Genomic DNA, 524,849 nt, shown 5'->3' with positions numbered 1-524,849 from the left:
CACATAATTTTTCTTGCCCTTTTTCATTTTGGCTACAAACTTTCCCACTGAGTTAACAGTGCTAAATTCAGAGCACATGAAGGATACTTCATGTAGTAATATTTTTAAAAGGAAGCAGGAAGGGAGGCTTCATCAGTAGGGTTGGAGCATAACATGTGTTAAATGAACGTCCTTCTAGTTGCCTATTATCTAGAAGAAAAATACTTGGATTTAGAAGATAGCTGACTTCCTGCACCAAGTTGATCTATTTGGCTGTGCTGGAAGGTCTTAAAGAGTTTATTACTCACAAATTTTTGCTTTTGTTTTAAATTTTATATCTGGGCTATGTCAACATTTTTCGTTTCTAGATTAAAGTTTAGCCTGAGAAAAAAAGGCAGTACAATCAGAGACGCTTTACAGGGATGACCAGTAGCTCAGGAAGTGAGCGGGAGGTGCCGATCTGCTCAACAGTCATTGCATTGTTAAATCCAACATCATCAGGCAACCCCCATCAGGAGTCACACCACCATCCATTCATTTAACAAACATCTTCTGCTATGCAAATAAACCGCAAACTGTGTGTTTTAAAGGGTGGAAATGGATCAAATTTCTTGTAAATTATTACAGTGATTGGACATACAGCACAGAAGCCACTTTTTTGCTCACTCCTTCCCCTGAATTCCCACCACAAACATTCTGAAGCCCAGACTGAAAAACAAACTAGCAGGTACTCTAACGCAGGCCTACTGGTCACACAGTAGACTGCATTTTCATCTCCAGGATCCAGCAGCTTCCTGCATTTGGCCGTATTTTCATCCGCTCCACTAAGCAAGTCCTGTGGAGGACCACAGACATCATTTTGCACACGCAGGCTGCTGGTAACTCACTTATCATTTCGCAGCAAGCCCTGTTATGCTGCTTCCCAGCTTATAAGAAACAGAAACATTTCATCAGATATATATTCAGAATAAGTGGTCAAAAATAAATGTTCCTCACTTTACGCATTTGACCAAATAACATGAAAATAGTTCTAATAGTATAGCATATGGATGCAAAGAATAAAATTAAAAGAACATTGCTTTTGTGGGAAAAGAGGCAATCTCTCACTTAGAGAAAAATATAAGAAACGCATTTCTTCTTCTACAATAATACATTAGGATGGGGTGCAGTAGCCAGAAACTTTTCCCCAGTAAATGCTGCGTGAGCTCATTGTGTGTTGAAATATTTCTAATAAATAAATCCTTACTCAATAGAAGACTTGCTTTCATAATTAAAATAAAACTTGTCTGCTAATGCAACTGTTTTGTTAACTGCTGAGGATGGCAGTAGGACAATGTATACTTCTCAAAAAATAAAAGCCGACAATCTCATTTTTTTTCTTTTTTTTAGAGACAGGGTTTCACCATGTTGGTCAGGTCGGTCTTGAACTCCTGACTTCAGGTGATCTGCCCGCCTCGGCCTCCCTAAGTGCTGGGATTACAGGTGTGAGCCACCGTGCCCGGCCGACAATCTCATTTTTACAGCACGTTATTGTTTGATATTTGCAGTGGTTGATAAGTCAGTAGCACACGCTCCTACTGTCTGTCACTATTAACATTCCAATTTTTCAGCCGAGAAAGCAAAAAATAAAAATTATACAACACTGCTGACTAAATCTAGTGAAATGCAGGATTACTTTTGAATTGAAATAAGTCACTATTAATTCAAAAGTTTTATCAAAATAGATAAGAAATGGCAAATCAGAGTTTAGCTTTTTTTTGGCCCCTAATCTGATGTTTTTATAAGTTTATGAGTAACACAAATTTTGCCTTAAAAATTTCAATACATAGTAACTTATTTTTAAAATCTGGGCATTTATAGAAAATCTTTACTATGCTTTATATCTTTGCATAATTAAAAATAAATATATTTTCATTTAATTGTTCCTGACTTTTTGTTTTGAAGAAATTAAATAAATACACCAGCACTTCATGGATCTAGCATATGATGATGATGATGACACAATGATGATCATTATATTCTGTCCCCTACTTGAAGCCACATCTACGAGATTGGATATTTGTGCCTAGCACAGAGTTGCCCAATTCAGCAAATAAAAGCATAGGACACCCCATTAAATTCATATTTCAGATAAACAAGTAGTTTTTTGTATAAGCTTGCAATATTTGAGACATACTTTAGATGAGTTTCAGATAAACAACTAATCAGTAAGTTGTAGTACAATTATATCCCAAATACTACATGGGACATACTATTCCAAAGAATTATGCATTACTTATATGAAATCCAGATTTAACCAGTGTTTTATATTTTATCTGGTAATCTTAGTCTAACACAGATCAATCATTTTCATAAACATTTATAACTGTAAAACATAATTTTATTTTTTAAATGGATTGTGACATTGAATTAGTATTTTAAGACAAATCAGTGCAACTAATTGTACATCATATAGTCAATAATTTGACAGTCTAGCATACTGGTGATTCTACACTATGCAGTAGGAATCACATATACCCTGGAGTGTATCTTGCATCTATGACTTAGGAGCTGTGTGACTTTAGACAGCTTAAACATAATCTATATGAGGACAGATTTCCTTCTTTTTTTTTAAGTTAAATAAAATCTACAATCTCCCTTATGTAGAATCATTAAGAAGAGGTGAGTATATAAAGCACTCAGTGCAGTGGCTGTACTCTGGCAGATATTACATTGTTCCTTTTTCTCCTTCTTCTCTCAGATTTAAGACAGTCTTTGAGAACAGCACCTGCACTGCTCTTTAAATTTTAATTGTAATTTGCAGTGGCGAATCTTGCAAAGGTAAAACTAATAGACCAGTAGACTGATTAAAGGAATTAGATGCTAAAAGGAGAACAAAAAAGGGAGGTCAAAAATAGCTCTAAGTTGTGGGTAAAAACAGAGAGGAAAAAATGAAGTTACTGTCGGAAGAGCGTGAATATATAAGAAAGCATGTTTGAGAGAGAAGCCAGTGAGTTTCAGAAATAATGAGGTCGAAATAACGGTGAATTTTTGTGAGCCTTCTAATTGGGCTCTAAAACATGACTTTTATTATCTTAATTTCCTCTTTCATTATCATTACATATCAATCAGTAAGATACTTATTGTAAGGTACCTGAAATATTACCTGGAACATGGTATAGCTCAATGTCAGCTATAATTTCATTGTTTTTGTTATTATTTTTATCGTCATTTCAACTGACCATTTTGAAACTGTAATATCATTCTTAACCATTTCTAAATATCTTCTAATTTTTTTCTTTTGTTATCTACTAAAATTCTCATACTAAATTTACAATTATAAAGAAGAAAGAAAAGTCATTTTCTCAAGTTTACTCTGATCAAGGTAAGAAAACCCAAAACTCCCTCCAAAACCTTTCGTATTCCTATAAAAATTATATCTACTTTCTTGATCTTTTATTCAGAATTACAAAGATATGTATTTAAATAATATATTTTCCTAAATATATTATTTCCTAAATAATAATAGAAACATGTTATTTATATTTAGGAAAATACATATTGTTTAAACTTCAGAAAAAAAATAGAAAAGTTGGAAGAAGAAGAAAGTGACTTGAATTGCTAAACCACAATATTATCCATTAACATTTTTAGTATTTTTGATGTAAGAGTGTGATGAAGACCACTTCCACAGTTTTATAGCCACATTGTATATCCTAGATTTTAGACTTTATCATGTGATTTAAGCTTTTCCAAGCCACGGAGGAATATTTGTTTTTTATTGTTAATGTGAATTTCTAAGTTGCTAACGTGAGTTTATACAATCGTGAGATACTAAATCTGAAAATAATTGAATTGAACCACTTCCAAAACCTTTAAAGAACAGTGGCTCCTGTAAGTTAGTTTCAGCACACACAAGTCTATCCCTGGCAGCCTAAGCTCTTTCCCTTGAACCCCATATAATGAACACAGATGATGGCTGGCTCTTTGCAGAGGAACAAGAGTCTGCACACCCAGCAGTGTTCAGGACTGCCTGAAGATTGCCCATTTGGCTCCAACTTAATCCTGATGCCATTTGTGCTCTTCACCCTCCATACCAACTACTGGAATATTATCCTAAATTTTAAATTTATTTTTTAATGCTCCCTTTGGTACTGATTTCAACTCATTAACATCAAAATATTCTTGTCTCTTATTTTCCAAAGGAAAAAATATCATTTCTGTTCATTCTGCCTCTAACCAATGACGTGTTCCTATAGGCAAGCTTCATCCTGTCCCTTCCTTGAATAATGTTCTAATTGGCTCATTTGGCTTTCAGGAAATTACTAGACCGTTAGTTTGATGTAAAGAGCCCTTCATGACTTGATCCCTCACTAGGGCTTTTTTTCTTACTTTAGAAATTAAACATACGCAAATTAATAAATGTGATTTGGCATATAAGCAGAATTAAAACCAAAAACCATATGATCATATCAATTGACATGAAAATAGCTTTGGACAAAATCCAATATCCCTTCATCATAAAAATCCTCAAGAAACCAGGCGTTGAAGTAATATACATCAAAATAAGAAGAACCATCTATGACAAACCCACAGCCAACATCATACTAAATGGGCAAAAACCGGAAGCATTCCCCTTGAGAAACGGTACAAGGCAAGGATGCTCACTCTCACCACTCCTGTTTAACATAGTACTTGAAGTGTTAGCCAGAACAATCAGGGAAGATAAAAAAATAAAGGAATCCAGATAGGAAAAGTGGAAGTCGAACTGTCTCTCTTCATGGACATGATTCCACACATAGAAAGCCCTAAAGACTTTACCAAAAGGCTCCTGGACCTGGTAAATGATTTCAGTATAGTTTCAGAATACGAGATCAATGTACAGAAATCAGTGTCATTTCTATACACCAGTACATTTAAGCCGAGAGACAAATAAAGACTGTTATCCCATTTGCAATAGCAACAAAAAATTTAAAAACCTAGGAACACATCTAAACAAGGAGATGAAAGAGTGCTACAAAGAGAACCACAAAACACTTCTAAAAGAAATTATGGATGACAAAAATAAAAAATAAAAAACATTTCATGCTCATGGATTGGAAGACTCAGTATCATTAAAATGGCCATACTGCCCAAAGCAATTTACAGATTTGATGCTATTTCTATCAAACTACCAATATACTTTTTCACAGGACTAAAAAAAAAGATTCTAAAATTCATATGGAATTAAAACAGAGTGCAAATAGCGAAAGCAATTTTAGGCCAAAAGAACAAAGCTGGAGGCATAACATCATTTGACTTCAAACCATACTGAAGCCTGCACTAATCAAAACAACGTGGTACTGGGACAAGAACAGATACATAGACCAAAGGAACTGAGTTGAGAACCCATAAATAAAGCCACACACTCACAGCCATCTGATTGTCTATAGCCAACAAAAATAGGCAAGGAGGAGAAGACTTCATATTCAATATGTTGCTGGGATAGTTGGCTAATGATACACAGAAGAATGAAACTGGACCGCTACTTGTCACCAGATACAAAAATTAACTGAAGATGAATTAAAGATTTAAATGTAAGACCCCAAACTATAAAAATACTAGGAGAAAACCCAGAAAGCTCCATTCTGGACATCAGCCTTGGGTAATAGTGTATGACTCAGTCCTAAAAATAAAATTGCAACAATATTAGCAAAAAAAATTGACAAGTGGGACATATTTGTGCATACTTTAGCACAGAAAAAGAAACAACAGAGTAAGCAGACAACCTACAGAATTGGAGAACACATTCACAAACTATGCATGTCTAATTATGAAAAGGTCTAATATCCAGAATCTACAAGGAAGTAACAATAAAACAATCAAAAACAATAATAACCTCATTAAAAATGACCAAAAGACATGACCAGATACTTCTCAAAAGAAGACATATACAAGTGGCCAACAATCCTAAGAAAAAATGTTCCACATTACTAATCATCCAAAAAATATAAATAAAAACCACAATGGCATACCATCTAAACACCCATCAGAATGGCTGCAGTCAAAAAATAACAGATGCTGGTGAAGCTATAGAGAAAAGGGAGTGCTTATACACTATTGGTGGAAGTATGTTAGTTCAAGCACTATCAAAAGCAGTTTGGAGATTTCTCAAAGAACTTGTAACTACCATTTGACCCAGCAATCCCATTACTGGGTATATATTCAAAAGAAAACAAGTCATTCTATGAAAAAGACACATATACTTACATGTTCATCACAGCATTATTCACAGTATCAAAGGCATGGAATCAACCTAGGTGCTCATCAATAACATACCGGACAAAAAGAATGTGGTATATACACCATGGAATGTTTCATAGCTATTAACAAAATGTTACATCCTTTGCAGCAGCATGGATGCAGCTGAAGGCTATTATCCTAAATGAATTAACGCAGGAGCAGAAAAGTGAAATAATTCATGTTCTCATTTATAAGTGAGAGCTGAGCATTAGATACTCATGGACATAAAGATGGTAGCAGTAAATACTGGGGATTACTAAGGAGTGAGGGAGGAAGAGGGTGATGGTCAAAAAACTAACTTTGGGGTACTATGCTCAGTACCTGGGTGATGGTGACGGGACTCATATTCCAAATCTCAACATCACACAATTTACCCAGGTAAAAAACTTACACATGGACCCGTGAATCTAAAATACAAGTTGAAAATAAAGGAAAATCTTGTATATCTATGCTGAGTGGCACTTAGCTTTTTAAAAATATATATATTAGTTTACACATTATAATTGTACATATTTTGGGGATTGTCTTTAATTTATCTTGCTTATAACTGAATATCTAAACAGTGATTTAGTTATTAGAAACCAAATTTATTTCTTATAATTATAGAGCTTGGGAAGTTCAAGGTCAAAGGATTGCATCTAGTGAGGACCTTCTTGCTGATGGGGACAATCTGGAGAGTACCCAGGAAGCAAAGAGCATCACATAGTGAAGGGGCTGAGTGTACTAGCTGAAGTCTCTTTCCCTTGTCTTATAAAGCCACCAGCTTTCTCCCCAGGAACAACCAGTTAATCTATTAATTCATTCATGGATTAATAATTAATAGATCAAAGGATTATCCATATGGAAGGGCAGAAACTTAATGATGTAATAACCTCTTAAAGGTCCCACTTCTCAATACTGCCACATTAAATTAGGGATTAAATTTCAGCCTGATTTTTGGAGGGGAAAATATTCAAACCATGGTAGAGTTACAACTTGTTTCCATACACAAATAGAATAATCACATCATGGTAGTTAGTAGATCCATACTTTAATTCATGTATTCATTTCTTTGTGGTGAGAACATACAAAAACCTCTCTTTAGCTGTTATGTAATATATATTATCTTATTGTTAACACAGTAATCCTACTTTGCAATAGAACATCAACTTACTCTTCCTATCTAATTCTAGCGCTGTTTCCCTTAACCAAATTCTCCCCATCCTCAGTTACTAATAATTACTGTTACACTCTCTACTTCTATAAAATAATTTTTCTTAAAGTCTGTATATTAGTGAGATCTTGTGGTATTCATCATTTTGCGCCTGACTTATTTTACTTAACGCAATGTCTACAAGTTCATCCATTTTATCTCAGATGAAAGGCCGTTATTCTTTTTTACAGCAGAATAGTATTACGTTGCGTAGATAAATTACATTTTCCCCATCTCTTTTGAGGCATTCAGGTTAATTCCAAGTGTTGGCTATTAAATTATGCTGCAGTGAACATGAAAGTGCAGATATGTCTTGATGTACTGATTTAATTTCCTTACACACACAGCCAGCAGTGAGACTGCAAAATCCAATGGTAGTTCTATTTTGAATTTTTCTGAGAAAATTCCATACTGTTTTTCGTAATAGCTGTACTAACTAACATTTCAAACAGTAGTGTATAAGGGTTCCCTTTTCTCCACATCCTCATCAAAACTCATTTCTTCTGTCTTTCTGATAATAGCCATTCTAATTAGTGAGGTGGTGTCTCATTAGGGTTTTGATTTGCATTTATATGCTGATTCATAATGTTGCACATTTGCATTTTTCATATATCTGTTGGACATTTGTATGCCTTGTTTTGAAAAATGTCTCTTAAGATCTTTGCCTATTTTTAAATTTTGTTTTTGGTATGTTTTGGTGCTGAGTTGTTTCTTATATATTCTGAATATTAACAACTTGTTGGATGCATAGTTTTCAAATACTTTTTTTCCATTCTGTAGGTTGTCTCTGCACTCTGTTAATTACTTTTGCTGTGCAAATCTTATTAATTTGTTGAAATCTCATTTGTCTGTTTTTGCTTTTGTTGCCTGTGTTTTTGAGATATTATCTAAAAGCTCCTTGCCCATCCCAGTGTTGACAGGCATTTCCCCTGTGTTTTCTTCCTGTAGTTCTATAGTTTCAGATTTTACATTTAAGTCTTTAATCCATTTTGAATTGATTATTGGTTAGGTTTATTTCTAGATATCTTATTTTTTGTGGCAATTATAAACAAAATTGTTTTCCTGATTTGTTTTTCAAATAGTAAAAGAGAAAAATACCTTCAGCTTTTTCCCATTTGGTATGTTGTTAGCTGTGAGCCTCTCATATTATATGTCCTTTATTGTGTTGAATTACATTCTATCTATACATAACTTTTTCAGAGTTTTTTTTTAATTATGAAGAAATGTTGAATTTTGCCCAAGACTTTTCTGCATCTATTGAAATGATCATATGGTTTTTGTCTTTCTTTCTATTAATGTGATGTGTAACAGTCATTGATTTGTGCATGTTGAACTAGTCTTGTTTCCTTGCGTGAATCCTTGATCGTAATGAGTGCTCTATTAAATGTGTTGTTGAACATGATTTGATAGTATCAGGTTGAGAATTTTTGCCTAGATGTTCATAAGGGATATTGGCCTGCACTTTTCCTTGCTGCTGTTGTATTATCTTTGTCTGGTTTTGGTATCGGGATCCTTGAAAACTGTGTTTGGAAGTACTCTCTCACGTTTTCTGGATTGTTTTTGAAGAAGTAGTGTTAATTTTTAAAATATTTCATAAAATTCATCAGTGAAGCCATCAGATCCTGGGCTTCTGTTGGGACGTTTTTTATAACGAATTTTTTTTTTCGTTTGTTATCGTACTGTCCAGATTTGCTATTTCTTCATAATTTTATCTTGATATGTAGTATGCGTACAAGAATTTATCTTCTTTCTCTAGGTTTTTCAGTTTGTTAATGTAGAGTTGCTCATAATAGTCTCTGAAGATCTTTTGTATTTTTGTCATACTAGGGGTAATGTCTCCTTTTCTATCTCTAATTTCATTTATTTGAATCCCCTCCACACTCATGCCCATGAACAAGGTCCTCTCATCAAACAGCCAATTTGATGGAACAAGCAGTCACAGTTCCTGCGTATCCCTGAGTAGTGTGTTCTTCTCCTTGCCCATGACATCCTCCCATGGGAACCTGAGGATACCGCACCCTCGGATACTCCAAAGCCTCCTCCCATGGCCTCAGGTAGTTCATTCTGGCCCTCAGCACAGCCCTTGGGTGCCACCACAGTGCATGGCGTTCCCCAGGGCTGTGAATATAGGTGGTTAATAACCTGCTGTCAATCTCATCTGTTCAGTGACAGGTGATTTGTGTTCAGCAATCCTGTGGCCCTAGGACAAGAATCCCTCCCTACGAATGGGGTGAACAGCAGGCACTTAAACAAAAGCTGACCATTGGGTTTGGCAGCCTAGATTCCCCTGCAATCACAAAGAAAAAACGTGAGAAAAAGGAGTAGAGACAGGAACTGGAAAGATCTCTTTCCAGAAGTTCCACTGCGTTTCGGGGTGAGGCGAAGATGGTTTTCTAAGACGGGAGATGCTATACCATGTAAAAGGAGTTAAAATTTAGAAGGGCAGGTGGATGGGGCAAGAGTTAGGGCCACCAGTAGCAGGGGTAAAGTCCTTGGGAAAGGGAGGTGAATGGCTCAGGAGCACGTGGTTGTTCTCAGACAGAAGCCCGGAGGTTTCATGAGAAGTAGCTGGAAGATGCAAGGAAGCAGAGATGGATGTGAGTGCCCTGCCCTGACAGATGAGACGAGGAAGGATGGGAAAGGATGGAGTGCTGGCCCGTGGGTGGAGCTCACTGATGGCTCAGCTGCTCTAGGGGAGACGCACAGGAGATGAAGCTGGATTTAATGAAAATTGAGAGTTTGCTCAGGAAAAAGTCAAGAATATTTACAAAAGACTGTCAGATACTGATTAGCATATTAAAAAAACAAAATTGTATTTCTAATTAGAGGTAAAGCAGAGCTATTAAAAAATGAAAAGACGTAAAATTTTGTTAATTTTTAATGTGAAGTATCAAAATAATCATGCTATTTTTCTTCAGTTGTATAGCATGATGGTTTTCTTCACTTGTTTTAAAAATTAAGAAACTAGTTTGAAACTTGATTGTGATATGCCGAGTTTTAACCAAGTCACTAAGCTTAATGTTGTACATAAAACATGGATGTTTAGTCTTTCTTTAGAATGTTTGGATTTTATATTATTAAGTAAGAGACATAAGGTCACATCTATGTGATAATAATATGAAAATGTTTAGTACAAAATAAGTTAAATAAACTGTAACCATGGAAAACTGAGTGAAGGAATAAAAAGGTACCTGTGGCTCATGTTCTAGTGGCTTGAATGCTATGCAATAGGCAGAAACAACATTTGTGGGAAGTAACATTTTGGGGGAACCTACATTTTGGTAAATACTGGAAAACCAGACTAACTATATTTTATTATTATAATCTAGTTAATTTAGAACATGACCTGGATGTTTCACTTCATACCAAATTAGCATTCAAAGTATGAGACAGTGTATTTAAGGCACTTAGAATGTACCTGACATACAGCAAAGGGACAACTCATTGTTTTCATGCTGCCAGCAATGCTCGTCGAAGATAAGAGTATTGGAAGTGATGCTGCATGGAGTCTGTCGTCTGAAAAGTATGTTTGATTGTTTTATTGACGAGAAAGCAATAGCATTTCTCACTTAGATTTGTTTCCTGTTTGCTTCTGAGCCTGTCATTAGAGCATTCCTGCAACCTATGACCACAAACCTCGTCAAGATGAATATGCCAAATGTTGGGAAATTCACTTAACCCCCCTCCCCGATAGGCCTGTTATGCTGAGATATGTGATTTATGTGAGCACTTGGACGTCTTAAACTCAGTCTAAGCACTGCTTGTAGACTGTGGTCAAACATTTAAATTAAATAACTCTTTCTTCTACAAGGCAATTTGGCAGAACCTTAAGCCTTTGCAAACTCTTAGAACTAGCATTCCTCCTTCTTAGAACCAGGAATTTTCAAACATTTATCTGTAAAGAAATTATTGTAACAACAGCAAATATTTGAAAGAATCTAAATGTCCTCTGATAGAGCAATAGGTAAATAAATTATGGCCAAACATGGACGGATGAATTACAAGCAGAGCTGCCAGCACTGTGCCGTGACGCACACACAGACCCTAGTCTGTTAAGCACAACTGCTATGATCAAACACAAAAAGATCAGTGACCCTGTTTTTTTGTAAAAATAAGAGAAAGCCATTGATAGAAAAATACTTGAAGGAGACACACTAAAATGTTGGTAGTATTTGTATCTGAATGGTGGTGTTAGAAGTAATTCTCTTTTTTCTTTATATTTTTCATTTGTTAATAAATATATCTTGTTTTACTTGAAAATATAAGGTGATTTTTTTCAACTGAAATATAACAAAGTGATATAGAAGCAGATCTACTTCTGACAATATTAAAACATAGATTAGTATTATCACGCATACTAATGAAAATTCAAAACTGAGAGAAACAAAGTACATATTAAAATTAATGTAAATATACAACTTACATTTGCTAAGATTCAGTCAAATATTTGAGACAAATTTTAGTCAGGTCAGGAATGAAAAGAACAGATGGATTTATAGCTCTTGTACAATCATCATCATCATCATCATCATCAATTAACATTCATCGAGTCACTTCTCCAGGGATCTAAACCTATTTCTTAGAAATAGAACACATCTGGAGTAAAATTGTTTTTTCTCAGGGTTCAAGAGGACTACTTAGGAAATTCCGATTCTGAACATTACGCAGTATCTAGCCTTCTGAAAAAGTTAATGTAGTTTCCAGAACAGTTCAGCATGTTTAAGCAGTGTCAACAGAAAGCGGCTGGATTATAAAACATAATCGCTGAACAGCCGCGCTGGGAATAGCATCACTTAAATGATCTATTACATCAGAAAACCGCTATAAGAGCACCCTCCGACCGATGAGCCTCATATCCCCAGACAGCACTGCCCTCAAAACAGAAAACCAGACCAGGTACAAAGCAGCATTTAAGACATGGCAGTTGGGATCCAAGGCATGTATGTGCCAGAAAAACAAGAAAAAAAATTTGACCAAATTGAAGAGAAGCATTAAATTTAGAAAAAGCTTCAATATTATTCATTCAAAAAAATGTTACTCTGAAAATATTCAGAGGCGTAGAAGTTACCTTTGTGACATTTGAAAGGTCATTTCTTTCTAAATGGTCTAAATAAACAATATTCGTTTTTTGGTTTAAATTATTTGAAAACTTAATTAAATCGCCCTAGTTGAATAAGCAGTTACTCATTTCCAAAAAAATAATTTTTTGTCTGTATTTAAAGAAAATAAACTTCTGAATATTCTACAGCAACTATGCAATGGGCCACATTTGTTAAAATACAAGATCTAGATTAAAACTGCTTGGGTTCAAACCTCAATTCTGCTAGTCACTAATCTTGTGGTCCTGGTTAAGTTGCTTCATCTCCCTAGGTTCTTTATCTGTAAAAGTGTGTCATGATTAATTATATCACCTGCTCTTAGATGTGCTTTGAGGACTAAGGGGATCTGTGCATATAAAAGCACTTATAAAGATGCCTTGTACGTAACTGCCCGATAAATGTTTGTCATATTCAGGCTCTGATAAGTGGTCATGGCAACAAAATAAAACCTGTTTTTAGTCACCGTTTTGAGTGGCTTTCTCTGGGAGGTCTTAAAGCGTCAGTATCGGTCAACATGAAGCCTCTGGTGAAGCATCACTGCACTCTCTCCTAGCCTTCTTTCACTTTGTCCTTTCCCCTTAATTTTATTAAAACCAAAGTCATGGTTTCCAAAGGTACATGTAACTAAGCACGGAGAAAAAGGACTCCGTTGGTTATTGGACTCAAGATTTAAAATGACCTGCGTTACTGTAGTTCTGGACTGTGCGTGATGACAAAATACAGCAGGAATAGAAGGATGTTCCCAATTTGGGATCACAAAAGCCGAATGTAAAAACACATGATAGTGGGGACCCGGGTGTCACGTGGAGACACACTTGGACGTTCCAGCCACGCTCTTCTAAAGGAAAGTCTCTTTTCACGGATGTGGAAGCAGACTTCTAACAGAAGCAGAAAACCAAAAAGTACAGGGCGGGGGGTGGAAGGAGCTCAAGTTCACTCCCAAACTTACAGTAATAAGGAGGAAATCCCACGCTACCTCTCAAGACACCTCTGTCTATAAATTCTGAATTGATTCCGTCTTCGTGGAGTGGAAAGTGTGCAGAAAGCCCAGGACTAAGGCCTAACAATCACCGGTATTTGGGAACACAATAAGGAACCAGTAACTGACAAGGAAAATAAGTGAAACAGTCAAGTTAGCGGCAGGTCAGAGAATGGGGTGTCACAGAAACTGAGAGGAGAACGTGTTTCCAACACAAAATAGTTTACTGATTATTGAATGCCAACAAAAAATAGTCTACTGAAAGAGAGTGTGCTTTGGGTTGAGCCCTCGAGCAGGCCCTGGTGACAGCTTGCTGGAGGGGTGATGAGGTCATGGCAGAGTGAGAGAAGAAGGGACTAGGAAGGAAGAAGGGCGGGTATCATATATGGGCCATTCAACAGCTAATTAAGAGACGCTGGGGTGTAAGGAGATCAGGACCATCCTTAGCACAGCATATAGGATAGGGAAGGGTTTTCTCTGAAGAGAAACTCTTGTACACTTCTGAAAACTGGTAGATCTGTAAGGGAAGGAAGATTAGAGAATAATCGGGTCCCCACAGCCCCTAATAGAGAAGGCAGGATACACAGCATACTGGAGAGAAATGGTCAAGGACAGCCCTGACCTGGGTTCCCTGAGTTGGGACTTGCTGGATGAGAAAGAGGTTTCCAGCTTTCATGACATGCACACCGAGGTCCCATCACGTAGGTTATGCTATTAGAGCTTCCCAAGAACAAAAGTCCAGCAGTATAACCAGAGGTGTGGGTGGGAAGCGTGTGTAGATTCAGCCGGCTGCGTCCAATGCAGTGCAGTGCTCCCTAATCCACAGTACTTCACATGAGAACGTTTTTCATATTTTATTGATGTTTTTAACCTCTCCATTTATTTAAACCCTATCATGTCCCAGGTACTATAATCGATAGTTGAAAAATACTAATTTGAATCCTCATCACAATTTTATGTTATAAAAAAGAGTGTAAGATCCTAGTCAGAGGTAATTTGCTACCTATACTATTCGTTTTTTAGTACAAAACATCAAAAAGGAAAGATCTCAGAATTTAAAATAATCTAAATCAAGTCATAAAGTGCACAGATAATAAAATAGTTGCAGGCAAATGCTGGCAATTGGTTCATTCGTTGTGATATGTATTGAATGTCTACTCTGCCACAGTGTGTGGGAGGCAGTGAGGACAGATTCACTAGGAAACGAAGGAAGTCCCTGCTCCATGGCTGACAGTTTAAGAACATTGCATCCACTTGAGGAAATGGTGCAAAACGTTTTTTATTGATTGATAAATAGATACTGATATCAGATTTGACAAAGTTCTTTCCAACACTGATTTAAATTAATAAGGTATTTACTAAGAATATATATACATGTATAAAACATTGTCCAAATTAAAATTAGGTAATGCAATGTACTCATACCTTATAATTTCAATACAGTGAAAACAATATCAAGACTCTAGAACATGAGACAATAAATGTTAGTCATTTACTCTTACCAAAGAAAGAATATATTAAAGAGAAAGAAATTAAGATGAAACTCTCAGGTGGGGGAAAAGAATTAACCAGGTAGATTGTCAAATTATCAAAAAGTAGATCACCAATAAATTCACTACAAAAATAAAAACCTTAAAAATCCACCACCACTGCCACGTCAATTTAAAGTACATAAAATCCTGAGTACTCCTGGGCTTCTGGTAACAATATTGGCTGCTGGTTGGGAGAGTAAAGGGGGTGAGGCTACCCGAGAGCATCGGCCTGGAGACAGCTGAGGGCTGCAATGGCGAGGTCAGATAGCGCTGGTTGACACCTCAGCTTTATGACCTCCCTGACATTTGACTGTGTGCAAGTTTCCACCACCATCTGATAGGGGAGTAATGAAAATGTCTATCCTGTAGTGTAAGGAAGGAATGCATTAAATTAGAAAAAAATAGTTTGGAAAAGTGCCGGGCATATAATAAGCACTCAATTAAGCTATTGTTAATATAATTTCCACTGTTTTGTTTAACTTTATGTCAAATTGCTGAGTATTTTTTAATGCGATTTAAACATTTTTATCATTCTGAAAGACTGACATTTTCCAGATTGCATAAATTGTACTCTCCTTTATCATTCTGAAAGATTGACATTTTCCAGATTGCATAAATTGTGTTTTCATATGCACACTGGCACACCACACATACACATACACACAGCCACGCTCACATTTGGGGTCACCACATTAATTCCATATGATATCTAAGAAGCAAGGGAACTCCAGTGAGTTACCATAACTCTTCCTCCCTGTGAGCATTTTTCTAAATAATTTATCACCATTTAGGAAAGACTCCCCACATGATATATCATTACAACTTCTGATTGGAAAATGACTGTTACATTTAAGTGTGAATATGTAACTCGTGGCAATGACTGTGAGGGGTGACCTAGTTCTATGAATAATACCCCATTATTTAGTTTCTGTTTACAAAAAGTATCAGGAAAGTCAGGGGCCATTAAGTAAAATGTAAAAAATAAGACATAAGCTGCATGCAGTAAAACTATAATGTGCTATTCACCGTTGGTTGAACAATATTTGTTAAAACGATTCCATCAGTTCAAGACCTCCTGTGCATTTCCTGTTTTACTTTCTGCCTTCTTTCTGTTCCAGAGAAATCAGCCACAAGTTACTGGAAATGCTATTTTTAAAGTTTATTAAAGAGATTTGATGGAAAACAAAGTAGTTTCTTTAATTTCTTTTTAAAGTTTATTAAAGAGATTTGATGGAAAACAAAGTAGTTTCTTTAATTTCTTACACTCAGGTTTGCACTTTGGAATGATTCCTGATTAGGGACAGATATTCTGCTGGCAATGCTCCTGGGTGCCACATGTCAGGAGGGAAAGAATGAGGACCTGGGACTAGGGTAAGAATTTGCTTTCCATTTGCAGCCAGTGGCGAGTGGAGTGAGCATGCTTCACCCAGCTTATTTCTTTAACTTCATTTCCTTGTGTATTAAATTAGGGTGTTTGGCCAACTGATTTCCAAGTTATCTTTAGCATAATCAATAATATTAAGAAATTTAAAAACTATGTGTTTTCAGAAACTCTAAAATATAAAAGGTTATTATGTTTATAATAATAATACATTGGGAGTTTAACAAAACATTTCTTATTCAAATCGTGTAATAACAAATTTTCAACTAATATTCACTCTCTGGACTTTTGTGGCCTTCCAGAATAGCACCAGATGTAATTAATAATGATTAATTAATAATTTTTTAAAAGATTCTCCCAGTAAACTAGTCAAAATATCCAAATATGGAAAGGGTTTGAGAGTTAGAGGCACAAAGGATACTCCAAAATCTTAGAAATGGCCATGGAAGTGCCAGTGAAAAGTCAAAATAATTATAGAAATCGATTTTTAAAACCTGAGAACAACTCAAGTCTCCGTATTTATAAGGGCTACTAGGTGCAAAGAATGATAAAAATAGCCAGAGAATCCTGAGGTAGTCCATGTCATGGTTACTGCCGAGTTTAAAATGAGGAAACTGAGGCCAGTATAAGTACAATCAGATGCCAATTTATTTCCCGGGCGAGGTTCTGTGGTCTTAAGGAAAAGGGGGCCAGAGAAGTCACACTTGACTTCTCAGGGCAGGGGGTTTTATGGGGGTTAGAGGGGGGCTGGCCTAGAATGCATGGGGTGGGCTGCCATTGGGTAAGGCTTGGTGGGATTTCTTCAATTTTCGAGGGTTCAGCTGTATAGTTTAGCGCCGAGACTGCACAGTTTAGTGCTGAGGTTCAAATGCATAGCTTGGCGCTGAGAGTGCATAGTCTAGTGCTGAATAGAGACCTGGGGGCAGAATGCAGAAGTGGGCGAGGGGAGCCCGCATGGAGGAGCCAGATGCGGAGTAATGTGCTCTGCCTGATAAGCTGTTAGCAGCATAGAGAGGGGTGGGTGTTGTTCATCCGGCTCTTAGCAAGGCTGTCAGCCTTACAGTCCATGTTTTACACTAAAAATAAAAGGTGAGGGTTCTTAGAAATCAGTATATTAGTGTGTGTGTGTGTGTGTGTGTGATATATTTAGCACCAATTCAGGAGAAGGCTCAAAAGGAACACAAGAAACTATTAATCCTGGCACTTCTGGGAAAATTAGTAGATTAACAAAAGATGAAAAGAGTGAAGAAGGTCTTCATATAACTTTATATATTGCTTGAATCTTTTATAATTAAGATGCCTCTGTCTATTATTTAAGTTAATTGGAAACTAATTTAAGAAAATTAATACTATTTTTAATTGACTAATTTTCTTTTAAATAGAAATTTAAAATTAACAATATTTAAATAATAGTATTTTACTTAATATTAAAAGTAAGATAATTTAAATTTTAATAACTACAAATATAACAATATAAAATATTCAATTCATATCAAATATATAAAATGTGACCACTAAAACAACTTTCATAATTAGAGAAAATTTGGAATAATAGGTCTTGTTAAAGAGTAAATACTTATAATGCTATACCAAATATTGAGCTTTCAGAAAGTCACACTAATAAAAAAAAGAAATTCAATAGCCAAAGTCTTTCAATAATATGTTGGACATGGAACCTGCACATATTAAAGAAGATGACATGAATTAAAGGTCTCCACAAGTTAAAAATAAATAAAAAGACTGGAATTAATTTCTCCAACAAAAATAGCCTCATAACAAGTAGATCTGGTTCACTTAGGAAGAAGTAGTGCAGAGGGTTTAAATATCGTTCGGAGAAAGACATAAAGACCATCCAGGCTTTGCTTTGAAATGAAAGTATTTATTAGCTAGCACCAGATTAACTTTCAATAAGATACAGGAGCACAACATAGCTTCTTAAAGTTAATTTTTGAAAAAGGACCCTTGGCTGGGCAGTATGGCTCATTACTGTAATCCCAACACTTTGGAAAACCAAGATGGAAGGATCCCTTGAGCCCAGAAGCTGCAGACAATCCTGGGCAACATGGCAAGATCCGCTCTTTACACAAAAATACAGAAACTAGACAAGCATGGTGGAGCACGCGCCTGTGGTCGCAGCTCTTTAGGAGCCTGAAGTGGGAGGGTAAAGAAAAGCACCCAGATCATTAGCACCTGGACACAGGCACTCAGCAACACGTCCTGAGTGAATGAGGAATGGGCTTTAATAAGCCCCTCGCGTGCCCACATTAGATTGGTCATGCTGACAGGCACTGCATGGGCAAAATGCCCTCTAAATTGAGTAGCACGTTGCTTTCAAGGCCATGTCCACCACAGAACGGCTATGAAGATCCTAAGCAAATAATTTCCTGATAACATTAATATTTGTCTTGCTTCCCTTTCCAGTTCAAATGAGATGGTCAAATGAAGTACATGCTCATGCTTTAGGTAGAAGGATTATTGCATGATGATATAAATCATTCCGATACGATGTCATCATCGCTACACAATACCCTCCTTTTCAATATTTCAACAGCAAAACAGATTTGTACACGAGTTTGCTCTGCAGACGGTGAGTAAGGCAGAAAGCGCTGGACTCTCCAAATGTTATATCTGCGCCTTGAAAAGTCACATGAGTGGGCCGGGTGTGGTGGCTCAAGACTGTAATCCCAGCACTTTGGGAGGCCAAGGCGGGTGGATCACAAGGTCAAGAGATCGAGACCATCCTGGTCAACGTGATGAAACCCCGTCTCTACTAAAAATACAAAAAATTAGCTGGGCATGGTGGCACGTGCCTATAATCCCAGCTACTCAGGAGGCTGAGGCAGGAGAATTGCCTGAACCCAGGAGGCGGAGGTTGCAGTGAGCCGAGATCGCGCCATTGCACTCCAGTCTGGGTAACAAGAGCGAAACTCTGTCTCAAAAAAAGAAAGAAAGAAAGAAAAAAAAAAAAGTTACATGAGTGATGAGACCTCCTGACCAATAATTTGGCTCAGGTGACATGGTGTGTGTGCACATACAACATGCAGGCTCAATCTTTAATCACTCAGGTTAGCCTGTAACACTGGGGAACAAAGAGAAAGAAAACGAGGACAGGGAAATTAGCCAAGAGCAAGGGACACACTATGACGGCCACAGAGAAAGTGAAGGAGGCTGGAGACAGGTGCGCGGCTGCCATTGACACCCAACGGAAGATTTAAACCTGAGCTTCTGACTACTGATTCCTCTGTTCACTCCCTGTATACATCCAGCGAGGAAACTGATCAGTTCTTTCTTTACCACAAGATTAGAAACCACTATTCAAAGGAAAAGGGAGTGCTGATCACTCACTAAGGAGTCTGATAACTTTTTAAATTCCAACATAAACAGACAAACCGTAAGTCATTCTTTCACAGTGGTGAAGAGGCTTCACATTTCTTATGGACAATATGTCTTTGGTTACAAAAAAATAGTTTGAAAAATAAGGTAGATAAACTTTTTACTCAAGTGAAATTGAAACACTACACAAAACGCTTACATTGTATGAAATTAAAGGTATTTTGCATGGAAATATATTGAAGGTCAAATTAGCAAATCTAAAAAATGTGAAAACATACGTTCACTAAGTTTCAGTGAGTCTTACAACATGCAGAGATACTGACTTACATAGGTATCTGTAAAGTGATGGCAACTCTACAAGCCCCGTGTAAAAGTTAGTGAGAATATGACCCTGTGTGTTAATCACACTGATATACACTCCACATGCATTAACGTATTCATTCCTCACAACAACCCAATGAAGTAGCTGCTATGATTATGCCCATTTCAAAATTAAAAAAAAAAATGAGACACATTAAAGTTAAAAACTGGAAGTGTCCAAACACCAGCTCCGAAGATGTAGAATCCGGATCCTAATTAGAAAAGCAGAGTTATTGACCTCTGCATGGTATGTTGCTCCGTGCCTCATACAAATATGCAGCCCTAGTCACATATGTAGTTTACAATATCAGCCAATCAGGAAGAATGTTTACTGGAGTGGAAAGGGTTAAGACTGGGAACATTAGATGATCAGAGTGATTCTGAAGACTCAGGGTGGCTGTGTCTGACACACACAAGATCATTATCCTTTGTAGAATTCAACATAGGCTGAGTGCACTGAGATCAGGATCCACGCATTGACCTGGAAACATTGAAGATGAGTTGATATTTAAAAAATTATCCTAAATTCAGACAGTGGTAAAGGATTTAATTTCCAGCCCATTTTAATCCTGAAAAATTTAAATGATTTATTAAATTATTAGCTTAAGTATATCCAGTGATATTTACATACCATATTAAATTAAGCCTTTAAAAATAACTTTTTTAATAGCCAGAAATTTTACATTGCTTTTTTCTCTTTGAATCCATTTTCATCCTCACAGAATATTATTTTTATGTAATATACTTGTGCTTAAAAGTCTTTTACTGATAATCCAATCATATTTTTCAAGGAACATTCTAAATACAAATTGCAATTTGTTATTCTTATTTCATGTAACCCTAAGTTACATAAGTATTTCATGTGGTCATGTATTTAAAAATTTCAGAATTATATTATTGTGGTTATTATTAGAACCCAATTTTAAAAACACATAAAATGTTTTTTTTAAGTTTAAGTAATTAATAAACCTAAAGTTAGTTATTATTGGAAGTGAATTTCTTAATGAGATGAATGGGGCTGGCTTATTTATCTTTTCCAGTGGGTCATATTTTGATGGACATTACTGCTACAATGAGATCAGATTCAACATCCATTTTATTCCCACTTTTCACCGTTATAGACGTAGTTTCTGAAAACCTTCTTCCCATAAACAAGTAGATGGAAGGAGTTTGGTTATAGCAACATCACTCAATTATTTTAAATCTTTTTGCATCATGTGTGGAAAATTCCATAATCATTTACATTAACAACAGTCAGAGGTAATCATCCAGCAGCTTCTCCTCCGGAGCCCACAAAAGCACTGTTATGCAGTCATCAGAGCCATGAACTCTCTCAACAGCAATATTCCAAGTCCTTCCTTTATGGCTAATCCGGGTTTTTATAACCTTGGGTCAGGCTCACAGAAAGATTCATACCTGGAAGACGTGCTTTCCAACTGGGAATGGGGAGGCAGAAAAGGAAAGGACAGCTCTTTCACGTCAGGCATGTTCTCAGGGAGATATTAGAAAAAAACTACAATGAACTTAGGATCTGAAAATGATCTCTCCTATACGAAGTCTCCTCCGGTTGAAAAGCCTTTGCTTGCCCCCAGGATGTGCACTCCTGCGTGGGTTCAGGTCTGTGTGGGGAGGACACATCTCCAGTTTGCCTCAGCATCCCCTCTGTGAAGGTGCAGGTAGCCATCCCGCAGCTTTGCGATGAGAATGACAGTGTCTGCTGCACGGCACTTGATGCCAATCTGACATTTGGTGGCTGAGCATCTTCCCTCGTGCTTGGCGCTGCAGCTCTGGCTCCCTGAGTCCTCTTCCCGGTGTCACCTGGAGGCCTCTCTCCTGTCACTCTGCTTTAAGGTTAAGAGGTCCTCTTGCCCCTTTCTGCACTCCCAGTCCTAAGTTGCCCCATCACTGGTTAGCACAGTGTCCTAAGTTCGTTCCATCATAGTGCATAACCCTACATGATTGTCTCGTCCTGTTCTCTCCTGTTTGCTTGCTTCCTTTTATGATGTGTGGCCAACCCCTGGAAGGCTGGCTCTGTAGAGCAGGATGCCATCTGTCCGGAGCCTTGAACGATGCCCATCAGAGGAGCGCTGCTATAAACGATTGTTTGATGAACGGTGAAGAAGTGAGTGAGTGCATTCGTTTGCTATGACTGCCATAGCAAAGCACCACAGACTGGGTGGTGCAAACCACAGACGTGTGTTTCTTCACAGCCCTGGCAGCTGGAAGTCCAAGATCAAGGTGTCAGCAGGGCCAACTTCTTCCAAGGGCTGTCTCCTCGATGTGCAGGTCACGGCCTTCCCTCTGTCCTCTGTCGGTCTGTGTTCATGTGCCTTCATCTCCTCTTCTTCTAGAAGCCCTGTGCACAACTGTATGTATAATGGCTAGAGACTGGATGCAGTCCACTGCCCCTCTACTGGGGACTGGACGAACGTATCGTGGGACACCTGCATAAGAAATACACTCAGCAGTGAGAAGAACGGCTGACACACAAAATGACACAGATGAACCTGGAAGCAAAATGGTAAGTGATAGAAGCCAGAAACAAAAGACTCTACAGAAGTGGGTCCATATATGTGACATTGCAGGAAACGCAAGATTTTAGGGACAGAAAGTAGATCGGTGGTTGCCAGGGGCTGAGGCTAGAGAAGGGGTTGGCTTCAGAGGAGCACTAGAGGGTTTGATGGGGGTGGGAACTGCTATGACTTCATTGTGCTTATGGTCACTGGACTGTATATATTTGTCAAAACCCATCAGCAACACATTTAAAAATGGGTAAATTATAGATAAATCTAACTCAATAAAATTGATTTCACAAAAATCAGAGCATATCAAAGATTCCTTAGAATCCATGTTTTCATATGATAACCTACCATAGAATTTTTGCAAATATGTTTTTCACATATATTTTGAAGAAAAATGCATGCATGTGCACGTGCGCGCACACACACACACACACACACACACACGCATTTATAGGTAAAAGAAAGCAAATAGAAATGTAGGTTTGTTTGCAAAGCTCTTGAGAATGCTAGGGCAGTGCAGAGCATGGCAGGCCGAACCTCGAAGGATCCCCCAAGCCATCATTATTTACCTCCATTGACTGAAGCACACTTAAAAATTTATATACACTTTCCTCTCCATACCACTTAATAATGTCATATTGAACTGTTTCCCCAAGCAATAAAAAATAAATCCTTTAATGTTATAGACAAAGTATAATAGCACTCAATAGAAAGAAAAGAAATTTGAAGGGCTTAGATTTCTTACCCTCCAATTGGAAAAGTAAGAATTTTGGGGGGGGAAAGTTTTGCCTCTTATTCCATAGAGGACAGATGGAAAGGATATTTGTGTTTAATGTAAATGTTCTGCAAAAGTTCACACTTGCAGCACTATGGCAAACCCCCCAGGTTTCTGGCAAGTGGCAAGAACACTTTACCTGAATCCTCAGCAGGAGCTGAGACGCAGGGATTTTGAATCCATCTGGAGCTCGAGGAATCTCTTTGAAATGAGGCAAACCAGGCAAGGCTCTGAGGAGACTTCCATGCACTCCCCCGGTCACACATGCAGCCTTAATTCCCAAGTTTCGTGTTCCGATTAATTAGCGATCCCGGGTTTGTCTAACCCCTGACTGCTCTTTCTTTGGGGCTGATTTGGTTTAAGGATTCCTGACATTTCATCCAGCACACTGAGCTTTTTTACAGCAATAAAAAATGACAGCCTCTCTCCCCGACACCAAAGCCGGTTTATCCTACGCTGTCAGCTGGAGGAACAGTCATGGCTCTCCTCCGTGCTAACTCACTGCACATCAGGTGGAACACCGAGAATAATTACATCAAATGGCCATGGAGACAGAGGCAACAGCTGAATGCCCATTTCAAGCCTGACACGCTCTTGTGTCTTGTGCCACTTCCAGCAGCAAAGGGGTTCGTGCTCACAACTTTCTGCTCCTCATTTGACTGTGGGAAGTGGCCAGGAAGGCTGCCTTTGAAGAGCTGTGATCTGAGGGTCCTACCAAACCTGGGGCTTTGAGGACTCCCCAGGAAGCACCCCCCTCAGTGCCTGTGTGGAGGCAGTAATCAGGATAATAGCACGGCGGAGCCAAAGGATACCTGGTGACAATCGGGGTTTGGGGCCAGCCAGGACCTGTGAGATCAGCAGTAAGAACTGTGGATAATGGCACAAGCAGCTGCCCAAGGGAGCCTGAGGGAGGGCAAGGATTAATGACCTCAGAGACTTATTCTCTTTCTAGTCTTTTCTCGAAATGCCAAACCGTGGAGCCAGTTATCAATCAAGAGGGTGAAATATATCAGTGGATGGGTTTGGTCTGCTGCAGTGACAGCCAGCTTCGCTTTTGAATACTCTTTGAAAACAGTTTTTACTGTGCAATGCTGGAAAAAGCCAACAAATAATAAACCTGTCATAGTCCTCACCAAGAGCTCATAAATACAGAAGTCAGCCTTGCAGCTGCAAGAAAGGCCATTCCTAAGCTTGAAAAACTGTCAGTGCTCAATCATTGCATCTGACATCCATTTTCATTTTGGGCTGTGATTTCGGGCGACACTTACCTTCAGCACTCCAGAGGTGGGAGCCTCCTGTTTCCCTGGGCGGTCTTAGAGTTTAGGGTGGAGGTGCTGCCATCAGAGGGAAGTAACAGTTCTTTGAGTTCTTTTTAATTTTCCAAACTGTGCTACAGTTACACACTAGTAAGTTCATCTTTGCATTTAGTTCAAAAAACTATGCTGAATTGTGCCGATTCTGCATTTTTGGTGATACAGTTTCAAAGGTAAGAGAAACACATTTAGTGACAGTCACAGGTCTTGGGATCTGTCCAGAGTCCTGCACTCCTCCTCCTGAAGCAGTTCTCATTTGCCATGTCCCCCCGAAAACCTTGTTTCTGTCTGTCTGGTTGCTGTTTGCCTTCTCTGCCCTTGGGGAAAAATCATCACACAAACCCCAATGAGAGTACTGAGATTGCTGCCGAGGAGCACTGTGCTGAGTGGACACTTTTCAACAATTTCCTGTAACTTTCGTGGGATTCAGCTGGAGCAACTTCTCCAGATTCTTCGAAGGAGGACCAGGGAGCTGCCTGCTGGGTTCATAGGCAGGTTCACTGTGAACAGTGAAGGACAATGTTGCTTCTAATCAAGGGAAAGTTTCCAGGTCCTCAGAAGGTTCCCATTTCCTGAGAGGTGGCAGGTCACACATTTTGGTGCTGGAACTAAAAGTTACTGGATTTGGAAGTGACAGCTATCGGCATATATTCCTCAGAAAGCTGTTTCTCAGTAGGGAGAGGTGGCTCATTAAATGAGTTGTCTTTTCCCACATTCGATTTACTCACACCTGGACTGTGTGGGTGGTGGAGAGGCACACACAGCCCCCCGTGGGTCTGTTCTTCCGTGATTCTAATACAGGTCATCTCGTGTTTCCCACGGAGCACCTCCCTTTGTTGAGACTCCACATGCAGTTATTTTTAGAGGAGCTCCCTCTACTGAACCCCTCTGAATACAGTAGTCAATTTGCGTACAAACGTGATGATCTGTTTTTCAATTTTTAGTTATTTTTTGACTTTAGGTCAAGGGGTATATGTGTATGTTCGTCAACCTCTATCACTTGTTCTTAGTCATCTTGCGACTCCAGCCTTTTTAATACTCTCCCTGTTTCTGTCTTTTCCATGTCAGTTCATTCTCTACACAGCAGCCAGGAAGCTCTCTGTGACACATAAGCCTTATCAGGCCACTCCTCCACCCGGGCGCTACAAGGGGTCCCAACGGCCTGTAACAAGGTCTGGCAAAAACTTTTTCTGAATGCGGCCATGTCATAAATCACGTCGGCCGTACGGGCCATGAGATTTCTGTTGTAACTACACAGATTTGCCACTGGAGCATGGCAGCAGCCATAGACAATGCGTATATAAATGGGTGTGGCTTCGTGCTAATAAAATTTTTATTTACAGACCCAGTGCAGGCTGCTTGGGGTCAAATTGTTTGGTGACCCTTGAATAGAATATCATACATGGTCTTGCTTCTGGCTCCCTGTGCTAAAATTCTCCCACTTAAGAACTTTGCTTTAATCATAACGCTCTCCTTGCTGTTCTGGAATGATGCCCGATACTATCTTGCCTTGATTCCTCTGCAATTGCTATATGTTGTCTTAAAACGGGTGATTTAGATACATGTGGCTGTGTAATCAATTAGACTGAAACTTGGTAGCTTAAAACAACAAAGACAAGTATTGTCTCTCACTATCCTCTGGATGGACTGGGCTCAGCCGGACGGTTCTTCTTTCACATGTGGTGTCAGTTATGGATGCAGTCACTTACAGGTTCAGCTGAGCAGAAACACAACAAAATGGCTCATTCACCTGCAGGCAGCTGGTACCAGCTGGGATCTGGAGGCTCAGCTGGATGTAAGTCCTCCTCCACGTAGCCTGTTCATGTGGCTTGAGCTTCTTATAACATGGTGGCTGCATCGCAAGAGGGAGTGTTCCAGAGCATAAAAGTGGAAGCTACAGATCTCCTAAGTTCCTACCTTGGAGCTTACAGAGCATTATTTCTTCCGTAGAGACTATGCATCACAGCATGGTTCAGGGAGGGTTCTGAAAACATCTTTCAAGGGGAGGCTTAGGAAACAATTTGCAGCCTCTTCAATCCACTACAGGCTCTGCTACGGCTTTTTTTAAAGGTTCAAATGTGACCTCTTCAAAGAGGCCAGTTATGGCCACCCTTGTCCTGTACCCCAAACACTTTTTATCTGCTTAACCTAATTTTTCTTATTGCAATTGTGCATTGTTTATATTTAATTGTTCATTTTCTTTTTCTTTTTTCCCACTGCTAGAAGAATGTGTGTTCCCTCCTTGTCTGTCTGTTCACTGTTCTCTCACCAGTTCCTAGGATGATTCCTGATACAAAGAGGGCATTCGCTATTTCCTGAATGAAGAAGTGTCATCTGTATAATACAGACTGTGCCAGCCATGGAGGATGAAAAGATTAATTCAATAGTATTTCTGCTCTAAAAAATCTCATGACCTAAAACTGAGAGCCTGATAATCTGGAATTGATGCTGTGACTTCTCAACTCTGATAGTTTGGAAGAGTATCACAAAATTGTGTAATTTACAAGCAAAGTTCACAGTGCTAAAAAAAAATAGACAACTAAATATTTAAATGCATGAGAACACATAGGTCTCCCCTCGTCTGCCAATGGTAGGGACTACCAGGAAGAGAACTCCTAAAGACATTTTAAAGTTCCACTGTGAGGAGCGTCAGACTGATTACCATTTTCACACAAGGCTGTTGAAGGTGGCATTTACCAGGTATTTTTCATTAATATTTAAATTCTTAGATTAAGGAATAAGAAACATATTAATGAAAGTCTCAGTGATATTTTCAAAGAATAAGCATGACTTGGCCGGGCGCGGTGGCTCAAGCCTGTAATCCCAGCACTTTGGGAGGCTGAGGCGGGTGGATCATGAGGTCAACAGATCGAGACCATCCTGGTCAACATGGTGAAACTCCGTCTCTATTAAAAATACAAAAAATTAGCTGGGCATGGTGGTGCGTGCCTGTAATCCCAGCTACTCGGGAGGCTGAGGCAGGAGAATTGCCTGAACCCAGGAGGCGGAGGTTGTGTTGAGCTGAGATCACGCCACTGCACTCCAGCCTGGGTAACAAGAGCGAAACTCCGTCTCAAAAAAAAAAAAAAAAAAGAAGAAAAAGCATGACTTACTTTATTAATCTACTTTCATATCTTGTCATTTTCTGTGATATTTACATCCTGAAAAAATGTCCAGGAGAGAGATGGTACCAGGACTGAGAAAACATGTTAAACCATACTTGATATTTTCATTGATGTTTGAGATGATTTTATTTACCGAATAGTTAAGCTCAAAGAGCAATACAAAATAATAGCAATAAATAGTAAATTTACTAAAATCTAGATATCCTCTTATTCATTGCTAGTCTTAGCAATTCCTTGACTTGAAAGAGTAAGAGGCCAGGTGCTAAGATTACGCCTGTAGTCTTAGCAATTTGGGAGGCCAAGGCGGGTGGATTACCTGTGGTCAGAAGTTCAAGACTAGCCAGTCCAACACGGTGAAACACTGCCTCTAGTAAAAACACAAAAAATTAGCCAAGCATGGTGGTACATGCCTGTAATCCCAGCTACATGGGAGGCTGAGGCAGGAGAATTGCTCAAACCTGGGGGGTGAAGGCTGCAGTAAGGTGAGATCATGCCATTGCAACCCAGACTTGCTGACAGAGTGAGACTCTGTCTCAAAAAGATAAAAGAGAATAAGAGACACATGTTCACACTGTATATGTATTTTGGGAAAGCTAGAATAAAATGATATACAGTATATACAAATACATAGTGTATATAATATATACAAATATATGGTGTGTATATGTATACAAAAATACATACACCATATATATGGTGTACAATTTTTAAAAAGTTGATATTTGCGGGGGACACAGCTCAACAATACCCACATGAATTTTAGGTGACACATTCAGATTATAATAAAAGGTAAATTAGCGTTTCCTAATTTAAATAGCTAGTAAATAGCTGAGCCAGAATTCAAACCCAGATCAGTCTGAAGCAAAATGCAGACCCATAACTGCTATTATGTATGCCACTAATTTACAAAAATAAGTTGCAAAATAAATTTAGTTACTAATTACCAGTGTTTTTAGAAAAAGGAAATCGAGCAAGATCCAATTGAAATATATTACAAAAAAGAAAATGCCATTTTATTAAACTTTTATTTCTGAAGATGGATATAAATAGACAGATGAGTGGGTGGATGGGTGGGTGGGGGTGGGTGGATGGATGGATGGGCAGATGGGAGAATAGATGGATGGATGGACAGATAGATAGATAGAAGCAGCCACACAGGTAGAGGCCACGTAAATGCATTTCAGCTGTAGAAATCGTATGTCCCCAAAATTAGTAGACATAATAGCGGGGGATGGATCATCAATGGATGGGCAGTAACCTACTGGATTGTTGTGAGAATCAGATGAAGTTGTAGGTACTACCTGGGATGTAGTGAGTGCTCAGTAAATCACAATTATCATCACTAAAGACATAAACATGTTTTTAGCATCTTTACCCTACCACCCAAAAATGCTAAGGCTGCCTGCATGTCAGGGTTTTACAAGCTTTGGGACTCTCAATATCATCTAATCTGGCAGTTCCGAAGAGTTTACTCCACGGTGGGAAGGCAGATGGAAGCAGCCTGGATGGCGTGAGGCAAGACTCCTGTCTCTGAGCTCAGCCTGCAGTTTGCATTCAGTCATTCAACCATCAGTCCCGAGCGCCCTCAGGAGGTTGTGCTGACCACCCCAGCCACCAACTTACTTGCCACCCTGTTTGAATCTCCACTTGATAGTCTCTGCTTCTCTCTCTATTTAATCTTCACTCTTTCTCCCCTTCTACCAAGAACAAACATTAGGTCTATGAAAGCAGGGTTTAATCTCTCTTATTCATCAGCTTGAAATGTGCCCGAAACAACACAGGGGACAATCAATAATTTGTTAATTACTTACAAAGTCAAGTCAGTGGAATTTTTTTTGATGCTCATCCAACATCTTCTAGCCCTTGCTGGGGATCATTAGAATCTGCACTAAGAGGTAACCAATAGGATTTCAGGAAGTTACCTCTGATTGGCAATGCAGCCCGTAGCTCACGAAGGGCCAGGACAGCCAGGCAGGACCGCCTTCACCAGCAGAGGCTGACAGCAGATAGCTATGGAATCTGTCATGTCCCTCTCCCTTCCTAGGGTTTCCCAGCTGTGATGACAGCACATCCAGGTCTTGTGTCAGACCCAAGAAAAGTGGAAGCAAAAGAAAAAATATATTAAAATTTGACTCTTGAATAAATGAGAAAGAACAAATTTTTGCATAAGTAAATATTGCTTTTTTGTACACTAGATCCCTTAAGGATAAAGTGTGTTTTCCTGTATAAATGAGGGATTGCTGTTAACCAGGAGGTTCCAGAATCCCAATGCAGCTTGCAAAATTTATTGAGTGGTTCCCTAAATTCTCTGATAAAAAGAGCATGAGGTTTAAAAGGTATCACTTTAGGATTTTTCAAAAACAAATTTGTGGAACTGAGGGAAAATGTAATCCTATATCTTTGGGAAGTAAATTTGGGACAGGGAATATTCAATTTCTTCATGTAGAAACAGCCTCGCTCCACTCCTCTTTTTTTTTTTTTAATTTTTTATTGAATTTTAGGTTTTGGGGTACATGAGCAGAGCATGCAAGACAGTTGTGTAGGTACACACATGGCAGTGTGCTTTGCTTTCCTTCTCCCCTTCACCCACATTTGGCATTTCTCCCCAGGCTATCCCTCCCCATCTCCCCCTCCCACTGGCCCTCCCCCTTTCCCCCAATAGACCCCAGTGTTTAGTACTCCCCTTTCTGTGTCCATGTGTTCTCATTTTTCATCACCCGCCTATGAGTGAGAATATGCGGTGTTTCATTTTCTGTTCTTGTGTCAGTTTGCTGAGGATGATGTTCTCCAGATTCATCCATGTCCCTACAAACGACACAAACTCATCATTTCTGATTGCTGCATAATATTCCATGGTGTATATGTGCCACATTTTTCCAATCCAGTCTATTATCAATGGGCATTTGGGTTGATTCCAGGTCTTTGTTATTGTAAACAGTGCTGCAATGAACATTCGTGTACATGTGTCCTTATAGTAGAACGATTTATAGTCTTTTGGATATATACCCAGTAATGGGATTGCTGGGTCAAATGGAATTTCTATTTCTAGGTCCTTGAGGAATCACCACACTGTCTTCCACAATGGTTGAACTAATTTACACTCCCACCAACAGTGTAAAAGTGTTCCTTTTTCTCCACATCCTCTCCAGCATCTGTTGTCTCCAGATATTTTAATGATTGCCATTTTAACTGGCATGAGATGGTATCTCAATGTGGTTTTGATTTGCATCTCTCTGATGACCAGTGATGATGAGCATTTTTTCATATGATTGTTGGCCTCATATATGTCTTCTTTCGTAAAGTGTCTGTTCATATCCTTTGCCCACTTTTGAATGGGCTTGTTTGTTTTTTTCCTGTAAATCTGTTTGAGTTCTTTGTAAATTCTGGATATCAGCCCTTTGTAATCTGGTTCTTAAAAGCCCCTAACCTTTGAGTGGGATATGCATTTGAATGGAATGTGGGAGGCTGGCTGGGGGCAGGAGAAAGAGGAGGAAAGATCAATCAGATAAATCACCTTTAACCCTTAGGCGTCTGGCTTCAGTTGACCGGAGCCCAAGCGACTGCCCAGCTCAGAGCAATAAAACCTCTCTCTGAAGGGAAAGGTCACAAGCGTTTTACACAGACAAGGGACGTTTAACTCTTCAGTTTCTCCCTCTTGTTAAAAGATTATCTCAGTGTCCTTCGCCCTCGTTCTCACATCCTTCCCTGGGTAGCATGCTTGTCTCTCACTTCCATTTAGCCCCGCAGTGAGGGTCACTCCTTCCGGGGCTGTGTGCCACGCAGCTCAGGCTGAAACGTGCCATCCTTTAGATGGGACCCTACCACTAGGTTCTACGGGTCCCTGGAAAATTGTGATTACAATAATGGGTACAATTCCAAGGTAAGCAAATAACTTCTCAGAGAGCAAACTTCGTGCCCCCAAGGAGCATAAATCTTCCCAAGCAAACGGGGACTCATTAGCTAACCTAACATCCTGAGACCTGAAATGGCCCTTTCAGGTGGCAAAATGCAAACCCTGAGTTCCAGAAGAATCTGTGAAACAATATATCAGGCTCCCCGTCAAATTCAAACCACATACAACATAAAATACATTCAGTACACAGTAACGGTGGCCCTTTAGGTAGATACCATAGGTATATTGCACGACACAAATCTTTGAATTCTGTTTAGATTTTCAAAAGCTGGGGTAGATTTCACTCTAGGAGTCAGCTTTGAAGAAGTTTCTTGATTCTCATCTTTATTTAATTTCCCCTCCAATTTTCAACAGGTAACCGTCTAAACTTGAGATACTAGGTTTTAAAGCCAATAGTCAACCGAAGAAATAAAAGTATCATTTACTGCTTCATAGAATTTTAGCTGGAAAGGACTTGGTGGAGAAGCTGGTCTCCGGGCTCAGCATCTGGGAGAGGAAACGCAGAAGATGGATATGCACGAGGTGACACAGATCGTCAGAGGCCATGCTCAGAATCAAACATGTCTTTCATTCAAACCAGAGTTGTGCTACTTTTTTCTGCAGTTCGGTACTTGACACATCCAAATAAAATTACAACCCCTGCCCGGGATTCGGAGCTCTACCAGCCTCAGATCTGCCTCTTATTGATGGAAGAAGAAAGTAAAATTATGCCCAGAGATTTTGTTCTTAGAACCTCTCGAATTCGTTCTCCCCACAAATCAAAGCTTATACCCTGAAAAGAGCAGATCGCCATCTCTGAGGCTGGTTAGAAATCTATCGATAATATTTCATCACCCGTGCGGCACCGAGGACGTTTTCAGGTTCTGGCTCACAGATGTGAAGCGGTTGAATTGTTGTGGGTAACGATTCATTCGCCTCAACTCTGCCTTCGCCCTTTTTCATTTGGAGGGATTGATTTCCTTTCTCCATAAAATTTCACTTATCACGATTCGTGACTTGAGAATTGACCCTCTCCTCTCTGCACCTTCCATCACAAGCCAACTTCTACTCTCACAAACTGAAATGGAACATTAATAAAAAACTGTTGAAGATGGCATTTATGCAGAAAGACGAAATAAAAATAAAGGGATCTCTGCCTCTAAGTTTCTAAAGTGATGCCCACGTTTTAAAAGAGAGAGAAAAACATGTAAATCAAACCTTCCACAGAGGTGGCAGGGAAACAGACATTCTGAAGTGCTGGTGTGCTGGAAAGACTCAGCCTTCTGCCCTCGGAAGTGCGTTTGTTCGAGGTAACTGGTAGAGCTCAAGACTTACAAAAATTTCCTCAGTACCAGTACTGCGAGTGGCAATTGTTCCGAGCCGATGACATGAGGCCTGTCACCGTAGGGGCACACCCAGAGCAAGCGCAGAGGTCTCGGGGTCCTAAGCCCCTTCTGTGTGCACGTCGTGCCACTGGCTGTGCGTCCCTGTCGTGGCCCTTGGGGACAAAGAAATCTACAGTCCGAGTCACTGCTCTAGCTGTGGTAACTGGCTTCTCGTTCAGACTCTCCTTCCTGTATCGGGTCACGTTTTCTGGCATGTGAGTTCTGAGGTGTTTCTGAAGTAGAAATTGCAGTGACTGTGAGACATTGCCTTCGTGTGCTGAGATACCTGAACAAACTCATTTCTCTGATTTTGTATGAACATGTGGTACAACAGAGCAGTGGTTAGCAGGGCAGTGCTATGCAGTCTCAATATCTGCACGCATTTTAAAATTTATTTTTCAAACTTTAAGTGACTTGAAGGTAAGTTACCTTTAGGAAGCCTAACCTACCAGCTCACGACTCACCTCTCCTCGGAAGGCTCCTGACAACCCAGGCTGGATAAAATGCTCCTCCTCTGTACTCCCCACATTTTTTATTTTTGTAATCGTGTAGCAGGAGCGGCTGCGGGAAAGGATCTCTTGGAAAGCGAATACAGGAGGAAGGAATTTATTTCAGCTGGGAGCAGGGTGGCATAGGTGCCTAACAGCCAAGCTTGTCTAACAGAGGGAGGGTCAGCCTTTATATTGGCTTATACTTTAGATGTTACACGTGGAGGAATCTTAGGTTTACAGTTTTAGGACTCACATGTGAAAAGGTTTCTGGTTTGATCTTGTTTTAAGTAAAAATAGTGCCTTCTGGAGAGTTTCTCCAAGGCCTAGCCTGTTGTTTCAGGAAGGAGATTCAGGAGGCGCCAGGTGGCCTGCTCTCTCTTTCGTTGAGATGCACAGTGGGTGACAGAGGGGGAGGGAGTCCCAAATGCCCGGGTCTCCCTCCTCAATTAAGCTCATCACACTGCATTAAATCTGTTTGGGTGACTCTATTCTGTATCAAACCAGCTAACCCCAAGGTCCCAGCGCACTCAAAAGTTGTTTTAATTGAGCCGAACTGTTTATCTGAACAGGGATTACAGAAGAGACCGTGTGGCGGAGGAACTGAGTTTGTGGTGGTGGAACATCCAGGAAGTCTCTTCCGGAAGGACTGTTTGGAAAATTGGCAAGGGGAAATTCACACTTCGGGATTGCGAGAGCGGCCAGGACAACAACATCTAAACGAGAGTATCAAAGAAAAGAATGCAGAAAATGGAAAAAGAAGGCAGAATAAAGAAGCTTCAGACACAGAGAGGGCAATGCCAGTAATAAATACGAAATTGCAGGACTTGTCAAAGAGAAGCGATGCGCGTTACAGCTTCTGTGACTGTTTTCTCCGTCCAAGCACCTGCTGTCAACCTAAAACAGCATCATCCCAATAAAACATTCAGCAAGGTCTGAAGATGTTTTTCCTTTGTCATGGTTTGGGGAGTGAGGGTGGTGCTTGGAAGGAAATGCCACTGGCATTGAATGGGGGAAGCCAGGGACACTGCCCATGTTGTCCTGTGGGCCACTGTCATGGGATTGAATGGGGGAACCCAGGGACACTGCCTGTACTGTCCTGTGGGCCATCGTCATGGGATTGAATGGGAGGAGGCCAGGGACACTGCCTGTACTGTCCTGTGGGCCACTGTCATGGGATTGAATGGGGGAACCCAGGGACACTGCCTGTACTGTCCTGTGGGCCATCGTCATGGGATTGAATGGGGTAAGCCAGGGACACTGCCTGTACTGTCCTGTGGGCCAACATGGGATTGAATGAAGGAACCCAGGGACACTGCCTGTACTGTCCTGTGGGCCATCGTCATGGGATTGAATGGGGTAAGCCAGGGACACTGCCTGTACTGTCCTGCGGGCCATCGTCATGGGATTGAATGAGGGAACCCAGGGACCTGCCTGTACTGTCCTGCGGGCCATCGTCATGGGATTGAATGGGAGGAGGCCAGGGACACTGCCTGTACTGTCCTGTGGGCCATCGTCATGGGATTGAATGGGGGAACCCAGGGACACTGCCTGTACTGTCCTGTGGGCCATCGTCATGGGATTGAATGGGAGGAGGCCAGGGACACTGCCTGTACTGTCCTGTGGGCCATCGTCATGGGATTGAATGGGGGAACCCAGGGACACTGCCTGTACTGTCCTGTGGGCCATCATGGGATTGAATGAAGGAACCCAGGGACACTGCCTGTACTGTCCTGTGGGCCATCGTCATGGGATTGAATGGGGTAAGCCAGGGACACTGCCTGTACTGTCCTGCGGGCCATCGTCATAGGATTGAATGAGGGAACCCAGGGACCTGCCTGTACTGTCCTGCGGGCCATCGTCATCGGATTGAATGAGGGAACCCAGGGACCTGCCTGTACTGTCCTGTGGGCCGCCGTCACACCACACCACAGTCAGGGGGCTTACGCAACAGAAATTTATCTTCTCACAGTTCTGGAGGCGGCGAGTCCAAGGGCCACGTGAAGATGGGCTGTGGTTTCTCCTGAGGCCTCTCTTGGTGGCTTACAGAGGCTGCTTTCTCTATGTGTCCTCACGTGGCCTTTTCTCTGTGCATGGTGCCCCGGTGACTTTCTGTATATCCCATTCTCCTCTTTTTACCTGGAGAGCACCTAGAATGGATTAGGGCCCATCCTGATGGCCTCATTTTATCTTAATTACCTCTTTAGAGGCTCCCTCCTAAAAGGCTTTGTCTGCAAAAGCTCTATCTGGGGATCAGGTTTTAAAATACGAATGTGAAGGGAAACAGCTCAGGATTTACTCTCTGGACTCCAAAATCAATCCGCGCTCCTCTCACAAGCACAATACATTCAGTGCCCCATCTCAACAGCCTCAAAAGCTGAACCCATTCCAGCCTCAACTCTAAGTCCTGAATCTCATTTAAATCTCCTCTAAATCCAATGTGGATGAGACTCAAGGGATGATTAATCCTAGGGGAAAAATTTCTGTCTGGCTGTGAACCTGTGAAACCAGACAAGTTAGTTTCATGCTCCTATTGAGACAGGCATAAGTAAGGTGGGCATTCTCACTCCAAAAGGGAGAAGTCAGAAGCAAGAGGTCAGGAATCCCTGTAAAGTTCAAAAGCTAGGGGGCAACATCCATTGGCTTGAAAGCCTAAGAATTATCCTCTTCAGCTTGATGATCTGTTCTCCACACCCATGAGGGCAGAAGACTCATCCCAGGACCCTGAGGGCAGTGTCACTCCCACAGACGTGGGCAGTAGCTTGGCCCCTGAAGCCCTAAGCAGCTGCTCTGCTCAATCCAGAAAGGAGGCAGTCTTGTCTTGGCACCCATATCTCAGTTCCAAACCCTGTATTTTTCAGGGTTATCCAGTGAAAAGAAATTAATCCATCTTAGTGACCTAATCAGCCTCCCTGCAGACATCACGTCTCAAAAGTGTCACCCTGGGGACCAAGCCTCAACGTGAATTTTGATGGGGACAAATCATATTATTGTCTTTTGTCAAGAATGGGCGTGACACCAGGTTGACAGCAGGTTGCTGTGAAGTGAGGTCACCTCTGCTGTTTGCCTTTTGCATTTTTCTCTTCCCCTCTCTGTCCTCTGTCATGAGTTAATGCAGAAAAGGCCACCACATGCACCTCCCAAATATTGAACTTCCCAGCCCACAGAACCCTGAGATAAATAAACCTCTTTCCTGTTTAAATTGCCCAGTCCTAGATGTTCTGTTATAGCAACACAAAGTGGACCATGACTCTCGGCAAGTGGGCATGGAGGCCGGGAACTCAGGGAAGAGTTGCCATCCAAGTCCCAGGGAAGTAGGCTGGGAAAATGTATCCCGCTTGGGAAAGGCCAGTCTTTGTTTTACGAAGACCTTCAACTGACTGGATGATATTCACCCACATTATCGGGGGTACCCCGTTTACTCAGCATCAACCGATTTAGATGACAATCTCATACACACAGACACACACACACACACACACACACACTGAAAGAAACATTCAAAATAATGCTTGCCAAGCAGTTTGGCACCGTGGCTCACCCAGGTTGACACATAACATTAACCATTACACTGACTCATCCTATAATGTCAAGACAGTCCCCCAAAATAAAGAATTATCTGGATCAAAAAGTCAATACTGCTAAGGTTGAAAAAGCCTAGCCTAGAAGGAGAGAGAGCATTATCAGAATGAGCATTATATAAACAAGGGAGCCTAGAGTGGGAAAAAATAGTCTAGACTTTGCGAAGGCAACATTATTGGCATACTTATTTTTCAGGTCACTGGCACTTAATCTCAACAGAAATGCTCATAAAACAGGGGGTTGCTGATTGACAATAATGAACTTGAGGAGTGAAGGAATGAGAGGAGAAACATCGCCAGTGCAACTTTTATTTGCTTTTATAATAGTCTGTGAGAGAACCTTCCCCTCTGGGCCGTGGGTTTAGTTAGCATATACATTTCAAAAGTGTCCGTTAAAATGACAGACATGGCTTATTTTTTCCTTGTTAGCCCAAGACCCATTATAGTGGTCTTTTTTTTTTTCTTAAATTTATCAACCTGAGAGTCTATTTCTGCTTTAAAGACAAATTAGGAGCTTTTAACTTGATAATAGAGGAAGGTACTGTACAAATATACCTATACAAAAAAGCAGGTGTTCTACAGATTTAAGAACTATTACAAATAACAAATCAAGTAACTATGACATGATTAGCATTTCCTCTACTACAAAAACGTCTCTGAAATCAGTGCCAGTGTAAGACTTGGTGTTTATTTGTTTTCTGTCTTTCATAATAGCATTGCTTTATCATTACATAAAAATTTTTAAAGTGTGTCTGTTATTCCGCAAGCTTGTAGTTCTGAACATCTTAATTTTTTCTAGAAAATTTGCAGTAGCTATTTCTGGCCATTATTAGTAGGTTCAAACTGATTGTGTAACTAATGTGCTTCCACTACGAAAAAAGTGGCATGTTATATTTTCTATGCAGTCTTTCATAATTCATCCTGATTCAAGCAGTGAGCTGAACTGAGACCATGAGGAGCTCACAGAGGTTTCACAATTGAATCAATGAAGTACCAAGGACATCTCAAAAAACCCTGCAAGGTTATCTGTAGTGCTTTATAGTTACAAACACGCTGTCAAAATTAGATTTTCTTTCCTTTTCCTGAGGTGAGTAAGCACTTGTGTTTCTAGGCATTTAACCAACTCCTTTAGTTCTGGCGTTCTATAAATTCACTCGTGGAGGAATTGAACCACTGACTGGACGCTGACTGCTGGCTATACCTTCTTACATATTACCTGCTTACTAATCACTCCCTTACTACATACTGTAACGATCCTCAGATGCATTTGCTTAAGGACAAATCTCAGTTTTGTAGGACATTCCTCAAGCTGGTTGGTAATGCCCAAGGGGTCCTCCTTTAGGAAGAGCAGTGTTCGATGTTCATGATTACCATTTCCACTCTTTTGTTGCTGTAATTAAAATACAAATACAAATAAACACATGTTAGGTGTTTTGCTTTCTTTGCAAACTTTGAGCCGAATAATTTTAGTTCAAATGAAGACATAAGAAAAGCTAACTGATCCATGTCAGTGATTAAACCCTCAGATGAACTTGTGATTAAGTAAGGTTAGAATTGAGGTAAACTTAGAATTAGGAAAGCAAGATAGTGTAAACTTATATTTGACTAAAGGCCAAGTGATATTTTATATAAATGTGACTGATAGAACTGGTTAAGACCACTCACCTCAATCACCTGTAAATCAGAGAAAGCATACCCTAGCTATGAAATATAATGCAATCAAATGTATAGATTAATTGTTTCAAACTTGTATTTGCCATGCAGATGTTTCCTGTTAGAACGGTTTCTGAGACGGTTTGGCTATGTGTCCCCACCCAAATCTCATCTCAAGCTGTAGTCCCTGTAATACCCACATGTTGAGGGGTGGGCCGGGTGGGAGGGGGTTAGATCATGAGGGTGGCTTCCCCCATGCTGTTCTCATGATAGTGAGTGAGTACTCATAAAATTTGCTGCTTTTATAAGTGTTTGACAGTTTCTCCTTCACAAGTGCTCTCTTGCTTCCTGTCTCCTGTTGCCTTGTGATGAAGGTGCCTGCTTCCCCTTCTGTCATAATTGTTTCCTGAGGTCTCCAAGCCATGTGGAAGTGTGAGTCAATTAAACCTCCTTTGCTTGTAAATTACCCAGTCTTCGGTAGTATCTGCATAGCAGTGTGAAAATGAACTAATACAATAAATTGGTACCAAGGTACTGGGGCACTGCTCTAAAGATACTTGAAAATGTTGATGCAACTTTGGAACTGGATAACATGCAGAGGTTGGAATAGTGCAGAAGGCTCAGAAGAAAACACAGAGATGTGGAAAAGTCTGGAACTTCCTAGAGACTTGCTGAATGGTTTTGACTGAAATGCTAATATTGATGTGGACAATGAAGTCCAGGCTGAGGTGGTCTCAGATGGAGATGAGGAACTTCTTGGAAACTGGAGAAAAGGTCACTCTTGCTATGCTTTAGCAAAGACACTGGTGGCATTTTGCCCCTGTGCTAGTCTTCTGTGGAACTTTGAACTTAGAGAGAGAATCTGAAATTGGAACTTGTGTTTAAAAGGGAAGCAGAACATCAAAATTTGGAAACTTTGCAGCCTGATGATGCAATAGAAAATTAAAAAAAAAACAAAAAACATTTTCTTAGGAGAAATTCAAGCCGGCTACAGAAATTTGCATAAGCAGCAAGGAGCCAAATATCAATTGCCGAAGCAATAGGGAAATGCCTCCAGGACATGTCAGAGATCCTGGTGGCAGCCCCTCCCATTACAGGCCTGGAAGACTAGGAGGAAAAAATGGTTTTGTGGGCCAGGCCCAGGGCTCTGCTGCTGGGTGCAGCCTCAGGACTTGGTGCCCTGTGTCTCAGCCTCTCCAGCTCCAGCTGTGGCTGAAAGGGGCTAAGGTGTAGTTCAGGTCATTGCTTCAGAGGGTGCAAACACCAATCCTTGATGGCTTCCATGAGGTGTTCAGTTGCACAGAAGATAAGAATCAAGATTTGGGAATCTCTGACTAGATTTCAGAGGATATATGGAAATGCCTGGATGTCCAGGCAGCAGTCAGCTGCAGAGTGGAGCCCTCATGGAGAACCACTGCCAGGGCACTGCAGAAGAGAAATGTGGGGTTAGAGCCCCTATGCAGAGTCCCCACTGGGGCACTGCATATGGGAGCTGTGAGAAAAGGGCTACCATACTCCAGACCCCTGAATGGTAGAGCTACTACAGCTTGCATCATGCACCTGGAAAAACTATAGCCTTTCAAAGCCAGCCCATGAAGGAGCTGCCCAAGGCTGTGGGACTCTACCCATCAGCATGCCCTGGATGTAAGATGTAGAGTCAAAACACATTATTTTGGAGCTTTAAGATTTAGTGACTTCCCTGCTGGGTTTTGGACTTTCATGAGGCCTATAACCCCTTTGTTTTGGCCAATTTCTTCATTTGGAATGGGAACATTTATCCAATGCCTGTACCCACGTCGTATCTTTGAAGTAACTAACTTGATTTTGATTTTGCAGGCTCTGAAGCAGAAGAGATGTGCCTTGTCTCAGATGAGACTTTGAACTTGGACTTCAGGGTTAGTGCTAGATTAAGTTAAGACTTTGAGGGACTCTTGGGAAGTCATGATTGGTTTTGAAAAGAGAGATGGACATGAGATTTGGAAAGAGCCAGGGGTGGAACTGTATCGTTTGGCTCTGTGTCCCCACTCAGATCTCATCTCAGATTGTAATCCCCATAAACCCTACAAGTTGCTGGATAGACCTGGTGGGAGGGACTGGATCATGAGGGCAGTTTCTGCATGTGGTTCTCGTGACACTGAGTGAGTTCTCATGAGATCTGATGGTTTTGTAAGTATGTGGCCATTCCTCCCTCACACACACTCTCTATCACCTTGTGAAGAAGGTGCTTGCTTCTCCTTCCATGAGTGTAAGGATCTATGAGTTATTTAAACCTTCTTTGTTCATAAGCCACCCAAGCTCAGGTAGTATGTTTATAACAGTGTGACAGTAGACTGATATAGCTTTTTTTTCCTAGAAAAACTTCTCATTTGTGAAATATTTAATGAAATAGTAGTCAACTTATCCAAAGAAATATTGTTTCACTCATAACAAACTAGTGGTAAAATATGTACTAAACTGTGTTCTTTAAAAATTTTATTATTTTGAAATAATTTTACATTTACAGAAAAGTTGTGAAGATAGAATAGAGAATCCCTGTCTACCCCTGTTAAAATAATTAAAGGGAAGGCATTAGGTTGGAGTGGCTCTAGTGCCCTGTGTTCCCGCATAAGCAAAGTGGAACTTGAGCTCGCAATCATAGGCCGCCACCTGCGCATTCTCAAACCTAACCAGTAAGCGGTTCCTCTGCTCTGTTCCACTTTCACCCTGTAAATCCCCTCCGCCCCTTTGGTGAAACCCGTCAGAGCTCGCAGTGTGGTGCTGCCTGGCTAATGAATCCCTGTTTCTTCAGTAAATTCTATCTTTTAACAGCCTTTACCTAGTTTCCCTTATTACTAACGTTTCATATCACTATGGCACACCGATCTTGATCAAGACAGAAAATTAATATTGGTATCTCTTTTACTTTCCCAGGCTGCCATAACAAATTGCCGTCAACTCGAGAGTTTCTAACGACAGAGATGTATTCTCTCACGGTTCTGGAGTCCAGGCGTGGCAGGGCTGCCCTCCCTCCCTCCCTATGGGGACTTAGGGGACGTTTTGTTCCTGTCTCTTCCGGCTTCTGGTGGCTGCTGGAGTTTCCTGGTTTGGGGCTGCAATCTCCAGTCTCTGCCTTCATGATCACGTTGCCTCCTCCTTTCTTCTTTTGGGAAGCCACCATTCAATCCACACCCCGACATTACTATTAACTAAACTTCAGACCGTTTTTCCATGAATCTCCTTTCTGTTTCAGCATCTAATCAGGGCACCTCTTGTCTGCGATGGTTCCCCCACATTTTACCTGTTTTTGATGACTTGAGGGTCTTGAGGTGCACAGGTGAGTTCTCTCACGGGAAGACCCCCATCTGGGTTTGTTTGATGTCTTTCTCACGAGATTTGGGGAAGGAATTTCACAGAGATAAAGTGCTTTTCTTACCACATCAAATGAGGGGCACATGATATCCACATGACGCCACTGAGGTGGTCCACCTTTATCACTTGTTTAATGCACTTTTGCCAAGCTTTTCCTCTCTAACTCTCCTATTTTGCTTTTTCTTTCTCTGCTTTGTTGTATGGAAAAAGTCACTAAGTTCAGTGTATGATTGAGGAGGAGGGTTAAGCTCCAACTTCTGTAGAGTAAATTATCTGCATATAGCGTCCAGCCCTACAGGGTCCAGTGAGTCCCTCCCTGCTGCTGTGGACACAAGAAACTGTGGAAATAAAAGACACAAGACACAGGGACAGAGAAAAGAGAGTTTGGGCCCAAGGGTCCACTGCTACCAAATCGCAGAGACCAGCAGTGGCCCCGAGTGCCCGGACGCTCTGACTTTTACTGAGTACAAAGCAGGGGGAAGGGCAGGTAGGATGAGGTAATGGTGGTCAGCGATAGGGTCAGCTAAATCGTGTGTCCTGGAGACGGGGCTCAAGACTTTGAAGAAGTCGAGGCGAGGAGAAAACCTAAGGCATCTGCACTTTTTTCATACTTGTCAAGAAATAGCAAGGTCACTAAGATTTATGTTTCTATTACTATTTCTTATCTTCTAAGGAAAAGAGGAACCAGGTGCAGAAGCAGACTTGAAAGTAGCCATGGAGCGTGACCGCTGAAGCACAGCCTCACACAGAGACAATTAAGTCCCCAGATGTCTGTGGGCCTCCCTGACAGCCGCCAGGCCTTCCACAAGAGCGTGGAGAAGCAGAGTGTTCTCCTAACTCCTCCAGGGTAGGAGATGTCTCGGCCATCTTGGACGTCTCCTTTCCTAGCTGGCTACACAGCGGGCGCTTCCACGGTGCTGACACTGTCACACAGCTGAGGCACCCTCCAGCAGCGTTTATGCTGGCGTCACAGAGGGCTAGAGCATCTTGCCTGAGGGTCCCTTCTTTCCCAATGCCACCTCAGTTCCATACTTCTTGACCTGAGACTTATTAGTAAGATGAAAGGTAATATGATTATATATGTATGTATTTATAATTGCATATGAATAGCCATGTGATTATTTTATGATTCTATATAGGAATAACTATGACACTACATCTCTAATTTGTCTCCATGCTTTTATGAGAACATGCGGAGGCTTCAGACCCTTGCCTCGGCTCTTGCAGGGCTCCCCCCTCCCCACAGCTGCACAAATAATTTTGAATTTTTCTGTTAAAAAAAGTAACTTCTTCCCCATTTATTTTTTAATCTTTTACTCCTTACATCAACATGGACTTGTGTACATTTATTCTAAACTTTCCGTTATATCCCAGTACTCCGCCATTAATTTTATTGCTCAAATTATTCCAGCGTTAAGTAGGGAGCCCTTCAGCTTCTCCCTGTCACACTCCCGTTCTTTAGGGGGTTTCTTTGTGCACCTTTTAACTTCCTGATTCTACAAGATGTCCCAGGCTTATCTCGTATGCGTGGTTTACTTTGTAAAGCCAAATGAAACGTCAAGAGCTCAACTCTTTGATTTTGCTTGTTTGAAATGAGGAATAGCACTTACTAGTATTTTCAGTGACTTTGTAAGTAAGAAGAGTGGCAGAGTTTCACAAAGTAATGATTAAGCAAACAGCCAGGTTAAGGAGTTATGTGAGGGCCGTAACTGCTTCTCCTACAACTAAAATGTCTATGCCTTGGGCAGAAGGCAGGGCAGTAACTCTGAATTCTAATAACAGAGTTAACAGCCTGTAGCTCTAGCACAGACTCAACTGAGATGATCAATTCCCTGTTGGTACAAGCCTCAGCCTGGCTGTCGACGCAGAGCTCCCTATTCACCTACATTTAACCTCTGTCAGCCATTGTAAATGTGCAGACAATGCTCTCATAAAATCACCACTTGAATAATACGCTGTTTTCATATAACAATTTTGGCTCTTGAAATACACAAAAAATTTACAGTGTAGATGTGGGTTTCTTGCCCCAGAAATGAACTGGAACAAAACTGCCATGGAGGTTGTTCGTACACATTGGGAATAGTCGGCTCTACTTGGGATTCCAACTTCCAACTTGTGTATTTGTCTATATTTTCTCCAAAAGAAAGAAGCTAAGAGAAATTTCCTTGATTGTGGTTGGACTTCTCAGGAGGAAGTCTGTGTCTTCCTAATACTGCCGGTCACCAGCACACAAAAACAAATCAGCATTAAGGTAATATATAACAATAAGGAAAAGGTCTGTAACATATGACATTTTCCTATCATCAACACGCACACACACACACGCACACACACACACACACGCACACACACACACACAGACGCACACACACACACACAGACGCACACACACACACACAGACGCACATGCTTATTACATCAGGAAATAATCCTACTATACGGGCAAGGAAAGTATTTTCAGTATGTTTTCACTCTATGGATGAGGAAGCCTGAAGCAGGAGAGATGAAATTTCCTGGCACAGTAATCGCAGTTACCTAATTACAGAGAACATAAATTCAGGAGGATGCAGAAATATTTTCTAAATCCCTTCGTATTGACAATCTATGTGCAGAAAATCAACATGGGTAGTATATCTAAAATGTTCTTTAATGTTTTTATAAAACGTAATGAGTTTAGTCCCAATTAGAAAAAAAAAAAAAACTATTGGATAGTCAATATGTCTGAAAACTCAAACTGAATGTATATGACCTATCATGTTTACAGCCTGATTAATGAGGCAGCTTTCCAAAATTTAGTCTAGCAACAACTATTCTACATCCTTGAAATGTAATTTAAAGAAATTATGTGCATATTGAAGTCAAGGTGGAAAATATGTGGGTTACTTAGTCTCAAGCAAGGAGTTATTTCAATGAGATGTTTCAGCAGGATATGCACTGTAAAATATAAATGAAGAGAAATGACATGATGTGCTTTTTCGTCTTTCAGCATAAAAAATTTAAAAAAAATGTATTTTGCGTTGTTATTTTCACAACAGCACTTAGCAACCCTTCAGATTTTCAGCATTACATTTTGACAAGACAAGGAGAAAAGCAATCTGTGGGTGGCACTCTGAAAGAATAAGCAGAGGAGTGTCGTCGGAATGAACGTCATGTCAGCCGCTAGAATCTTCACCAGCTACACTTCTGAGAATCAGAATGAATGTATTCATGACTACTGATGATACAGAACGATTTTACCCTTGAAATCCAAATGAAATAATTAGTTTTAAAAGGCATCGCCTCTAGGTTCTGCAGATACCTTATTAACCCCACTGAAAGTAAACGAAGAAGAAAATTAAGCAGCCAACGTACTGAAGATTTTTTCTCTGCTTATCTCACTAGTCTTCTTTTATTCTTTTGAGACAAATATGATCTAAAATATCATAAAATATAAATTGTGAGTAACTCTCTGAGGAATCAATCTAATGTACTTGATGTTTGGTTTTTAAACGCACTTAACAAATTACATCCCCCAAGCTGTTAATTGATGCTAAAGGTGGCCATTATTGTGTTTATTTTCAGCATCAGTCTTGGGGAATGCTCAGTTTTCTTCAGGTTTTCAGATTGTAAAGGCAATGGCATATAAATGGACTTTATCTCTTTCCCTTCTGCCACTGACGTGGGATGAGGGTTAGCACGGTACATCCTTCTACCACCTGCTCTTTCCCTCCTCCCTGGGACTTGATATGAAAGTGGAGTGCCAGCAGAGGACATAGAGTCGGTCTTGTTTTGTACTCACTCTGATATCCTGTCTTTTGATTAGTGTATTTAGACCATTCACGTTTAATGAGATTCTTCGTAAAATTGGATTAATATTTAGCATGTTTGAAACTGCTTTTTCATTTTTTCCTTTCTTTCTTCTCTTGTTTAAATTATTTATATGATTCTATTTTATCTGCTCTTTGACCATATTATATTTTTAAGACAAACTTTAGTGACTTCTTGAAACTATGAAACACACAGTTTTAAATAGTCTATCCCAACAGCACTATACTATTCCACATGTGCTGTGAATTTGTGCAGCAGGTTCACTGTGCACTGGTCAGCAACTTGTCTCAGTCCAGTGTGACACTCATGGGCAATGAGTCAGAACAGAGAATTATCACAGACAACAGAAACCTGGGGTTCATCATGAGCTAGTCCCTCAAAACTCAAGAAAGCTGCACAGGGCAGATGGAGTCTTGTCTGTGTGTGACCCACTTACCCTGCAGCTGAGGAACATGGGAAATAAACACACCCTGGGATTCATATCCCAAGAGTCACATGAAGTTCTGAACAATTTCTCTCATTACAGAATGTTAAGTTGGTGTTTCTTCTTCGTTCTCCTCTCCCCTCCACACTCCTCTTGCTCACATGATTTCTGATGAGATGTCATCTATTATTCTTATCCTTGCCTTTCCATAAACAAAATAGCCTCTGCCAGGCTCTTTTCAGATTACTTTTTGAAAGTGGTATTCTACTGTTTAAATATGATATCCCTGGATGTAGAGCTTCGTTTTCCAGCATTTATCTTTTTGATGTTCTCTTAGCTAACCTGATACGTGGTTTCACGTCTTCTGAACGCTTTGGAAAGTGCTCTGCCATCATTACTTCAAATATTTCTTCTGCTCTATTCTCCCTTTGTTGTCCTTTTGGTAATCAAGTTAAATTTACGTTATGTCTTTTGCAATTGTCTCACAGTTATTGGATGTTCTGGGGTTTTTTTTCTCACTTGTTTTCTATTTGCATTTCAATTTGGAATCTTTCTATTGATATGTCCTCAAGCTCATTTATTTTTTCCACAGCTATTTCAGTCTACTGTAGCATTGTTAATTTCTGTTACTGTGGTTTTGATTTCTAAGATATTCTTCTTATTTTTTAAAGTATCTGTCACTCAGCTAACATATATCTTCTCTTTTGGCATGTTGTTCAATTTTTTATTAGATTTCTTAAGATATTAATCACAGTTGTTTCACATTTCCTGTCTGCTAATTCTAAAATTGGTCCTGTGATGCTGTTTCTAATGCTTGCTGTGTATCTTCCATCTGTAATTTTTATTGGAATGATCTGTAATATTTGTTGAAAGCCAGTAAATATGTAGATAGAGAGATACATAGATAAGAATAGAGCTATATACAGACATATAGCTGTACATCAATGGGTATACAACTATGTAAGTGTACAAACACCAACATACACATTACAGGTAAGTACACACACACAGACACACACATAAAAATGGGACCTTAGGTAAGCTGGTCTTTAGTGTGAGGGTTTATGTCAGTTTGGCAGGCCTTGGACTCTGCTTGGTGTCTGCTGTAGCGATGGGTGCCAGAGGTGACAAACATCTCCGGTGGCCTCATTTTTGTCTCGGTTGTTTTGCGTTTCTGTAACATAAAGTCTGTCTTTCAGCTCCTTCGCCTGGAATAAGCTGTTACTGGAGCTCTTGGCGTTGCAGTAGAAAGTTGGGGAGAGAGGCACACTAGTCTCCTGTGTAAGTACTAATGTTTCAGTGCCACTTTGTCCCACGCCTGTGACCTTTATAAGTGATTCTTAGTTTTTCTTTCCTCCCTCAATGGTGATACAAGAAGGCAAGAGGTAGCTGGTATCATAGATCCACTCTCACCCCAGGAGGAACGGGGCCCTGGCAGTCTTTTTGTCCTGGAGAGCAGGCTTTTGTTACAGAGAAGGCCCTGGGCACAGTTTATAAAGTTTCCCTTTCCCTTCATTGTGCCATAGCACCAGGGGGTCCCTCGGCTTTCCACTGTGAGACTGCAGTGGCATCCCAAGTTCCAATTGGGCTGGGGCAGCGAACGGGGAGCCCTAACACTATGGTCTCCAGGAATTTTTCACTCTCAATTCGTCTGTGTTCAGCCTCCAGCAATTCATCAGAATCACTGCTTACATGTTCACGCAGGTTTACGGCTCCAACTGCTCCTGCTCTAGGGAGACCAATCCTGATTATGACGCTCTGCATTGGGCAAGCGAGTCAGCCCTGTGACCTCAGGTCTTCGAGGAGCCTAAGAAAAGCAGCTGGCAGATAAATACTTTGTTCAGTTTTATTTCTTGTAAGAACAAAATGTTTGCTTCCAAGCTCTTTATATGTCAGAGGGAGATTATAACAGGAAGTCTGTAAACTTGGCATCAGAACATTTTTGCTTAATGTCGCTCAGGAAAGGTATCACTGTCTTACTCAGGACAAAAGGCAGACAGAGCCCATAGTGTATTCCAACAGCCAGGTGTTCTAGCTTCAGGCAGCTCTAGCCTGAGATGATTGAAAACAGATATTTGACCATTCTCTTAAATCTAAAATGAATTAGATTAATTAAGCAATCCTAATAACTAATTTCAGTGAGTAGGAAACTGAACTACTGGCATATTACACATGAAATTGCATCATACTTCATATTGTATTACAATATACTACACATTTTAGGAAACGTGAGGGCATAGATATCACCTCTACTATATATTTACCTCTATCTATCTATTATCTATCTATCTATCTATCTATCTATCTATCTATCAATCAATCAATCATCTATCTATGTATCTATCTATGTATCTTTCTAGGTATGTATCTATGTATCTATGTATCTGTCATTCTTCTGACAGAATGTATGCACGTTTGTGTGTGTGTGCATGTGTATGCGTGTGTGTATATGTGCACGTGTGTGCATGTGTATATGTGTGTGTATGTGTGCGTGTGTGCGTGTGTATATAAGTGTGTATGTGCGGCATGTGTGTATATGTGCATGCGTGTGTATGTGCACGTGTGTGTATGTGCGCATGTGTGTGTGCATGTGTGCGCACGCATGTGTGTATATGTGCGTGTGTGTATATGTGTGTGTATGTGTGTGCGCACGTGTGTATATGTGCGTGTGCGCGTCTGTGTATATGTGCACGCATGTGCGTGTGTATGTGCGGCGTGTGTGTGTATATGTGCGTGTGTGTGTGCGCACGCGTGTGCGTGTGTATATGTGCGAGTGTGTATATGTGTGTATATGTGCGTGTATATGTGAGTGTGTGTATATGTGCACGCGCGCGTGTGTATATATGTGCACGTGTGTGTATATGTGCGTGTGTGTATGTGCACGCATGTGTGTATATGTGCGTGTGTGTATGTGCGTGCGTGTGTGTATATGTGCGCGTGTGTGTGTATGTGTGCGTGTGGGTATTTTCCCTGCTTTAGCAATTCCAGATCCATTCTCCACCCTCCTCCATTCCTCAGAAGACTGATCAATAGAGACTAAATTGAAATGCTGTCTTGCCTTCTAGCTTTCGATTGGATTCACCAAGGAACAGGCACACAAATGGAGAGAAAAGACTGAGGCTGCACCCTTATTCCCTGAGCTTATTTCCTGTGTGTTCCCCCGGGATTAGGTACAGCCTCCAGCAAAGTACACAGCTCCTGCTGTTCTTTCCACAGGAGTCTACCCTTTCGGGATTCCAGCTGCCCCTGCTTCCTGCTGAGTCAGCCACACCTGAGTTATAACAGCCCAGCCGTTCGTGTGCTTGGCCTCTGCACCGATTCCCAGTGTCTAAGGCAGAACACACATAGCCCAGGAGATAGGGTGATAGCATCATTCCCAAAGCTCTTCTTTACCCACACCTGTTTCTGAAGACTGGACTGCATTATGTGTCTAAAAGAGGAAGGAAGAAGGCTGTCTTCTGACTGTGCTGCAGGTGGACACACGCAAAGCGGCCCTTGCCAGATGTTCTAGGTAAAGTCCTTGTGTTTCTGAGCCCAAATCAGCAGCTCTTGTTTTCAGGAAACAGTAAGTTCTACTGGCTTTGTACATGCTGGAGATTTCTAACAAATTCTGGTAGTGCTGATCGTCACATTTGCTTTAGGGTGTTGTGAATTTCGCTTTTTAAAAAATATCTTAACATATGTATGACTGAAAATTAGAAAAGAATATGAGATGCCATTTTAAACCCAAGACAAAGCACTGAATTAACAGTGACTGTTAAATAAACCACATACGTTTTCCCTCCTGTGCGATGTTAGACATAGTAGGGCACTGACCTCTTTCTGGGCTTTATACTTGAGCTAGGCTGTGTATATGTCCCTGAACGTTCCCAAATGCACCATTTGTTTCCTCACTTTCTGTTAGGGATGTCTCGGCTTCTGTTGTACCTTTTGAAATTCTACGCTTTATTCAAAGATTATCATGGATAGCAACTTCTCTATGAGACATATTCTGATGTTTTCACTCAGCTCTTCATTCTTTCCCTCTTTTGCACAATCATTGTATGTTATTTATTGTCTTTACATTATATATGTATATAATACACACACATGTATAGTCAATTTTCATGACTGGCTGCAGGTTCCTTCTCTGAAGTTGCTGCTAACGCTGAATTTGTGAATACTGAACCATGTTCCTATGGAAATACAGGGTTAAATCCCTGCAAGCCTTTGGCCACAGTCTTTTTTTGCCCAGTCCCATCCCGGTCACATTTTCATCAATGTATCAATACATAATCTTGTTTTGTGTGTCTCTGTTTAAAGTCACCTTATTTAATACATGTTGTGACTCATCAACCTTCAGCGTATGGTCAACAGCATTCATGCCTGAATGAAGCTCATCTATCACATCTGGTTTCTCCATGAGGCACATCACAGCCTTCCTGCTTCTGCCACTCCAGACAGCACTTCCACGCGATACTTAGGAGCCACCTCAAACAACAAAGTACAAAAATGCAAAAAGCACACAAATGCAAAAGCACGGCACTCCGAAGACTGCGGAAAGGACATTCATGTGCAGTGTGAGGGCCGGCACAGGAAGGCAGCGCCGCCCCTTCTGCTTCCTCAGTTGGGAACACGCAGGCTGGATGGCAAATCCTTCATATTCTGCACCTGCCTTTTCACAGGGGTGACTGTGCCAGCATCACCATTGTTTATCTGGACCTCATAAACAAACTCTAGTGAGTAGGCAAATTTGCAGAATGAGGATAACTCTGTGTGTGTGTGTGTGTGTGTGTGTGTGTGCACGTGTGCGCATGTGTGTGCCCACTGTGTTCCCGCTCCGTGCCAGATACTGAGCTAAGCATCGTGATTTATAAAGGAGGTTATCGCAATTTGGAAACGAAGATAATCAAACAAACGGACGCATGTAATATGGTGTAAAATACACAAGAGAAAACCACGTGGCACTGAGGCCCCATCATCAGGTTACCTGGTGAGGCTTCAACCTTCAGGAAACGTTTCCTGGGAAGATTTGCCAATGAGTGGAATCCTCAAGGACAATTACAACAGAAACCTTCCGTGTCTTGTTTCATAGCAGCATTTAGTATGGTGTCTGGTCACATTATAAGTAAACAGAGATAAAGCTTTCATTAGCAAGGTCTACCTAGGTCACAAACATGAAATAGGAAATAAAATGTATCTAACTGAAGCTTGGACATGGGATTGCTTCTAAAATCCTGGAGGTCAGTTTCAGCTGCGGTCGCTGCTGAAGCAGAGTCGGGCACGTTCCTGGTGCAGTGACATCACATGAGATGACGTCATGCATGACTGAAGGGGGACAGGCAGAGCACTGAACAGACTGACGGCAGCCAAAATCCCGACAGACTTGTATGCAATGCAGAAGAGCAAGAGATTGAGGAGTCATGCGGGAAGTGGAAAGATTACCTGTTGTGGCGTTCTAAAATCAAGGTAGACGTTTGTAATGGACAGAGTGGCAAGCCTTGGAAGGAGTCCAAGTAGCCTGAAGAATGAGGAGCATCCGTTCACTGAGCTTCACAGGCAGAAGGTCATGCCTGACCTCGGCAGGTGTGGTCTCAGTGGAGAATTGGAGGCTGAAGCTAGACTGCAGTGCACTGAATACCACAGTGAATGCCCCGTGTGTGCCTGGACATCTACTCCAAACACACTGGTCATTTCCACCTCCTCCAACACGCTCTGCATCCTCTGAGTGAGGGTCTAAACATCCTCTTCCTTCTTGTTCCATTAACTCCTTCTTACAGGAGCTGGCTCAGATGTTTCTTCTCCACAGCATCTTCCCTAAACACCACCTGCCACATCAGGACTCACTGTTACACATTCTGACAGCACAGACCCCAGTGCCAGGTCTACCTGGTTATTTGAATGGTGTACGCTTCCCCTTCCAACCTCTAGACAAAGATTGGGATCATGCCTTGTTTTCCTGGCAGTGGTATCTGCAGCACCAGAGAAGCTCCTGGCACATGTGTTTTATTACACAGAGAACTATTTCTCATAAAAACTGGAACCTTCTTGCATTTATTCATTCATTTTGCTTCTCCACAGTGCCTTGAATATGCAAAAGTGCTTGATAAATATATTTAAACAACCAAATGGTACTTAATTAAATTATAATAAAAAACCAATAGGAACTATTGAGTTGGTCAGAGAACATCTAGAATCTTCCTCCAATACGATATGATGTGTCTTCTTTGGTCATCACTCTGTCACCTTTGCCAGGAATAATGCCTGGCACAGAGTTAATGCATAACAATTTTTTATTACACTTTAAGTTCTGGGGTACACGTGCAGAACGTGCAGGTTTGTTGCATAGGTATGCACGTGCCATGGCGGTTTGCTGCACCCATCCCCCTCATCAACATTAGGTATTTCTCCTAATGTTAGCCCTCCCCAGTCCCTCTATCTCCTGCTCTCCCTCCCCTTTCCCCTCCACCCCCGACAAGCCTCAGTGTGTGATGTTCCCCTCCCTGTGTCCATGTGTTCTCGTTATTCAACACCCACTTACGAGCGAGAACATGTGGTGTTTGGTTTCCTGTTCTTGTGGCAGTTTGCTGAGAATGATGGTTTCCAGCTTCATCCATGTCCCTGCAAAGGACATGAACTCATCCTTTTTTATGGCAGCAATGCATAACAATTTTTGTCGAATTAATAAATGAGTGATTAAATTAATATAAAATTATAATTACTTATTGTCTAATTTATGCCTTAAGTTTATAAACTTATAAGGAAAATTTCAAAAAAAATTCAGAGAAAACTTCTACAATGACTCTACAAGACAAGGAGAGTATTTCAAAGAGAATTCTGGGTCTTCCTGCAATTTTTTCTACAAGGAAGAAAATACAAAGTTACTTAAAAAATCATAAGAAGGATCTTTCTAAAGAGCTCAAAATTGAAAGGATATGAATAAGAAATGCAAAACCTGCATATTACCAAGAATACATATGAAGGAAAACTATGACTATCTTTTAAAATATGTTAAAGCCAGAACAATGGGAAAAATTAAAAGTAAAAAAAGTTACAAAGTTTAGTTTATCCATGAAGCTATAGGAAACATAAGAAATGGAGCCTGAGGTCATAAACATCTTTAATGCTCAACAGTGCAAAACTGAAAACACAGTTACAAGTGTTACATACGCCCACTGGCATGGCTGACAAACTGCTGAGAATAGCAAACTCCAGGGAAAATATGGAGCAACTGGACCTCTCACATACCATTTATGGGAGTATAAACTAGTACGATTATTCTGAAAATATTTAACATGTTCTTATAAAATCAGACCCAACTTTATTCCTAAGAAATAAAACTTATGTCCATAAAAAAGACTTGTACTTCAATGTTCAAGGCAACGTTATTCCCAATAGCCCCAAACTGGAAACGACTCAAATATCCGTCAATGGAAAGGAAATGCTGGCATACGGGGAATGTGTCTCAAAAACAAAACGAAATGCATGTCCATCTTCAAAAATATTTAAGTGAAATAATCCAGACTAAAACAATATGCACTATATGATTCTATTTGTAGGAAGTTCTAGACCAGATAAAAGTGATTTATGGTGATAGAAATTAGATCAGGGTTTGTGTGGAATGAGTGGTTGGAAAGGTCATTTGGAAGGGACAAAAAAGGAGGTTTCGGAATGAGGAAAATATTCTCATATCTAAAATGTGATGGTGGTTACGTGGGTGTTACATTGGCCTGCATGTATACGTTGGTGAGTATACAGTGTGTGTTCATCATATGTGGGTAAATACACTGGTCAAATTTATTATATTCTGTGCTTAAAATAGGTGCATTATTTTTATTACATGCAAATCATGTCCCAATAAATTTTGTAAACATTTTAAATTATATGCTAATTAAATAGAAATCTTCAACTCTTGTTTTATTTCGTCTCTTACTGCTGAGAGAAAGTTAGTAGAATTCACATTGATAAAAGATAATCAAAATCAAATTACGGCACAGAATATTGTGTGGGAGCATCCAGCTCTTCTAAATAAGTTCAAATTGTAAAACACAGAAACTGTACCTGCGTATGTTGGTCAGGGTTCTTCATTGCCACATATAGGATCCACTGTGGTGGATTTAAGCTGCTATGAACTGAATCATTTCTCTCTCAAAATTCCTTTGTTGAAGCCTTCACCTGTTCCATATAAAGGGATAGGGCCTTTATGGAAATGACTAAGGCTTGGTGAGGTTGCAAGGATGGGTCACTGAGTTGATAAAATTGTTGTCTTTACAGAAACGGAAGCAGAGAGAGCTCGCTCTCTTTCCCCACGTAAGGACACAGCGAGGAGGCAGCCATTTGCAAGATAGGAAGAAAGTCTTTACCAGAAACCAGTCTACCAGCCAGAGGCCAGTCATCTACCAGACCTCGGTCCAGGACCTACAGCCCCGAGAGCTGTGAGAAAATGGATTTCTATTACTTAGCCACACAGTCCATAGTAATTTCTTGTGACAGCCTAAGACTAATTCAAGCTGAAACTGCTTTATTATCGGGCACTGGAGAGCTTGCAGAATCTCTGGGAGTACAGGGAAGTCAGTTTTGATTGGGTCTCAAAGATCTGCTGCTTAAACCTCTGTGGGAGCCCCCAGGAAAACCAAGTGCCTCCAGCTCACAAGAGGAGCCATCATTTCTCCCTGTCACTGCCTCCACCACCTCCCGTCCTTTGCCCAAGTCCCCCACCGGGTGTGTGCCTGGCAGAACCTAGGGGGCCGGCCTCAGCATTCACACCAGTGGAGCTTTGAGATCCCTTGGTGGGAAGATTACTGAGTCGCATTCAGGGGCTGTGAGGAGCACTTGCGGGAAGAGGAGAAAAGACTGCAAATATTCTATGCAGCCAAAAGAGAACTGAAGAACCACAGAGCAGACCTGTGGGCCCCACATTCCTTTGCCAAATTCAAAGCAGACTATTAAAGAGATAGATTTTGAGTTTTGTGCGAAAAAAGTAATAATAATGAAAGGCAACACATGTTTTATCCTGAACTAGGTTTCTCAGATTGGTATAGCTGATTGATCTCAGAATATCTGAGAGTCTCCCATACTATCATTTGCACAGAATCCAAAAATGTGAGACAGCTTTTTTTTTCTTAAAGAAAACACATAATTGACTGATATCATCCTGAAGGAAGTTCCTGGATAATCAACATAAGAAATAGCTTTTAATATGAGCAGACATACATTGGCTTATGCAATCTGCACATGACACAGGATCCAGGCACAGGTTGAAAGAGGCTGCCTCTGACAGCCGTTCTAATTTTTCTTTCTGCTGCCTCAACTAGTGTCTTCCCTACTGTCCCACCATGACTGTGACTCTAAGAGCACTGGGTTGGGACAAGACCACATCCACTGTTTATTTGTCTGACCAGGCCTCCAGTTTATCTTCTGAACCCAGAGATAACCCCCAGGGCCACTTCCGCTTTTAGTCCCTGTGACTCTTACGAAGCCTCTTGGGCTTGGCTGTACTTTCATTTTCCCTCTGAAAACAGTTTTTAATTTTCCCATACCTGTGGGTGGGTTCCCTGAAGCTACCAATTGATACATCACTAAGCATTTGCAAACTGTTGGTTACGAAGGACAGATGAAGAATGAAGTATTTTTTCTGCAACACCCTTGTTCGTAACTGTGCCCTGTGGTATAAGCAGGCGGGATTTAAACACAAACAGGAAGCCGGAGGGCCGGGTTTCCTCCACTTGCTGGTGAACTTTCTGTATATACTCTATGCTTTCCGGTAAAACAGTCTATAAAATAAATTCACAAGTCGTGATCCTTGAGCAAAAACTGGCAATGCACTTTCTTGGGGATGTTTGACTTCTCAGATTTGCAGAGAGAAGAAATGATTAATGACACGATGAATGTCTATTAATAGAGAATTTCCAGAATTTTGTCACAATGTTTGTGAAGAACCCTGATTCTGTAGGCTCCATCCATCCCTTTTTCCACCAGCACGTGAGTCAGCGGGAACTGAGAATTCACCTTGAGCACCTGGTTCTCTGGCCACGCATCAAAAGCAAATCCTTTCCCCAGAATGCTGCATGTTTTAATGTAAGATCTCTTCTTGCTGAACATGCTCAAACTGTCCATTCCCTTGTTCTGTTACCTGCTCTTCATATTCTGCTGAGGCCAAATGTGTCAAATGGACAGATTGCTCTGCCAGAGACAGTCAGATTGTCAGACTAGGAAAATTAAACCCAGACCTTGTCATAAAAAACACGGCTTCGGAGTCTGCTGGATGCACCCGCGAAGCTGGTCCTGCTCACGGCTGCAGTCCCTCCTGGCATTCCAACATTGGCAGGTGTGGATTCAAAGCATAACCAAGTCAGAAATCCCTCAAGCAACTCTGCCTCAGCCGATGCAGCCAGAAGGTTACACGTAGGTGGTGTTTGTCGACCGCCAGTCGGAACTGCTGACCGTAAAATGTAAGACAATGAGCAAGAACTCGCTCTGGCAGAGACGTTTCGGTTGTCTGCGCTTTTTTCCGGGCTGCAAGACCCCTGGGAAACCCAGGAACTCTTTACTTCGTCCTTCATCATGTTTCGTTATTTTAGGAGTGTTTGTGATGTTCTCTAAATTGGTTTAGCTTTCATTGAGGACTAGGAAAATAGTTGAATTATCATTAATACCGTGAGTCTGCTAATTTGCTTATGAGGGCTGGGAATTCCCTATTGAAGGAACTACCCAAAGATCCTTTATGGGAGCTGTATGAGCTGGAGCTTTTCCCTCTGGGGTGTTTCTGGTCTGTCTTTGACCCAGGGTACCTGAGGCCTGTCTGATGTGCCCTGAAGGCTTTTTGGTGAGCTCTAGATGGATATTAAGGTTTTTTATGCAAATCTCAGGGTTCTTCATTTTCTCTGCCTAAATAGTCCAAAGAACAGATGGCTGGGAAGTTATTGCAACACGAGGTGAGATAGAAATAGGGATGACCTGGCCGGGCACGGTGGCTCAGGCCTGTAATCCCAACACTTTGGGAAGCCAAGGTGGGTGGATCACGAGGTCAACAGATCGAGACCATCCTGGTCAACATGGTGAAACCCCGTCTCTACTAAAAATACAAAAAATTAGCTGGACATGGTGGCGCATGCCTGTAATCCCAGCTACTCAGGAGGCTGAGGCAGGAGAATTGCCTGAACCCAGGAGGTGGAGGTTGCGGTGAGCCGAGATCGTGCCATTGCACTCCAACCTGGGTAACGAGCGAAACTCTGTCTCAAAAAAAAAAAAAAAATTAGGGATGACCTTTCTTGCTCAATGACTGTCATTCGATTGGCTAATTTGAAAGTAGCAAATGATGTGTCTGTATCTAGTTATAACTCAATTTCCAGACAAGTTATATATTGTTATAAAGGTAAAACCTAGCTCATACTCTTGTATGTGAGACAAACTTTTTTAAAGAAGAAATGACTAATTCTTACAAGTAATATCATAATCAATTCTATCTATGTTTACCATTTGCTTCCAACCAAAAGTTTAATTTGGACTTGATCTTCTAGAAGATTGAAACACTGTGTTCATAAGTACTGTTTTGTTCCTTCTGATTTTAATGGGCTGACCCTAACCCCTACCCCATTGAGGCTCTGTGGTATATTTATTTAGCAATCAATTATTGGGATGGAAAAATAATGGCCCCTAGCACCCAAAACCATGAATGCATTGCTTATTACACTTTGCTGGGACTTAATACAAGCAGACACATACAAGCATCATGTTAAATAGCTATGAAATTATTGAACAATTGACGAAATAAAAAAACATACTTCTTCAAGTATATCTCAGAGTTTATTCTTCCAATAATAATTTTCTTTAATTAATTGGTCAGGCATTTGTTTAAGCCACCTATTTAAATTCTAGGGCAGAGGCAGCAATCCGTGCCCAATTTGTTTTCCCAATTACAAGTGGATTTGAGCTGAAGATTGAAAGGTGAACTGAAGCTATCAAAATTATTTTAGGATAACTTGCAGTTAACATAAATTAACCAAACACCACGTAACCTTTAGATTCAGCTGGTAGTGAGAATAGTATGTATTCAAATGTGTTTGCAAATTTTTGTCTTGTTTCTAATCTTTAAATAATTTACTCTCTATCCTTTATATCTTCTTTCTAAGCCTGTTGCAGTAACTCAAAAAAACCTGTTCTGAAATCATATTCACTCTGAAACTAAATCTATCCAGCTACTAAACAATGCCTCTCCCCTCTACACTTTGCCTTATGATTCTCTCAAGGCATCTGTGTAATTATCTGTCCTTGACATTTTGACAACTTTTACTTGTTATGAGCCCGTGAATTCAGTATCTGGAAAGATGGTCATTACTCCCACATCACATTTGACCGTATTACAAAATCAGACGTAGTAAACATAATACACAAAAGTTATGGGTTCTCTACTGAAGGGGCCTCTATGATGCCCGACAAGCACGGGAGGTGGAAGAACCTTGAAGTGGTCACAGGTGCAAAAAAATATGTGAATATAAGTTCTGATCTATGGAAGCTGAAGGAACCAGCAAGGACATATCCGGATTTTATAGTTTGAGCATTACAGGATGGAAGGTAAAGCAGAAATGTGATTTGTAGCCACCACAAAACACGTCTTCCTTGTTAATACCTGGCCTTTTAACGGCCTGCACTTGAAACACTTTTTATATGACAGATGTGTTGTATTTCTATGCTTTCGACAATGAGCAGATAGTTTATTAACCTCCTAGGAAAAGGATCCACCCTAATTTGGTTGTTAGTGAGGTAACTGTTAATCACACAGAGCTTTTGGGTCTCTGGTTTACTTAGCAGAGTGAATGACTAACATACTCACCTTAAGTTTGTAAAACAATGAAATTCCAGTTACTCCAGGCAATTTGTGTTGTTCTGTCTAGTTTTTAAACAATTCTTTTAGCAGCTGAGCCTTTTTAAAAACTGTATTAGTCACAAGAGACTAGTGTACGGAATTGATTAAAATAAGGACAGCACATGGGGCACCTCATTCTTCTCCAGGGCAGGACACGGACCCCTGCACGGCTTTGTACACACACACATTGCCTGGATCCCCTGTAGGTGCAGATACACATACACACACTGCACGGAACCCCTGTATGGCACAGAACCCCTGTATGTTCATGCACACTGCATAGACCCAGTACCTGTGTGTACACACCACACACACACACACTGCACAGACCCCTTATATACACCTGTTCACACACGCACTGAACACACACACACACACACCCCACATGGAAACCTTCTCAAGGTCACTCAGTAAATGACACAGCTAAGCGTTGAAATCAGGCAGACTGGCTCTGGCGTGAAGGCCATAGAATAGTGTCTTCAAGAAACAAATTGAAACTGGTGATAACAAAATGACTAGCAGCACTTTAGCAAAAAATAAAATATTGAGTCAGTGGCTGGAGGAGATCATTTCGTAGGTCCATTTTCAAACGGCATCCCTGAGATATCCAGTTTCTTAACTGCTTTGACCCATGTGTTCTAATCTGTAAAGTGGTATAACAACCGTAACTACCTCAGAGGATTGTTATGCCAATTAAATGATTTAATCCACACGGAGCCTTTAAAATACCACCTGTCATATAGTAAGCGCTTACTAAGCTTAAGCTATGATCATTCAGTTCAGTAAACTGAGCACTCACAATGAGCAATGCACTGAGGTTTAGGGGATGGAGAGAGGCCATCATACATAATCCTAGCCCACAAGTAGTTCACAACATCCTCAGATAAGGAACTAGATAAGTGCTTAAAAAGAGTTTCTAGATGTTATGAGGATGCTGATTCCTAAAACTTTCTCCACTGGGACCTTACTGAAAGGGAAGGGAACAGATACAAACTGCAAGGTTTGTCTGCCAGGGTCCGTCAGCAATGGAAGGCCAACGCCCAGGCGCTGGGGCAGCAGATTCCCTGACACACTGCAGTGCAGCAGGGCGAACCCCACTCGCCCTCCACAGCCTCACAACGGGATTGGCATGAAGCCAGGCAAAGGGGCTGCCCAACCAGCTGCTTGAACCAGATCTCAGAATGTGGAATGCCTGGAGGTGTCTCAAATGCACCACACACCACAGTGCAGCAGAAAAAATGGACAAACAGGTCCTGCCTGACAAGTGAGTTTTGGCACCTCACCCTGCTCTCTAGAGCACCATAGCTGATGAATGCCAGGTTCTCTCCAAACTCACCAGATTAATCAGGCCATCTCCTGAAAGGAGGAGCAAGTAAGGGGACTCAGTTGTCCTCAAGAGAGTCAGATGGCACCACTGTGGGAAAGAAGAGGTTAAAATTGAAAGAGGTTTTGTGTCACACAGTGACAGGGATACCAAAGTGTCCTGAAATGAGAAGCACAGTCTTGTAAAATGAAGAAATGAAGTGCTCAGTGTGTCGCTGATGCCCTGGATAAGACATGGCAGAAAGAGCCACAGAAACGCCCTCTCAAAGTGTTTCCCTGCAGAACAAGGGTAACGGCGGGAAGTCCCTTCTCTATGACCCTAGGTGGAAAAGCAAGGAGAAAAGAAAAGCGTTCTCCACCCCAATCCACACACACACACACACACACACACACACACACAAACACAAACACGCACACACAGAAACACACACACGTGCACACACGTGCGCACACACACGAACACACACATACACACGCACAATACACACACATGCACGCACACATACACACACAAACACATACACACATACACACACGTGTACACACACATACACACGCAAACACACACATACACACGCACACACGTGCACACACACAAACACACATACACACACAAACACATACACACAAACACGCACACACACACACATACAAACACACACACACACAGATCACCTTTAACGGCAGTCATGAAGGTCTCCCGAGGAGAAAAAACAAGTTCCTAGCAGCAAGAATGTTTTTTATAGATGTAGAGATATGCAAGAGGCAGACAGGGAATAGCAGGGAAAAGGAATAGGGCAGAAAAATAGAGGGTCTAGTCCAGAAAGCGTGAGTGGGAGTAACGTACAAGCAGGTGGCAGAGCTGGAGAAGCACAGGAGCTGCCTTCAAGGTGCCTGGGTCAGAAGCCATGGGTGGCGACCCTTCTGCAACGCCGGATCTCAGCCTGTACAGTGGGGAAGCGCTGCCTGTCTGGATTGGAGAAAGTAAATAGAGAAGCAACAGATGAAATGGATTCAGTTAATAATGCACACAATTCAGAAGCTTACTTGGGTTGTTCTAGCAAGAATTTCATAGCTTCTCTTCCTTCTGCAAACTTAGATCAACACAATTTGTATACGTATAAATCGAATGTTTATATGCAACACATCTTCGCATATAAGTACATGATGTTCTTTATAATTATTTGTCCAAATTGCACTGAAATCACTCTCAACTCTGAATCTTAGAAGCAAAGCCTTGGCCGTCATTCGGTCCAACCCTCGCAGTTTCTCTCCGGAGGAATCTAAAGATGAGCTGAAGGTATTCTTATGAGGTCACATAGACGGCTGACGACTTGATAAGTTTTTGGAAACAAGTACTATGTCTTACATTTCTAATATAATGTTATTTAATTTTTAGAACATCTTCTAATCCAGCACTTTGAAAGTGATCCGTTTTTAATGGAATAACTTTTGCCCACGAAAACTGAACTTTTGCAAATAACGTCTGGTAAAACAAAACAAAACAGAAAATCCTCTAACAACAGATGTAGTGTGGCCAGATTACAACCCAATCTCACACTGTCCCTCAAAGAAGATGCTAATTTTTGTGTTTAGATGCTTCCAGAATGGGGTAACTACGTCATCATTTTTAAGCATCCTACTTACATAATAACAAAAATGTCATCCTGACTTCATCCAATTACAAGACTTTTAATATAAAAATATTTCTCATGGGTATAAAAATTATTGAATATAAATAATAAAGCCATTGAGCTAAGATATTAAATCTTAAGTTCAGTAGCCATGAAGCCAGGATAGTGAATAAGCGTCACATTTCATCAGTGAGGAAGGCTCTACTCTTAGTGTGAGTTCAGCCTTTCTGTCTTTCTGGGAATTTTATATTACTAGTACTTGATTGAAAGATGTGAATTATTAGAATAAAAACATGGAAAAGAACTCATTGGCCAACTTGTCAGATGCTTTGGGGGCTTTCTGCATCTAAAATATAGCGAAGAAGGAACCTCCTCTGATCACTGGATTTCAACATCTGTGGCCTCACCACACCTCTTCAAGAATAATCTCTGAAAACCATCTCACACACTTTTCAACAAAGCGCAAATAGAAATGTTCAGTAATTAAATATACCGTATGTTCTAAATATGCCTTGGTTTTATTCCATCTCCAAAGTGATCTTGAAGCTGGTTTAAGTAAATGCTCTTGAAAATATCATTACTGGAGGCCCCAATGCTTTTAGCTAGCTGCCAAGGTGAGTTGGCAAAGGGAGATTATTTCAGATGCTTCAGAGCAAGGATTTGCTTTCCCCTAGCCTACAGACAATAGGGTAATAACCCTCTGATTCCTCCACTGGGTCTAAAGTCTACATTTAGACTTGAAGATGTTTTAGAACAACAATATCATGACTGTTTGTCTTTTCTTAAAAATCCCAATTTAGCTACTTCACAGACAATAGTTGGCATAATCTACCATTTTCCTCAATTCCAATGATAGGAAAAGACAATGATTTCCCATCCCTTAAAGTTTCCAAAGAAACGTGAAAACTTCCACTCCTCTCCCAGTTGGGAAAACTATGAAAGCAATGTAGTTGTCTCTCTTTAAACCCTTCTGCTGTCCCCAAGGAGGCAGGAAGGACTGTTAATTAGAGGTTTAGAAAAGAAACCCTCTGGGTTTACTTTTTTTATTGAAAGTTCATCTTGTTCAAAAGAGAGCTGAGAAGGTCTATGCCACCGCTAATCAATCAGCATGTGGAGACATTTTTATCTTCATCTGTATGATTTTTCCTTGTTTCTTCTCCTTTTCTCTCAGATTTCAAATGGTTTAGAATTTGGAGATATACAGATTAGAAGACAGCAAGTTCAATCACAAGTTTACAAGGAAAACGGAAGTACCACATTGTAAGATACATTCCAATTTTAAAACGGCCAATGTAGGGAAAGGAGAGCACAGAAAACACAGTATTTTGTAAAATATTTAAGAGACATACTATGTCTATTTGTTCCACCATAGTTAAGTATCTAATTGGCAATCAACCTTTATCTAAGGGAAGATGATACTTGACCCCCAGTACGGCGGATTGCTGAGTAGAACCTCCCTTCCTGAATGAAGTCACAGCGTTCCCACAGTTGTCCTCCCGGTGGCATCACTAAAACTCCCAGCCTTCCTCCTGGGTGTCAGTCTGGGCCCCAGCCCCACTGCGGCCGCACCCACTCCTCAGCTAACGTAAGTAACGCTGTCCTGCAAGGATGTGTAATGATTTCCCACCTTCCTCACAGTCTTCACCAGCTCCATCTCAGGCCATAAGCCCAATCAGGTCCAGGGACCCAGCCAAGGGGACACGGGGTCTCACTGCAGAGCTGGAGTCTCAGAGCACCAGGGAAGGAATGAGGCACAGCACACATGGGCCTCAGAGCAGAGAGAAAATGTGGAGCCAGGTCCCAGCCAGACCCTGAAATCAGAAAAATCCAGGTGATGTGGCCAGGGGAAAAGTCATACACAGCTCAGGATTCTTCAAATTTGAGCCCCATGTGATGGTGACTGCAAAGCCCTCCTGTGAGTACCACATTTAAAAAAAGTCTCTACAGAGGTAAGCTTACAAATCCATCTTGCAAAGACAGTTTACAGTCTAGGAGGCTCTCCCTTCCACCTAAGATTACATAGATTTTCTTAAAGGAGCTATTCATTTAAAATATAAATCATGTTCCTCAGAACAAAAGTTGTAAGATAGCTAACAACTATAACTAATTTCAGGAAAAAACAAGTAAACAGCATAATATATAAATGTTACCAGTTAATGACCCCATAATAAATAATCTACAGTTGGATAAATAATCCTCTAGGCTGAGCCCTGAAATATCAATATTGGCAAAATTAACAAATGTTTTATAGGACCTAGTTAACGGCAGACTTTAGACTGGCCAGGCACATGCTCCAGCAAACAGAACTCTGAGTACTGTAAGATATCTACGTAAGTACTCACAGATACTATGTCAACCACTGGTCCATTGCTCTAACAAAGATAACAGCATTTCTTTTGATTAATGACTTGGAGTTTTTCAAACTTATTTGTATTAATAAGTAACCCAAAATTGTTATTTTAGGCCGAAAATAAAGCAAAAAGCCACAAGGACTTCACAACTGTATGATCTGTTCATTGAGGGTTTGGTTCCAAAATCCGGCAGATTAGATCGGAGTCCGTGCTCTGGCACATACTCAGCTCTGAGTCTTTGGGCAAATTACTTAATCACTCTGCCTCGGTTTTCTCATCTTTCACATGGTTGGGATAATAGTTTTCATTTCCCAGGTTACGAGGAAGGTCAGTGGATGTGGATACTAATCTGAAAATAGTACCTGGTCTTTGGGCAAATTACTTAATCACTCTGCCTCGGTTTTCTCATCTTTCACATGGTTGGGATAATAGTTTTCATTTCCCAGGCTATGAGGAAGGTCAGTGGATGTGGACACTGATCTGAAAATACTACCTGGTGCATATTATATCCTCAGTAAATGAAACATTCGTAATATTGTTGGTTTGAAACCTCCTCTGCAAAAACTGTAACAGAGAGAAAATTATGGGGGTGAAAGAGATCTGATGAAACCAAGTCCATCTTGCCTTCAACTTCCAAACTGTCCTTGTTCATTTCTGGGCCAACCTAACTACAAGGGGAATGTAGTTTACTGTTTAACTTAGAAACAAAGATGGTAACAGTTCTTTCCTGAAAAAAAACACCCTTTTTGACTGAGGATGAGAACACCTTTGCAAAACTAACAAATTAGCCACAAGATTAGCAATTATGGTTCAGGAATCATGCAGCCAGAGGATACAAGATCACTTCCCCAGTAGCTGGAATGGGTCACGCTACCATTGTAAAACCTAAGATCGGTGTCCCAGGTATTTTTCAAACCCTGCGTTCTTGTGGATCAGCTGGTGCTACCCAGACTGGTAAAGTGGCTCCTCCTGTCTTGTGGCCCCCACCCAGAAACTGAGTCAGCACAACAGGAGAGATTTGACTCCCTGCAACTTTGTCCCTGACCTGAACAGTGTCTCCATTCCCCAGCTCCCTGCCCAACAAAGTATATCTGAAAAACCCAAACCACTGAATTTGAGTAATAATAAAGCCTTGGCTTGATCTCTCACCAGATCTACACATACTAAACCCTTTCTCTATTGCAATCGCACTGTCTTGATAAATTGGCAGCGGGCAAGAAGAATCCACAAGTGGATACAGTGTTAACAGCAAATTCACTGTAACGCTTGCTTAGCTACAGAAGCAACTAAAGAGTAAAGTACAGTTTTGTCTGCATTCAACTTTGGTTGAGAGGCAATGGAACCCGGCATTTGGAATTGCAGCCCCTTATGACTATTAAATAAACTAATTTATTAATTCTTAAGCATTTAAGAACCTGCAGACAAACAGGTCAAGCAGAATCACTTGAAAATATTTAAATGCTCTGGTTTTTAGCCATTATTTTCTCTAACAATGCAGTCAAGGGGACATCATTTTTAAACGACAAGAAGTTTGAATCAAAAGAGCCTGTTTTTATTGTTTGTTTCATTATGTTTTGAGTCAGGGCCTTGCTCTGTGGCTCAGGTTGGAGTGCAGTGAAATGAACTCAGCTCATTGCAAACTCCGCCTCCGAGGTTAAAGGGATTTTCCCACCTTAGCCTCCTGAGTAGCTGGGACTACAGGCCTGCACCACCCTGCCAGGGTCATTTTTGTATTTTAGTAGAGATAAGGTTTCCCCATGTTGGCCAGGCTAGTCTTGAACTCCTGACCACAAGTGATCTGCCCACCTCAGCCTCCCAAAGTGCTTGGACTACAGGTGTAAGCCATTGCCTAAACAGCCTGTTTATTGAAGTACATTTATTCTTTTTGGTCCTTTCCCAGAGCACAGGTTTCACTGCTTTGCCATAATGTAATTTTTCCTTTGAGCATTTTCGTGTTCACTTTGACTGCAGCCTCCATCCCCTGTCAGGTTTGCTGTTGCAGTTTTCAGGAACCCCTGTGAGCACTTTCCCGGACAAGGAATAGGGAGCCAAGGCTGTTGACCTAGTCAAGGGCACTGGACCGCATTTCAGACTCACAAGTTTTGATTCCAAGCAATAGTTCTCAGTTGACAGTTCACTGAGAATTTAATACATATTTAACAAAGATCGTAGAGAGATGTTTACCTTGCTTGTTCCCCAAAAAGATTCCCTACATCAGAAATTCCAGTTGATTTCAGAAAAGCCTGTAACCTTCAGTAATCCTAAAAAATGTATTTTCAATGAAGACAGTGGTTCAAGTGTATTTATTTTCCTTTAGTAGGCTATATATGCAAGAAAAAATAAACAGAATATACAACCTCTTTACTTTAAACTTGAAGAAAAACTCATCTCCAGGAAAACAGCCTGAGCTTAAGCCATGGACCTGGTTGGATGAGGGGCTTGGAAGTCCATCCCAGCATCCAGTTGTCTGACATTAATAAGGAATCAGAGGTTGGTAGATCCACTCATCCATTTATACTCATCTGTTTACCCATTCATTCAAAAAATTGAATATTGGGTTCTAATATTTACGTTTTCAAAATAATTCTAACACGGTTAAGACTTATTAAAAGAAGAAAAACAGGCTGGGCACAGTGGCTCAAGCCTGTAATCCCAGCACTTTGGGAGGCCAAGGCGGGTGGATCACAAGGTCAAGAGATCCAGACCATCCTGGTCAACATGGTGAAATCCCGTCTCTACTAAAAATACAAAAAATTAGCTGGGCATGGTGGTGCGTGCCTGTAATCCCAGCTACTCAGGAGACTGAGGCAGGAGAATTGCCTGAACCCAGGAGGCGGAGGTTGCAGTGAGCTGAGATCATGCCATTGCACTCCAGCCTGGGTAACAAGAGTGAAAACTCCGTCTCAAAAAAAAAAAAAAAAAGAAAAAGAAAAAGAAAGAAAGAAAGAAAAACACATTAGCTTGGAAACAAGAAGGTATAATTCTTTCTCTCATGAATTTTCCTTTAAAAAACACTAAAAAAGACATTGCAAAAAATATAAATAAATAGTGGATTTTCAAGAGCAAAAGCACATTCAGAATAACAGTAACAACAAAGAGTAGCCTCAATCAAAACACTACCCATAAAGAGAATTTATTTCAGGATCAGACTGAACACAGGAAATTAGTGTTTGAAACAAGTCTGGTATTTAGAATAATTGTAATGAGTTGAGAGCTATTTTCAATCCAAGTTTTTAACATAATAAGCAATAATCTATTAACATAGGCAGAAGTCAGCATGAAATGGAGTGTTATTTACACATAACATGCATTAAATTTGCTGAAATACAGGAGTGTTTTAATTGTTATTCTTGAGGACGAAAATGTCAAAGAGAAAACCCTAAGGTTACGTAGAGTCTGTGTGGGGCTGGAATGCTGCAATGTGGAGCAGGACCTTGTCCATGAACATAGTCCTAGCAGGCAGTACCATGGACAGCTACCGCATGCTTGCTGCTCAGAGGCACCGCTCTCAACCTCGGGTTAGGCAAACTTAAAAACTGCAAGCTCAGAAAATAGACATGGACAATAAGACCCTTGAGTCAGAGGAAACAACAGTTATATTGCCCTCTTGTGAGTGAACAGATGGTGACAGTTAACAGATCTCCCCATAATCGTTAAAATGAGGGCATGGAGCCAGATTTCATTAATTAAAGTAAAACAGTCTCACTAAAGGACAGTAACTTTTAATTGTTGCACCATCTACCCCTTCTCAGAGGCAAAATGCAAAGGGCCGAGAGACTTTAGAAAGCCAAACGCAACTCAGCGCATGCTGATACAGACGCCCTCATACAGAAACTCCTTCTGACTTTGCCTCTGCTTGGATGGCACAGAGACACTTTAAATTTACAAGCACGAATATGAACTCTTGTTTACACTACCTCTCCAAAAGTTCTTTCCTCAGGGACCTCGTGCTCAGCAAACCGCACCACAAACAGCTCCTAAGCTGTTTGAGCCAGAACTCTGGTGACCAGCCTTCATCCTTCTCATTATCTTGCATCTAGATTTCCCACCTGTCATCCAACCCTGTTGATTTTTTTCTCCAAAACTCATCTTGGGTCAATGTATTTTTCTTCACTTGTGCTGCTGTCTCCTTACTGGGCTTTACCTAGCAGAGGAAAGAGCAGTCATCTCCGGAGGAATGTAGAACCCTAGCGAGCCATTCCAGCTCCGCCAAGTGCAATGAGCTGCCTTCAGTTAAAAAACGCTGGGAAGACAAGGTACATGGCGTCCTCCCCAGTGTCGCTGCTGGTTTTTCAGAACCCGAGGGCTCTTTAGTCAGCAGGTGATGAATCCTGCCAGAACTGGTCTTTCCCTTCAAGGTAGTGTGTTCCCCTTTAGCTCAGGGTGTGCCTAGAAATTTCATCCAGGAGGTAGGGCCTGAAATGAGGGCCTCATGACTCTGTGCACTGCACTGTCTTACTGTGGTGGAGCTGGTATCCAAGATGCAAGATGAAGTCCTCTTTATTCTTTGCCATCCTTTTCTTAAGCAGATAGGAGGACTCACCTTTGTTGCTGTGAACTGCACTGCCTGGGTTTTGGGGAGGGATGGCACAAACACTCCCTTAGCCACATCAGTGGCTGTCTTTCTAAGACACATGCTCCCCCTGGTCCGCTGTCTGTAAGCCCAGTCCAGTATGACTAGTTGCCTGGAAATTGCAGTCCTTGTGTTCTAGGCTGCCTTTCAAGTTAACTGAGGACCTCAGAGAACTTCAGCCCACAGTGGTGAGGCTTGTTGAGAAACTCAAGTTCCTCCTCCTGGAATAGATAATTCCCATCTGGCTCGTGCTGATTCAAATGCTCTCTCCATCCGTGGGTGCTGGCTGAACCCAGCATGGCTTTATCCGCCACTATGACAGGGCAGCACTGAGTTCGATATAAAGTCCCTCCCACCCCAGTTACTGAGTTCTCCCTCCCCAAAGGGCATGGGTTCTCCCTGCCACACAGCTGTTGCCAGAAGATCCGGGAGAAGGGGCATCAGCAGTTGGAGACTGTCTCTCCTAGGTGCCTCAATACCTCTTTCAGCAACGCCAAGTCAAAAACAGGTGCTGTGATGGCTCACCTGACTTTTGGCTTTGTGACAGTGCTTTTCTGTGTGCAGAGAGTGGTTAAATTTGGCATTCCAGTTGGGGGCAAACCGTGGAGGCTTCAACTCCACCATCTTGCTTGCTCACATACTTACATTTTTTGATGCTTTTATTTCAATCCTTCCTTTTCTTTTTCTTTACTTTGTTGTTGGGATATATGTCAGTCCATGTTTGCAGCTATGAAGGAATACCTGAGGCTGAATATTTTTGTACACATTTCTGCAGGGTGTACGAGAAGCATGGTGCTAGCATCTGCAGCTGGTGAGGGCTTCAGAGCGCTTCCAATCATGGTGAAAGAGGAAGGGGAATTGGCATGTTATGTGGTGAGAGAGGGAGCAGGAGACAGCTGCCAGGCTCCTTCAAACAACCAGCTTCCACACGAACGAATAGAGCAAGCAAAAACTCACTCATTGCTATGGAGAGGGCCTGAAGCCATTTATGAGGGATTCACCCTCATGACAAAAACAGCTTCCATGGACTCCACTTTAAACATTGGGGATCAAATTTCAACTTGAGATCAGGAGGTGATATATATCCAGACTGTATTAGGGAAAACATCACTTTGTCTGAAGAACTCCCTTTAGCATTGTTTTTAAACGTAGATCTAATAGTGACAAAGTTTCTTTATTCTTTTCTTCTCTGGAAATGTATAGGTTTTACTCTCATTTTGAAGACTGCTTTACCAGGTGTAGAATTCTAGGTGGACAGTTGCTTTTTTTCTGTTTTTAAAATACCATCTATTTTCATTTCTATTGAGAAATCAGCTGTCCGTGTTATTGCTGTTCTTTTGATTGTATTACTTTTATTCTCTGGCTGCTAAAACTTTCCTGCTTTTGCGTTTCAGTAGCTCATTAATGTTCTAAGTAGTAGTTTTCTTAGTAATCATCTTTGTGAGTCATATAATTGCTTGAATCTGTGACTAATTTTTTCTTACATAAATTCTAAAAATTCGCAGGCTTTCTACCACACGCTTTCTCACCTTGTCCTTTGAGATTCCAGTGACACGTATCTTAAACTTCACGATGTCCCATATATTCTTTATAATCACTTTGCTTTCCATTATTTTTTCTCTCTATTCTTCAATCTGGACATATTTTTACTAATCTGTTTCCTGCTGTTTCTCTTCTGTTGTGTCCAATCTGCTATTAAATAAATTTCTGGTATTCTCAGTTTTAGTAATTGTACTTTTCGGTTGCTGAATTTCTATTTGATCATTTTTTATAGATTGAGGTTCTCATGCAAAATTCTCAATCTTATTTCTTATTTTGTTGAACACATTAGTTGCAGTTATTTTTAAATTCCTATTTGATAATGCCAGTATCTGAGTCACCTTTAGATCTGTTTCTAATATCTGCTTTTTATCTTGTCCTATCATTGAAATGTGCTAATTTTTTTTTATTGAATGTAGGAATTTTGCATGAGAAAGGAATAGAGTCTTTGGATGTTTTCCACCAGAGGAAAATCACCCCATTGTCCTCAGTGAGCTAACATGGGATACATAAAACATAAAACACACCACATCAGTCTCATCATAGATAACCATGCTGTCCTGGGATAGCATTTCAGGCTTTATAAATGGCCAGTAGAAGTCTCCACTAAGAATCTATATGTACCATAAGCATGTAAATAAATGTTTGCATGCCTGGATCTAAATAAATGTGAGCCTACCTCTAAATAATTAGACAGAGAGATAAATACATAAATCCAAGCCTGACTCCAATTATATAAAGGAAGAAATAAATGAGAGCCTGCTTCTCTATGAGTAAGTACATACATAAATAAAAAGAAAGAATCTGGATGTTTCCTATGGCTTTCTTTCCTTGTCCATACCTGAATTGCAATTTCAGTTTCCTAAATACTTGAGATTGCAAAAAATCTGCTTCTTTCTTATTGGCTTTTCATTTCCTGACCCTACACACGTGAATAATTCGGGAAAGACTCAATGGACAAACAATGAACGTCAAGCTTCCCTCTCTATGTTCTCCTCTCTCTGGGCTCATGGCACCTCTGTTTGGCTGCGTTGGCAGTCTCAAACATTGGTTTTTATTTACTGATTTCAAATCACTTCTGTAAGATAGCCCAAAGCTGTCCTGCCTCCTCTTCATGACTGCTGTCTCCTATCCTGTTCCCCTGTCTCTGGCCCCTACTCCTGCATCAGCAAATGACCCAAGAAAGAAGCAGCACACAGAACATGGAGCCTGTGCTCACAGATCTCTCTCTTTCTGGATCTTTGTCCCTCAAAATCCGGCTGTTTCAGAGCCATTCTGGTGCTGCCAAAGAGACAATTTTTTATAATTTATTGAGCTTTGCAAGTTGTTCTCAGAAGGACCATTGGCAAAAATAAAAGGAAAGTCTCGTTATATTTAAATTTTGCTTTCTTCATTAAAATAGTCTTTCCTTAGTAGATAACATGAGCAAATGAACAATTTTCTTCCACCTTCCACTAAATTTGAAAAGGGCAATAAAAAGATGCCACATTATCATTGTATAAGGAACAACTGCATGCATACTAACTTGTCTGAGAAAATGTCCACATAAGGTTGCGTTTGTGAAGTGTGGATCTCAATGCAATCAGAAAGAGGAGCAAACTTTCTGCATCCCTGTACATTCCAGAAAAGCCTCACTTTGTGCCATCACCCTCTATGATACACACTCAATTTTGCCGAAGCAAATTGTGATTTACCTTTTTAATCTTTCTTGATTGCAAAACTTCATCTGATTAAAATTAAATATTGGAATTTAGAATGATATTTTTTGTTATCACAGTGCCTTGCTGTATTCTCTGTTACTAGCAAAACTAAGTATATTTGGTAGTGAATGGTCCTCACATGAAGGAAAATGTGCAGAACTCATCCACGATTGACAGAGGCATACTGCCTGGTTCATTCTCAGACCAAACAGAAGGCTTGAATTACTAAGAAATTTCTTCCAGAACAGAGTAAAATAATAACTTGGCATAAGATTTTCTAATATTGAACACAGAAATAAAAAGAGCACATCTGTATTTGTTGTCTCTTGAGAATATCAGATTATATTTTCTATACAATCAGTCTATTCTTACCTATCTTTACATACATACATTATGTTTGCCAAACAGATGTTACTCAAGTTTTGTAAATATCCAAACACATTTCAGATTCCACAAATGAGCATTGTATTTAAATAAATCACATGTTAAATAATTTTCTAAATGAAAGAACCTCTCTAATTACTTCTCAGACATGTAGATGGCCAATAGTCACATTAGATATTAGTTATAGCAATGAGTTCTGACTCCTCTTCAGTCTTCCTTTCTCCATCTAATAGGGTTTAATCAAAGAGCTTGTAAAGATTAATTCCTAATATGTTAAATGAAGGCTGATTGATAACCCTCTATGGTTTTTTTTGTAAGTCTTTCTCACTAAATTACACCTGCTAGAGGATCCTAGCAGATAAGTCATGAAGTCAACCTTAAGATGAATAACCACACTTAACCTCCCTGTATATTTATTAAGCAGTCTGTCTTCACCCTGAGTAGTGTGCAGAGCAGCAGATTAAAGATGGCAAGTCGTCTTCCCCACCAGTTAAGCAATGCGTGACTTCCCTACAGTCACGCATTGCTTAACGACAGGGATACATTCTGAGCAATGCGTCGTTAGGCAATTTTATCATTGTGTGGACATAGATGGTACTTACACAAACCAAGATGGCACAGACTGCTACACACCTGGGTGATACAGTCGGGCTCACTGCTGTTAGGCTACACACTTGTGGAGTATGTGACTGTCCTGAATACTGCAGGCAAAGGTAACACAATGGTATTTGTTTATCTAAACATAGAAAAGACACAATAAAATACAGTACAAAAGATTATAAATGCTATACTTACCATGAATGGAGCTTGCAGGACTGGGAGATTCTCTGGGTGTGAGCCCGGTGTGAGTGGTGAGTGTGAAGGCCTGGGACACGGCTGTGTGCTACTGTGGATGTGAGCCCGGCGTGAGTGGTGAGTGTGAAGGCCTGGGACACGGCTGTGTGCTACTGTGGGTATGAGCCCGGCGTGAGTAGTGAGAGAGTGTGAAGGCCTGGGACACGGCTGTGTGCTACTGTGGGAGTGAGCCCGGCATGAGTGGTGAGTGTGAAGGCCTGGGACATGGCTGTGTGCTACTGTGGGAGTGAGCCCGGTGTGAGTGGTGAGTGTGAAGGCCTGGGACATGGCTGTGTGCTACTGTGGGTGTGAGCCTGGTGTGAGTAGTGAGAGAGTGTGAAGGCCTGGGACATGGCTGTGTGCTACTGTGGGAGTGAGCCCGGTGTGAGTGGTGAGTGTGAAGGCCTGGGACATGGCTGTGTGCTACTGTGGGAGTGAGCCCGGTGTGAGTGGTGAGTGTGAAGGCCTGGGACATGGCTGTGTGCTACTGTGGGTGTGAGCCCGGCGTGAGTGGTGAGTGTGAAGGCCTGGGACACGGCTGTGTGCTACTGTGGGAGTGAGCCCGGTGTGAGTGGTGAGTGTGAAGGCCTGGGACATGGCTGTGTGCTACTGTGGGTGTGAGCCCGGTGTGAGTGGTGAGTGTGAAGGCCTGGGACACGGCTGTGTGCTACTGTGGATGTGAGCCCGGCGTGAGTGGTGAGTGTGAAGGCCTGGGACATGGCTGTGTGCAACTGTGGGCATGAGCCTGGTGTGAGTGGTGAGTGTGAAGGCCTGGGACACGGCTGTGTGCTACTGTGGATGTGAGCCCGGCGTGAGTGGTGAGTGTGAAGGCCTGGGACACGGCTGTGTGCTACTGTGGGAGTGAGCCCGGTGTGAGTGGTGAGTGTGAAGGCCTGGGACACGGCTGTGTGCTACTGTGGATGTGAGCCCGGCGTGAGTGGTGAGTGTGAAGGCCTGGGACACGGCTGTGTGCTACTGTGGGTGTGAGCCCGGCGTGAGTGGTGAATGTGAAGGCCTGGGACACGGCTGTGTGCTACTGTGGATGTGAGCCCGGCGTGAGTGGTGAGTGTGAAGGCCTGGGACACGGCTGTGTGCTACTGTGGGTGTGAGCCCGGCGTGAGTGGTGAGTGTGAAGGCCTGGGACACGGCTGTGTGCTACTGTGGGTGTGAGCCCGGCGTGAGTAGTGAGAGAGTGTGAAGGCCTGGGACACAGCTGTGTGCTCCCGTGGGTGTTACAAAAACTGCACACTTCACCTCGGTTTACTGTAACATTTTTACTCTATTAACTTTTGACTTACTTCAAGTTCTTGGCTGTTTTGCAGGAACATCTAGCTGAAAATGCAAACACACTGTACAGACGTCCGAGAATAGAAAAAATCTCTTCTTCTTTCTGCTCTTATTTTTTAAGGCTTTTTTTTTTACTTTTTCTTTTTTACTTTTTTTTTTTTTTTTTGAGATGGAGTTTCACTCTTGTTACCCAGGCTGGAGTGCAATGGCGCGATCTCGGCTCACTGCAACCTCCGCCTCCTGGGTTCAGGCAATTCTCCTGCCTCAGCCTCCTGAGTAGCTGGGATTACAGGCACGCACCACCATGCCCAGCTAATTTTTGTATTTTTAGTAGAGTCAGGGTTTCACCATGTTGAGCAGGATGGTCTCGATCTCTTGACCTCGTGATCCACCCGCCTCGGCCTCCCAAAGTGCTGGGATTATAGGCATGAGCCACTGCACCTGGCCTCTTTTTTACTTTTTAAACTTTTTTGTTGAAAGTTAAGACACAAATACGCATGCTAGCCTGGGCCTACAGTGTTGGGGCCGTCAGAGTCACTGTCTTCCACCTCCACGTCTTGTCCCGCTGAACGGCCTTCAGGGGCCATTTCCTGGGATAGCAACCCTTCCTTCGCCTCCGAAGGACCTGACATTTTGCAGTTAACGGTTTCCCCTTAACTTTTCTTTAAAAGTAAAGGGAGGATACTCTAAAATAATTAGAAAAAGTACAGCATAGCAAATACATACAACAGTAACACAGCTGTTTGTTATCATTGGCAACTTTTACGTATTGTATGTTATTCAATGTGCTCCACTTGCGGTAGGTTTGTTCACAGCAGCATCACCACCAACACGGGGGTAATCTGTTGTGCTAAGACCTTAAGATGGTTCAGTGTCGTAGGCCACAAGCGTTGCTCAGCTCCATTATAATCGCATGGAACCACAGTCATATATGCAGGCTGTTCTTGACTGAAGTGTCCTTACACGGTGCACGACTGAACTAAGCTTAGTAACTACCCATAGTCATTCAGAGAGAGAGCTGCCTTTCTTTTGGCCGCCCTGCCAACATGGTCAGCATTACCTTAATAATGCATGGAGGCTCGGCGAGGTGGCTCAGGCCTGTAATCCCAATCATTTGGGAGGCTGAGGTGGGAGGATCATTTAGGGTCAGGAGTTCGAGACCAGCCTGGCCAACATGGTGAACCCCTGTCTCTATTAAAAGTACAAAAATGATCTGGGCATGTTGGTGGGCACTTGTAGTCCTAGCTACTTGGGAGGCTGAGGCTGGGGAATCCTTGAACTCAGGAGGTGGAGGTTGCAGTGAGCTGAGACCGCGCCACTGCATTCCAGCCTGGGTAACAGAGTGAGACTCCGCCTCAAAAAAAAAAAAGCACTGAAGAACAGGACCAGCGCAGGCTGGAAGGGCTGAGCAGCCACGTCTGTCACAGCTTTGTGACCCTCTGGATCTTTCTCCTAGATCACTTTCCTCAGTCCCAAAATAAGGATTTATGGCATATTTGGCATAATGTTTTTGAATACTATATAAAATATTAAATAATTATTTTAAATATTAATAATAATTACTTCAAATTAACTTAAAATTCTACATGAATCTACTTGTAAGTCCTAAAATAAGGTAAAAAGGTAAAGAGGTCTTTACATTATTATCAGTATTGTCTCCAAGCTGATACAAAAGTAATGCCAGTCATCTTCAGTCATGAAACACACCCTAACAAATGTAAAAGAACTGAAATCATAGTGTGTTCTCCAGTCACAATGCAGCAGTATAAGGGGTAGACACTTTGTCCTTTTCTCGTTCATAATGTTTAATCAATAAATATACTATTTGCTGTATTTTTTCATGTTGTAATCAAGTGGCTCCATTTTATACATGCTTTTCTGAGTGTTTTTATCATAATAGATGTTGCTAAATGCTATTACTCCATCAATTGAATCATCTACTAATTTTTCTTTCTTTTGTTAATATGACAAAATTAGATTCATTCATCTTTTCCACCATTAAATCAAACATATCCTTTTTAACATTTTGCGGAATTTACTATGTAACAAACCTGCCCAATCTGCGCATGTACCCCAGAACTTAAAATACAATGAATAAATTTGAAAAAGATTGTTATGGCATATATTCATTAGCTCCATAATTTTATTTTTTTAATGTCTTTTTTATATTTGGTATCATAGTTATGTTGGTCTCAAATAAAAAGGCAGTTTTCTTCATCTGTTTTCCAAAAGACAGGCATATTTTTGGGATTGGTATAATTTCTTTATAAGACATCTGAATTTATTAGTAAAACTGTTTCTGGAATTTTATTTGCAGAATGATTTATGATAAAAATTAATCAGTTTCAATTAAAAAGAGTAGTGCTAGTGATCTAGAAGACGTATATAGGCTAAATATATAGGTGCTACCACTAGTTATGTATTTACTTTAAGTAATATGCTATATGGTGTATTGCAAGAAACAGTTTACTTCCTGTAAGATTTATGAATATATATTTCTATTTTTGAAACTAATTTAAATCCTGTTGTATTTTAATTGTGGTTAGCTGCATTTCAGGAACACAACCACTTGGAAAAAATTTGTTTATTAAGAAAATAAAATTGGCTTAATCGCATTATGACTTTTACACTGATTTCTTGTCGGTGTTCAAGCTGTATTGAAAGGGGATCAACATGATGAAAATGTGCTGGAGAGTAAAGGCTGAATAAATTGAGTTATGTGACCCAATCCCTGCCTGGAAATGTGGGTTAACATGTTCTATATATTGCAGTATAAACTCAGGAATAAAAAAATGCTAAATCACCTGCATTATTACAGTCCAACACTTCATGGCCCAATGTCTTCTCCTTTCAAACCAAAAACGCCATCATCTATCTTCTTCTCTTTTTCCTTCCCCCTTCCCTTCTTTCCTCTGTCCTTCCTGCCCTCCTTTTCTTCTTCCCTTCTCCTTCCTTGCCTTCCTTCCTGCCTGCCTTCTTTCCTGCATTTCTCTTTCCTTTACTAACATTTCTATTTCTTGGTGCTATTTCACTTAACTCATCATTAACTGGCCATTAAGTATAAAGTCATGTTTCGCTCTTGCTGTTTCACTCAACTGTTCATTAACGGGTCATTAAGTATAAGTCACACCTGACTCCCATTAGTCCAAATGCTGTTCATGACAGGAATCTGAGTTTGCGCAAGGATGTCCTCTGTGGCAGTGACACGTAACAGATTCCAAGACACTGACCATTGGTTACAACCTCTGCAAATAGTGACTTTACTCACATTACACATCAAACCCTTCCAGTGTGTGAGAAAATGAGAAAACAGAAAAGTGTCTGAGAATAAATACAGGACTTGCTACAAGTTGCAAATACCGAACATGAATAGTATCGGCTCACGCCTGTAATCCCAGCACTTCGGGAGCTGAGGCGGGTGGATCACGAGGTCAAGAGATCGAAACCATCCTGGTCAACATGGTGAAACCCCATCTCTACTAAAAATACAAATAATTAGCTGGGCATGGTGGCACATGCCTGTAATCCCAGCTACTCAGGAGGCTGAGGCAGGAGAATTGCTTGAACCCAGGAGGTGGAGGTTGCGGTGAGCCAAGATCGCGCCATTGCACTCCAGCCTGGGTAACAAGAGCGAAACTCCATCTCAAAAAAAAAAAAAAAAAAAAAGAATGGCACCTCATTATTTTTGTACACACCTCATTATTTTTCATATTAAAGGGATGCATTCAAGTGGTGGCAAGTGTTCTTCAACATGGAACCTTCTGAATCATAAGACATTATGAAATACGTTGTGCACTGCACAAGCTTCAGGTAGTTAAATATACTGCAAAACATCTTATCAGTAAAGAAAGCAGTAATTGGGTAAAAACTTTCCTAAACAAATCTGGTGTTTAGTTACTTGTTCAACTGGCTTTAGATAGAGGCCCACAGAAGCAAAAGTGACTGGAGCCCCCTCCTGGAGGCGATGGTTGGCAACAAGATCAATTTCCAAAATGAAATCTGAAGATAAACCAGTAACTTGATTGACACTCCCCCTAAAATAAAACCAATATAATTTGAGAAAAAATAATTACCATTCAGGCTGTTTATATAAAGTCTCATTAATAATCACAACAATCAAGGACCCAAAGTCCTAAGTGGCTCCTATGCCAGGCCATACCACTCAAGGTTGGAAGAAACAGGCTGCAAACTGAGGTCTGTGTGATGACAAGACTCATAGTCACTCAGTCAAATCAGCCAAGTCTCCAGTCCTCGATCCAGTGGTTGAGAGATGTGAGTTGGTTTTGCCTCATATTGTTTTAGTTTTAGGATTTGTATAAAAAACTAAAAATATGTTAAACCTATTCTGTTGCTATTTTCCACTTTTTGAATAATGCATGTTTTTTGGTTATAAAAATATGGGAGAAATGCAAAAGAATAGAGCGATTCATGAAGCAGAAAAAATACTGGTTATGCCCCTGGGCAGACACAATTATTGTTAACATTTTGATACATATTCTTCTTCTCTGTTTACTTATGTATATGTATGTTTATGTTCAGGTGTGTGTGTATATATATATATATATTTATACATATATACATATCTGTACTTATTTAAATTGTCATGACTTCCACTGTTATTACACTTTTTTGAAAACAAGATTTTTTTATGGCTGCCTTTTCTCATTTTCTGATTATCCACCACTTCCTTAGACACCATTTCTGTTGAACCTTTATTTCCAGTTTTGTTTATATGAATTCTGTTGCTACTTTTTTCTAAATTTATGTCTTTGGAAGCCAACAACAGAGCTATTTAATCCATGAAAATATTTTTGAAAACAATTATTTTGCAAAAAGACTTGTGGAGAAGCCAGTCCTGTATAGAAATTGATTGTCATTTTATCACAACTCAGTGGTTGTGAGTTTGATGAACTGCTTATGTATTTTTAAGCTCAGATACAATCAGACAGTATTTCCTTCTCAAAACGTGTGATCACCATTTCTTCTCTAATTCCTTCAATTGTTTATTATTGAATGTTGCTGATTTTGTTTTATATACTTTCCAGTGAGTCATCAAAACACAATAATCACACACTGAGATGATAGGCTAAAAAAAGGCCACTCTCAAAAAATGCTTGCAAAAACCAATACCTTTGGTGTGTCTGATACTCAAAGCATGCCAGAAACACACTCCTAAGTTTAAAACATAAGGAAGCAAAGTAAATGCAAATCATTTCGCCAGTCACCCATCAGTGCTTTAAACCAAAGTAGACTCTTGAGAAGCAAAAAAAAAAAAAATTAGACAGGATTTTATTTTTTTGTTACACGAGAGGGAATCAACAGGAGTCACATTCGAAGCAGTGAATCCATTTGGAAAGATAAATAAATACAAAATTGGCAGATGACAGCGCTGTGGTAGCAAAGCAAAGGAGAGAAATAAAAAATAACCAACAGAGGCTTCATAGCGATTCAGCCAGTTTCCTTGGTCCGCGCGTCTCCCGGTCTCCACTTCCGACCCTGGCGACACTCCAGGCGTGGACAGAGGCCAGAACTAACTGAAGAAAACAGAGTTGCAGGAGAGTTTCCTCAGCTTCCGAAACACGAAGGACAATCACCCGAGACTTCTGCACCTGCAGAAGCTCCAGCACCAATGCCATTTTACTGAATGCTGGAAATTCAAGAAGAAAAGTCATGAAAACTTCAAATACTCTTAAAAGCATATGTTCCTTTCAAAAGAAAGTATCTTAAGAATTAGAGGTCTTATACTTGAATAAACAAAACCGGAGCGTTATAAACTTAATGATCACACAACATGGTAGTTGGTATCTTGCAAGAAACAGCCTGAAAGTCTGCCCTGCCCCAGAAACACACGTGGGCAAAAAGAAAAGATCCAAGGCTGAATTTGGGGAATTTAGTGTTTCAGAAACAACTGCTGCATGTGTCGTTTTGTCTACACTTTCTTCGGTTTCTTTGGATCCTTAAAATATGATCTATCAAAAGACTGGCTGGTTTTATTCCCCTTTCAACTCAGACATTACTTTCTTCTTTCCTTCTCCCTTCTTTTCATTTCTTTCCTATTTCTCTTTCTTGTCATCTGCCTCTTCCTTTCTCCTTCTTTCTCCTTCATCCTGTTTGCCTTGCCTTCTTCCTCCTCCTCCCCCTCTTCCTCCTCCTCCCCCCTCTTTCTCCTCCTCCTCCCCCCTTCCTCCTCCTCCTCCCCCTTTTCCTCCTCCTCCCCCTCCTTCTCCTCCTCCTCCCCCTCTTCCTCCTCCTCCCCCTCTTCCTCCTCCTCCCCCTCTTCCTCCTCCTCCTCCTCTTCCTCCTCCTCCCCCTCTTCCTCCTCCTCCTCCCCCTCTTCCTCCTCCTCCTCCTCCTCTTCCTCCTCCTCCCCCTCTTCCTCCTCCTCCCCCCTCTTTCTCCTCCTCCTCCCCCCTTCCTCCTCCTCCTCCCCCTTTTCCTCCTCCTCCCCCTCTTCCTCCTCCTCCTCCTCTTCCTCCTCCTCCCCCTCTTCCTCCTCCTCCTCCCCCTCTTCCTCCTCCTCCTCCTCCTCTTCCTCCTCCTCCCCCTCTTCCTCCTCCTCCCCCCTCTTTCTCCTCCTCCTCCCCCCTTCCTCCTCCTCCTCCCCCTTTTCCTCCTCCTCCCCCTCCTTCTCCTCCTCCTCCCCCTCTTCCTCCTCCTCCCCCTCTTCCTCCTCCTCCCCCTCTTCCTCCTCCTCCTCCTCTTCCTCCTCCTCCCCCTCTTCCTCCTCCTCCTCCCCCTCTTCCTCCTCCTCCTCCTCCTCTTCCTCCTCCTCCCCCTCTTCCTCCTCCTCCCCCCTCTTTCTCCTCCTCCTCCCCCTCTTCCTCCTCCTCCCCCCTCTTTCTCCTCCTCCTCCCCCCTTCCTCCTCCTCCTCCCCCTTTTCCTCCTCCTCCCCCTCCTTCTCCTCCTCCTCCCCCTCTTCCTCCTCCTCCCCCTCTTCCTCCTCCTCCCCCTCTTCCTTCTCCTCCTCCCCCTCTTCCTCCTCCTCCTGTTCTCTCTTTCTTTCTCCCTCTCTCTTTTCCTCTGCCGTTACCTAGATCAAAGATTATACCAGAAGTGTTTATATTGGTGTAAAAAGGCCATGTTAATGGTAAGATTTTGACTGACAGTTGTCAATTCTGGTGAGATCATGTAGAGTGGACTTGAAATTGGATTTGTGGTTATAGCACTTTAACTCAAAAAGAAAGAAATAAGTTTTTCTTTCTGGGCAAGCCCATAGGTGAAAGCAATTGATCACAAGGTCAGATCATGCCATTTGGATTCTTCTAAAAAGGAACAAAATTAATAAACAGGAAGATTTACAAATTCCAGTATTGAATATTTTCCAATTCCAAAAATAGCTTATTCTTTCTTTGCTAGTCACATTCTTTTCAACATAAAATTACCATGAACATTAGGAAACATTGTATGCAAACAGCACTCAAAAAGAAACACTTGTCATCCAACTTCTGAATTTATTATTCAGAGGAAATAAAAATGTAAATTGATTGCAAATAAAGCTGCCAATTAAACTTATAAATTTTCCTAATATTCCTGTGATGACAGAGGCGAAAGCTTTTTTCTTTTTTAGTTCACTTATATTCTGAACAAAACAGAAGCCCTGTTACAGAGGAGCATCAGGCAATATTATGCAGGAAAAACGAGAGTTAGAGTGATGAGTGTTAAAATCAATTTCTTTCTTTCATCGCCGGGCGCGGTGGCTCACACCTGTAATCCCAGCACTTTGGGAGGCTGAGGCGGGTGGATCACCTGAGGTCAGGAGGTCAGGAACAGCCTGGCCAACATGGTGAAATCCCATCTTTACTAAAAGTCCATAAATTAGCCAGGCATAGCTGGGCGTGGTGGCTCACGCCTGTAATCCCAGCACTTTGGGAGGCCGAGACGGGTAGATCACGAGGTCGAGAGATCGGGACCATCCTGGTCAACATGGTGAAACCCCGTCTCTACTAAAAATACAAAAAATTAGCTGGGCATGGTGGTGCGTGCCTGTGATCCCAGCTACTCAGGAGGCTGAGGCAGGAGAATTGCCTGAACCCAGGAGGCGGAGGTTGCGGTGAGCCGAGATCGCGCCATTGCACTCCAGTCTGGGTAACAAGAGCGAAACTTCGTCTCAAAAAAAAGAAAAAAAAAATTAGCCAGGCATAGCAGCGTGTACCTGTAATCTTAGCTACTTGGGAGACTGAGGCAGGAAGAATCACTGGAACCCAATGAGATGGAAGTTGCAGTCAGCCGAGATCACACCACTGTACTCCAGCTGGGCCAAAGAGAAAGACTCCATCTCAGAAAAAAAAAAAAAAAAAAAAAAAAATCTATTTCTTTTAGAGATTAGTGACTTCCTTAGTGTCCATCATGAAAAGAACAGTATACTTACAATGAGCTACACGCGTTACCTTATTTTGTGGAGAATTACAATATTGCGTGTTTTCAATTCAAAACAGAGCAGTGATGTCCACAATGAAAATCACATAGGGAAAGTTTAGCAGGATGTTTGTTACTAGCATTTAGTTAAATAGCTCTTCTCTTGAAGCAGGTGTCATTCATTTTCAGGTATGTTTCTAGGTTGAAACCCTTTTTAGGCTTTTTAATCTTAGGTCAACAGCGGAAATGTTAGCAGAAGGAAAGTTAATACCGATTTTCTCACCTTAGACTAACAAGGTTTCTGGATTGCATTGGCAAACGATTCCCGAGAGATTTAGAAAGGATACTCTAACAGCAGGAAACCCCTCGTCAGGCAGACAATTCTCATGTCCAATGACTTCTACATTAAAAACAAATGTTTCATACAGTTGAAATCATTTCATTACCCAGCTCATTCCTCTTATCTGGAGGTAATTTTTAACAGATTCCAGCCTCCTTTCCAGACACAAATTTCCAGCCACTCTCCTTCTTGCCCCAAGAGGCCATTTCATAAGCAAGCTAACATCAATTCAAACAAGATTCATTTTTTCCATCACTTTACACCCTAGAAAACTGATACAGACTTCCCTAGATGAAGTTTAATACAGAACATAGGTTTATGAAGTGTGGAACCTCATTTCAAATGTACACATAATATATTGATGTATACTTTGGGAACATTTTCAAAGAATACAAATGTACTAGGCCCAAGGCTTAAATGGTCCTTTTCACTGAAATACAGCTCATAAAAGATTTCAGAAGGTCAGAAAACTTCAAAATTTAGTGCCCTTGTTTGAGCTTTCCCAGAATGTTTTAATGTAGAAGCTAAATTGTATATTCAGCATGCAAATGTGTAGTGTAAGCAATTCATTAGATTAAACATATTTGACCACTGGGGACCTGATTATGAATTTCAAAGCCTGAATGCTTACAGAAAAGGTGCATGAGTAAAACCCATGATGACAATCAATTATATATGATAATACATGAATAATAAAATGTCCCCCAGACTCAAGTATGTGGTTACTCTTAGTAGATACGCCTCAAAGACTGTGGTTATTCAAATTCCATGTCCTGCCTGAGAAATGTCAACACGGGATCTGATGTAACGCACACCATTGTCTGCTACATGATATCTTTCTTAAAAGCTTGGAAACGTACACCCATCACACCCACCCTTCCTTATGGCTACGATAGCTATTATCATATCCTTCCTATGTAAATTTATATTTTATCCTGATAAATATGCTTTACAATTAAATCAGACTATGCAAAAATAGCTTTTTTGTTTGTTTGTTTTACTTCAAACTGTCATTTCTGTTTAATGGTTTTCTCTCTTCAAGGTAAACCTCTCACTTCATTCATTCAAAAATGTTTATTGGTGCCTATTTCATGTTAGGTGTTGAGCTATATAGCTGGAAAAATATTTTGCCCTTCAGAAGCTAAAAATTAAGACATCTGGAATTAGGTATAGTGTTGTTTTCTTTTTTCCTTTTGCTTTTTAAAAAGATTTGTCCAACTTCCATTCATATACCTTTCATAATATTTTTATTTGATTTACATCAATCGTTTTTATTTTGTGCTGATTTATAAACATGATTTCTTCTCAAAAAGGTGAATTTACAAAGATGTGATGATTAATTTTATGTTTCAAGTTGACGGGGTTAAGGGGTGCTCACATAGCTGGTAAAATGTTATTTCTGGGAACTTCTGCGAACGTGTTTCCAGAAGGGGTAGCATTTGAATCATCAGACCAAGTAAAGAAGATGTGCCCTCACAATGTGGGTGGGCATCATCCAATCCGCCGAGAGCCCTGACAGAATAAAAGCAAATAAACAAGGAGCAGAGGGTGGATGTGCACTCTGCCTGGCTGGGACACCGTCCTGTCCCTGCCCTTGGGCGTAGGTACTGCTGGTTGAATTGAATTATACCAACAGCTTTCCTTGTTCTTCAGCTTGCGGATGGCAGACTGGGGGACTCTTCGGCCTCCATCATTGCATCGGCCAATTCTTGTTTTACATATACACACAAACTGTGGGTTTCACATCTCTGGAGAAGCCTGACAAAGAAAGACCAATCTGTGATTCTACTGCTCAGAAAGAATCTCTGCAGTTGATTTTTTGTGTTTCGTTTCAATGTTCCCTTCCACATAGCCATCATGCTCAGGGAGGAGCCCACTAGTCAGAAGCAGATGGACCATCCCTGCACTCACCTCCAGGTGTCTGTTAGCAGAAGCCAGGTGCGACCCTGCGAGCTCTGAACCCTCCTGGGCAGGTCTCACTCCACCATGGCTAATTCCATTGCACTGTTCATCCTTATTCATGCCAGGCACACAAGAAGCCAAGTTTTCCGCTTTTCTTCAGTGTCCTGGCCTCTCATCTGCTTTAGATTCCCCTCCTCAGAACTGACACTTTAATATTATTCTTAACTTATACTTTTGCATCACCTCAAACCCTTACTCTGTGTCTCCAGCAGCTCTCATTCAATCAAACTTGCACCCTGTGCCTGGAAAAGCCATAGGTGCTCAATGCCAAGAGCAGCCACAGGTGCTGACCCCTGAAAAGTCACATGGGCAGAGCTGCGTCAGTGAACCCTGGTTGTAAGATGTGGACTCAAAGGAGATTATTCTGGAACATTATGGTTTCATGACTGCGCTCCTGGGTTTTGGACTTGCATGGGGCCTGTAGCCTCTTTCTTTTTGCTGATTTCTCCCTTTTGGAACGAAGTATTTACCCAATGCCTATATTCCCATTGCATCTTGAAAATAACTAGCCTATTTTGATTTTCCAGGCTCATAGATGCAAGGGAGTAGCCTTGGCTCAGATGAGAGTCTGCACTTTTGAGTTCATGCTGAAATGAGGTAAGACTTTCGGGGACTGCTGGGAAGGCATGATTATATTTTGCAATGTGAGAAGAACATGAGATTTGGGAAGGGCTAGGGAAGAAATGATATGCTTTGGATCTGTACTCCCTTAGAAATCTCACATCAAATTGTGATCTCCAAGGTTGAAGGTGGCCTGGTGAGAGGTGATTAGATCATGGGGGTGGTTTCTCATGAACTGTCTAACACCATCTCCAGTGGCGCTGTTCTCATGACAGTGGGGAGTTCCTGTGAGAGCTGTTTGCTTAAAAGTGTGTTGGCCCCTTCTCGCTACTCCAGCCACGTGAAGTGATTCGCTCTTCATTTGCCTTCTGCCACAACTGGAAGTGTCCTGAGGTCTCCCCAGAAGCAGAAGCAGTTTCCTGTGCACCCTACTGAACCGCAAGCCAAAAACACTCCTTAGAAATCACCTGATGGAGATTCCAATAATGTGGGGCGTGACCAACTCAATACACCTCTGGAGGCTACATGAGTACACAGCAAAAACTGTCCTCATGAAAGCAGGATGTCGGCAAACTGACAAACTGAGTCTGCCGCCAGGAGGAACGCTGAGGGCAGTCACGCCCCGGGTCCCGTGCTCCTTGAGGCGATCTGTCCACCTGAGTTTCTGGAACCCCTTAAACAAGGGAAACAGTACCTGCGATAGATCAAGTAGCAGACTGACAGTCACCCCCTCCTCCCTATTCACTTTCCTTCATAAATATGAAGGGCTGTCAAAGCTCAGTGGCTCATGCCTGTAATCCCAGCACTTTGGGAGGCAGGTGGATCACCTGAGGTCATGAGTTCCAGACCAGCCCAACCAACATGGAGAAACCCTGTCTCTACTACTAAAACTACATAATTAGCTGGGCATGGTGGCGTGTGCCTATAATCCCAGCTACTAGGGAGGCTGAGGCCGGAGAATCGCTTGCACCCAGGAGGCTGAGGTTGCGGTGAGCCGAGATTGCCCCATTGCAGTCCAGCCTGGGCTACAAGAGCAAAACTCCATCTCAAAAAAAAACAAAACAAAAAACCAGCTCTGGGCCTTTGCTCACTAGAAGCAAAGAACCCCGTGACCCCTTCTTTCAAATGGAATCTTCTGTCTTTGTCTCCAGTTCCGAGTTTTTCCTCCTTGGTTCACGCGGTGACTGAGGTACTAACCCAGTCTTCAGCACTTTTTAACGCAGTGGGAGAATGGACTGATTCGGAGGAATTTCCGGAATCCCGCCCAGGTTTTCTCCATGAATTTTTCCTATTTTGAATTGCCCCCGAGTCTTTGCTGTCTTTGTAAATGTGCCAGATACTTAGCAGATGTTCTCAAGTTGCTACCATTTGTATGACAGGATTTTCGGGGGTTCAGTAACGTGGACGTTTTCGTTGCTTTTCTTCTTCCCTGACTCACATGTCGCTCTTTACAGTAAGAGTAAAACGCCGAAGAAGGAGAAGAGAGGGTTGGAGAGCTCAGCGCAGAACGAGGCTCTCTTTGGTGAAGAGGGCAGGCTGTGGAACTGGGTGGAAAAGCCACATGCCAGCTCTGTTGCTTACCAGATTAGACAGCTATGTAGCCATGGGGGCCTTTCCCTCTGCCTCTGTAAAACGAAAATTATAGCAGCGCCAGCTCCACGTAATAGCCAATAGGATCAAACAATGTTTCACATGTTAACACAACTTAGAAGTATGTTAAACCAAGCGATGAGTGTCTAATATTATTACTACTATGTAGTCACACCTAAATCGAATTTCGAAGATTTCTTTTTAAAGATTGTATTTACACAGTATACTCTGTCTCTTTTGCTCCTTTTATTGGCCTTCCCTAGATGGTTGTTGAAACATGGTAACTAAAATATATATGATATTGCAGCTGTTTACAGGAGAATACAATACCTGTGTTGTTTCTAATTATTTATCACACTGACACAACAGGTATGGCTAGTCTAAAATTATTTATAGTAATTAGGGATAGCAAATGTATCAATAAACTGAATATCTGAAAAACAGAATTTAAAAAATCTGTTTACTTGTGATATTAAAACACATTTCCAAATTCTCTGACTTGCCTTCCATCAAGAGGTGGATCTAAGTCCCCTCCCTTAAATCTGAGCAATTTGGTTGCTTGGTTCACAGAACCCAGTAGAACAGATGATGACCCAGGTCTAATACACCGGGAGTGTCCACTTTCTCCCTCTGAAAATCCTCGCTCTTAAAACATAGCCACTGTGCAGTCAGAGAAATCCCGGCGGCCTCTGGAGAAGCCCTAGTCCGCAGGCCATCTGCGCTTCCAGGCACCAGCCAGCACCCGCTTCCCAGCTTATGAGTGAGCCATCTTGGAGTAGGTCCTCCAGTGCCCAGTCAATCTGTCTCAACCTATGCCACTTGGAACCAAATACGAACTGCCCCTGGCAAGCCCTGCCCATCTAGCAAACTCATGAGTCACATATACGATCACTGTGGGTTTTCCCCGCTAAGTTTTGGGGTGGTCTTCGGTAAGTAATTGAGACACACTGCAATGTCTTACTCCTACCTAATTAAAATTTTATATGTAATCTTGAAATAGTGTGAATTATGGCAGCAATAACTTATTTTAGTTTCAGGTGTTTCTATTCCCCAATACTTTCCAATAAAGGATCTGCAGATCGCAAGGGCCAAAATGTAGGAGACCAGGGCTGATGCGCTGCCTGAATAATCCACAAACCAGATGATCAATGTTGCGTCGTGGAGATATAATTATCCTGAAGGTCAGTACGTGAAGAATTAAATGAGACATGACAGCATTGCATGTATTTCAGAAGAGCACAAATCTTCTGGTAAGACTTAGAACCAAAGCTGTGTGCACAGTGTTGTGAAATTACTTCTTAGAAGCAGGACAGTGAATATTGAAACTCAAGCTCTCGGGCTGACATCTTAAGCTTTACTAGGTCTCAGATCTAAAGTTTTGATTTATATGAAATATATTAAAAAATGTTCGGTGCCAGATATTGGATCATATACGTTCACATGATCTTTGTTATATAGTTTTCTTAGGATATTATATCACTTCACACAATATTTTCTTTCAGGAAGAAATGCTCTCCTTCCTGCCTTGAAACTTCCCTGCATAAAATGAAAAATCTGGGACCGGTATCAATATTTTCCTACACAGGATCACTGTATCTTTCCATTTTCAATTAGAGTTTCATTTTCACCATTACATGACAATGACATTCATTCTGCCATTTTGGTACATTTGAGCATCATTTAAAAAAAACTAATTATTACAAGTGACTAAATAACGTAAAAAAGAGAGACATTCTTTTAGAAAATGTCATCCTAACCAAGTTTCTAATTGCAAAAAAAGATATGACGATCTGTTACATACTTCAGGACACTGGACTTCATTTAAAGGGAAGAAGGTGTAATGGCAACAAGCTAAAAATAAAATACAGACGTAAAGAGAAATATTTTATAAGTTAACATACTGATCTTAAAGTAATTCAACACCAGCTATTGAGTATCTTCAAATAACGGGAATAATGACATAAATTAAGGCAGGGCCGTCCGTTTGGAGACTGGGTGGCAGCTCACGCCTGTAATGCCATGAAGGAATAATGACATAAATTAAGGCAGGGCCATCCATTTGGAGATTGGGTGGTGGCTCACGCCTGTAATGCTATGCTTTGGAGGCCAAGGTGGGTAGATACCTTGAGGTCAGGAATTTGAGACCAGTCTGGCTAACATGGCAAAACCCTGCCTCTACCAAAAACATGAAAATTAGCTGGGCATGGTGTTAGGTGCCTGTAATCCCAGCTACTTGGGAGGCTGAGGCAGGAGAATCACTTGAACCCAGGAGATGGAGGTTGCAGGGAGCCAAGATCACACCACTGCACTCTAGAATGGGAGACAGAGCGAGTCTCCATCTCAGAAAAAAAAAGAAGAGATTGGACATGTGAATTTACATATGTCAGTTACATTTATTCCTAAGAACAGGTACTAAATCTCCAAGTCTGAGAATTTACCCACTTCTGACTGGAAGAGTATAATGACCAGCAAGTGCTGATAAGAAAGCAAAATTTTAGATACAGACTTTCCAGGAGTTCATAAAAAATGTAGTGAAAGTTACCATGGTCTCATTTTTATTTAATTTGTATATGCATGGTTTTCAGCATGAGGTCCTATTTATATCTCATTTTTCTCAAGTGCTCAAGAATCATGTCTTCTATATTACAACCTTCCTTAGTTGTTTTTAAACGACTGAATGTTTGATTCAGCAGCTTTCTTGATGAGGCAGCTGGAAAAATAAGAGATGATTGATGAATCAGTGGCACGCACTTAGACCGTTGGTAAATACCATGTTCTCCCTGAGCTCAGTGGCACGATCACCCTACTTCTGTGCACTCACAGACATATGTGCACATGGGAGCCACCAAGAGCATATGTAAAAAAAAGTGTCCTGGCGGTGTTACTGCTTAAAAAGGTCATTGCACAACAAAGAAGAAAGTAGTTGTTTATAAATAAGCTTTCAAACTGGAAAAACATGATTTTGGTTAATATCATTTAGAGTGAAAATCGGTTAGAGAAGTCATTTATCAAAGATGAATTTTGAATGAATACCAATAATGTATGTTTACTTATACATTATTTATGAAACACACAATAATATATATGTGCTGATTTTGAAAATTGCTTAATAAACATAGTGGTGCCAATTATGTTTAATTATTTAGTTTCTTATTGATTCATTGACAAATTAATTTTCCAGTTGACTTTATTTTTATTGATAACTTTCACTGCAGTAAAATTTCACTGCTTTAGACATTTCCTTCTTAGTTTAGTTTTGCTGGTTTTTAGATTAACAAACTACCAACATTTTGTGAGTTTTTAATATTCGCAGTGAATTATTCTTTATAAAAAAAATCTACGCTGGCTATTTCTGAAAAAGATTGGGTGTGAGGAGAAGCTCAAAAGACCATGTTACGTGGAGAAAATAGTATGAGTCTTAGAAACAGACAGCTCAGAACTGAATTCCGTTTTTCATCTATTAGCCTTGTGACATTGGGAAGTTTCTTTGTGGGAGATTATATATATAAAGGGCTCCAAATATCCACTTTGGGGAGTTTTTAAAATAACTAAGGAAGATGAAGTTTGCTCAAAACCTGACTCAGAGCCTGAACCATTGTAGTTGATCAATACACCTGATTGTTACCATTTGAGTAAATGAGACACGAATACTACCTCAGTTTGAGTATTTATAACAAGACAACACAACGTCAGTTAAATGGATGGATTCTGAAGCCAGACTGCCAGTGTTCAAAACTAGTATCCTCTCCTCACCCACTGTGGGACCTTGGGAAATGTGCTCTTTCTGTGCCACAGTTCCCTCATCAATAAAATGAGAATAACAATAATGATAACACCTATCTTCTAAGTTTGCTTTAATAGTTAAATTAATTCATATAAGAAAAGCATTTTGGGTAGTGTCAGTTACATACTAATTTCTATACAAGTGTTTTCTGTTATTACTAAGTAATTAAGGCTGTTTTCTTTATGATTCTGTAGATTCTCAATGGGCCAGCTGGGTTTAAGTCCCGGCTCCTTTGCTCACTGAGTGGGTGACCTTGGGGAATTTTTTCTACCATCTCTGTGGTTCAGTTTCCCTATGTGTAAAATGCACATAATAAACTCTCAGATGGTTTGGGATTTTATACATATATATATATATATACACACACACATATGTATGTATGCTTCATATATGCTGTTAAGATATGTGTATTTACATATACCTGTATGTACATGTGTGTGTAGAGAAATAAATATAGATAAAAACACAGGTATTCTAAAACAAATCCCAGACATAGAAAGTATTCAATAAATGCTAGTTATTTTTATGGAAATAAAAAGAAGCAAAAAATTTATCAATATAAATATGACAAAAATGACTATGTAAGTAAATTAAACCTCCCAAAAAATTAAGAGAAAATAAATTGCTTTATTCATGATAATTACAATGATAAAGCCGCTAATTTGGTTTTTCAGTTGCTTGAGGCAGGGCTCAGCTTCCGTATTTTCCTCCATGGGACAATGTACTAGAAGTTAAAATACACATTTATGTCTCATTAATTCCTTACGTTCAGGAGCAGATCTTGACCCAGTCTCTTGACAGGTATCAGTTCAGCACATAGTATGTGCAGGACAATGATTTCTGTAGGCACAGCTCAAGTCGAGTTTCCGTTGATCAGCGCACGGCCAGCTTAACCCCCCTCTGCAGGGTGTATGGAATCCAGCGGTGTTCGGATCAGAAAGACCTGATAGCCTGGACTCACCACAGATCCTTTCCTCAAAGGCTTCTCCCCGAGGGGTGAGAAATGCCATACCGGTCAGATGTCATGAATCCTATGAGATTCCCCAGGACCTTCATTAACATCAGTGGAAACCCGGCTCCAGTGTGTAGGACGCAGCTCTGGCAGTAAAGGCCAGCAGAGAAGGAGGAGGTGACAATCAGAAGTGGAGAAGTCAGGTCAGCGTGCTCCTTCCAGGGAGTCAGCATGCCGGAGGCCACCGCCGCGCCCAGATGCCAGCTTGATTTCAACCTGGGGGTTTTGGACATTCACATCTAAGCGTGGTTGGGTTTCTCCACTTGCTTTCTGTGAATAAAATTTCCATGTGTTTTTTTTCCTTGTTTGGCTTTTTAACTTCTTGTCTGAACTGTGATTTGGGGAAATCTCAGCAGTTTCCGAATGTCTGGTAATGAGAACCTAAGCAGAGGGCCACTCAGCAACCTGGTGCATTATTACTACCTGGTGTGTAAATGACACCTGAGTCAATTTTAAAATGCACGTTCTTAGCTCTACATACGAGTCAGGGCCAGTCATGTAATTTCTTTCCTTGAGTGACTGTAAAATATGTGGTATTAAATGTCCACACCTACTGAGCCTTTTTATGTTTCACCCTGACAAAATAAATTATTATAATGACATAAATATTAAAGCCGGCGAGAACACACCTCAGCAGCTACTCATCTCAGTGCATTTTAGTCCTTACAAACCTAATTGACCAGCCTGAGTTTTTAATCACTTGATACCTCTCGTGACCCTATTAGGATCTGAAAAGCGCTCTTTAAGCGTATTAAACAAAGTAGGCATTTTGGAGCTTTGATTTTTAAGTGCAGTTCTGTAACAATTTAAAGGAAACCATGACCAAAGATGAAAAACCCATAATCAGAAGAAGCTAAGAAACCGTAGTGATGTCCTGGAGGCTGCTTAGGACGTGATGTGCTTTCTTCTCCACTGCTGGCCCTCACCGCTGTACATGGGCTGGAGGGACTGGAGCCAATAAGAGGTTCTGGAAGACTGACTTTCACCTCCAACTGCAGTGCCAGATTAACCCGTGGTGCAAGCATGCCTTCGGGAAGTCTCACGTACTTTCCTGCACGTTTTCTCTCCCTCGTGTTTCCACTGCAGCCATGCAGGAAGCAGCGTCTGTCCCGGCACACCGTGACATTCTTGTCCATTGCTTGGTCCTCCCTGCCTGTGTTCTGGGAAGGTCTTGTTCACTGTAAACTCTTCCCTGGGTGCTTTGCCTGCCCCTCATGTTGTTTGTGTCCTTATAGTCCTTAGAAAAGATGCTTTTGTAATACTCGCATGTTCCTTACTGAGTGTACAGTTAAGTACTATGAGTAATTCACATTGTTGTAACACCAGGCTCCAGAACTTTTCAACGCAAAAAAGCTGGCTAAGCAGCTACCCTCGTTAAGCGGCTCTTCAACTCTTCCATCTTTCCTCCCGCAGGCCCCGGGAGCCGCTGTTCCCTACGAAGACTTGGTCTCCAGGAAGTTGACTACTCTAAGTACCTCACATAGGTGGAATCATAACTTATTTATCTTTCTGTGACTGGCTTATTTCACTTAGCATAATGTCCTCAAAGTTCATCCATGCGTGGTATGCATTAGAATTGTCTTCCTTTTAAAAGTTGAACAATATCCCAGCGCACATGTCACCACATTGTCTTTATCCGGTCCTTCACTGATGGATGCATGGGCTCTTTCCACCTTGCGGCTCCTGTGAATATTTCTGCTCTCAACAGGAATATGCAAATATCTCCTCCACACCCTGCTCTCGTTTCTTTGAGGTGTACATCCAGAAGTGAAATTTCTGCATCACGTGGTCATTGTAGTTTTAATTTTTTTAAGGAATCATCATCATGTTTCCATAGCTGTTGTACCATTTTAAATTCCCATCAGCAGCGTATAAGGATTTCGGTCTTTCCGTTTCTCTCCCACACTTGTTCTTTTCTGTTTTTTTTTTTTGTTTTTTTTTTGTTTTTTTTTTTTTGCAGTAGTCATTCTAACGGATATGAGAACAATGTCATGTATGTCGTGTGTCATTGTAATTGTCTGTTTGTTGCCTGACACTAACTTTCTTCTGGAGGGAACCGCGGCTCTGCAATGGAACTCACTCACCTCCGTGTCACTGCTAATTACACGCCTGGAACAGTATGTCCTCAAAACCAGCTTTTCAAAGGATAAATGTTGCTACTGGTAAAAACTGCAAAAGAGCTTTAAGCTTTTTCAGCAAAGGAAAGACAGGTGACCCACTAAATCATCTCCTCCAGTGGGCCAAGGAGTAGAGGAGTCATGGCTGGGAGCTTCAGATGCCCATGTGAAAAGAGGTGCCCACAGGCCAGTCACCATGGCCCGTTAGAGGAAAAATGGAGGGTGGGAATAAAACCAGGGGCTGACCCAAGACCCACATAGAGCCTTGAGGGTTTTTGTCGGAGAAAAATACTATCTGCCGTCACCCTCTGTCCCCAGTTTCCAGCCTCTCCACCTCCACTCACCTGGGTACACTTCAGGATCTCCTGCCCTCAGCCATGGGTGCCGTTGGATATGCAGCATGGGGGTGTTTCTGTGTTCCGGACACCCAAAGTCAGAACACAACTGTACAATTCCCTTTAATTAGGCTTCTGCTAACCAAACAATCTTGGAATGCAGCCCACTGGCAAACTGGAGAATGCCATCATCCTTATCACAGTTTTATTTATCAAAACCAGTATTTATAAAAAAGATAAATAATGTTGCAAGATCAAAGAGTATATCCCAAGCTCCTGGTTTCACTCTATGATGGAGGTTGGCCTTGTAAACTTTGTCAGCAATTTAAGGAGGTGTTTTGCATATTTTATTGTCAAGCCGTCAATATATTCCTTTTCGGCAGCTCCGTTTCTCTAAGGAAGCCTAGTTTCTCACTTGCTATTTCCCCTCTCATTATCTCCTGCGGTTAGGGCAGGAACTCAGTGTTGCATACTTTTAAACCTCGGGTCTTCCCATTCAGTATTTTCTTTTAATAATTACAGGTCTCTTCTATAATAAGCTCTTCCTGACTTGTTACCGGTCTACATTTCTATCTTCGTTGGGTTCTGCTTTTAAACTGTTTCAGCACTGCTAATCACAAAGAAAAAGATAAGGTCAGCTTGCGTTTCTCCCTCACTCACAGCAGCTCAGAAAATGAACTGCAGCACTGTACCTTAATATCCGTGCAGGTAATGATGTATTCACTGTGGCAAAGTCTTCACAGATAATAACAATTACTTGCTTTTTGCAGATGTGCTAATTATCTCATCTTGATCAAGAAAAAAACTCTGAATTGGCTTCCACCGAAGTAGTTTAATTTACACCTGTATTTGATGCTGGCATGAAGCCTGAGCTATTTTATGTTACTTTATTTTTTGGACAGAAAAGTAAGGTTTCTGGAAAATTGCTATTAAGAAACTCTTAAAACAGCCTATGTATAAGATTGATTGTAGAAAGTCACCCGAGTGAGGTTACAACGCAGGTGTAAATGCAGAGAGATGGCAAGGAGACCGAAAGGCAGGCAGGATGGTGGTTTGCTGTATCCAGCTTGAATATGGGAACTAACTTCATCTATTTTGGATGTACAGAGATAACTCTGTTATTAAATGACTTAAATGAAGAAAGGAGCAAACTATATATTTTTAAGAGATAAAAACAACATCATTTCTTGGCAACTGAAAGAGGCCAGCGTTTTCCTGGTGTTCCATTCCTTTGTTTCCTTGTGGTTTTGCAGCATTGAGACCGGTATTGTTTGCAATTGCAGACGGGTTTTACTGCAATAAATTGTATAGTCACCATTCATCATGGAGAAACTAAACTGTAAACCAATATCAACAGCAATGACAATGACAACAAAAACGGTATTTAGAGTCACAAGGAAGAAACCGATTTAAACCGGGCCATACAGAATAGTATGAAGGTCAGGAGGGAGAAGAAAAGGGCAGGTCAGTTTATCTGCTTTGGGTGAGGAGTTGGAGCAGCAAACGATCTGGTAGTAAATGAGGTCCAGTCATGTGCTGGGGTCCTTGAAAGCCATGAAGGGTCTGGATGGCTACAGTAGAACACTGTTGAAAGTCTCTGAGCAAGTACGTGACAGATTAAAAACTGCTGTGAGGAAGTGGGCATGCTGAAGGTTCGTGGAGAATTCTGGAGTGGTAAGTGGCGCCTCCCCTAGACAAGCACCCCTGGCGATGGAGCGCGCAGGTGCTCTAAAGGCAGCGTGGAGCCGTGAGCAAGCAGCCGGCAGACTTTCCCAGCGGCCGTCACTCCAGGAGGCTGGGAAGAGGGAGATAGAGGTCACAGAAACAGTTTGCAAACTGAGTAGAGATGAGATCTGAGTGTGAAGCTTGGAGAATCTGGGAGTTCTCTGTACCTACTGTCATACAGCTTCAGTGGCATTTTCCTCACGGCTTTTGTGGCTAAAAACAATCCTTTAGGATTCTGCATGGGACCTAAGAGACCCCTTCTTTATCCCTAGGCCATTTTCAAGGCATACAGGTGTTTAAGCTAAGACAGTTATGAATACTTTAAGGTTGAAATCAAGTTAGATTTTACTTTATAGATATGTATTTTACTATATAGCTCTTTTTAAAAGTTTAAATAAAATCACGGAGGAGAGACCCATATGGAGCTATTAAAGGTTTGTTTAATAGGCTCAGGAAACAATTTAATCTTTCAAGCTCAGCACCACGGAAAACCACAATGACACTCCCTCCTAAATCATATTGTACTGTAACACAACCAGTATATGCAGATCAATGTTACTTTATTTTCACCCAGGATTGATTTCTTTTATCTTTATATTCAGAAATTATCTGCCACTGTGTAAAATGTTAAAAAACAGAGATGGTAAGGTAACTGCACAACTTAAATGGCTGGTTTCCAGATAATCTTCTACATATTTTAAAAGGTTAAGTGATCAATTTTCATAATCCACCAATATCCTTGTTACTTATTTTCCTTCTTCTTAAAGTATCTGATCCTTTGTCTTTACCAGCTTAGAACTAAGTAGTTGTAAAAGCTTTTGGAAAGTGGAAATCAGGCAATGTATAATAGGAAAAAAAGGAAGTGCACACTTCCATGTGGCTTATCTAGACATCTTAAGAACCCCAGCGAACATGCCAGGAACTTGCTATGCATGCAGGCAGCAAAGGTGGGGGAACCCATCAGAATTACTGAGGGAGAACGTCTCCCGTGTGGACAGCAAAACCTACTGGAAGTATGCATTCCCCAGTTGTGCAATCATGAGTGAGTTGTATGTCTTTTATTTAGAATGTGACTAGTCTGGGTTAAGCACATTGCCAATATTTATTAATAATCCATAAACTCAGGTTTCTCTCAATTAATTAAAAAACCACTAGTTATGTGTGATATTTTTTATCAATGAAAAATTATTTCAAAAAATATATCTCATTGTTCTTATAATAGCTTAGCACTGTACAAACTTCATTTTTCATTCCTCAGAAGAATCTGATTATTTGGAAGTAAGTTCAATGAGTAAAATTATTATGCCACCAAGAAATCTATAGAAATAACTATTAATTTATAGGAGACCATACCTAAAATTAAAAATAAAAATATATTATCTTTTAAAATGGTGAACTGAGAACTTCTAGAGTAAAACTTCCAGAATGTCCAAAATAGTGGACAAAGGACCTCTGCATACTTGCCCTAATGAAAACCGTCAGGATCAACATTTTCAGAAATCTGCACAGCGACACCAAGGCTTGCAACACTCTAAACGTATGCGCTCAACATAAACAGAAATGTGCTAAGAACGGCAGGTTTTGAAGCACTGTCACCAGCCATCATCACGTGAAAACAAGCAGCCTTGTGGCAACTGTTGGGGCCACACTGGTCTTGAAGCTCCTCAAAAATCTCATTCCCAGAGCACTCCACTTTTTAATCTGTCTTTCAACTTCCTTTGGAGCTCTCCCATGTGTAGGAGGGAGAGCTGTGGTCATTATTTGATCTGACTCAGAATTTTCTGTGAGAATACACTTACCCCCCCAACCCCCGAGTTCGTTGAAAACAATCAGCAAAGCTGCTTGAGGCTGTGATACTTCTTGGCATACCAAGATCTTGGTCAAAAATCTTAAAAGGAATATCTGGGAAATTAGATGTCCATAGGGACCTCTGAAAATCTCTGGGAAGGGTGCAGTGGCTCATGCCTGTAATCCCAGCATTTTGAGAGGCCACAGTGGTTGGGTCTCTTGAGTCCAAGAGTTTGAGATCAGCCTGTGCAACATGCTGAAAACCCGTTTCTCCAAAAAAAAAATAAATAAATAAATAAGAATTATCCGGGCATGGTGGCACATGCCTGTAGCCCTAGCTTCTCAGGAGGCTGAGGTGGGATAATCATCTGAGCCCTGGAGATGGAGGCTGCAGTAAGCTGTGATTAAAAAAAAGAGAAAAAGACAAGCTTTGTCATGTTTCTGAGAATCTAGAAAGTCATGTACATGTACAGAGCTGTGTGCATGCCCAGGGGACCCGAGAGGGTCCAATTCTTTGGCCTCTGTGCAAGGTTGGCCTTGAGGCTCTGTGTAAGCAATATGTGTGAATCGCCTGAGGGTGGGATACATGCTCAGTGACTTTGCAGACACTGGTTCGATGAGGTTTCCTGCAAACTCTTATCTCATCCTTATGCCAACGCAGAAACGATCTTAGTTGTCACACATCACAGGAAATTTAGACCATACAGGGTTAGTCCTGGAAAGTCACTGAACAAACAGCAGCAGCAACAACAGACGTGAATAGCAGCCACATCAAACTCTGCGGAGGGTATCTACTTTGCAAAGTTGCCAAGTTACATTTTCTGAAATAACCGGTTTCCAGTAAAAAAACAGTATGAGCCAGAAAAAGGAAAATACGGTCCATACACAGTGAAAAAAAGTAATCGATACAAAGTGTCTCTAAGGAAGCCCTAATGGGTTAAAGAAAGAAGGCTTTATTTAGTTATTATAAGTATATTTAAAGAATCCAAGAAAACAATGTCTAAAGTCTTAAAGGAAAGCATAATGAAAATTTGTGAACCAAGATAGTTATCATGAGGAGACAGAAATTATTTAAAAATATAGAAACTCTCAAATTGAAAATTTAGCCCAGCATTCAGCTTCTCCTTAGCCCCTCTCTCCCTGAGGGGAGGGCAGCCTAGTTTTCCTTTGGCACCACCAGAGTGCCCGTCCCATGTCCTCATCCCTGGGTCTGAGCACCTTTACCTGGCAGCACCTGAGTGCCTTCTCTGTGAGCACCCTTGTGCATTCACATGGGGTTGTGGGAGCTGCCGATGACCTTGTCTAGGCCCTCCCAGTGCCATGGGGAGCTGTGATGGGGAATGACCCCATCCCTTTTCTTCCTGTAGGCTGTAACACATCCCATCAGATCCTGCTGCCTTGCTCTTTAGTTGAGAAATTAACAGTTCACCTTTAGGTTCACGTGTGTCCCCACTCTCAGGGTGTAGAGGCCACGCTCTCCTGGGGCTCTCCCATCCAGCTCTGCCCCGGGCAGCCGTAGCTGCACCTCCATCTGTGCCAGCGTCAAGCCAAGTGCTGATATTCCAGCTTCCTGTTCCTGCGTGTTCCATCAGATGCAAGTCCTTCCTCCCTTGCTGAGAATTAATACCTTGCTCTCTCCATTGCTCTGAAGAGGATCGCATCCTCGTTAGTTGCCTTTGTAGATGGGGAGGTTCCGGTGGGGTGGTGGTTAATGGTAGGATTGGCAGTTCTGCTGCCTTTAGGAAGTCCTGCCAGGAAGTACCAGGGGTTCGAGGCACTCATCTTTAGATGAAGGGCCAATCAGTGCTTTAGTTCTATTTTGGGGTCAAAGCCACATCTCTACGAACCAGGAAAATTCCCTCTCTGGGCTTGTTATGTAAGATAACTTCTCCGCTTACAATAGTTTATGGGGTATGTGCATTCTGCCGTCATCTAAAGGAAACAGCCCTTAAAACATCAGGGACTGGTTGAATAATTTCTCAGATTATTTTTGTAAGAACTAGAAAGAAGCACTGAAAATACCAAGTCACATGTCTTATACTATTAGAAGTTCTGGGGCCGGGCGCGGTGGCTCAAGCCTGTAATCCCAGCACTTTGGGAGGCCGAGGCGGGCGGATCACGAGGTCAACAGATCGAGACCATCTTGGTCAACATGGTGAAACCCCGTCTCTACTAAAATTACAAAAAATTAGCTGGGCACGGTGGTGCGTGCCTGTAATCCCAGCTGCTCGGGAGGCTGAGGAGGGAGAATTGCCTGAACCCAGGAGGTGGAGATTGCGGTGAGCCGAGATCGCGCCATTGCACTCCAGCCTGGGTAACAAGAGCGAAACTCCGTCTCAAAAAAAAAAAAAAAAAAAAAAAAAAAAAAAAAAAAAAGAAGTTCTGATGAAAGTTTTGGTAAGAGAAAAGACTGAAGTAAATTGTCAGATTAAAAGAGTTATGAAGATTCTCTCTGATTGCATTTATCTGTTTTAGTTCCAGATGAACAACCAGGTCTCCTATTCTTTTTTATTTATTTATTTTTTGAGACGTTGCCTTGCTCTGTCACCAGGCTGAAGTGCAGTGGTGCAATCTTGGCTCACTGCAACCTCCACCTCCCGGGTTCAGGTGATTCTTCCACTTCAGCCTCCTGAGTAGCTGGGACTACAGGTGTGTGCGCCACCACATCCAGCTAATTTTTTGTATTTTTAGTAAAGATGGGGTTTCAACATGTTGACCGGGATGGTCTCGATCTCTTGACCTCCACCCCCCTCTCGTAATCCGCCCACCTCAGCCTCCCAAAGTGCTGGGATTACAGGCATGAGCCACCGCTCCCAGCTCCTGTGCTTATATTTTATTGTAAATATTTTTTACGTGTTGCCTTGTAAACTGTTTCTGAGCTATTCGGAAGCCCATGTATTAATGTTTACTTATAGTCTAGCAATGCTGTGAATATAATGAGTGTTTAATAAATATTTTTTCTTAGTTTCATTTTTTTCTTACTTACAAATTAAAAGTATGGTATCAACTCCTTACTGTATGATCTCAAAACGTTGTGTATTATTATAAATGAAAGAATAATTATTCAGACTATTCAAATACTGATATGAGATTACAGCAAAAGGAATTCTTCTTCTTTTATAGCTGTAAGATCTAAAATAAAACCTTACGGTATCTGCCAACAGTTCCACGTTGACCTCAGTCTGTGATATGTTTCCCTGCTCATTAGACACTTGAACGTGGTTTACGTGGGTGAGATTAAACAGATTGGCCACTTGTATGGGAATGTAGACACGGAGAAACGTGCTCAGGCTCAGGATGCCAGTTACAATTCAGTCTCTGTGCTGTGTGAGTGCAGAGGTGGACAGGGGGTGATGAAAAATCCCTGAGTCACTGCAAGTAATTTAATTATAAATAGAGGTTTTATGAGTGGTGTTAATGTGTGCCACCTCAGCGAACTTGACAGTAAAGGTTTCACAAGCTACAGTGACACCTGGAGCCAAGTCACATGTAGGAATTATGCAGCCTCAATAAAAGCCACTTAATTAGCATTGTAAATAGTGTTCCAGCATTTATGAGATGTCGGCACATTTGCATACAGAAACGTAATTACATCATTTGCAGCTGTTGTGTTTGTTTCATAAGACCTTGTCACTTTATTAGCAGAATATGGAAATCAGAAATGAACCCTCTCTGCCTTTCTAATTCTTAGTCCTCGGAAGATTGTAGCAAACCATGGTGATGTGGTGCAAGCTCTGTATCTTGACGTTATCACCTTGTGTTAGACTGGTTTTAGAAAAACGTAGCCCAGGCTGGACACGGTGGCTCATGCCTGTAATCCCAGCACTTTGAGAGGCCAAGGCGGGTGGATCACGGGGTCAGGAGATCAAGACCATCCTGGTCAACATGGTGAAACCCCGTCTCTACTAAAAATACAAAAAATTAGCTGGGCATGGTGGCGCATCCCTGTAGTCCCAGCTACTCGGGAGGCCGAGGCAGGAGAATTGCTTGAACCCAGGAGGCGGAGGTTGCGGTGAGCCGAGATTGCGCCATTGCACTCCAGCCTGGGTAACAAGAGCAAAACTCTGTCTCAAAAAAAAAAAGAAAAAGGAAAAGAAAAACGTAGCCCATCACTTATTTAGTAAAGGGGATTTGAGTAATTTGGAAATACCATTTCCTGATTAATGAACATCATTAATTGGCTCTTTTTGGCTTTCTCTACTCATCACTGAAATCCTTTACTTGCTCTGTCACCCTGGAAAGATGGCCAACTTATGCCATGCTGGTTTAAAGAGGCTCATTCTATACTTGCCCTTATTTGTATCCTTCAGATAGTGACAGCTATCTTGGATTCTGAATTTAATAAAGTCCACTGGAATGGAAGAATCTAACCACAATGGAGCGCTATTTAGTGAGAGTTTTAGACATAGAAAGCTGAGATCCGCTGCTGAACGCGGAATGGAAAAGATGTGCACCCAATTTAATTTATTGTCAATTCTTTTGAAAGAAATGCTAGTTGAACCAATTTAATAAATTGTATTAGTGCAGTTTCACGTACTAACAGATAAGGTTTTTGTATTTCAGTTGCGAATAAAAAGTTCACCAGGGGTTTGTGATTTACTATCAGCAAATCGGCTTTAAAATATGCAGTTACGTATGCCGTGCTGGCTTCACCCTGTGTGAACTTAGGCACCAGGAGTACCAGGCAAGTCTGAGGTACTTCTTGAGAAATAGGACATACCTGTCTTACATCCTGGGTAACTGAAGCTAAAATTATTCCAGGACATCAGATTAGTCATAGAAATAAATGACAGAGTCTTCAAGGAAAAGCATTTGAATAGCATGGGATTCAGTGATGCAGCCTCCACCACTCACTCATCCTTTCATCCGTTCAGTCAGCATTTATGCATTTAGGTGCCAAGAAAGGGAGCACCGAGCTAGGTTCTCAAGCTGGAGGCTGAGGATAGGAAAGACGAATGTGTGAAGTCTGACCATAAAAATTCTACAAGTTAAAATCCGAAGTCAGTGTCAAATATGCTTTCTGAATCCTCATCTTTATGGAGTTCTGGGCTGGCTACAGTTCAATTTTAATAAAACAGATGTTGTCCTAAATTTATAGAAATTTTAATTAAGTATAAAATTCACATGCAAGAATAGTTAGACAGGTGTGAATGTATGGTGGAGTATGTGTTTGTATCTTACTGGAGAAATATTTCATATTGAAACGGCTAAAGGGAGAGCAGTCTGCAAAGCTTTGATACCAAGTGTCTTGATGTCCCTTCGATCTTGATGACAGCAGCCGCTGAATTAATGCCTTTTATTGTTTAGGAGCGCAAATCCCTCACGGGGTTGAGTTCACTGAGAACCTCTGTAAGTCTCTCTAGCCCATCTTTTCTCTATTCTACTCTACTTTTCACAAAAGTAATGACATGGTAAACCCCAGGAACTTCCTGTGTTCTAGAAAGACACTCTGCAGACCAGATTTCCACCCGCCAGCTTCCCAACACATGGAGAACGGTGCCATGGTGCCTGGCCTTGTTAACTGTGGAAAAGAATTAGATTATTTAAAAACCCGAAACCCTGTCTGCATATGGATTTTGTATAAAAAGGGATCCCATAAAGAGAAAGCTGGTTGTTTTTGTGGCCCTTTTATTATTTTTTATGGGATATCTTTATTTTTTAACAGATTATTTAGCCACGATTGCAAGTACTTGGTTAATATTATTGTTATTTAAACTACCTTTGTGAGGCATATGTAATTTGGTTAATAATGGAGTAAATGCCACAGAAAGGATCTTGCCTTAAGAATTCATTAAGTTTTTTATTGCTAAATCTTCTCTTTTTTTTTTTACTTTTTTGGTGGAGATAAAGATGGAGTCTCTCAGCGTCACCCAGGCTGGTCAGGAACTCCCGAGGTCAAGCAATCTTCCCACCTTAGCTTCCCAAAGTGCTGGGATTATGGGAACTACTGTGCCGGGCCATGTGAAAAATTCTGACCCCTAAAGTCAATGACATCTATTACAAAAGTGACGGCCGCTTGACCCGGGAGTATAGTGTGTACTCTGAACATGGGTTTGTCGGCTCTGTTTTATAGTGACCGCTCTTAGAGGTAGGAAAGGTGACCACACAGATTCCTGATGAAACTTTTTGCTAGTGTATCCACGAGCTCTTCTCCTTTCTTTCTGTATTTAGCTCAAGGTAATTTTTAGGGTTATGTAAATGTAGCACAAAACACACAAAGAGCCACAAAAACATTTGCTCCCTGTTGACCCTGACACTTTTCGTAGAGCTGGCAATGATGGCATCAGCAGCCAGGGCACTGGCAGCTCTTCTCATCCCCTCCCTCTGGACTCCTGTGCGTGCATTTCCAGAAGTGAAATACTTTCCCCAGCATATCCCCGGTTCCCATTTTGCCAACTACATTGCTTTTCTTGCTATGTGCTCAGAGAAGCTGAATGATGACGGTGACATGAGGTCGTCTGATGCGTATGCAGGCAGGAGGCTGAATTCTAGAGGCAACTCAGACCTCTTGTAAGCCGGGGACCCGCGCCAGGCCCTGGGCTGGGAGCAGTGGTGCAGAGGCTGAACACTGGCCCCGGAGCGCCCCTGGGGTGCGTGGCTGTGGCCTTCTCTGTGTAGAATGACCCCGACTTCTTTGAACTGGGTAAAGTTCTCTGGCTTGTAGCTTTAAAGTTGCTTATGAACCTGTAAACCCCCACTCTTTCTTCTTAAATATCAGAAATGGTAATAAAGATAATTAACATTTTTCTAATAGAAAGGTGAGAAAAATAAAGAAATGCTTAAAGGATAATTTGGCGCTTTTCAGCTTAAGTAATGGAAATGAATTAAAATTATGACTAAACTTACAAGAATAATTACCATATTAATTAACAGTTTCTACGATGTTCTTGATGAAATGACTCAGGGCTTGTTTCCTGAATCCAGCAGCATCCCCAGACACAGGCAGAACATGTTTCCTTCAGGCCTGAGCCTTCTTTCCTCTCACCTGTCACAAAAGCACGAGTTCCTGCATTTTACGGTTTTTATTAAGTTACACGGTGAAGAAATTAGGTCCGAAACTTATAAAGTTGGATTTACCTCAAGGAAACAGTATATTATAGTTCATTTGATTTGGTAATAGCAGAAACAATATATCAACAAGTTCTGATAATACAATTTTTATATTTCAGAGACATCTTTTCATATCTAATCTCTGGCACTTCCGTTGGAAATAGTAAGATAAAGATATACAGCAAATTTAAAAAGTGTTTCAAAAACTCATTATTGAACTAAAAAATAACCAATTTTCAAGTTAAAATGGCCAGTAGAAAGGAAAAATAAAATGTATATCAACAAGAGTTACGTCCCAAAACAGCATTCACTGACTCTTGGTTTTTTAAGCAGGATGGTATTTAATACAGGGAATTAAACGCCTTTGAACATCCTTGTGAAGTGCTGGGAAGGAGAAGGCCAGGGTGAGTCATCTGAGCTCTCAGCTTCACGCCAAACTTTTAGAGATCAAAGGGTCACGGGTCCAGAAAACTGATGCCAATGATCAGTACTTAAGAAGGTGGTTTTCAGAGCACTCGGAAGCCACCACAGAAAGCCCACATTTGCCACTTGTCTGCCTGTTTGCTGGCCACACCCCGAAGTGCATGAACGTGGCTTTGCCTCTCTTCTCCATTCCAAATCCTTCACAAGGGCCTCTCATGGGCGGCTCTGCTTAGCCAGGGGTGCTAGTGGGTGCACTTCCCAGGCTTCCCAGTTCTCTGAGGTGGGAGACTGAGAAGGGGCAGGGCAGGGTTCTGTGGCCAGAACATCAGGAGCCCAGGACGGCTGTTCAGGAGGGCTTCTGTTGATTAGTATGACAAGGCATCTCTCCAGGTGAGGGATTTGGCATTGTTTACAGAAGCAAATGGCTCACTTAAACAAAGCAGTAACACTGGCCCTGCAGGGGCCTGCCTGGTCTTAAGGCGGAGGGTAGGAAAGGCCACCCTGGCATCCCCAGCAGTAGCCACACCTTCACCTGCACCACACAGTGCCCTGCGCTGCTGCTCTGAGGGCCCCCGGGCTCAGATTCGCACCCACCGCAGTTTACTAGATTCCGTTACTCTTCCCAGCCTCCTCGAGTGACGGCCGCTGGGAAAGCCTGCCGGCTGCTTGCTCACGGCTCCAGGCTGCCTTTAGAGCACCTGTGCGCTCCATCGCCAGGGGTGCTTGTCTAGGGGAGGCGCCACTTACCACTCCAGAATTCTCCACGAACCTTCAGCATGCCCACTTCCTCACAGCAGTTTTTAATCTGTCACGTACTTGCTCAGAGACTTTCAACAGTGTTCTACTGTAGCCATCCAGACCCTTCATGGCTTTCAAGGACCCCAGCACATGACTGGACCTCATTTACTACCAGATCGTTTGCTGCTCCAACTCCTCACCCAAAGCAGATAAACTGACCTGCCCTTTTCTTCTCCCTCCTGACCTTCATACTATTCTGTATGGCCCGGTTTAAATCGGTTTCTTCCTTGTGACTCTAAATACCGTTTTAGTTGTCATTGTCATTGCTGTTGATATTGGTTTACAGTTTAGTTTCTCCATGATGAGTGGTGACTATACAATTTATGGTCCAAACTAGGATACTTTTGAGAGTGAGGGGTTTCTGTTAATGAGATACCTGGGCAAGAGGCACAGGCCAGACCTTTTAGGCCATCTGAGAATGTTCTGAGCAAGCCAGGCGACAGGCCATGTGCCTTATTTTTTATACATTTAAAAATAACATTTAAAAATTATCTATTGAAGTGTTACAAGTTAGACAGTTTTGACCAAATTAAAATTCTACTTTGGACTCATATTTAATTACCAAGGAAAGAAGAAGCAATTACAATCTTAACAACTTAGAGAAATGGCAACTTGATTTTAAAATAGCTACTTCCCTGCCAGAGATTTCTCTGTTTTGCTTATCATGGTAAGCTACCTTTTAAAGAGAAAAATAAATTTAATACATCAGCAATTTCTGTGTTAATCTGAACATGGTTGGTGTTTATTATTATTATTATTCATACACTACTTTAAGAAACTCTCGGTAGAAGAGTCATGTTATTATTCTCTTCATCTCATAAAATCTGGCTGTCCACAGAGGTTCTTCAAAGTTCACTCTATAACCAGACATGAATTAAGCAAACATTTATATAAACTCACCAGGTGTTAAAGGTTAATTCAATGAATCCAAGGTAATCCAATCATTTGACCCAAGTTTATAAAACACTGATAGAAATCTCTCCATAATTAGTCTAAAGACATGAGGCATTGTTACTCAAGGCGGCAAAAAAGTAAAGCAATTTGTTAAAAATCACCTCTATAGCTCAGTCCTCCCTCACCCAGAGAATGCAGGAAGGAGAAGGAAAGATAGGTGCTCAGGAGTGCAGAGGACACACCGAGGGACAGCACGGGGCCCAGCCAAGGAGGGAGACTGTCCTGCTTCCATGAGAACAGACAGGAGAAACTCAGCTCTGAGAGAAGAGACTATCTGGTTGTGGTGCCAGGAGCCCTTCTAATAAAAGCAGCACCATCCACAATAATGGTGTTTAACGTTTAGTGAGCACTTAATATGTATGAGCAACACTAACCTTCGGCTTCTCCCACCACCCCTGTTCATCATCTGAAATGCTGCTGTGTTGCTGCGGTACCGGGACCCCTCCTAGACGCACAGCTGCACTAACAGTCAGGTGGAAATGAGTGACTGGGAGCAGAGCGGGACACCTGTTTACACAGCTCGCATGTCTCCAGGCTTGTTAGTCCCCACTCCGCGGGGCTGTGTTTTATAGAAATTACGGCTCTGATAAAAGGCTAGTTTGAGATGTTTCATAAATAGCCCGGGAGTTTCTTTCACTGTTATTCAAGGCCTGCGTGGTGTCTTCACTTCTGCGACGTGCGCAGTGCTCACTGGCTTTCATGTTCCAACAGAAAAACAGTTTTCCCCGTTGTGGGGGAAATGGCCAGGAGGGAAACATTATCTATTCTTCTTGAAAGAACAGGAGTCCCTTTGTAAATGCTAAGCTTTGTGATCCTCTGGCACATCACACACACTTCGGGTGTCCCCAGAGAAGCGTTTTCTCAGTCTCCTTATGCAGATTTGTTTTTTCTGAATGCAGCAGAGCAGAAACAGCGTTCCTTCTTTTCCCCAAAACACGCTGGCCTCTATACAGAAGAGCTGCGCTGAGCCAAGGGCTTGGAAGAGCATCTGCCCTCTCTTCTCACAAAGCAGCCTCTCTGTCTTTGTCCGAGGTGGGTGTACTGTGATGACTCTACAGTCTCTGAAATTCATCAGTACGTGGCCTTGAGGTTTATAAATCCCAGCTCTGGCCCTGTCTCTAGAAACGGAAAAGAAGACTGCCAATACAGGGACCTATTCTCAAGTCTGTTCCCGAATTTTCACTCATCTACAAACGAGTCAAAGCCAAGGCGATCTTTATTAGCGTTTACTTTACATAACTACTTTGGAAACACCTGGTTCCCGAGGCTGGTCTTAGGGACTGATTTGCATATCTATTCCTGAGCTTGCTGGGGCAGCTGCAGGAGGAATGCAGGAGAAAGTACTGCCGGGTTCTAGATCCTTGAGGAATCTAGAAATTTCTATTTGACCCAGAAATTCCATTACTGGGTATATATCCAAAGGATTGTATATCATTCTATTATAAGGACACATGCACACGAATGTTCATTGCAGCACTGTTTACAATAGCAAAGACCTGGAACCAACCCAAATGCTCATCAATGATAGACTGGACAAAGAAAATGTGGCACATATACACCATGGAATATTATGCAGCCATCAAAAATGATGAGTTCGTGTCCTTTGTAGGGACATGGATGAATCTGAAAATCATCATTCTCAGCAAACTGACAAAAGAACAGAAAACCAAACACCACATGTTCTAACTCACAGGCGGGTGTTGAACAATGAGAACACATGGACACAGGGAGGGGAGCACTATACACTGGGGTCTGTTGGGGGGCGGAGTCTAGGGGAGGGACAGTGGGGGGTGGGGAGGTTGGGGAGGGATAAATGCTTGATGTAGGTGATGGCGGGATGGAGGCAGCAAACCACCTTCTGTGAGATATGCACACGTACCCCAGAACTTAAAGTAAAATTTAAAAAATTAAATAACAATGAAAACACTACCAGTCAAAACTTATGAAAAAAGTCTAAGGAAGTATTTAGGGAAAAAAATTGTCTCTAAATATCTTCTAACAGAATAAACATCAAAACAAGTTTTAAAAAAAGTACGGCCAGGTTCTTCAGAGCCCCAAGCTTGCTTACTGTGAGCTGAAAGTCATAGGCTCTACCATGCAGCACGCAGGATGCACAGCCAAAGGGGCAGGAGAGGAGCCCGTGCTGAGGGGCGCCTGGGTCCCTCAGGCAGTGTGGAGGGAGCTGAGGGGGCAGCAGCCTGGGATTCTGCACACCTACTTCCTTAAGCCTCCACGGGGACTGTGAAACAAGCTTCTTCCAAGATTCACTGGCTGGAGACAGGACACTGTGGCTGCTGAAACCGTGCTCTGGAGGGAGGTTGATGGTGACTGAGGCACTGGCCTAGACTCAGTGAGCGCCAGGGATGGAGACCAGCACATTCATGCTTGGGCATATTCCCATGTCTACCAACAGCCATGCTCTCCCGATTCTTCCCAGTGCAAAGGAGCTAATGTGTAGGAACCATGGCCCACCGGCCACACATGACGGCAGGACCTACACTGACAGACCCCGTTGTCACAGATACGCATAACCCACCACTAGTAATCTCTTTGGGGAAATAGCACTTAAGGGCCCTGATGTATGAGTGCCTTCCCACCATCCCCGGCCCTCCCTCCTGCAGGGGGGTGCTCTCCTCCCGAGGCCCTGTGCCCCTGAGGAGCAAAGGCCACACCTGGATTTTCAGACCGAGATTTTTTATTTTCGTGATTAGTCTTGTCAGCCTGAAAGGAAGAACCTGAGGCAAAATTAATGTAAGTGGAGAGTTTTTTGGGGCCAAGTTTGAGGGGCATAGATTCAAGTTGCCCTGACTATGCCCTCCAACTAGCAGCAGTTGCAATGGGGTTTTCAAGGCTGATACAAAGGCTCTGTGAGGAATTCTACAAAAGTTACGTTGACTAGTGATGAGCCACACACTGTTACATAGAGTGCGGCTCACGCCCAGTGAGGCCTTACTAGGCTAATCTATAGGCACTTGTCCTAGCAGCAGTTTCCAGAGATGAATTCACAGCTCAAGAGGGAATCAGTACGTGATCACAGTCTTGTTTTAACGTCTCTCCGGGCTGATCATTAAAAGGACTTGCATTCCTCGGAGTTCTTTCCTCAGCCTCTGTCACCCACCCTCCTAGCCACAGCCCCTTTCTGTCTTCTGGCCATTCATTTCTCAGCACTCGTGTGGTGCTGGACAGTGCAGCACGTGTTGCAGATGCGAGGGACACAGGGTTGACGTGGTAACTCTTGCGCTGTGTGTGGTCCAGAGATAAACATACACAAACAAAGCAATTGCACATGTGATGAAAGGTATTGAGGAGTAATCCGAGTGCTGAGACAGACAGCAGCAAGGAGGGATATCCGCTTTAGACAGAGGGTGTGGGGAGGTCCCTCAGAGCCGCTGAGGTTTCAGACGGGACCAGAAAGATGGAAAACAGCCAGCCGTGGAAAATGTCCGCTGCCGGTGTGTGTGGCAGGTGTGGTGGGATGGAGCATTCTCAACGGAGTTTGGCTGAGAAAAACGTGTCCACTGAGTAGAATAAACAGATGGAGGATGACGTTGGGAACCGGGCAGGGACCATATCATGGGAGCCATGAGAGTTCGAGAGGAATCTTTATTCTATACTCTAGGTATAAATATAAAATAAAATAAAACAAAATAAGAGTTCTAATCAGGAGAGAAATATGATTAGGATAAATATTTGCTGAATGAATAAAGAAGTGAGGAGTGAATGGTTTGCTTCCTTCCAATCTGACAGCTTTTGACCCATCTCCCTTCCAGTCCTTCTGTTCATACACTGCTCTCTTCTCATCACCACTCGGGCAAGGTGGACCCGAACCTCTCTCCTTTACAACTCTCTTTTTCTCACATCCTGACCTCACTGGGAGAGGAGAGCCATGTGTCAACACAGAGTTACCCCTTGAATTACTTGAAGACACACAGAGTTCCTTGCAGACATTTGCGTTTGGTAAAAATGTTAGTTTGCAATTTGTTCACCCAAAGCTGCTAGTTGTCGTCCTCACCGTGGGAATGCTACCCACTGGAATGGAAGCGCCATGGGCGCAGGACGTGTGTTCTTCATTTTGCTTTTGTACGTGAATATAGTACCTAATCCTGCAACCTCAGCAGCAGTGCCAAGGCTGCCGTTTCTGTGCCTGCTGGCAAAGGTGTCTCCGACCTGGGCGATCTCCTCACACCTCTCTGAGGGAAAGAGGAACAGGCTTCATCCTAGCAGCTGCTTTCATCGGTAAATAAAATGAAGGACTGCAAGTGGACTTGATAAGTACACATTTCCCTAGAAAAACACTGAGGAGGCCTAGAGCAAGGGACTTTAGTCCATAAATTTGGAAAAATAGCTTCCCTCTCCAGGAGGGTAAAGGTTTTGATTTATCCAGAGTGTTTATTATGGTTTTAGAGGATTTTTTAAACCCATGTTTGTTTCACAAGGTCAGTATGGAAATCTCATTTGCTCTTAGCTTTTCTGAATTTTTAAAGCATCAGAGGTCTAACCTTCATCTTTCCACAGGCTGAGAGAAAAACCTGTGGCCTCTATTTTAAGCAGTTCTTCACACGGGGCATATTTTGCGTAAGTTAAATTGTCAACGGCTACTCAAGGGCGGTATAATGTTTTGCTTTTGTTTTCCTTCTCTTTATTCTTTTTTAAAATCTCCTCTAGGTGATTCATCAAGCATACTTCTTGAGCCAGCTGTGAGAGATTAAGAAATGTTATTTGCATTCATGGGAAGAATTTTCAGGCAAGAAACAATCAGCCTGTTGAATACATTCATGTAAGTGGAACAACTGTTTTAAAGCTGAACAGAAAGAAAGCAAGGGGCACATGAGGGAGAACCAACTCTCAGTATGAGCCAGGCAGACCTTTGATCACAACTTCAAATAAGACTGGATCTGAGCAGGGTGGAAAGCTCTGGCTCGGAACATCTGCAGCTCTAACAAGGCTCGTTCTCCTCCAGCTCAGCTGCCCTAGTGAGGGAAGGCCCTGCTCGCAAATCTGTATCTTAAGAAGCGAGGCCGCAGAACATGAAGGAAGTATGGGAAAGTGGGAAATGCACCATGCCTGAGTTAGAAGGCTTGGGTTTTACCTTTGGCTGGGCCTGTAGATAAATATAATTGCTCTTAATAATGAAACTCAAGGCACGATTTCAGCAATGACAATACGCATTTACTGAGTGCTTTATACATGTCACGTACTATACTAGTGTTGAAAGAAAAGCTTTAAAAAATTAAAAGTTTATTTGAGTAAAGAGTAATGCATGGACCAGGTAGCGCTCTAAACCAAAAGAGGCTCGGAGCGCTCTGCTCTGCAGGTGATGGGACGTGAGCTCTTATAGGAAGAACACAGAAGTACAGAAATGGCAGCAGCTAGGCTTCAGAGGGGCCTTATCTGCACATTGTGTGATCAGCTGGCTGCCTGTGATCAGCTGAGACCTGGCTGACTATTAAAAAAATATATACTCCCAAAGTGGGTTTCAGTGTTCACATACTAAGTTAGATTGCATTTCCTTACTTAGGAACTCAGATATGGAGACAGCCTCAGGCCACACTTAATTGAACACAAGGTATTTTATAAGCATGAACTAACATATTCTCAATAGCCCTATGTATTTTTTTTTTTTAACAAATGGGCTACCTGAGGCTTAAAGAGGATGATTTTCCCACAGTCATTTTGCTAAGTATGATACTTTGACCAACCAATTAGACTATTCTGGAATTTAGTTATTTGTTGTTTGTTTTAATTTGAAAAATGAAGGGGTGGAATAGGTGCACACTACCATTCTAACGCCACAATTACTCGATTGGACAAATTCTCTTAGCTATGCAAGATGTGTTGTGTCTCTCAGTCAGCTTGCTCGAAACTGATTTTCCACCTAGTTCTTAATCTATTCATTTTCTAAGGACACAGGTCTAGGTGATCTTTCCAGTAGCTATTCGATCTAATATTTGATATCTGAGACAACTAAAATGCTAAGTAATGAAGTACCAAAATGTTACAAATCAGGCTCAAACCAGGAAAAATAGCAATAATTTACTCTGCATTTCCTTCCTAGTGCCTCAACCACATTTGGCTATTTTTGTTCTCAAAGCCTAACCCTAAGGAAATTAGAAAGGAATATACAGTTTGACGAACTTTACTGATGAAGAACAACTTTTTAATGATCTTTGAAATCCACTTGAAAGCCCATATAGATGAGAAATTACAAATGTTGGAATGAAGGGAGAATGTTGTATGTAGAAATGCTAATTCAACATCATGCTCTAATATTCCCATTTCAGTTAATGTTCCTTTAAAGAGTAAAAGTGAGGGACATTTTTTAACAGAAATCTTAACGCGGCCTATGAGATTATCACAATCTCTTTTAATCCACTTTTCGCTCACATTCAAAATTTTGAAAACAATGTTCATAAATGAGAAAGAAAAGAAAATTTAATTTTTAATCTGCAAGCTTCATTTAGTGTACATAAATATTAAATTTTATCCACAATTATATTCTGCTCCTGTTTCAGAAAAACTGTCAAACTGTGTTTTTACTCTGCTCTCACACCACCACCACCACATTTATAAACATACAAGATTTCTGTGCTTAAATATGGGGGTTCACTCTACCACCGGCCAAGTAATTAATTCTGCAGCTCCCCCGCTGGGTGTCCTCCAATTCAATTCTAACGTTATGTATCTGGGGATAATGTCAGACTCTGCAGACTGAGGGTTCAGTCCCCAAGACTGTTCCTGTTACCACATACTCTTTGCAAGTCCAGGCATCCAGAACTTCCGGTCGACTGCCTTCTATTTGGGGTTCCATGACACCCTCTTTGGGTTCAATTAACTTGCTGGAGCAATTTGCAGAACTCAGAAAAACACTTGTGTTTTTCAATTCATCACAAGGGATATTGCAAAGGATACGGATGAAGAGATGTGTAGGGTAACGTATGGGGAAAGGGGCACAGAGCTTCCGTGCTCTCCCCGGTGCAACAGCCTCCAGGAACCTCCGAATGGCCTGCTACCCAGAAGCTCCCTGAATCCAGTCCTCTTGAATTTTTCTGGAAGCCTCATGATGCCAGAATTCCTTCCCCCAGGGTATAGGGCAGGATCACCTTTGGGGAGGGTCTTATGACTCACGATCAGAAAGACAAGGTGGGAGATTACAGTCCTTCCTTGGGGCAGGAAAAAAAGGGAAGGAGGAGGTCAGAGAGATTCTGTTTCCTGAGGCCTGTTCTTCAGGCATTACACACCCAACATGATGAGAAATGACTGTAATGAGGGTTTTGGGAGTTACAAGCCTGGGACCATAAAAGAAAATGTGTGTGTGTGTTTGTGTGCCTGTGTTTAACAGCACCACACATGCCAAAATTTAAAAAGAGGACAAAACTAGCTTAAAGCTGGCGCTCTCTCTCTCTCTCTCTCTCTCTGTCTCTCTGTCACTTCCATCCCTATCGATCTTCTTTCTTCTCAGATTCCAGGATGATTGCTCTTTCAAGGGATTATATTCCTTATTCCCTTAATTTATTCATTTATTCTGAGCACAAGCTGAAAAACTCACTTTATGTGGAGGTTCTACATTTAAGTTACAGGAGAGTAACAGCACTATTTTTCCAGGATCAGTCTCAAATCACATTAGCTCTGAATCTCATTTCCAATCCTATAATCCAAGTAAAAATTAACCCTAAGCAGTTCTTTTGCCTTCATTAGATATGAAAAAGTACATCTTATGAAAATTATTTATGATTATTTAAGAATATAAAAAAAGTCATGAGACTAAGTGGGAAGAAAAAATAATTCCACAGATAACACATCTGAATTTAAAAATCTGTGCTCTTGTATGGAATAAGGAATTTGCCTTTAGATTTGGAAGTAAAATTAAAATTTGATTAAATGGGATTGAATTTGGACTCCTGACTAATATTTTCAGTAGTCATTGACATTAATTCTCTCTGTTTAGTCATTAAAAGTAATAATCTTTCCCTGCACCTAATTTGAAACCTATTTTAATTAGTCTTTGCAGAAAAAAAAAAAATCTTCCATGCAGGTGGGTAAGGGTCTCCCACATGTGAAATTCTCAAGCAGTTTATAACTAAAAGGGTGAGGTGAGGGCACCTATTCAAGAGGTTTCTCACACAAGTGCTCTGTTACTACAGCTGCTAAACGTCCTCACTGAAACAATCTACAATACGGACATGCAAACATTATACGCAATTTAAAATATACAGAGGGTTATCTAGGAAATTTAAAAACATGTAAGGAGTGGGAGCCAATACAGCTGACAATGTGCAGCCAGGGATGACATTTCACACCTGGAGATGGAGCAGCAGGATCTTTGGGGGGAAGGCACTGAGAGCACATGGAAAAGAATGAAGGCCTTGGCATGAAGGAGGAGAGAGTGGGGAGCCCTGGGTAGCACTGCTCAGCACCAGGACATGTTCCTGGTCCCCAACAGCTCCTGGAGAAGGGGTGAGTGGAACAGGAAAAGCGAAGCCTGTCTCACCACAGACCTCCAGAATCCCAGCCTCAGGGGACCCCACAGCCCCACAGTCACTTAACCTGGCAGGAGGAGCTGTTTGCAGGGGCCACTCTGTGGAGCCCAGGGTGTGAGGCATGGGAACAGCTGTGCTGGAGCACCCTCCAGGACTTTTCAGGCTCCTCAAGGTGGCTTTGCCTTTGGTGACTTTGAAACTCAGACAAAGCAGGGCAGTCTTTCCCATGAGACAGCACCAATCTGATCTGAGCATACCCCTGTTTGCCATCTTCTCTTAGGGACCCAGGCTGGCTGCACCCACCTGTAGTGCTGCTTTGAATGTCAAACCGGGATGCTTCCTGGGGGGCCTCATTATAGCTCTTTCACCAGCAGACCACAGCTGATCATTGGAGAACTTCAGCAGCCCGCCCCACAGCACTGCCGTGCCAGCCTGCCGACAGCCTTCCTCCGCAGCAGCCCGCCCCACAGCACTGCCAGTGCACACGTGGCCATGGCTTCCTTGGCCTCACCTGCTTTGCCGGCGCATGCACTCAGATGCATTTCACCTTCTCGCTCTTGCCAGCATGCAAGTGCATACACCCTGTCATCCCCCCACGACTGCGTGAGTGTGTGTGCAGGGTTGTTGGGATGTTGGTGCCCCATCCCCACTGATGAACAGGGGCTGTGTTGTGCCACCGCTGCTGCATGCACACGCGTGTGAGAACAGACCCCTCTGCCACTTTGGCTGGCACTCACAATTGTTGTTGCCAACAGACTGGGAACAGTTCAGCTCCTCTAGTGCAGCAGGCTCCTCACCTCAAGGGACCAGGGAACAAAGCCAGGGGCAGTACCAGCTTCCCAGGGTTACAGCATGCAGGTCTGGAGCTATGAGCTTAGCTTTGGTGACTTTAAAGTTTATAGAAACATCAGACCACACCGAAGAGAATTAGCACAAGACTTTGGCAACTCAAAAAGCTAGAATGTCATCTTACCTCCTTCCCCAGCAAGCATTTTTAACCTGGCTGAAATGGCTGGAATAACAGGTACAGATTTCAGAATCTGGATAAAAATGAAGATCATCAAGATTCAGGAGAAAGCACAAACCCAATCCAAGGGGTCTAAAGTCCCCAATAAAACAATGGAAGCATTGAAAGACAAATTGGCATTTTAAGAAAGAACCAAACTGATCTGATTACGAGTTAGAAAATTCATTACAAAATGTAATAGTGCAGTCACATGTAGAAAAGCAGAATAGAGCAAGCTGAGGAAAGAATCTCCAAGCTTGAAGACCAGTACTTCAAATCAATTCAGTCAGACCAAAGTAAAGAAAAAGAATGAACAAAATCTCCAAAAAATACGGGACTGTGTAAAGAGACCATATCTATGACACGTTGGAATACCTGCAAGAGAGGAAGAAATATCAAGCAACTTGGAAATGTATTTGAGGATACTGTCCATGAAAAACTTTCCAGCCTCACCAGAGGCCAACATTTAAATTTAGAAAATGTAGACAAAACCTGTGAGATACTATACAAGATGTACACCCCCAAGATACACAGTGATCAGATTCACCAAAGTCAACATGAAAATAAATATCAAAAACAGCTAGAGAGAAGGGACAGACAGGTAACCTACAAAAGAAATCCCACCAGGCTACCAGTGAACTTTTCATCAGAAACCCTTCAAGGCAGAAGATACTGGGGGCCTATATTTAGCGTTCTGAAAGAAAAGAAATTCAGGCTGGGCACAGCGGCTCACACCTGTAATCCCAACACTTTGGGAGGCTGGGGCGGGCGGATCATGAGGTCAGGACATGGTGAATCCCTGCTCTACTAAAAATACAAAATGAACCAGGTATGGTGGTGCATGTCTGTAATCCCAGCTCCTTGGGAGGCCGAGACAGGAGAATTGCTTGAACCTGGGAGACAGAGGTTGTGGTGAGCTGAGATCATGCCACTGTGCTTCAGCCTGGGCAACAAAAGCGAAACTCCATCTCAAAGAAAAAAAAAAAGAAAGAAAAGAAATTCAAACTCGTTCTCCAAGGGCCAGCATCATTCTGATAGCAAAACTTGCAGGGATACAACAAAAAAGACATATCCAGGTCAAGGTCCTTGATGAAGAGAAATACAAAAATCCTGAACAAAACAGTAGCAAATTGGATCCAGCAGCACATCCAGAACTAATCCACCACGATCAAGTAGGCTTTATTTCTAGGGTGCAAGGTAGGTTCAGCATATACAAATCAATAAATCTGATTCGTCACATAAACAGAACTAAAAGCAACACCACAAGATCATCTCAATAGATGCAGAATAATCTTTCAATGAAATTCAACATCCTTTTATGTCAAAACATTCAACAAACTAAGTATTGAAGGTATATAACTGAAAATAATGAGTCATGTATGGCAAACCCAGAGCCAACATTATACTGAGCTGGCATTCCCCTTGAGAACAGGAGGCAAGACCAAACGCCCACTCTTACCACTCGTATTCAACACAGTAATAGAAGCTCTAGCAAGAGCAACCAGACAAAAGAAAACAAATGAAAAGCATCCAAATCCGAAGAGAGGAAGTCAGCCTATCTCTGCAGCTGATACGGTTTTATACATATCATACCCCAGAGTCTCTGCCTAAAAGCTTATAGCTCTGATAAACAACATCAACAGAGTTTCAGCATATAACGTTATTGTACAAAAATCGGTAGCATTTTCATATACCAACAACCTGCAAACTGAGAACCCAATCAAGATCACAATTTCATTCACGACAGACACACACGCATATAAATTATCTAGAATGTCGCTAGTCATGGAGGTGAATGACCTCTACAATGAGAAATACAGAACACTGCTGAAAGAAATCAGGAACAGCACGAATAGAAAAACACTCCACGTTCAAGGAGAGGAAGAATCGACATTGTTAAAATGGCCACACTGTTCAAAGCGATTTATAGATTTAATACTATTCCTATTAAACTATCATTTGTGTTTTTTATAGAATGAGAAAAAACTATTTTGAAATTCATAGGGAACCAAAAACAAGTGCAAAGAGCCAAAGAAATCCTAAGCAGAAAGTGCCCAGCTGGAGGCATTATATAACCTGACTTCAAAATGGTGTAAGTTTGCAGTTACCAAAACAGCAAGATCTGGTACAAAAACAGACACACAGGTCAATGAAACAGAACAGAGAGCCCAGAAATGAGCAGCACACTTTCAGTCATTGAATCTTTGATACATTCAACAAAAACCAATGGGAAAATGAATATTTATTAAACGATGCTGAGATAACTGGCTAGCCATATGTAGAAGATTGAAGCTGGACCCCTTCTTTTCACTATATATAAAACTAACTCAAGATGGATTACAGACTTAACTCTATAACATAGAACTATAAAAACCCTACAAGAACACCTAGCAAATATCATCCTGGGCATATTTCATGATGAAGATACCAAAAGCAAAAAAAGAAAAAAATAAATTGACAAATGGGACCTAATTAAACCAAAGAGCTTCTGCACAGCAAAGAAACTAGCAACAGAGTAAACAATCTACAGAACGGGAGAAACAATTTTCAAACCATACACCTTAGGGAACCTATAAGGAACTATACTTACAAGCAAAACATATTTAAAAGCAAAAATCAAACAACCCCATTAAAAAGAAGAAATACATGTGACCAAGAAGCATATAAGAAAATACTCAACATTGCTAATCCTTAGGGAAATGTAATTCACAACTGCAACGAGATACCATCTCACACTAGTCAGAATGGCTATCGTTAAAATGTCGAAAATAACAGCTACTGGCAAACTTGTAGAGAAAAGGGAATGCTTACATACTATACTGCTTGTGGGAATATAATTTAGTTCAGCCAGTGTGAAAAGTAGTCAAAAAACTTCAAATAGAACTAACATTCAATCCCGGCAATCCCATTATTGGGTATATGCCCAGGGGGATATAAATCGTTCTCCCATAATGACAAATGCATGTATATGTTTATCTCAGCACTATTCACAATATCAAAGACATAATATGAGACTAAATGCCCATCAGTGGTAGACTGCATAACTAAAACGTGGTGCATACCTGCCATGGACTGCCACGTAGCCACAAAATAGAATGATGTCAAGTCCTTTATAGCAGCACGAATGGAGCTGGACATCATTATCCTAAGCAAACTCACACACGAACAGAAAACCAAGTATTGCATGTTCTCACTTATAAGTGGGCATTAAACATTGAGAACACATAGACGCACAGAAGGAAACAACAGACACTGGGGCCTATTTGAGGGTGGAGGGTGGGAAGAGAGTGAGGATAAAATGACCTGTCAGGTACTTTGCTTATTACCTGGGTGACAAAATACTCTGTACACCAACCCGCAAGACCCACGAATTACCCAGATAACAAACTTGTACCTGTGTAGCCCTGATTCTGAAAAGTAAAAATAAAACGGTACTTATCAGATTTCTGCTGCAAATCTCCTCTGTTATAGTTACTGAAATTCTAAAAACAGAAACTTAAAAAAAATGCTATTCAGAAATTTCAAAAAGAATCTCATGCTCATGTACGTTTGCATTATCTTCAGGTCACCAAACTAAGAAACAGCAAAAGTTAAAAAAAAGCGCATTGACTTGATTTATCCATTTCAATGATGTGGACCATCTGCTCCACATGTTAAAATAAAGCTGGGGATTTACCGCTGTGTCTTTTTCATATGAATAAAACACAACTCAGATTTGCATCAAAGAACCAGACCAAATTAATCGCACAGTGAGATAAATATAAACACAAAGTTTTCAACATTCTAAGAGAGAAAAGGCAGTTCTTAACTGACTACAGTTCAAATCAGATACAGCTCAGATTGATTAGGGTTTTAAAACTTATATGAAAATAAAACAATAAAAGCGAAAATCTTAATGAGGCTTCCTGAAAGAATACAACAGTTGTCCATCGGTGCTGCAACCATTAAGCTAAAACTGAACAGCAGCCATGAAATAAACGTTTTATTTTAAAGTTTCAAATAATGTGGAAAGATGAACTGGAAGATCTAATGAAAATGTTAGGTGCTGCTCTCAAAAGAAAAAAGATAAAGAACTTCATTTGAAGACAGAGATTGCTCTGTTCTTTCCTGGAGATCTAAGGGAACTAGGAGGTTGTTTAGTGAGAAACATGCATTTACAAAATTCCATTCAACTGGAAGTCAACAGCTAAATAAAGTACCCTGGGTCTTTGTTCTGTCTTTTGCTCCCCATTTATCTTAATGCTACCTCTTTGTTTCTCTAGTTCAAAGAGACAAGTAAGTAACTCTGGGGACATAAAAGTGAATTATTGGCCTGGTGCTGACGTCATAATGGTAGTCTCTAGAGCTCCCAATAAAAAACAATCATTGATGGTGCAAGTTCAATCATTTCAGACTTTCGCATTTAAAATGCCTTCTTTTGTGTAAGGAGATGACAGTGGCCACCTTCATAGCTCACCTGTTTCTGCGCTGCTTTTCCGGATGGGTGCACCTCTAACTTCTTCCTTGTGTTGTTCTCATGAAAAATTGCTGACTTGGGGAGATGGCTGTGGTTAAATAGCAAATTTACTGGCTCTCTGGAAGATCAACGTTCTCAGCGTTTTTTTTGTTGTTGTTTGTTTTGTTTTAGCTAAAACTCAAATAATGATGCCTAACTTGCAGATTTTATTTGTGCTAAATCAGATTTGTTAATGTATACACTAGACGTTAAGACAGCGCACACCACACAGGAAATGCAGACACACATCTGCTGAATGTGAGTGTCTTTGTCACATTAGTAATTACACTCACCACATACCAAAACTGGGGGGAAAAGACTCATTTCTTATTAAAAACAGATTAGCTGCTCTTAGAGGAAAGTACAGGAAAGGCCTTTAGTTATTTTACGTGTTAAAACAAGACTGGCCTTAAAAAGAGCAGGGAATTAATTGTCGTTATTGCCTCTGTTGTTGCTTGAAGGCAGGAAGTTACACGTACGGTCTGAAACCGGTGAAAGCCACGGACCACCCCACCTCCAAGTCTGCATTCTGCTAACGATTGCCCACATTCAGGGGCAGATTCAGCCAGAAACACTAACAAGTTTCTGAGAAGTGCCAGATTAGATTATTCCCCCAAACAGTGCCACGTATCATCAGTAAAGATGAGGAGCTAACCTTGCAGCCAGAGGGCCTGTTAGCACAAAGTTATTGTAGAGAGTCTCTTCACTCTCCTGTATCACAGAGAGAATCCAAGAGTAGAGATGTGAAGACGGTGATGTCTGCAGGCAGAGGAGACGGGCGTTTTTTCTCTGGCTGCATGTCTGCTTAGTCAGTATCCCCTCCAGTTACCTCCTGTGTTACCAGGCGAGGCCCAGGAGGGTCTGAGAGAGGAGGTGGTGATGGTGAGAAAGTGTGAGGGCTCTGTGGGGACGGTAGAGCCATGTGACATAGCTGGGTTTGAAGCTTCTTGCCCAAATTCTACTCAAGATGAGCATTTAGATAAAGGATCTCAGCAGCAAGAAGGTCATGCCCGGGGCATACAGAGGAGTTGGAGGCAGGTCATGTAGAGGTGGGGAGGAGTGTAGGTAAGGCCAGGCCTGAGCTGAGCAGTGGGAGGTCCCTCCCTTCTGCGGAGTCCACATGCAAGCCCCAGTGAGAGCGCTGGCATCTAAATGAGAAATGAGAAAGAACAGCAGCCAACCTGAGAGGACTTTGCGTATTTCCTGTTTAACTGAGATTTTTTAAATTTTCTTTTTCTTACATTCCCCTCAAACCCCCTGTAGCAGCTAATCCCCTAGGAAAAGAGAAAAGAGCATATTAAAGAGTTGATAAACTCCCTCCTTCTCCCCACCACATTGCACACACACACTCTAAGCCACGGCAGCAACGGGTAGTCAGTCTCACTGCGGTGGAAAGGACAGGAGACTTCTTTGGTAAAGCATCACACACAAATCATAACTGCTATGTGCAAATGCAAAGGATAAAAGATAGTCACGAAAATCTTAAACAAGGATGAAAACTGTACACTATTAGGTTTCAAGGCTTTTCATAAAACCATAGTCATTAAGGCAGGGTGGTGCTGGTGTAACAGACTGTAAGCACCACACGGTCTCATCACTGTGGCTAGTGAAAAGGGAGTTCTGGGACAGACCCACATCTATAAGGTCCCTTGAGTGACCACAAATAATGGTATTGGAGCAATGGAACATCCATATGATGAAAAATTAACCTTCACACTCATCTCACATTATGCACCGAATTTATTTGAGGTGGACTCTAAACACAATGTGAGATGTTCAACAGTAAATCTTCTGGAGTTCAACTGTGTGCCAAGAGGCTTTGGGGAACTGCAGCAAACTCCAAGGGTGCCACGGGGATTTTACATTTGGGAGGGATTGTCAAATCCCTCCCAACACGCCGGCTAACGTGACTCACACGTCCAGCGTCGCAGTGTGTCACCTTTCATTCTGTGCTGACTCTAGCAAAATGAGGTGTTCCATGGTGACTATGAAAAAAGCAAGTACTGTGCAAAAATTAGTATGAAAGCTTGATTCAGACAGTGGTTACCTATTTTGTATTTAAGCAGAAATTTAGAATTCTCATTTTATGTACTTTTCTGTATTTACTTATTTATTTTTATTATTATTACTTTCTGGAGATGGAGTCTTGCTCTGCTGCCCAAGCTGGAGTGGAGTGGAGCACTGTTGGCTCACCACAGCCTCTGCCTCCAGGTTTCAGCGATTCTCCTGCCTCAGCCTCCCGAGTGGCTGGGATTACAGGCATGTGCCACCACACCCAGCTAATTTTTGCATTTTAGTAGAGAGGGGGTTTCACCATGTTGGCCTGGCCAGTCTCAAACTCTGACCTCAGGTGATCCACCTGCTTCAGCCTCCCAAAGTGCTGGGATTAAAGGTATGAGCCACCATTCCCGATCTGTATTTATATTATACCTAGATAAGTAAATGGTCAGAACTGAGCTTTAATTAATGCAATAAGACAATTCTAAATTTAAATGACTACACTACTATTTAATCTCACCAAAATAAGTGCAAAGGCATTCAACACAGGGCAGTCAGTGGCAGTTATTTACAGAAAAACTTCCATATTAATATGTCCCACAGTTCTGCCGTCACCACGGTGGGACTGAAGTGATTCAGCCCCATCAGGGGAGAGAGAAACAGTAATTCAGCTGGACCAGCGTTACCTCAAGAGTTCAGGTTACTCTATCTCTGACACCCGGATGGTACCACACAAGTAGAGAGGAAAGGAGTCGTCATTGCAGAGCTATGAAATCACTATGGCAACAAATAATTTAATATCTAAGAAAATAAAGTTTTATAGAGTGTATGTAAAGTATGTATCAAAGCAAAATTAATTCCAGTCATAGTTTCTAAACTGTGGAAGAAGATCCTGAAAATTTTCTAGTTATTACTGGGTAATAAATGAAAATCGACTCTACTGTGTTCACTAGTTTAAGACACGTGTAATGTTTCTGTGGTCTGACCACTATGCTATTTTATTGGTTTTCATAACCAAAAAACATTCACAGCTTCACTGAAGACCTTCGGCTCTCAGCCTTCTTTTGCGCTCACAATGTATTAATTCCTCTCCTGTGAATTCTCCTACGATATGATTGTTTTAAAATGTTGATCCTCAAAAAGTGGGACACGATAATTTAGCAAAACATCATTTTGAGCCAATATTTACAACTTTAATATTTCTAAGTGCACTTAAGGGTCTACAGACGGTTTTTAACAGCTTACTATTTATATTGAAATAAAGAACCTGTTGCTCCTTCTTTGACTACTAATCGGTAACAATAGTTTTTCTAGGATGAACTGGTTTTCAATGGTCAGAATCCCTAACCAATATATTTGTTAGCCTCAGAGACATACGCATTTTAAGAGACGCTTTCTTCATTGTTTAAGGTAGAGTTTTATGAGTAGTAACGGCAAATATAATCTGCTTTTGCCTATGAACAGGTAAAACCTAAATGATTATGCTGCCGTTTCAAATTTTCACTCCATGTGCTCATAATTCTGACCCTTTCATGTTTTATTTTTAAATACTAGGATCAGATCCAGTTGGAACTGACCTCTAAGGTAAATACGAACAAATTAAAGAGTATAAGATCTGGGAGACATTTGACACATCCCCCATGGGCCCTGAAATAATAATAAAAAAAAGAAACCTAAGAGACCAGCTTCTTGGGCAAGAATGTGAGGAGTGTTTGCAATGGCCTGGGACGGCATGGCTGAAATGAACACACTTGCTCTCTGGAAGAGGCAACCTGGGCTTGAAGTCCCAGCTGTGATAATAAGACCACAGTGACAGTGACTACATTTTGATTGAATTGGAGGTTTTGAATATAATCATTATGTTCAAAAGAGATACTGAGCCTACGAAAGAAAGACCTGCCTGGAAAAAGAGACACAGCAATATGTTACAGCCAAACTATAACCTAAAACCCATAGACGCGTGCCATCTCACCACATATGAGAGCCATCTCACTGCAGACGCGTGCCATCTCACCACATACAAGAGCCATCTCAGCGCAGACGCGTGCCATCTCACTGCAGACACCCGCCATCTCACCACATACGAGTGCCATCTCACCACAGACACCACCATCTCACCGCAGACGCGTGCCATCTCACCGCAGACGCGTGCCATCTCACCGCAGACGAGTGCCATCTCACCGCAGACGCATGCCATCTCACCGCAGACGCGTGCCATCTCAGCGCAGACACCTGCCATCTCAGCGCAGACGAGTGTCATCTCACCGCAGACGCGCCATCTCAGCGCAAATGAGTGTTTTCTCACCACAGACGAGTGCCGTCTCAGCACAGATGCGTGCCATCTCACAGCACAGACAAGTGCCATCTCATCACAGACTTGCACCGTCTAAGTGCAGACACACGCCATCTCACTGCAGATGCATGCCATCTCATCACAGACGAGTGTTATCTCACCACAGACAAGTGCCATCCAGCACAGATGCGTGCCATCTCACAGCACAGATGCATGCCATCTCACAGCACAGACGAGTGCTGTCTCATCACAGATGAGTGCCATCTCAGCACAGACACGTGTCATCTCACCACAAACACGTGCCATCTCACCTGCTATTCTTTTCAGCCAGAGCTGTCATCCAATGAGCCGAGGCGAGAAAAAGGAGCAGCAGCTTTTAAACGAACTGATACATGATGGGGAGTAAAGGCAGGTCTGTTGCTGAGAGTTTGTGCTCCTTGTCGTGCTATTCCCCTGCTTAGGTGGTGCTCCGTGAACTTCACCCCACTTCTCAGCATGCTAACAGCATACAGATTTCTACTCTTTCCTGTTTTAAACGAAAAATCATTAAGTGGTATCCCTTAAATCTTCAGCAATATTACACACCGAAAGCTGTATCCTACTTAAAATAAAAAGATATTCTCCTGGGAAGCAGGCCCTATGTCTGTTACACATACTTGGTAAAATCTCTTGCTGCGTCGGTATCTCCGGAAGGTTCTTAGCACTCACCAGGAACCCTGTTGCCCCTGGGAAGTGAAACAGGAAGACTGAAGACCTGGGGAGCAGCGGGCAGGAGGAGACTCTCATGAGGCACCTTTTGGTCCTACGCAGTTATTTTCCATGTGTGTGGAGTACCTTGTATCGAACCAGAACTAGTAATTACCGTACCTTGCATTTCTGTGGTGTTTTGCGGCTGTAACAATCTCTTCAGGTCAGTTCTCTCATGTGAGTCTCTACGAGTTGCATGAGGTTGCATTACTAGCTCCATTTTACCGCTGGGGAAATTGAAATCAAAGGGCTTTGGAGATTCACTATGAGGAAATATCGGAGGCCAGACTGAAATGTAAGCCTCCAAACACATAGCCAATCTTTCTTCCACTGCACCACATTCCTGTCAAGGCGGAGGGGGAGGAGAAATGAGAAAAGAAAGCCAGATATTTCCTTCAAAGGTAAGTAGTTAGAATGATCAGTTTTGGAATGATAATCAATAAATAAACCAAGCTGATCTTCCTGAGGCCAATTTAAAAATCAAATTCAAATTATTTGAATTATTAAACAGTAAGATGTCTTCCCTTTACATCTAACTCAACAAGCATAAATAACAGCATACATTTTAATTATCTGAGAAGAATTAGGAAGACATTTGTTTCCTGTCACTCTTAGGGCCAAATCAGGTTTCTAAAGTGAAACCCAATCTAAGAACTTTCCAATACAATATCATATAGTCAGGTAATTTGAAAATATATTTTGAAAACAAAATCTCCAAGCTTCATTGAGTACTAGACTCTGAAATTCCCTTCAGTCACTGTCATGGAGTGCCAAGAAAGCAGCTCCAACCCATACACTGCAAATAGGAAGGAGAACTAAAGCCAGGTAGGCTCTGGTTTGCTTCGTGAAGGCAAACGACCATGTTCCAAAGCATGGCAGACCACGTGAGGGTCCCTGAGGACACCTACTGCAGGACCTGGTAAGCCTCGTGTTACTTTATTCTGATTGTCTTCCATTTACTTCCCTAGTCCTTAAATGTAATTTATGTGACTTATTAACACTGAGGGTTTGCTCACCAGTAGCAAGTTCTAGTTTCAGTCCTGGTGTTGGTGCCCATACTACTGACTTGAGACAAAATCAAGGGTTATTCACCCTTACAAATTTACACTTTCCTAAAAGGTACTTGGGAGAGAGGGAGTGCAGAGCAGAAACAACCTATCTGTGCAGCTGAGAAGGTCACTCGGGCTACGGGGACAGCGAGGGGACATTCTCAGGAGTATCCCATGCACCTGAACTTGCTTTCATGCAATCACCTTCTGCCTCTGAACTGACTTCTCCTGGACAGTCGGCCGAGTGTATCCACGGTACCAGCCACACCTAATGCCAGGAGGCTCACTACACTTGGAAACTCTTCAGGGTGGGACTTTCTGTCTTGTTCCGTGTTTCCTTCTCAGTATAACATCCTGGCAAGCGCTTCTGGAATAAATGATCTTGGCTGACATGAACATTTGTAGTGACAATATCGCTAGAAAGAACAGAAAATAGACACTGGACATATTTTAGGTGGCTGAGATTATTGAATGGGAAAATAGTGAGATTTTACAATTGAACGGGTGTCATAACTGCTTCCTATATAACATTTAGTTTTGCCCTATCACAGAGAATTCATATAACCAAAACTATCTCCCTCAAAAGGTCTTTCTAGACATGAAAACAAATTATTTGACTTCATAATGCCACTTTTTACCCCAAACTTGTGGCTCTTCCACTCAACATTACTTGGTATTAAATAGTATAGAATAATTTCTCTGAAATTCACTGAATGTGATTTACAAATGCTGTAATTTTTAAAATAATATCTAGGTTGCCTTTAATTTCTCATGTCAGTAATGATTTAATGTCCCTACGAAGCTTAGGGTTAATCAGAAACATTTGCTTATAACATACTGAAGAATTTTAAACAACCACCGATTATGAATATCATATGATAAAATATTAAATATTTCAAGGCATGCTTATCTTTGTGAACTCAATATTGGAGGAGCAGCATTGAGCAGAAGAGCTGTGTTTGACATTCTAGCACCTACAAGGGACAGTCTCCTTCTCCCGTGCAGACCACCTGTCTAACCCGTGTGAGTTTCCACACAGAAACCTGTCATGGTCATGCCTCCGACCTCCCTTTAAATCACCCGAGAGGATGGTGCAAACTCAGCAAGCTCAACGGATGCTCATTCTTCCTGCGACAGCAGGGGAATGACCTTACAAGAAACTAATGGGCCTCGCTTCCTGAGAATCTCTGTCAGAGCATGTAACATAAGATAAATCATAGCCCAGGATTTTTCAAAGGCTTCCTGAAGACAGAACCATGACCTTTTCAAGCGTAGTGATGGATTGATCAGGGCAAGCCATATGTAGATTTTTTAAAACAAGGCTGGCAAAAAACAATGATATATATCTACCAAAGTTAGCTAGAATACTCGGCTGGCATCCTAGTCGGGAAACACAGGAAAAGGAGCATCTGCAGAAAAAAAAAGAGTTTGTTAAACAAAACAATGCAGCTAAAGACCAAGCTCACTGTAAGAAATGCTGTGTGGGTCATTGTAGACTGCCACGAAAGTGCTCAGTGTCCCTGAGCTGGGTGGCCGGGTGCTTGTGACTCAAGAAGGCAGAGTGCTCAGTGTCCCTGAGCTGGGTAGTCGGGTGCTTGTGACTCACGAAGGCAGAGTGCTCAGTGTCCCTGAGCTGGGTGGCTGGGTGCTTGTGACTCATGAAGGCAGAGTGCTCAGTGTCCCTGAGCTGGGTGGCTGGGTGCTTGTGACTCACTAAGGCATAGTGCTCAGTGTCCCTGAGCTGGGTGGCCGGGTGCTTGTGACTCACTAAGGCAGAGTGCCCAGTGTCCCTGAGCTGGGTGACTGGGTGCTTGTAACCCACAGAGGCCTTCCCTGCTCAGTTGTGGGGTAAGCCTCTGAGTGGAGACCCAGCAAGGAGCTTCGAAGTCTACCTTGTGGGTGGAAGGAGGAATCCCTGTAGTGAGCTCTCCGTGGTGTGGACTTGTGATGCCCCATGCGGACTGTGAATTTCATAATCATTATCTAGCTGGTTTCAGCACACATTGTAGATTTTGTTTTGTGCTGGCCCTTAATGAGCATTGTAATCTGGAAGAAAGAATCCAAATTCTTTAGTAGTCATCTAACTCCAGATTCGTTACCTTGTTGTCAAGAGTAGAGTCCAAAAGCAGCAATTATATTTATTTCTCCATAGAAAGTACACATTCACCAAGGCACATCTGTTCTGTTATGTTTTTATTCTTCACTAGACCGGTAATAAAATGGTTGGCTGCCTTATTTCAGCTTTCCCAGATGCAATTGGCTTTCTGTGGCATTTCAATCACACTGACCAACAGAGACGTCAGGCATTTCAAATAGACTCTCCACCAAATCAGAGCACAGGGGAGAGGGTGTGCGGGCCCAGCACAGCCCTGCTGAGGCACTGACTCCTTGTTGGACGTGTGGAGTTGCAGTGTTTTTACTCAAAACACCTGTGTTTCTGCTGAGGCGAAGGCTAGATGACATACATGAGGCCAAAAAACAGGTGAAAAATGCTCATCATCACTGCTCATTAGAGAAATGCAAATCACAACTACATCGATACCATCTTACGCCAGTTAGAATGGCGATCATTTAAAAATCTGGAGACAACAGATGCTGGAGAGGATGTGGAGAAATAGGAGCACTTTTACACTGCTGGTGGGAGTGTAAATTAGTTCAACCATTGTGGAAGACAGTGTGGCGATTCCTCAAGGACCTAGAAATAGAAATTCCATTTGACCCAGCAATCCCATTCCTAGGTATATATCCAAAGGATTATAAATCGTTCTACTATAAGGACACATGCACACGAATGTTCATTGCAGCATTGTTTACAATAGCAAAGACCTGGAACCAACCCAAATGCCCATCGATGATAGACTGGACAGGGAAAATGTGGCACATATACACCATGGAATATTATGCAGCCATCAAAAACGATGAGTTCGTGTCCTTTGTAGGGACATGGATGAACCTGGAAACCATCATTCTCAGCAAACTGACACAAGAACAGAAAATCAAACCCCGTATGTTCTCACTCATAGGCAGGTGTTGAACAATGAGAACACATGGACACAGGGACGGAGCATCACAACCTGGGGTCTGTTGGGGGGAAATAGGGGAGGGACAGCGGGGGTTGGGGAGTTGGGGAGAGATAGCATGGGGAGAAATGCCAGATATAGGTGATGGAGAAGAAGGCAGCAAATCACACTGCCACGTGTGTACCTATGCAACTATTTTGCATGTTCTTCACATGTATCCCAAAACCTAAAATGCAATTAAAGAAAAAAAAAAAAGCTCATGTTTTTCTGATAAGCTTAGGGTCACTCCATAGGAAGTATCCTGTAGGCCCCCAGCTCTGACTCCCAGAGCAGAGCCCAGACTCTCCTACTGGGAATGGACGTGAAGCTTCATGCCCCTCGGGGTTTCTCCGCCTGCCCCTACAGTCACCCTGGATAACTCGCTGGCCCTAGCTTGTCTCCTAGGTCAAGGCCTCTCCAAGCCCTTGGCCTTCTGTTCTCAGGCTGGATCTCTTCCTCTGGCTTCCCTTGCCCCGAGCTGTGTCTCTGGATACAGCCCCTGCAAGCTACGCTTCTGGAGCTCAGCTGGCTTCTGGCTGGGTTCACCAAGCAGAAATCCCAGACAGGGGACTGGAGAACAAGGAGGGAGAACAGGAGATTTCTCCTCCTGCAGCAGCCCCAGCAGCAACAGGTCTTCCACAGTGAACTGGAAGAGAACATTTGAGTTCTGGTCTCCTGGATTGTCAAGGGGTCTTCTCCTTAGACATGCAAATACACAATATATTTGCATTTTTAAGTAAACCTTTAAAGATTCAACTGCCAGGATTCAACATCAGTTAAAAAAAATACAGAAATATGAAATTCCAACTCACGGAGAGCCTTACGATTCAGAAAGTGAAGAAACATGGAGTCAGCCTCAGCCGCAGGTGACCAGACCCTAAGACAGGGTCCTTCAACATGCACCACAAGCATCCTCAGCTGGGCGTTTTCAGAGAGAACAAGTTTCTGAGAGGCAGGTCAAGGGATAAGCTTTCAACAAGCCACAGGCAATTCTCTGAACACAAAGAAGCAAGAATGACTTCACATCTCTGTAGAGCCAAAAGCGGCAGACAGATAAGTAAGGATGGAATTTCTTCTCTTCCCTCCTTCTGGATGCTCACCCCTGCCTCCCATCATACCTCCTGGGAAACAGGAAGAAGGCACAGGTCCATTTTAACGGGAAAAGGACAGGGGGTGAGAGAACTATGATACCATGTCCCCAAAAGAGCATCACGGATATTCCAAAATTGCATCCGTATTTAGCTGTGACTTAGAAATCATTAAGGAAACAGATGCTTCTTTTTTTTCTGGGACTTCTGGAAAGAGAGGTTGTGGAAAGCTTTCAGTTATCTTCCTGTCATTCCACAATTTAAAATTGGATGAAATAGTGTTCTGCTTATGGTAGATTTCGTGTTTACGGCTTTCCCCTTTCAACTCTTTTAACAGACATAGCTGCCTTCACTTAGGAGGCTTAAAGCCTGGAGGGAAGCATCTCTATATTATGGCCCAAACAAAAAACTGGCTTCGGGAACAAATGCGGATGTTCTAAACTCGATCCACTTGAGCTGGAGGTAACTGACACAGAGAGGATCAGCTGCTACAAGGCTCCCTTAGAGAATACCCTGCCCATGTGATCTACATTTCAAAGTGGAAACGAAATATTCTCTGCCACTGGAGTCTTACTATTTCTGGGATTATCAAAAGGCCTTTCCTCGGACAAAGGAGATGCCACAACTTGACTTGGGGTTAAATTCTGATTCTTCTACAAAATAGCTGTGCACGACACCTAGTCTTTTTTCATCTTTAAGATGAAGTTCTGAAATTTCAGGAGACTTCCAGCTTCAAAACATGTCATTCCACGCAACAGTGAGGCGACATATGGATCGGACATCTGTCCCCAATCATATTCTATCCTGTAGCTTTCTATCAGTCTGTAAAACGGTAGATGTTGACTTAGACAACAACCTTTATATCACTGACTACAAAACAACACCAGGCAGATCCTTGTACTAAGGGGTGGGTTGGGAAACCCCTGCCAGTGCCGTGAAGTGTGACTGGTGTGGGAGGGAAAGGAGGAGGGGATGCCAGTCACATCAGGAAGCTGCTCCAGGCTGAGTGAGCTCAGTGATTCACAAACTGCCATCACCAAACCTGGCACCTACTGCCAGTCCCCAGTGACTCCTGAGTAATAAAGAAATTCCGGGGCTCTTAAGAGTCGTCATCTGCTGGAGGGGTAGCTCTAACGCAGCTAGATCTAAACAGGACAGCTTAGAATGCTCACAGAATGGAGAGGAACCTGTCATGTGACCCTGACTTCCCAGTTCTCTAGGGCCTGTTCTGAAGATTCTAGTCCTGGTCCCACCTACGGCTAAGAATAGATGTCAGGCGGGCACAGGGTCCAAACCGTGGCCTCAAGTTGCCATTGGAAGTTTGCGCTGATATTGCTTTACAATCCTATACTCTTTCTAGCCACCGATTTTGACACCAATGGAATATGAAGCGTTGTTGTTAAAGTCAGTATCATCCTTTCAGGTTGTTGTATCGGACTGAGCACAGAAAGTCAACACCAGGACAGAAGTAAGCAAAATTGCAGGGTTTATTGCCGGCGACCACTGCGGACTCACATCTCTCCAACCTGTGGCAGAGAAAGAAGGGTGACAAGACCTTTTTATACCTGTAAAACTACCTTGGGAGTGGGGGTGAAGAGTGGAGATGGGGATGAAAGCTGTCAATTACCTCCTAGGCTGAGACGAGGGTGAGGGGGGCTCCGGACATTCCAAGGACCAGGGGACTTTTGTCATTCCGATTGCCACTTAAGAGGTTTACAGAAGTTAAGACAAACATTAGTTTATACATTATTTGGGCAGGTGTGGGTCCACAGATTCTTTAGTTGCTTGGCACCAGGATGGAATTATCTGGGGGTGCTTACTCTAATCATCACCGGTAAACAAAGCCAGCAATTCTGGCAGTTACAGGTAAGAGAAGGTATGCATTCTGCGAAGTAAACTAGCAGTTTACAGAGGCCAAGGTTAGCAGTCATTATGAGGAGAATGGAAACAGTTTTGTCTCTTTATAAAATGGCATTGTTCAGGTTCTAACTCTAGGCCAGCTATATCACAAGGTGAATTCAGAAACTCCAAGTTGGTGATCTGTTTTTATGTGAAGTTAGCATCAATTGAACTAACATCTCTTTGCCTGGACTTCTTTTCCAGAAAGTGTCCTATGTGGTGGGGGGTGGAGGAGTGGAAGGGGGCTGGGAAGAGAATATATAATTTAGTCTTGAGATATTACAGTGGCATCAATACTGTTGTGAACAGGAAACTTCATTGTTTTAAATACTATTTTATGGGTATGTGGGCTTAATCACGTTTGAAAATAATTAGCCAAAAAAGACAACCAATGCTTAAGCTTATCACTTAATGCACATTTAAAAACTGTATTTTAATAAGCATCAAGACAAGAATAAGGATGAGGTCATACCCTTGGTTGGATCAAATTTTGGAATAGTTTTCCATTGAATATTTTATTCGGGGAATTAAAAAGTTGAGAAGATTCTGTTCTGCCATGTAAACTAGAAGTCACACAGCAGATGAGAAATTGAAATCCACGAAGCTTAGGGAAAAAAATGAATGCTTTGGAGCATAAATTTTCCATTAAATTATGCCAATAAACTTAGGACCTTGAAAGTTACTACGCTCAAATACATTTCAAAAGGAAGAAAATGCTCTCTGCTGCCTTCAAACCAGGATGGGAAATGGAATGTATAGAGTAGCAAGAGTTTTTAATTCTACTAGTTTAAATAACCAACGTATTACTTCCTAGGAATTCAGTATCAATCTGTTTGAATCGGATGTACATTTATTAATATAGAAGCTACCTTTACAAATTATTCAGTTAAAATAAAAACAAGCCCAGGTATATGTCTATCTCTAACTTTTCTAAGCTTTCCAGATACGTACTTGTTTTCCCTCTGGTTGTGTAAGAATACCAAACATTGACTGAGGGTTGTTACATCAGAAAGAATAAGGACAACTCCCAAGATCTGAAGGCCATAGGAAGTTGCTAAGCTCAAGTATTCATCTCATACTAGTCAAGGTTAGGGGTAGCAGAAGAGCTGGGCGGGGTTAAAGTGCAGGACGCCATGTTACTGCCATCGCTGGAAGCTACTAATTAACAGACGGCGTGGAGGGGAACGAAAGTGACCTTATCACGGGGACCCTGGTGTTCCCTGTCGTGCTTTCCTGTCCTGTCTAGTAGACACTCTTTTTCTTCTTTGTCTGTTTCCGTTGAATAAACGCAAGCTGTTTATATAATTCAAAATAGACTGTGGATTGAGAATCGGAATTTGGGCATTGTTAGCAATTAACAAAGTAATCGTCCAAGCATTTCATTTCACTGTAAATGACAGCTGTTGAAATGATGATTTCTTGTTATTCCTTGATTCTAAATTTTAAACACATTATTGTCCAATTTAATTTCAAAGAGAAATAAAATAGGAGAGAGAAAATATAAAGCAAAGGGGAATAAAGAAAGAAACTTAAAATGAAATGTGAGACATAATCCCAGGATTATCTTCAAAAAATTCTTAAATCTTAGTTTGGTTGCACACAGATCAATCTGTGTAGGCCCTCCTTCTGGGATTTTCTTCTCTGTCACAGAAATCTCGATTCCACTATGACCTCTGTGTCTCCTGGCTTTTAGAAATCTAGGTGCTAATAATGCAGAAAAAGGCACAAAGTGAACATTTTAGTCAAGATCCGTGTACGCTGCAAGCTCTTACTATATGACGAAGGGAATACCCTCCTCTGTGGCTAAAAAGCGACTTAATTTCTATGTTGTTATTTCAACCCAGATATCACATTCTTCCAACCTTCTATCATCACCCACTCTACCCCGTAGGTAAATGTCAGCACCCTACACCACCCGTCTTCCTGCCCTGCTCATCGTCCCTCTTTACACGTGTGTGGTCTCATTCATCCTGTGCTCAAGTCCCTATTCCTCTCTCACACATAGTCTAACTCACAAACTTCTTCTCTTTCACATGCCCCAATTCTTCTACCATCCCTGCTCCAATCACCTGCCTCAGCCAATACACGGAAGTTGACCAGGTGTGGTGGCTCACGCCTGTAATCCCAGCACTTTGGGAGGTCAAGGCAGGTCCAGAGTTCAAGACCAGCCTGACCAATGTGGTGAAACCCCATCTTGACTAAAAATACAAAAAAGTAATCCCGGCTACTCGGCAGGCTGAGACGAGAATCCTTTGAACCCAGGAGGCGGAGTTTGCAGTGAGCCGAGATTGTGCTGCACTGGGAGACAGGGCAAAACTCCATCTAAAAAATAAATTAATTAATAAAATAAATACACAGAAGTTATGCAGACAGCTGAACAACCATGAGCAAATACATTAACTAACGTTTTAGTAAGGACACATCAGGAGTGAGTGTTCAATGCCTCCAGAAAAGGAAGCCATGGAAATAAGGCAGTAGAAATGTTCTACTTTTGGAAACATGGCATCACGCATGAGATGGGATTTCCGGGACTGCAAATTAAGGTTTAGTTTTCTTAGGCACGCTGGGACTAAGTATCCTTTCACAGCACCAGTGTCTGCGGTATTTGAAATGCCAGTGCCCTCACTTCGCAATCCTGCAATGCCATCATGTGCAAAGCAACTTTGAAGATGCCTCTGCTCTGAACTGCATGATCTTCACAGAAGTGTGGCAGAGATCCCACTTCTGAGGCTGAAGGGCAGACAGAATGACTTTCGTCTGGCATTCCCCGTATGGTGCCATGGGTTGCTTTAACACATTTTTATTACAATGGAAACTTTAAACGTAGCCTTGCCATTAGCTTCAAAAAGACACCAGATAATCCACAAGCATATTTGGCCACCACGTTCTCAAATAACAATGAGAGTAAAATAAATAGGGTAATATGCTTTATCATCGCCTCAAGCAATGTGCAGAATTGTTAATAGAAGTGACTCCTCTCCCAAAAGGGAAAGGAAAATCTAAAATACCTGAAGCAGCCTTAGCAAGCAAGCACTTCGACAAGTACAGAGTGTCTTTGCAAACATGACACGGGCATTTAAAAATCATCCTTAAGTTAGACACATACTGCAAAGTAAGGCCTTATTTGAGGATGTTGTTAAAAAATCCATAGGGCCAGGCATGGTGGCTCACGCCTGTAATCCCAGCACTTTGGGAGGCCGAGGCAGGTGGATCACAAGGTCAAGAGATTGAGACCATCCAGGTCAACATGGTGAAACCCCGTCTCTACTATAGATACAAAAAATTAGCTGGGCATGGTGGCGCGTGCCTGTAATCCCAGCTACTCAGGAGGCTGAGGCAGGAGAATTGCCTGAACCCAGGAGGCTGAGGTTGCAGTGAGCCGAGATCACACCATTGCACTCCAGCCTGGGTAACAAGAGCGAAACTCCATCTCAAAAAAATAAAAAATAAAAAATCCATAACCGAGGCCTCCAATTTTTAGGCTGTGGTGTACAAAAAAAATCACATCGGGCAGGGCGCAGGCATGGCACGGGAGTCTTCACACATACCTTGGGGCATGTGTAGCTCCTCAGGGAGCCTCCGGAGCAGGGGCCAGGAGCCCCTGTTATGCTCTCTGTGAGTTTGCCTTCAAATCACCTCCCTGGCATGTTGAAAAATGTGCTCACTAAGAAAGATCATGCAAATGCTGCTATGTTGTCACTTGCCACCCCAGCCAGCACTGGCTCTGGGAAAATGAAAAAGCCTCTGACACATTGAAACTTAGCAGCAACATTCTAACTGGGTTGAGGACAATATTCTTAATCCTCCCCAGAAAGATGGAATTAGATCAGCAGCAGGCTCTGCCTGATACAGCTCAGTGTCACTGGCTGTTCAGGTGAAAAATCTGGAGATGTCATGTCTTTCTATAGAAATTCAGTGAGCAGTGATAAGACATCCCTGCATAAGGATGAGCTTCCAGGCAGGGAAGTGGTGTTAGAGAAGGGTGGAGAACAGACACACATTTTGCCTGGCATTGACGTTCAGCTAAAAGCCATCAAATTTCCCAGCTAAACTTCAAACATGACTCCGTCAGAGCTTTGACTGCCTTTCTCTTTTCAGCAAGGCAAGACGTCTGTATACTTCAGCCTAAGCAGCTGTGTATTTTAGGGAGTGTATATTAAAAGCAGATTCTATTAATCAATGATAATTCAGAAATTAGGGCTGCATCCATTAAAAGTTCTACTTAATGGCAGTTAAAACTTGAGGGCAATGGTTTGCAAACTTTACTGTGCATGAGAAACATCTGGAAAGCATAAAAAATGCAGATTCTAGGGCCACCTGCAGAGTCTCATTGAGTAGATCTGGAATGAAATCCCAGAAATTGCATTTTTTAACAAGCACCCCAGGTGAAATGTATCCTACAGTCTTTGTATCTTAATGGGATTTTTATAATCCAAATCGCATTTAAATCTTTTGAAGAAAATGGAAGTAGTGAAACAGCCCCAAATGCATCTTGACAGCTTTGTGGATACTCTTCCTCTGGCTTTTAGAGATTTTAAATCAAAATTTTATGGTATATCAAGACATAATATGGCTGCTTTTCTTTTGAACCAAACACATCAACCAAGGAAACGACGTGTCCTCAGAAAACTATTCAGCTCCCCCAAAGCAGGAATCTTTTTAGGTGGGCTCCTTTAAGGAGGTGAGTTCTGTATGCTCCTGTTAACAGTCTTAGCCACATTGATTTAATTTAAGCATAAAGCTTTAAGTTTTTGCATTCAGAATGGAAGTGTAAAGGTAGTGTGACCAACTGAAGATGCTCAAATATCCGTGGCATAGTCAACCAACAGCGAGATATGACTGCAACTGTCCTCCGATACGAATCCCAATATTCGCCATCATAGTACCTACTTTTTTATTTTAAAAGTCCAAGAACCTAACTACTAACTTTGCATAGTAGTAGCATTAAACATAGCAAAGCTAACTAGACCAATGTTGTATAATACCAGTCTGTATAGTAATTGCTCTTTTCAAATTAACTTATTATTGGTCTTTGGAGGAAATATTACATTGTCTAATCTTTGGCAATTTAGAAATCTCTGTGGTATCGTTATTTTGTTTTGTTTTTATTCTTTGTACTTGAAATTGGGTTTTACTTTCTCTAGTTTTTAATTTTTTTGTTTCTGCTTTTTTGTTAGGCTTCATAGGCCCCCCTTGCACATGTGTAATTTTGCTGTTAGCCAGAAATTTGCAGAGTTTGGTCTCTGAAAATGGGTCTCATGCTTTCTGAGGTTGGCTTGCTGCCAAAATTTTCCTTTAACTTTTTAGCTGCTTTTTCAGGTCTAAATTTTCATTCCTAGCACTTTTAATCAGGGACTTCATTTTTTTCTCCATTTATAAAAATTTTATTTTTCTCGTAATACATAATGGATGTACATATTTTGGTGGAACACGTGAGAATTTAATACATTCATATAATTTGCAAAAATAAAACTAATGTAATTGAGTATCCAACATCTTAAATATTTGTCTTTTCATTATGCTAGAAACATCCGAATGATTATCTTCTAACTATTCTGAACTGTACAATAGCTTGTTGTAAACCATGATTTCTGGGCAAGACCAGCTTCGTGGGCACATGGTCTGTGTGGCTGCAGAGACTTCCTGTCTCTGTGTCAGATGGCATGTGTTAGATATTCCCTATATATAATCTTCCTGAATGCATAGTCACAATTTTATATGAATTTATTTATACATTGCATCTATTATTCTAGATGCAGGGAGGCTGGGACTATGTTTACAAATCAGGTCACATCAGGCATTTTGTATCGTGGAAAAGAACAGAATTATTCTCATCTAGTTGATTATGTAGAGTCGAGTGGACACAGCTTCAGTGGGTCACAGTGGCCCAATACCCTGTGGCAGTATTTCTCAGTAACACCTGAAGGTGATCCCCGAAGACACACATAATGTTTAATGTACTCTTCTTCCACTTGATATAGATACTGGTTTATCCATTAACAAGATTCCAGAACTAACCAGAAGTATGTCTGATTTGGGTTTTACTCACACATGTACTGGAAATCCATGCATAGTCTTTGTGAGAAAGGGCGCAAATGAGACCAGCCTGAAGCCTGCAGAGGCCACGCAGCATCAGGCAACAGCAACATCTACACAAATGGCAGAATTGTCAGAAAAGAACATTTACAAAGCAACGATTGCTGTATCCTGTATCTTCAAAAGGTTAAGTAGAGGCATGAGAGATTAAAAAGGCCCAAATTGAACTTTTAGGGAAGAAAATTGCAATTTCCTAAGATTAAAAATACAGAAAGTGGAAATTACAGCAAATTAGACATCTCAGGAAAAAAACTGTAAATTTAAAAGTGTGACAAAATAAAAACTCCACAGTATAACAGAGAGATAAAAAATAATAGTTAAAAAAAAAAACAAGAGGATTAGTGGGGCTAATCACAGAATGTGAGACTACTCCAAGTAGTCAAATATACGTGGAATTCAAATCCTCAAAGATGGAAAAAGCAGAACTATTAAACCCACAGATTCCAGAAGCCTAATCCCAAGCACAAGAACCATGAAGAAAACTATACCAAGACACGTGATAACCAAACTGCTCAAACCAGTGATAAAAAGAAGATCCTGAAAGCAGCCAGGAGGAACGGGATAGGGGAAGTCATATTCTTTTTTTTTTTTGAGGAGGAAGAGTTTCACCCTGTCACCAGGGTTAGAGTAAGGTGGTGTGATCTCCGCTCACTGCAACCTCTGCCTCCTGGGTTCAATTGATTCTTCTGCCTCAGCTTCCCGAGTAGCTGGGACTAAAGGAGCATACCACCACTCCAGGCTCATTTTTTTTTTTTTTTTTTTTTTGCATTTTCAGTTTCATCATGTTGGCCAGGCTGGTCTTGAGCTCCTGATCTCGTGATCCATTCGCCTCAGCCTCCCAAAGTGCTGGGGTTACAGGTGTGCGTCACCATGCCTGGCCAGTCATATTCTACGCGGAGGATTGAAGATAACGATGGCCGTCTATCTGTCATTGCAAACAAGGCAAGGGAGGAGACAGAGGAGCAAAATCTTTCAAGGACTGAAAGGAAAAAATCAACCTAATATTCTCTACCAGTGAAAATATCTTCCAAGGATAAAGTAAAATAGAGTTTTTCAGACACATAAATGAAGAAATCATTCATTACCAGCAGAACTTACCACGAGGAACGTTGAGGATGATGGATCCACGCCACGGTCATGACCGAATGGTCCTCAGGCTTGTTGAATTAATGCTCGGCGTGCTCCTGAACCGAGTCTTTCAGTAGGCTGTTCTCCTCACTGTTTCAGTTTACGTTCCCAATGTTGTAATTTCGTAGTTTTCACAAAACCACCAACAGCTTTTCACTACCATTTCTCAGTCACTGCTCTCCTTGGCTGTAACCGTCCTAATTTACTGCTTCTAACCAGAGGCTCTAGAATCCAAGATAAGAACATGTATTAGAATCGTGAATAAGTAACTGTTAAAATAACTTCAAATTAAGTTGTAATCTACAGATTTTGTGTGATAGTGCTTAGTCACTCAGAAGCTTTTCCCAATCTATATTCTGAAACATGTCATGTGACAATTATTATAAGGAAAACTGTTACTGAATGCCCAGGGTGTGTTAGTCATTATTCTAAATATTTCACATTTGTGATTTTTAATATTTTTCATGGACTCTAGATTCTGCTTCCAGAGTATATAAGTGTATATATAAAGAGGGAGAATGGTAAAGTGTTTTAAAGTACGAGCTTTGAACTCAGGTATCCCTGGTTAAAAATTACAGCTTGGGCCGGGCGCGGTGGCTCACGCCTGTAATCCCAGCACTTTGGGAGGCCGAGACGGGTGGATCACGAGGTCAAGAGATCGAGACCATCCTGGTCAACATGGTGAAACCCAATCTCTACTAAAATTACAAAAAATTAGCCGGGCATGGTGGTGCGTGCCTGTAATCCCAGCTACTCAGGAGGCTGAGGCAAGAGAATTGCCTGAACCCAGGAGGCGGAGGTTGTGGTGAACTGAGATTGTGCCATTGCACTCTAGCCTGGGTAACGGGAGGGAAACTCCGTCTCAAAAAAAAAAAAAAATCACAGCTTGTCACTCCCAAGCACTAAACCTGTGAACACGTTTCTCAGGCTGTGATATTTACGTAGGCCACCCCAAGGCCAGTACATGACCCTGTGATTACTGGACGCGCCGTATACCAGAGGGGATTCAAATGGTGAACTGAGTATGCTTAGAATTTACTAATGTCATAAAGTAAACAAAGGAACGCTAAAAATTACCACTTATTCAAAAGGTACCTCCTGACTTGTCACTTTTATCTTATTTCACCAAATCATGAGGTCCAGGAAATAGAAAATTTCAAGTGCATACATCAGATTTCTCTGAGATGTCTAGATTGATCATTGACCTCTAGCAATCTCCAAGGATAGCAAGCGCCACACAGTTTCCTTAAGGAAACCCCAAAGTCTACCAAGGAAGTCAGAAGAGAAAATTGGGCCAGCAACATGGTCACTGCAAAGCCTGTGCCGGAATAATCTCCAGCGACAGAGACTTAGAAGGAGCTGTAACTCAGGCAGCACAACCAGCAGACACTCTGCTAAAATAACCCCTATTTAGAGCTGATCCTCAGGACAGTGAAAGCTGCACTGTGTGCTTTCGAAGGCACGTTAATTCCATCAGCGTTCGCTTGACATTTTACCGGCAGCGTCTGCAGGAATGCATTTCACTTTGCTGTTCAGATATGTATTGAATTTGCAGATGGTTTCTTTTCCAAATGATCAACGAATTTCAAATCCAGAGTCTTTGAGTCAGAATAGGAAACCTTCCGTACAAGGTAGAACTAATTCTTTGATTTCACTTGGACCTCAAATTAACACTGCTCATCACTGACACCGCAGTTTCACAGAGTGATTTATACTCTGTGGGATTATGACGACATCCCTTTCAGTGCAGCTTCTCCGAAAGCTAAAGCATGAAGATGAGTGAAATATCTCTGAATATAGGCCAAAGAATTACTCATTTCAAAGTGGGTTGGGAAGATATGTAACGGACTGAAGGCCAGGGACCAAGTCAGCACAAAAGGCCGTTTCCTAAGACTGACTGTTCATCATCTTCTCACACCTGTTTCCACATCTGTCCTTTTTCTCTTCTGTCTTGTGTTTTTCTGTATTGACCTGCCATCACACTCTATTCCTTTTTCTCTCCTTTTCTCTTTTCTTCCATTTCTTCTGCCCTTACCACTTCTTTTCCCTATCCTTTACTCTTTTCACTTAACATCGAATTAAGTCTGGATGTTATATTCATTGAATTATGTTTTAGTGTCCTACTCTTTTAAAAATTGGAGCAAATGAAAAAGTTTGCCCATGTCTGAGAATGAAGCAGTTTTTCATGTGACCCTGGATGCTTTTCTCTAGAGTCAATGGGCCTTTTAGGAGGAAGCACAAATCTGAAGCTGCTTTTCATTCAGGGGCCCCAGAAAGCCAAGACTAGTTGTATTAGTTCATTCTCATGCTGCTAATAAAGACATACCCGAGACAGGGTAATTTCTTTTTTTTTAATTGTATTTTAGGTTTTGGGGGTACATGTGCAAAACATGCAAGATAGTTGCATAGGTATACACGTGGCAGTGTGATTTGCTGCCTTCCTCCCCTTCACCCACATCTGGTATTTCTCCCCATGCTATCCCTCCCCAGCTCCCCACCCCTCTGTCCCTCCCCTATTCCCCCCAATAGACCCCAGTGTGTAGTGCTGCCCTCCCTGTGTCTGTGTTCTCATTGTTGAACATCCACCTATGAGTGAGAATAGGCGGTATTTCATTTTCTGTTCTTGTGTCAGTTTGCTGAGAATGATGTTCTCCAGATTCATCCATGTCCCTACAAAGGACACGAACTCATCATTTTTGATTGCTGCATAATATTCCATGGTGTATATGTGCCACATTTTCCCTGTCCAGTCTATCATTGATGGGCATTTGGGTTAGTTCCAGGTCTTTGCTATTGTAAACAGTGCTGCAATGAACTTATAGTCCTTATAGTAGAATGATTTATAGTCCTTTGGATATATACCCAGTAATGGGATTGCTGGGTCAAATGGAATTTCTATTTCTAGGTCCTTGAGGAATCGCCACACTGTCTTCCACAATGGTTGAACTAATTAACACTCACACCAGCAGTGTAAAAGTGTTCCTATTTCTCCACATTCTCTCCAGCATCTGCTGTCTCCAGATTTTTTAATGATCGCCATTCTAACTGGCGTGAGATGGTATCTCAATGTAGTTTTGATTTTCATTTCTCTAATGACCAGTGATGATGAGCATTTTTTCATAATATTTGTTGGCCTCACGTATGTCTTCTTTTGTAAAGTGTCTGTTCATATCCTTTGCCCATTTTTGAATGGGCTTGTTTGTTTTTTTCTTGTAAATCTGTTTGAGTTCTTTGTAAATTCTGTAAATTCTGGATATAAGCCCTTTGTCAGATGGGTAAACTGCAAAAAATTTTTCCTATTCTGTTGGTTGCTGATTCACTCTAGTGACTGTTCCTTTTGCTGTGCAGAAGCTGTGGAGTTTGATTAGGTCCCATTTGTCTATTTTGGCTCTTGTTGCCAATGCTTTTGGTGTTTTGGTCATGAAGTCCTTGCCTACGCTTATGTCCTGAATGGTTTTGCCTAGATTTTCTTCTAGGGTTTTTATGGTGTTAGGTCTTATGTTTAAGTCTTTAATCCATCTGGAGTTAATTTTAGTGTAAGGTGTAAGGAAGGGGTCCAATTTCTGCTTCCTGCACATGGCTAGCCAGTTTTCCCAACACCATTTATTAAACAAGGAATCCTTTCCCCATTGCTTGTTTTTGACAGGTTTATCAAAGACTGTATGGTAGTAGATATGTTGTGTTGCCTCCAATGCCTCTGTTCTGTTCCATTGGTCTATATCTCTGTTTTGGTACCAGTACCATGCTGTTTTGATTACTGTAGCCTTGTAGTATAGTTTGAAGTCCAGTAGTGTGATGCCTACCGCTGTGTTCTTTTTGCTTAGAATTGAGTTGGCTATGCGGGCTCTCTTTTGGTTCCATATGAAGTTTAAGGTAGTTTTTTCCAGTTCTGTGAAGAAGGTCATTGGTAGCTTCATGGGGATAGCGTTGAGTCTGTAAATTACTTTGGGCAGTATGGCCATTTTCACGATATTGATTCTTCCTAACCATGAACATGGAATGTTTCTCCATCTGTTTGTGTCCTCTCTTATTTCATTGAGAAGTGATTTGTAGTTCTCCTTGAAGAGGTCCCTTAACGTTCCCTGATAGTTGTATTCCTAGGTATTTTATTCTCTTTGTAGCAGTTGTGAATGGCAGTTCGTTCTTGATTTGGCTCTCTTTAAGTCTGTTATTGGTGTATAGGAATGCCTGTGATTTTTGCACATTAATTTGTATCCTGAGACTTTGCTGAAGTTGCTTATCAGTTTCAGGAGTTTTTGGGCTGAGGCGATGGGGTCTTCTAGGTATACTATCATGTCGTCTGCAAATAGAGACAATTTGGCTTCCTCCTTTCCTATTTGAATACCCTTTATTTCTTTTTCTTGTCTGATTTCTCTGGCTAGAACTTCCAGTACTATATTGAATAGGAGTGGTGAGAGAGGGCATCCTTGTCTAGTGCCGGATTTCAAAGGGAATGCTTCCAGTTTTTGCCCATTCAGTATGATATTGGCTGTTGGTTTGTCATAAACAGCTTTTATTATTTTGTGATATGTTCCATCAATACCTAGTTTATTGAGGGTTTTTAGCATAAAGGGCTGTTGAATTTTGTCAAAGGCCTTCTGTGCATCAATTGAGATAATCCAAAAAGAGGGAATCCTTCCCAAATCATTTTATGAAACCAACATCATCCTGATACCAAAACCCGGCAGAGACCCAACAAGAAAAGAAAACTTCAGGCCAATATCCATGATGAACATAGATGCAAAAATCTTCAATAAAATACTGGCAAGCCGATTGCAACAGCAAATCAAAAAGCTTATCCATCATGATCAAGTAGGATTCATCCCGGGGATGCAAGGCTGGTTCAACATACGCAAGTCTATCAATGTAATTCACCACATAAACAGAACCAAAGACAAAAACCACATGATTATCTAAAGTGAGACAGAGACAGGGTAATTTCTAAAGGAAAGAGGGTTAACTGACACATAGTTCCTCAGGGCTAAAGAGGCCTCAGGGTACTTGCTGTCACAAAGCAGAAGAAAGTTCGTCCTTCTTCACACGGGGGCAGGAAGGAGAAGTGCAAGCAAAAGGGGAAAAGCCCCTTTTAAAACCATCAGATCTCATGAAAACTCATGCATGATTACAAGAACAGTAGCAAGGGGGTGACCACCCCCATGATTTAATAACCCCCCTGGGTCGCTTCCACGACACATGGGGACTGTGGGAGCTACAATTCAAGATGAGATTTCATGGGGACCCAGCGCCAAACCATATCTCTAATCTTAGTGTAACTGCCATGGTCAGAACACTGTCAGCACTGACTTTAATACCCCATGTGTTCACGTCCCTTTTGTGGTTCAGTTTGTAAAGAACGTTGTTCTCTTCAGCCACCCAGCCCATCTTTCCATCTATTTCTTGTAGCATGACTTACCTAAACATGGCGTGGCTTCTGTTTCTCTTCTATTCTGTCACTGGCCCTCTTCAGGAGCATCTCAGGCGCGAATGAAGGAAGTCTTCAGTCTGGATACCCTTCAGGTTTGTGAAAAATATCTCTTCAAAACACATTACGTAATTTCTGCCTACTTTGCATTTTGTTAAGTCTTAAAACAATGCAGTTCATATTTTAGCTCACAAGTTTAGAGGTGTCAGTGGTATTTGAGTTTTCTGTGCGTCAGAAACTCACCGTCCCATACTGCTCATTGTCACCAGATCTGATTGCATCTCAGATGACTTCATAATGTTCTTAAGGCCAAGTGCTGAGGCAGGAGGAGAGGACACACCCCAGAGGCAAGACTGCAAGTTTGAGGTCACAGCCAGCGTCTGCCCATTGCTCTCTGCCCAGGACCTCCATTTCCATGGCATGGGTTGGACCATGCTGCCTGCACCTCAGAATTAGCCAAAGCACTTGCACAGTGTGTGAATCCCCAGTCCTTAGCCTAAGAATTTTGATTTATAAAATTTTTCTGCCTGTGGGTCTCAAACATGGATAATTTTTGTTTTTATTTTATGTATTTATTTATTTATTTTTGACGAGGAGTCTCCCTCTGTCGCCCAGGCTGGAGTGCAGTGGCGTGATCCCGGCTCACTGCAGCTTCCACCTCCTGCCTTCAAGCCGTTCTCCTGCCTCAGCCTCCCGAATAGCTGGGACTACAGCATTTTTTATAGAGACAGGGTTTCATCGAATTGCCTGTGCTGGTCTCAAACTCCTGAGCTCAGGCAATCTGCCTGCCTTGGCCTCCCAGTGCTAGGGTTACAGGTGTGAGCTACCACGCCTGCCCACACATAGATAATTTTTTAAATCTGCTTAAGAAATGTTGATGTGCAACCAGGGTTAAGGACCACTGAGCAAGAACACCCAGCGGAACGCAGATCCCTGGACCCTGGACCAGCACAGCACTCAGAGGTCCAGGGTGAGGCCCCAGGTGAAGCCCCCACTGAGGTGCTGCACGGGCTGGCCACATGTTCAGGACAACTCAGCTAGCAGATGCACAGACTTTGCTTCTCTTTATAAAATTCCTTCTTCTGGGAGGAGGGACTGATCTTACCATTAAGTGTGGGAGAAGAAACAGCACGCCTAGCAGAGTGACGTCCCCTCTCTTTTCAAATGTGTGAGACTGGAGAGAAGCTTTTTCATCCCCTGAGAGGATACCTTTGCAGGGGAGGCCTGCATGGGAGGTCTGCATGTGCCGGGGACAGCCTCCAATTTTGTTCTGTTTTGTTTTGCTTTGAGAAACCTTAGCATAGACTTAGGGGAAGTGTTAGCCCACAGAACTAAAGTCATCTTCTTCAGCATGATTAGAATTTTCAAAATGTATAATAAATGTTTTAAAATTTTGATCTCCATTCATCTGTCTTCTGGGTCCTCTCTAAATATATTGTGAATGCAAGATGGAAAAAAATTAGTATGACATGTCAGCCTTCTAAAATCCCCATATAATCCTATTTCTTTTCAAATGCTTTCACCTCTTGGCCCTTTGAAAGCAATGTAAGCAATTTCACTGACTTAGTAAACAGGGCTGTGAAAACTGAAGAGGAAGCATGCCGATGCTGGATGGAATCCATTCTTCGAAAGGGGAAGGAGACAAATAGGCACGACACAGCCACAATAAACAGCTGCATGGGAATGTTCCTGCTGCTCCCCTCTGCAGGCTTTCACCTTATTTAGCTCCGATTGTCTAAGACTCCTGCAAGAAAAAGTGCAAGAGAGGCCCCCCGACACTAGCTAGTAAGAGCACCAAATCAAACGTATTTATGGAACCACAATTAATAATAGTTGTCCCTTCAAACTCCTGCTGTAAGCCACGTGTTATGTTGACAGCCTTCTGTGCTGTGTCATTCCGGTAACACACCTGCATAAGTAGATATCACTTAGTAAGGAGGCTGGGGCATAGCTGGCTGGATTAACACCTGGCAAGAATAGGGAGTGAGGGTGGGATGTCTGGGTGGAAGGTGGAGGCTCTCTCTGCCGTGCATTGTGTACACAAACTTACACCAAACACTGTAATGAAGGCCGTGAGAGATGGAAAGAAACGCAACACTTCCTAGTAGCTTCCTAATCTCAAAATGCATATAACCTAGTTAAGAAAATAAAATTATATATAAGAAAAATTAAGTAACAACACAAAATCTAAAGATTCATATATTATTTGTGACTTTGATCTAAAAAAAAAATCCAAAAAATAGTTAAATGATTGGGAGAATTACAAATGCAAACAATTCAAGTAGTGTAAAATGTGATTAGTCTCACAGAAGCCAGCCCACTTCAGGAGATCCTTTACCTGATTGGAATCTCAGAGACTGAAATTCACTTTGCAGAGTGTGTTCTAGCTCTTACCCAGTCCCCGTGGCTCTTCAGAAGGCTCGGTTGATTTGCTTTTTGCTCTGTTTCATATGTTGATCAAATTTTGTAATACAATCTCTAGACCCCCTTGAAAAAGAAAAGACCCAAAAGATAAACACTCTTCCTGCTATAATCGTGTTTATTTCCTCTAAATCCTCTAAATAAGCAGGTGCATGGTATTTTCATCGATAAGAATGAAAACATTATTAGGGAACTTGCCAACATATGCCAGGAGAAATGAAATGTGACCTGCACCCAGCACCGACATTCAAACAAAATTAAAGCATGTCGGAGAAAAAGAATTGTACAGAATTGCTGGGGTCAAATGTAACACGAAAAAGTCTGAACTATGATGGAATCACCAAACAGAATCACCACAAAGGTCCATCTCAGCGTTCAGCAACAGGAGCAGGGGAGCACCACAGATAGAGCCGCGGGTTAAGGGATCGGAGGGAGAATCCCATTTGGCAAACAGCAGCGTGATCCTGGCATCCAGTTGACTCCTCAGGGCTTTTGCTCCCAGGTAGAATTGGGAGACTGAGCTAGATCAGGGGCTCGTAGAAATCGGTTGAGGGGATCCTGAACTTAAATGAAAGAATGAGTCTTTATTTCCTATAATCTTTAATTAAAAGGTATAGCACTTCCTCCAATGATAAATGTAAGTGATAAACTACAGCACTACTAACCATACATATGATTTTATTTCAATATGAATTACAGATATTTTCATGTTAATTATAATTTTTACAGTTATGTGAAAATAACATTTATGGTCACCAGCTCCTCAAATTTATAATAATCATCAAAGTCAGAGCTTTTTCTGTTTACTTAATGCATTAGAAAAGGAGCACATGCATTACTGCATCAGAACATCCTTAAAAATCTATTGATTATTATTTTGAGATACGTTCCGTCAATACCTAGTTTATTGAGAATTTTTAGCATAAAGAGTTGTTGAATTTTGTCAAAGGCCTTCTCTGCATCTGTTGATGTAATCATGTGGTTTTTGTGTTTGAGACTGTTTACGTTGTGAATTACGTTTATAGACTTGCGTATGTTGAACCAGCCTTGCATCCCTGGGATTAATCCTACTTGATCGTGATGAATAAGCTTTTTGATGTGCTGCTGCAATCGGCTTGCCAGTATTTTATTAAATATTTTTCCATCTATGTTCATCATGGATATTGGCCTGAAGTTTTCTTTTCTTGCTGAGTCTCTGCCGGGTTTTGGTATCAGGATGATGTTGGTCTCATAAAATGATTTGGGAAGGATTACCTCTTTTTGGATTGTTTGGAATAGTTTCAGAAGGAATGGTATCAGCTCCTCTTTGTGTGTCTGGTAGAATTCAGCTGTGAACCCATCTGGACTTGGGCTTTTTTTGGGTGGTAAGCTCTTAATTGCTGCCTCAACTTCAGACCTTGCTATTGGTCTATTTAGGGTTTTGACTTCTTCCTGGTTTAGGCTTGGGAGGAGGCAAGTGTCCAGGAATTTATCCATTTCTTACAGATTTACTAGTTTATGTGCATAAAGTTGTTTGTAATAATCTCTGATGATGGTTTTGACGGAACATATCTCAAAATAATAAAAGCTATTTACAACAAACCCACAACCAATATCATACTGAATGGGCAAAAACTGGAAGCATTCCCTTTGAAATCTGGCACTAGACAAGGATGCCCTCTCTCACCACTCCTATTCAATATAGTATTGGAAGTTCTAGCCAGGGTTATCAGGCAAGAAAAAGAAAAAAATGGGGAAAGGATTCCCTATTTAACAAATGGTGTTGGGAAAACTGGCTAGCCATGTGCAGAAAGCAGAAACTGGACCCCTTCCTGACACCTTACACTAAAATTAACTCCAGATGGATTAAAGACTTAAACATAAGACCTGGCACGATAAAAACCCTAGAAGGAAATCTAGGCAAAATTATCCAGGACATAGGAGTAGGCAAGGACTTCATGAACAAAACACCAAAAGCATTGGCAACAAAAGCCAAAATAGACAAATGGGACCTAATCAAACTCCACAGCTTCTGCATGGCAAAAGAAACAGTCACTAGAGTGAATCGGCAACCAACAGAATGAGAAATAATTTTTGCAGTTTACCCATCTGACAAAGGGCTGATATCCAGAATTTACAATGAACTCAAACAGATTTACAAGAAAAAAACAAACAAGCCCATTCAAAAGTGGGCAAAGGATATGAACAGACACTTTACAAAAGAAGACATATATGAGGCCAACAATCATATGAAAAAATGCTCATCGTCACTGGTCATCAGAGAGATGCATATCAAAACCACATTGAGATACCATCTCACGCCAGTTAGAATGGCGATCATTAAAAAATCTGGAGACAACAGATGCTGGAGAGGATGTGGAGAAAACGGAACACTTTTACACCGTTGGTGGGAGTGTAAATTAGTCCAACCATTGTGGAAGACAGTGTGGCGATTCCTCAAGGCCTTAGAAATAAAAATTCCATTTGACCCAGCAATCCCATTACTGGGTATATACCCAAAGGACTATAAATCATTCTACTATAAGGACACATGCACATGAATGTTTATTGCAGCACTGTTTACAATAGCAAAGACCTGGAATCAACCCAAATGCCCATCGATGATAGACTGGACAGGGAAAATGTGGCACATATAAACCATGGAATATTATGCAGCAATCAGAAATGATGAGTTCTTGTCATTTGTAGGGACATGGATGAATCTGGAGAACATCATTCTCAGCAAACTGACACAAGAACAGAAAATGAAACACCGCATATTCTCACTCATAGGTGGGTGATGAAAAATGAGAACACATGGACACAGAGAGGGGAGTACTAAACACTGGGGTCTATTGGGGGGAAAAGGGGAGGGTCAGTGGGAGGGGGAGGTGGGGAGGGATAGCCTGGGGAGAAACGCCAAATGTGGGTGAAGGGGCGAAAGCAAACAGAACACACTGCCATGTGTGTACCTACGCAACTGTATTGCATGCTCTGCACATGTACCCCAAAACCTAAAATGCAATAAAAAAATAAGAAAAAAAAAAGAGTATTCAATTGGGAAAGGAGAAAGCCAAATTGTCTCTATTTGCAGATGACATGATCATACAAGACCCCATCGTCTCAGCCCAAAATCTCCTGAAACTGATAAGCAACTTCAGCAAAGTCTCAGGATACAAAATCAATGGGCAAAAATCACAAGCATTCCTATACACCAATAACAGACTTAAAAAGAGCCAAATCAAGAGCGAACTGCCATTTACAATTGCTACAAAGAGAATAAAATACCTAGTAATACAACTAACAAGGAACATAAAGGGCCTCTTCATGGTTAGGAAGAATCAATATCATGAAAATGGCCATACTGCCCAAAGTAATTTACAGATTCAATGCTATCCCCATCAAGCTACCATTGACTTTCTTCACAGAACTGTAAAAAAACACCTTAAACTTCATATGGAACCAAAAGAGAGGCCGCATAGCCAGCTCAATTCTAAGCAAAAAGAACAAAGTGGAAGGCATCACACTACCAGACTTCAAACTATACTACAAGGCTACAGCAATCAAAACAGCATGGTACTGGCACCAAAACAGAGATATAGTCCAATGGAACAGAACAGAGGCCTTGGAGACAGCACAACACATCTACAACCATCTGATCTTTGACAAACCTGTCAAAAACAAGCAATGGGGAAAGGATTCCCTGTTTAATAAATGGTGTTGGGAAAACTGGCTAGCCATGTACAGAAAGCAGAAACTGGACCCCTTCCTGACACCTTACACTAAAATTAACTCCAGATGGATTAAAGACTTAAACATAAGACCTAACACCTAAAAACCGTAGAAGAAAATCTAGGCAAAACCATTCAGGACATAGGCGTAGGCAAGGACTTCATGAACAAAACACCAAAAGCATTGGCAACAAAAGCCAAAATAGACAAATGGAACCTAATCAAACTCCACAGCTTCTGCACAGCAAAAGAAACAGTCATTAGAGTGAATTGGCAACCAACAGAATGGGAAAAAATTTTTGCAGTCTACCCATCTGACAAAGGGCTGATGTCCAGAATTTACAAAGAACTCAAACAGATTTACAGGTAAAAAACAAACAAGCCCATTCAAAAACGGGCAAAGGATATGAACAGACACTTTACAAAAGAAGACATACATGAGGCCAACAAACATATGAAAAAATGCTCATCATCACTGGTCATTAGAGAGATGCAAATCAAAACCACATTGAGATACCATCTCATGCCAGATAGAATGGCAATCATTAAAAAATCTGGAGACAACAGATGCTGGAGAGGATGTGGAGAAATAGGAACAATTTTACACTGCTGGTGGGAGTGTAAATTAGTTCAACCATTGTGGAAGACAGTGTGGCGATTCCTGAAGGACCTAGAAATAGAAATTCCATTCGACCCAGCAATCCCATTACTGGGTATATATCCAAAGGATTATAAATCGTTCTACTATAAGGACACATGCACACGAATGTTCATTGCAGCACTGTTTACAATAGCAAAGACCTGGAATCAACCCAAATGCCCATCGATGATAGACTGGACAGGGAAAATGTGGCACATATACACCATGGAATATTATGCAGCAATCAGAAATGATGAGTTTGTGTCGTTTGTAGGGACATGGATGAACCTGGAAACCATCATTCTCAGTAAACTGACACAAGAACAGAAAATCAAGCATAGCATGTCCTCATTCATAGGTGGGTGTTGAACAATGAGAACACAGGGACACAGGGAGGGGAGCATCACACACTGGGGTTTGTTGTGGGGAAATAGGGGAGGGACAGTGGGGGGTGGGGCGTTGGGGAGAGTTAGTATGGGGAGAAATGCCAGATATAGGTGATGGGGAGGAAGGCAGCAAATTACACTACCACGTATGTACCTATGCAACTATCTTGTGTGTTCTTCACATGTACCCCAAACCTAAAATGCAATAAAGTGAAATAAAGATGTATTAATTAATGTTTGAGCACGACTGGATTCCCCTGTAAGCAAACGTGTGCTACCTGCTGCTTTCTCAAATGTTTTTCTTAGATGTGACTTTATCGGACTGCCAGCGTGGTCCCCTTAGACAGTGTCTAAGGGCCATTGCCTTGAACACGAGAGAATCTAAGCCCCCTTCCTCACTGGCTGGGGTGCATTTCAAGGATAAGCAAGAGCAGGAGACTGCGGTGACAGCCACACGTGGGAGGTGACAGCGACAACAATGGCACTGGAATGGACTGAACCCAGCTTCAGGGCATGTGGGTGACTAGGAAATGCTAAGAGGGAGCAGAGTAAGATGGAACAACTCAGATCATCCGTAGGAGCTGCTTAGCCAGGGCCAGGTGCGATGGTTCATGCCCGTCATTCCAGCACTTTGGGAGGTTGAGGCATGTGGATCATTTGAAGTCAGGAATTCTAGACCAGCCTGGCCAACATGGTGAAACCCATCTTTACTAAAAATACAAAAATTGAACCCAGGAGGTGAAGGTTGCAGTGAGCCAAGATCATGCCATTGCACTCCAGCCTGAGTGACAAGAGAGAGACTCCATCTCAAAGAAAAGAAAGAAAGAGAAAGAAAAAGAAAGAAAGGAAGGAAGGAAAGAAAAAAAAGAAAGAAAAAAAGAAAGAAAGAAAGAGAAAAGAAAGAAGAAAGAGAGAAAGAAAGAGAGAAAGAAAGAAAGAAGTAAGGAAAGAAAGAAAAGAAAAAGAAAGAGAGAAAGAAAGAAAGAAGTAAGGAAAGAAAGAAAGAAAGGAAGGAAGAAAGAAAGAAAGAAGGAAAGAAATGCTTAGCCAGCAAATGCACCAGACAGCCAGACCAACACAGCCTCCAGAACAGCCAACTCTGACAAAAAGTACAACAGGGTGTCACTTCCAGCACTCACCAACAGTCATTTCCTCGCAAATGATCAAGCATTAGCATGTAACAGGTGAAAAGGCACAAGAAATGCTCTGGTTGCACAGATTACAACTCTGAGGGCAGCATGTGTACAGTTAGAGCTGCATGCTCGGTCATGTTAAACCCTGGTGGTCGTCTCGTTGCGTACGGTAAAGCTTTGATGTGCTAGAGGCATGAGCCTACTGAAATGAGACATGTGCACCTCTCAGCAAATTCATTCCAGCTTCTACGGGCAAAGAAAAGATTCCACGCTCATCTGCAAAAGAGATGCATGAGTAGCCGCGGTGGCTCTCGTCAGGGAGACACAGGCGTAGAAGGGAATGAGTAAGTGGCCTCTCCAGCACCAGGGTGTTACAAGAGCAGATTCTAGGGCTCCCACCAGAGATTCTGAATCCGGGTTTCTGGAATGGGATCTTCAAAACTCCACTCACTGGGCACCCCAGGCATATTAGTAAGCAGGGGAACTGCCGACCACGCTGTGTAAGAAACGAGCCACGGCTCCTGGCTGAGGTATTTTGAGTCAGAAAAGTAAACCAAAGCCCCATCGTTGTGAGCTCCTCCCTACTGCAGCTCAGCCCCAGGTGCAGGACCCTGTATGTGGGTAAAAGACTAGTCATGTGTTCAAAATACAGCGATGAAGAGGCCAGTGAGAATTCCGCTGTAAGGAAGAGAGAAAGAGCCTGGAGCCACAGGGGTGACAGGGTGCTGTTTCAGCCATCGCAGAGTTGCTCTCTGCAGCCAGCTCCATCAAAAGAATCCCATTAGAAACACTGTCCCCTTGGAGAGCAGTTTGCTGCAGGCTTCTAACAGAGCAAGAAAAGGCTCAGACACCAGTAGCCCTGCAGGAAACAGCTGTATTCAAAGCAGATGTGAAAACCCTGCATTGTGGTCTGGGCACTGTCAAAGCAACAGCACCGTGAAGCACTAATTTAGGTGGATCCTCAGCTTCTGGGATGAGCTGGTGTCTCCCTCTACCTATGTGGACTCACACAAGGGTCCGTTTTAACAATGCACTGACTCCTCTTGGAGTGGTGCCCTTGGCCCGGTGGACTAAGTGTCCCATCGAAGAATGCAATAGAAGCAGAGAGCGAGACTGTCAGGGTGCAGGAAGCCCTGTCTCAGCCTGGTCATCAATTCGGGTCAACAAGTGCCACTTTTATTAAAAGAACTGCAGAAGAAAAATCCTTGGCAACAAATACACTGACAAATCAGTCCATTGTGTGGCTTCTTCAGAACAAGACCTGCGCTTGGAACTCAGAGAAAGGAGAAAATTACAGCCTTTCATGTAGATTAGACCATGGAAATCATACCTTTGAATTTGAAAGAAGGCTCACTAGATAATGCCACGGGGAGGGTACTAGGAATTGGTATTTATTGACCACCTAAGTGCCAACCTTCCAGATGGGTGCTTTGTATGCAACTTCTCATCTGGTAGCACTTCCAACAGTCCGGCTCACTGAATGACACCGTCAGAGCCGGAAGGTCCTCAGAGATCATCCAATCCAACTGTTCATTTGCATGTGAAAAACCTGAGACCAAGAGAACGCAGGTAGCGGAACAGAGCTCAGAACTCAAGGTCTTGTGCTTCCCCGACTTACCCTCTTTCCAACGGGCCGCACAGTCTCTCAGATGAGCAAACAGATATGCACAGCAGAAGACCCTAAGAAATTCAGCTCTTTCTTAAGCTCTTTAAAGTTAGAATGCAGTTGTGGATGTAAATCTCAGTCCAGAAATTAACATGAATGAGTTATGTTTCTTATTTTTTTTTAAAAATTAGCTTCTGATTCTATTAAATAAAAATCAATGTCAGTATTTCTTCCCTACTTTTCTAGAAGTTGTGCCTAATTCCAGGACAGCATGGTTTGGGGGAGCACCTGGTCCTAGATGTCATCTCTTCACTGCAGCCTCTAATGAGATGCTGCCATCTTGGTGGGGTGCTCCCTCGTCCATCCACATACAGATGTCACTTGCTGCCACACATTTCTGCACGTGTTCTCTTTCTAGTTGGTGGATCTCCTGATGCAGATGGAGACACAGCATCTGACCTTACATTTCTGTGGTACCCAATAACATGGGAAACTTCATGACTCTGTCTATGGCATTTACACCGAGGCTTTCTGAGGCCTCTCCCTCCACCTCCTCACGGCTCTTTCCAGACAGAGGTCTTCTCTGCTCTCACAAAGCTTTCTCAGGATGTGCAGACAACCCAGAGCCATGCCTGAGAGACGAAAAGCAGAACTTTCCTCTCCAGGAGCCACTAATCTAACACTAGTGTGCCCTGCTTCACACAGAGGAGCTCTTCTAGGCTTGGAAATGGGGCAGAAGGAACCCCTTCTTCTCTTTGCTTCCTGGAGTTCTCTTCCGATTCCCTAACGGCATTGATACTCAGAAATAAAATCAAGGAAGTTTGACTTTTCCAGATCTCCCATGCTGTCATATCTTGCAATTTAAGCAAGGAACACAGAATGGTCCACACGCTTGGATTCAGCAGACTTGGATTCAGGGGGAGCAGAAGGGCTGGAAATAAATGATCCCATGTATTCACTTTTGCTGTGGTTTATCACAAAGACCAAAGCCAGTGGAAAATGTGGAGGGAGCAACAGAGATCCCTGGGGAGGGGGAGGCATTTGAAACGTATCAGGCCATAAGAAATGATGCTTTTAAAACTACTGAATAACATGATGCAGAGCAAGACTTTTTTTTATTTTTATTTTTTTAAGATGGAACCTGGCTCTGTCACCCAGGCTGGAGTACAGTGGTGTGTGATCTCGGCTCACTGCAACCTCCGCCTCCCAGGTTCAAGCGATTCTCCTGCCTCAGCCTCCTGAGTAGCTGGGATTAGAGGCCTCGCCACCGTGCCTGACTAATTTTTATATTTTTAGTAGAGACGGGGTTTCGCCATGTTGGCCAGGCTGATTTGACACTACTGACCTCGGGTGATCCACCTGCCTCGACCTCCCAAAATGCTGGGATTACAGGTGTAAGCCACTGTGCCCAGCCAAGATTTCAAACAAATATACGAAGCTTACCTTTAATATTAGACAAGCATTTTATTTCTCCTCATTTGCTGATCTTCCAAACCCCGTTCCTGGGTCTGGTGTGCCTTCCCAGCGGGTTTAGCCACTCCTGCCAGCCTCACCTTTTAAAAAGCCCAAGGTGGGTGGCATGTCGGTGTTGATCTGCCTGCTCAGGGCCTGTGGAGGTGCTGGAGGCCCTGTTAGAATAGTCTGGCCTATCAGGCAACTTAACCGCTACTCAACTCAGTCTGCAAGAGGGTTACATTCTCAAGAACTGGAAAACACTATGGAAAAACTTCTGAATCCTGTGGTTTATCTGAGAACTATCTTAGTTATTTAAGATGAATTTAAATGTTCCATTTGTTGCCATAAAAGCATTTAGAGAACTGCTGGTCTTGGGATGTGTACTAGATCTCTGTTGCTAAGCTTAATGATGAAGGGAGCATCAGGGCTTTCTAACAATGCTTTCTAGAAATTTTCAACATACTTTAAAATATGACATTCGTTTCTGCCTGAAGACCACAGTAGGTTTTGCAGAGGCAAATTGAGAGGAGGTTGAAGACTTATCTCGTGCCTGTGTGTAACAGCCTCCCTGGATGTCAGCCGGAAGAGCACATGCCATTCCTGACAAGCAGCAACGGATTTTTCAACCAACTCCGCGTTCATCCTGACACATCCCTTGGGCATATTTTTAAGGTGAAACTTGTGTACTCCATAACTTTTTGTTTTTAGGCAAGGGTTTCTGTGGCCGTAATCACGACCTAAAGAGCCCGATTACGCAATCCTCAGACAGCCAGGGTTCCTGCCCAAAGTTAGACAGGCAGACTTCAAAGCAAAGTTTACTTCAGGCAGTTCCTACTTCTTCTGAGTATTCGTTTTTTATTTATTACAGCAGATTTATCATGTGCTAGATAATTTCACATTCATGGCTTTTCCAGTGCTCAATTTATCAAGGAGAGTGGTGCCACATCCTCTTGTATTTTATCGAAAGTACCATCAGGGTAAGAGACAGGTTCTCTCTCTCCTGCAGTGACTGCCGTTAAATCATAATTCATAACGATAGATGTGTCTGCCCTGAGTTCAATTTTTAATGTTTCCCTTTTTGGAATGTTTATATAACAGGAAAATAGAGGGAATTATATATGAGTCACATTCATATCAATCACGTGTTCTTTACTGAGAGAATGAAACCAGATACCTGAAAAATACTCAGTGATTTCAGCTACTCAGGACATTTTTTTTTTCAAGTTGCCCACTTTTTCATTATCAAAGACAAGAAAAATGGGAAGAAACTGAAGCAGTCTGAAATCATGACTTTCATTTTCCTTCTACGTTTAGAAAGGCTGGTGGCTGGAGATATGGCACATTGATTATATGTTACACAGTCAGAACGGGACCAGAGGAATTTGGGAAGGGCTGTTCTCCATCAGCAAGCAAAGTGATTTGCTTTCTGTGCCATTATCCGCACTGTGAATCCAGTTACTAAAAACATCCATTTGACTTTAGGCAAGAGAAACAGGCTGGGCGCAGTGGCTCAAGCCTGTAATCCCAGCACTTTGGGAGGCCGAGGTAGGTGGATCACGAGGTCAAGAGATCGAGACCATCCTGGTCAACATGGTGAAACCCCGTCTCTACTAAAAATACAAAAATTAGCTGGGCATGGTGGCTCGTGCCTGTAATCCCAGCTACTCAGGAGGCTGAGGCAGGAGAATTGCCTGAACCCAGGAGGCGGAGGTTGCAGTGAGCCGAGATCATGCCATTGCACTCCAGCCTGGTAACAAGAGTGAAACTCCGTCTGAAAAAAAAAAAAAAAAAGAGAAACAGAGCCTCTCACTTTCCCTTGAGAACAATGAGTATTTCTTAATACTGTCCTTTCCCGCATTTCCTTGCAGAGGAGTTCCCTACGCAAGGCAAGCCCGTGGTGGGGTGAGTGCTACATGGAACATGAACTCATTTTGCTTTCCGTGAAGGTAGTGTGGGTTCTCCAGATAAAGGCATTTCCAATGAGGGTGAATGGTAGAGAGCAGTGGTGTTTCCAAAAAGTTTACAATCCCTCCTTCAAATAACTCCCTAATGAATTAGAAGGCAATGTGTGGAGTCACGAGTCATTGGAATGGTGCCCACTGTGTGATTGCAATAAATAAAACACTTCATCTGAGACTCTGGTGGCTCATCTGTAAACCACGGCAATTTCTATCTTCAAATTTCATCATTCTTTAACAACTTTTATTCCATTTGGTTGAAAAGAACAACAAAATTGCATCTCTGGCTGAATTTGGTGGCTCCTTTTCTGATAAATATAAAATGTGACTGTCAAAGTTCCGTCCCTGAATCTTTGTCAAATTCATGTGGCCTCCTTCCGTCTGCAGTTGGCTAGTACAATTCTTTAATACTTGGATAAGATTTTCCCCAGACTTCGTGGTTTAAATGAGATGATGGTTGCCTGCACTCAGAGTGGCGAATGCGTCGGTGCCGAGAACGTTCACATGAGCATCTTGCCTTGTTATTAGAATTTAGCATCGTGTTAAAAAGTCAGTAGATATTTGTAAGTGTTCTAGAGACCATTTGTTATCTGCTCACTCTTCAAGTTAAATTCTTGTATACTGTAACAGTGACATAAATTGCTCATTGAAAGTAATTTCAGTCCTGAGGTAAAAATAATCTTAATTACCATCTTACATGAGAAGAAATTAAAGTAAGAAGGACTCAGTGACCTTCAGATCATCCAATAAGCCATGGGTTTATAAAGCAAAAAAAGCTCAACAGATGACTTTAAGGTAGAAAACAGCCTTTCAATAGGAGAAGAAACACCGGCACTGGGGCAATCCAACACTTGCCAACACTTGGCCAAGTCAATGCAGAAATTGCTTGTTGCAAAATGGCCCTAAAATATGCTTTGCGTAGGGAAATGCTTACTTTACATAATACCCACTCAGTAAATGTTAGCTCTCATAGTAAATCACCATTACAGAACACGAGGCTGTGTTTTCCTGCTGGAGAAATTGCTGCCGTTGACATTGACTTGTAAATACTTTCAGTTCCTGTTTCTCATCTGTTCTGCCTCGGGAAGAACTTACTTGCGAGAAAGATACTCAATTCTAATTCCTCACAAACACTCGAAATAAGGTGCTTCATTCTGGATTTTGTAGTGGTGATTGTTGTTTCAGTTTAATTTTTATTTTTTCTTGTCATTTTTTGACAAGCACATTAGCCATTTAATACCAAAACCAGTATTTTCTTAGAGCCATTGATATCTCTCTTTGAAAGATTCTTTCCATTTAAAATAAACAACAGTTAAAAGCTTTGTGGTAGGTGGCTTAGTATACGAATGTTGGAAGTACTCTCCCGCTGCTCCTCTAAGTTTTCTTTCTTTCTTTTTTGAGACAGAGTTTCGCTCTTGTTACCCAGGCTGGAGTGCAATGGTGCAATCTCGGCTCACCGCAACCTCCACCTCCTGGGTTCAGGCAATTCTCCTGCCTCAGCCTCCTGAGTAGCTGGGATTACAGGCACGCGCCACCATGCCCAGCTAATTTTTTGTGTCTTTAGTAGAGATGGGGTTTCACCATGTTGACCAGGATGGTCTCGATCTCTTGACCTCGTGATCCATCCGCCTCGGCCTCCCAAAGTGCTGGGATTACAGGCGTGAGCCACCGTGCCTGGCCTCCTCTAAGTTTTCTATCTGTAGGCTGTTAAGGAGTGGAGGCCTGATAAAACATGTGTATGCATGCATGGATACAGATATGTGTGTGTACACGGCTGTCTATGTGTACATATCTCTACATGCAGGACGTAAATTCACATGTTAGAGGCAGGTCAAGTGGCTCATGCCTATAACGTCAGCAATTTATGAGGCTGAGGTGGGACAATCCCTAATGCAGGAGCTCAAGATCAGCCCTGGGCAGCATATTGACAGCAAGACCTTGTCTCTACAAGAAATAAAGAGTGAAGAAATTAACCTGGTACAGTCCCCCTGACTTGGGAGGCTGAGGTGGGAGGATCACTTGGGCCTGAAAGTTTGAGGTTACGGTGAGCCATGATGATGCCACTGCACTGCAGCCTCTGCAGCAGAGCTGGATCCTGTCTTTTAAAAAAAAGTTAAAAAGTATCATGGTCTAAGAGATGGGACAAGAGTATAATTATTTTTATCTTTAAAAACTTTTGTTTTCTAAATTTCCTACGAGGAATATGTGTATCTTTATAAACAGTATGAACTAGCTTTAAGCATAGTGTGTCTAGCCTATGAAGAAACAACATTAGAATGAAGATAATCTTCATTCTACAGAAAGGATGATTCCCCCAAGGTCTGCCTCTTCCAAACCTGTTTTCCCTGCATCTCAAACCGGGACCTAGAGAAGGCATCGTTGCCAAAGGTTAGTTTGCCCCCTGGGCTCAGGTCAGTGAAATTTCTCTCAGCTTGAGTTTGGCTGCCGGGCCAGTTTTGGGGGTGTGTGGGTTGGTGAAAGGGCCAAGTCTTAGTCTATACTTACCTATATTTACATATATATATATATATATATTACACACATATATTGACAAGTATATATTATTTATATATAAGATTTTACATATATATGTAATTTGATAAACTTTTGGTATGCATGGGAGTGGGTTACCTAAAAGCATATTAGACAGAATTATTCTCTATTACTGTTTGAGTATTCTGTCTGCCAGTGTGAGGTCATACTGCGCATACTGCTTTATAGTCTCTTCTTTGTACTGTAAACACTTCCAATGTCATCAAATATTTACATAAATAACAATTCTAGAGATGCCTAACAGATGTATCAAATTACTTCTCAAATCCTATGTTTGATCCTTTATAACATTTCAGATTTTTCTCCATTACAAACAGCACTGCCGCTAGCACCCTTGCATGAATAAATATCAAAGAGATTTTCCCTAAGATCAGTCTCTGAAGAGGAACTGGTGATGAAAGAATGTGAACCTGGAATGAAAATCTTCAAGCATATTTTGGGTTTCAGTTTCTCACTAATGTTAAGCCCTGACACGATTTTCCAACACGGCATAATCACTTAGTGTCAGGCGGACCTGGGTTCAAATCCCCGTTCCAACTCCCTTGCTGGATGGCCTTTATACCGCGTGGTCTCTAAACTTCAGTTTCTTCGTATAGAAAGTGGGGTCACAACCACCTTTCACTGCTGTTGTGGGAACTGCATGAGATCATGTGCAGAAGCTTCTTAGCACAGTTCCTTGGCTATACCTCAAGAGTCCAGAGCTATTTCACCAAGAATTTGCTTGAGGTAAAGTCTACAAATCTAAGCGATTAGAATTTTGAAAGTTGGGGTTCTTTCCTGACTTTTTAGTAAAGCTCGCCACGCGTGAGCCTGTCTTCCAGGAGCAGAACAGCCAATTTGACCTCAGAGGTTGTTGGTTTTCAGGCTCTGTAGTCATAAGTACAACTATGGTGTGGTCAGCAGGATGACGGACTCCAATCCACCCCGCCTTCCTCTTCCCGACCCAGATTTCCCAGGGGTGAATGCACTTCCCCCCTCACTGGCTCTGAGCTCAGCCTTCTGACTCGCTTTGTGCAATGACACATAAGCAGACTTCCAGTACACCACGTCCACCAGTGGCTCCCAAAATGCACGTCAACTGCGGCTGGCCTTCCATCCCATGAGAGGAGCATGCCCCTGGGCCTGCTCTCCCACCCGGGTCTGGACATGAAAAGCGCACAGAACAGCCCTAATTCAACCACCGGCTGCCCGACAGCAACCTGGATGCACCGAGTGTGTTACTGAAAGCTACAAGATGCAGAGCCCAGCAGGCTAACGGCCTGGCCATTAATTCCCACCTGCTGCAGAACAGAGACAGCAAGGGAGGGAAGATGCCTTTGGAGGGGCGAACTTGTCCAGAGACATTTACTAAAACTAAGTCCATGACAACGCCCAGCCCTTGTTTCCCCTTAATAATGGCACCACCACCACCGGGAGTCAGCCAGGACAATACACTTAAGAATCTGGAGCCGAGGTCCCAAGGTGGACAGGCTGGTCATGGAAGTCTGCTGTGTCACTGCAGTTACTTCTCTCCAGAGGTGATTTACAAGGTGATAAAAGACTTCAAGATGCAAAAGGTACTCAGGCCGTTAAAAACCAGCCTTTTATGATCCCTTGTGCTTTATAGTGCATGCTGTTTCATTAATCAAATGCTTATTCTATTAGAAGCCCCAAACCTTTAAGATGGTGTGACATCTCATTTTTATTGCCCTGAAGGGGCATTAAAATCCACACGGTCCTGGGCAGGCCATTGGTGAACTCTCCATGCTCAGACTCGTTCCATCCCCCATCTTCTTCGATCCTATCTGTTTTGCATTACTCTTTTAGAACAATTTTGTTGTTGTTGCTGCTGATGCTGGGACAGATGCTGAACTGTAAGCCAAAAGCCTTCTTTTTCTTCCCCTGCCACGTATTTGAAGTCTCGAGCCAGACGCTGATGTCATTCGCAAGCCTGTGGGTTTGTACTGTGGACCCCCTGTCCCTTTTGGCCTCTTGGGCTGGCTGTTTCTTACCATCAGTGGGAAAAATTCCACGCTCCTGTTTGGTCAGCCCAGAGTCACGCCTGTCCTGTCCGCTCCCTCGTTAGTGATGGGTCTCCTACAGAAATCTCTTACTGTATATTTTCATGACCAAAGTAATGAAAACTTGTCATTTAGTGTGATGTTTTCTAGTTGTTTAGACTGTTCTGAGTAAATTACATAATTATTTGTAAGTATCCATCTACAATTCATAATCATTACATAACAGGACGTCCAATCAAGTTTTAGAAATAAATGCAATATGTATCCAACAGACACACCGACAAAACATAGATCAACTCATATAGATAACATTGCGGCTATATCATAACTCATAAATACTTCAGAGCCTTTAGAAAGAGTTTCCAGACAATGGCAGTCGCTCCACCTTATTAATGCCTAACCTGTAAAAGCAAGGATTTGTTTTCTGGGAGAACAGCCACCCCTATTTGATTATGCGTTTGTCTGTGGCTGCTTTCACGGTGCAAAAACAGAATTACGTAGCTGTAATGACTTAACTCTATGGTCTTCCAAGCCAAAAATGTGAGCAATAAATTATTTATTAATTTTTCTACCCTTGTCTTTGTATGTAGGAAATGATCTGCTTTGCATGAAACCTGCAGCTCCTCTACTCACTGATCAGCTCACCTTTCCCAGAATGTTTTTCCATCTTTTGTTTTTTATGGTTTCTTAACTTGCGTAAGCCACATCCTATGTGTTTTTCTGAACAAGCTTGAGCCCTACTTGCTGAGTGACAACGTAACCAACAGCGTGACTTCCCTGCACATCCCACTGCCTGCCCCATGCACGTGGGTTCCTGACTCGTCACAAAGCCTTTGCACAGCTCCTACTGAGTGCTGAGCCGAGAGCCTGATTCTAGATCCTAGGAATACAATGTGCATACAGATGTGACGCCTGCCCTCAGTAGGTGGACGGTTGTTGGAGGAAGAGGCACAACCGCATCACCACAAGGTAGTGAATTCCAGGTATCACAAATGGGGAGGTGCTATGGGGGAACTGGCGGCAGGGATATCTTCCCTCTTTGAGGAAATCAGACCTGCCTTAAGGAGAAGTAGAAATGAAGAATGAGGAGCTATGAGCTGATGAAGGAAAGAAGTGAGGGCTGGGGGTGCTGTGAGGAGGGCTGGATGAGAAAGGGGAGGCTGGTAGCAGAGCAAGGAAGCATATTTCAAGGACACATGTGCCAGGGAGCATGGCATGTTTGAGAAGCTAATGAATGTGGGAGGTTACAGTGAGTGTCACGATCCTGGGGACAGAGCATGAAACAATTTACGGGAGACTGTGCAATCCTTGGGGCGTTCCACTCTGGAGTACACTGGAATGGCTTCTGAGCCAGGCAATGATGTGATCATATATGTACTTATTCATTCAATCATTCATTCATTCATTCATTCATTCATTCAGTTTTGAAACAGTCTTGCTATGTTACCCAGGCTGGAGTGCAGTGGCGCAATCTCGGCTCACTGCAACCTCTGCTTCCAGAGTCAAGTGATTCTGTTGCCTCAGCCTCCTGAGTAGCTGGGACTACAGGTGCCCACCACCACACCTGACTAATAATTGTATTTTTAGTAGAGACGGAGTTGGAACTCCTGAATTCCAGTGATCCACCCACCCCAGCCGCCTAAAGTGCTGAGATTACAGCCTAAGCCACCACACACAGCTGATGTGATCAGATTTTATGTTAGAAAATGCATGCTTGCTAACCTCCATGGAGAAAAGAGATAGAAGTGAGACTGAAGGAAGCCTAGTCAGGAGGCTGCTGTGTGCACTGAAGGCTGAGGAGAGCCACGAAGGCCAGGCAGGGGAAGGGCAGGGGAGGGAATAAGTTTGAGAGAGGTTCTGGAGAAGAAGCCCACAGGACATGGGATGGCTATGTGGAGTGAGGGAGAGAGAAGAGTCTGGAAGTCCCTGGTTTCTGGTTGGACAGCCGGGCTGGTGATGACGCTATTTACTATGACAGGACCACGAAAGTGGAAGGTGGAGATGCAGGGAGGGCCAGGGAACTGGGATTAGGTCAAGATTGCTCTAAGCTTCATGCAGTTGTGAAATCTCCAAACCATGGTGCCCAGGGCCAGTCAGAGCTGGCCTCTGACCCTCAGGAACACGCAGACCTGGGAATCACGCACATCAACAGAGCTTTGGTGTCGAGGGCCCGTCTGCCAACTTGGCAGAAGCTGTGAACGTATACACCAAATTTGCATATAATTTTAGGGAACTCACAGGCCCCAGAAGTTTATCCACCGACCTCAGGTTAATAATTTCTGCTGTGGATGATAACAAAAGCTGTGAGATTGGATGAGATAATCCTGGGGGAGAACGAAGGAGAGAAAGTCGGACAGAGCCTGGGGGGAGCCCAAGGCTCAGGAACCAGCAGAGGGAGGAGAAGAGAAGAAAATTCAAAGACCAGGAAAGAAGAGCTCAAGTGGTGACAGAGCAATTAATAAAAGGCCACGTCCAGGCGGGAAAGTGTGTTTTTACCAGCGCCATTCGGTCCATTACTTCCCTGTAGCAAGTTGGCAACTTCTTAAAGGCAGGGCCTTCTTCTTTTGTAGCTCTGTTATCTCATAATTGACGCTCATATGGTCGCAAACACTCAGTTGACACAGTGTCTTTAATTAAGTTTGCAGATCACAGGGAACTGGTAGGTTAGGCCTGACATACTTGAAAATAGGCCGGGCGCGGTGGCTCAAGCCTGTAATCCCAGCGTTTTGGGAGGCCGAGACGGGTGGATCACGAGGTCAAGAGATCGAGACCATCCTGGTCAACATGGTGAAACCCCGTCTCTACTAAAAATACAAAAAATTAGCTGGGCATGGTGGCGCGTGCCTGTAATCCCAGCTACTCGGGAGGCTGAGGCAGGAGAATTGCCTGAACCCAGGAGGCGGAGGTTGCGGTGAGCCGAGATTGCACCATTGCACTCCAGCCTGGGTAACAAGAGTGAAACTCCTTCTCAAAAAAAAGAAAATAGTCAAACAACAATTACACTATGGAATGAACACTGTGTGTAGCTATGTGGAGACTTCCCTAACACAGCCTAGAACACGGTCTGCCTTCAGTATGTGTCCATGGGATCAGCACAGAAAGCCCCTGCGGATTGACGCAAGCCGTGTCACTTTAGCGGAGGAGTCTGACTGCACAGGACCCTCGTGTGCAGCGAGCGGTGCGGTCACTGAGCCGAGAGTCGGGAACGCTGGGTATGGGGCCCCATTCTGCCGCTAAGCAGCAGCGTCGCTTTGGACTTCTGCACTCTCCTGAGTGTGAGCGGCAGGTTCCGAAGCTCCGCGTTTTTCACTCTACGGCTTTGCTGTTGACCATCAGGCTCCCGCAGGTGCTAAGGTGGGTGATGGGTGCTGGTAGGCACCCGTTCTACATGAAGGCACCTCCTGTATGTTGCCCCAGAAACGCTATTGTTACCAAGCATTGCAGATCTGCCAACGTGTCCTCAGGTTTACAAAAGATGGATTCTTTCTTTTCTGAGTAGTGTTTCTACTGATTATTTTTGCCAAAGAGCAGTTTCTAAGAGTGGGTGACTGTGATTAATTGCCAAGTGGTTCTAATCTATTATCTCACACCATTCTTTTAATGGAAAAGGGAAAACGAGTGAATTTGTCACTAATGTAAGCCTAACACGAGTAATAATTAATTTTCTTTATAAAAAGCTAAGCTCATTGACTATATTGAAAGTATAAGCAGGAAAGTAAAACATGACCCTAACGACCAACAGATGGCACTCCCCTTCATGTGACCGCGCAGACTTTTGAAGTTTGAGAGAAACCACAGAACACTCATGCTTTCAATTAGTTTCCAACAGACGGACCCCAAATGCATGTTTTTCTTTTAACTGATTGCTCTTCCACTTCAGTCCATGTGCCTGAGCTGGAGACTTACCTCAGCAAAGAAAAGGGAAAGAAACTTCAGTAGCCTCCTGACCTGGCACCCTCACAAATAGTAGAATAAATTTACATTATTCTTCTCCTTTATTTGCTTCAAGGGAAAAATAAAAGTAGCCAAGGAAACTGGATCCACTTAAGTGAACTTCGTCTTTTCTTTCTCTGTTGGAGAAATTTGCAATGCTGATAAATATTAAATACACATCGGACTTTTGTTTCTTCCTCCACATCTTCTCCACTGTACCTTTTCTGCTCAGGCTGAAGGAACATCCACAGATGCAGATGTGGCACGTTTATTACCCTTGCCTGGGGCCTTCTAAGTCACGCAGAGTATCCACTGAGGTTTCTTTGGAAGTAGAGAAAAAGACAAATAAGTGATTGGAAATGTGTCAAAATAATTCAAAGCCATAGTAAGAAAAATGCATTTGGGTTCATTTACCTACTCATTCAAAAAGCATTTATGGAGTGCTTCATTCAATCAGGTACTTTTCTAGGCTCGGAAATACGGCCGTGAGGATGACAGGTGAGATATTTGTTGTTCTTGAGCACCTTTTGTTCTGCTATGATAGAGGGACAATGGACAGGCCAGCAGGTACTTAATCAGGATAGTTGTACATGGTGGGAAGCATCGGGGAGAAAATATGAAGGGTACTGGATAGCAACTGCACATGTGGTGGGGCGGCTGCGGAGCTCTCTGGGAAGCAGCGCCTGAGGGGGAATGAATGAGAGTTGGTCACGCAGAGGGCAGGGCAGGCTGGCAATGGGGGAGAACTACAGAGACTACAGAGCTCACACGGTGGGCAGAGCACTGCGCATTTCTGGTAGGCACATCCAAAGATGACAGTGACTGCTCAACTGTTTCAGATGTCAAGTAGCCACGAGGTGCTCTAGGAAGGAAGAAGACATGACTTAGGCGGAGAGTCGGGGTGTGGGAGAGTAGGTAGGTAAGGCCTTTCTTTTCAACGCAAAGCAGCTGCGGATCATTTTCTAATAAAGAGCAGCCTGCAAAAGTTGAGCTGCAGACACAGATGAGCAAGCTGGGAGCTTGCAGGTGAATACTGGCAGGAACTGGGGCCTAGACGCATTCCAGGTGGGCTCCATCCCCCTTCTCTTTGTCAGCCACCTGCGCTGTAAGGAACAGACACCATAGCGCCAAATAGCAGGAAAGACCATTTGCATAAGATTGGGGGGTGGGCAACCAGCCCTCCCGAGTGCTATGTAAATGTCATACCTGATGGAAATGGTCTGTGAGCCCTGTGGAAATCAGACAGTGCCCCCTTCAACCTGACTACAAAATGAGGCACATCAGCCACCCGTCCCCTCAAAGACCCCTATCCCTGTGGAGAGAGCTGTTTCTCTTTCTTTCCTCTTCTGCCTTTTAAACTTCCTCTCTTAAACTTCTCGTGTGTGTCCATGTCTTAAATTTTACTGGCACATGACAAGGAACCCAGGGTATGCCCCAGACGATGTAGCCACTTCAGCAGCATATCTTTTTTTTTGTTTTTTGAGATGGAGTCTCGCTCTGTCACCCAGGTTGGAGTGTGGTGGTGTGATCTCTGATCACTGCAACCTCCACCTCCTGGATTCAAGCATTCTCTGCCTAAGCCTCCTGAGTAGCTGGGATTACAGGCACCCACCACCATGCCTGGCTAATTTTTGTATTTTTAGTAAAGACAGGTTTTCGCCATGTTGGCTAGGCTGGTCCTAAACTCTTGACCTCATGATCCACCTGTCTCGGCCTCCCCAAATCCTGGGATTACAGGCACGAGCCACCACACCCAGCCCAGCAGCATATCTTAATCCCCTAAGAACTCCTAATATCCCCATTTTACAGGAGAGAAAACCAATGGCCATAGAGATGTGTTTTCCAAGATCACCCAGGAAATAAATGATAGAGCTAACAGTGAGTCACCCCTTGACTCAGTTCACACTACCTTGTGTGAGAAGACAATGCATCTGAGGCGGGCATGCTGTTGGCTCTGCAGGAAGACCAGGGCAGCAGAGCCAGCTGGATTCCACTTTATGCAACTGATATTGTCCGTGGCTGCTTGGATTTCTATCTCAGAACACAATAGACAGAGTGGGTTATAAGCAAAGAAAGTTTCATTTCTCACAGTTGTGGAGGTGACAGAGTCCAAGGTCAAGGTGCGTGGAGATTTGGCTTCTGCTGAGGGCTGCTGTCCTGGGTTTTGAATGGCACCTTCTCACCGTGCCCTCCTGTGGCTGAAGGGGACGGGAACTCTCTCCTTTATAAGGGCAATAAGGTCCTCATGGCCTAATCACCTCCCAAAGGCTGTGCTTCCTGATACTACCTTCTTGGGGATTAGGGTTTTAACATGAATTTGGGAGGGGCCTAAACATGCAGTCCAGGCAGATATTATGTCCCAGATTCCTGTAGCCGCGATGGAGCACAGGGTCTGTGGAGTCTCCACACCTCCGTGGAGCAGGCCTGGATGGCTCCCGACTCAGCTCCAGCCGCAGAGCCCTCTCTGCTGGCTGCTCTCGCCAACCGCCCTGCTGTCTGCGATGGTAAAAGCAGAGTCTCCAACAGGGGAGAGTGCAAAGAACATGTTCACAATCACTGTTTTAGCCTTAATTTATTATGCTTTTGATTATGAAGATGTTTGGAATGGCTTAAACCGTGATGCCAAGAAAATAATAACATGTAAAACACATTTACTGGACATCATGTTCTGAAATCCCTCAATTTTCTACACAGAAAAAAATAAATCATACTTCTAAATAAAGCCGGTGGCAGGAGGAGGGACTGTTTCCTAAGCGTCGCAGTTCCAGCTCCTCAGGTCTTGCAGTGACCCCCCGTAGCTGCCTCCTGTGGGCGCCTGATTACCACGAAAGCTGATTTTTTCCCCTAATTACATCTTCAAGGTTTGCTGATGGTTTATGATGTAACCATCATACCCTGTGGTGCCTTATAAACACACAGTATCATAATAAGAGCAGACACAAGTCCCAAGTCAAATGAGACATGTCCTGCACTCTAGAAGCTCACGGATGTGATGGTGGAAAATAGAGGATTATAGTGGCAGATGGTGGCATGAAAGGAAACTATGGGGGGAGGGGGAAGAAATAGAGGCTCATGGGGGGGATGGTGGAAGAGAAAGAGGCTCATGGGGGCAGGGTGGTAGGAAAGGAGGCTCACGAGGCTGAGTTTTAGTTAGTGCTCCGACAGTGTGAAGCACCAGGAGTCATGAAGATCTAGGATTGCAGGAGATCCCACTGCACTGCAGGATGTCACTTTTCTCTTCTTTGTTTCTTTTTTGTTTTGTAGACACAGGGCCTGGCTCTGTCGCCCAGGCTGAGGTGCCGCAGCACGACGATGGCTCATGCAGCCTGGAACTCCTGGGCTGCAATGGTCCTCCCATCTCAGTCTCCCAAGTGGATGGGAACACAGGCATTTACCAGCACATCCAACTAATCTTTTATTTATTTATTTTTGGAGTGATGATGTCACACTGTGTTGCCCAGGCTGATCTGCAATTCCCGGCCTCAAGGGATCCTCCTGCCTTGGCCTCCTGACGTGCTGGAATTACGGGCCTGGACTACTGCATCCAGCATCACCTCCCTTTTCTGTCTTCACTCTCAGGCTGTCCCCCGGTCTGTTCTTGGTGAGCCAAACTGCCTGAATCAGTATCATCGTGGTCATCAAGAACTCTACCATGTTGCCCATAATCTTTCTTTCAATGGCCCTTCGTGTTTCAGTTCCCCAGCAGGTCCCCTCCTCCTCGAAGATATTTCTTTCCATGCTTTTACCTGCCTTATGGTTCCCACACATCACGCCACAGCAGTGCCTGCATGCACGATGATGGACTTACCACATTCCGCGGTAATCATTGTTCCTGAAGCTCCCTCCCTACCAGACTGCAAACTCTTTGAAGAAGGGAAACATATCGTTTCTATCGCCAAAACCAACATAATATCCAGCAAAGAGTAGGCATTTAGTAAGTGTTTATAAAATGAAAATATACAAATAATACCCGTAGACCTAAATAAGTGATTGTGTTTTTCAGGATGCGTGTGATCAAAACCCACCGTCTCTGTCCCCAGGTCCTAGACTCAGTAGTTCAACTAATGCAACTTACGGCATTTGAGTCTAAAACTTAGTGTCAGCGTTTTCACTCATAGTGCGAGTAGCATATATTCACATCCATCATGGCAGCTGCACCAGTGTTACCAGCCTGAAGACCTGACCCTGTGTAGGCGAGCTAAGGTGCGTGTTTGTGACTTCGTTTATCATGAACTTATTTACAGAGTCGAAAAATTCAAATACAAAAAAGCTAAAAGAATAAGGATATAGAGAAAGAAAATATTTTTGTACAGCTGTACAACGCGTTTGCATGTTAAGCTAAGTGTAATTATGAAAGAGTCATTTTTGTAATTAAAAGTTTGACATTAGAGTAAGCAAAGGTTAATCATTATTGAAGATGGAATAAGTATTTTTTAATAAATGTAGTGTGGCATGAGTGTCTAGTGTTCCTGATGTGGTGTGCAGGAGTGTCGTAGGCCCCCACATTCACTCCCCAGTCACTCAGGGACTCACCCCAGGAACTCCCGTCATGCAAGCTCCATTCACAGTGAGTGCCCTGTAGAAATGTACCATTTCCCACTTTTTACACCACGTTCTCACTGTACCTTTTCTATGTTTATCATGCCTATATACATCCATGCGCACCACTGTGTTCCAGCTGCCCACGCGTTCAGTAGAGTCACCTGCTGTGCAGCTTGGTAGCCCAGGAGCAAAAGCTGTACCAGGTGCGTAGGAGGCTGTGCCATCTAGGTCTGTGGAAGGGTACCTGCGATGTTCACGCACCATAAAATCACACGTGTGTGCGTGTGTGTGTGAAGCATTTCTCACAACGTATTCCCTTCATTACTTGACACGTGACTGTATATATAATTAGGGTTTCCTAGAGGAGACTAAAAATGCTATTTGGAAACGTCTGTTAAGCAACATATTGACAAATACGTACCCAGACTTCAGTTACATTCGGCACTCAGGGGCTGTGTCTGCAGCACACGGTCATCTCTGAGTAACTGGCTTGAGAGTTCCCACAAGGGAACCGGCCTCTGGGCTCTGTGTACTCCGTCACCCTGCACGGTTCCTGCTACCTCGAAGGCTTCCAGTAAAGGAAACATTACACCGAATGGTAACTATGAGGAATCCAAAGCTCTTTGTTTATTTACAGTGGTTTTAAAGAGTGAGAGGTCGCCTGCTTTTTAAAAGCAGCATGGTATCGGGAAAGCATGTATGTCCTGCTGGTGCCCTTGCCGACATTCTTACTTCGTGCATGTGTGCGTGTGTGCGTGTGTGCGTGTGTGTGTGTGTGTGTGTGTGTGAAGCAGTGGGGGTCAGTTGCAGCCCAGAAATCACCCCCTGGAGGGGGCTTTTCCAAGTGCACAGGCTTAGCAGAGGGAGCCTCAGCCCCACAGAAGCAGAGCTGGGGGGGGGGGTGAGGGCGGAGGCTGGGAGACATTTCCTCAAGCTCCCCTTGCACCCTCCCTCTCCCCTCCCTACTTTACCCTGTCCACTCCTTCCGTCCCTCCACGTAATCCACTGCCTTTTCAAAGGTATGTCATTCTTACATGTGGATTTCAAAATGTGTAACGAAAGCTCGGATGCAACCCAGGAGTGTGGCTGCACTAGCAGGAGAGGGCTCCTTCTGGTTTACAGGTTCCAGACACCCTTTTCATTAGGCGAAAAGTCAGCAGGAGTGCAGTGGAAGTTGACCTACGCCGTCCTCTTTGAGTTCCAGTGGATGATTTAACAGATGCAGAGGACTGTCGCCCGATTCGTGAGCAGTAATGGTATAAACAGCCGTTAAATAGAGAGGGAGATTAGCTTAAACAGAAGGGGACAGGCCGGGCGCGGTGGCTCAAGCCTGTAATCCCAGCACTTTGGGAGGCCGAGACGGGTGGATCACGAGGTCGAGAGATCGAGACCATCCTGGTCAACATGGTGAAACCCCGTCTCTACTAAAAATACAAAAAATTAGCTGGGCATGGTGGCGCGTGCCTGTAATCCCAGCTACTCGGGAGGCTGAGGCAGGAGAATTGCCTGAACCCAGGAGGCGGAGGTTGCGGTGAGCCGAGATCGCGCCATTGCACTCCAGCCTGGGTAACAAGAGCAAAACTCCGTCTCAAAAAAAAAAAAAAAAAAACAGAAGGGGATGAAGTTTAGACCCACTCCTTATCTTTTGCATTGTTAGCAGAGTTGAACTCTGTTGTGGGTGGGAAAAGAACAAGAGAATTTGGGATTGTGTGCAACATGAATCCGTTAACAAATATATGCCTGCTGTGTGCACGTATCACCCTCTAAGACATAAAGAAAGATGAGACATGATGGAACAGGACATACACACACAGAGATAAAGATGAAAAAGATGCAGAGACTCAGATTCCACCTTTTTCTTTCTTGATTATGGAACCTTGTTTTTTCTCTGTATGTAGCCCCTCTCCTCTCAAACATAGAGTTCTACATAGAAAATTTTCTGCCCTAAAATCAGCAAGGTCTCGGGGGACAGTTTGCAAAAGATTAGATATTACCCAATTAGAATTGTTTGCAGAGGGCACGGCAGAGTGGTTCTCATTTCTGTCAGAACAAGGTCCTCCTTAGGAAATAAAACAGTTTGCAACACCCCACTTATTACCTTGAAATGAAATCGTTAGGTAATGTAATATACCTGTACACCGACTTCAATAGCAACCATGAGAAAACTCTCAAGCATTGGTTATATCACAGTGAGCATAGCTGCCTTCCAAATTACAAAAAGAAACCACATATCAATATAATGCCGTAACAGTGAATACAGAAGAGAAATAAAAGGAAGTAAAGAAAAAATAACGTTTAAGGAAAAGTAAGTGTATAGTTAATTTGTCTGGTTCTTCTCTCTTTTCATACAAGATGGGTAAGTTTTAGATTATCTCTTCTTAAAATGATGAGTAGATTATGTCTTTAAAATACTTTCACATAATATTAACCTGAAAATCAAATGATAATTTCTGCACCTTTGCTGGGACACAGACTTTTTTGATCATCAGATGGACTTTTCCCCAAGAAAAATGTGCAAATGCACGCAACACTTACACACATTCATGATGGGGCAATGGAAGGAGGGGGTGTAGTGAGTGTGGTAAGATTGCATTTGAAAGTGATGCTGAACTCCTCGTCGCCGGGATGCCAGAGGGATCTGAATGGGCTCACAGAGGATTTCTCGGGTGACAGAACCTATGGAAATGTTTGTGTGTCAGTGCTGCGTGCGTTTGTTTAGACCGTACCCACAATACTGAACGGGAAGTGAATTCTGGCTTTCAGTAGTTTCACACAAGGAAGGTCGCGCTGTTCTTTAGAGAAAACCATTTACACACATCTTGGACCCAAACATGAAACTCTCTTTTGGCCAAACAGGATTTAAAATGCCGATCCAGTCACCACGGAATAGAAAATGCTCGTGATGGCTGAGGAAGTGCAGAACCTAGGAGAATATGGGACAAGGGCCCTCTAATTAGACACACGGAAATCTATAGTGTCAAAAAACAGACGGTATGATCCCGAAGACACGTATTTTTAAAAAGCTTCATGGAAATAAACTGGTAAAAAACACTGAACACTTTAAGGAGCTACTTTGAATATGTACAGAAATGAAAAGCATCCCGATAAAGTTTGGTTGGTTCGCTACAACTCTGTAAAGATATGAAAAGATTCCAGTACTGCGTTGCTAGCACCCTTTCTTGGAAAGAACTGGAAGGCACGTTCAGGAGTGCGGGATCCACTTGCAATGTTGTGTGTTTAGATTCTGTGGCTCCTGAATGTGAGACGCCCACATGCATGAAACTCCAACACTGCACCGCAGCAGCCTGGGAGAGTGAGATCCGTGGGTTGCTGGAAGAGCAGGTTACTGAGAATGACTCACCCAGGCAGAGTCCACAATGGAAGAGCAGGTTACGGAGAATGACTCAGCCAGGCAGAGTCCACAATGGAAGAGCAGGTTAAGGAGAACGACTCACCCAGTGAGAGTCCACAATGGAAGAGCAGGTTAATAGAGAATGACTCACCCAGTGAGAGTCCACAATGGAAGAGCAGGTTATGGAGAATTACTCAACCAATAAGAGTCCACAGATTTCCCTTCCTGCTCCCTCAGCACTCATGCCACCCCTGGTCATTATCATAAAGTCACCTTGAGAACAAAAGTAAATGGGTATTAAACTTCTGAATTTGTCATAGAAAAAAGAAATGTGGCAATAGCCTGATTTTCACTGTCCCTCCCAAAAACAAATAACAAAATCCATGAGGGCAGCTATATTCATAATCCAGAGCCTCCAGATAGCTAAGAAACCAATTGCTATGAGCTTCATATTACTCATGATTCTACCAGAGCTCCTACTGCCTACCCAATGTCACAGGACTTCACGGGAAAAAAAGAAATAGAGCAAAGTGATGCACTGGGACAAAGCACAGACAATGTCACCTCAGAAGGAGGTGCAGATACTTCACAGGACTGCAGGTGGGGAAGAAGCTTGCAAATGTGCAGGGGCAAAGCAGCAAGTCCCTCGCTTCACCTTGGGGTGAGTCAGACACAAGCGAAAGAGGGGGCACCCAGGGGAAGGAAGGCCCTGAGGGACAAAATTAAAAAGTGAAACCTGATTATCCTGCAGAGACAAAAGCAAAACAAAAGCACGAATCCTTCCTCAGTCCTCCACCATTGTCCCAGAAGGAGATTCAGAGGCAGAACTGATAGAAAAGTTCATGCTGAATTCCATGCAAAATGAATAGAAAGTGGAACAGCAGACCACGCCCAAAGAGAACTACCCTAAAACAAAGAAGGAAAAGCAAACCATTTCAGCTAATTGCTTTCCAATTTATAAATACACACATGGTAAACCTGTAACACCGCACTCCAAAGTGGATCAAATATCTTCAAAGAAGCATTTGGAAAGAAAAGGGGCACTTTAAGCCATAAATACAAAATAAGAGCAGAAAAAAGATGATATTTTATATTCGTACTTAATTTTGTTGACTGAACTCAGAATAAAAATAGGAGAAAGGAAGTGCTTCAAATGGAAAACTAGATTTCCCCACATTAAAATATACTGTAAAGCCAGTAAAACTAACTTAGTGTGGAATTAGAGCACGAAAGGCCAGTGCGATAGAATACAGAAGGAGACCCAACTCCAGTGGAGATCTGATATCCTCTAACGGTAGTTCTCAAACTGTTGCAGCAAAGATGGCCTTTTCACTAAATGAAGTTGAGGCAACTGGATAGTAATTTAGAAAAATATATAATTAGATCAGTTCCTCACAGCATTCAAAAGAATATCATCCCAAGTGTCAGGTCTAAATGCAACAAATAAAATTCTACAAGTACTAAAAAGAAGTTGAATTTTTTAAAAGTGCATATAACATAAACTTTACCATTTTAATCATTTTTAAGTGTTTCAAAAAGAAGCACAAGATGAAAAAGACCAGGAAACACTCTAGCTGGTTATCTAAGAGGTCAGCCCACTGGGGTGGAAGTAATGAAGGAGCACTTCTCTGACTATACCTATTCTTATCATTTCCTAAAAAACAATTTTTAATTTTATAAAAATACAGAACCATGAGAAGGGAAAATAAGAACCCTTAAACTTAAACTAAAAAAAGTACATTTTATTTTCAATTAATAATATAAACACACTGAAAGGAAATAAAACAATCCAGGTAACTTATGAGCATTATACCAGAGTATTTAATTTTCTATTAATTAAAAACACCGCAGCAGCAGTCAGTAATGACAGCGTGGGTTCCCTGCCTGGCTTCTTTCGGCCCTCCCAGAGCCAGCCTCTCCATAAGCCCCTCGAAGGTATGAGAACCAGCTGGGCAGTGCACCTCCTTGGGGGCCTGAGCCCCAGCTCTGGGGACCCCTCCTCTAGCCTCTGGATTCCAGTAACCCCAGATTCGTTCTTTTGTTCCTTAGCCCTAGACAAGCGGTGGCTGCCCCTGCAGTTTCACTCTCTGCGATAGTTCAGTTCTCCCTTTTTATTCTGTTTAATTTCCCACATTTAAATCTCTCTCTGCTAAAATAATTAGTGTTGTTTCCATTTTCTTGGCTAGACCCTGACTACTGGCACCCCACATACAGCAGATTTTTCTTACGTCTTAGGAGTCCAAAACCATGTTTTGAAAAGTGCTACAACTTACCTCTATTGATTCATCTATATATTTTTCAATTGTCTGTTTCTGTCTCAGCCCTCCAAAAATTAAAAAAATCTTTATTTTTATATTCATATTCATAGCTTTAATGTGCCCAGAAATTGCTATAAATATCCAGCATAATCCTCCCTAACAGTTCATGTTGGTAGAGTCTGAAAATCATCTTTTCGGAAGAAACTCTGATAGACACTTTGAACGGCGCCAGCAAGGTAACATTAGACCAGCCTAAGCCCCTGAGCCCACCATCCTGAGTGACCCACAGACTGCAGAGCAGAGCCTCAGTGATGGCTTCAAGGAACATGTCCAATCAGTTGATGGGGAAAAGATTTCACTATTGATCAGACACTCGTAAGGCATCAAGTATGAAACAAATATTTGTGCAAGCCCCTGTGTGTTCGCTGTTCCAAAGAGAATGAGCAAAGCATCTGCCCTCATGGACCTTACATTCCAGCGGAAAACATTTGCAAGATAAGTAAATGTCGTTTACAGCTTGTTAGGAAATGAGCAGTGAGAAGGAAAATAAAGCAGGAAGAGGGTCTGGGATGTAGGGCACCATGTTAGATCAGGAGTCTTTTAAACAAAATCACTGTTTTCTATAAGTATTTATTCTAAAATACCCGATGACAGAAAGCTTTCTTCTGTTTCCGGGTCTTCTCCTTTCTCTCTAACATGGCTAATTTAGAAGGACATTTTGATCCCTGATTAACATGTCACTGTGACACCCACACAGCATCTATTCTATGAAATCCTACGTGTTCGCAAGTCGCTCATCCACTGCCTTCAGCAGCAGAGTCCTGGATTTCCATTCCACACTTTCACTTCAGAGTCATCTGTCTTCTGCTAACCACTCGGGAAAACTGGGATGAATGGTAAAGTTGCTGATATCGTAGACCTCGCTGGCACGTGTCCTCCTAGGGGGCCACAGCAGCAGCCTTGGGTTCCCGAGTGAGAGGAGGAGGAGAACAGTTTAACTCACCGTGAGCGTTGGTCTGTGGAACAATCATCATGGCATTTGAGGATAGCTCTGAGCCCCATCACCTCTTCACTGGGGAACCGGAGGTGTGTCACCGCAGGATTGTTCTCCAGGCGGCCTTGGGAAATGTGCTGGGAATGCAACACTCTGAGATAAGGGGAGCTGGCTGGGACACTCGGGCTCTGCTCCCACCCTCCCCTAGAAATGGGGTGCCCTTCACTGCTGTAGCTCACTGCGTTTCCCCATGGTGTAAAGCCCAGTGGGGGCTGCTTTCCAGGGTCCCTCATCTGCAGCATAACGAGGACACACAGAGTCAAGGCCCCGTTCACTCCGGGCAGCTTTCTGAGTCTTGGGGAGGCAGCTCCCCACGAGTTTCTGTTGTCCCTCGCTGCCTGTCTGTACGTAACAATCTGCACCTGTGAGTTCCTGCCTGTGAGTGTTGTCCCTCCACAGGCTCAGGGAAGCCACCACGGGCGCTCAGTGAGCCTGATTCACAGATCGTTCTCTTCATCTGTAAAATGAAAATGCATGTATCTTCCCTTCAGGATACTATGAGGATTACAGAATAATTTACACAAAATCTATTCAAACACATACCAACACATCTGTTCACCCCTGCTCACCCCCGCCAGCTCATGCAAACTTTCCTGTTTTGTGAGTAAAAAGAAAAAGAGCTAAAAACACGCTGTGAACCGACAGAGAGATTCAGGGTGGCTGGTAAGTGTTAGAGCACCTGAAAGATCACCAAATTAATGGTTCTACTGTTTAAAACTCATTTTTAAATCGCTGTGAATGGGTGGCTGAGACATTCGGAGACTGGAGTTGAAGTCTGGGCAACATGCTGAGCAATTAAGATTAATTATTTCCATCCCATTTAGACCATTAATGAATGCTTTTAGGGAGAGAGGAATGGTGGGTAAGGGTTTTTCTGCAGACACAGAATCAAGTTGGAGCAGCCATATCACATCAAGTTTTGTGTCTTTCAAGTTTTGTAGACCACAATAGGAATATCTGACAAAAAAAAAAAAAGATAGTCTTACGATCATATAGATGAAAAGACGTAGGCTAGTCAGCAATGCTCTGTCCAGGCCGAGGATGGAGACTTAGCAAACATGGGCAGCCAGCATCAGCAAGGAGGACCCTGTACAAAGCCCCTCAGCTCACCTTACAGCTCTCACAACTGTGTTCTGGAACATGGAGATAACTCCTTTTCCACAAAGCTACCTGTGGTCTGCTTTGTGCATGTGGGAGGGGGAGGATACAGAACAAATATGCAAACATACTTGCATACTTTGAAAATTTAAACACAGGTCCTTCTTGACTTCCAGTGGGGTTACAGCCTGACATACTCATCGTGAGTCTAAAGTATCGTAAGTCAAATGCATTTAATCCCATGATAAACTCAAAATATCCTAAGGTAAACGCTTTTAAGTCCAGATGCTCCTTGACTTATAATGCGGTTACGTCCCAAAAAACCTATCGTAAGTCAAAAAACCCTAAATTACACCAGTAAGTCAGGGTTTGTGTTCCTTTCCATTAGTTCTCCAAACATTCACGTTGAAGGACCTAGAGGGCAATGCAGGGGGAGGTTGTAGAGAGACCTCAGGGAAGTTTGCAAAAACCTCTCCTTTATGTCCCGTGGTTTCTTTTAGGAGCGTAAGCTTTTTATTTAGTGTAATATGCATCCAGAGAAATGTGCAGATTGTAAGTGGCACAGCTCAACTGTAGCATGCCCTGAGAATACACATGAACCTGATCTGTGTAAACTGCACGCTTTTGACAAATGGGAGCCCTTCTCCTGACCAGCCTGCTGCCACCTAACTGCCCTGTATGAAAGTCTCCTTTAAAGACACACGCACATGAATGTTCATTGCCGTACTGTTTACAATAGCAAAGACCTGGAACCAACCCAAATGCCCATCAGTGACAGACTGGACAAAGGAAATTTGGCACATATACACCATAGAATACTATGCAGCCATATGAAAGCATGAGTTCATGTCCTTTGCAGGGACATGGACGAATCTGGAAACCATCATTCTCAGCAAACTGAACAGAAAACCAAACACCGCATGTTCTCACTCATAAGTGGGTGTTGAACAGTGAGAACCCAGGGGCATAGGGAGGGGAACATCACACACTGGGGTCTGTTGGGGGGTGAGGGGTCAGGGGAGGGGTAGCAGAGGGTGGGGAGATTAGGGAGGGATAACATTAGGAGAAATACCTAATGTAGGTGACAGGGGGACGGAGGCAGCAAACCACCATGGCACGCGTATACCCATGTAACAGTCCTGCAAGATCTGCACACGTGCCCCAGAACCAAAAGTAAAATAAAAAAAATAGTTTCCTTAATAAACCCTCTGTCCTGTTCACTGGCTGCTGGTCTCTTCTCTGGCCTCTTGAACCTGGTGCCATCCCTGCTGAAGCCAACAGGGATCCAGCACAATTGGTGAGGAAGTCAGTAAGTCAGAGAAAGCACCCAAGACGGTGGGATTGGGGAGGGGACGTCCACGGGGGACTCCTGGGATGGCTGTCCATGTCCATGTGGGGTTTTACAGCCGCTGTCCTCCATGGACGACACCTGATGTGTGAGTGTGGTAACTCCCTGAAAACGCTGGAGCTGTGGCAGAGGCAAATCTATCTCAGCAAAGGTCAGATGCCCGCGTTTTGGCAGCCACAGCTGGTGGCCACTCCCGACGACCCTCCAAACGGATGCTGTGGCTCAGCCTGTAGCAGAGGCAACGGGGCATCAGTGCCACGTAGGACTAGAAAACGTATCTCAGTGTGAAACGTCAGACAGCTTCCCGTCCTGCCTGTGAGGATCGGAAGGCAGGTGGAGACCCTGGCTCTCTGGGTAGCCCGTTTGGAGGGTCGCTGGCTGCCACAACCACAAGTCAGGGCCATCATGACGAAACCGTCCTGGGGCCCTTAGTCCCAGGACCCCATGGAGAGCTCACTGGGGAGGAGAGTGAGGACAGGGACTGGGATAAACCACAGAAGTTCCCAGCCTCCGCTGCACATCTAGTGGTCACCAGCAAGGCAAAGGAAGAGCAGTCACGCCCTCAGGGAGTAAACCCACAGAACTCTCCCTGCCTGAAAGACGCAGCACAGGGAGCACACTGCGGAGCTGGTGGAGCAGGAAGTGGGGGTGGGAGGAAGCGGGAGAGCTGATCACACGGTGGCTGTTCACCTGCGGGAGCTGAGGTGTGCTCTCAGCATTTGGGAGGGTGGAATGGTGTCCACCGCAAGCCACCCAACCCTCAGGCAGCACCTCAATGGCACCAACAACGAGGGTTGAGCCATCCCGTGTTAGCTGGGTGGTTGTGGCTGCTAGGGGAACTGACCAAATGAGTGGGACATCCCCACATCTCCTCTGCAATGCCAGACTATGAGGAAGAGTTAAGAAGGAAGCATGCTGTCTATGCTGAGCACTGTCAAGTTTCCACAAATGGACTTTTTCTTTCTCACTGATGGCATAAAAGATGTCATCTTGCCATCAGCATCCAGTCAGTGGTACGGTGTGCTGGTGTCTGTCCCGTGTGCTGGTGTCTGTCCCATGTGCTGGTGTCCGTGCCGTGTGCTGGTGTCTAACCCATGTGCTGGTGTCCGTCCCGTGTGCTGGTGTCTGTCCCATATGCTGGTGTCCGTGCCGTGTGCTGGTGTCTATCCCATGTGCTGGTGTCAGTCCCGTGTGCTGGTGTCTAACCCATGTGCTGGTGTCCGTCCCGTGTGCTGGTATCTGTCCCATGTGCTGGTGTCCGTCCCGTGTGCTGGTGTCTGTCCCATGTGCTGGTGTCCGTGCCGTGTGCTGGTGTCTAACCCATGTGCTGGTGTCAGTCCCGTGTGCTGGTGTCTGTCCCATGTGCTGGTGTCTGTCCCGTGTGCTGGTGTCTGTCCCATGTGCTGGTGTCCGTGCCGTGTGCTGGTGTCTAACCCATGTGCTGGTGTCAGTCCCGTGTGCTGGTGTCTGTCCCATGTGCTGGTGTCCGTGCCGTGTGCTGGTATCTGTCCCATGTGCTGGTGTCCGTCCCGTGTGCTGGTGTCTACATTGTGTGCTGGTATCTACACTGTGTGCTGGTGTCTAAACTGTGTGTGGTGTCTGTCCCGTGTGCTGGTGTCCGTCCCGTGTGCTGGTGTCTACACTGTGTGCTGGTGTCTACACTGTGTGTGGGTGTCTGTCCCATGTGCTGGTGTCTACACGGTGTGTGGGTATCTATCCCGTGTGCTGGTGTCTGTCCCATGTGCTGGTGTCTACACTGTGTGCTGGTATCTACACTGTGTGCGGGTGTCTGTCCCATGTGCTGGTGTCTACACTGTGTGTGGGTGTCTGTCCCATGTGCTGGTGTCCGTCCCGTGTGCTGGTATCTACACTATGTGCCGGTGTCTGTCCCGTGTGCTGGTATCTACACTGTGTGTGGGTGTCTGTCCCATGTGCTGGTGTCTACACTGTGTGCTGGTATCTACACTGTGTGCGGGTGTCTGTCCCATGTGCTGGTGTCTACACTGTGTGTGGGTGTCTGTCCCATGTGCTGGTGTCCGTCCCGTGTGCTGGTATCTACACTATGTGCCGGTGTCTGTCCCGTGTGCTGGTATCTACACTGTGTGTGGGTGTCTGTCCCATGTGCTGGTGTCCATCCCGTGTGCTGGTGTCTACATTGTGTGCTGGTATCTACACTGTGTGCTGGTGTCTAAACTGTGTGTGGTGTCTGTCCCGTGTGCTGGTGTCCGTCCCGTGTGCTGGTGTCTACACTGTGTGCTGGTGTCTACACTGTGTGTGGGTGTCTGTCCCATGTGCTGGTGTCTACACGGTGTGTGGGTATCTATCCCGTGTGCTGGTGTCTGTCCCATGTGCTGGTGTCTACACTGTGTGCTGGTATCTACACTGTGTGCGGGTGTCTGTCCCATGTGCTGGTGTCTACACTGTGTGTGGGTGTCTGTCCCATGTGCTGGTGTCCGTCCCGTGTGCTGGTATCTACACTATGTGCCGGTGTCTGTCCCGTGTGCTGGTATCTACACTGTGTGTGGGTGTCTGTCCCATGTGCTGGTGTCCATCCCGTGTGCTGGTGTCTACACTGTGTGCGGGTGTCTGTCCCATGTGCTGGTGTCTACACTGTGTGTGGGTGTCTGTCCCATGTGCTGGTGTCTACACTGTGTGCTGGTATCTACACTATGTGCCGGTGTCTGTCCCGTGTGCTGGTATCTACACTGTGTGTGGGTGTCTGTCCCATGTGCTGGTGTCCATCCCGTGTGCTGGTGTCTACACTGTGTGCGGGTGTCTGTCCCATGTGCTGGTGTCTACACTGTGTGTGGGTGTCTGTCCCATGTGCTGGTGTCCGTCCCGTGTGCTGGTATCTACACTATGTGCCGGTGTCTGTCCCGTGTGCTGGTATCTACACTGTGTGTGGGTGTCTGTCCCATGTGCTGGTGTCCATCCCATGTATGTCCATCCCTGTGAGCAGGTGTCCATCCTGTGTGCTGGTGTCTGTCCCATGTGCTGCTGTCTGTCCTGTGTGCTGGTATCTACACTGTGTGTGGGTGTCTGTCCCATGTGCTGGTATCTACACTGTGTGTGGGTGTCCGTCCCGTGTGCTGGTGTCCGTCCCGTGTGCTGGTATCTACACTATGTGCCGGTGTCTGTCCCGTGTGCTGGTATCTACACTGTGTGTGGGTGTCTGTCCCATGTGCTGGTGTCCGTCCCGTGTGCTGGTGTCTACATTGTGTGCTGGTATCTACACTGTGTGCTGGTGTCTAAACTGTGTGTGGTGTCTGTCCCGTGTGCTGGTGTCCGTCCCGTGTGCTGGTGTCTACACTGTGTGCTGGTGTCTACACTGTGTGTGGGTGTCTGTCCCATGTGCTGGTGTCTACACGGTGTGTGGGTATCTATCCCGTGTGCTGGTGTCTGTCCCATGTGCTGGTGTCTACACTGTGTGCTGGTATCTACACTGTGTGCGGGTGTCTGTCCCATGTGCTGGTGTCTACACTGTGTGTGGGTGTCTGTCCCATGTGCTGGTGTCCGTCCCGTGTGCTGGTATCTACACTATGTGCCGGTGTCTGTCCCGTGTGCTGGTATCTACACTGTGTGTGGGTGTCTGTCCCATGTGCTGGTGTCCATCCCGTGTGCTGGTGTCTACACTGTGTGTGGGTGTCTGTCCCATGTGCTGGTGTCCGTCCCGTGTGCTGGTATCTACACTATGTGCCGGTGTCTGTCCCGTGTGCTGGTATCTACACTGTGTGTGGGTGTCTGTCCCATGTGCTGGTGTCCGTCCCGTGTGCTGGTGTCTGTCCCATGTGCTGGTGTCTGTCCCGTGTGCTGGTATCTACACTGTGTGTGGGTGTCTGTCCCATGTGCTGGTGTCCATCCCATGTATGTCCATCCCTGTGAGCAGGTGTCCATCCTGTGTGCTGGTGTCTGTCCCATGTGCTGGTGTCTGTCCTGTGTGCTGGTATCTACACTGTGTGTGGGTGTCTGTCCCATGTGCTGGTATCTACACTGTGTGTGGGTGTCCGTCCCGTGTGCTGGTGTCCGTCCCGTGTGCTGGTATCTACACTATGTGCCGGTGTCTGTCCCATGTGCTGGTATCTACACTGTGTGTGGGTGTCTGTCCCATGTGCTGGTGTCCGTCCCGTGTGCTGGTATCTACACTATGTGCCGGTGTCTGTCCCATGTGCTGGTATCTACACTGTGTGTGGGTGTCTGTCCCATGTGCTGGTGTCCGTCCCGTGTGCTGGTATCTACACTATGTGCCGGTGTCTGTCCCGTGTGCTGGTATCTACACTGTGTGTGGGTGTCTGTCCCATGTGCTGGTGTCCGTCCCGTGTGCTGGTATCTACACTATGTGCCGGTGTCTGTCCCGTGTGCTGGTATCTACACTGTGTGTGGGTGTCTGTCCCATGTGCTGGTGTCCATCCCATGTATGTCCATCCCTGTGAGCAGGTGTCCATCCTGTGTGCTGGTGTCTGTCCCATGTGCTGGTGTCTGTCCTGTGTGCTGGTATCTACACTGTGTGTGGGTGTCTGTCCCATGTGCTGGTATCTACACTGTGTGTGGGTGTCTGTCCCATGTGCTGGTGTCCGTCCCGTGTGCTGGTGTCTACACTATGTGCCGGTGTCTGTCCCGTGTGCTGGTATCTACACTGTGTGCGGGTGTCTGTCCCATGTGCTGGTGTCCATCCCGTGTGCTGGTGTCTACACTATGTGCCGGTGTCTGTCCCATGTGCTGGTATCTACACTGTGTGTGGGTGTCTGTCCCATGTGCTGGTGTCCGTCCCGTGTGCTGGTGTCTACACTATGTGCCGGTGTCTGTCCCGTGTGCTGGTATCTACACTATGTGCCGGTGTCTGTCCTGTGTGCTGGTATCTACACTGTGTGTGGGTGTCTGTCCCGTGTGCTGGTGTCTACACTGTGTGCTGGTGTCCATCCCGTGTGCTGGTATCTACACTGTGTGTGGGTGTCTGTCCCATGTGCTGGTGTCCGTCCCGTGTGCTGGTATCTACACTGTGTGTGGGTGTCTGTCCCATGTGCTGGTGTCTACACTGTGTGTGGGTGTCTGTCCCATGTGCTGGTGTCCGTCCCGTGTGCTGGTATCTACACTATGTGCCGGTGTCCATCCCGTGTGCTGGTATCTACACTGTGTGCTGGTGTCTGTCCCATGTGCTGGTGTCTGTCCTGTGTGCTGGTATCTACACTGTGTGCGGGTGTCTGTCCCATGTGCTGGTGTCTACACTGTGTGTGGGTGTCTGTCCCATGTGCTGGTGTCTGTCCCGTGTGCTGGTGTCTACACTGTGTGTGGGTGTCTGTCCCATGTGCTGGTGTCCGTCCCGTGTGCTGGTATCTACACTATGTGCCGGTGTCTGTCCCGTGTGCTGGTGTCTACACTGTGTGTGGGTGTCTGTCCCATGTGCTGGTGTCTGTCCCGTGTGCTGGTATCTACACTATGTGCCGGTGTCTGTCCCGTGTGCTGGTGTCTACACTGTGTGTGGGTGTCTGTCCCATGTGCTGGTGTCCGTCCCGTGTGCTGGTGTCTACACTGTGTGTGGGTGTCTGTCCCATGTGCTGGTGTCCATCCCGTGTGCTGGTGTCTACACTGTGTGTGGGTGTCTGTCCCATGTGCTGGTGTCCATCCCGTGTGCTGGTGTCTGTCCCATGTGCTGGTGTCTGTCCCGTGTGCTGGTGTCCGTCCCGTGTGCTGGTATCTACACTGTGTGCGGGTGTCTGTCCCATGTGCTGGTGTCCGTCCCGTGTGCTGGTATCTACACTGTGTGCGGGTGTCTGTCCCATGTGCTGGTGTCTACACTGTGTGTGGGTGTCTGTCCCATGTGCTGGTGTCCGTCCCGTGTGCTGGTATCTACACTATGTGCCGGTGTCTGTCCCGTGTGCTGGTGTCCATCCCGTGTGCTGGTGTCTACACTGTGTGTGGGTGTCTGTCCCATGTGCTGGTGTCCGTCCCGTGTGCTGGTATCTACACTATGTGCCGGTGTCTGTCCCGTGTGCTGGTATCTACACTATGTGCCGGTGTCTGTCCCATGTGCTGGTGTCTACACTGTGTGTGGGTGTCTGTCCCATGTGCTGGTGTCTGTCCCGTGTGCTGGTGTCTACACTGTGTGTGGGTGTCTGTCCCATGTGCTGGTGTCTACACTATGTGCCGGTGTCTGTCCCATGTGCTGGTGTCTGTCCCGTGTGCTGGTGTCTACACTGTGTGTGGGTGTCTGTCCCATGTGCTGGTGTCCATCCCGTGTGCTGGTATCTACACTATGTGCCGGTGTCTGTCCCATGTGCTGGTATCTACACTGTGTGTGGGTGTCTGTCCCATGTGCTGGTGTCCGTCCCGTGTGCTGGTGTCTACACTGTGTGCGGGTGTCTGTCCCATGTGCTGGTGTCCGTCCCGTGTGCTGGTATCTACACTATGTGCGGGTGTCTGTCCCGGGTGCTGGTGTCTACACTGTGTGTGGGTGTCTGTCCCATGTGCTGGTGTCCATCCTGTGTGCTGGTGTCTGTCCCATGTGCTGGTGTCCGTCCCGTGTGCTGGTGTCTACATTGTGTGCTGGTGTCTACACTGTGTGTGGGTGTCTGTCCCATGTGCTGGTGTCCGTCCCGTGTGCTGGTGTCTACATTGTGTGCTGGTGTCTACACTGTGTGTGGGTGTCTGTCCCATGTGCTGGTGTCCATCCCGTGTGCTGGTGTCTGTCCTGTGTGCTGGTGTCTACACTGTGTGTGGGTGTCTGTCCCATGTGCTGGTGTCTGTCCCGTGTGCTGGTATCTACACTATGTGCTGGTGTCTGTCCCGTGTGCTGGTGTCTACACTGTATGTGGGTGTCTGTCCCATGTGCTGGTGTCCATCCCGTGTGCTGGTGTCTACACTGTGTGTGGGTGTCTGTCCCATGTGCTGGTGTCTGTCCCGTGTGCTGGTGTCTACACTGTATGTGGGTGTCTGTCCCATGTGCTGGTGTCCATCCCGTGTGCTGGTGTCTACATTGTGTGCTGGTGTCTACACTGTGTGTGGGTGTCTGTCCCATGTGCTGGTGTCCATCCCGTGTGCTGGTATCTACACTGTGTGTGGGTGTCTGTCCCATGTGCTGGTGTCCATCCCGTGTGCTGGTGTCTGTCCCGTGTGCTGGTATCTACACTGTGTGCTGGTGTCTGTCCCATGTGCTGGTGTCCATCCCGTGTGCTGGTGTCTGTCCCGTGTGCTGGTATCTACACTATGTGCCGGTGTCTGTCCCGTGTGCTGGTATCTACACTGTGTGTGGGTGTCTGTCCCATGTGCTGGTGTCCATCCCGTGTGCTGGTGTCTGTCCCGTGTGCTGGTATCTACACTGTGTGCTGGTGTCTGTCCCATGTGCTGGTGTCCATCCCGTGTGCTGGTGTCTGTCCCGTGTGCTGGTATCTACACTGTGTGTGGGTGTCTGTCCCATGTGCCGGTGTCCATCCCGTGTGCTGGTATCTACACTGTGTGCTGGTGTCTGTCCCATGTGCTGGTGTCCATCCCGTGTGCTGGTGTCTGTCCCATGTGCTGGTGTCCATCCCGTGTGCTGGTGTCCATCCCGTGTGCTGGTGTCCATCCCGTGTGCTGGTGTCTGTCCCGTGTGCTGGTGTCTACACTATGTGCCGGTGTCTGTCCCGTGTGCTGGTATCTACACTATGTGCCGGTGTCTGTCCCGTGTGCTGGTGTCTGTCCCATGTGCTGGTGTCCATCCCGTGTGCTGGTGTCTACACTGTGTGTGGGTGTCTGTCCCATGTGCTGGTGTCCATCCCGTGTGCTGGTGTCTGTCCCATGTGCTGGTGTCCATCCCGTGTGCTGGTGTCTACACTGTGTGTGGGTGTCTGTCCCATGTGCTGGTGTCCGTCCCGTGTGCTGGTGTCTGTCCCGTGTGCTGGTGTCTACACTATGTGCCGGTGTCTGTCCCGTGTGCTGGTATCTACACTATGTGCCGGTGTCTGTCCCGTGTGCTGGTGTCTGTCCCATGTGCTGGTGTCCATCCCGTGTGCTGGTGTCTACACTGTGTGTGGGTGTCTGTCCCATGTGCTGGTGTCCATCCCGTGTGCTGGTGTCTGTCCCATGTGCTGGTATCTACACTGTGTGCTGGTGTCTGTCCCATGTGCTGGTGTCCATCCCGTGTGCTGGTGTCTGTCCCGTGTGCTGGTATCTACACTGTGTGTGGGTGTCTGTCCCATGTGCTGGTGTCTGTCCCATGTGCTGGTGTCTACACTGCGTACTGGTGTCTGTCCCATGTGCTGGTGTCTGTCCCGTGTGCTGGTATCTACACTGTGTGCCGGTGTCTGTCCCGTGTGCTGGTATCTACACTATGTGCCGGTGTCTGTCCCGTGTGCTGGTATCTACACTATGTGCCGGTGTCTGTCCCGTGTGCTGGTGTCTGTCCCATGTGCTGGTGTCCATCCCGTGTGCTGGTGTCTACACTGTGTGTGGGTGTCTGTCCCATGTGCTGGTGTCTACACTGTGTGCTGGTGTCTGTCCCATGTGCTGGTGTCCGTCCCGTGTGCTGGTGTCTACACTGTGTGCTGGTGTCTGTCCCATGTGCTGGTGTCCATCCCGTGTGCTGGTGTCTACACTGTGTGTGGGTGTCTGTCCCATGTGCTGGTGTCCATCCCGTGTGCTGGTGTCTGTCCTGTGTCCTGTGTCCACCTTGAACCCTCAGCCAGGACAGCCAGTGTCTTTAGTGGTCCTAGCAGCCGCTGACTTTGGGGAAATGAAGAAACTGCATGGGCACAGGGTGCCTGCTGCAGGAATGGGAGTCACGGGAGCCAAAGGAAAGGAGGCAGCCAAGGACTGTCAGGGTGACCCGTTGGGTGTGACACTGGTCACTTTGTAATATACAAAATCTTATTGCTGCATCAAACCTAAAAACAATGGACCTTTACCACCCCGCCCTGGAAATATCGTGGAGGCTGCATGTTTTCCATTAACTTCTGAGTCTTTTCCAGCCTACACACTGGGACGGCCACCTTGCTGTCTCACTTGGATGCGTGGTCAACACAGAGTGAGGGGCCAGGCTTATCAGTTAAATGCCTGGGCGTCACCTGGTTGGATGGTGTGCAGGAAACCTCTTTGCTGACTGGGTGCAGACATGGGCATCTTTCCAGAAAAAACTCAGACTGTGGGGTCTGTGGAGAGCTGTCCTCTCCACGGCAGGCCTGCCACGGGGCGTCTAAGGTCAGCTCCCAAGCACCTGGAAAAACGTTCTGATTGTCATTATATTTATTATTCCTTTTTGTTGTCATTTGCATTGCTGCTGTGAGATCTGGCTGCAATGCTCCTCCACAGGAAATCATGGAAGGAAGACATGGTAAGAGGTGTGCAGGCCATCCCAGGGTCTGCTGCGGCAGAGGGTGTGGTGGACGCACCTGGCAGGAATAGCTCAGTTTAACCACGCCCTGAGCATGCAGCTCACCTGGTCGGTGCAAGTTTCAGGCTTTCGCAAACAGCTGTGGTTTCCCGTCCGGAGGCCCACCCCGGACCACCCTGTGTATGAGGTCTGTGAGTGCCCTCAGTAAACGCCGCGTCTTACTCGGTGGCTCCAGCGATCTTCCTCAGTCTCTCAAACCTGGTGCCATCCTCACTGAAGCCCACGGGGACCCAGCATGGCAAGATGTCCTTTAGACAAAAAAGAAAAGAAATAAAATTGAGGACTGAAGAAACAAGAAGCCGGACTGAATAAAAAATATATCCAGGAACCTGCTGTTTTATAGCTAAAACGAGGTTGCTCGAATGTATTTCAGGTTTAAATGAATATCTACAAACACTGTTACTAAGAGAAATACAAACCTCACTCTATATTGTTCACTATCTTCTTCCTCTTGATAATTAGTTCCTAGAAATTTCCCATCAGCTTGGTTTCGAAGAAAAGAACCATGCATGTTCATATTAACAGGAAGAGAAACCGGTAAAATAGAACTCATGGAAAATGGTAGCATTTCTTGTAATATATATTTTTAAATGTTTGAAACGGCATTAGAGAAAGTTTAACGAAGCCAAAGTCACACTCATTGTGACTTCCTTACGGCCATCTGAACTTGCTAGACAAGGGCAACAAGTTTTGCATCCAGTATTCCCAGAAGCACAAGGATATCTGCATTCAGTGTCCAGTTTGGAATTTTTCTGTCATACTTATCCGTCACCTGTGCATTTTCCAGATATCAGAACTGGCGTTGCTCTGCAGAAGTTTGGGATAGAAGGAACTTTGTCTTATGTCAATGAGAGAAAATGGCTCTCACATCAGTGCCATTTTGAATATGACATGTGGGCTTATTTTACCCTCAACAGAACAAATTCCTTTTTTTTTTTTTTTTACTTCTTTATCTACAATTATGAACGACAGGCAGAGTTTCAGACACTTGCAAATATAGCAACAGAACTGCAAATGCATTTAATGTATCTCCTGGCACTTAAGTTAGAGGTTACAGGAGAGCAGATCTCAGAGTCCAAGAGATTGAAGCTCCACACGAAATGCTGAAAATTACAGTGTTCTGCAGAGTGCGCCGGTGAGTGTGGTGCGTCCCTGTCCTGGTTTCAGTTCTCTTGGAAGTCATGTGAGGATCCAGCCTCACACCTCACACTCAGAGAGAGCACTGAAAGGCCCAGGACATACGCAGAGAAGCTGAGGGCCTGGACGTGCACCTGGAAGAGGCTCCAAGGCCCCCGTGATGCCCGGTGCGGACTCACTTCACTCCAGCAGCCTCACCACCCTCTCTGGTTGAAAGAATCTGAAAGTTTATTACTCTCATAGAAGGCTTCATGGTGCGTGAACTGGAAACGGACCTGCTTCACAGAGTATTCAGAGGAAAAGACCCGGATTTGGAGGTGGTTGGTTGGTCTATTGTTTGCTTTTGTGTTTCCTAATCTATTGTAGACCAACACTATTAAAAACTACCGAATAGATGAATTGCTGAAACAGGTCAACATGGCATCATCAGATTTCATTACGAGTTTCTAAATGCTCAGTTTCTGGACTTTTCACTCCTGGTGTTCAGTCTCCAGGTCCACAAAGGACTCCTGGTCACGGTTCCCAGATCATTCTTTGAATGGCACTGGTCTAGTCCGAAGCCACACAGTTAGAGGGTCTCAGCCCTCCTGGAGGAAGAAAGGGCAGACTACAGCAGCAGGCACAGCCAGCATGCCACTGCCAGGCATGCCTCGTCCGAGAGACACAGCACAGGTCCACACTGGACACCACAAAGGCGGCTTCAGGGGTGTAGATGCAGAGATAGTCAAGTCTTCACAGCACGACCCATCATAGCAAATTTTTCCACAGGACCCTGTCTACTAAGGCTGCAAAGTCAATATTCCTAGAGGGGTAGCAGTTTCTTGCATTTTTCTCTATCATAACATTTTCATATCATAACATAATCATAAAAGTAATTAATTCCACAAGGCATTCATCTGATTTATATCGTGACTGACATTTGAAACCCCTAACCAAGACCCATAAAATAATTTTTCCTCACCTTACTCCAATTTTAGCATTTGGTTCTCACCCAGGGAATAACAGAAAGGCTCTACTGTATTCGTAGATCAAATCTGCCAATTTCTTTGCACACCTGAAGTTAAAAAGAATTGATCAATTCCTAATTTCTACTGGAGCAAAGGCTATTATGGAAAATCAGTAGTTTAATATGCTTCAATTACTCTTTAAAATACTACCTTACAGAGCAAACAGAATGCAGGGATTCTGTACCTGACACACCAACTAGAAAAAAAAGTACGAACCCACATTCAGAAACACGTGGGAGCACTGACTTTGTACAGCACATTCTGGGATGGACATTTATCAGCCCAAGCCCACTGTAAATGACAGGCCTTCTCTCTGCCTTTAAATGTTAGCAAGACCTCAAATACACAGCTTTCATACTGAGCTAACTCACCCTTTTCTAAACCAGTGCTATGGCCACCACATCTAAGCCACTGAGGGGGCAAAACTGTGCTTATTGGAGATGCCCATGTCTAACAAGCACAATTTTGCCCACGGGGACATTTGTTGAAGTTTGAAGATAATTTAGTTGTCGCAATGGGGAGACTACTACTGGAAGGTAGTGGGTAAAGGCCAGGGATGCTGCTAGACATCCCACCATGCCCAGTGCAGCTCTTGTAGCAGAGAAGTGCCAGCCCCATGCCCACTATAGCCCTCATAGCAGAGATGGTGCCAGCCCCCATGCCCAGTGCAGCCCTCATAGCAGACAGTGCCAGCCCCATGCCCAGTGCAGCCCTCATAGCAGACGGTGCCAGCCCCATGCCCAGTGCAACCCCCATAGCAGACTGTCCCAGCCCCATGCCCAGTGCAGCCCTCATAGCAGAGAAGTGCCAGCCCCCATGCCCTGTGCAGCCCTCATAGCAGATGGTGCCAGCCCCATGCCCAGTGCAGCCCTCATAGCAGACTGTCCCAGCCCCATGCCCAGTGCAGCCCTCATAGCAGAGATGGTGCCAGCCCCATGCCCAGTGCAGCCCTCATAGCAGAGAAGTGCCAGCCCCCATGCCCTGTGCAGCCCTCATAGCAGATGGTGCCAGCCCCATGCCCAGTGCAGCCCTCATAGCAGAGATGGTGCCAGCCCCCATGCCCAGTGCAGCCCTCATAGCAGAGATGGTGCCAGCCCTCATGCCCAGTGCAGCCCTCATAGCAGAGAAATGCCAGCCCGGAAGGTCTGTGGTGCCGAGGCTGAGACATCCTGTTCTAGGCTGTGCACAGCCACGTTCTTGAGAAACACCACATATTCAGATTATTTCAAGGGGAAACTATTAATGCCCTGGGGCCAGCTCATGCCGGCTCATGAGGGCCCACCATGCGAAACTTTCCATCACCATTTTTAGGAACATTGTGTTGGTAACAAAAAGTGGGTCCATATTTAGACCGTGGAAATGGACAGATGCTGCAAATCAGAGCCTTTTTCAGAGAGCTGCGTGTCACAAGTTTTTCTGTGTATCGCTGCGTGCAGCCCTCCCGAGTGGGAGCAACACAGCTTGGGGGACTCTCGTTTCTGATCCATGTGTTGTCTCTCATTTCTTGGATCGTTAGCAAAGTGCACTGATAGCACAGGCTGATTAGAGCAGCTCTCACTCAGCAGCTGTTCACTTCTCCAAAAGGAAGGTTCATGTCTGCACAGAAGACAATGCTTGTCCAAAGCCCCCACATCGCTCACACACACTCACACACACGCACAGCACATGTGAGTGCACACAGGCACTTTCTCACTGAGGCTGCAGGAGTGGGGAGAATTTACATGGAAGTTGTCTGCAACTTTTTCCAGGTAAGCGAGTTGGGTAATCCCCTGGATTAGCCAATCCAGGACATGCCCACTTCTCGATTTCTTTACATGAGCTAACCCATTTCCCTTAGTGTTTAATCTTATCCTCGTTGAGCTTTCTATTACATGAAGCCAAAATCTTTCTGCTGCATCTTCTGGAATAAAACTGCAGTGTTCTCATGAAACACTTTTTTAAAGGCATGCACTTCATTGCATTTTTCAGGTTTTTAATCAAAATCCTCAATTATGATATTATTTTTCTGAATATAAGTGAAGAAAGAAAGCAAAAGCTATGACCCAAGATCATTCCGTTCCCATTATGCCAATCCTCAACACGAATGGGAGCCTCCAGGAATAAACTTCCCACGTGGCCTGCTGGGAGGGAGGTGAGGCTGATCCTCTGTCTTCCTGTTACATCAGCTGTTCTTTCATTTGATCACACTCAAGAAATGGTAGAATGTAACAAGCACATCAGTTTAATGTATGTGAATGGTCAAGATGAAATAAACCCCTGCAGCTTCTTTCTCATTTGATTGCAACTGAAAGCTCTGGGCAAAATCAGAAAGCCACTGTTCTAGAGCTCCAGATACCCACAAGAGAGACAGACTGGGGAGAGAATCAACAGCAGGGGAGCATCCCACAGAGGGGTCTATTAATTTGTCAGAGTCACTGCAGATGGCCACAGACTGGCCGGCCACGGAAATCTACTCTCTCACGATGTTGAAGGCTGCAGTCCAAGATTCAGGTGTTCAGGGTGCTGCTTCTGAGGCGTCCGGCCCTGGCTTGCAGACGGCGCCTTCGCTCCGTGCCTCCTGCAGCGGACGTGTCTGTGTTCCAGCCTCTTCTTCTTAACTGGGCACTGGCCAGACTGCATGTGGGTCCCTGATGACCTCACGTTACCTCTGTCACTTCTTTAATGCTGCTGTTTCCAAATATGGTCACGCTGTCAGATACCGGGGCTGGGACTTCATTTTGTGAGTTTCAAGGGGACACGATTCAGTTCATAAAAAAGGACATGCTTCCTTTCGGGGGGAGGTGGTTTTTTTGGCTCTCTCCAGTGGAGCACCAGCTGTGGTGACATGCGCAGTTAAATCCCAGGAGAAATCCAGTCTCTCTGGCCAGCAGAAAAGGGACTCCTATGCTCCAGAGCATGGGGGGAAGAATCCTGAGTGCCCGCTCTACCGGCCTCTCCCACCTGTCTTTCTCCCTCCTCTGCTCCTCCCTTCCTGCCTCCTCCTTCTCTCTCCTCTTTTCCCGCCTCTTCTGACCTCTTGTCTTCTCTCCCCACCTCTTTTGCCTCCTCCCTTTTTCTTTTCTCCCCCACTCTGTCCCCAACTTCCTCTGTCTTCCTCCTCCCTCTCCCTCCCGTCTCTCTTTCTTGCCACGTTTCCCTCAAGGTGGCACCAGTCACAGAGCCACATCACAATGCCTGAGAGGTGGGCTGTCCAACTTTGTGAGCTTGAGGAGCAGGTCTAAGCAGGCCTCAGAATCCAAGAGATTTAAGCTCCGCCTGAAATGATAAAAATCACAGTGTTTTGCAGAGTGCGCAGGTGAGTGTGGTGCATCCCTGTCCAGGCTTCAGTTCTCCTGGAAGTCATGAGAGGGTCCAGCCCACACCTCACCCACAGAGAAGAAGCCCCTTCCCTCAGGCCAAAGGATTAGGAGAAGTACCCTGTAAGCTGGGGAGTCGGGGGAGTCTCTAGAGAGGACAGCTGCAGAATAGGTCTGCCTTGCTCTGTATGTGATGCCCCCACAGTCCTGGTCCCCCACCCCCCAGGCTGTTTGTGCACAGGACAAAATCAGAACCACCAGGGCAGCTGAGCAAATGCCTTGAGACCCACCCACCCATGACAGGGAGAGAACTCGTGGCCTGAGCCAAGCCACACGGATTGCCTGCCGTAAAAAGTAAACAATTCCTCAAGCTGTTTTAACAAAGCTGTATTCATCTAGTTTCTTACACTGTATTCTTGATGCTTGGCACCTGAGGCCTTGCTGACCTGGGGCAGGCTGCCCCTCCCAGGGTTTGCTGATTCCTGGAGACAGCGAACAACTCACCTGTGAGCACAGCCTTGAGAGGTCAGTCAGCCTACCCACCTCCCTGCCTGGCTCTATGCAGCAAGCACACGGGCCTCTTCCCTGAGCGTCTCGGGGCCAGGTGCTAAATGACAGGGACACCCCTCAACGTAGAGCCTGCTGAAAGTATTCGAACCGGCCAGTCCTCGCCCTTTCCTTCCTGAGGATCCCGTAATGAAGGTGCCTGCTCCTCCTCTCCCTCCTCTGTCCATGAGCAAACCCCTGCTTCCATGGAGACACCCCAGCTCTGGAGAACTGCGAACAGCAATCGTGTCTTCCTTTAGTGGCCTCAGTATACCTGGATAACAACAAAACCCTTTAAAACAAACACCCAGCGCTCACACAAAATCATGTTGAAAATGCCCGTGATACGACCCAAAATTGATGACATGTAAATCACCAGGAAAATGTAACCAATTCTCATGAGAAAAGACGGTGAGCAGATGCCAAGCCTGAGATGAGACAATGTCAAAATTACCCAGAAAAGACTCTGAAGCGGCACTAGCATGATTGTGCTCAATGAGAGAAGGGTAAGTGCAGGTCACGTGAGTGGAAAGCTCGACCATATCAGCAGAGAAATAGAAACTGGGAAAAACCATCAAGCAGAGCTCGGGGCCGCCGGAAGCTGGAAGAGGCAAGGAAGGGCTCATCACTGGAGCCTTGAGAGACAGTGTGGCCCTGTGGAGTCTGATTCCAGGCTTCCGGCCCCCAGCACTGGAGGAGGAGAAAGTGCTGTTTTCTTAAGCTACTAAATTTGTAGTAATTTGTTGTGCCACCACAGGGGACTGGTTCATCAGGGTAACCTCTGTGAATAACCCAGGTATGGAGGCCGCGATGCCAGGGCCATGCACCCAGCAACCCCAGCAGTGTCTCCCTTCCTGAAGCAGGAGTGACAAGGACGGCACAGTGTAGCTGGGTCCAGGACAGCCGCTGATACAGATCCCCCCAAAGGGACGTCTGCATCTACCCTCAGGGACGTGTCTACACCATGAGACACTTCCGCTCTGGATTCCGGAGCAAGTGCACAATTTATTCTCCTTCTTTCTTCCATTTTGTTCATCCCTTCTATGAAGTGCCTATTGAAATATTATTCCATCTGCGGAAACACAGTAAGAATCGAATAGGCTGTCTGGGAGATTCTGAAGGTCCCTTGGAGTCATTTTTTAGCCCTATAAATTCCCTTTCACTCTGGAAAAATTTATCGTAAGATCACAGTGAATAAGTATACAAAACTTGATGTGCAAGCGCTCAGCACGGCATTATTTATGTAGCAAAAGTATTAGAAATAAATTAAATGACCAACATTGAGCATTGGTTAAACACATGTTAGTAGACCCCTACTGAAAGATGCTATGCAGCCATTAAACGAAGCTGCTGATGAACATTTCCTTGTTGGTAAGTAGTACAACATTGAGCAGAAAATCTATTTTAAAATATTATGAACATATGTTTTTTCCACAATGTTGTACAAAACAGAAATGTCTCTATGATTATACAACAAGATATCAACAGTGGCTTCCTCTGGGTATAAAATTACAAGTTAACTCTTTATTTCTCTATGCTTATCATCTAATAGTTTCAAAAATGAACATATGTATGAAATTTAAGAGGTATTTAAAACAAAATTTGTAGAAAATTACAGACACATGAATCGTTCATTTTACCAAAGCTATTGATGGATTTCACTAAGTGTTCTGAGATGATTTTTATGTCCTTTTTCTCTGAGCAACTGGAAATGTCTTTCTGATTTGGCGTCTCCTTGTTAAAATGGTGGAGGTTTTACACACTTGTAGTTCATTACAGGCTGTATCTGGGAAGCTGACGGTAATTCCCTAAGTACGTGACACACAATAATCAGAATACAGTTACGAGACAAAAGCACCTTCAACATTTTTTCAGGAAAACCTGTACAGCTTTCACTAAAAGTTACATTGTATGACTGAGATGAAGCATATGGTTTATAATGAGACCCACTTTAGATCACACAATTAAATGAAATCAGCCACGAACCTTTTCGGTGGCCAGGCCTACCACGGGACTGTATAGTTATTGCCATAGTTCTGTCAATGTAAAGGGTTACTGTAACTGTGGCTCAGTGACAAAGTTCATGAACATTTAGAAATGCAGGCCGGGCGCGGTGGCTCACGCCTATAATCCCAGCACTTTGGGAGGCCAAGGCATGCGGATCACGAGGTCAAGAGATCGAGACCATCCTGGTCAAATGGTGAAACCCCGTCTCTACTAAAAACAGAAAAAATTAGCTGGGTACAGTGGTGCGTGCCTGTAATCCCAGCTACTCAGGAGGCTGAGGCAGGAGAATTGCCTGAACCCAGGAGGCGGAGGTTGTGGTGAGCCGAGATCACGCCATTGCACTCCAGCCTGGGTAACGAGAGCGAAACTCCATCTCAAAAAAAAAAAAAAAGAAAGAAAGAAATGCAAACATACATTCTCTTAACAACACACGGTTCCTTAACTGCAGCAACGGTCAACCAAACGCTATTGCAGGATTCCACGTTGCTTTTTACATTATCACAGACAACAAAACTACTTTGGAGAAAACGTTTTAAAAGTTTACAAATAACTGGCGATGTGGGAAACTTTTCACTGTATAACTTCATGAAAAACAAATTAATGAAGAATGATTCATAATACATTAATGTATTACATTAGGTCTAAACTCCATGAGATTACATTAAAATCTCATTTCATTTCATTAAAAATTCAATAAAACAGTGCCAATTAAATGAGGCGATCGGTAAGAACAAGGAGACTGACGAGATGTTCCACTCATGCTCCCTCATTACAAAGTTTCATTTTTAACAGCCTGGTGACAGTGAGTCTCGGTGACAGCACCAGGGCTAGAACCATGAGTCAGGTTTGCAATCAGCTTGACAAGAAACTTCTCAGCCTGCCCGTTGGCACTTCTGCCTCTCGAGGTGACTGCCTTCTCATTGAAAGTGCATCGTTGGAGATACGTTAGACACCGCAGAAGAGAGAATGAAGTCAGCGGGTGGAAACCCTGAAAGTATAGATGGAAGAACAGCGCGGGGCCTAAGAAAATAATTCAGAAAGTCGTCACTGGCTATAATTTCTACTGCATTTCAACCTGGAGATTCGCTCCCAAAAGACGAACCCATTCTCATTTTGTTTTTGTGCTGCAGGCTGCAGTTTCGAAAGGCATGTGGGCTTCCTGGACCTGCTGACTTCAAGTGCCCCATCCCAGAGCTTTGAGCCCTGAAACACCCGCTGATGGAACCAGCCAGGCTTCCCCGCGGTCCACCCACCAGGTCTCAGCTGGCTCATTGCAGAAATTCACAATCATTCCACATAGAGCCCACCAGCATCTGAGGTGCCAGCAAAAGCAATGCTATTTTGCTAACATCTGACAGTTCAGAGGCAGAAGTCAGCAGATAGTCCACAGTGTCTGCGTCCTCACTGCAGTGTCTCGGTATCCTGGACAAAGGCTCAGGGAACTCCTGGGCCTCACTGACCAGGCTGTGGATTTTGAGCTTTCCCCAACCCTTCATACCTCCAGGGCCTTTGTGGACTTTAAGCTCAGCCGAAAACGAGGAGGACATTTATTTTAATGGCTCTTCTAATCAGCCCAGGTCAGGAGATTTGGCCAATAAAGTTGCGAAAGGATTCTGGAATATTCTGTAGCTTCTAGTAGACAGCTAGACTAGCTTTGTAGACTGGCATGTAACTATGCAATAATAGTGACATAATTATAATAATACAGTAACTATGCAATAATAGTTACGTAATTGTAATAATACAGTAACTATGCAATAATAGTCACATAATTATAATAATACAGTAACTATGCAATAATAGTTACACAATTATAATTATAATAATACAGTAACTATGCAATAATAGTGACATAATTATAATTATAATAATACAGTAACTATGCGATAATAGTTACATAATTATAATAATAATACAGGAACTATGCAATAATAGTTAAAGGAATAAATGGACAACTGATAAGTACTTATCAACAAACACAAAAGAAGAAAGATTGTTTTCCCTAAACTAGTTGTATAAAAGGGTAGAACTGTGGATGGTTCTCCTCTCCTTCCCCACAGAACATACATGTCCGTGTCTGGAGACATTTTTAGTTACCACAACTGGGGAGGATGCCCCTGGCACCTAGTTGGTAGAGGCCAGAGATGCTGTATCCTACGAGACACTGGAAAGCCCCCTGTGACCAAGAATTTTCCAGCCCAAAATGTCAGCAGCACTGAGCTTGAGTTATCCTGGGATAGAGAGACAGATGGAAAACACTGACTCGGGACAGAGAAACACTGATGAACGTAGGGGGCAGGCCGTCTTCAGGGACAACACCTCATTGTCTGTGGGGATGTGTAGAGCAGGAAGAGCTGAGTGGAAAGAGAAGCCCTTCGGGTGGCAATGGCGCTGTCACAGAGCTGAGTGCTGAGAGAGTGGAATTATAAAAATGCCACCTCCTTCTGTGACACACACACTCACAAGCCTGCTGTGTGCAATTGTAACCCAGAAACTTTGGGCTAAAGCCGAAATTCAAACCCCAGCTATTCTACAAGACCTCTCCCTGATTAACAATGACAACAATTTTCTTTTAAAAAATCAGACGCCTTTTGAGTTACAGAAGTAACTCCCTGCCATCCCTGCCTGCCACATAAAAGAAGGGAGAAGATTGTGTTGTTTTTCCCAAACTATGCATGGTCGTTAAGCCCATGCAGAGTTCTAAAACTCCTGGGTCTCAGCATGACCCAAACTTTGTGCGGGAAACTAGGGGAAATTGAAGATATCTACTTTCCTGTGTTTCCCCAGACCTTCTCTCTAACGACTTCAGAAAACACACAGCATCACCTGGCATGGCGGATTCATCACCGCAGGCAGAAAGCTGTCCTTGACAGCTTCCCCCACGCTCTGGCTCTCCTGCTCCAGAGCCTCTCACAAAACAAAGGAAAAACAAACCCTGTGCTGTAACTATTCTACAGAACCTGCCTGCCTAGACTCAGGCATTAGGTGTGATGAGATGGGTTGACAGAGGCTTCATATCTTCCTCTTTACAAGTATATTTATGTATCAGCAGGTGACTCTGAGACCCAAAAGAACTTGTCATAGTATAGAACAATTGGCATAATCAGACAAAAGGAGCTTTCTACCAATGTCCAAATTATGCCAAAATAGGCATCCCGCCTCGAGGGAAGACCAGTCCCGGATCTAGCCGACAATAGGTTTCCCATTCCGTCTCCAGTGTCTCAGAGAGAAAGGATGGCAGGACCTCAGCACACTCTTAACAATGTTTATGTCGACAGCGTTTTTTTGTTAAGATATAAGAAGCTCTCGCTCTGTCGTCAGCACTGGAGTGCAGTGGTGAAATTTGGGCTCACAGCATCCTGGAACTCCTGGGTTCAAGTGATCCTCCGGCCTGGGCCTCCCAGTGCTGGGATTGCAGGTGTGAGTCCCTGTGTCCTGCTGGCTTTTAAAATACAGTCGAATTGAGCTCATCTTTTTATCTGGCATTCTGTCGAGGTCATTACAGGCCCACTGGGTTTTGCTTTCTTTATGGGTTCCTAAAAACGGCACAATATCATAATGCAAATATGCACAATGAAGAGGGTCCCCGGCATCAAACCCATTTGTGAGTGAACCTGTACCGGCAACTTACACAATGTCCCTGTGGTGGGGAAAAGGGTGCCCTCCACTCCACGATGTCTTCCTCTCTTCCTTTTCTTCTCTTTCCTGTTTCTCTTTTTCTTTTTATCCCATGCCACCTTTTTCTTCTCTCTCTTATCTCACTTGGGCCCACCAGGAACTCCCAGGGTGCCCAGAAGCACAGCTTGGCGCACAGCGTGGCAGGAGGTGGAGCCCGTGGGGCAGGGCTGCTGGTGCTCAGATAGGAAGACAGGAAAAGCAGGTTCTTGTGCCACACGTTGATTCATCATTCAAACATTTATCACACTTTGAAGATTGCACTTCTGCCGAACGGTGGCTGGGACACAAAGATGAATTAGATAGGACCCTGGGCACAAGGGCGCAGGGCATCTCACTATTGCCAGAAAAAGGAACACGACAACCTGTGCTGACAAAGGCACTGCTGAACGACCGGGCGGGAGGACACCAGAGTCACCGCAATGTAATTCGTTAATGCACTAATGGATAACTCAGAGGTTAGCTTTGCAGAGCCATTTCTGACTTGCCAAAAAAAGAGAAAACAAAGAGGCTGAACAGTGAATCAGCTTGCGTTTAACATTCAAGAACCTAAGGAATGCATTCAGTGAAAACCCGGCCTTATGACACCCTCCTGACGTTGACAAAGTGCTTCGGGTGCAAATAGATGCCTCTGACATTACACTTGAGGCATTGCTGTCTGATGAGGAAGGAAGAGCAACACCCAAAGACGGATATGCACAGGAACGTTTAAAAGAGAAACTCCAACTTTTTTTTTTTTTGAGACGGAGTTTCACTCTTGTTACCCAGGCTGGAGTGCAATGGCGCAATCTCGGCTCACAGCAACCTCTGCCTCCTGGGTTCAGGCAATTCTCCTGCCTCAGCCTCCTGAGTAGCCGGGATTACAGGCATGCACCACCATGCCCAGCTAATTTTTTGTATTTTTAGTAGAGACGGGGTTTCACCATGCTGACCAGGATGGTCTTGAACTCCTGACCTTGTGATCCACCCGCCTTGGCCTCCAAAAGTGCTGGGATTACAGGCGTGAACCACTGTGTCTGGCCGAAACTCCAACTTTCTATTTCAAAAAAGTCTTTGTCTTAGAAGTTTGTCTCTGCAGCAGGCTTGTTGAAATTTTCTTGCTAACCAAAATCCAAAAGGCACTTCCTGAATATAGCACTCTATACCAAACACAACATAGTTAATAGTAAATTATTACCTGGGATGTGTCTACGACTTTGTTTTTAAAAACTCATCATTCTCTAAGAATTTTTAAATCGAACATAATGTAACACGCAGAGACATTTAGTTGTTTTTCAAATGGAGAAGAGAGATTTATTGTCACACAGACATACCCAAGTTTTACCTTTGCTATTTCGCTCATTATTTTCTCATTTGGGTTCTCTTCATTTGCATTGGAATGTGTTTTTCTCTCTCAGAATATTTTTATTATATATTACTTTTGGTAGCACGTAGTATTCATATAATTGCCCCATATTTTTAATGTTGAAATAGCCTCTTAATAATCTATCGAAGCATCCATCATCTTCTCTTCTCCTGCAGCCTGCCTGATGGGGCCTGCCAAGAAATTTGGACAGAACCTTTTTGTTCTGTCACCCACACTCTGGCCCAGCAGCGCCCGTGGGAAACTCTGCAGGACCACGACTGCCCACGCATTGCCCACTAAAACCATTCTCTGTAATTGGCCTAATGAAGGTGTCATGCAACACATGATAAATTTAACATTATTTGCCCTGTCACTCTACAAATCAAAAGAAATTAGTTCATAAGACATAGTTTTGATGGTGGGGGTGTTTCTGATAGAAATCAAGATTATTAAAAATCTCAGGGCATTAAGCTTGAAAGTAAAACCGTTAGATCCATCAAGACGAATGGGGTCGATATTGGGAGAAGGTGTGTGTGTGAGCAGTTTGTCCGCCCCCTCCCCCGTCCCTAAAATTGGAAACACACCACCGAGAGGAAGTAATAACGCTGCAGTCCAATATTCAAAGTCAGATTTTTACTCATACTGATGGTTTCTAAGATTTTGGAATATTACTTTATGCCTCCATCTGAAAGTTGTTATAATACCGGAATTCCAGGGCTGTGTTCACTGCAGTATTTTATAAAAGTAATATTTTTCTGAGTTATTTTAGGGAGGATGTAAAATGAAAAAAAATTATGGCAGGGATAATTTTTTAGTCTTCCAAATCAACAATCCATATATTTGTCCTAACCCTCGCTGGTTGGAAAACATAATCTTTCACTGAAGGATTATCAGCTAGTAAATAGATTATAGGAGGGGAAAAAATCTCCTTCAGACTTACTTCACATTATTTAAGTTTTTACCTTGCTTCTCTCAATTTCCACCTTTTTCTCATCTCTTTACTAAGAAAATGAGATAGCATCTTTTTAAAAGGGAATGCCTGAAGTCATTCCTCGGTCCTTGCAACGCTGAGTTAATTCATTTCTGAAACAGATCAATGCCCGTCAACATTGCTGCCCCGTGCCCAGTCATTCCCGGTGATAAAGCACAAGAGACGACATACATGGCTGCCTGCCCCACTAGAGAGAGAGACGGGTAATCTTAATAGCATTCATTCCAAATATACAGGGCATGTCATGGTTGTTTGCCCAGAAATGCAGTATATCTGTGCTTCCAATATCACTCAGGAAGTTGCCAACAAAATGTGGTGTTTGAACTACATCGTAGAATCACAGCAAGAGGCGTTCAGTGCTCCCCAGAAGGGTTTTGACATACTCTTATCATTGTTTATCTTCGCATCTGTAATGTGTTAAAATAAAAATCTTAACCAAATCAAATTCAACAGAATTTAACTGAGTCAGGACCGATTTGCCAATCAGGCAGCCCTCCAAGCCAGAGCAGGATGAGCGAGACTCCCGCACGGCCACACCATAGCAGACTGATGGACAGAGAAAGGGAAGTGACATACTGAAAATGGAAATGAGGCACAGAAGCAGCTGGATTGCTTACAGCTCAGTGTTTGCCTTACCTGAATGTGGTTTGAACAGCTGGCCCCCTTGGATTCACCAAAGCTGGGCGATTGGTACAAGAGTAGGATATAGTCTGTTTATACCTCCTGTAGATTATAGTTCAATTCACTATGTACAAAGAAACCGTTATGCTAAACAGAAAACATGTGAGGGGGCAGTTAAGCTAAACTTGATTTAACAGATGCATAGTGTTGTTCATGCCTGGGAGCTTATTAAAAACAAAACATTTACTAGTTTTCTGTATGTCATACCAAATTTCGGTCCTACAGTTTCTGCCCAGCCTTTTGCTTAAGTTCAAACTTACTATAGATGTTTTAATGTGATTGCCTAACCATTGCATCTTTTTTTTATTCATTCAACAAACACAAATATTGTCCGTTTACATGGTAGATGGGCAGGTGGGACTCTAGGCACTGGGCGCAGGGCACGTCAGCAGTTAAGGGCAATAAGATGTTAAAAATATCAAATGATAGAAACGTGTAACAGAACATAGAGCTGAATGGGCAACAAAGAGTAAATATCAGCGATTTCTACCCTGTTCTAGAAACGTTCAGACTTACAGAATGTGACACATTAAAGTCTTCATCACACTTTTAGGAAATGCATTCAATGTTAATTCCATGTCTTTTAAAAGGACTGTTTTAAAAAATTATAAATCCTGTTATTGCATGGTAATGATGTTACCTTAGTAAACTAATGACACGTACGGGTGCTAATCCAGTAGACAGTATTAGAGTATTGACACAGCAACCAATTAAAGAGCAGAGTTTCCAAACCAAACTTTGGGAAAGCATTAACACACAGCTCCCACTCAAGGAGCACTGCAGGCTACTTATCTGTTGTCTGTGGGCAAATGATTCGTTCTTCTGAAGCTATCTGGGCTAATAGCTATTATTCTTGTCAATATTCTATCAATACTAGAGTCGTTTAACTGTATCCATTGGCTCCAACAAACACAATTTAAGCTGATGATGGCATTCGATGAAATGAAGAAGAGCGTAAACATCGCAATCAAAGCCAATCTTGGGATAGTTCCTCCATCCACAAGAGAATCCATCTAGTTCTGACATTTGAAGTGTCCCGTAATTATGGGACGACAATGAAAGCTGACTTTTTTTTTTTTTTTTTGAGACGGAGTTTCGCTCTTGTCACCCAGGCTGAAGTGCAATGGCATGATCTCAGCTCACCACAACCTCTGCCTCCTGGGTTCAGGCAATTCTCCTGCCTCAGCCTCATGAGTAGCTGGGATTACAGGCACGCACCACCATGCCCAGCTAATTTTTGTATTTTTAGTAGAGACGGGGTTTCATGATGTTGACCAGGATGGTCTCGATCTCTTGACCTCGTGATCCACCCGCCTCGGCCTCCCAAAGTGCTGGGATTACAGGCGTGAGCCACCGTGCCCAGCCCTGAAAGCTGAGTCTTGACTGAAGACACATAAAAGTTGGAACATTTCAAAAAACTTTTCCAATTTCTTCATCAATAGCTCATCCAGTTGGTGCAGTAAAGTAAAATAGATGAGTTCTCAGAGAAGACTAAGCTACAGAAGAGACGAACGAAATTTGTTTTATTACTGAAATAAGTCATTTTTAAATTACCTTGTCATTTAAATTGGGTTTAGCTTCTCTTAATTTGCAACATGAATTACCATATTTTACTCTTCAAAATATTGAACAGAGAATCAATGCCAAGGCAATATTACATATAAAACACTACCCTTTTTTTTATAATGTTCAGCTATTAAACTTGTCTCAAATAAATAACTCTTCTAGCATGTTCATTTATAACCAAGAAAGTGTTGTAGGTCTTAAAGTATTATAAAACCTGTAGGACTTGCCTACATGCAGTGGTTCAAAGAATATCAAAAACACTGAAGCATTGGCCCTCGTGGTCTCTCAAGTGGTAACACCAATCACCTTCATTTGCAGATGTGGATAATAACACAGAGGTAAAATGAATAAACACCCAGGCATTGGGTCCCACTTGTAGCTGTGGCCTCCACTAGTTTCTTGTTACCAAAACACTCTAGTCCCTCTAAATCACTTAGACCTTAGAACAGAGAGACTACCAGTTTCTGGGGTCTTGTTTTCATGAGTGAGTTTCTGTAGCGTTACCATACTTGTTGCCTTCCAGACCTTCTCTATAGGCTTGTGGATTATTTTCAACAATACTCTTTCTGGATTTTTATTTTTTACGATTTGTTTTTTAAGTTTTTGACTTTATTATTATAGAGAATAGCCTGGACATTAGGATTTTTTTAAAGAAGCTTCCTGGGTGATTTCATGTGTGACATTTGTAAACAATTATTCTATACTACATTTTCTGTCATAATATAAATAAAAGCATAGAAAAGTCTAGATTTTGTAGATAATTGACTTAATTCTTTAATTCACCAAGATATGTAAGTATTAGGCTTCTCCTAAGTTAATAAACAGAAATGTAGTTTCCATGAGTTTCCATGTAACGTCTTTATAGTTGAAGTGTATGTGTAATAGATCATGTCTAAATGACAATACTCTAACATTGTGGGGTAAAATCAACACCCTTTGAAACTCAAATGTAAACACACTCTTTCTAGAGTCAACCATGATAGCACCAGTCATTACAATGTTGCAACATTTTAATTTTTTTTTTAATTTTTTACTGCATTTTAGGTTTTGGGGTACATGAGCAGAACATGCAAGACAGTTGCGTAGGTACACACATGGCAGTGTGTTTTGCTTCCTTTCTCCCCTTCACCCACATTTGGCATTTCTCCCCAGGCTATCCCTCCCCACCTCCCCCTCCCACTGGCCTTCCCCTTTTCCCCCCAATAGACCCCAGTGTGTAGTACTCCCCTCCCTGTGTCCATGTGTTCTCATTTTTCATCACCCGCCTATGAGTGAGAATATGCGGTGTTTCATTTTCTGTTCTTGTGTCAGTTTGCTGAGAATGATGTTCTCCAGATCCATCCATGTCCCTACAAACGACACGAACTCATCATTTCTGATTGCTGCATAAAATTCCATGGTGTATATGTGCCACATTTTTCCAATCCAGTCTATCATCAATGGGCATTTGGGTTGATTCCAGGTCTTTGCTATTGTAAACAGTGCTGCAATGAACATTCGTGCACATGTGTCCTTATAGAACGATTTATAGTCCTTTGGATATATACCCAGTAATGGGATTGCTGGGTCAAATGGAATTTCTATTTCTAAGGCCTTGAGGAATCGCCACACTGTCTTCCACAATGGTTGAACTAATTTACACTCCCACCAACATTTTAATTTTAAAGGGCAGGGGCTTCCTAGTAGATTTCACTCCTGCCCTCAGTTCTGCCTGTGGGGTACAGCGAACTCAGCTTACTCAGTCTTCTATGTAAAAGCTGCTTTCGTTTCAATGCTCGTCCCTTCCAAAACTCAAGTTGAAACTTAATTGTCATTGTGATGATACTGGGAGGTGGTACCTTTAAGAGGTGCTTCGGTCCTGAGGGCGCTGCCTTCATGCATGAGCTGCTGCTCTTATTGCGGAAGGTCTCTGTCTTCCTCCCTCTCTTTGCTCCTCCTGGGACTTCTTCTCCATGTTATAATACAGCAAGGAGGCCTTTGTCACATGGCGGCCCCTCAATTTTAGACTTTCCAGCCCCCAGAAATGTGAGTTAATAAATTTTTGTTCATTATAAATTACCCAGCCTGTGGTATTCCGTGATAGCAACAAAAAATGGACTGAAAGGTACTTTACATTTTAATGAAATTGGCATATTTTCTTTCCCATTTTTCTTCCCCTTCCCAGAAATAGAAATTGCATATGGATGCCATCCACACCAATACTCCTCTAGAATCCAATTACAGTTCTTTCAGTCATTCAGTGACATCTGTTTCTACATTAAAGTCACTCTCAAAGTTAATGACTTAAACCAGCAGCTCATTAGTTTATTTCATCGTTCTCTGGTTTGACTGGCCTTATAGTTGATGATTAGAATCTCCCAGGTAGTTAGACAGCAGTGGGGCTGGAGTCATCCGGAAGCCACGTGGACGCATCTCCAGCCTGGGGTCTTCACTCCCCTCCATGACCCTTCCCCCGACTGGCCTCCACATGTGCTCCTCTCCAACTCTAAGGAAACTGCCACTTAGCTGGGCCTTTTTATTTTTTGATGGAGTCTCATTCTGTCACCCAGGCTGGAGTGCAGTGACACAATCTCGGCTCAATGCAGCCTCCGCCTCCAGGTTTAAGCAAGTCTTCTGCCTCAGCCTCCCAAGTAGCTGGGATTACAGGCTGCCAACATCATGCCCGGCTAATTTTTAATTTTTGTAGAGATGGGGTTTCACTGTGTTGGTCAGGCTGGTCTCAAACTCCTGACCCCAGGTGATCCATGGCTTGGACTTTTAATAGCTTGAGAATCCCAAAGTAGTCACACTTCTAAAATGGCAGCTGACTTCTAAAAAGCAGGAAACAGGAGCTTTGGGAGTATTTAAGGGCTACATCCAGAACCAGCACAGTAATATTTTGGCTGCATTTCATTGGTCAAAGAAGTTATTACACTTGCCCCTATTAAGGAGGAGGAGAAGTGGACTCCATTGCTTGACAGGGGTCAGGTATAGAAGAGCCTGTGGAAGAAATTGTGATCACACATGGTTAAAAAACACAATCTGCCACATTAAACAAACCTTTGATGAGTGCCCTTCATGCCCAGATGCCAGGCTAATTCCTGAGGATTAGAATGCAAGTAACCCACAGTCCCTGCAGGTGAATAATTGTAGCAGCTGACTCACATCCTACCTCCGTCCCCTGGCCTTGCCCACAGGAACTGATGTCAGGATATTTACATCAATATCAGTAACTGCCTGATACTCACATAGATAGTTCTTTTAACTACAGCCATAACTTTGCTTCAACCCCTGTAAAGCTCTACCTGGTTGGTCTCACCCTCTAATGTAACCTAAAAACCTCATTCTGAATATCTGCCTCTTCAACTGTCGTTACCCGCTAAGCACACTGTCCATGCTTTATATAAATTGGTCACTTTCTTTCTCAACACATATTCGTTGAGTACTTTCAATAACGAAGGCATTGATAAAAATATATACATAAAATGGAAGATGACGAATCACTTAACCGCTTGTCATACTACTAGATTCTCTCCAAGGCTAATATCGATTCATCAACACATCCAGAATACAGCTGTTGAAGTGAACCAAAACCTCTGCAAACGTGATATACACCAGCCCGTATTTCTACAAGTTTACACAGAAAGACATTGAAGGTTTCACGGGGGCTGTATTTGCTATATCTGACGTATGAGAGTCGTATCCTAACAAAAAAGGAATAGATTTAGTTTAATGACTTAATGCAAATATACACGGGTCCCACTTAATTACTGTTTTCTATTTTAGGGTCTTACATGATACTCGTTTTGTGATATTTTATATTTTATTATCTTTTTGAGTATTTTTTTTTTTTTTTTTTTTGAGATGGAGTTTCGCTCTTGTTACCCAGGCTGGAGTGCAATGGTGCGATCTCGGCTCACTGCAACCTCCGCCTCCTGGGTTCAGGCAATTCTCCTGCCTCGGCCTTCCGAGTAGCTGGGATTACAGGCACGCGCCACCATGCGCAGCTAATTTTTTGTATCTTTAGTAGAGACGGAGTTTCACCATGTTGACCTGGATGGTCTCGATCTCTTAACCTCGTGATCCACCCGCCTCGGCCTCCCAAAGTGCTGGGATTACAGGCTTGAGCCACCGCGCCCGGCTGCTTTTTGAATATTAACAACTTACTTTATTTCAAGTGATCTTTGAAACCACCAAAACCTGTGTCACAAGAATCAGTAGTTAAAATGTAATCAGTACAGTCAGGTGAACGTGAATCTTTGATCTCGTCATCTAGAATCCATCACAGTACTGTTTTGTCTTAAGTCGTCCTTAATAGCAGTACTAATTACTGTACCGTAAGTATTCTGGCTACAAAGAATTACAATTGAAACTCTTTGGTCTGCAAATTAATAAACCAAAATGGAGTTATGTATGAGACCATTTCTTTCATAGCTGAACCCACCATGAGGGTCTAAATGCTATAATCTCTCACACAGAAACTCTTCAAATACGACGAACACCTGACTTGAGCTTTGAAAGAGTACAATTTTCTGAAATATGAACACATAGATTTGGTTTCTGGTAGCTAAATTTAGTTTTTCCATTTTTATTTTGCATGCCAATAACCAGGACCATAAATGCACTTGGAAATAATAAATTATAAATTATTTGGAATAAATAAAATAAAATGAAAGTTGTTTCTAAGTTTTGCAGGCTAGTTTCATTCGTCTACTGAATCAACTCTTTTGTGGCAGAGTCGTGCTGCTTTTGGATCTGACACTTTAGGGTTCCCTGGAAGTCACCTGGGATGGGCATTCTGGAAGCTCTCTCCTGTTGGGGTTTCCTGTCCATGCAATATACTTCTCATCTGAAAAACGAGAATACTACCAAAGTCTGGTTTGTTGCAGGCCCGGATATAATTATATCCCACTATGCCTTCCATCTCTAAAATATTTCTCAAATATTAACTAATTAAATCAATTGTAATTGATGGAGTAACTTGCTTAGAATTAGTGACTATATTTTTTTCAGAATTACACGAACCCACTCCAGACTATTAAGAATCCTGATGTCACCTGATAAATGTTACCAATCTACACCATTACAAATATTTACCCATTTTATGGGATTCTGTTTTTAACCTATATGGAAACCAAGTCACTGGGCTTTACAGCTCTGTAAGATCAGAGACGTCAATCATTCCAACATTAAAATTAAAGGCTTTCCAGATTCCACTTATGAGTCTTACCCACCAGACCATAAATTCTACTTTAAAAATAATTAAATCCCCCTTTGTTTCAAATGAGAATAGACCTAAGAGTCTTAGGTTCAAGTGCCAGAATGAAAGGATTTGTCACAAAACCACAAAAAGAACTTGGATTAAAGAAGCCCTAATGAAGATCTGACATTTAATCTGCTCTTTTATTGGATAGGGTCTTTAATATTCTGTGGTTATGAATTCATTTCATATTCACTTGGAATAGTATTTGATCATAGGAACGTGACCCTGTGCTGCTACTAAAAGAAGATTATTAAGCAGTGAGTTCTGGCAGGGACACCCCCACCCTCTACCCTCCCTCACCCCACTTGGAGAGGTAAGAATTTCAGTAATGTTGCCGTGACGTCGCAGTGGGAACCTTTCAAACCCTGCAGCGCCTTTATCAATGGACCTGTTCTAAGGACAAATACTGGCAACTTTGTTTTTTTTTTGAGACGGAGTTTTGCCTTTGTTACCCAGGCCAGAGTGCAATGGCGAGATCTCGGCTCACTGCAACCTCCGCCTCCTGGGTTCAGGCAATTCTCCTGCCTCAGCCTCCTGAGTAGCTGGGATTACAGGCACGCGCCACCGTGCCTAGCTAATTTTTTTTTGTATTTTTAGTAGAGACGGGGTTTCACCATGTTGACCAGGATGGTCTCGATCTCTTGACGTTGTGATTCACCCGCCTCGGCCTCCCAAAGTGCTGGGATTACAGGCGTGAGCCACCGCGCCCAGCAAGACTGGCAACTTTGTAATAAAACGTTCATGTTTGCTGTGCCTCTTCTGAAGTATCCCCAGCATTAGTAAAGGAAAATGCTAACAGGGCTTAGATGGCAGATGGGCTTCCAAGGACCATCACCTCCTAATCCGGTCACCTTGTGGCCACCCTAACAACATGCACTGAGACAAACAACACTGTGCCAAAGGCAAACAGTGTGTTCTATTTATTAACATACATAGAGAAGCAGGTGAGCCAAAATAATATACTAAAAAATGGAGCCATATTTTAAGCAAAAAATTAAAAAATAATTTTGTGAAACTGACTTACAGTTGAAGGTCTAACAGCACCTTTTCCTCTTTGTTTTTCCTCAAGAAGTTTCCAGTTGGCTGAAAATTTGCATAAAGCCCAAGAGAGTTCTAAAATTGACATCCTGTCCTACACCACATTCAACTCCCATCCAGCGCCTGCCTCATCTCAACAAAAACAGTGAAAGTAGAAACAGGCCATAAGAATAACAATGATAATTTGGTTTTCAGAATCCCAGTCAAGTGTGTGTGTGTGTATGTGCATGTGTATATACTTGTGTGTATGTGTGTATATATGTGTGTGTATGTGTGCATACGTGTGTGTGTTTGTGTGTGTATGTGTGTGTATATACTTGTGTGTATGTGTGTATATGTGTGCATATGTGTGTGTGTGCGTGTATGTGCGTGTGCATATACTTGTGTGTATGTGTATATACATGTGTATATGTGTGCATACGTGTGTGTGTTTGTGTATGTGTGTGTAAGTGCGTGTGTATATACTTGTGTGTATGTGTATATACATGTGTGTATGTGTGCATATGTGTGTGTTTGTGTGTGTATGTGTGTGTATGTGCATGTGTATATACTTGTGTGTATGTGTGTATATACATGTGTATATGTGTGCATACGTGTGTGTGTTTGTGTGTGTGTGTGTGTAACCTTCTGTTGTTCACATAAACTTAACAGGAAACCTGTAAAAGAGAAACATTTGTTTTCAGAGTCAAAAAGAAAATATATTTCCACATTATCAGTAATTTTTATTCACTGTCAAAACAATTGTGATGGGTGTTTGTGTGTGTGGCTTTCAATTAGCTCATTTGTGGAAGAATCTGAGCTTTTTCTAAACCTTTATGGAGGCAGAAAAGACTTCAGACTGTACCACAGGGGTTGGATGTTTATCCTCAGAAAAGCCCATGGAAAGGCTTTCTATCGACCCTAGAAGATTACAAGTAACTCTCTCAAGGTTTTCAACTTTATGTTCAGATCTTGAAGTCCAATGTGGCTGAAGACAAAATATTATATCAAAAAGAGATTATGCGGGGAAAGGATTTAACCATATTGCATTTTTCACGGAGAAAGAAAAACTAGAGGCACTAACAGCATTTTCTTGCTGAGCTTAGTTTTGCCCACATCGTAATAGCTTTTGTCTTTCCAAGTGAGGAGTAGGTTTAGGGATATTTTGTTGGCTCGAAGTAAAGGTTTTGTGTCTCTGTGAAGAGATGGGATTTAGTGGGGTCTCTATGCAGACCCCTCATCACACGTATCACAGTGACTTGGACGGGGGAGGAAAGACTTCCTTTCGTACCCATCACTAGGTTCGTGGCTGGAGCCCATGTAACAAGAGACAGATTAGCAAGCAGAAAGCTGCACATTTACCAAAGCAGGTCTCAGGTGACAGGAGGAACAGCGTGATCTGTGCATCTGATGCTGGATTCAGGAAGCTGATGGCCCTGGAGAAGTATGACTGGACCAAGGAGGAAGGACCTAACAGCAGCAGAGGCAACGGTTTTCTCACCAGGCCTGTTAGTATTCTCAGATGCTTCCCGGCGTCCTCATGTGCTGAGAGACAAGGACATTCGTTACTTCCGGGTATCAGGTGGGCACCTGTCACATGCAGATCTTAAGACCTAATTCTGGGGAAGATCAGAAAGTTCCTTTATAGCTTATTGTTGTTGATGTTGTTTTTGAGACGGAGTCTTGCTCTGTCCAGCTTGGGCTGGATTGCAGAGATGCAACCTCTGCTAACTGCAACCCCACTTGCCCGTGATGTGTTTGCAGCTGAGCCCAGTTTCTCTCCCCCACCGTGAAAGCCCATGGCAGTGATCTCTTTGCTTATCAAGGTAGGCCCCCTGAATGAACTCTGTTTTATCATTTTAACAAACGTCATGAGTGATTCTTTTTTCTTGTCAGTAAGCTAGACTTCTGTGGTGTTATAGAAAATACATTTGGTCACTGACACTGGTTCCTGGCGTAGAGCTCCGGAAGCCCTGGGATTTCTGAAGTGATAGGAGTGTCTTCTGTTGCTCATGATAAGCCTCTTTCAACACTACTGAGTCTAAGTTAAGAAGGTGACTCTTGCTGGGCCCCTAGAAGGTTGACATTTTCAGCTGTCTATAGCTTCCCCTGCCTCTGAAAAGGGAAGAGGGGCTGCAGATTGAGTTCAATCACCAATGGTCAATGCTTTGATCAATTATGCTGTGTAATGAAACCTCCATTAAAACCCATAAACGATGGGGCCTTGAGAACCTGTCGGATGAGGAAGCCCTCAAGGTGCTAGGCAGGCAGGAACCCAGGGAGCGTGTGGCAGCTCCAGGCACGCACACACCCTGAGTCCCTGCCTGTGCATCTCTTGCATGTGGCTCTTCCTGAGCCACATCTTTCAGAGTAAACCAATACTAGTAAGTAATACTTTCTCTGAGTTCTAGGAGTCATTCTAGTGAGCTTTGAAACCCGCACGAGGAGATGTCAAGGGAACCTCCAAATTTGTTGTCAGCCAGGCAAAAATGTGGGTAGCCTGGGCAACCCGTTTGTGCTGCCATCTGAGGTGGAGGGAGGCAGTCTTGTGGAACCAAGTGTCAGAATGGAGTGAATTATTGAACACTCAGTTGGTGGGGAATTGGAGGATCGGTGCCGAAAAACGTCCCACATCTTTGGTGTCGGGAAAAAAACCTCGTAACCACATACATGAGCTTCAATAATTCCCCTGCCATTCCAGAGTCACTTCTGCCTTCAGATATGGGGAATACAGCTAACACCTCAGGCCTCACGCTGAACGGATCAGCCACTCCTCTGAGGTTCAACAAGAACCACATTCTCTTGCAGTTGTGATTATTGGTCCATCTCTCCCACAGGAGCATGAATTCCCGGTACGCAGGAATCAGGGTTATTTATAGCTGTCATAGTCTAGGCAGTCAATCAATATTGGTTTAATAAAAGGAAAAAAGTTCTAATAGAAGCTGTAACTAATGCCTTTGCTCTAAGCAGAAGCAAATAATGATTTGCCAAACACTAACCTGTCCTCAGAACTATAATGAAAATTGAGCTAGAGGAGCTGGATTGGCCATAATAATAGCTCTCTGCAGCTGGACGGACCCAACAAAGCTATATATAATATTTGAAACGGTGTATAGAATATTGATTAAATTTACAATACGTGGAAAATACCGAATGATGCTGAGGATGAGGAGTAACTGGAATTCTCATAAATTGCTTGTAGGACTGCAAGAAGGTTTCACAAATATTTCCCGCAAGACTTAGCAGTCACACTCCTGGATAGTTGCCCAAGAGAAATGAAAATGTGTGTTTGCACAAATATGTGCAGGCAGATATTCCGGCAGCTTTATTCTCAGTAGCCCAAAACTGGAGGGAAAGAAGAAAAAAATCAAAATTTCCATCAGTGGGTAAGTCAATCGTGGTACATTTATACATCTGAATTTTACTAAGCCGTGAAAAGGAAACAACGGCCGATACAGCCAACAATGAAGGAAAATAAAAAATATTAGTCAAGTGACAGAATCCAGGCCCAGACTGTATGATTCCATTCAGATGCCTTTCTAGAGAGGGCCACGCTAGGAGCAGGAAGCAGATGGGTGGCTGCGAGCGCTGGGTCTCGGGGGAGAGGACCCCCTGCCACGAGGCACGGAGAATTGGGGTGAGGGACACATTCTGCGTCATGATCGCGGTGATCGTGAAGTATGATTAGAGATTGTTTTCCCCTCTTGTTGTCAGGTTCATAACTTAGATTCCTACAACAAAAGACAGATTAACAAGAGAAAGGCATACACATTCATTTATTGCAAGTTTTACATGATGTGAAGACTTTGCAAGTGAAGACCGAACAGGAAACCCTGTGCATTTTTATGCTAAAGTTGGTAATGAAGGGTGTAGCAGGGACATATGACTGGAGACCGAAAGCCTTGATACAATAGTAATAAATGGGGAGAAATTGAGCAAGGCCTGTTTCTTCAGATTCCTCTTGGAATCTCTGTGTCTTGAAGGACGAAGATGTTCCTTTCCTAGGGTATAGGGAGGGTAGCCCTGAAGTGAAGGTCTTATGATCTGCTTTAGAGGAAGGTCAGAGAGTTATTTTATGGCCTGTTTCATGGGAGATGGAGCAAGAGGAAGGTGAGAGTGACCTTTCTGCATCTGCCGCTTCCTCAGATGCCAAGGTCACCTGTTTTGGGGTACTCTATCCAGAACCGAGTCGCCTTTCTGAATCATACTTAATCAACCGTGACTTTAAGATACTACAATTCATTGTTTAGTCCTGCTGTGGATATAGGAATTAAAAAGAAATTACTTAAGCAGATAGTGAAGGTACGGAAGTCCTCGGTAAAGATTTTCTGTTTTAATGAAAAGTCCCAAAGTCACTTTCTAAGAATGAGCTGCAGACACAGACAAAGCGGCCGGAAGCTCGCACAGGTGGACAACAGCAGGAAGAAGCTACCCGGCCCATCTCCCCTTCCCTTTGCCAGCCACATGTGCAGTAAGGAGCAGACAAGATGGCACCAATCACTTGGAAAGTCCATTTGCATAAGAATAGTAGCGTGGCGTGGCCAGACTCCTCTGCATGCTGTGTAAACCTCACACCTGATCTAAATCTGCGGGCCCTTTGTAAACCAGACACCGCCCCTGAAACTGTGTACAAAGCCTGGGGCACTCTGCCACTGGCCGGCCTTTCCCTTCCAGAAGCCCCTCTCTTCTCTTTCTCACTCTGCTTAGTAAATCTCACTCCTAAACTCCTCCATGTGCATCTGTGTCCTTAACTTTCCTGGTGTGAGACATCGAACTATGGGGATTTACACCAGACGATGACACCACTTCACTATGAAGTTGGAAAAATGTAGAACTTGAACATCGTATAGTCATCTTTTTTGCCTTTGTTATGTTTCCAGGACACAGAAGTAGAAATTCCCTTCCCAATAGTAGGAATTTCTGACATTTTTTGTTAACCTGAAATTCTTTTTACTTTATTATTTTCCTGTCTTATTAAGAAGTCTGTGGTAGAGGGTGGAAGCAGTAACAGCCAGCCCCCTTCACATTTCTGTTGCTTGATCTTTTACTCTAGTAAATAAACCAAAACATTCTATCTTTAAATATGAAGTAACAGTCAGCCATGAGCCTTGGCATGCAGGAATAGCGAAGGAGCTCCTCACCACCTTACATGCTACGTGGTCTTGTCCCAAGGCTCTGGCATTGATACAGCACCTCCAGAATCACAGTAAACCTTCACGAGTCACAGTTCATTCGATGCAAATCCTGTAGGGCATCTCCTCTAAAACCATAAAGAGCTATTTCATTAGTTTAAAAACGATGAGAATTTCTCAACCATTACTGCCAGTGCAAACAAGGGGGAAAACCGTGTTAGAAACTAAACTGTTCCCAACCCTTATTTTGACTAAATGCGGGTGTCGACTTTTAAATACTATTAACTCTTAGGGCCTGTAAACCAGAGTAGAATGTATTGTAAAGAAGAAAGAGAAAAAAGAAGGGAGGGAGGGATGGGAGGGAGGAAGGAAGGAAGGAAAGAAAGAAGGAAGGAGGAAGGAAGGGAAGGAGGGAGGGAGGGAGGGGGAAAGGGAGGAAAGAAGGGAAGGAAGGAAGGAAGGGAAGGAAGGAAGGGAAGGAAGGGAGGAAAGGGGAAAGAAAGGGAGGGAAGAGGGAAACAGAAACAAAAAAAGACGAAAAGAAAAGAAGGGAGAAAGAGAAAGATGAAATGAAGGAGAAAGAAAAAAGAGAAAAGAGGAAAGGGAGAGAGGGAGGGAGGCAGGAAAGGAGGGAGGGAGGGAAAATCCAGCCAGAAGGAAATTCTTTGCTTAAGTGCAAAAATATGGCTGCAGATTGTAAAGAATGACCTGAGAGAATTAATGCTTCTTTGAAAATCTGAACACAGCCTCTCTATATTTCAGAATTATTAGGGAAAAGAGAAACACAGATACCAGAAACCCCATAATAACTGTGCGTCTTACTCATCATTTATGTCCCTGTCACGGGCAGATTTTATAAGAGTTATTAGCAAGTTAAACCAAGGCGATAGGCTTTTCATCTGATTTTCTGCTTTGCCTACGCAAAACAGATGACATATTTTCCTCAAAGCCCAAGTTCCTTCTTTACTGTGCTATTTCTGTCAACTATATGCTTACAAAACATGGTGTCATCTGACTCTTCCCACCCGAATCCCAGTGTGCAGGCAGCTCCCAGCCCTCCTCTGGGGGTGCCTCACACGCCACTCCGACACCTTCACCCAGGACGAGGCACCATCTCTCATCTCCAACACCTTCACCCAGGACGAGGCACCTTCTCTCATCTCCAACACCTTCGCCCAGGACGAGGCACCTTCTCTCATCTCTAACACCTTCGCCCAGGACGAGGCACCTTCTCTCATCTCCAACACCTTCGCCCAGGACGAGGCACCTTCTCTCATCTCCAACACCTTCATCCACGACGAGGCACCATCTCTCATCTCCGACACCTTCGCCCAGGACGAGGCACCATCTCTCATCTCCAACACCTTCATCCACGATGAGGCACCATCTCTCATCTCCGACACCTTCGCCCAGGACGAGGCACCATCTCTCATCTCCAACACCTTCACCCACGATGAGGCACCATCTCTCATCTCCAACACCTTCACCCACGATGAGGCACCATCTCTCATCTCCAACACCTTCGCCCAGGACGAGGCACCTTCTCTCATCTCCAACACCTTCGCCCAGGACGAGGCACCATCTCTCATCTCCGACACCTTCGCCCAGGACGAGGCACCATCTCTCATCTCCAACACCTTCATCCACGACGAGGCACCATCTCTCATCTCCAACACCTTCACCCACGATGAGGCACCATCTCTCATCTCCAACACCTTCATCCACGACGAGGCACCATCTCTCATCTCCAACACCTTCGCCCAGGATGAGGCACCATCTCTCATCTTCAACACCTTCACCCACGACGAGGCACCATCTCTCATCTCCAACACCTTCGCCCAGGACGAGGCACCATCTCTCATCTCCAACACCTTCGCCCAGGACGAGGCACCATCTCTCATCTCCAACACCTTCGCCCAGGACAAGGCACCATCTCTCATTTGGCTTCCCTGCCTCAAGGTTTTTGTCTCACTCGGTCCATGTAACTTCCACTTCTAATGTAATTCCTTTTTTAAAAAAATAATTTGTGTGCTTCAGTCTCCCCCAGGAAAACCTCCAGTGGCTCTTTACTACAGCTGAAAATTAAAACCGATTTAACAAGTCAAAAATTATAACACTTAAAAACGCAACTATCTCCAAAATGTTGCCACTATTCACCTAAATTAACCCTTAGTTCAAACCTCATTATTCTCTCAAGAGTGTGCTGTGTTTGTTACCTGATATGAACCTTTGGAAAGAGATTGTTGGTGGGAAAAAAGTGTTCAAAAAACGTTGGCCAGACTTATTAAGGATGTCCTCCCTGAAGCTTTTCGGTATGTGAGGACTTCCCGTTCCTCAGTGCAGGCTGCAGGTCCCCAGCTGGCTAAGCCCCATGCTCAAAGCACTCTCCCTCCTCAACCGTGGCATTAGTCAGCACCATGCTTTTAAGATTTAACATGTTACGGCCACATTTGAGTGTGTGTGTGTATACACATCAACATATGTAGGGACATGTAGGTTATTCAACATACATTTACACTGTGTGTGATGCAGCATTGCCAGGGGTAATACCAGGCACTCACCCTCTTGTGCGGAGGAAATGAAGCACACAAACGCATGTGGGTGTGTTAGGGAAAGTGTAATAGGCAGAAGAAGGGAGAGAGGAGCAGCTCTTGGCGAGAGGTGTGTCCGAAACAGGGATTTGTGTTGACATAAAAATCATTCTGTTAAAACTTTATCTGAAAGAAAAAGAACCATTATGACGCTGTTTAAACTTTGCTCTTTATGTATTTCTAATATGCAGTAAAATTTGCTGCCACCAACCAGCAGTGAGGCCTTGACACGATCCTTTGCCCCTCTGTGTTCTGATATCCTCCATGGTGCTGGAGATCTCACTCCTCGAGACGCCACCTGCTTGCATTTGCTTCTGCTGCTCCCACCACGAGATCTTTGACCACAGAAGGTAAATGAATCATTCAAGACCTAGGTTTCTTATCTGTAAAGCAGGGATAATAATAATCATAACAACCTCATCAGGTTATAAGAGTCAGTTCATACACAAACACACACACACATCATACACATACAAAACACAGACAACAGAATCTTCAGTGCTGTATGTGTTAACTACATTGTTTTCACCTTTAAGATCAGAAGCTTATGACGGAATCTGAGAGCTCCCTTTCAGTTGCAAATTGTTTTTTTTATTTTTAATTTTGTTCTCAGGAATCAATATAATTTTTAAACTGGGGGAATTTTAATTGCTGATTGAGGTTATCATATTTAGATAGTTCAATAAAGAATTAAACTTTTATTTTTAATTAAAAATTGAGAAGGTATCCTGTTTCTACTGGTAAAGAGATTAAACCTTAGACTCTGAACAGAGGATACGCCTTGGCCTATAAACCAAACAGGAACCAGAGCAGCACAGCTGACCTTGGGGCAGCACCCAACACAGATAAAGGGACCTGCGTGACATAATCCACCTCACCCATTGACCTTACAGACATAGAGTTCTGAAAATACCATCACTGTGAAAGTGGCCTGCTGGGCAAACCAGAAGATTGGCCTCAGTCTGCAGAGGAATATTCTCTTTCTTGTGCTATCACACCTCAAAGAAATGAGTGTAGTGCCGTAAAGCTATATGACTAACGAAACTCATATGGAAATGAGTGTAGTTCCGTAAAGCTATATGACTAATGAAATCAATTTTCTGGCTAACTGGTCAGATAAATGGCTGATTGGCACATGAGGTACTACCTATGTCTTTCACCACCATCCCTCTCATGACAAATAACCTCAAAGTGGTTAATTAGAAAGTCAGATATTGAGTTTGATTAATTATTATAAATGAGTTAAAATCATGCTTCGGTTAACTTTTTTCATACATTATTTTTTCCTCCAACCCTGTTGCTCTAGCTTATGAGTCATGCTGATTGGATTCATTTTCTTTTGCTAAGTAGAACTGCCCAGAATTTACTAAATACAACAAGAAAATAGAATATTTTAGAATAACTAAAGCAATCAAATATTTGTTCTGGCAAAGAAAAACCTTTTTACCCAAAATCTTCTTTTTGTACTAACTTTGAAGCCAGTGATATATCTTAAGTGTTTTGCTTCCTTCTGCTTCCTACCCTCTTCTCACTTCCCCTCATCCTGGACAGACACAAACACACACACACACGCACACAATACACACACACAAACACATACACGCACACAATACACACACATACACACATATATACACAAACACAAACACACACATGCACACAATATACACACATACACACATGCGAACACACAAACACATACACACACAATACACACATACACACACAAACACATACACACACAATACACACATACACACACAAACACATACACATACACGTACACAATGCACACACAATACACACACAGGCACACAATACATACATACATACATGCAACCACACAAACACATACACACATACACATATAAATACACACACATACACACATACATACACAAACACATACACATACACATACACGCACAAAATGCACACACATACATACACACATGCACACACACAAACACACACAATACATACACATACACACACACACACACACACACACACTCTTTTTGGCAATAAAAGGATGCCGGCAATAAAAATGAAGGCTCAATATGTGTTATCTCAACACTAACAATATGTGTCATTCCAGAGACAGGCAGGTTTTGGGACAGAAAGTGCTGATGCATTTCAAACTTGAGTCTGTGTCATCATGGGTGAATCTGGAAAAGACGCTTCCCACCATCAAAGAGAAGGCCAGGAAACAACCATTGTCTCCGTGGGCATGGTGGGCCTCTAGCTGCATTCTCAGAGCCTCTATTCCTCCAGGCAGACACATTTAGTGAAGAATAACATGAAAGGACACGAGGCCGGGGCTGGTAGTTTGCTGTTACTTGCCTCTCATTTTGCAATCAGTTTAAGATGGGAAAGCCTACCTACATTTTTTACAAAATATCAGTAGAAAAAAATGGAAAAAGAAACAGCGTTCTCTCCAGCCTCTCAGAAGGGCTGCAATGAGCGGGGTGGTAAATTACGGGGAAGTCACACATTGTGGCTCAGCATCTCCAAGAACAAAGCCAGGGACAGGTTTTCACAAGAGAAATCTCAGGGGAATATAAGTAGATAATATAACACAAGACACGCCACAGCCGCAAAAACTGAAACAAGTAGCAGGGCAATGCGGCTTTTGGGAGGCTTAGAGTCTAGTCTTGATTCCGACACAGGTCATGTGGTCACGTGCCCGTAATGGCGTCTCAGCCGATGATAGGCCACATGTACAGCAGTGGTCCGTAAGATTAGAGCACTGTATTTTTATTGTACCTTTTCTATGTCTAGATACACAAATACTTACCATTGTGTTATAACTGCCTCCAGTATTCAGTAGAGTCACCTGCTGTACAGGTTTGTAGCTTACGAGCAATAGACATTATCATCCAGCTTAGGTGTGTAAGAGGCTCCACCCTCTGGGTTTGTGCAAGGACACTCTGATGTTTGCACGATGAAGTCACCTAAGGACACATTTCTCAGAACATGTCCTATCATCAAACTACACGTGACTGTACATCAGCTGCAGTGTGAGACTCGTGTGTCTCCACCAGTGAGTCGCTGTTCTTCAATGGACAGCAGCATTCCAAGGATGAAACTGTAAAAGCCCTTCTAAAAAAAAGCATTCAGGATTTCTAAGGCAATGCCGTCTTTGCCTCTGAGAAATGGCTACTTCACAAACTCCCATAACAGAAATTTCAAAGGTGAAAGGCACAGAGAGCGTGAGTAGAGCCAGGATCAGTTTACGTCAATTAGGAAGTGGTGTCATCAGCCCGAGTGAAACTGGATGTAAATGGAAGGGTCAGATGCAATATACCAGAATTCCCCTCTCAGACTGATGGGCCAGGAACAATCCCTCTTCACTGTGCAAATGTGTAAGATAGTGGGAAGACCAAAATGGAGTCCCCTTGGAGGCCCCCCTTGAAGTCAGCCGCTGGACGGCCAGACACGGAAGCTTACTGTGGGGGAGCACTCCATCCCCAAATGAAGACAGAGGTTGCACTGCATGAGGAAATGCTGCTGATTAGACTCCAGAAGAAATTATTTAGCAAAAGTGAACATAAATAGAAGCACAAAAATCACAGAGAACATACAGGCTCAAGAGAAGTCCTGAGTGCCCATTTGAGGGAGAATGTTTCTGTCAAGTGGAGGAAGAGACAGAATAGGATAAAATAGGGGGAACCAAATATGTTTAAATGATACAGGGAAGGGAAAAATCAGCCCAGGGAGAAGTCAAGGAGAAAAATAAGGCGAATAGCCGAGTGCCATGACGACAGCAGTGGACGCGGGCCGGGAGGGCGTCAGACACAGCAGGTGCTGACTGAGGCGGAAGCCGGCGGGACTTAGCACCAGGGATGGCTGAGAACAGGACTTTACTCTTGGGGAAATGGTGACTTTGATAGATGAGGAGTAGCATCGCGATGCCACAGCTGTGCAGCTGCTCACTCTAATTGTACATGTGTGAGGAAAAAAGCCAATGAAAAAAAATTAATCCAGAAGTTATTTAAGGGAACAACATGGTAGAATCAGCCAAAACCCCGCATTTAGAGCATAGGAGCAGCAGTTGTGATTGTGGACTCGAAATAGTAAGAAAAGTTTGGATTGTCATCTGTTTACTAAAGCAGAAGAGGAGTGTAATAGTTTTTTAGTAACAATCAAAAATCCTTGGAAAAACATTCCAGCGCTAGTGCTGAGAAAGGATCGGAAAAGTAGGTCATCTGAGAAACAGCAAAGCCAAACTGAGAAGCTTCTGTGACTTCATAAAGTACCTTCAACTGCAGAGTCGAAGTGCTTCTCACACACAGTGCAACATGTGTGCGCATGTAATTTTATATATGTTACCTATCACATACAGTGCAACATGTGTGCATGTAATTTTATGTTACCTATCACATACAGTGCAACATGTGTGCATGTAATTTAATATATGTTACCTATCACATACAGTGCAACATGTGTGCTCATGTAATTTTATATATGTTACCTATCACACACAGTGCAACATGTGTGCATGTAATTTTATATATGTTACCTATCACATACAGTGAAACATGTGTGCGCATGTAATTTTATATATGTTACCTATCACATACAGTGCAACATGTGTGCATGTAATTTTATGTTACCTATCACATACAGTGCAACACGTGTCCACATGTAATTTTATATATGTTACCTATCACATACAGTGCAACCTGTGTGCGTGTAATTGTATATATGTTACCTATTCACATACAGTGCAACATGTGTGTGCATGTAATTGTATATATGTTACCTATTCACATACAGTGCAACATGTATGTGCATGTAATTTTATATATGTTACCTATTAACATACAGTGCAACATGTGTGTGCATGTAATTTTATATATGTTACCTATTCACATACAGTGCAACATGTGTGTGCATGTAATTTTATATATGTTACCTATTCACATACAGTGCAACATGTGTGCGCATGTAATTTTATATATGTTACCTATTCACATACAGTGCAACATGTGTGCATGTAATTTTATATATGTTACCTATCACATACAGTGCAACATGTGTGCGCATGTAATTTTATATATGTTACCTATCACACACAGTGCAACATGTGTGCATGTAATTTTATATATGTTACCTATCACATACAGTGCAACATGTGTGCGCATGTAATTTTATATATTACCTATTCACACACAGTGCAACATGTGTGTATGTAATTTTATATATGTTACCTATCACATACAGTGCAACATGTGTGCGCATGTAATTTTATATATGTTACCTATCACACACAGTGCAACATGTGTGCATGTAATTTTATATATGTTACCTATCACATACAGTGCAACATGTGTGCGCATGTAATTTTATATATGTTATCTATCACATACAGTGCAACATGTGTGCACATGTAATTTTATATATGTTACCTATTCACATACAGTGTAACGTGTGTGCATGTAATTTTATATGTTACCTATTCACACACAGTGCAACATGTGTGTGCATGTAATGTATGTATGTTACCTATCACACACAGTTCAACATGTGTGCATGTAATTTTATATATGTTACCTATCACAGACAGTGCAACATGTGTGTGCATGTAATTTTATATGTTACCTATTCACACACAGTGCAACATGTGTGCTCATGTAATTTTATATGTTACCTATTCACATACAGTGTAACATGTGTGCGCATGCAATTTTATATATGTTACCTATTCACATACAGTGTAACATGTGTATGCATGTAATTTTATATGATACCTATTCACACACAGTGCAACATGTGTCCACATGTAATTTTATATATGTTACCTATTCACATACGGTGCAACATGTGTGCGCATGTAATTTTATATATGTTACATATTCACATACAGTGTAACGTATGTGCATGTAATTTTATATGTTACCTATTCACACACAGTGCAACATGTGTGCGCATGTAATTTTATATATGTTACCTATTCATATACACTGCAACATGTGTATGCATGTAATTTTATATGTTACCTATTCACACACAGTGCAACATGTGTCCACATGTAATTTTATATATGTTACCTATTCACATACAGTTCAACATGTGTGCACATGTAATTTTATATGTTACCTATTCACACACAGTGCAACATGTGTGCATGTAATTTTATATATATTACCTATCACATACAGTGCAACATGTGTGTGCATGTAATTTTATATGTTACCTATTCACACACAGTGCAACATGTGTGTGCATGTTATTTTATATATGTTACCTATTCACATACAGTGCAACATGTGTGTGCATGTAATTTTATATATGTTACCTATTCACACACAGTGCAACATGTGTGCATGTAATTTTATATATATTACCTATCACATACAGTGCAACATGTGTGCGCATGTAATTTTATATATGTTACCTATCACATACAGTGCAACATGTGTGCGCATGTAATTTTATATATGTTACCTATTCACATACAGTGCAACATGTGTGTGCATGTAATTTTATATGTTACCTATTCACATACAGTGCAACGTGTGTGTGCATGTACTTTTATATATATTATGTATATATTATCTTATGTTCTATTCCTCTAAAATAGGAGAAAGATATAAAAACAAAGACATTAAAGGACAATTAACCAAGGACTCACAAATGACAGTTCCCGAGGGGTTCGGACATGGAGATAAGGAAGAGAAGGCACATGTGACGTGGCAGAAGGGATTACGAATGGGAGACAACGTGAGGGAAAGTCAAGAGGGAGCCGTATTTACTACCGTGAATTAGAAAAGAATGCAAACTCTCAAAATATCCGCAGAGGAGAAGCTATTCCCATGGCAGAGTGTGGCTTTCCACGCAGGACAGTGATGCTCTGTGCCTTTTACTCCTCTCGTTCCCTACCTGGTGGGCTCTTGAAGACTTTCATTCCCACTTCCCCATTCCACTTCCCTGAAGAGATCCCGGGGATGAAGGGAAGGCTAGACCTGCACCCCGTGCATTACAAGCACCCGCCTCTCTCTCTCCTCTCTGTCTCCCTCCTCTCTCTCCCCATTTTCAGCACATGGTTTGTTCAGACTGCTGACCAGCCACCACCAATGACAGGCACAGCCTCATAGAGTAATCAGATTCATACACACTAAACCCTGCATCGTGCTCTGTGTGACAATAAATATAATAATGTGCTTCTACTCACGTAAGTTTTACACTCACGACAAATAAGATATTAATAGGAATAGCTTCTCAAATCTGTGGCTGCACATCATAAATCACATCTGCTTGTACCTTGTTGTTAGTTACTTACAATGTTCTTTTTATGTTTTCAATGGGCCTTTGCTCTGGTGTCAGCATCAGTGTTAGAATTGCCTAATTCCTTATGGTGACCGAAGCCAGCGTTTCAGAGTCAGACATATCTGCGTTTGAACCCATCTCTGCTGGTTTTTAGCTATATGGCCTTTAGCAAGTTATTTAATCCCTAAATTCTTCACCAAATTTCTCACCCGACTGTAGCTCGCACGGTTGTAGGAAGAATGAAATGAGAGAATCAGAGGGCACTGCTGCGCCTGCCCCGAGTGTGGACGTGTGCCATACGGTCAGCTGCTCACGTTCTTCTTTCCCATTTTCCGTGATTTTCTCCCAAATCGTTCAGTGAGAGTCACTCTGGGATTCCTGTGGGATTTGCCGCAGTGGCTCCCTGGGGAAAGATAAACTTCAGTAGTTAGGATGCTTGGTAAGGTAAGAGGGAAGCCCGACATGAGAAAAAAGTTTGCAAACCTCCCCATAGCAGAAAAATAAGACCAGGGAAGAAGCTGCTAATTAGCCAGAGGTGCAATGATGTATTGTGACTGTCAGCGAGGAGCCGAGTTGGAACTATTTTTGCTGCAGAGGTAGCCTTCAGGAAGGGCCGTGTTTCCCCGTATTTTAATCTGAAAGATAAAAATCATGACTGAAAAGCTCCCTGCATTAGTAATGGAGAGAAATGCCTACATTCTAGCAAGGTTTTCATGATACAAGACAGGTTTTCATACATCTGAGATCAGGGAAAATAATTATCAATCAAAGATAACCTCCAATGCTGGTTTGAAGTAAGATTGGAGGTCGGTGAAAGCCAAGACAACAGAGAAGACTGGATTGTCTCTGCAATTTTGAGGAGCTCATCCCTAGAAATACTGTCTTACAAAGTTTCAGCTGCATGTGATTTTGAAACATTAATGATTTAATGCCTGCCAGACGAAGAAACACAAGGGATGTCAAAAACCAAAAGCAGGTATAACTGTCTCATCGGCATAAAAACGGAGGCTGACATCATGACAATGAAAAATCGTCCCAGGGCCAGAGTATGTAAACCGGAGTAATGTCCAAACACAAATCTCATAGTGCTTTGGAAGAATATCACTGGAAATCGATGAAAGAAGGGACATCTACACCATCTGCTCCCCAGAGGACAGAGAGTCCACAGAGAACAAAGTCAGTGGCCCTAGAAGAGCCCTTTGCTATGCAAATAAGCTGGGACATCCATCCACATGTACTCGCTACATCAAGACTGTCTGTCACTCCTCCGTGCTGCAGCCAATAGGGCTGTGGAAGCTTAGTCATATTTATTACCTAACCCATGAACATATGGGCTCTTTGATCAGAAAGTAACTTTTGGCCCCAACTCGCCATTCCTACAACGTCGTTCAAGACCAGCGAAGTGTTGAGAACCTGGAAGGTTCTAATGTGCATTCAGTGACTGCTCTCTGAGCCTTTGTTTTGCCCAGACACTGGGTTATGGAGGAACAAAAGGCTTACATTGTTAGCAACTACTAGACTATAAAATTCTTACTAAACAGTCACTTTCTTGAAAACTCAGACCATCTTTTATTAAATGTTTGCAATTAATAGAATATGTCCCTTGAGTGGTTTCTCAATTAAGATTAAATAGGGACCTCAAAAAAGTGGGGGGAAAATGAGAGAACAAAAAATTAAATGGGGAATGAAGAAAAGAAAGGAGAACATGTGAAAAGAAATGGGGGTGGGGAGAAAAGTAAAACGTAAGTGGCACTGCAGTCACTAACTCTGAAATCCAATGGGGACATACACCAAACCAGGCAGGCAGGCCAAATCAGTCAGTGCAATGTTCGCTAGCCACTGTAACAAACAACCCCCAATCTCAGTGACTTCAGATAAAACTATGTCTTCCTCATGCAAACTCATCACCCCTTCAGCAGCCCTACTTGGTGGGTCTCCTCCGAGAGCTAACTCAGAGACAGGAGCTGCTTCCAGGCTGTAACTCTGCCACCTAGAACGTGTGGGTTCCTGGATTCCCACAGGAGGAAAGAAGACAGTAGTGTCTTCTCTGGAAGTAGTTGCCATTCCACCTACACACCACTGGCCGGAACAGTCACAGGCTCCCAATGTCACCCACAGGGCGTCTGGGAAATGGAGTCCTTTCCTGTTTCCAGCACGTGGGGGCCTCTCTATGAGGAAAAGGAGGAATTCAATTCCGGACAAATCAATCTGAATTAAAGAGCCACACCTGTCACACAGAAGCATCCATCTGTGTGAGCAGACAGGAACGACTCCATGAAAGTGAGGGACTCCGGCAGGAGGAAGAAAGGCATCTTGGGCGGAGGTACTGTCTGAGCAGAGGTTTGGAGGACATGTGTGTGTGGGTGCAGCTGAGGGACAAAACAGTCCCATCTGCCTGGAGCCGAGGTTTTGAGGAGCTGAAGAGAGTGACAGAGACCAGATAAGGCAATTAGGCAGACTGGAGAGGCTGTTTTATAGCAGCCAAGGAGATTTTTGCGGCAGGCCAGCTCTCACCAACAGCTGGACAGGCAGGCCTCCGTCACAACTGTCTCCGCACTGACTGAGTGGTTAAGCTACCTACTAAAAGCTGACAGAACCAGTGTCCTTACATGTAGCAAAAGCCCACCAAGAGTTCTGCCCAGGCCTCTCCCGGGCCTTGGAGCATGACAGGATAATGAAGGAATTCTTTACAGGACCTGCTTAGGATTAAACCAGGTTTCACTGGGGGCTGAAGAAACTCCCCAGACCTTCACAGCAATGTTTTATTGGGGCTCTGAAGGAACTCCCCTAACCTCCATGATTCAGCAGGAGACAAGATAGAAAGGTAATCACCTGGACCCAGCTCTATTAATAGATTTACTGCGGCTCCAAAGGAAGGGCTTCTCAGCTCATCCCTTAGTTACAGAAGTTAATCACTATGTCTTTAGATGAAGGCACATGTACACATAGACACAAAGCTTAAAAGGTATATAAGCTCTGGAAACGCTGTCATTTTGAGTTGTCTGGCGATATTTTCCAGGCCTTCTCCTTGTACCCGGTTACAGAAACAAGCTCTCTTCTTTCCCAGTTTATCTGCATGTCGGTATTGGGCCACGAGCGTAAGCAGCCCGACTGTTTGGTGGGAACAAACTGACTTATCCCTCTGGGTAATAAAACGCCTTTGTCCATAGCTCCTGGCTATGAGCAGTGAACAAAGCCAGGGGTCTGCATGCGCATTAAAGAGAAAACCCACTGGGAACAGCAAGCCGGGCAGCCTGCTCTCCAGGTGCCCGGTACCAGTCTTGGCCTCAGTACTTAACTGTCGGTGTTCACTGGACAAGCCCATCAAGTCCTTTGTGTCCCAGCTGATTCATCTATAAAATGAGGAGAATCATGCTTAATGCGTAGGAAAGCTCTGTGGATCGGTGTTTAACGTATGTGAGAGGAAGTAGAGCCACCTCGACACGTGCAGTCTGGAAGGGCAGCCCACGAGGAATAGGGAGGGAGGGCGGTTACGGAGATGGACTTGCCAGCGGGGCACTGGGGAGACTCACATGATTTGGAAACGCAAAAGGCACGGAAGACAGAGCACAGAGAGAAATCACAAGCAGAGCCAGCTTCTGAGTCCAGGTAATGAAGGAACCATGGCATCGCCAAAAAGCGATAAAGTATGTGGGTGGGGCTCACTTGATGGGGAACACAAGGAGTTAGACTGTGCACAAATCAATCTGAACCGAAGGCCAGAAACCAGCAGTCTCCTAGGGAGAAAGAGGCACCCGACCAACATCCAGGAAGTGACTGTCCTTTAAGCTCAGTTTACGATCAATTCAGTAGAAAGAGTTAAATCCCTATGTGAAGTAAGCATTACAATTACAATCACTGTCAGAATTTGTGATTACTCTAATATGGGTGTAAATTAACTGCAAATAGTGTTTTTGGCATCTGAATTTATCCCCTTCTTTTTTAAAAACACAGGAGTTAAACGCCTCCGCGAATATCAGCATTGGAAGAAAAATCTGTTTATAATGGAAAGGAACAGCAATGTTCCAAATCTACTTGAGAAGCAGAAAATAAAATTTCTCCTCAGGCTTTTCCTCCAGCAAAACGTTCCCGTTGGTGCTGGCTTCCTGCTTCAGTCCTTGGAGCTTTCCAGAACCCCGAGACTCAGCTCACTGCCCGGCGCCACCCGCCTTTCCTGCATGGAGTTGCTGTCAGGCCGGCAGTTTCTCCACTTTCTTTAGTTCTCTGTTTTATTTCCAACATACTCCAGGGCTGGCTGAGGAAGGGGAGGCGGAACCTCGTGATGCCCACTGGGTCCCCGGGGAGGGCACACAAACCTCTATCATAGGGGCACTGGTTCCTGGGAATTCCAGCCAGTGACAGAGCCGGGTGGCCTGAATTGCAGGTTTGAAAATAAGACTAAAGTCAGAAAGAACAAATAAGCCGATGTAAATGAAATGCAAAAAACAAAAAAAAGAAAGAAAGAAATTTCACAGGATTTTGCAAAGTTTTTGTTAAGCATTCAAATTCCAAAACACTCAACCAAACAACTTTCACAGCTATTTGTGCCTCGGGCTAATTTACGAATTCAAAGCTGTAATCCGCTCGGGTTAGTAAAAGCCTGGGGAGAAATGCCAAATGTGGGTGAAGGGGAGAAAGAAAGCAAAACACACTGCCATGTGTGTACCTATGCAACTGTCTTGCATGTTCTGCACATGTACCCCCAAACCTAAAATGCAATAAAAAATTAAAAAAAAAAAAAGCCTACAGTGGAAGGAAAACTGAGGCACAGTGCAAACTGATCTCTCACGTGGTTGCTGATTTATCGTCTAAGACATTTGCAAAACCTCTCTTCTCACGGACTCCAAATATTATCTGTATGGGCACTTGCTGTCAAACCGGAATGGCTCCGTGAGTTTGAAATGCAATTATTAATCTCAAAAGTGTGAAAGCAACCTGGCCATCTAGGTAGAGCCCTAACGTAGTGCCCGGGACAATTTAGGCACATCCCTTTCTTTCTTATAAACAAGATATGGAAAAGAACAGCTTGCCCTAGAAAAAGCAGACCCTCAAATGAGAGGCCCACTCAGCCTCTCGGCTTCCTCTGCCTGCGGCATTTGGAAGACACACCTGTCCAGAGAGAGTGTTGAGCTGGATCGCGGTTTGCGAGGCTGAATCCTGAAGTATTTGAAGCAGGTCCGGCTAGAAGGGAGGAGTAGGAGCAGTAGCACTATGCGTGCTGGCCTGAATCCAAGTCAGATATGACTGAGTTACAGCCAAAGAAATAATTCAAAGACCAGCACCAACTCCAAAGACAGGGAAGTTGCAGCAAGTGACGGGTGAGTCCATGGCTGAGCAAGAGAACGTAACCAGGTATGTCTGCAACAGCGTGAAGATGGTCCTGAGCAGCAGGTGAGAGCATCACTGGGGTTTCCTTGGCTAGTCTTCGTTTTCAGAAGGCACAAAGGTGTAGGATCAGGGCAGACATGTAGGGAACGTTTGTCTGCAGTGGGGAGTCTTTCCCCATGCCCCATGACTCTACTTCCCCAAATACCTCAAAACTCATTTCATCTAAGACGTTGCTCTGTAAACAAAAAGCTTACCAGAGACTCACCCGATGAATGCCTCCTATAAGGTGTGACATTTCACAGGAGCCTCGGCACACGAATGTCATGACTCGAGGACGTGAGGCATTTAGACGAAGGGCTGGCAAACTTTTTATAAAGGATTGGATTGTAAATGTTTCAGGCTTCGTGAGCCAAGACAAAATCAAACACATTGTGTAGGTACTAATAAAAGAAGAGATAAAACAAATTTCCACAAGATTTTTCTTAACAAAATTCAAATTATGGCATCATCATTTAGTCTTTATTTGCTTGTTTTGATATTACAGGCCTACAAATGAGATAAATGGAATTCCTTGAGGCGATAACATTTTGCTTATTGGAAGTTCAAAGTCAGTTCCCTAGAACCAAATTAATCCCAAATGTTCATCCATAAAAACGATTCTCAGCCTGTGCTGCCACATATCAGCAGCAGGGTCTGGATCTGGCCCAGGGGCTATAGTTTGCCAGTTCTGGATTTAGACTGATCTGTCTATTACACATACGAATCTGCATCTGAATCTCAGAGACCTGCTTAAAATGACAAGTCTTAGGGAAACGTGACAAGGGGTCCCTAAGGGGCGTGGTTTCAAAGGCAGGAGTTTCCCAGATCCACGCCTCCATCCAGGAACCGAGGGGTTTCAGAAGTAAAGTCCTTTGTTTGGGTGTCCCTCATGCGGGCTGGGTGGGGAAAACCAGGTGGGGCCTTTGTCCAGAAAGCCCTCGGAAAGTTCTGGGAGGAGGGGCCAGAGTAACTCAGAGCTGGGGACCAAGCAGCCAATCCGGTATCAAAGTAAAAGATCAGTCACTGCAGAGGAAGTTTGAAAGAACTCCTCTCATTGGAGGAGAACATGAATGGGGAGGGAGTAACTCGGGTTAAAATACAGATGCTCCTTACCTAAAGGGATTCCTTCTCTGGGTCCCCTCCCATGACAATGTGGGAGCTGTCTTTCTTTTTTTCTCTCTCTCTCAGCCTAATAAATCGCTTTTCCACAAAACTCGTTGGGTCCATGATATTTATTCGAACAGCAAACTCACTGCACCTCCAGGGTCCTTTTTCCCATTCTTGGGGTTAGCCAGGTTAAGAACCTCCGCGGAACCGGGAGGGAGCTGGGGACGCTGGCACTCCTAGTTACATTCCCACCTGGATGATGAGATGTCCTGACTTTAGGACGAGTCTGTCAGTATTCAAGTTTCAGATTGTCTGTGCTGACTTATTTTATGTGACCATTTGCCAAGGCCATGGCACCCAGATACATGGTCAAACACTATTCTGGTCACATATTATTATATGTTCAGTTTCTGTGAGGGTGTCTCGGAATATGATTAATTCTTCAGTCAGTGAACTTTGAGTAAAGCTGATTGCTTTCTGTGGTGTGAGTGGGCCTCATCCAATCAGTTGAAGGCCTGAATAGAACAAAAACTGTCCTCCCTCAGCAGGTGGCCTTCAGAAGTGCCACACAGGCCCTTCCCGGGGTCTCCAGCCTGCTGGTCTATCCTATAGACTCTGGACTTGCAGTCTCCATAATCATGTGAACTAATTCCTTAAAGAAATCTGTGTGTGTGTCTCACACTCCTACACACACACACACGCACATGCACACACGTTTCTCTGGTGGTCAATACACTGCCCCAATTAATCATCTTATGGGAAATGCTATGAAAAATAGAACCCAAACTCACATACACGCTCATGTTGACCGTGGGACAATTGTGTGAAGAAGGGAATGCAGCTATTACAGTTCATAGCATTGAAGGTAATGTATTCACATTTATTAATTGCCTACAAGATAAATATTGCAAATGTAATAGCAAGAAGCCTGACCCAGCCCTGCCTTCTCATTGCTTATATTCTAATGGAAAAAATAAAACACAACAACAGAAAAAAAGGTGCTGAATAGACAAATAATCAATAAAAATGGATGAAAGTGCCATGTAAACCAAAAATGGGACTGACCGAGAGGGGCAGGAAAGGCCTCTCAGAAGGGCGGGTCTAAACAGGGAGGACTTCCTGATACTCTAGGAAGGAGCTAACTTGAAGCCGAGGAAACAGCACAAACAGCCCTGAAATGGAAAAGGTTCAGAGGCTTCCCAGGCCTGGATGATCAGTGAGTGGGGGATGTGCAACATGAGGCAAAGCCTTAAGTAGTGGTTGGGAATCTGGCTCTGGGGATGGCGGTGATGGGCAGATAGCGCTGAGACTCCAGCCCTGCCCTCTGCCCTCACTCACGGCAGATTCCTCCTGAAGATGGACTGGGAGAGGAATGTCCCACGCAAATGAACCTCAAGTGGAGAGGCTCATGGTGAAAGCCTCTCTCCCACTGCACGCCAACTGCAAGCGGAGCCTCCCTGACCCCACATTCAGACCTCCTTCCTGGCTATTTACTCAGTGAGTCAGTCTACAGAGAAACGCCTAAAGTGTCAGCTGGTCTTCAATCGGAAGGGTCAAGCCCAAAGGAAGTTCTCCCAGATTTTTAGGAAATTACAACAAATTCAACTGTTTGTATTCAGCGCCTGACTCAGTGCATATCACATAAGGCTCAACAAATCATACAGAAAGTTACTAAGGAAGCAGAGTCCTTGTCTGGTGTAAATACCTGTCTTGTGCCAGGAAGAGTTAGAACACAGATACACAGAGAAAGTTTAGAAGCAGAGGTTTTATAGGCAAAAGAGAGAAAGGAGAATAGCCCTGCCTCTAATGAGAGAAAGAGTTGTGAAAGGGAAGACCAGCGGGCCCAGGAGTGTGCCGGGTTTCAGAGGCAGACTTGAGGAGCGGTGCCTGATTCACGTAGAGCTTACGGATTGGTCTGATTAGGTGTGAGGTTTACACAGCAAACGGCAAAGGCTGGCCAACCCACCCTCATCTTCTTATAAAAATAAGATTTCCATTTGACCGGTGCCGTCTTATCTGCTCCTTACAGTACACATGGTTGGCAAAGGGAAGGAGAGAATTGGATTCATGACGTGGAGGCAGACAGGGTGGTCTTCGGTATGTCCGAAGAACAAAGAGAAGGCTGGAAAAAGAGGAATGTTCTGTGTGGTAATAGGAGAAATTTCTTCGACATTAGCAACATTCTGGGGGCTGGTAAGGTCTTATTGGTGGGTGACTGTGGTGGGCAAAACGAGACCTCGATTGGCAGCTGTTATCTCTCCTGCTACAGATAAAAGTGTTCTGGTTATAACAGGTGGTTTCAGCCCCCAGACTTGTGGAGGACAGCATTTCTAGGGAGATGTTATGTACCCTGAGTGCCTTTTACTCAGACCCCCTTTTCTTTGATTTACTTGGGTATGGTAAGAATGACCCAGTCTGGATAATCAGCTTTCACAATCTTAACTCAAGAAATTTAGCCTTGTGTGTAAGGGTGCGTCGTTCTCTGAAACTCGGAGGAAAATGTGGCCTGTGGCAGAGCTGAGTCCTGAGAGCTCAACCCTGAGCTGTTTTTCGTCGGGTCACCATGGGAGGGGTTCTCCTGGGTGTAAACGTCTGCCTTGGAAACCTCTGCGGGCCGATCATCAGAGTCAAAGTGGGTCTTCCCGAAACCAGTTCCACTTCAAAGCTGACACTTTGTAACAAAGCAGGCCAAGTGATTATCTAATGTTCTAGAAATGTTTGTGGCACCCTGGACAAATGCCAATCTTAGTTTTCCTTTTGCCTTATTTCTCTAAGGAATGCCTTTTCAAATCATGAAAGCAAGAGTGATCTCAAAAACCATTTTTAAAATCTATATTAGAAGAAAGATCTAGCGACTAAATGCTTTTCAGAATGTTTACAGCTGTGAAGGGAACATCACACGTTTTGAGATCCCACTACATTATTTCCATAAGCCTGAGGCAAAGCACGCCCTCTCTTTGCAAAAGAGAGACTGCTGTGAAGTCAGGGGACACTGCCACCTGGTCAGAATCCACCCTAATGGCCTTTAATCAATGCTCAGTGCCTCTGAAGCACAAAATCCACGCTCCTCATTAGTCACGCCTCGTCCTCTGATTATTCTGACCTCACCAGAACTTTGTAGACCTATTTGAGGTTTCTCCAAATATTTGGAAACTTGGCTTTACAGAAAAACAGAAATTTCATGTCAAGTGTCCTGAGAACATTAATAACGAAAGCCAGAACAATTTTCTTAAAGTTTGTGATTCAGTTTTATAAACATGAGATAGGTAACTACTTCTGGACATCATGTGGACGTTAACATGTGTAAACTAGGAAAGGCAGCCTCAAATTTGGATGTTTTTGACTTTTGTTTCTCAACTTTTAAGAGATGAAATCATGGGATTTCATTCTCTTCTAGTCTCTCTAGGGAAAGCAATCTGCCAATACTTTTCTGAAAGATGCTAACGGTGGAGTGGACTATTGAAAACAACTAGAGGAAATGACACCCGGCACGTGGCAGAACGTGGGCATCAGCTCTCACAGGAAATCCCAGCAATGGCGTTAAAAATTCCAGTCATTTCCCTGTTCGGAGACCAGAGCAGCGTGTAGTTATGCATGCAGTGCGCTGTCGGGGGCACGCAGAGCATACGAGAGGGTTTTCTGTTCACACCAGGGATCTACACTGTACTCGGAGGGTTTTCTGTTCACGCCGGGGATCTGCACTGTATTCGGAGGGTTTTCTTTCCATTGCAGCATCGTGGTTTGTGCACACTTCTGTAGGCAGCCGTGGGGCCTCTCCTTCAGCCTCTTGTGAGCAGATCTACTCAGCCAAGGTCATGTCGCTTTCTCTTAAGAATCAGAGCTTCAGGGATCCTGTTCTCTCTGTTCTTTTAGCAGGGCAGATGCCTCCCAGAAGGAAACCAGATGCCAGGACTGTGGGGTTCTCTTGAGCAGCACCAGCCAAGCTGTAGGAGCTGAAAAAGGAGGCTTTGCTCAGGGGAAGCTCCACGGGATAATGTCTTTAATGTCAAGAAGGGTGCACACTGAGAAGGAGAAAGTCATTCAGGCTGAAAGAGGGACTTGCACTGGCGGGGAGCCTCGCCACGCTCTCGAGAGCACTGTCTCCGGTGGGCAGGCAGTTGGCTTGCTCAGTATTCTGCCTTTTCTGTTATTGGCAGCATGCCGCCAAGTGGAATTTTGTGTCCTGAAGGCTTCAAGGTCTCTACTCAGATCGGGGTCCCAGAACAAGCTCATGAAGTTTTGCCTAGCTCCCCTGGAATCAAAAGCAATGGTACCAATTTCTCAGTCCGACTTGATGCTTAGGGAAATGCCATATTTTTGGACCCTTCATTTAAAAAAAGCATATGTATTTACCAATGCTGTCTCCACAAATTCAGAATAAACCTTAGACTTCAGATCGTGAGCCACAAGTAGTCTGAATATGTCTTATTTGGATTCAGATATGATTTCAACTTCCTGGCACCGTGGTTTTCTGAAGATGCCACTGTGAGACCTGCGGCAGAATGACCGAGCCCTGGGAAGCCACGGAATGTGGGAGCCAGGTCTCTGTGTCCTGGTTTTCACCTTAAAAGTAATATCATACCCCCTTTCTCATTTCACAGAATATGAAAATCTTAACACATATTATAGTGTTTACTTACAATAAAGAGGCAAGATAGCAAAGCAGTTGAGGAATTATTGCACTCAACAATCATAACCGCCTATGGTCCAGGGATGGCAGGCAAGAGCCATGCAGGCAGGGAGTGCCAGCAAAGATCATGCAGCATCCCCAGAGCACTGTGGGGACTGAGGCCGCAGCCATCAGTGTAGCCCACACATATTCCACGTCTTCTGCTCATATAACAAGCTTGCATTCCCCATGTTTTACGATTTGAATTTGGGATTTGTTTTATTCAGGTGTGGGAAGGTGACAGGCACAGAGAGGAACAACTGCCTTTGAAACAAGCGCTTATTTCTTACAGTTCCCAAGAAAAAGGGGCACCGCCATGACACATGGGGCTACCAGGCAGAACCAGGACTGGACGGGAGGCAGGAGTTCAGGAAGCAAGGACCTAACCCTCCACTGCCACAGCGGAGACAAGTCGCAAAGCAGGGACGGCCTTTGCTGGGCGGGAAACGAATCACAGCTGGGGTTTGTGGACGGAGGGCCTGTGACATGGTTTTTACGCTACCTCAAAAGCAGGACTGACGGGTGACGTCGACACCTTTGGCCACTAGTTTGGCTCTATGATTAATGGACGTCAAGTCCTCAGTTACAAAATCTGTAGAAGTTGGTTGGAACGCCCGACCCTGTGCAGACAGCCTGTTCATCCAAGTCGAGCAGGAATCACGAGTGGAAGTGACATGTGTGGCCTCCCACAAAGGACACCACACTCCTTTCCCCTGCCACAGTCGCCAGGAAAGCACCCTCCAATACCACCCATTCCTGAGTCGCTACCTGGAGTAGCGTCCCCACAGACCACTGGTGGATGCGTAGTATGAAGGAGGAACAAGCTTTGGGGTTAAGGCACCAAGCTATTAAGGACACATACGCCACAGAAAATCCCAGCCAACCCTTTCTAGAATGACTCTGACCAGTGGGTATGGGTTCAAACACTTTGAAAGAAAGACTGGGCCTCTCCTGCTCGGTGCTCACTCCCTGTCCTTCCAGGAGCCACTTCCCCCTTTGCTGTGAAACATGAATGAGATACCTCCTCCAAGACATAAGTAGAAGGATGGAGATGAGTCAGTCCCCTTCCCATTTCTGGTTCCTACTGGCTGCAACACGAGGCAGGTACATGCACAAGAACACGGTCAGAAACTAACCCTCCCTGAAGCACTTAGCACCTATGACCAGGGCAGGGTCCGTGACGATGGACCTGAGATTTCTGACCTGGTTCCTCTGAGTCTCAAAAAATCATTTCTCCAAATGGCAGAAATTCAGGATAGAATGAGCCCTGGGCAGAGGAGGACAGTGGCAGGTCTCAGAAGATGGTAAGTGGTGGCCACACCTACATCAAGCCCTGAAGAGCCAGCGGGGGCTCTTGCGCTCCTGGTGTTGCAGACTGCCCAGGATTGGCACACCACCTGCAGGCAGGACTCCCATCTGAACCAACTGTGTTCCACCTGTTGATGTACCTGTCACACTTGGTGGGACGAGTGTGCATGCATGTCTTCCAAAGAAAACATACGTTCTCAGGGACCATACAAAATTAACCCTTGATGAGAAGTGTAATGGTTACTGCCGAGTTTAAAATGAGGAAACTGAGGCCAGTATAAGAACAATCAGATGCCAATTTATTTATCTCCTGGGTGAGGTTCTGTGGTCCTAAGGAAAGGGGGCCAGAGAAGTCGTGCTTGACTTCTCAGGGCAGGGGGTTTTATGGGGGTTAGAGGGGGGCTGGCCTAGAATGCATGGGGTGGGCTGCCATTGGGTAAGGCTTGGCGGGATTTCTTCAGTTTTCGAGGGTTCAGCTGTGTAGTTTAGCGCTGAGACTGCAAAGTTTAGTGCTGAGGTTCAAATGCATAGCTTGGTGCTGAGAGTGCATAGTCTAGTGCTGAATATAGACCTGGGGGCAGAATGCAGAAGTGGGCGAGGGGAGCCCGCATGGAGGAGCCAGATGCGGAGTAATGTGCTCTGCCTGATAAGCTGTTAGCAGCATAGAGAGGGGTGGGTGTTGTTCATCTGGCTCTTAGCAAGGCTGTCGGCCTTACAAGGAGGAAATGCGTTTTCCCAACTGCCTGCTGGTTCCTGCTCCGTGGAGTCAGCGAGTCATGATCATGCAGAACCGTGTTTGCCTTCCTTGTGCTTTCAGACAATACAAAAGGAGGACGTAAGAAACAGGGCATCTCCCAGAGCTACACAAGTCACACTCTCAGTTCAGTCCTTGGCCAAGGGCCCTATTCTCCTCCACTGCATCTGGGGAAGGGCCCGGGGAGGCTGTTTCTCCAGTTACATGTGTGCGGCTTTCAGGCGGTTGTCAGCTGCCTGCTTACGGAACCTTGACTTCCCTCAGCCACCATTCGGATGCCTCCTTCCGTATCTCAGACTGCTACAGGCGAAAACACCCACCATCCCCACCCAAAAAGATACCAACTCTGGCCTCAACCCAGGTTGCAGGAGGCTCCCTTTACTGAGGGAAGTTTGTTTACATAGATTTACATTTTAAACCATGAGCATTACATACTTAATATATTTCTGTTCAGGAAAAAAAACTGTCCTGCTCTACCTCCTTCATGGTGGGGGACACTTCCCGGCTTGCTGCGCTTCCCAGGTAAGGTTGCTTCACGGTGGTCACTGGGAGTTTCACGAAGACTGTGTGTGCGGGTAAACATGGGCTTCTCCGACGCATCAGTCATGGATTGCCAGCTATTGCTGTAACCATCACAAAATCTCAATGACACGTAACAATGAACCCCATTGCTGACGTGTCTGGGTGCTCAGCTCAGAGGTCTCCTCATCTTCCTGGCCTAATGACTGGCAGGCTGCCAGCTGGTGTAGGACAGCCTCAGTTGACACAACTGCAGTGACTTAGTTGTGTTCCATGTCTGTCACTAGACAGCAGGTGCACCTGGGGGTGTCCTCACAGTGACAGTGAAGGTTTAAAGGGCAAGCATGTCTGATGGGTCTAGCGTCTTTCACGGCTCTGCTGGCATCTCATCTGAAACGGAGCTTCAGACAATTGATAATCCATGCAATCAAAATTTTAGTTATTATAGTCTTTCTCTCATCATCGAGACAAGTTTTCCAGGTGAGCTTAGTGTCTGTTCAGGATTTTAATTGTGGGAGAGGAAAAGTCCTTCAAAGTCCTGTGGTTCATTGGTTAAATAAGAAAGTGCTAATGAAAGGTGAGAAACATCGAGAGAAATTAAAAGACATTAAAAATCTATTGTCATTCCTGTACTCCAAAGTAATTTTTAAATGGAAATTACACCTTTGAAGAGCACCCAATTAGTATAAAGAGAATTTTGGATGAATGCAGAGCTCTTCCTCTGACTTCAATTGATACACAGTGATAATACTCAAGACTAATTTCTGCGGCTTTTATCGCTTGACTGAGCATTTCTCCGTTTCTGAAGTTTAAAGGGATTTTCTAATCTCTTGCTTATCAGAGGCCGGGCAAAGACCTGTCATGGTTTATGGAGGTAAAAGAGAGGCAATAAAGGCATTTTTAAGTGCCCTGTGGAAAGCACTGTCAAGTCCAGGCTATGTCAAGCTGACACTTTGTGGTGAAACAAGAATCTAAGCTACAAACTCCTGAAAAGAAAGTTTCTAGTCTCTTCTGGTCATTAGGAGCATCTAGATGGACACACCTTGTAAGACCCGTGTCCTTCATCCCATCATCAGTAACGTAGCATGCTTAGTGCTCTCTGGTGCCTGGCATCTGTTAAGTGCTATTTCAGTTAAACGTTAGAGCTGTGAAATGGTCTCAGAAAAAGGCGTCTGTGGTCAGTCTCAAGTAAATGCCCAATGATCTAAGTAGCTGATTAAGCAGGGTCACTCCTTACAGTCTATCAGATCTGCATGAAATGCACTCTGCAGCGGCACGCTCACAGACACAATGGCAACAGCCCTTTGAACTAAGGCCATAAGTTTCCTTAATGGGATACATCAAAATTTAATGGGCCACTCAGGTTTACTACCTAGACAGATGTGCTGAGTGCTACTATTGGGAAGATTGGAAGGTACTGGCAGTGTGACGCCCTTCCTTTAAATTCTGTATCCAACACAGACGCCATTGTCTAACATTTTGTATTTCTTGCTTAACAACAAGGGTTTTATCATAAGCAAGTCAACTATTTTTCTTCAGCGAGGACTTCAAGTACATTTCTGACCTCATCTCCCTCTTCCCTCTGTCCTGTCCAGGAACGCGCACTGGCCTCCTTGATGCTCCTCAGAAATGCCAAGCTCCATTTGTGCAGCCTCTGCTGGAACATTGTGTGTGTCTGGGTCCTCGGAGCAGCAAACACCGGAATGGTATGTGACATGCAGGAAATTATTTGGGAGAAATACCTGTGGGGAAAACGAGGCTGAGCAGGCAAAGTCTGAAACTGCAGAACCCTCCAGCCCAGGCTGCCCACCCAGAAGAGGGGTCCTTCATGTCCTTGCAGCAGGCCTGCCTTTATACCCCACGGTGCTTGGTTACTGGCTGAGAGTGGTAGACTGCAGGGTGGCGGCTGGCTGTTGGCCATCTGCTAACAGTCACCGGCTCCCAGGGGCCATGAGATCTGACAAGCCCCCTCCTGTGGCCGCCGCGAGCTCTCTTGGTCTGCATGTTCTCAGGACTGCTTCCTGTACTTTCCGTCTCTGATAAATATTCCCTCTGTGGGGTCTGCCTCGATCATCCCACATAAACGTACAAATAGCAGCCCCTTCATTTTCCCTCACCTTCTGCCTCTTGTCAGTTACTGTTACCTGCTTGTATATTCATTGTATCAAGACACAACACACAGTTATCCCTCAGTATTCATGAGAAACTGGCTCCAGGACCTCCCCTAGACACCAGAATCCCTGCTCACTGTCTACTCAGTGTCCACCCAAGTCCCTGACATGCACAGTGTGGTACTTGGCGTAACCTGTACACATCCTCCCTGCACTTTAAATCGTCTCCAGATCACTTGCTGTACCTTTCACAATGTGAACACTACGCAAATCATTGTTACTGTGTCATTTACAGCATAAAAAAAGAAAAACTTTGTACGTGTTCAATACGGGTTAAAAGGCCTTCTTTGCAAATATTTTTGATTCATGGCTGGGTGAATCAGCAGATGCAGAACTCACCAATAGGGAGAACTGGTGTGTATTTCCCTGTTGATGTGGCGCATTACTTAGAGTGTTGAGAGTGTAAGTTGTTTAGGGTGTAAGTTCCTTGTTTAGAGTGTGAGTTCCATGGTGGCAAGGACTTCGTTTTGCTGTCACAGCCCCATCACCTACAAAGCTACCTGACACCTAGTTAGCACAAGATGTATATTTGTTAAATGAATAAATGAATAAAAAATTGAACAAACCTGCACTAGCATCTCCTATGCATTAAGAACTGCTTACACATACACAGATACAAAGTGAAAGAGTGCCACTTCACTGCTGCATTACACAAATAGTTCTGTTGCAAACATAGCATCTGGCCATAATTTTGCGAGACTGTTGGGAAGCCTGAGTGGTAGACAGACTCTAAGAAGGCCGTCGATGATCCCCGTCACCTGGTGTCTAAGCCCTTGTGGAATCCCCTCACCTTGAGTGTAGGCTGACACAGCGGCTGTGTCTGTCTAATATCATATATCAAAGGCAGTGGGATGTCATCTCAATGATTGAGCTACATAAGATTGTGGCTTCCATCTTGACAGTAGACGTCCTCTCTTGCTGGCGTTGATGAAGCCAGATACCATGCTGGACAGACAGACCTACATGGCAAGGAATTGGGAGAAATTCCAGCCAACAGTCAGCTAGGAAGTGAGGCCCTCAGTCCAACAGCCCAGAAGTAACTGAATCCTGCCACCAGCTGTGTGAGACTGCAAGCAGATGTTTCCTCAATTGAGGCTTCACATGAGACCTGGTCAACACCTAAACGGAGGCCTTGTGAGAGGCTCTGCAGCAGAGGACCCAGGTAAGTCATACCCAGATTCGTGACAATAGAAACGGTGAGATAACAGGTATGTTGTTTTAAGCAACTACTTGTGGTGATTTGTCACATAGTAATAAACTAGAAATACAGCCAGCTTTCCATGAACCCCAACAGAGCAGCCTCTGATGAGCTGTGATTTTTAGGGAAAGAAAGGTGGTCCCTTTGGGGATCATTTTTCTCATCTGTAAAGAAATATGTGAAAGAGAAACCATCTAGTGCTCACAGACAACAGCAAAATTCATGATTCTATTTTTTAAATTCCTCTGACATTAAGGCAGACCTCATTCACAATCACATCAGATATAGAATATTCTTGAAAGATAAATTAACACCGAAATGTAAAATAGTTTTCAGTAGTATTTCCCATTTTCCACAACAGTACAGAACAACCAAATAGTTACTTTCTTTTTAAAAACATTATTTTTTATTATAAAAATAATTTGGAAAATTCAGTATATGATAAAGAAAACTAAAATTACTCCTATAACTGTTGGCAACAAGCTGATGGCTTGTTTCTAGTCTTTCTATAGACATACATTTAAATATATATGGATTGACTTTACAAAATTGGTATCATACTACATATCCAATTTTATATTTTTATTTCAATTAATAGTATATCAAAAAAATTAAAAAATTAAAATGAAATATATAAATCAAAACAAAGATGTTGCCACAAAAAATAGTTGATATTGAAAAGTTTTATGTTCTTCCAAAGCTTAATTTAAATGACTATAATTTCAGTTGTACGATGTGTCTTCTCTCTCACTGTTATGATCAGAGTATTTAATATATTAAAAGGTGTTGTTTTTATATCAAAATAATTAATGTAATTAATTATATAATATAATGCAGTTATATATTAATGGATTAGCATAATATATTTATATTACATATTAATATATAACTTATCATATGTTACATAATGTAACTAATTAACATGACTAAGTGCTGTGACTTTACCCATCTATTGAACCGTCTAGACTCCTGAAAACATGGTTGCAGGATGAGACTTTAACCCTGCTGAAATTTCTGTGCCTCTCCTCTCTGCTTCTGGAAAGGCAGTGTTGGAAGATCCTGCCTCAGTGCGCACTTGACAGCACTGTGTTTGTTTTTGTTTGTTTTTTGTTTTTCTGAGATGGAGTCTCACTCTGTTGCCCACGCTGGAGTGCAGTGGTGTGATCTCAGCTCACTGAAACTTCTGCCTTCCAGGCTCAAGCTATTCTCCTGCCTCAGCCTCCCGAGTAGCTGGGATCACAGGTGTGCACCACCATGCCCAGCTAATTTTTGTACTTTTAGTAAATTCGGGGTTTCACCATGTTGGCCAGGCTGGTCTTGAACTCCTGACCTCAGGTGATTTGCATGCCTCGGACTCCCAAAGTGCTGGGATTACAGGCGTGAGCCACCAAACTCATTTCCAAATGAATTTTTACCACCCCCAGACCAGGAGATTCCTGGGCAGAAAAGCATCACAAGTCTCCAGTGAGTCTCTGCACGAAAACTCACACAAATCTGGACCCCTTTTCAACTGGCCCCTGAAACACCTGGGAGACAGAGTCTCCCATTCAACTGAAAAAAAGGGGGTTGAAACAGGGGACCAGGTGATCTGGCTCAGCAGGTCCCACCCCCACAAAAACCATCAATCTGAAATGCTCTGGATTGAGAGTTTCATAGCAAGCACAGCTGGACCCAGGATGGTCCAGCTCTGTGGGGGTAAGGGCATCCGCCATTACCGAGGCAGTCCGCCATTACTGAGTCAGTCCACCATTACCGAGGCAGTCCACTGTTACCGAGGCAGTCCGCTGTTACCGAGGCAGTCCACTGTTACTGAGGCAGTCCTCCATTACTGAGGCAGATCCCCATTACAGAGGCAGTCCACCATTACTGAGGCAGCCTGCCATTACCAAGGCAGACTGCCATTACCGAGGCAGTCCACCACTAGGCAGTCTGCCATTATCAAGACAGTCCACCATTACTGAGGCAGACTGCCTTTACCGAGGCAGTTCTAACTATACCCCTATAAACAAAACTACAAGGAAGTTCACACAGAGGCTGGGCAGAGCCTATGGCAGCTCAGCAATGCCTCTGCTGGCAGACTGGGACTAGGCTACCTCATGCTGTGCAGGACATCTCTGAAAAAAGGCAGCAGCATGTCAGGAACTTATAAAGCCCCACCTTCCCAGGACAGAGCACTGGAGAAAAAATGGTGATTATGAGTTCTGCTGCAGCGGACTTAAACACACCTGCCCAGCTGCTCTGAATGGAAGAACGGAGCTGACAGCTCAGCACTTGAGTTTCTATAAGGGACAGACTGTCTCCTCAAGCAGCTTCCCGTCCCCACATATCCAAAGAGACACCTCATAAAGGAGAGCTCAGACTGACATTTGGCAGGTATCCTTCTGGGACAAATATAACAGAAAAAGAAACTGGCAGCAACCCTTACCATTTTGAAGCTGCCAAGGTGAGCCCCAGGTAGGCAGGGTCTGGAGTGGACCTCCAGCAGTTGTACAGCCAAGTGGCCTGACTGTAAGAAGAAAAACCAAAAAACAGAAAGAAATAACTTCATCATCAACAAAAAGGACATCCACTCAGAGAACCCATCTGAAAATCAACAACTACAAAGACCACAGGTAGATAAATCCACAAAGATGGGAAGAAACCAGTGCAAAAAGGTTGAAAACACCCAAAACCAGAATGCCTCTCCTCCTCCAAGTGATCACAACTCTGCACCAGCAAGGGAACAAAGCTGGATGGAGAATGAGTCTGATGAATTGACAGAAACAGGCTTCAGAAAGTGGGTTATATAACAAACTTCTCTGAGCTAAAAGAACATGTGCTAACCCAATGTAAAGAAACTAAGAACCTTGAAAAAAGGTTTGATGAAATGCTAACAAGAATAAACAGCTTAGAGAAGAATATAAATGAATTGATGGAGCTGAAAAACACAACACAAGAACTGTGCAAAGCATACACAAGTTTCAATAGCCAAATGGACCAAGCAGAACAAAGGATATCAGAGACTGAAGATCAACTCAATGAAATAAAATGAGAAGGCAAGATTAGAGACAAAACAGTGGAAATAAATGAACAAAGCCTCCAAGAAATATGGGACTATGTGAAAAGACCTAATCTATGTTTGATAGGTGTACTCGAATGTGATGGAGAGAATGAATCCAAGCTGGAAAACACCCTTCAGGATATTATCCAGGAGAACTTCCCCAACCTAGCAAGGCAGGCCAACATTCAAGTCCAGAAAATACAGAGAACACCACAAAGATATCCCTCAAGAAGAGCAACCCCAAGGCACATAATCATCAGATTCATCAGGGTTGAAATGAAGGCAAAAATGCTGAGGGCAGCCAGAGAGAAAGTTCAGGTTACCCACAAAAGGAAGCCCATCAGACTCACAGCAGATCTCTCAGCAGAAACCCTACAAGCCAGAAGAGAGTGGGGCCAATATTTGACATCCTTAAAGAAAAAAAACTTTCAACTTAGACTTTCACATCCAGCCAAACTAAGCTTCATAAGCAAAGGAGAAATAAAATCCTTTATGAACAAGCAATTGCTGAGAAATTTTGTCACCACCACACCTGCCTTACAAGAGCTCCTGAAAGAGGCACTAAACATAGAAAGGAACAACCAGTACCAGCCACTCCAAAAACGTACCAAATGGTAAAGAGCATCAAAACAATGAAGAAACTGCATCAACTAATGGGCAAAACAACCAGCTAGCATCAAAATGGCAGGATTAAATCCACACAAAACAATATTAACCTTAAATGTAAATGGGCTAAATGCCCCAATCAAAAGACACAGACTGGCAAATTGGATAAAAATTCAAAACCCATTGGGTGCTGTATCCAGGAAACTCAGTTCACATGCAAGGATACACATAGGCTCAAAATAAGGGGATGGAGGAATATTTACCAAGCAAATAGAGAAAGAGAGAGAGAAAAGAAAAAAACGACTTGCAATCCTAGTCTCTGATAAAATAGACTTTAAACCAACGAAGAACAAAAGAGACAAAGAAGGACATTACATAATGCTAAAAGGATCAATGCAACAAGAAGAGCTAATGATCCTAAATATGTATGCACCCAATACAGGAGCACCCAGATACATAAGACTTATAAAGAGACTTAGACTCCCACACAGTAATAGTTGGAGACTTTAACACTCCACTATCAATATTGGACAGATCAACCAGACAGAAAATTAACAAGGATATCCAGGACTTGAACTCAGATCTGGACCAAGCAAACGTAATAGACGTTTACAGAACTCTCCACCCCAAATCCACAGAATATACATTCTTCTCAGCTCCACATCACACCTACTCTAAAATTAACCACATAATTGGAAGTAAATTACTCCTCAGCAAATGAAAAAGAACAGAAATCATAACAAATAGTCTCTCAGACCACAGTGCAATCAAGTTAGAACTCAGGATTAAGAAACTAACTCAGAACCGCACAGCTTCATGGAAACTGAACAACTGGCTCTTGAATGTTGACTGGATAAACAATGAAATGAAGGCGGAAATAAAGATGTTCTTTGAAACCAATGAGAAAGAAGATACAACATACCAGAATCTCTGGGACACATTTAAAGCAGTGTCTAGAGGAAAATATATAGCAGTAAATGCCCACATGAGAAGCAAGGAAAGATCTAAAATCAACAGCCTATCATCAAAATTGAAAGAGCTAGAGGAGCAAGATAAAAAAAACTCAAAAGCTAGCAGAAGGCAAGAAATAATTAAGATCAGAGCAGAACTGAAGGAGATAGAGACACAAAAAACCCTTCAACAACTTAATAAATCCAGGAGCTGGTTTTTTTCTTGAAAAGATCAACAAAATAGACCACTAGCGAGATTATTAAAAAAGAAAAGAGAGAAGAATCAATTAGATGCAATAAAAATGATAAAGGGGAAATCACCACTGATTCCACAGAAATACAAACTACCATCAGAGATTAATACAAACAACTCTATGCACATAAACCAGAAACCTGGAAGAAATGGATAAATTCCTGGACACTTGCACCCTCCCAAGCCTAAACCAGGAAGAAGTCAAAATGCTGAATAGACCAATAGCAAGGTCTGAAGTTGAGGCAGCAATTAATAGCCTACCAACCAAAAAAAGCCCAGGTCCAGATGGGTTCACAGCTGAATTCTACCAGACATACAAGGAGGAGCTGATACCATTCCTTCTGAAACTATTCCAAACAATCCAAAAAGAGGGAATCCTTCCCAAATCATTTTGTGAGACCAACATTATCCTGATACCAAAACCCAGAAGAGACTCAACAAGAAAAGAAAACTTCAGGCCAATATCCATGATGAACATAGATGCAAAAATCTTCAATAAAATAATGGCAAACTGATTGCAACAGCACATCAAAAAGCTCATCCATCACGATCAGGTAGGCTTCACCCCAGGGATGCAAGGCTGGTTCAACATACGCAAGTCTATAAACATAATTCACCACATGAACAGAACCAAAGACAAAAACCACATGATTATCTCAATTGATGCAGAGAAGGCCTTTAACAAAATTGAACAGCACTTTATGCTAAAAACTCTGAATAAACTAGGTAGTGACTAAATGTATCTCAAAATAATAAAAGCTATTTATGACAAACCCACAGCCAATATCATACTAAAGGGCAAAAACTGGAAGCATTCCCTTTGAAATCTGGCATTAAACAGGGATGCCCTCTCTCACCACTCCCATTCAATATAGTATTGGATTTCTAGCCAGAGCAATCAGGCAAGAAAAAGAAATAAAGCGTATTCAATTAGGAAAGGAAGAAGTCAAATTGTCTCTATTTGCAGACAACATGATTGTATATATAGAAGACCCCATCATCTCACCCCAAAATCTCCTAGAACTGATAAGCAACTTCAGCAAAGTCTCAGGATACAAAATCAATGTGCACAAATCACAAGCATTCCTATACACTAATAACATACTTAGAGAGAGCCAAATCAAGAACAAATGGCCATTCACAATTGCTACAAAGAGAATAAAATACCTCTGAATACAACTACAAAGGATGTAAAGGACCTCTTCAAGGAGAACTGCAAGCACTGCTCAAGGAAATAAGAGAGGACACAAACAGATGGAAAAACATTCCATGCTCATGGTTAGGAAGAATCAATATTGTGAAAATGGCCATACTGCCCAAAGTAATTTATAGATTCAATGCTATCCCCATCCATCTACCTATGACCTTTTTCACAGAACTGGAAAAAAAAAACACCTTAAACTTCATATGGAACCAAAAGAGAATCCACATAGCCAAGACAATCCTAAGCAAAAAGGACAAAGCTGGAGGCATCATGCGACCTGACTTCAAACTATAATACAAGGCTGCAGTAATCAAAACAGCATGGTACTGGTTCCAAAATAGATATATAGATCAATGGAACAGAACAGAGGCCTTGGAGACAACACCACACATCTACAACCATCTGATCTTTGACAAACCTGACAAAAACAAGCAATGGGGAAAGGAGTCCCTGTTTAATACATGATGTTGGGAAAACTGGCTAGCTATGTGCAGAAAGCAGAAACTGGACCCCTTCATGACAGCTTACACTAAAATTAACTCCAGATGGATTAAAGACTTAAACATAAGACCTAATACCATAAAAACTCTAGAAGAAAACCTAGGCAAAACCATTCAGGACATAGCATATGCAAGAACTTCATGACTAAAACACCAAAAACATTGGCAACAGAAGCCAAAATAGACAAATGGGATCTAATCAAACTCAAAACTCAGATGCCTAGAACAACCCTAGATACTAGCGATCAGGGCTTGGACAGGACATAGCAGGAATGGCTTGTCTCTGCTCTGTCTTGTGTGGCATCTCAAATGCAAAGACCCACAGGCTGGAGGTGACTCAAAGGCTGTTTTTTGGAATCAACAGGAAACATTACTCATGTGTCTGGTGGTTGATACTGGTTGTAGACTGTGACCTCAGCCAGGGTTTTTGAATTGAGATTCTTCATTTTATACCTATCATGTATAAAATCTGAATACCCCAAGATCCCCATACTGTGAGGAAGCCCAGCTTGGGGTATTCAAATTTTATACATGGTAGCTCAGGGCTCCAAAATGTGTGCCTCAGTAAGCAAAGCAGATGCTGTATCATCTTATAAGAAACGAAAACTTTTTCTCTCTCTTAGATTTTGTAGCTTTAACTTGTGAATTAAACTGACAAAAGCTGGATTAACAATGAAGAGCGTGTAAATTTTATTTGTTGTTAATATTTTTATATGCATGAGAACTTCATTGAAAGAACTAAAATAACCAAAGAATTGGTTAGGAGCTTACATACCATTTTAACAAAGTACGATAAATTGTGGAGAGGCAACTAGACAAAGTAAAGGGGCTTGGGCCTCTAGGGGCAGCAAACTGTAGGAAGGTAAATATATGGGAGAAACTAATTATAGATAAGGGTTATTTAGTGAGGTTTGTTTATGTAGATTAATCCTGGTGCTGTCTCCACTTCTTGGTATGAGAACAAGGGGATACCTTATGATGGAAATTTATTCCTTGCTTTTAAGCAGATAGAGGAAGGGTAAAAAGCTCTTCTTGCATCTTCTTTTTCTCAATTGCCTTCAGCTTAAAATAAAAAAGATTTTTTAAAAATAAACTTTATGCTAAAGTGGCATATGCTAGGGTTGTATATTCTTCAGCATTTTCTGGTCTAGCCTCCAAAGTCACTCAACAGCAGCATCACTTTACCTACATTCTGTTGGTTACAAATAAGTCAAAGGACAAGGAAGTGAAGGTTTTTAAATTGTTAATACTATTGGGTGTGTGTTTGGTTTTTGTTTGCTGATTTTGTTTGTTTGTTTGGAGCTCCTAAAAGGAAAGAGTGGAGAGGAATGAGAGGGGATTGAACCACAACATCACAGAACACCTTAAGACTTAAGATTAAGGATATGTAACAGGACATCTTCATTTGTTTGAGTTGCTGTAGTATCTAATTATTCTCTTTCAAAAGTGTGATAAACTCTTCTGCCCTCCCAAAGGCCCAAATAAGTGCTTTTCTGTGGAATGGTGTGAGCTCCACATCTGAGTGGATGCTACAGCAGAGAAAAGATTTATTCTAACATTGAAACATAGCAGAGAACAAGCAGGAAACAATAATTCAGTAGAGGAAAAAGTTTAATCATGTGAAGATAAGCTCATGGATTAAAGGACTAATGGGCTAATGGATTAATGCATTATCATGGGAGAGGAACTGGTGGCTTGAAGAAGAAGAAGAAGAAGAAGAAAAAATAAGAAGAAGAGAAAGAAGAAGAAAGAAGAAGGAGAAGAAGGAAGGAGGGAAGGAAGAAGAAGAGGAAAAAGAAGAAGAAGGAGGAGGAGGAGGAGGAGGGAGGAGGGAGGAGAGAGGAGGGAGGAGGGAGGAGGGAGGAGGGAGGAGGGAGGAGGGAGGAGGGAGGAGGGAGGAGGGGAGACCTGATCTACCACGTTAGCATGCTCAGCCCCTCACTACGTGGTACTCTGCACCACCTTGGGCTCTTCAGATTTCCCACCAGCAAGAGGCCCTCACCAGCTGCAGCCCCTCACTTTGGACTTCTCAGCCTTCATAACTGTAAGAAATAAGCTTTTTAAAAATAAGTTACCTAGTTTCAGGTATTCTATTATAAGCATACTAAAATAGTATGTCTTAAGTAAATCTCACCATTCCCTGTACAGTATGTATAAATAAATATTATTATTCACATTTTACAGAAGAGAGACAGAATCAGAGAGGCTTAGCAAGTGCCAGAACTCAAATTCAAGCTCAGATCTGCCTGATCCAGGATCTGGTTGTTCTCACCCCATCTCCACCTGCGCTCCTCAGTGCCCCGGCAGTGTCTCTCCAGGCTGTATGTTCCATTCTGCTCTTGTTTGTTGGTTGCTCGGTTTCCTGTTTTGTTTGTTGGTTGGATGTGTTTTGGCTTCTTCATTTTGGGTCTTTACATCTCTACAGCAGGTCTTCCCATGTTGTGTAGCAGTTGTCTCTGCATGACTGTCTGTCTTGTGAGACCAAGCTTCCGGAAGGCAAGCAGCATGTAATCGGTATATTCTCATCAGTAAGCCATGTCTGGAATATGCTGGGTATTTAATAAAGGTTTTTGCCTATATGATCAACTGTTCATTAGCATTTATTGAACACCTACTATGTGTCTGACACTGTAGCAGGCAATGAGGATGGAGCAGCCAAAAAAAAAAATAGGCTGAAGACGTTGCACTCTGTCCAGTGTGCAGAAAACATGCAAATAGTCACGTACACAAAAACACCTCCCACAGCACACGGACACACTGCTATAACATGTAAATAGTCATGTACACAGAAACACCTCCCACAGCACACAGACACACTGCTATAACATGCAAATTGTGATGTACATGGAAACACCTCCCATAGCACACGGACACACTGCTATAACATGTAAATAGTCACGTACATGGAAACACCTCCCACAGCACAGACACACGGCTCTAACATGCAAACAGTCATGTACACGGAAACACCTCCCACAGCACACTGACACACGGCTATAACATGTAAATAGTCACGTACATGGAAACACCTCCCACAGCACAGACACACGGCTCTAACATGCAAATATTGACGTACATGAACACAACTCCCACAGCACAGGGACACACTGCTATAACATGCAAACAGTCATATACAGAAAAACACCTCGCACAGCACACGGACACACTGCTATAACATGCAAACAGTCATATAGACAAAAACACCTCCCACAGCACACGGACACATGCTGTCAGAAAGCCATGCAGTACTCTGTGAGGACAGGACAGTGTGGAGAGACAGGAAGGAATTGTGGAGAAAAGGGCATGTGAGTGGGGGGTCAAGACCGAACACAGAGGCAGAGAGTCCTCGCAGAGGAAACCATGCAAGCATCCCCTGAGGCAGCAGGGATGGAGCATGGCTGGAGGACTGGTGTCCAGAAGGCAGAGGCAGAGAGAACAGTGTGCGAGGTGAGCATGAAGAGGACGTCACTGCACCAGAGAAAAAGGCGCTCCTCCCATAAATGGAAAAGAGTCCAGAGATTTCTGCAAAGAGAGAAGCCATGAGAGCTTGTTTAATTCCTACAATGTTTGGGGCAGCTGTGCGTTTTCTTCACAAGCTCATTCCTTAAGAAACACTGCTCTATGCATTACACAAGACAGAAGATCTCAGTTAGTACTAACAGATCCTTAGCACAGGTTGTCCAAAGCAGGGGCGCTGTCGGCAGAGGCCGTCCGAGGGCTGTGGTGTCAGGGGCTCTGCGGAAGCTGCAGCACAGGAGTGGAGGGGGCTGAGGAATCAGGCTTCCCTCAAATGAAGCTGAGGGAAATGCCTGCAGAGCTGGTGATGAAACACACACAACTGACAGGCCAATAGGTAACTACTGCTCACTCTCAGCATAAAATACAGACTTTGTCTTAAAACTCGTGGACAAAACACAGTTGCATAATTTAATGGTCATATCTTTCCGGACATACCATGTAACCTTGGCTTATATTCCTTGCTTAGAGATGCTTTCCAAAGTTCTGGTGCAATAAAAAAATTAAATTGTGAGCATTCCAGTGGTATAAAGAGTTAAATTGTGAGTATTCCAGTGGTATATTCCAGTGGAATAAAAAGTTAAATTATGAGTATTCCAGTGGTATTTTCCAGTGGTATAAAGAGTTAAATTGTGAGCATTCCAGTGGTATATTCCAGTAGTATAAAGAGTTAAATTGTGAATATTCCAGTGGTATATTCCAGTGGTATAAAGAGTTAAATTGTGAGTATTCCAGTGGTATAAAGAGTTAAATTGTGAGCATTCCAGTGGTATATTCCAGTAGTATAAAGAGTTAAATTGTGAGTATTCCAGTGGTATATTCCAGTGGTATAAAGAGTTAAATTGTGAATATTCCAGTGGTATATTCCAGTGGTATAAAGAGTTAAATTGTGAGCATTCCAGTGGTATATTCCAGTGGTATAAAGAGTTAAATTGTGAGTATTCCAGTGGTATATTCCAGTGGAATAAAAAGTTAAATTGTGAGTATTCCAGTGGTATAAAGAGTTAAATTGTGAGTATTCCAGCGGCATATTCCAGTAGTATAAAGAGTTAAATTGTGAATATTCCAGTGGTATATTCCAGTGGTATAAAGAGTTAAATTGTGAGTATTCCAGTGGTATAAAGTGTTAAATTGTGAGCATTCCAGTGGTATATTCCAGTAGTATAAAGAGTTAAATTGTGAGCATTCCAGTGGTATATTCCAGTGGTATAAAGAGTTAAATTGTGAGTATTCCAGTGGTATATTCCAGTGGAATAAAAAGTTAAATTGTGAGTATTCCAGTGGTATAAAGAGTTAAATTGTGAGTATTCCAGCGGCATATTCCAGTGGTATAAAGAGTTAAATTGTGAGTATTCCAGTGGTATATTCCAGTGGTATAAAGAGTTAAATTGTGAGCATTCCAGTGGTATAAAGAGTTAAATTGTGAGTATTCCAGTGGCATTGTCGAAATGACAGTGGCCAGCAAATACCCGTTTGGATGCAGTAACATAGAAAGCACTCTGCACTGTTGACTGAGCTCACCCATTCACCACTCTCAACGGTTGATTCGCCTGCAGCACAGAAGACTTTCTTTTATTTATGAAGCAAATTTCCTCTTCACTCCCAGGCCTTTCCCACTGGTAGGCCGCCCTAGCCTGCATCTAATCATCACTTTCATCTTTCTTCACAACCTGCATCCTAAGTAATTTTGTCTCCAATTTCCCTGCACCTAATTTCTCACTCTGTTATTGACCTTTTGCACATTCCCCCTCTGGTGTGAATTACTTTTGCTGACTGGACTCAGGCATGTTACCAAAACTCTAATTTGAGCTCACCCCTGTGCTCACATCTCAGGCTGATTGCATGACCTAATCTCAACAGAATCCTCCCAGTTCAGGGACCCCACTCCCAGAAGGCAAGGCCAGTGATCCCATCAAATTCATCCCACGCAGGTGAAGACAGCTCCTCCCTCAGAAGATGCTGGCTGCAGCTAGCTTGAGGAGACATCAACTCTTCCCGTGCAAAGGCTGTGTTTATTGGAATAAAGGCTGTGTGCAGTGGCTCAAGTTTATTGGAATTTCCCTCCAATGAAGTATGTTAGTAATTCCATCTGCAAAAACCAGCAGTAGGCTGAATGGGCAAGCGTGACCTGGCACCATGTTTCCATTTCGCCCTATTTAAACAGACCGGAATTTCATTTTCAAGGATGTCTCAGCACAGATGCTTAAACTGAGTGTGTACTTCCTTAGGAATCAAGAAACGGCAATGCATGTCCCTAAGGATAAGTAGTCAGAATGAGAGAAAATCGTTTTTTAAAAAAGTACAGGTGACTAGAGCAGCATAAGGCTTATTAGGTTTAAAGGAGGCCCACAGACAAAATAGAATGAAGACATTCATAAGGAGCTTCCTGCAGGGTTACCAACTAAAGTGCTTTTTCACAGAAATTAGTGGGGTTTAAAGATTGCATGTTCTCACTTGTAAGTGGGAGCTCTGAGCTACCCGCTGAGCACATGTGGACGTACACATGGGACCAGCAGATGCTGTGAACTACTGGGCGCAAAGAAGGGAGGGGCATGCACTGAAAAACCACCCAGGGATACGATTCTCACCAGCCACATGCCATAGACCCTGTAACAGACCTGCACGTGTACATGCCCCCATATCTAAAATAAAAGCTGAAGTTTTTTTAAAAAGGAGCAGTTATTTTGACCGACTTTTATTAGTAGCTGTAACTCTGCTTTTCCTGGATCCATGAGTCCTAAATTGGAAGGTCGTGGCCACAGGGTACCGTAGTCCAGATAGTTTTTGAAGATAGCAATTAAATAGATGAGGGAATGGCTCCTTTTCAAAGCTGTGAGCAAGATTCCAGAAAGAGGTTGTTCCAAGACCATGCCGTGAAAGGAAAAATGGACTTTAGCTGGGGACAGGGGTCTTTCCAACCTTATTTCCGGCTCTTGTATTTCCCTTTCATCTCCTCTGTGATCCCATGTCAAACTGAAATGCGTTAAACGTGTTCACATTAAGGCATTAAGCTACTAACAGCTTGATGTGTTCTCTCTTCCACTGGTGTTTGTGCTTTGATAGAAAATACGCCCTAAAATGAGTGGTTTAGGGAAGCTAATGGAAGAGGCACAGGCTGGAAGGGGCAGGCTCTCAACCACAGGAGGCTCAACACGCTCAGCTACATCATCAGCTCAGAAAGGAGCCTGATCACCGATTCTCAAAGTGTGGGCCAAGGATCCCCGAGCACCACGAGACTTTCTCAGTGGCTGCAGGAGTCCAAAATGACTTTTATAATAATACTAAGATGTCATTTGCCATGTTTACCCTCATTCTCTCACAAACATACAGTGGAATTTTCTGGAAGATTCATGATAGGTGACTTCATAACAGATGAAATGCAGAAACAGGATAATCCAGATATCTTTTATTAAGCTACACGTTAAGAAGATTTGCAAAAACGTAAAACAATTTCTCTCTTCTCAACACATTTGTTTGCTTTTAAAATAAATATAACAATAATATAAAATTAAAATAAATTTACAAAATTAAATATAATTTTAGAATTAAATACATTAAAATTAATTTTAAATAAATTAAAACAAAAATTAAATTGAAATTTTATTTTTTTAAATTTTCATTAAAATGTTATTTATTTGAAATGTTGGTAGTTGTTATTTAAAATTAACTAATCACTATTTTAAATATTTCTGCATTTCAAATCCTAATATGATAAATATGTTTTTATATACATTTTTACATAAACAAATTATAAATTTATTTACTTATTTATATTATTTTTATCTATAGATTTTAATAAATATTTATTTTTATCCCACAAAAATGAAAGCTTTTCAGGGTCTGCAAAACATTTTAGATTGTAAAGAAGTTCTGAGACCAAAAAGCTTGCGAACCAGTAAATTATGTTCTTACTCTGACCCTGACCATCTTCTGTGGTTTACCTGTTTAAGACGTCTGGGTGATGTTTGACTGACATGACATTCATCAAATCTGCATCCCATATGTTTAACACAAACAGGAAGAGAGAGACGGAGGGAAAAAAGAAGGAAGGATGGAAGGAAGGAAGGAAGGAAGGAAGGAAGGAAGGAAGGAAGGAAGGAAGGAAGGAAGGAAAATGAAGACTAGATGAACTGAATAAAGGAAATCTAACAAGCTCTCCATGGGGAATGCACTGTAGGGACCACAGCGTTGTCTGTTCAGGGCACTCCAGGTTCACAGACAATACCCAGCTGTGCTCATAACCGAAATGCTTCAACTAGACGTGCTACACCCTGGATATCTGCCACATAAACCCGACCTGTGTTCATTTACTGAACACACTGTAGATAGATTTGCCCTTAAGACGTTTTGTTTGCTGAACCCTTTGTTTTACTAAAAATAATAATAATAATTGCCAGCATTAAATTTAGAAAGTTTTATGTAAAAGTTTGTATCTCCATTTTATCTTGAACTTTGAAAATAACTGGTAGGACAGTCACCAAGGACCTGTGATGAACAGTGGGCCGGAGCTGTGGAGCTGCTTCCCTCGCAGAGGCACCACGTTCAAACATCCCCTGGAGTCCCCTTTGACCTGCCCCAATCTTCCCTGTTACCTACGTCACCCTGCAGAACTCTGACATGAGGCTAACTGTGTTGAGACAGTCTTAAAGATGAGCATATGAGAAGAATGTTCTGTGCCAACAAAATATAAATTAAAAGGCACAAAAGTCTCCCAATCTCATCACTCAGTGGCAGCCATCTACATTTTGGTCTGTTTTTTGGAAGCATTTTTTCTTATGTTAGTATTACATACTTAGGATCATATATGGTACATGACTACACAAAAATGAGAATCCTTTTGTATATCCACAATGTCATTGTGTTTCCCATTTTAGAGTCAGCATTTGACTTGCCATTAAAATCTCTTTCAAACACAGTGTTAAATCCTGTGTAAGGCACCACTGTGTGCTGGTGTCCTAGCTCACTTCATAATTTCTACTGTTAAATATTTAGGTTCATTTTTTTCTTACCATAAATGATAAGGATAAACATCTTTATAAAATAGTTATTTATACTTAGGATAATCCCAAAAGTGGGTGAAAGAATGCACGTACTTGTTAGGTGTTTACTATGCATATCTTCTTTCCCTTGCATGGAAATATAATACGTTTTTTATTTTACTTTTTGTAAAATTTTCAATTAGAAGTTAATTTTTCAAAATTTATGTTCTGTATTAGCCAACAGAAACATGTAGCTGAAATATGAATCCCTAAAACACATTTTAAGTGTTACTTTAAACATATTGGGCTGTCTATGCTACATGGCACAGAAACATTAAAACCATGGATTTGGTCCAAGTGTCTGCATAATATCATCCTTTGTGGGCTGGTGCCCTCCTTTGTTTAATTCCTATGATGTATTCAGAATTTTTTTGCACATTCATTAGGGCACTTTTGGACTATGATGTCAAGGTGATCATTCTCACAGGCTGCTATTTTTTTAACTGCAGGCAATGTCCACGTGAGAGGCTTTATAAAAGTTCTGGACAAACTTCTCACTTTAAAATGTGCATGTCTGACACTAAGTGGACATTCAAATTGGCTGGTAATATGAGTGTGGGAAAGCTTTTGCTCACTGAGAAGAAGGGCAGAAATTACCATAAAATCATGGAGTAGGTGTGGGCAGCAAGGAGCCAAGTGCAACCTGACAGAAACGGAAACAGGAAGAAGCAAATCCCATCTCAGGAAAGCTGGAAAACCACATATGACGCTGCTCACCAAATGGACATGCGACTAATGCAATATTTATGTACACACACATAAAGCAGAATTTGCATCATGTTATCTTCAGGTTAGGTGTGGATCAACCCCAAAACAAGAATTCTATGATACGGACTTAGAAGAAAACCTTAGCATACAAAAAGCTACTTCAAAGTAATCTGGACTAACACTCTGACCCTCACAGCCAATGCATGCGGAACAGAGCACAGTGCAGTACAAACCAACTCCAGAGAAGGAACAGGGATCGGGAAAGCAGACAGTTTGGTTATGATTTCTCTTGGAGAAACAAGGTGCATGATGTTTTATTAATAGGCACAATCCCTTTATGTAAGGAAGCTGATAAAAGGTAATAGGGTGATTTCATGCTCTGGTGAGAAGATGTGGGGTGGCTCTCAACCCGAAGGCACTAGGTCTCTTTCAAGCATTGCATGAAGCATATTTGCTTATATGTATATATATTGCAAATAGCATCTTAGTTATATGTCATAGTTGGTCCAGCTCCCTGCAAAAACACTCTGTGAAAGTCCAGCGTGCATTTCACGTACTTCACATGCCCCAGGGCCTGTCAGCTCACGCAGTCACGTCCGATATTGACAGACTGTGGCAGTCACAGTGACATCAGCGTTCATCCTCTCGTACCATCTGGTACTTCACCATATACTACTTAACCCAAGACAATTTTCAGCTTGCACTGATATCTCTGAATCTCCTTACAAAGAGGAAATCTCCTTAGAATGATCTTAGGACACGCAACCAAGTACGAATTCTCCTTAGAAAGACCTTATGACATGTGACCGAGGTCCACAAGATTCTGATACTTTAGCCTGTTTCATTCATCACAAAGTTCCGGAGATGTAGATTCCAGTGTTTTTTGACTCACAACTGTTATTTATTCATTCTATGAATACATCTGTTTTGGATGCCTAGTACGTGCCAAGTGCTTCTCGACTGTGGTCATAAAGCAGCAAAAAGACACACGTGGCTTTCTGGTCTCATGAGGAAAACCAAGCAGGGCAGACAGAGCGCCAGCCTCTCACGCAAGCACCATGACCGGGGAAGGCCCACGAGCAAGACCTGCAGGAGTGGGAGAGTTGCCACAGGGACGCTGGAGAATGGATGTCGCAGACAGAGGCATGGAGGAAGGAGCATATAACCCAACAGGCCTGACGAGCAGCAGGCAGTCAAGACAGTCGGCCAAGAAAGCACCTGCAAGGCAGACGAGGAAAGGGCTGGGGCCACCAGGTGGAGGGTCTTCGCTTTTCCTGAGTGGGGTGGGAAGCCATTGGGCACTTTTACAAAGGACTGATTTACTAGACCTGCCTTTGAACAGGATCCCTGCGTAGCAAATAGAAGACTAAGAAAAACCAATGCAAGAGGGAGAACAGTTAAGAGATGAGGCCAGGCGCGGTGGCTCATGCCTGTAATCCCTGCACTTTGGGAGGCTGAGGCGGGTGGATCATGAGGTCAAGAGATCGAGACCATCCTGGTCAACATGGTGAAACCCCGTCTCTACTAAAAATACAAAAAATTAGCTGGGCATGGTGACACGTGCCTGTAATCCCAGCTACTCGGGAGGCTGAGGCAGGAGAATTGCCCGAACCCAGGAGGCGGAGGTTGCGGTGAGCCGAGATGGCGCCATTGCACTCCAGCCTGGGTAACGAGAGCGAAACTCCGTCTCAAAAAAAAAGAGACGACGCCATAATCCAGGGCAAGGTGATGGTGACCTGGACCAGCAGCATGAGCAGTGAAGAGAGGTCAGATTATGGATCTATTTGGAAAGTGACACCACTGAAATTTCTGACAGATTAAATTAAATGCAGTGGAGAATGAAGGAAGTATGAGGATTATCTCCAAGGTACGTGCATACACCCACCTGGAGTTCAGGGGTGGGGTCTGGAGTAAGCGTTTGAATCTGGGAGTCATCGGTGTGTGGATAGTGCTTGAAGCTGTGAGGCTGTTTGAAATCCCTAAGGGAGTAGATGCAGGTAGAGAAGATGTCAGAGGACTGACCCCTAAGGTGTTGCGGTGCGTAAAGGACAGGATGGATGGAAGGAGCCAGAAGAGCAGAGGGAGAAATGCCGCCAGTGATGACGGAGGGAAACCAGGAAGCCTGTGATGTCATGCACAGAAAGTGTTTGAATGTCAGGCAACGGCCCGCTGAGCAAATGCTATTCACGGCCAATGAGAAGAGGGCTAAGAATTGACCACATTGAGATACCATCTCACGCCAGTTAGAATGGCGATCATTAAAAAATCTGGAGACAACAGATGCTGGAGAGGATGTGGAGAAAAAGGAACACTTCTACACTGTTGGTGGGAGTGTAAATTAGTTCAACCATTGTGGAAGACAGTGTGGCGATTCCTCAAGGCCTTAGAAATAGAAATTCCATTCGACCCAGCAATCCCATTACTGGGTATATATCCAAAGGACTATAAATCGTTCTACTATAAGGACACATGTACACGAATGTTCATTGCAGCACTGTTTACAATAGCAAAGACCTGGAATCAACCCAAATGCCCATTGATGATAGACTGGATTGGAAAAATGTGGCACATATACACCATGGAATTTTATGCAGCAATCAGAAATGATGAGTTCGTGTCGTTTGTAGGAACATGGATGAATCTGGAGAACATCATTCTCAGCAAACTGACACAAGAACAGAAAATGAAATACCGCATATTCTCACTCATAGGCGGGTGATGAAAAATGAGAACACATGGACACAGGGAGGGGAGTACTAAACACTGGGGTCTATTGGGGGGAAAAGGGGAGGGCCAGTGGGAGGGGGAGGTGGGGAGGGATAGCCTGGGGAGAAATGCCAGATGTGGGTGAAGGGGAGAAAGGAAGCAAAACACACTGCCATGTGTGTACCTGTGCAACTGTCTTGCATGTTCTGCTCATGTACCCCAAAACCTAAAATGCAATAAAAAATTAAAAAAAAAAAAAAAAGAATTGATCAGTGGCTGTAACAACATGGAAAATATTAACATTTTGAAATGAGCAATTTTTGTGAAAGGAGAGAGCCAAAGGTCAGACCAAGTGGATCTGGGAGGAAAAACGAAGGAAGAAACTGGAGACAGTAAATATGAAACGCTTTCAAAGCATTTCACTCTGAAGAAAGCGGAAACAGTGTAGAAGTTTGAGAGGAATGTTAAGATAAGGACAGGTGGTGCTTAGATCAAAGAAATTCCACTGTGCATCTCGAAAGGAACCTAATGAACAGAGGAGGAAAACTCGACATTATGGGAGGTAGAAGAGCGGCTGGAATTGGAGAGCGATGTTGGGATTTGGTGCTCCGGGGTAACTTATGGGTAACAAAAAGGAAGACAAGAGTGTTTGGACGTAGACCCAGGTGGGGGCGATGAGGGAGCAGCAGTTTGCAGAAGCTGTCATCTTATTCTGGTTTTGCCTTAAATTTGTTTTGCTTTCAGTGAAATATACCCCAAAGTCATCAACTGAGAGTGAGGATGGGAGAGAAAGCGTTGCAGGCTTAAACGGAGGGAGAATCTGAGACAGCTTCCAGAAGCAGGAAGGAGCGCGGGAAGGCATTGGAATGGCAGGCGTGCTGGAAGCCTGCTAGCCTTACTGGCAAGACCAGCTGCGCCAATGGCTTCATATGGGCGACTGTGGAGTCACACACAATTTTTTTGCAATTTGTAAGTTTATGCTATTTCTCATGTGTCACTGTTGCCTGTTTTATGGTTTACAAATTATTTTTTAAAGGAAAAGTGCATTTAATGATGCTTTCGTTCATGTCTTTTTAACAAACAGCCCCACACTTGCATTTTGCCCTGAGCCCTGCAAATCAGACATCCAGCCGCACTCAGCTCTGTGGAGAGCTGGATTTACAGGGCCTAGATTGTGCCAGGTACTTACTATAAGGACAGAGAGGCACAGGTTTGTTGAGAACATATAAAAATGATGATTCTGAAGATCAACTAGGAGTAAATAGACTCCATCTTGCTCCAACTCAACACAACGTATATACAGCAGTGTGTATGTTAAGTGTCACATCACACCTCAGGGGAGGTGCATTCCCCAGGGCTCTTTGCACAGGATCCAGCAGTGGCTGAGCTAGCTCTCTTGTTCTTTGATAGAAGCACCTGAAATTTTACCTGCTGTGTCTGGTTACGTGCAAATCTCTTGTTAGCCAGTAGTTAATTACCCCCAGAGGATTCAGTGACTGGGTAGCTCCCAAGGTTTCCTGTGGAAAGCCATCTTGGATGGGCGAGTATACTGAACTTCTCCTTCAGCTAACAAATCTCTTCCCCATGTGCATGCCTACTTCGTTACAAGTTCCCATCGGCATTCAACGTATTAGCTTTCTTTATTATTTTGTTAATATCAGACCATTTCCTAACGCACGAAAGCTTACCCTATTACATATCACCATATGCGACAGTTACTTTTACATGTCAACCTGACGGGGCCACAGGGTGCCCAGATATTAAGCCAAACATTGGTATGTCTGTGAGAGCTATGAGAGTTTCAGGAGGACATAACATTTAAATTGATAGATTAAAGCCAATTGCCCTCCTACTGTAGGTGAATCTTACCCAACTGAGGCCTGAATAAAACAAAAAGTCTGGCCCTCCTGTGGAAGAAGGGAACTCCTTCTGCCTGGCTGCTTGAGCTGCGACATCACCAATCTTTTTCTGGCTTCTGACTCAAATGGAAACATTAGCTCTTCTTGGGTCTTGAGCGCACTGGCTTTTGAAATGTAAATAACACCCTCAGCTCTCCAGGTTCTACGGCCTTCAGACAGGCTGGAAGGATACCATCAGCTCTGCAAGCTCTCCAGGCTTCAGCTTGCCAACTATAGATCACAGGACTTCTCAGCCTCTATAATTGTGTGAGCCAATTCCCTACAATTAATCAATTAATTCTCTGTCACACACACACACACACACACACACACACACACACACACAGAGTTCTGTTTCTTTGGAGAAACCTGATTGATCTACTGCTGTCCTGTTTCTTTGGAGAATCCTGATTGATCTGTTACTCCTTAGTTTGTAGTTATTACTCTCATTTTTACAGTAACCCCAGTGTTTCTGTGTTCATCTCAGCCATTGTACCACCACAGGCTGCACTCCAAATTCTCACAAGCTCAACTGGATATAATTCACAATAAAACCCAGGTAAAGGAACAAAATGCGTCTTGCCCAAATCTCTCTGCAAAAACAATGTGAACATCTTCTATGCTGTTGGCTGCTCAACAAAAGTAATTATCACACTTTTATATTCAACAAACATTAAAAAAAAAGACTGTGAGAATTTTTACAGTTATTAACTTTTTTGATTCTTAAAATATTCTTGTGAAATAAGGGTTATTATGCCCATTTAAACATAAGGAAAAGAGAGGTGACATAACTTGCTTGAGTTCATACAGTTAGTAAAGAGAAAAGAACACAGGATTTGTCATTAAATTCTTCCATTTCTACTGGTGTAAGTTACCTGAACTCTCTAAGATTAAAATCTTTCAAACATGAGGCGGGAATAATACAGGCCACTGCTGGTGGCCATGGTGAAATTCACGCAATTCACGCTATTATGTCTGTCAAATGCCAGCACAGCGCCTGGTGTTTTTGGATACTTAACACGCCTTGTTTCTATTTTCTTTTTTCTCTCACCTCCGCTCTTTTTGTCTTCCTTATGAAAGACACTGAATTACATGAATGTCTCTGAAATAAGACAATATGCTTTTTCAAATTCTGACTTTTTCAAAGCTGATAGTTTATACCAGGTCTCATTTTGTCAGCCTGGTATTCATTTTCTAAATCTAAACCTGAACATCTTTAGAAGCATATTCTTTCCAGTTTTCCACAGACCTCACTCTTCCACATTATTCACATTTAGTCTGACTCATACATTCATATTACCTTCCGGTCCCTAAAAGGTTTGGAATTTCAGCCTCTGCAGTGAATCCAACGATTCTGTTACTTCAGTGGCTTCATAACTTCTTGGTTTGGGCACAATTACCTCATTTTATTTTAAAACTTTGGAGAATGACACAAAGGAGAGTTATAATTTTTAACAGTCCAGGAATTCGTATCTTTTCACGGTCAAATCAAAGTTGTTTTCTCTGCATCACCAACAAATGTTGTCACAAGCTCGAGCTCAGCAGTAATTAATAACTGTCTATATACCTACCAACTCTAAAACCATCAGGGGGCGGATTTAAATTACAACAAGCTACCTCGTTTTCAAAGTATTGTAGAATCTGTTCTCTAAGTCATGTGGGTCTTTTTTTCTCTATTTCGTTTCTCTGGAATGCCTTCAAAATAACCATTGTAATTTGAGATGTGGACCATATAAAATGAACCAAACGATAAGATAATGGGCAAAAGCATTTCCAAAGTGAGACCAGCTGTCGACCTCATCTTTGGAAGGAAGATTCTGGCAAACTTCCATGGCTCCCAGCCTAGTTTTGTTTCAAACAGATTAGCAAACTTTCTAGTCAATCAATCCTGTCCCAAATTAAGTTGCTGGTAAGAAAAAAGGAGCGGGGTGTCTAATTTGCATTACAAAGCTCTCAGCATCTCAAGGCTGAAATGTGACTAATCTGAGGCTCCTTCTTACTGAGTAAAAACAAGGCTTCTCTTCTCTCCAAGTCAAGAAGAGACAAGTCAGCCCAGAGCATTTTAACCTACTAAGGAATAGACTAAAACTGAGCATTCAGATGTTTCTATGTTTGTGGGCAGATGTAAGTGGATAGTTTTTACATAAACTGCATTTCTATTTTCACAAGTACCTTCACTAGCAAATTTTCACCTAGTTCTAATAGATTTGTGGTGTTCTACGCACAGCTGTCTTTGCTACTGGCTAAGCATATTACTTTAGGCTTTTATATTTTATAATGTTTCAGGAATTATGACGTGACCTACAACGTATTCCAATCCACAGGACAACAATACTGAAATAAAATTCTCTCCTTCTCCAGTTTTCTGGAGATTTTTTGAAAATCGAATTTTATTCCAAGTTACTGCCTGAAAGGATATTATTAGCAGAGTAACAGACTAAACTGTAGCCTGAGAGCACACGGCAAAGTTTGTTTTAGGAGAGGCCTAAGACACCATGTAGGCCAATGCTGTGGGTTTGGAGTTCAGGACATTGTGGCTTAGAGACAATAATGGATCCGTGTAACATCACAGCACAAACTAGTATCAGTTCTTGAATGAAAATGTCAGTCTTCTGATTCCTGCCCAGGTGCTTTTAATTATAAGAATGACAATTTGTGTCCTCGGAAGGCCTAAGGTATTTTCCCGGAGTGACTTAGAAGACCCTGGCTCCTAATTAATAATTCAGTAATATAGAAATGAGATTCCTAAAAATATGTCTAAAATTGACCGTGTGACCCTGGATATAAAGTACGCAAGCAGGAGACAGATGTGGTGTGAGGCTGGCAACAAGCCGTGCCACGCTCTATGTGCCCACACTGGAAGACAGAATACCTTCCACTTCACATACTCTATGGAAGTATGTGCCCACACTGGAAGACAACATACCTTCCACCTCACATACTCTATGGCAGTATGAGAGCATGTTAAGTATTCAAATCCTACAGTGTTGGCAACATCCCAACACTAGCTGTGTCGGGTGTTCATAAGCCTGAGAGCTCATTCAGCTACAGAGCTCTTAAAATGGAGCAGAGGTACAAAAAAAAAAAAAAAAAAGGAATCACACTCCTTATTACTGTAAACCAAAGAAAAAAGTTCTTCCTATCCCATCGTAGATTTTGTTCTGGGGCCCGTGAATTAAATTGGAAAAAAAAAACAGCATACAAAAATTAACAAGAGGCGAAGGTATACAAATGTAATCGATGTCCTAATTTTATGTGCACGGTGGCTACAGATAAGAGAAGTGAAAAAACCCAAAGCACTGGTTAGACTTAGGGGCTTATATACCAGCTTTGCAATTCTGGAAGAGCTCCTGCTGACCTTGAAAACAGCCCAATACTCCCAAAGACTGTTCTTTTGTGTAAACATAGACACTGACTCTTCTGCTGGTAAGGCTTGAAACTTTTATTTGTTTTATCTGAAACTGATATGTTGAAAAATTCGTATGTTGAAACCTACTTCCCAATTCAATAACATTAAGAAGTGCAGTCTTTAGGAGGTGACTAAGTCATAGGGTGGAGCCTTCATGAATGGGTTCAGTGCCCTTATAAAAAAGGCCGGGGACAGCCTGCTTCCCTCTTCTGCCATATGAGGACATGGAGAAGGCCATCTATGAGGAAGTGGCCCTCAGTAGGCACCAAATCTACTGCTGCCTTGAGCTGGGACGTCTGGCCTCCAGAACTACTTCAATAAGTTTCTGTTGTTTTACAGATGAGGCAGTCTAAGGTACATTGCAGCAGAAACGGACTAAGACATCTTTCAGGGAATTACCGCTGTCTTGGTTTTGTAAAATTGGAAGAACAGAACTAAAGCTTTGTGGCATAAGATGAAATGAAATAAATGGATATGAAGTTCTCAGCACAGTCCCTAGCAAACAATAAGACCAGCAAATGTTAGCAACTAAAATAATAATGACTATTAGTTGCTGCAGTAGAGAGTTTTTGTAGAAAAATAGAAGGATGTGGGCCAGTAAGTGGCCAGGTCCAGTCAGAAACCATCCACTATAATGGGTGCTATCAAGTCTATCGTATCTCCAAGTGTATGTTCAAAAAACGCCCCAAAGTCAGGCTGTTGCAAGAAGAGTTGACAATGGCTCTCATTAGCTGATCATCACCGCCCTTCCACCACCTCTCTCCTCATTTGGAAATCTGCTACCCGTGAGAAGAAGAGGAGTCTTTCATAATGGCAAATCATGCTTTGGATTTGCGCTTTTGGGGAGGCACTGAATACTAATGAATTTTGCTTTGTGCTAATTAAGTTGAAAGGCCAGAATATGGTAGTTTGGATTCATTCTGATTTGGCAGATAACTACCAAAATCGCGAGTGTCAGTAGAGCACTTTGATGAACACAGGCGCTGAAGGCGGAGGCTGCTCTGAACGCCTCCGAAATCAATACGTCTCTTGTGCATCTCACAAGTAAAAATGTCATTTTGAGGGTTTCTTGAATGTGGAAAATTGTGCTTAGAAACAAGAGATGCCCACTGGTTTGATCTGCAGTTATATCCATTTTCATCGGCCATTATGGTTACTGATAATTCTTGGCAAGAGTGTTGAACTTGTATGATGTAATATCCAACCTTTCAATGAAGTTATTCTTTATATGTCTGATTCCAAATCCCAGCATCCGTGCTCTTCGGAGGCCATGTTTTCTGTTTGTCTACCTGCCAAAAGTAATCATAATGGAATCCAACGCACAGACAGCAAACATTGGTTGAATAAATCACAACTACCAAAAAGGTCAAACATGCTTCCTAGACAATAGGGCATTTTGCACATAGAGTATCTAAGAATTCACAATATTAGATGAGAGACTGTGGAATATCAGACACGCTGAAATAACCTCCAGTTGCTAATACAATGCACATAAAGAGTGTCTCAAGAGATTCATAAACAGAAGGTGCACGAAATGACCATAGGTCCCTCAAAAGTCTAAATATTGACGATATTCTAACAATGCTTCATTCACAAGCATGTATTTTAACAGTCCTCACCAGATTCTGTTTTACTCACTTTTGAAAGGTCACCTAATTTTTTAAAGTGAGCTAATTACTGTAGTGAGCAAAATAGTCCTGAATGATTGCAGGTGGCAATACTCTCTTTTACCCTTCTAAAAGCTAAGGTGACACCAATTAAATTAAGGGTGACTGATAATTCTCTTTTATTACTACACCTGTATTCATATTTATATACTTTTCATTAATGCTCCTGGAGTCAGCTAAAAGATACAGGGGAACTAAACTCAGCTCATTAATAAAATTTAGAAGTTGGTTTCCAGACTGTACATGCTAATTACTCTCGGCCACCACGAACACATTTTAAAGCAGCATAGATGAGTGCGTAAGCAATGAAAACTGACTCTCCAGAAATAAACCTCAAAAAAGAAAAAAAAAGTGGACAAGATAAACAAGATCAGCAGCCAGCAGTCTTGTCAATGCTTCATTGTCCCAGTGGTACTTTTAACTTATTAATGTTGGCTGGTGCTGTTCTCATGTGAGTTGCTGGTATAAATGCCTCATTGTCTGTTAGCCAGAGGGAACAGCATTCTTACTGCCAGTAACCTGATTAAGAATTTTGAAAACAAGAGACACAGCAGGTAATGAGCTTTCTGCATGGGCCTCTGCACTCTATAACCACCCAAGCTTTCAGAGCATAGAGACATGACCTTTTCAGTCCTTGTGCTTTCTGTGAAATACAATGCTGGTAGGTGCAAGGATGATGCCAACGGAACCCTCCTCTGGCTCCCAGCACAAATGAGGTCATCACGATGGAAACTATTAATTCGACTCCTTTTACCTACTCTAAACACAGGAGCACTAACAAGTTTCCTCCACTTACATGTTTCTTTTGTGTGTATGTGTCTGTCTGTCATTTAAAAGTATGACCGGGTGCCACCTTTGCAGCCGTTTCCTGGTAAACTCTTGGTCATTTTCAACATTTTCCTGACATTCCAGCTGAATGGTAATCATTAATCCAATTTTTACTATAATAATTTAGAGCATTCTATGATTCCAGTTTTCAAAAGGTACAATATATGTAAGTACTTCCCTTGAGATACTTGAGTACTGAAAACACTACACTGATAATTCTCCACTAAAGAGTAAAGCAAAAGCTAAAACGTTATTGATGCTTTCTTATTCTGTATAGAAAATGATTTTTCATAGTGTTATCAACTGCATTTCATCTGTTTTGCATATTGTTAATGAACCCTGTTCTCTTTAAAAAAAAAATCTTTCTTTAAAAAAAACCTCACTTATTTTCTTGACATCAACATATACTATGTAACTTCCAAATAATGCCACCTCTAGAGAACAGTCTTTGATATCCTCTCAAGTAATTCTTTCCTCTGGGCATCACTTGCTGTTTTCCACCTTTGTGTCATCTTTTGTACATTTGTATTTCATTTTATATCAGTCCATGGTTGTGGCACATATTGAAGATGTTTGTAAATTCTTGTCAAGCAAGATAAATAAACGGTATGATGCCAGCTGTTCTCAAAATTATGTTCCCTCTCAATCTGAGAGGGACTAGCTACCTTCACATCTTTCTACCAACTGAAGGCAGGAAAATCCCAGGTCATCCATGAAGCCGGGGATTCTGCTGGTTCCACCTTTCAATATGTCCCAGCTATCATTCAAGAGTGGACATAATGCTCTGCTCCCAGGCCCCATCTAAGTGTCCACTCTGGGTGCCCCACTACAAGCTGCTAACCGGCCCTGACAAACCACAAGCTACTAACCAGCCCTGACTAACCACAAGCTGCTAACCAGCCCTGACTAACCACAAGCTGCTAACCAGCCCTGACTAACCACAAGCTGCTAACCAGCCCTGAGTAACCACAAGCTGCTAACCACCCCTGACTAACCACAAGCTGCTAACCACCCCTGACTAACCACAAGCTGCTAACCACCCCTGACTAACCACAAGCTGCTAACCACCCCTGACTAACCACAAGCTGCTAATCACCCCTGACTAACCACAAGCTGCTAACCAGCCCTGACTAACCACAAGCTGCTAACCGGCCCTGACTAACCACAAGCTGCTAACCGGCCCTGAGTAACCACAAGCTGCTAACCAACCCTGAGTAACCACAAGCTGCTAACCGGCCCTGAGTAACCACAAGCTGCTAACCAGCCCTGACTAACCACAAGCTGCTAACCAGCCCTGACTAACCACAAGCTGCTAATCACCCCTGACTAACCACAAGCTGCTAACCAGCCCTGACTAACCACAAGCTGCTAACCGGCCCTGAGTAACCACAAGCTGCTAACCAACCCTGAGTAACCACAAGCTGCTAACCGGCCCTGAGTAACCACAAGCTGCTAACCAGCCCTGACTAACCACAAGCTGCTAACTGGCCCTGACTAACCACAAGCTGCTAACCGGCCCTGAGTAACCACAAGCTGCTAACTAGCCCTGACTAACCACAAGCTGCTAACCGGCCCTGAGTAACCACAAGCTGCTAACCGGCCCTGACTATAGGGCTGTAAACTGAAGGAAAGAACTGCTGGATGGTGAAGCTCGCACTAAGACATTGCAGACATCTCCTGTCACTGATGGAAGCAGGGGAAAGAAACGGAATACATTCAGAGCTCGGCTACCCCTGCCAAACAGTGGGGACTCTGACTGAAACATCGTATATGGGACATATGAAGAGTATAAAATGTAGCGAACATTGACAAACATGTATTAAGTCACTTTAATACAAGCCTCAGAGAAGTCTAGGAGCTTGATTAGAGATGTGTGAATCGAATACAAGGAAGGGACATCCAGTGCCATGACCAGAGTTGAATGAACAGCATTGCTTACTCCTCCTCCCCAAAATAATTATAAAAACAGCAAGAATATATTTTAAGATACAATTCCATTGAAAGCAAAAGTAGGAGTGAATAGACATGGACCACAGACTCAAAAGTCTCACACAGAGACTCCAAACAGCGGAAATCAAGCAAGTCATAGAAAGACAAAAGGAAGACAGGAGCAGTGAGGGGCACGTGGCAGCTGCATTCAGACAGTGCTGCACGCCAGGGATGCGGAAACATAGAAGCTGCGTTCTTTGTAATAATGGATTCAGAAGCCTCTATGAACAGAGGTCACCGAAGTCTTTCTGGGCCCAGTTCCACTCAGTGATACTCTACAAAGAGCCCCACACTGAGCCGTATTTGCAGAAACCACCTAATTCTACGGTGCTTAAGAAGACTGCTAGGTTGCTAAGCTTGCAAGACAACTTTGCCCCTCCTTTCTTCTTCATAGAAAGTCACAAATTGTTGGTTAAAAACATTTCAGTTAATTCAATATTTAATAATTATTAATTTATGCAAAGATACTGTAAGAAAAAACTATGGGGAGAAAAGCAAACTTATCAACAGAGAAAGAGTGCACAACAAAAATCAATGCCGAAGGAAAGATAAAAATGTTACTCAAATATCTGGCCATGAAATGAAAACTGAAAGGAGCCATCAGATCAAAAACAGAAGACCGTGAAGCAGAAATGTAAGAACTCAGATAAGAAGTGGTGAAACAATAAGAGAAAAAATATTCATAGAGAACCTAGAAGAAGTACAGAGATTAAGAGACTTCAGAAGACACAGTAAGGAACATAGAAAATAGAAATAAAAAAATTAAAAGTAAAAAAGTAAGATTAAAATAAAGGGAGAATCTAAAAAATATTAGCGAGAATACAATGGCTACAGAAGATAAGCAGAGACAATCTGAAATATACAAAAATAAAGGAACTGAAAGAAAAAACGACAGCATTGAAAAAACATGAATCTCTTTAAGAACTGATTCAAGAAAACTTTTCCAGAATAAAATTCGATTCCACAGAAAAGGAAACACTAAGAACATCCTGGAAAGTTTTAAAGAAAAAATCCTTTAGTCTGTCAGGAAAAAGAATCAAGCCATTCATAAAAAAGAGAATGTAACAAGCCAGCCTATTTTTTTGCTAGCAAAATGTAATGCCAAGACACAGCGGCACAATACTTACAAGCTTTTCAAAAGTGAGATGAGAACCGAAGGTTTTATACCTGGTCAGACTCTATTTCAAATGTATACTTCAGACAGTTTGAAATACGCACAAACTTGGTGAATATTTGTCTACTTGGGAAGAGTCCCAGAGAATAAACTTCAGCCAATAAAGAGATGATTAAGGAAACTATGGTGAAATATTATTATTGTGAATCGAATTGACTAAAACTAAAATAAACATAAGAACCAGGGTAATAAAATACATACAAATGCCGTATGCACTGGAAATAAACCAGGACTGCAGCTAACAAGAAGTGGGAGAGGAATGGAGCACGCAGGGTAGATGACGCTGCCGCATATGATGGCTTTTGTACAGTGTTCACCTCTGAGGGGCCTCATTCTCCAAGACCCTGATGTCGCCAGCAGCCCCAGAACTGAGAGGCACGATGTGCACACACAGGTGGGGTTCTGACGATGGGGACTTGGTCACCTCAGCTGTATCAGCCAGAACTCAAAGTGGATCATTTAAAGGAGTAAATCACATGTTACAAATAGAAGTGTATGTAACAGCAAGATAACAAATACTAAATAACATGACAGGGATACTGTTCTTGACTGAATTCCGGTGGTGAGAGGCTTGGAGAAAACACCGACTTTTAACACTGAGGAAAATGGAGAAGTAACGAGTCCTGGGTAAATGAATAAATCATCAAAATACTGTATAAAGCTGTCACTTAAAGAACCACCACTGAGCAAGTCCCCAAATGAAGCTACCAGTAAAACATTTTTTTCACAAGCAAATAAAAAAGATCACATAGTAAAAAACCTTTTTAACATTTAAGAACACATAAGATCCTATGAAATATGCATGAAACACCAAGCATAACTGTTGTATCAATAAATATAAATATAATATACATATATATAATTAATCATTACTGAAGGACTAAAAAGAACCTGATCAGATTTCCAGAGAAGAGCTTGGGATACTCTTTTCCCCTCAGGGAAACAACTGTTTAACTGGCAAAAGTTATAAAACACATTTAAAGTCTCTGGAAATGGACCTAAAGGCAGGGAGCAAATTAATAAGCATTTATTTAAGAAAATCTTCTAAATGTTAATAAAACAGTGGAAGTTTGTGTCCTTTGAGCCAGAGCGAGGTCCTTTTGCCTCCTCCAGGTCCATGTCACAGAAGATCTTCTCCACATCACAGGACCAAGAACATGGGAGCTCCTTTTCAGCCCCACTCCACCCCAGGAAAGGTTGACTGCCAGTATGTCTCATCCCCAGACTCCAACCCTCTGCGTAAAGGAAATTAGGATGGCATCTCACATCAAGGGGACAAGATGAGATGTTTCAACAACATTGGTATTTGGACAACTAGAAAAATATATGAAAAAATAGAGTTGGATTCATTTCCCACATCACGTACCAAAATAAATTCCAAATAAGAGAAAACTTTTGATCTAAATAAAAATAAAACCATACAAAAACATAAAATAACATCGAGAAGTTTCTTTAAGACTAGGAAGTGAGAACAACCTTTTTATTCTTGAAAATCCAGAGTCCATAGGGTACTAACATTTTATCACGTACAATTACAAAATTTCTATATGACAAAAAAAAATCAGATATTTGAGTCTGAAGACATATAACAAGTTGGAGGGCAGACATTTGTAATCACATCACGGATAAAGAGTATAGGAAGTTCTAGAAATGAAGAAGGAAAAAATTAACAATAGAAAAGGATTCAGAGATAAACAGGTCTCAGAAAACTTTAAATAATTCTTTGATATGTCAACCTCCGTTATAAAATGAGAAAGCCATTTAAATTACCATGTAATACTATTTTTCACCTTTAGGTTGGCAAGACCTAAAGGTTTCATAATATATACCATCAGTAAGGCTGTGGAGTGTAAGCTTTTACTACCTTTATGGAGGACAATTAGTATCTATCAAAGTTACAAATACCTGTAATACCTGACGGAGCAATCCCACTTTGGGCTTTATATAACATACTTGAACGTGTGTAAGATAATGTATGCGTAGGTGTATTCATCAGAGCACTATTAACAAAAGGTTCAAAATAATTTTACTGTTCTTCAATCTTGGACTAGTTAAGTAAATTATTGTCTAAATTCAATGGAATTCTATGTCTTCATTTAAAAAATACATAAAGTTTAGCTATTGACTTATATGAAATATTATTTAGAGAAAAAGTAAGGTTTAGAGCAGTGTGTTTAATAAACTGTCCTTATGTAAAAAGAGAGAATAAAGGTATACATTTATTTTTGCTTTCATAGGCCAACAGAAACCCTAGAAGCATGCAAAAGGAACTAATAATATCAGTATCCTAATAATGTGGCCATGGGAACTGAAATAGAGACAATTATGAGATGGGGAGGAAGACTTTTCAATGTATACTTTAAAATTTTTAAAATATTTAACCATGTGCATTGATTTCCTACTTTAAAAAACTCCAAATTTAAACATAGAAGATATAACATAAAAGTAAAGATAATACAGATCAAATGATCCATTCTCCCTGGCCCAGTCACCACTCCTTCCTGTGAAATCCTCTAGAGAAATAAACCTACAGAGAATTTTGGCAAAAATAAAAAAAAGCAAGAGGCAAAGCAGCATTTATTGATAAATGTGCTTTGGTGATCTTGCCCTTGTGCTCACAATAAGAACTTCTGATTTTTACCCCTTTGAGGCCACATATGTGAACAATGTAAACCAATCAGGTATCACAAAACCCGACCACTATGCCTTATTTTGGGGAAATGACCTTTATTGCTCTTGATCTACACTCAGCTGTTGATCTATACTCAGAGAAGTGGGAGCGTGGGAGACCCAAGGGGATTAGAGGAAGAGCCTTGTGCTTACCAGGGAGGCTACTGGGGTGTTTCTGAGACTAAGTTCAGGAGTTTATCCAGCACAGAAGGCTGGGATTTAATGCTCTTATCAATAAATATTTACACATATAACCTACACACACTGAATCTATAATGTGTATACATTTCTCACAGCTGAAAATACCTAATATTAAACCAAGGAGAAATGTACTTATAGATAATATAAAACACAGTTACAGAATACCTTTTAGATGAAGCATTTGGCACACTAGGGTAGACACGAAACCGTTTGCTATGAAGGCCCTGGAAATCTGTGCATATATTCAATCATTTGCATACTACTAAATAACACTTTTGCAACAAAACTGGAAGGCAATAAAGCTGTACCATGTGTTTTCTAACCTACTTGATCCATGCTGCCGTAAGAGCTTTAGGGATTGAATATTTCCTGTGTGGCTCCCAATTTTGCTTACAATTTACATAAATTAGAAGTTTAAATGTAGGATAATGATAATAATTTACATCATCTAACAAGCAACTGTTTAAAGTCTTTGGAATATAAGATCTCTGGATAGCCAAAACTCCTAATTAATTGAGGATTACGACTTTAATCAACAATACATTTCTTTAAATCATTTAAATATTTTGGGTGAAATTTTTTAAAACAATTTTCAAAGCCTAAAAGCTTTGAATTTGGTTGCTAATTTCTAAGTCAACACTGTGAACACTGGGCTACATATAATAGATTAATCTACGTCCTCATAGACATACACAGTAGATATGATGAGACCTGTTAAAGTGTGTGAGGTCATTTGCATTGGTCCATTTTCCACTTACTCCCTTCCTGTCAGTTCCCTCACGTAGGAGCTTTTCTCCCTAATTCTAATTTCCTCATTTTACGTCTACTACAGGCTTTGAAATTACGTACTGAAGCTTCTTTAAGTCATATGTAACCTAAGATTAGGCCTTGAAATGAGGGTGAAGGAGATCACTGCCAAGCCACAGGTGTGAGATTTGAATCCAGGACCTTGAGGCCGTGCGCAGGTTTATGGCTTCTGCTTTATGCTACATCTAGAGGAGTTTTCTCTGATATGAGTTTAGCTTAGATTCATCATAACTAGAATAAATGGCTACCCTATTTTATTTATGCTTTGCATTTTTTTTTACAAAAAATAAATTTTATTAAAATTGAGATAAAATCCCATAATAAAATATTTTTTCAAAAAGAAAAGAAAAGAGTGAGGTCTTTGAAATGTAAGGCAAGAGGGAAGAGCAGACAGAGTCAGACATAAGACTCAGCACACAGTGCAAGCCAACAGCCCTCTGCCTTTGCCAGATGAGGAACAGAGTCGGTTTTACGGTTTGTAGTCAATCCAAAAAGCTAACAAAATTCATATCGTCTACTTAGTGTAAATAAAACAGTTGCTTCAATAAAGCACACGTTTTCCAGATAGTGAGTCCAGAAAACAATTACTTCTTAGTTCCTCCTCAAGAAATCACTGTGAAATGTAAAAACAATGTCCTCAGCAATGACTTTACAAGAAACTCAAAGATGAGTTTTAATAGCATAATTCAGTGAAACATAATTCTACAGGAAAAGAAAAGATTGCAGCTCACCAGAAACACAAAATGACGTATTCCAAAGCACCACCACCAATGGTCTGTGTCTGTGCCTGGTGGCCCAGTGGCACTATCTGTGACAGTGTCTGGTGAACATGGGTGGTCACCTCAGTAAAGTGTGAGTCTCTCAGCACCTCAAGTCACCGAAGAGTGTCTGACAGGCCCCAGGCCCTCCTAGCCACACAGCCCAGTCTTGATTCCTCGATACATCAGCTAAGTCTTGATGTAAGCAAAAGGGTACACAGTGGGGAGCCCTACTATTATTCCAAATACCATTACTCACTCTAGGCTTTAGAACAAAGGAAATAGAGACAAATTAATCAAAAGAAACAGAATACCTAGTAAAGACATTTCTGTCAGTGGTTGGTGGTTAATGACGGAGTGACCTGCATAAGGACTACTTATTGCTAAAGGCATGCTCCAATGCAGAGAGCAGGGAAAGTGAAAGAAAATTCCACACAGAAACAGCATTATTCCTTCTTGCCTGTGACCGCAAGCCAAAATGTCAACACCAGTTCCTGAACTTGACTTTCTATATAAACGAGCAGCATTAGCATTTCTGTAGAGCAAAGGGTAGAAAATAGCTCATAATGAGGTAAGATGTGGAATTAAAAACACAAACTGGTGTGCTTCAACAAAGCTGGATTATTCAGTGCAAACAGTATATCCATTGTCAGTTGAGTGACAAGATAACCAAGTCTCCAAGGCTGAGCAGCCCGGAACGACAGCTATTCCACGGCAAGTTACTGTGCATCAGTTTTCCTATGTGTCCAGAGAAAGAACAGCTTGGCCTTGACACCAACAGATCTGCACACACACACATACCTAAAGGTAACCTAAAGTCTATTCATGCCCTTAGCCCACTTTTTCAGGGGATTGTTTGTTTCTTGCTCACTAGTTTGATTTCGTTGTAGAGTCTGGATATTAGTCCTTTGTCAGATGTATGGACTGTGAAGACTTTCTCCCACTCTGTGAGTTGTGATTCCTCTGCTGACTGTTCTTTTACCATGCAAAGCTCTTTAGTTTAATTAAGTGCCAGCTCTTTACCTTTGCTTTTATTGCTTTTGGGTTCTTGTTTATGAAATCCTTGCCTAAGCCAATGTCTGGAATGGTTTTTCCAATGTCATCTTCTAGAATTTTTATAGTTTAGATTTATAGTCTTAGATTTAATTTTTATAGTCTTAGATTTAAGACCTTGATGCATCTTGAGCACCACTTCTTCCCCAATAACCAGTGAAAAAAAAATTAAAAATACAAAAACACAAATAAAAGTAACTCAGCACGCAATTGCACTGTCTGAACTTCTTTGAAGAATGAATGCCTTTCAACTATTAAAATTAATTTTTAACTATATATCCAAAGATTGAGTATTAATAATAAAGAGTCATTGAACTGAGCAGTTACAGTTCCAGAGAAAGAGTGCCAGGTGTACATCTCTTAGAATATAAGCTACTAAGATGCAGAGACTCTGTGTGAATCACTTCGTTCAACACCGAAAGCATGTCAATGAGAAGGGAAATACTCCCAAATACTTTTTTAGTGAAGATGACAAGGACTCAGGGCCCTTGATTGGAAAAGATGGATATCCAGGGTGAACCAGGTATCTTAGAAAAGAAATTAGGAGCGCCTCTTACTAAATGTTGGGAAGAGCAGAAGCAAAGCCAGACCTCAAGCTAACGCCAGCATCCTAAAAGGGGCGAGGACTCCCTGTCTCTAGGTCTTTCATTCCCACTTTCTTGGTGTCTTGGCTTCATCTCCAAACTGAAATCCTTTTCTTCCCTAGAGCAGGAAATACGACTCCAGTAGTTCTCTGCTAGCATCGTGCTAAGCTGAAACGTACAACTCTCTTCTTCTACTTAGTTCTATGTACGGTCCAACAGAATCATCTGCCTACTCTCGAACCAATCCTGTACCGGGGTGTGGCATTCTGATTACCCACATTGGGTCATGGATTTCCTTCTTTTCTCCTACCCTTAACGTGGGAGGCAGAGATGGATGAGTTGGGTGAGGAAAGAGAAGTGGTTCCTGCAAAGGAAAGGAAAATGCACTGAAGTCCAGAAATGGGGAGAAGCAATGAATATTAAAAGAAGTAGAGGGCCGGGCGCGGTGGCTCACGCCTGTAATCCCAGCACTTTGGGAGGCCGAGGCAGGTGGATCACGAGGTCAAGAGATCGAGACCATCCCAGTCAACATGGTGAAACCCCGTCTCTACTAAAAATACAAAAATTAGCTGGGCATGGTGGTGCGTGCCTGTAGTCCCAGCTACTCAGGAGGCTAAGGCAGGAGAATTGACTGAACCCAGGAGGCGGAGGTTGCGGTGAGCCGAGATCACGCCATTGCACTCCAGCCTGGGTTAGAAGAGCGAAACTTCGTCTCAAAAAAAAAAAAAAAAAAAGAAGTAGAGTAATGTTAGGGGAAAAACAGCAAAACTAGGGTAGATTCCCACATATCTCAGCAGGAGTACTAGAGATCCCCACGTGTTAATACACACAAACGATTTTTATAGAAGATGTTATTATTCTTTGTGTGAAACTGCATACCCAGTTGAATTCATGCATGAATGCATAATGCAGTCACCCACTACCACAAATTTTGCAGTTGAGTTTTCCACATTTGGGGCAACTGCAGGGATCAGCATATCCCTGTAATGGATCCAGGGAGTAATGGATGAGCCTCGCCCTGGGAAAATTGCCTTTAAGATCATGGTATCTGCCCTGCCAGGAAAGTATGAAACTGGATATTTCTAAGGGCATTGAAACAAATCTCCTTTTTAGCACAAGTTATGGGTGTTTTGAAAAGCCATTATTGCAAAACACATAGAAATAGAAGATAAAATACAGTAAACATGGATCGAAATGCATAATTGTGCTTCCAAGAGAATAAGAGAAATACCCAGGGGAAAATGACAAAGCAGAAAACCTGAATGGTCAATGAATACAAAAACCATGACTGGGCCGGGCACGGTGGCTCAAGCCTGTAATCCCAGCACTTTGGGAGGCCGAGGCGGGTGGATCACAAGATCAAGAGATCAAGACCATCCTGGTCAACATGGTGAAACCCCGTCTCTACTAAAAATACAAAAAATTAGCTGGGCATGGTGGCACGTGCCTGTAATTCCAGCTACTCGGGAGGCTGAGGCAGGAGAATTGCCTGAACCCAGGAGGCGGAGGTTGCGGTGAGCCGAGATGGCGCCATTGCACTCCAGCCTGGGTAACAAGAGCAAAACACCATCTCAAAAAAACAAAAACAAAAACAAAAAAAGACCATGACTGCTCTGGAAACATTTGTAAATCTCAAGAATCTAGAGGCTTGAATTTGAAGGCTGTGCAGCACAGCAGAAGTCAAGGCTTTAGGTCACTGCAAGTAGATACTTCTGTATAAATTCAGAATTCATAAATCAAGAATTAAAAGCTTCTAACAGAAGTAAAGAGATTTAAAAAAAGAAACTTGTTCATCTCATGTTTATTGCAGCATTATTCACAACAGTCAAGAGGTAAAAGCAGCCTAAATGTCTGTCAACAGGTGAATGGATTTTAAAGAGTTGTGTATAAACAATAAATTATTATTCAGCCTTAAAAAAGAAGGAAATCCTGTCATGTGTTGTAACATAGATCAACCTTGGGGACATTATACCAAGTGAAATAAACCAGTCACAAAAATACAAACACAGTATGGCATGAGTCTTCTTATATGAGGTTTTTAAAGTAGTCAAACTCTTAGAAACAGGAACAGAAAACAGTGGGTGCCAGGAACTAACGGAGGGGAAAGGAGGAGTTGTTCGATGGGTATAAAGTTTTACAGGTGACTCCCAAACTCTAATCCTACTCAAGCTGGTATAGAGGATAGAATCAAAGATAAGATTATAGAGTTATAGAGCAATAAAGAGTAGTGCAAACCAAACATTCTATACCCAGCCAAACTGTCAGTCATATATGCAGACAAAAAGAGAAGAAGAGTCCCAAACATGCAGGACCATAGGACTTACCATTTGTACAACCTTACTGAAAAATTATTCTCCAAATTAAAATAAATGTGGCCAGACACAGTGGCTCACACCTGTAATCCCTTTGGGAGACCAACAGAGCTGCATCACTTGAGGCCAACAGTTCAAGACCAGCCTGGGAAACATGGTGAAACCCCGTCTTTGCTAAAACACAAAATTTAGTCAGGCTGTGGTGCTGTGTGCCTGTAATCCAGCTGAGGCAGAAGAATCACTTGAACCTGCAGGCAGAGGTTGCAGTGAGCACACCACTGCACTCCAGCCTAAGTGACAGAAGGAGACTATGTCTCCAAAAATAAAAAAACCAAGCAAATAAAAAATATACATTTTACACTGGCAAAGATCAAATTATTTGATTATTTGTGATTATAATACTCATTATTTATTAAGTATATAATCTCTGCCAGTAGTTTCAGTAGATACTTTATAAATGTCATTTCTATCTATCTTTCAACAGACCTCTAAATTAGATATTCTATCCACTTTATGGATAAGAAACCTAAGAGAATTGACTAACCCACTCTTAGATTTCTCCTCTATGAAGTCGTTAAAAAAGCTCATTTAGAGGCTTTGTAGTTTGCAAAATTGCAAAATATCATACAGCTAGAATTGGAAATTGATCCTGGTACTTTCTGATCTTTTGAATTAAAGCTCATGCTGAAGTGTATTGGGTTTACAGGTATTCTTAAATCCAGCATCAGGCATAAGCAGACTAGCATCTTTGTCTACTGGGGTAAAGGGGCCAGACCATCAAAATAATCAGTTCTTTTTTTTTTTTTTTAAAGATGGGGTTTCACCATGTTGGCCAGGCTGGTCTTGAACTCCTGACCTCAAGTGATCCACCCACCTTGGCCTCCCAAAGTGCTGGGATTACAGGCATGAGCCACCTCACCTGGCCAATAATCAGTTCTTTAAACCTCCTTTCTGATGGCTCACATCCTCAAAACTTTATCAGCTCTTAACATGATATCATGTACACAGGAAAAATACAATGTACATTTTTAATAAAAATGGAGTGGCTTTTAAGAGGTATATAGCAGTCACAGCTGACATCCAAATTGTTTTATTCCACGCCTGGAGATTTCCATCTTCCACCACCACCTCCACCCTCCTGCTCTTCATTCCCCCTTATTTTGCTGATCTGGTTACTGCTTTTCTCTCTTCCAATTCAGACTCATGGTGACAGGATAGGAAAGAAAGAGGTAGAAATCACGGGGTTTGTGTCAGCTGGAGAATGGGGTCTATGCAAACCTTTTAACCACTTTTTCTCAGGGGTAGACTTGATCCTCAGATGCAGATTTTATGTGCTGGACCTATTTAGTTCCTCTTCAGTCACGCTTGCACCTAAGCATCACCTGCTCTGACTTGTAAACATTGTTCTAACATTTGTCCCCTAACACAAAGGAGTTAACTGAAGCTCTGAGAGGCCTGGAGGTCAGCCATGAAACTTCACATTATTTGACTTAAAACAAATCTTGAAAGAATCATCCCCCTCAACATGGCACCTGTGTGCAGGCAGAAGCATTCACCTCATACCACTACAAAAGAAGCAGCAGAAATCGAGGGATTCCCCTCCTTTCTCTGGGCTCCAGGTCTGAATTGCCAGGCCTGCCGGGTCAGCAGTGATGATGTGCTACGTAAGAATGATAGCTGGGTGGGGCTGGACTGTGCTATGGCACATAAGGGATGAAAGTGAGAGATATTTCTTAATTAAAAGTATATATCCTTTATGCTTCAAAGTTTGGACTCACATTTCTTAATTCCATTTTTGCACAAAATCTTACAGTGTCATTAATGGATTTGCCCAGTGCATTGATAGTATCATAATCTATCAACTCTAACCTGATTAAACATGCACTTGCCATTTAAAAAAATTAGAAAACTGTTGTACATGCTTCAGCAAAGTATTTCCCACACCTGCAGTGTGTATGGAGCTGGTTTAGTTAGAGGCATAATGTATTTAGCATGGTATAAACAAAGCTTCATTGCATCTGAACATCTCATTTGATAGATTCCTGAGACCTATTTGCTACTGTTCTTTCCTTTGTGACTGTCTTTACAGAATTACTATTTTGATTACTAAGTTTAGCACCTAATTGAAACTGCAATCTTATTCCATCACATTTTGAAGTCCATGTATGGGTATAGCTCCTTTTGAAGACAATTAGGCATCAGAGAAGGAGTCAAGATCTCCATTTCCTTGAACATGCGGAAGGCAGAAATTACAATGCTGTGACTGACCCTGGCTGCGTTTCGAGGTGACTGTTTTGGTAATCAGTTGATTGGCACCAAGTTATTAGGTGACCAGTTGCACAGAACATCACCTACATTACTGAATAAACACTGACTTGGGGTCTACAGGGCGATGGTGGAGGGTTGACAACAGCAGTGCTGTAGGAATAATACTTGGGTCACAGAAAGAAAGTCTATATCAAGCAATGTAGTGATATATTTTATTTTTATTTTTTAAAGCCTACAGCACCCAGTATTCCTGTGGTCTCCCATCCAAGTATTAACCAGGCCTGACCCTGCTTAGCTTCCGAGATCAGATGAGATCAGGCACGTGCAGGCTGGGATGGCCGTAGACTGTAGTGACATATTTTCAATCACACAATTTCTGTAACAGGCCAACTGCAATCCTCACACAGTTAACCCAGACGTAAAGTGAGTACTGGGTAAAAGCAGACATATCTTTATTCTGAACCATCTAAATTCACTTATTTTTATAGATAGGTTATTTTATCCTATCAAAAAAATTCTACTCTGATTCCTTAAAACACTCCTGCACTACTTTGTGGGTAAAACTATCAATTTGCATAATCATTTCATGTGAAGTTGTTAAACTGCTAAGCCTGCAAAATTGATTAAGCTGCCTTTTACTGAATTCTAATCATTAAGTGTAACAATATTTTTCGTTCAAAAAGTTACCAGTTTCCTGGAAGTATTCTTCATGGCTTTATTTCCTCTGCTAATTGATCCTGGTCATTTAATTTAATAACTTTTATAAAGTTAAAATTACAAGAATTTAATTGGCTTTTGCTTAGCTTCCAATTATGTCTAATTTGTTTCTATTCAGTCTCATTAAATCCAGTTATGGTCAGACTAATAGTAATTACTCCCAATAGTTAATTTACTTTAAAATAAGGACTCTGTCTTCTGTTATTTTCAAGGAGTTTTTCACCAGGGTTAGGTAAGACTTCTTAATTCTATTAATACAAATGGCATCCTATGTGCATGAATAAGTTTACATTTAGTACAAAGGCCATCCCATGTCACTTAGCAAAGCCATCAAGTCTCTAGAGGTGGTGCAGCCTCTGTTGAGGTGGCCCCCAGTAACATCATTAATATCTATTGTAACTGGCAGGCAATCACTTAGTTTCACATTTTATTACCTGAGTCATACAAATGTGTAAGAAAAATACAGAGTTTTAATTAAATGGGGTAAAGGATAATATGAGTAATACTCACAAATAACATTTGGAAAAGGTAGAATTTTCCCAGAAATGATGCATTCCTGGAGCAAGCTTATTTTGTGTTTGGTTTGTTAAATATCTATTTCCATTTTGACAACCACTGGAAAAGCCCCGTTTCACAAGGACTATCCGTGTGAGCGATCATACAAAAGAACACCCACCACACAAAAGCAAAACAAAAGTGGTCCAGGCTTCACATTAAAGACTCATTGCCGTTTTCTTAGCAGAGATAAAGAAAACGAGGTTACTTTTATATTATGAGAAGCAGAGAGAAAGAGGAAATGGAAAAAAAGTGCTAGGAAGCAACACTGGAAAACAAGCCGAGGGAAAAAAATGAACGTGATTATGTTTGGAATTAATTTCCTATCCTAAAAGCAGAAAATATTGAAAAGAACAAAGCACATTTTTTGAGACAAATAGAACATAAAACAAATTATTGTTAAAGATGATTTTGCAGTGCGAACAAAAATATCTGTGACTTGTTTCTTCCCATTAAAAATAAGATTTTGTACAATTGCATGTACATAAATTATTGAAATAAAATTGTAAAGATGGAGAACAGACTACGGGGTGCTCAGAGGAGGAGTGAAGGCAAAGGTGTCGGAGTGGCCACAAGATAGCAAAATGGAGCCTGGTGGTGAGGCTATCTTTCTGTGTCTTGATTGTAGAGGTGGCAGCTACAGAGATCCACATGTGATCTACATGTAGATCTACATGTGCATAGAATGCACATGCACACAAATGACACACACACACACACAAATGCATACAAAACTGTTGAGATCTGAGTAAGCTCTTCAAATTGTACGTACGTCAGTTTCCGGGTTTTGATAATAAACTATAGCTTCGCCAGATGTCACCACTGGGCGAATTGGCAAAGAGCACCTAAGGCATCCCTGTACCTTTTGCAACTTCCTGTGAACATGAAATTATTTCAAAAGAAGCTTGAAAGTCAAGTATAGCAAGACCTAAATCCATCACTTTAAAGAAGAAACAACTGAAGATTAGTGACATTGTTGAAGAACATCAAATACTCAGTAATCCGTATGAGAGCTGTATTCTGTCCACTCACGGCACAGCTGTCATTTAGCCTTTTTCTGATGTGCCCTGGGCGACTTGAGTGCCCTGGGATTGCCAAGGCCTATAATGTTGATTTGTTACTAACTTTGTACTGAACCCAAAAAGTTCAAAATAATTGAATAGCCACTTATATAACAAGTAGTGTTTTCACTTATGAAGAGACAATAGTGGTAACAAATTTAAATATTTGGAGTAAAGGATAGGACCTTGGCAAGATAATAATGGCAAAATATAAAACAGAAAAAATAAAGGAATCAGAAACATAAGTAGTTCAGTATCATGAATATCATGAAAAGATTCTGGATATGAGAAGCAAGAGAACAGAGATTGTACTGTGTTTATCACCTTAGATAATACCTGCCCTTTCCCTGAATCTGTTTTCTTTTCTACAAAATAAAGTGAACTGGATCATCTTCAAGGTCCCCCAAATATTCACATTCTTTGACTCTACATGGACTTCAGTTGAATTCCTAATTTCAATCTGGATAATACCTGTGTGCTGTATGGCAAGTGGTATGCCTAAACACTCATGTTGGTCCTAGGAAATAATTAAGTCTAGCATTTGGCAGCTGGAAGCCATGGAAATCTTTTAGGTGTTCCTGAAGCTTATTCTATCAGTGTACCAAGATAAAATTCTAAACATGATAGTTATAAAGTCCATTAACAACTATAAGTGCTGTGTTATCTCAGAAGACCTTGTAAGAATAATGATAAGAAGTGGATCAAGCAAAACAGCCCGAATTTACCCCCAAGAGCCACTAAAATGATTAACTATTCCATTCACGAAAATTCACTATGTGAAACCATCTAAACTTGCAGTTTCTGAGCTGACATTATGCCAGTTGTTTATGGGAGTATTAATTACATCTTCATTTAGCTAAGCATCACGAGTAACAGCAGACTTACAATTTATTGCCACTTCTTTATACACCTGTTTATACTTGTCATCATAACAATGTCGACTTCAATATTCCCACCAAAAGCAATTTTGAAAAAGTACCCCTTTTGCAACATGAAGCTAAAGATCTAGGATTTCATAAATAATCAAAAGCTGAAAGGTAGCACCAGTAATCTCTGTTAGTTGTGCAAAAAGACATCAAGTTTAGTATCAACTTAATAAAACACGATAGTCCTTAACCAGCAACTGAAATGTAAAGTTATCACATTGCTTGCAACTGAAATATGAGCCTATTCACAAATACAGATGACGGTCACATGAACATCTCTGCTGAACTCTATGTGACCTCACCAATAGAGTAAGCAGGGAGGAGGGCAGAGATGACAGCTGCCTCTGTATCTCCACCAGGCAAGGGAGCAGGATCATGCCCCACATGGCTCCTTCCCATCTCTTTTGACCATCCAGGCAGATCTGCAATGAAACAAAATGAAAGCACCAACCATTTCCTTGGCTCTATTTTTCTTAGTTTCTTACAGAGAAACACCTAGTCACATGCCACTGACTGCATTCCTAATCGGAATTTTGCATTCTCAGGCTATGGGTTACAAGACTCAAACAGCAACGTAAATCCATCACTGTCACCGGATACAACACATGAAAGGCGCTTGTGTGGACAGCTGATCAGAACAATACCATGATTTAGGAGCATCAGAAGCCCTACTTGACTCTCATTCTCTAACATTTTCACAGGATGCTGGCTGACCTACACCTCACTTCAGGTACAATCGACAGACTACAGCTAGGCCAATTCATAAACTCACCAGCAGCCCAGGAGATGGCCTGACATGAAAGGCTCTGCACAAGCAGGAAGAAAATGAGCCAATGACTCCATTTCATTCTGTTTGTATCCCACGTTATTTTCACAGAGCGGTAAAAGTTTCTGCTGTTCTGCACACACATACTGCTCACTTTCTTTGCTGCCTGATCTGATGGTTTTAAAAGGGGCTTTTCCCCCTCTGCTTGGCATTTCTTTCTCCTGCTGCCATCTGAGAAGGACGTTTGCTTCCCCTTCCACTATAATTGTAAGTGTCCTGAGTCTCCCCCAGCCATGCAGAACTGCAGAGTAAATTAAAACTCTCTTCTTTATAAATTATCCAGTCTCGGGTATTTCTTCATAGCAACATGAGAATGGACTGACACGAATACTGAAAATAAAATTAACCCAAAGGAAAAAAGAACATATGGAAAGAGTAGCAAAGAACCCATCAGAAACTGGAAAACAAACAGTAAAATAGTAGACTTAATGCTAACCATATTGTTCATTAAATGCAAATGAACTAAACACTGTATTTTTTAAAAAGAAATTTTCATATTGGATAAAAATTCAAGAACTTATAAAATGCAATCTACAAGAAATTCACTTTAGATATGAGGCAGATATAGAATAAAAATAAAATTAAAATAGACTTACAATATAAAAACTAATACAAAAATATGAAATGCTATTATTAATATCAGATGAAGTAGACTTGGGATAAAATACGTTATTAGCAATAAAAAAAGATATTTCATAATGACAAAAAGTAAATTTACCAGAACATATAACAACCATAAATATGTACAAACCTAATAATACAATTTCAAGATGTATGCAGCAAAAACTACCAAAACTTAGAAAAGAAACAGACAGATGTCAACACTGCTCTTTTGAAAATTGATAGAAGTAGCCTTTAAGTCAGTAAGGGTAATGCATCTTCATAATGCTATGAAATCTTGACCTAGTTGACAGCACATTACACATTTGTTTTCATTTGTATGTGGTGAATTCACCAAGATGGGCCATGTAACTCTATTTACTGCTATTTAAATCTCAATAATTTTAGAACTATTGGTGTCGTGAAGTTAATTTTCTGATTGGAATAAAAAATTAATAACAACTTATTTTAAATTTGCTAAATATTTGGAAATTAAGCAACACATTTCTAAATAACCCATGAGTCAGAGAAAAACATATAAGTAAAGCTTGCAAATAGTTTATACTTGACGACAAACTCACAACACACAAGAATTTGTGGAATACAGCAGAGCAGTACTTAAAGTGATATGTATATTTTTAATGCTTATATAATAAAAGAAGACAAGTGTCAATTATCTAAGCTACCACCTTTAAAAAACTAGAAAACTAGAAAAAAGGAACAAATTAAACCCAAGTAAGAAGAAATGAAATAATATAAATGGAAGAAAAATGTGATGACATAGAAAACTAAAACAACAGAGAAAAATCAGTGAAACCAAAGAATGGTTCTTTTAAAAGATTAATAAAACTGGCAAATGCTTAGTCAGACTGATTAAGAAAAAACGAGAGAAGAAAGAAATTGTCAAATCAGGAATAAAGAATAGGATAACATCACAAATGCTATGGATTTTAAGGAGTTAACGGGGAAATATTATGAACAACTTTATGCCAGTACATTCAATAGATTAGTTATGTCAACAAATTTCTTAAAAGACATAAATAAAACAAGGGTAAAAGACTTGAACAGACACTACATGCAAAGGTATATATGAAAGGCCAATAACCACATAAATGATGCCCTAGGCTGGGTGTGGTGGCTCATGCCTATGATCCCTGCACTTTGGGAGGCCGAGGTGGTTGGACCTCCTGATGTCAGGAGTTTGAGACCAGCCTGACCAACATGGAGAAAACCCCATCTCTACTAAATATACAAAATTAGCTGGGCATGGTGGCGGGTGCCTGTAATCCCAGCTACTCGAGAGGCTGAGGCAGGAGAATCGCTTGAACCCGGAAGGTTACAGTGAGCTGAGATGGTGCCACTGCACTCCAGCCTGGACAAGAGCAAAACTTCATTAAAAAAAAAATGCTGCATGTCATTAGTCATACTTAAACTACAGTAAGATTCTGTTTCACATCCACTAGAATTATTATAATTAAAAAGAGACAAAATACCAAGTGCTGGTGAGGATGAGGAGCCACTGGGACCCTAACACATTGCTGGCGGTGGTCTAAATGGTAGAACTACTTTAGAAAACAGTTGGTCTGGTAGTTTTTGATATGGTTAAACATATCACATGTCCCAGCAACTCTACTCCTTAGATATTTACTCAGGAAAATGAAAAGGCATCTACACAAAGGCCTATGTAAGAATGCCCATAACCATCACATTATAACAGCTAATAACTGGAACGGTCGAAAAGCCCATCAACAGGTGCACTGTGGTACATCTGCTACTCCGCAGTAAAAAAAACAATAAAGTAAAATAAGACAAAAAGGAAAGAACTGCTGATGCACGCCACAAGCTGGATGAATCTCAGGACCTTATGCTCAGTGCTACACACAGAAAGTTTATGCAGGGCCCTTGAGAACTGTTGGATCATGAGGGTGGAGACCTTGTGAATGCCCTTAAATTACCAGAGAAGACTTCCGTGTCCCTTCCATCAGATGAAGATACAGCAAAAAGATGGCCATCTATGGACCAAGAATTGTCCCTCACCAGACACCATCCTGCTGAGGCGAAATAAATTTCTGTTGTTTGTAAGCTGCCCAGTCTATGGTAACTTATTACGGCAGCCTGAATAGACTAAGACATTGAGCACAAGAGGCAAACACAGAAGGGTCACAGTGCGCGAGTCCAGACACAGTGAACTCCAGAACAGGCAAAACAAATTCATGCCGACGTGACACAAGCCAGTGGTTGTCTGGAACTGGCGATAAGGTGTCAACTCTAAAGAAACATGAAGGAAATGTTTTGGGCATAAAAAACGTTCTATACCTTTATTTTGGTGGTAGTTACACAGGGATAAACGTGTCAAAATAATTGAGCTGTACTGCTAAAATAGGTGTATTTTAATGCATGTAAACTAGCCCCAATAAAGTGGCTTTATTTTAAAAGGCTTACAACTATTTAATCACATGTGTGCTCAGAAAAATAGACACTTTCCATAAACTCTTACTGGGTATATTCAGTTCAAACAAATAGTGTACTTTAACATCACCTACTGTAGAAATTGTAAATTTATTTTTTAAAATTAAGATGACAAATGTATTGAAATATGAATAATTATTAAAATACATATATCCTAGGCTGAATGAAGAGAAAGGACCACGGCATTCCCTGGTGGGCAGAAAGGGCTTCTTCCATGGTATTCAAGTCAGTCTGCACAGCGTCTCCTGCTCTGCCTCCCCTGCAGGAGACCTGGCACTGACCCCAATAATTTACAGGGGGAAAAGGGCACTATGAAGAAAACTGCAGGAGCAGAGGTTTTCTACTGAGGTTGAAGCAGTAAAAGAAGAGGTGTTACGTGGTACCTTTACATCAATATATTCTTCAACCCCCACGACAATCTACAAGCATGTAAAGTCTCCATCAATTGAGACAATATTTAAGAGGGTTACAGTTTACCTAAAAAAAATAAAGCTAGCATTCATAGATACAAAAATTTAATACACAATAGGGATTATAACACTGTTAGTGAACTGTTTCAGAATAACTGCCTTTGGGTATTTAAACACAAACTGGAAAATCCATCAGAAAGTCAGGCAAGGAGAGCTCTTTCGCATCTTCTTAACCTATGGAACAAGCACCTAATTCCTCCACAGCCTCTCATCAGGGCCAGGAAGTCAGTCACCGGACAGACACAAGCTTTAGGCTTTTCTGCCTGTTCGTCTGGGTGAATTATCAAAAGCAGACCCAAGGAAGGCCATGGATGCAGGCAGTTTATTTTGTATAATCAATCCCTGGAAATAGGAGTGAAAGTCTTGGAAAAGTGAAAGAGGGAAAGAGAAAAAATCAATGTAAAGGTGTGTTACCCAACAGATCCCACTGTTGATACTAAAGTTAATCCCATTGGGATACTGAGGAGTTGTGTAAAATGCACCTGAGAATTTTCTACCAATGTGAGGGATTAACTCGCCAATTCTGTTCACCACTGGTCAAGGGTAACCACAGCCACATACTAATTGACTTCTCATCACAATCACCTGAAGAGCTTTTTGAAAAATACTGATTCAGGCTGGAAAGAAAAGCAGTTAAGTCAAAATATCTACAGATGGTACCCAGGAGCTGGGTTTTAGTTATCTCCAGGTGATGCCAATGTTTAGTCATTCTCGAGAACCAGTGCCCTGGAAGGTAATATCCTGGCACATCCAGATGTGCTTATGTGTGAGTGGCAGGAGGGGTTCCCACATGCGTTCCTCACCAGAGCATCAAGAATCCCAGGCCACGCAGGGAGACAGTGTCGTGGCCCAGCCGAAGTGAGGCCAGACCCCACCTGTGAAAGACGCAGAGCACCAGCAGATGTTTCACACGTTGCTCCCATTTGTGGCAGCCTACCCACCTCTAATTCCAACTGTAACAACAGCTGGATTGAGAAAGAAGATAAGATACTTGAATTGCTGCAAAAAGCCCAGAAAAAAGTCCTTGCTTGTCCTTGTTCGCCCTAGGCTTCTGTTAGTCACATGCTTGGCACACAGTGGACTCTTCACAAATGTCTGTTAAACAGAGCTACAGCATTGTCAGGGACACCATGCTGTGAGCTAAAGAGAGGAATGATGATTGGAGGGGTCCCTGTATTCTACCCACCCAGCCAACAGCAATACATTTGGATCACTTATATGCCGGCTCTCAAAATACATACCTCATAATTAAAAAAAAACCAATATTTTCATTATGTCTTGGGTTAAATTAAAAGAAGCTATGTGTTGCAATGATATTTAATGGAAAGACTTTAATATGGGTGACATGGTTTGGCTGTGTCCCCACCCAAATCTCATCTCGAATTCCCATGTGTTGGTGGGAGGCCGCTGGTGGGGGGTAACTGAACAGTGGGGCAGCCTTTCCTGTGCCGCTCTCATGATAGAGTCTCCCGAGAGCTGATGGTTATTTTGAGGGGAGTTTTCTGGCACAAGCTCTTTTTGCCTGGCTCCTCTTCACCTTCTAACATGATTGTGAGGCTTCCCGAGGCACGTGTAACTGTATGTTCAATTAAACCTTTTTCTTTTGTAAAGTGCCCGTATGGCTTTATCAGCAGTGGGAAAACAGACTAATGCAATGGTATCACCAGAATTTGAGTCCACAAAGGCCAAGAGATTTTCCCATCATCTTAAGGAGGAGGTGGAACCCCCACATCCACCCCCTAGTTATTTGTAAAGTAAACATGAAGATTCTTCTTTTGGTTACAAAGTTGAGATTAAAGAAATTTGCTTTAATACCTTTAATGCTATGTGACTTTTGGGTAGCTATAAGTTTTCTCTGTGCCCTAGTTTATTATCTTCAAATTACAGTATTGAACTATATCATCTCAAACTCCACCTGAAAATGCTATTTGAGGATATTTTACTTTACATTTCTTTTAAGTGTCAGTCTACTAAAGGAATATTTATTGTTACTCTTACATATCTCCTTAGTTGATAGAATTTTCTCAAAATGCTGATAGGGTGTCAATGAGTTTGGCAAATACGCACATATCATCGTCAGGGATTTTTAATTTCCTCCCCACTGACTTTGCATAGACTTTATGGTCCGTACCAAGTCTAGTCATGATTTCATCTGCATTTTTCACAATTATTCTGACAAGCATCTGAGTACACAGCCATGTTCTGAACACCCCGACTGTCCTCTTTAATGCATAGAAAGTCCTGTCACCACTGGAAGGGCTTAATATTAACCAATAAATGGAATAGGATTAAAAGCAACTTTTCCGAAACATATGGCAAATTATTTCCCCATTCGAGTCCATATTCCTTTCAACAAATACATTAAACGATATTAAATACTGGGCATCTAAAAGGTATTTAGTGTACTGTCAGTTTTCACTGTAAAAAAGATGTAAAAAAAATGTGGCGTTAAAATTATGTCTATTTTGAGTATATCTTGGGTTAAATGAAGGCTACGTGTTGCAATGATGTCTGAAGAAAAGACTTAAAAGAAAATAATTACGTTAACATAATTACTTTAAGAATCCACGTGTTGTGCAGGCTCTTCTCATCAAGATGAAAAGAGAAGGTTGAAAACTACTTATTTTCTGGTGATCCAAGAAAACAGACTATTGAAGATCAACCCGAGGAGAACTCGTTTAAGTTTAAACCACACAAGCTTTATGTTTCTGGTCATAATGATGGTTCTTTCTGTTTACTTTCAAGAAGAAACGTGTTGCTTTTTTCATTGTTATTATTGTCATTTTGATTTTTTAAATTTTCTTTTCCTTTTATGTGTTTCTGTCTTTGTTTGAAACTCCCAGGCCAGCAGCCAAGTAACCTGTAACCAGGAGGCTGGGCCCCATGCAGCATAGCTCCAGGTACCCACAAAGCTTGGCAAAGATGCTGGGCACAGGAAAGGGTGTAGCCTCGCTGGGCTGTTGTCTAAGGAATTGAATGGTCTCACTTAACCCGTAAATCACCTTGACAGCTTTGTTTTGACCAGTCCCACATTCTGCAAACAAACTCACCACCTTTGTGCTAATTAATTTTCTCCAATCTGTTTACATAAGACTTTTTGTCTAATTTTCTTCCTGCAGAGCTGCTTAAAAAAGATAATCCATAGCAGCCTCTGCTTCAAACAAAATATAAAACTTTTTTTTTCTACAAAAAGGAGGGCCCTTAGTTTTATGGTTGGGGTCCACACATAAAATTTTTCTTATAAAGCAAAATAAAAGTAGAAAAACTGTCTAGTTGGGTGATTTTTATTAATCAGAATATTTTAACTTGAAGTCTTCAAAGTGCTTTCAGATTTTTCGTCTCATTTGACTCCTGTAATCACATTGAGACCCAGTATTAATATCCCAGTTTCATAGATGTAAAAACGGGGACAGAAAGAGGTTATTAGTGACTTGCTGAAGTTTGTTTAATTTGCAAGTGAGGGGCAACCAATCAGATCTTCTCTGTTCAGAAGCTCAGTCTGAAATGTCCCCTAGAATCCAAAGAAGCTCAACATTGCACATTGAAAATCAATATAGCCTGCAATCTCAGTGCCTTGGGGGGCCAACATGGTAGGATCTCTTGAGGCCAGGAGTTTGAGTCCAGCCTGGATAACATAGCAAGACCCCATCTCTACAAACAACAAAATTAGCTGGAGGTGGTGGTTCCTACGTGTGGTTACAGCTACTCAGGGGGGCTTAGGAAGGAAGATTGCTTAAGCCCGGAGTTTGAGGCTGCAATGAGCTACGATTGCACAAATGCACTGATGGCTGGGCAGCAGAGACCCCGCCTCTGTTTCTTTCAATCAACACGATCAGGGCTGCCTGCCCTGGCACATTAAATCTCACCCATTGCCCGTGTCCATCGCTAACCTGGGGCCTGTCTCTTCATCCACTTCATCCGTTTTTATTTCCTCAGACTTCCAAGCAAAATGGAAGGAAATGACATAACAGCGTCAGTATTCTGCATTTTCTGGCTCACATTCAGTCAGTAAGTACTTACTGAGCATCCGCTATGCCAGGTGCAACCAATGTAGGTCTTGAACAAGATGCAAAATTCTTTTTTTTTTTTTTTTTTTCTTTTTTTTTTGAGACGGAGTTTCGCTCTTGTTACCCAGGCTGGAGTGCAATGGCGCGATCTCGGCTCACTGCAATCTCCGCCTCCTGGGTTCAGGCAATTCTCCTGCCTCAGCCTCCCGAGCAGCTGGGATTACAGGCACGCACCATCGTGCCCAGCTAATTTTTTTGTAATTTTAGTAGAGACGGGGTTTCACCATGTTGACCAAGATGGTCTCGATCTGTTGACCTCGTGATCCACCCGCCTCGGCCTCCCAAAGTGCTGGGATTACAGGCTTGAGGCAAAATTCTTATACCTCTGCAAGAGTAATATTTGATCTTCATTTATCTACCATTTATAATATTTTATTTGTCTTTTATCAGAAACCCTTTGAATTCTCTCTGAAGTACAGTTAAAAAAAGATATAAGTTGAGACTGAGATCATATACTGAGTTATTTCTCTTGCAAATTCATAGTACTCATAGTGAATGTCTGAATTTTGTTTTTCTTTTTGTTTGGAGGGAAGGGGTAGTTCCTGTGTTGCTTCTTTTCTTTCTAACAGTGCCATGATTTAAGTTCCCTCATTCATCTTGGCTATCTTGAAGATAAATCCAGAAACCTGCCTTCCGCTGGAATCAAAACGGCTTTTCCTCATCAGCTCTGGCGCAGCCATAGGGCAGGCACGAGAGCAGCCCGCGGCTGTCAGTCATTCTCCCTCCAGGCTGGGACTCTTGATCAGTGATGAGAGGACAGCAGAGGCATATGACGTTTATCACAGTAGCAGTGCGCAGAGTGAACCCTTCCTGCCGAGATCAGTGCAGGGCTCCTTGCTCCCCGAGTCCCTCCGATTCTATCTGCAAGTTTCTCAGCTTCCAGTTTATTCTCTGGGCCTTGCTCTCATTGCTACCACCAATACTTTTCGGGAAGCTCCCCTTTTCTTTCATGTTATTTTCAAATGGTTGCAACGAAAGAGCATTAAGTGACACTATCCAAACTCAGCTGGGCCCTGCTGCTCCCAATGTTCCCAATGAGAAAGAATACATTGAGCCCGGAGGAGGAGGGTCAGAGCTCCCTGAGCCAGCACTGGACACTCAGAGGCTCCTGTGCAGTAAACAGTGGTGAGAAGAAAAGGGTGGAGAGGAGGAGGGAAGAGAAGAAAGGGCAAAGGAAAGGAGGAAAGGAGGGCAGGAGGGAGGAAGGAAGACGGGGACGGAGGGAGCACTAAAGGAGGGAGAAACGTAGGGTGGCAGGAGGGAGGGAAAGAACACGAAGGATAAAGGAGGAAAAAGGGATGATCACGGGCATGGGAATAAATCCCATGTGACCGCTATGGCAAAAAATGCTAAGTTAAAAAAAAAAAAACCACTGGAGAAACACCCCTTTGTCTGTTTAGGTACATGCTATCTCTTAAAAGAAGATGGAAATTATAGGTTATATATTTTACATGAAAATTAGGATCTGAAGGATATGCAGAGAAATACATGAAAATACAAAATTAGGTGCCTAAATTCAGAAAAGCTGGTAAATATTAATGAAGTAAAATAGCAGGCAAAGAAACTGGGAGGGGAGAGTGACTTAGAACGTAGACCTAAATAAAAGAATTAAAAGGGATTTTAAAATTAGATGAAGGACCAAGGGTGGAAATCTACAGGATTCCTGCTTTTTTTCTGTCTATACCACTTTGGCAAGTATAGTGCATAAAAGAGGTAAGGAGGATTGAGAAAAGCACGTTGATCTTTCTACTTAAATGAAATTTTATCCGAAACCAACAAAACAAGAGTGAGACGCAGAACTTTTCTATGGTTTTCTGCAGAGATCTCCCGATAGACGCTTTATGTACTCTTCGATTATTTGACTGGTTGAATTTCTATTACTTAAAACAATTTTCTCTCTCTCCTTGCTATTTGCTAACTGAGGTTTTCATTACAGAGGCCCTCCACCCCCGGGTACCAACTCGAGATCAATGGCAAGACATCATCTCTCGACACGGTCACCTCCAGGTCTCAGCGACGCTGCTTTGAGCACGCATCGGTTGTGTAACCCAGGGCCTCCTGTTTGCTCATCTGTTTTCATTTTGTGGTTTAGAAAGTGTACATGTCCGGCCACTACCAAGCAGAAACATGAATAAGCAATTATCTGTTAAATGGATATTTCACAGATGCAAGTTATTCAACGCTTTTATTAACTCTCAGAGCAGCATGTTATTCAGTTTCCACACCAAGTGAATATCCAGTAGGAAATGCAGCTCCTACACACACACAATTGCTGTGTAAAATTAAAGGGGAAAATGACAATGTCTCTCCAGCCCAACAAGCCTCTTTTTAGCATTTTTTACATATTATGAAATATAAATCTAAAGCAACTTTTAGGTTGTTTACAGAGGACAAAAAGTTATTTTTAAATCTAGGACTTAAAATGAATGATTAGAGGTAAATCTAGTTGGCTTAACCAAAATAACTGCTATCACAATTACTTATGATTAGCCTCCAAATGAAATTGGTAGCCTACTCTATATAGGAAAGTAATATAAATATGAGCTAGGAGAATATCAGTTTTATCTTATGTCTTCTCAATAACACATTTAAACCCCTTAACTTTCTTATTTCAAATACAAGCCAAAATACAAAGAAAAATTTTGCAAATCATGATGAGAAGACTGAAAGCACAGGCAATAAAAGCAAAAACACTCAAATGAGATGGCATCGAACTAAAAACTTCTGCACAGAAACGGAAATGATCCCCAGAGAGAAGAAACAGCCCTCAAAACGGAATAAAACATCTGCAAATCATACATCAGATAAGAAACTAATACCCAAAATACAAAGGAACTCAGCTCAATAGCAGGAAAACAAATGAATAGATGTTAAAGTGGGCAAACGACCTGACTTCCTCAGAAGAAGGAATGCACGTTGGTACATGAAAAAATACTCAGATTCTCTAATTATTAGAGAAATGCAAATCAGAACCACAGTGAGGTGTCCCCTCTCCCCTGTTAGGATGGCCGTTATTATCAAAAAGATGAAAATCAATGTTGGACAGGATGCAGAGGAAAGGGAATTCTTATACATAGTGGAAATGTAAATTACTACTACAGCCATTATGGGCAGTAACATGGTGGTTCCTCAAAAAGCTAAATACAGAACCACCAAATGGCCCAGTAATCTCACTTCTGGGTGTGTATCCAAAGGCATTGAAAGTAGGTCATGTATTACACATGAAAAGACCCATGTACAATCAACCTTCCTCTCAAGGATTGGGGTTTTAATGAGTCACTGTAATAAATTTACCTGCTTTGAAGATGAAAGAGCTGAGACAGAGAGGCTAATTAACTTACCCAAGTAGGAGCTGGGACCTAAAGTCTGCTTCTAACACTGCACTGATACTAACCCAGGCAGTGAAATAAAACACACTGGACCATGAAGATAAGTGGGAGGGAAATCTGTAAAAGACAGAGAAACAGCTTAACTCCTAGGGTGGGTTTTTAGGCAATCCTGGGTGATGGTAAGTGGCCAGGCCAGCAGCATTAAAGCAGCAGTAGGAGGCAGGGACGAGGCCCTCGTCATCACACCCACCTCCAAGGGAACTCGCTGCGGTGTGAGCACGGCCCAGCAGTGACTGTCATGTGGGTGTAGCAGACATTATGCTTGACTCTGATGTACTGCTTCCATTTTTCTAAAGGGAGTCCTTGACTCACAGTCAGTACTAATGGCTCTGACCCAGGCTCAGCACCGCAGGAGCGCTGGTCAGATGTTCCCTGGAGCACAATGGCTGCTTAGTGAGCATCCTCACCAAGCGCAGTTACCTGCTTCCTACTCTCACTGACACAGGCGCTTCTGACCACTTTTCCAATTGCACAAGGTCATTTCTGAGGTTTAAGTCCCTCCCTCACTGTAATGAACAGATCCCAAACCTTCAGCTTCGTCTGACAAAATGTGTTCTAAAATATGTTCACTGATTTTTCTAAAACTAAATATTTTCAACTAAACCAACTCAATGGAAAATGAAAAGGGAATTTTTGTTTGTTCAGTAGTTTGCCCAAAATATCGTATCATTTCTTTAAAGTAAATTTTAGTCAAAAAAGAGCTTATATAACATTCTAACAAAGTTGCTGGAAAAAGTAAGTCCTTTAAAATGCTGTGTGTATTTATGCATCAAATACTACATAATATATCCTATATATATCATACTTTATAATATGTACTATTTGTAAATAAATATTTTATAAGGAGAGTTTTATTCCTATGACATAATGTCATTATAATTTTGAAAACCAGAAGTAGGACCTAACAATGTGTTAAAAATATTGCACTGTTAATTGATGCATTAATGTCATTTTCATCTTTCCACAACAGATATTTAACCTTCAGTACGTATACGCATCCCCAGGTAAATGAGCTTTCTTATTGGCCAGCAAAGCTTCTTAGAAAAATAAACTGAAAAGATACAACTTCTATCTAAAGAGGTTTCAAAAACTTCACACATTTTATCCATGACAGAATGGGAAAAAGTCCCATAATTAAGGGTAAATTAGCATGTGAAGGGTAAATTTCATTCTACTTCAATGACTCTCAAAAATCAAAAACTTTCTTTACCATATTTCTTAACCTAAAAAGCAATTAATAAGCAATGGCTTACAGTGTTGCTGTGTCTTGGGTGTGCCCAGGGGACTATTTGAATTCTTCTTAACTGAGTTGTAAAAGCAAGAAAAAAGCTGCTTTGGGAGATCATTAGGCTTTTGAAACCAAAATGATTATTAAATGACATCACAGAGACCCACAGCCAAATTTATCATGCTTATATGTCTCTTTTTATCTGCCAAATATAACTGCCTTGTTATTTGTCTTTTAAAATATAAAACAAAGTTCAATGCACAAATAAAAATTCAATGCAGCTCGATACAAAAACGTTGTTTTTTACAGTGATTCAAATCAAAGCCATCCTGTCCAATCCTGCTCTCATTTAGAAAGGTTTCAGTTGGAGCAGAAAGGTGCTAATGACTAACAGCCAATCTGCAGTGGAAAAAATGCAAGCCGGTGACCTAGAAGCCACCGGTGTTCAAAGTCCTAATTACTCAGATGTCAGAAGTACAAGATTGCATGCTTTTATAATGTCAAGATAATTAAGATAGTTTGCAAAATTGCACCTGGTGGATTTTAAATTCGAGTGACCCCAGTGGTCTGCAAAAGAATATAAAAAATGGCCTTGGTAGCCTGCTGCTTTTATCTCAGTGGCACTCTTTCTGTCTCTAATAATGCACAGTGATCCCAAATCCACACCTGGGAGTAGAGATGAACACGGCGATGCACTAGCTCACGGGCTTCTGGAAGGAAAAGAAAGCAGGAGTCTGCTCCCTCTCCCACACTGCGCTAGGTGCTTTCTTAGGCCCTGAACCACACTCAGCTCATTGTGCCAGAGATGCTGAATGAATGTGCCCAAGCCAATGGCAAAGCTAGGCCTGGCAGCACCCTCTGTTGGTCTAGAAGACTCTGACTGACATCCAGCTGAGGCCGGACTTCAAGAGATGGGCATCATGAGAGCATCCATTATTTTGTCACACCCTCCTTAACTAGGTTTTAAATAAACAATTCAAGTGAAAAGGGGCAATATTATGTTAATAACGCACATTACGTTATTTGTCTTGGAAGAAGTTTTTGTTTACTTCATATATTCCTAATGTCACATGACTTCAGGCATTTATGAAAAATGTATGACAAGCCACTATTAAAGCGTGTGGTTTAATTATAATGGTGACCCTCTCACATCCACCTCCACCCATATGGGCTGGCACAGCAAAAGATGCATTATCACCAATTAGAACTTGAACAGTCATTAGAGCAGACAAAATGTTGAACAGCAAAGTATCAAGCATTCCCTCTCATGATTTGAGGTTAAATTGTCCCAAGTGACCGAATGCAAGGGAGGATAGGTGTTTTGCTGGGACATTTTTGTATTTCAGACTCAAAATTCTCTTAAAAAAAAGACAACTTGAACCGAGCTCATCATATCAAGAGCGAGATCACATGATCCTTCTCACTGAAGAAAATCCAATGGGTCTGACAATGAGGTTGGAGGCTTTGCCAAGAGCTTTTGCTGTGTGTTTCTCAAGGAGTGAGAGAAAGAAAGAGAGAGGAGGCAGCCTGAAGTTCAGCCTGAAGCACCCATCACCACAGTCCGCCCCTGAATCCCAGCACCTCCAGGATCAGAGGGTCCTGCCCAACACAGTAGCCACAGGCACATGTGGGTACCAAGCACATGAAAAGGGCTGGTTCCAGCTGAGGTGAGCTGTGAGTGCAAACTGTACCCTGGATTTCACAGACTTAGTGTGAAAAAGAACATTCTTAATTGACGGTTTGTTGACATGAGATTTTTGGATATATTGAACTAAGTAAAATATATTACTGAAATTAATTCTGCCTGTTTATTTTTTCCTTTTGTAATGAGGCCACTAAAGACAACTTACCCATACATTTAAAGTAATTGAAAGCAGGCTCTTGAGGAGATATTTTCATACCCATGTTCACGCAACATTGTTCACAAAAGCCAAGTTTTCAACATCTGAATGGATGAGAAAAATGAGGTTCACCTGCATAAAGGAGGCTCATTCAGCCGTAAGAGATAACGAAGCACTGATCGGTGCTAATGACATCACAGGGCGTGAAAGAAGTCAGTCACAGAAGACCACGTATCCTATGATTCCATTCATATGAAAATCCAGAGTGGAAAAGTCCACGGGGACAGAAAGGAGATAAACGGTTTCTTAGCCACGGGGGTGAGAAGATGGGGTGATCTGGAAAAGATTCTAGGTTTCTTTTTGAGGTGACAAAAATGTTCTAAAATTGACCATGATGGTGTCTGTGCCGACCTGTGAATATACTAAAACCATTGATCATACGGTTTATGTGGGTGAGTTGTATGGAATGTGAATGATATCTCAATAAGGTTATCTTGTTTTAAATAAAGAAAAACTCTCAAGAAATTGAGGGAAAGGAGGGAGAAGAGAACTTCAGGCAGAGAGTGGCACTTGCAGATAGGACCCGCAGGGAAGGGGCAGATGTGTTCTCTCCCCTTGGACGGCGCTTTCTGTCCGTTGTCCCTAAGATGCAGGCCACGGCACGGTCAGGGAGGGGGGTCTCCAGCCCTGCCCTGCCCACAACGCTACCAGCACCACCCTCTACTGTGCAAGCATGCAGCCTCACTGAAACTTCTCCTGGAAGAAATAGGGGAAAATGCATAACGGGGAAACAGGTAACAGAAAGTGCTCCTGGTCAATACATTAACTTGCTAGCGATATAATTAACCTTGTTATTATTAGGAGCCACAGAAACTGCTACACAAAGATAACGAAGCCTTGCAAACTGACAAACCAAATGGACATGTTAATAAAAATGAGGATTGAGGAAGGTTTCTTCTTACTGAACTGTATAAAACATCTTGCCTTTGAAGCATCAGAAAGTGTTTCTCCACCAACGGCATCTCAAGAAAGCCAGAAATATGACTAGTACCATTCCCTCATTATAGGCATTTTGCACGATTGCTTTCCACAGCCCTCGCTAAGGCTGTTGACTTGCTCAACCGGATAAAAAGAGACAGCTAAACAGCTACGGTGAAAGGGAACTCTGGCCTTCTGAGTCACTTAACAGGCAGAATGACGGAGAGGCTGACCTGCCTAGCCCTCGGGTGAGGGAAGGGAATCCAAGCTGCTGGCACAGAAGGGAAAGCTCGCTGTTACATGTCCGGTTCACTCCACGTGCTTGCAACAGGATGAGGACAGCAGGCCTCACCGCAAAACGGGGAAACGTTAGCAAGCTATTCCCCTAAAAAGGAGCTGAAGAGGACATGATACTTTTGAGAAACATTAAGTTCACCCCGCCCCTGGGGCTCCCTTGTGGAGAATACCTTTTAGTTTTTAATTAGTGGTACGTGGGTAACAGCTGCCTTCTTGTAATATTTTTGAGTTATCAGTAAATACAGAACACCTGTTTGTTAATTTTAATCACCTGTTAAGAGAGAATAACTACGTGGATCAGAATCTGCTCTGGGCCTTCATCCTGGATTGCTGTCAGACCCCGAGGCTCTCAGCTCAACAGGCTGCTGGCCCCCCAGACAGACCCAGTCTGTGGTTGGATCTGGGTGTGTCTGCCTCTCACTTCCTTCAGCACCGCCTGGGTGGGGGTCTCACGGCAGAGCTGGTGCTCCGTATGATACAAACAGCACCTGCCAGGTAACTCTCAAACACATGAGGAAAATCACATGACACTTTTCAGTTCTTTTTGTTTATTCAGGTATCTACGGATTTGACTAATCTGTCAGGCGGTAAAACATTCATGAAAAACTGAAGGCTACTATACAGCCTTTCTCATGTTTCCAAAAGTATCCTAACCTGGACCAGAAATACTTTAGGATCCTAAATGGTGATTTGTGTGATCCTATAAAGTGGCATAATGAGACTGGCTATTAGCATATGTTCAAAGTCAGAACTTGGACATGTGATGCCCTGTTTAGGGCCTAACAAAGTAGACCCAGTGGATCTTTCACGCTTTGGAGGAGAACACGGTGGCTCATGGCAGGTAAGTGGCTCTGATGCTTTGATGTTGTGCTGACCTCACTCAGGATGCTACAGGCATCCCTGCTGTTAGTACTGACTCCCCACCACACCCATGCTTAATCCTGTGGCAAGAGAAACTGAGCCCAAACTCCTTTTAAGGGCCTGTCACTGCTGGGGGACTTCAGTACACGGTCCAGCTTTTTTTGCAGGGAGGCTGGGACTATGCAGTCTTCCAGCAGCAGCCATATTCCCAACCCAAGCTCAGGAGGATGGGGCTTCTGAGCTTAAGGCAGATAGGGAAGGGGCACCAGCGGACAGCTGGCATTGCCCTGTCACTTTGCAAAGCAGTTGTGTGTTTCTCCTCAGCACAGGAGGCTGTGCAGCTGTGCGTTTTGAAATGACTGGATTTTCAAAATCATTTGGCCATTTTTTAACTCCCCTCCATTACTTCCTGTGCATTCTATAATTTCCCACCTTATCCCATTTTCCCAAACTCTTCCTCTGCATCCTGATCATATATGTCAGCTCCCTAAATCCTCTTCATCCCCTGCATTCTCCTTAAAAATCCTCTTCACCCCCAGCCATCAGCAAGCTCTACATTCCCAGCCTCCTGCTCCACAGGAATGTTTTTTCCTCACATGTTCTGTATAAGCTACGGCCTGCACATGGGGTAAGAACTCCCCTGCTCCCACTGCTGTGTTCAAACTGTAACCTCCTTCTTTCTCCTCCACAAGCCCCAGCTCCTTTGAAGCGTGTCCCATCTGACTACACCACCTGCATCTCCCTGTCATCGTCAGATCTCTGCTTTCTTCCTTCATCCACCAAGGACTTCAGCATCTGCTTCTTTTTCTCTACCTACTTTTGTTACTGTTTTCAGTGACTTCAGCTTGCACGTAGATAATCCACTGAGCAGTGAGCTCTCAAATTCTTAGCTTTCTCTCCTGCAACACTCTTTCCTCCACCATCCCATGAGGTCCAGCCCCACAAACCATGCCTTAGCTCTTGCCATGTGACCATGAATGCACTGCCCCAAAAGACTGATACTGGCTGGGTGTGGTGACTCACACTGTAGCACTTTGGGAGGCCGAGCTGGGTGGACTGTCTGAGCACAGAAGTCAGAGACCATCCTGGGCAACATGGCATAACCCTGTCTCTACCAAAATTACAAAACTTAGCTAGGCATGGTGCCATGTGCCTGTGGTCCCAGCTACTCATGAGACTGAGGTAGGAGAATCATTTGAATCTGGTAAGCAGAGGTTGCAGTGAGTGAGATCATGCCACTGCACACCAACCTGGGCAACAGAGAGTGAGACTCTCTCAAAAAGTAGTAACAATAAAAATATTAAAACGACTGATGTTAACAACTCATTTTCCTACTAAGCCCTTTCGTTCCAGCTCACTTACTCCATGGTGCCTACTCCAGTCATTTTTCAACATAAACCACAAATCCATTTACCTTACAATGTTGTCATGATCTGTCATCCCTCCTGGTCTGTCTCTGACCTTCCACTTTGGGGTCCAGGGCCCATCATTATAATCATGTTATTCAATTACTTAACCTTAACCACAAACTTTGTTTCCACTGAATTCACACAGCAAAGCAATAACGTGTTCAAACCAACAATGCACCTTCTGAGCCCTGTTCACAAAAGATCGTGAAATCTGCAGAGGAAAAAGAAAGAGCTTTATTTTCTATAAAACATTCAAACAAAAACACACCTGCAGACTGGGGAAGCACAGCCTTTAGCACAGAGGAAAGTGAGCAAGCCAAAAACGAAGGAAGCGTTTATGGCTTAAGTAGGAAAAGTTTTCTCCCAGGTTCTCAGTCAAGTCTGTTTATGCAAACGTAGGATTCGAGTGTGTTCAGTTTTTATTGGTTGAGATAGTCAATCCCTGATTGGGTGGCTTCCCAACTCCCAAATTAGACGTGTCTTTGTCAGATGTTTTCTTTTAAAATGGCCGGTGAGGTGGAGGTGTTGAATCTAGCCAGGGCTTTTTTTGGCTCTGGTTACAGACAGTGTTCTGGATCAAGGGCATGAAGCAGGATATTTGTCAAGAGACGGTTCCCCTCTCAGCCCGCCGTGGCCACTTGAATCTGTTGTCACATCTGGATGTCTCCGTTAGTCACTGGGAGCCCACCTCCTCTGGAAAGCTTCCCTGCCGCCTTGTCCTGTTGATTCTCTTGGTTCTCTGGCTACTCCTCAGTCTTCTCCAAGGGCTTCTGCTTCTCTGCCAGACTTCTAACCCCTGATGCTCATCTTGGGTCTTCTCCCTTCTCCATCAAACCTCCATATCTGAGTTGGATCATGCTTTCAAATACTATCATCCCTAAGCACGTGACTTCCAAATTTATATTTTCTAGTCCTGACTAGACATAGATTTCTAACAGGCCTCTGAAACTTAACAATTCAAAGCATTCAGTCCAAGAAAACCGAACTACCTGCCCAGTTGCTCAAGCTAAAAGTCTAGAGGTCCCATTCTTTCCCCTCATTTCCCACGACCATCTAACCAGCTGAATCCACCCTTTTCTCTCTCAGACCATTCCATTGTATCACCCAACACAAGCCACGAACCATTTTCTAAACTGCTGTCATGCCTTCTTAACCGTTTCTGTTATTGTGCTTTTCCACAGAGAGAAACAATGATCAACAAAGCCTGTATTACCTGGCTCTGGTTCCTCTTCCCATTTTTATCTCTTGCCACATTCTACGTGGCTTACGGCATCTGGGTCACACTGACCTCCCGTGAGTATTTCAAATGCACTTAATTCCTCACCGCACTCCAAGCCTCTCTCCTTTGTCCCTCTATCCGCAATGCTGTTCCCTCAGGTCTTTACATCTTTCTCCTCTATGTTTAACAGTTTTGTGGATTTTTATTTGAGAATCACATTCATGTTGATGATGCTAAAGTACATCTAAATACATATCCATATTGTGTTTACATCAGTATGAATGTAAATTTTAGTTCCAACAATTTGGATCATCCATGAATACAAGTATGTTTAACACAGAATGTATTTTAATATAGAAAAGAGCTATTGATAATGTCACAAAGATTGAAATTTTTAAACGCTCTTCGTGAAAACATTGGCTCTCTTTCCACTTAAAGGTCATATTGCAAAAATCGAGCCCTTTGTCAAAACAAAGCCATAGATGAATGGACAGACAGGTGATAATTTCTGTCAGGGACAAAGCCGTGTAAAAATCGAACACTGTAAAGTGACGTGGCAGGTCTATGAAGGGGTCTAATTTAAGTAAAATCAGCAAACGAGAACTTGAATGAGAATACATTAGAAAGCAATAATATACTTCAAGAATATTTTCAGAATGGTTTAAAGTAGGCTTAGTGTGACAGTTTGGCTGTGTCCCCACCCAACTGTCACCTTGAACTGTAGTAATACCCACATGTCGAGCAGGGCCAGGTGGAATTAATTGAATCGTGGGGAAGGTTCCCCCCACACTGTTTGCGCGGTAGTGAATCAGTCTCACAGGATCTGATGGTTTTATGAAGGGGAGTCCCACGGCACAAGCTGCGGCCACGGAAAACGTGTCTTGCTTCCCGTCCACTTTCTACTGTGACTGTGAGGCCTTCCCAGCCACGTGGAACTGTGAGTCAATTAAACTTCCTTCTTTACAAATTATCCAGTCCCACGTATGCCTTTATCTGCAGTATGAGAACAAACTAATGAACAAATTACAATAATTTGTGCCTGAGCTAAGTCTACCTCAAACCATTCTTGAAATATGATTGTACACTTTCCAACTCAAAAAGTATTAAGTTCCTTTGATGAATGCATTTCTGAAATTCCCAAATAAGGTAGGGTTTTCAAACAGAAGGCTCTCCATTTAGGTTTCTGCTGCTTCTTGTCCTATAATATTTTAATGCCACTGTCCAGAATATCCAGGAAACAGTGGTTTCTTCTTAAGACCAGGGATCATTCATCTTTGCCCTACTATAGTACTGCACACCTCTGGCATATCGTAAGCATTCAAAACCATTTAACCAACGAATCCCTCAATCTTTTTATCCTCCAGTGTCAAGCTAAGTCAGTTTCCAACACACAGAAAACACTAGATCAATGTGTTAGTGGAGTTAGCATGTTATGAATACATCATTCATCTAAATCCTGGAGATCTGGAGACAGGAAAATCAGAAGGACACTGGCACTGGAGACCAGCAAGTCTGGAGTCCACGGACCCCCAGCCCCACTCTGCAGGATCTGTTTGAACTTAAACAAGTCAAGAAACCTTTCCACACCTCAGACACTTCATCTGTTACAAAAGGATTGTAACTTTCAAGGTGCCTCAAGGGTTTGAAAGTCAATGTGTGGAGCTACCAGCAAAGTCTGTGGCCCAGGGTAAGCTCTAGAACAATAAAAGTCAATGTTAAAATGCCGTTATGATTCAGTGCCTTGCACATGTTTATGCCTCAGGTGCCCACAAATACTGTTAGTGAGGACTATTTCATCATTATGGGCACCAACAGGCTTTCTGAGGTTTTTTTTTTACAAGCAGAACCAAAAACTACTTATCATCCTCCAAACACTTAGTCTGAAGACTGAGCAGCACATGCTACGAGAGTTAGAGCCGTCCACCAGCCAGGAGCCTCCACTAGGAGCAAGCCCATGAGCTCTGCATAAAAGCACAACCCCTGCCAGGGAACAAAAAGCTGCAACAGGTTTTGTATGTGGCTGTTCTCAGACCAGAAGAGACATTCTGTTGGCATTTTCTTTTTTTAAATTATACTTTAAGTTCTGCGGTACATGTGCAGAACATGCAGGTTGGTTACATAGGTACACACGTGCCATGGCGGTGGTTTGCTGCATCCATCACCCTGTCATTGACATTAGGTATTTCTCCTCATGCTGTCCCTCTCCATCCCCCCACCCGCTGCTATCTCTCCCCTAGCTCTCTGCCCCACGACAAGCCCCAGTGTGTGATGTTCCCCTCCGGTGTCCATGTGTTCTCATTGTCCAACATCCACTCATAAGTGAGAATATGCAGGGTTTGGTTTTCTGTTCTTGTGTCAGTTGCTGAGATGCCAACATGGCTGACTAGGAAGAGCTCCCAGGAGCAGTTCCCAGTGAGAGCGAAGCAGAAAGTGAGTGATCTCAGCATTTCCAGCTGCGGCACCAGGTTCATCTCATTGGGACTAGTTAGACAGTGGGTGCAGCCCAAGGATGGGGAGCTAAAGCAGTGGGGTGTCGCCTCACCCGGCAAGCACAAGGGGCCAGAGAACTCCCTCTCCTACCCAAGGGAAGCCATTAGGGACTTTTCCTGACATTCTTGCACTCTGGCTCAGATACTATGCTTTTCCCACGGTCTTCACAACCCACAGACTATGAGATTCCCTCCATTGCCTACACCACCAGTGCCGCAGGTTTCCAGCACAAAACTGGGAAGCTGTTCGTTTTTCTCATGTCACAGTGGTGCCTGGAAGGCCAGTGAGACAGAACTGCTCATTCCTCTGAAAAAGGGGGCTCAAGCCAGGGGACCGAGTGATCTGGCTCGGCGGGTCCCACCCCCACAAAGACCAGCAAGCTAAAATCCACTGGCTTGAAATTCTCACAGCCAGCACAGCAGTAGTAGCTGGACCTGGGATGGTCGAGCTGGGTGGAGGGAGGGGAGTCTGCCATTGCTGGGGCTCAGGTAGGTGGTTTTAACCTCACCTGTGTAAATAAAGTCACCAGGAAGTTTACACAGCAACTGGGCGGAGCCCACAGCAGCTCAGCAAGGCCTCTGCAGGCAGATTGTCACTAGAGTTCCTTCTTGCTGGACAGGGCATCTCTGAAAAAAGGAAGCAGCCCCTCAGAAACTTATAAATAAAGCCCCACCTTCCTTGGACCGAGCACCTGGGAAAAGGGGCAGTCATGGGTTCAGCTTCAGCAGACTTAAATGTCCCTGCCCAGCAGCTCTGGGCAACAGATCTCCCAGCACAGCGCTTGAGCTCCAATAAGGGACAGACTGCCTCCTCAAGTGTCTCCCTGACCCCCATGTATTCTGACTGGGAGACACCTCCCATCAGAGACAGACATCTCATACAGGAGATCTCTGGCTGGCATCTGGTGGGTACCCTTCTGGAATGCAGCTACCAGAGGAATGAACAGGCAGCAATCTTTGCTGTTCTACAGCCCCCATGTGTGACTCCCAGGCAAGCAGTGTCTGGAGTGGACCTCCAGCAAACTCCAGCAACCTGCAGCAGAGAAGCCTGACTGTTAGAAGGAAAACTAACAGAAAGAAATAGTTTCAACATCAACAGAAAAAAATGTCTACTCAGAGACCCCATCCAAAGGTCATCAACTTCAAAGACCAAAGGTAGATAAATCCACAAAGATGGGAAGAAACCAGCACAAAAAGACTGAAATCTCCAAAAACCAGAATCACCTCTTCTCCAAGGGATCACAACTCCTCACTGTTGGGAAAGATAGCAGGGGAGAAAGGACTTACAGAGCGCCTGCATAAACTGGTTATGAGTTACACGTAAACAAGGAACAATAAACTGCAGAAGGCCGCAGGAGGCCTCTGAGGAGGAAGGCCTCTCCGTGCCTCACGTTCTGGTGCAGGGTGACCAGGGCTCTGTTACAGTAAACCTTGTGCTCAAGGGCGTAAGACCCCTTCATGGCACTATGACGTAGCCAGACTTGTAGGCTCCTTGTAAGGCCCCATTCCACCAGCTGCACAGAGATAACAGGCTAAAGAGAACCACATGTTCTTGTTTTGTGGAACTCTCAAACTGCCACTGTTATCGATCCTTAGGATGACACACCAGTTCCAGCCACTGATTCACTTCCAGCTCACTGATTCACTCCACCATCACTCCACCATCACTCCACCCCTACCCCACAGATCAAAGTGATTGTAACCAATAAATAGTGTGGACAATCAGAGCTCAGGGGCTCCACTGCCTCCTCCAGAGTAATGAGTGCTGGCCCCCTGGTCCCATTCTCTCTCTTAATCTGTCTTTTTCTCACTTCTTTGTCACCCCGAACTCAGGGTACCCACAGGTGATGTAAGGCTGGCTCCCTACATTCTGGTGCCCAATGTGGGGCTCATGGATCACTGCATTCTGGCACCAAAGTGTGGGGTTCATGGATTCCCTACACTCACCAGCAAGGGGAAAAAGCTGGATGGAGAATTAGTTTGACAAACTGACAGAAGCAGGCTTCAGAGGGTGGGTGATAACAAACTTCTCGAAGCTAAAGGAGCATGTTCTAACACAATGAAAGGAAGCTAAGAACATTAAAAAAATGGTTAGATGAAATTCTATCTAGAATAACCAGTGTAGAGAAGAACATAAGCGACTTGAAGGAGTTGAAAAACACAGCAGGAGAACTTCACGAAGCATGCACAAGTGGCAATAGCTGAATTGATCAAGTGGAAGAAGGGATATCAGAGATTGAAGATCAACTCAACGAAATAAGGCAAGAAAGCAAGATTAGGGAAAAAAGAGTGAAAAGAAATGAGCAAAGTGTCCAAGAAATATGAAATTATGTTAAAAGACCAAATCTATATTTGATAGGTGTACCTGAAAGTAACAGGGAGAATGAAACCAAGTTGGAAAACACTCTTCAGGATATTATCCAGGAGAACTTCCCCAACCTAGCAAGGCAGGCCAGCATTCAAGTCCAAGAAATACAGAGAACACCACAAAGATATCCCTTGAGAAGAGCAACCCCAAGACACATAATCATCAGATTCACCAGGGTTGAAATGAAGAAAAAAATGCTAAGGGCAGCCAGAGAGAAAGGTCAGGCTACCCACAAAGGGAAGCCCATCAGACTCACAGCAGATCTCTCGGCAGAAACTCTTCAAGCCAGAAGAGAGTGGGGGCCAATATTCAACATCCTTAAAAAAAGAAATTTTTACCTCAGAATTTCATTTCCAGCCAAACTAAGTTTCATAAGCAAAGAAGAAATAAAATCCTTTATGGACAAGCAACTGCTGAGAGATTTTGTCACCACTAGGCCTGCCTTACCAGAACTCCTGAAGGAAGAAGTAAACATGGAAAGGAACAACCAGTACCAGCCATTGAAAAAACATACCAAATTACAAACCAAACATACCATCAACACTATGAAGAAACTGCACCTACTAACGGGCAAAACAACCAGCTAGCATCAAAATGGCAGGATGAAATTCACACATAACAATATTAACCTTAAATGTAAATGGGTAAATGCCCCAGTCAAAAGACACAGACTGGCAAACTGGATAGGGAGTCAAGACTCACCAGTGTGCTATATTCAGGAGACCCCTCTCAAGCACAAAGACACACATAGGCTCAAAATTAAGTGATGGAGGAAGATTTATCAAGCAGGAGGGCAAAAAAAAGCAGGAGTTGCAATCATAGTCTCTGACAAAGCAGACTTTAAACCAACAAAGATCAAAAGAGACAAAGAAGGACATTACATCATGGTAAAGGGATTAATGCAACAAGAAGAGCTAATGATCCTAAATATATATGCACCCAATATAGCAGCACTCAGATACATAAAGCAAGTTCTTAGAGACCTACAAAGAGACTTAGACTCCCACACAATAATAGCGGGAGACTTTAACACTCCACTGTCAGTATTAGACAGATCAACTAGACAGAAAATTAACAAGGATATCCAGGACTTGAACTCAGATCTGGACCAAGCAAACCTAATAGACATTTACAGAACTCTCCACCCCAAATCCACAGAATATACAATGTTCTCAGCACCACATCACACCTACTCTAAAATTGACCACGTAATTGGAAGTAAATCACTTCTCAGCAAATGTGAAAGAACAGAAATCATAACAAACAGTCTCTCAGACCACGGTGCAATCAAGTTAGAACTCAGAATTCAGAAACTAACTCAGAACTACACAGCTTCATGGAAACTGAACAACTGGCTCCTTAATGTCAACTGAATAAATAATTAAATGAGGGCAAAAATAGAGATGTTCTTCAAAACCAATGAGAACGAAGACACAATGTACCAGAATCTCTGGGACACATTTAAAGCAATGTCTAGAGGGAAATTTATAGCAATAAATACCCACATTAGAAGCAAGGAAAGATCTAAAATCAACAACCTAACAACTAGAGGTGATTAAAACAACTAGAGGAACAAGATCAAACAAACTCAAAAGGTAGCAGAATACAAGAAGTAACTAAGATCAGAGCAGAACTGAAGGAGATAGGGACACAAAAAATCCTTCAAAGAATCAATAAATCCAGGAGATGATTTTTTGAAAAGATCAACAAAATAGATAGCCCAATAGCCAGACTAATAAAGAAGAAAAGAGAGAAGAATCAAATAGATGCAATAAAAAACAATAAAGGGGATATCACCACCGATTCCTTGGAAATACAAACCACCATCAGAAATTACTACAAACACCTCCATGCACATAAACCAGTAAATCTACGAGAAGCTGATAAATTCCTGGACACTTGCACCCTCCCAAGCCTAAACCAAGAAGAAGATGAACCCTGAATAGACCAATAACAAGGTCTGAAGTTGAGGCAGCCTCAATTAATAAATAGCCTACCCACCAAAAATAAGTCCAGGTCCAGATGGGTTTACAGCTGAATTCTACCAGAGGTACAAAGAGGAGCTGGTAGCACTCCTTCTGAAAATATTCCATAGAATACAAAAAGAGGGAATTCTCCCTAACTCATCTTATGAGACCAAAATCATCTTGATACCAAAACCTAGCAGAAACACAACTAAAAAAGAAAATTTCAGGCCAACATCCATGATGAACATTGATGTGAAAATCCTCAATGTAATCCATTACATAAACCGAACCAAAGACTAAGACCACGTGATTATCTCAATAGCTGCAGAGAAGGCCTTTGACAAAATTCAACAGCACTTTATGCTAAAAACTCTCAGTAAACTAGGTATCAATGGAATGTATCTCAAAATAATAGAAGATATTTATGATAAACCCGCAGCCAATATCATACTGAATGGGCAAACACTGGAAGCATTCCCTTTGAAATCTGGCACTGGACAAGGATGCCCTCTCTCACCACTCCTATTCATTATAGTATTGGAAGTTCTAGCCAGAGAAATCAGACAAGAAAAAGAAATAAAGGGTATTCAATTAGGAAAGGAGGAGGTCAAATTGTCTCTATTTGCAGATGACATGATTGTATATTTAGAAGATCACAACATCTCAGCCATAAATCTCATTCATCTTTTGGCATTTTCAATTGACAGTCTAAAATTATGATACAAATATAGAAGTTGTTATGGGATAACATTTTCAGGGCATTTTCTTTTTTTTTTTTCTTTTTTTTTGAGACGGAGTTTCGCTCTTGTTACCCAGGTTGGAGTGCAATGGCGCGATCTCGGCTCACCGCAACCTCTGCCCCCTGGGTTCAGGCAATTCTCCTGCCTCAGCCTCCTGAGTAGCTGGGATTACAGGCACACGCCACTGTGCCCAGCTAATTTTTTTTTGTAATTTTAAGTAGAGACGGGGTTTCACCATGTTGACCAGGTTGGTCTCGATCTGCCGACCTCGTGATCCACCCGCCTAGGCCTCCCAAAGTGCTGGGGTTACAGGCTTGAGCCACCGCGCCCGGCCGGCATTTTCTTTTTAAATCTCTGTATATAGAGGATTTCTATTAACATACAACACAGGCCAGACACCCGAGCATCATGCTGACCCTCATTCTTTCTCATACACCCCTATATCCAACCCCTCAGAAAATGTGGTGTCATACTTTCACGATCTACCCAAATCTGTCTTTTCTTTCCACCTCCCACCTGGTTGGAGTAACTGTCATCTTTCACTGGGATGCTGCATGAGCCTCTCACCGGCATCACTGTTTCTACCACTGCCTCCTGCAGGCTGCTCTGAGCACAGCAGTCAGAAGCATCCTTTTGAGAGCTCCTTTTAGACACACTTCTGCCCGGCACCCTGCAGTCACTTTCCACTTCTGAGGCCATCCATGGTCTGGACCCAATAGCAGTCCCACCTCCTCTCTGAAAGCTCCACCCTCCCTCACTGCCGCAGCCAGCCTGGACTCCATGCTCATCCATGGAGGGAAATGGCAAGCACTTGCCTTGTGATCTTTGCTCTAATCCTGTTCTCCATTTGGAAGGCTCTTCTCTTAGATCGCCATGATCTATTGCTTCACCTTTTTCAAGTTTGGGCTCAGGCTTCAGCTTTTCAGGGGGTCTAACCGACTGCTCTGATCACCCTACTGAACCCTGAAACCTCCCGCACCCAGACACACAGCACAGTGCTCCCCACTCCTCATCACTCTGGCCTACTGTTCTCCATAATGCTTTTCACCTTCCCCCATTCTATATTTCCCACTTTATTGTGTTTCTACTACCTGTTCCTCCCTGTTAAAAATGGGCGCCTTGAGGACAGAGATCGTTGTCTCTTTAATTCACTGATTTACCCCAAGCACAGAAAACTTATGAGCAGTCCTTGGCTCCCAGCAGGTACTCAGTAAATATTGAATCGGCGAACATAAACCAAGAAGATAACGATGCTTTACCATCAGTAGAAAGGTTCTCACCATGTGGAGACCAAGCAAATCTATATGTGTGCAGAAAGCTAGGGCTTTGCTGCCTGTCTTAGAGCAACCGTGTCTGCCACTGTTTAGAGGCATCTGCAGGATATGAGCGGGTGTTTAGTAGAGAATAGAATCAAGTTAGTTTTCATAGCAGATGATACAAAAATATTCTGCTCACACAGATTATGAGATATTGAGCTTAACGGTTTTGAAATTTAGGAAAAGTTAACATGAAGAAGAGAACAATAACCAAAAATAAATAGCACTTATCCCTTACTAATGTTATTTTTCCATCTACAAAATAAACATACAAAAAAATTTCCCTTTAAGTTATGAAAGTTGACACTATTATCTATATTTTTTATATGTCTCCCTATTTCTTATAAAGGAACATATACATTTTGTAGGTTCCTCTGTTATATGTCCCTCTAGTCTTTCACTAAACTAGACCTGTTGTAATCTGCTATTATTTCTACTTATTTGACCTATAATTCTGAAATAAGGTGGTTAACATATTTTTTTAAAAATTTTTATTCCTGGTTGCAAAGCCTTTTTCGACACAGTCCTTAACTCTAAGATTAAACAAAAGAGACTAGCTGAGAGAAAGGTTATACTGGGCTGGAAAGCAGTAGGCTGAAGGCCAGGCTGGCCCACATTCTGTAATAAATGAGGACGATTGAAACAGCCATGCCTGTTCACCTGCCTCTTGTCCATGCTGCTTGCTCACTGGCAGAGTGGAGTACTTGGGACACAGACCATATGGCCACAGAAACAGAAATATTTATGATCTATCCCTTTACAGAAAACATTTGCTGACCTCATGTGTGGCAATCGATCTTCCTTTCCTATTGGCTGTTCACAGTTTCTGTGGCTGCATGAGGTCATTTATGAGCACCAAATATGCATCATGACTGTGTATCTAGCACATGAGGGAGACTACAATTAGCATGATGAGTAGAAAAATACCTCACATCTCAATACTAATGGCGAATGTAAATGGCTTAAATGCTTCACTTAAAAGATGCAGAATGAATAAAAATCCACCAACCAAGTATCTTCTGTCTTTAAGAGACTCACCTAACGTATAAGGACTTGTCTAACCCTAAGGTAACCAGGTAAAAAAGGATATTCCACACGAAGTAATACCAAAACTGAGTAGATGTATTCATTCTTATATCAGACAAAACCAACTTTAAAGCAACAACAGTTAAAAAAGACAAAGTGGGACATTATATAATGACCAAAAAACTAGTCCATCAGGAAAAATATCACAATCCTTAATATATGTGCACCTAACACTGGAGCTCCAAAATCCATAAATCAATAATCATGAGACCAAGAAATTAGATAGACAGCAGCACAATAATAGTGGGGCACTCCAGTACTCCACTGACCACTAAATAGGTCATAAAGACAGAACGTCAACAAAGAAACAATAGACTTAAACTGTACCCTAGAACAAATGGACCTAACAGATACTTACAGAACATTCTGTCCAACAACTGCAGAATATGCACTCTTCTCATCAGAATAGACTACATGATAGGCTACACAACATGTCTCAATACATTTCAGAAAATTGAAATTATGTCAGAAATATTTGAAATAATTATTTCAGAAACAAAATTAGAAATTAGAAATAAATATTAGAAATAAAATTAGAAATAAATATTCTGAAATAAAATTAGAAATTAACTCTAAAAGGAACTATCAAAATTATACAAATACATGAAAAGTAAATAATCTGCTCCTGAATGACCCTTGGGTTAACAATGAAACAAAGATGGAAATTAAAAAATATATTTAAACTGAACAATAACAGTGACACAGCCAATCAAAGTCTCTGAGACACAGCTGGTGCTGAGAGAAGTTCATAGCATCAAATGCCTACATCAAAAAGTCTGAAAGAGCACGCATCAACAGTGTAAGGTCACACCTCAACAAACTAGAGAAGCAAGAATAAGCCAAACCTAAACACAGCAGGAAAAAAAAGAAATAACCAAGATCAGAGCAGAACTAAATAAAATTGAAACAAGCAACCAAAATGATACAAAAGATAAATAAGGCAAAAAGCTGGATCTTTGAAAAGATAAACAAAATGGATAGACTATTAGCAAGATTAACCAAGAAAACAAGACAGGAGATCCAAATAAGCTAAATTAGAAATGAAATCGGAGACGTTACAACTAATACCACAGTTATACTAAAGATCATTAAAGGCTCCTAGAAACACCTTTATGTCCACAAACTAGAAAGACTAAAGAAGACAGATAAATTTCTAGAAATATACAATCCTCCTAGATTAAATTAAAAATAAAATAGAAACTGAACAGACCAATAACAAGTAGAAAGATTAAAACAGTAATTTTTAAAAATGCCAATAAAAATAGTCTAGGACCAGATAAATTTACAGCTGAATTCTGTCAGACATTCAAAGAAGAATTGGTACTACTCCTACTGGAATGATTCCAAAAGAAAGAGAAAGAGGGAATCCTCCCGAAATCCTTCTATGAAGTCAGCATTACCCTCATACCAAAACCAGGAAAAGACATAACAAAAAAGGAAATTACAAATCAATATCCCTGATCAACATAGATGAGAAAATCCTCAACAAAATATTAGCTAACCAAATTCAACAGCACATCAAATAGATAATCCACCATGATCAAGTATGTTTTTATAACAGCACTGCAGGGATGGTCTAACATATGCAAGTCAATAAATGTGATACAGCACTAAGCAGAAGTACAAGCAAAAATCGTGATCATCTCAACATATGCAGAAAAAGCATTTACGAAAATCCAACATCCATTTATGATTAAAACCCTCAGCAAAACAGCATAGAGAGACATATCTTAAGGTAATAAAAGCCATTTATGACAAACCCACAGCAAACATCATACTGAGCAGGAAATGTTCAAAGAATTTTTCCCTATCACTGGAACAAAACAAGGATGCCCACTTTCACCACTTGCATTCAACATAGTACTGGAAGACTTAGCCATAGCAATCAGACAAGAGAAATAAATAAAAACCATCCAGATCAGTAATGAGGAACTCAAATTGTCACTAATGCCAGTGACATGATCATATACTTAGAAAACCCTTAACTCATCCCAAAAGCTCATAGATCTAATACATGAAAACAAAAACAAAAACAGAAACTTGAACCCTTGACACTGCTGGTGGGAATGTAAAATGGCACAGTCACAATGGAAAATATTTGGAGGTTCTTCAAGAAATTAAATATAGAACTGCCATGTCATTCAGCACTTTTACTTCTGTGTATATATCCAGAGAAATTGAAAGTAGGGAGCTAAATAGATGCATGTAGACTTATGTCCATAGCAGCATTACTTGAAACAGCTAAAACATGAAAACAACCCACGTATCCACTTGTGGATGAATAGATACACAAAATGTGCTACATACATACAAGGGAATATCAATCAGCGTTAAGAGGCAGTGAAATTCGGACACATGCTACAACATGGATGAACCGTGAAGACGTCAAACTAATTGAAATAAGTCAGTCACAAAATTAAAACTATTCTGTCATCCCACTAATACAAGGTACTTAGTATTCAAATTCATGGAGACAGAAAACAGAATGATGGTTGCCAGGGGCTGGGGGAGAGCAGAATGGAGAGTTATTGTTTTAAAGGTACAGAGGGTTTTCTTTTTCTTAAATTGCACCCAAGTAGTGTACACTGTACTCAATGTATAGTTTTTTATCCCTCATCCCCCACTTCCCCTCAAGTCCCAGAGTCCATTTTGTCATTCTTATGCCTTTGCGCCCTCATAGCTTAGCTCCCATGTATAAGTCAGAACATATGATGCTTGGTTTTCCATTCCTGAGTTACTTCACTTAGAATAATGATCTCCAACTCCCTCAAGGTTGCTACAAATACCATTATTCCATTCCTTTTTATGGCTGAGTAGTATTCCATGGTCTATATATACACCACATTTTCTTTATCCACTACTGATTGATGGGCATTTGGGCTGGTTCCATATTTTTGCAAGTGTGAATTGTGCTGCTATAAATGTGTGTGCAAGGATCTTTTTCATATAATGACTTCTTTTCCTCTGAATAGATACTCAGCAGTGGGATTGCTGGATCAGATAGAAGTTCTACTTTCAGTTTTTAAAGAAATCTCCGTACTGTTTTTCATAGTGGTTATACTAGTTTACATTCCTACCAGCAGTGTAAAAGTGTTCCCTTTTCACCACATCCATGCCAACATCTATAATTGTTTGATTTTTTAATTATGGCCATTTTGCAGGAGAAAGGTGGTATTGACCTGTGGTTTTGATTTGCATTTCCATGATAATTATTGATGTTGAGCATTTTGGTAATGTGATGCCTCCAGATTTGTTCTTTTTGCTTACTTAATCTTGCTTCGGCTATATGGGCTCTTTTTTGGTTCTATATGGATTTCAGGATTTTTTTTCTAGTTCTGCAAAAATGATGATGGTATTTTGATGGGAATTACATTGAATTTATAAATTCCTTTTGACAGAGTGATCATTTTCACAAAATTGATTCTACCCATCTATGAGCACAGTATGTGTTTCCATTTGTTTGTGTTGTCTGTGATTTCTTTGCAGTGTTTTGTAGTTTTCCTTGCAGAGATTTTTCACCTTTTGGTTATGTATATTCTTAAGGAAATGTGGGAAGGTTTGGAACTCCATAGCAGAGACTTGTTGAATGACTGAGCAAAATTCCAATGATGACATGAACAATGAAATCTAGGCTGAGGTGGTCTCAGATGGAGATGAGAAACTTGTTGCAAACTGGAGCAAAAGTGACTCATTATATTTTAGCAAAAAGGCTGGCAGTATTTTGCCCTTGTCCTAGAGATTTGTGGAACTTTCAACTTGAGAGAGATGATTTAGGGTGGAACAAATTTCTAAGCAGCAAAGCATTCAAGAGGTGACTTGGGTTCTGTTAAAGATATTCAGTTTTAAAAAGATAACAGAGCATAAAAATTTGAAAAATATGCAGCCTGACAATGTGATAGAAAATAAAGTCCTATTTTCTGAGAAGAAATTCAAGCTGGCTGCAGAAATTTGCATAAGTAATGAGGAACTCAGTGTTAATCACCAAGACAGTGGGGAAAATGGCTCCAGAGCATGTCAGAGACCTTTGTGGTAGCTCCTCCCATCACAAGCCCAGAGACCTAGGAGGAAAAAATGGTTTCATGGGCTGGGCCCAGGTCTCTGCTCTGTGCAGTCTAAGGACTGCGTTCAAGACTAAAACGGACCAAGGTATAGCTGAGGTCATGGCTTCAGAAGGTGCAAGTCCTAAGCCTTGGCAGCTTCCATGTGGTGTTGAGCCTATGGGTGCACAGGAGTCAAGAATTGAGGTTTGGGGGCCTCTGCCTAGATTTCAGAACATGTATGGAAACGTCTGGATGTCCAGGCAGAAGTTTGCTGTAGCAGCGAGGCCCTCATGGAGAACCTCTGCCAGGGCAGTGCAGAAGAGAAATATGGGGCAAGTGCTGCCTAGTGAAACTGTGGGAAGAGGGCCGTTGTCCTTCAGACCCCAGAATAGTAGATCTAATGACAGCTTGCACCATGTACCTGGAAAAGACACAAACAATGCCAGCCCATAAAAGCAGCTGGGAGGGAGGCAGTATCCTCCAAAGCCACAGGGGCAGAGCTGCCCAAGACCATGGTAACCTACCTCTTGCATCAGCATGACCCAGATATGAGACAGGGACTCAAAAGATCTCATGTTGGACTTTTAAAATTTGACTGCCTTGCTAGATTTTGGACTTGCATGGCACTGTAGCGCCTTTGTTTTGGCTGATTTCTTTCATTTGAAACAGCTGTATTTACCCAATGCCTTTACCTGCATTGTATCTAGAAAGTAACAACTTTTGAGTTAATGCTGAAATGGTAAACTTTTGAGTTAACACTTTGGGGGACTGTTGGGAAGACATGATTGGTTTTGAAATGTGAGGACATATTTGGGAGGGGCCAGGGACAGAATAATATGATTTGGCTGTGTCCCCATACAAATCTCTTGAATTGTAGCTCCCAGAATTCCCATGTGTTGTGGGAGGGATCCAGTGGGGGGTAACTGAATCATGGGCACATGTATTTCCTGTGCTGTTCTTGTGATAGTGAATAAGTCTCACGAGATATGACAGTTTTATAAGGGGAAACCCCTTTCAGTCAGTTCTCATTTTCTCTTGCTACTGTCATGTAATTTCCCTTCTGCCATGATTGTGAGGCCTCCCAAGCCATGTGGAACTGTGAATCCATTAAACCTATTTTTCTTCCCAGTCTTAGGTATATCTTATCAACAGTGTGAGGATGAAGTAATACAGTCTCCAAGGGACACTTGTCAATCTCTAGAGGCATTTATGGTTGTGGCATCCTGGAGGGTTACTGCTGGAATCTAGTGGGGACACTCCTGAAATGCTGCTAAGCACATTACAACGCATCAGAGCCCTCCACGCCAAAGCAGTATCCTCCCAAAAGCCAATAATGACAAGGCTGATAAATTATGGTCTAAAGGGACCTTTAATTTTTAAATTGACTAGATGGCTAAGTAATATACATTTGCCTCCAAAACTCTTAAGAAAAATGATTAGCAAATTCCAGGCATTACTGCCACTAAAATGTTGAGTACAATAAAGAATTGTTTGGAAGAATCAGATGACTGAATACAGAGGATCCTCTGTAGCCACACAGCGCCAAGAAAGCAAAGCTAGAGTTAAAGACTCATGCTACATCTTAACTTATTCCATTTTGAGTAAGTTACTTATGTGACACAGCAAGGGTCAAATACATCTGAAAAATACATTGTTAAATGCATGAATTATCAGTAAGTTATCACTTTAAACAAACACATTGATGGTCTGTTGGCTAACATAATATGGCTCTAGTTTGATGTAGGTAAAAGAATTTGGGGCGAGGAGACAGAATCTAGGACTGTAGTCATGGTTCCTAGGGCATATGGCTTACCTGGGCTCCAGTTTCTGCATTTGATAAATGTCAATGCTAATGTATGTCTGTTCTATCTACCTCGCTGGTCATTGTGAGAATTCTTTTGTAAAGTACAATTTCTCTTTATTTGGGTATTGATATATTCTTATATCTTTCTTATACTCCTTATATACAGTTTTAGACATAACAAAGTATATAGAAGACCAAGGAAAAGCAGATTCCTAAAAGGAGGTTGCACACCCCCATGTAGAGACACGACTGGGTTCCTATAATTAACTAACTTCCAACATATACAAAGAACTCGTAAAATTCAACGTTAAGAAGATAATCAACCCAGTTAAATCATGTAAAAACAACAGTGAAAAACCTGAACAGACCCTCACCAAAGAAGGTAAACAGATGGCAAAGAAGGATATAAAAATGCTCAGTACTGTTTGTCAATTGAGAATTGCAACTTAAAACAACAAATACCACTATGTAGCAATCAGAGTAGGTAAGTTTTGAACTGAAACAATTAGAGCAATAAAGTAAATAGAATAATATCGAATTTTACCTCAAAGTACCAAATAAATATCGTATTAATATTAGTTCATGCTGATATTAATTGATGATTGAATAGATAATTAAACTATCAAATAATTTAATTTAATAGATAATTAAATTAGACAAGTTATACGTAAGAATTCTAAATAATTTATCTGGATACTCCATCCTCAAGGAGGTGGAGCATAACTTCTCACTAATTAAGTGTCATCTGCACAAACCAGCCTCCTCTTAAACAGCACACGGTGGGAGGGGAAATCCCGACAAATATCACCTTAGCCAAGTGAACAAGGTCACTATTAATAGTGATTCCTCATGTTGACAGTATGTACCCTTCAGATGATGTGATGACAACGGCACTTTACCTGTGGTTCTCCTCCCCCACACCCATAACCCTGCTCTAATCATGAGAATAACAACATAAAAATTTCAGTATGGGGATCCTACTGTATGCGTGATCAGTACTCTTCAAAACCTGCAAGGTCATACAAAGCAGAAAACGTCCCAGCAGCTGCTTCAGCCAGAGGAGCCTCAGGAGACTTGACAGTTAAATGTTTCTTGTTGTCCTGAATGAGATCCCAGAACAGAAAAAGTCACTTGATGAAAACCTAGTAAATCTAAGTAAAATGTAGATTTTAAGTAATAAAAATATCAATATTGGTACATAAATAATAATCAATATACAGATATAATACAATATAATATTGTAAGATGTTAATGATAAAAAATGCAGCCAGGGATGAATGTGAATTCTTTCTACTGTAAGCTCACGATGTTTCTGTAGATATGGAAATCTTCTAAAACATAAAGTTTATTTTAAAAACAACATAATTATAATGACTAACGTAAAACATTGTGAGAGAGCAGTCTTGGTTTAAACTGTCATCGCCCCTTGTGAGCATTTGGCTTTTCCAACAGAATATGAGACTGGAAGATAAATCTTTAGATTTGCTCAGTAGTTTACCCTGGGGCAGCTGGTACCACCCACGTCATTAGCCAGTTAGGAAAGGTAAGAGAAGTGTTTGACCACACGTCAGAGCACAGGGAGCTTCATAGAGTGCACATGGAATATGCTGGAAAAGGTTTCCTTCTGCAGAGTGGGCCTGATTTCTATTTTCTACCTTTCTAATAAAGGGAAAACGGGAAAGGGCCTCTGTCCCTGTCACTGAGTATGGATCACCAGGATTGTCAACTGTGGATGGAGACTATTCATCCTCTCCAGGGTGCTGCAGCCCTAGTGACGTGCTTGTGCTTCTGTAAAACAGCAGGTGTGAAGACTCAAAAAAGTACAAAACGATTAGACTTCTTGGGGGTGAGGCTGGCTCGGGCCACTTGCTGGAAAATGTGGTATGTTTTCCTACCACCCTTCCCCTTCCCTGCAAAACACACACGTGTGCACACACACATACACAGACACACAATAAAATTAGTTATTTAGAGCTGAGAGCAGTTTGGTTTTGTATCCAGGATCCCTGTAAAGATAATATATTTCTCTCCCAGGTTTCACCACAGAATGTATCTTCTTGAACCATAGCAATTTCCCTCTCAGCTAAACGGAAGCTTTTCCCAACTAAGAAATCACCAGACATGCTGTTCCCAGCCTGACTTATTTTGAACTCTCAGTGCACTTGAAACCAAACTCCTCTCATAAAATAGGAAAGAGACATGGAGCAGTTATTACATAGCAAATCTGCAAAATCCCAAGATCACTGAACTAAAAATCTTCAAGGCTGGACACGGTGGCTCATGCCTGTAATCCTAGTACTTTAGAAGGCCAAGGTCAGTGGATGTTTTAAGCTCAGGAGTTCGAGATCAGCCTGCGCAACATGGTGAGATCGCATCTCTATACAAGATGCAAAAACCAGCTGGGTGTGGTGGGATGCCCCTATAGCCCCAGCCTACTTGAGAAGCAGAGGTGGGAGGATGGCTTGAGCCTGGGAGGTGGAGGTTTCAGTGAGCTGAGATTGCACCACTGCACTCCAACCTAGGCAACAGAGCCAAGCATGTCTCAAGTAATAAATAAAAAAATAACTCATTCTATTGTTTCTTTTTCCCACCCCCACAGAGAGCTACATTAATAAAAATGACATAAGATAACTGTATCTGAATATCCTCATTAAAACAAATGACTGAAACCACAGTGTTAATTGCCGGTCTCTCTGCGGTCTACGTTCAGTTTCATTCCTTTAGAACATCACTACCTATTCCTGGATTTGCAATGCTATTAAAAGGACTTTCGTCTGTGCACTTTATGCTTCGTGGGGGGTGGCATCAGAGGAGCAGAGGAGACCATGGGAAAAGAAACTGAATGCAGGGAGCATACTGAGGTAGTCAGCATTTTCTGCTGTTCGGTCCTGACACCAGGCTATTGAAATTGAAGACGGAAAACCTATATTGAGTCATTCGGTTCGCTCCCTTGAGGGCAGTGGATTATGCTGGACAGTATTTTATTTAGCACTCTGTCCAGGTCTATTTTAACTCGTTCTTCCTTGGAGGCCTATTAACTCAAACCCAGCAAGGATTTTATTACAAATGGAAGGCATTCTACTAGTTGGTCATTTCTTCCACAAAACACATTCTCCTGCCGAGATATTAAAAACAGAATTTGCCAAACAACATGAAAACCATGCAGGACTGTAGAAAGAGCAAGGAGCGACGAGCAAATTGTCCCAAAGTGGCTCCAGATGCTTGCTCTGACTTGCCTGGTAGCAAGAGCACTGAGAATTCTCAACCCTGTGCCCCTGGAAACAGGGACAATGTGAAGCTCAGCTACCCACAGACTGATATCCTCCCAGCCCCTTTCCCCACAGCAGCATCTCGGGGGCCCCAGGATGCCCAGGTTCTGGGCAGTTCTCGTAAATAGCTACACTCACATGCAGACTGTTTGGTGCCGAGGTCATCTCATTCCAACATCTACTACTTTGTCTTTAGGCTCACCCTTTTTAAAAGTTAGAGTGGCCCCCTGGAAAGGAAGTCCATGCTACTGGTCAGAAAAGCATCTTGGTCCTCATGTTTCCTCTATGGCAAAGATGAGAGGATGAGTTTCTTTTTTCCTCCCTGGCTTTGTAAGCTTCTGCCTTCACCAAAAGCCTGATTCCCTAACCCATGCCATTCTCCAACCTGGTGCATGACAGACAGTGTCCCAGATGGGACCCTCCTTGAACAACATAGAATGAGGACTTCTAGAGCCAAGAGCTGGGTTAAATATGTGCTCGGAGGCTCATTCCCTACAGGAGCCTTGGGTTCCTCATCTGTCAACTAGAAATACCTGTGCCATAGGCAGGGGCTGGGGTAATGTGCCGTAAGAACATTAAAGAAATGCAATCAGTGGTAGCTACAACTTATTATGAACAGCAAGAGAATGAACAGACGCCCCCTAGAAACTTAGGAATATATTTTAAATCACATGTAATGTAAAAAGTGCACAGTTTGGCTTATTATACAGAACAAAATGTTTAAATCCATGGAGTAGAAGATAACAATAGCACTGCTTTCTGGTGATGAACGTCAGGAAGAAAATGACCAAGTTAAGTGCTCATCTCCATCCAGGATCATTCCTGCCCCAGTGTCTCAGCTGCCCAGAGGATAAATCCCGGTCATGCAGTGCTCACCAGCCACCAGCTCCCAAATCAGCCACAACTTCTCCCGGTGTGTGGGATCTTTTGATTTCAAGCAGTCCCTTCACGGCACTCGGCGGATTACGCAGCAAAGCATCAGTCACCCCTAAAGGCTGACTTTCAAACACACATGTTATATACGTGATTGTGTGAGGTGTGAAGGCGGGAAGTGAGTGTGAAAGTACAAGCGTGTGAGCATTTGAGAAAGTGTCAGTGTGCGAGAGGTTCCCACCAAGAAAACACGCAAGGAGGACCCGGCCTCTTTCTCAAAGGCAAAGGCCCTAAATGGAGTGCAGAGACTTCCTGACTGCATCCTTCAACCTCTCAGCGCTGCCCACAGGGCTCTATAAAGCCATAAGCAAAGAAAACAAACAGAGGATCACGAGCTTAAACCATTCAGAATAAAGCGGCATTGGGTGTTAAAGGCTTAAATTCCATGTTTACAGCCTTTTAAGTTGAATTAAAACGAAATCTGACAACACAATGTTACAAGGTGTCCAAGGTGTAGCTGCTGAGAAACATAACCAGAGCTGAATTAGAAGGTCATAAATTAAGGGCTGGATACAGTGTAACTAATTAAATATATACAAAAGAAAAGGTCATAAATTAAGGGCTGGATACAGTGTAACTAATTAAATATATACAAAAGAAAAGCAGATTTGGTAGTATCATTTCAGGCAATGTAGTATTCAAAGTCTTTTATTAAGTTAAAAGAACACTGTATTATGTTAAATTGGTTAGCTAATGATAAAGATATGGCATGAATAAACTTTAATACAGCAAATTAAAAAGCCCCGAAACGTACATGACAAAAAACCAGATAGACATATGGCTGAAGCTGATAAATTTTTAACTCACCATTATCAACAAACAGCAGATACCATATTCAAAAATAAAACAAAATAAGAACTGAAAAAAGTAATAAAATTAATGAGGTAGAACTAATAGAATACGCCAAACTTTTTATCTCAAAAGTAGAAATCCCATTCTCTTTCAAACCTTTTGTGCATATACAATCACCAACTATGAAAACAAAATTATCAGCCCATTTTCAGAAATTATTAAGACAAGAATCTGATAAAAATATTTACCCAAATGAAGCGTTAGAATACCAAATGATAGGGATGAGCCCGATGACTTAACTGTTTCTGGCACGTTTTGCTAGGCCCTATAATTCCAATATTTTGTGTTTTAACTTTTACAACCTTCTGGTCTGTAATAATAATTTTATAGTTTGCTGTGGAACAGCACCAAATCTATAAAATCTGTAGAAGTCCTCAAAATTTCACATATGTAGGTTGTCATTGGCCCTAATAGTTGTGCTCCAAATTTTGCACTCAATTCTTCAACAAATTACAAATGAATACACCATGTGCTACAGAGAAATGAATGAAAAGTACCTACCAGGAGACTGCTAAGCCAACACTCAGCACCTGTAATTCTGCACTTGAGTCTTTTGTAAACAACCCTTCTTTTCAATTCCTCAGTCAACACATTAAATACACATCCTTTTCAGAAATTATTGTCCATGTAGCCCATGAATCTAAATACCAGAACCATTTCACCAGGATGGTGGGGGTCTTTTCCATGTTTGTTGTGAATTGCAAAACTTTAGCTGAACAGAACCACAGACGTGCAAATCTAGGTGGATGGCAAGAATGGCAGCCGCCCTCAGTCTGCAGATGGAGACCATAAAACGTATGTGGATGTTAACTTGTCCCAGAAAGCAAACTCAAGAGGTTAGCAGCTGTTTTCCTTTCCTCTTTTTCTCTCTCTTCTTTTCTTGCTGACATTTAAAAAATATATATCTCACCATCGCTGGCACCAACCCCATCACCCCCACCAATATGAATCAGTTCATTGCACGGCTTGAGAGATATCTAGTCACCAGTTTCTTCTCTATCCAGATGTGATTTTTGCAGAGACCCAGAGCACAGGAAACTGGCTTCACCATAAAGGCGACTTTGCAGACTATTATCTTCCAGCATATGTGAGGGATAGTCCATGGTATGTGGGTGTGCGTTGTAATGAGAGAAATCAAAGGCACCGTGGTTCAGACTTCTCCAGGAGCAAAGTATTGCTCTACAGGACACAAAAGAGTTGACTGAAGAAACCCTTCAGAAAACTGGTATTGTTTTTATTTTCACTACAAAATAAATATGGAAGTAAATACAAAAATATGTTCTCCATATCGATGTGTGTGTGGACTCTCATGAAAACAAGCCTGCACACTGCAGCAGCCACACATTCAAGGTGAGCAGAGCAACCACAAACTTCACCCCCCACTCCCAAGTTTCTTCCTCTGGAAATGGCTCCAAAAGTGATAAGGTATAAACATCTCCCACAAAATCAAGCTCCAAAGGTTAGGGATGGAGAGCAAACTATCCTAGATTCCTTTAACTCATTTTGAAATGATTCCCACATAACACATTCACATAAATACTTTCACAATGTAAGAATTTTCCATTTATCTAGTGTCCTTAATTAACTTGCAAGAAAAATTTTTATCAGTGGATTTCTTTTAAATTTCAAGGTATATTGGGAGGCCAAGGTGGGTGGATCACAAGGTCAACAGATCGAGACCATCCTGGTCAACATGGTGAGACCCCGTCTCTACTAAAAATACAAAAAATTAGCTGGGCATGGTGGTGCGCGCCTGTAATCCCAGCTACTCGGGAGGCTGAGGCAGGAGAATTGCCTGAGCCCAGGAGGCGGAGGTTGCGGTGAGCCGAGATTGCACCATTGCACTCCAGCCTGGGTAACAAGAGTGAAACTCCATCTCAAAAAAAATAAAAATAAAAAATAAAAAATAAAATAAAAAAAAATAATAAATTTCAAGGTATATAAATTGATGTGCAGATAGATACAAAATAACAATTTGTGCTTGTTATAAACGCATCTCTGCTCAGTCCTGGAAAGACAGGACGTCACAGTGGAAAGCTAAGTGGGCTGCAGGCAGTGAGTGGACACAGTTCCTCAGCCTGGTCAGCTGCTCCTGAGATGGTGGGTGAGTCAGGGCATGTGTCATTATTTGTCAAATGGGGCCAGGCATTGTCTAAGAGGCCTCACAGAGTTAGTATCCTTTGCTTTGAACTTGCTGCCACATAGTTCACGGGACTGTGTTTCTTTTCAGCCAAGGAGTAGAAAAGCAGCCTGAAGACCCACAACGTGGGGCAGAGAGCCAGGGCAGGGCCTTCTCTCCCTTGCTGATGCTCTTCACTGTCCTCCCCTCCATCCTTCCACGTGTCAGGATCAGTGAGGAACTGGAGGCACATTTGGGGTCTACGTCTCCTTTACTTCAAGAAACAAACAGCTCGATGTCTTTTATCATGTCTGGTATTTGAAAATTTATGTTCTGATGTCGAGGCACTGTGTACAGGAGCAGAACCCGGGCATCCAATGTTATGCTGCTATGCTGACCTCCAGGTCGCTCGCCTTGGGCACGGGTTGTTAACTTGACATGGTGATTTATTGGCCAATGAGCACAGCTCCCATATCACAGACCAGGGAGTAGAGTATGCTGTAAATGGCACGCAGTGGCCTCGAACCCCTGATGGACAGGCTGGCCTGGCCTGCCGTGGCTGTGGTGAAGACACGGGGGGCAGGGGGCTGCACCTGCCCCAGCACAACCTATGGCACCACCAGCCCCCAAAGCCTGTGCTGACTGCGCCTTGCTTTGCTCTAAATCTTAGTTGGTAAGCTAACTCCCATAGTACCAGAGTTGCAGCCTGTGCGAAAAGGACAAGATGTGAATTCTGTTTCAGGAATTTGACCTTAGAAACAATTACGCTTAGTTGTGTAGCCCAAGAAAGGAGCGCATTGAAAACAAGTCAGGAACCAGGGCTGATGCGGCCTCAGATAGTAATTGTTCCCTCGCTGCTGTTTCAGGCAGCCAGTTCTTACCTGTTCATCCATTAGCAGGAAGAACAGTTCATCGTTTAGATAAAAGGTTGGGTGACAGCCCACAGTCAGCCAGGCGTTTCCCCAAGGGCCGCGAGAGGGTGGTCTAGGGACACTGAGCCTCTGTGACCTGCCTGGGAGCCTCACGTCCTTGATTTTTCAGAGTTGTCAATCCTGAAAAATCACCAGCTCTGCAAATCACAACCCAAACAGGAAACTCTCTGCTCCAAAGTCGCACAATCATAATTAATTTTTTTTTTTGAGACAGAGTTTCACTCTTGTTACCCAGGCTGGAGTGCAATGGCGCGATCTCAGCTCACCACAACCTCTGCCTCCTGGGTTCAGGCAATTCTCCTGCCTCAGCCTCCTGAGTAGCTGGGATTATAGGCACGTGCCACCATGCCCAGCTAATTTTTTGTATTCTTAGTAGAGACGGGGTTTCACCTCATTGACCAGGATGGTTTCGATCTCTTGACCTCATGATCCACCCACCTCGGCCTCCCAAAGTGCTGGAATTACAGGCGTGAGCCACCGCGCCTGGCCCCATAATTCTTTATACATAGCTGCAAGTTATCTCCACATTGTTATTACTATTTAACTTTTTATAATAAAGCCTTGTTTTGTCTTACAACTCCCAGAGTTATCCTTTCAGGTTAATATAATTCTGGCTTTATTGCAGTTCAGAACATGCCTTTTTAAAGCTAAAATAAAATCAGTTGTTTTAAGTGCTGACACCGTTCTTAGGGCTGACAAGAATAATCAGGTTTTTATTTTTGTCTTTCAACTTCATACATCCCTAGTCCATGCAAACACTTAAACCATTTACTGGAGATAAAGGTGCCACTATATGATGATGAGATTCTGCATGATTTCTACCTTATTCTTTGTGCTTTCTGTATTTTCCCAGTTTTCTAAGAAAACACGTTGTTAAGCAACAACCTTCTGAAAGAACATGCATTCAAAAACAAAATTGTAAATGGGACATTTACAATTCCATGGAACCCTGTACAAAAAACATGGTAGTGCCAACCGGCACCGTGTCTCTATGCTGTCTATTTGAAGCACCCACAAGGCACTCAGCACCTTGCAAATGCTCTGACGCCCCTCGGGCAGCAGCCAGGTAAATAAGTTTCATTCACTAATTACAGTAGGAAAAGCTGAATTACAGAACAAGTGATGATCTTCCTGAGATGTTCGTGTCATGACCTAGAACATTCCTGGGGAAAGCCGGGCCTGACTTGCATCATTCTGATCTCTCCACATGTTGCTCCAAGACCTTCTGCAGACCTTGGAGAGCATGGAAGTGTGAAACCACACTGGAAAAGCTTTAATGTCTCCACCCAGTTTTACTTCTTTTTGCTTCTAAAAAAATTGAAGACTGATTTCAACATAATCATACAAGCAACTGAAGGACTTTTAAAAAGCTTTGTTACAAAAAGAATTGTGATTTTCCCCCCCCTCTGGACATCAAACATGAGTTTAACTAATATTTTCATTGAATTGATGATTGGCTTGACTTATTCCCGAATTGACTTCATTTGTCCTTTGGCATCATACAGCTATAACCTTCATCTAAAAGTCGTTAGAAATGAAAACATAAGATTATTGATTTAGCTGCACAGAAAACCAAAAACTTGACATCCTGCTGGAAAAGCTGCATGCAATTTTATAAGAAGAGCTCCATTTAAGGAGCATGTAGGATATGCTGGGTGGTATTCTAAGCACCATACCTGTATTAACTTAATTCCTGTAACAACCCTAAGAAGAAGACTACATTATTATTCTAATTTTAAAGAGGGATAAACTGCGATACTGAGCCAGTGAATAAGAGCTTGTAAGTAAAGAAGCAAAGGGTTGGTCAGAGATAATCTCAGTCTGGATCCTCTTACCCACTGAGCTGGGACTGCATTCTCACCTGCAAATGGTGGTGTGTTCAGGGCTATCAAGAGTAGTGCTCCAGACCATGGCTTGGCTTCACACACTCAATTCTCATGCTCAGTCTGCCACTTACTAGCTGAGTATACATAGGCAAAGTCTTTATTAGGTAAATCTCTTTGCCTCGGTTTTCTCAATCTTGTCCCTAACTTACATGATTGTCATAAGTTTTAAATTAGAGAATGTAAATGAGTTGGTTAGCCAGTGTAATAAGGCTCCTGTAACTGGTACTTACTAGAACTATATCAACTTTTAACATCAGTTTTATTCACCACAATACTAGGATGCATTTAGAATGTCTGCAGTCAAACAGGAAATTTACAAGGAGGAAGGCAGACTGCCTTATTCAGAGTGGACAGAGTCAGAAGCCAAGATTTAGCTGTGTTTAGAAAGTTTTGCAGATCTCAAGTGAGAAGCACTTTCATCCAATTTCTCTTTTAGTCAAGATCATGGGAATTACCCATATTGGAATGCTTTTAAACTCTTTTATGCTGCTAAAATGCAGACACACAAACAATGCACTACTTGTAATCCTGGCCTCAAGAGATCTGTGGACGAAATGAAGGAACAGAGCTGGCACAGAGTGATGTGTTGGCTCCGTTCGTTTCTACACTGCATTTGGAGCTGCGAGTGGAAAGGAGCAGGTAATTTCCTCCATGGGAACAGCCAGTGCACATTATTCTGGTGAAAGTACTTAAATACACAGAATAGAGACAGAACATGAAAAAGAGCACATTGCTTTAGGGAAAATAATCTACTCCTAAGGGAAAAGGACACTTTAGCTTTGTTTTACACCCGTAGAACAGAGATTGATGTTGAGACTGGACATGTAGCACACAGCCCAGGACATAACAGGTAAGAAAGTCAATTAACATTTGCCAGATGATTGACAGAGGAACACCTAAAAACTTTCTACCCAACAATCAAAACCATCCTCCAGGAAAACACCTATTTGCCTTGATTCACTCCTGAGCATATATACGTACCATCCAACTGCAGTCACAAAGAGAAAGTCTGTTTATAGAAAACTATAGCCAATATTTTCACACCACTTGCTACGTTAATATATCTTAAAAGCTTAAAGTTTCACAGAGAAAAACAATTTTGCCTTTAGATACTGCTATATTTTGCAAAATTTTGCCAAAAAATTCTTAAGACAGCTGAGTCTGCAGGGTTGAAAAGCCAGCGGAGATGATGCTTACAAACTATACCAGAACGCTCTTGACCCATACATGCCAACCTAAACTTGGCGGTTGTCATGGGTAATTTTGGGCTGACTTGGCTAGGCCATGAACCCGGATATCAGGCCAAACACCCAGTGTAAATATTTCTGCCAAGGTATTTGTTAGATGAGATTAACATTGAAAGCCGTAGATATGTAGAACAGAGGCTTACCCTTTTCTACATACAATTTGAGTGGACTTCACCTAGATGGTTGAAGGCCTTAAGAGAAAGAAAGACCAAGGTCCCTATGGAAAAGGGAATCCTGCCTCCAGACAGTCTCTGGGCTGCAGACCCAGAATCATCTCTCCTGTGGCTCTCCAGCCTGCCGGCCTCCCAGTCCCACAAGAGTGCGAGCCAGTACGTCTCTCCCTCTCATAGACATTTCCTGCTTCTTTCTCTGGAGAACTCCATGATCGTAACAGCTTATATGACAGCCTTTAATTCACTCACAGTGTCTGGGCTGGCAATCTGAGCTGTCTTTATCGGGATAGGTCTCATCTTCTGGGCCAGACTTAACTAATCTGGATTGATCTCATTCGTGCGTCTGCAACTGTCATTTTTTAGTCAGACATTTAAAAGATCTGCAAAACAGGAAAATAATTTCCCTTTTCTCACTAATTTTTGGGGGTTTGGAAAACATAATTATTTTTCATAAAATATATTATTTATGTTAAAATATGTTGGTATTAATATTATTTTTAAATGAGTTGATAAATATTTTTTAAATTTCACATTTTGATATTTAATAAATTAAATATGGATAGATATGACCCATACAAATAAAAGCTCTTAAGGATCCTCAATAATTTTAACTTCGTAAAGAGGACCTAAGAATGAAAGGTTTGTGAATCACTGCTCCAATACACGTCCCTGTCATCTGAAAGCAACTGGAGTGGGTACAGCCTACATCTCAAGGGCGTGAGGAAACCCTTGGCCGTTCAGACCTCCTTTACGGTGATCAATGAAACGCATTAAGAGTTTGCTATGTGCCAGAAAGGTGAGGTTTCCTGTGTACGCAGGAGCCGGGTCATAGAAAGCTTTGCAAACTTTACTAGTTTACATAATAGGCAAGAGAGTCAATTAACATTTGTTAGATGATTGGTGGAAGAACACTTAAAACTTTCTACACAACAACCAAAACCATCTTCTAGGAAAACACCTACTGCCTTGATTCACCCCTAAACATATGTACCATCCAACTGCAGTCACAAAGACAAATTCTGTTTACAGAAAACGATTGCTCATATTTTCAAACCACTTGTTACATTAATACATCTTAAAAGCTTAAAATTTCAGCACTTTGGGAGGCCAAGGCGGGTGGATCACAAGGTCAAGAGATCGAGACCATCCTGGTCAACATGGTGAAACCCCGTCTCTACTAAAAATAAAAAAATTAGCTGGGCATGGTGGTGCGTGCCTGTAATCCCAGCTACTGGGGAGGCTGAGGCAGGAGAATTGCCTGAACCCAGGAGGCGGAGGTTGCTGTGAGCCGAGATCGCGCCATTGCACTCCAGCCTGGGTAACAAGAGCGAAACTCCGTCTCAAAAAAAAAAAAAGCTTAAAATTTCACAGACAAAATCCCTATGGTTTCAGCTTTACCTATATGGAATGAAAATAACTGAAGTATTTTAAAAAAGAGAATGATGGGGTTCCATTTATCCTCAGAAAGGTGACTGTGAGGCTGTGTCTACGATGGAAGGAAGTCAGCAAGGCTACAGCCAAGGAGATCAGTTGGAGCTTTTAGCTGAAATCCAGATGAGAAGAGATTAAGGCCTCCTAAATTAAAGCAGGAAAAGAAGGAGAAGAAAGAATACCTTTTGGGAGCGATAAATGAGATAGGTCTGCACTACTGGGTGAATAAATAGGCACACGAAACGAATGCATTTCCATTCTTCAAAGGCTGTTTTCCCCAAATTGCTGACATTGGCCAAAAGACATCAAGAGGTATTGTTCAAAGGATGATACATAAATCATCAATGAATATACTAAAATGTGTTCAGAAATCACTAGAATCAGAATATGAAAGAAGCAGTAAGCATAGAAAGGAACATCCAGTACCAGCCACTCCAAAAACGTACCAAATGGTAAAGAGCATTGACACAATGAAGAAACTGTGTCAACTAAAGGGCAAAACAGCCAGCTGGCATCAAAATGGCAGAATCAAATTCACACAAAACAACATTAACCTTAAATGTAAATGGGTAAAATGCCCCAATCAAAAGACACAGACTGGCAAATTGGATAAAAAGTCAAAACCCACTGGTGTGCTGTATCCAGGAAACCCATCTCATGTGCAAGGACACGCATAGGCTCAAAATAAAGGGATGGAGAAAGATTTACCAAGCAAATGGAGAGCAAAAAAAAAAAAAAAAAAAAATTAGGAGTTTCAATCCTAGTCTCTGATAAAATAGACCTTAAACCAACGAAGATCACAAAAGACAAAGAAGGGCATTACATAACAGTAAAAGGATCAATGCAACAAGAAGAGCTAACCATCCTAAATATATACACACCCAATACAGGAGCACCCAGATACATAAGCTAGTTCTTAACAACCTGCAAAGAGACACAGACTCCCACAGAATAATAGTGGGAGACTTTAACACTCCACTGTCAGTATTAGACAGATCAACCAGACAGAAAATTAACAAGGATATCCAGGACTTGAACTCAGATCTGGACCAAGCAAGCCTAATAGACATTTACAGAACTCTCCACCCCAAATCCATAGAATATACAATGTTCTCAGCACCACATCACATCTACTCTAAAATTGACCACATAATTGGAAGTAAATCACTCCTCGGCAAATGTGAAAAAACGGAAATCATCTCTCAGACCACAGTGCAATCAAATTAGAACTCAGGATTCAGAAATTAATTCAGAATCACACAACATCACGGAAACTGAACAACTGGCTCTTGAGTGTTGACTGGATAAACAATGAAATGAAGGCAGAAATAAAGATGTTCTTTCAAACCAACGAGAAAGAAGACACAACTTACCAGAATCTCTGGGACACATTTAAAGCAGTGTCTAGAGGAAAATTTATAGCAATAAATGCCCCCATGAGAAGCAAGGAAAGTTCTAAAATTGACACCCTATCATCAAAATTGAAAGAGCTACAGGAGCAAGATCAAAAAACACAAAAGCTAGCAGAAGACAAGAAATAACTAAGATCAGAGCAGAACTGAAGGAGATAGAGACACATAAAAACCCTTCAAAAATTAATAAATCTAGGAGCCAGTTTTTTGAAAAGATCAACAAAATAGACCACTAGCCAGGCTAATAAAAAGGAAAAGAGAGAAGAATCAAATAGAGGCAATAAAAAACAATAAAGGAGATATCACAACTGATTCCACAGAAATACAAACTACCATCAGAGATTACCACAAGCAACTCTATGCACATAAACCAGAAACCTGGAAGAAATGGATAAATTCCTGGGCACTTACATCCTCCCAACCCTAAACCAGGAAGAAGTCAAAACCCTGAATAGACCAATAACAAGGGCTGAAGTTGAGGCAGCAATTAATAGCCTACCACCCAAAAAAAGCCCAGATCCAGATGGGTTCAGAGCCAAATTCTATCCGACATACAAAGAGGCACTGGTACCACTCCTTCTGAAACTATTCCAAACAATCCAAAAAGAGGGAATCCTTCCCAAATCATTTTATGAGACTAACATTATCCTGATACCAAAACCCAGAAGAGACTCGTCAAGAAAAGAAAACTTCAGGCCAATATCCATGATGAACACAGATGCTAAAATCTTCAATAAAATACTGGCAAACTGATTGCAACAGCACATCAAAAAGCTTACCCATCATGATCAAGTAGGATTCATCCTGGGGATGCATGGCTGGTTCAACATATGCAAGTCTATAAACGTAATTCACAACATAAACAGAACCAAACACAAAAACCACATGATTATCTCAATAGATGCAGAGAAGGCCTTTGACAAAATTCAACAGCCTTTCATGCTAAAAATTCTTAATAAACTAGGTATTGACGGAACATATCTCAAAATAATAAAAGCTGTTTACGACAAACCCACAGCGAATATCATACCGAATGGACAAAAACTAGAAGCATTCCCTTTGAAATCTGGCAGTAGACAAAGATGCTCTCTCCCACCACTGCTATTCAACATAGTATTGGAGTTCTAGCCAGCAATTAGGCAAGAAAAAGAAATAATGGGTATTCAATTAGGAAAGGAGGAAGTCAAATTGTCTCTATTTGCTGATGACATGATTGTGTATTTAGAAGACCCTATCATCTCAGACCAAAATCTCCTAAACCTGATAAGAAAATTCAGCAAAGTCCCAGGATGTAAAATCAATGTGCAAAAATCACAAGCATTCCTATACACCAATAACAGGCTTAAAGAGAGCCAAGTCAAGAATGAACTGCCATTCACAATCGCTACAAAGAGAATAAAATATCTAGGAATACAACTAACAAACGATGTAAAGGACCTCATCAAGGAGAACTACAAACCACTGCTCAATGAAACTAGAGAGGACACAAACAGATGGAAAAACATTCCATGCTCATGGTTAGGAAGAATCAATATTGTGAAAATGGCCATACTGTCCAAAGTAATTTATAGATTCAACAGTATCCCCATCAATCTACCTATGACCGTCTTCACAGAACTGGAAAAAAAACACCTTAAACTTCATATGGAATCAAAAGAGAGCCCACATAGCCAAGACAATTCTACGCAAAAAGAACACAGTGGGTGGCATCACACTACCTGACTTCAAACTACACTACAAGGCTAGAGTAATCAAAACAGCATGGTACTGGTACCAAAACAGAGATATAGACCAATGGAACAGAATAGAACAGAGGCCTTGGAGGCAATGCCACACATCTAAAACCAACTGATCTTTGACAAACCTGACAAAAACAAGCAATGGGGAAAGAACTCCATGGTTAATAAATGGTGTTGGGAAAACTGGCTAGCCATGTGCAGAAAGCAGAAATTGGACCCCTTCCTGACACCTTACACTAAAATTAGCTCCAGATGGATTAAAGACTTAAACATAAGACCTAACACCATAAAAACCTTAGAATAAAACCTAGGCAAAACCATTCAGGACATAGGCATAGGCAAGGATTTCATGACTAAAACATCAAAAGCATTGGCAACAAGAGCCAAAATAGACAAATGGGACCTAATCAAACTCCACAGCTTCTACACGGCAAAAGAAACAGTCATTAGAGTGAATCGGCAACCAACAGAATGGGAAAAAGTTTTGCAATTTACCCATCTGACAAAGGGCTGATATCCAGAATTTACAAAGAACTCAAACAGATTTACAAGAAACAAAAAAGCCCATTCAAAAGTGGGTGAAGGTTATGAACAGATACTTTACAAAAGAAGACATACATGAGGCCAACAAACTATGAAAAAATGCTCATCATCACTGGTCATTAGAGAAATGCAAATCAAAACTACATTGATACCATCTTATGCCAGTTAGAATGGCGATCATTAAAAAATCGGGAGACAACAGATGCTGGAGAGGATGTGGAGAAATAGGAACACTTTTACACTGTTGGTGGGAGTGTAAATTAGTTCAACCATTGTGGAATACAGTGTGGTGATTCCTCAAAGACCTAGAAATAGAAATTCTAATTGACCCAGCAATCCCATTACTGGGTATATATCCAAAGGATTATAAATTGTTCTGTTATAAAGACACATACACACGTATGTTCATTGTGGCACTGTTTACAATAGCAAAGACCTGGAACCAACCCAAATGCCCATTGATGATAGACTGGACAGGGAAAATGTGGCACATATACATGATGGAATACTATGCAACCATAGAAAAGGGATAAGTTCCTGTCCTTTGTGGGAAATGGATGAATCTGGAAACTATCATTCTCAGCAAACTGACACAAGAACAGAAAATCAAACACCACATGTTCTCACTCACAGGCGGGTATTGAACAATGAGAACACATGGACACAGGGAGAGAGGCATCACACACTGGGGTCTGTTGGGAGGGACAGCAGTGGGTAGGGAGGTTGGAGAGGGATAACATGGGAGAAATGCCCCTCCATGGGGGGAATGGAGGCTGCAAACCACATTGCCAGGTATGTACCTATGCAATGATCCTGCATGTTCTTCACATGTACCCCAGAACCTAAAGTGTAATAAAATATGTTAAATAAATAAATAATGAAAATGTAAGCAATAAAATTAATTATCTTTAACCAAATGGCATATTTTTTTCTTTAGCAACATATATTTCCAAGGACAGGAAAAGAGCCGTGAAAATATATATGATAGAAAAGTATCATTCCAACCTTTGGAATGACAGTTCCAACTATCATTGGAAGGTTGAATCATTCCAACTTTCTGAAAAGTACTGTAGAAGAATGTTTCCTTAAGGGAATACTGTTCGTTTCATTTATCACTTTCTAACATACTATCTAACTGGCTTCTTTACATTTACTGTAAGTCTTCGCCTACTAGAACATAAATACTGCAGGAACAAAGATGGCGTCCGAAGCACCCAGAAGAGAGCATGCCACACTGTAAGTGCTTCCTAACCCTTTCTTAAATAAGTAAAAGATGCCCACCAGGATTTATGTACCAGAGTGCTCACTGTGGCATTGCTTACAATGGCTGAACTGGATAAATCTAAACGTTCCCCAATGGGAAACTGGTTAACAAAAGGATGCTACCGCCGTGTGATGCAAAGTCACATAACCATTAGAAAGTAAGTCATTAAGAATATTTAAGGCTATGAGAAAACATTCACAGTTTATTCATAGGATAGGGGCAAATTACAATGTTTATGTAGAGTAACATATTAACTGTATTCAGAACCAGGAATAACACCAAAATGTTAACCGTGATCACCCTCTGGCTTCTGTGCTTAGAGTCACTGTTATTTTCTTCTCTCTGCTTTCCATATTTTCTACAACCAGGTAAATATAATTTTGAACCATCCCCGTATGCCACAAACCTCTCTGAGTATATTTTATTACACAGCATGGTGTGATAATGATGTTTACAATAATAACATACACTTATTTTAAAAATATTACATTGAATTCAATATCCTCAATTTATAAAGAAGGAAAATCTGTGTGGTGGAAACATGGGTTTGATTAGTCTCTATTTTTTTGTGTTCTTATTTTTAAATTCAGGAGGTGGGCAATGAACTTTTTAATGCTTTCCATCCTAGCAAGTTAAAATTTTAAAATGTCAAAGTTCTCTAAAGGTAACCTTCAATTACTTGTAAAAGTCATTTTTATGAAATACCTAGGTCCCCAATATTGCTGGTTAAATAAAACATTATTGCACATATTACAGAGGAAAAAGTATTTATTTGACCTTTGGCAGTTTCAACGCTGCAATTTAATACTGTATTTCACATACCATTCGAGCTGATCATATAGTAAAAAATCACAGAATTTAGAAAAACTCTATCGTGCATTAGCACCCATTCACTGTGTCAATTAGCACCAATGCGTTCTATGCAATACCTAAAAGTTTTATAAATATTTTAATAGTCTTACAACAGGGTTTCAAAATAAGGCATAAGAGAAAGAGAGGCTGGGGAGTTTGCACGGCTGGCTCAGGCCTGCATAAGGAGTATGTCCACACTGACGCACCCAGTGGAAAAACCATAGTGCCGAAACCACAGGGCAGGCTCGGCAGTCTGACTGCACGCTGAACTCCGTTATTTCCTCATCAACAAGCTCTGCTGACTTGATTTTTTGTCAACTTCATGAGAAGCGACAATACTTACTCCTACCACCTAGAGGAAGAGAAATCATTTCTACCCTTTGATCTTTTACTTGTCAAGAAGGAAAGTGAAACTCTGGGCTTCTGTCTTGCCTTCAGCATGGCTCTCGCCACGCAGATGCACCTGTGTGAGATGCCTTGAGCTGCAGAGCATAAGACATGCTCAGAATTTATGCTCAGAATTCAGCCAGAAGCTGATATTATAAATGGCACCAAACTCTAGTCATTTGATACAGTTGTTAAATTCAGATTTTGACCATCTGGTTCTTTTATTTCACCAGTCTGTGTGTGCTTAAGATATTATTCTACTATTAAATTGAAGGAATACCAGGCTCACAATAAATAATCCAAATAAATTTTGCCATAATGTGCATATTTGGCTCTGTCTGCTGAGCACAGCTCTCTGGCTCTTCTCTGGCTCTCCAGCCATGTCGTTTGAATGCGCTTTCTCCCGTTTTCCCAGGCATCATGTTGTTCACCGTCTCAATGTGCACACCTTATTCTTTTCGTAAGACAATTACAGATAACTAGTCTAACTCCTATTTCTGCACATATGATGACCTGGATAGGCAGACCGAAAATAAGGGAAAATATTGAATACCATGCACTGGTGATCTGGCAAGAAAGTAAGAAATATTAAGAATTATGAATCGAAATCAAGCCAGAAGCCCGGACAGGTTAGCAGAGCACTAAACCTATTTCTCATCATTGGGCATGTGGTAACAATAGGAATTTCAGCAACAACTTTTGTGGTCTGATGGGTGGGCGGGGAGAGACAAAGACAAAAGCTCAGGCCAGCCCATTAGCCCACCCAGGTCTTCAAAGAGTGGGAAGCCTGACATCAGAGTAAAGATCAATCATTGTTTTCTTTTAAAAAAATTTAGAGGCAGGGTCACCCTGTTGCCCAGGCTGAAGTGCAGTGGTGCAATCACATCTCACTGAAGCCTCAAACTCCTGGGTTCAAACAATCCTCCTGCCTCAGCTCCTGAGTAGCTGGGACTACAGGCACACACCACGCCTGCCTATTTTTATTATTTTAGATAAGGGGGCCTCAAACTCCTGGCCTCAAGCAATTCTTCGGCCTCAGCCCACTGAATAGCTAGCATTATAGGCATGAGCCATCAGGCCCAGCCATCCAGAAAAGAAAAAAAAGTACCCACATTTGCTATTTAGAACCTTCTAGAAGCCAAATGAAATGAGATATCTGAGCTCAGCTCCCAGGAAGCTAGGGCAGAGGCTTGGCCAGTCAGAGCTCTGGGCAGCTCTAGGCTCTTGGTTGGTGATGCCACTAGTGACTGTAATGTCCGTGCAGCAGTGGTGTTTACGCTCAGCAGGGTCAGGGCGGTGACTGCCAGTAGCAGCCATGCTGAACGTGCCATCTCAGCTGCCTAGTTTCACTTACTTTCCACACGTTTTTTGAGTATGGCCCTCCAGGCATGAGATTTGTTCTTCTAAATACACTTCTAATAAATATTGCTTCTTCTGAATTTCCTACTTAAATTAGCCAGAGTTTATTTCTGCTGTTTGCAACTGAGCACCTCTCTGATACAATCTTTCCCCCAACTCAGAAATCTTCCATAACCAAGCCAAAGACTTATACTGGGGGAGACATCACCCAAGTAAGCTTAAATCTAAATAAAAGATGATAATCTTGAAGGAAGTTTTCTCACAGTTACACTTGTTTTGCACCAGGGACCTATCCAGGGTCCTGACCTTTCTTATAACTCATGATCCCGAAAGCCTTGTGCACCTCCACCTCTTGTCACGTATCTTCTTAAATCCTCATCCACACGAACGAGACTCATGACCACTGCAATAACATGTCTTAAACCTTCATGCTCCAGCATACCCCGAGTAATTCACACCAGGAAGAATTATCATGCTCATATTCCAAATCATATAGCTACAGTTAGCATAGCAGATCGACAGCTGACAATGAAGAATGCATCCTAGGAGCTCAAAATTAAGTTTGTGAAACTAGTAATGTTTTTCACTTTTTGTCATAGTAGTGTCCTCATTCTTCTTTAAGATAAATACACATTAAGCACCTACAATGACTTCAGCACGTGCTAGGTACTCTAATTGGCCTAAGGAAGCTGTCCTTGCATCAGGTGGTCCTGTAGTAGAATGAAGGTCTCAATTTGAGGTCTAATGTATCCAGTCAATATGTGTGAATTCAGACAAATCTCTTAATGCTTTAAGGCTCAACTTCTTCATCTGTAAATTGGGGGTGATACTCATCTTCCCTGTCTGGCAAAGGGTTGTTGTAAAGATCAAATAATGATTGTTGCCAGTAAAATTATAAAATGCTCTTTTAGGCACTCAGAAGCCAGAAACTTAAGATTACTCTTGAATAATTAGATTGTGAAATCAAGACAAACAGTCAGAACCAAACTAGGTAATGTCTCCTTAAGAAAACAATGAATCGAATTCAGATCAGCATAAATGAACAATAATCTTATTAATCACATTAAATACCAAATAATTGAATGTGCCAATAGTAAAATGGTTTGTCAAAAAGTAAAAATAAGAAAGTCAGAAATGCAAACATTGCAGAGAACTTTAGCTGAAGGGCTTCAATAGAATGGTTGTCTTAGTAATGCCATCTGCGTTACAGAGATAAAAACTTAGTAACCTTTTTAGTTCTAACTTTGCAAAGCAATAAACTAGGAATTTTTAGACTTTTAAAGCAGTTCTGTCAACAGTGTGATGATCAACTGAGAATTTTTGCCAATGTGAGCATTGTGGTTCACATTGGAAAATCTGTAATTTAAAATCAGCTCAGCTTCTTTGAGCACAATACTGAGAATGATTTGTTAACAAAATCAGATTTCTGAGCCTACCAGACTGAGAGGAAGATGTAGGAAAGGGAGCCAACACTCTGAGTCTGAAATTTCAGGGTCAACTAATTCATTATGGGACAATTGTTTTCTTTTGAAACTGAATCTAAGCTCTCTCTTTCTATATATATATATATATATTTGTGAGACAGGGTCTCACTCTGTCACCCAGGCTGGAGAGAAGTGGGGTGGGGCCATCCCAGCTCACTGCAGCCTTGACTTCCCAGGTTCAAGTGATCCTCCCATCTCAGCCTCCTAAGTAGCTGGGACAATATCTGAGCTTGACATTTAAGAGTAATTAATATTTGGATAAAAGGAGAACATGATAAGGGCAAAGTTATGTCACTGGTAAGCAAAAGGAGATTAGAATAAGCTCAATATGTACAAGATTCAAAGAATAGACAGGTTTGGCTTTTGTAAAGGAGTCAAAATGAAAGAACTAGAAAGGCAGGGTGAGACCAGGTTCTGGAGGACCTTAAATAGCAAGAGAAGGTGCCTGAGGTAAATTCAGTAGGTAACAAGAGTCACTGAAAGATTTAAGCAAAGAATGTCATAATGTAATGGATCTGAGTTACTAATCTGCCACTGATGTGCAGGAGCTGAGAATAACTCAAGGACAAAAGGCTAGTGAAGGCGATACTGGAAAAAATCCAGCTGCAAACTCACTTAGGATTTGACCGTGTGTGTTTGTGACTTCTGACCAGTGCCCCATTCTTCCTATGGGAAGAATGCATTCCTTTATGTGGACGTGACTTCTCAGACTCCCACTGCACCTGCATCCCTGGCTTCTGCTCATAGGTCAACGATTAGACTCATGATCTTCTCCAACGGCATCAAAGTCCTTCAGTGAGATTTTTCAATCAATTCCTGCCTAAAAGGGAAGCCAGTCACATTCTAGTCACACTTGAATGGTGAAGCTTAATCGTATGGAAAACTTATTCCAATACTACTGCAAAATGCAATAAAGTCACCCACTTCAGGGGCTGTTGCTTCACTGGCTGTTGCGTTCTGCACATCATCCTGCAATTTCCTTCTCCAACCCTCAGCCCAATCCAAGGAATTCCAATTATTTCCAGTTCTCAACTGGAAGGTCGCAACTTGCAACTCTTTATCCACGCTCATTTGAGACATTTGTGTTCAAAACATTGTTTTTCTCTTTTTTCCTTTCTCTCTCCTTCCTTCTTTCCCTCCCTGCCTTCCTCCCTCCCATCTTTCTTTTCTCCCTTCCTTCCTTCCTTCCTTCCTAGACAGAGTCTCACTTTGTAGCCATCTGGGCTCACTATAACCTGCACCCACAGGTTCAAGCGATTCTCCTGCCTCAGCCTCCCAAGCAGCTGGGACTACAGGTGCCTGCCACCATGCCCAGCTAATTTTTGTATTTTTAATAGAAACCAGTTTCATCGTGTTGTCCAGGTTGGCCTCAAATTCCTGACCTCATGATCTGCCCGCCTCTGCCTCTCAAAGTGCTGAGATTACAAGCATGAGCTACTGTGCCCAGCCTGTTTTTCCATTTTAATTAAGTCTGACACAAATTAATATTTTATTCTAAAATCTCATCAGTGGCAAAGCAGTCTAATTACTATTCCAAAGGAAAGTGTTGAATTAGAGTAACCTTCTTATTAATGCCCTCAATTCCTTTCTTTTAATTTTCATTTCTTATTTATTCCCTGCTGCACCTGCAGTCACAGCCATCTTCCTTAATATTTGCTTTATGTAATTTAGGCTACTGTGGAGGCAGAGGCCAGAAGATCACTTGGCCCCAGGAGTTTGAGGCTGCAGTGAGCTATCATTGCACCACTGCACTCCTGCCTGGGTGACAGAGCAAGACCCTGTCTCTAAAAGAATTATAAATAAATAAATAGGTAGGTAGGTAGGTAGGTAGGTAGGTAGGTAGGTAGGTAGGTAGAAGTGAGGAAGGTGTCTTAGCAAAGCTTTTCTCTCCAGCCACATTTGGAGAAGTATGTGCATAGAGGTATTCCCAGGACTTCAATACTCTCAATGCTAGCATTTTTTCACAGGTAATTCTTGAGTGCATGACGAACTACAGTGAGGAAAAGGTCTATTCACCACTTAGATCTGTGGCTCCCAAATACTGGGATCTCAGGACCCCATTAGGCTCAAAAAGTTTTGTTAATTTGGTTTATATACACACGTACTAATATTTATCATAGAAGAAATACAAACTAACAATTTTAAAACATTTAGTAATTTATTTTAAAATAGTAATAATAAACCTATTACACATAAATTACATAACATTTTTATTTAAAATCTGTTTTCTAAAACAGAAAATGCAGAAAGAGAAGCGTATTTTCACATTTTTCAAATGTCTTTAGATCTTGCTCGATATAAGACCCCTGCATCCCCCTGTCCGCTTCTCTGCTCAGTCTGCAGAGGTGTCAGGCACCGTATAATCAGAAAAGAGTAAAAACAGCAAATGAAGTTTAAATACTATTGTGAAAATAGTTTTGACTTCTTTAATCCACTGAATAGCCCTTGGAAATTCTCCAGATCACATTTTGAGAATAGTTAACCTACAATATGTGTAGACAACACAATCCCAAATTCTAAAGTGGATATGATTTTCTCATTTATTTCTGTTCATTTCTTTGGCTCTTCAAATGTCTGGCACCCAAGGTCTTCATTCTCCCTTCTGCTTGAGTGAAACTCTTTCCCCACGGTGACACCATTGTGGGACTGAACTGTGTGGTGTCACTTGTTCTCAGGGTGCTAATTTCTTTATGTCAAAATTTATCCACTTTCTGATGGTCCCCTGAGGATCCAAATAGGTGATATACCAGTTTAATAAACTTTGCTATTAATTGGTGATAGTCATTTAATGGCTCATCCATTCTTTATACAATATTGTATTTAAACAAATCTTCAATGTCTTCACCAGGCAAATGACTGATATGTAACTGTATCCAGTGAGAAGGCTTTCATGTCACTTCTTCAGATGGCATCATCTCTTCTCTCTTTGCCTAGTACTGACCCTATGCACAAGTGTGCCATGAATATCATCATGTATAATACATACGTAAGACATTTGAATAAATGCTAAGATTATTCTAGATTTCTTAGTAAATCCACTTTTGATCATGAAAAGTAGACAAAACCTAGACAAAAAAACACAAGATGCCAGCAGAAAAACAAAACAACAATACTACAAACTCAGATGCAGGAAGACACGTCACGGCACTGACATTCAAAGGGCAACAACAATATCGCATCAGTTCCTTAAAACCTTAACATAGGCTTAATTTTCTTTTTTTGAGACAAAGTTTCGCTTTGCTGTCCAGGCTGGGGTGCAGTCACCTAATCTTGGCTCACTGCAACCTCCACCTCCCTTGTTCAAGCAATTCTTGTGCTTCAGCCTCCTGAGAAGCTGTGATTACAGGCACTCACCCCGACACCCAGCTGATTTTTTGTGTTTTAGTAGAGACGGGGTTTCACCATCTTCCCTAGGCTGGTCTCAAACTCCTGAGCTCAGTCAATCAGCCTGTCTTGGCTTCCCAAAGTGCTAGGATGACAGACACGAACCACTGTGCCCGGCCAACTTTTTTTAATAATCAAAAATTTATAGTATTTTTTGGCCAGGCACAGTGGCTCACTCCTGTAATCCCAGCACTTTGGGAGGCCAAGGCAAGCAGATTGCTTGAGTTCAGGAGTTCAAGACCAGCCTGGACAATGTAGTGAGACCCCATCTCAAAAAACAAAAGTAATGGCATTTAAAAACTATTTACACTATAAGAGCTCTTAAAACTGTAAGCAGAGTCTGGGTATTGGTTGTAAGAACATATAGTTTTAGCATCTTGTACATCCAAAAAGAGCAGAGCAGAAAATGGATCTGGGTTGACTTCACTGAGTCGCTTGAAACTCACAAAAAGACAACAGGAGCTACTGAGTCATGGTGTTAATGAGCATCACTTCATGCAGTGCCTCTAGACAAGGAGGCCAGATTCTCACGGTGTAGGATGGGTAATTAACGCCTCCAGCTGTCTTGCGTTTCCAGAGAAAACAATGGTCAGAACTGCCACGAATTGCACCTCACAGATTGGAGTAGCTAAGAAAGAAAATCTCAGAAGATTTTACATCACTTTTTGTTTTGAAAGATACAAACCAGCCTACTTAGAAAATATTTTTCTTATATGGGAAGCAAAATTTTTTTTCTAAAGCACCAAATGTATAGCATCCACTCAAGGGTAACAAAAGTTCTCCCAAGCTCTTCAGCCTCACACTGGGGTGTGCGCTACGGTAACTTGATCCATTTATAACTCCAGGCTCTTTCCACGGGTTGTCCTCTAATTCCATAAAATCCAATCGTACAGCCAGAGGAAAACTCAGAACAGGCACACAGATTTTTGCACTTTGGTTACTGAAAGGGATTTTGCCTTGTTAATCTTGAAGGATTGGCAGAGCAATTTTATCACATTTTCTGAAAAAAACCTATACAGATTTAAGGTCGCATTCTGGATTTAATTGAAGTAACCTTTTGTACAATCCAGCTTTAATGAAGTGCAATGAAGTTAAACTCCATGGGGGCCATTAATCTGAAACACTCCATTTAAAAACTACAAGAGGAGTTTTTAATAAAGAGTGTGAACTAATGCCCATGTGGAAAGGTAATTGAGAGGGAACTGGCGTCTGGGCCACATTGTTATTAAACCCTTATCACAGGTAAAGCTGAAACCCCAATGGCGAGCCGTCCTGTGATTTATCGTGCCCTTCTCATCCTAACTTTAAAGGAAAGGCTACGTTTAATAATGAAAAAATCCCGTGACTAAGCTATAAAATAACTGAGCAATTACTTAGAATAATTTATACAGTGCAATACATTGACCTTGCTTTAAGCATAAAATCTATAAAATAACTTTGGCCATAAAACTGTGAACTACTAAAAGTACTAAAGGTTTTAACCATTTTTATTGGGTGGTGCCTGGGGGGACCATAAATACGCATTACACTCTAATCACAGGGCTTAAGAAAATTCATAATTTTTTATCTTAAAATGGCTTTTTGAAAAAAGTTTTCTCAATCTGGCCAATTGCAAATCACGAAGTGTAATGCCATTACTTTAAAAGGATTACATGTAATATCTGCAATATTCTTTCCCCATGTGTGAATTCTGCCTTACTCTCTCTTTTGACTCCCAGCCATGGCTGACGAAGGAAAAATGGCAATAACTTTTCTGTATTACCTATTTAAATATTTACTCTTTTGAAAAAAGAAGACACTGAGCTCTGTCGCAACAGAAAGGATTGATGCTATCTCGCAGCCCACTGAGGCAGGGATGCTTCTATTTCTAGGTAAGTAGATAGCATTTCTCCCCTCAGCAGTGCACGGTCAACAGAAAGGATTGATGCTATCTCGCAGCCCACTGAGGCAGGGATGCTTCTATTTCTAGGTAAGTAGATAGCATTTCTCCCTTCAGCAGTGCACAGTCAATGTTTCCACTTTCCACAGCAGCTTTCAACAACAAAAGTCAGCTTTTACTCCAAACTGGCATCAGAGCAGGACATAACCAAGCACAGCATATCTGTCTCATTACCTTACATTTTTCAGTCACTGCAGCTGAGCAAACACTTTTTCTCTGAATGCTTTGAATCATGAAATTATTCCCACAAACTGTCTTTCAATTGACTTCAATTCTATGAAATCTAGTCGATTTCTGCGAGATTGGAATATCAGCACGTGGACACCCTGTGGAAACAAATTTTCAAGGCAGCAACTTTTGACACAAAACTATTTATTCCTAAGTTTTGTGCTGCTTTGCCCTCAACAAAGTGAGCCAGTTCAGCTCCCAAAGGAGAGCAAAGCCACAGGATGTTGTCCCTGGGTCAGCTAAGCAAAGATACTTGAGGGAAACCTCACACACAGAAAGACTGCCTGGATATTCCACCTTTATTGCTCTTTGAGCTACAGCCATCAAAAAGCTACTGCATGGAAGCAAAAAGGGGTTTATGGTATGATTCAGTAAGGCGAGATTAAATGTGTTAAATATATCATTTGAAGGGGCAGTAAAAGACTGGAGCACAGGATGGGGCATAGGAGATGATCTGGGAATGAGTCCCAGCGAGCTCAGGGAGGCGTGGCCTCCATTCCAGTTATCTGAATAGGGACTGGCTGGAGTTGCATGTGGCCACAGAAATGGAGGCTGCTGTGCTGCAGAAAGGAAAAGACAGCGCCATTGTTCAGAACATGGACCTGCTGTTGGGTCTCCAGAAGGCAGAATGAGCTTCAGGGAACAACAGAATCAAGAGTAAACGCCTGAGTTTTCACCAGCCCACAGACCAACAGATCTCCAGCTGAAGCCCACTTCATCCAGGAGAAAGCAGCTTTCTGAGTGAGGGAGGACGCAGCTGTCTTCTTTTAGAACTGGGGAATTGCCTTGGGAAAGAAACTAAAATTTCAACATTTAACTTCACACACCCTCACAAAACTCCACTAACATATTATAAAAGTGATTTTTTTAATGTCCTAGACCTGTAGCGATAGGGAGAAAGATAAAAGAAACCATATATAGAAAGGCAGATGGTAACTGACTTGCTGAACCAAAGAAAGATGACTCCTCACTCAACCAGCAGTAAGAAAAGCCAATGACCCACTGGATCTGAGCCACAAGATCCCCAGAGGTTCAGCAGGGAACCACAGGCTCTGGAAGTAGGGTGAAGGTAAAGGACTGCTTGGTAGCCACTGTAAAAACAGACAGACTTCCACATCCACACTCTAGTAAGCAAATGGAAGTTCAGTCTTTTGAGAAGATGAGATGTAAATTTTTAAAATGTGAGCAGAGACGGCCATGATGCAAAGGAAGATGAAATGAAACTGCATCCTGGATGCTGAGGGCCCTCATCCGACCCCAGCAATCTTCTTCCCCTTAGTTCCTACATCGTTACTACAGCTTCACCCTCTGAAGATTGTCAGGCTTTTCTCTGAGGACTCTGCTCCACCCAAGAGAGGAGACAAAAGTTACTAACATCACAAAGTCCCCAGTACAATGGCTCTACAAGATCAACCTAACTAGAGCCAATGCCACAGCCCACAAATGTGCACAGGGCTTCCAATCAGCTTCTTCATCTTCTACTTTTGAATATGACCAGAGAGGTACAAGGAAATCTAACCATCTGAACAAAACAATCACTGACCTGAAAAAAAGAAAAAATAAACACAAAAGCATGCTAAACACATTTTAGAGGACACTACAGAAAAAGTATTCAGAGAAAAGACAATGTTACCCTCAAAAAAATTATTACTATGCTCAGAAAAGAAAGAGAAAAGAGTCAATCATAAAACAAGGGCAAGATGTTATTAAAAATGAACATTCAGAAGACTAAACAAGCTCTTGGAAATTTAAACTGTGACATTTGCTGTGACAGCAAAATGTTGCCCCCCACAAGAAACTATGGAAGGTTACATAATAAAACAGAATAAACCTCACAGGACAAAGGACAAAGTGTCTAAAAGATATGAAATAAAGAAGAAAAGGTCATCAGTGCAGGATGATCATTGTCTAGTAGTAGTTCCAAAAACAGCAAAAAGAGAAAATCCCTGCAAGACCAGTGTGGGCTGATTGCTACCTTCAAACATATTTTCTGTCTCTGGATTCCAGTAACTGCTTCCTTCACATGACCCCAAACCTAAGTGTGGAAAAAGACTTTTGCTGTTACTGGCTGCAAGTTTCTTCAGCCTCCCACATCTTTGTAAACTGTCCCTTTACTAAATGCTGCTTGAAGTTTCTAACTAGAGCTTGCCCTCTGAATCCTGACTGATAGAACCTCCATGCATCTGTACCAGCAAGCTCCTGGAGGAGGTGCATCCCCCAAACGAGGAGGTATTCAAATCAGAGGAAGACTCAAGCAAGGAAACACAGGAACAAACCAAGCCCGAAAGGAATCCCTGCATGATGATAGAGGGAGAGCCTGGGAATGAGCAGCTGAGCATGGGGTAAGAGAGCAAGGACCCTGCATCGCATCAGGCTCAAAGGTTCTGGAAAAGGTTTACTCAAGAAGACAGAAGTCTCAGAGCACCTCGTGTATGGGAAATTTCAGAAAGATTTGGACAGCTACCAGACAGTTTGGGGTTAAATTAGTGATCAAAACATACAGACACAAACAAATGAAAAAACAGCTAGTAATCCAGAAAAGACAAAAAGTCATATAGGAAAAGAAAAACCATCATAATCTGCCACAGGCTCAGCACTGAGTGGCAGTTATAGAAATCACAGTAAATGAAAACAATAAATATTGATCTAACCAAACGTGTCACCAATGGGGAAGATGCTTGTGGCGGAGGGAAGGAAAGAAAAGGAAGCCCTAGCTTCCATAAATAATGCCCAAAACTGAAAATTTGAAAAGTAGCAATAAAAGCACTCCATTTTAAAATATAGAGGCAAATACTGAAAAAAGGCCATGAAGTTTAAATCTATTATATTTCCTCTGGAAAAGAGGAAATAGCAGGAGGGGGTTAGGAGATTATTGTTTTACACAAGACCACAGACCCTACAGAATTATTTAATTCTTCACATTATACACATGCAACTTTGGGTTTTTTTTAATAGAAGAATTAAACTAAAGGGGGATCAGCAGAAAAGGGGTAAGGAAGAGAAGGAAGGGAGGGAAGGAGGAAGACGATAGAGAGGGAGACTTAGTTGAAAAAAAAATCAAATTGGTTCAAATAAAAATGGAAGGCACAGAGAGCAAAAATGTAGAGCTGCCCCAACCCAGATTCCACAGCCTGCCCAGCTGCTCCAGGGCCCTCTCTCCTGTGGGCTGGCCACATGCACCAAAACCTGCTGATCAGCTGAGTGTACCCATAGGCACGGTTTCCAGCAGTCTGTCCTGCCCTCAGCCACCCCGCCGCACCCCACTGTGTCTGACTCCAGTCCTTGGGCACTCAGTCCTCCCTGTCACTCAAAGACACTCATCTATTCTCCAGCAAGGAGCACACATCACCTGGAAATTTGTGGAAATTCTCTCTGAATTTCACAGCACAGTTCTCCACCTTCAACCTTCCCTTCTACATGACCCGTGGTTGGTTTTCAACCCTTATGAGTGTGCGTATTTTATGCAAGTTACTTCCACTGAGCTTAGATTTTGCATATTCAGATATAAATGTTTAAAAGCGAAAATAAATTTAAAAAATAAATTCTAAAACAATATATGCTAATTGCTTAGCTTTTACAGTTGAATTTCTGAACTTACCACTGACACACACTGGAGAAGGAATCGTCCTCTCAGCGTTGAGGATAAGCTTATCCAAGGCAGCAAAAACCCACACAGCTGTGCCCACCTCGTTCTGTCACATGAGATCCCCAGAGCTGGAGTTACCTTTCACGTTTTATCCAGTGTTTTCACCCTCAGCTGATTTGCAATCATCGGTATCAGTTAGTTTAGCACTTCTGGCAGAATCTCTTTTCTACCTCTCAAGATCTAAGTTGACTTTGAATCAAACGTCTTATTAAAATATGAAGACAAAAACATAGGCCCAAAGGAAATCATTCCTGATTTACCACCCTCTGAGTTCATCCATGCACCTAACACAGAGAGCCTGCATCAGACAGGATGCTAGCGGTGGTATCTGCTGAATGGCTGGAGCGTATCTTCACAGTTAAACCGACTGATTACATTATATCCAGGTCCCATCACATAGGAACAGGGCTTCCCAATACCATTACTGATAGATCTCCCTCCTGTAGTCAACCTGAGAAAAACACATTAAGTGGAGATGCAGGAAAATCCCTAAACACACCTTACATGGACTAAGACCTGACAAATGAGGAAGCCTAGGAAAGCAGTAGCAATTGCGGAATCCAGTGAGACTACACAACTGAGAATTGTGCTGTCCCTGCCTTGGAAAATCGGAAGAAAATCACCTCTTCCTTTAGCTTTCTGTAGACTTGAAATAGTCATCTGCGAAACTGTAATGCCAAGGTTATGCTGTAAAAAGCAGAAATTACCACCTACCCAGCAGAAAGGAGTGTGATACAGAAGACTTGGGGCCAACGACACTGAAAGAAGGACCCCGAGCAACCCTCAGAATCACCCAGAGAGGTGGCCCAGGCAGAAAGGCAGGAAGCCTCTGTCCCCCACCCAAGCTGGTGGCCGGATGCTGGAACAGGGCTACAGAAAGCCCCTCCATCCCCACCTCTGAGCCTGCACACAGGGGGAATGCCTCCTTCTCATTTCTGACTTCCAGTCCTTACGTAAGAGAATAATTGGTGAGTCCAGTTCACATCTAGAACCTCAGGCAGAAGAGCATCTTGGAAACGTAGTTTTGGGCTTTGCAGCCTCTCTAGTCCAGGAAGATGCAACCGAAGAAGGAAACAGGTGCTCACCCTTCGTCTACCCCAGATTAGGTAATTAACCCAATGCACCTGATTTACCACACGGGTCTAAAAGCTTGGCTTTTCCAACAGCCTCTACCTGTAGTCAAATTTCAGGAAGACTTCCTCACCTGTCAACTGAGATGAGGGACTACACCCACAGCTGTAGGTGCAATAAATACAATAGCCAAAATGAATCTGCGTTTACTTTTAGACTGTCATGTGTCCACTTTAAAGTTTAAGAAGCTGAGGTAAGAGAGGTGAAATAGCAGGCCCAGGGTTACAGTTCGAAACCTGGCTCTGTAATTTCTGATTCTACTCTCTCAACTACAGTTCGCAGGTGGTTACAGAAACCTGGATCCGTAATTTCTGATCCTACTCTTTACATAAATGGAAACCATATAAAAATTTGCAGTCCAGACTGTCTAGCCTGAGAGATGTAGGAGGCAGGCCTAGGATTTTTACCAGTGACCATGTGTCATCTGATTTCAATGGTCTGATAGCTCACTAAGCCCAGCATCTTGATGTCCCGCCTGGGGGAACCTTGATGGAAAGACGAGTAAGGGTTCGCTGCCACTGTCCTCTCCCATTGTTGCACAAAGCATTAGACTGCAGAAGATGGATTGCTAAAAGAGTGAAACTAAAAGATCAGCTCCTGAGGAGCCTGTTTCACAAGACGCACGGTCATCCCCATGACCATGAGTAATCCACCGTAAATAAAGACTTGGACACTCCCCCAAGGACTTGAGTTGTGCCTTTTTCTATGCCTGGCCCTTGCCAAGGTCCCATCTCAGAAATAGAGGGGTGGAGGAAGATGTGAACTGCCCATAGTAACAGGGCAGCAGGAGCCCCTGTTCCCACAGAGAAAGGAGCCCCCTGAGCCTGACTCCGAGCTGCACCAGCCTCAATCCCTACCCATTGTTCAGCAACGACTGTGTCCCTTAGACCTCCATCCAGAAATCGTGCCTATCCAGACTCATCCTGACTAGACCTGCCTGTGCCAACCCCACCGGACACCCATGTGTTTACTTCAATCTGTGCTTGAAGTGTTGCCCTCCCAAACCTGCCACCCTGCCCCTCAAGAACAGGATGTGGGTACATCCTACAGAATTTCTCTCACCTCTCAATTTTCAGTGTTCAATTCTCACAGCTTCCATAACTGCAAAGATGGGCATGCAGACCCTTTAGTGAGCAAAGAAATGAAGTTTCCAAGAAGAATTTGGTCTTAAAGTGTTTGAGTTAGTTTTACTCAAAAAATGTAAGTTAAAATTTCAGGAAAAAAACTTTAAGACTTTTCAAAGGCTCATTGGACATCAAATAGTCCTTATATAACTGGCTACAGTATAAATTAATCAAAATTACATACCTTTAATGTCCCTTAAAATACAGTATTTCATATTTTTGAGGGTCCATTGAACCTTCAGAGTAAAGCTAGGAAAGAACTAAGAGGGGAATGGAAGAGAGCGAGTGTGGTGTCAGGAGACGGTGGGAAAGGAACGAACAAAAGACACTCGCTCACCACCAGTCCCCAACACACACACACTCGTGCACACACAGACTCGCACACACACACACTCACACATGCAGACTCCCACACTCGCACACACACGCACACACGAACACATGTACGCACACTCACGCACAGTCGCACGTACACACAAGCGCAGACACACACGCACACTCGTGTGCACACACACACTCGCATGCAATCCCACTTTGCCTCTTTCCAAGCTTATGTTTTCCAGCCAGTGAGTACTCACTGGTCAAGTTGATATGGTGGAAAAGACTGTATTCTGTAATCTAGAGAAGCCACAGCCTAGCAGCTGTTCTGTGAATGACAGTGGCATATGACTTTCAGCAAGTGGCTTACAATTTCTTCACCTAATTTCTATGTAATCCGGAGGGTAGGTTTCCAGGCATGAGGGTGCTGGGATTTCGTGAACAAAGAAAACACCGAGGCAGAACACGAGAACCAAAGTATAAGAAGTGAAGATGAAAGTTCATCTCACTCATTCAAATTCCTGGCCTTGGGGAGCACTCCAGATGGAGTCTATGGACTCCGCCACCAGAGTAGCAGCTGACATTTGTTTCCATTAGGAACAGCGGGCTGGTGCCCAGGCAGATCACTCTGAGGAGAGCACCCACTGCTCTCCTCCGAAAGAAGCCTCCCAAAAATGGGGGATGCGGGAGGCTGAGGAGGTCCTGGGTATCTTCCTTTCCCCCAAGTCTTCTGAATTGCTTTCACCAATGCCCAGCAGCCTCTTCTTCTGGCCTTCTGACGGTTGCTGGCAATCCCCTGCTATGATAGTGAAATCAGAAAAATAAAAAGTGCCTGAGACAGTTGTCAGTCGATTTAGAGGCTTAATTTGCCAAGGTCGAGGACATGACCGGGAAGAAGAGACACAAGTCACAATTGGATCTGTGGCCAGCACTTTTTCCAAGAGGATTTTGAGGGCTTCAGTATTTAAAGAGAAAATGTAGGCAGGGGGCAAATGAGGAAAAAAAAAAAAGAGAGGGAAGTTATAGTCACATTTTTAGAGGCTTTGCTTAGCAGTCACTGAGCCCACACATAGCACGGGAAAAGGAGGAGGTGGAGGAACAATCAATTATGTATTCACCTCCTGCTGAGGAAATGTGCACTTTGCCTAAGATAAAATAAACACGGAGTAGAGGAAGAAGCCGAATATGCATTCATGTCAGGGTGAAGGACTATTTTTAGTCTTCTCTTTTCCCATACCGTGAATATAAACTGTTAATTTACTTTGTCAAGGTGAGGGAGGCCGCCTGGGGAGACATGTGGCCTTCTTTCTGTAGGTATCCGTAGGAAAGACAGATGCTTCTGTGTGACTCAGGTTCCAAGTTCAACTTTTCCCTTCGGCATAGCGAGTTTGGGGTTCTGAGGTTTTATTTTACTTTCAGAATAGAGGTCATCATAGGTGATAATCGGTGATGCTGCTTCTGATGAGGGTGATACAGTGATGGCGATTACAACCCAAAACTGTAATAACTAGGAGAGATAAGGGGATGGAAAAGAGAAGGGAGAAGAGAAGAAGAAGGAAGAAGGAGGAGCAGGGAAAGAAGACAGCACGCTCCACTGGCACTGCTGGCTGCCGTGTTTCTTCTTTCACAAATGTTTGTGGCGCCTGCCCTCCACTCAACTTCTTTACGGTGGGATCAAGGCCAGCATGACTCCCCCTCCCGCAGGGAGTTTACAAGGTGGGCAAGATTCCACCACGTCCTGATGTAAGCACAGGTTACACAGATATCCCCGGCCAGGCAGGGTGGTCAGGGACCTCTTCACATCTGCATGCTGCAACTACGAACGGATCAGAGGGTAATGAGGTTGTGGAGGCAAGAGTGCCATGAACATGTCATCACAAGAAACAAGGCAAGAAGTGCTGGTGGCGTGGGGTAGGGGAGAAAAGGGGAGGAGATGTCGCCGCATGGATGGAGTTTCACGGTTAAAGAGGTGTGGGGGCACAGTGGAGGGGGAAGGCAAGAACAAACCCTATGTCTGTGGACTGGCCTGCTTGGTGGATGTTGATTTCATTGATTAAGTTTTAGGGCACACAAGAAATAGTAGAGGCTTAGGATTAGTTCAACTTTAGACATGAGTTTTAAATACGTATATGTCAACTAATTGTAAATAACTAATGGGTAAATGAATATATAAGGCTGCTGTTGTGAGTGGAAAAGAGATTCTGTGAAGGAAACGGTGTCCACGCAGCTCACTGATCATAATGGTGGCTGCAGTCGTCACAGTGGCCCACACTGTCTCTTCCGATTCTTTTCCAACCTTGGGCGGTACGTATCATTATCCTCATTTTTAAGAGGAGAAAAGACCTCAGAAAGCTTAAGTGATGTGCTCAAATTCTCAAAGCTTGCCCAGACCCCGGCTCAAAGGCAGCTCTGTCCGCCTAAAGCGTAGGATCCAGACACCACACCACGCTGCTCTCGGTAAAGCGTTAACTCATCTCTCCCCAGAGTAACTGTCCTGAGGAGGTGAAGACAATGATGATGAAGCCTGTACCTCTCCTTCAAGAAAATCGGGGTGTAGTGGAAGGATAGAGACATATAAGCAGCCACTAAATTGTGATGTGCTAAAAAGAAAATCCAGTCACTCCAAATAAGACACAAAATCTTCAACACTGCAGAGGAGTGGAGTCAAGAAGCAGAGAGAAAACTGACGAGGATGGAAAGCTCAGCCAGGAGGGACGATTTGAATCGAACTTTAAGAATGAATAGGCCTCACGTGTCACTTGGGTAATAATTATTTTCTCATATTTACAAATGAGGTGAAAAGACTAAACCAAACATCCTTGCTGACCAACACATGTCTTTCCTTAAAGTCCCTGACTACTGGCTTCAAGGGTGGCCCCACTGGAAGCTTATTTCGGGACTAAACCCATGGTCACTGCTGCTTTGCTCCTTTTGGGCAATACCACGTGTGTGGTCCCAAGTCGGCTAATGCGGGGAAGTCACACTGCCCGAGGCTTCCTGTGCACAGTCTTCCCTGCGTGAGGGTGCTCTTACCCAAACCTAGTCAGCCCATGTTTACGTCTGAAGACATTTCTCCCAAACATTCAACATCGTCCTGTTGGGATAACCATCTCTTGCTACAAACTGACGTTCCCCCGTATTCCACACAGGTCTATGCTTTACTTGATAATGATTGTCACTTATTACCCCCTTGTTGAAAAAGAACCATCTCTGTGAAACTGTTAACCAACAAATTATGTATATCCATCATTTTAAGTTAAAACGTAGCTGATTTAGAAGCGTTTGCCAAATTCTATTGCCTTACAGTTTTGTTCACGGTTCCCCCCACCCCCTGCAACTCACACTGTGCATCACAGCCAAGGTCATTCCCTGAAACACTGCCTTCGTGCCGCACTCCTCCTCCTCAAGCAGGTCCCTGTTGCCGCCACATCTCATGCACACTCCTCCTCAATTACCTTGACGGTAACACCCACCAGCTGCCTCAAACTCACTTCTACTCTCCACAAAATTCCCTGCTCCAGGCAGCAGGATTTCTTACCAAGCCCTATCTTCTCTTCACTCTGCACCTGTAGGAAAGTGCCAGGCTCATTTCCAGCTCTTGGCCTCTGCTCCTTTACTCAGCCAGTATTATATAACTTGCTGCTGTTTGCCAGGCTGGGTGAAGCATGTTCACATACACAAGACAGGCTCCCTGCTTCTCAATAGCTTATACCTCTAATAGGCAAGACAGGGTGTCCAGGTAAATAATTTTCAGAGTACGACACGTGCTCTAACAGGTACAGGACCCTCCATCTCAGTGTCCAAGGTGAGAGCTGTCACCTGAGTGACACATCATCTTAGGATTCTCATGTGGGCCGGCATCATCTCCCCGGTTACACCGCACACTTGAAGAGCAAAGACCCTGTCTCCCAGTTTCTTCGTTCATCTCACTATACCTAGCATGCTGGGAAATTATTAGGCACATGTATTTTATCTAAACTTGTAGTATAACACACGCATTTTATAAAGATTTGAGTTCCATTTTCTCACTCTCTTCTTTTTTGGAGACAGGGTCTCACTCTGTTGACCAGAATACAGAGCAGTCATGCAATCATGGCTCACTTCAGCCTCATCTTCCTGTGCTCAAGCCATCCTCCTGCCTCAGCCTCCCTTGTCGGAGAGACTTTAGGTATGTGCCACCATGCCTGGCAAATATTTAAAGTTTTTCAGAGAGATGCTTTCTCACTGTGTTTCCCTGGCTGGTCTCGAATACCTTGCTTCAAGTGATTCTTCCACCTCAGCCTCCCAAAGTGTTGGGATTACAGGTATAAGCCACCATGCCCAGATAATTTCTTAAAGAGTAGTACAAATAATAAATAGAATAAAATAAATTTTTAGTAAAAATTTCAGTTTTAAAATATGGATCATATGTGTCTAATAAAAATAATCTTCAATTGATTTGGTCCCGATTAAAAAATTACTATTTGCTTCATTCATTTATTCATGAACTCAACAATTGTATACTGGAGACTTACTATGATCTCAGTGCTGGTATTTTCTCTGTAAGGTGAACACAATGGCCAATTTTGAAGAGCTTCTGTTCTGGAAACTCTCCATGAGGAACACAATTCTGAACCTTGACCTCCAAGGGCTTCCTGATGTCCCAGAGCCACTGCATCGCTAAGTTGGCGCCACAGTGCACAGCACAGTGCACAGGTTACTCTAAGCATTTCCAAGCTACAAATATATATTTTGTCCTTGGTATTTTTCCCCTTTTACTTAAAAGAAAAATGTTTGTTGTGCTCTGTAATGTGACTGCCCACTGGCAGCTCCTGGCTGGACCACAAACATTAGGTGCTTGGAGAACCCACAAACAAAAATGGGGTTCACCACACCCTGCTTTGATCACCCAATATCTTCATGACTTTTCCCAAAGAGATACTAGCATTGGTCCCAAAGTACTTATGCCCATGGCATTTTATCACCGTTTGCACATATAAAGAGTTCTGTGGCCCGTGTGAGGCAGCAACTTCTTTCATAAGTAACATAGAGCAGTTTCATCCACCCAGATCCAGAGTGACCTAGAACACAAAGAGAATTCACCAAAGGCTCCCACCAGGGTTCTCCATTTTCCTTGCTGGCTTTGAGAACTCATTTCTCTTCAAAGAAAGAAAATTATTCGTGGTTTCCACTTAAACCAAACGTCCAGACAGCAACCAGGAGAAATCTAGAGAGAGGAGGGAGATTGCAGGGGTGAGGAGGGGACATAAACCTCCTTCCTTCTTATCAAATCCTAATACTCTGCTGCTCAAGAGAATATAGAATCTCAGAGGTACTTGATATGAAAATGACATAATTCATTTATTGACAGCCAGGTAAAATTGTATCCTAACAATTACAGAGAGTTCTGTTGCTACTTGAACAAAATAAAGCAACACAAAAACATTTGGCCCGTGAGGTTCACAAGATGCAAGTGACTACAAGCCAGTGAGTGACAGGCGTACATTCTAGGCTTGCACTGTCACGGCAAGGGATCAGATCTTCAGAAAAGTCCTGACAAAGGATCTCACTGCCCCCACAACACATTTCGTGCCTCTCCTCAGAGATGCTTAATGTCTGCAATTATGCGTCAGCCACCCAAGAGCTTCATAACACTGCAACCACAGCCTGCGAGAACCAACAGGTCAGAAAAGAAAACTGGGGCGTTACTGTCCTCTGCTGGGCACACAGGCAAAGGACGAGTCCTGCACTGTCTTTACAGGACCTGTGAAGAGTTCTGGGCACAGCTGCCTGCGGTCGACGACTTTGCTCAATACCAGAGATCTCGAGTGCGCAAGACCTGATCTGGGCCACGTATCTGTGCGCGACTCTTGTGATAATATCTGCTTAGATAAATTACAACTAACCGAAGGATCAATTAAAGCAAGGAGTCTTATCAAAATGTTTTAATGTTTCTTCTAAGTAGTTGTTACATATTTAAGAAAAAACTTTTGTCAATGTGAAAAATGCCTGTTGACATTTATTCATAAGAGTAAACAGTTACCACTGCCACATGTCAAAAGAGACACTTGGACACTGTGACGCCACCGTCAACAGGCCTCCAGGTCAGCAACATTACACGGCCCGTGGAGGGCTCTTACGCATGTCTGTTGTTGGAAGATTTCTTTGGTTTTGTTTTTGAAACCAATAGTTTGTTTAAATGTTGCCTTGAGGTCCACATTGCAGTGGAGTTGGCCTCGTTTGAAAACCCCTTTGTATTCGGCCTCACGCATATACAATGACAGCAGCCTAGACACACAGAACTCGGCCATGGGAAGGCATCTAAGTTAAAAAACAAAAACAATTCATGTCTCTAGTTTCCAGTCACAGTAGCTTCATCATAAACACAAGCTGCTGATTCTCGGGCAGTCTGCTTCCATCCAAATCCAGCTCATTTGGAAGAGGGGAAACAACACTTACTGAGAAGCTCTCTGCCCCGTGAGTGGCCCATGCAGCCTCACAACTACACCATGGGGTGCACAGGATTACCTACAGTTTACAGGTGAGAACGCTCTCAGAGCGCACATGCAGACGCAGCAACTAGCAGTTACACACAGCCCACCCTGTCCCGGGCTTGGAGACAATCTCACCTGAGCATCAGGTGCTCTAGAAGATTCTGGCTAGGGGTGAGTTAAAGCAGTGTTCTCATATCTTTCGGGGCCCACTGGGCTATGTTCTAGTCTTGATTCTTTCTTGGGTGAGTCCACTGGGTCAAAATTTATTTCTAAAGTAGGAGAACAGAACTACGTAACTTTGAAACTACTTCTGGCTTCTGTAATCATCAGTCTTGTCTGTCTCAACAAGACTCTTCTAAGCTAGGTGGAAAAAGGTAGGTCAAGGCAAGAACACCCAGGGCCTTATCCCTGATGCTGCACTGACATATCCACCATCTGGGACAAATCATAATGTTTCCATGCCTCAGCAGCTACGTCTGTACAACATGAACACTATTAGTTTCACACTCGCCTCATTTCGTCATCTTTCAAATGACTCGTTTTTACCAGTAGGTTCCTGGTACTGAGAAATATTTAAATTAGTCTTTTCTAAAGCAGTTGTGTGAGCCAGGCACAGTGGCTCACAGCACAATCACAGCACTTTGGGAGACTGAGGTGCGTGAATCACCTGAGGTCAGGAGTTCAAGACCAGCCTGGCCAACATGGTGAAACCCCAATTCTAGTAAAACTACAAAAGTTAGCCAGGAGTGGTGGCTGACCCCTGGAGTCCCAGCTACTCGGGAGGCTGAGGCAGGAAAATTGCTTGAACCCGGTAGGTGGAGGCTGCAATGAGCCAAGATTATGCCACTGCACTCCAACCTGGGTGACAGAGCAAAACTCTGTCGTCAAAAAAAAACAACATTAAAAAAAAAGGTGATTGTGTAGACCAGGGTGTCTAGGGGTCTACATGGCTGGGTGCAAATTTAGGCACTGCCACTCGCCAGCTCCACAACCTATGAAACTTCAAGACCCAGTTCCCTGAAATCAACCGGAAGACACAGGCCTCCCCAGTGTTGCTCTGTGAAGCAAAGTAGCCTGTCCACGGCCAATGCTCCACGAACGCTCATTCATTCCTGTCTCCCCAGCAACATCCAAATGTGATGAGTTCTTTATGTAACTGGTGAATGTAAATCCATCTGGGGAAAGAAATTAGATAATTCTCAGGGTTTTTCCAGTCCTGTACTTTTAAAACTATTACTATGAAACTTTTTCTAAGTGCGTAGGAAACAGTGGAAAGTAATAAAAGACGACTTCCATGATCCTGGCATGATTACAGAAGCCAGGAGTAGTTTCAAAGTTATGTAGCTCTGTTCTCCTACTTTAGAAATAAATTTTGACCCAGTGGACTCACCCAAGAAAGAATCAAGACTAGAACATAGCCCAGTGGGCTCCGAAAGACATGAGAACGCTGCTTGAACTCACCCCAAGCCAGAATCTTCTAGAGCACACAGCTGCACCCGCCGAGCTATGTGGGGTTGGTAGGGTGGGCTTCACCTCAAATCCCAAAAGGCAGGATAGAAAGCAGGGAGCATGCCTGGTTAGAGAACTCCTGTAAACCAGCATTGTGAGAGGGATTTTCTTTTTTAATCTGGGTGGAAATAAGCCTATAGTCTTAAACACATTTTTTAAAATAGGCAGGATTTATCTTGTGTTCAGAATGTGAATAGATTAGCAAAAGCTGCAGCTGAGCACGTTAATGTAAAACTAACTAAATAAAACCATAAGGTCTGAAGGAAAGGGAAGTACCTTGGCAGAACGGGGACCGAGAAGATGTTTAACCACAGACATGCCGCACCCCTTGGCTTTGGCGCTCTGGGTCCCCACCTGTGGGGGACATTCGAAGCATTGCTCACCCGGTCACAGAAATAGGCCTTCTGCCTCATTTCATTCCTTCCTGAATTCATTATAGTGGTGAACAGCCCTGTCTGAGACCTTGGAAGTGATGTGACCACAATTTAGTCCTTGCCGACACCCAGAATCCCCAGCATCCCGTCTCCTGGAATATACTACAAAGATATTTCATTATCAACTTAGGTTGTCTTTCAGAAATGAATACAAATAGCGCCTTTTCTGATGTAGTTAGACTGGGCTGGAGCTTGGATCTGTCTCCCAGGTTTAACAACAGGTGACCCGTCCTGTGTCATTTCTGCAGCGGCTTCCCAGCAGGTCTAGTTCACAGGTTTCCTAATTGCTTCTTTGTGGTGTGTTTGTTTGTTCTCTTGGGTGATTAGTTTAGCAGAATCCCTGCCTGAAGAATGATTTTAGATTTGTCAGCACTGATTTATTCACTTGCCAGTGCCTCCACAGCAGCACCCGGCATTTGCATTCAAAACCAGAAGTTATTACCATTTCGTCTTAGGTGTCATTCATGCACATACACATAATTATGAATGAAGACAAATAGGCTTTCAAAAAGTCTGACAATATTTTTTGCAGCATTTGTGTTCATGTGCTTTCTGAACAAACATTAATATAATGCATGACTTTTTTTGGAGTATTAACTTGTCAATATAGCACTGTACAAATCCAGGATTGTAAATACTAACCAAACAAATTTTAGAAGAAATGTTCGACCATAGAGGATTATATATAAATATGAATCTCAGCTTTCCTTCTATCTACCTGATTGAACATATATATTAGGCGTATCTTCTCTTAAATTGTAAAACCAGAAGTCACTTCTACTGAAGTTCATAAACACTCAGGCAACCTGCGTGCATGACTTACAGCTTAATGCCATATGCATTTGTATGTTTATCTGCATTAGAACAAAGATTTGTTTTCAGGTCTCCATCGATCCCTAGAAGCAGAAAAATATAGATGTGCCAATCCAGGACTTTCATACAAAGAGAATCGCAATGCCCTGTTACTCTCAAAATCTATTCAAAAGACCACGTAAGAGAAGAGGCCCCTTGGATAAAACAGTCAGCCCTTTGGATGGGCTCCCAGGGAAGATCTTTCAAGCATCACATTTCACAGCATAGCAAACTTGCTAAATCGGAATACATTTACATCTGTATCTTCACTTGGTAAAAAAGAAAGGCTGAGAAATTGACTTTTGATTAGCCTCCAGTAGGTAGAAGGATAGCTTTTTTCTTCGCTTATTTTTAAACCTACTAAACTTCAATATGTAGTCGAAATACGGAAATAGTCTGGGAAATAAATTTCAAGAAGCAGAAATGATGAATCATTTTAACATGCTTACCTGAAGAGTATGAATTTTTTTTACCTTAAAACTAGATTGGATGAGCCAGGCATGGTGGCTCACACCAGTAATCCCAGCACTTTGGGAGGTCAAGGTGGGCAGATCACCTGAGGTTGGGAGTTTGAGACCAGCCTGGCCAACATGGCAAAACCCCATGTCTACTAAAAATATAAAAATTACCTGAGCATGGTGGCTCATGCCTATAGCCCCAGCTATGAGGGAGGCTGAGTCAGGAGAATTGCTTGAGGCTGAGGCAGGAGAATTGCTTGAACCCAGGAGGCAGAGGTTGTAGTGAGCTGAGATTGCGCCATTGCACTCTGGCCTGGGAGACAGAGCAAGACTCTGTTTGAAGAAAAAAAAAAACAGAATGGATGAGTCCTCTGCAGTGCCTGCAACTCAGGGGCAGCAAGGATGGGGAGTGATGCCTTGGGTCACATACCAAGGGCTCTGCTCTCTACCTCCTGGGGGGAGAAAAAACCAGAGGATGAGCTAACGCAGGAAAACCAGTATCTCCCTGCAAACACAAGGTTGTTTATCTGAAACAGCAGTGTATGCCATGTTGATTTACTGATAACTAGTTCAATTTTACATGATCTTATAATAAATTATAATTAGAGAGGGTTTTTTTTAAGCTAGAGATGGACATCTGTAATTATCAGTCACTACTTATTCCCAACCCCAGTTTTACTTCTCAGGCTCCTCATAAAATTTCTTGATCTATTACTCATGAAAAGCCATGTTTTCTTGTAAGAGCAAATTAACTCCCCATGATATTTGGGGAAAATATCACAAGAAAACATGGCTTTTCATGGCGTTCATGGCTTAAGACAATAAAGGTGTATTTCTCATGCAATTCAAGGTAGGTCAGTGGGGGCTTGGCTCCACCTAGTCATTCAGGAACCCACATGATGGACACTGACCTCTCGGCAAGTGGCCCCATTGCCACGGCAGGGGGAACAGCAGACGTGGAGAACTTCCAGCTGCTGTTCTGGGCTTTACCCAGCACTGGCATAAATCTCATACATTCTGCCTCAGCCAGTACAAATGGCATGGCTCCTATCTGACTAGAACACAAGCTGCAACATGTGAGTGAGCACAGAGATATTCAGAAAGAATTAAATGTCTCTGAAAAACCCAGAAGCCTTTTTCTGAAGGTCAGAAGTCCTCACACTGCACTCAGTTTGTTCCGGTGTGCTCCAGTTTTAGGGAGAAGATGTGCCCTGAGAACTTCCTCCTCCTGACTACCTCCTGGCTTCAGAATTGAAAGCCATGCATCACATTCTCTTGCTTCTGAGGAAAAACAGAAAGTAATATCTGATTTCTCATTAAAGAGACATTGATGAGAATAGAAAGAGCTCTTGCTTTAGAATAAGCAAAATGATCTGACCCTAGCTCTAACCTTTATTGGCCATGATACTAAACCTTTCTGGATTTTTAGGTATCTGTGAAAAAATCAGCTTGTTATGAAAAATTTTCTGACTAAATTATAATCTCCTCGAAAGCAGAATCCTCAGCCTAACTCACCAAAAATACATCCTGAAACACCCGCCATGGCCTCCTTCATGAGTTGAGCTGATTCGCAGCTGCATTACGAAGAGACATTGATATAGCTGCTGGGTATACCACCTATTCGTTCTCGTTGGGAGAACAGGCAGCATCTGTCTAGCACTGACTCATAAAACTGCAGGTTGTAATCATAGTTTTCGACATTTGAGCTTTGGTATTTCTGATTCTGTCAAGTGGCTTCTGGATCAACCAAACTCTCGCCTAGATTAGGGCACGAGGCTTTGATTAGCATGTTGGTCTGAAAGCTCTCTCCCATTAATGCTCTCAGAGGATAACTTTGACTGGAGTATTTAACCTTCTGCCTCTTAAAAAGGAGATAAAACGTTTCATTGTACTGCACATATTATCTCTAAAAACGTAAAGCAAACCTTATTTTCTTTCTGATCACACCCCACTTTCTTCATTTGGCCTTGAGACATTTAATTTGTCCTTTCCCTATTTCTCTATCCCCATGCAGGCCAAAGCTTGCAGAGACCTGTATGAAGTGGTAACATGGTTTTGATTAAACATGCTTGTCCTCTCAGGAAAACAACTTTGAGAAGTTGTGAAGGTTTTGTAACACTGCCCACACTGCCCTAATATTTATTGTCATTTTACCCATCAAGAGGTAGGGTCTGTCCACTGCCCGCAACCCTGGTTCGGGAAAGGATTGTGACTGCTTAGGACCATGGAGTATGGCAGATGTGACCTGAGTGACTAGCAAGTTGGGTCATAAAAGAGGATTTGAGTTTTGCTTGTACCCTGGAACATTGATGCTTGGGGTAATAAACCACCATAGAAGAAAGACAATTGCTCCAAAGGCACCAAGCTACAAGGAAACCAAATCACACAGAAAGGTCACATATAGGCCCTCCTGGCAGCAGACCCAGTCTTTGCATGGTTCCAGCCCAGGCCTGGGAACATGTGAGAAGATTCTATCCAACTACCGGGTCTTTCCAGCTAATGACGCAGATATCACGGAGTAGAGACAGCCTGTCATCTCTGTGTCCCTTATTAATGCTAGACTTACAGAATCAGTGAAGATAATACAATGATTGTTCTACACCTTGAAGTTTTAGGGACATTTATTACAAAGCAAAGTAACTGAAACAGAAATCCATGCCTGTAGGCCTTGTATCGATTTGCTGGGGCTACCGTGACAAAGCGCCACAGCTGGTGGCTTACACAACAGGAGTATTGTCTCACAGGCCTGAGGCCAGAAGTCAAAACTCGAGGAGTCAACAGCGTTAGTTCCTTCCAAGTGCTGTGAAGAAAAGACCCATTTCAGGCCTCCCTCCTCAGGTGCTCACAGGTGGCCGTCTTCTCCTTGTGTGTGTACATCATCTTTCTCTGTATCTGCCTGCATCTATATTTTCCCCTTACTTCCCTGTCTCCAAATACAGTCACATTCTGAACTACTGGGGGTTAGTGTAGCCAAGTAACAGGAGCATGTCTGCTTGGGGCAGGTGCGGGGGGTCCCAAAGACACTCACCATTTCCCGATTGGATGTGTTTTCCCAGGTCTTTGGGCCTCACTCACCCAAGAATGGGGAGGGGACCCTAGTGGCACGGTGAGCTCGTTCAGGTAAATATCAGACCCAAAGAGCTTTGCAGAAAAGCCCTTTATTAGGCAGGGAGAGAGAAGAGTGAGCTCCCATGCTGTCGTGGGAGGGGGTCCAGAGATGGAGTCCCTATAGGTAAGGGAGTAGGCGGACTTTAACCCCAAAGTCGCTCCCGTCCCATTCGCGTTTTTGTCCAGTGAGAGAAGCTTTTCCAGACTTCCTCTGGAGTGATTGATCTTTGACTCTGATGCTGGACTGGCTGTCTGGCTCATGACAGAGCCCTCCTTCCAGGGCTTTTGGTGGTCTTTTTAAACAAAGGAAGCTCACCTGGGCTTTCTACCTAGCCCACACACAGGAAAGTTAGACAGAGAACTCTAGGTTCCTGGATGGGGAGGTGGATGGGGAGGCATGGATGTGGATGGCGCTGGGAAGTTCTTGCCTTTGACACCACAGCCCTTGTGGACCTGGGAAGAGAAGTTAACATAGTCCTCATTAGGATTTCGAGATGTGAATTACTGGAGAGCACAATTTAACTCTAACAGTCCTTAAAGCAACTTGTATATGGTGCTGTGGTGCCTCTGGTTCCGTGAAAGAAATTGCCTAAAATGACTGCATGATTGTGAGGCCAATTCCATCTTTTGAGTGTACACAGATATGTATATGTATTTACGACATATGTGTATACGTGTACGTGCATGTATACCTTAAAGATTTTATGCCTGTTCTTCTCCTAAGAGAGGTGACACAAAAGAGTCACCCTGGATCTAGGGCAGATGAGTTCCTGTTGGCCCCTCTCCACAGATTTGGTAACGGGGAGTCAGAGCCAAGGAACCTGGATTCGAGGGTGAGGGATGCCAAGCTAGCCCCTTTTACGTAGCCATTTCAGAGGGGTTTGCCGTGCTCCCTCGCAGTGGAGAGTGAAAGTCTGTAATGCTGAGACCACTTCAGAAGATGCTGTGGAAGTTAGATTTGGAAGACTGTCAGACTCACCGAGCAGAGTCAGTCCCAGAGTACTTAATCATAAAGCTAAGTTCTTCCCTCAGGAAGGAAAAAGGGAAGGAATGAAGAGATCCCTACAGGAACTCTGTCAGTCAGCAGCAGCCAGAACAGCACTCTCTAGGCTGGTGGTCATGACAGAGAAGCCCTCTCCGATGTAGCCAAGTAGAGATCTGTTATCAGTGCATTTGCAGGATTTTAGGGGCCCTAAATTTCAAGAGGCACCTTCCATAGGGCATGAGAGCAAAATGGGCCAGGACACTGTGTGGACTGGAGACTGGGGTGACTAACAGGAACAAGACTTGTGAGAAAGGAACTTCGACTAGAACCCGAAGTGGACGACGAATGAAATTCTCCTGAGGACACCTGCCAGAGCTGATCTGGCCGCCTGACCTCGGACAACAAATGAAATTCTCCTGAGGACACCTGCTGGAGCTGGTCTGGCTGCCTGACCTCGGACAACGAATGAAATTCTCCTGAGGACACCTGCCGGAGCTGGTCTGGCCGCCTGACCTCCCCAGCCTGCTTAGTCCCAGTCTCCTCTTGCCTAGACTCAATGCTGACCTTAGATAGAAAGTATCGAAGAAGACTTAGGCAATATCCTAGGTTACGCAACATTGCCTCCTATTAGTCCAGCTTGGATTTCACAGCTGGGCTTATGCTTCATTCCCAAGATTTGTTACTGAGCTTTCACAGCAGTTGTGCTACTCAGATTCCAAGTCTAATTTGGAAACTGTCTCTCTCCTCTAGCCTGAGGTCCTGCCTCTCAGAGCTTGGGTACCAACTCCTGACCACCCTGGGTGCCAAAACCCTGAGAAGTGCTGCAAGCCCCTGCCTGGATATGTGTCTCGACGGTGCCCTCCTCCAAGTCACCCTCACTACTCAGGCCAAACACCTTTCACTCAGCCACTCTCACCTAACTGGCTGTCCGTGTCCTTGTCTTCCAGACACTGGGCCTTTCCTGTCAGCCCAGACCCTTCATGTGATCATATAACCCGTATCTGTCCCGTCCTTGTAAGGGGATTTGTCTGTTTTAAAATGTTGGCTTTGTTTTTATTCAGATGTGATGAGGCCAGCAGATCAGAAGACAATACTACTGAGATTATTTGTTACTCACAGGTCCCAGGGGAAGTTGGCTCCCCATGCCAGAGGACCACGTGAAAAAGCACTGAGGTCACTCAGGAGGCAGAGGGAGTGAGGGGAAGACACAGGCAAGTCTTCATTACAGTTTCCACGGGAAGATACCCGAGGCAGGATATGCAGGTTTAGGATTGGCTGGTTTGAATGATTCTGATGGGCGCTGGGGCTGTCCCTAGTTGCCAGGACCTGGCCCTACGTGAGAAGGCAGAACAGTGGCCCTGAGTGTGACATCTCCTAAAGGAGGAGGTTGGGGTTATGGTTCCGGATTGGTTGCTTTGCATTTGAAAGACACACTGGAAGGTGAGCCCTTTATCATCTCTAGGAATTGGCTGACTCTGGGACCCCAAATGTCAAAGCATCAGAAAGGCCTGGTTAATGCAGCTCCCAAAAGTCTGAGCACATCTTGCAATGGTGAACCAAGTATACCCTGTCCCATCCCACGAAATTGTTCCTTCTGCCTTAGTCTGAAATAAAGGCACCAGTGCACCTCCGTAAGGAAGGGCATCAGCCCCAGCAAGTCTATGTATGGACCCTGCTAGGGTAGGTCTGATATTGGCCTATAAGACATGGGTGAGGGTTTAGGCACCAGACTCATCAGAAGTGTCATTTGTTGCCTGTATTTTCCCGCTCAAGTTATACTAATTCTTGTCACCTTTAGGAGCCGCTCTAGCTTAGACGGGTCTCAATGTGCCACAAACCTATCATAATCATTGCTAAATCCAGGCACTTCACTTATATTATTTTCCTCCTCTAGAGTTCTTTCCTGTCTTCTCCCCTATCCAAAAGCTACCATTTTTTAAAAGTGAGGTTTGAGAAGAAAAAACAAACGCAAATTAAATTCTGATGGCTCACAGCCCTTCCATACCCTGAGAGCTACACAAGGGTCCTCACATGTTACTTCCTTCAGTTCCTTTGGTAAGTCTGAAGGTCGCGTATCAAGCACAGCTTTACCCACTAGGACACAGTGAGGCGAAGCCATTCAGCTGAGATTCTGCACCGGGCAAGAGGCAAAGCTGGGAGCTGGAGTCTGCCAGGTCTGACAGCAAAACCCCTGCCCTTTGCATTCGGCAACACAGACTCCAAGCCCCACCTGCTCCCTGCAGCTGACCTCAGCAGTCACTCACTTCCTCCTTGGAAATCACTCAATTACTCTTAGCAGGTCACACATTTCAGATTTTAATTGTAGATTTACTAGAAACTATTTGCATTAAGACCACAAGCTCTTGGGAAGTTGGAGCAATGTCCAACATTACTTCTGTTTCCTGCAAAGTATGTTACTGGTTCTTCCTGAATGTCTAAATGATTGGCTTTTACAACTGGGACAGCTCAGTTACAATCATCACACAATTTTCCTTATATTAAATTGGCAAACTGAAGACCATGTATTAAGAGATAAAAACAAACTAACAGTTCTGATTTCTGATCTGGGATGTTGAAATCTAGAAAGAGTACTGCTCCAGGATCAAAACTATAGCTGAGGAGGAGCAGAAGCATTGATGAAGGCCACGCATCTGTGAGCCAAAGACATAGGCTGCAATCAGAACACCAGAGGATGTCTCCACGCACCGTTCCCCACCACACTAACAAGCTTGGAGTGCAAGTAGCAAGCTACAGTGGAACGCTGTGGGAAGAGCTGTCAGAGACGGGTGCTCGCTAGGGCATGGCATGAAGGGAAGGCCAAGGCTGAGAGCGCAGCAGACTTTGAGAAACACTTCTGGGAAATCTGTCCCCACATCAAATACAGAGGAATTTGAAGACTGTGGAGCATGGAGGACACCTACAGCAACTACAAATCTCAAACCCCTCCCAGCTCCTCACTACATGAATGCAAATGCCCACATTACCGGCCTAGCAGTAGAGCACCCACTTCCACACATAAAAGCTATCTAGGTCAATCTCTACTGTCCTGAACAAGATGTCAACTTTCCAACAAAAAATTACAAGTATGTGAAAAGATGGCAAAATCAATGCACTGTCAAGAGACAAGGAAATCTGCGGCCAGGCACGGTGGCTGACGCCTGTAATCCCAGCACTTTGGGAGGCCGAGGCGGGCAGATCACCTGAGGTCAGGAGTCCAAGACCAGCCTGGTCAACATGTTGTTGCATTTTCTACTAAAAATACAACAAAATTAGCTGGGCGCAGTGGTGAATACTTGTAATCCCAGCTACTCGGGAGGCTGAGGCAGGAGAATCACTTGAACCCAGGAGACAGAGGTTGCAATGGGCCAAGATGGCGCCAATGCACTTCGGTCTGGGAGACAGAGCAAAACTCCATCACAAAAGAAAGAAGGAAGGAAGGAAGGAGGGAGGGAGGGAGGGAGGGAAGGAGGGAAGGAAAGAAGGTAGGAAGGAGGGAGGAGGGAGGGAAGGAAGGAGAGAGGAAAGAAAGGAAGAAAAAAAGAGAAAGAAAAGGAAGGAAGGAGGGAAGAAAGAAATAAAGAGAGAAAGAAAGAGAGAGAGAGAGAGAGACTGCATGACCAGACTTAAGTGTGACACAGATGTTGGAAGTATCTGATGAAGAGTTTAAAATAATTATGATTAATAAGTTAAAGCCTTCAATAAAGAGGTGGACAATGTTTAAGATAAGACAGTTTCCAAAGAGATGGAAACTGTGACAAATAATGTAGTTCCAACCCCAGAAATAAAAGACAGCAATAGGAATGAAGAGCACCTTCTACAGCCCCATTGGAAGACTTAACATAACCCAGGAAAGAATTAGTGAACTTAAAGGTGCAACAAAAAGAGCTAACTATCCAAAATACATGCAAATCTGTAAACTTAATCCAGTACAAAAACAGAATCAAAAACAAAAACCACATAATTATTTCAATAGACGCAGATAAGGCATTTGACAAAATTAGACATTCCTTTATGCCAAAAACACTCAATGAACTAGGTATTGATGGAACATATCTTGAAATAATAAAAGCTATTTATGACAAACCCACAGCCAATATCGTACCGAATGGGCAAACACTAGAAGCATTCCCTTTGAAATCTGCCACTAGACAAGGATGCCCTCTCTCACCACTCCTATTCAATATAGTATTGGAAGTTCTAGCCAGAGCAAGAAAAAGAAATAAATGGTACTCAACTAGGAAAAGAGAAAGTCAAATTATCTCTATTTGCAGACAACAGGATTGTGTATTTCGAAGACTCCATCATCTTAGCCCAAAATTTCCTTAAGATGATAAGCAACTTCAGCAAAGTCTCAGGATACAAAATCAATGCACAAAAATCACAAGCATTTCTATACACCAATAACAGACAAACAGAGAGCCAAATCATGAGTGAACTCCCATTCATGATTGCTACAAAGAGAATAAAATAACTAGAAATACCACTAACAAGGGACGTGAAGGACCTCTTCAAGGAGAACTACAAACCACTGCTCAAGGAAATAAGAGAGGACACAAACAAACAGAAAAGCATTTCATGCTCATGGTTAGGAAGAATCGATATTGTGAAAATGGCCATACGGTCCAAAGTGATTTATAGATTCAATGCTATCCTCATCAAGCTACCAATGACCTTCTTCACAGAACTGGAAAAAAAAAACACCTTACACTTCATATGGAACAAAAAAAGAGCCTGCATAACCAAGACAATCCTAAGCAAAAAGAACAAAGCTGGAGGCATCATGCTACCTGACTTCAAACTATACTACAAGGCTACAGTAATCAAAACAGCATAGTACTGGTACCAAAACAGAGATATAGACCAATGGAAAAGAACAGAGGCCTTGGAGGCAACACCACACATCTACAACCATCTGATATTTGACAAACCTGACAAAAACAAGCAATGGGGACAGGATTCCCTGTTTAATAAATGGTGATGGGAAAACTGGCTAGCCATATGCAGAAAGCAGAAACTGGACCCCTTCCTTACACCTTACACTAAAATTAACTCCAGATGGATTAAAGATTTAAACATAAGACCTAACACTAAAAACGCTAGAAGAAAACATAGGCAATACCATTCAGGACATAGATATAGGCAAGGACTTCATGGCTAAAACACCAAAGCATTGGCAACGAAAGCCAAAATAGACAAATGGGACCTAATTAAACTTAAGAGTTTCTGAAGAGCAAAAGAAACAATCATTAGAGTGAACTGGAGACTAAAAGAATGGGAAAAAAAAATTTTGCAAGCTACCTATCTGACAAAGGGCTAATATCCAGAATCTACAAAGAATTTAGTTCTTTGAAAAAACAACCTCATCAAAAAGCAGGTGAAGGATATGAATAGACACTTTTCAAAAGACATTTATGCAGCCAACAAAAATATGAAAAAAATGCTCATCATGACTGGTCATTAGAGAAATGCAAATCAAAACCACATTGAGATACCATCTCATGCCAGCTAGAATGGCGATCATTAAAAAATTTGGAGACAACAGATGCTGGAAAGGATGTGGAGAAATAGGAACACTTTTACACTGTTGGTAGGAGTGTAAATTAGTTCAACTTTTGTGGAAGACAGTGTGGCGATTTCTCAAGGATCTAGAAATAGAAATTCCATTTGACCCAGCAATCCCATTATTGGGCATATACCCAAAGGATTATAAATCGTTCTATTTTAAAGACACATGCACATGTATGTTCAATGTGACACTGTTTACAATAGCAAAGACTTGGAACCAACCCAAATGCCCATCAACGATAGACTGGATAAAGAAAATGTGGCACATATACACCATGGAATACTATGCAACCATAAAAACAATGAGTTCGTGTCCTTTGCAGGGACGTGGATGAAGTTGGAAACCATCATTCTCAGCAAACTGACACAAGAACAGAAAACCAAACACCGCATGTTCTCACTCATAAGTGGGTGTTGAACAATGAGGACACATGGACACAGGGAGGGGAACATCACACATTGGGGCCTGTTAGAGGGTGGTGGAACTAGGGGAGTGATAGCAGTTGGTGGGAGGATGGAGGCAGCAAACCACCATGGCATGTGTGTACCTATGTAACAATCCTGCACAATATGCACATGTACCCCAGAACTTAAAGTATAATTTTAAAAAATGCAAAAAAAAAACCCCACAACATCAACTCAGTGTTTTATTCCCTGTGAAATAAGAAGGAGAAATAAAGACTTTCCCAGACAAATAAAAACAGAGAAAAATTATCAGCAACAGACCTACATATAAGAAATGTTAAAGGGAATTATCTGGGAAGAAGAAAAATGATACCAGACAGCAACTTGGATTTATGCAAAGCAATGAACAGTGTTAGAATAAATATTGGATCCCTAGGATGTCAATAGCTGTCCCAACCTTCCCTACATTTGTCCTTTCCTTTTGGACACTAGATAGCCAGCTCCCCTGAGTGGAACTGAGGAACCAAGTTGAGGAACCAAGAGCGTGCACTAATAGTATTGAGACCAACTGCATCATACGGTTTTAAATGCCTCGACAATAAACAGAACAAAGAATATTCAGAGATGAAGTAATTCAAACCTGGACATGTTTCTGAGTGCATCAACTCTTGGAGCTATTTCAAAAGGTATCCAGACTCAACCTAGAGATTTGGTCACATTCCTCTGGCTGAAATGAATGGAGTAAGAGAAAAATGGGAAAGACAATTCTATGGAAGGGACAATTTATTTGGGGAACCTTCAACACTCCATAAGAAATCACAGTGGGAGGTGTTTTGTTCTGTTAGTTTGTATAGGTGGCAGCAAATCTAGGGGTTTTGTCTGTTCACTTGGACCATGGACCATTTGGACTATACCGACGTGGGAAGCACGATTGGACCACATGCCGTTACCGGTGTTCAGCAACATCCAGCTCTCCTCTTCTTTCTGGGCCAAGGAGAGACTCTGCTTCCCAGACGCTTCCAGTTAGGCAGAGCCACATAACAACTCTGGCCAAGGAAATGGGAGTGGAAGCGATATGTGCCACTTTCAGGCCAAAGCCATGAAAAGCCTCTCCACAGCAGCTGAGCTTCTCGTGCTCTGTGTCCAAGGACCGAGGTCTGGTATGGAGTCGGTAGAGCAGCAGGCTGAAGCTGTAGGAATTGCCAGATCACTGCATGGAGGACAACTGCCCTGGAGAGCTGCCTGGACCCACAGAGGATTCCTATGCATTTTTTCACATTAAGCCACTGAAAAAAACAATCACAGGAACTAAACAATTTTCAAAAGTGTTCTTTTACCTAAAGCTCTCTTCACATCTTCAGAATATTTTCTTGGACATAACAGAAAAGAAAATTAGTAGGCAAGAATAAAAAAAATAAACAAAAAAAACTTCAAGAGGGAAGATATTTTTTTAATTTTCATTCAGGTTTTTTTTTTTTACTCTTAACACGTCAGCAAGCATAAGGCTATCTTTGGTTCTGATGCAACTGGCATTGCTCATGTTCATGAATAGAGCTAAGATGCCAGAGCGTTATGCTCACTTGTGTTCCTATCTCAGAACAATGTGATATTGAACAGCAAAGTCCCTCATGTGATGAAAATGTCTCCAATTCGCAATCAGTTGAAAATGCAGTGGGCCCGCTGCCAGAAAGCATTCTTGTGCTGGATCTCTTTTTCAGCACCCTAAATTAACCAGCTGGAATTCCCTTTTAAGTGCCAACCTACTCAGTTTTTCAGAATGCAGAATTTTTCTTTTAATGGGAGATCTGTCCTCTCATCACAAAGATGAAACAGTGCATTCCAGACTTCTCTCAAAAGCAGACTTTTTATACGGTAAACCCGGAGGAGGGTAAAGACAGATGCCAGAGCACTTGTTTGAGACGGGGATGTGGCCGTTGTGCACAGGCCAGGGTGGAGCACTGGCTATCCCTGAGTGAAACCCTCAGCACCATATCCAGGCCTCCCTCAGGCAGAAAAGGTCAAGAGAAAAAAAGGCGATTGTAAATAAATATTTAAATGAATTAAATCTATTGATGAAGAAGAGCTCCATGATCTAGGAGCAGAAGAATTGATGCAATATTTCAAAACTGAAGCTGGGCACACTCTTGCAGTGTTTCTCAAATTCTTGTTTGGGAAACTATAACGCACTGTGCAAAGATTACTTAAACTCTGAAATATGCAAAATCAAAAAGCAAGACAGTGAGAGTCATAAAACTCTCACCTTATATGGATTAACTTATGCAAGAGAGAGGTTGTCCATTGATTTATTCAAAAAACATTCCTTGCACATCTGTTAGATGCCAGGTCATGCACTCACCCACCTTATTCATGCAATGCATAATATCTGAGCTACCAACACTTTGTCCTCCCTGAATTTTTTCTTCTCCCCAGCATAGCGGAGTGGGGCATGGTGTATGGAGTCAGGTTGCTGTGCTGTGTTACACCACGATACCCTCTCCAGCTATTTCACCTGAACGTTACTTCATCTCTTCCTGCTTGAATTTTCTCATCTATAAAATGAGAATCATGTCAGTGAGGTTTAAAGACTTAAGACATACAAAGCATTTAGAAAAGTGTCTGTAAGATCACAGAGGCTCAGTGCTACTCATTATGATTTGCCATTATTATTCTCTTTTTACCCCTGATTCTAACTGATAGCTTCCTTGTCTCATGGGAAGTGTATGACAGAGAAGAAAGTGGACATGTTTAGAAAAGTCACTCTGAGGTACGGGAATCACACACACCAGTGGAAGGCTCTGAGAACGTAGCTTGCCAGTGGATCTGAATCCTCCCAGAAGCCACTTCCTGCCACAGCCCTGTCCTTGACCGGACAGCAACTCTTGCTCAATACCTCATAGGCCCTGGGTTTACTCAACCTGCTCGCAGGGGTCTTCCCTCAATGGCACAGCTTGTCATTCGTGCCTCCCCAGGCAACCAGAACCAGAACCATGTCCTGCTCTTCCTCAGATCCGGCCCCCTAGGCCACCAGGTGCTTGACTCAGCCCTAGGCAGCCTCAGCTAGTTCTGGTGCAGAGCAGGTCTATGACCTGTTCCATTAAGTCCACAGCTTTGCATAAAGTCATTCTATGTGATCTTACCCTCATTTCCCTTCCCCTAAGAGGACATATCCTCACCGGGCAGGAGGAAGCTAGAGCTGGCTTGCCCCGGCTAGGGAAGTTGACTAAGCTAATATCCTCCAAACTCTGCTCAGTAATGACATGGTGATAGCTTAAAACTGACCAGGGAGGGAGTATTTATACCTCAGAAATTCAGCAAATGTGCATTAGAACTTTTTTACCCAGTTGCCCTGTCTTAGACCTAGAAGCATAGAAGAATTTCCCCGTCCTCACTGTCTCTGGAAGCCTTGGGGTAGACCAGAATCCTGGGCCTTTTGCTTAGTTGGGAAGAAACATGGATAATATTCTCCTAAAGTGGTCTCTTATATAATTCCAATTTCTTCTCTACACTTTTGCCAAAGTTTTCCTTATAAAACACAGACTCTAATATGAAAAGTTTAAAATTTAACATGACATTCACAGTCCTTCTAGTCTGGCCCTAACCTTTCTTTTGCCTGCTTTTATCTTAAAACATATTTGTATATTCTCCTCTGGATCCACTTGCTGTCTCCCAAAGACTACACACACTTTCAGGCCTCCGTGCCTTTATCTATCCACCGGTTTCCCAACCTTTTGGCCTTCTTGTTGGGCCACACATAAAATATACTAACACTAGTGATAGCTGATATCTAAAAGAAAGAAAAAAAAATCACAAAAAATCTCATAATGGTCTAAGAAAGTTTACGAATTTGTGTTGGGCCACATTCAAAGCCATCCTGGGCCTCATGCAGCCCATGGGCCATGGGTTAGACAAGCTTCACTGGTACTGTTTTCTTGTCTAGGATGTTCCCTGTTTGAAAGTGACCTCTCCTCTGAGGCCACCTTCCTGCCTTGGAGAAGAGCCCTCTTACGTCCCCTCTTCATCCCTCCAGTAGAACATTAGCAACCCCTGATTTTAGATGGCTGTACTCATGATTCCTTTCCCTTCTAGGTTTTATGCTCCCAAATGGGCATCTGTGTCTTATTTGCCTTTTTATCTATTAGACCAAGATAGACTTCAGCAAAATATCACTGCTCAAACAAATTTGTGAATAAATTAATGAACGTCTGGAAAAGCCATTGAAAGAAAACATTAAGAACAAAAATTCTTCTTCCTCTTCCCTTCCTGAATAATTCATTCATTCCAGAGGCCATTGAATGGGTTTGGGCAGGAAAGACAACTATGCCATCAGTGAGTGAGCAGGGACAGAATGAGATGGCCCCCAGCACAGTGCCAGAGCCTGGGTGGGAAAGGAGGGCAACCAAGGGGGCCAGGAAGGAAAGCTGATGCTGGTGTCAGAGCCCAGCAGGTAAGAAGGGCCCCCTACAGAACCATGTCAAAAGAGACTAAGCCACCTGAAAGAGGTTCCCATTGGGAAAAGCTAGAAAACAAAATCATCATCAAATAAATGATGATAACAGGATATAATTTACTGAATAAAACAGAAAACCACAAATCCTCATGATGTAAATAAATAATGAATCAACTGGAGTTTGCTGAGGAACATATTGTTATAGTCTCAACATACTTCCCACCAAGTATGTGCTAATTACAAAGGAAAATGAGTAACTAGTTTAGTAGGCTGGTAGATATTATTTTCATCAATTGATCCAACTACACATCGTCAGTAATGGGACAAATCATAGTTGGGCACCTCCTTTATGATGCAAGAGGAAAAAGAAGCCAAGTATTGCCTTTTTGTGGTATTTCCACCATTTTTAAGTGGTATTTCTACCAGAGATGTGTATCTTGAATATAATTATGAGGAAACATCAAACAAATCCAAATTAATGGGCATTCCATAGGCACTGGCCTGTCATCTTCAAAGGTGTCAAGATAATGAAGGTCGAGGACAGAATGAGGAACTTTTCCAGAGAAGAGGAAACAAGAAAGCCACGGCACTCCTTGACACGTGGGATTACAGTTTGAGATGAGATTCGGGTGGGGACTCAGGGCCCGACCATACCAGCATCTCAGCACAATGGGGGATTCTGAGCTTCATACTTTGCCACAAAGAATAATATTGTTCGGACAATTAGCAAATTGAATTGTCTCTGCAAATTAAATAGCAGTAATATATCAATATTAATTATCTGACTTTGATAATTATATTGAGCACATGTAGGAAGATTCTTGTTTATAGGAAATACACACAGAATATTCAGGGGCGATAGGGTATTGGATCAGTAATTTGTTCTCGAAAGGATGAGGAAAAATGATTCTTTGCACTGTGCTTATAACTTTTAGAATGAAAACTACAAAACTTGTGTTAATACATAAATGATTCCTAGTCACTGATAGTCAGTCGTTTCTGAAGAACCAACTACACTGACTCTCTGTGTAAACTATTTTTACTAAGTGTTAGAAATAAGACCCTTTGATTTTCTTTCTTTTTCTTTTGGTATATTTGATGCATGTTTTTAATTGTAAAAAATTAAATACACTTTTACTTCATAAATTTTTTTTAAACTTCTGAGTATGAGTATTGAATTTTTATGCTAGGAAAAATAATTGTGTTTGAGTTTGGCTTCAGTGCAATTTTTTTAAATACTAGCAGTAGTAGCAAAAATTAATACCCTTAACAACCTCTTTTCCTAGATCCACATTTAGTTTCTATATGTTTGTGAATGGATAAAAGTAATGTGGTCACTGTTGTCTCCTGGTGTTTCGAAACCAAAATGGAATATATCAAAGCAGTCAACCCCTCAGAGGGGTCACACGGAGCTAAACGATGACCATACACCATGCAGGTACAAACCTGACTTCCCAGCTCCTTCGTCCAGCTCATCATCTTCCTGGAAAGTAACATGACTACTTGCATTTTCATTGCCCTATTTTCCTTGATTCTGAGATTATCTGTCTTCATATTTTAACATTTCTCAAATAAAGAATAATTTTTAAATATATGTGTGAAGAAGTGTGCCTATACATGTATGAGCATAGCTAAGTGTGTTGGAATAAATAACAAAATTTTCAGAGCTAGAGGAAGTGAATCCTTGAAGAACCATTACACAGGCTCAAAGCAACTACGTATCAACAGCGTCAAGCAGTTTACCTCTCAGAGATCCATGAATCAAACAAGGGAGGTGTGAAACAGCAAGTGTAGACACAGGCTTTTTCAATGTGTGTCAAAGGTACAGCAGCCATTCACTGTCCTAGTGCTGAGGAGGCTTGAGCAGGAACATAGGTTGTAAGATACAGATGTCATTGCAACATTGCCATCATGGCAGATACTGGAAAATGATTCAGGAAAAAACCTTAGACTTAGGACGTGACAAAGGTTTAGACTCAAAATTCAGAACGTCAGTTGGCATAACTAAGAATATGCTATGGTCAGCATTAAAATTTGTCCACATGTAGTGCATTTTTAATCCATAAAAGATGTAGATCTTAAAGATGATGGTGTCATAGAATAAAAAAACTACACCGATTCTATGGAGTTTTCACTGACACAATGACTGCTAAAACGGCAAATTGTTCTTCCTTTTCAAAAGCTAACGATAACATGAACAAGGATTGTAAAATATGGGATTTGAATCTCTAATTTCTTAATGTCCTGAATCAGAGACTTAAGTCATCTAAGAAGGAGGTAGCTGAAGCATTTTCTGAAGGCAGTGAGCCTGGTATAACATGGTACTGTGCAAACAGCTTGATGTAATCTTCAGATGGATTTATTCTTCAGTTTACAACTACTCTTTCACTTCCTGATTATTCTCTCCCATGTGTTCCAGTAAAAGACCAGGCAGGGTGATAAGATTTGATAACGTCCTTAACACAGAGTCGGCCCTCAATAAATATTTGCTGAGGGCCAACTATACAGCTGCTAAATAAATATTTGTTTATTCACGCTGACTATATAAACCAATTAATTGAGTTGAATTAGTTCAATCACACAGAAAAGAATGTTACTATCCCCTCTGCCCTACACAGCTTCTAATGTGGAAGATTTTCTGAGTCCCATTTTCATTCTGTTTATGTGACCTGTAAGTGTCTTACTGTGAGAATGCTGAAGTTCTGTGAAAAAAAAAAAAAATACATCTTACAGATCATATTCAACTACAAAAGAAAATTGTCAGAGAATTTTATTCTTAAAATACCAAAAACACCTGTCTGTTTTGAAAGCTAGCCTATAAACCTTTTCCTTTGTAGATTATATTTCATTATGCTGTTTTGATTAGAACTCTGTTTTACTACACTCTGGGGTGTCAGCACGAAGAGTGAGGCTGAAATAAAGTTCTGATTCATGGACTAATGAAAATCTTGATACTTCTCTTCCAACATGACATTTATCTTCACTCTGGAGCTCTCAGTCAAAGAGCTAAAAGGTCATGTTGTGCATAGGCATTCTACGTTGCCTCTTTCTTCCACAGTCCATATGCCAACATTTGTAATTGTGCAGCAGATGGATATAAATAAATACAAATTAGATACAAATGGGGTCATCTTTGGTCTCTCCAACTTGACGCATTCCTTCTTCATCAACAGCAAAGGTGCCCCATTTCAGCACACACTTCCCATTCATCAGTCACTGGTTTCTCTGGTTTTAGATGTCCCCCTTGATAGGGGGATAAAAAATCAAATCCAACACGAAAGGTTTTGGCCCTTATTTTCTCTTCCTGATGAAATTTGCTCAGATATTAAAAGAAATATTTTGGATGTGTGGAGGCAGTACACAAATACAGCCTTCCTTTTTTTTTTTTTTTGAGACGGAGTTTCACTCTTGTTACCCAGGCTGGAGTGCAATGGCCCCGATCTTGGCTCACCGCAACCTCCGTCTCCTGGGTTCAGGCAATTCTCCTGCCTCAGCCTCCTGAGTAGTTGGGATTACAGGCACGCGCCACCATGCCCAGCTAATTTTTTGTATTTTTAGTAGAGACTGAGTTTCACCATGTTGACTAGGATGGTCTCGATCTCTTGACCTCGTGATCCACCCGCCGTGTTTCACACCTCCCTTGTTTGACTCATGGGTCTCTGAGTGTGGATTTTGTATCTGTTCAAAGTCCACAGGATTGTTTTAACCCAGTCCTTGGATTAGAGAAACCCTAAAACTCATATAGGGCTCTTAGATGTTTACATCATAGTAAAATCAGTAAGTGTTAAGTCAGAAACTATGGGCTAGGTAAGGTATTATATTAAATAAAGTGGTAAAAAGAGCACAGAAAGTACAATTCAAAGTTCTGTTCTTGAATTTCAAGCACTGTACATCAGTTAAAACTAATTAGATGATGACTTTTTCAAGAAATTTGACCTCTTCAACTTAAAACTCAGAATATGTATTTATAACTAATAATATCAAGAACAACATAATTACTATATTCACTTCACAGGCTTATTTAAGGAAGATAATGTTTGTGCAATAATTTATGGTCATGAAGTACTATTATTATGGCAGCACTAAATAATAAACAAGAAGCCATTACATTTGTTGACCCTACGAAATTATTGTACCTTCCAATAATTCCAGGGACCTGGAAACTTGACACGATTCCAGTATCCATGCTGCAGAGCCATACTTAAGGGAATGTATATAATCCAAGAAGACATTCTCTTTAATAGCAAATTCTTCATGGTCAGAGGTAAAGGCACAGTTAGAAGCTAACAGTCATTTGTAACACCATAATTAGATTGCTTGAAACTGACTTACGTCTTATGCCAATATTTCCTAGGTTCTTTTAAGATTGTCCCTAGTGGATTGCAAATTTGAGAATATGGAATGAAGATAATATGTACCATACACAACTTACGGGAAATGTAAACCAACCATATGGTATATTTGCTGTGATGTCGGTCTGGATCATTTTGAAGGTCTCAAAGGTGTGTAAGCATACACAAGCCTATTCTACATAAATGAAAACTAACTTTAAAGAGTACCTGGTGAAGGAAGGAATGCCTAGACCTCGGGAGTGTTTAAACAGAAACTAACACTCCGTAAGATACGTTACAGAAAGGAGGGGTTTCTTTTGGTGGGAGATTGGGCAACCTTTGAGGATTTCAAAGTCAGTCTCCGTGACTCGGTGACTTTGCTTATTTGACCAGTTTCTGTAACTAGACACTGAAACTAACGAAGTAAATAACTCATGTAAATTTAACTGAAAACATTTTCGAGATTCAGATGTCAAGTTTTATACTGTATAAATTCTCTGAGACCACTCCCATTGACATTTCTATAATCTGAATGCAGTATCTGCCTAAAATCTTCCCCAAAAACAGTAATTTTAATGTTTGATATTGAACATTTAAAAAGATATAGCATAAAATTATTCTCATGCATTCTTAATTGAAATATAGTGGAGAGAAATTAAGAGTGTTGAAAAATGGTCAACCCTTTTTGGCTCGGTACCTCTGGTAATTCTTCCAGGAACTAGAAATGATCAAAAACATGCACAAAGGTTTATATACAAAGATACTCAATTGGGAATTATTTATACTAGCTAATTTTGTTTTTTGAGACAAAGTTTTGCTCTTGTTTCCCAGGCTGTAGTGCAGTGGTGCCATCTCGGCTCACTACAACCTCCGCCTCCAGGGTTTAAGCGATTCTCCTGCCTCAGCCTCCCAAGTAGGTGAGATTACAGGCACACGCCATGACACCCAGTTAATTTTGTATTTTTAGTAGAGAAGTGATTGCACCATGTTGGTCAGGCTGGTCTCAAACTCCTTACCTCAGGTGCTTTGCCCACCTTGGCCTCCCAAAGTGTTGGGATTACAGGCAAGAGCCACAACACTGAGGGGCTCTGTTTAATTTATATTCACAATGTAAAGATTTATACTATATGACATGTAACAAGATACTCATATTGTTTCCCATCATATTCTGTTCTTTGTACATAATCAAACGTTCAATATTTCTCAAGGAAAGAATAAAGAAAGGGAAAGAGTAACAATTAAATACATTCCTTATAAAATTGAGAATAGCTCCCTGCTATGCTATTTATATGAAAACCTTAAATTTGACATCTATTATTTTAGCATCTGTCATATTTTTCCAGAGAATAACACATAGAACAAGACAGAAACAAAATCTGTTGATTTTCCAAAGCCTTCTAAGTGAAGCAGTGACAGAAGTCTGTAGATACCATCCCAAACACACCTTGGCTCCAGGAAGCCGCCACAGCAAATCCTGTGTTCGGTTTGGAGATGGAGCCTTTCTTTGCCATCCTGACTGGCTCAGTGTGACCTTGGGGACAGGGAAGAATGTGGCTTAGCTGCTGGCCCCGAGGTCCCTTGTCCGCCTGGCGGCTGCGTTCCTCTCACAGCCTGCCTTGTCTCTGCGGACCCGCTGGGCCGCTGCCTCTGCTGATTAGTTGCACAAGATCAACCATGGTCCTGGAGAGACAAACTACTAAATTACACAGATTTAGCACATAAACGTGGAAAACAAAACACTGAGGGCAGAGTTTGGTTTAGGCAGCCTTTTGGTAAACCAACACAGACAAATCTGTTTCAGATGATCATCTACGGGGTTGGATGCCATGGGAAAGTCAATCCTTTCATTAAAAAGCATGACTCAAAAGCTCAGAAACTTTTTTGGAAAAGGAAGACTCAGCAAACTCATAAACTTTATTGAAAAAAATTAACCAAGATGGGGTTTCGCCATGTTGACCAGGATGGTCTCGAATTTAATTAAAAAAAATAATAAAAATAATAAAAGAAAAAAGAAAACAATTAACAAATTAGTTTTTTAAATTTAATAATATAATGTACCTAAAGTTCCAAAATAGTTCTGAAGAAGTGCCTCATATTTGAGTCACACTGTTGGGGCTCAAGCTAAAAGCCATCAGCCAACCTCAATGAAAATCGAACGCTGGCTTGAGTGGTGGCTTGGGAGAAATACACACCAACAGTCAACATGTTCTGTCTTCCATGTGATGTACCTGAGTGACCTGAATCTTTAAGAGGCAAGAAGCAACTTAGTATGTAGTTCATGCTTTTAGGGAGACGGGATGGTTTCTATCAAGGCTGATAACAGTTAATGGGCTGAAGATAACAGGAGAAATAGGGAAAGCTGCCCTTCTCCTAAATGTTCCATTAAAAGTGAAAATCCTCTGCTGTATGCAATTGGTTTTGAAATCTCCATGACTGGAAGTCAGAAATGTTAGAAGTTAATATAGCGTTCAGGGACCAAGTGTACTTCCGATGTTCTGAGAGGATGCTTTCAAGGTGAATCCAAACCCTATAAATAAAGAAAAAATGCGGCCAGGCGCGGTGGCTCAAGCCTGTAATCCCAGCACTTTGGGAGGCCGAGGCAGGTGGATTAGGTCAAGAGATCGAGACCATCTTGGTCAACATGGTGAAACCCCATCTCTACTGAAAATACAAAAACTTAGCCGGGCACGGTGGTGCGTGCCTGTAATCCCAGCTACTCAGGAGGCCGAGGCAGGAGAATTGCCTGAACCCAGGAGGCGGACGTTGCGGTGAGCCGAGATCGGGGCCATTGCACTCCAGCCTGGGTAACAAGAGCGAAACTCCGTCTCAAAAAAAAAAAAAGAAAAAATGCTACCTCAGCTGTATCAGAAATCTCACCCATATAAATTCTTCGTGGCTTAAAATGACAGACCGAAAGCGAAGCCACATGTTGCTTCACTGCCTGTTGTGGCAGATTTTAAATCCCTGCCTTCCTAGGAAGTGACCTCATAAGAAAATCTTATAAGACTGTCATGTGGGGAAATCCCCATAACATTTGGGTTAATGCGCTTACATGGCAGGAGAGGTCACCAAGAACATCCAATAATCAGAAAGTCCTAAGGGGACATGATGTTAGCTGGGTTACGAAAGGATCTCTCTCGATGCACATCTGGGATGTTTTGTGGCATATTCTGTAGCAGGCCATGTGGCTTAACAGTTAAAATATAGGGCTGAAAGTTATAAGGGTTTGGGGATCATTTGCAACCAAGCTATTGCCTGACGCGCTGACCCTACACAAGTCGTGACTTCGTGGTACTTCAGTCAGCTTAGCTGTAAAACTGGGCAAAGAGGCCAGACTTTGCTGAAACCAGATGTTGTAGTCTAGCTCTGTTCTTCAGCTAATATCTTTTATTTTAAACGTGGCTGTCAGGTCTAAACGTGTGTGTGTGTGTGTGTGTGTGTGTGTGTGTGTACATATCTATATATAGCAGTATACAGATATAGAAAGGCAATGGTAAACTGGAGTCCACTCTCCCAGTAACACTGAGAGGGATGAGCAAGTTCCGAGAATGCTGGCCCCGGACCGTTCCACATCCTAGCCGCTCCCACCTGGCCAGGGTCATGTCTGTCACAGAAGCTGCCGCAGCTTGTGCACATTCGGAGCCTACTGTTTGGAGTAAGTTAATGATAACTAGAATTGTTTTTATGTGTCCCTAAGAAAGGCCCTTAATGGGTCTAAGTCACAGAAGAGCCACAAATCCCAGCATATAGATTCATACTGACCCTCCTTAGGTCACTACTTTTCTAAGTTGTGGTTCCCTACCATAGAAATAGTTGGCAGACCTCAGCTTCCTCCTCTTACAGTAGAAACTCTTTCAGCTGACTTTCTCTGAAGCCACCTCCCCCAGTTAACCAATCTCCCCACTTCCTCTGCAAAGCATGCTGAATAATGCTGCTTCTGGATCCCAAGCACCCCAGGATATCTGTTCCCCTCTGCATTCAAGGCACTGTTTGGGTGCCATGAGTCAGTTTACTGTACCAGGTACCATGCATCAGTTTACAAAGCCCATGTATGCCTGTTGCAATCGTAATTATCTTAAGTAACGAACTATCCCTGAAACTGGAGAATGCACAAAGAAATTCATTGTTTTCTATTCATTGAAAGAACTGAGGTGATTATTTTGAAATAGCTTAGTGGGGGTGAGTTCCTTTTAAAAATAGTTATAAAATGCAAAACTCCATAAGGTTTCCGCCTTCAGGACGCTCTGCAAGTGTCTACATTCTTGCTCCATTGGAAAGAAATGGATGTCGCATTAGAGTTGTTCTTTCTGGAAGGAAGACAATTAGGATTACAGTCAGCCAACCAACCATGGAAGAAACGGCCTTGGATCTATGTGAAAAGGTAGCAACAATGTACTGTATATTTCTAAACATCTAGAAGAGAGGACTTGAAATGTTCCCAATACATAGAAATGATAAATATTCAAGGTGATGGATGCCCTAAATACCCTGACTTGACCATTGCACGTTCTATGCATGTAGCAAAATGTCCCATGTACCCCATACATATGTACAAATATTATATATTAATTAAAAAGATTGGCAAACCAATATACATGTACACTTCTAAAGTTCGAATAATAGATGTGTATAACAGGTATTTAGATGCATAAATATGAATGCCTATATTTCTACATACACACACACAAACTAGCAAATACATTTTACCTAACAAGTGACTGTTGATTAATCAACAAATAATCCTAATCTCATCAACTACGATATCTTCTGCACTATTTTATTATTTTCCTAATTATTATTCTCCAGTTACTGGTGGGGAAGCAAGTCAGTGGTTTCTGACTCTCCTTTCATTCAAGTGTCTCCAACTGTCATTGGCCCGTGCATATTTCGCTTGGGCTGTGGACTGAGGTTTTCAGCCCTCACTGCAGCCAGATGGCAGAGAGATTGTCGGTGGGGCTCTGAGCCAGGCAGAAGGCAGCCCAACCATGGGGCACAGCTTTGTTTAATATGACAGCTCCCCTGTGCCCAAACTCATACTGCCCCAGGAAGTCGTGCCAAAGCCCAATCCTGCCAACATACTTGATGCAGAGAAAGAAGCCACAGCCTAATCCAACTGCACCAAACACCTATAATCTCTTCTTCATCCACTCAAAGCAAATCAAGGGCCAACTGTAACATTCAAAACTGGGTGGTCGACTCTCCTATTCCTGACAACTGGAGCAACATATTTTAATTGAAAATACAGTTGATTCCAAAATCGAAGAGCTACCCATCTGTACTCTCAACCAGAAATATAAATAAACAAAGGATTCATGCATTTTATTAATCTTTTGGAAAATGACTCTTGGCTACTGGTGGGTAAGTACTCACATTTTGTCAGTAGTGGCAAAAAAATGACAATAGTTTTGTAGGAAAAAACTCAGCCTGAGATTAGGGAAAAATAAAAAAGCTTGTCTCCCGGTGCTAGTCATCCTATAGGAACGTCTAAGGCAGTGAGATACGAAGAGGTAATAGTCACTCATCATAAAAGGACCCAAAAGGAAGAAATTCTATGAACAACAGCAAAACGAGATGCTTTTGTAGGGTGAAACTGTCCTGTGCATGGGCTTTTGCCACAGCTTTGTGGAGAATCGTTGCGAAAATTTGGAAGTAACTCCAGGGATTCTCTCATCAGACGCTGTAATGCCAGCTCCCAAGTGACATTCGTGGACAGCACGAAATTTGGAACTAAGGGGAAAAACACATATTTGAAATAACATTGACATTTACAGGTAGCTACGTTATATTTAGCAGCTTGCTGAGCCTTTGATCATCTATGAGCTGCTCAAAGCAGTTTGCTGCTATATGGGAAAATCTGGACCCAGAGAACCAAAGATATTGTAACATAAGCCACAATGACATTATTACTGAGAATGGCAGCAGCGTACGGTGATAGGAGTCTCGTGCCTGAGAAACTCAAACCTCCTTGGAAATGCCTTGCTTGTTTTTCTTTAGACATAGTCACTGACTCTTTCTAGCTTGTCTCAAGGTGAGACTTTGTCCCAGGTATTTCTTGTGAAGCAAGATTGTTTTACCAGAACCTGAAACATTTTTCCATCACACATTGCCTCACAGTATGTGACAATAAAATGGATTTCAATCATGTTATTTACGTGGAAGAACTGGGCTTGGCAAATCTGCTATGTTCTGTATGAAACCAAGTATACCTTTTAAACTGCTTAAGAGTTTGATCTATTACAAATATGGCACGTCAAACTCTTTTGACGCATGGATAAACAAACAAAACTCTCCAAGACTGGAATTTAAAAGGACACTAAATTCTATGGTGGTTTCAGACCTCTGGGTATCAAGTCTCAGCAAAGTCAGGTCTCCTTCTCACTCTCTCCCAGGCTGGGATTCAAGAATGAATATATTGGCTGGGCGTGGTGGCTCACACCTGTAATCCCAGCACTTTGGGAGGCTGAGGCAGGTGGATCACCTGAGTCCAGGAGCTCAAGACCAGCACGGTCAACATGGTGAAACCCAATCTCTACTAAAAACACAAAAATTTAGCTGAGTGTGGTGGCAGGCGCCCATGATCCCAGCTACTTGGGAGGCTGAGGCACCAAAAGCATTTGAACCCGGGAGGCAGGAGAATCGCTTGAACCGAAAGGTAGAGGTTGCCGTGAACTGAGACCATGCTGTTATACTCCAGCCTGGGCAGCAGGAGTGAAACTCCACCTCGAAAAAACTAAAAAGAATGAATATGTTGAGGTGACACGTTCTACCATCATGGCAGGTTATTCAATACACCATAGCAACTCATTTTATCCCGGGAACCAAGAGACTGAATTCTACATAGGTCAAATTTGTACAACTAGAAACTCCAGTGATCATGGGATAACACTGCATCCTTCTACTCAGCACAGCCCAGCTGTGTGTAGTCAGGACACTTGATCACCTTCTCAGCCTTGGTTTTCTTCTCTCTGGCTAACGGACTTTAGACTGTCATAGAGTCTCAACTTTACACTGAATACAAATCACCTGCAGAGCTTCTTATACATACAGATGCAGTAGATCTAGGATGGAGACCAGATCTCCTATGTTTAACAAACCTTCCAGGCAGTTTGGACACAAATGGGGGTGTAAACCACACTGTTGAACCAGAGAGAGGTGAATGACATTGGAAGTTTGAAGGAACATCTCAGTTCTAAAGCCTCTAGCATAAGGGTCTGCCCCTAGCAAACTGAGAAACTAGACTTTGGGCTCAGGAAATATTTCCCTGTGTCTGAGTAATCCAAGTTAGGGTGGGAAATTTCCCTCCAAAGTTCTTGTTTTGTCAACAGCATCAATAGAATAGGGTATTTATTCAATAGAAAGCCCTGCTGCTTTCCCAAATGCAGATTGCAAAGGCCACGTGGCTGTGTCATTTAAATTTGGGAAACACAAGATATTTGGAGCCATTTACATTAGAGTCACTTTTGTCAAAACAATTTATGGTACATCCCTCACTCTGCATGTTTTATAAAATCCTTTATATGGAAACGGAGACTTTTGTGGACCAACGTACCACAGCATTGCCTACCACCAGTGACTGCATTTTGTGATACATTAAGTTATCCTGGTTGGAATTCTACTGTTGGTTGTCTAGTGCTATAATCAGTAACAAATCACATGTATATTATAGGACATCCAGACTGATGTGAGCTCAGAAGGCACCTGCATGAAGTTTTTCAAAAGAACAGTAATAAGTTTTACTAGATGTGACAAACCTTATAAAAGTTAACTGATGTCATGCTTTATAAGCATTTCATTTAATACAACTGAACACATGGAGGGCACCGAGGATGATGTTTAACTTTTTCCATATGTGGATTTAATACCTCATAGAAGTTCCAGTCCCAGATTGCTAATTTTCCACCATGTGGTAGCCATTTAGTTGTATTTTTTAAAACACTTACCAAATTACAGAGTAGAGTTTCAGAGGCAGCAGCTACAAGAAGGTTTAGGGTGCATGGTATCCCTTTGGCTGAGCCCTGGGTCTCATGAAGAGGTAGTAAATCTTGATAGTATTTTTTATGACAGCACTCACTGCTTTTCATAAGAATGAATGTGAGTTTGCAAAATCGCATGCTAATGTACTTCTAAAAATAGACTTGTTTAATGTGACTCCTTCCAATTCTGACCAATTTTAGCCACCTATTTTAATATAGGCCAGCATGAAAGATTCAGCTTTTTCAGATGTCTGTGAATGATGAGGCTTTAAAAAAGGCTTTACTTTGAAAAAGTGAACTGGACCAGAATTTTAATCACTCATTCTTGAAAGTGAGGCCTCAGATATGTCATTTAGCCTCTTCTGTATACTCATGTCTTTAATTGGGATAATAATATTTCCCTTCATTTTCATATCAAAGAAAAGGATATGCTTAGACAATCAATTAGAGGAAGAACACCTCCCAATACCAGCTACAGTTTATCTTCTATGACCATACACAGGGCACTTGACTCTTCTGGACAAGAAAGGCCAAATGTTTCTTGATTTATTCATTTTCTGTCTTATTCTAAAATAGCTTTGAGTAGCTGAATCAGCCTCATGAAAAATTCTTAGAAAGAGACAAAAGCCTATTGGCTGGGTGTTTGGGTCAGCAGGTGAAGGCAAAAATCACTCATGCCAGCACCACCATCTAATGTGATAAATGCACAAGAAGGTGCTGTGAAACCTTAGAGCTCCATCCAAATGTTAGTAATTATTATTAACCCAGTGAGACTGACCAGAAATCTGGAACCACTAGTCAGAGCCTACATCTGGATTCGATGGTCAGAAATAAGAACACCACGCTGTATACCTATTTGATGATTCATGTCTATCTGGCCCAAAATAAAAAATACCCTTTCAAAATCATCAACTCCTGGGGGAATATGTTTTATCTCCCTGAACCAATTACAGTTAACCCTCCCGAGTTCAAATAGTTTGGGACCACGTCTTTTTAACACAAAACGGAATACTCCAGACAACTTACCTAGGAAAACTTAAAAATACATACATGGGAGGCTCCATGGAGCCTTGTAACACAACGTGGGCAATGGGCATAACTGTCTGACTTTCAGGTTTGTAAAACTAGCAGGAACAGCCGTGAGAGTTCCAGAGCAGGAGATTGTCCAGTGAGAGAGACTGCCTACCAGGGTTCTGAAATGATCGCTGCCATCTCTTGGCCAAAGAGTATGTGATGGAATCAAAAGTCACATACACTTCTACTCAGACAGAGGAAAAGCGGCATCTCATTTTCTTTGACTAATTCACTCTCTCATCCAGCCTCCACTGGGCAGGCTACCGGGGAGAGTTGGAGTGAAACCCTGTCTAGTTTCCATTTAATATTGTCTCATTCTCATAGATCAAAAGTCTTTAGCACCCGGCTCTGTCTCTTGAGGTAAATGTTCAGACTTTCAGGTATCCACAGCAGTGGCCCAGGCAACAGACACATGCAATGTAAGGCTTTGGGTCTGCATGGTCCTTTGAGTCTTCACTAATTTCTGCTATAGAGCCACGAGCTGGCCATGTTTCCTGGTGCCTGGCAGATTCTGCTAAGGTGTGCCTGGTGAGATTGTACTTACTTTATTTTCTGGGTCAGTGCCTGGTGAGGCTGAGGGCCCTTTCCCCACCACCCCACCCCAAGTCTTTTCCATGGCCATGTCTGTCTCTTGAAGGGCTGTTTGTGCTGTGACCTTTGCAGCAGGGTCATACCCATGTACCATGATGCCCCCTGCAAGAAGAACATCAGCTCCCAGCAGAGCTGGTGATCATGGACCCTTCCTGTGGCCTTCAGGGCCTCAGCATGCTAACCAGTCTCACTCTGCCGTGCTATGGCATGTGTGCTCTGTGATCGCAGAGCCATCCCACCAAAGTTCAAAACAGTGAACAGGAGAACAGTTCTCCTGCCTGGGGCTTCCCCCTCAGCCTCGACTCCTTTGTGAGATGTCAGCCTGGAATGGGAGCCACGATGCTCATTTGCCTGTCTACCTGCGTCTCTCTCCCTTAACCTGCTGTGATGCCTGGCTGCGAGGTCCAGCTCTTTGTCCTCTCTGCAGCAGGGAAGGGCCTTCCCTAAGGTCAGACTCCGGTTTCCTCCATCCCATGGCTTACAATACAACTCTGTGATCCAGGTCGACCAAAGATATGCTAATAAAGTAAAAGAAATTTAGAAAACTCATTTCTATCTCTCTAGCCCCCGGCTTTTTGACTTAAGATAGACCCCAAAACAGGGGCATGTCACATAGACTCAGTGGGCAGCTGAAAGGGGCTCCTATAGGCCTAATATGGGATAAGTTGAACACCAAAATAATTAAAGACAGTAACAAATTATAGACCATTTATGAAATACTGTTAACAAGTCCAAGCCAATAATCACTAAATAAACAAATCAGGGTGGGGAAAAAGGAATCTTGCTTATAGTGGAATGCTAAGTGTCGAGTGGGAAATGTGGAGAAACAGCCATCATTTTGCAGCCACCATGGTAAACTTCAGTTCAGGCACCAACGGATGCCAATCTAGGGGGAAATTCTCATGTAATTTGCATGGTCTCCCAGAGACAGGTGTTTGGAGTTAACGCTGAGGGACACATGGACATCGCGTGCCCCTGGAGAAACACAAACTTCACTTCTGGCCTGGAATGAAGAATCCGAATCTAGACATGCAGAGCCATCACACAAACACGAAATGAGACCCTGTCTCTCTTTTTAAAAGGGACTGCTTTCTTCAAAAGGTCCTTGTCATAGAAGGCAAAAATAGGCTTCTGAAATGTTCCAGGAGGTTAGAAAAATGCATGACAATCTCTTCCTAGACTGAATCATGTACTCGAGGAAAAAGAAAGTCTAGGAAGGACATTATAGGGTCAATGCTAATGGTAGTTGGATAGAATCACTGTAGCAACATTTAATGTCCTAAAGAGGACATCCATATTCTTCAAAAATACACACTGAAGTTTTAGGGCCATGATGAATGCAATTTACTCTAAAATGGTACAGGATAAAAATACCAAGAAAAAAATTAAAACATGCATAAAACATACATACAAATAGGGCAAAAGAAAAGAGAAAGAGAAGAAAGCAAGTAAGACAGAAAAAGGAACATAACGCTAAAAGCAGATTAATCTGGGTAAAGGTTACACAGGTGTACTGTGTCCTATTTTTATTTTAGTGACTTTTCTGTAAACGTGAAACTATTTCCAATCAAAGTGGTGTTTTTTTTTTCTTTCTTTCGTTTTTTTTTTTTTTTTAATTTCTCCCTCTCCTTTACGTGTATTGTATAATTTGGTGATTTTATCACAACCTGTAATTTCTGAAAATATTAGACTGGTTTATGAAAAAATAAAATAAATTCTATGATAGTTTCAAATAATCTTCAATGAGAAAAAAATAAGGAGGAAATTAAACACTTGAAAAATAAACTACAGATTTACATATGAAAGCATGAGCACTGATTTGATCAGAATAAAAAACTAATTAAAACTATGAAAATTGCCAAATTTGTCAGTTTAAAAATATAAAGGGATATTTTCTTTAGCTAAAATTATGCAGAGTTAGATTATAAAACATTTTTATATTATATTTTTTCAAAGTCATGTGTTTTAATTCACAGATACTTCTTTGATGTCAAAATAGGACAAAATTTATTTCTATAGGGAATAAGGTTGTCAGTATAAACACAATACACAATTTTTTTAGGCAGTGAGAATGTTATTTTTTCTCTGAATTAGTCCGCAAGTTATAATGACCTCTTTTCAATTCTATGACGTTTTAGAGTTTTGTTTTAGGATCTTACAACTTTTTTCAGATTTTTGGCAAACCTTTCATTTTCTCTCTTCAGATGCCTGATATAGTTATGGATTTACTTATGAGTATGTATTTTCAAAAAAGAAGCGGAAGATGTATTGAATTTAATGTTTAAATAAAGAAAATAACTTACTATTCTACATCTTGTGTTCTAGCAGAGATAAACACTTTAAAGAAATGCAATGAAACTCTTACAACAGATTTCCAGGGTCCAAAAGGTAGGTGGTGATTATTTGGGGGAGAGGTTTCTTGCAAACTGAAATTATACTAGGTAAAGCCTACTCCCAATTTCTTAAGGGCTATCCTGTAGTTATTGCCTATAAGACAGCTAACAAATAAACTGGCTTAAAGCAAGAAAGCTAAAATAATATATCATGTCAAAAAGCTAAAATATATCATAAACATAAAATGTGAAACTAACACAAAGCACACATTTGTAAGCAGCTTTCGGACAAAGCTTGCATTTCTTTGCCACATGAAATAGAACACGAAAGCGTGATAATTCCTGTTTAAACAAAGACTGAGGTTTCTTTAGATCTCTGTGACAAAAATCTCACAAGGTATTTTCAGATAACAGCCAGCTTCACCCACCATCACTTCCACAACCGACATTATTTTCTGAGGAACTGAGGAGATGCCTCTGTCTTAGCAACAACTTCTACCTTCTGACATCACCCGCTTGAATCTTCCTGGCACCATATCTCCCTAGGCGATCAACAGCACAGCGTACTCCCAATCATCCACTGGAAATGCAAAAGTCTATATTTTTTAAAAAAAATAGGAAGGCACAAGCTCACTGTGAGTTGGTAAACCTTAGATACATAGAGTCCCTATCTGGTGGCACAACTTCTAACATGATTCACTTGAACACTGAGAGCCATGCCCAGTCTACAAGAGCCTTCAGGGAATGAGAAATGGTTCTCTTTGTACAGACTCGATCCTGCAGCACGTCCTTCAGTTCTGTGGGTTACTGAGTGCTTCTTCTGCTCCATGTGATAGCATCTGGGGCTGCCGTCATCTGGGGTTCAACTGGGCTGAAATAAGCGAAATGGTTCACTCCTGTGGTTGGCATTGGTGCTGGCCTTCAGCTGTGAGCTCATCCAGGGCATCTAAAGGAGCACTTCTGTTCTCTTCTACGTGGCCTCTCCATGTGTCCTGGACTTCTTACAATATGGAGACAGGTTCTCTGAGAATCTCAAGAGTGAGCATTCCAAGGAAATGAAGTGGCTGTTACTTAAGGTCTGGGCTTAGGAGTTTCAAAATGCCATTTCTGCCACATTCTATCCTAACACCTGGATTCTAGTGACAGGAAATCTGTTCTGTCTTTTGACATGAAGGGCAGGAAGCACATGCAGAGAGAGGAGGAATGTCGTGGACCATCTCAGACCAGCTGCCACGCCGCACAGCTGACTTCGGCCAGTCCTGCCCAGGCCCAGCAGCCTTGCTGATACCCACTTCCTCGGATGTTCTGCTTTTGGTTTTGGTTTTGTCATTTCTGCTATGTTCACAATCAAATCAGGTTAAGTCCAAACTCTCCCAAATATCCGATCCGCAACCTCATTGTTCTGGTGATGCAAAAAGGAATCATGGTCTACTTACTCACTTTTAAATACACATCTGACAAATACTTCTTTCCTTAAAGCCCATCTTTAGATCAATCATCCTTCTGCATTTTAGCTGTCTGCACGCCAGTCTCATCCTTCCCCTATGGTCTTTCATTTGCCAGTCGTTATAAATTAGCATGTCAAAAATCCACATTTAGCGGATTACAGCGTCACACCTGTAATATCATTCGTGCCTTCAACAAAAAAGTTATGCTTCAAAGACAGCCATCATTAGGAAGAGGTGGCATTTCACATGTGGTTAAAAGTTCTTTTTGCCAGTAAAAATAAAACACTCATTAGTAATACTTTAGAGCTGTTTTAACCTCTTATAAAATACAAAGGGTTAGGTAGAAGAGGAAGAAAAGATGTTTCTAATCTTTGTTTAATGTATTCCCATGGCGAGTAAATCACTTTTCCTTAGATCTACAGAGTTTTCCTATAAATGCATGACACTGCCTTTGAGTAATTGCTACCTAATAAACAGCTCTAACTTCCTGCATGCTTTATTAGTGAGAGACAAAACCTTCACCAAATAGACTGATTTCCAGTTGGTAGTCACCCTCAGGATGTCTCTGAGGACTTTGCTGGGTGCAAGATCAGAACTGAATTAGCTTTTGCAGTCCGCAGGTGGCCCTAATCTAGTCCACACAGTACTCCAGGGAAAGATGAAACCCTCTTACAAAGCAACCTTCTCTTCCAGAAAGGGGGTCTATCCCGCAGTGCAGCCAAGCCAGACACCCAGAGTGCTCAGAGAATAATTTGCATGTCAACTATCTTTTTAAGCACCATCTGCCTATGACCGCCAGATATGACAAGCTGTAATACGTAAAAATTCTAGGGTTGGAAAGGTACAATCCTGCAGGTTCTTCACATATACCCCAAAACCTAAAACGCAATAAAGGCAAATGATTTATATTCTTGTAATGCCAAACCAGTTCATACTTAACATTCAGGCTTTAGCTGTGGAGACTTGTTTGAATGACAGTAATGGCTTCATTTCAAGTTATTTAAATGTTTAGTGCTGTGTAATTTACTCAAATGTGTGTAACACTTTATTTAACTAGATGAAAATAATACAATACACTGTTAACATTGGTTTTAGCATTAATGTGACCAATTAAAGTTAAAAACACTAAAACAAACAAATAAAAAAAATTCTATAGTTAAGAGGGTGATTGGGAGAAAAACAACTACAAAAAGAATAGTCTTCTAGAGAGACCGAATGCTAAAAAGAGTTACATGGGGAAAAAAGGCATGGCTGAAGTTAGAAGATATCAATAAACATATAATTAACACAGTCCTATAATAATTTTTAACATCATAACTGGACTTCACATGTTGCCATGTTCCTTGTCTTCTGCAATCTTCATATGCATCACTCTCTTTTAAATGTCTGAATTTTGGTATTAAATTCATTTTTAAAGCACTTTCAGTTTTTTTCATGCAGTCATGGGAAATTATGATTAGGACAGGAATTACAATTCCCATTTTACAATGAAGAAAGCTAAAACCAAAAGTCTTCTTAGATTCTGACTTCTAAAATTAGCTCTCTGAACATTCCCTTAAAGGACCAAGTCTAAGCAATTTTAGCCAGAAAATGAGTTTGCACAGATAGTAAATTTGCTTTTTTACTGTTTTATTATATACTCAACACAGAATGGAAAGAGACATCTTGAAACAAATTGACATACAGTCAGGCCTCCCTATGCGTGAGTTCCTCATCCTCGGATAGAAACTGACAGATAGGGAGGGTCCACTGTGCTATTTTCCATCTGGCTCCAACTACCTGCAGATGCGGAGCCTGCGATACAGAGGGCTGCTTGTATATTTGCCTGATGTGGACACTGGGAATTAGACCTTCTCCCATGTTGAAAGGAAATGATTCCATTTAAGAAGAAAACAGTGTCTTTTAAAGTAAATGTAACTATTGAAAAGTACAAGGTGTCATAGTTACCAGTAACATCGTTTTATGAGATAAAATGTCTTAACAGGCATCAAGAAATAATTCATTGTCTACCTCTCAGTGACTGCAATTATATTCAGTGACAAGATTAATCATTCATTTAAAATGCTGGAATTACAATTTGGATAATGTATTTTTAAAGGGGGATAATGTCCTTTTAAGTTCTAAATTAATATTTGCAAAGAACTCAGAGCCCCCTCTGATGTGCAAGTTAAATTCATACAGGCGATCTGAAGGACAGCGTTCACTCAGCCAAATGAGGGTAACCCATGGGAAGGAAAGGGGTGCAAGATCATCGTATGATACAGGGCACCAACACTGATTAATGTTGCTTGATTTTCAGGCAATCTGAATACCCCAGCAGGCTCCGCACTGCTCTAAAATACGGTCTCACTGAAACAATTTGGTTTTGCTAGCCAGGTGGAAATGAATTCATCAAGCTGTGTCACAGCAGCCGCACAGTGTGAAAACAGAGCCAACACTTCTGCTGACCAACATTTCACAGATTTAACTTTCGTGCTTTCAAGCCCAACCTCTATATCCTCTGTATAGGCATTGTACATTTTACTTGTCACTCCCCATTCTCTAAAAGCCGAGAAGCAGCTTTGTGAGAAGTTGTAAAATTATGAGAATAAGCTGGAAGAAATGTTTTGGATAAAGAGCTGGTAACATTTAAAGCAAATTGCTCTGGTGTAAATTCAGTCCTGTACCAGCACCATCTCATAGATCACAGAGAAGACGGCTGGTGAAGTTGATGGGATATTGATTCCACCAGGAAAATAAAGAGCTATGAAACAAAAGATGATTAACAAGAAATCGTTGAGTAAAGCAAAGTCTTAATAGACTGGGAGTTGTTAAATAAGAGTGGGTGAGAGGATTGGACTCTCAGATCGCTTACAACTGAATTCTTTTCATTGCGTATTAAAATTCTCCTGTGTGTTCTTACTCTCCTGTATATTATCAATCCATATTCACCCAGTGAAAAACATCTGAAATTGCATGTGGGGAAAAGTAACCAAATCCAGGACACATCATCAATCAGAGAGAAGGCAACTCAGAAAGCAATGGCAATCGGGCCTTAAAAACCTATAAATACTGTCAGAAAAATGAAGATTTTTTTTATTTCTTTCATTTCATAATATCCCACTAATGTTTTTCTACTATACCATGTGCACCTCTTTTAAAATAAATGTTGCTGCAATGCAGTATACAGGTTGATTTGTTGCTTAAAATGTGCAGTGCTCAGTGAACAGATCTATTTCTAAAATATTCTTGTAGTAAATTTCCAGAGCAAAATAGTTTTTTGCCCAAAATCACTCTGCAAAGAAAACACACTCCTTATTCCTCCCACCCTACACGCACACATATACACACACCACCACCATCGACACATCACCACTGCCACTAGTACTGCCACCACCTTGATTCCCACTAAATATTATTACTCAAGAAGCTCCTTTGCCCAGGAAATCAGGCATTCTTGAAGACTTAATGGTTTTATTACACAAAGAAAGAGGCAGCTTTTCTGAAACAGAGTCAGAGCTATTAGAGCTTACTGTGTCCAGTCAACCACTCAGAACCAGCAGTTAAAGGGACAGCCTTAGGAGTCCATGTATCAGCTTTCCAGAGCAGAAATGCTAATTGCAACTGAAAATTTCATGGTCCACTGATGAAAATACTTTCTTCCAGAAGACCTCAAAGGTCCTGCAGTACATTCAGATAAAAAGTCAACACATGGAAATATTGAAACAAGGTTTGTATTGACTCTTACCTTGGGAGAGCTTTAACTGAACTTATAAGACAAAATAATCCTTCTGATGCTTCTAATCATTACCATGCTACACAAAATATCAATGACTGAAAACACTGTTTGACATGAGCAAGATTTTATGGAAAAACTAATTATAAAAGGCAAGTACATCCAAGTATTTATTTTTCCTAACGTTTCTCTTTTACCTATATCATGGGAGTTTTCCCTTGAACTCTGTGGAAATGTCATGAAACACCAAATCCAAGTTTCATTCTTTGGACATACACTTATCTAATTTAATTTAGGGTTACCAGACAAAGCAAAAAAATTTAGACTACGTCGTTAAATTTTAATTTCAAAAATAATGAAAAATATTTCAGTGTAAGTATGTCCCATGCACTATTTGGTAAACACTTTTAATTTTAAAATTATGTGTTGTTTACCTGAAATTCAATTTAACTGATGTCTTGCGTTTTACCTGGTAACCTTACTCTAATTATACTCACTGATGATTTACATTGTATTTTAGAACTTGCTCCATCATTAAATGAAACAAAACAGCTGTAAGGGATAGAAAAGTTGGAAAAATCATAATTTGCGAATGAGAAAGCGTTCATGAAGGCCCTTTATAGCTTTAAATGTGTCAGACCAGTAATTCCCAATGGGCCATGGCAAGAAAGGGAGTGAGGAGGGAATTAGAATCAGTGAGGAATGTTTACCTGAGATTGAAAACTGTACAAATATTATGCAGTACTTTCCCATTTTTTATTTTCATCTTGAGGGCAGTGGTTATAAGCACAAGCTTTGGAGTAAGACTGACCTGCTGAACCATGGTTCTGCCACTTCCTAGCTGTTTGATCCTAGACCAGGCATTTAAACTCCCTAAGCCTCCTCTTTTTCATATTTAAAAGGAAAGCAATGACACCCACCTCATGCGGTAAGAGAAAGCATTAATAGATGTAGTCCTCTTTCTTTTTAATTGTATTTTAGGCTCTGGGGTACTCGTGCAGATCATGCAGGGTTGTTGCATAGGTGCATACATGACCAGGTGGTTTGTTGCCTCCATTCCCCCTTCACCTATCCAGCATTTCTCCCCACGTTATCCCTCCCGCCAACCCCCTGCTGTCCCTCTCCTAGTTCTCCCCAAATGACCCCAGTGTGTGAGCTCCTCTCCCTGAGTCCACATGTTCTCATTGTTCAACACCCACCTATGAGTGAGAACATGAGGTGTTTGGTTTACTGTTCTTGGGTTAGTTGTTAGTTTGCTGAGAATGATGGTTTCCAGATTCATCCATGTCCCTACGAAGGATATGAACTCATCGTTTTTTATGGTTGCATAGTATTCCACGGTGTAGATGTGCCACATTTTCCTTGTCCAGTCTATCATCGATGGGTATTTGGGTTGGTTCCAGGTCTTTGCTATTGTAAACAGTGTTGCAATGAACAGATGTGTGCATGTGTCTTTATAACAGAATGATTTTTAATCCTTTGGGTATATACCCAGTAATGGGATTGCTGGGTCAAATGGAATTTCTATTTCTAGATCCTTGAGGAATTCTTCCACAAAGGTTGAACTAATTTACACTCCCACCAACAATGTAAAAGTGTTCCTATTTCTCTACATCCTCTCCAGCATCTGTTGTCTCCAGATTTTTTTAATGATCACCATTCTAACTGGCATGAGATGGTATCTCAATGTAGTTTTGATTTGCATTTCTCTAATGACCAGGGATGATGAGCACTTTTTCTGTTTGTTGGCCTCACATATATCTTCTTTTGAGAAGTGTCTGTCCATATCCTATGCCCACTTTTGAATGGGATTGTTTGTTTGTTTCTTGTAAATCTGTTTTAGTTCTTTGTAGATTCTGGATATCAGCCCTTTCTCAGATGGGTAAATTGGAAAAATTTTTTCCCATTCTGTTGATTGCCAGTTCACTCTAATGATTATTTCTTTTGCTGTACAGAAGCTCTGGAGTTTAATTAGGTCACATTTGTCAATTTTGGCTTTTGTTGCCATTGCTTTTGGTGTTTTAGTCATGAAGTCCTTGCCTCTCCCTATGTCCTGGATGGTTTTGCCTAGGTTTTCTTCTAGGGTTTTTTATGGTGTTAGGTCTTATGTTTAAGTCTTTAATCTATCTGGAGTTAATTTAAGTGTAAGGTGTAAGGAAGGGGTCCAGTTTCTGCTTTCTGCACATGGCTAGCCAGTTTTCCCAACACCATTTATTAAACAGTGAATCCTTTCCCCATTGCTTGTTTTTGTCAGGTTTGTCAAAGATTGGATGGTTGTAGAGGTGTGGTGTTGCCTCCGAGGCCTCTGTTCTTTTCCATTGGTCTATGTCTCTGTTTTGGTACCAGTACCATGCTGTTTTGATTACTGTATCCTTGTAGTACAGTTTGAAGTAGGGCAGCATGATGCTTCCAGCTTCGTTCTTTTTGCTTAGAATTGTCTTGGCTATGTGGGTTCTCTTTTGATTATTTATGAAGTTTAAAGTGTTTTTTTCTGGTTCTGTGAAGAAGGTCATTGGTAGCTTGATGGGGATAGCATTGAATCTATAAATTACTTTGGACAGTATGGCCATTTTCATGATATTGATTCTTCCTAACCATGAACATGAAATGTTTCTCCATCTGTTTGTGTCCTCTCTTATTTCCTTGAGCAGTGGTTTGTAGTTCTCCTTGAAGAGGTCCTTTTCATCCTTTCTTAGTTGTATTCCTAGGTATTTTCTTTTTGTAGTAGTTATGAATGGCAGTTCATTCTAGATTTGGCTCTCTTTAAGCCTATTATTGGTGTATAGGAATGCTTGTGATTCTTGCACATTGATTTTGTATCCTGAGACTTCACTGAAGTTGCTTATCAGTTTTAGGAGATTTTGGGCTGAGATGATGGGGTCTTCTAAATATACAATCATGTTGTCTGCAAATAGAGACAATTTGACTTCCTCCTTTCCTAATTGAATACCCTTTATTTATTTTGCTTGCCTGATTGCTCTAGCTAGAACTTCCAATACTATATTGAATAGGAGTGGTGAGAGAGGGCATCCTTGTCTACTGTCTTATTTCAAATGGAGTGCTTCCAGCTTTTGCCCATTCAGTATGATATTGGCTGTGGGTTTGTCATAAATAGCTTTTATTATTTTGAGATATGTTCCATGGATACCTAGTTTATTGAGAGTTTTTAGCATGAAGGGCTGTTGAATTTTGTTGAAGGCCTTCTCTGCATCTATTGAGATAACCATGTGGTTTTTGTCTTTGGTTCTGTTTATGTGATGGATTATGTTTATGGACTTGCATATGTTAAACCAGCCTTGCATACCAAGCCTACTTGACCATGATGAATAAGATTTTGATGTGCTGTTGTAGTTGGCTTGCCAGTATTTTATTGAAGATTTTTACATTGATGTTCATCATGGATACTGGCCTGAAGTATTCATTTTTAGTTGAGTTCTGCCAGGTTTTGGTATCAGGATGATGTTGGTCTCATAAAATGAGTTAGGGAGGATTCCCTCTTTTTGTGTTGTTTGGAATAGTTTCAGAAGGAATGGAACCAACTCCTCTTTTGTATGTCTGGTAGAATTCGGCTGTGGACCTGTCTGGACCTGGACTTTTTTTGGTTGGTAGGCTATTGACTACTGCTTCAACTTCAGCCCTTGTTGTTGGTCTATTCAGGGTTTCTTTAGACCCCCACACAATAATAGTGGGAGACTTTAACACTCCACTGTCCATATTAGACAGATCAATGAGACAGAAAATTAACAAGGATATCCAGGACTTGAATGCAAAGTTGAACCAAGAGGACCTAATAGACATCTACAGAATGCTCCACCCCAAATCCACAGAATATACATTTTTCTTGGCACCACATCACACTTACTCTAAAATTGACCACATAATTGGAAGCGAATCAGTCCTCAGCAAATATAAAAATCATAACAAACAGTCTATCAGACCACGGTGCAATCAAATTAGAACTCAGAATTAAGAAACTCACTCAAATCCACACAACTACTTGGAAACTGAACAACTTGCTTCTGAATGTCAACTGGATAAACAATGAAATGAAGGCAGAGATAAAGATGTTCTTCAAAACCAATGAGAACGAAGACACAACATACCAGAATCTCTGGGACACATTTAAAGCAGTGTCTAGAGGAAAATTTATAGCAATAAATGCCCATATGAGAAACAAGGAAAGATCTAAAATTGATACCCTATCATCAAAATTGAAGGAGCTAGAGGAGCAAGATAAAAAAAAAAAAAAAACTCAAAAGCTAGCAGAAGACAAGACATAACTAAGATCAGAGGAGAACTGAAGGAGATGGAGACACAAAAACCCCTTCAAAGAATCAATAAATCCAGCAGCTGGTTTTTTGAAAAGATCAACAAAATAGACTGCTAGCCAGACTAATAAAAAAGAAAAGAGAGAAGAATCAAATAGATGCAATAAAAAATGATGAAGGGGAGATCGCTACCAATTCCACAGAAATACAAACTACCATCAGAGATTACTACACACAACTCTGCACACAAACCAGTAAATCTGGAAGAAACGCATAAATTCCTGGACACTTGCAGCCTCCCAAGACTGAACCAGGAGGTAGTCCTCCTTCTAAAGCACTGGAACACGACCTGGCCTAAAGCAAGCCCACTCTAAGTGAATGTTGTTATTCTTGTTATATTGTGCAAATGGTTTTCACCATACCCACCTGTTAACAACAGATAAAGTTCCCAGGGAATAACTGTCACAGAAAACTTTCTACCCTACTTTATCTAGGAACTGAGTCAGCTGGGGTTCAAGTGAGAAGGGTAAGCAGCCACTGAAACTTGCAGAATATCCGTCTATTCTGAAAAAAGTCAGGACTCCAGGGAAAGTCAAGCTCCATTCACAGCCATTTCTCTCCTCATCTACCCTGCGTTGACTCTCTTTGGAATCTCTCTGGATGGAATTCCTTCCCAACCCCAATGGACAGAAGCAGTGAGTCCATCCAGTTTATAAGTTGAACACTCCTTCAATGATTCCACTCTGGGGTGTGCTCAGCGCGATCAGAACACGTGCTTCAGCGTGACACACCTACATGTTCGAAAATGGTTTCTTGCAGCCTGGTTCTGCTTTTAGAAGTCAACATTCCTCACACCCAATCTACCTGTTTTGTTTTTTTTTCCCTCCACATAATAGAACATCAGAATCAGCCAAACCCCCCTCTCCACTGAGGTGAAGGACTGCTGCAACTGATGACAGGGTCATCGATTGCTCCGTTCAGGGTCCGTTCAGTCTGTGTGGGCAAGCCTAATCATTTACCCTGCAGGCTCACATTGCATTTTCAGGTGTATTACCTTATTAGAGGAAACAGGACAGCTGTTTCCCTGAAAGAAATTCCGGGAAAGCCCAATTTGTAAAATGTGCTTCATTTCAAAGGCTGTAGCTTACAGGCAACATGGATTTTGCAGGACCAACTTATTAATGCAATTTCAAACCCTCCCAAAATCTGGAGTTTCTCTTAAAGATTTTTACCTTTCTAACATGCTTGAGGAAGTGAAAAATTACTCGTAATGTTTTTTGCTATCTACAGAGCCAGCAGATGCCAGCACTGCTAAAATTACTGTAGGTGGTGGGCGCTTTGCCCCCCTGTGCCCTAACACCACATGAATATTTTCCACCTGCTCACTTTTAAACTTTTAAGAGACACCTAGAATTATATCAGTAAATCACAAGAAGGTAAGTTCACAGCCTCTTGAGGTTTCTTACAGAGAAAATGTTTTTCTAGGACTTAGTAGTGAAAATGCTTTTGCAAAAATTTTGACAATGAGAAAACTCTGACATAGGAACATACTGACAGCAAAAGAAATCTGACCTGACTGACTCCATCTTGCCTCTAACTTTCAAGCTGCCCTTGTTCATCCTTGAGTCTAAGCCAAGCTAACTATGGGAGGAATTTAGTTAATAGTTTAACTTTGAAACAAACATGACAACAGCCCTTCCCTGAAACAACCCCCTTATTGCCTGGGGGCCAGACAACCTTTGGAAAACTAACAAATTAGCCACAAGATTAGAAATTATGGCTCAGGAATCATGCAGCCACAGGCACAAAATCACTAACCTCTCCAATTGTTCCTATGGATAACATTACTATTGTAAACCTGAGGTTGGCATTCAAGGTATTTTTCAGATCCTGAAATTTGATGGACCAGCTGGCACCATGTAGAATGGTAAACTGGCTCATCTGGTATTGTGGCTCCCACCCAACCAACCAGCATTCCCCATTCCCTGGCCCCCACCCCACCAAACCAGCTTTAAAAAATCCTGGCCTCTGAATTTTCAGGGAAGTTGATTTGAGTCATAATAAAGCTCCAGCCTCCCTTTTAGCTGGCTCTACATGTATTAAACTCTTTCTCAGTTGCAATCCCCCCATCTTGATAAATCGGCTCTATCTTGGCAGCAGGCAAAAAGAACCCCTTGGGTGATCACAGCATTCTGTTTATTTCAAAGGCACTCTCATTTCCAAACTCATTAGCAGAGAACACGCACACATGGACAGATGCACGCCCTTTGTGTTCATGGTATTTCTAAGATGTTCTTTCAGAAACCATCCTATCCCCTGGTGTTTATACAGAGAAGATGACTGGATGGTAGACATATTACACCTGCACCTAAGTGTTACCTGTCCTTCCATCCTCCACATTTTCCTCCAAAGTGCTCCCTTCCTAGTCCTCTCTGAGCCAATATTCAATGGGGAAACAGGGAGAAGTAAGGATGACAGCAATTCCAGTCCTGTGAAATCTGTCCTCTTGCCTTCTGTCAACATATCCAGCAGCACTACTCATAATGTCTAGGGGACTCATCTCTCACCCCTTCAAGTGCACACATTAGGAGGTGGATAATCATACATGTATCCCTTAAAAATTATCAATAATTTTGATTATCTCCAAAATGTAAGGTCAAGAATGCTCGGATCAGAAGGATCGGCCAGGCCCACCTCTAGGCAATGGTGCAGGGCTTTAAAAAACATGATCAAGATCCTTGCTCATGAGGAGCAGGGACTCCATGCATACAGCATCTGAATTTTAGATTTTCAAGGTATGGAAACATGTTGAACCACACACAGGTATTTTTTGGTTTGGTGCAACTGAGATTAAAAAATACCTATTATTTGTTTATTACTTCTTTATATTTAGTGTATCATGCCTTTTAGATCAATGCCAAAATTTAAAAGAACACTTTTGACCACAGATGGGCAGTGACCCATCTTAAGTAGGATAGAATATCCCTGAATTTAGCTATTCCTGAAAATAGGCAGAGGTGGCTGAAGCAAGGTCACATTTTAAAAACAGTGACGAGCAACAGTCCTTAACCTTTCTGATCAGAAATACAGGTCTTGTGTGGAAAAAGAAAAAGGAAAATAAAGGGTAAAATCTCCAGGAAGAAGGCAAACACCTAGAACATCTAAGGTTTCCTTGTTAAAATGTAGCCTTGGGAATGCTGTGATGTACTTTATTTTATGGATGGCACAGACATCTAATGCATCTAACTGTAATCACATAGGTACTGGTTCTGTGAGTTCTACACTGGGTGATTTTAAAGAGAAAAAAAATACTCTTCCAAGGAGGTCATTGTCTGCGAAGTAGATACTTGATGCCCTCCTCAAAAATCAATTTTCCTTCAGGGTAAATCTGTCCACGTAACCCTCTAATCACATAGTTGGCTCTCCCAGCAACTAGCCCCCATTCTGAAGCTATTTAGGAATCCACCAAGGGTCATTAGCTTAAACTCAGGAACAGTTATAAGTGGCTTATTATGAATAGCAAAAGATGGTCCTCTCACCCCATCTCTCAAGAAATTACAAGGGTTGTGAGAACTCTGTGCAAAGAACCTGGGGCAAAGGTCAAATATATATTTCTTAAGATGTTGCAATATCACACCACTTTAGCACTACGGCTAACTGAAAGCCAGAAGTCTTCATCTGAGTCTGGCGGTAATGAACACACCACATGATGTTACTGAAATTCAGTGAGAGGCGCACCATAGGCAGCCTACGGTGGGAAACAAGAAACCTGGGACCTAAAAGACTGGCTTTGTATTTATCGCATCTTAGCAACATCCAATCACAGATCAGTATGCTGGGCACCATGGATGGCACACCACCAATCAAAACTCGAATGCTCGAGGACCCTGCTCTATTCTCTGTGGATCCACAATTGTGGTAAGGAGAAGTACAACAAATTGTAACTCTGTATTTTTTCTTTTCTTTTGAGACAGAGTCTCACTCTTGTCACCCAGGCTGGAGTGCAGTGGTGTGATCTCCGCTCACTGCAATCTCTGCCTCCTGGGTTCAAGTGATTCTCCCACCTCAGCCTCCCAGTAGCTAGGATTATAAGTACCTGCCACCACGCCCAGATAATTTTTGTATTTTTGGTAGAGATGGGGTTTCATCATGTTGGCCAGGCTGGTCTCCAACTCCCGGCCTCAAGTGATCTGCCCACCTTGGCCTCCCAAAGTGCTGGGATTGCAGGCGTGAACCACCACACCTGGCCCAAATTTTAACTTCTTGATAGATTCAATCAGTCAGAAAAAGAATTGTTAAACCCTAGCAGGGTGGGCAGCTGTGAGATTCTCATTTATTCATATTCATTGCTCACATACTCTATGTCACCCACTAGGGGCTGTGTTCTTTTTTTTTAATTGCATTTTAGGTTTTGGGGTACATGTGAAGAACATGCAAGATAGTTGCATAGGTACACACGTGGCAGTGTGATTTGCTGCCTTCCTCCCCTTCACCTATATCTGGCATTTCTCCCCATGCTATCTCTCCGCAACTCCCCACCCCCCGCTGTCCCTCCCTTATTCCCCCTAACAGACCCAGTGTGTAGTGCTCCCCTCCCTGTGTCCATGTGTTCTCATTGTTCAACACCCACCTATGAGTGAGAACATGTGGTATTTCCTTTTCTGTTCTTGTGTCAGTTTGCTGAGAATGATGGTCTCCAGGTTCATCCATGTCTCTACAAAGGACACGAACTCATCGTTGGTGTGTTCTAAAGGTGGGAAGAAAGTCTCCCTGGGCAGCCTGGAAACAGCTGGCTTGTAAAGCCTATGCCCAGCCCCAGCTGCAGGAAGGTGTCTCACTGTGTTTTTCAACATTTGGGCTGCATCAGCCCCCTCCAGCCACACACCCACCAGCACTCATATGTGTAGTCACCTGCAAATCAGAAAAATGGTGTTCTCACTCAGTCCCTGAAACCAACTTAAAGCTGTATGGCTTGTCTCCAGCATTAGCCATAATCCAACTGCTAAATCGGCAGGTGGGTTGTCCTTTGTCATGTTTTCCCTTGTCCTTCAGCCTGAGCACCTCCTACCCCACCTCAATCCTCCCAAGTTGACCACCAGGGACCCTGCCAGATGCAGCTATGCCCCCACCTTTTAATATATATATGTGTATATATATATATATATTGAGACAGGATCTCACTGTGTCGCTCATGCTGGCCTTTAAATTTTTTAAACCTCTTTCCCTCGCTCATTTCCCTTCTCCCCTCCGTTGCATCTGAAACCTGTCCAAGGTAACAGCTAGTTAATATTAGATGAGATTAAGGAATTACATTTGAGTTCTTCAGGTTATGTATTTGCATTTGTTAAATACATTCTCAGTAAGGAAAGCTTATGCAGTTTGGTTTAGGTGGTACCTGTTCTAAGCACACACAAGCCATGAGAAGTTCAGAAAACAAATGGGACAGAGGACGCATGGTCAGCCATTAGGAGCATCAGCTCCAGAAGCAGGTGATTTGGGTTGGAATCTGCCCCACTGCTTATTAGTTTTGCAATTTCATCTTTCTGTGCTGTCTCTCAGCTGTAATTGAGAGCCGTAACACCCAACTCAGAGAATTGTTACAAATATTAAATGAACTGATACAGGTAAGAAGCTTAAAATAGTTCCTAAGAACACAATAAATGTCACTTGTTATGTTACTATCAGCAAGACTGACTACATAATTTGTGAGGCCCAGTATAAAATGAAAATGCAAGGCCCCTTGTTCAAAAACCATTAAGAGTTTCAAGACAACAACTACAAACCATTAAATCAGGTGCAGACCTTGCTAGGCACAGAGCACTTGAGAATGCACTGTCACACACTCAACACCAATCCTGTCTCTCAGGTTTAGTACAAAAACACATTATCGCCCTAAGATCCAAAGACTCTTCTGTGTGATCATTGAGAAAAAGTGCTGGAAACCCATCTTTTGTTTGCCTCTGGGAGAGTGGGGACTGGCAGGAGAAAATAGGTAGTACTTTCTAAAAATACCAACAAAATTGGCTGGGTGTGGTGGCTCATGCCTGGAATCCCAGTACTTTGGGAGGCCAAGGTGGGTGGATCACTTGAGGTCAGGAGTTCAAGACCAGTCTGGCAAACATGGCAAAACCCTGTTTCTACTAAAAATACAAAAATCAGCCAGGCGTGGTGGCAGGCACCTGTAATCCCAGATATTCAGGAGGCTGAGGCAGGAGAATCGCTTGAACACCAGGGGTGGAGCTTGCCGTGAGCCGGGGTCGCACCACTTCACTCTAGCCTGGGCGACAGAGCAAGACTCTGTCTCTAAATAAATAAGTAAATAAAATAAAATATAATAACTCCCGTCCCCCAAAAAAATCCCAAAGTAGGTTTTGCAAGTGAGAATCACTTGCACGGTTTTTTGATGGAAGATCAGGAACAAAAATCACTGTACATATTTCACTAAAGCTATTCCTCAGTGACTAAATCTTACAATAAATCCATGTTGGTCATTCACATAAACTCATGCAAACAAAAGCTTTTGCTACATAAAAGGAATGTTGGAACAACAAAGTATATTTGCAGTAAGTTTGGATTGGATTCCTTCTGAGATTCTAAAAAAAAAGAAGGCTCTTTACATTTAGTTTTAAAGGCATATCCTTTACTGTTTAATTTTGTGGTGTAAATTGCCTGTCGAACCATAAGAAAATAGAGCTAAATAAAACAGTTTTACTTACACACGCAATTATAGTTTTTTAATCCTTTTTACCAGTTCATTTTTAACCTATTTTTATTTTATCACGTACAATCAATTCTCTGCAATTTACTCTACAAATGTGATCAAATGCCTTCCATTTATTTTAAAGATCTAAATTCTGATGAAATAAGACTGTGTGATCAATACAAATAGCATCCTGTATTCAGTCCCAGATCCTTGCTTATAAATCACGATGGGTCTAACTAGAGGATGGACCACTGCAACCAGTTCACATTGTTTGGTACCAGATCACAAAATCTTCATAAGTCATATTAATTTTTTCTTTTTTCTTCACTTTACATCTTAGTAAAAACACACTCGTCTAAACACATAATTTCCAGCAGCATTCATTTCAATCATAATTTCCTGGCCAGTCTCTTCATTTGGGTCCTTTTTTGGAGTTGATATTTGAATACACTGCTCTAAAACCAGTGATTTTTTCAGGGCTGTTCTCATCTGCTACATAACCCCTGAGAAAAGGTGAATATATCTTTATACATTCTAAGTTCCAAATCTCTTCCTGTTCCATGAGCTTAAAACCATATCAGGTAATTTCGGATAACTTGAACTATGGCTCTGTGCTCTGTCCCTCAGCTCTCTCCTATTTTACTTGACAAGAATAGCATTATATTGATTTTCAGGTTTCAAAAATAAAAGAGATAAACTTCAAATTGTTTTAATATACCTCTTATAATTCTCAAAAACTACATTTTTAAAAACTGCCTCTGGAATCAAATTATTTAAAGGCCTAATTTTTACACTTTTAGTAAAACTTGCAGAGAAATTTAGTGTTCTGTGGTCTTTAAAAATCCTCTTAGCAAGCTATTTTTACGAATAGGCTCTCTTAACAAATGATTCTTGGGCTATGAGGTGACATCCACCCCACCTCCCATTTAATTTTTAGGCACTGCTGTCTCATACAATAAGATAAATAATAACCAGGAGATGGTTTTTAAGTCTACCCAAGTGCACTGCAATCCTTTGGTTTCTGTACATAGCTATGAATGATGGTGACCCTGAGACAGGACCCTAGGGTTCATTAGGATAACTGACACCTGCCTTATATTCATACATACCCTTCCCTACCCCAGTTTCATGCAGTGCTATCACAACGGCATGAGAGTGTTTATATCCTTAATTCCAGAAAACAACTAACAGCAAAGTGAATGGGGGTCCACAGCCATGCAGAGAAAAGCACAGGACTTGGAGAAGTAGTGGCAAATGAGTAACTCAGGGATGGTGGCTGCAAACCTCGCTACAAACCTGTGAGAGGCACCCTTAATAGGGAAGAAAGAGACAATTTTCTGATGAGAGTTATTGCATGTATGTCCCCCAGCACCCTGTGGACTCTGTAAGAACTGGGCCCTGTTCTCCTTGTTCTTTATGCCTGATGCCGTGCTGGACGCATGGCTGCAGCCTGTAACTTACGGTGATTTGATTTGATGAATGATCATGTCCAGAGTGGGAGACAGCTGGGAGCAGTGCCTCGTGAAATAAGACCCTGAAGAGGAAGGTTTTGTCAGCAGAGAAGGATATGGAAGACAGGCCTTAATGGGAATAATAACAGGAGACTGCTGATATCTGAGGGATTGATGGGAGTGACCAGAAAAAAGGAGTAAACAGGCAGAGTAATGAGAAAGGCACCAAGGGCAGCTTTCTCCTGCTCTGCAGTTTTCACAGGGCCTTCCCTTGAGGAAGACCATCCTTGGCAGGCCCTAAGCATGTAAGTTAGAAACAGCTCTGATTGCTTACCTTTAGCAACAAAATGGTGGCGCATTAAAAGTTGAGACAGTTCTGCCATGGGGGTGTTTAATCATCACATACGAAAAGTGCTAGAATAGTTTATGGTGGGGAATCTATTTTTTAGTTCATAATTGACCTTGACCTCCAAACATCTAATTCCTATCAATAATCCATGAAGCTTCAGCAGACACTATGTCAGAGGCTGCTGCGAGAAGAGACCCAGCAAGAAGGCTTTGGTTAAGCTGTTGACAAGACGAAATGGCAAACTTGTATTTTTAGGATGCGTTGAATGAAATCACCCTCCCGAGAAATATTTGATAAAATATGCCATCTTTTATGCTGAGCAAAAGAAGTCAGACACAAATGAATGTGTGTCATATGATTCCATTTATATGAAGTTTGAAAACAGCAAAACTTATGTATAGTGACAGAAAGCAACTGGTGATTTCCTGGGGCTAAAAAAATTGCTGAGGAAGACTGACAGACAAGCGTCAAGAAACTTCTAGAGTTGCACAAATGTTCTACATGTTGGGTACACCAACACATACATTGTCAAAACACGCTGAACTTGATCTTTAAAATGAAGGCATTTTATTGTATATAAATTATATACCCCTTCAGCTGATTAAAAAGAAGCTGTCTTAAATTTAGATGTTGAAACCCTTCAGAACGTCCTAAAAATTCTCTACAATTAGTACTGAACACTAGGATATACATGGGCAACCAATCCCACACAGCTCAGTGCAGGACAAACAGACAGGCCCCCCTGCAACATGCGATCTAGAAGACAAAGACAGAGAACTCAAATAAAATACCTCAGAGTCCTCTCTTTTCCAGTTCTGGCTTTGATTTTCACGAATTACAAAGTAAGGAAGGCTCAGAGTTAATAACATAGCAATAATGCAAAATACATTTAGTTTCTTGATTACTGTTTTACCATAACTATAATGTACAATATATTTAGTTTGTTGAGTATTAATGTTTAAGTTTCTTGTATAAAAAAGTATGCATATATAGTTCTTGTTCTACATCTAGGTTCATTCATTCTATCTACGGGTCCTTTCATTGCCTTTTAAAATCTGGTTAGGGAATTTATATGATGACTGTCTAGACAAGATGAACTGAACTGACAAGGGAGGTGATAACTCTGGCAGCTAAGCTAGGTACATCTCACCCTTCACAAACTGGTGTTTCAAAAGGTCTTGCTCCTGTTGGGGGGTGAGTTACTTCATGTCTAGGACAAGCCCAAAGTATCCTAAACCAAATAGCACCAACAGGGCCTGCCTGTCTCTAGGTAGCAAAATGTTTTTGTTTGTTGGTGTTTCTCTTTCTGCTTATAAATGTGTCAGTTTTGTCTAATCTATAGACCATTCTTTACTGAACATGAGGCACAAGTCATCTTTCAGATATAGCCGAGTTCAGTGCAAAAGCACTGAGCTGACTGATAATTTGGAGACTTGGGTTTCAATACTGGTTCATCATTAACTAGAGCTGTTGCTTCAGGCAAGTCAAGGAGTCTCTTCAGACCTAATCCATACTAGAAGAAAAAGGATAAATTAAATATAAGAAAAGATTCCTTTAGCTATAACAGTTTATAATTCTGTATGTCAGAACCACCAGAGAATCTTAGACATCACCTGGAACTTTAAAGTTCAGACTTCCCTATGAAGGGATTCAGGACTCTTTAGGACACAAATAACTCCTAACAATGGACCTCATAGGCCTGGATGCTGAATTGACCCAGGTTCCTGAAAATGACCAAGCTTCTTTCTTTTTCTAAGGCTGAATAGTATTTCACTGTGTGTCTATAGACCATGTTTTCTTTATCCAGTCATCCGCTGATGGTCATTTAAGTTGATCTCATAACTCGGCTATTGTGAAGAATGCTGCAATAAACACAGGAGTGCAGACATCTCTTTGACATAGACATGTGTTTTGTGTAAACACACAGAAGTGGGATTGTTAAGTCATATGGTAATTCTATTTTTAGGTTTTTGAGGAACCTCCATACAGTTTTCCATAAAAATTATCTCCTTTTTTTAATAACTATGTTGAGATGTGTGAGGTGCTGTCTTATAGAGGTTTTAATTTGCATTTCCCTAATGACTGGTGATTTTTTTTTCATTTTTCATATATTTGTATATCTTCTCCTGAAAAATGTTTATTCAGGTCCTACGCTCATTTTTAAAATTTGTCTTATTTGTTTTCTTTCTACAGAGTTGTTTGAGTTCCTTACATATTTTGCATATTAGCATCTTATCAGATGCATGACTTGCAAATATTTTCTAATTTGTAGGTTGTTTCTGTTGTTTCCTTTGTTGTACAGAAGCTTTTGTACTTCATGGAATCCCCTTTGTCTCTTTTGCTTTTGTTGCCTGTGGTTGTGGAGTAAAATTGAAAACATAATTGCCCAAACCAATATCAGTAGCTTTTCCCCCTATGTTTTATTCTAGTAGTTTTACAGTTTCACATCTTACGCTTAAGTCTTTGACCCATTTTGAGTTACTTTTTTTCACGTGATATGAGAAAAGGGTCCAGTTTAATTCTTCTCTATATATCCAACTTTCCCAAAAACAGTTATTAAAAATATTAGCTATTTTATATTGTGTATTCCTGGCACATTTATAGGTTACAATCCTTTGTATTTACTTAGTTTTATCATTGATCCTTTGCAGAACCCGGAGAGGTGCTTGTGGTTTAGACTTGGCTGATTGCCTATTTAGAGTACAATCCAGTATGTTCTTCTGAACTCTATTTCTGCTGCGAATTGTTAACTGAATCCAGAGGTTTATTTGACAAGACTATGCCTGGTAGTGTATTCTCCAATCAGGAATCACATACTATGGCTGACTCTCTCTCTCTCTCTTTTATGTTGGGAGTCTATGATGCTCAATGCCTAGATCGGGGGTCAGCAAACTCCAGCCACTGGCCAAATTTTGACAACCCTCTGTTCTATTTGGTCTATGAATGCAGCCAGATTCATTTATTTAATAATTGTCTATGGCTTCCTTAGTGAAAATCAATTCATCATACATGTGTTGGTTCATTTCTTGGTTCTATACTGATCCATTCACTGATGTGTCTACTTCACTTTTTTTAATGTGTCTATTTTTACGGCAGTACTAAGTTGCTGTAGTAGTATAGTTTGTAGTACAGTTTGAAATGAGGTAGTATGATACCTACAGCTTTGTTCTTTTTGCTCATGATTGCCATGGCTATTCAAGGTTTTTTGCAATTCCACGTGAATTTTTTTTTTAACTTCTGTGAAAATGACATTGAAATTTTGACAGGGATTGTATTGAATCTGCATATTGCTTTGGGTAGTATGTACATTTCAGCAATATTAATTCTTCCAATTCATAAACATGGAACATCTCTTTATATCGCTTCACTTTTAGTCTATATGTGTTTTTAAAAGTCAGATGAGTATCTTGTAGGTAACATATAATTGGGTCTTGTTTTTAATCCATTCAGCCACTTTGTCTATTCATTGGAGCATTTAATACATTTATATTCAAGGTAATTATGAATGCTAACTATGTATTAAACAGTTAAGGACTTACTATTTCCATTTTGGAATTGGTTTCTGATTGTTTTATAGGTACTTTTTTTCCATCTTCCTTTCTTACTGTCTTCCTTTTTGTTTTGATAATTTTCTTTAGCAGTATACTTTGAATTCTTTCTATTTTTGTTTTGTGTGTCTACTGTAGATTTCTGCTTTGTGATTAGTATGAAGCTTACATAGAACACCTTACAACTTACACTTATTCTATTATTGTATGAACTTATAATAGTTCATACAGCTGTTATAACAAAGTCAAAGTCATATAACCCTGCACTTTTATACCACAGATATTTTATGTTTTTGATGTAAGAATTTACATTATTCTGTAATAGCTCTCTCTTGAAAATTTATTTTAGTTTAGTTATTATTAATAGTTTTGTCTTTTAGCCCCCATACTAGGAATAAAATTGCTTTACAAATGATCATTATCGTCCTAGAGAATTCCAAATATGACTCTTTATTATGCCATTGAGTTTTGTGCATTTGTAAGTTTCATGTTAATAATTGTTGGCCTTTTATTTCAACTTAAGAAACTCCCTTTAGCAATTCCTGTAAGGCAGGCCCAGTGATGATGATCTCCTTTGGCTCTGGTTTGTCTGGGAAAGTTTTTATTTTTCTCTCATTTCAGAAAGACAGATTTTTCTGGTTAAAATATTCTTGGTTGGCTATTTTATTTCTCCTGCAACATTTGAATCTAACATCCCTTTTCTCCTGGCCTTCAAGGTTTCCATTGAGAAATCTGGGGAGAGTCTATTAAGACCATTCTGGGTGCTGTGTTGCTTATTATCTCTTGCCGCTCTCAGAATTTTTTCTTTGTTTTTGTTTATGATAGTTTAATTATTCTGTGTCTTGGTAAACTCCTCTATGGGTTGAATCTGACTGGAGACCTCTGTGCTTCCTATACGTGGATACTGGCATACCTCCCTATATGAGGAAAATTCGCAGCCATTGTATCTTTAAATATGCTATCTGGCCCTTATTTTCTTACTTTTTTTTCTGGAATTTCTATGTGTATATTCAGTCTCTTGATGGTGGCCCATGTTTCTGCAAGCTTTATTCATTTTTAAATTTTTTTTTAATTTTTTGCTACTCTGATTGGATAATATCACATGTCTGTCTTCAAGCTCATTAATTCTTCTTTTAGTTTGATCGAGCCTGTTGCGGGAGCTCTCAATTGCATCTTTTCAGTTCTGTCATTGTATTCTTCAACTCTTGAATTTCTATTTTTTTTTAAATTATACTTTAACTACTGGGGTACATGTGCAGAACATGCAGGAATACACATGCCATGGTGGTTTGCTGCATCCACCACCCCGTCATTTACATTAGGTATTTCTCCTAATGCTATCTCTCCCCTAGCCCCCCAGCCCCCAGCAGGCCCCAGTGTGTGATGTTCCCCTCCCTGTGTGCATGTGTTTTCATTGTTCAACACCCACTTATGAGTGAGAACATGCGGTGTTTGGTTTTTAAGAATTATTTCTGTTTCATTGAAGTTCCCATTTTGTTCCTGGTTAAATCTATTTTAGTTTAGTTTTAAAGGTGTCATGACGTCCCGAGTCTTTGTTATCCTTCTATCCTTACATTAGTGTCTGCATATTTGAGGTGACAGCCACCTTTTCCATCTTTTGTCTGCATATTTGAGGTGATAGCCACCTTTTCCATCTTTTGTCTGCATATTTCAGGTGATAGCCACCTTTTCCATCTTTTGTCTGCATATTTGAGGTGATAACCACCTTTTCCATCTTTTGTCTGCATATTTGAGGTGATAGCCACCTTTTCCATCTTTTGTCTGCATATTTGAGGTGATAACCACCTTTTCCATCTTTTGTCTGCATATTTGAGGTGATAGCCACCTTTTCCATCTTTTGTCTGCATATTTGAGGTGATAACCACCTTTTCCATCTTTTGTCTGCATATTTCAGGTGATAGCCACCTTTTCCATCTTTTGTCTGCATATTTCAGGTGATAGCCACCTTTTCCATCTTTTGTCTGCATATTTCAGGTGATAGCCACCTTTTCCATCTTTTGTCTGCATATTTCAGGTGATAGCCACCTTTTCCATCTTTTGTCTGCATATTTCAGGTGATAGCCACCTTTTCCATCTTTTGTCTGCATATCTGAGGTGATAGCCACCTTTTCCATCTTTTGCAGGTCTTCCTGGGCAGGAATAATCTTCACAGTTTAGTGTAGCCCGTGGTTCTGAATGGCTCAGCTCATAACAATCCTGAATATGCAGAGTTTATTTTTATTTATTTTTTTGAGACAGAGTCCTTGCTCTGTCACCCAGGGTGGAGTGCAGTGGCATGATCACAGCCCACTGCAGCCTGGACATCCTAGGCTCAAGCAATCCTCCTGCCTTAGCCTCCCAAGTAGATGGAACCACAGACATGCAGGACCTGGCTACTTTGCTTCCCTCTCTCTCGCTTTTTCTTTGCCTGTAGAGAGCAGGTCTCACTATGTTTCTCAGGCTGGTCTCCAACTCCTAGGTTCAAGCAATCCTTCCACTTCAGCTTCCCAAAATGCTGGGATTATAGACATGAGCCACTGTCCCTGGCCCTTTGTAGATGTTTTAATCAGGTTATTTTTTTCTATTGAGTTGTAGGAGTCTGCTACATATTTTAGATATTAACACCAAACTATCATATAGATTGCAAATTTTCTCCCCCGTTCTGTAGGTTGTCTCTTCACTTTGTCGATTTGATGTTTTAATTTCCTGTGTAGAAGCTTTTTCATTTGATGTAGCTCCATTTGTTTGTTTTTCTTTCGTTGCATATGATTTTAGTATCATAGCAAATAAACCATTGCCTAGGCCAATGTCATAAAGCTATTTCTCTTGTGTTTTCTTTAACAATTTACATTTCCAGGTTGTATATTTAAATCTTTAATTCTCAGAATGCTAGGGAAGCTTCATGTCTGCCTCTGGTTCTCTTTTTCCTCTGCAGAAACTGTGGTTTCTGGGGAATTCTACCTGTGAGGTGCTGTGCTGACTTAGAGGAGGAGGAGGGACACTGTCATCATGGGATTGTTTTTCTTACCCTTTAATGTGGTGTTTATTCCATTCTGGAACACACAGCTGACTCTGGCTCATTCCAACATGTTGGGGTTTTCACCAAGGAATTCTTGTCTGTGGATGGTTGCTAGCTGAACTTTCCGTGTGTGGCAGGGGACAGGGAATGGTAGTGAAGCCTGGGCCACTTCATGTTGACTGCCATCTTGCTGATGTCACTCCAAATCACAATTATCAATCTTGCTGAATGCAAGTTACAACTGGGAAAACATTTCTAGAATTTTGAAAGCATGTAACATTATTGGACCATACGTCTCTAACAGATTTAAGGACCATCTACAGTATTCCATAAGAAACAGATCAAAACGTCATTTCATCAAAGTGGCCTTTCCATGTGTGGTTGTCTATGCGTTTTCTTACTTTCTTCAACACTGCTGCGAAGTTTACCTACCACATGAGGTTACCTACAGTGGGTTCGTTCCCAATGGAGTGGCAAATGTAGTAGCTGTTTCTTACCTTGCATTCTCTCACAACTCTTTGGGCCCTAGGGCCACACTTATTTGTGACATGTTTGGATTTATAGAACTGTACTCTTCGTAATTCAACTGTCTCAGGGCACAAGTACAGAGAAAGCAGTCAGGAAATAGACATAGTCTAAAAGATGAATTTGCAGTCTGTTCTGAGGGTCGGTAAGCCGGCCCTCTGCCAATCCAAGGCAGGTACAGAGTTTCGTGATGAGGCCTGAAGAACCACATACTAGAAGAAATTTTGTACATTGCTACATATAAGATCCCAAATGACCCTAAATACTGCCTGTAATTAACACAAAATGACAAGTTTATGCTAATTTTTTAAATAAAGCACACGTTTTAGAATACGTTTAGTGAGTGTTTCTGCTCTCTTGGTATAAACAGAGTACTGAGTTTAAACATTGAACCACCCAGTCATTAAGTATCTAAGTCGTACCCGCTATAAGTAACTGGTGAAATAATACTGATTGTGCTAACATATGACATTTCAAATGTATTTCAAGATGTGACTCTGCGTGAATGAAGTGTGACTGCTCTTTTAATACTGTGGCATTTATTATTAACCTGTCAGAACAGCTGCTTAGGTAAGAATGATTAAAGCACATGTCTAACACTCTGGCCTTAATACAAAAACAACTTGAAAATGAGCATTTCTCTTTTTGCATCCATCCTTCTAATTACAAGTCTAAAAATGTGTTTTCCTGTCTTAAAAAATATTTGTTACATACCCACCTCTGTGCTGGCAGCTGGGAAACAGAGAAGAGCAAAACCGGCACATCATTACCTAATAGCACTATAGTCTGGCAGAGAAGACAGACATTTAAAAATCATCTCACAAACCACATGCACATTTTAGTCATACTCTGTGGTAAATGCAGTGAAGGCAAAGAAAGTGCAGAAACAAAAATAAGTAAGGGCATACTTTAGAGGCTGATGGGGGAAACTATTATGAAAGAAATCTTCAAGGAAGAGATATCTTAATGTGTGGAAAGGATAAATAGTAGTTATTCAAGGAAAACTCAGGTGAGTTTCTTAGGCAGAGGGATCAGCATATACAATATCCTTGGATCAGAGAAGAGCTTGGCTTGTTCAAGAAATTGAAAAAAGCCAGTGAAAGCAATGGCAGCCACATGAAGCTAAAAGTAAAGAGTGGAAAGATTAAAAAGACATCGCAGGCATGCTAATGATCTTTTACTTTATACTAATTATAAGAGGAAGTGTGTTTGTTCTGCAAGGTCAATCAGTTTGCTTCCAGGCCTCCTTAGCAAATCACTTGTGTTTTAGTTTTCTCTGGTCTTCTGTACTAGTTTTGTTCACTAGTTCATTCATTTACCAGTGAGCAACCATAACATAGCTGTCACAAACCGGGTGGCTTAAAACAACAGGAATTTATTCTGTCTCAGTTCTGAAGGTCAGAAGTCTGGAAGCAAGATGATAGCGTGGTCGATTTCTACTTGAAGACTCAGAGAGAGGCGCCATTTCATGCCTTCCTCCCAGCTTCTGGTTGGTGCCATCAATCCCTGGCATCCCGTGACGTGTGGCATTGACAACCCGACTTCTGCCTTCATGGTCGCATGGCTTCTCCTGGTGTGTCTCTGTCTCTGTGTACACATTTCCCTCTTACGGAACACCACCGTGGGCTAGGCCTCACCCTAAGCCAGTATGAGCTCATGTTAGCTTGATTATATCTGCAAAGGTCCTGTTTCCAAACAACGTCATATTCAAGGCTCCAGGTCAGGATTTAAACACATCTTTTTGAGGGATTCAATTTAATCCATAACAGAAAGCAGTTGAATGATTTTTGTCAGGAGAGTGATGCTGAGGCAGGAAAGTAGGGCCTGGAAGGAAGGAACGTTCTTCAGTCCAGTTAGTGCTGAATCAAGGGAAAACACCGGGGTCTCGGGGCAATGGATCTGAGGCCCATTTGTGCTGATTTCTCAAAGCTGGATCACAAGGAAAACGCCGGGGTCAGGGGCAGGATACCGAAGGCCAATTACCACAAACTTCCTAAAGCTAAGCCAAAAGGAAAACCCCATCTCCCCACACCCAGCAGCAAAGGACTGAAGGCTACTCTCCCTAGTCACATCTCTAAGGGAAGGGAAGGTGCATTCACTGGCCTCGGGCCATGGACCATCCCTTCATCTGCATAGGACACCAATTCACCTCAGCCTTTATTAGCCAGGAACCAAGCCCTTCATCCAGGTAATGATAGGAGCCTCAAAAGGAGCTCTTAAACCCCAGAAAACTTTGTGATCCGGTGCTCTCGAGCCGCTTGCTCCCACTCCCACCCTGCAGAGTGCTTTCTTGCTTTAGTAAATTCCTGCTTCGCTGTTTCGTTCTTGTGTTTAATTCCTTTGTTGCTTTGTGGATTCTGTCCAATTCTTCGTTCCACACACCAAAGAATCTGGACAACTTATGCTCAAGGCCCTCCTTCTAGTAACAGGATGATCCTGTTTTCACTTAACATCACTTTGGCTACTTGGTGGAAAGTGTATTGGAAAGAGGCTGAAGAAGACGCGTGAAATGGTTTGAGATGCTATTTTGGATTCCATTTCGGCATATGTGTTCTGAAAAATGTTCCTCATATACAATACATAGAAATATTAAATATTTCTAAATCTTGAAAATATTTAACTAGGCTAGAAATAATGATGTAATTAACTTTAAAGGGCATAAAAATGTTCACAGGCCAAAAAATAAAAAGAAGACTTAAATTCAGAATGGTGAGCTATCACTGTGGCTATGATTAGACACCAGCCTCTGGACCTGAAGGCTTGCATTTCATATGCTGCAGAGGACAGGAGGCAAGGCATGATCTCAGCCCAAAGAGGAAGTTAAAATAAGATCTATAAATAAAGCCAGGTCGCACAAAATTGATGTAAATATTTATATACTTTATACATTATATAGAGAGACATAAAAATATCTCTCTATATATGTATACCCATCCATTGGTTTAAAAATGACAAAAGTTGACCACAAAAACGTTATTTTTAGTTTGGACTCACAGTAACAAAAATAGATGTTTTTCATGACAATATCGATATAGTTGACACACTCAGGAGTTGGGTTTTAAATCACACTACCTAGGAATTCCAAAAAAGTTCAAACCAAGAAACTATGTTACATAGCCTTGAGTCGGTTATTGTTTGGAATGCCCCCCCAAAAAAACACACAAATTCTCTGCAGAAGGGTGTATCTTCAACAAAAACCTTGACAGATTCTTGCACATAAAGCCCAGACATTTAAATGTGAGCTTAATCCAAAATGTATTTTTTAAAAAGCAAAATACAAGACTTAGTAGAAACAACCAACAGCAGAAATAAACCACCAAAAACTTTCAAGTATAAAACTCTTGGATGCAAACTATAAAATAAGTATTTTTAAATTATTCAAAAAAAGAAATTGAAATTATGACCTAGAAACAAAATGCTATACCAAAAAAAAAAAAAAAATCAGGCTAATTTGAAAAAAGAACCAAAAAGAACATCTCAAATGGAAAATGTAATCACTCAAATTAAAAATTTAGTAGATCAGATAAACCAAAGATTAATACAGCTAAGATAATAATGATTTATAGATAAATTACTAACATGAAGCTCAGAGACATAATGGAGATAATGAAATGCAAAATATGAAAGAAGGCTAAGATACATAAAGAGCAGCCCTTGAAGACACAACGGGTCCTGAAGAGTGGCCCACATGGTGAGGACTGACAGGGCATAATGATTCCCAACTATAATTCCAGCACTTTGGGAGGCCAAAGTGAGTGGACTCCTTGAGCCAGGAGTTCGAGACCAGCCTGGGCAACATAGCAAAACCCCATCTCTATAAAATTAAAAATTTAAGAAAACAGAAAGTGAAGATAGAGAAACAAGAGAAGCCAAGCATTTCTCTGCAGATACGATGAGAATAAACCCATATCTAGACCGAAACTTCAATTCCAAGCCACCAAAATTTTAAGAAAAAGACCTTAAAAATACACAGAGTAAAAAGTTTAACTTCAATGAAATAACATACGAAAAACAATTTTTTGTAACAATAACAATGGACACAGAACAAAGCACTACCCTAAAATTCTGACAGAAGATAGTGTCCATCTCAAGTTGTTTGCTCAGCAAACTATTATGTCATAATTAGAGCAAAATAAATGCATTTTAGGCAAACAGAATCTATGTTTAGTCAGGCTCTTGCTAAAGGAATTGCTATAGGAAATACTTCAGATAGGAGTAAAATGATTTCATAAAAAGGCCTGGGATGAAAAAAGGAAAAGTAAACAAAGAAACTGGTATCAACAAAATAATAAAACACTAAATAAGTGAGAAAAAAACAAAACAGCATCTAAATAATGTACAAAAACACAATGTAAGACAGGAGGCAATTGATGAGAATTAGGATACATCATTGCTAGGGAGGAGAACAGATTTATTTTGGATTTTGTCAAGATTAAGAGCAACCATAGAATGATTAGGAAAAGGGTTTATGGCTTCCAAACCAGCAGAGAGAGTAAAAATAATTTTAAAATCAAAATTCAGTCAAAAAAGAGAAAGAAAGAAGGAAGGAAGGGAAGAAAGAGAAAGAAGGAAAGGGGGAGAGAAGGAGGAGAGAAAGAAAGAGGGAAAGAGAGAGAAAGGAAAGGACAACATAGTAAAAGGAGGAAGCAGATGGTGACAATAAATCCAACTACAAAAGAATTCATACAAAGTATGTGGTTCAAAGTCATCAGTTTTAAAACAGAATTTTAGACCTAGTATTTAATTCAGTAGGAAATTATTTATAAGTGACATGTTTGAAACATAAATAAATAATTTCCTACTGAATTAAAGCTCTCTGTTTCCTCCAAAGAAACTAGATTAGATGATAAAAGGCATGAAAGAGAATGAACCTTTGTTTATAACCCTACTATAATGTACACTCTCATTATTTAAATTATGTCTCAGAGTTAGATTTTATGATTTCCATATTACAGACAGGGGAATTGGGGTGCAGTGCTTAAGGCTATACACACAGTCACACTTTGTAGTAATTTGCAGAGCAGAGATCGGCAGACTTGGCTCTTGCTAACATCAACACACTGCCGTGGGACACAAAGCAGCTTTCAGACCTGGAAGGTGGTACTGAGAGTCTTATGAAAATCAAGTAACAGATAAAAAGAGAAGAGCACTAATCTCTGTTGTTTGTCTCATTGAGTGGTTCTTGATGAATGTTTTTATTTCTTTGGGGCAGTGAACATACAGACCGCTGAATTCAGAAATGTGTATATTGTAAACTACTTCGTTCATTCTCTACTAAATTCACCCAGTCTGTACAATTTGAAAGGCAGCACATGTTATTCTTTCTGTCTTTCAATTGTTTTTATTCAAAATGTTTGAGTAAGAATGGGCTAGCCATGCAGGCATCTACCTGCTCACAGTGGGAGAGTGAATAGAAATATTGTCCAGGGAATTGAGAAGAAAGCAGCAGACATGTTTCTGCAAAGAAGAACCCATCTCATTCTTTCCATCTCTCTCTCTCTCTCTCTCTCTCCCTAAGAAATGCAGATTAGGCCTAAAGTCCTTGCAGGTTAGCTGTGCTTCTTCTCAAAGTCAAGCCAGAACTTAAAGTATTTTTTTTTAAATAAGGTTAAAAAATAAATAAAGTCAAGCCTAGGATGGAGAGGTAGAAACCAAAGGCAAGAGGAAAGAACTGGAACAGAGCTAGAGCCAGTGCGTGTCTAAGTCCACAACATGAAAAGCTTATTAAAAATGCAAGGTGTCAGCTATTGAAAAAAAAAAAATTAGCTGACACCTTGCATTTTAAATAAGGCTTAAAATTTTAGGTACAAATTGTTAATGTAATACATTTTAATCTGTTTAGGCTTATGCATAGTTTAATCTCGTATATATAGAATTTTAGTCTTTGCCTGTCTCTAGCTAGCTAACTATCTGCTCCTCACCCTCTCTGTAGGTGCATGTGCACACACGTGTCTGAGTAAACACTCAGAGAGAAAAATAAGATGTTTGACACATTGTTCACCTAATTTCATAATGAGAATTTCTAAGCAGTAGTTTTAAATAGTATTTGTTTTTACTTTCACTTTTCTGTGTTGCTTGAATTTGTTTAAAGGAGAGTGCACCTTACTAAGTTTTTTTAAAAATACTTCATGCTTATTGTAGAACATTTAGAAAATATTAAAAAGTATAAAAGAGCAAAATAGGTATCACTGCTAATTCTATCACTGTCAACATTGTAGTGTGTTTTCAATCAACTTGAGTGTTCAGTTTGGACTCCTACTTTTTTTACATAATGTATTTTTCCTGTGTCATTAATTATTCTGAGGCATAAAGAATGGGACTACATTCCAGGAGTCCAGAGAGGAAGGAATGATGGTGATCTGGGCTCTGGCTGTGGGAAGAGAAATGAAAGTAAATGACAAACCTGAGAAATATTTAGAGATCAGATTGACAGAACAAAGTGATGGACTTGATGTGTATTTTGAAATAACTTTCAACTTACGTGTTTTATTTTCACAAACGTAAAGGTCTCATAAATTATAAGTAAATCATGCACAAAATTGTCATAAATCATGGACAAAGAACGCAAGTGTAACAATGTCTTCATTGGAGATACATGCAAATTTTTTACAAAGTCAGAGTTTTAAATTGTGAATTCAGGTGCCAGCATATTTATTTAAAGAGCATAAAGAATAATGTTATGGATATTGTCTTTTCTGATGATACTTGGCATTATGAATATGCATAGTGTATTCTAAAGATCAGATAGAAATGACAGGATCTGAAATGATACAAGAGAAGCAGTCTTGGCTCTTAACCAGAGACTTTACGGCATATTTCTGTCTTCACTACATAACAGTGAAGTCTATTAAAAATCTAAAACTGAAGCAAATTCCCCTTTTTATGCTCCTTCAATAATTGTGTTTTGAAGGTCTTTGCTACATACTTGAAATACGTTCTATTTTCAAAGCTCTCTGACTGATTTTGTGAAGCACATGTGTTTTATGCTTCACAAAAGCACATTTGGATATTATTAAACAGAAAAGATGAAATATTGCATAGGTCTGAAAAATTAAATTTAAAATGTTTCTTTAAGATAAACAGTCTATCAACTACATCTTAAATGTCATTGCTTAGGATGACCAACTAAGCAGATTTACAGACAACTGCATGGCTAAAAGGAATTATTTTGATCTCCTTATCATAAACTATTATGTCCAAAGACATAACAGCATCATCTCCATTGAACCTGCAGTGAGAAATCTGCCCTGTTACCAGTGGAATCTCCACTGGCAACAAGAAAGAGAATATACTTAACATTATGCATAATTCCTCAAAGAATTTTCTCATTTTGAGATTGGCTCGAAATGATCTGCTAAATAAAATTCTAGCAATCACAAGTAAGAAAGAAGGAACGTCAGCATTCCATCCTTCAGGCTGTACTTCAGAGCTGCTGTACAAGTGACAAGCTGTTCTTATCAGAAGTCTGCTTTCTTAGCTTTTCTTTACACATTCCAACCTATCATCACATGCTTTGAGATTTTTGTGAGGAAATAAGCACTCTAAAATATAATCATTGGTTGCCATTTTATGACTTACCAGGTCTATGGCATTCAAAATTAAATCATGTAAGCATGCATGCTGTGTGCCTGAAAAAGGCTTCCATACCTGGCCAAGACTGAACCCAGCCAGCCATGTGACCCTGGGAATGGCCTCTCTGCCACCTGGCATTTGTCTGCAGGATTGATGCAGCCACCCGAAGACCTTCTGAATTCTCAAGGCTCCTTGAAGAATTGCAGGGGAACTCTGCTTCTTCGATTGCTGAAACAAGAAGATGCAGCAAGCTCTTCCCAGGACAAAGAGCTGGAATAGAAAGGCAACCATGACACTCACTGGCAATATTGCCTCCCCACACGAAGGTCATTGGATATAAAGCTCTAATAAACCCCATCCACTAAACCTATTTCATGGAGAATTCATTCATTCATTCCATAAGTATTTACAGAGAGTCTACTGTGTGCCACACATCAGGCAGAACAGCAACAAAAGAGGCAAAAAACACCTTTGCTCATGGAGCCTACATTTTATGTTTTGAAAGGCTTCTTCGGCCAAAAGAACCCAGAAAGAAGGGCTGCATCCCTTCTCCTGCAGCACCAAAGAAGATACTGCTGCACTCTACAACAGACAGATCTAGGAAAATTAGAGCTCTTGGTTACAAATAATAACTAACAACAAAAACTTACAGCAACTGAGATGCTCTGTTCCTTCTACAAAGCTGAATTTCTTTAGTCTTAGTCAACATACAACTGTATTTTTCTCAGAAAAGCAAAGGGGAAATCAGAGAATGAATGATCTGAACCCTTGGAGTGAAGTGTAAGCCATCTGATAAGTGTAAGCTTATGCTTCACTGTTCCGTTTCTTAAAATGAGATACCTTGTGCTCAGTACCTTAGAGAACAGAAAGACAGAAAGAGAAAACTGCGTCACAGATGCTGGGAAAGCACTTGTATTAGTAACAGAAAACCACAGTAATGTGAGGAGTCACTCTCAGAAAGACTTTAAATCCTCTCTCACTCTCCAGCACCTGGGAGGCCTGGGGATCTTTAGAACAAATGGGGAGAAAGATGGATAATATCTTGGCACCACAACTCTCCCAGAAACACAAGATAGAAGTCTGATGCAGGGGCCCTATCTTTCAGCAGTTTCTACTCATTTGTAAGAAAATAATGCTTGCTTTCTTATTTAAAGAACAAATCCTGTATCCACCAATTATTCCTGACATCTGATGAGGGATGGGGGCTACAGACACAAATTTGAAAGAGAAATATTTTATTTTACAAACTTGATTTGAATATAAGCCCTAAATTTATGTTGACTATATCCAAGAATAAGATTATGCAACCAAAACATAGCAAAGGAAGGGGGGAGTTTTGCGTTTTTTTCCTAATTACAAAGCCTACTAGGAGACTGATAATGGGGAAAACTTTCTCATGGAGCTGGATTCTGCAAAACCTAGTGATAAGGAAACAAGAAAATAAGAATTTCAGTTTATTTCAATTCTCTTTTTTTTTTTTTTTTTTGCTATTTTCTCTTTCTTAACCTGTAATATATATTATTTTGCTTGCTCTAAAAGTGAGTGCACTAAAAGTGAGCCTTCTTTTTGTGACACCTGTAGCCCAGATATTTGTTAGAAATTTTTTTACACATATGCAGTTCTATATGTATATAATATTCATTTTTATAGTCTGTAGATCTAATGGGTGATTAAGTTAATTTTATAGATGGCTCACTTGAAATAGCAGAGAGACCACTCCTTAATATATAAGCACAAAAATTAAAATCACTTTGCAATCTTGATCAACTATATCAAATCACAAACAAAGCTGATGAAGAAGCAACACGAACATTCTGTAACTTGATCACAAACCATAATGAGTGTTGCCCAGAGGGAAGCCTTTTAGTAATTCACACAGCACCGTTTGTCTAAGATTGAATTCCTTCTTACCCAGAGTGTACAGATTCCTTCTCAGGCACAACATATAAAATGCTGGGAAATGCCCAGGTCTTTTTTTTTTTTTTTTTTTTTTTTTTTTTTTTTTTTTTTGAGATGGAGTTTCACTCTTGTTACCCAGGCTGGAGTGCAATGGCGCGATCTCGGCTCACCGCAACCTCCGCTTCCTGGGTTCAGGCAATTCTCCAGCCTCAGCCTCCCGAGTAGCTGGGATTACAGGCACGCGCCACCATGCCCAGCTAATTTTTTGTATCTTTAGTAGAGACGGGGTTTCACCATGTTGACCAGGATGGTCTTGATCTCCTGACCTCGTGATCCACCCGCCTCGGCCTCCCAAAGTGCTGAGATTACAGGCTTGAGCCACCGCGCCCGGCCAATGCCCAGGTTTTTGACTGCGCTGCAGAACTGCAATCGAGCTATGAAGAAGACAGCCTCAGAGGAGAAATAAGAGAGCACAGCTTTCCCATGGCTAAGGGCTCAAGAAAACCTGAACACTGCTGTGAAGAAGGAAATTGTCTCAGAAAGTCCAGGGCAAGAGCTCTCCCAAATTCTTTATCGGCTCATCCTAAGCATCCATTGGATGCTTTCCGCTGGGTGTCATTAATAGCTGCAAGACACTTCATTCTAGGGCCACAGTTCAGGATGCAGTGTTCACAATTTTTTTAATCAAATGAATCAAGAGTAGAGGGTCTGTCCATGAATAATACAACATAGGGAGGAAATAAGTCACACAGAATGGAATTCTCTCATTGGGTTGAGAATGTATACACCCAATACTTCTTTTTTTATTCCTTTGTACGGTAAAAACGATGTTTTTCCCCCACCCATCACCAGGATTATGGGCGATGCCCCTGTAACAAAGTACAGATTAACAAGAGAAAAGCATACACATTTATTTAAAAAGTTTTCTGTGGCACAGGAGTCTTCATAAGAAAATGGCCCAAAGAACAGGAAACTTGTGTATCGTAGGCTTAGTTAGGTTTGATGAACAGTGGCCGCCATGGAATGGTAGAATCGGACAGAGTGTGTGTGCTCTCACGGAGATAAACTGGGGGAACTCAGCAAGGCTGTGTCTTCAGAGATAAGGATGCTTCTTTCTTAAACCCCTCAAACAAGGGCTTATGACCTGCTCCCGGGATTCGGGGGTGGGCAGAGAGCGACCTTCCTGCTCCTGCTTTTTCTCAAATGCCACTTGGGTTATCTCAGCTGATGCCCTTCCCGGGAGACAAAGCCAGCTTTGAGAATTTTAGGGTTCTAAAATCAACTCCATTGTTTGGATTGGAGCTGCCTAAAGCAGCAGCCTAAAGTTGATGATATCAATATACAAAATGGAATAATCCTTCACATGACACCTCTGGTTTCAAGAGTAATTGCCTTGCCCTTCTCCCACATTCGCTACCTTCTTGGTGTCCAAAGATCCAAAAGGTACTTTCTGGCCCGGGCGTAATGTTCCCCTTTCTGGGTGGCTTTGAGGCTAGTGGCCTGAGTTGAGACAGCCCCACATCTGAGTTTAGTCCAGCCGCAAGGCCTGAGCCAGCACCCTCTTCAACTTTCATTTTAGCAATTACAGATAACAATAACCAAGGGACTGAATATTTTGCTTTTTTCTTGTTAGTTTGCATTTCTTTATGCCTCCAGTGGAACAATTCCTGGGGCGTTGGATCCATCTGTAAACTCTGCTAAAAACTTGTACCTTTAGTAACTGATCTCAACATAGCTGCAGCTTCATACTATGGGCGACCACGTGGCCACCTGGGAACTGAAGATTCTTTATCCCCCCACCCTTTAATCCTTTCTCGTTTCAAACCATTGGCTTCCATGCGTCAGGGCTGTTCAAGCAAATCCCGCTTCACTGACAACAATTATTTAGGGAAAAACTTTCTGAAACCTTGTTTCTTTATTTGTTTTCCCTCTGCTCTCACACCACAAAAATCATAGGGACGGAAGACTTCTACAACCAAATGTATGGGGGTATTTTCCACTGGAGGCATAAAGAAATGCAAACTAACAAGAAAAAAGCAAAATATTCAGTCCCTTGGTTATTGTTATCTGTAATTGCTAAAATGAAAGTTAAAGAGGGTGTCAGGTCCCACAGGTTAGGGGCTCAGTCTCCAGACGCTAGTTGCAAGTTGGGGCCTCCAGAACTTCTGACCAGCTTCGAGTTGGAGTTCCCAAGATGCCCTCACTGAATCTGATTAATTTGCTGGTGCAGCTCACAGAACTCAGAGAAGCACATTTACCAGCTTATTATAAAAGATGCTACAAAAGATACAGATGAAGAGACACACAAGCCAAGGGATGGAGGAAGTGGTGTGGTGATTCTTTGCCTCCCTAGATGCCACCTCCTCTAGGAACCACCACGTGTTCAGCCATCCGGAAGCTTTGGTGCCATTTTCCAAATGGCATGGGCTCACTTTGTGTCTGTGTTACATTTTGGTTATTCTAGTATTATTTCAAAATCTATTATGATATTTGTTATAGTGCTCTGTGATCAGTGACCCTTGACATTACTGCTGTAACTATTTTGGGGCACCCTGAGCTGCATCCATGTAAGACAGCATACTTAATTGATACACATTGTCTGGAGTCTGACTGCTTCGCCAACTGGCTGTTTCCCCAGCTGTCTTCCTCTCCTTGGGCCTCCCTACTTTCTGAGACCCAACAATATGAAAATTAGGCCAATTAATAATCCTACAATGGCCTGTTCATGTAAAAGGAAGAATCTCATGCATTTCTCCCTTAAAATCGAACGCTAGAAATGATTAAACTTCGTAAGGAAGTCATGTCAAAAGATGAGGTGGGCCAGAGGCTAGGACAAAACAGATAGCCAAATTGTGAATGCAAAGGCAAAGTTCTTGAAGGACATTAATCCAGTGGACACACGTCCATTTTCATAAGAAAATGAAATTGCATTATTGCTGGTGTGGAGAGTTTAATGGTCTGGATAACAGGCTCAAGCAGCGTAACATTCCATTAAGCCAAATTCTAATTCAGGGGAAGTCCCTGAACTCTCTTCAGTTCTATAAGGGCTGAGAGAAGTGTGGAAGCTGCAGAGGAAAAGTCTGAGGCTAGCAGAGGTTGGTTCATGAGGTTTAAGGAAGGAAGATCTCTTCATAACATAATAGTGCAAGATGAAGCAGGAAGTATGATAGCAGCAAATTATCCAGAAGATCTAGCTCAGATCATTGACGAAGGTAGCTAGATTTTCAGTGTTGATGAAACAGCCTTCTGCTGGAAATGTATGTTATCTATGACTTTCACGGTTAGAGAGAAAAAGGCAATGCCTGGCTTCAAGGCTTCAAAGGACAGGCAGAGTCTTGTTAGGGTTAATGCATCTGGTGACTTTAAATTAAAGCTGATGTGCACCTACCATTCTGAAAATTCTAGGGCCCTTAAAACATCTGCTGAATCTACTCTGCCTGTGCTCTATAAATGGAACAACAAACCCTGAATGACAGCACAACTATTTATACTATGGTTTACTCAGTTTTTTTTTTTTTTTTTTTTTTTTTTGAGATGGAGTCCCACTCTGTCACCTAGGCTGGAGTGCAGTGGTACATTCTCGACTCACTGCAACCTCTGCCTCCCAGGTTCAAGTGATTCTCCTGCCTCAGCCTCCTGAGTAGCTGGGATTACTGGCACACACTACCATGCCCAGCTGATTTTTGTATTTTTTTTTTTAGTAGAGATAGGGTTTCACCATGTTGGTCAGGCTTGTCTTGAACTCCGGACCTCAGGTGAACCACCCACCTCAGCCTCCCAAAGTGCTGGGATTACAGGTGAGAGCCACTGCATCCGTCTGGTTTACTCAATATTTTAAGCTCACTGTTGATACCTACTGCTCAGAGAACAAAATTTTTTTCAAAATATTACTAATCCTTGACAATGTACCTGGTCACCTAAGAGCTCTGATGGAGATATACAATGAAATAACTTTGTTTTCATACCTGCTAATACGAGATCACTCTGAAGCTCAGGGATGAAGGCGTAATTTCCGCTTTCATGTCTTCTTATTTAAGAAATACATTGCATACAGTTTTCACTGTCATAGTTATGATTCCTCTGATGTATCTGAGCAAAGTAAACTGAAAACCTAATAGAAGGGACTCCCCATTCTAGATGCCATTGAGAACATTCATGATTCATGGGAGGAGGTCAAAAATATCAACCCATTAACAGGAGTTTGGAAGAAGTTGATTAAAATGATCATGGATAGCTTTAAGGAGTTCAAGGCTTCAGTGGGAGAAATAACTGCAGATATGGTAGAAAGAGCAAGGAAACTAGAATTTGAAGTGGAGCCTAAAGATGTGACTGAATTGCTGCAATCTAATGACAACGTGAAGAAATGAGGACTTGATTTTTCTGGATGCGCAAAAAATGTGCAATTTTTTTTGAGATGAAATCTCCTCCTGGTGAAGATACTATGAACATTATTGAAATGACAACAAAAGATTTAGAATATTCAATAAACTTAGTTGCTATAGAAGCAGCAGGGTTTGAGAGAATTGACTCTAATTTTGAAAGAAGTTCTACTGTGGGTAAATTTCTGTCAGTGTTACATGCCACAGAGAAATTTTTCATGAAAGCAAGAGTCAGTAGATGTGGCAGACTTCACCATTGTCTTATTTTAAGAAATTGCTGGTAGGGCGCAGTGGCTTATGCTGTAATCCCAGCACTTTGGGAGGCTGAGGTGGGTGGATCACCTGAGGTCAGGAATTTGAGGCCAACATGGTGAAACCCTGACTCTATTGAAAATACAAAATTAGCCAGGTGTGTTGTTGGGTGCCTATAATCCCAGCTACTTGGGAGGCTGAGGCAAAATAATCACTTGAACCCACGAGGCAGAGGTTGCAGTGGGCTGATATCCTGTCACTGCACTCCAGCCTGGGCAACAGAGTGAGACTCCATCTCAAGAAAAAAAAATTGTCACAGACACTCCAACCTTCAGTACCCACCACCCTGATCTGTCAGTAGCAATCAACATAGAGGCAGGACCCCACCCACCCAATCAACAAAAACATTACAACTCACTGAAGGCTCAGATGATCAGTAGCATTTTTATTGATAAATTATTTTAAACTAAGGGATGCACATTGGTATTTTTAGACATAATGCAATTGTACTCTTAATAGACTACAATTTAGTGTAAACATGACTTTCATCATGTTTTTTGCAAAACCAAAAAATTGTGTGACTCTCTTTATTGCAATGTTTGCTTTATTTGAGTAGTCTGGAACTGAACTTGCAATATTTCCAAGGTATGCCCACAAACGAGACAGAGATACAGTGAGTCAATAATGGTGAAGAAACCAAGAAATATGGTGATAGTAAACTAGCCTTAAGATTGAGGAACTTTCAAGAAGAATTTGGGCCCATTATTGTCTCATTCACGCATGCAATACTCACCTGCATGCCACTTAGGCCAAGAACTATTTTAAGAGAGAGATGCAGCAATGAATAAAACAGTCTCTGCTCTCATGGAGCTTGCATAGGGGAGAGCGGGAGCAGCCAGTGAAGAAATCCGAAAGTGTGTATACAAGATAGGTCAGATGGTAAGAAGTGCTTTAAAGAGGAATGAAGTAGAATAAGAGAATAGAGAGTGAGAAGGTGCCATTTTTTTTTAAATTTTTTATTGCATTTTAGGTTTTGGGGTACATGTGCAGAACATGCAAGACAGCTGCATAGGTACACACATGGCAGTGTGTTTTGCTTCCTTTCTCCCCTTCACCCACATTTGGCATTTCTCCCCAGGCTATCCCTCCCCAGCTCCCCCCGCCCGCTGGCCCTCCTCTTTTCCCCCCAATAGACCCCAGTGTTTAGTACTCCCCTCCCTGTGTCCATGTGTTCTCATTTTTCATCACCCGCCTATGAGTGAGAATATGCGGTATTTCATTTTCTGTTCCTGTGTCAGTTTGCTGAGAATGATGTTCTCCAGATTCATCCATGTCCCTACAAACGACACAAACTCATCATTTCTGATTGCTGCATAATATTCCATGGTGTATATGTGCTACATTTTCCCAATCCAGTCTATCATCGATGGGCATTTGGGTTGATTCCAGGTCTTTGCTATTGTAAACAGTGCTGCAATGAACATTCATGTGCATGTGTCCTTATAGTAGAACGATTTATAGTACTTTGGATATATACCCAGTAATGGGATTGCTGGGTCAATGGCGATCATTAAAAAATCAGGAGACAACAGATGCTGGAGAGGATGTGGAGAAAAAGGAACACTTTTACACTGTTGGTGGGAGTGTAAATTAGTTCAACCATTGTGGAAGACAGTGTGGCGATTCCTCAAGGCCTTAGAAAGAGAAGGTGCCATTTTAAGTGAAATGGTCAGAAAAGATTCTTCTTATGACAGGGTAATAATTAAGCAAAGGCCTGGATAAGAGAGGAAGTAAGCCATGCTGATACCTGATGAAAAAGCATTCCAGGCAAAGGGGAGTACACATGCAAAGGCCTTGAGGCAGAAGCACATCTGGTTGGTGTCTTTGAAGACTGCAAGAATAGAGGGGAGACTGATTGGACTAGAGATCTGAGAAGGGTCGGGGACAAGATGGTTTAAGACCTTGCTAGCCATGGAAGGTTTTAAGCAGATGAAAAACATTATTTGCCTTATGCTTTAAAAGACTTACTCTGGATCCTCTCAGGTCAGGAGTTCAAGACCAGCCTGGTCAACATGGTGAAACCCTGACTCTACTAAAAATACAAAAATTAGCCAGGGTTGGTGGTGCATGCCTGTAGTATCAGCTACTGAGGAGGCTCAGGTAGGAAATCACTTGAACCCAGGAGGCAGAGGTTGCAGTGAGCCCAGATTGCGCCACTGCACTCCAGCCTGGTGACAGAGTGAGACTCTGTCTCAAAAAAAAAAGACATTCTGGTTGCTCAGTGAAGAGCAAAGAGCAGGGAGCATGAGAGAGTAAGTGGGAGAGGAGACAGGAGGCTGTTTCCATAATCTATTAAAACAATGACAAAAAGTGAAGCTGGGTGCACACAGTGGGTGTGGAAAGGGGAGCTCGGGTGCTGAATATGGTTCAACAGTGTATGCTGATAGGAGGTGTAAGAAGCAAAGAGGGGTCAGGGAAAGTTTTCTGGCCTAACAGCTGGTATGCTGGAGGTGCTATTTACTGAGATGGAGAGGACTGAGTAGGGTAGGGCCCAGGGCTTGAAGGTGGAGGATCAAGAATTCCCTTATATGATAGTTGAGTTGTCTATTAATCTTCCAAGTAGTTATAATTAACAGATAATTAAATATGAGTCTAAATTTTAGAGGAGAGGTGGGAGCTAGAAATACACATTCATGAACCATGCACATATACGTGGAATTTAATGCAATCCGGTTTCATGAGATCACATAGTCATGAGTGCACCTAAGAAAAGGGCTGAGGACTTTTAACCATGTTAAAAGATAAATGTTCCTTTTACATTTTGAATTTATGGCAATGATGGGACAGTAGACAACTGCTGAACTTTACTCAGTTCATAGTAAAATATTAAAACAAAATTTCTGTTTCATCGAATCACTGAATGGCATTTAAAATTCAGAATACTTGGAGAGATGCCAAATATCTTAATAAAGATGAAAGTCTAAATTCAGATTGGTGGCCTAGACTCTGCCTTCCTTGATTGTCTATTTAAAAAAACAATAATGATAAGAGTAAGAAGAAAATATGTATGAATCACTAAATATGTTGCAATACACTCAAAGATAGATTCATTTCTTTTCTACTATACCATCGTAAATATCAATCTATAAAATAGTTTTATTAGAAAGGCACAGTCACTCTCAAGCCAAAGTAACTTATAAATATGGGGCAAGGCCTGATGTGGGTAGGCTGAAAAATAGTTGAGATAACAAGTACATATGAAGCTAACAAATAACACTGTCAACCAGAGTTAGGCAGATAAGCCAGAGGCAGCACAAGTGACAGGTCGAGACAGGTAGACAGACAAATGCCAGGAGTGAGAGGCAAGAAGTCCAAAGTGCAATGAAACACTCAAGCACCAGTCAATCCGTGGAAATTTAAGCAGGAAGGGCGGCTGAAAGGAGGAGCATCCAGGCAGAGGGAAAGGAGTAGATGCATGAGCAGGAGGCAGGAGGGTGCTCTTTGATAAGTTTGGAGAGTGAGGTGCTTTTCTGAGGCTGAGAAAATAACTGGAATACAGAATCTGGAGGACCGTGTAGACCATGTGAAACAGCAAGCACTTGATTCTGCCTGCACGAGCTGGAATCCAGGGCAGGGCTTCTAAGCAAGGCAGCGACACGATCATATCACATGTTAGGAAGGGCAGGAAGATCAAGAGGGATCTCTCACAGTAAGAGATAAGAATCTAAACGACAAGGTGCCCATGAACATGCAAAGAACGAAGACTGAAGACACTTTAGAACGCAGGCTCCACAGGATCTGAGTGAAGGGGTTTGGGAGACTCACAGCTTTCTACAGTGAAATCAAGGATATCAGAAACTATCGGAATAAAAGAAACAGTCCTAGGGCTGGGGGTGGGAGGATGAATGGGGTTCCATTTTAGACAGGAGAAGGAGTAAATTCAGGTAATTCATTTTGATTGATCAAGCAAAAGAATTGGCAGCTGAACATTATGGAAGTGACAACAAGGTTTTATGAGGTCAACTTACAGGAAACAGGCCCGAGAAACCACAGTATGTCCTGTTTCTTTTCTGATTACATAAATAATAAGGATATTTTCTGTTAAGTTTTTTGATAACCTGTTGTTTAATCAGAAGGAGACAAGATGAATTTGAACTTAAAAGTATAAGAAAATCAGTATAAGAAAAGGTGAGTCTGTATTTCTTATGGTCTTAAATCATCCTTCAAAGAATGGGCTATGAGAAAAATGAGATCCTACTTATTTATCTAGCCTTTTCCTTGATAGATTAAAAACTATATCAAAATCTTACTATATTGCAAAGACGCTGATACACTCAAGTGAGAATCCACAGTATACAAACATATAAATCAAGGGAATTTAAAAAACAATCACTGTTTTCAAAAGGGAAAGATTATTCCAAATTTTTTCTACATGTTTTAGAATAGTTTCACATTTTAAAACACTGTAATTTATAAAATCATTATAACAATGATGACATTGGAATTTAACAGTTTATAACAGCTTACAACATTGGAATTTAACAGTTTACTATAACAATGAAAACATCGAAATTTAACAGTTTACAAAGCACTTTTGACACAACACATTTAAATGAAAGCTGCAACTAGTTTAGTACATTCATGCATATTAGAAAACAGTTTTTGAATATTGCATTTGTTCATGTAAGTCAGAAAGTTTAAACTACTTCCTATCCCTGCTATAGGTTCAAGGCTAAGCACTGTTATTCATTATGATTTGTTCTTTAAATAAATCATGACGGTAGACCATACCCCATGAGAGCCTTGAGGTGCCGTAAAGCTCCAGAGCCAGAAGCAACGGGTTGTAATTTAGTTCAGCCACACATTTGTCATGAGAACTCTGGCAAGCTTCAGCTCTAAAGTAAGCTTGGAAACACAAAGAAATTCTGTGAAAAATACTACACACACACACACACACACACACACACACACAATCACTCCTCTCTTTTTACTCTGGCATAGAAGATGTAAGCGTACCAACAAGTGACCTCCAAGGAGCAAATGAAATAGAAATTTCAAACCAGTGCCTGAGTAGGAGTCGTAACTTTAACAAAGTGCCTCTCATATCTGCCTCATAAACCCGTCCTCATTTTTCACAACTAACTCAAAAAGCACCCCCTCAGTGACACCCCTCCTGTTCTGCGCACCACATATGCTTGCTGACTGACGGTATCCTCTCACCCAGAATACACGGCACTTTCTACAGGGGGCTCTATGCTTTGATACTAACTGAGGACCTGTGGGCAGAGGGTTTTCAATGCATGTCTGTGGCTCTCATTCAATTGTCCTGCATCAGGCACCCAGCAAGTGGTAATAAATACTGGTTTAATACTAAAACCTTGGAATGCTCATAATTATTCTAAAGGATAGTCATTTTAAAAAACATTTTGGAAGCTTTTTTGAAACTGACTTTTTAGAGTATTAAATTATCTCAGTGATAGGTCTTTGGTCTTCTACGTTAGAACTTGTTTTATCTTAGAAACTGTCAAAAGCTATACAAAACCAAGCATGTATCTGTGCATTTTGTTTTCCCTCCCCTGTTAATGCTAAGGAAGGGTTTCTTCTCTTTCCTAGGCCAAATGTTCCACAAATGAATGTGTTAATGAATGAGCAAATTAGTAAATGACATGAATGGGAGATCAAACTGCTTAAAAGTATATTTAAAAAATAAGAAGTGCCACATTTTTCCAATCCAGTCTATCATCCTCAGCAAACTGACACAAGAACAGAAAATGAAACACCGCATATTCTCACTCATAGGTGGGTGATGAAAAATGAGAACACATGGACACAGAAAGGGGAGTACTAAACACTGGGGTCTATTGGGGTGAAAAGGGGAGGGCCAGTGGGAGGGGGAGGTGGGGATGGATAGCCTGGGGAGAAATGCCAAATGTGGGTGAAGGGGAGAAGAAAAGCAAAGCACACTGCCATGTGTGTACCTGCGCAACTGTCTTGCATGCTCTGCTCATGTACCCCAAAACCTATAATCCAATAAAAAATTAAAAAAAAAAAATAAGAAGTGACAGTTGCTAACATGTCATAACCAGACTCCGTCCTGATCTCGGCAACCCACAACTTTGACAATGAAGATGAAAGAGGATCGAATCCCTAAATACCACAGGTGTACTAAGACCATCCCACATGCCCAAAGAAGAGAGCCTTGCAGAGGGGAAATGATGATGAAGAGGTCTGGTCAGAGATTCAGGAGGAAGTTTAATTGCCTGTTAATTTGACTGGGATGGAAGGGATTAAACAAGGTTTGGAAGGAAATAGGAATTGTTAAACTCATGACTAGGCAATAACTGCCACCCTCTTCTTATATCGGCCCCTACCTTGGGCCCCAAATAACTCAGCACTAACAGTGCCTTGAGCAGAGGCTCCAGTGACTGCCTAAAAGTGGCCTTCAAGAGCAGCACCTCCCACTCGCTTTCCTCCTAGGCCTTATCAGAGGGATGACAGATGCCATTCCCTGGTTCCATAACACTCAAGTCTACCCCCTCATATTCTAGCAAGAATCCAGCTTCACTGTGTGTCTAACCTCTCAGGAGTCAGACCTCAGAAGTACACCTTGGTGGAAATTCAGAGGCAGGGAGGAAAGAAGGAAGGAAAGAAGACCCTGACCTGGATTCATACACATTATAATTCATCCACATAACAATCCTGTAAGGAATGTACCATTGTACTCAGAAAACTGAGACTCAAGGAGATTGAGTAACTTGTCTAAGATCTCACAGGTACTGAGTGTAGAGTCTGGATTCCAAAGCCTGTGAGACTGACATCCATGTTAGTTCTATACATGAGCCCAAAACGCAGCTGTAAACCAGCAAGACTGACTTCCTCTTGCAGCTTATCACTAGCTCTGAATAGAAGAATTATCAAAATATTTTATAAGCAATAATAGCCTCATGGGAATAAGTTGACAAGTTCCTAGCATTCCTGCTTTAGATCCACTTGAACTTTTCTCCATATATAGAGTCAAGAATAAGAAAAAAGGATCTAAAGGGGAAGGGGAGAAATAAAACGGGACTAAGCCTTATACTTGTTGACCAGAACAGATAACATTGGGATTTTTCTTACTTTCTTCCAGACAAATCCAATAAAGATGTCGGTTTCTGTTACCTAAAATCAACTTCAGAAGTTTGCTCCCTCCCACTTTAAGTGGCTTTGCATAGAACCCACAATTGAACATTGGTTCCTACAGCAAAGATCCATATCGATGTTTTTATAATATTATTCAAGGCAAATTTGATTTCATCCTTGGCAACTTTAGGCAGAATGTCAGCAACGCCCTCCATATTAGCTATTAGAGAGAAAACATTGTGAAACTCTAAAGGCCTTGATTATCGGGCCAATGAAACATTTATGCCCTGATCGGATAGAGCAAAGCTTTGGCAGGGATAGTGAGCCACCTTCCAAGTATACCAGTGAAACTCTCGCCTGCTGTTTCAGATAAATGACTTTCATTTTACTGTTGGCTTGTGCCTGATAAGGTTACGAGATTGATTCAAGTTGTTTTCAATGCCTTGAAGGCAAAGAATGTTGTAGCAGCCAGCGTCCTCATAACGCACTATTACTTGTCTAAGGAAGGTTCTTAATACCCTAGACATCAACAGAAAATATTCTACTTCTTATCACATGTTAATTTTGCTCTGGAGTAAGTAAATATAACTACCAGAATGCCAATGAGGATGTGAAGTTGATGTTTATTTGTGTGTTCTAATCTGTAGATGAATAGCAAGGTCTCTTTTAATTCATGATTCCAAGTCTCAGGCCACAGTAGTACAAGTATCAAAACATCTATTCTCAGTTCAGAGTTAAGATTTCTAATAAGAATTCTATTTTCTCCATAATCATAAAATAGGATAAGAAAAGTCAATATCTTAAAATAGAGATCATTGAAAAGTAGATCTTTCTGCCCTTAACATAAACAAACTGCAAAATCTGGAGTTAAAGTTATTCCTTGTAGCAGCCTCCTGCTTTTACCCAGAGTTAACAGAAAAGTTTATAGCCTTGCATGAAGCTTTGAGGCTTTGATGGGTGTAGATATAGATATCTAAACCTATCATTTCACACTAGTCAGAATACCAGTCCTAGAAATCCCACATGGAAAAACCATTCCTGAAGGTATCTGGCCTTATGGATTATAAAATTAACCTTTCCTATCATTGTACCTAAACCAAAGTATGCTTCCTATAAAAGAAGGTTTCTTTCAAGAGTTAAGGCCTCCTCCCACCATCCCCCTTCACACACACACACACACACACACACACACACACACACACACAGTGAGACAGAGAGAGAGAGAGAGGGAGACATACACAATGTCCTTTTTTTCCCTTAGACTGATTTTTTTTAACTGCTAGTTTCAGCCACTTTGTTAATGGTGGAGTTAGAGGGAAGGACAGATGTAACATCCATTTCACATATATATTGCAACATCAAAGATACTGGTTCTTATTGAAAACACCAGATCTAAATTCCTTCTAAAATATATTTTTAAAAGGCAGTACACTTGGCACCTTGGAAATGCTGAAATGTTATCATGAATGCTGGCATATTTGTTATGACCCAACTGAATATTATCTTCAATATGAACTATAATTTACTGGTATGATCATTCTTCCTGTCTTACCTGTATATACTCAAAGTGAGTGATTTCTCAGGTTTAGCAAATTGTTCTCTCGGTAATTTGCTCTTTAGGTTTTGTGTACAAAAGTACAAAATAGTTATCACAGTAAACTTTCTAGTATTTGTTATTTTGAAGCTATATATTTTGGAATAAACTTGGGATTTATGCCATTTCAGGCTTGAGCAAGAGAGCAGATGTATAAATTGAGCTCTCTAATCGTGATCTCAATATATGAATTCTTGCTAATTAAAATACTCTGCATCAGCAAAAACAATTTTCACATATGTGTTTAGGAGGGGATTAAGTGACTGTATATGAAAATAATTACACATTCCCCTCCTTTCTTCAGTGACTAGAAAACTTCCATACTTTTACAATAATAATAAAATAATAATTTCAGAGAGCAACAGCCCTTAACTCTTTGCTGCTGCCTCTCACACTGCCTTTCTTCACCCCATTCTTAGCTCTGCCAGTCTCTTCTTGTGTATAACGATAAAAAGGGAATGTGGATGGTTTATCACTTTTGGGTAGGTCCCCTTTCCAAATTTTTCTTCCCAAAAAGCTAACCAAATAAACAAACGAAAAACAGCGAAACAAAACACAAACAGGGTTCCAACCGTTCGGCAAGTTCACCTGAGATTAAGTAGTTTTAGGCAGTTAGTAACAAAATGCTGCTTTGCTGTCACAGTAGAAAGGCAACAAATTCTTCAAAGAAATCAAGAAGGTTGCAATATGGACATTTGTCTGTATAAGCATTCATTCCACCTGATAAAATTCCAGGAGTTTTAATAAATTAAAAACACAACTGCCTGAAGACGCCAGCAAAATTATGGTCTGGTTTGAAAAGAATAAAGTGCAAGATAGGATAAGAAGTCATTTAGGCAATGGTGTTGCTGTTCAGTCAACAGTATTGTTTCTGCCAAATGTCTGGCCTGTATATGAGGGTCTGCAAAATGGATTTCCTCATACTCAAAACAATAGAGAAGCATGGCATAGAGGATTGAAAAACAGAGAAAATGCTCATGTCAGTGTATATGAAATTATAGAAGAATTCTGAAAACAGCAGTGCTACATAGGAAATGAATGTGAATGTATTTTTATGAGATTCAAGTCCTAGAAACAAAAAAAAGGCAACTATTCATTGTGATGCAAGGCTTCAAAATACAGTTAATGATCATGAAAGTCAGCCAGCTATTATGAACAATTCAAATGCCTAGAATCTATCCCTGTAATATACTTTTTATATGTCAATTTTGTTTTTAGTTGTTTTTTCCATTTTTTCCCACTATGTTAAATTGTCAGCATTATTTTTTACAACTCACTATGCTATACGTTTCATCTCAGTATCATTTCCAATACTGGAGGTATAAATTGTGTAAAGACTTTTAGAGAGTTCTAATTTGTTTTATGCATTTTTTTTGCAACTCTGACTCCATGAGAGTGCATTAGCACAACACTGAGTTTGTGTGTAAGCATTGCATGTGTACATAAAAACATTAAAGCTTCCTCAATAAATGAGGAAATATCCTTTTGCACATTTGCATTTGGGAAAAAAAACAATTTCTCAAGGTCTCAGCTCTTTGCTGGCCCATCCCAGCTTTTGATGAATCTGGTCAAAAGACTTAGTTTGTCTGTCACAGTATTACAGCTGACCTAAGTTATAAAGGTGAGTGCACCCAGTTACCAACCATAAATTCATACAGTTTTTGACCCACTTCTTTACGAGTACTAAACTCATCTGCTTGTTACTGTTATACCCATAAGACTCTCATTAGTATACTTGAGTGTTTATGCTTGCAAATATATGTACGTTATTATTGCCTATTGATGGTGTAAAGTAGCCTAGGAACTGTTCTGTTGTGTTTTATAGGTTTCTCAAATATATCCCATCTTAAAAATATAAATAAATGCTTTTTAAAGGATGTTTTAATATTTTTTCCAGAATTGTATTTTCAGAACTTTTTTTTTGAGAATTGTAATTTTCAGGATTTTAGACTGCAGTGATTTTGATATTTTGGGACTTCAACATTTGGGATTATGATGTTCAGGATTGTGTCTTTCTGGACTGTGGCCCAAACCCGTGTGGTCCAACACTCTATTTTACATGAGGGGAAGGCAAACCACATACACAGATGCAATTGTCTTAAATAGACATCATGTATAGATTATATCCCAGGAAAACATGATTAAGATGATACACAGTGACTTTTTTCCCCCCGTCAAGTGAAAAAGATCCACATTCCTTTTCTTGTGTGGAACTAAACACAATTTCTGAACCAATGTAAGTAAATACAAATCAGCATGTTCACTTAACTCATGCTCCTTTATTAAAGGGGATAGAAGGGAAGTGTCTCAAAGAGATGATAGCCTGGGACCCAGGACCTGGGGAAGCTGCAGTGGTGAAGGGGAGAAACAGGGGGGCAGGTGCTGGACAAAGAGTTGGGAGTCATCAACTCCCCTCCCTGCTCCTGTCCTCTGTTGTTTGGAGCCCAGAGGTCTTCTCTAGGGCCTCAGAGAAGCTTCTAAGTCCATTCATTTCTCTTTCCCAACCCCTGCTTGTAGCATAAATAAAGAAATTATTGACATCTGAGTTCCTGACTATGTGGCAGGATTCTAGGGACCCTTATCAGGATTTCGGGTGGGTGGTGGGAGTCCCATGTTAGTTAACAATAGTCCTAGAGATTATTTGGTTATATAAATAATCAGAACAGTTTTACATCTTGCTTTTCTATTAATGCCCAGCTGAGGGATGGTGGGAGCAGAGGAATGGAGTGAGAAGAGACCGAACCAGAGCTGGCTTTCATGCGTGGGGCTTTCCAGAGCAATCAGGCCTAACTAAGTACAAGCAAGAGGGGTCTTGAAGCTGCTCTGGCAAGAACCAATCACATCACCTGTCCGACTGGGAAGCCTAAGCTATGCGTTTTTGTTTATTTGTTTTGTTGTTTTTGGTAAAGCATTCAGTATCATTAACTACAGCCACACTGCTGTGCAATCATCACCTCTATCCATTTCCAGAGCTTCCTATCACTCCAGACAGGAACTCTGTGTCCATTAAACACTAACCCTCCATTTCTGCCTCTGCCAGCCCTGAAAACCTCTATTCTACTTCTCTATTAATTTGCCTGTTCCAGGTTCTTCATATAGATGGAATCATGTAGTCTGTGTCTTGACATTTCACTTAATGTTTTTAAGTTTTATCTATGTGGTATCAATTATGACAATTCTCTCCCTTTTCAAAGCTCACTAATATCCATTGTATGTCTGTAGCACATTTTGTTTATCAATCTATTCATCAACAGACTTTTAGGTGTTAGGGTCACAGCAAGGGAAGCCCATAGACCACCTCCCCATTCTCCCCTGATAAGCTGAGCTCACAGCAAAAACACCCTCACTCCTTGCAAACAGGGCACCTAGGTTCTAGGATGTGGTCACACCTGGCTCTCGAACCCAGGATGGTGACCCAATTAAGCAGGATGTTAGCACTTAAGAACCAAGACATGGTTTTTCCTAGAATAGCGCCCACCCACCTGTGAATACCCTATATAATCCCTACAGTCTGTAAGCCAGGCTGCTGCCTTCACTGCCTATGGTCAGGCAGCCAGCCTGGAAGGTTGAAATAAACTTGCTAAACCTGACCCTGGGTCTGCCTTATCGAAGCTTTCAATCAACCTTACATTAGGTTGTTTACACCTTGTGGTTGCTGTAAATGATGCTGCTGTGATACTGCCATGAACACAGGTGTAGTAGCCAGGCATGGTGGCGTATGCCTGTTGTTCCTGCTACCCAGGTGTCTGAAGCAGGAAGATTGCTTGATCCCAGGAGTTCTGAGCTGCAGTGTACTATGCTGATCAGATGTCTGCATAAAATTCAACATTAGTACGGTGACCTCCCAAATAGACCAGCAGATTGCCTAAGGAGGGGCCTGGCTTGGAAACAAAGCAGGGCGCAACACCCAGTTTGACCAGCAGGGGGATCATCTCTGTGAACAAGCCTGCACTTGGCCTGGGAAACAGTGAGACCCCCCACACCCATCTCATAAAAAAAAAGAGGGGAGAGAACACAGGTGTACAAGTGTCTACGTGAGTAACTGCTTTCCATTCTTTTGACGACAGGAAAGGGTAGAGACAGATACATATACAGAGATAGAGATTTATAGACATGAGTGGGATTACTGAATCATATGGTAATTCTATGTCTAAATTTTTGAGAAACCATTTATTTTCCAGAGCTGATGTACTATTTTTCATTCCCACCCTCAATGCACAAGAATTACAATTTTTCCACATCCTTGCCAGCACTTATTTTCTGGGTGTTTTTGTTTTTTGTTTTGTTTTGAGACCGTGTCTCCCTCTGTCTCCCAGGCTGGAGTGCAGCCATGATCTCTGGTCTCCGCCTCCCAATTAGCTGGGACTACACACATGTGCCACCACGCCTGACTAATTCTTTTTGTATTTTTAGTAGAGACAAGGTTTCAACATGTTGGCTAGGCTGGTCTCAAACTCCCAACCTGAGATGATCCACCTGCCTCGGCCTCCCAAAGTGCTGCGATTACAGGGGTGAGCCACGGCACCCGGCCCCTGTTTCTGTTTTTTCTTTTTTGATAGTAGCCATCCTAATGGGTGTGCAGTGTGTGTGTTTTCCTAACGTCATATTGGTGATTCTAATGTGTAACGAGCAAAGAAAAGCATGGATTCTGGGTCTCAATTTTTCATCTAGGTAAACCAGAGCAAATAAAACCTGCTGAAGAGGTGTCCTGATGACTGAATGAGTGCCCCATAGAAGGCAATTCACAAATGTTGGTCCCGCTCTTATTCCCTTGGAATTCTACTAAATTTCCGTCCTCAACATACAGAGAAACCCTCTGAAATCTGAAACTATGCAGATTTGACACGAGGGTTGATTTTACCTTCTGTTTTGCTTTTACCATATAGCTTGCAGCAGATGTCACATGGATCCTCCATGACATTTAAATAGCATGACACCTGCACCCAGCTTTCCTCTTAAATTAACTACTCATCAGTTCTATTATTAAACAAGGAGCAGCTGTACTACTCAAGGAATGAGTGGGATTGTACTTTAAAATTACATCTTTGCCAACACTTTCAGTTTGCTTGTTGAATAAATACAAGTCTTCCAGTTAAATTAATAGAATATTTTATACCCACAAAATCCTGAAATACTTGGCAGTATACACAACAAAGTATCTTACAAGTGAAGAATACAATAAATGTGTAACACTTTAGAAAATGCATTGAGATAAGTTTAAGCAGTGTTTACTTTTAATTAATCTGCTTTCTTTCATCTCACAGTAATAAACTGTGCTGTGGTTTAGTTTGTCAGCTGAATACTCACTATGCAGTCCTTTTTAAAGTGCTGGAGTTCCATAGTAATGTGATTATTTAGCTTCAACAGAATACACAGAAGACAGAAGATCCCAGTAACCACAAACCAATCCATCCACTATGCAGTATCTAAAGTGTTTGCAAAAAAAAAAAAAAAAAAAAAAAAAAAACAAACCACACACACACACACAGAGAGAGAGAGAGAGAGAGAAAGGGAGAAATTGACTCGTAGCAAAGCTATTAGGTTAGTGCAAAAGTAAATGTGGTTTCACCACTGAAAGTAATTGAAAGAATAGGTGTTCTAGTTGGACATTCTACAATGCATCCCGTAACTATGCATCAAACCCAAACCAACTGAGGATCACTGCTGTGCATTATTTCCATGGTGTCATAATGTGGCAAATTAAAACTAAGCACCTATAACAAGGGATTTTTCAGAGAGAATGCAAACGTTTTGGTTAAAGCAAACAAAACTGGCAATTTTCAGTTTGCTCAAATCAAACTATTCACATACTTTAAATGCTTCTTTACAAAATCCAGAATTTTTGATAGGATCAGGCTTAGGTAAAACTAAAGTGAGCAGCTTCTGATCAATAGACACCCACTGCTTGGGTTCCCCTGCCTTTCCCTTCTGTATCACAGATGCTGTGAGTGAATCCATCACATGACCTAATACGATTTGGCTGCTTGGAAAGGTCTCTTTAAAGAACGCACACTCTGGCTGGGATCTAGAGAAAGCACTCTAAACTTGGATGTGCATATGAATCACCTGGGGACCCTGACAACATGCAGATTCTGATTCATTGGATCTGGGGTCGTGCCTCAGTTCTAGCAAGCCCCCAGGGATGCTTATGTGACTGCCTTGGACACTACTTACAGTAGCAAGGATATAAGCAGATGCCAGCCAACAAGGCAGGAGTGAACGCGTCATGGCCCAGGCAGCCCTGAGATGAGGGCTGATCACAGGCCAGCTCAGGGATCTGATGGAAGAGTAACTGGACTGAGGCCTATGAGTGCTGCCATCAGAGGTCAGGCTGAGGAGGTGGACAAGACCTAGGTCAATGTGTTAAGTTCCTACTAAATGCAAGGCTAGGCTTTGCATAAACAGAAATAAATAAGGCAAACCTAGGCCTTGCATCTTTAGAGCTTGCAGTCTAGCAGAATTAGCTCATAGGCAGAAAATCATTAAAGATTTTTAAATAAAGGAGAGACATGATCTAATTGAAATTTTTGGATAATATCGCTGTTTGAACCACAGAGAAGGTATTGGAGAAGCACAAAGTTGGAAAGAGGAGTATATGTTTGCAGAGGAGTGGATTATTTTAGCACATATTTTGAAGGTGAAATAACAGGACTTGGTTGCAAGTTGTGATGCTAGGGGGGTGGCAGGAAGAAGAAAGCATCAAGGATGATGATGCTTTCTGGCAGAAGCAGGTGAGTAAATAGAGATAAGTTTTATGAAGAATGGTAAAGCTGGAAAAGAAATAAAAAGGAAACAATTGAGGAAGAGGTATAGATTTGGGGGCAGAACTTAAGAGTTCTGAGTTCTGATTTTAGGAATGCCTGTGAAAATCCCAGTGGAAATTTCAAGATGGCAGGTGCACATAATATTTTGGAGCTTGGGAGGAGAGGTCTATAGGAGCCATATAAGTAGAATCTAAAGCTGTAGGAATTAATAAAACCTTGTCTAGAGTCTGTGTAGGCGGGGTGTCCCATCTTTTGGCTTCCCTGGGCTTCATTGGAAGAAGAATTGTCTTAGACCGCACATAAAATATACTAACAGTTACAATAGCTGATGAGCTAAAAAAAAAAAATTGCAAAAAAAATCTTATAATGCTTGAAGAAAGTTTACTGATTTGTGTTGGATTGCATTCAAAGCTCTCCTGGGCCACACATGGTCCATGGGCCATGGGTTGGACAAGCTTAGTACAGAATAAGAACAGTAGAGGACCTAGGATTGAGGAATTTCAAAATTTAAAGTTTGGGTAAAGAGAGAGGAGCTGATAATAACCTAGTTCAAGCCAGAGGAAGAGGTCTGAAGTCAACTCTACTGAATATTCCTGAGACCCCACTGGACTTATATATCACTTAATATGTACAATATATGATACTTGGGTGATGGATACCCTAAAAGCTTTGAACTGACCACTAGGCATGGAACAAACTGCACTTGTTTCCCATAAATTTTACATAAACAAAGGTAAATAAATGGAAGGAAGAGAGAAAGACAAAGAAGGAAGGGAGGGAGGGCAAAAGAAAGAAAGAGAGAGAAAGAGAAAGAAAGACAGGAAAAAAGGGAGGGAGGGAGGGAAAGGAAGAGTATTGGTGATTTTTATGAATCACCAGTTCTGGAGTGCTGAACTGTGTCCCCTCCAGATTCATATGTTGATGTGCAGACCCCCATGACCTCAGAAGGGGACTATATTTAGAGACAAGGCCTTCGAAGAGGTAAAGTAAAATGAAGTCATACAGGTAGCACCTGATCCAATATGACAGATGTCCATATAAAAAGAGATTGAGACATGGGCAACACAGCCTGAGGACGCAGCAGGAAGGAAGCCATCTGCAAGCCAGCAGTTCTCAGAAGAAAGCTAACCTGCTGACATTCCACCTTGGACTTCGAGCCTTCGGAGCTGTAAGAAGATAACCCACTCGACATGTGGCAGCTAGTGATGGAAGCCCTAGCACTCTCACATGGTGACCTTAGCACAGGCAGTTTAACAGGCTTCATGAAAGTGAAAGCCAAACTGACCTGAATGACGACCGAAAGGAAAATGAGCAAGAGGATCCAGTAAGTGAAGAAAATCCTTGAGGAAAATTTGTCCAAGAAGGGAGGAAACTGTTTGGTAGCTGGAAAGATATACAGAGTCAAAGATAAGGTTTCTCCGAGATAGGAAATTTTTTGGGCTGGGCGCGGTGGCTCAAGCCTGTAATCCCAGCACTTTGGGAGGCCGAGGCGGGTGGATCACGAGGTCAAGAGATCAAGACCATCCTGGTCACCATGTTGAAACCTCGTCTCTACTAAAGATACAAAAAATTAGCTGGGCATGGTGGCGCGTGCCTGTAATCCCAGCTACTCAGGACGATGAGGCAGGAGAATTGCCTGAACCCAGGAGGCGGACGTTGTGGTGAGCCGAGATTGCGCCATTGCACTCCGGCCTGGGTAACAAGAGCGAAACTCCGCCTAAAAAAAAAGAAAAAAAGAAAATTTTTTAAATTAAAAATTTATATTTAAATGCTGACAGAAAGAATCAAGAAGGATAGAGACTGAAGATGCAGATGACAAATGGAAAAGCAATAAACAGAATCCCTGAAAAGTCAGCAAAAGAAGGGACATTATTAGAGAAATGTCCTTTTACCATAAGAGGAATACTTCCTGCACTGCCCCAGGATTTAAAAAGCTTATAAATGACAGGTAACACTCTACCTAATTATAGAGCTTTATACTTTACACTAAATTTTGTTGTACATGATACAGTCACGCTGTGAATTGAGACATACAAAGTTATCCACATTTTACATAAAAGGAAAGAAAACGCAGAAAAGAAGTGATTTGCTTGAAGTCACACAGAAATGGCTGGTAGAACTGTGCACTGTGTAAATGGTAAGACTCCTGACTTCTTATTTCACACCAGAAATGTAGACAGAATTAGTTGTAATGACAGTTATTATATTTTTAAATTTTTCAAATAAGAATATTCTTAGATTTTCATTCATTAACAAAACACAAAGCACAGGATTAGTGTCTCAAGATGTTTTATTACATGATCACTAGACACCAAAAGAGGTTTCCATTTTTCTGTTTCTTTGAAAGAGTTAAACAACCCTAAGTCACACAATTGGCGGTAACCCAAACAAAGGAAGATTCATTTGAAGCAATGAAATTAGCATGATGAAGTTTACAGTACAAGAAATTTCATTTCAAGACTCTGAGGCTTGGTAGGGAGGAAGGGAGAAAGGCAGATGACACCGAGTCAGAAGCCTGGTTGGAGAGCAGATGAGAAGCATTAGAAATCTCTTCAAATTCAAACAGACCGTTGAAACCATCCTAGGACTGGACTCCAATTGGGAAAGACTCTGAAGGAAATGATCTCCTACTCCCATGAGATGGTTAACATGATTTAGGTAAAAAGCTTTTAGTTTTATGGCTGGGGAGATAGCAATAAAGAAAATGAACTTCCTGCCAGTGATTCTTTTTCAAGCCTTGCCAATTCCCATGTCTGGGGAAACTATAAAGAATGTCCAGCCTCATGTCAAAAGAATTGCCGCAAATCTCCAGCTCGCCTGCGTTCAAGCATCCAAACATCCCTGAGCCTGTTCCCAGGCCAGCATGGACCTGAAAATGCCAGGAGAGTCTGTTCTGTTCTACTGCTGCATCTACACTATTTGTTAGCATAACCAGGGCCACCAGCAATAGGTGCTAGAGAAATACACAGAGCGAAAAAAAACAGCTGATGAAAAGCAGAATCTTTTCTTTTTGGCAGCAATACCAATAACATGAAGCATGTCCCTTTTGGAGCGTTCCAACCCACTTCAAAAGCGAGCTTTCTGGTGTGGATCAAGAAAGCTAGGCAAATTGCCCCTGAGTGCATAGCCACTGGCCAAAATATTGATGAGTGTAGGCAGCTCAGGACCCATCCTCAGCCCCCATGCTGTCTTTCTCAGAGCTCTGTTTAATTCCATCAGGCATGGGCAGCATTTGGAGAAAGCTACGTTGATTTCTGTGATCTTCAGCCAGCACAGAGGTGGCCAGTTCCGAAGCCTCCCAGCACCGTCCTGCTCCTGCCCTGCCGCTTCATGGCCTGCCTGTGCTCACTGGACCCAGACTTGTCTTTTACCCCCATCAAAACCTCACAGTCCTGTGTGTCTGTTTCCCTTTGAACTATACAAACTAACTAATTTGGTGAAACTATTAAGTGAACTTCTTTCTACTTATGGTCTAGAGGGCATTGAACGCTAAAGGTTTTGATAGAGATTGTCAAAATTAATTCTGTCTTCTTCCAATTGGACCAAGGCTTCTTTGGGTTAACAAAACTGAGAAATTTGAGTTGATTTTTCATAGTATCTCTTTCTATTCTTTTGGGGTTTTTTCTTTGTTTTTTACTTATCATGGAGATTTTCCTTAATTTAACCCAGAAGACATACTCATATGACATTTGAACTAATATGAAAGAGGCAGTAGGACAAATATTTGAAGACAGCCTTTCAGAGCCCTACAAAGTTCTTGGAGTTTATCAATAAAACCTTCCCTTGTGCTTCCCACCAAGTTCCACATCTCCATTTTAAGCCATGAAGCATCAAGTGGCATCTCCTCCTGTGAAACCTACACTTTGGAGATAAATTATTGATGACTAATGACTTAGAAGAATCAAAGAAAGGACTCTTAGTCTTCTAAGTCATTAGTCATCAATGTTACACAGCATAGAAATGGTGGTCCAGGGTGAAACAGAACTCCTTCCAATCCCAGTGCCGCCTCTTCCCAGTTGTGTGGATCTCTTCCTCTCTAATCTTGTTTATTCATCTGTAATATGGAACTAATAACATATATATCAGGGTATTGTGAGGGTTGAATGTAAAAATATTCCAAATTGTTGAAGGTGTCCAGTACTTAACATAGTGCTAAGAAGAAAGCATGTATCAGTAAGTATGAATAGCCTTCCCAGTGCATACCTCCAAACAGGGGTTTCTGGCTGGTGACAGGAGATGGGTCCCAGCAGTCCTAAAGGCCGTGGTTTAACTTACCACTAGCCAATCAGTAAGTCTGTCTGAGAATACATAATGACTCCTTTGCAAGCCTGGAGCTTGATGGAAAAACAAGGGGGAAAATAATCAATGTCCCTAAGGCAGATGCTGAAACATTCATATAACATAATTCTCTCACCAGACTTGTTCCTTGAATGTCCATTTAAATTTTAATTCTGCAAAGAAAATAAAGTTGGTAATAATGAAGGTAATTAAGATGATATTTGGCCAGGGAACGAATCTCCCCACAACATACCTAAAAAAGAGATATATGTACAGAAAATAAAGCGGAGTAAAATACCACTTTATTATTATCTAGAGATTTTCCCCAAACACAGAGAAAGCTCTACTAAGCTGAGCTTAAAGCCAGAAAACTCTGTTACTTACTTGGTCTAAATACCAAAACAGGCCAGAGACCCCTTTCAACTACTTCTCTCCAATCCCAAACCCATGTCTTGGTTTGATCTAAGAAAGAGCCAAACGTCCAGAAGCGTCTAGGGTAGAGGAAAGCAGCCAGGCAGAAAGCGGCCTCCATGCCAGGGGGAGCGTGTCTGAGCTTTGTTTTATTTTTCTTTTTTGTTAATGGTTGTGTGACTGGTAGAAGAGAGTGGTTATGAAGTCTCCTGACACAGGACTGGTCTTCACGCATGTCTTACCAAGCATTTGGGGGAACAGAGGAGTTCCACAAGTAAGAGAGCAATGAACAGACTTTCTTCTAAAAGGTGCAGCCAAGAGCTACCCTAACTCTCCAACTTGCCCATAAATCTTCACCTAGCGGTAGGAACATTTTACCATTAGCTATGGCCTGTAATGGATCCTTAAGCTTGACCAACCACAGAGATCCATCTCCTTGAAGAGAAAGTGAAAGGGAGATAAAGAAGGAAGCTGTGAGCTTTCTGTCCTCTGCAGGCCCCCAGCTGTGTCTTCTACTTCTTACACAAGATAGCGTCCAAATGATGTTTTCCAACTGACAATGCTACAGAACTGATCCTTATCTCACTATGGAAATGAAAGATTTCAAAGAACTTGTTGCCTGAAATATGGTGCTCTAATTACCTATAATAAAGCCGCTATACAGAAAGAAGGGAAAGCCTCTCAAATTTAGTTTTACACAATCAGAATAACATGAGTAGCCAACAAATAGGGTTTAATGGAGGTAATAATGAAAGTGATTACAATGATACAATTAAATAATAAATATAAAGCGCTTAGCATTAGCATTTAATAAATTTTATTGTATAATTTCAAAGCACATGCTTTTACCTACAGTGCTATAGAGCTGCTTGCAATAGTCAAAGCTAATAGAAGCTTTAGTTAATGCCAATAGAAGCCTTGTATATGGAATTATTTAAGAATTCTGTAAATATACCTAATAGGGTAGGAATGAGAAAAACTTTAGAGGTCATGTTCAAGTATGCTTGGTTTCTAACAAATCCAGATAGACAGTTTTGGCAAGAACCAAGTCATAATTTTAAGTCTTGTTATAGTAGCTAGAATTTTACTAAAGGGGCAACTGATTTTGATTACATAAGATGCCATGGACTGCATGTTTGCATCAACAAATTCACTTGTTGAAACTCTAACAACAGAATGGCATTAGAAGGAGGACTTTTGAGGAGTAATTTGGTTTAGCTGAGGATGGAGCTCCCACGATGGGATTAGCATCCTAATAAGAAGAGAAAGAGACTACAGCCCTCTTCTCTCAGCCATGTGAAGATACAAGAACACAGCCACCTGCAAACCAGTAAGAGCGCCTTCACCAGACGCTGGCTCTACTGGCACAGATTGTAATCTTTGACTTCCCAGAACTCTGAGAAACAATTATATGCTGTTTAAACTACACAGTCTACAGGTGTAACAGCAGCCTGAGCAGAAAAAGACATAGGGTTCCTTTTATTTTCAGAATTCAGTTTAGATGTTGTCACCTCCCATCCTGAGATGCCCTTTCCTCCCTCCTCTGTTGAAGCATAAGCTCTGGGACTACAGCTTCATGGACAAATTCTTCAGAATTTGTCTCTGCTCCTGTGGGATGCTAACCTAAACAATCAAGGAATGTTTGCTCAATGTAACGAAGTATCTTAACCGTAGCCAATCAGCCAGTATCTGCAGAACATGGGTTCTGGCCGGCTTGGATTTCTGAGACTACTTCATCCTACCCATCACTGTGGACCCAGATTCACTCACGAGGCCTAGATCCTAGCGTCAGTTTTACCCTTGGGATACACATTCACACCCTGATTCACTGAACACGAAACTCTGCATATTTGGCCAATACTCTAGCGAGGGTCCTCTCTTTCTATGCCAATTGCCAGTCAACTCAACTCCCATGCAGCCTCGGCAGCTATGTCTGCTTGGCCTGCTGTAGCTGCCAATGACTTAGTAAAACTTAGAACACAGCTCCCAGTCCAGGATTTCCCCTTAACTCATCCATGTATATATTAAACAATTAGGCTTGCTTTTTAAATTCTTTTTCATTTAGACTCTCCTTAGAATGCTTCATTTTGAGAATCCTGACCTACCAATACTCCATAATCTTTCTGAAAGTGACACAGCAAATAGGATGCATGCACAGTGCTAACTGCGCTGATTTCATTTTTCCATCATCTAAAAAGCACATAAGGTAATTTCTAAACCAGCAGCAAAATCTATTTATGAAGAATGCTGATTTGTTTTCTGCACTTTCCAGCACAGAGCTTCAATTTATTTCCTTACCATTAAAAAAATCATTACTTTTTTAAACAATCATAGTTAACATATTTTATAAATGTTTTAATTTTTTAAAAGCACAACTTGCAAATTGGAGTGTAAATAGCTTTCTCAAAATGGAAGGAACTGTGTTAGACCCAGTTTGCTGATTGATGATTTCCCTGTGGTTCAAAGTAGATAATTTCAGTCATTGGGTATATAATGCAATGAGTTTTTATAAGCAATTTACATCACTAAAATTATAATTATTATAAATAAAATTATAGGGAAAATGAATATCTTCATTCTGACAATGCCAAATGTTTTTTAGCAAACATTGCTAAAAAAATTATGTTTCTACATGAAAAATTTTACATATTCTTTCTATGACATAAAGCTGATAACACCTTGAAAACGTAGTAGTTATGGAAAATGAACTACTGTGATTTTTTATTCTCACCCTCCACCTCCATTCTCTTTTGTTTTTTATTATGTTTTAGGTTTTGGGTACATGTGAAGAACACTTAAGATTGTTGCGTATTTTTTAGAGTATGTCGTGATCTTGGGTTAGCTGTCTCATGTTATCAGAAGGGGAACAGCAACACCTTGTGGACAAAGAAAGAAAGCGAATGATTTTTTTTTTTTTCTTTTAGGGTGCGGTATAGTGGCTCACGCCTGCAATCCTAGCACTTTGGGAGACCTGGGCCAGAGAACAACTTGAGCCCAAGAGGTCAGGACCAGCCGGGGCAACACAGTGACACACACATCTTTACCAAACATTTGAAAAATCTGCTGGGCACAGTGGCTCAGACCTCAGGTCCCAGCTACTTAGAAGGCTAAGTTGAAAGGATCACTTAAGCCCAGGAGGTCGAGGCTGCAGTGAATGTGAGCATACCACTGCATTCCAGCCTGGATGACACAGCAAGACCCTATCTCAAAAAACATTATGTTTATGTAACAGTTTCTACAAGGAATATAGTATCAGTGTCATGTTTGTATTTAAATGGCATCAGAACCGGCACAGTGGCTCAGACCTGTAATCTAACTCTTCAGAAGGTGGAAGGCAGGAGAATCACTTGAGGCCAGGAGTTGGAAGACCGGCCAGGGCAGCATAATGAAACCCCCATCTCTATAAAAATCATAACAACAATAATAATAAAAAGCTAGGCTTGCTGACACACACCTGTAGGCCTAGCTATTCTGGAGGCTGAGGCAGAGGATTGCTTAAGTCCAGGAGTTTGATGTTATTGTGAGCTGTGATAGAGCCACTTCACTCTAGCATAGACAGCTTGGCAAGACCCAGTCTCTAACAAAATAAAGGAACATCACAGCATTGCTTACAGAGATTTATAAATGATGCCAAAATGTCTTCAGGGAGGTAAATCATCTAAATATAGCTATATGGACTCTTTCTAAATTCCAAATTTGGGTGGGAAAAATAAATGAGATCGAGAACTTCTTGAAATGTACCAAGGCTCAGAAAGACAAAACAAAAACTTTCATTAGGCAATATCAAGAATGTTCATTAATGCTATTTCTAATTTATGATACAATATTCTAAAAAGGAAATCCCAGCAGCAAGAACCCAAAGGAAAGAGAAAATAAATGACAACAGTGACCATACTTTCTACACTCCCAACCTCTTTTCTACCACCACTTAACAAGACCTCCCAAAGCCAATCACTGCTTTCTCTTGCGGAGTTACCCTCTACTCTGTGAACATATGAGCCAGAGAACTCTGGGAAGTCCCTGGGTCCCTTCCAGGAGCTCTGCAAGGTCAAAACTATTTTCATAAAAATACACAGGTTTTGTTTACTTTTTCCACTTTCATTCTCTCACAAGTATAACTGGAGTTTCCCAGAGGCTACCTGACATGGGATACCACAAGAAATCAGACGGAGAAGAAGAAAGGAAAACCAAGTTTTCTTATATTAAACCAGACATTAAAGACACACATAAAATTATAATCTTTATTGTTAAAAATTATAACTTTAAATAAAAATATGATTTATGTTAACACAATTTCTCAGTTTTCATTTTTAGTATGACAAAGAGAGACAGATATAATCCAAATAAATTAAAGCTTTTTGGGGTCCTCAATAACTTTTAAAAATGTAAAGTGGTCCTGACACCAAAAAGTTGGAGAACTGATGCTCTAAAATACATACTCTTTCATGTAGCTTCCACCCAGTTCATTTCTTAAATACTTTATCAATTATCTCCCATTTCCCTCACCCTATCCTTGTTACAAAATTTCATTTTCCTACACCAGCCCTCCCTGTTATGAGAAAGTTCTCAGGTTATAGACATTATTTAACAAAATCTTCTTAATGGCTTTATAATGATATCATGACATATAAACATTGTATAAATTTAAGGTAACTTGATGTTTTGATATTTGTATACTTTTTGAAATGATCACCACAATTAAGCAAATTAGCATATTTGTTATCTCTACATATTTATCATTGTGTGTGTATTGACAGTAATTAATTTATGATATAGTCCTTTAGCAAAACACAGGAATATGACACAGTGTTGTTCCATGTTGTACATTATATCTCCAGAAATTATTGTCTTTGTACCAGTTAATCAATGTCACCCTATTCTGCTTCCCCAAGCTCCTGGCAATCACTGTCCTGCTCTCTGTTTTTATTAATTTGACTGTTGTAGATTCCACATGTAAGTGAGACCATGAAGTATTTGTCTCTGTGTGTTGCTTTTTTGCTTGGCACAATATCCTCCAGCTCCATGCATGTTGTCACAAATAGCAAGATTTTCTTCTGTTTTTATGGATGAATAATATTTCATTATATATATATATATACCATATATATATATATACCATATATATATATATACACACACACACCATATTTTCTTTACCCACTCATCTACTCCTCTGCCAGAGGATATTTAGGTTATTTTCATATCTTGGCCATTGCATGTAATGCTGCAATCAACAGGGGAGTACAGATTTGAGAGCAAAGATTCTTATGTCAATTTCATTGGACATATACCCAGAAGTGAAATTGTTGGATTATGTGGTAGATTTTTATTTTTGAAACAGAGTCTCACTCTGTCATCCAGGGAAAAGTGCAGTGGCAGGATCATAGTTCACTGTAGCCTTGAACTCCTGGGCTCAAGCAATACTCTTAACTCAGCCTCACGAGTAGCTAGGACTACAGGTGTACAACACCACGTCTGGCTAATGTTAAATTTTTTTTCAGAGATCGGATCTTGCTATCATTGCCCAGGCTGGTCAGCAACTCTTGGCCTCTTGCCTTGGCTTCCCAAAATGATGAGATTACAGGTGTGAGCCACCACACCAGGCCAGTACTATTTTCCATTTTCTTTGGAGGAACCTCAATACTGTTTTCCATAATGTTTTACTAATTTGCATTCCCATCAATAGTGTACAAGGGTTTCCTTTTTTCACATTCTCTCCAACACTTATCTTTTCTCTTTTTGATAATAGTCATTTTTAAAAGTGTGACATAATATCTCATTGTGGTTTTGATTTGAATTTCTCTTAAGCTTAGAGAAGTTGAGCACATTTTCATAAACCTGTTAGCCATTTGAATTCCTTCTTTTGAGATGTATCCATTTAGGCTCTTTGTCTTAAAAAAATCAGTTATTTGTATTTTTGGTATTAATAAGTATGTGTTCTTCTTATTTTTTTAATATTAACTCCTTATAAGAGATATGGTTTACAAATATTTTCCCCATTTCATAGGTTGCCTTATTTCGATAGTTGTTTTCTTTGCTGCGGAGAAGCTTTTTAGTTTGATGTAATTTATTTATCTATTGTGCCTTTGTTGCCTGTGCTTTTGGCAACATATCTAAACAAATTATTACCAAGACCAATGTCAAGAATGCTTTTTCCTGTTTTCCTCTAGGAGTTTTATGGTTTCAGGTATTACATTTAAATGTTTGATCCATTTTGAGTTAATTTTTATGTATTGTGTGAGCCAGGAATCCGATTTTATTCTTTTGCGTGTGGATATCCAGCTTTCTGAACACCACTTGTTCTAGAGCATATCCTCTCCCCATTATGTCTTCTTGTCCCCATCCTGGGTGATCATTGCTGTAAATGTGTGGGTTATGCCTAGGTTCTTTATTTTGTTCCACTGGTTGATGTGTCTGTTTATATGCCAGTACCACAGTGTTTCTGTTTCTACAGCTTTGCAATATAATTTGCAGTCAGAAATGTGATACCTGTAACTTTGTTCTTGCTCAAAATTGCTTTGACTATTCAGGATTTTTTGTGATTCTATATGAATTTTAGGATTATTTTTTCTATTTCTGTGAGAGACACCATTGGGATTTTGATATGGATTACATTAAATCTGTAGATTGCCTTAAGTAATATAGACATTTTAATAATACAGTATTAATTCTTTCAATCCATGGGTTGTCTTTCCATTTACTTAGGTCTAAATTTCCTTCATCAGTATTTTGTAATTTGTAGTATACAAGTCTTTCACTTCTTTGGCTAATTCCAAAGTAGTTTATTTGATATTGTTTTTTAAATTTCCCTTTCAGACAATTCACTGTTAGTTTTTAGAAATAGCAATGATTTTTGTATGTCCATTGTGCATCCTACAGTTTTAGTAAATTTATTATATAGTCAGCCCATCATATCCACGGATTCTGCAACCATGAAATCAACCAACCATGAACCAAATCTACCAATTGTACATATTTTCCATCTGTGGTGGTTTGAATCTACAGATGTGGATATATGGAAACAGAGGGCCAACTATGCACAATTTCATGTAAGGGAGTTGATCATCACAGTGTTTGTTATCTGAGGGGGTCCTGAAACAAATCACCAGAAGATATAAAAGACTGAGTGTATTATTTCATTCTTTCTTTTTTTTTTTTTTTTTTTTTTGAGATGGAGTTACCCAGGCTGGAGTACAATGGTGCGATCTCAGTTCACCGCAACCTCTGCCTCTTGGGTTCAAGCAATTCTCCTGCCTCAGCCTCCCAAGTAGCTGGGACTACAGGCACGTGCCACCATGACCAGCTAATTTTTGTATTTTTAGTAGAGATGGGGTTTCACCTTGTTGACCAGGATGTTCTCAATCTCTTGACCTCATCATCCACCTGCCTTGGCCCCCCAAAGTGCTGGGATTATAGGCGTGAGCCACCACACCCAGCCTATTTCTAATCATTTTCTGTGGAGTGTTTAGCAATTTCAATGCATAATATGTCATCTGTTAACAGAGATACTACATCTTTCTTTCCATTTTGATGTCTTTTCTTTTTTATTATTATTATACTTTAAATTCCAAGGTACAAGGGCAGAAAGTGCAGGCTTGTTACATAGATATATACATATCATGGTGGTTTGCTGCATCCATCACACTGTCATCTCACCGCTCCTATTCAATGTAGTACTGGAAGTTCTAGCCAGAGCAATCAGGCAAGAAAAAGAAATAAAGGGTATTCAAACAGGAAAGGAGGAAGTCAAATTGTCTCTATTTGCAGACAACATGATTGTATATTTAGAAGACCCCATTCTCTCAGCCCAAAATCTCCTGAACCTGATAAGCAACTTCAGCAAAGTGGGGATACAAAATAAATGTGCAAAAATCACAAGCATTCCTATACACCAATAACAGACTTAAAGAGAGCCAAGTCAAGAATGAACTGCCATTCACAATTGCTACAAAGAGAATAAAATACCTAGGAATACAACTAACAAGGAACATAAAGGACCTCTTCAAGGAGAACTATGAACCACTGCTCAAGGAAATAAGAGAGGACACAAACAGATGGAGAAACATTCCATGCTCATGGGTAGGAAGAATCAATATCATGAAAATGGCCTTACTGTCCAAAGTAATTTAAGACACTCAAGGCTATCCCCATGAAGCTACCAATGACCTTCTTCACAGAACTGGAAAAAACCACCTTAAACTTCATATGGAACCAAAAGAGAGCCCACATAGCCAAGTCAATTCTAAGCAAAGAGAACAAAGCTGGCGGCATCACACTACCTGACTTCAAACTACACTACAAGGCTACAGTAATCAAAACAGCATGGTACTGGTACCAAAACAGAGATATAGACCAATGGAACAGAACAGAGGCCTCGGAGGCAACACCACACATCTTCAACCATCTCATCTTTGACAAACCTGACAAAAACAAGCAATGGGGAAAGGATTCCCTGTTTAATAAATGGTGTTGGGAAAACTGGCTAGCCATGTGCCGAAAGAGGAAACTGAACCCCTTCCTTACACCTTACACTAAAATTAACTCCAGATAGATTAAAGACTTAAACATAAGACCTAACACCTTAAAAACCCTAGAAGAAAATCTAGGCAAAACCATTCAGGACATAGGTATAGGCAAAGACTTCATGACCAAAACACCGAAAGCATTGGCAACAAAAGCCAAAATAGACAAATGAAACCTCATCCAACTCCACAGCTTCTGCACAGCAAAAGAAACAGTCATTAGAGTGAATTGGCAACTAACAGAATGGGAAAAAATTTTTGCAATCTACCCATCTGACAAAGGGCTAATATCCAGAATCTACAAAGAACTAAAACAGATTTACAAGAAAAGAACAAATAAGCCCATTCAAAAGTGGGAGAAGGATATGAACAGGCACTTTACAAAAGAAGACATATATGAGACCAACAAATACATAAAAAAATGCTCATCATCACTGTTCATTAGAGAAATGCAAATCAAAACTACATTGAGATACCGTCTCACGCCAGTTAGAATGGCGATCATTAAAAAATCTGGAGACAACAGATGCTGGAGAGGATGTGGAGAAATAGGAACACTTTTACACAGTTGGTGGGAGTGTAAATTACTTCAACAATTATGGAAGACAGTGTGGTGATTCCTCAAGGACCTAGAAATAGAAATTCCATTTGACCCAGCAATCCCATTACTGGGTATCTATCCAAAGGATTATAAATCGTTCTATTATAAGGACAAATGCACTCGAATGTTTACTGTAGCACTGTTTACAATAGCAAAGATTAGAACCAACCCAAATGCCCATTGATGATAGACTGGACAGGGAAAATGTGGCACATATACACCATGGAATACTTTGCAGCCATAAAAAACAATGAGTTCATGTCCTTTTTAGGGACATGGATGAACCTAGAAACCATCATTCTCGGCAAACTGACACAGAACAGAAAATCAACCACTGCATGTTCTCACTTATAGGCGGATGTTGAATAATGAGAACACATGGACACAGGGAGGAGAGCATGACGCACTGGGGTCTTTAGGGGGATATAGGGGAGGGACAGTGGGGGGTGGGGAGTTGGGGAGGGATAACATGGGGAGAAATGCCAGATATAGGTGATGGGGAAGAAGGCAGCAAACCACACTGCCATCTGTGTACCTATGCAACAATCTTACATGTTCTTCACATGTATCCTTAAACATAAAATGCAATTAAAAAAAAAAAAAAGAATCTAAGAAGACTAGATAGAACCCTGGGAATTGCTAATGTTTTCATTGTGGTCAACATGGTAGATTATATTACCATTCACCAGTTATCTGGTACCCCTACTGCAGTGGCCCTATATACTAGAAGATCATACGTTTATGTCCTATTGAAGGAAGGGTCAGATTTAGACATGTGACCTGTTTAGCCAATGAAATGTAGGTTGAAGTTGCATGTGTCACTTCCAAGCCGAAGCTTTAAGATTCCCTCTCCCATCAGCATGATGACTGCCAGTGTTCTAGATCGAGGCTGCTCAGTCAGACTGGTCTACAATTGACCCATAAGGGACACATAACATGATCAAGAAACAAGGCTTAAGACCGCAAAAACTGCCATAAGCAATAAACTAAAATAAAGATTCAGTTGCTTAATTCAAACAAACCACAGGAGAGAAGTGCTCAGGAATGTGTATCGCCAAACTGCCATGAAAAAAAAGCTTTACTCATCAGTCACACCAAGAGAGCATGAAGTCATTGAGGGAGGGAGAGAGGGAAGGAAGGAAGGAAGGAAGGAAGGAAGGAAGGAAGGAAGGAAGGAAGGAAGGAAGGAAGGAAAAAATGTTCCTCTTTACTTTTTCACTGTCAGGAAAAATTCTGAGAGACTCTGAAATGGACCAAATAAAATTATATATAAATATATATCTTGTCTAGTGCATTATTCTGGTCTATCTGGCACGTAGGAGCCCTTAACAATTTTTGAGCTATTTCATTTCTGTACATTGCAAAAAAAAAAAAAAAAAACAAAAACAAAAAAACTTTATAGCAGTGCAAATGATTCTTAGCCAAAGGAACACAAATAAATTTTTTCAGGTAGAATCAGTTGATTATTGACTCAGGATATCAACCAGTTTTGCATCTATTTGTAAATTTACTTTAACTTGCCGATTTTCTTATATGAATTCCCCTTCAAACTGGTTGTAATGTCTTACTACCCCCTCATTAGTGAACAAGTTATAAAAATGTTTTCACATTTTATCTTATATTTACAATAGAGTAAATATTTTATCTTTCTGGAAAGATTATTCTTTAATACCAAGTACCCGCCTCCCAAAGCAGTTAACATGATGAGGGTGTGGGGGCAGTGGAGAGGTGAGTAGACACCATTCCCACAGACAACTACCATCCCTAGAATTATCAAAATAAGAAGAGAATATTCTATATTAAGTGGAAGATAGAAAGTTGGACAATAAGACTGAAAATTCTGAGACTATACTTTCAGTAAAACATGAAGGTAAGACTCTCAAGAGTGAGCAAACGTGTTATGAAGTTGGACAGATTGTCATTCAGAGGCAGAAGAAAATGTTCTCCAGCTGAATAACATTTAAAAGAAACAAATGAGCAATTGCAATTTGATTATTTTGCAAGGCATTTTTATTCAGTGTATAGATTATGCAAGATAAGAGTCTGGCAATTAGGAAGTCATGGGTGTCAGGAGACGGATTGATTTCAGTAGTGTCGGGGGTATCTGAATCAGTGGAGATAAATATAGGTAATTTTCCAAAGCTTTTTGGTTACCAAAAAAAAGAGAGTGTAGCACCTAAATGATATTGATGTAAACATCATCATAGATGTGGAGGATTTTCTTTAATGGAAGAGGATTTGACTATTTGTATGTTCTGAGAATTTGGAAGAGAAGTAAGATCATTGGTGGAACAAAGGTTCTAAGCAGGCTTAAGAGAATGGAATCCAGAGCAGAGGTAAAAAACTTTAAATAGAAGGAAAGTGCAAATGAAGGGGAGCATGTGAATGAATGTAGAGAAAAAGCAGAAAATGGGGAAATATGTGACCTTAATGTGAAAGTGACAGAAGTTACATAAGAAGTCAATATATCGAATAGTTGCCACAAGGAACTGAGAAGAAAGCTAACTAAATAGAAATACAACAACAAGGAGTAATATTTATTAGTGCTTACTTACAAGTCATTCTACAAATCTGACAGGTAAACTTTGTTGAAGCTTCATATAGCTACACATATGTGCAAGGAATTTAAAAGTGCCTTTCTTTATTTCTGTAATTGATCTCATTTGATTATTTTGCATCACAGTTTGGAGAACTCAAATCTAGTAATTAAATGCAACGGGTCCTTTTTTACATTAATTAACTCTCTTCATTACTTAATTCAAATTTCAAACTCCCTAAGGCAGGCTGTATCCTTAAAGGATTTTTCTGCTGCAATATCCATCCCGGAAGGCATCTGCACACATGGGAAGGCTCAGTCAGGTGCCCTCATGGGGTCGAGGTGGCGGTGCACTGACCTGGAGCAAGCTGGTCTCTGCTATGTATGGTCAGTGGAGTCTTTTCTTTGGGTATCCTTCACTGATATCTGCTGACATATAGCTAATCAATCCTGTCTTTGTTTGGGCATGTATTGGCACCCACTGATGAAGTTTCTGGGCGCCCATTACTATTTTACTCTACCACCTCACCAAGACCTCACATTCTGAGGCCTCCATGTCCCACACAGGTCTCTACTGGTTTCCTCGTCCTGTCAAGTTAGTTATGAGTCCTCCTCCCACTACACTGTGATAGACTTTTCAGTCAGTATTCACAAGCTGAGAGTAAGGGAATTTATCTCACAGGCACCTCCCTCTGCCCTTGCTGCCCTATAATTCCTGGGCCATCCTATGTACACTAGAGAAGTAAAGCACCAAACTGGATATTCTCTGATCTTCATATGTCTAACCTTTACTTATCAATCTAGCAGATTGAGTCCCAGCAAGCTGATCGGGCCGGCTACTTGATAAGAAACATAGGCAGAACCCTCTCATAGTCACATCTTATAATTTTCTTCTTCCTCCATAATTAATGGTTCTTCTCTTTCTCTTATCCAGTAGAAAGTCCCCTTACATCATACCTGTGACTAAAACTGTCCCCTCAGCTAGATAAAATGTTCTATAGGATTATTTCCAATTATAGCCTCCTGGCCTCCTTTTTCTTAGAATATTTTAGAAAAGTTATCATTGTAACACCATTCTTTCTCTGCCTCTCTGAGATATAAATCCTTTTAGGAGCCACTTGCCTGATTTAAAACAAGGAATATCTTTTTCAAAGACCTGGGAGCCATCCCTTTCAAATGAAATCCTTAAGAAAGATATCACCCTTTTCTCTCAGTCCCCATGAAAGAGTAAGAGCCTAATCTTGCTCCAAGTTGTAAATTACTTTCTATCACAAAAATAAAAGTTTACTTTTTCTTTGAGAAAAGACAGTTAGCAAAGACAGGGCCTATGATCTCCCCCAACCCCCCGCTTTCAAAAACTCCACTGCCCTTTGTTTCAGTGAAGCTGAGTTCAGACTGGGTTCTGGCCTCTATCCCTTACTGCAATAGCCATGAATAGTATCTTCCTTACTTATTTAACTTTTTCCAGTGCAATTTTTTCTTTGACTGTTTCCACACTCTAAAACTTACATTGAAATTATACTAGGATTAAAGGCAGCCAATTTCAACTCTTGAATATGTAAAATAACCCTTTAGGATTTCAAAACCCATGTTCTCTTCTATAAGTTATTTCTTTAGACTATTGCCTTATTAAAAGTTTCTGGTTCTTATTTTGACGTTGAAAAGGAGATTGCTGATTTTTAAATAAGTTCCCACTCACTTTTAATTTCTATCACAGTTTTATAGCTTTTCATGGCAATGGATTCTTCTGGTTCAACAAGAAGACCAGAATAAAGAAGTACAGAAACATCTCAACATATCTCAAAAAGTTATCTCCATTTAACATAAACAATGTCACTTAATATTTTTAACTTCCCTATCAAATGGATGCTATTATCCCCAATTTATAGGATATTAAAACTTATATACTGTAAATAACCAGCTAAAGGTCGTATAGCATGGAAGATATGATAGGCATACAAAGAAGCAATGGCATTGGAAGTGGAGGAGGGTAAAGGATTAAAAGGCTAAGCCTACTTTGATTAAGAAAAAAAAAGAAAACTAGGAGGAGGCAAACTCTTGTTGGAAAGGGGAAGGACTGGGGCAGAGGAAGATAATGGAGTAGATCTCTCCAGGTATCATACCCCTATGGACACCTCTATATGAACAACTATTCAGATATGAAATTACTTTTATAAGAGCTAATGAACCCTGAATACATGCATGAGTCTATGAAGCCCTTTCGGACTGCAAAGAGGAGTAAAACCATGGTTTGACAGTAAGGGAACTAGTACTCTGTGACTGACATACTTCTCCCCCAGGCCATTATGGTACCATATGCAGAAAGTCCTCCGGAACTCACAGTTTTTACACTGAATAAAGTAAACAGAAGATGAATATTTATTTGTTTCCTCCATACTGGGTTCCTTCACAGTAGACTCACTCCTGCATCACCCCAAAAGCAGCACCATGAGTGTCAACAGAGCTGAATCACCTGAGGCATGCTACAGACATAGAGAGGGGTTTGGGTTAGCAATAACCATTCTGTGAAACTTAGCAGTGGCTAGCCATTCCTAAGAGGAAACATTATACTAGAAAGGCTGTTTATGGGCACTGCACTGGGGGAAACATGACACACAGACTGTCCAGACTTGATGGCCTGACTTATTCTTCCCCACAGCCATACAGCTCTCTATGGATCACCCATGGGCCCATCCAGTTACACTGTATCAGTGGTGAAGCCATTGTAAGACTTATGTCTAACCTTGGCCTTGGGCACCTCCTAATGCTAAAATGGAATATAATGGAAATCCACACAGAATTTCTAAACAAACCCACCGAGAAACAGTCAAAAACAAACATAAACCAAAAAGACTGAAATAAATATTTAATCGATCAATGTATAGATAGAGATGTATGCCTACAAAAAATAAGAATAGCCTAGGAAAAATTGCCTCACCAAATGGAGAAAACAAGGTGTCAGCAACTGAACTTAAAGACATGCAAATGAATGATGTGGCAGAGAAAGAATTTAAAATGACTTTTTTTTAATCTGTGAACTTTAAGAAAGTATAGAGAAACAATTCAGATATTTATCAGAAAAATTCAACAAAAAATTTAAAATAATGGGAAAAAATCAAATGGAAATCATGGAGTTAGAAAGTTTAATAAACAAATTGAAAAATGTAATAGAGAGCATCAACAGCAGAACTGATCAAGCAGAAGAAACAGTGAGATCAAAGACAGGTTCTTTGAAAATATACTGCAAGAGTAGAAAAAAGAAAAGAAATGAGAAGAAACAAAGAAAACTTATGAGATCCATGGGATACCATTGAAAGAACAAATCTACGTATCAGTGGCTTTAAAGTGGAACTAAGAATAGAAAAGAGTTAGAAGCTTATTCAAAGAAGTAACAGAAAACTTTTTAAACTTGGAGAAAGATTAAAATGTTTAGGATGGCTAAGTGCTCTAATCTGATTTAATCTGAATAAGTAAACCCCAAGATATAGTATAACTAAATTTTCAAAGGTCAAAGACAAAGTATAGGTCCTGAAAGCACTAAGAAAAAGGAAGCATATAACACGTAAGAGAATTCCAATATGCCTAGCAGCAGACTTCTCAGCAGAAACAATAGAGGCAGGAGAGAGTAAGATAATAGAATCAAGTGCTGAAGAAAAAACTGTCAACCATGAATATAGTATCCAGCACAGCTCTCATTTAGAAATCACAGAGAGATTAAGACATTCTCAGACAAACAAAAGATGAAGAAATTCATTGTAACCATTGTAACCATACCTTCCTTACAGTTTGAAGAACAGTTTTCAAACTGAAGGAAAAGAGCACTAATATTAACATAAAAAATTGGAAGGTATAAATCCACAGGCAAAAATAAATATTTAGACAGATTCAGAATGCTCTAATATGGTAATAATTGAATGTAAACCACTTATGTATTTTTAGTAGGAAGGTTAAAATACAAAAAAATATATAAATAACAACTACAGTAATTTGTTAAGGGATACATGACATAAAAGATGTAAATTAAGAGATAAAAATGCAGAATGTGGGGGAGTGATTGAGTTAAAAAGCAGAAGATTCCTTATCCCCATTTCTTATTATCAAAATTAAGTTGTTATCCATTTAAAATTACCTATTAAAACCATGAAGTGTTCTTTGTATGCCTTGTAGTAGCCAAAAGGCAAAAAATTTTAATAGATACACTAAAAATAAAAGAATGAGAAACAAAAACACACAGAGAGAGAAAATGACTTAACAACAAAGGTAGACAATAAAGGAACAAAAAAGTACACAAATTCTAAAATAAGAAAAGAACTACATGGCAGTACAAGTCCTTATCTATCAATAATTACCTTGAGTGTAAATAGATTAAATTATCCAGTCAGAAGACACAGAATGTGTAAATGAATTAAAGCAAGACCTAATTATATTCTTTCCACAAAAAATTCACATCACCTGTAAATACACTTACAAATTGAAAGTGATCAGATGGAAAAATAGATTTTATGACAATGGAAACCAAAAGAATACAGGAGTAGATATAGTTATATCAGATAAAATAGACTTCAAGTAAAAAAAAACTATAAACAAGGCTATTATGTAATAATAAAGGGGTCAGTACAACAAGAGAATAAAATAATTGTAAATATATATACACTCAATATTGGAGAACCTAAACATATAAAGCAAACATTAACAGATCTAAAAGGAGAGATAGAAAGGAATACAATGTTGAACTGGCCTCAGCAATGAACATCCCACTTTCAGCAATAAACAGACCTTTGAGACAGAATCCCACTTTCAGCAATGAACAGATCATTCAGACTGAATCTCAATAAAGAAACATCGTATTTAAACTGCACTCTAGACCAAAAGAACTTAACAGTTATTTACATAACATGGCATCCAACAATTGCATAATTCATGGTCTTTTCAGTTGCACATGGAACATTGTTCATGATAGGTAAGTTAGACCACAAGACAAGTCTTAGCTAATCAAAAAAATAAAAATTATATCACGTTTTTTTCTGACCATATGGAATAAAGCTAGAAATAAACAACAAGAGGAACTTCAGAAATTGTGCAAATGCATACAAATTAAACAACAGATTCCTAAACAACCAATGGGTCAATGAAAAATATGTTAATTTTGAAAATGTCTTAAGACAAAAATGAAGTCAGAACATATGAAAACTTATGAAATACAGCAAAACAGTCCTTAGAGGGAAGTTTATAGCAATATATTTCTACATCAAAAAAAAAGAAAGATCACAAATAGCCTAACAAAGTCTTTCAAGGACCTATAAGATCAAGAACAAACTAAGCCCCAAATTAGCAGAAGACTATAAAGCTCTGAGCACAAATAAATAGAATGAAGACAAAAAATACAAAAGATTAATTAAATGAAGGGATCTTTTTTGAAAAGATAAAATTGACAAATGTTTTGCCAAACAAAGAAAAAAAGAGAAAATTCACATAAACACAATCAGAGGTGAAAAAGGAGACACTGTGATGGGACACTACAGAAATACAAATAATCATAAGTACTATAAACAATTATACACCAATAAATTGAAAAACTTTGAAGAAATACATACACTCTGTACACATACAACCTATCAAAATTGAAGAAAGAAGAAATAGAAAATGTGAATACACCAACAGCAAATGATGAGACTGAAGCAGCAATTCAGTCTCTCAATAAAGAAAAATCCAAAGGACTTCACTGTGGCTCATTACTGTAATCTCACATTTTAGGAACCCAAGGCAGGAGAATCAATATAGGCCAGGAGTTCAAGATTAGCCTGGGCAAACAGCAAGACCCCATATCTAAATATAAAAATAAAAATTAGTCATGTGTAGTGGTTTTTACTTGTAGTCCTGGCTACTGAGATGGCTGAGGCAGGAGGATAACTTAAGATGACGAATTTGAGGCTTCAGTCAGCTATGACTACATCACTGTATGTCAGGCTCAGTGACAAGAGACCCTGTCTCTAAAAAAATAGAAGAAACAAAAGTACAGGACCTGATGGTTTTCACTGACAAATTCTACAAAACATTTAAAGAACTTATACAAATTATTTACAACTATTTCAACAAATGAAAAGGAGGGAACTCTTCCAATCTCATTCTATGAAGACAGCATTACCTGATTTCAAAATGAGACAAGTACAGGAAAAAAAAACCCTACAGGCCAATATCATTGATGAATATAGATGCAAAAATTCAAAACCAGCAGTGCTAAAACTGGTAATTCAAAAGCACATTAAGAAGATTATTCACCACCATAATCAAATGGTATTTAGCTGGGGAGGTAAATTATATATATATGTATATATACACATATCTATATATGTATATATATATATAACATAACTTAAAAATATATATATATTACATGTTATATGTAATGTATAATATGTAAATCAATAAATTTAATACATCACATTAAACAATGAAGTATAAAAAAATAATTATTTCAATAGATGCAGAAAAAGCATTTGACGAAATCTGACATCCTTTTATGATAAAATCTTTTGACAAATTAGTTATAAAAAGAACACAACATAATAAAGGCCATATGTGATAACCCAACGGCAACATTATACTGAATGTTGAAAAGTTGAAAGCTTGGCTTCCAGGATCTAGGATAAGACAAGATGTTCACTTTAATCATTTCTATTCAACATAGTACTGGAAGTCCTAGTCAGAGCAATAGGCAAGAGAAAGAAATAAGAGGCATCCAAATTGGGGAAAAAAGTCAAACTGTCCCTGTTTGCAGATGACATAATCATATATATTTTAAAAAACTCTAAATACCATACCAAAAATCAGAAATAATAAATATAATAAAGTTTCAGGATACAAAATCAACATAAAAAAATCAGTAGCATTCCTATACACCAATAGAAAACTATCTGAAAAAGGAAAAAAGAAAGTAATCCCATTCAAAATAGCTATTTAAAAAAATAAAATACGTAGGAATAAGTTAAGCCAAGAAAATATAAAAACTATTAAACATTGATAAAAGCAATTGAAAAAAATTAAAATAAATAGATATCCTATACTCATGGACTAGTAGAATTAAAATTGTTGAAATGACCATACTACTCAAATCAATCTATAGATCCGATATAATCACTATCAAATTTCCAATTTCATTCTTCACAAATATTGAAAAAGATCTTAAATTTCATGTGAAACCACAAAAAACGCCAAATAGTCAAATAAATCTTAAGCAAAAGAACAATGTTAGAGGTATAGAACTATCTAATTTCAAAATATATTATAAAGCCATCCTAATTAAAACAGCATGGTATTGCCATAAACACAGGCACATAAATCAGTGGAACAAAAATAGAGAGCATAAATCCACACATTTACAGGCAACTTGTTTTTGACAAAGGAGCAAGCATACAATGGGGAAAACACAGTCTTTTCAACAAATAGTGCTGGAAAAAGTGGATAGCCACATAAAAGAATGAAAGTAGACCCTTATCTCTCATCATGTACAAAAATCAACTCAAAATAAAATTAAATATTTAAATGTAAGACCCCAAACTATGAAACTAGTGGAAGAAAATATAGGCAAAATGCTGTATGTCATTTGTCTGGGCAAGGACTTGTTAGAAAAGACATCAAAAGACATGCACAACAAAAGCAAAAATAAACAAATGGAATTACACCAAATAAAAAGTTATGCACTGCAAAGGAAATAATCACCAGAGTGAAGAGACAACCTACAAAATGAGAAAAAATATCTGTAAACTATTCACTTCACAAGAGGTTAATATCCCAAATGTATAGAAAACTCAAACAACTCAACAGCAAAAATACAAATAATTGTATCAGAAAATAGGCAAGAGACCTAAATAGACATTTCTCCAAAAAAGACATAAAAATTATCAACCGATATATGAAAAAATGCTCAACATCACTAATAACAGAGAAACGCAAGTCAAAACTACGGGGAGATATCATCTTACCCTGCTTAAAATGCATTTTATCCAAAAGTCAAAAAGTAACAAAAGCTGGCAAGGATGTGAAGAAAGGGGAATGTTCATACACTGTTGGTGGAAATATAAATTAGAGCAATCATTATGGAAAACAGTATGATAATTTCTAAAAACATTAAAAATGAACTTAACATATAATCCAGCAATCCCACTACTGGATATATATTCAAAGAAAATTAAATCAGTATGTCAAAGAGATTTCTGTACTCTCATGTTTGTTACAGCACTATTCACAATAGCCTAGAATCAACCTAAGTGTCCATCAATGAATGAATGGATAAAGAAAATTTAGCATATATGCTGTATTTGGCCATTCTTGCGTTGCTATAAAGAAATACCTGAGACTGGGTAATCTATAAGAAAAGACACTTAATTGACTTCTGGTTCTGTGGGCTGTACAGGGAGCTTCTGAGGAGGCCTCAGGAAGCTTCAGAACTCATTCACTACCATGAGGACAGCACCAAGCTATGAGGGATTGCCTCTATGACCCAAACACCTCCCACCAGGCCCCATCTCTAACACTGGGGATTACAATATAACATGAGATTTGGGTGAGGACAAATATCCAAACTATATTCATATGCACAATAGAATACTATTCAGCCATAAAAAGGATGAAATTGTGTCACTTGTGACAAAATGAGCATAGAGGACATTGTGGTAAGTAAAATAAGCTAATAACAGAAAGAGAAATATCACATGATCTCATTCATATAGGAACTATTAGAAACAAAACAAAACAAAAAATCTGATCTAATAGAAATGGAGAGTAGAAGAGTAGTTACCAGACTGAGAAGGACAGGGAGGAGAGGTTGATGGGAAGAGTTGGCCAATGGGTACAATATTACAATTAAATAAGAGGAATAAGTTCTGGCATTGTATTGCACATTAGGGGTGACCATAGATAACAATAATAAGGGAGTGTGTTTTAAATAGCTGGAAGAATTTTGAATCTTCTCACAACAAAAAATCATAAATGTTTACAGTAATGGATATGCTAATTACCATGACTTGATTATTTAACAATTTGTCATGTACCAAATACCACATTGTACCCTATCATCATGTGAAATTATATTGTGTCCATTTAAAAAACAAAAAAGAAAATAGAAAATGGAAGAGTCAAGATACTGGGGCACTCAAAGAGATAGAAGAGACGTTGAGTTGGCAGTAAGGAAGAGAGAATCTGATAGAGCAGGTCACAGAGTGACATTAGAGTTTATAACATTAGAAATCAATTTTTAAGTTATTGAAAATTAAGTTTATAACCATGAAAGTGAGTAGCTCAATTGAAGTGAAAGTGAAAATCAGTCAAAGATTAAATTGGAAAACATATTGCTTGGCACTTAGGAGTTACTTCAGAAATATTAATCTTAAGAAAATTAAGAACACCAAAGCACTCATAGTGGGCCATTATCATAACACAAATTTATGTGGTAATATTTTATTCTCTCTAGTGAAGGGAGTAATTCAACAGTCTTGATTATAGGTCAGAAAAGGATTTCTCCAGGTGTGACCCACTGATCACATTCATTGTATTTGAATTGCTTGAGCAGCTTGTTTCAGGAGAAAATGAAATATTTTAAGATGGACCAAAGAAGTTACCACTGAGTGTCTTCAATGGAAAACTCACCCTTGTCTAGAATAATCTGGGTTATCTGTTTCTATCATTTTCTTTGTTATTTGCAATTCTGTTAGTTGCGGATTACTGTTAGTGATGCAAATATTCTTGTCTATAGACATGCAAATGATTGATTTTGGTGCAAGTATAATTAATTTTCCTTCCTCCACCTTCCATCAGGAAGTCAGTTTTGCATCTATCAAGCAAGTTCATTTCAGTGTTTCTTAGTGCCTAGATAGGTGTGGCTTTTTGAATTTTCCATAAAACTCATTATAACATCACACTGGCTCCCTCATTAAATAAATGAGTTAAACAGAAATCTTAGACAAGTGTTCATTTTATATTTTTAAGCCATAATTTACCCTATTTTAGGAATTTTCCTTTAACATTCCTAAAAATACAGATTCCTATGTCCCTTGTTAGACCTACTGAATCAAAATCTCAGGCTTAAGACACAAGAATTTGCATTGGTAGTAAGCTTTTCAAGTGATTTTTAGGCATACTAAAGTGTACTAACTACTAAATTCCATTACTAATTCCTGAAACTTGAATAAATTCTTGTATTTATAATTCCATCTTCATCAAAGTAAACTTTTGGTTAGCAAAATATTAGAAACCGCCTTATTCAATAAGATTGGGACCATTAATAAATAGATTAAACACAAATTTAAGTTGGAGGAATCGTAAGAATTATTAATGCATGTCCTTAAAACTTAATTTTAATTTAAAAGACATGCGTAAATAAATCTGCAGTATTTGGATGATAAGTTCAAAGCCTTGCATGGATTCACTGAGTGGAGTTTCTTGTGGAAACTATGTCAATGATACGTTGTCATTGATTTCTTGTTCACTTTCTGCGAAGAGAATTGGAGTCTGAAATCCTAGATTATATAATTTTTCCCATTTGTTTCTAGCTTTCTTGCCAACCGTTAAGCTGTCAGCAACTATTCGTGTCTCATTTTTCTAACAGATTTAGTTTACTTCTCAGAAAAACAACAATACTACTCTTGTTATACTCATTTTCTCAGTTTACGTAATTTAATTAAATTGCATAACTACAAGAACAAAAACAAATGGTGTAAACATATTTAGGAATGAACACAGCTTCCTCTTAGAAAAGATACAACTTGCGTGATGGAAGAAGAAATGTATAGGCATTGAAAGTAGCTCAAGGGCTTTCACTTTGCAGTGGACCTCTGTCAGTAAGTTGTACAGGGGTACCAGAAAGTGCTGGTTGCAAATCAGTTAAGTGGAGGTCAGTTAAGGCAGCATCCACTGTATCTTAACTTGCAAAGCGAATGTTCCAGGACCAGGTTCACTTCTGCCCCACAAAAAATATATATATTTTGTAATTTTGTGGGGTTCTTATTTTATTGATAATTAATAAATGATATATAAGGCTACCAATTAGGTCAGTATGAAATATCAACATTACTAACTTTAATGACTTAGTTCCAGATAGAAATAAAAATTATTCAACTATATATAAAACTTAAAATCTATGTAGCTTTTTCTAGTGTACATATATAACTTTTCGAGATTTTTCAAGTATTAAATACAACTTTTGGGAATCCCCACACCTGGCTCCCCATGATGACATTCAAGGATTCCTTAGGATTCTGGGGATCTCAGACTGAAAGCCACTGCTCTGTAGGAATGAATGAATGAATGAAAAAGAAAGGGAAGGAAGAGGTAGCAGCATGTTTACTAATTGTAAATTAATCATGAATGAAATTTTATTTTATTAATAAACTTGTTAACATTGGGTTGCCAAATCTAACAAGATATCAACATGGCATTCATGGTGATCACACTTCTAGTCAAATTTTATCTTAGTGCAATGACTATATTATTAACATCATCCTAAAATACAGAAATTTCTTCCTTAATTCTGTGAATAATTCAGTTATTAATCACCCTATACACTATTTAATGAATGGAATGGTGCTGGGAATAAAGATAATAACAGGGCTAAAAGGTTTTTTTCTGTGGGCAGGGCATAGGATTTTGTTGTTTTACTAGAATAAAACAAAATTAATCAATATTTTATGCAACCAGAGGCTTCTGACTCCATTGTCTATTAATATCTATCAAACACTATAACCTCAGTCCTATTTCTTCCATTCTTCTTTTTGCTATCATAAAAACTTGCCTACTTTTTCATGTTAGATCTATGTTTCGCCTCTTTTCTTTACATCCAAACAACAGGACATCAACTTGGTACAGATAGTGCAATTGATCTGAACCCTATAGACCTCACTGTTTCTGTTTACATGCCTTGTGCTGTCAAGCTGAACAAATTTATTTTTTTCATTCAAAATTTTAATTTCATCTAATCATATTTATTTATTATTTATTTTTATTTTGAAAATAATTTCAACTTTTATTTTACATTCAGAGGCACGTGCCGGTTTGTTATATGGGTATATCTCATGATGCTGAGTTTTGGGGTATGAATGATCCCATCACCCAGATACTGAGTTGATATGGTTTGAGTCTATGTCCTCACCCAAATCTCATGTTAAATTGTAATTCCCAATGTAGGGAGAAGGACCTGGTGAGAGGTGATTAGCTCATGAGGGCATATTTCCTCCTTGCTGTTCTCATGATGATGAGTGAGTTCTCATGATGATGACTGAGTTCTCATGAGATCTGATGGTTTAAACATGTGGCACATCCCCCGCTGGCTCGCTTGCTCTTCTACCACCATGGTATACATGCCTTGCTTCTCCCTTCACCTTCTGCCATGATTGTAAGTTTCCCGAGGCCTCCCAGCCGTGCTTCCTGTACAGCCTGTGAGTCAATTAAATCTCTTTTCTTTACAAATTACCCAGTCTCAGGTAGTTCTATACAGCGGTATGAGAACATACTAACATATGAGCATAATACCCAATAGTGAGTTTGTCCAACTTTGTCTTCATCCTTCTCCCCTCTAGTAGACCCTGGTGTGTATTCTTTCCATTTTTATACTCATGAGTACCTAGTGTTGTGCTCCCACTTATAAGTGAGATCAGGTGGTATTTAGTTTTATGTTCCTCCATTAATTCACTTCAAGTTAATGGCCTCCAGCTGCAACCATGTTGCTTCCAAGGAGATGATTTTGTTATTTTTATGGCTGTATAGTGTAGCATGGTGTATGAAATGGTATGGAATGTGGCCTCTCTAAACCTCATGGTGAAATGTAATCCTCAGTGTTGCAGGTGGGGCCTGGTAGGAGGTATCTGGGTCATGGGGATGGATCGCTCATGGCCTGATATCATCGTTGTGAGAGTGAATTCTTTCAAGATTTGGTTGTATAAGGATGTGTGTCACCTACCTCCTCCCCCAGTCTCTTTGCTCCTGCTCTGGCCATGTGATATGCCTGCTCCTTCTTAGCCTCCCATCATGAGTAAAAGCTCCCTGAGGCCTCCCCAGAAGTCAAGCAGATGCCATCTCCACAGGTCCCATACAGCCTGCAGAGCTGTGAGCCAATTAAATCTCTTCTCTATAAATTACCTAGCCTCAGGTATTTCTTTATAGCAATGCAAGAAGGGCCTAATAATACAGTGTATATGTACCACATTTTACATATCCAGTCCACTGTTTACGGGCACCTAGGGTGATTCCATGTCTTTGCCATCGGAAATTGTAATGTGATGCACATTTACCTGCAGGTGTCTTTTTGGTAGAATGATTTTTCTTCTGGTTATATACCAGTAATGGAATTGTTGGCTTGAACGGTAGTCCTATTTTAAATTCTTTGAGAAATTTCCAAAGTGCTTTCGACAGTAGCTGAACTAATTCACATTCACACAAAGTATGTGTAAATGTTGCCTTTTTTCCCCACAGCCTCCCAGCATCTGCTGTTTTTTGACTTTTTAATAGTAGCTATTCTCACCCGGTGCGAGAGATATCCTGCTTTGGTTTGGATTTGCGTTTCTCTGATGATTGAGGATGTTAGGCCTAATCTTTGCCACCGTAAAGCTGGGAAAATACAGTATTACCTGTCAAAATAAATGGTTTTACTTTGCTTTAGTAAGGGGGGTAGGGGGTTGGTGTCACACACGCCATGAATAGCACCCACCGCGGCAGAGGGATCACCGTGGACTACCACTCGCTTCGTCCCATTCCCCGGCGACTGGTCCTCTCAGCTATTTACTGATGTCGTTCAAATTCTTCAGCTACCACCGGCCACCGACTGGCCTTCTCTATCCTGGTTCCCATCGCTCTGCTTTACAGGCCTGGCCTGCTCGCGGCTCCTCACAGCAGCGCCGCACGGCCCCTCCACGCCTCTGCCTCACTGTTTCCTCCATCTCAGTCGGGCAGAAACTTGCAGTGCGTTCAAGACCCTCCTCAGACGCCGCCTCCACGATTAGGCTTCTCCTGACGCCGGGTCTGTAACTCTTCACCTCCGCCCAAATTCCCACAGCACTCGCGACGTCGGCTGCCCCCGACGTGGCGCTTAATTCTATTTCAGGGAATGAGAACCGTCGCCAGCCCGCAGCCCTAGCGTGAGGCGGCTGCAGAGCGCGCCCAGCAGCCCAGTCACCGCAGGCGCCGGTGCCTCGGGCGGACTTTCCTCCCCTCCAGGAGGCGCGAATCCTCAGGGAGCAGCTGCGCGCGGTGCCTTTCGGCCCTCTGCGGCCGCCGTAGCTCCTCCCCCCCCTTCCCCACAAAAACCCGGAAGCGGACCTCTCAGCCGTTCTGCGTTCGGGTGAAGGCCATGGCGGATCCTGCAGAGATGCCTCTGCTCGTACTCTTTCGTACGTAGTCAGGGAGCGTTGACTTCGCCACCACTTCTCCTCCTCCCCGGCCGGCTGCTCCGTGTCAGATACTCGTCCTCAGCCGGCTTCAGCCTCTCAGTGCAGAAGTCTCCCGGAGTCATGGCCGAATACTCTTACGTAAAGTCTACCAAGCTCGTGCTCAAGGGAACCAAGGCGAAGAGGTGAGCCCTGCAGCTCCGGCGGGAGCCTCCTCGGTTCTTTTCCAACGCACTGCACCCCAGGGAGTAGGTGGAAGCCGTGGCGTGGAGGGCCGGCCTTGTGGCCTCACAGGCTTCGCCCTGGACCCTATCCGGGTTGAACGGAGGCTGGGCCGCGGTTCCTGGCGTCTGTGCAGAGGGGGGCAGCCTCCCGCCTGGACGACCCTGGAAACAGGGTAGACGGGCGGGTGACCCATAGCCTCGAGTGTGGGTCCACTGAGGCATCGCTCCAGGCCTCTGCCTGGTGGGTCTGCGTTAGTCCATCTCGTAGTTCAGGATAATAACTTCCTTTATTAGGGATTCTACTTTCACCGCCGTCTCTTTTCTCCCTAGAATTCTTCCTTAATATTTTCTAACCTAATATGTAGAGTGAAACCAGGATGAATCACACAGTGGTTGAGGTGTATATGGGCTTTGATAGGGAAATGGGCTCGAACCTGCACTCTGTCATTTACTAATTTTGTAATTTATGGCACGTTGGTTAATACGTCTGAACTTCCATTTACTCATTTGTTAAGTTATCAAATATCTTTGAGCCTCCGATTACACATTTATGCTTTTAGAACATGGTTTGTACTTTTAGAAGACAGCGAGGATTACATGAGAGAACATATGTGCAGTAAATAAATTGAGCCAAATTCGAGGAGGAGGTTGTTGTGGTAATTTATTAGCTTTTTAGGGAAAAATGCCTGTGCATTCTTATCCCTGCTTCTTTTTTAACTGGCAAATTTGCCAGATGTTGACGACATACAAATGTTGAGCATTTCCTCCTGGTCTCCATGATAAACAGAGGTTTTGATAGTTTTTGGCGTCATGGAAAAGAGTATCAAGGAGTGAGCTGGAGACACTGCCCTTGAGAACTCGGCCTAGGAGTCTGGCCTCATGAAGATGCTAGAATAAATAGCAGATTTATCCTGAATGAATATCAGATTTTTACTCTACGAATTTCGTGGGAGGAGAGGAGAGTTATCTTCTGAAAACTGTGATGAAAATGCAGACAAGGGTGCATTTTTCGTAATGATCATATCGTAGTAATCATAGTTAATGCTTATATAGCACTTTCAATGTGCCAAGAAATTGTTACAGGCACTTTGCACATTGACTTTTTTCAAATTGCCCTTTTTTTTCTTTTTTTTTTTGAGATGTAACTCATAATTATAAAATTTACCCTTTTGTACAGTCAGTGGTTTTTAGTATATATTCAAGAGGTTTTGTTATGCAATTGCTCAGCATTTTCGTCATCCCAGAAGGAAACCTCCTCCTACCCATTAAAGCAGTCACATCTCATCCTCCCCTTCTCCCTGTCCTTGGCAACCACTAATCTGCTGTCTATATAAAATTGCCTATTCTGAATATTTCATAAGAAAGACATAGAATATGTGGCTTCTTGTATCTGGTTTCTTTGACTTAAAACGTTCTTGAGATTCATCCATGTGGTAGCACTTGTTCCTTTATATGGTTGTGTAATATTCCGTTGTACAGATGTGACACGTTTTGTTTATCCATTCGTCAGTTGATGAACATTTGAGGTGTTTGGACTTTTTTGGCTATTGTGAATAATGCTAGTATGAATATTATTATGTAAGTATTTTGGGGGCATAGGTTTTCATTTCCCTTGGGTATAGACACTTAGGAGGATAATTCCTGGGTCATATGGTAACGCTTTAACTTTTTGAGGAACCCCAAACCGTTTTCTGTAGATGCTGCACCATTTTATATTTCTATGAGCAATGTGTGAAGGCACATATTAGCTCTTACTCCTCACAATAACCTTAAGAGTTAGGTTAAGTTATGATCCTAATTTTCTAGGTGGGGAAACTGACTCACGGAGAGATTTAGTACCTTTTCTAAAAATCACAGAGCTAAGAAGTGACAAAAACAGGATTTAAAGTCTGACAGTCTGGCTCCACAGTCTGCTTTGAACTCTAACATAGTATGTATAGAGTCTGAAGCAACTTCTCAGTACTGTATTTAAGAGGGCATAGCAATGTAAGTCATCCTAAATCAATAATTTGTAAATGAAACAGTTTAAAAGACTTCTAAGCTTCAATCGTGTGATATTTATTTATCATACAAATCAATATACCTAAACTTACCTATATAAGTTATGTCCATAGTAAGAAGAAGAAGAGCAAAGAGAAGAGAAAAAGAGAAGAAGATGAAGAAACCCAGCTTGATATTGTTGGTGAGTCAGTTTTCAGTGCTCTGTTCTGAAAAAAGTTCATGTTTTTTGGGATCTCATTGAAAATATTTTCTTAGAAATTTATGACATATTCATATTTGTCCTAAAGTGCTTAAATGTTACCTACAATCATAAATTCAGTTTATTCTTTAGCACAGTAGATGCTACTAATGCCTTTACTTCATTATCAGAACAAAGCACAGGAGAGAAGGATTATAACTCTCTGACTTAGTAGGTACTGCTTAATAGCCAGAGATTCTGATACATAATTTTAAAGGCCCAATGTAAATGTTATTCAACTAAGTATATTTTAAAAATTATTTTCTTTGAACATGTATGTATTTTAATTGTAGAAGTCAGTTGTCTCTTAAAGGAAGTATCTTCACAGGAAAAATCATTACTTCATGAACTCTGAAATGAAAAATTTAAATACAACATCAGGGTAGCCTCTAATTGATAATAGAAATAAACTGTATAATAAATAAACCGAAACACACTTAACTAGCTTATTCTCTGTTTAGTACTTTCCATAATTTACAGCACTTTTTTTTTCTCTTTTAAAACGTGGCAAGTTGCATTTTGAATTTTCACAAATTATGGCAACTTTAAAAATACATAAAATATGGAATGCCATAAAGCTAATGTTCTGGAAGAATCATTGTTTTTCAAATGGCAAATCAACAATTCTAAAATTAGGGTAAATAGGGTAGATACTTAGATGTGGAATTGCTGTGTCAAAGGATAGGTGAATGTTTAACTCTATATGAAACTGCCAGGAATTTTGTAAACTGGTTGTATCATTTTACCCTTTCACCAAAAATGAATTACTGCTCCAGTTACATCCTTGCCAAGAGTTGCTGGTGTTATTAGTCTTTTCTCTCAGTCTGAGTTTTACCTTTTCAGTTTCTTAATGGTGGTTTTTGGATGTGCAGAAGTGTTTATTTTTATAAAGCTTTGTTTGTTTGTTTTTTGAGACGGGGTCTCGCTCTGTTGCCAGGCTGGAGTGCAGTAGTGTGATCTGGGCTCACTGTAACTTCTGCCTCCTGGGTTCAAGCAGTTCTCCTGCCTCAGCCTCCCAAGTAGCTGGGACTACAGCCACACACCACCACACCCAGCTAATTTTCGTATTTTGAATAGAGATGAGGTTTCACCATGTTGGCCAGGATGGTCTCAATCCCCTGACCTGGTGATCTGGCCACCTCAGACTCCCAAAGTGCTGGGATTACAGGCGTGTCACTGCTTTATCTTTCTGGTCTAAGAGATCTTTGCTTACCCCAAAGTCAGAAAAATATTCAACATTTTCTTTTAGAGGCATCATAGTTTTAGTTTTTACGTTAAATCTGTCATTCATCTCAAATTATTTTGGTATGGTGTGGGTTAGGTTTCAAGGTTTACTTTTTTTTTTTTAACCTATTGATAGCCAGTTGTTCCAGCACCACTGTTGTTTCCTTTTTCCATTAATCCACTTTGGAATCTTCATAAAAAATCAATTAACTATCTATGTATTGGTCTATTTCTGGACTCTGTTCTATTGATATATTTGCCTGTTTTTCCGTTGTTGTATTTCCTTTGATTGCTATAACTTCGTGAAGTCTTGAGATCAGGTAGTGTAAGTCCTCTAAGTTTGTACTTATTAACTATTAACTTATTAATTTCTACAGTGAAGCCTGTTGGATTTTCTCAGAGAATTGTGTTCAGTCCAGATCATTCGGGGGAGAAGCAACGTCTTAAAAATACTGGGCCTCAATATTTCATAGTTTTTAATGTAGTGGTCTTACATGTTTGTTTAAAAATTTATTCTTAAGTACTTTATAATTTTATACTACTATCGGTAGAACTTTTGAATTTGATTTTCCAATTGTTTGCTGTCAGTATGTTGTAGACATAAAATTGATTTTTGTATCATGACCTTGTAGTCTGAGACGTTAAATTTGCTGATTACTTCTAGTTGTTTGTTTATATAGAAAACTAAGAAATTTGCAATGATGTTTTCTGTGACTATTGTTGCACTTCTTTCTTTCTAATCCTTATGTCTTGTCTTTTTATTGCTTTAGTAAACTGTCCAGGACCTCCATAGTGTTGAAAAGAAGTCGTGAGAATGGGCATAATTGCCTTTTTTACAAGCTGAGGCAGAAAGCTTTCAATAGTCCACCATATACAGGATCTGCAGAGATACCCTTTATCAAAATGAGGATATTCCTTTTAAACTTTGTTTCTTGGGAGTTTCTATCATCGTGGAGTTTAATGCTATCAAATGCCTCTTTCTCTATCTGTTGAGATGATTATACAGCTTTCGTTATTCTGCCAGTGAATTACATTGGTTTCATTTTCAACTTTAAATGAACTTTACATCCCTAAGATAAACCCCACTTTTGTTGTGGTGCATTGTACTTTGGGATAACGCTAGACTTGATTTCTAGGTGTTTTTCTTGTTTTTTTTTTTTGTTTGTTTTTAAAAATATCTATATTGGTGTTGATGGGAGATACTTGATTTTTTGTTTCCTTTTCTTGTAATGTTTTTATTTGATTTTGTTGTCAAGATGATATTGGGTGTCATAAAATGAGATGGGAAGTACTCTCTCCTTCCCTGTTTTTGCAAATAGCTATTGTGTAAGATGGGTATGATTTCTTCTTTACATGTGTGATAGAATTCACCAGTGAAGTCATCTGGACCTAGAGGGTTTCTTTGGTTTAGTTTTAGCTTTCGTGGTAAAATTAATTATTTTATTTATTTATTTTTCTTTTTACTTTAATGTCTGTAAGTTATCTTCAAGTTATTTTTTGAGACTGAGTCTCACTCTGTTGCCCACGCTGGAGTGCAATGGCGCAATCTTGGCTCACTGCAACCTCAGCCTCCTGAGTAGCTGGGATTACAGGTACAAGCCACTACACCTGGCTAATTTTTGTATTTTTACTAGAGACAGGGTTTCACCACATTGACCAGGCTGGTTTCGATCTCTTGACCTCGTGATCCGCTTGCCTTGGCCTCCCAAAGTGCTGGGATTACAGGAATGAGCCACCGTGCCCAACTGGGAAAATTAAAACTTTTTTAATAGATATTTTCAGATTTTTCTGTTGTGTCAGTTTTGGTAATTTGTGTCTTTCAAGAAAATTTTATTTCATCTGAGTTGTTGAATTTATTGGCATAAAATTGTTCAGAATATTCATTTCATATCCTTTTAAAGTCTGTAGAACCTGTGTTGCAGTCTCTTTGTATTGGTAATTTGTGGGGGTTTTTTTCTATTTTTTCCTGGATCAGTCAGTCTAGCTGGAGGTTTACCAGTTTGTTTATCTTTAAAAGAGAATTTATTTTAGGTTACTAATGATTTTTTAATACAGGGATATTCAATCTTTTGGCTTCCCTGGGCCACAACAGAGGAAGAATCGTCTTGGGCCACACATAAAATACACTAATGATAAGCTAATGAGCCAAAAAAACAAACCCCCCCGCCAAAAAAAACTCATAATATTTAAAGAAAATTTTTGGATTTGTGTTGGGTCACTTTCAAAGCTGTCCTGGGCCAAATGCAGCCCTCATGTTGGGTAAGCCTGTTTCAGTATTTTTTATTGTCTGTTTTTTTTCATTTTCTATTCCATTTATTTTCAGTCTTTCTTTTTTCCTTCCTTTAACTTTCAGTTTACTTTGCTCTTGTTTTATAGCTTCTTAAGAAGGGAGTTAGAACTTTTCATTCCACTTTAGTTTTAGCGATAGTCAACACACTGTGTTTTCGTTTTCATTCCATTCGAAATATTATCTAGTTTCTCTTGTGGTTTTTCTTTTCTTGGACCCATGAGTTATTTAAAAGTATACTGTTTAATTTCTACTGCATAGGAATGTATATCGTAGATATGTTATTGTTGCTGATTTCTAGTTCATTTATAGTATAGTTGGAGAACATACTTTCTTGGTGAATTTCCATGTGCTCTCTTGAAGAGAATGTGTCTTCTGAAGATGTTGGTTTAGTGTTCTTTTTTTTCTGGAGATGGATTCTCGCTCTGTTGCCCAGCAGGCTGGAGTGCAGTGGCACAATCTCAGCTCACTGCAACCTCCGCCTCCCAGGTTCAAGTGATTCTCCTGCCTCAGCCTCCCAAGTAGCAGGGATTACAAGCACCCATCACCACGCCCAGCTAATTTTTTTTTTTTTTTTTTTTTTTTTTTCATTTTTATTAGAGACAGGGATTCATCATGTTGACCAGGCTGGTCTCAAGCTCCTGGCCTCAGGTGACTCATCCACCTCGGCCTCCCAAAGTGCTAGGATTACAGTCATGAGCCACCTCTCCCAGCCCATTCGGTCTTTGGATGTTAGTTAGACTAACTGGTGGAGCTCCCGACTATGCAAATCCTCTGTGTCCTTACTGATCTCTGACTAACCCTACAATGTATTGAGAGTTATGTTAAAATCTGCAGCTGTAATTCTAGATATGTCCACTTGAGCAGCTTTTATCTTTATTTCTGGCAAATGTCTAGTTAAATTATTTGACCATCTGTTTGCTCCTGTCAAGCATGGGGCTTTGTTTCTTTGTGCTTATTTATTAGGGTTTTGCCTGTAGACTTAGACTGTGACTCCTACTCTAGGAAAGGTTCATCCTCATGGGCCTCAACCACAGGTGCTAGGTATACTTGGTGAGTTTTCTCCACTCTGCTGTGTTCCAAAATTGTGTGATCTCTGGGCATCTCCAGTCAGCCCTCAGCAGCTCCAGCCACTCTGCAAAGGCCGTTGTGGTGTCTCCCTCCTGAGTGCTCTCTCACAGCCCTTGGCCACAGATCTGCAGAGAACTTTGCATACTCTTTTGAGTCCCTACCTCTATGTAGTTCCCTCTATAAACTCCTAACATTTTAGCACTGCAAGACTCTCAGCTCAGTGAGATTGCCTCGTTTGTGGAGGTCTCTACATCTCTCCAAGTGGTCAAGAAACTCCCATTGGGCAGAAAACCAAAGTGCAGCTGAGATTTGTTTCCTGTGTTTTCCTGGTCTCAGAGATCTCAGTCCTGTTCTGCCTGTGTTCCAATCCCCGAAAACAGTTTTTTCAGATGTTCTATCCAGTTTTCTCATTGATCATGGTAGGAGGGCAAGTCTAGGACCTCCCATTTCATCTTGGGTAGAAGAGGAAGTCCTTTTGTGTCTTTTTCTCTTTGTCCTTCCACCTTCTTTTGCATTGTGGATTTTCCAAACTTGCCATATAAGTAAGCATGTGCCTATTTTTAAAAGGAAAGAAAAAAACCTTTTGGGCCGGTGTAGTGCGCCTGTAATCCCAGTACTTTGGAAGGCCGAGGAGGGCGGATCACCTGAGGTCAGGAGTTCGAGAACAGCCTAACCAACATGGCAAAACCCCATCTCTACTAAAAATACATAAATTAGCCAGATGCACTGGTATGCACCTGTAATTTCAACCTCGGGAGGCTGAGGCAGGAGAATCAGTTGAACTCGGGAGGAGGAGGTTGCAATGAGCCAAGATTGCGCCATTGCACTCCAGCCTGGGCGACAGAGCGAGACTCCATCCCAAGAAAAAAACCTTTTAATTTTTTAAAGCTGTTCTGTTGGTTCCTCACAAGGATCCGAAGGGATTGGTAAGTAGGATGAAAGAAATTCTCTCTTTCACATGGAAAATACCAAATGTGACATTAATAAAAAAAGAGCATCTCTATAAGGAAAGAGTTTCCCTGAGCTCTACTAGATTCAGAAGCAGTTGAACTTACAATATCAAAGTTTGCAAAACACATATTTTATTTACCCAGGGACTACAGCTAAGTAAGCTCTGTGTTAATAGAAGGTCTGTGAAGGGTACTTAGATTACAGTAAGACTGGGGAGGAAAATTCCATTTCCAAATCTAAGATATATCATCCCTTTGTGCCTAGCACATAACAAACATAGAAGATTAAAGGGGGCGCTTAGCTCAGAAGTACTAGGTCAGTCAGAAGGTGAGGTGAGCTGTCACAGAGCCTTCATGCTAGAAGTAGGGTGCCATGGTACTATCTTATCAGCTGTGACACTGGTACATCCAGCCATTTGGCTTTTTTGTCGGGGAAGAGGGGAGAGAGAGGGTCTCGCTTTGTTGCTCCGGTTGGAGTGCAGTGGTGTGATCATGGCTTAGTGCAGCCTTGACCTCCCAGGCTCAAGCAGTCCTCTCACCTCAGACTCCCAAGTAGCTGGGACCACAGGCTTGTACCACCATACCCAGCTAATTTCTTTATTTTTTGTAGAGATGGGGATCTCTCTTTGTTGCCTAGGCTGGTCTTGAATTGCCTGGCTTAAGTGGTCCTCCTGCCTCAGCCTCTCAAAGTGCTGGGATTATAAGCGTGTCAGACATGGAAACATAAATCTGGTTCCTACCCTCCCCCAGAGATTATATTCTAAACGATTAAGTAAAAAAGTATAATATGTGAAAAGCTTTGTTATGCACTGTGAGACAACACAGCAGGAATATTTGACCATTTGCCTAAGATTTAAAAGGAAATAACTTTAAGCATGTGTCTAAATAGCAAGTGATGTTTTAGAACCCATTCTCAGATTCAGCTCAGGCATCTGCAGCATACGGGCAGCTTGAGCAATAACCTGACTTAGAGACAGACAACTTCAGCCCCACTGTTCTTAGTATCCACTGCTTTTTCACAGCTAGAACCCGTACAGTGGCACTGGTAAATGTTATGCTACTTTAGTCATTAAACATACAAGTATACTTCTGAGGGTTGAATGTAGGCCACTTGCGGAAGATAGGCAGAATAGCTCACATTTAATTCTTGATGATACTATGTTTAGATTCCTTATTTTTTGAAATGTCATTGAGAAGAAATACTGGTATCTGCTCAAAGTAGTTTCTTTTTCAGTTCACAATTTTGTAAGTAATGATATTATATCATTTCCCTACTTTGACAGAACGTGAAAATTTTGAGGAGCTTGTCTGCCAGAAATTTCTTCTTCATTTGCAAAACATTAATGAGTTATTACATTTAAATGTTTTAATTTAATATTAAGTGTACTTGGTCAACCTGGCATGGAAGATACAAAGTACAAATAATTTAAAATCATTAACTATTGCATTTGTAAGAAAGACTTGCTAATCATAACTGCTCAGAATGATTCTGAATAAAGGATTATTTTTTTAACTGAAAACAATTGTAGCTGTAAGACAACTCAGATAATCATCTAACTTGCTTTTTAGTTTTATTGCTAATAGTCTTTAGCTGAAATTTTAATTTTGATTAATTTTTTTTTCCATTGGTTTTGTGTGGGGGGGGGTAAAATATACAGAATATAAAATTTGCCAGTTTTTCTATTTTTAAAAAGTGTACACCTCAGTGGCATTTAAATACATGCACCATTTTACCTTCCCATCAGCATTGCGTAGGGTTTCAGTTTCTCCACGTCCTGCCCAACATTTTTTTTGCAGCTATTCTGATGGGTGTGAAATGGTATTGTATTATGATTGTGATTTACATTTCCCTAGTGTCTAGTGATGTTGAGCATCTTTTCAAGTGCTTATTGGCCAGTTGTGTATCATCTTTGGAGCAATATCTGCATACTTCCTTTGCCCAGTTTTGAATTGTTGTATTTGTCTTTTTGAAGTTCTCTATATATTCTGGATATTAATTGCTTATAATGGATGTAGTTTACAAATGTTTTCTCCATTCTCTGGGTTGCCTTTTACTCTGCTGACAGTGGTTCTTGATGCACAAAAGTTTTTAATTCTGATGAAGTCCAGTTTGTTTCTGTTTTCTTTTGTTTCCTGTGCCTTTGATATTCTATGCAAGAAATCATTGCCAAATTCATTGTCATGAAGCTGTTTTCTTCTGAGTTTTCTAACTTTAGCTCTTACATTTAGGTCTTTGGTATATTTCAAGTTACTTTTTGTATTTGGTGTTAGGTAAGGGTCCAACTTCATTTTAGCTAAAACTTTATGTATTTTAAAATTGATTATGAAAAGCACTAATTATTTAGTTGAATGGAAAATTTTGTGCAGTAGAATTAAGTCAGTTTTTCAAACCTTTTTATTATGGAAATATCCAAACTAATACATACTTAGAAGAATATAATGAGTCTCCCTTGTACCCATGCCCCCAGCATTAATTATCAATATTTTGCCAATCTCATTTCATTTACATATACCCACACACACACATTTTTTTCCTAGAAAGTTTTAAGTTAAATCATAGGTGTTATCTCATTTTACCCTTAAGTACATAAATGTAAAGTTGGTAACATGTACATTTACATTAACATTCTCTCATCATCTGTTTTGTTCTTTATTTTTATATGTTATACCATGCCATTATCAGACCTTGCAAAGTTAAGAATTCTGTAATATCCAGTTAACAGTTGACTCATTTTTACTCTACCTAAGTAAAATTCAGGAGAAGATTTGAGGATCTTTTTTAACATTAAGATATACACTTTTATAACAACTGCTTAAATAATTGTTCCTAGAGTCCAACTTTTTTATTGGTGAATTAGAAATTAAGTTTACATAGATATAGATTCTGCTCATTTTGCTTTCAATCTAAAATCACAGTTAAGATTACTATGCTGGAAAGTCTTCCTGTAGGGAATTTCTAAGAAACATTATAATAGGCATTGCCTCTGGAAGTAGGCATGAATAGATGGCTGGGGTCTATAATGAGAGAGACCATTCTCCATGTATCATTTTGTACCTTCACACATTGCCTTTTTGTTTGGTTTTGTTTTGTTTTTGTTTTTGTTTTGAGACAGGACCTTGCTCTGTCACTCAGGCTAGAGTGCAGTGTCATGATCATAGCCCACTGTAACGACCTCCTGAACTCAAGTGACCCTCTTACCCCAGCTCCCCGAGTAGAGTAACTGGGGTTAGAGCATGTACCATATGCCCAGCTGTGTGTTGCTATTTTGTATTTTAAAAAGAACCGAATCCTGACTGTGCTGGTAGTCACATGAGTCTGTGCACATACATGCAAGCAAGTGCATGTAAAACTGGTGACATCTGAGTAAGGTTTATGGATTTTATCAATGTCAATTTCCTAATTCTAACAGTGTATGATAGTTATGCAAGATGTCATCATTGAAACAAAGTGAGTAAAGGATATGTGAGATTTTTGTATTATTTCTTATAACTGCAAAATAAAAAGTTTTTAAAACTAAGTTATAATAACAAAAAAAAAGAACTCTTTTAAAACTAAAATGTGAAGTTTAAATATTGATTTTATTTTTTAGGAATCTGGTGGACAGTAACAAACTTTGGTGAAATTTCAGGAACCATAGCCATTGAAATGGATAAGGGAACCTATATACATGCACTCGACAATGGCCTTTTTACACTGGGAGCTCCACACAAAGAAGGTTTGTGTCTGGAAGGGTAGAGGCTGCCACAAGTGTAGATTTTATGACATTCACTAAGGCCAAACTCTAACTAGTCTCAAACATTTTCCGAAGGAATGGAGCCATTGCATTTGACTCATCCATTTTTTGGTCCTTCCTTGATATTTACAGCCACTGGCAAGTCCGTCTTTTCTAATATAAGCATTTGAAAACATTCTGTATAGTTCCAGAAGAGTCTCTTTGGAAGTCAAAACAACATGAATAATTAAAATAGTAAGTGGAGGGAAAAAGAAAATCTGCTTGAGTCAAAACGTTTGAATTTCCTTTTTATTCAGACCTGTTGCCACAACTAACCTGTGTGTATTTAACAATTTGAAATTGTCTCATTTTTTTTAGCCCATTAGGAAAGCACTAATGAGATATGAAGTAATTAGAAGATAAAGAGTGGTATCAATTGGTCAGCATGACTACCCCTTGAATAAATGAAAACATTTAGCATTTTAAGTGCTTATTTATGAGTATTTTAAAACATAGAGAAGATATCTTGGAAGTTACTAAATAAGCATTAGGTCATCCTGTCTGCTTATATATTCAGTATATAAAAGTTAGCACTATAGTTGAAGTAAGTTAAATAGATTTGATTCCAAGGATACAGTATTACAGTGACATCAGAATATCTGAATATTCTTACATTTAATTACAGAATAAAACTACATTTTTTAAAAACAAAATAATATCTTTATGTCTATATTTATAGCAAATGTCAAATTTATTCTCAAATGTTTTTTTCTCCAATAGTCGATGAGGGCCCTAGTCCTCCAGAGCAGTTTACGGCTGTCAAGTTGTCTGATTCCAGGTGAGCTGATGTTGTACAATAATTAGTAACCAGTTATTTTAAAAATTTAATTTTATTTATTAAAAATGTTATATCTGTCTTACTTAAGCCCACAGAGTAATTTTGATATAAAAAACAAAATAACTTTTTTGAAAAGTAGATTTTGTGATCTACTTTTCGTAGATTTCCTATCAATATGTAATGGTAGGCTGGGGAAAAAGTATGTAAGTTAAAAAATGAAGATTAATAATTTCACAGACCAAATACATTAAAAAAGAAATCAAACAGCACAAAACCTGGTTCACTGTTGCTGTGATATTTAAACTCACTGTTCGGAAGTCCAGAGACAAACAGGGATATTGTTGAAAACAGCAGAAAGTGTTCCAGAATCATAACGACCAAAAGAATATTTTCACACGCTGTTTCTACAGTCATTTTATAAGGTAACCTTTTTTATTCTCACATTGTGCAAAAGTATAGAATGATTCTTTGCGTAGAAGATACTGAAAGTGAGTTTATGGTATTTTAGTAATCAGTTGCATCAATATGATAATGATTTCTGTTACATTATCATTAACATATAAAGGAGTAGAAGTCAGTTCTGGCATCCCAGGAGATTCTTGGTAAGGTAAAGATTAGAAAGTATAATTTTAAAAATCACATTAAGATGAGTATTTCTATACTTCCTTTGAAAGTCTGATGTATGGTAAAAGACAAGGAATAAAAGCAGAGGAAGAAAAAATTCAATAGAACTGACAAATGGCGGAATTTTTGCAACAACCTTAATAGGCAGTGAGTTCTTACTCTTCGTAAGTATGTACAGAATTCATAGCAGCCCATCAGACCCCAGTAGAAAACGTGCAAACAATAAGACCTAAACAGAAAAATGCACGAGGGACATACCAGATAATCTAAAAACTAAAAAGGAAAGAAAAGTGAAAGCAATTGTCAGTCTACTTTATTACTAAATGCAAATTAATAGGATACTGGTTTTTCCGTATCGGGTTTTTAAGTTTTTTTAAAAAGTCATATTGTTTAAACAAATCCATGATACAAAACATACTCTCTTAATTTGAGGTAAGAGTGTAAATTGAAACAGCATTTTCTGGAAAACAGTTTGATGATATAACTTCATACCCTTCGATCCAGTTATTTCCTTTCTAGGAATTTTTTCTAAGGATAAATCAGCAGTTTTATGTACACAATAGATGTAAATAGAACTGTTTAAAAAACAGAAAAAGTAAATTTTAATAATTTATTATTGAACATTTCTAAAAAGAGGTGTAATTGAAGAATGATGAATTGGGTAAGTGTTTGCTATGCAATATGTAAGGTATAATGTTTATATTAAATAAGCAAAACGTAAAACTTTAAATATATAACTGCACTGTTCAATATGGTAGCAACTAGTCACATGTAGCTTTTTTATTTTTATTTTTTTTTAAGAGATAATCTCACTCTGTCACCCACATGGGAGTGTAGTGGTGTGATAGTAGCTCACCATAACCTCAAACCTCTGGGCTCAAGTGATCCTTCTGCGTCAGCCTCCAAAGTAGCTGATATTAATGTGCACATCACCATGCCCAGCTAATTTTTTTAATTTTCTGTAGAGATGGGGTCTCACTATGTTGTCCAGGCTGATCTCGAACCTCTTGCCTCAAGCAGTTTTCTCACTGGCCTCACAAAGCACTGAGCTTATAGGAGTGAGACACTCAGCCACATGTAGCTTTTGAATACTTAGAACATGCCCAGTCTGAAATTTTAGATATGTACACACCCCCGCACAGACACATGTCCTGTTTTGATGTTCTCTAATTAATTTTCTTTCTCTCAGTTTTTAACTTTTATCTATCTTATTAATGTACAGAATTGCCCTGAAATCTGGCTATGGGAAGTATCTTGGTATAAATTCAGATGGGCTTGTAGTTGGGCGTTCGGATGCAATTGGACCAAGAGAACAATGGGAACCAGTCTTTCAAAATGTAAGTGATGTTACTGTTTATAAAAAATTCCTGTCAGATTAACAGAAAGTCTGTGACTGTCAATGGTAATATATTTAAAAAGAAAAAGTAGGATGCAATAGTGTAATGCATTAAATTGGAAAAAAATCAGTAAGAACATATAGTCTCAAAGAGATCTCAAAAAATAGTGCAACAAAAATAGCATTAGTACTTTTGCCCACGATTATTTCTGTATACCTTTAGTTCCTAGATGTGGCTCTCATTTCCATTAAAGAACCAGTAAATTTTAGGTCTCAGGGTAGGAAACCAGAATATTCCTTAGTATCTTCTTCGTAGCAGAAATTGTGGATGCTTTCAGAAACATTAGAGACTGTATGCAAGCAATGTGAGCAAGCTAAGACCAGGTTGTGACAATTTGTGTGTAAAATAAATAATAATAGCTCATTGAAGTAAATTATCTCTAAAAGACTTCTATTTCATAAGCTTAAAATAGTGTACGAAAAAATAGTTTTACTATAAAAGAAAAAAGATCATATATTAATTCTTAATTGTAGTAAGTAGGCAACTGTAGGATATGGATGTTTTGTCAAATCTTTGATTATGGCCAGGTGCAGTGGCTCACACCTGTAATCCCCACACTTTGGGAGGCCAAGGTGGGTGGATCACATGAGGTCGGGAGTTTGAGACTAGCCTGACCAACATGGAGAAACCACGTCTCTACTAAAAATACAAAAGTAGCTGGGTGTGGTGGCACATGCCTGTAATCCCAGCTACTTGGGAGGCTGAGGCAGGCGAATCATTTGAATTTGCGAGCCAGGAGATTGCAGTGAGCCTAAATCGTGCCATTGCACTGCAGCCTGGGAAATGAGCGAAACTCTATCTCAAAAAAAAAAAAATCTTTGTTGATACAGAATGTATAATTTGCTTTTTCCATTTGTGTAAGAAGTAAAGATTGAACAAAAATATGTGAGTGCTAAATAGTTTTTAAAAAGTAGATAACTATATCAAAAACAGTAAGGACCAGTGGGCACCACGAAACAGTCAAATAGAAGATGAGCTCAGCCTTGAGTAGCGGCTTTGGTAGTCTACAATAATGAGTTGAAAATAGGAACTCACGAGTGTTTTCCAAGATGACAAATTGAACAAACATCCCCCCTAAAAGAGGCTTAGACTCATTTCCTCATCCCCTAGTGTAAAATCTTAAGTCAGTGACTTTGAAACTATTTTGACCCCAACCCATTGAGAAATGCATTTTTACATTGCTGCTGAGCACACAATTAACAATTCTTATCCATGAGTTATGTACCTTGATAATTCTTACTCTCTTTTATCTCTTCCTCCTTGCGTATTTCTTTTTTTTCCCCCTCAATACCTTTCAGGAACCACTGAATTGATTTCATGACCCACTAATGTGCTGTAACCCCTTTGAGATGATCCTGCTATTATGATGAGATACTTATAATAATAATATGCCAGTAGAAAAGGCCAATATATCATAAGACCAGGATGATGAGTTAGATAGTACTAATAATACAACACTTTAGGAAAGCTCACTTCATTTTTAGGAAGGACGCTAAGTTTCCAAAATTTAAATTTAAATGAAAGAGGCACTTAAAACTCTATTTTAAAAAGGGGCTCAGCCGAATAATCTGCAGCACAGGTTTAAATCGCCTTGGGCCATACAGCCATGTTCTAGGGCTCACCAGGAGCCATACAGATGAGAGACGACCACCCCTTGCCACCTTGACTAAGAAATTAAATTCACGTTATCAGCACTTTTTTAACTGGATGTGATAGGTTAATGTATTCTGTAATTTTATTTGTAAATATTTTCTCTGAATGTTAATGGTATTTTAAATTTTCCAAAAGAATCAACCAAATAAAGGTTATAATTAAACATTATATTTGTGAAGGGAATGAAGTTAACCAAATTTATAACCCAGCTTTAGATAAACAAGAAAATAGTTTTTAAAGCTTTAATAGAAAGCAGTGTAATACATCAAACATTAAACAACTAAAAAAGTATACAGATATTTATTTTCACACTCAAAAGTCCCTCAGACATTGATTCTTAAAGACACCGAAGGCATCCTATATATCTTTTCATGTTTTCTAATTATAAGAAACATAAATTTTTCTTAAAATGCTAATATTTTTAAGTATTATGCAGTAGTAATTATTTTCTTGTCTTTAAAGTTAATTTTTCAGACTGAACTAAATCAGTTATAGTTTCAGTAGATTTTTTAGAAAGGAAGTGATCCTACTTCACCTAATTAGAATTCAGTCCTACTAAAAAGATACACTAAAAATGTTTACTGTGGTAATCTTTGAATTTTAAAATGATAGATGGTTTTGGTTTCATTTTCTATATGTTCTTATATTTTGTTCAGGTTTTCTCTAACTTATTTTTCTTGATTTTTAAATCAGAAAGGAAAAATTAATTCCGTGTAAACAATGTTGGTCTTCCACAAGTATTCTCATGGCTCTATCTTGTTATTTCGTTTCACTTAGGGGAAAATGGCTTTATTGGCCTCAAATAGCTGCTTTATTAGATGTAATGAAGCAGGGGACATAGAAGCAAAAAGTAAAACAGCTGGAGAAGAAGAAATGATAAAGGTAATCGTGATATTTTTATACATATGACTGCATTTCACACGTGATGTGACTGTATCTCTAAAATGTTAAATTGTTAATTACTGTCACTTTAAAGATTTAATTAATAGTTTTTTATAATATGGTGTTTCAAATAGACTCATTTTAAATTATAAATCCAGCAATTGATGGCTTGTTTGTATAATGTGATAGAGAAATCACTGCATCTATGAGCTACCTTGCCATTATTTTCATGAATTAGTATCTTTTTCTGAGTACATGCTGTTTTTAGGCTTGCATTTTCTTGTTTTCTTGCATGTATTCTAAAATTTAATTTTTAAAATAGATACTATGTACATAGGGTTCAATATTTTAAAATTAAAGCATATAAAGATGGCGGCCATGTATCTTACTCAAACTGTGTCCCAGCTCCTGTTCTTATCTCTTTCCCTTTGTTTTTTTACAGCCTCCTAAAATTTTTTATAAACATGAAGATGTTTATAATTTTCAACTGTTTTATACCAAAGGTAGCCTCCTTTATAGTCTACTAGACTTTTTTTTTCCTTAAAATTGGATCTTGGAGAGTTTTCTATTACTTTGAATGTAGGAAGTTTTCTTTTTTTCTCCCTTTCCTTGTCTCTTTTATTAACAGCCACATAATATTCTATTTTAGGAATATACCTTAATTTATTTAATTAGTCGCTTATAGATAGAAATTTAGGCTGTTTCCAGTGTTTTGCTCTTATAAACAGTGCTACGGTGCATACATAACATTGAATATGCATTAATTTGTAGAGTGCGGGTGGGCCTGAAGATAAATTTCCAGAAGCAGAATTACCAGGTCAAGGGTATATGCATTTGTGTTTATGTTATGCTTGAGCTTCCATGATGACAGTCACTCTCTGAAAGATAAAAAAAATCGTAGGAGAACTTTTGGGACTTTAGTCCTCAAATGTTTTTATATTTTTATTAATAGTACGAGTTTTCTTTGCATTAGGAGGAACACGGATCACATAAAATACAATTCTTATTTATTTATTTCTGGTCATTTTATTTTTATTGTCTTCCTTTTTTTTTTTTAATTGCATTTTCGGTTTTGGGGTACATGTGAAGAACATGTGAGATTGTTGCATAGGTACACACATGGCAATGTGATTTGCTGCCTTCCTCCCCATCACCTATATCTGGCATTTCTCCCCATGCTATCTCTCCCCAACTCCCCACTCCCTGCTGTCCCTCCCCTATTTCCCCCCGACAGACCCCAGTGTGTGATGCTGCCCTCCCTGTGTCCATGTGTTCTCATTATTAAACACCCACCTATGAGTGAGAATATGCAGTGTTTGATTTTCTGTTCTTTTGTCAGTTTGCTGAGAACGATGGTTTCCAGGTTCATCCATGTCCCTACAAAGGACACGAACTCATTGTTTTTTATGGCTGCATAGTATTCCATGGCGTATATGTGTCACATTTTCCCTGTCCAGTCTATCATCAGTGGCCATTTGGGTTGGTTCCAAGTCTTTGCTCTTGTAAACAGTGCTGCAGTGAACATTCGTGTGCATGTGTCCTTATAAAAGAACGATTTATGATCCTTTGGGTATATACCCAGTGATGGGATTGCTGGGTCAAATGGAATTTCTATTTCTAGGTCCTTGAGGAATCACGACACTGTCTTCCATAATGGTTGAAGTAATTTATACTCTCACCAACAGTGTAAAAGTGTTCCTATTTCTCCACATCCTCTCCAGCATCTGTTTTCTCCAGATTTTTTAATGATTGCCATTCTAACTGGCGTGAGATGCTATCTCAGTGTAGTTTTGATTTGCATTTCTCTAATGCCAGTGATGATGAGCATTTTTTCACACATTTTTTGGCCTCGTGTATGTCGTCTTTTGTAAAGTGTCTGTTCATATTCTTTGCCCACTTTTGAATGGGTTTGTTTTTTTCTTTTAAATCTGTTTTAGTTCTTTGTAGATTCTGGATATCAGCCCTTTGTCAGATGGGTAGATTGCAAAAATTTTTTCCCATTCTGTTGGTTGCCAATTCACTCTAATGACTGTTCCTTTTGCCGTGTAGAAGCTGTGGAGTTGGATGAGGTCCCATTTGTCTATTTTGGCTTTTGTCGTCATTGCTTTCAGTGTTTTGGTCATGAAGTCCTTGTCTTTTCCTATGTCCTGAATGATTTTTGCCTAGATTTTCTTCTAGGGTTTTTAAGGTGTTAGGTCTTATGTTTAAGTCTTTAATCTATCTGGAGTTAATTTTAGTGTAAGGTGTAAGGAAGGGGTTCAGTTTCCTCTTTCGGCACATGGCTAGCCAGTTTTCCCAGCACCATTTATTAAACGGGGAATCCTTTCCCCATTGCTTGTTTTTGTCAGGTTTGTCAAAGATGAGATGGTTGAAGATGTGTGGTGTTGCCTCCGAGGCCTCTGTTCTGTTCCATTGGTCTATATCTCTGTTTTGGTACCAGTACCATGCTGTTTTGATTACTGTAGCCTTGTAGTGTAGTTTGAAGTCAGGTAGTGTGATGCCGCCAGCTTTGTTCTCTTTGCTTAGAATTGACTTGGCTATGTGGGCTCTCTTTTGGTTCCATATGAAGTTTAAGGTGGTTTTTTCCAGTTCTGTGAAGAAGGTCATTGGTAGCTTAATGGGGATAGCCTTGAATCTCTACATTACTTTGGACAGTATGGCCATTTTCATGATGTTGATTCTTCCTAACCATGAGCATGGAATGTTTCTCCATCTGTTTGTGTCCTCTCTTATTTCCTTGAGCAGTGGTTTGTAGTTCTCCTTGAAGAGGTCCTTTGTGTTCTTTGTTAGTTGTATTCCTAGATATTTTATTCTCTTTGTAGCAATTGTGAATGGCAGTTCGTTTTTGATTTGGCTCTCTCACGACACCTATTCAATTTTATTTTTAAAATTTTTTTGTGTCACCAAACTGGAAACAAAAGCTCCTTATTCAAGACTAAATTCCCTAAACTTACACTTGTTTTACATCATTGTAAAAGTTAATCAGACATCTGCATAATTGGATGAAATTTTAAATAATAGTGTTAATATAACTAGGTAAATCAGGTAGTTAACTGGAATTTGATGAAGACATTTAAGGTTAATATTTTAGACTCGCAAAAGCCACTGATCATTAATGATAAACATGTACCGAGGTGCATGTAAAGAATAACTCCCACCTTCTTGACACATGGCTTTTCTTAGCGTTTCATCCCAATAATGAGCGTCCTGAACCGTGCTTTGTTTAGCTCCATTGGGAAACAGGTTGTATCCAATCTGACCCGGATTTGCTCTGTAAGGCATTGTGGAGGCCATGGTTGAAGCCTTTAAGAGATGGGAGAAATGCCTTTTCTAAAAAGCCCTTCATTCCAAAATTAGAGCATAAACATTTATATTACGTATTTCTCTATTACTCTCTGTTTCTCAGTGTAATTTAAAAGCGTCTATCAAATGTGTGTACGTGCTTCCTGTGCTTGATTTTCTTTTTAAAATATTCTTGATTTCAAATAATTTCAAATCTCAAGGTCAAATAATTTTACTCTATATTTAGATACTTTCTTACAGCTAGAGAAGTGAAATGTTAATTTTTTCATTGCATGCATAATGCTCCTGTGAGGTAGATATGAGCTCAGCATTACAGACAAGAAGACAGCCTCTGACCCTCCTTACATCCTCATGGTTTTTGTCAGTTAGTTCCTGGAAATCACATAGCTAGGTGTGGTAAAGACAGAATGTGTACCCAGGCCCAGCTGACTCCAGAAGCAACTCTCAACATTTCATAGCACGTTGCTTCTCAGGAAACAGGTCATTGGGAAAATGCAGATGGGTTTGTGACTTAACATTTAATTTAATGTAATTTATTTATATTTTATTGTATCATGTTTAAATTATTTTTCATCTGAATATTCTCACAAAAGTGTTATTGAAGGCAACAGTTGGAAATATATGTGCAGTGCTTTGCACTTATACAAAGATACTCTATTGCATTTTTACTATTTAAGCAGTTTTTAGATGAAATACAAAGTTTGCTCCATCTCTTTGGTTAGTCAAGTACCTGGAAGCTCTGAACAGTGATTATTTAGAACTCTCTTCCTTACTTGCAGGCTGTCTTAATCTCTGTCAGCCATTCACCTTTATGACCTTGCCTTATCTACAAGAACACAGATTCCTATTACTAAAAGTAGCATTGTGTTACAGGCCCTAGCAGGGAATGTTTTCAGGTCTTCTAGGACCCCTCTAATCAAAACTGTCACAAAGATGTCATTGGCACAAACACGTTATTTGTCATCACTTTCTAAGCAGTCCTGGTAGTAGACTCTGGCCACAGAGATCCCTTAGGAGACATGAGTCCTTACCATTGCCAATTGCCTGTTCTGTGGGTGATCCTAATTGTTGAATGCAGATCAACTAATTTATGACATATAATTGGATAGATAGTAAATATCCAAACTTAGGAGAATATAAGAGGTTTGTAAAAGAGGTGAGTTCTAATTAAGTAAAACTAAGTTGTGTAATGTTAAAAGTTTGAATATATTTGGTAATAGTCTGTGCAAAGTAAAATAGCTATCTTAAATTTTCAATCTGATCAAATGAACGCTTGTCTGCTAGGGATAATTTCATAAGGACAAAATTAGTTAAACGCGTGTTTTATTGCTCAGCAGGATCTGATCTGCAAAATGTTTTTTTAATAATTTTATCTTTAGTGTTTCTGACACAAGGGCTGTAGAGGAAGCATATGATAGCAGTTACTTAAGATTTTATATGTATGAAGATGGCCGACCACTAACAGCTCAGGATTGTAGCTCCCAGTGAAAGCCCAGAGAACGAGACGACGCCACACTTTTAGACGAATTTTCGTCACTGACCGATCAGCCGATTCCCAGTGGAGGAGCCCCACGGGTCGCCAGCGCGACTCTTGTGGCCGCCGCAGCGGTTTTGCCGGCGTCTCGGCGCAGCAGCTCTTCATGCAGAGCCAACGGGACTGCTTCCCCTACTGACCAGAGTTTGGAGCTCAGGGAACTCAGAGCCGCTTGTTGCGGACTCAAGAGGGAAGCCAGACCAGAGATTCCCGGGCAGAAGAGCACCATCAGTCTTACCGCTGCTATTTAGGCTGCCACAGTGGGTTGCTCGGATCCCAGCACTGGGAATCAATAAGTCAGACGTCGACTCAGAAAACTAATTAGAAAGGCGGGTCATCTACAATGAAGGGAAAAAAACAGCCTAAGAAGGCCAAGTATACTCAAAATCAGAACCCATCAGCAACGGAACAAGCCCTGATGGAAAAGGACTCATTAGCAACCGAACAAGCCCTGATGGAAAAGGACTCATCAGTAACGGAACAAGCCCTGATGGAAAAGGACTGTGTTCCATTATCTGAAGTAGGCTTTAAAAGGTGGATGATAAGAAACTTCTGGGAGTTAAAGGAACTTGTTCTAACCCAATGTAAAGAAACTAAGAACTTGGAAAAAAGGTTTGATGAAATGTTGAAAAGAATAGACAATATAGAGAGGAATATAAATGAACTTATGGAGTTGAAAAATACAACATGAGACCTTAGTGAAATATGTACAAGCTTAAACAGCCGAATGGATCAAGCAGAAGAAAGGGTATCAGAGGTCGAAGATCAACTTAATGAAACAAAACGACAAGACAAGAATAGAGAAAAAAGGATAAAAACGAATGAGCAAAATCTCCAAGCAATATGGGACTATGTGAAAAGACCTAATATACGCTTGATTGGTGTACCTGAATGTGACAGAGAGAATCAATTCAAGCTGGAAAATACTCTCCAGGACATTATCCAGGAAAATTTTCCTAATTTAGCAAAGCAGGACACTATTCAACCCCAGGCAATACAGAGAACACCACAAAGATATTCCTCAAGAAGACCAACCCCAAGGCACATAATCGTTAGATTCACCAAGATCGAAACGAAGGAGAAAATATTAAGGGCAGCCAGAGAGAAAGATCAAGTTACCCATAAAGGTAAGCCTATTAGGCTTACAGCAGATCTCTCAACGGAAACCCTACAAGCTAGAAGAGAGTGGGGGCCAATATTCAATATACTTAATCAACAGAACTTTCAGCCCAGAATTTCATATCCTGCCAATTTAAGCTTTACATTTGAAGGAAAAATAAAATTTTTTAGGAACAAGCAAGCACTCAGAGATTTTATTACCACCAGGCCTGCTTTACAAGAACTTCTAAAAGAAGCATTATACACAGAAAGGAACAACCAGTATGACCCTTTCTAAAAATACACCAAAAAGTAAAGAGCATTAACATAAAGAAGAATTTTTATCAACGAAAGGACAAAATAGCCAGTTAATATCAAACGGCAGCAACCCTAAATTTAAATCAACCAAATCTCCCAATCAAAAGAGACAGACAAAATCTAATGGTATATCCAAAGATATACATAGACTCAAAATAAAGGGTTGGAAAAAAAAACGTACCAACCAAATGGAGAGCAAAAATAAATAAATAAAAAGCAGGAGTTGCAATTTTCACATTTGACAAAATAGATTTCAAAACTACAAGGATACAAGGATAAAAGGATTAATGTAATAATAAGAGATCTTAACACTCAGATACATAAGACCCATAATGAGATTTAGATTCAACGAGACAGAAAATTGATAACGATATCCGGGACTGGAACTAAGATCCAGAACAAATAAACTCAATAGGGCTCTCCATTTTAAACACACAAAATATACATTATCCACAAAATCTAACGATATATCTAAAGATATACAAAGACTCAAAACAGGGGATGGAAAAAAACTCACCAACCAAATGGAGAGCAAAATAAATAAATAAAAAGCAGGAGTTGCAATTCTCACACTTAATAAAATAGATTTCAAAGCTACAAGGATACAAAGGTAAAAGGATTAATGTAACAATAAGAGATCTTAACACCCAGTTACATAAGACACATAATGAGATTTAGATTCAACAAGACAACAAATTGATAACGATATCCAGGACTTGAACTCAGAGCCAGAACAAATAAACACAATAGAGGTCTCCATTTTAAACACATAAAATATGCATTAACCACTTTAAACACTCAAAATATTGATCGGCCATTATTGAAACCCATTTTAGGATTGAAGTAATATTCCTTTTTCCCTCTTTTTCTTTTTTTCCCCTTTAAAAAAAAAGGAATAAAGCAGTATTTAAGGCTAAAATATGGAAACAAAGAAGAGGAACATTGCGTAACGATAAATATGACTTACAAAAAAAAAAAAAAGATTTTATATGTATGAAGTAAAAACATAGCTAGAACCTATCCTTGTCTGAATATAATTGCTCCGTTAATTTTTTCTCGTGCATAAGAAATCACCTTGAATGTTCTCATGTAATATGTAAAGTGGGGAAGGTGGTAGATAAACATAACCCATTGGATTCTCTTTTCCAATATCTAGATTAGATCCTGCGCTGAAAGAGAAACCAAGAAAAAAGATGATATTCCAGAAGAAGACAAAGGAAATGTAAAACAGTGTGAAATCAATTATGTGTATGTCTTCTTTTTCTTTTAGAACCACGGATTTGACTGTAAAGTGCTTTTCAATGTGCTTTCAAAATAACAGAATTAGGTGGGGATGGTGGTGCATGCCTGTAGGCCCAGCTACTCGGGAGGCTGAGACAGGAGGATTGTTTAAGCCCCAGAGTTCAAAGCTGAAGTGAGCTCTGATCACCACTGCATTCCAGGCTGGGTGACAAAGCAAGACCTATGTGAAAAAATTACAACTGTGGGACAACAAGAGGCAGCACAGTGTAGCCTCTAGGACAGAGCACTGAGCTAAATGTTTTTCTCAAGACTTCAGTTTTCCTCATCATCCTACCAGCTCTCAAAGCTAAAGTCACTTGGGTTAGTCAATCACAGAATGGCTGTAATGCCAAAGACTGTGCTATGGCCAGGACATGGGACTCCAGCGAGCACACCCTGACAGCAGTGGGGCCTTGTGGTGCTACCCAGTCAATGAGTGGTCCTCCTCTTGAAGGGTTATGAAGGTCATCTTTGTCATTGAAAAGCTACAGCTTATTAAAAACCTACAATTAGACTTTTTTAATAAGTGAAAAAGAAATTGACTGTTTATAAATTTAATAGAAATATGTATAATCAGAGTTTGAAGTATTTTCCAATAAAGGCATCTTCTTTACAGAAAGAAATTTCAGAGCTTCCAAGACCACAAACTTAAAATAAGTAAAGAAGACAGTAAAATTCTTAAAAAGGCTCGGAAAGATGGATTTTTGCATGAGACGCTTCTAGACAGGTAGATATTTATTTACTTATATCTAACTATTTTCAGTAGCCAATAGAAATGGCATATAGAAAACCTGTGTTCTCTTAAATTACTGTAGTTTTCACATTTGTCTTTATTTCTAATTTATGAATGTGGCAATATTACCTAGAGAGGACATCGTAAGTCTGGGGAAAGACCGTCAAGAAAGAACGTGTAAAAATTATAACCGATTCTAAGTATATACGTTAAGAAATTCAGGTTTGATTGTATCTGCTTCATAAATTTGTTATTGTCTTTTTATAACTATTAGAACCAGAGTTAGAAAGAAACATTTTGACTGATATAAAAATTCTGTAGATTCTGTTAGAATAATTCAGTTTCCTTAAAGTCAGAATAGATCAGCTGAAAAACTAAGTCATAAAAGCTAAACAAGTGGGATGGAAGCAGTTTTATTGTGAGATTTGGAAGAGTGCAGGATGTTCATCCCAGCACGTTATTAATACTTATTACCCTGGAAGTGTGCAGGATGTTCATCCCAGCACGTTACTAATACTTACTACCCTGGAGGCGTGCGGGACGTTCATCCCAGCACGTTATTAATACTTATTACCCTGGAAAGGTGCAGGATGTTCATCCCAGCACGTTACGAACACTTACTACCCTGGAGGCATGCGGGATGTTCATCCCAGCACGTTACGAACACTTACTACCCTGGAGGCATACGGGATGTTCATCCCAGCGCGTTACGAACACTTACTACCCTGGAGGCGTGCGGGATGTTCATCCCAGCACGTTATTAATACTTATTACCCTGGAAGTGTGCAGGATGTTCATCCCAGCACGTTACTAATACTACCCTGGAAGTGTGCAGGATGTTCATCCCAGCACGTTATTAATACTTATTACCCTTCCTGTGTAGGTAAGTGATGTCCTAGGTTTACAACACAGTGGTAGAAATGATTAGCTGTGAGTGTACAAGTATAAATCAATTAAGTGCCAGATTTTGATAATCACCAGCCACTCATTCAAGTCCTATGTTGCAAAGTTACTTTCACCCTTTTTTATATTACTTGATAAAGGGAATGTTTAATTATATATTTCCTATTAACTAGTTGGTAGAGTGCATACCTAAAATCAGTAAATAATGTTAAGAATTTTTTCCAGCTGAGCAAATGAATATGTATCTAGTTCTAAGAAATCAAGAAGAAGTTATGAAATATAATCAGGAAGTAGACTCTAAAACAGAATAAGCTCTATGTCCTTATAACTTTTGTCACTTGCAATAATGCAATATTGTCACCCTGTTAAATGGAAATTTAGAGGACACTTAAATTCAGAAATAATTAAAATTGCTATTGTGGATTGAAAAAGCCCTTAGGCAACATTTATTGAATATTAGGAAATAACTTTTATAAGATTAGAATTCATTTTGTATAGAAACCAAATTTAAAAGTATGCATATTTTAATGTAAGTGTTGTGGTAATAAACCAAAATTGAGCATACAGTTTTAAAAGCTTTTTACATTTAGTAGCAGTTGAATATATATGCCATGTTTTACATAGACTAATTTTATTATTTTTCTTTGTTTAAATAGGAGAGCCAAATTGAAAGCTGACAGATACTGCAAATGACTTGAGATTTTTGTTTCTGCCTTATCTTTTTGTGTTTTTTTTTTTCCTGAATAAAATATTCAGAGGAAATGCTTTTACAGAGTTCTTGAGTTGTTGTGAAATTATTGTTTAACTAGTAGCTAGTTGAACCAGGATTAAACAAGTTTAATCAAGATTCTTTGTGGATGTACTTTTTAGCTGACTACAGGTTTTCACATGGAAATGAAATTTACAGTACACACTTAACATACCACAGAATTTTTTTCTGGATTTCCTGTCCCGAAGCATGAAGTGGATTAGTCTAAGAAATCAGTTCTTCTTGTGCTCCTTGTGGAGCCTGTCGTATTTCATGGTAATCTTACTTCACTTGATACAGTAGATACTTCATCAGCGCCTTTAAGGAAAAGAAATTCCCAATCCCATCAACAAGGCCTTGATTCCACCTCCTAAGGACTACCCAGATCACAGACAATCCAGGCAAATATCAGAACTAGGGGGCTGGGCAAGAGAACAAATCATCTGTTAGGGAGTGGGACGGAAAGTGGAAACATTACAGAAGAGCAAATAGGCTCAGAACAGTGGGGAAAAGAGTAGTACTGGGGAGACTCCCTAATGAGGACAGGTCAGCTGCAGATCCTGGATATGTGTGTGATGCTTCTGTCCTCACTAGTGGGCTGGAATGGAGGCTGAAGAAGAAGTTCAGACACTTAAGTATTGCTCAGAACTGCTTTGTTGAAGCCTGTTTGTGAGTATCCTAAACACAGTATTCCGGTGGGATCTGATCCCAATGAGTGGTCCAAACCCCGGTTGTGTATCAAGTGCCACGGGAAGTTCTACTTCAGGACCGAGGTTGGTTCAGGCATCTGGATGTTGTCAAAAGTCCACATTGTGAGCTGGCCTAATTGGAAAGACCCTGTCTAGTTCTACCCTTTAAATTCCATTTGTCCCCACATCTAGAGTTACATGGCATCTGTACAAGCTAGGTGGCTGAGCCACGGGATCAGCCCTCTGAAGTAGCTTTTGTTGTAGGTCTAGCTCCAACTCCAGTTCCAATAGCTGGACATTCTCATCTGCGTTCTGATCCTTGGATTGCGAACAAGGTTACTGCTCTGATCCCACAAAGCAGTGGTTCTGGTTCCTAACTGGTTACTATTTTGCCTCCCAGGGGACATTTTTGGTTTTCACAACTGGGATATGGTGTTAGAGGGTAGAGGCCAGTGATACTGCAAAGCATGTAGCAAAATCCTATTCCGCCCAGAATGCTGCCAGTGCCAAGGCTGTGGAGCCTTCCCACCCAAGGGCTTGGTCTATTCCTTGCTTTGCCAGCTCGCTAACCCTTAAATACAACAGTTCAAATTTGTGCATAAGCACTTCCTAAGGGACCTGCACATTTCCAGTATCGACTGCTGAGACCCATCGGTAGAGATGCAGGCTTAGCAAGTCTAGGATTGGGCTCAAAACTTGCATTTTAACAAGTGCTCCAGGTCATTCTGAGGCAGTGATAGGAACCACGGATTGAGGAACACCGCTTTCAAGAGATTGAATCTTCCTTCTAAACACGAGCTGGTGTCTGAGACCATTTGCCCGCTGACTGATTTTCCTGGCCCAGACATTCTGCCCGCCCTTCTTTCCTGGCCCAAGCATTCTCCGCTCTCGAGCTCCTCTGCTTGTTGCAAAGCTTCCCAGCAGCCACCTGACTCTGGCTCTTCCTTTGTGACTTCCCCATGCCTGTGCCCCCACCGCGTCGTGGGGTGTATCCGAGGGGCCATCCGAGCAACCCTTGGGCTCCATAGCGGCCTGAGGGCTCCCCAGCCTGGAAGCTAAGCAGGGTCGGGCCTCAGCGGCCTTGGATGGGGGACGGCTTGGGGAGACTGGGGGCTAGAGGCTTTTGGCCTCCTGCTACCTCTTTTTTTTTTTCATCTCTCAACACTTTCCCACCACCCAGTAACTCTGGCCCTTTCTTTCAAGCCAACCTGCTGCCCCGCGCAGCCACAGACTGACCCGAGGGGCTTTGGGCAGCCTCCGAAAACCATAGCAGTCCGAGGGGCAGGGGCAGTGGAGAAATGTTCCGACAATGGGGAAAGCGGAAGAGGGTAGGAAGCCAGAAGCCTCCAGGCCCGGGCCGGACATTCCCTTCGGTCCCCACCTGAGCCTGTCAGGCCCGGCCCTGCTCAGCTTCTGCGCTGGGGCGCCCTCTGGCTGCTGGGGTGACTGGGGGCAGCCTGAACAGACCCCCCACGGGGAAGCCCCAGGCCGAGGCAGGGGCGCAGGTGGGCAGGAAAGGGAAGGGGGAGGTCAGAGAGTCAGAGGGCGGGTGGGAAGAGCTGTCAAAAGAGGGAGAACGCGGGAAGCGAGCGGGATGCCAGAGCCTCCAGCCAGCGGCCTCCCCACGCGGTCCGGTATCCAAGGCCCGGCCACGCCCTGCCCTGTTCGGCTTCCGCGCTACGGCGCCCTGGCCGGGACAGACCCGCTTGGGGAGCTGCCAGTCCGTGCTGGAGGCGCAGGTGGGCGGGAAATGGCGTCCAGAGAGTCTGGGGGCGGTTAAGACGTGTTGTGACAAAGGGAGGAAAGCGTCCGGCCCCGGGCTCCGCGGCTGGTCCCCCATCCAGGCTTCAGTCCCGCCCGGCCCTGCTTAGCTTCCGGGCTGACGCACCCTCAGGCTGCTCTGGCTCACGGGCCCCTCAGGGCAAACCCCTCAAAGAGGTCCCGGGCTGGCCGGGCGCGGTGGCTCACGCCTGTAATCCCAGCACTTTGGGAGGCCGAGGCGGGTGGATCACGAGGTCAAGAGATCGAGACCATCCTGGTCAACATGGTGAAACCCCGTCTCTACTAAAAATACAAAAATTAGCTGGGCATGGTGGTGCGTGCCTGTAATCCCAGCTACTCAGGAGGCTGAGGCAGGAGAATTGCCTGAACCCAGGAGGCGGAGGTTGTGGTGAGCCGAGATCGCGCCATTGCACTCCAGCCTGGGTAACAAGAGCGAAACTCCGTCTCAAAAAAAAAAAAAGAGGTCCCGGGCTGTGGCGAGAACCCGCGGGCGGTGCGGGGAGCTAAGCAGTACCTGGCGTGGCTGGGTTTGGACTGGGAGCCGCCTGGAGAACCGGGGGCGGGAGGCTTTGCCCTCTTTGCTTTCTTCAAGCGTCCCCCGCTAGGTCCAAGCTTTCCAGCCGCCCCGATTGTCCCCCAGGCCTGCTTGCCGGTGGGCAGAGGCCCGGACATCGCCATAGCAGCCCTGCAGCGCCACAGCCCGGAAGCTAAGCAGGGTGTCTCCCGGCTGGGCTCGGATGGGAGACCGCTTGGGAGGACGGGAGGGAGGCTTTGGCTTTCCGATTCCTTCTGCTCTCTCCCGCTTGTCGCAGCGTTTCCCAAGCGCCTCCTGACGCTCTGGCTTTGTATTTCCCGTTCTGCCGGCCTGCGCCCCCACCAAGAACAGGGACTTTTCGTGGTTGTCCGTCTCAGAAGCCCCCGGTGAGCTGTCAAGCACCGCCTTGGGACGTCTGGCCTGCAGACCCTGAATGAACGACGGATGAATGCACTCTCACACCATTACAGTGATTTCTGTAAGCCAGGGATGGCCACTGGCCACTTTCAGAAGGTGAAACGCATCCAATTGACCAATCCCTCTGTTCACCCACACTTTGATTCCTGTAGATTTCATAACAGGTTCTAAGTTAACATACTTGTGGATAGTTAACATGGTTAAAAGAATGGTTTTACTACTAAATCTTTCGGTTCCAGGGCGTAAACACTATTGACAGGCAATTTCCCTTTGATCTCCTGACAGGGCCACTCAGCACAAAATTTACATGACTTAACAAAGTGGAGACAAAGAAATGTGTGGTAAATGGAATTAGATTCGGAAGGTCTTTGATCGTCTCTCTTTCCTGTGCTGATGTAAAAGGGGCGGCTGCATTCAGCTTGCCTCAATAAAACCTTTTGGCCTTCCAAAATGTTTGAGATTACAATCTATAATTTTCCCTAATATTTAATATTTTGTCAGCCACCCCAAATAAATATCAACACTCTGGCACCATAGCAGTTTGAGGGCACCCCAGCCCAGAAGCTCAGCAGGGCCAGACTTGTTTGACCTTGGAGCTTGGATGGGGGACCACCTGGGGACAGCAAGGGCTGGAGGCTTTTGACTTTCCCCTTCTGGTTTTCCCTGCTTGTCCCAATGCTTCCCAACCGCCCCTGACTCACTGCCTCCCCCTACTTTTTTCCGCCTGCCTGTGCCCCCATGGAAGCCCCACACATTCTTTTGGGGGTCTGCCCAGCAGCCCTCAGGCATTATAGCACCCTGAGGGGACCAAAGCATGGAAGCCAAGAAGGGTCAAGCCTGGCTGGGGCTTGGATGGGGGCTGCCTAGAGAGACTGGGGACTGGAGGCTTTTAACTTCCCGCTGCCTTTTCGCTTTTCTTTGCTTCTTGCAACGCTTCCCAACTGCTCCCTGACTCTGGCCCCCTGTTTTCCATCAGCCTGCAAGCCCAATGCAGCCTAGGACCTCCTGGTAAAAATTTGTCCCTGTAGACCCTGGGTGTCATAGCAACCTGAGGGCGTTCGAGCCCGGGAGCTGAGCAGGGTCACACCTGGCTGGGGATTGGATGTGGGACTGACTCGGGGTACAGGGAGCTGAAGCCTTTTGGCTTATTGCTCCCTTCCCGATTTCTCCCGATTGTAAGGCTTTCCAACCACCCCCAACTCTCTGACCAGGCCTTTTCCCTGCCTGAGACCCTGCCATGGCCCAGGACCTCCCTGAGGGGTCTGTCTCTGAAGTCTCCGAACGCCATCGCAGCCTGAGGGCGCCTCGGCCAGCAAGCTAAGCAGCGTCAGGCCTTGCTCGGGCTTGAATGGGGGACCACCTGACCACCTGGAAAGACCGGGGGCTGCAGGCTTTATCTTTTTGCCTTCTTCAAGCTTTCCCCTGCTCTTCACAACACTTCCCAACTACCACCCGACTCTGTCCCACCTTTCCTGGTTGTGTACTCCCCGCCGAGACCCGTGTCATCCCTGGGAGGGTTTGTCTCGGCAGCCCCCAGGTACCGTACCAGTCCTAGGGTGATGCAGCCTGGAAGTTCAGCAGGATCGGGTCTGGCTGGGTCTTGGATGAAGGACCGCCTGGGGAGGCAGGAGCTGGTGGCTTTGGCTTCCCGATTCCTTCCACTCTCTAGTTGTCGCAATGCTTTTCAAGCACCTCCCAACACTCTATTTCACGTTCCCACCTGCCTACCCCCCAACCCCGCCAAGGACAAGTACCTTTCCATGGGTGTCTGTCTCAAGAGTCCCCTTGTGAGATATCAGCCACCACTGGTGGAAGTCTGGCCTGCCGACCCTGACTTAACAATGAATGTATGCACTCGCACCATTGCAGGGGTTTAAGTGGGCATGGGATGGCCGTTGGCTGCTTTCAGAGGGCAAAATGCACCTATCGACCGAGACCCCCGTTCTTCCACACTTTGATTCCCCTAGATTTTACAACAGAGGCTCTAAGTTAACACACTTGTAGATAATTAACATGGTTAAGAGAATGGTTTTACTACTGAGGAAACCTTTAGGTACTGGGGCTCAGAGTAAACGCTGTAAACAGTAATTTGCCTTCAATCTTCCCCTGAGGGGCCACCCAGCACAAAGTTTACATGAGTAAACAGTGGAGACAAAGGGATGTGGGGTAAACAGACTTAAACTGGGGAGGCCTTTGATGGTCTCTCTCTCTTTGCTATACTGATGTTGACGGGGTGGCTGCCTTCAGCAAGCCTCTATAAAATTTTTGGCCTTCCAAAAGTTTTGAGATCACAATCTATAACTTTTCCTAATGTTTAATGTTTTGCCAGCCACCCCAAGTGAATATCATTATCTCCCTATTTTTCTTTTCAACAGTATCAGGTTTTGCTGTCTTCCAGCCACTGATTCCTTCAGCCATGGGTCAGTCCGGTGAGGGGGTCCTTGCTTTTATTCCTGCTTTGCCTTTTAGGATTAACAAACAGTACAAGACAATTATGAGTCTTTTCCAATCAAAGACTCCCAAAGCTTGTCCCTTGTCCCAATACTTCCCAACCAATCTGAGACTCACTGGATGTTACTTTTCCACCCGAAAGCGCCACCACCGCAGCCGGGGACATGCTTGTGGAGGTCTGCCTGACACCCTGAGAGGGCCCCACATGGATGCTAAGTAGGGTTGAGCCTGGTGGGGGTTTGGATGGGGAGGTTGCCTTGAAAGACAGGGGCTGCAGTATTCTCCCACTTTTCACTTTCCCCTGGTTGTTGCAACACTTCTCAATGAACCCCAACTCTCTGGTCAGCTATTTTCCACCTGCCTGGGCCCCTGCCTTGGCCAGGGACCTCCGTGCAGGGGTTTGTCTCTGAAGTCATGGAACTCATTCACAGCCTGAAAGCACCTCAGCCACGAAGGTAAGCAGGGTGGGGTCTGGCTTGGGCTTGGATGGGGGCCAGCCTGGAAACATGGGGGCTGGAGGATTTTGGCATCCGGTTCCCTTTTCAATTTCTCCTGCTTCTGGCAAAGCTTCTCAACCACCCCGACATTCTGGCTATCTCTTTCCCACCTGTGCATGCCTGCAGCCCTGCTGTGTTTTACCCCCCGACATTCTGGCTCTTTCCCACCTGTGCATGCCTGCAGCCCTGCTGTGTTTTACCCCCCGACATTCTGGCTACCTCTTTCCCACCTGTGCATGCCTGCAGCCCTGCTGTGTTTTACCCCCCGACATTCTGGCTCTTTCCCACCTGTGCATGCCTGCAGCCCTGCTGTGTTTTGAGTCTTCCCCGAGGGTTCTGTCCCAGCAGCCCTTGAGTGCCACAGCAGCCTGAAGGCGCCCCAACCGAGAGGTAAAGCAGGATCGGACCTCAGTGGGGTTTGAATGGCGGGCTGCCTGGGGAAGCTAGGGGCTAGGGGCTTTCGGCTTCTCTCTCCCTCCCGGATTTTTTTGCTTGTCAAAACGCTTCTAAAACACTGGCCAACTCTCTGACCCTACCTTTCCAGCCCACCTACTCCCTCAGTGGCCAGGGACCTCCCAGTGGGGATTCATCATGGAATCTCCCAAGCACAATAGCAGCTAGAGGTCACCCGGAACAGAGCTCAGCGGGAGCCCTCCCGCTCCCTTCCCACATTCTTCTGCTTGTCACAGTGCTTCCCAAATGACCCCTGACTCTCTGGCCCCTTCTTTTTCCTCCACGTGCACCCCCCACTGCAGTCCAGATCTCCACGTGAGGTCCATTTCAGCAGCTACCGCATGCCATAGCAGCTCGAGGGCTCCCCAGCCCAGAACTGAGTAGGGTCAGGCCTTGCTGCTACTTGTATGAAGGACGGTCCGGGGAGACTGAGGGCTGGAGGCTTTTGGCTTTTAGCTCCCTTTCCACTTTCCCCATTTGCCACAATGCTTCCCAAATACACTTGTACTTCCTACCCCCGCAGCAATTCTGGACCTCCTCGTGGTGCTCTGTCTAGGCAGCCCCAACACCATAACTGTCTGAGAGGGGACAGTTGTGAACCGTTGTGACAAGGCGGGAAAGCCGGTAAAGAGCAGAAAGCCAAAATCCTCCAGGCCCGGTCATTCCACCCAGTCCCCCATCCAAGCACCAACCAGGCTCAATCCTGCTTAGCTTCCGGGCTGGGGCACCCTCAGGCTGCTATGGCGACTGGGGGCTGCCAAAACGAACCCCCCAGGAAGTCCCAGCTTGAGGTGGGTGTGCAGGTGGGCAGGAAACAAGAGGTCAGAGAGTCAGAGGGCGGTTGGGAAGAGTTGCCAGAGGGGGAAAGCGGGAAGTGAGCGGGAGGCCAAATGCCTCTGGCTTCCCCAGGCGGTCCCTTATCTCAGCCCCAGCGATGTCCTACCCTGCTCGGCTTCCAGGCTCCTATGCCAACCTGGGTCAGCTGGCCCGGACCCCCACAGGAAGGCCCCAGTCTGTGCTGGGGGTGCAAGTGGGCGGGAAACTGTGTCCAGAGAGTCCAGGGGCGGTTGAGGAGTGTTGCGAGAAGTGAGGGAAAGAGGGAAAAGAACGGGGAGCCAAAAGTCTGCAGTCCCGGTCTCCCTGGGGGTTTCCCCATGCAAGCCTCGGCCAGGCCCGACCCTGCTTAGCTTCTGGACCCAGGCGCCCTCAGGTGCTGTGGCCCACAGGGGCTGCCAGGACAAACCCCTGCAAAGAGGTCCTGGGCTGTGCAGATGCCTGTGGGCAGGAGCTCGGTGCTCACCCGGGTGGGGCCTTGCAGGGTCTTGAGTGGGGGCCGCCTCCAAAGCCCAGGGGCTGGAGGCTTTCGCCTTTTCACCTTCTTCCCAACACTTCCCAGCCGTTCTCTGGCTCTGTCCTCTCTGTCTCACTTGCCTGCGCCCCTGCCAGGGCCGGAGACTATTCCATGTGTGTTTTTCTCAGCAGCATGCAGGTGCCACAGCAGCCTCCGGACAACCTAGCCCAGAAGCTAAGCAGGGTCTGGCCTGGCTGGGGCTTGGATGGGGGACAGAGCTTGCAGGCTTTGGCTTCCCGATTCCTTCCCACTCTCCCCCTCGTGTCGCTACGCTTCCCAGGTGCCTTCTGACACTCTGGATTTCTATTTCACGTTCCCATTGGCCTGAGCCCCTGCCAAGGACAGGGACTTTTCCGTGGGTGTCCGACCCGGCAGCCCCTGGAGCCATAGCAGCCTGAGGGCCGGTCAGCCCAGAAGCTAAGCAGGGTTAGGCCTGGCTTGGGTTTGGATGCTGAAGGTTTTTGGCTTCCTTTCCCGTCCCAATTTCTTCTGCTTGTTGCAAAGCTTCCTAACTGCCCCCTGACACTCTGGCTTTCCCTTTCCCTCTTCTGCACACCTGCGCCCTCCTCAGTGATCTGGGAAGTCCCTAAAGGGGTCCGTTTTAGCAGCCGCTGGGAGCCATAGCAGACTGAAGGGGCCCCTGTGTAGAAGCTAAGCAGGGTCATGCCTTGGGGGGATTGTATGACGGACTGCCTGGGGAGACTGGGGGCTGAGGCTTTTGGCGCTCTGCTCCCTCCCGCCTCATGATCCACCCGCCTTGGCTTCCCAAAGTGCTGGGATTACAGGCATGAACCCCCTCACCTGTCTGGAACACCAAACTTTTATAAATTTCTTAAAATCTGCAGAAGGCATTAATAACTTTTTTTTTTTGAGAAGGAGTCTCACTCTGTCACCCAGGCTGGAGTGCAGGGGCGCCATCTCCGCTCACTGCAACCTCTGCCTCCTTGATTCAAGCAATTATCCTGCCTCGGCCTTCTAAGTAGCTGGGACCACAGGCATGTGTCAGCACGGCTGGCTAATTTTTGTATTTTTAGTAGAGACGTGGTTTCATCATATTGGTCAAGTGGGTCTTGAACTCCTTGACCTCAGTTCATCCACCTGCCTCAGTCTCCCGAAGTGCTGGGATTATAGAGGAAAAGCAACCATGCCCAGCCATTAATAACATGTGTATACACATATGGCTTTAGCAAATATTTAGCATAACAATCAAAATTACAAATCATAACATATTAAAATTGTATAAATGTATATAATTTTTGGAACATGTATATCAACAATATACCCGTAAATATAACTGAGATGAGATCTACCCTCACCTCATCTGACAATGCCCTCCCATGCAGTATCACCACATTTGACAATGCCCGCCCATACAACCTGCCAAGTAAATCTAGTCTTTTAATATCTCTACAAGATCAGAGATACATTCTTTAGACTTCCCAGGGGACTCAGCTGAAACATCTCAAAGTTAATTTTAAACCAAAAATACTTGATTTAGGATTTTGATGCTGGAGAAACTCATCAAAGATATCAAGTTTGAAAACACTTGATCGGAAGAGAATCACAGGTCACTTTAAAAAGAATATTCAGACCTGGCATGGTGGCTGACACCTGTAATCCAGCACTTTAGGAGAACACGTTAGGCAGATCACGAGGTCAGGAGATTGAGACCATTTTGGCTAACATGGTGAAACCCCGTTTATACAATTTATTGTAAAAATACAAAAAATTAGCCGGGCATGATGACAAGTGCCTGTAGTCCCAGCTACTCAGGAGGCTGAGACAGGAGAATCGCTTAAAACCAGAAGGTGGAGGTTTAGGTGAGCCAAGATTGTGCCATTGCTCTCCAGCCTGAGCAAGAAAGCAAGACTCAGTCTCAAAAATAAATAAATATAAAGAATATTCATTTAACCATAGACTTCAAAAGCACATAGTTACATGGATATAAAAAACCAGGTGCAGTGGCTCACACCTGTAGCCCAAGCACTTTGGGAGGCCGAGGTGGATGGATCACCTGAGGTCAGGAGTTTGAGACCAGCCTGGCCAATGCGGCAAAACCCAATCTCTACTAGAGATACAAAAATTACCTGGGCATGGTGGTGCATGCCTGTAATCCCAGCTACTAGGAAGGCCGAGGCACGAGGATCGCTGGAATATGGGAGGGGGAGGTTGCAGTGATTTTATGAGAGAGAGAATATTGAGACGGTGTATATACTTTAAAACAGAGTAGAAAATGGCATTGTATACTTTTTCTAAGAGATTATCTTCAGAGTAATTTTGTTTTAAACATTTGTGTTAGAATAGAGTATTTATCAAAAAATTAGCTGGGCATGGTGGCGTATGCCTGTAATCCCAGCTACTCGGGAGGCTGAGGCAGGAGAATTGCCTGAACCCAGGAGGTGGAGGTTGCGGTGAGCCGAGATTGCGCCATTGTACTCCAGCCTGGGTAACAAGAGCAAAACTCCGTCTCAAAAAAAAAAAAAAAGAATAGAGTATTTATATTTTCTCTAACTGCGTAAAAATAGAATTTCGGTATTATACTCGAGAGAGAATATTGAGACGGTGTATATACTGGAAAACAGAGTAGAAAAAGGCAATGTATACTTTTTCTAACACAGTAATTTCAGAGTAATTTTGTTTTAGGCATTTAGGTTAGAATAGTATATTTATGTTTTCTCTAATCGCGTAAAAATAGAATTTCGGTATTTTAGAAGAGGGAGAATATTGAGACAATTTATATACTGGAAAACAGATTAGAAAATGGCAATGTATATTATTTCTAACAGAGTACCTTCAGAGTAATTTTATTTTAAGCATTTGGGTTAGAATAGAGTAATTATATTTTCTCTAGCCGCATAAAAATAGAATTTCTGTATTTTACAAGAGAGAGAACATTGAGAGGGTGTATATACTTTAAAACACAGTAGAAATGGCAATGTATATTTTTTTCCAACAGAGTACCTTCAGAGTAATTTTGTTTTTAGCATTTCGGTTCGAATATTTATATTTTCTCTAACTGCCTAAAAATAGAATTTCGGTATTTTACAAGAGAGAGAATAACGAGACGATGTATATACTTTTAAACAGAGTAGAAAAGGGCAATGTATATTTTTTCTAACAGAGTACCTTCAATGTAATTTTGTTTTAAGCATTTGGGTTAGAATAGAGTATTTATATTTTCTCTAACCGAGTAAAAAAAGAATTTCCGTATTTTACGAGAGAGAATATTGAGACGGTGTATGTACTTTAAAACAGAGTAGAAAAGGGCATTGTATATTTTTTCTAACAGAGTATCTTCAGAGTAATATTGTTTTTAACATTGGGGTACAAAGAGAATATTTATATTTTCTCTAATTGCGTAGAAATAGAATTTCGGTATTTTACAAGAGAGAATATTGAGACGAATTATATACTTTAAAACAAAGTAGAAAAGGGTATTGTATATTTTTTCTAACATAGTATCTTCAGAGTAATTTTGTTTTTAACATTGGGGTACAAAGAGAATATTTATTTTCTCTAACCGTGTAAAAATTGAATTTCGGTTTTTTACAAGAGAGAGAATATTGAGACGGTGTATATACTTTAAAACAGAGTAGAAAAGAGCAATGTATATTTTTTCAAACAGAGTACCTTCATAATAATTTTGTTTTAACCATTTGGGTTAGGATAGAGTATTTATATTTTCTCTAACTGCGTAAAAATAGAATTTCGGTATTTTACAAGAGAGAGAATATTAAGAAGGTGTATATACTTTAAAACAGAGTAGAAAATGGCGTTGTATATTTTTTCTAAGAGAGTATCTTCAGAGTAATTTTGTTTTAAACGTCTGTGTTAGAATAGAATATTTATACTGTCTCTAATCACGTAAAAATAGAATTTCAGTATTATAGTGGAGAGAAAATATTGAGACGGTGTATATACTGAAAAACAGAGTAGAAAAAGGCAATGTATATTTTTTCTAACAGTAATTTTAGATAAATTTTGTTTTTAGCATTTGGGTTAGAATAGTATATTTATATTTTCTCTATTTGTGTAAAAATAGAATTTTGGTATTTTACAAGAGAGAGAATGTTGAGACGGTGTATATACATTAAAACAGAGTAGACAAGAACATTGTATATTTTTTTTTAACAGAGTATCTTCAGAGTAATTTTGCTATCAACATTGGGGTACAAAGAGAATATTTATAATTTCTCTAACCATGTAAAAATAGAATTTTGGTATTTTAGAAGAGGGAGAATATTGAGAAGGTATATATATTTTAAAACAAAGTAGAAAAAGGCATTTTATATTTTTTCTAACATAGTATCTTCAGAGTAATTTTGTTTTTAACATTGGGGTACAAGAAGAATATTTATATTTTCTCTAACTGCATATAAATAGAATTTCCATATTTTACAAGAGAGAGAATACTGAGACGGTGTATATACTTCAAAACAGATTAGAAAATAGCAATGTATATTATTTCTAACAGGGTACCTTCAGAGAAATTTTATTTTAAGCTTTTTGGTTAGAATAGAGTAATTATATTTTCTCTAACTGCGTAAAAATAGAATTTCTGTATTTTACACGGGGGAGAATATTGAGACGGTGCATAAACTTCAAAAGAGAGTAGAAAAGGGCAATGTATATTTTTATCAACAGAGTACCTTCAGAGTAAATTTGTTTTAAGATTTTGCGTTAGAATAGAGTATTTATATTTTCTCTAACCGCGTAAAAATAGAATTTCGGTATTTTATAAAAGAGAGAATATTAAGACCGTGTATATACTTTAAAACAGAGTAGAAGAAAGCAATGTATATTTTTTATAACAGAGTACCTTCAGAATAATTTTGATTTGTTCATTTGGGTTAGAATAGAGTATTTATATTTTCTCTAACCACATAAAAATAGAATTTCTGTATTTTACAAGAGAGAGAATATTGAGACGGTGTATATACTTCTAAACAAAGTAGAAAAACGCTTTGTATATATTTGCTAACAGAGTATCTTCAGAGTAATTTTGTTTTAATCATTTGGGTTAGAAGAGAGTATTTATATTTTCTCTAACCACGTAAAAATAGAATTTCGGTATTTTCAAAGAGAGAAAATATTGAGATGGTGTATATACTTTAAAACACAGCAGAAAAGGGCATTATATATTTTTTCTAACAGAGTACCTTCAGAGTAATTTTATTTTAAGTATTTGGGTAGAATAAAGTATTTATATTCTCTGTAACCACGTAAAAATAGAATTTCTGTAATTTACAAGAGAGAGAATATTGAGACAATGTATATACTTTAAAACAGAGTAGAAAGGGGCAATGTATATTTTTTTCTAATAGAGTACCTTCCGAGTAATTTTTTTTAAGCATTTGGGTTAGAATAGAGTATTTATATTTTTTCTAACCGCGTAAAAATTGAATTTCAGTATTTTAAAG

General features: G+C 41.6%; 2 protein-coding genes, 1 long non-coding RNA gene and 2 pseudogenes across 7 annotated transcripts; 2 read left to right on the top strand and 3 right to left on the bottom strand.

Moving 5' to 3' along the window:
* Window positions 1–208,741: 208,741 nt before the first annotated feature.
* Window positions 208,742–484,116, bottom strand: LOC118152121 (uncharacterized). Of its 4 annotated transcripts, XM_078367790.1 has the most exons (6): window positions 483,559–484,116; window positions 431,583–431,777; window positions 221,703–229,166; window positions 221,462–221,617; window positions 216,919–220,975; window positions 208,742–215,313 (listed from the first exon to the last, which is right to left on the bottom strand). In XM_078367790.1, the coding sequence occupies exon 5, from the start codon at window positions 220,838–220,840 to the stop codon at window positions 219,908–219,910; it is 933 nt and encodes a 310-aa protein (XP_078223916.1). In that variant the 5' UTR covers window positions 220,841–220,975; window positions 221,462–221,617; window positions 221,703–229,166; window positions 431,583–431,777; window positions 483,559–484,116; the 3' UTR covers window positions 208,742–215,313; window positions 216,919–219,907. The 4 variants fall into 4 exon arrangements, with proteins under 4 accessions (XP_078223916.1, XP_078223915.1, XP_078223918.1 ...); XM_078367789.1 differs by having other exon boundaries at window positions 216,919–221,617; XM_078367792.1 differs by lacking the exon at window positions 431,583–431,777 and adding an exon at window positions 368,269–368,430 and having other exon boundaries at window positions 216,919–221,617.
* Window positions 280,474–302,470, top strand: LOC144581895 (uncharacterized). The gene is made up of 2 exons (XR_013533306.1): window positions 280,474–280,586; window positions 299,624–302,470. It is a non-coding gene; the product is annotated as an uncharacterized LOC144581895 (long non-coding RNA).
* On the bottom strand, window positions 282,309–282,484 carry LOC118152411 (U1 spliceosomal RNA; annotated as a pseudogene).
* LOC118152448 (5S ribosomal RNA) lies at window positions 286,226–286,342 on the bottom strand (annotated as a pseudogene).
* A 59-nt stretch (window positions 484,117–484,175) lies between the features above and the next one.
* FRG1 (FSHD region gene 1) lies at window positions 484,176–511,280 on the top strand. Of its 2 annotated transcripts, none has more exons than XM_002745156.7 (9): window positions 484,176–484,419; window positions 486,573–486,640; window positions 495,820–495,945; window positions 496,723–496,780; window positions 498,627–498,741; window positions 501,232–501,336; window positions 508,746–508,837; window positions 509,487–509,597; window positions 511,163–511,280. In XM_002745156.7, exons 1-9 carry the CDS (start codon window positions 484,358–484,360, stop codon window positions 511,197–511,199), a joined length of 774 nt encoding a protein of 257 aa, XP_002745202.4. In that variant the 5' UTR covers window positions 484,176–484,357; the 3' UTR covers window positions 511,200–511,280. The 2 variants fall into 2 exon arrangements, with proteins under 2 accessions (XP_002745202.4, XP_054108654.1); XM_054252679.2 differs by having other exon boundaries at window positions 486,561–486,640.
* Window positions 511,281–524,849: the final 13,569 nt, after the last annotated feature.

Source organism: Callithrix jacchus, chromosome 3 (genome assembly GCF_049354715.1).
Source record: "Callithrix jacchus isolate 240 chromosome 3, calJac240_pri, whole genome shotgun sequence".
Lineage (NCBI taxonomy): Eukaryota > Metazoa > Chordata > Mammalia > Primates > Cebidae > Callithrix > Callithrix jacchus.
The sequence above is the reverse complement of the archived record's forward strand: the minus strand, read 5'-3'. Positions and strand labels throughout refer to the sequence as shown.

Bases quoted from the DNA above. Each gene is read 5' to 3' on its own strand.
- LOC118152121 (XM_078367789.1), bottom strand. From the start codon at position 220,840: ATGAGAGATGGTGCCTTGTCCTGGGCGAAGGTGTTGGAGATGAGAGAT.
- FRG1 (XM_054252679.2), top strand. From the start codon at position 484,358: ATGGCCGAATACTCTTACGTAAAGTCTACCAAGCTCGTGCTCAAGGGA. The intron at 486,641-495,819 runs GTGAGTCAGTTT...TTTATTTTTTAG, and splicing joins AACCCAGCTTGATATTGTTG to GAATCTGGTGGACAGTAACA. The intron at 496,781-498,626 runs GTGAGCTGATGT...ATTAATGTACAG, and splicing joins GTCAAGTTGTCTGATTCCAG to AATTGCCCTGAAATCTGGCT.